The following is a 481,118-nucleotide window of genomic DNA, read 5'->3' as shown; positions in this document are numbered from 1 at the left end:
AGCATTTGCTATGTGAGCATCGCTTTTGCTTCCAGCTACCTCAGCCCACTTCTAGTCCTCACTAGCGCCCCAACAAGGTGGGCATCACTACTCCCCGGTCACAACCAAGGAAGCTGAGACTCAGAGAGTTTAATCACACCACTGCAGGGGAAGGGCCTGGTTTGGCAACCAGATCTCCCAACGTCCAAACCCTTATCTGCCACGAGACATTTTGTGGGTTGGCGGCCAGAAAGCCAAGTCTTTGCACTTTCTCACCAGCAGGCATGTGGTGAACCTTTGCTGGGGGTCGTACCTCCATCACGAGCCGTCCCGTGGCCATGTCGCTGCATTCGTGGAGATGCCCGAGCAAGCAGTTCAGATGTAGGAGAGGAGAGTTGATGGGGCCAGCTTTCCCATCAGAAGGCCCGGTGAGCGGAGAAAGGACAGAGAACAGTGATTTTCGCGCAGAGGGTAGTGGAGTGGAAAACGCATGGTCTTCGGTGTAAGATGGCTGGAGTCCGTCCCGCCCTGCCACTTGGGAGCTGTGTGTCCCTGGGTAAGTCACCTGACCTTTCAGAGCCGTATGTTCCACACCAACAAAATGGTGACGCAAATCCCTTGGAGGATTAGATGAACCGGATCCATAAAGCGCTTGATTGTGGCGTGGGCCTACCACGCGAGTGTCCTCCTCTACCCCTTGAAGGTGACCCATCTGACTTTCTAATAGTTTCCGGCATCTACAGTACTCTCCCAGGTGTATGCACGGTTGAAAGTAGATTGCACACGAGGATCTCAAACAGAGCTCAACACTATGGGCTGAAGGTTGATTGAAGAGGCTATCGGCAACAACGGGACGAGCCCAAGCTGTTTAAAATAAAGCATTTCTACCTAATAATAACTCCCTGTTGTAAGCGGCAGAGAAAGACTAATTACTTGATGTACTTTCTCTAAACCTACTGCGTGACAAACGTGAAGACAGGCTAGGGGAAGCCTGTGCTTCTGTGACCAGGTAGATCAGATTCAAACCCTGGCCGGGCAACTTCTGAGCAGGTCACTTTACCACTCTGAAGCTCAGCCTCTTCGTCTGTAAAGCAGGCGTCCTAATACCCACCTTGGAGTCAAGATGCCGTAAAGAGTGCGCATGGTGGCTCTTAGGTCTATCTCGTCCAATCCCCTGTTGGCACACGATACGTGTAGCTTCTTCGTTTTGTTATATTTTTACCTGCTCACAAAATTGAGCTTTGTGGCTCATTTCATTCCTGTTGACACTCTAGGTGAAGACGGTGGCCCCGCTAGAAGGGCTGTTCCTGCCACAATACATGGAAACCTACTCGTGAGTGAGAAGCTCCAGGGAACTTGGATTGAGGGGACTTAGCTCAAGTTTGAGCTCCTTTACTTATAAGCTGCATGAAATTGAGAAAACGGCTAAACCTGCCTGCAGCTCGGCTCCCTGTGGATTCTGTCTACGATGACGAGTTTAGTCTGAGAAGAGTCGACAGACACAAAAATAAATAAGTATTAAATACAAGGGATTAAATAGATATGTGAAAACCATGCCGCGGGATTTGGGATTGAGAGCCAACCTGACCGGGGATATTTGGGAACAGCTTTATGTTTATGACCCCAAATCTTTGTCTCCAGGCTAGACTTCTTGGGTTCCAGACCCTTACGTCTGTTGCTTGCTGGACATCTCCTCCTGGACCCCTCGTAGATGTCTCAACCTCAGCATGTCCAACCCTGAACTCATCAGCTTCCTATAAAACCTGTTTCCGCATGGATGTCCCCTCTCTGGGTGGTTCCAAGCTGTCAGCCTAGACCCCTTCCCATTTCTGAGCCCCCAGCTATGGTGTCCGAATCGTGCTGATTGTGTCATTGCATTAGCCTCGACATCTGTGTCCTCTTCTGCCCCCTACTCTGCCCAGGCCAGGGTATCACCACCTCTCTCCTGGTTGGAACTAGCACCTCCTTCCCTCCACGCTGGCCCCAGTCACTTTGCTCCATGGTAGCCATATCTAAGTCACTCCCTTGCTGAAAGACCTCCAAAGACTCTCTGTTTCTTCTAAGACCTCCATGAATTGTCCTCTGACTGCTTTCCTGGCTATGTCTGTAGAGAGAGCCCCTACTTTCCGAGGAACCATTGAGTGACAGTATGACAAAGGATAAGGTGGATCTGGGTTTGGATCTGCCATCCACTGGGTGGCTCAAGGGAAGCCACCGATCTGTGAATCTGTTTCCTCACCTATTTTAAAGAGTTAATGAAATGATACCTGTAATGTGCCTGACACAGGGAACACACAATAAACGTTAGGTATTATTATTGTCATAGAAAGCTTTTCTTTTTAAGGTTTTTTTTTTAATGTTAATTTATTTTTGAGAGAGAGAGAGAGAGAGAGAGAGAGAGACAGAGCACAAGCAGAGGCAGGGCAGAGAGAGAGAGGGAGACACAGAATCCAAAGCAGGCTCCAGGCTCTGAGCTGTCAGCCCGGAGCCCAGCGCGGGGGTCAAACCCAGAGGCTGCGAGGTCGTGATCTGAGCCAAAGTCGGGCGTTCAACCGACTGAGCCACCCAGGCGCCCCGGAAGTTTTTATTTATTTAAAAAGTTTTTTTAGTGTTTGTTTATTTGTTTTGAGAGGCAGAGAGAGAGAGTGTGAGAGCAGGAGAGGGGCAGAGAGAGGGGGAGAGAGACAGTCCCAAGCAGGCTCTGCACTATCATCACAGAGCCCGATGTGGGGCTCAGTCTCACAAACCATGGGATCGTGACCTGAGCCGAAAGCAAGAGGTGGACGCTTAACTGACTGAGCCACCCAGGTACCCCTGTCCTAGAAAGTTTTTAAACAGAGGAGTGCCGTTATCCAATTTGTTTCAGGAAGGTAAAGGCCTTGTGGAGGGTGGACCAGAAGTAGAGACAGTTGCTTAGGCTTTTCATTGACTTCCATTCTCCAACACGCAGCTGTAGGTAGGGAGCGAGAAGGACCGATCCCGTCCCTGCCTTGTGCGCGCCCTTGCTTCTCTGGCCCTCGCTCACCAAAGGCAATGCCAGCCGCCACACCACAGACAACCACAACACTGACCGCTACCACCGAGTTCACCTTCATTTGGGAATTGTCCTCAGGGAAAGGGGTTTCCTCCCCCAGCCCCAGGAGGTGAACCACACTGGCTCCCCGCAGACCGTGAATTTCAACAGTCTCTGAATTCTAACTGGGATGTGTGGACCATTCTATTTCATGTGTTTCTTTGATACAGCTGTGACTGCTTCAGTCTACCGAGTTGCTGTTTGGTTTTTCAGTCTTTAATGTTACTCTCTTTTTCCTCCATTCCTGCCTTCTTTTGAGTTGGGCATCTTTTATGATTCAGTTTTATCTTCTCTATTGAATTTCTGCATGTCTTTTTTTAGAGGCTGCCCAAGGGTTTACAATATACTCTTTTGCTAATGATTTTCCACCTTCAAATAGTCCTATCTGCCTTCACGAATAATATAAGAATCTTATACTGTATACCTAGGATTCCCTTTTCCATCCTTTCTGATGCTATTTGGCACATTTTGCTTCTATCTGTGTTCAACTCCCATATACACCAATATCATTTTACTTTTCAGAAGCAGTTATCTCTTAATGAGATTTAAAATGAGAAAATTGTATTTTGGGGGCGCCTGGGTGGCTCAGTCAGTTAAGCGTCCGACTTCGGCACGGGTCATGATCTCATGGTTCGTGACTTTGAGCCCCACGTCGGGCTCTGTGCTGACAGCTCGGACCTAGAGCCTGCTTCCGATTCTGTCTCTCTCTCTCTCTCTCTCTCTCTCTCTCTCTCTTTCTCTCTCTGCCCCTCCTCCACTCACACGCTGTCTCTCTCTCTCTCTCTCAAAAATAAACATTTTTAAAATTTTTAATAAATAAAATGAGAAAATTGCATTTTGTGTTCATGCAATATTTACAACTTCTGATGCTTTTAAAAAAATGTAGATCCATATTTCCATCTTGTATCATTTTCCCTCTACATAATGTCTGTAACATTTCTTCTAGTGCAAGTTTGCTTGGTGATGAATCTTCTCACCCTTTATGTCAAAAGTCTGTTGCCCTCATTTTCGAAAATATTTTTACTGAGTATAATTCTAGGTTTGCAGCATTTAAAATTTTCTCTTTCGCTACTCTAACGACATCCCTCTGTCTTCTGGCTTCCACTGGTTCTGACAAAACGTTTGTCGTGTTGGTTTAGTGGTCCTCTCCATAATCTGTATTTTTTTCCCCTCTGCCTGTTTGAAAATTTTTTAATGTAAGAGCAGCCTCTTTTTTTCTTTTCTTCTTCTTTTTTTTTAATCAGAGGTTTTCAGCAATTTGGCCATGGCTGCCCTTGTATGGTTTTCTCCTTGGGGTTTGCTGGCCTTTGGGGGACTTGTACAGTTTTCATCAACTATTAGAAACATTTCGGTCTTTATACCTTCAAATAATTTTTTGTCCCCCTTTCTTCTCCTCTCCTTTGGGAGCTTCAGTGCCACCTGATCTGCCTTACGTTGTCCCAAACGTCACTGAGGCTCTGTTCTTTTTTTTCACTCAAGGATATCACATAACTTGCCATCATCATGTCTCTTTAAACTCCCCTTGGCTGTGACAGTTTCTTAGATTTTCCTTATTTGTTTTATTATTTTGATGTTTATTTATTTTATATATTTTTTAATTTAATTTTTTTAAATTTACATCCAAATTAGTGAGCATATAACACAACAATGATTTCAGGAGTAGATTCCTTAGTGCCCCTTCCCCATTTAGCCCAGCCCCCCTCCCACAACCCCTCCGGTAGCCCTCTGTTTGTTCTCCATATTTAAGAGTCTCTTCTGTGTTGTCCCCCTCCCTGTTTTTATATTATTTTTGTTTCCCTTCCCTTATGTTCATCTGTTTTTGATGGCTGTGGCAGTTTTGAGCACCGGTCTGATATTTTGTAGAATTTTTCTCTGTTGGAATTTTCCTGATGGTCTTGTCATGATTAGACCGGGGCTATGGTTTCTTGAGAGGAAGACCACAGGGGTAAAATACCGCTTCATCACATCACGTCAAGGGGAGATACCATCCACTCGACTTATCGCTGTTCATGTTGCCCTCGCCTGCCTGGAGGAGGGGAGGGCTTGGCAGGATTCTCCACTAGAGAGAGTCACTGTTCTGCCCCTTCCATACTGTACCCTTTGGAAGAAAGTCACTAGGCACAGACCACACTTAGGGAGTGGACAGTGGTGCTCTTGGAAGGTGGGGTGTTCGTATAAGTTATTTGGAGTTCTTGTGCTGGGAGATTTATCTCTTCTCTCCCACTTGTTTCTTTGAGTATGTCTTAATATCCCTATGGACTCATGATATTTATTTTAGACTTTGGGTTAGAACCCAGTGCTCCTGTATTTATTTTGTTGGTCAAATTGTTCCAGCTCTGGCCACAGGGACCTATTTCCGTTGGCTGCTGTGTCCCTTTGACATACCCCCCCATCATTGTGGGTGTGTTTGTTTGTTTTGGTGCAGTTCCTTCCTTTCTGGCACCACAAGATTCTCCTGGCCCATCGTGGAAACTGGCCCAGTCTTAGAATCAGCCATGTCTCCAAGGAGTCCTACTTCCTTTTATCGGTGTGAGAAATGACTTGTCCCTGGAGAGTTCTTTACAGATGATTTTCTTTTATTTTTTTTATTAAAAAAATTGTTTTAACATTTATTCATTTTTGAGAGACAGAGAGAAGAGCATGAGCAGGGGAGGGGCAGAGAGAGAGAGGGAGACACAGAATCTGAAGCAGGCTCCAGGCTCTGAGCTGTCAGCACACAGCACGACGCGGGGCTCGAACCCACAAACCGTGAGATCATGACCTGAGCCAAAATCAGACACTCAACCGAGTCATGCAGGAGCCCCTCTTTTCTTTTTTTTTTTCCCTTGTGCTTTTCAGGAGCTTCCAAATTTGTTAAAATTTGCCTCTCTTGCCTCTGTAATCAGCTCAGAGTACAAAAATGGTATCTAAAATCAGAGAGTTGGGATAAAGAAAATAGTTTCCATAATTTGCATTCTAATCATCTTCCTGGTTTATGAGTATCTAAAACCCACTTCCCATAACAATCATAAATCATAAAATTAAGTCTTCTTACCAATTCTTGCACCGTGGACTGCATAGGGAGATGTGATTGCTCTGTAGACAATCATAGTTTCAGAGACTGAGAAAAACCCAGATATTAGTGATTTAAATAAAATAGGAGTTTGGGGCGCCTGGGTGGCTCAGTCGGTTGAGCGTCCGACTTCGGCTCAGGTCATGATCTCGCGGTCCATGGGTTCCAGCCCCGTGTCGGGCTCCGTGCTGACAGCTCAGAGCCTGGAGCCTGCTTCGGATTCTGTGTCTCCCTCTCTCTCTCTGCCCCCTCCCCCGCTCACACTCTGTCTCTCTCTCTCTCAAAAATAAAGATTAAAAAAAAAATTTTTTTTTTAATAAAAGAAAAGAAAATGAGAGTTTAATTTTCTTTGGGGCTTATACGCAGTCTGGAAGTGGGCAGTCCAGGCTGGGACGGGAGCTCCGCGTCACCAATGCCACTTCTGAGCTCAGCCATGCCAGGTGCCCGGCTCCCACCCCCGCAGTTATTTCATGGTCCTGAGAGGGTGAGAGGGCTGCTGCGCTCAGATCTTCCCATCTTCATTCTAGACTGAGAGCAGAAGGAAGTAGAAGAACAAAACGTACCAGTTTGAGGCACTTTTCTAGAAGCCCCACCTCGTGCCGTCTGCTGACAGATCGTTGGCGAGAGCCGAGTCACATGACCACCTCAGCTACAAGGGACGTTGAGGAATGCCATTAAAAAAATTTTTTTTCAGGGGCGCCTGGGTGGCTCAGTTGGTTAGGCGACCGACTTTGGCTCAGGTCATGATCTCACGGTTCGTGAGTTCGAGCCCTGCATCGGGCTCTGGGCTAACAGCCCAGAGCCTGGAGCTGCTTCAGATTCTGTGTCTCCCCTCTCTCTACCCCTCCCCTGCTCATGCTCTGTGTCTCTCTGTCTCTCAGTAATAAATAAACATTAAAAAAAACTTCTTAAATTTTTTTTTAAAGTTTATTTATTTATTTTTTAATTTTTTTTTTTAATGTTTATTTATTTCTGAGACAGAGAGAGACAGAGCATGAATGGGGGAGGGTCAGAGAGAGGGAGACACAGAATCCGAAACAGGCTCCGGGCTCTGAGCTGTCAGCACATGGGCCCGATGCGGGGCTCAAACTCACGGACCGCGAGATCGTGACCTGAGCCGAAGTCGGCACCCAACCGACTGAACCACCCAGGCGCCCCAAAAGTTTATTTATTTATTTTGAGAGAGAGAGAGAGTACGAGCAGGGGAGGGGGCAGGCCAGAGAGATAGAGTGAGAGAGAGAGAATCCCAAGCAAACTCCACACGGACAGCACAGAGCCCAATGCAGGGCTCGATGTCACGAACCACGAGATCATGACCTGAGCCCAAACCAAGAGTCGGACGCTTAACCGACTGAGCCACCCAGGCAGCCTGGGAAATGTCATTTTTAGCAGGTATCCCCCAAATTGAGATTCTCTAGTGAGATAGAAGGGGAGAAATGGCTTAGGTGGGCAGCTCAAAATCTCTGCCAAATTCTCATGTGGCCAGTGGACCAGATATGGCCCAGCCTTTTTTCTTGCAGGGAGAGAAAGCTAGGTCCTTCTGTGTGCCTTTCTTCCACATAGATCCTCGTTTGCCCCTCAGAACTCTGGGGAGGTACATAGTGGTAGATGTCACAGGTAGATACTGTTATTCCCACTTACGTATGAGGTCAGATAAATCAAGTAGCTCCCTCAGGGTGACCCGGCTGAGAAGATTCCAGAGCTGGGTGTCTGACGCATGTCTGTCTCACTTCTTCCCACTACGTCATCCTGACTTCATCGGTCTGCAGTTGGCATCACCATTCATTTATGCTTTCAACCGTTGATACGTGCCGTTGCGTCCTGACCCACATAGATCTTTAGTAAGTGTTGGTCCAGGGGATGAATGAACGAGGGGCGCTTACTCTAGTGGAGAGCAGACATCCACCGGGACCGTACAGGGTCGTCTCCAGGCCATTGTGAAGGGCCCCCCTCTTTCTGGGGACCACCAGGGAAACATCGCCAAGGATAGAGGGTGCATCTGAGCCCGGAGTGCTGGGACAGGGCGGCCAAGCAGAAGGAAGGGTGCAGCCTGGGCACGAAGGGATTTTAGTGCAGGTGGGGAGACGGTGGGAGGAGACACCCGAGCAGAAGGGGGCAGGGTGGCAGGGCTGGTCTGGATGCTCCAGAGGCTCTGTGCCCTATGGGAAGAGCACTTGGAGGGAATGACCTGCCGGTCGAGCTGGGTCTTGGGGTATCTGCCGGCACCCAGTCGGCTTCCACCGCACATTTACGGCCCCTCGTCCGCATCTATTCCGGATTCGATGCGGGGAACACCCAATGAAATGTCCAGGACATGCCGGTGGTTTGCGCTGCAGCTTCTGAATTTTGCGAAGGGTGTGAATTCCCTCGGCCCTGCTGGTGAGCCATGAGGGTGGATGGCCAAGGAGGGGTCCGTGGGCTCGCCTGGGCTCCCAGCTCCTGTGACGCCCTGGCTGCGGAGCTCTGAGACTGAAACCGTGGGCCATGCTTCCCTGAGAGCTGCACCTCTGGAAGCCAAGGCCAGGGGTGTGTGTGGAGGAAGGACCTTGGAGAACGGAGCTGAGTGTTTTCCAGAGATGGGCCCGTGAAAGCAAAATCCCTTCTCTTTCTTTTTTTTTTTTTTTTTGAGATTTTTTTTTTAATGTTTATTTCTTTTTGAGAAAAAGAGGGACGGAGCACGAGCAGGGGAGGGGCAGGGAGAGAGGGAGACACAGAATCGGAAGCAGGCTCCAGGCTCCGAGCTGTCAGCCCAGAGCCCGACGCGGGGCTCGAACTCACGAACCGTGAGATCATGACCTGAGCCGAAGTCAGATGATTAACTGACCGAGCCACTCAGGTGCCCCCACCTTTTTTAAATGTCTATTTATTTTTGAGAGTAATAGAGAACAAGCAGGGGAAGGACAGAGAGAGGGAGACACAGAATCGGAAGCAGGCTCCAGGCTCTGAGCTGTCAGCACAGAGCCCGACGCAGGGCCCAAACTCGCAAAGTGCGAGACCATGACCTGAGCCGAAGTCCGATGCTTAACCGACTGAGCCACCCAGGCGCCCCAGAAATCTGGGTTTTATTCATAATATTTTTTTGCCAACTCTATTATTTACATTCAGAATCCTCCCAACTCCCAGATTCCAGAAGCACTTACGACCCTCTCAAAGTTTGCCTCGTGCAGTTAAAACCTTTGGGTTTAAAACTGTGTCTTCTACGCATGAACAGACATCTCTCCAGGGAAGACAGCCAGATGGCCAACAGACACATGAAAAGATGCTCAACATCACTCATCATCAGGGAAACGCAAGTCAAAACTACAAAGAGATACCACCTCACACCTGTCAGAATGGCTAAAATCTAAAACACGAGAAACAATGAGTGTTGGCGAGGATGTGAAGGAAAAGGAACCCTCTTGCCCTCTTGGGGGAAATGCAAATGGGTACAGCCGCTCGGGAGGTTCCTCAAAAAGTTAAAAATACAACTACCCTGTGATTCAGGATTTGCACTACTGGGCATTTACCCAAAGAATACAAAAACACTAATTCAAAGGGATACATGTACCCTTATGTTTACAGCAGCATTATTTACAATAACCAAATCATGGAAAGAGCCCAGATGTCTATCAACTGACGAATGGATACAGAGGATGTGGTATATATACAATGGAATATTACTCAGCCAGAAAAAAGAATGGAATCTTGCCATTTACGATGTGGATGGAGCTAGAATGTTTTATGCTAAGCAAAGTAAGTCAGAGAAAGACAGATACCATATGATTTCACTCATGTGGCATTTAAGAAAGAAAACAAACGAGCAAAGGGGGAAAAAAAGAGAGAAACCAAGAGACTCTTTGTTGTTTTTTTAATTTTAGAGAGAGAGTGTGTGCGTTGGGGAGAGGGCAAAGGGAGAGAGACAGAATCTTTTTTTTTATTTTATTTGTTTTGAGAGAGCAAGCGAGTGGGGGGGGGGGGTTGCAGACAGAGAGAGGGAAGGAGTTACCCAAGCAGGCTTTGCACTGTCAGCATAGAACCTGATGTGGGGCTTGAATCCCACGAACTTGAGATCATGACCTGAGCCCAAATCAAGAGTTGGATGCTTAACCAACTGAGCCACCCAGGCGCCCCAAGAGAGAGAAAATCTCAAGTAGGTTCCATGCTCAGTGTGGAGTCCTATGCGGGGCTTGATCCCATGACCCTGGGATCATGACCTGAGCCAAAATCAAGAGTCAGATGCTCAACCAACTGAGCCACCTGGGCACCTCCAAGAAAGAGATTCTTAACTATAGAGAAGAATCTGAGGGCTACCGGAAGGGAGAGGTGGGGGGTGACGGGTGAGGTAGGTGATGGGGATTTAGGAGTGCACCTGTCATGATGAGCACTGGGTGTTGTATGGAAGGTGTTGAATCACCTTATTATACACTTGAAACTAATATAACACTAAATGTTAACTATGCTGGAACTAAAATAAAAATGCAACGGGGCGCCTGACCGGCTCAATCAGTACAACAGGTAACTCTTGATCTCAGGATTGTGAGTTCAAGTCCCACACTAGGCATGGAGCCTACTTAAAAAAAAAATAAAAGTAATAAGAAAATAAAGATGTAATAAGAAAATAAAGATGTAATAAGAAAAACTATGCCTTCTATGGTTTTTAAGAGATTATTTCGGAAGTCAGTTACTTCCACTTTAACTCTGATCTCTGCAGATGATTGAGAGGTGACCACCATGCATGTCGAATGTTGCTGCCTGTTCGGGCAACAGTATGAGGAAATGGGGTGGGGTGAGGAGATCTTGATTAGCCCAGAATGTTCTCTCGTCCGCGTCCAGGTATCTGTCTCTGGTGGAGACCAATGCTCGCTAAGGGGGCAGATGCGTGCAAAGGGAGAACAAAGTTCCCAGTTGACATTGGACTGAGAATTTCAACTGTCAGAGCCTCTAAGCTCTGCACTGCCTACCTCACTTGTGCAACGTGGGCATGGCAGGAAGAGTTTACATGTGGCCCAGCGAAAGCCTCGAGCTGTCGGTACAGCTGGGGTTGGCAGTGGCCCCGGGGACACCGGGGAAAGTCCTGGGAGAGCACTCGTTGCCCTGGCGGCAGCCGTGCGTAAGCTGTCCCCGCCACCACGCCCCGGCCCTCCGCCCAGAAGGAATGCTGCGAGGAGCCAATGCCAGGCCCACCGTGTGCCTGGGGCTGCTCTAGCACTCACGTGTCATAATCCATTTGTGTCTCACGTCAGCTCCGCAAGGTACGTGCTAATGCCATTCCCATTTGCAGATGGAAAACTGAGGTGCCCTAGTTGAGTGATGCATGCAGATTCAGGAGCTCGTAGGCAATGGAGCCAGGATTAGAACCCAGGACTGTTGACACTCTGATCCTGCACCCCATCAGGTTACAAGGATGAGTAGTGGCCCCGGGGCGGGGCGGGCGTGTCGGCTCCTTTAGGAGGTCCCCGTAAGAGCTGTGGGTGCTGGAAAGTGAGGGCTCCTTACAGGAAGCTGAGATACCCACGTCGGATGTAAGTGCTGGAGACTTCCTCGGCACGAGCCGCTTTCTTATCGCGCGTCCGGGCCGGATCCGCCCAGAAGCTGCTCTGTGTAGCAATCGGTTGGCATTTGTTGAACTGACTGATGGGAGCTGCTATTAATTCCAAGACTTCAGCTTCCTCATCTACAGAAAGAACACAAGAGTCTGTGCTTGCCCAGCGTGGTGTGTGTAGATTACAGGCAATGACAGGACCTCAGATTCCTAGACGGGTGACAGGTGCAGGGACCGTGTCCTGCACACCGGGGGTGGCTCAGAGCTCCAGGAAGGAAAGAAAAGGAGTCACGTGTGTGAGGCAGCCCAGGGAGGGAGCCGGGTTGTCGCCGGTGATCATAGTTGACGTTCGTGACCTTGTGACACAAACATGCGACTCCAGCAAAGCTGGTCCCGGCCTTTCCCAGTTCCCTGAAAAGTAGCAGTGTTGGTTCTGCCTCAGGGTCTTTACCTGACAGTTCCTGCTTCCCAGAACCCTTCCCTTCTCTGCCACTTGCACATGTACACGCTGTCCCTGTTCTGTCTGGCTAACCCCTTTAGATCCCTTTTACACGTCCCTTCCGGGAAGCATCGTCTGACGTGCAGAGCTAGCTCGACTCCCTCCTTATGCTCCCGTGGCCCCTACGCGTCTTGTTTAAAACACCCATCACCCTGGTGGTCTGTCCAAGTCAGCGTGCCTGGCTGGACGGACTCAGGGAAGGCTGTGACCTTGTCCTATCCACCACCACGTCCCCAGCACCTCACACACGGCCAGTCACCTAATAACTGCTCAGCTCACACTTGTTGGATGAGTGAGTGAAGTGTTAGCATCTCTGTTTGCACAGAGGAGGAGAATGAGGCTCAGGGACACACAGTGACCCACTCAGAGTCACCCAGCTGGGTGGCCAGGCCTGAGCCCCTGAGCTTATGATGCCGAAAACATCAACAGGTGCCCGGAAGGCTTGCTTCAAAGCGCAGTGGGAAGGCAGCGAGACTGGGAAGAAGGGACTTGGAAATCATTGCTGCGTTCCGAACACGTCCAAAGGGAAAAGAAAATGCAGGCTTGAACAGGAGCTGGTTTTCAACCCTTCCAGATCATCTGAGCCTGTACTCGATCACTTCAGGTGTCTGCTCAGCCATCACCTTCCAGAGACCTGCCCGGGGCCCTTACTTTGAAATAACAACTCCAGGGGCACCTGGGTGGCTCAGTGGGTTGAGCGTCAGACTTCAGCTCAGGTCATGATCTCACGGTTTGTGGGTTTAAGCCCCGCGTCGGGCTCTGGGCTGACAGCCTAGAGCCTGGAGCCTGCTTCGGATTCTGCGTCTCCCTCTCTCTCTGCCCCTCCCCTGCTCGTGCTTTGTCTCTCTCTCTTAAAATTATATAAACGTTAACAAAATTTAAAAAAAAAGAAAAGAAACAGCAACTCCTCCCGAGATTCTCCCTCCCCATCCCTGCTTTTTCCTCTCTGTATACTCACTACCGTCTCACACGCTCCCCGTGTGCCTGATGGGCCGTCTGAGACCGCAACGTGACGCTGCCGTGTCACTCTGGGGGATGGGGACTCTGTCGGGTTTCTTCACAGCCACATCTATCCCCTGGTGCCCAGAACAGAGCCTGACACCTAGGCGGCACTCAATCAAAAGCTGCAGGGTCAATGCAAAATGAACAAAAGCTTGCACCTTCCTCATATGCTGCTTCCTCTCTTAAACATCTATTCTTGCGGAGCAATCTTATTACGGCCGCTGGGCTGGAGCTCCGCCGTCTGGAAAGGTCACAGGCAGCCGGGACAGCTGAGATCGAAATTTAGAACTTCATTAGCACGTACAGTTTGGTGCATTTTGACATGTGGACACTGCTGTTATACCATCATCGAAGTCAAGAGAGTGGACACATGCAGCCCCTAGAAAAGTTTCCCTGTATCCCTCTGTAACCCTCCCTCCAAAGGCACCTCCCCCCCGACTCGTAGGCAACCACTGATCTGTCCTATTCTCATAGATCAGTTCGCATTTCAAAGCATTTCGCATAAACGGAGCCAAGCAGCACATAGGGTTTTGTCTGTTCGTTTGCTCGGCTTCTTCCACTCAGCATGATTATTCGGAGTCTCATCCGTGTCGTGACACACACGAGGGGTTCATCCCTTCCATTGCAGAGTAGTGCTCAGTTGCACGGACACACCCCAAGTTGTCTCTGCATCAGCCTCCGCTGATGGACGTCTGAGCTGTTCCAGGTTTGGGCTCTTCGCAAAGCAAATCTGTGAACGTTCAGGCGTAAGTCCTTGCGGGGACGTATACTTCCATCTCTCTTGGATACGTGTCGGCAGGTGGATGGCTAGAGCACATGCTAAGCGGATGTTAAACTTTATAAGAATCTGTGAAGCTGTTTTCCGAGGCGGCTGTGCCAACCTTACGATCCCAACTAGCACTGTGTGGGATTCTAGCCCCTCCACACCCTCACCCAAATGGGAGTGATCAGCCTCTAGTCCGGGTCCTTCTGACAGGGGAGGGCTGGCGTGGCTTGTTGCGGTTTTAGTTAGGATTTCGTGGTTCTTTGCCAACCCTCCATCTTCTTTGGCCAAGCAAAATCTTTTACCCAGTTTTCTGCCGGGTTGCTTCTCGTGATTAGTGTTCCGTTTCGAGTTTCAAGAGCTCGTCGTATATTCTGGCTACAAATCCTTCATCAAAGGTACGGTTTGCAAATATTTTTCCTCATCCTGCAGCTCGTGTTTTCACTCTCTCAACACCGACTTTTGGAAGAGCGGAGCTATTCATTTTGAAGGGTGTCACATTTGTCAAACTTTTCTTTCCCAGACAGCCACCTTTCCTCGACAGACACCTTTCCTGGAGAGGTATCTGTGAAATCGTTGCTCAACAGCATCACAAATCCTATTTCCTTCCAGAAGTCTGTGTGTGTGTGTGTGTGTGTGTGTGTGTGTAGTTTTATAACTTTGCCTTTACATCTATGGAACATTTTGAGGGGGGCTTTTTTTTTTTGTATACAGTGCAAACAACGGACCACAGTTCTCTTTTTCGTTTTTCACACCTGTAGGTCCAGTTGTTCCAGCTTTGTTTCTTCGAAAAGGCTCTCTTCTTTCTCCTCCGTGAACTGCCTTCTCACGGGTCAGAAATCGAATGCGTCAGTCTATTTGTGTCCTCTCCCTTCTGCTCCATTGATCTACTCGCTCATTTTGATACCAATGGCAGTTTCTTAATCACTACACGTTAACTACTTTCGACCTGGTTAGTGGTCTTTTGTTGTTTGTTGTCCTTTTACAAGGTTGCTTGGCTACAATAGGTTATTTGCATTTCCGTGGGAATCTCAAGTTACTTGTCAGTTTCTACCCCCAAGCCAGCTGTGATTTGGGTTCGGGTGGTGTTGCATCCGTAGATCAGCCCGGGGAGAATTTACATCTCAACAAGGTGGAGTCTCCTGACCCGTGGGTACAGCGTGGCTCTCCACTTATCACAGTTTTCCGGGCTGTCTCTCCGGGGCACTTTATAGTGCTCAGTGTACCATTGTCAGACTTACCCATAGGTGGCAAATATTTTTAAGACTATTGTAAATCATATTGCCGTTTAAGTGTTCAGTTTTTAGGGTTTTTTGCCCACGGATAGCATATAGAAATTCGATTTTTTGTTTACTTGTATCCTGCAGGCTTGCTAAACTCACTCATGAGTTTTAGCAGCTTTTTCATAGGTCCCATGAGTTTTTCTATTTAGACAGTCATGGAGTCTGTGAATAAAGACAGTGTTAGATCTTTTCCAACCTGGATACGTTTCATTTTTTTCATGGCCTCATCGCACTGGTCAGAGCATCCAGCACCATGTTTAACAGAAGTGGTCAGAGCACATATGAGTGATTCCTTCTCTAGTCTTTCGCCTTGAAGTATGATGTTAGCTGCAAGTTTTTCATGGATGGTCTTTATCATATGGAAGAATTTCCTTTCAATTCCGACTTTGCTAATAGTTTTAATCAGAAATGGACACTGGGGGCTCCTGGGTGGCTCAATAGATTAAGCGTCGATTCTTGGTTTCAGCTCAGGTCATGATCTCACTGTTTGTGAGTTCCAGCCCGGGTTCACGCCAAGCGTGGAGGATGCTTGGGATTCTCTCCCCCCTCTCTCTCTGCCCCTCCCCCACTTGCTCTCTCTGTCTGTCTCTCAGAATAAATAAAAAAACTTAAAGAAATGTTTTAACAAGAAATGGATGTTGGATTTTGTCTGATGGTTTATGTTTATCTATCAAGATGATCATACGGTTTTTGGTTTTCATTCTATTATAGGATGAATTACATTATTTCTAAATATTAAATCAACTTTGTATCATTAGGATGAACCCAACTTGGTCATGATATTACTATTCATTTGTTGTTGTCGTTGTTGTTGAGAGAGAGAGGGAGAAAGAGAGTGCAAGCAGGGGAAAGGGGCAGAGGGAGAGAGAGAGAATCATAAGCAGTCTCCACGCTCAGTGCAGAGCCCAACATGGGACTCAATCTTAGGACCATGAGATCATGACCTGAGCCAAAATCAAAAGTTGGACATTTAACCGATTGAGTTACCCACACATGATATATGAAAAAATATATATATATATTTTTAAAATATATTATTGGTTTCTATTTGCTAGGAACTTTTGCATCTAAGTTCATAACAAATATTGGTCTGTGCCTTTCTTATAGTGCCTTTCTTGTTTTGGAACCAAGGTATTGCTGTCTCACCCACCCCCCACCCCCCTAACCATCAGTTTGTTCTCCACAGTTCAGAGTCTGTTTCATGGTTTGCCCCTCTCTCTCTTTTTTTCCTTTTTTTTTTTTTTCACTTACTTCAGGTTTAATTTGCTCTTTTTTTTTTTTTCCCAGTTCCTTAAGGGAGATTTGGAGTAGAGATCTTTTTTCTTTTCTAATCTAGGAAGTTAGCGCTATAAATTCCCCCCTAATGAATGTCGAGTCCAGTTGATTTCTTACTTCTCACCCTCATTTTACATTTCCTGCTTCTCTACATGCCTGGTATTATTTAGTTGAATGACAATCATTTTAGCTTGCTAGGTGCTAAATATTTTTGTATTCATATAAAAAACCCTTAGGCTTTGTTCTAAGATGCAGTTACGCACTTGGAAATATTTTGATCCTTTCCATCTGTTTTTTAAGATCTATTGGATGGGGCCACAATGGTGTTTAGTTTAGGGTTAATTATTCCCATATCATTGGGAATACATCATATGATGTAAGTACTCTACAGGATGATTCCTGAATTTCAAAGTTTTCAAGTCTGGCTGGCACTATTCCCAGCCCCCTGTGGGCACTGAATGCTAATCCCTCTAATCCTTTTGGGTGGTTCTTTCTCTGGCCTCAAATAGCTTTCTCACAGGCACCTGCTGACAGCACTGTACTGAGTAGTTGAAAGTGACCTTTTGCAAATCTCTGGAGTTTTCTCCTCTCCTCTACTCCTCCCAGAATCTGTGGACACCTTGAACCGTCTGGCTTCTGAGCACTGCCTCCTTAACTCGGGGAGCCCCAGGGCCCCACCTGGATTCCCTTCCCTGCAGCAGTGCCCAGAATGTCTCTCAAGGCAGAAATTGAGGGCAATTGTAGGGCTAGCTTCATTTATTTCCTATCTGTCAAGGTCACTGTCCTTCATTGCCTAGTGTCCCTTGTCTTGAAAACTATTGTCTGTTTGTTGGTTTAACATTTTTAATGTTTATTTATTTTTGAGAGAGAGAGAGAGAGAGAGAGAGCGCAAGCAGGGGAGGGGCAGAAAGAGAGGGAGACACAAAATCCGAAGCAGGCTCCAGGCTCCGAGCTGTTAGCACAGAGCCCGACGTGGGGCTCGAACCCACAAACTGTGAGATCGTGACCCGAGCTGAGGTCCGGCGCTTAATGGACTGAGTCATCCAGGTGGCCCTTGAAAACTATTATTTGTACCTTTTGCCTATTAATTTTTTTTTTCCAAGCGAGTAGGCTAATTTGGTCCTTGTTACTATAGCCTGGTTGTAAGCTTTCGACTAAAGTAGCTTTCATTTATCTGTCTCATCTCAACAAGATTATGCATCTTTTCATACAATTATGATTCTTTTTGTCTTTCTGTAAATTACGTATTCATCTCTTGGCTCATTTTTCCCTAGGGTGTTTCTCCTTCCTCTAATTTTGGTGAACTCTATAGAGATTTATACACTAGAGATAATAACTCTTTGTTATTAATATGAAATTAAATTCCAGATATTTGCCGAGTATAACATTTGTCATTTAATTCTTATGGGTTTTGTCATGCACATGTTTTTGATTTTTATGTAAAAATATTGTCCCTAATTGCTTCTCAATTATTAAATGTATTTCTTAAAAAAATGGCTTTTATGTAAAACTACTTTCCCTTATTGTGTCTAAATGATTCGATATATTTTTAAAATAAACAAACAACATAAATAAACACATTCGGTGGAAATCAAGCCATACAGATGAGCTTTATAAGCCCCCCCCCCCCCCCCACCTTGGGTGAGGGGCACTAAGGCTCTGACCTAATAGCCAGACTCTTAGTACCCAGATTTTTTTTTCGGGGAAAATGTCTTTGAAATAAACTTGCACTGATGATCTGCACGTGTCTATATTTGAAATCAGTTGCTAAAGTTGGGTAAGGTGGAGCTCCGTATGCTGAATTCGGTTGTTCATCACCTCCAAGCTCTAGTTTTGGAGAACTAGTCCCCGGGAAGAAACCCCAAGCGCGGGAAGGGAAGCAGAAGATTCCCATCCAGCTAAGACCCCGTGTGGGAGCAGGGAAGCACGGCTAGGGGAAAGAGGTGCCACCGTTTATTGAGCACCCGCTATGCGGCAGCCACTGTGGACGACGACGTCTGTCCAAGAGAACGGCTGCATCGGATGCAGCGGATATCGTGCTGTTTGCTGCTGCCCTCGTCTTGGGGACACCGTTCCTAAACTCGGAAACCCTCCCTCCTTACCACCCCTGCCTCCCCGCAGTGGAAGTCAGTAACTCGCTTTCCCAGCTCCCCTTGCGATTCAGGGCAGGCGTGGGATCCGGCTCCACCAATCAGATGCACGGACGCAACCTCCCGATTTGGAGGAGCGAAGTGATTGGAGGAGGCACGCGCTGCAGGAAATCCGCTTGCGCGTGAGAGTTACAGCCGAGGCTGCGTTTCGGAAGAGCGGCGCTGGGGTCCCGGGGCCCGGCCTCCCCCGTCCGCCCTGTGAGCCGAGATGTCTGTGCTCAGCGTGGACGTGGCACTGGGGGACCTTCACTCGAGGTGACCCGCGGGGGGACTGGGACATTTAGCCACCACCCCCGATCCACAGGCCCTTTGTGGGGGCTCGTCCGGGAGGTCCCTAATACCTTTACACTGGTGCTGGGGGAACCTCTGGCAGTTGTTGCCTGTTTTTTCAGGCTTGTCGGGAGGGAGACACGGTTGAAACTTGCAGCTTCTTCACAGCTGGCAAAGGGGGGGGGGGGGAGGGGGGAGGGAAATCAACATCTCTCCTTGTTTGCCGTAGAGAATCGGGTTGGCAGACGCTGAAACCATTGTGCTAATGGCCACCAACGCTTCCCTTTGTTCATTGGAATAGGAGTCCAGCCTTCCCCCCCCCGCATCAGATGCTGTGCCTGGTGACAGATGATCGTGAGATGCAGGAGGAAAACCGGAATATCAAAACTCGGTGACCAGCGAGGCTATCAAAACGACAAAAGCCCCCCACCCACCACTCCGTGCGGTCTGGTCCGGAAGGTAATTGTGGGCGGGGTGCGCAGGGTGGGGTATTTGACGTTACATGAAGCCCGAACATGTGAATTTGATCAATTAGTGGGAAGCGATTCCCTCCAGCCCCCCCGACAAGATCACAGGAAATTTGTTAGCCCTGAACGGGAATGCTTCACAGAAGAGAAGTCCCTGGAAGTGATATCCCCGGAACGCTTTGGCTCTGCTGTCAAGGGTTAGGGTCTGTTGGGAAAGGCTTTAGGGTTTAACGGTCCTCTCACCGTTACCTGGCGCCTGTATATTTAAAGCTTCTGCATTCATCCATTCCTTCAACCAATACTTAAGGGACGCCAGGCACTGCCCCAGAGTCCGTGAACGGCAATGGAGACCGCTTACAGATTCGTCCCTGCGTGGGGTTAACGCACTCACATCAGTCTCGCACACCACAAACAGCTCCCTTAAATATGTACCATTTTCCTTATGGAAACCTGAGGTTCAGGTCAGGCAGCCTGTAAGCCCTTCCCCAGCTTGTTCTCCGCAGAGCAGCAAGACTGATCTGTTAAAAACTGCAAATCACTGCCTGCTTAAAATCCTCCACTGGTTCCTCATCATTCTTTTTTTTTTTTTTTTAATTTCTATTCATTTTTAAGAGAGAGAGAGAGAGAGAGAGAGACAGAGCGTGAGTAGGGGAGGGGCAGAGAGAGGGAGACACAGGATCCGAAGCAGGTTCCAGACTCTGAGCTATCAGCACGGAGCCCGACGCGGGGCTCAAATCCAGGAACCGCGAGATCATGACCTGAGCCGAAGTCGGAGGCTTAACCGACTGAGCCACCCCAGGCGCCCCAGTTCCTTCCTCATCACTCGTAAGAGTAAAATCCCAATTCCTTAACATGGGCTGTGAGGCCTTGAAGGATCTGGCTCCTCTTTGACCTCGTCTTGAACCTCTCCCCGACTTGCTTACCATAATTCAGTCACGGTTGTCTTCCCTCTATCCCTCCAGTGTGCCAGGCTGGATCCTGCCCCAGGACCTTTGCACCACCTATTCGTCAACACTCTACCCTCCATGAATTGTCTTGTTACCATTCAGATTTCCGTTCAAATACTACCTCTGCGAGAAGGCCTTCTGAGACTTGGCTACCTTACCTTAAATGAACTCACACCCATCGTTCTTTCCTGCAACGTTTGTTTGATTTTTCACATAGCGCTACCAGTCAGCTTTCTTAGTCACAAGCAAGGGAAACCGATTCTGGCTGATGTTGTGGTGAGGAGGGAATCAGCCTTCACAGTTAGACATACTGGTCTGTTCTGTCCCTTACCAGCTGCAATGGCCTGAGACAAGTTTCTTAATCTCTTTGATCTTATAAAGATGTGAGTCAGGACGCGTGCTTTCCCTGCTCAGTCCTCTAAAGCCTTCTCATCTCAAACAGAGAGAAAGCCAGGCTCCTTTCTCTGCCCTCGAAAGCCATACCAACTGGACCATTTCTTGCCTGACCTCTTCTTCCATGGTTTCCCTTTCACTTTGCTCCAGTCAGTTTGTCGCAGTCAGACTTAATGCTGCCTCAGGGCCTTTGCACTCACCGATCATGCTCTCTGCAAGGCTCTGCTCTGAACATCAACATGGTTTGCTCCCTCACTCCTTTTACGACTTCACTCAAATGTTGTCATCTCCGTGAAACCTTCCCTGGTTGAAATTTGCAACCCCATCCCTACCTCCTCCATACCCGCCTCTGCTTTATTTTTCCCCACGGAACTCGTCAGCTTGCAACGTACTGTGTCGCTGGCTTGTTGGCTTATTTGCCTGTCTCCCCTCCGCACAGTGACCGCTCGGTGAGAAAGGATGCTTCTTCACCAGGGTGTTCTGGCAGCTGGAACACAGGCACATGCAGATCCGGTGAGTGAATGAGTGAGCAGGGCTCACCTGCTTTCTCCTCTTCTGCACGGTGGGCGATTAGAGCCCCTCCCCGGCGTTAGGATCGTGAGGAGGGAAGGGCTTAAGTCGTTAGAGTGTCTGGCACACGCCTGCAGGAGCTGGCGGTCTCCGGGCTCGCCCCGTGCGGTTCGCAGGCGTGGCTACCCACTCAGGACGAGCAGCCCAGGAAACAGATTGATTGACACTCTTTGCCTTGAGCGGCCCAAGGGCTGTGTTTGAAAAAGTCTTGAGGCCAATAACTATGAGCAGCTGAAGTTAGTCCACTAGGTTAGTCCGGAGACAGCACTGGTCACACGGACGTTGCCCCCCCCCCTCCCCCCCCCCGGGAGAAAGGACAGGGACACTCCGCTTTAGAAAGAAGCAGGACATAATCCCTGTTCACCTGCGGAGCGGCTGGGCAGCAGAATCGGTGAAAACAGAGGCTTCCCCCCCCCCCAGTGCAGCTTTTAAGAACACGGCTGTGCTGTGCCTCGGGAGCATGGGTCCTAGATCTTACTATGTGACATCTGGTGTGACGGTTAATTTTATGTGCGACTCGGCTGGGCCACGTACTCAGGTATTTGGTTGAACATTATCTTGGATGTTTCTGTGAGGGTGAGTTTGGGATGACATTGACGTTTAAATCAGTGGACTTTGGGGCGCCTGGTGGACCGTCCGACTTCGGCTCAGATCACCATCTCACCATTCGGGAGTTTGAGCCCCGCGTCGGGCTCCGTGCTGACAGCTCAGAGCCTGGAGCCTGCTTTGGATCTGTGACTCCCCCTCTCTCTGCTCCTCACTCACTCACACTCTGTCTCTGTCTCTCTCTCTCCCCCCTGGGTGTCTCAGGTTCTGCAAACAGGGCCGGTAATCGTGGTAACCCTCGCGGGGTTAGCGTGAGCCCTTATGAGCTGGTGCGCATGCGTGCTGAGCGGCGGGAGATGCGGGGGCCACTACCAGCGGGATAGGGCCGCCCCCGAGCGCGTGGGGCCTGAGATAGTGCACGAAACCACAAAATGTGGCGGAGAGCGCGTGAGGGCGGCAGGCTCCCTGCGAGTTCTCAGTGCCCGTCAGTGGCATCGTCGACGTTTGTCAGTTGGTGGGATCTGATTCACAAGATGAGCATAAATGTAGCTCAGACCGTAAGACGTCTAACACACTTTTTAAAATAGGAATTTACTTTTTGAGGTGGCCCGGTGTCTGGGAACCTCAGTCACGTGGAACCTCCTGGCAAATCCAGGGATTGAGAGATCCTAGGGAAATGGGGGGCAGGGGGAGCCGGGAACACACAATCCAAAGCCAGAGAAATGGTTCTGTGGGAAGCGTCCCGGAAGGTATTCAGGTCCCTGGGCCCCCAGGCTGCGGGATCGGTGTCGTGTGTAAAGTAAAGCATCGGAGAATTAATGGACCTTCAGCCCCTGGGGGTTTCATCTTGTTCAGCTTTCGAATCCTGGTACCCAGCCCGGTGCCCGTCCTACGGGAAGGACTTACGCTTCTGTTGAATTGCATGTAATGGCAAGAAGTTAATACCAAACGCGGGGGACTTGATGGATCTTGAAAACTAAAAGAATTTTAAATCTATTTGAAAGATGGCCTAGGGCCATCTTTATGAAGCGTTAATCAGCTTTCCCCGTTTCTGTCTCCATCGAGGGCATCCATGCATCCTATAGAAGTTCTGGAATGCATATTTCAATTAATATTTTCTTTTCAAAGAGGCAGGGTGATGTAAAAACTCAGCCACGTGAGAATGTTTGTAACTATTAGGCTCTCAGTGTATTTTATTTTATAAGCGTTTTATTTTAAGAGAGAGAGAGAGAGAGAATGTGTGTGTGTGTGTGTGTGTGTGCGCGCGTGCACGCACGCATGTATGAGGTGGGGGAGGGGCAGAGGGAAAGAGAGAGAATCTTGGGCAGGTGCCGCAGTCAGCACGGAGCCCGACTCAGGGCTTGGTCTCATGACTCTGTGATCGTGACCTGAGCTGAAACCAAGAGTTGGGACACTTCACTGACTGGGCCGCCCAGGCGCCCCTATTTTATCAGCATTTATTGAACACCTACTGCTTCCGGTAGCAGATGAAGGGACAGATGACGTTTAGAATATGCTTTCAGCCTGAGGGAGCTCCTCGTGTAGCTGGGCTCCCGTATCTCACGGTATATATGGGTATACAAATAAGTGTGCTGCTATCAACATTCACAGGTAGGTGAGATCCCTGGGGGCCGTAGAAATAAGGGAAGAGCCTCTTTGGGGAGGTGAAACTTACACTGAATTATATCATGTTGAGTTTGTAGGTATCTTGAAGACAAAATTCACATCCAACTTCGAATGAATTAAGCTCCCGAAGTGTGACAGGTGGCAAGGAGAACGTGTCTTCAAAGGCCGGGTTGGTCCGTGTCCCTGAGCTGAGTGGCCCCATGGGTTTCCTCCTACCCTACCGGCCACGTTACACGGCGATTCACACATCTGAGACGGGTGTGCATTTAACCCAGACCCGGTCAGTGGTGCTGTCGGGAGGGTGCACCGTGGGCAGCTCAGGTCCCCGGGAAGCCTGCCTGGTTCAGGGATGAGGCGGGGAGGCGCTGGACTCTGCTGTCATAGCGTCACCTCTTGGGAAGTGGGAGAGAAATTCTCTTGCCCGTGCCAACACCAGGCGCGGGGCATCAACCCCTTGCAAAGCCAGCAAATCCCGGGGAACGCGGGTCGGTGCGGAAGTCGGCAGCAGAGGCAGGGAAGGCGGAAGGGTATTTTGGCGCCGCCACCGTCACCGGCACGTCGGCCGCAAGGACAGTGACAGCAACGCCTTAGAAACCACAGTAGCGCGGCCGGAACTCCCCGGGGCTCCGGCGTGTTTCCTTAGCTTGCGTCACCCCCGCTTAAGCCTCACGGGGTATCTGTTACGCACGCACACGTACGTACGTATACGTCGGTAGCGAGTATAAACTACCCTGAGATGTCGTCGCCGGACCGTAGCGAGGATGCCAATAAGCCCTATTGCTTATTTTATCGATGTTCAACTGTGCCTGGAGACTCTCATTATGGAGATGAGCTGATTAGGCCCTTGCAGTTCTCCCTGCGCCCCCCCCCCCCCCCCCCCCCCAGCTGCACGTCCGACCTCTGTCGGCTACACCGCAGTCGGTTGTCTTGACTGAATGTAGGGAAGGCGGCTGTGCTCGGTCGGTGGTGTGATTCTAAAATCTGTAAACCAACGCAGTTACGCTGATTCTGCTTCTGTGACTGTAACGTCCTATGAGGCCACGTGGTTTGGCGACCAGCTGCGAAAGTAGCCGAGGGGGAGGGGCGGGGGGGAAGGGTTCTGGCCTCGGTCTGAGGTCTGGTTCTCTCCTTCGCTGGCTGCGTGCCTTCCGCAAGTCACGCCCCCTCCCGTGCCTCAGTTTCCCCCGCCCGTAAGACGGGAAGTGACTGCATCCCCCTCACTGGGTTGTAAAAGCTGTGTGAGCGTGTGTCGGGGAGGGTGCGGGCGCGGGGTGCTCGGCAGCTGTCCCGCGTGTAGGGATCGCTCTGCACGCTCACTGTCCCCCACAGTGACAGGTCCCGTGTGTCACAGCCTCTCCACCCGATCCTGCTCCAATTCTCTTTACCCTCAGCTCTGGGAGGAGGCTTCCTCCGCTTACTCCTCCAGCCCCCCGTTGAATTTATTATTTTGGCAATGATTTTTCTTTTCCAGGAACTCTTCCGTATTCTTTTTTTTTTTTTTTAATTTTTTTTTTCAACGTTTTTTATTTATTTTTGGGACAGAGGCAGAGCATGAACGGGGGAGGGGCAGAGAGAGAGGGAGACACAGAATCGGAAACAGGCTCCAGGCTCCGAGCCATCAGTCCAGAGCCTGACGCGGGGCTCGAACTCACGGACCGCGAGATCGTGACCTGGCTGAAGTCGGACGCTTAACCGACTCAGCCACCCAGGCACCCCCTTTTTTTTGTTTTTTGGTTATTTTTTTTTTTAACTCCCGTATTCTTCGCGTGTTTTCGGAATAGCTTCTTCTCAAGTTCTGTGGCTGCGATACCATCTCAAACCTCTCTGAAGATACGAGTTCAGCCTTTCAGGGGTCTCTTCTCTTCTCTGAGTGGGCGCTTTCCTTTGGGGGGGGGTTCTGTGTTGATCCCACCCCCCGCCTCCCGGAGTGATGTTTTCCCCAAGGTCTGCCGATCCCCGCCTGTCCTTCCAGTTTATCCGTGAAGGACCGAGCTGGCGGATAGAGGGGGCTCCGCGGCTCTCTGCCCGGTGCGTGTGTGACTGTGTTTGATCGTTCGGCTTCCCCCACGGAGGGCAGGTTGAGGTGGGCTTTCACCTGTGCGTGGGGTCTGTCGGCCAGCGGCTTGACGTCAGTCTGTATGCACTGGTACAGATAGAGCGCCCCTCCTTCCGGAGGCAAACTCTACCCTAAGCACCGGTCATCTGCAATTAGGAGGTGTAGCCTCGTCGGGCTTTTCTGTTTCTTTGGAAAGTGGAACTGAGCTTCAGTTTGGAAATAAATGCAGCGATTAGTGGGGTGGGTGTGGAGGTAACAATGCTGGGGGTGCTGATACCCAGCTCTTTTGCTGACATATTTAAACATTTTTAAAAACATTTTTAAATGTTTATTTTTAAGAGAGAAAGGCACAGCATGGGTGGGGGAGGGGCAGCGAGAGAGGGAGACACAGAATCCGAAGCAGGCTCCAGGCTCTGAGCTGCCAGCACAGAGCCCGACGTGGGGCTCGAACCCACGAACCGTGAGATCGTGACCGGAGCTGAAGTCGGACGCTTAACCGACTGAGCCAGCCAGGCGCCCTAAACATGTTTCAAATAATGGTTTTGGATTTATAGAAGAGCTTCGATGGTAAACATAAAAGGATTCCTGTATACTGTCCGTTTGCCTCTTCCTAATGTCACACGCATGCTGCATTTGTTAAACTAAGAAATTAGCATTGCTATGTTACCATTAACGAAACTATAGGCCTTTGGGTTTTTTTTTTTTTTTTATTTCACCAATTTTTCCACTAATGTCCTTTCTCTGTTCCATGGGCCAGCTGAGGGCACCCCGTTTCCTTTGTCTCCTGCGATCCGTGACATTTCCCCATTTCTCACGGCCACCATGCTTTGGCCAGCGATGGTCAGGCATTCTGTAGAATGCTCCTCAGCTGTGGTTTGTCTGGTGTTTTTTTATGACTAGACTGGTGCGGGGAATAAGTTAGGAATTCTCTGAGCTTGCACCAATGAGTTAACGAGACTTAGGATGGAAGCATCCGAGATTAGGTAAACAGGGCGGAAGCGTCCCCAGCATAGTACAAAAGCAGAAAGCTGCTTTCACAGGACGGAGGGTCCAGAATAGGTAAACAGGTAAGCAGGGCCAGAGACCACGGCAGGGCAAAGTTGCCCAGAGCAGAGCTGATCAGTGAAAGAAGGGAGCCTTGCGGACCCTGAGGTAGCATGCTCTATCTGCCTTGTTCCCCGGGCAAGTTAAGGTAAACAGACGTGGCATCTCGTGCCTGCCGTAAACAACCATCTGCTGGGCGCTGCGCTTTTGTTTTGTGTTGCCCTAAACCCTCACACCGGATATCTTCGAAACCCCCCCTTCTCTCACACACACGAGTTAACGTTCACTGTTTCGTTGTCTCTTTCGGTACGTCCATCACATTCGTAAGCCTTCTGATCCTAATCAAAACAGAGCAAGGACCCTTGCTCTGGGCTCTCGTCTCCCCCTGGACATTAGCCTCTCTCGCAATTAATTCTGCGTCCGCTCTCTCGCCGGACAAGAGACAACTCCAGACTCGAAGTCTGCGACAGACTGGAGTTCTGCATTTGGGGGAAGTCTAGTGTGGGAATGGAGTGCGCTTCTCATCACGTCCCGTCGGTGTCACCTGATACCGGTGTGACTTTTTGCGGGTGTTCTCTAATCCCCTGGTTTAGGTGGTGCCTGTCGGGTTTCTCCTCCACCACACCACTGCCTTTCCCTTTCCGTGTCCTGTGAGAAGTGAGTCTCTAGGTTCAGGGCATCAGGCTCCAGGATAACGGCCATGCTTACCCATAACCTACCCCTGGCCGCTGTCTTCACTGGGGGCAGACTGGGGTCTCGGCCAAGTTTGGTGCGTTCTCAAGGGCTTTGGGGCTTGGGGGATGCAGAATGTCAGGGCAACCTCTTCCTCCAACTCATTTTTAGCATTGGAGATGTATAGGGGCACTTTTTCAGTTCATCACACGGAAAGCTACTCTGTGATTTGGGGAAAGGCCATAAAATAGGATTTCTCTGGGGCCCAGTTTGCCTCTTTTGAAAAGGGGTTGATGCTTTGGGCCTCGCAGAGATCTGAGGACCCGGTGGGACGGTCTGGGCGGAGTGGCTGGCCCGGGGCCTGGCAGGTGGTCGGCTCTCAGCAGATGCCGGTCCCCCATTGCCCCAGCCGTCAGCGCTGTCTACCACCGCTAACATTTTAAAGTCCTGAGTTTACTGTCACCGCAGAAGACAGACGACTCTGAGGAGTGCTTTTCACAGGATAGAATTTTTTCAATCTTTTTTTTAATGTTTGTTTATTGATTTAGAGAGAGAGAGAAGTGGGGAGGGACAGGGAGAGATAGAGGACCGGGAGAATTCCAATAAGGCTCCAAACTGCCAGCACAGAGCCCGATGCAGGGCATGAACCTGCCAACTGTGAGACCATGACCTGAGCCAAAATCAACAGTTGGATGCTCCACTGACTGAGCCACTCAGGTGCCCCTCAAAGGATAGAATTTTCATATGGAAGAATGAAATATGAGATCACTATTTATGCCCCCTCTTGTCTCTCTTTGGCAAATCAGAGCCAGAAAGTTCTGTGTGTGTGTGTGTGTGTGTGTGTGTTTTAAAATATTAAAACTATAATATTTTCTTCAAATCCAGTGAAATTTGAGTTTCCCTTTGCTAAGAGCCCTGTGCTTAGCCCAAACCTCTTCCCCCCTCCTCTTTCCTAATGGACTTTCCCTTTTGTTCACCCATGTCGCTCACTCCTTCATCCAGCCTAAACCACTCGCAGCACTTCCTTCGCCCATGCCAACGCTTGGTTCAGGATGGGCATGAGACCAGATTTTGACCAATGAGTCATCAGGGAAAGCTTGGGGGATTCTGGGAAAGACTTCCCTTTTTTGAGAGAAAGCTCCGGGAACACAGGATCCATCCTACCTCCCTGAATGCTCTTGTGTCTGGTATGATGTGCTCAACTGTGGGGTCACCAGCCTGAAGATGATGTCAACCCATTAGGGATGTCCGTGCAGAAGGGCGGACGAAACCTGGACCCTGGTGGTATCGCTGATCTGTGGACCGTTCTGTGCCAGGAGTTCCCCTCCCCTGGACTCCCTGGGGATAGTACTTTTTTGTGTGCCAGGCAGTTAAAGTCGGGTTTCCTCTTGCTCATGGCAGAAAGCAAACTCATACTCCTAGAAAAATCCTCCCGCAAACAAGCGGCCTTTAAAAAATACCTTTCTAAAGACTCTTTGAGATGTCCTTTACACATGTCTGATGTGTGTATCCCAGAGGGAAAGTGAGCACACGTGTGTGCACTCATGCTTGTGTGTGAGGGGCAGGTTACAGAGCGGTGGGCAGCTCACCAGGAAGGGAAGCAGATAAGAATGAGCACAACCGAAAGGGTCCAGAGGAAGGAGAGGAGAAGACGATCTTCACTGAGTGTGCATCATATGCCGGGCAACTGGAACAATGCATTCATGATTTTGTGTTATCACCGTGATGGCTCTCTGAGGTGTTACACCCGGGACTCAGAGATTTCAAGTGTCTTGAAATCTGACCCCAAAGTCTGCCCCATGCCTTTACCACCCAATCCAGTCCTTCAAGTCCCCTAGAAACGTCCCGAGTCCATCCATGTTTCCCCATCTCCAGGACCACCACCCTGACCCAAGCTCCAGCGTCTCTCCTGGGCTGCTGCCCATCCACTGACCGGTATCCTGTCAGCTGCCACCCTCGCTCCCACTTGCCATGGTCTCTCGTCTGCACGGCCGACACCCTCCTCTCTCAAACAGCTCAAGGGGATCTCACCGCGCAAATCCGAACTCCTCCCGGTGGCTCCCCTGCACTTGGGCGATCGGGCCCTGCCTGGCTCTGTAGCCACACCTTGTACCACTTTTCACTCCACCCACCAAGCCCCCGCCTCCTTGGCCTCTTTACTTTTCTTGGAATAACCCAGATCATTTTTAATCCAGGGTCTTTGCCCAGTTGGTTCTCTTTGCCTGGAATACGTCATCATCCATCATCTCTTTGCATGGCTGACACTCTTGTTGTATTTATTTTTAAAGAGAAAGACATAGGGGCAGGGGGGGTGAGTGGGGGAGGGGCAGAGAGAGAATCCCAAGCAGGCTCCATACTGCCAGTGCAAAGCCTGATGCAGGGCGCGAACGCACTAACCATGAGATCGCGATCTGAGCCCAAACCAGGAGCCAGACACCCAACCGACTGAGCCACCCAGGTACCCCGTGGCTGACCCTTTTTTAACCTGCAGGTGCTGACCCTGAAGGCTCTCACTGAGCACAGCAGGGTAGCCCCCTCCATGTGGCACCCTGTTAACTACATTGGTTACCTCCATCTCAACTTGAGTTATTTTATTTCTTACTGTTTCCTTGACTGACTCCCCCTGTAGAGAATATTGACTCCATGAGGGCCAAGAACTTCTCACCACCGAGTCACCTGTGCTCAGGACAATGTCTGTCACGTGTTGGTTTCTCAAGTAAGAGTTTACTGAATGCATGAGCAAGTGTGCAAGAGCTCTGCCTTTGTGTCTTGCTCATCTGTTCCACAAAGGTTTCGAGGTGGCTCATACGGAAGAAACCCAATCGCTTAAAAAATAGACTTTAAAAGATAAAACATGAGAAATAGAGAAATGGTGAAATTAAGTTACAAGATCAACACCAGATACTCAACGCCACGCTGTTCTCAAAAATGAGCCCAATCTTGTCTCTCGGGTCCCTGTTAGCTAAATAAAGCCATTAGTAAATGTCACAGTGTCCTAGATCTGTCCTTCGTGCCCACACGGCCTCATCTGACTGGTCCAGGAGTCTCTGAACTGAGCTGGACTATCGCACTCTTCCGCTGGGGAACTTGTACCAAGGGATACAGAGGATTCAGACAGGTGGCCATAGGCTCCGAAACTGTGAGATGATGAATCTTGGGAGCTGCGCAGGGTGATGAAACGGCTGGAAAAGCGAGTGTGCAGAGCAGGGCAAGAGCACAGCATGCGTATGTGGAGGTGGGGCTGAGGGGGGAGCTCTTGCAGCTTCAGAGAGAAAGGTGGCAACTGTGGCTGCCGGCTGACCCCCCAGTTCCCACAAGGGCATCTGAAGTGCTCCAGATGGCATCGGTAGGATTCCTCCTGGTCCTTCTGACAAATCTGCTTTTCCTTGAGCTTCTGGGTCTCTGTTCTTGATAATCATTGTTCTGAGACCAGGACTGATGAGAGGCGACCGAACCAGTCAGAATAGACTAGCTTGTGTGGCAGTAACAAATATCCCCCAAATCTCAGTGGCTTCAAACAGCAAAGACCTACACATAGCACACATCCATCACGGGTGGACTGCCGTGCTGCTACACGACTCCTCTCTGGGACCCAGACTGATGAAGTAGCCTATAGCTGAATCATCACCAGTCACTGTGGCAACCACCCAGTGGATTAAAAGTGGTTGGAAAGAGGAAATCACCTATTGTGGCAATGTAATTTCCTGCTTAAGCCATATTGAATTACTTGCTCTTCTTGGGAGGTGACCAGATTTCTTTGATGCCTTTGGGACTTGGCAAAAAAGACCTTAGCAACAACCTATAGGACATGGAACTAATTCTTCAAGAGGTATAGACATAAAGCGTAATACAAGAAAGCAGGTCCGCCATTACATTCTGGTTGCGACCTCAAAGAGTGGGAAGTAGGTGAGAGTGGGGAAATTCTATCAAAAGAGATGTGGAGGAGGCTAGTGAGTAAAACTTGGGCTTATTTGATTTTGGTCTCCGATACAGTAGGACTGTCCAAAGGTGATTTTCACATACTGTCCTCTGTTAGGTGTGGCTGTGATCGAAGCCTGCCCATTTCCCCCACAAAGAAGGAGGAATTTCTCTTCTGAATGGTTAGAATCTGAGTCACTGATGGGGCCACTATTACTAATGGCTGGAGCTGCTGTGCTTGGCATCCTTGAATTGGATGGTGCCAAGGTCAAAATTTGAGAAGAGTCGAGGGTCTTGCTAAGACCCTAATCCTGGTCTTCTTGCTTCAACTTGAGCTTCTCACAGGGCTCTGCACTGGGGCTTTGGTGTTGATAGGGACGCTTGTTCACTGATTCCTATTTTGCTATTGTTTCATGAGCTCCTTTAAGAACCTGTTATAATGGGGTTTGGGGACATGGCGAAGGGCTGTCAGCACAACAGGATTCAGGTATTTCTCACCCTGCCCAGAACATCATCTGAGAGCGCCCCACTCTCACCTTTAATTGTTAAGAGTTGGCTAAATGTGACATGTGAAATGAATTTCTATTAGGAAATGCCATTAAGTATAGAACATGGTTGTTCAACTAGCTTCCAAGAATCAGGACAATACAAAATGGCGGCATTGACACCTGGGAAGAGTCTGCGTGTAATGTGTCACTCTCGCTGCGGAGAGGAAAGGATTAGAAAGTGTGTGGGGAATGTGGAATCAACACGAGGTGCAGAGACACTGAGAGGGAAATCCATTAATCATGTTTGTCCGTGCTTACCCAGGAAGAAAAAGCTGTGTGTGTTTTGTTGACAGTCAGTAATTAAACACGAGAGAGGCCTCATCATGATTTCATGCTCCCGGTAGGAAGAGGAAATGGTGAGAGACACAGTGCATGGGCTGAATCATCAGAGTGATAGGCATTTGCTAAACGTGGCCAGAGCTGGGCGCCAAGGTGGGAGCGTCTGCACTCCTTCCACATCCGTTGAGAACCTGCCGAAAGGCAGTTCGGTGCTGGGGGCCGGCAGAGCACAGCCCGCCCCGATGGATTCAGAACCTGGCGTGGGAAAGAGGGTTGGGGACAAGATACTGTAATATCTGCCAGTGAACAGGAAGGGATTCACACCATCCAGCTTTGGCTTTACAATTACTCTAAATACGCACCATTTTTACTCACTGGCACAAGAAGCCTACGATGTATTTCCATGGAGGCAAGGAAACCCTGCTGCCACCACCCGTCTCCAGCTTGTCCTATTATGCCCAGATTGCAAATCACGATCCTCTTGCAAATTCTTGCTTCGGTGCAAATTTCTCTGACCAGATTGCTTGCTCAGCAGTATTGGGCTAGGCTACTCCTTGGGAATGGGTGTTTGCATGAGGGAGAAGGGAAAAGTCTTTTGGAACTTGGAACTCGGGGGAGATGGCTCTGAGGGGGTGGGTAGGGACTGCGTACTCCACTGGGTGGAGGGTGGAGAAGGGCAGCCCCTGGGAGTGCACTGGAGAGTGGAGAGAAAAATACCCAGGAAGTACAGTGGGGCCAGGCGGCAGGCAGGAGGATGCCCAAAGCATGCTTCACCCACCCCACCCCACTTAGCGTTGGGCTTGCTCTCATCTCATTCATTCCAAAATTACTGATTACCTCTTATGAGCCAGCAGAGTTGGGCCTGGAATATGGAGGCTGAGACACAGACACAGCCATGAATAGGTCTTGGCCTCTCTTGGCTTGAAGGAGGATGAGCCATGGGCAAAAGTCGCCTTACTGTGCAATTAATGGCCGTCAGAGCCAAGGGAAAGTGAAAGTGTGTGAGCAAGCACGTGGAAAAGGTCATGTCTGGCTTGGGTTAGTCAGTGTGGTCAGGAGACCAGAAGCCATCGTGGAAGGGGTGGAATTGACCCCGGAGAGGCATGTATTTTGATGTGCGGGCGTGGGAGTCGAAAGGCATCCCAGGCAGGGACAACGGGGTGGGCAAAAGCAGGGAGGCGGGAAATCCAGAAGTCTGTGCTTTAGAGCACATGGTTTATCGGCACCTGCATGTGTGCCGTATAGAGGTTTGAGCTGTATAATTTGAAATTTTAAGAGTTTTTTTGCTCTAGGTGGAAAACTTTCGGTATTTTTTCTCTGATAAACGGATTGCACCTTTATAGTGTAAAATAATGATGGTGATGATGAGAGTAATAACGATGATAATAATACAAATTGTGATCGAGTTTGATTTTATTGGGAGTCAAGTAAACACATCACCAACTTGGTGTCCTTCCCCCTCCTGTCGCTATGTTTCCAATTCAACTAGAGCCTTTTGGCTCTAAGAGGAACACGGCCCCTCCCCACCCAACCCCGAACAAGAACAAAGTCGCAAGAAGGAATGCCCAAGAAATAGTTTATTCTGAACAAGAAACAACATCAACTTAAACACAGCCAGGAAATCTAGCGTCTCTTGGGCTTACTTCTAGCTCCTGCCCCCTAATTCATGAACTCAGCCCAGCAAGAAATCCTAAGTGCTGCCCGGGTCACAGTGAAGAGAGAAGCAGCCCTGCGATTGCCTGGAGGGAACAGGACAGTGCCGGTGGGGGACGGAGAACGACGAGTGCGCAAGACAAGCAGACTGACGTGGGCAACGGAATCGAGGAGTAGGCTTGGCTGAAAGGAGGACTCTTAGGAGCATCTCCTTTTTGAAGGTTAAAGACAGAAAACCACACCCTCCGTTAAAACGTCTCTTAAGATTTCGGAGAGATGGCATGGACGGCCCCGAGGGTGGACTGATGATGTAAAAAGTAAAAACCGGAAGTTGGAAGGAAAACTAAAACCACAGCGGAACGTCGACAGGGATGGACGGAGTTCCAAGACTCTGGGAAGAAAAGCTCAAGGAAGCCAAACCACCGGACTCGTTTCTGCGGAAAGTGACCTGCCAAACGAGTGACGTAGGGAAGTCTCTGCAAACGACGGTGACGTGGGCACAAAGTGCCTACCATGCAGTGGGTGCCGTGTGCTGGGCACGGGACACACAGAATGCCACCGACTCCCGTAACCACCCTGCAAGGCTGGCTTCATCGCCGCCGCTCTGAAACAAGGAAACGACACCGAAGTGATTATGCCGTTTGCCTAAGGTCTTCCGGTTGGTAAAGAGCAGGGCTGGGTTCCGAGCACGAGCCTGACGCCGCGCCGAAGCTCGGTCCCCGGTGCTACGGCGTCTCCCCATCCAGAGGGCAGAGCGCTGCCCGCACAGGTCCCACAGCCATTTGTTCCTTGTGCGAGTCCACTGTCCTCCTCGACTCAACTTCCTGGTGACCCATGCTTCTTTGTTCCTCAATACAGAGCCACCTCATCCGTGGCACTTGGGGACCCTCTTTAAGACAATGCTGAGGAGGCCACTTCCCACCCTTCACAGGAAAGACCCCCAGAAAGGGGACGGGGACTCAGAATTTGGCGGTGGGACTGGGTTTGGGAGGAACTCTCAAAATGGTGGTCAGTGACTTGACCTTCTGAAGGGCATCCACCTGCCACGCCAGTGCGGGGTGTGGGGTGGGGACCTGCTGGGATTACAGGTGGGAGGCGGTCTTCTGTGAAGAAGGGCAGACATGCACCTGTAGCATCAGGACCTAGGGGACCAGGCTGGTGCGTGGCCACGCCACCTTAGCGGGTCAGAAAGACTGGCCTCCCAGAGGCGGCAAATGAAGACACTTCCGGTTTTGCTCCAGGGTGTGGGAATCGTGGGAATGGAGGGGGTGCCTAGTTGCCTTGCGGGATGGGAGTGGACTTCAAATATCAAGGTTCTATTTTGCCCGTGTAAACAATTTCATAAATGTCACAGATTTTGCATGTCTCCTACCTATTTGGTTTCTCCCAATAACCTTGTAGAAGTGGGACAGACAGCTGTTTTAACCCCTTTGGCAGATGCAGAAAACTGAGGCACAGGAAGGGCAAGGTTGTCCGAAGTCGCGCAGAGAATCCGTCAGGCACCTGCGACCAGAACCCGGGCTTCCCAGCTCCAAGCCCAGGGCTGTCTCTGCATCTGGTGTTACCAGGAGTGAGATAGGGACCATCGTGGCACAGAGAGGGGCTTCCGGTGGGCAGGACGGGAATGCGCACAGTCCCGTCAGGCGGCCGCAGGCGGTGGCTTAGCTGCTGCAGCCCCGGGAGCAGGCGTGGCCCAGGATGTTGTTGTTGCAGCCGTCCTGGAGCTTGCCCTGGGTCTGGCTCCCAGCTCGGCCCTCTGTGTCCAAGAGCTGGCTGGTCTGCCCCTGCTGCCTCCTCAGCCTGCAAATAAACACAGCACAGACCTGAGTTGGTGGCACAGAACCGAGGGTGGCGGGAGGTCCGGGAGACGCGTTTGGACAAACAGGGCAACTGGGAAGCCTTCCGCCCACGCCGTCCCCTGGCTTGGGAGGCACGGCTGCTACAGGCCCAGAGTGTGGCGCCCTGGAGCCCAGGCGGGCCTGGGATCGAAGCCTGGGTCAGATGCACTCCGGTGAGATACTTAACACACAGAGCCTCAGTTACCCTATCTCCGGAAAATGCGGATAATGATTCCTGCCTTAGGACTCCCTGCGAAGTCTGCGGGAGATCACGGCTGCGATTTGCTAAGCTCACACCGTCGGTGTCGGTGATGAGCCCCCGCACATCATTCATTCACGCCTATAATCGAATGCCCACTGATGTACCAGCCACCACGCAGGGGAGCAGGGGAGACCCTGGCCAGCAAAGTAGTCCTCTTGTCTGTCTTCGCGGAGTTTACCCTCTAAACGGGCAACGGCCACTAATCAACTTATACCCCAAATACATATCCAAACAGATGAGCACCCAGCCTTACAAAATGGCCCACGACAAACTGTTAAGGGGGCGTGAGTCTCAGCCCTGCATTTCTTCACAGCTGGCCACCTGGTCGCCCTCCACAGGATCTAAGACGTCAACATCCTTCTCTTTGTGACCTGCGAGTTCACGTTCACGCATGATCCTAGAACTGTCACCGCGTGCGTGGTGCAGGCAAAAAATAAAATGGAGACCTTCAGGGAGGGAGGGAGGGAGAAGTCTGAGACCAGGAAGAACACAGCTCTCAGCACTTGCCAGTTGGGCACCGTGGGTCAAGCTGCTGTCTTCTTCTGGGCCTCAGTTTCCCTCTGTAAACCTGGGATTATCCCATTCACTTGGCAGGAGGCTAAGGGAATCAGAGAGCATGTATGTGAAATATCCACTACGGGGCTGGAAATAATAATATTGCCACAATTCTCTCTTTTTAAATTTTTTAAAATTTTTATTTAAAAAATATTTTTTTGATGTTTATTTTTTTTTGAGAGTGAGAGAGACAGAGTGCAAGCAGGGGAGGGGCAGAGAAAGAGGGAGACACAGAATCGGAAGCAGGCTCCAGGCTCTGAGCTGTCAGCCCAGAGCCCGATGTGGGGCTTGGACTCCCGAACTGCGAGTTCATGACCTGAGCTCAAGTCGGACGCTTAACTGACCGAGCCACCCAGGTGCCCCATATTGCCACAATTCTTGTTCTGAAGGACGCAGGTTTCAGACTGAATTTACTTTTTAACATTAGTAGCTTCCGTCCAGCAGAGTGTGGACCTATGAAAGATGTAAACAACAGCCACTTCGCTCGGCAAACATGCACGTGACTACAACACAGTCATGGCCTTGACAGGTCACAGTGTGTGTGTGTGCGTGTGTGTGTGTATGTGTGTGCGTGCGCACGCTTGGTGGGATCTTCTAGTGTCCGCAACAATGTGAGGGCTGGAGTGAGCTCTTCAGGTAATGCTGAAGTACCAGCAACAACACAGTATTTTTAAGACGGGAAACTGGGTGGCCACTGCCTCCTACCCTTGGGCCACCCGCAGGGCCGAGGAGCAGGTGTGCGGTCCCTGTGCCCCTGTGGCTCGCAGCTGTCCAGCTAGCACACCTGGGAAAGATGGTTAGGGCTCGCATTCATCATCCTATTGAAGGAGGCGTCAGCACCCAGAGGGCGGCCTGGGGTCTGGAGGGAGAGTCTTTCTAGGATGAGGAGAGGGGGTGGTCAGACTTCCTGGGCAGGGCTGGGAACTTCCCGGGAACCTTCCTCCCCTGTCCCTCCTCTTTCCTCTCCTCTGTTTTAAGGGACTCTCTCAGGCACTCCTGGAAAGAAAATCCGATAAAAACTAGGAAAAAGTCGAAAACTCAAATGGCTAGGAAACTAAATGGCAGAGGCCTGCACTTCCAAAGCAGGACGTTGCTCTTTGGTCCATAACTATAATACCATGTAATTCTCTGGGTGTATCACGAGATAAACACGAATCCCATTAACACTTTCTGTTAAATGTTCAAACACAGCAGAGGTAGCATCGCTGTCTCTACACCCCAGTCCTTCTCTAATTATAACACAAAATATAACTTCAAACGTTGCATAATAAAGAATGGAGCAGATGAGGGAGAGGTGGATTTGGAAATCTTGTCGGGGCAGGGAAGGTTTCCTGTAGGAGGCAGCATTTGAGCTGGGCTTTAAGGATTTGTATGGAATGGGGGTAGCGGGAGGGAGGCAGGCGTTCTGAAATGAAGGGACAGGAGTGAGGTAAGGCACAGAAATAGAACAAACAGAACACTGCTGTGTGGACCAGCATCCTCTCTGGAGCTGTTGGTTTAGGCACTCTGGCCCCTTCTTTTGGCCAGAAGTTATTTCACGAGTAGAACCAGCAGCTTCAAGTCCGCCTTCTTCTGTGGAGCGTCATACATAAAATACTATGACCGTGAGTCCCGGACCCTACAGCACTAACTAAATGAAGTACGGGTCATGCATGCCCCTGGCAACCTACCATCAGATTCATTGTGAACCAAGGTGGCTGGACCAAGAAAGAGGGACCCTTCTCTGGGCATCCCCCCATCCACCTAGAGCCTGTGGAGCTGGGATTCTACTCTAGTTCCGGGAGACACCAAAGCCTGCGTTCTTCCAACTACATCTGCAATGCCCCTCACCCACCAACATTCATCATCCATTCTCCACCCACCCAGCAAAATCCATCCATTTTCCACCCACCGATCCATATATTCATCCACTTATTTACTCATCTGCCTATTCACCTACCCCATCCATCCCCCATCCATCCATCCACCCTTCTATTCATCCTTCCATCCATCCATCCATCCATCCATCCATCTACCAATCCATCCATCCACCCTTCCATCTATTCATCCTTCCATCCATCCATCCATCCATCCATCCATCTACCAATCCATCCATCCACCCATCCACCCTTCCATCTATTCATCCATCCCCCATTCATCCATCCTTCCATCCATCCCCCATCCATCCATCTACTTCCATTATGTCCACCCATCTGTCCCACCCCCAACCCCACCTATTCATCCCTCCTCACCTGTCCACCCCTCACACACTTACCGATTTACCACCCAGCCACCCCCCTCCCATATACACACCCGACACCCATCCATCTGCCTCATCCATTGATCATCCCCCCGTCCACCTAATTATCTACCTAGTCATCCATCCATTTCATCCATTCACTATACACTGATCTGTCGATCTCCTGATTTACCCCCATTTCCCCATCCACCCCCCTCCCATCTATCTCCTATTCATCTACTATCCATCCACCCATCACCCTCCTGCCTATCCGTTCATCCATCCACTCCCATACTTCCATTCATCATTGCCACCCACCCATCTGCTCAATACACTTCCACCTACCCACCCACCACCAACCCATGCATCCCCCTACCCTTCCACTGGCACTGTCTGTGGCTCACAGTTGAAGGGGCTGTGGAGCAGGGCAGAGAGAAAACAGCGAACATTCACTGTGATGAAGTCTCTGCTGGAAGGAAGTGCCACAGCAGAGCACCAAGGGTCTGGGCTTAGGGCCAGCCTCCATCCCTGGGGCTGCCACTTACGAGCTACGTGACTTTGGGAGGCTGGACTCCCAGGGCTATCGTTCTTCAAGACCCATGCTCTTTCCATTGACTCCTATGCCATCCAATCTGGACCTGGAGGGAAGAGAGCGTGGAATGATTTTTCCACGCTCTGAAGGAATTAGAATGGGTCATGTTGCTGAAATAGGAATCCGTGAACCGAGAAAGAGATACGAAACCATATGGTTGTGGCCCTGAGAGCTCACTTCTATGACTAGCCCACAGCCCAGTTTTATCTGTAACGGGAAGAAATGAAAAAGGCTTTTACATATCCTACTAGGCAGAGCTCAAGTCTGCTGATGCAAATTGGCTGGTTATCCCTGCAATGGCAGGAACATTTAATTTTCTCAGCCAACTTATCAAATTAATTGTCAGCTTTGTGGCCAGAATTCCGAGTGACAGACACAAGGTCCCTCAACCCCCCCCCCCCCCCCCCCCCCCCCCGCCGAACTCCACGATTAGATGCTAGAAGGAAGCACTCTAGGATAGCAAACCTTGCCCAAGGAGAGGAGGACACACATTAAAATTCGTAATAAATCGGGCTGGAGGCATTTTTCAAAGGCAAAGCATCTGAGAAGAGTAAAATAAAATGATTAGCAATCAAAGTAATTTAAAATCAAGCTATATCACACAGGCAGGATGCAGTCGGCTTAATATCCAACATCCATCCAGTACGGGCTTTCCGCAGGGAAGGCCCTGCCTCTGACATGAGAGCCGGGTTTTCGTTTATGCCATCAGCTTCGAAAAAGAAAACCATTTTAAAGCGTTTCACACCTATTGATATCATCCCACTGGTTCTCCCTGTGTATGTTTCCTGGATTGTGTAGAAAGGTGGATGGAGAGGCAGAGGGGTGTATCGGGAGAGTGCAGGCTTAGGAGTCTCGGCAGAATTAGATCAGAGGCCCAGCTTCGCCATCACTGGCCGAGTGGCCGGGGACTTGCAACTTCTTCAAGTCTCTCTCTCTTCATCTGCAACACAGGGACGGGAGAAGATGAACCACTGTGTGCCATCCGTCTGTCCCACAGCAGCTACTTTATAAAGGGCAGCTATTTAAAAACAAATCTTAATGTTTATTCACATTTGACAGAGAGAGAGAGAGAGAGAGAACACAAGCAGCAGAGGGACAGAGAGAAAGGGAGACAGAATCCAAAGCAGGCTCCAGGCTCCGAGCTGCCAGCACAGAGCCTGACGTGGGGCTCGAACTCACGAGTCGCGAGATCATGACCTGGGCAGAAGTCAGATGCTTAACCGACTGAGCCACCCAGGTGCCCCTACAGGGCAGCTATTTTTGCGATGATGATGATCGCATTGTGGAGATACTCTCATTTTGCACATCGGGAAACTGAGGATCAGGAAGTAAAAGTTAACTGCCTGTCATAGTTCTGATGGAAGTCTCCAAGCATGGAGGCCCCCAGAGATGGTTCTGTAGGCCACGTCCTGGGTGGGGAGGGGGTCAGGGCGGAAGAACTGGAGGAGTGGAGGGTACTGGGATGGGGTACACACGGAATGGCTGAGCGTCAGGACCCAGAAAGTGGGTGAAACAGGACAACGGGCTGAGTAGGACAGAATCCAGGCCGAGGAGTCACGGCGGGGTGCAGAGGGGTCCACAAACCCGGGAAGACCAGGGTGTGGAACCAGAGACTGGAACCAGGTCTTCTGCCTTGTTATGTTGTCTCTCATCCACTGGAAACGGCCGTCTGTGTCTACACAGTACCCGGCACACGGTCAACGTGCCGGAAGGATGGGTGGGCCAAACAAAGGAATAAATGGCCACCCTTCATTAGCAGGGTGCTTGCCCAGAGGTTGGCAGGCTCTGTGTCACCCTCAACAAGGGGGAAAGAAGGCCAATTGTAATTAAATGAAACAACAAGTGTCCTCACGGGACATAAATTGGATTATCATTTGCAGAACTGGTGAGTCTCAGCCCTTGTGGGCAACAGTTCACCTGAGTTAACATGCATGAAGCTCTTTTTTCTTGTAGCTGAGGGAGTTGGGACAGGTTGTTATTTGTGTGTGTGTGTGTGTGTGTGTGAATTAAAAATTATGGCAAAATCATGTTTGACCCAGCACTTAATGGACATGGGCTGATAATTCTGTATATAATGAATTACATTAGCCAGCACTCATGTAGCGTGCACGGATTACGTAGCAGAGGCCGTTAAGTACTTAACACGTGTGAACTCACTTGTCCTAACAACCACCCTAGGAAGTTGGCATTTACATCCCATTTTTCAGATGAGGACACTGGTGCCCTGGCATGAGGCCCAAGGTCACAAGGCTAGCAGGGATCAGTATTCAGACCCAGTGAGTCTGACTCCAGGACCTGTGCTCTTAGCTGTTATGTATATTGCCTCTCTGTGGTTCATGAAAACCAGAGTTGAAGTTCAGGGAAGTTCTGGAAGAGCCCATGCCAGACCGAACAAAGGTTATCGGGTGGGGTTGGGAGGTGGATGTGGAAAGGAAGATAGTCACTGGCGTGTACTCTGCAAGAATCCCTTCTCTGGCATCCCTGGCAGAGTCCACTCTGGGAAGGACCCTGCTGCTCGCCCTGCCCGAGATTTCCCGCACGGGGAAATAGCTCAGACCCTTAGAACCTTGTCCGACCTAGAACCGAGACAAATCTGCTGTATGCCAGCTGCTCTCCTTTGACCGTTGGTGCGCTCTCTGGAATTCTTCTCTGTCTTCAATTCTTAGGAGCCCCCGGGGCTGACCATCTCCCGTTGTCCCCCAGATCCACTCAACCCAGCTGGGAGCCTGGGAATCTGCAGCCTAGGAATCTGGTGGGGGTGGTGCTTATCGAAGGCTCCCACGCCCTTGGCTTCAGCGACCTTAGCCAAGGGAGGGGGGCCTGCAGAGATCAGGAGCAGGGGGAGTCAAGCTGGGGTATCTGTTCCCCAGGGGCTCCCTGCACCGTCTCCTTGAGCAGCTGGGAACACTAGAAGGTCACTGTTCCAGCTGAGGTGGCCGTGTCCCCTCTTCCCCCTTCTTCCAGTGTCCAGGTGGAAACGCGGTGGCTTCCGTGTAGCCCCAATCCGCCGCACTGTGTGAGCGGTGGGACATACAGAGGGGCCTTTTCAAATTAGTCTCCTGGGAGTATTTCCTCTGGGATTCGGGCTGAAAAAACAGCTTTGCGGTCTCTGCAAGGTGTCTCTTCCTTCGGTAAAAACTCAGCGTAACTGGCTGTTCTACTTTGAAACCTCATCACTTCCTGGGAAGACAGCCTTCTATGCAATTCTTATCTCACACATTCAATAACAGCCTTTGGCCAGAAGCGTTACAATTCTGTTTTATCTGCCGCTGCCTGAAGCAAACGTAGGGTGTGCACCAAGGGTGTGAGATAGCAAAGTGGAGCGGATTGTCTTACTATCCTCCCCCTCTCTCCACCCCTTTGCAAGTAGATCGGCTTGGGGCAAACAGCAGGGACAGCCATCCCGTGGGAGTGACGGGGATTGAGATGTATCCGGGGATTGAGATGTATCGATTGAGATGTATCGGGTGTGCGTTCTCATTCGACACCTCCTCATTTAGTGCCTGCGTCCACCTTCTGGAGAAGAACCAACAGCACCCCTGGTGAGGAGAAAGGGCCGTCAAGATATAGCAGCTGGTGGTAGGTCACACGCTTTTCAGACCTGAGCCCAGACTCCAGTGAAGGACCCCGCTCTTCCCGCCTTCCCAGCCCCGTGCTGCTTCCTGCCCCAGCAGATTCCTCTCTGGGTCTAGAGGTGAGGTTGATCTTTTGTGTCTGAGCAGGCTGACGGGAGAGACTTCCTGGGTCCCCACTGGCTCGGGTGCACAAGAAAGGCCTGGGCCAGCAGCCTCGTGGATGGACAGTCACCAAACGTTCTGATCTGCCCGCTTCCAGGCGCCTGGCAGGATGTCGCTTCGGGGCTCCCGGGGCTGGGCGGGCTGTGTGACTCATTCTGGCCAATGAGTGCGAGTAGAAAGTGCCACCAACAGACTGGAGCAGTGCTGTTGCCAGACCCTCAGAGTCTCTTTCCTCTGTCATTGTGATGCTCCAGCGATGCTGCTGCTGGCTGGGTCCTGGGTAAGGAGGGTGATGGCGCTGTGGGAGGAGCACCCCCGTCCCCCCGCCCCGACCTGCCATAGACATTCGGTGCAGATAAGAAACAAACCCTCCCTTATGAGCCGCCGAGATGCGGTGTAGGCTCAGAGAGGGGATCTGGAGGTCCAGCCACTGGTCTGTTGGTGAATAATGGCCTCAGTCTGGTTCTGGGTTGCAGAGAGTTGCCATGGGGAAACCCTGTGGCTCCAGACAGGAATGAACTCTTTGACAGTTGAGGGGCCCGAGGGAGGGGTACACTTTGGGGCCGCTCACCTCCGTGCCTGCCTGGGCCGTCAGCCCCGTCTGTCCGCTTATCCTCCCCACCCCCATCCATGCACGGTCGCCATGTTTCCACCTTCCCAGAGGAAGAGGAGGTCAGATGGGAAGTCAAGGGGGATCACCTGCCCTTTCTTTGTTAATCTGCCCTAGCCCTCAATATCCGCCACTCCTCTCCTCTGCCAGCCTCAGTTAACTCCACCCTATCAATCCATTTTCCAAGTGGAGAGCACTGCCTTTGTTTTGCCTTCGCACGACTGGGCCGAGACAGGAGCCGATGCCTTTTTATAGACCTGACCTTCCTCCTCTTAGCTATGATGGGGTAAGGGCAGGCACTTGATGCAAGCAGTGCCAATCAGAATCCTCCTCCAGTGGCCAGACTTGATTGGTCCAGGGAATGTCACCTGACCCAAGTGGGGCCAATCAGAGCCATTTCCTGGGATTCTTGCGTTTGAGATCCAGCAAGCTTTCTCCTTGGTGACTTTCCTTCAAGCTTCCTCTCTTGTCTGCTTTCCTGGGTCTGGTGGTAGAGGTGGGAGGCTCGAGGTCTCCGCACTGTGTCTTCCACTGTGTGGGAAGAACGGGTTTACCGTAAAAGAAAATGACCTCAATGTACAGAGAAGCAGGACTCCCTGGAAGGAGGAACGAGCGAGAGTCCCATTTCACCTAAGCCATTTGCTTTTTTATCTCCAACCCTAGCAGCCACGAGGGCCTCAAGAGAATTCACCATTTATGCTGGTGTCTGTCTTTGTGACCTCCCAGGGCCACAAGTCTTCCAGGGGAAGCAACGGCACATATGTGTATGGTTATTAAATGTATTAAAATATCACTAATTCATTTACATGTCAAACGTCCATACTTCAGAAGTCACTACACTTTTTAGTTTGCACTCTTTGTAAAATAACCTTTCTGAGACTAATAGGCACGCTTAACATTTTGGTTAAAATTTGGGAGGAATCAAGGGTTAATGACTGCCGGGCACGGAGCCTTCACTGGTCCCTGGCAGGTGTGTATGCTCCTCACGGCTCCCTGGTGATGTACCAGCAACTGCGTGAAATATATTCCCTCAAAGTTCCGGAGACCAGACGTCTAACACCGAGGTGTCCGCAGGGGCCTGGGGTAAATCCTTCCTTGTGTCTTCGGGCTTCCAGTGTTTGCCAGCGATCCCTGGCATCCCTCAGATTGTGGCCACTTCTGTCTTCAAATGTCCCTCTCCTTAGAGAGACCTGTCATTGGATATACCTAGTCCAGTCTGACATCATCTTAACTTGATTACTTCTGCAAAGACCCTATTTCCAAATACAGTACTGGGTGGGGGGCAGTTAGGAGTTCATCATATCCCTTTGGGGGACACAAGGCAACCAACAAAAGAGCCATTTCAGGCGGAAAACATGAGGATTTTTCATAAGGATTCTGGGGGCGGCCCAGAGCTAGAGAAAGCCGAGGGCATTAACATTAAGGACCCGCAGAGAAGTTGCCAATTGCCTCTAAGCACTTATTTCAGACCATCTTACTGTTTGTATTCTGTTTTTATTTATTTATTTATTTATTTATTATTTATTTATTATTTTTCTGAATATGCAATTTATTGTCAAATTGGTTTCCATACAATACCCAGTGCTCATCCCAACAGGTGCCCTCCTCCACTGTATTCTGTTTTTTACATACATTCTGAGTGACACCATTTGTTTGCTTCCCTTGGATATTTTAATTAAAGTTCTGACATTTAAAACAGTTAAAGGTAAGAGTCAGTGGAAAGAATACGAGCTTGAGAAACTCTGGACTATGTGGGATCCCAACTCTGCAAAAACACTGACTGCTGGCTTCAGGCACCTGACTCCTTCTCTCTACATGTCAATATTTACAAATCAAGGTTATGGTGAGGATTTATTTCAGATGAAATGTAACTGTACCAAGCCCAGCGCATGGCATATAACAGGTTTTCAATATATTCACAAAGCGATAGTATTCTTTCATTTAATCGGCTGGCAATGAGATTCTTAGATGGCACAGAGAGAGAATTAGACCAGGATTAAAACAACAACGGTATTTACTTCAAAACAGACCATTAGATCCCTGTTTCTAATTTTCAAATTCATACACAGCCTCCTTTCACAAAGGACTTAATAAGGCCTATAAAACAAAATGGGCATATTTTACTCTGGAGAACTAATTGCAGGTGAAAGAAGACGGGACTTTAAATAATTGACGTCTGAGCAGACCAGTGACAGCATGTGCTTCTAAGAGAAACAGGGCTGTATGGACTCAGCTATTTGTGAGGGACCGTGTGTTGCCTCTTGGCCCACTGGAAACCTGCCATGCTGTATTTTCCGGGGTCTTTCACTGGGGGGTGAATGTGTCAGGATCAGTAGCCCTTAAAATTTTTTTAAATGTTTATTTATTTTGGAGAGAGAGAGAGAGAAAGAGAGAGAGAGAGATAGCACAAGTGGGGCAGGGGCAGAGAGAAAAAGGGAGAGAATCCCAAGCAGACTCCCCACCATCAGCACAGAGCCCGACCCGGGGCTTGAACCCACGAACAGTGAAATCATGACCTGAGCCAAGATCAAGAGTCAGACGCTTAATGGACTGCATCACCCACATGCCCCAGGATCAGTAGCCCTTTTTTAAACCAGGCTTCAGTTTCTCTTAAAGGATTTGGCAGAGGGCCCCGCCTCCCGTGTGATTTCCTGATCCAGAGTTTTCATGCAACTGTCAGGATTCTGCAATCCAAGCACCTGCGGGCCCCCTTCACTTGTGGCTGAAATTCCTCCCGCTGTTCCAGGTCGCTGAGCTGATCTTCCCTGACCATCTTCCTGGGCTTTGGAACGGCGCCACCTTGTTTCACGGAGCAGCGATCCCAGAAAGCCTGGCCTCACCCACCACAGTCGTCCGTGCTCTTCTTCTCTGCCTCAGTGGGCAGTAAAGCCTCAGGACTCTTCTGAGATTCAGAGATGCCACGACAGTCAGAGTTAGGCTTTAATCGGTTTCTCTGACTGTGAAATGGTAGGAAAAAAACAATCCTATGAATGGAGCCGTGATGAGAACGGAATGAGCAGAGGGCTGCGGGTGCTCCCGCCACCCCACGGTTTAGAAAGGAGGTGCTCTCAGCTCTGTTGGCTCCCCGTCCTGGCTGTGCTCACCTATAAATGACGTTGGGGCCACACAGACTGGACCAAAGACTAGAGAGAACCAAAATGCACTGGCCTTGATTTCGGAAGGCGGGGTCCTTGAAGTTCACCTCTTCCTAGCAAAGGGGGTGGAGGACATGCCAGTGGTGAAGGTGAAGGTTCCTCCTTTACTGATTCATCCACGAGACGCAGATATAACCTTTTCCTGCCTTCCCCACGGGGAAGAGGTCAGAGGGGAGTCAAAATCCTCTGCAAATGGCACGGACCTTGTAAAGTCAAGGCCAGCCCTTGATGCGGAGGCCGAGGGGCAGAGAGGCTGGGACCCGCCCCACCCCACTTGCCCCCCCTGCTCACAGCCCCGAGGGCAGCAGGACCAGGGCCTGCCCCGTTCACCCAGTTCCCAAGCCTGAAGTGAATCGTAACTTCACGCTGCTTAACCTCCATTCCCCCAGCAGTTCCAGGCCGCAATAGAGGGTCCCTATCTCACTGCCTGGGGTCTCCAGGGAGCCCCCCCCCCCCCGGGGAAGATGAGGTCACCAAACTTTAATCATGTTTTGATTATTCATCTGTCATTGTTCCAGGCCTCCCACCTTCGTCCTCAGCCCAGCCTGCAGCGGCTCGCTATTGTGTTTTCTCAGGATGGGGAAGCAGGACAGACCGCTGTCACGTTAACTTGTACCATCTTGCACCTGGAACGTGTCCGGATTCACCAACAGACGCCATCTACAGAGCCAGTGGAGACTCCTTGTTCCACAGTAAATGTGCAGGGCGATGGACCGTCTTGCATTTCGATCTAGTGCTTGGACCCTGGAGCCTGATTACCTCCATGGAACCGCAGCCCTCCCAGTCATGTGCCCTCAACTCACGTTTCGTCTGCCCCTCTTCCCCTGTTACATGGGGGAGTAAAAGCGCCTGGCCCACAGGGTGGACGTACTGACTGCATCGCATGGGGCAGGTGCCCAATAAAAAGGTGTCGCTACACGCGAGCCGCTGCACCGCCTGGACGCGCTGGAGGCCCGCCTCAAAGACGCCACTTAGGGAAAGTACCCCCTCCCTTCAGGTCCTCAATCCACCCGAGCGTGAGCCCCACGAGAACAGGGCCTTGCTCCCGGCTATGCCCGCTTGTATCCAACCCCCGGGAGATGCTGAGTAAACCTCTCCCGGACAGCTGGATGAACACACACGCAGCAGAAAGAGCCCAGGATCTGAGGTTGGAAGATCAGATTTCAAATCCTTCCTATCCCAGTTCAGAGCTGCAGACGTTGGGAACGCTAATATGCCCCTCAGGAAAAGGGTGGCAAGTAAGGAGTAAGCAGTGACCCCCAACTGGGGGCAACTGGTCTGCTGGGGAACATCAGCCCGTGTCTGGGGTCAGTTTTGGTCGTGCTACTGGTGTCTAATGGGCAGAGGCCACGAAAGCTGGCAGGGCAGTCCCCACATCAAACAACTGACGTCCGTAGTCATCAGACGTTGACAGGGCCGAGGCTGACAAATCTGGATTAAAGGAACATGATCTGAAACCATAAAGTCCTACACCAACGTCACTGACCATCGTTAACAGTATTAATAAGTACCACACATGCAGTAGCCCACATCTTTCAAATACAACATTTTTAGGGCCTCCAGACGTGGCTTTAATGTGATTTTTAAAATGCTGATTTCTTCACAAGATGACACAGACAGGCAATTCAGCTCCTGAAACTCCTTTCTCACCAGGGGCTCCTTATTCTGCAAACCTCCGCCAAATGCTATTGAAAAGACCTTCTGGAAAGACTGCGCTCGAATCTCTGGCCAGAAATAGGAGGACAGGACCCGTGGCGCCATTTCTCAAACTAATGGAAGCCTCAGCTGCCCAGGCCTTCGCATCCCTGGACCAGTCCCTGAAACAGATGCTCCACCTGGCTTGGCGGCCTCTTGCCAGTCGAGGTCTCAGCTCAGCAATAAAGTTGTGTTTCTAGAATATTAGGCAGTGCTAATTTGAATTTTGCCCTCTCTTTAGAAACTGAGGCCCGGAGCGGTCAGGCCCAGGGGCATGTCCTCCGCATCCCCACGGTGGCCTGTGCTAGCTACGAGCAGGCAAGGACACAGGTCCCGCCGGATCCACTTTGGTGTCTCAGGGTCCAGGCCGAGATGAGGGCACATCTGTTAAAGGACTGAGTGCGAATCTCCTCCAGGAGCTGGCCGATGCCCCCGGGTGCTGCCTGCTGAGGACAGCTTCCTCATCGCATGGGGGCAGGGGAACTTTTCTCTGCTCAAGAGCTCGTTCTAGCTGACGAAGCACACGTCACACACCAGGCAGCCGTGCAGGGGTGAGGCCCCCGGGAGCGCCCTTAAGCCCGTGAGGGCTCGGAGATGCAGGTCACCAACCCCAGAGCAAGGGAGACAGACGGCTGGGAAGGTCTGCAGTTTTAGATCGGGATTCTTGTGGCCAGCTCAGAACCAACCAGAAGAGGCCCAGTCTGGGCACGCTTGGTCTCTCTTAGCAGAAGTTCTCAAAGTACGGATCAGCATGACACCCAGAACATGTTAAAACGCAGATCGCCAGGCCTATTCTCTCAGCTTCTGGCTCAGAGGGCACTGTATCCGTTCCCTACGGCAGCTGTAACACATCGCCAGCGTCTGTGGGGAGCGTCTGGTCCGGGCCCCTCCCCTGGCTTCTGGAGGCTGCTGGCGAACTTTGTGCCCTTCTCCCTGTGTCTGCGCCTCGTCTTATCAGGACACCCGTCCTATTGGATGATGGGCCCCTTACTCTGACATGACCTCATCTCAGCTGACCACATCTGCAACAACCCTAGGTCCAAATGAGGCCACGTTCTAGGATACTGGGGCTAGAACTCCAACATATCTTTTTGCGGGGTGCAATTCAACACATAACAGGTGTGGCAACCCTACATGCTAATACCCCCTACCCCCGACTGGGGGACTTTTTTAAAAAAATTTTTTAATGTTTATTTATTTTTGAGAGAAAGAGCATGAGCAGAGGAGGGGCACAGAGAGAGGGAGACACAGAAGCAGGCTCCAGGCCCTGAGCTGTCAGCACAGAGCCCGACGCAGGGCTCGAACGCACAAACCATGAGATCAGGACCTGAGCCCAAGTCAGATGCTTCACCGACCCCCCCAACCGGGAGATTTTGATGTGACCACGCGCTCCCTGCTGATTCCCTTTGCAGCCCTCTGCACAGCGGCAGCCTGGCCCAGTGTGCTGTGAGCGGATGGCCTGGTCTGCCGACAAGGAAAGCGACAGCCGCTAGCCGCTGGAGGCTGCCGGGGTCGGTGAGGCCCCAGGGAGTGTGACGGGGAGCCTGGCTCAGCATCTCCGGGTCCCCTACCCAGTCAGGCCACTGGCCACTGGCTGATGTCAGATAGGAAGGTCCTATGTGCCAACATGGCAGGTGCTTTAAACACGGGGTTGCAGAATGGGGTGGGCGACAGACAGGTCCCATTTTTTTCTCTTGGTTTAGAAGGAAAACTCTTGGTTTGGGGCACCCCGCGCTCGCCAACGGAGACATTGTACAGATGAGAAACTGCAGCAGAGAGGGTGGCGGTGGATGCCACGTGGTCCCCTTCCCACGTTCATCGTGGAGCAGGGATGCGGCTGGACCCGGAGGGGCCCACGCGGTGCTCAGACAGCATCCCGGGGTACGCAGCCGGGCCCTTCATCTGGATACTTGCACATGGCAGGTGGGAGCTAGCCTGGCAGAGCCTTCGGGGCCTGGGGAGGGAGAGGGTGGGCAGCCCAGGTGAGCAGGGAGGCAGGGATGCAGCCACCCCTGAGGCCAGCCGTCTACTTTCCTGTCTCCTGCTTCTGCACATGCCCATCCGCCCCCCCCACCCCCCCCCCCGCCCCGTCTGGAAAACGACTCTGTTCTCTCTCTTTGCTTTGCCAACTCCTGTCAGCCGCGCCAGCCTCCCTTTAAATGCATGACCACAAATCTCTGAGGGGTCTTCTGCATGGCCGGGCGACTTCCCCCATCAATTCACTTTTCCCCGTGAGAAAGAACAGCTTACTGGTCAGAGCCACTATAGGGTGGTGGTTCTGCTAAGAGCAGCCAGATGCGACCCGTAAATAACCCAAGGAGGGGTATCTCATTTTCATGTTCATTTAAAAGGAAATGATCTGGGTTCTTTGGATTCCAGATGAAGCGTCTCCCGGCACACGGGACAGTGCGGCCGCCACGGCTGCCTGTTTGGGTCCGTCGCCGCTCAGCCTTTTCACAGGCTCACGTCTGCCATCGGGTGCTCTCTGAGGACGCCTCAGTCCATGCTTGAGTGGAGGAAGGGTCCAGAACGAGGCTGCCTGGAGCCCCGGTCCAATGTGCCCGAGCTGGTGTGAGCAGAAGTTCCTGGGGCCAGAGTTCTAGGCCGGGGAAGGGACCCTGAGCCCCGGAGGCGGCAGGACCGCAGGGAAAGGGTGGTGAGCTCGGAAAGCACCCACCCATCGGCTGCCACCTTCCCCGGGTCTGACGGACTGTGGTCACACAGGCCCTTCGCGTCCTGCCGGCAAGAACAGGGGGACCGGACAGACGTGGGCCCCCAGTGGCGAGGCCTGCTCTTCTGGCCTGGCGTGCCCGCCTGGGCCGACCTGGGCACCCGGCCGCGAGTCGGAGAGCTGTGGCCGCCCGGGACAAATGTCGGGTTGCTGCTCCTTCGGCCGTCCCAGTGCCCCATGCAGGATGGGGCCCTGCCCTGCCCAGCGGCCCACTGGCCGGAACCCACGCAATCCTGGACGGAGTCCCTCACCTTCCACCAACACCGTGACGTCCCGGGAGATCAAACTTCTTCACCAGCTGTGTCCCTCCGTTTTGCCTTTCTGTGTACCGTCCTCACTCCTGGGGCCCCATGCCCTTCCCCTCCCCCCTGCCTCAGGACTCAGTGGGGCATGGCAGCTTGGGAAGCTGAGCCTGGCACCTGGTGTGAGAGCCACTGCCTGGGCTGCCCTCTGGCACACATTCCTGCTGCTGTCACCTGCTGGGAGCAAACGTGGCGCCGTCCTGTGATGTCCAGGGCTCAAGCTGGCACTTCCCCACCTGGCTCTCCTGGAGCGTGGGAAGCGCGTCCCTTAGGCTCTGCAAGCCCAACGCCTCGTTCGGTGTCGGTCACATGGAACGGGTCTGCGTCCAGTCCCACGTGTGGGGCTTCAGTCCCCACCCCACGAGCCCACTCCTGCCCAAATCCTGCTTTAATCAGTCCCAGTTGGATGAGCTCCTGACAGCATCCTGCTGGGATCGAGCCTGAGCCGTCTGCGTCCTTTGCTGACTGGCCCCGGTCAGGCCGCCAGCTCAGAACCCACCCGAGCCCCTCCTAACCTGGTGTCGTCCCGGCTCCCGCCAGCCCGTGATGCCAGAGTCCCCGTCCGGCCCACACCAGCTCACCCCACTGAATAATAACGGTAACGGTAATCTTTGCATGAGGACCCCGACCTTGTCAGGCATCGTATCCACAATCTCATCTAATCTGCCAACAACCACACCGCAAAGGAGGCATTTCCATTTTGTCAGTGCTGACGATGAGGCTCAGTGAGGTGTAGACTCGCCTCAGGTTACTCTGGAGGTGGCGGGCCCGGGGCGATTTCCATCCAGAGCTCGGGCACCGAACCGTCGGAGAGCCTGCGCCCTCCGCACCAGCCTCCCTGTGCGCCAGCTCAGCGCGCTCCCCCCCCCCAACTTCCCGCGAAGACCCCGGGGCCCAGACAGGTGAAGTTGGCGCCTGGCTCGCACGGCGGAGGCGGGATTGGAACTCGGGGCCACCTGCTGCTTCCCTTCCAGCACCGTGGCTGGCTTTGCTGGGCTCCAGGGACCACCGTTTTCCGGGGAGCCCTCGTGCCATCTGGGAGGGCTCTGCCCAGCAGCTGCCGGAGGGGGACTTACTTCTCTCTGTTGAATATGATGAATTCCTTCCGCACAGTCTCCAAGCACTGCTGCAGGTGTCCGTTCTGTCAAAGAGCAGAGAGGTGAGAGTAAATGACGGGGCACCATCCAGGGAGCCACACGACAAAGGCCGTGACGACCAGAGCTTGACCTCAATGGGGCTGCAGATGCCGGGGGCGGGGCACGAGCGACGTGCCTGGAGGGGCCCTGGCTGTATGGGCGGCTGTGCCAAAGGGAACCCGGTCGATGAGGATGTTCGTCTCGACCTCAGTCTGCAGCCATTATATCCAACCTGAAAGTCACGTTAGAATGGAATATGGGTGGAAAATCATGAAGTGGCTTCCTAATCGCTTGAATGCTCATGAGACCTGATGAAGAAGCCGGATGGCGGGCGGAGCAGAGAATCTCAAGAACGTCCTGCCAAGGTGCCCATCCTCTTTGACCAGATGCCAGACAGCTCTGTGCTCACGGGGGCGCTATTCCTGGTGTCCTAGATGCTGAGCTGTCAGCACAGAGCCCGATGCGAGGCTCGAGCCCACCAACCGTGAGGTCAAGACCTGAGCCGAAGTTGGACGCATGACCGACTGAGCCACCCAGGCGCCCGATCTTTCCGTTTTGTGCTATGAAAAGCCACCCCATCGCGGAGGCATCTTAGTGACTGCAAATGGAGGTATCTGGAGAGGCGAAGTGAGTTGCCTCCGTTAGGCTAAACAGCAGCCCCTCCCTCCTTTAGGCTCCCTGGACCCTGCGATTCCTGCCCCCGGGGGGTCCGCTCACCAGAGGACAGCTGTCCTTTGTGCCGTCTTTGGACCTGTTCTTTGCCAGCCTCTTCTTCTTTTTGTGAAGTGGCCTGGATTCAAGGATCATTTCTTCAAGTTCAAATGTGGGGTCACAATTCAATCTCCCCTTCTGAGAGCAAGCGGAAAAGCAAACACGGTCTGTCTTGGTTGCACCCACCACCGGATTGTGTTCATTCATTCATTCGTTCATTCAATCGATTGTTCATTCAACAAGTAATGGCTAACTACCACTGTGGGGTGCACCGCTTCCGTTTTATTTCTGGGGAAGAGAAGCGACACCTTCTCGCGGCAGACACGGTTCATTTATCCCCGTGTCTCCTCCCCCGGCCCTGTTAACATCCACACTCCTCCTCAGCCTCCTTCCCACGAAGCTTCGTGTTTTGCCAGGGCCCAGTTCAGTCTCCCAATCTGATGGTATTCACTTATCACACACACATCTTCATGTCAGGACTACCTCTTCTATAAATATAATTTTTAATAATTTAATTTTAAAATGCTATTTCTGGCCCATATCTCCCCAATTCCCCAAGCTGGCTCCCTCCTGCCCCTCCACTGGAGCCAGGCGGGGCTCCGCCCACTTGGGTCAGGAGGAGTTTTGTGCCCCTGACTTCTGGGCCGTGGACCCAAGATCCAGCTGGTGGCTGTCGCTCAGGACGCCAGTCCCGTCAGGCAATACAGCCTAGTGGTTATATCATCCACAGTCTGGAGGTGCACAGGGACTTCTCCCCAAAAAGCCACTCGGATTTTAGGCCCAAGTCTTTCCTGGCCTGATTTATCTGCCATCCGTTCGTTCGTTCATTCATTCATTCATTCATTCATTCATTCTAATGCAGGCTCTGGATACAGATCCCTGAGGTTAATTTCTCACTGAGTAAACGTGGGTAAGTTCCTCAACATGAGAATACTTCTAGTAAGACCACTCCCCTGTTACGGAGTCTGTATGAGATAATGCTTGCGAAACTTTAGGCCGGTGCCTGGAACACACAGCACACTGAGTCCTGGAGGATTATGATCACTCATTCACTTAAGACAATGACACGTTGAGAGCTTCTAGTGCCTTCTAGGGCCACCCATTGCTCTGGAGTGTGTCTCAGGCAGAGGCCAGCCGAGGCAAGTGGGCCCTGCCCTCTGAAGCTCTCGGGGGACGGCAGAGTCACTGTAATAGAATGATATTAGCGGCCAGCGTAGACAGGCCTCTGTGTAGTGCAGGACCAGGGAGGCTGCGATTCACTCCAGGTAAGTGGGGGGGGGGGGTGGGGGGACTGGCCTGGGGGATGTCCCATCGGAGACAATGCTTCAGTTTTTCTCTCTTCCAGAAGGCAGTTACTGAGACCCTCAAATGAGCCAGTCCCTGGGTTTGATGCTGTCTGGAAGGAGGGACAGGAGACTGCCGGGGGGACAAGGAGAGGAGCCCCTGTCCCCCCAAGAGGAGGAAGCAGCATGAGCACAGGTTCACAGCTACGAAACAGTGTGGCCAGAGGGGACAACCACAGGCGTCTGGGTGTGGCTGAAGCAGAGTCCTCTGTCTGTGATTGTGTGGAAGTGAGTGCACACGAGTGTGAGCGTGCATGAGTATGAGATTTGCACGAGTGTAAACGTGCATGTGAGTAGGTGAGTGTGCACGACCGTGCTTGTGTGCGGCTGGGGAAAGGCAGCAGGTGAGGTCTACAAAGGCTGACAGGCGATCGCAGGCATTGGCCCGAGGGTCACCCGGGCATCCTGCGCCCAGCCTTGGGGACGGCTCACGTGGCAACAGGGAGGCTGTTTGAGGCAATCTGTGCTCCGTATAAAGGACCACATCAAGATCCCTGGGTTTCATCCACCTGGCCTGAGCATGGCGGAAGGGGACCACCAAGGATGCCAGCGTATTTCTCTGGCACATCCAGAGCGAACATTCTGAGGGAGCCAACCGAGGGAGCCGAGACCAGAATCCCGGCGGATCTGTTAATAAAATAGCGGTTCCGAGGGCGGTGTGGACCGAGGGCTCGCTGCTCCGAGCCTTTGGAGGCCTCTTGGCATTTACTCCGCCCAAGCGTGGGATGGATCCCTCTCGTCTCCTCATTTTAGGTGAAGAACCCCACTCCCGAGCACACCCGAGGTCACAGACGCGGTAGTGAACCCAAGTCTCCAGCCTGTGCTCCCGGCCGAGACCCCGCACTGTCCCTCCAGGACCCAGCTCTGGGTCACTAAATGTGCCTTTGTAGGTTTATTGGCTTTTTCTTTGCACAAACCCTTACTTAGCCCGCAGGCTGTCAAGGGGGTGGGGGGCAGCTGTCCCCAGGGGATGCCCCGCAAGGTCTGGGGATGTTTTTGGTGTCACAGCCGAGGAATGCTACCGATATCTGTGGATGGAGTCCAGGGATGCACAGGACGGTCCCCACACCCCCCCCCCAAAGAATCATCTGGCCCTAATGCGCCCAACAGCACAGTTGAGGAGCCCTGCTCTCATCTGCAAGCCCCCTGACAACAGGCACCAAGAGTGTTTTCTTTCCAGTCACCTCCTCGAGCCACACACACGGCCTGCGTCCGTAGGCGCTCAGCGAGTACAGGCTGGCGGGCGGTGGGTGGCCGGATGAATGGGTAGGTGACGCACACGGTGGGTGTGGCTCCATAAAACAAAGAACACTCCGTGCCCACAAAGACCTCCTGCCAGGAGAGAAACCTGGCAGATGAGGTCCAAATCCACACTAAGTCTCACTGCAATGGGAACGTTTCGGCGCTCCTGTGGCCACGGCCAGCAGAGGCCTCCCGGACCAGCTTCTGGTCTGCCTTCAGAGCAGGGCAGGGGACCCTGCAGAGGGACGGCGTGGCATGGGATGAGACCCTCACTCACACTGGGCACAAAGCCGGGTGTCAGCGCCTTCTCGAACACCGCATCCCAGTTCATGTCGGCCAAGTAGGGTGCGCTCTGGACGTCACCAAGGCTGGACAGACGGCTCTCGGGGTCCTTGGTCAGGAGCTGCGGGCAGAAGGCAGAAGTGCTTAAACATGTTTGCTTGAGGTGTGCGCCCCGCTGAGGTTAGCGGGGACTCTGAAGGTAGGAATCCTGGGAAAATGAAGGTGCCTCTGCTTTTTTTTCTTTTCTGAGAGAGAGAGAGAGAGAGAGAGAGAGAGAGAGAGAGAGAGAATCTTAAGCAGGCTCCACGCTCAGTGCGGAGCCCAACTTGGGGCTCGATCTCTTGACTCTGAGATCATGACCTGAGCAGAAGTCGTGACCGACTGAGCCCCCAGGCGCCCTGCAGGTGCTTCTGCTTTTCATGTGCCATCAACACTGTGCTCTGGGTTGCTCTTGCCGGGAGCGTCACCTACACTCACCTCTTTGAGTGACGGGGAGGAACCGAGAGGTCCGGCTGCTTCCTCACGGTCACCCAGCAAGGGGCTCTTTGGCAGGGACTGGATTTCAGCCACCGCGCTGTCCTCGAGGACTGGCGCCCCATCACAGCTTCACAGCCCATGCTCATTGATGTCTGCAGAGGCTTCCAATTAAATAGAAGGAGAATTGGCCACCTCATCTTGAGAGGGTCAGCTTGGTGGTGGAACGTTCGAAAGTGTAATAAAATTTATCCCCGGATGGCTAAGCGGTGACCTCTGTGGCCTGATGGCGTGGCCTCATTTGTGGCCAAGGGTATAATTTTTAGTGTCTCCTCAAATAGAGTTTCTACTACTAAGGGGTGGTGCGACCTAAAAAGCAGCCCAGAGTATGACCTTGCACCCACGTGGGGCTTTCAGCTTTTCCAAAAACACTCCGGCTTGCCTTGCACAAAGAACTCCGGCGGGCTGCGGGAGGCTGCCTGCCTGTTTCCTCCTCTCAGATTAGGAAGAGCAAAGACACACAATTCTTCCACTTTCAGATCACGATTAGGGTGGGACCCCAGGGGATTGGTAAGGACGTGGCATGTGCTAAGGGGCGGGGGGGTTGGCACCCGGCTGCCCACAGGTGGGAGCTGGAAGTCGGAACTCCACTGCCGGCTTGCCGCCTGCCCCGCCCCGCCCCCGACGCTGCAGAAATGTCCCAGCTGCGCCCAGCCGGTGGGCTGTGGTCACACCAGTGTGAGGGCACCTGGCAGGGTCACCTCTGCTGGTCGTGGCAGCCTCCTCCTCGGGGCTGCCCCAAACGATGGGTGCAGATTTAAACAGAGCCTCTAGGGGCGCCTGGGTGGCTCAGTCAGTAAGCAATTAATCTGTTGATTTTTGCTCAAGTCGTGGTCTCACGGTTCCTGAGATCGAGCCCCAAGTCGGGCTCTGCGCTTACAGCACAGGGCCTCCTTGGGATTCTCTCTCTCTGTCTCTCTCTCCCTATCTCTCTGTCCTTTCCCTGCTTGTGCTCCCTCTGTCTCTCTTTCTTTCTCTTTCTCTCTCTCTTTTCAAAATAAATAAATAGGGGTGCCCGGGTGGCTCAGTCAATTGAGCGTCCGACTTCGGCTCAGGTCACGATCTCACGGTTTGTGGGTTTGAGCCCCGCGTCGGGCTCTGTGCTGACAGCTCGGAGCCTGGAGCCTGCTTCAGATTCTGTGTCTCCCTCTCTCTCTGCCCCTCTCCCATTCACACTCTCTCTTTCGCTCAAAAATAAATAAACATTTAAAAAAAATTTTTTTAAACCCCAAGTAAATACATAAACTTTAAACGGATACTTCACTCCAGTGCCGTATGGGAGATCCCCATTCAGGATAGCGGTTCTCCGACTCACTGGATGGGTGCCCGTGCTCACGATGTGGCGTCAGGGCTCTACTGACTTGATCAACTCCACCACTGGCATTCTGTTTCCTCTCTCCTTCCAGAATTTGGTGGGATGCCTGCTTCTGCACTAAATGACTTTAGCCCCCCGGGGACTGGCAGGCTGGGGGCTGTCCCCTTACCTTCTTCAGCAGGGCGACCATGCCTTTGCACCACGTGGAGGAGTAGTGGACACGCTCCACCTTGAACATGTTGAGGATCTCATCAATGGGCGTGGCCGAGTGGATTTCATACGGTCTCTGCAACCAAAGGACCAGAGAGGGAATCAGAGAGAGGGCCAACTGGAAGACGCCGCCCACGTGGTTAAACCTGTATATTTACAAGGGGGTGGTTTATTCTTTCCCTTTAGGGAACAGTGGGTGTTCCTCTTTCACGGCAGAGCAGGTGGCCCAGACCCACGTGCCAACAGGGATTAGACCTGTAGGGTAGTGCCCGAACCCGGCAGGTGGGTGCTCTGTTATGGCCACAGGAGGTTAAATGACTTGGCGAGGTCACATAGCCACTAAGTGACAAAGGCAGGATCCGCATCCAACAGCCTAACTCCCGAGTCCCGACTCCAGGCTTGGGGGTGGGGTGGCTCTCATCATCCACTGGACTCCCAGCCTCACCTCCGGTCGAAATCCCTGCCTGCCGGTGGGCCTCACCTCCACCTTTCCCTGTGCTGGCTGAACCAGCTGGGAGTGAGCGGGCTGGAATCACCCAGGTCTGGGTCTGGTGGGGTGGATGGATGTGGGGAGGCAGGGCTTCTATCTACCACTCTCCCCCTGCACCACCCCGACAGTGAGGAGGCATAACTCTGTTCTCCGACTGGCCAGCTCAGCAGAGCATTAACCCTCCTGACTTGTTTTCCAAACATTGCCCTGGGCAGTTTGTTCCTTCTAAGAACCTCTCAAGACCTGGAACTTGGTTAGTCTTTCTTGAGTGGGACTCTGGGGACATGGCTGGGACAGTGTCTGAACATCAGCTCACTCCCTCTGCCTCGGCCCCCTCCCAATTCCCTCCCCTTCTTTACCCTCCCCCCAGCTTCATGGGCCAAGATGCTCTGAGGTTTGCATACGGTCAAAGGCTCAGGGCTGGCATCGGCAGTCACTTCGGAGCACGGGTGGTGTAACAACTAGACAAACCGAGAGCAAGGAGCTCATCGCCGTCCCCGTGAACCTGACTGCTGTGGGATTCCTGTAGGGGTGGGGTCCTTGAAGGTGGGCCCCGGCCGTCCAGCAGACCTCAGAGCCCAGTGACGGGCATGATGAGCCTGTCCATCCACAAACACTGACTAGAGACCGGCTGTGGGTCAGAGCCCGTACTGGGCTCACAGGGTGTGGGCTCCAATCCCGTGGAACTTGAATTCCCACGGGGCTGCTGCCACTAGGAGCCGCCAGCCAAGAAGGTGAGGGGGTCCTGAGCCCTGGGTGCATGACCGTTCCCTGGAACGTCTTTATCTTCACCAAACGGGGCTCCCCTGGGGAACACGCCTGCCCACGGGAGCGTGCCCGTGACTTGCGATGTGTCCACCCAGAAGGGCACCTCCTCCGGACTGGCTGCCTCCTCTTTCATCTGCCAATCAAGCTGGGAACTCTCCCTTTTGCCCTGTAACATGTAGATCAAAAGCAAAACCTGGGGCTGCCTAGAAAGGCCGGCTACCTAGATGTGCTAACATTATTTACCGTATGTCTTCAAACACTGTCTTCCAATTTAATGGGAAGTGGAGGATAGTTCCAGTAATGGGCGTTTCAGAATTTCCTCCCGAGGCTGCCTCTACCTTTGCCCCCATAACGGCTACCATGATTAGAAGTCGCAGGAATGAGCATTAACTGAGAGCGGAGATGTCAGTTTCTGGGCGGTTCAGGATCGCTTCTTCCCATCTTTTTGCCTTTGGAGAAAACCATGCCTCCCACCCTGTCCCAGCCGCACCTGGAAAACCAGCTGCTGGAGGCTGGAGGACCTCAGGCGATGGAGCACTCCCACCTCTGCATCTTAGGAGTCGGGACACTGAGGCTGCGAGACGCACGGGGACCTTGCCGCGTCCCACAGAGATGCAGGATCTCCTTTGCCGCTCTTTCCTCGATGCCACCAGAGCTCACCATGCCGAGTGCCCAACCGGAGAACCAGCCAGCGACAAGCGTGATCCATCTGCCTCGCCACCCGACCTCCAAGCCGGCCACTCTCTAGCTCTGTCCTTCTCTCCACTTCTGGAGGGAGCCAGACCAATAATAATGGTAACCCCGACAAGCCACGAGGCCAACACAGCAGTTAAATACGTTCCCAGCTAAGCGCGGAACACCGTGCGCAGAATACACTCAGCGGCTTTAGGTTCAGCCTTCGTCCGTTCGGACGGCTGTAGAGAAACCCAGCTCCCTCTACAAGGATATTGGCAAATACTCAGATCGATATTCCATCTGCTTGGGGTAAAGAATTCTATGGAAGCTTAGTTCGCACGCACCGGCCTTAGGATGTGTTGACTCCGGAAAGCAAGTGGCATTTCTAAGGTAAAGCAATCACGTGAACCACTGGCGAAAGTGATTTTCGCAGCGGGACACCGGACAGACTCATTGTGGAGCGGATGTGTGTCTCCATTCCAGAACCCCCGGTTTACAGAAAACCCCAATTGACCGAGAAGTGGAAGGGGGGGAACAGAATTGTTGCAGACTTGTTATTTGGACAGCCAGAGCTGAGCTGGGCTTTGGGGACCGTCCAATCCGATGTGTGTGTGTGTGTGTGTGTGTGTGTCCCCCACACCTCTTCCCTCCAGATCTCAAACGCGGAACAGATGAAAGCAAAGAACAGGTCCTCGGGCTATGAAACGTCCAAAGCCAGAGACATCACGTCCCCCTCCTCAGAACTGTTGAACTACCTGTGCTGGGTGCCAGAGGCCCAGGAAACGCGGCCTGAAAACCACGCGACAACCCCCGCTCCTTCCCCTCCCTTAATGGAGACGTAAAACCTGGAGAGTGAGGTCACAGAGTCTGTTTCCTCCCAGGTCCTGACTCCTGGCACAGTGCTCTCTCTGCTTTACCAAGGGACAAGACGTCAGCGTTCAACCCCAGGACCACCTCCCTCCTTCCGTCAGGTTCACGTGCCAATAATTCCCTGGTTCTGTGGTCGAGCCTGCCCGTCCCGCGTACCCCAAGTTCTTTAGTTCTGCGCCCCGCCCTCCAGGGGAGCTCCACACACCCTCCCTCTTTATTCATCCCCTCTCTGCACCCCCAACCTTCTCTCTCTACCCGGCCGCAGGGAGAAGTGCTGACTGGGGTCAAAGACAAGGTCAGGGAGGTGGTTGGGATGGCACCACGGGGGGGTTTGGGGGCTCACCCTTTGTCCACATCGAGAGCCCCGCTCCGTGCCATGCAGTGCATGTGGGGCCTCATTCGGTCCCGGTTACTACACGGCAGAGGTTCGCAAACAGGAGCGATTTAAATTGGCTGATGTTTGGAGATATTTTGGGTTGTCGTGAGGCAGAGGGGAGGTTTCTGCCGGCCTCTGGTAGGTGGAGGCCCGGGGTGCTCCTGAACGTCCTGCGCTGCCCAGGACGGCCCCCACCACAAAGCATTCCCGGCCCCCCAGCATCCACAGTGCCAAAGTCGAGGAACCCTGTCCCCTCATCCGATAGATGAGAAACGGGCTCACCGCCGATCGTTCAGAGACTGCGCGGCGAAGCCGGGAGGTGAGCCCAGCAACATGTGATTCTGAAGGACACCCTCGCTCAACCGTTGTGCTGACGCGGCCACAGACAGCACCATGATGCCTACAGGGTGAAGCCCAGTGCCTCCGGCTGTTCTCGGGGTCTTTTACGGGCCGTCCTCTGACCGTCCTGACTGCTGGTCAGTCAGAGATGTTCGCTGTGTCCACCTCAGCGGCCCTTCCCCATCTATACTCACACTGTTCCCTCCAGCGGCTCCTATGTGACCCGGCCTAAGCGTCTGCTCCCTCACACACTCTCCCACGCTCCTCTGAGCAAGTCCTAGCACTTTATCTTCATCGACCTGTCTCTGGAGCATACTTATTTGATAATCAGCAAGCTTCCTGGGTGCCAGACGCTGCGTGTGCTCTGCCCACGTTTTCTCACGTCATCCCCGCCGTGACCCTGTGGGTGGGCCTCATAATCCCCATTTGATGAAGGAGGAAGCTGGGACTCAGAGGAGCCAAGTGACCAAGCCGGAATCAGAGCACCGAGGCGCCTAGAGTGGGGAAGGGACGCGGACCTCTGCTCCCCAGGCCCCTGGGCCTTCCCCACGGGGCTCACCAACCAGGCGGGACCCAGCCTCCAGCTGTAAAGGGGCTGAGTCAGAGAGGACGCAGGCCTGCTGCTGGCAGCCCCCCCCCCCCCCCCCCCCCCCGGCCCCTGGGGCAGGAATCACAGCAAGAAGCAGACTGTTGTTGACATTCATCAGGCACATGCAGGGTAATTTGCATCATCGGAATGACTTAATTCTCAAAGCGACCCTGTTGGGTAGATATTATTAATTTCTTTTTTCCCAGTTGAGACATGAGGATTCTAAGCACCCGATCTGTTTATTGGCTTTGGTTAAGATCACAGACGAGGCACCTGGCAGGGCCAGGGTGTGACCCTGTGAATTCCTCTAGGATCCTCTTTGTCTGCTAGGACAAAGCAGCTTTCAGGTGGGTGAGAGGAAACACTTTCTAGCCTTGCAAGCTGTCAAAAAATGAAACCGGTTCTATGAGCTCCCTGGATGCAGAGGGGAATCAGCCCTTAGGTGGTAATCACCTGTCAGGGATGCCTGGGGACATCGGCCATGCTGAGATCCCCAGTCCCTTCTCTGAGCCTGTGGGCAGGAAACCTCCTTCTCACACCTCTCCTCCCCCTGTTCTAATCAGAGGGTGTGCTCACCGTCTGGGGTGACCAAGGTGCCTGTGCTCTAAGAGGGTGACACTTTCTTGGTCTCTCTTTCACTTAGCGCGCCTGCGGGGTGAGGACTGGGATCAGGCTGAGAGAGCCTCTTTATGACCCTGGTCCAGGCTGCAAGATCCAACCAGGCTCCCGGATGCTCTGCATTTAGGCAGAGAATGACACTTGATTATTGACACTCGATTCCTGGGCTCTCCCTACAGAGCACTGGGGGAGAGACAGCTGTTTCCCAGGTTGGGTCTAGAGTATTTCTGGGTCCCTAGCCAGCAGACTGTATTGGTCTTATCCATTTCCCACCCACATATCTCATCCTTTCCAGCTCTAAGATCGGAGAGCACACACCGGAAAGTTCCCATCATGACTTCCATCTTTTGGAGGTGAAAAACTCCCTGGCTTTGGAGGCCATCAAGGAACAAACAGGTGGATAATGACAGTGTCACTGACACTGACACAGTGTTGGAATTTGAGAAGGAAGGACAACCCCTATGTTTACACACCCCAGAGGTAAACTTAGGAGTGTTTTCTGGGATAGCTTTTTTTACTAAATGTGATTGTTTCCGGTATGAAAAACAGAGAGCCAAACAAAGCTGTAATCATCAAGACAGTATGGTATTGGCACAAAAACAGACACATAGACCAATGGAATAGAATAGAAACCCCAGAACTAGACCCACAAACGTATGGCCAACTCATCTTTGACAAAGCAGGAAAGAACATCAAATGGAAAAAAGTCTCTTTAACGAATGGTGCTGGGAGAACTGGACAGCAACATGCAGAAGATTGAAACTAGACCACTTTCTCACACCATTCACAAAAATAAACTCAAAATGGATAAAGGACCTGAATGTGAGACAGGAAACCATCAAAACCCTAGAGGAGAAAGCAGGAAAAGACCTCTCTGACCTCAGCCGTAGCAATCTCTTACTCGACACATCCCCAGAGGCAAGGGAATTAAAAGCAAAAATGAACTACTGGGACCTTATGAAGATAAAAAGCTTCTGCACAGCAAAGGAAACAACCAACAAAACTAAAAGGCAACCAACGGAATGGGAAAAGATATTTGCAAATGACATATCGGACAAAGGGCTAGTATCCAAAATCTATAAAGAGCTCACCAAACTCCACACCCGAAAAACAAATAACCCAGTGAAGAAATGGGCAGAAAACATGAATAGACACTTCTCTAAAGAAGACATCCGGATGGCCAACAGGCGCATGAAAAGATGCTCAATGTCACTCCTCATCAGGGAAATACAAATCAAAACCACACTGAAATATCACCTCACACCAGTCAGAGTGGCCAAAATGAACCAATCAGGAGACTATAGATGCTGGAGAGGATGTGGAAAAATGGGAACCCTCTTGCACTGCTGGTGGGAATGCAAACTGGTGCAGCCACTCTGGAAAACAGTGTGGAGGCTCCTCAAAAAATTAAAAATAGACCTACCCTATGACCCAGCAATAGCACTGCTAGGAATTTACCCAAGGAATACAGGAGTACTGATTCATAGGGGCACTTGTACCCCAATGTTTATAGCAGCACTCTCAACAATAGCCAAATTATGGAAAGAGCCTAAATGTCCATCAACTGATGCATGGATAAAGAAATTGTGGTTTATATACACAATGGAGTACTACGTGGCAATGAGAAAGAACGAAATATGGCCCTTTGTAGCAACGTGGATGGAACTGGAGAGTGTGATGCTAAGTGAAATAAGCCATACAGAGAAAGACAGATACCATATGGTTTCACTCTTATGTGGATCCTGAGAAACTTAACAGAAACCCATGGGGGAGGGGAAGGAAAAAAAAAAAAGAGGTTAGAGTGGAAGAGAGTCAAAGCATAAGAAGACTCTTAAAAACTGAGAACAAACTGAGGGTTGATGGGGGGTGGGAGGGAGGGGAGGGTGGGTGATGGGTATTGAGGAGGGCACCTTTTGGGAAGAGCACTGGGTGTTGTATGGAAACCAATTTGACAATAAAGTTCATATTAAATAAATAAATAAATAAATAAATAAATAAATAAATAAATAAAAATGGAAAAAGAAAAAAGAAAAAAAAGAAAAACAGCCGAGTATTTGCAAAACCTGTCCAAGGTGAAGCCAGACCAAGACATCTGTGAGAAAGGTTTACACGAGCACATAACAGGTGTCCTTTCACTGAACCAACCACTCTGTCCCCGTGCCGAAGGCTCCAATCCCACTGTGTGCCTGTCCTTCTTCTCCTGAACATGGCATTTGAATCTCTGAGTAGAAAACTCAGTCGAATTAAAAGTGACACAATTCATTTTGGAACCAGCAAGAGCCACTCTATCCTTGGGCCTTTTTGTCAAGTCCTCATCTTTGACTGTTCTGACCCGTGAGGAAGGACAGATGTTAAACAAAAATGAAAACAAAAAGAAAAACAACAAAAAAACCCCACGGGCCCAAAATGTCGTCACTTAGAAAACGATAAAGCCAATTACATCTGCAAATGTACCCGACTGATTTTTATTTAACACAGACAATGGACTTTCCGCTGGTGAACACCCAGTCATGCCTGGGGCAACCGCTCACCCAGGGTATCTGCGTGACTGAGGATATCAGACAAATAGCATCTGAAGGATGCCTGTGTCCTGTGGTCATACAGCGTTAGGGACTCTCAATGAAACCAGCACCAACGAAACCGGCAGATGACCAAGGAACCACCCAAGAATAAGATGGATTTTTTTCATTCAGTGCCTGAGAAAACTAACAAGTTCATATATATTCACATATATATTTTTTAAATTCTAGACACATCACATGTAGTAATTATGTTTTTGAGGCATTCAGAGGAGGTCACTGAGATCGGGACCACACAATAGTCGCTTAAACTACAGGATGGAAAATAATAATATTTGCATTCCCATGGCTTTGACAGCTTGCAAACTGCTCTCATCCTTCCTTCCTTCCTTCCTTCCTTCCTTCCTTCCTTCCTTCCTTCCTTCCTTCTTCCTCCCTCCCTCTCTCCCTCCCTTCCTTCCTTCCTTCCTTCCTTCCTTCCTTCCTTCCTTCCTCACCCTGTATCACACACACTGGTGCCCCCTGCCTTCGGGGAGTGCACTTCCGCTGGCCTGGATGTGCGTGGACACAAATGACTGTGACGCACTGAAAATCGTGGCTCTGGGCAGGGACACTGTTGCTGGACAAGGCAAGTGACACGCAAATCCCAGGTCTCCTTCCGGCAGCGCCGAGAGACCCTGCGGTAACCGCAGCTCCATGAAACCGACCGAAGGCTGTTACCCCCCGTTGCACCCACAGGGAAACCAAGGTCAAGGGGCATTGTTTGCAAACGATTCTTGTGCAGAGAACAAACGCCTCGAAACGAGCTCGTCATAATTCTTTCCGCCAAAATAAAAATGAGTTCTTAGTCGCCGTTACTTGTCTTTGGCTATCGCATTCAGTGAAATACAAACAAAAGTACGTACCAAACGCCCCGATTTTATGGGACATCTACCTCTGTGCTCAGGGCAGATACAGGGAAAACACATAAAGAGGAAAGGAACATGGCCTTATACTGAAAGAGCCTCGAAATGAGCTGGAGGGTCAGGCACGGATGCAGCGTCGTGGGATGAAAGACGGCAGCGTCTGAAACCACGATGCCGAGGTGCTCAGGGCATTCGAGCTGCTGGCCTTGACGGAAGATCTTCCCCGCTGGGACGTCCTTTTCCCGCCAGCAGAGTGAGGCGGCTGGACCAGGAGCTCGCTCGGGGCCCCTCTAATGCTCAGGGACCCCAGGCACACAGACGATCAGGACGGAGACCCGGGGCCTCTGACTCCTCACGCGTGCGCGCCTCCCCAGCCGAACGTCTGGCCGACAGCACCCCAGTCCGGGTGGACCTGAGCCCCTCCTCCCCGTGCTCCCCGTGCTCCCCGTGCAGGCACACATCTTACCCAGCCCCGCAGCAGCTCGTAGGCCGTGATACCCAGGGACCACCAGTCGACGGGGTATGAGTAGCCGGGGCCTCCCTCCACATACACCTGGAACACTTCTGGGGCTGCCAAAGACAGGACAAAGATGATGTCACTGTGCGTCACAGTTTATACTCACCAGCCCTCAGAGAGGGGACATGGGGACAGTAACCCAGCTTCTCGGAGGGCGGAGCCAGGACTCGGTCCACTGTGCCACATGGTTCCTGCCCTCTGTAAGCCACAAGCGGGCTCGAGAACAAGATTCAGGCATCCCCGGAAACACAGGTGTGTCCCCCGGGGAGGCACCCAAATGGGGTGCTCCGGAGCACCCAGGTGGCCCAGTCGGGGGAGCATCCGACTTCAGCTCAGGTCATGATCTCGCGGTCCGTGAGTTCGAGCCCCACATCGGGCTCTGTGCTGACAGCTCGGAGCCTGGGGCCTGCTTCGGATTCTGCGTCTCCCTCTCTCTCTGCCCCTCCCCTGCTCATGCTCTGTCTCTTAAAAATAAATAAACGTTAAAAAACATTTTTAAATAAAAGGAGTTTTCAAGAAACATTAAAAAAAATTAAAAACCAAATGGGGTGCACCAAGTGCGGGGTGGAGGCGGTCTGCTGGGGGGAGGTGGGTTGGGGGAGCGGGAATCCCAGGCAGCACGAACACGGGTGGGGTAAGATCTCAGCTAAGAGGAAGAAACTGCACCTTGACAAATGTCACTCTGCTTCTGGCACTGACGCCGGGTCAGGTATGCCGACAACCGGGGACGTTTAGGACCCTTTGAGTCTGCTGCCAATCTCAGGAAACCGTTTTAGTTTAGCATAGGTGGGATCTACGAGGACCTCCCCGAGTTGGAAAATCCAGAGACAGAAGGCAGATTGCGGGTGCCCCAGGCTGGGGGAGGGGCAGATGGGGGGTGACCACTGAATGGGTGTCCTCTGGGGGACACGAAGACGTTCTGGAACTAGACAGAGGTGGTGGCTGGGTGGTGCTGAGAATGTACTCCATGCCACAGAATTGCTCCTTTAAAACGGCGAGTTTTGGTCTGTGAATCGATCTCACCTCAGCTGAGCGAAAAGTGAAGGCTGGACGGCCGAGTGTGCTGGGCCCTGATTCTTATTCTTCAGGGCACTGCGGTGGTGCTGGGGGGTCCCTTGGCCCTGAGGCGCCCTGACGTGCCGAGTGGTGGGGTCATCTCACTGCCTCGCCCCAAAATCAACGAGGCCAGGAGGGCATCTATGCTCTGATTGCTCGTCTCGGCTTCCAGAAAAACTTTGGGAAATGTGGATCCTTTCCAGCAAATTAATTTGCAGACATAATTCCATTTTGCAGTCGTCACAGCAGCCGAAATCTGTCCCTTGGAACCACAATGTGCTGTGATTAAAGAGGTCGCGACTCAGTTTTCAGAATGGCCTTCAGTGAGCATGGGAATGGGGAGGGCTGGACGAGGCAGGCGACACGGACGCTGTGCCCTTGGGCTGCTGGACACCTGCCCCCAACCAGCCGCCACACACCGGCCGCCCCGGCGATGCTCTCCACTTGCTTCGTATCTTAGAGGGCACACTCACCCGCGGGTTCTCCTTTCCTCTTCACAAGAGCCCCCAGGGTCACGTTTGCATGGGGCCCATTTTACAGATGAGGCTCAGAGAGGGACGGAGGCGTGAAGGAAGTCCCACAGCCAGGAGGTGCAAAGCTGAGGTGTGCCTTATACACTGGCAGAATCCCTGTTTGAAGTAACGTTTGTATCGATTTTTCTTTAAGCACAAAAAGTCACTCAGCCTAAATTGGGGGGAGGCAGGACTGGGAATCTGAGCAAATGTCCCCTCAGGTTAGTTGAGCCTCACAAAGGAACTGATGTGGTGTGCTGGGAAACTGAAAGCAGGTCGGTGTGGCTGGAAAGGAGTTTAGCAAGTGACTTAAGCGTCTGTCTCAGTTTGGTGAAATGCGGATAATAAGAACGGTTTATTCATCGAGCCGTGATGAGGATTAAATAAGATACTATGTGCCAAGGGTTCAGCCCGATGCCTGGCTGGTCCAGAGGGAGCGCTCCGGAAATCTCGGGCATGGCTTGCATTGCTAGAATTGGCATTCAAATCTCTTCCCCCGTCACGCTTAGCCTCAACGCCGTCCACCCTGTCACCCCGAAGCCTGGGGGCCACCCTAAACTTCACCCTCATGATCTACTGGTCTCCAGACCCTGACTTGCACATTTTTAGCATCTTTGTGTCGGCCCGTTCTTTCCATTGTAGATCGACCTGCCTTCAGAGGTGGGGATCTTGCCTGTTCATTAGGCATCCTGTGAGCAGTTACTTGACTCCTTCGCAGGTGCTAGCACCGAGCTGTGCTCCTCTGTAACCCACTGGATCCGACCATGAGCCTGAGGCTGGGCTCCGATCTCGAGGGACTTCCTTCCCTGCCTCTCAGTCTGCGCACCTGGCCTCTTCTGTCTGTGCTGAGTGTTCTGGAACATCGTGCTGTCTGTGCGTTCCCAGGGCCTGCACAGCTCCTGGCCCAGCCCATGGGTGCAGTGAGTGCAGGAGGCAGGGACGCGCCCACGACTGCAGCGATGGCTGTGTGCACGGATGTGCTCCCCATAAATCCCTGACAGGTCCAGCAGCCCCAGCCCATTCAGAATTCAGGGTACAAGCAGCATTCCGTCCTGGCTGTCATGACCCATCAAGTGACAAATGTCTGTGGCCCGTGACTGCACTCCCAGAGACGGTGACATTCTTGCCTCCCGTGCACACTTGGGGCTGACGACACAACATGAAAAACATTTTTGTCATAGTCCACATGCCACCGAAATGAGCGCTTTGGTGGCCCGGAATCACAGTGCATCGAAGCGAGAGCATCGGGCAGGTATAAAGCTGGAGGTCAGGTTCGAGACTCCTCCCGAATGTGGATGGAGGAAAAAGAACAACCAGCTGTCCAGGGTCCAGGCCGAGGGTCTTATGATGCCCCAGGCACCCAGTGAGGCAGGTGCTATAATGATCTCCATTTTCAGAGGAGACAGGAGAGGCATGAAGGGGTGTGGTGGGTTGAATACTATCCCTCCAAAGCTATATCCAAGTGCTAACCTCTGGTACCTGTGAATGGGACTCTATTTGGAAGCAGCCTCTTTGCAGATATAATTAAGGATTCAAGATAAAATCATCTCAAGATAAATTGTAGGGCCCACGCTAAACCCAATTACTGACGTCCTTATAGGAGAGAAAAGAAGGGGGTTGGAGACACAGAGAGGGTCGTGGGAGCAGGCAGAGACTGGAGAGGCCACAAACCCAGGAACCCCTGGAGCCAATGGAGGCCAGAAGAGGCAAGGAAGGGTCCTCCCCTAGAGTCTCCCGAGGGAGCACAGCCCTGCTGACATCTTGGTAAGGATTTGGCCTCCAGAACGTCGAGGGAGTGACCTTCTCTTGTGTTTGTGTACTTTGTTGTACAGCCCAAGGAGATCACTAAGAGGGGCCATGGACTTGCCCCAGGCCATCTAGCTGGTGTGGCAGAGCTGGGCTTCGCCTCCCTCGGTCTTCTGACTCCAGAGTCCTTTCTCCTGTACTAAGGTGACTGCCAGGAGTTATGTGAGGACGGGTCCTGATGCTCCCTTATGCCTTCCTTCCCTCCCAGGGCCTGGCGCTCAGCCAAGTATACAGTAGGCATTTAATAATGCACATCCGTTGGCTCTTTCACCCCTGATGCCATAAAGCCGGACCATGCCTCAGAAGCAGAGATGGCTGGTGGCCTTAGAGTGTCAGCACGACAGAAGCGAAGGGTCCCTTGGAAACCACCTTGCATCGTCCCCTCCCTTTTGGAACTGGCCACAGGGCTTGAGGGGGAGGAATGGTTTGCCTCGGCCACCCCCTCGCTAGCCCTGCTGTTAAGTCTAGAACCCTGGTCCTGACTCCCAGGTTCAGGGGACGCACCACTGTAAGTTAAATTCCACCATCAGAGCCAGGTGACTCCACCAGGCACAGCTCCTGTACCCGCTTCCTCCTCTGTGTGGACTGACAGCCCTTGCTCAGATCTCCTGCAGCGGCCTCCCCACCAGTCCTCAGGCCTCCAGAGTCGTCTTCTCCAGTCTGTCCTTCTCAATTCTGACGGGGGAGTTGGCTTTCTGATCCGGGACGCAGGCCACGGTTGCACCCAGCTTAAAGGTCTCCCTGACCTCACGGCTGTTTTATGATCTGTGCTCCTGGGAATACCATCAGCTCCGCGTGAGGCGAAGACATTTTGGAGGAGGAAGGATGCTGAGGTCAAACGTGTCCGGGAAAAGACGAGGTTCAACCACGTTCCTTCCTGCTGGACTTCTCAGAGCCTTTAATGGGCTCATGTGCTTTACTGGCTCTCGAAGGGGACTAACTCAATAGCAAACGTGGCTTGGAAATTTGACCTGATCCTGGAGTCTTTTTTTAAGTTTTAGTGGAGCGAGACAAGGTACTAGGGCTGGGAACCTGTGCGGTTAGGTGAGCCGGACTTCTGGGGTCTGGCACTCAGGGTCCTTAGTGCTGCCCGGAGATCTTCTGACCTGTACCATGCCGCTGGGGTTGCCCACGCCACCCCGGCCTTCATCCGCACGCTGTTCGATGTTCCTAGAACTCCCCATCTGTCTGTCTGTCTCTTGCTCTCTCCCCTCACTCAGTAGGCTCTCTCACAAAGGGTGCAGCTCCAGAGACACCGCCTCCAGGAAGCTGTTAGGTACCAGATGCTGCAAAGTTCTTTACGTGCGTCCTGTACTCCTCAAAACACCTCTCTGGTATCATTCTTTCTTAGGATCCCCCCCCACCCCAGATTAGATTTGGTTTTCCTCTTCACCCCACCTTCCCCAGGCACCTCTCCATGACAACATTCCCACCCGCCATGCATTTTTGCTTATCTGTCTGCTTTTCCGGAGACTGGGAGCTCCCCGAGGGCAGGGCCTGTCACGGTCTCTGGCCTTGGTATTCCTGTATCTCGGGCGTGGAGAAGACATGTGGGAAGGGTGTGTTGACTGACCAAATAAAGGAACGATTATAATACAAACAGCAAACTATGTACCTTGCTATGTGCCAAGCACTGTTCTTTTTTTTTTTTTTTTTATGTTTATTTATTTTTGAGAGAGAGTGAGCAGGGAAGGGGCAGAGAGAGAGGGAGACAGAGAACCCCACGCAGCCTCTGTACTATCAGTGCGGAGCCCGACACGGGGCTGGGACTCATGAACCCTGAGATCATGACCTGAGCTGCCGAAATCAAGAATCAGACACTTAACCTACTGACCCACCCAGGCGCCGGGCCAAGCACTGTTCTAAGCTCTCAAGACATTGCTAATAAAAGCAGCTAATCTTTACGGAGCATTTGCTTGTACCAACAAGCCTTGTTTTATTTATTTTTTTTATTAAAAAAAATTTTTTAATGTCTATTTTTGAGACAGAGAGAGACAGAGCATGAGTGGGGGAGGGGCAGAGGGAGAGGGAGACACAGAATCTGAAACAGGCTCCAGGCTCCAAGCTGTCAGCACAGAGCCCGACGCGGGGCTTGAACTCACAGACCGCGAGATCATGACCTGAGTGGAGGTCGGACGCTCAACCAACTGAGCCACCCAGGCACCCCCAACAAGACTTGTTTTAGGAATTTGGCAAGGATAAAGTTATTTAATCTTCAAACAGCACAGAATTTGAGCTAGCTGCTGTTGAGTCTGGCTCAGGAAGGAATGGGATGGGTCAACGCTGCCACAGCCAGGACTGGGGTTTCCCTGGAGGACAGTGAGTGATGACAGCCCCGTGGAGGGGCAGCCCTGCCTCCCCGGAACAGCAAATGACAAACCAAGCAGGTGAGAGGAGTTGGTTATGACCTTGCCTAGAAAGGATGTCCAGGATCCAAAGTCTGAGTACCCCTATATTGGATTAGAGATGAACGGGGGTGCCTCTGCGGCTCAGTCGGTTAAGCATCTGATTCTTGGTTCCAGTTCAGGTCACGATCTCCCGGTGTGTGAGTTTGAGCCCTGCGTCAGGCTCCGTGCTGACCGCGCAGAGCCTGCTTGAGATTCTCTGTCTCCTTCTCTCTCTCTGCCTCTCTCCTGCTCTCATTCACTCACTCTCTCTCTCTCAAAATAAATAAACTTTTTTTTTTTTAAGAGATGAACGAAATTCCTCAAGTCCTTCTTGATTAAAACTTCTGGCAATGACCTGGTGGGGGAAGGGCCAACCCCGAATCTATTTTCAGCCATTGGAAGCGACACCTCTAACCACCATCGTGATGCACAAATCAGTCACGCAGAGCTTTCTAGGGTGCAAAGTTCCTTCACACGTTATCCCCACCCAGCCCCAAAGCACCCAAGCCACGAATGGAGAAACTGAGTGGGTAAAGGGGTAATTTCAGGGCCGTGGAGATGGTGAGTGGAAAAGCCCGGATGGGACCACCTCCCTACCACTTTCAGCCCAGGGCACAGTACAGCTGTTTGTTTATTACCATGAGCTGTGATTTTACGTACGACGCCGAGAGCTGCAATACTGATGTGGCCATTTATTGAACATCGACCACGCGCTATAAGTTCTTCAAGGTTTTTCACATAGATTATTTACTCCTCAGCAAAGCTAATATTTACAGGGCGTGAACTATGGTTTCACACTCCACTTGATCCTCGGAAGGGCCTTGGGAGGCAGCGCTATTAGGATCTTTAATCCTGGAAGCTGGGGTTTGGAGCAGTTAAGTAACAGGCCTGGGGGCACAGCCGGGAGACTCAGAGCCTTATCTGAACCCAGCATCCCCTCCCCCTTTCTCCGGGGTCATCCAGAACGATGATCGGAACCTTGCTGGGTCTCCCTCAAAATCCAGACATCTTCCACCAAATTACACCATGTCTATGCTGAAATATGCTGAAAATAAAAATAATCCACATGAGGGGCGCCTGGGTGGCTCAGTCGGTTAAGCGTCCGACTTCAGCTCAGGTCATCATCTCGCGGTTCGTGAGTTCAAGCCCCGCGTCAGGCATCTGTGCTGACAGCTCAGAGCATGGAGCCTGCTTCGGATTCTTTGTCTCCCTCTCTCTCTGACCCTCCCCCGTTCATACTCTGTCTCTCTGTCTCAAAAATAAATAAACGTTAAAAAAAAATTTAAAAATAAAAAAAAAATAATCCACATGCATACATCCACACGCATAACGTATACTTTCTATGTTTAAAATTTTTTTTTAATTTTTAAAAATGTTTATTTTTTGAGAGCGAGAGACAGAGCGTGAGTGGGAGAGGGGCAGAGAGAGAAGGGGGACACAGAATCCGCAGCAGGCTCCAGGCTCTGAGCTGTCAGCACAGAGCCCGACGTGGGGCTCGAACCCACAAACTGTGAGATCGGGACCTGAGCCAAGGTCAGATGCTCAACCGACTGAGCCACCCAGGTGCTGCTACTTTATGTGTTGTATATTCCAAAATCTCTACAAGGTCATTGCATTAAATCCGTTAATTCAACCGGGACTGAAACCAAGAGCGTTTATGAAGATCCTGGGATTCTATGTTTGAGGAAATTAGGGTTACAACTTCACCCGAAAGAAAAATAAATAAATGGTTCACCGTGAACCTGCATGTTGATAAAAAAGGACTTAAAATCCTCGAATCACCTTCCTTGGCAGCGTCTGTTTCCTTTCCTGTTACATCCCCAGGAGCTTTCACAAGCCCAGAGCGTGTTGCACACTCCATGAACACTTGTGAGAACACAAAGAAGCACGCTGGGCAGGCTTGGGGAGCCACGCAGCCCAGTGGCTCGGAAAGATCAGCCTCACCTCCCGCTAACATCTCCCCTTCCCCGGCAATGTTAACACGCATGTGGTGGGACCTGTCACCCCACGAGAACCACGCAGACTAAAAATATGGGAAAAAAAATACCATAACCTCCTACGTTATAATTATCACCCTGCTGGTTTAGCTTTGTGGGTATGGCTGAAGGCTTGGACTGCTGTCCTGGAGTGTAACACACCAGCCAATGTCCAGCCCACAAGCCGACGGGCTCCCGGGATCTGTTCCTAAACCTAACTGCCTCCTTGACTGGGAACATACAATTGCCACGTTTCTGCCAAGAGGGGATCTTTGCGGTAATTTCCTCCCTCCCCTACATTTTCTAGATGAAGGAGGTGAAGCCAGTTGGAGGAGTTCAGTGACTTCCAGTCCAGCTGGGACCAGAACCCAGGTGTCCTGCCCACTGGTCCTTTCTTCGTTGGCAAGACCCCGTCTCCAGCTTGGAGGTCCTGGCCGGTGGGATGGCCAGATCTGTGCAGCCAACTGCCTCCTGGACACCTCCACCTAGAGGTCCCACGGGCACTGCACACTCAACCCACCTGAGCAAGCTCTTTCCTCTCCAACTGCCCTCCTCCTGGGGTCTTAGCTCCAGCCCACGGTCGGCTCAGTTGCACGAGTCAGAACCGCAGAGTCCCCGGGCTCTGCGCCTCCTTCAGTCTCTGCTTCTGATCATTTGATTGGCTCAAGACTTGCCACTTTCTCTTCCAGAAACTTCCTCTCTACTCTGTTCTTGTTTTGTCTCTACAGGGACTGACCAGGGCCCCTCACCCACTCCAGCCTGGCATTCGAATCCCACCTCCACCTGAGTCAGTAGAACCAACGGAGCAGAGGGGTTAAAGGTGTGAGTATAGAAATTTTTCAGGCCTAACAATGAACCTCAGTTCCCACACTTATGGGTCCAGTGGCCTTGTACAAGCTACGTCACCTTGTATTTGTGCCTCAGCGTCCCTCATCGGCAACAAGGAGAAACAGTATTTGCTCCATAATCTTATCGTGATGACAGAATGAAGTTTCATCTGAGCACAGAGTAAGTGCCCATAAATGCCACCTAATTTTACTATTGTTGTCTTGTCGTTATACATGAGTTCAAATCTCTGAATTAAAATCACTCCAAGTTTTTCTATTTGCTATAGAATAAAGTTCAAGCGCCCCAGCACGAGAATTCCTAAAATCCGGCCCCGACCTCGTCCTGGGGCCCTGTCTTGATTCTGCTCATTTTGCCCAACTGCAAAAAATAGGATATACTTTATTTTTAATTTTCTGTGGCTTGTCTCATAATCTTTATTCTATTTTTTATACTCACAAACTCCTACTTATCCTTCAAGACCCAGACCAAATTTGACTCCCCCTGTGGAATGTTCATTGAGTACCATGCCGTTCCTCTGTTCTCTCCTATTACCCTCTCCTATTCTAGGGTCTCGGCAAACCCTGGTCTGTACCTCCCCGCAGCACTGATCATGCTATATTTTAATTAATGGCATGCATTTCCACCTTCCTCACTGGGATGTGAGCCCTTGGAGGGCAGGGATATATGACTAAGTCAGCCCCTGATGCTCAGGGATTAGCACAGAGCTGGTCTAGAAGTGGATGCTCAGTGCATCCGAGCAGCAAAGAAATTGGTCAGAGTCCTAGCTTCCAGTCTCAGTGGCTACCATTGCCGGCTGTTTGTCATTGGGCGAGGACTCAACCCCCGTATGAGTCTCAGATTCCGTGGAATAATAAAAGCCCCTACCCATGGTGAGCTAACATACGTGATGCATTTAATACAGGGACAGACACATAGCAAGTTCTTAACAGACGGGACCCAGTTATCGTTATACCAATTCATTATCGCATGAGCAATGAAATGCTTGCGTAAGTGAAAGCCCAGCTCATGGAGGTCCCATGTCTTACGTGTTCCCCAAATGATTCAAGAGCTTCCTCCTAATTCTTTGCGTTAAAGCGTGCTGAAAGCTGTGGGAAGCAGAGATAAGCAGCATCCCCGGCTTTTGCCTGGATCCCTTGGGGGTCATTTATATTTCTTTGGCTCTCTAGCTAGCCAGATGAAGTCAGGTGTCACACACTTGGAGAAGAAACGAAACTACGGCGTCAGTCTGATCAATTCTCTCCTTCTGGAAACACCAGCAGCATCATTAGCAACCGAAATGAAAGCATGTGAGACACTGTTCAGGTGTTGACCATTAGGACTTCGTTAAGTCTACACAAGAAGAGGAAGAGAAGGGAAGTGTGATTGGCTAATAAGGAAATATGAAAATAAATGACGTGCCAGAACCAGAAAACGACTTCATGCTAAAACATGTCAGATTAAACTAGTCGCTTAAAAAGAAAAAGGACTTTGGAAGTTTTCCTAGAGAATGGTGTTCTACCTGGAAGCACAGAATTAGACTCAGGGCATTTTACACAGTCAGTATGTGAAACTGGGGATCTCACAGCACGTTATGCTGACAGAAAAGTTCACGGGCACCTCGATGGCTCAGTCGGTTAAGCATCTGACTCTTTACTTTGGCTCAGGCCATGATCCCATGGTTTGTAGGTTCAAGCCTGCGTTGGGCTCTGTGCTGACATCTTGGAGCCTCCTTGGGATTCTCTCTCTCTCCCCCTCTCTCTTTGGCCCTCCTGCGCTCTCTCTCAAAAATATAAATAAACTTAAAAAAAGAAAAGTTCATTTATATAGTGTCTATCTCTTAAAGGATTCCAAGATTCTCTGTTTATCCACGAAAATTAATGCTCTTAAAATTTTTTTTAATGTTTTATTTATTTTTAAGAGACAGAGAGAGAGACTGTGCGAGCAGGAGAGGGGCAGAGAGAGACACACACACACAGAGAATCCAGAGCAGGCTCCCGGCTCTGAGCTGTCAGCAGAGCCCGATGCGGGGCTCGAACTCAGGAACCTTGAGATCATGACCTGAGCCAAAGTTGGACGCTCAACCGACGGAGCCACCCAGGTGCCCTGAAAATTAATGCTCTTTAAAATTCCCCCCTGAACCTGCCATAGGGTGAGAGACTTCTGTTACGGTGATTACCGAATTGCTGAAGGTTGTGTGCAGGCTTAAGTAAGAGAACAGAACCGCTGTCCAGATGCAAGGGGAATTCACCTCTCCTCACAGGCTCTTCTCTGCTGACCTCACTGTGTATTCATGAAGAGACTAGGAGGCTGTTGAAAGCTTGCCTTGATGCAGGATTGGGGAAGAGAAAGCAACTGCTCCCGGAGGGCACAGAGCTCTTCCGAGGTCCAGCTCCCCATGCCCCTTTGGAACAAAGGCCTTATAAAGCAGGAAGGGCGGAAGATTCTGTGACCACAAGGGCACAGGTGAATACTCACTGAGCGTGAGAGGCAAGGAACAGAAAAATAAAATCTCTACCTCTGGAAAGGGACAGAAAATCATCCTGGGCTCAGACGATTCATGGTTTCCCATTGCTGGGAGAGAGGCAGGGTCAATGAGAAAGACCCATCCCCGAGACAAGATGTTGGGCGAAACAGAGCCCAGCGAAGACTGGCTGAGCCAAGACAACAGGGAACATGTAGTCCCCTGTGCCCTGCTGCCCCCGACCAGACCAAGTATCGAGTAACAAGAAGGAAGAGAAGGAACAGGAGTGAGACCTTCTCTAAGGCACTGGCCCACAGAGAAAGCCTGAAGCGGAAGGTAGAACAGGAACACTGAGGGAACACTAACTCGGGAGGAGGTGTGCTGAGAGCAACCATACGGACCCTGACTCAGCTCAACCCCTGATTAGACTGACTCAGTTCTTCCATACACACAACACTAAAGGCACAGTCGTGGGAGAGACACATCCAGTTCCAGGTATAAACCCTGTCCTACACGAAATGTCCAGTCTTTCACCAAAAGCTGTAAGACACATGATGGAAAGAAAAAACAAAAACCCAGTGTGAAGAGACACAGCACTCAACAGAACCATGTTCGGATATGAACCAGATGGGAGAACTAACAGACAGGGAACTGAAAACATCTCAAAGATCTAGTGGAAAAGACAGTGCACATTAAAAAATGGGGATTTCAACCAAAAGATGGAACCTATAAAAGAATCAGATGGAAACTCTAACAATAATAAAAACAAATCAAAACATAGTGCCAGAGATAAGGCATGCTTCCAACATGCTTCACCAACAGACTTGAAACAGCCAAGGACAGAAGAGGTGAACTTGAAGGTAAGTCAAATGAAGTTATTCAAAGTGGCACAATAAAAGAAAAAAAAGTGGGAGAAGCAACAGAGAATCCAACTGCTATGGGGAAATATGGAAGGTCTAACATACATGTAACGGAAAACTCAGAAACGGACAGAGAGCGAGCGAGGGAGAGGAGAGAGAACGGGTCAAGAAAAAATGTTTACAGAGATAATAATCAGGAATTTTCCAAAGAATTATGTCACCAAACCACACATGTCTAAGAAGCTCCGAGAACACCAACCAGGACAAACACAACATGACAAAAGAAACAACACGCATAAGCACATCGTATCTAAAACCAAAGAGAAAGAGAAAATCTTGAAGGCAGCTGAAGAAAAAAGGCATATGACCCACAGGAGAGCAAAGATAGGGATTATGGCAAATTTGTTGTCGGAAACATTGCCATAAGCGAGAGAGTGACATATTTAAGCACTGAAAGAGAAAAAAAAAGTTGAATCCAGAATTCTATTAAGATTTCTTTTTAAAATGTACACAAATGAAGACTTTTTGCAGCAAACAATAAAAAAATGAAGGAATTCACTACCAGTAGACTTTCACAATAAGAATTGGTGAAGCAAGCCTTTCAGGTAGAATGAATTTGATATCCTGTAGAAACTGAGGCTGCACAAAGAAACAAAAAATACTGGATGTGGGTAAAAGGAATGTAAATGTAAAATCAGTATTTTTCATTTTTAACCACTTTAAAATATAATTTACTGTCTGAAGCAAAAATAAAATTAATTAATAATATATCTACAGCACAATAAAACAAAAGATAGGTGGGAGGAACTGGAAGTATATTATTGTAAGATTTAAAACATTTTTTTAACATTTATTCACTTTTGAGGGAGGGAGGGGGAGAGAGAGAGAGAGCACATGAGTGGGGAAGGGGCAGAGAGAGAGGGAGATTCAGAATCCAAACCAGGCTCCAGGCTCTGAGCTGTCCGCGCAGAGCCCGACGTGGGGCTTGAACTCACAAACTGTAAGATCATGATCTGAGCTGAAGTCAGACGTTTAACCGACTGAGTCACCCAGGTATCCCTGTGAGATTTCTTTAAATGTTTATTTTTGAGAGAGAGAGTGCACATGAGGGAAGGGCAGAGAGAGAAGGGGACAGAGGATCCAAAGCGGGCTCTGCACCGACAGCAGCAAGCCTGATGTGGGGCTTGAACTCATGAACCGTGAGATCAGAACCAGAGCTGAAGTCAGATGCTCAACTGACTGAGCCACCCAGGTACCCCTACTGTAAGATTCTTATATTACACATGAAGCAGTATGATTTCGAGGTAGACGCAGATTAATTAATGGTGTATATTATAAATATAGGACAACCCCTAGCTATGATTTTTTAAAAAGAGGTAGGAATAGTAAACCAATAGGGAATTAAAGTGGAATCATACAAAATGGTGAACGAATCCAAAATAAAGCAGAAGAGCAGCAAATGAACAGAGAACAAATGGAACAAAGAAAAAGCAAGGTGATGGATTTCAAACCAACCATATCACTAATTACATTAAGTGTAAATGGTCTAAATATCAATGGAAAGCAGAAATTACTAGATTGGATTAAAAAAAGGCTGCCTACATAACATGTACTTAAAATACAAAGATACAGGTTAAACATGAATGGATGGAAAGAGATATTATCAGGGGTGTTCTGGAACAGGCTTATCCCAGCTCATCTCTCTCCTACTCTGTGTTCGATGAGGTCACACTGATAACTTGAAGTCAATCGTGGTGGGTGGACTTACATCACAAAAATCAGCAAAATCTACAAATCAGTGACTTTCTTCCTCTTTACCAGAGCGCTAGTTGTTAAACATTTACCGGCACTCCACTGGAAATACCATGCAAACATCAACAAAAGAAAGCTGAAGTGGCTATATTAATATCACACAAAGAGACTCTTAAATACAAAGAACAACTTGAGGGTTGCCGGAAGGGAGGAGGGTGGGGCGATGGGCTAAATGGGTGATGGGCATTAAGGAGGGCACTTGGTGGGATGAGCACTGGGTGTTGTTATACGGAAGTGAGGAATCGCTAAATTCTACTCCCGAAACCATTATTACACTATATGTTAACTAATGTGAATTCAAATAAATACATTTAAACATAAATAAACGAATAAACAAACATTAAAAAGTTCATTTAAGGCCAACTAAAAAAAAAAACAGACTTCAGAACATGGAAGAAGATGTTATGTAATGACACATGCAACAATTTAGCAAGAAGATGTAGTAATCCTAAAAATGTATACACCTTACTGCGGAGCATCCAACTATGTGAGACAAAACTGTAATGCAAAGAAAAATAGGCAAATTCACAATTACGGTTGGGGATTTCAACACTTAATGATAAATAGACAGAAAATCAATAAGAATAGGGGTGCCTGGGTGGCTCAGTTGGTTAAACGTCCAACTTTGGCTCAGGTCATGATCTCGCAGTTTGTGAGTTCGAGCCCCATGTCGGGCTCTGTGCTGACAGCTTCAGGTTCTGTGTCTCCCTCTCTCTCTCTGCCCCTCCCTGGCTCATGCTTTGTCTCTCTCTCTCTCTCTCTCAAAAATAAATAACAATTAAAAAAATAAAAAATAAAAAGAACAAATTAAACCCGAAGCAAGCAGAAGGAAGTTAATAAAAAAGATCAGAGCAGAAATCAGTAAAACAGAGAAAATCAATGAAACTAAAAACTGGTTCTTTAAAAAGATGAATACATATGATAAATCTCTAACCAAAATGACCAGGAAAATCACAGAGAAAACACAAATGACCAATTCCAGAATGGAAGAGGAGACATGACTGCCGAATCTATACTCATTACGAAGGTAACCAGGGGATATTACAAATGACTGTAAGCCCAAATATTTGCAAGGTTACATGAAATGGAGAAATTTCTTGAAAGACGTAAATGACCAAATCCTAACCAATATTTACTTTCTTCTTCTGACTTAAGGAGAAATAAACAGAATAGACCATCTTTATTAAAGGAATTGAATTCATAGTTTAAAAGCTTCCTGTAAAGAACTCTAGGCCCAAATATCTTCACTGGCCAATTCTACCAATTCTATATGTTAGAAAGAATACCAATTCTACACAGTTTTTCCAGAAGTGGAAGAGGACAGAACATTTCCCAACTTACACTGCCAGTGTTACTGTGGTACCAAAATCATACAAAGATGTTACGAGAAAAAGAAAACTAAAAAATTCATAAAGCTGGGGGTAAATATTGTAAATGAGGCATTAGCAAACTGATTCCATCATTATATAAAAAGGAAAACAGGGGCGCCTGGGTGGCGCAGTCGGTTAAGCGTCCGACTTCAGCCAGGTCACGATCTCACGGTCCGTGAGTTCGAGCCCCGCGTCGGGCTCTGGGCTGATGGCTCGGAGCCTGGAGCCTGTTTCCGATTCTGTGTCTCCCTCTCTCTCTGTCCCTCCCCCGTTCATGCTCTGTCTCTCTCTGTCCCAAAAATAAAATAAACGTTGAAAAAAAAAATTAAAAAAAAAAAAAAGGAAAATACATTATGACCAAGTGAGATTTATTATGGAAATATAAGGAAAGTTCAACCTTCTGAAATCAGTCAATATCTTTCAACAGATTATAGAAACCACATGAGTGTCTCAGTGGGTTGAGAAAAGATATTTCACAAAATTCAACATGCATTTATGATTTTTAAAAACCCCAAGAAAGTTGGAAATACATGGAACTTCCTTAACCTGGTAAAGAATAACTAACTACAAAGAACCTTATAGCTAATACCAATGTAACAGTAAAAAAACTAAATGCTTTCTAAGATCAGGATCAAGGCCAAGTGTATTGAATGTTCTAGCTACAGCAACAAGACAAAAGAAAAATAAAAGGCATGCAGATTAGGAAGGAGGAAATAAAACGACCCTGATTTGCAAACATGATTATCTACATAGAAAGCCCAAAGAATTTACTGCCAAAGCTTCTAGGACTGAGAAGTGAGTTCAGCAAAGTTACAGGATACAAGGTCAACATACAAAACTCAACTGTATCTCTATAGATCAGTAATTAATGATTGATAACTAATTTTTAAAGCTTTTATTTAAATTCCAGTTAGTTAACATCCAGCATAATATTGGTTTCAGATGTACAATATAGTGATTCAACAATTCTATACAACACCCGGTGCTCGTCATGGTAAGTATAGTCCTTAACCGCCATCACCTATTTCAACCATCCCCGTAACCACCTCCTCTCTGGTGACCATTAGTTCTCTGTAGTTAAAGTCTGTTTCTTGGTTTGCCTCTCTCCCTCTTTTTTCCCCTCCCTTTGCTCTTTTGTTTGTTTCTTAAATTCCAGATGCGTGAAATCATGTGGTATTTGTCTTTCTCTGACCTACTTGTTTCACTTAGCATAATACTCTCTAGCTCCATCCACATCATTGCAAAATGGCAAGATTTCATTCTTTTCCATGGCTGAGTAATACTCCATTGTAAATATATATGCCACATCTTACATGCACCCCCATGTCTATAGCACCATTATCTACAATAACCAAGTTATGGAAATAGCCCAAGTGTCCATCTGCTGATGAATGGAGATGGTAACTAGTTTTTTTTTTTTTTTTATGTACCATTTGGATAGCACCAAAATCCATAAGATACTTAGGTATAAATGTAAAAAAATATGTACAAAATCTGTACGTTGAAAACTGTATTGATGGAAGGATCCAAGAAATCCTAAATCTATGGAGAGATATTCTGTGGTTGGAAGGCTCCACACTGTTTGGGTGTCACTTCTGTCTAAACTCATCTGTAGATTCAGTGCCATTCTAACAAAAACCCAGAGGTTTCTTTGTTTTGTTTTTGTAGAAATTAACAAGTGTATTCTTAAAGTTTTAGTGAAAAGGGAAAGGATCCAGAATAGCCAAATGATTTTCAAAAGAAGCAAAAAGTTGGAAGACTCTCCTTACCTGATTTCAAGCATTATTGTAAAGGTATGGGAAAAAGTATGATCTCAGGTAGGGCATAAACAAATAGACCAATGGGACAGGAAAGAATCCAGAAATGGATGTACGTGTTTACGGCCAATTGAGTTTTGACAAACTGCAAAGTCAACCCAGTTGAGAAGGAACAGTCTTTTCATCAAAGCATGCTGGAACTATTGGACAGCTGGATGCAAATGAAGCTTGATTCACACCTCACACCATATGAAGAACTAAATTAAAAATGCATGTAGCTTTAAGTAGAAAATCCAGAAGTATAACATGTTTACAAGAAAACAAAGGGAAAAAAATCTCTGTGACCTCATGTGAGGAAAAGATGTTTAGATACAACACCAAATACACAATCAATCAACACATTTTTTTTTTAAATTGGACTGTATCAAAATTTAAAGCTCTGCTTCTAAAAAGATTCCATTAAGGTGATAGAAAGACAAGCGACTGACTGTCCAAAATTTTTGTAAAACTTGATATCTAATAAAGGACTAATATGCAGCATATATAAAGAATTCTCAAAAAAGCTTGATTAAGAAAAATCACTATGGCCAAATCATGGCCAAATGATTTGAACAGAAGGTGTCTAGGTGGAAAATAAGCAAATGAAAATATGTAAAACACCATTAGTCACTAGGGAATTGTAAATTAGAACTACCACCTCCATAATAGAATGATTAATAGGACAACAATAACCACAGGATAATAACCAGCACTGGTGAGGATCTAGAGCAACTGGAGCCCTCATACATTGCTTGTGGGATGTAAAATGGTCCAGTCATCCCGGAAAACAGCTTGCCAGTTTCTCAGAAAGTTCAACATACGCTTACCATATGACCCGGCAATCCTGCTTCCAGCTAATTATTCTAGAGAAGTGGAAACTTAAGTTCATATAAAAACCTGAATGCCATTGTTTACAGTGGCTTTATACATAATTATGTAAAACTGGAAACAATTCAAAAGTTCTTCAGCTGGTGAATGAAGTAATCACGTATATTCATCCAGTGGTGTTCTACTTAGCAATCAAAAGGAAAGCTATTGATACATGGATAAATCTTGAATACATCATTTAAAGTGAAAAAAAAAAAAGGAAAACAAAACAGATTCGAAAGGCTATAGACAATACGACTCCGTTTCTATGACTTTCTGGAATAGTCCAAACTGATCACTGGTTGCCAGGGACTGGGATGAGGGAATTTTGGGGGTGATGGAACTGTTCTAGACTCTCTTGCGGTGGTGCTTATATGACTGTCTGTGTCCAAATTCACATAACTGTACATTAAAAGAGTGTATTTTCCTGCATGAAAATTGTTACTCAAAAGTAAGCATCTCGAACTACAGATTTATCAGGTTGATGATTTTTAAAGTGATTATCTGCCTTACAAATAGCCAAGCCAATGCATGCAGGAAAATTATCTGTTTGTTCTCAGATGTATTTTGGAGCCATAGAACACTATTTGGCACATAGAAAGTGCTCAATAGATTTCTGTTGGATGGATGGATGGATGGATGGATGGGTGGATGGATGGATGGATGGATGGATGGATGGATGGGTGGATGGATGGGTGGATGGGTGGATGGATGGATGGGTGGATGGATGGATGGATGGATGGATGAATGAATGAATGACAGGTTCTCAGGAAAGACACTGGGCACTGGAGCCTCACTGGCCTGGGTCTGAATGCTGGCTCTGTTACTCCCTCTGACACAAGAGTCCGCAAACTTCACTAGCCTCAATCATTTCAACAAGAAACATACTCCCATCATCATGATGGCTCCAAAGCCACCCTTGTCTGCTCACTGCAGCCTCCTGGGGAAGGGAACTAACATTTGGTGAGTGCCAGCACTCGTCCCCCCGTGCACCCAGCGTCCTCCAGCCAACCCTGCTCTGATCGTGAACCCGGAGCTGTTTAGGGTCCGTTTTCCCTGCTAGACTGTGAGCTCCGTAAGGCAAGGGGATTCCCAATCCAGGCTCTGGATTCCCAATGCTAAGCTGATACCAAATAATCAACCATCTAAACAATAACGATAGAAATAATGGAAATAATAACAATAACACTACCAGCTACCAGTTGTCTGCATCTAGCGTTTGTCAGGCATTACGTTACGTGCCTTCTACAGCCATGGCACGAAATCTTCACAGACAACTTGCTAAGGCAGATTGCGAACCATCCACCCCATCTCTCAGATGAGGAAACCATCAGTTGGTCTGGCGGCCAACACTTCTTGAGGACTCGCCATGTTGAGCATGTTAACATGCATATGTTGGGTAACGAGATCGGCCACGAGTGTGAGACACCCAGACTGCCCCACGCTGAGGCCACACTTCACCTGGGCCCACTCCTGGCTTTCAGCTCGTTCCGCAGTCCCTACCATGGCATTCAAGACCCTCATCTTTGGCCTGAGTACTGTCAACTCAAGACCCTCATCTTGGTTCCCACCCCACCCCGTCTTTTTCCATAAGCTATAAAAGAAATAAAACTGCATATTTCCCCCCTACACCATGCTGTTGCCTCCTCTGTGCCTTTGCCCTGGCTGTTGCCCCTGCCTGAAATGGCCTCTCCTTGTCCTTACCGAACAGGCAAACTCAGAGCGCACCCTCAGAGTCTAACTCAGATTGTCACCTTCTCCAGGAATCTGTCTTGACAGGGTCCTGTTTACACCTGTGCCCACGCGTCTGTCTGCCCCACTAGCCGGGGAGCCTCTGAGGCCCCGGAGAACATCACTCATCTCTGAGCCCTTCATCTCCTAAATGTTCTGTAAATATTCGCTGAATGAACACTTGACTCTTCATTTCACCACAGATGAATAAACTCTGAAGCCCTGGGCGGCCGCTGGAACATTTCTGACTTCTAATCTGGCACATTTCAGAGAGATTTCTATTTTTCTCTGATTGTGAGTGCCATCTGCTCTTTTAATTAATGAAAATTCAGTTCCATGCAAATGCCTCTTCCAGGATCATCCTTCATGAGCAACCTCTGGGAGCTTACTCATCAGCCTGTTCTCTGAATCTGTGTTTGGAACATTCTGGGAGCTTGTTATTGGGCCTTTGAACTAAATCACGCAAGTGAACAAAATCGACCAAGCTGCCACTTGACCTCAGGAGTTTACAGCCGTGGGAGCTGTAGGGTTTGAATTTATTGAGAGAGCTCTCCCTCACCCCGTCCTCCCCAGTAAACTCCCATGGTGTCTGAAAATAGATCCATTGGGTAAATCAGTTGTGCCCGCTAAATCCCGTAAAACTCTCTCCTGTTCACGTGTTCATTAACATAGGGCTGAAGCTCCTTTAAATAGAAGGAAACCAGGAGCCCCGAATGCCACGTACACTTGGGACAATAGACTTTTGTCTTGTCTGAGAAATACGGCTTTGCAACGCAGGAACTTCAGGTCAAAAGGCAGCTTAGTATGTGGCAAAAGTGCGGACTTTGGATCCAAACAGACGTGGCTTCAAATTCTGGCTCCTTGACTTGCCAGCGGTGTAACTCTGGGTAGGTGAATCAACCTCCCTGGGCCTCAGCTTCCTCATCTATACAATGGAGAAATGTAGAAACCTCACATGGATCTTCTGAGGGTGGCTCAGGTGGTTAAGCGTCCAACTCTTGGTTTTGGTTCAGGCCACGATATCACGGTCTGTGAGTTCGAGCCCCGCATTGGGCTCCACACTGACAGTGCAGAGCCTGCTTGGGATTCTCTCTGTCTCTCTCTCTCTGTCTCTCTCTCTCTCTCCCCACCCCTTTCCCTCCCCTGCTTGTGCTCGCTCTCTCTCAAAATAAATAGATAATTGCAATGACAAACATGTAGCAGGGTCACAATACGTGTTGGTTTTCTTCTCCCTTTTGGACGTGGGGCCCCTGTGGAGAGTGGCCAGCTGGGTCACCACTTGTCTGCTTCCCCAGAGGCTGGGAGCCAGGACATCACTGGGCAGCCAGGGAATGAGGCTGGGGCAGGCCCGGTGGCATCTCTGAGGAGGTGCCGGAAAGTCTGCTATGCATGGCGATGGAGCAGAGGCAGAGAAGAAAGGGCTGGTACAACACTAACCTGAATTTCTCCTGTGGCCTACGGTCTACACTCCTGGAGATCAGTCTGCTTTTTGGGGAATAGCTTAAAGGAAGTCAGAACTAACTTACAGGGTTACGAAGGCGGCTCCAAATGGGACACATTTCTCCTTATGTCCTTTCTGCCTCCTCACTGCCCTTCTGGAGATGATGGCTCCTTCAGCTCTATTGGCTGCTCCTGGCATGGTGTCCCCTGGGCCTCAGGCTTGGCACTCTTCTTCTCTTCTGCGTCCTCCCTGGGGGACCCTGTCACTGCCTCGGCTCTGCCGAATCTCAGTGCTGGTAACTCCCCAGTCCACAATCCTGTCCACATCACTCCAGGAGCCTAGACAGCATTTCCCAGACACCTCAATTTCAAACTCAATTTCCTGGAACCCCACACACCTGTGGGCCCCGTTGTGCTTCCCACACAGAGGACATCACTATAGTCTACCTCACTGTGCAAGACGGAAGCCTGGGAGGCAGCCTTGACATCCCTCCCACTCCTGTTCTCCCACCCATTTGTTAAGTCAGTGGCCTCCTTGGACAGACTGGCCTCAGCTCTGGAACCTTCTGGAAAGGGATTTCAGAAAGACCTTCAACAGTGAAAGCCATATCGGTGTAAAGATTCAGCGTCCCAAGGGGACTATCTGAAGTGAACAGGCTCCCTTGAATGCATGCCTTCTGGTGTTCACGCTGACGTGGGTCTGACTCTCATCACCGACGTCTTTCCTCAGCTCTAAAATGGGAATGAATAATTGTGCCTGTTTGTGACATTAAATAAGACTGTGGATGGAAAGCACTTAGCTCAACGGCTGGGCACGTAGCAAATACTAAGAAGGACTATTTTTACCATTATTTGTGGCCAAACTTCACTTATTTAATAAATAAAAGATGAACGACACACGTAGTGAATTCTCGGAGGTGATGACATAGTTTTCAATCTCTACACATTGACGCATGTGAACTGACAGAGCAGATAAACAGCTAAGCCAAAACCCATGCGTGACACTTCCTACAAAACTAAGTTGTCTCCCCACAAGTCCCTAAGTGTAAGTGCGTGAAAACAAACCAGCAACAGTGACGAGACTCCCGTGGTAGTGATTTCTGAACAGAGGGAAACAGAGAAGACACAGGACCGGATATGACGGGCTAGAGAACAGAGAGCGCCAACACAGCCTGCAAGAATTTCCTGGAAGGCCTAGCTGGCCAGTTTGAGAACAGTGGCTAAAGTTTGGAAGAGCCTGTCCAGTCCAGTGCTCTGTGGGGGCAGGTCAGTCTGGGACCCCAAATGTCTGTCGTCCAGCTGGAGCTCCCTTCTAGAAGGAGTCCCAAGGAGAAACTGTTGAAAGTGGAATCAAAAGCTCAGTGGGACAGGGGCCCCCATAGACTAAAGAAAGAGATGTTCCAGATCAAAGTGGGGAGGGAGAACAGATCAGGAAGTCCCAGATAGCAAGTCCCAGTGGATTTGGACACTCTTGAAAACAATAGAAGATGTTCGATTAGAAGAGCTACCCTGGGGGCACCTGGGAGGCTCAGTCGGTTGAGTGTCTGACTCTTGATATTGGCTCAGGTCGTGATCTCAGAGTCATGGGATTGAGCCCTGCATCAGGCTCTGTGCTGAGCACGGAATCTGCTTAAGATTCTCTTTCTCCTCTCTCTCTGCCCCTGTCCTGCTTGTGCTGTCTTTCTTAAAATAAATAAAAAAAAATTCAAATGTTTTTATTTATTTCTGAGAGACATAGAGAGACAGAGGATGGGGGGGGGGGCAGAGAGAGAGGGAGACACAGAATCCGAAGCAGACTCCAGGCTCCGAGCTGTCAGCACAGAGCCCGACGTGGGGCTTGAACCTATGAACTGTGAGATCTTGCATGACCTGACCTGAAGTCGGATGCTCAACCGACTGAGCCACCCAGGTGCCCCAATAAATAAACATCTAATTAAAAGAAAGAAAGAAAAGAAAAGTTAGCCTGAACCACATCATCATCCAAAAGTTCAGGAAAACTAATTTCACATTAAAATAAAGAAACAGAAAGGTATCGAAGTCAAATTCCATGCAAAGTTATCCTAAGAGGAAAGAAAATAAAGAGCAGAATAACTCACTTAACAATGACGATGGATCAGAAAGATGCACAACCCTCCATCTCAAAACAGAGGAAAACCGTGACCTACTATTTCAGAAGCATTAAAAGATGTGATTGGTTGTTTCATTAATGGTTACCCAATGAGTCAGCCCTTCTGGTATCCATGCCCCCTGCAGTCCCCTCCCACATGGTCTCTGGTCGTGGTCATGTGACTTGCTTTGGTCAACTGGATGTCAGGAAATGTGAAACAAGCAGAAGCTTGAAAGCATGTGGGAAGTGGGTTCTCCTTCTGGAAACCACTGCCACCACGTGAGCAAGCTCACTGAGTCCCCCCAGTGATGCAAGACCACATAGAGACTCATTGAACTCAGCTGTCCTAGCTGAGCTCCGCCCCCAGTGGACTCCCCCCCCCCCCCCAGTGGATGAGTGAGCCCAGCCTAAGCCAGCAGAGGAACCATTCAGGCAAATGGTGGGTTGTGAGACACAGCACGATGTCACTCTTCTAAGCCACTAAGTGTTTTTTAAAACAATGTTCATTTATCATTCTCCAAACGTATTTTTTGTCATCTCAAAACTTCCTTTCTTTGTTTTTCATGGAAGTATAGTTGACACCCAGTGTCCCATGAGTTTCAGGTGATTCCACAACGCTATACACGTTATGCTGTGCTCACACGAGTGTAGCTACCACCTGTCACCATACAACGCTACGAAAGTGCCATCGACTATGTTCCCTATGCTGTGCCCTTCATCACGTGACTCATTTCTTCCCTAAGTAGAAGTGTGTGCCTCCCCCTCCCCTTCCCCCATTTCCCCCTCCCCCCATCTACCTCCCCCTCTGGTAACCATCAGCTTGTTCTCTGAATGATGGGTCTGTTTCTGCCTTTTGTTTTTTTGCTTGTTTATTTGTTTTGTGTTTTAGATTATACATATGAATGAGACCATATGGTCTTTGTCTTTCTATATTTCACTTAGCATAATACCCTCTAGGCTCATCCATGTGGTTGCAAATGGTGAGATCTTATTCTTTTTTATGACTGAGTAATACTCCATTGTGTATATACACATCTTCTTTATCCATTCATCCATCGATGGACGCTTAGGTTGCCTCTGTATCTTGGCTATTGTAAATAATGTCGCAATCCAGGAAGGGAGCCTATATGTTTCTGAATTAGTGTTTTTGTTTTCTTTGGGTAAACATCCAGTACTGGAATTACTGGATCATATAGTAGTCCTAGTTTTAATTTTTTTTGAGGAGATTCCATACTGTTTTCCACAGCGGCTGCACCCGTCTGCATTCCCACCAACAGTGCACGAGGACTCCTTCCCCACATCCTCACCAACACTTGTTATTTCTTGTCTTTTTGTTACTAGCCATTCTGACAGGTGTGAAGTAACATCACATTGTGGTTTTGACTTGCACTTCCCTGATGATGAGTGATGATGAGCATGTTTCCATGTGCCTGTTGGCCATCTGGACGTCTCCTCTGGAAAAAAATGTCTATTCATGCCTTCTGCCCATTTTTAATGGAATTATTATCATTATACAACAATAGAAGTTCTTGGATACTAACCCTTCATTAGATATGTCATTTGCAAATTTCTTCTCCCATTTTGCAGGTTGTCTTTTCATTTTGCTCATTGTTGCCTTCACTGTGCAGAAGCTTTTTATTTTGATGTAATTCCAATAGTTTAACTGCCTGAAAAGACCTATCCAAAAAAATGTTGTTATGGCCAGTGTTTCTCTGTGCTCTCATCTAAGGGTTTTATGGTTTCAGGTCTCACATTTAGGTCTTTCACCCAGTTTGAGTTTATTTTTGTGAATGATGTAAGAAAGGGGTCCGGTTTCATTCTTTTGCACGTAGCTGTCCAGTCTTCCCAGCACCATTTGTTAAAGAGACTGTCACCTTCCTATTGTGTATTCTTGCCTCCTTTGTCATAGATTAATTAACCGTGTATGTGTGAGTTTAGTCCTGGGCTCTCTATTCCATCCCATTGATCTCTGTGTCTGTTTTTGTGCCAGTACCATACTGTTTTGATTACTGCAGTTTGCAGTATAGCTTGAAATCTGGGACTGTGATATTTCCAGCTTTCTTCTTCTTTTTCACGAATGCTTTGACTATCCAGGGGCCTTTTGTAGTTCCCTGCAAATTTTAGAATTATTTCTTCTAGTTCCATTAAAAACGCTATTGGTATTTTGATAGGGATTGCACTGAATCTGTGGATTGCTTTGGGTGGTATGGACATTTGAACAGTAGTAATTCTTCCAATCCGTGAACATAATATAAGCCACTAAGTTTTGACTTGCGTTGTTACGCAATCATCAATAACTAATATAGACACTAAGAATTAATAATTAATATAGACATTAAGAAAACTATGCAAGACATGAAAGAACAACATAAATTGGAATTTAAAAAACTCAGAAATCAGGCAAGAAAATTCAGGAAAAAAGTAGAAATAAAGGGAAAATTACTTCTGTAATAAATATTTTTCTAGAAAGCACACAAAGCAAATAAACACAACAGATAATCTTTAAAAGAAGGAGAAAGAGAAAAATGAGGAAAGTTTTAAACAAAGAAAGGAAGAGATACAAAATATTTGAAAATCACAAAATACTGAAGATTTGTAAAGGCCCCACATTCAGACAGTAGGTGTCCCTGGAGAAAACAAAGTAAGGAGATAGCATGCTTACTAAAAATGATACTTCCATCAAAGGTCTTAAAGAAAAACCAACCTGAAAAAACATGTTGGAAAAACACTGTGTACCTAAGAATATAGACCCCACATGACCAATACCAAAGTTATATTTTGGCAACACCACTGGACATTAATAAAAAAGAAAAAAATGGTTTTGTCTGCCTTTTTTTTTTCCCTGAAGCAAGGTCTTCTATCTGGGTAGGAGTCCTCTAGAAATCACAGGAGGAGAAGGTCTTCCTGGCAGGGAAGACAGCAAAGACAAAAGTGTGAGAGCGCCTGGCACCTACCGGGAGCAGATGGGGCCTGGTGTGGGGGTGGCAGGTAGGCGTGGGGGTGGGGTGGGGGTGAAGCACAGGAACGCTGATGCCTCAGGCACTGGGCCTACAACACCCCAAAGGGGCCTGGAACACTCACCCATGTAGGGCTTGGTCCCAGCCATAGAGGAAGCCTTTTCTGCTCCTTTCACGATCGTCGCTATGTTGAAGTCTGTGATGTGAACATGTCCTGGAGATAGAGAAACAGAAACCCCAGTTAGCAAGAGCTGCAGACAGCTGGGCTATTTCCTTGTCTACTTAAAGCTGTGGGCTGTATGGTGGGTACAAGAACATATTAGAACTTCTACACAGAATAGTATTTTTATCTGATACTTTGAAAATGTCTAGTTTGGGCAGCATTATTCACAGTAGACAAACTTAGACAAATTTAGGACAATGTAAGGTCCACCAATGGCTGCAAGGATAAAGAAGATGTGGTGTGTATAAACAATGGAGTACCATTCAGCCATGAGAAGGGAGGACATCCTGGCGTTTTTTGACAACATGGATGGATCTGAAGATATCACATGCTAAATGAAATAAGCCAGACTGAGAAAGACAAATACAGAATGTATCACTTCTGTGTGGAATCTACATAAAAAAAAGCTCACAGAAGCAGAGAATAGAAAGTGGTTGCCAGGGTCTGGGGTTGGGAGGAATAGGGAGAGTTTGTTCAAAGGTATAAATTTTCAGCTGTAAGATGAATAAGTTTTGAGAATTTAATTAATAACATGGAGACAGTTAATACCATTTGAATGTGTAGGTATATATACGCATACACACAAAAAATATCTCAGTGATATGCAAGTTTTTTTTTCTTGTTTGTTTGTTTAGAGAGAGAGAGAGAGAGAGATAGTGAGAATCTCAACCAGGCTCCACGCTCAGTGTGGAGTCTGATGCAGGGCTCGATCCCACGACCCTGGGATCATCACAACCTGAGCCAAAAGCTAGAGTTGGACGCTCAACCAACTGAGCCATCCAGGCGCCCCTCTGCCAGTTTTACAATGTGAGTTTTTGGTGATACGTGCATATTACTTTTAAGTAAACAAATCTAATGAGGACATGATGCAAAAGTTTATGGATTAAAAGTTTGGAGGCACTGACCCACAGAGTAAAAGCTCACGGTAAATAAATGAAAGGGGTCAGTCTGGACTCCCTCACCCAGGAAGCTGAGTGGCCATGGTGAGGAGAGAGGGTGGAGAGAAGGTTTTCATGCCCAGAGTACACTCTTGTTCTGCTGTTTGCTACGGTCAGTGGGGGCCTGAGGAATCCAGTGGGGAGGCGGCTGGGGATTTGAGACCACCTTCCATCGAGCCTAAAGTAATGGCAGCAGACGGGACACAGAGAGGCTGGGCGCACCCATATGTAAGTGTTTAAGAAGCCTGAGAAGGAAGTAAGAAGGACCGAGAAGGAAGGAGACAGGAGATGTGGGGTAAAGGGGGTGAAGAGAAGCAGGGAAGGAAGGGGGTGAGAGGGAGAGAGTAGCATTCTGACAGTTGGTACTGGCCTCCCGGGGAACTTGGTACATGCCAGAGCCAACCCTGAGACCCCTGAATACCAGATATGAACGCAATCACATTTCTCTGTTTGTCATCACATCATGTGAAAATGGTTGGATTTGCACACCTGAAAGCTGTGTTCGGGATGCCGGGACTTAAACACCCAAGTGGCTTGCGTACAGAAAACTGTTGGGAGGGCCTGGAGGGAACCCCCAGGAGGTGCACAGACACCCGCCAGAGCAGGTGCCATGAGGCTCACTCGAGACGCGTGCCTGATAGCATCGGACGCAGTGGACAGAGAGAGCACCAGTGGGTTCACGTGCAAATCCCCAATCTCAGGCTTAGCTGCCAGCCCTGATGTGTGGGCAGGCTTCTGCCAGACGCTGTGTCCAGAGCTCCTGGGTGGGATGCGGCAGCCGGGTACTCCGTGAGGATGTCCAGTTCCCTTCGGGTGCTTGTGGGTGAAGCTTAAGTCATCTAGCCAGGCCCTTGCTGGGAACCCCTTGAGGCCGGACGCAGCATGTGCCCACCCAGGGGGCATCCTTAGAACATGCAGCTGCCGCAGCCTCTGGGGCTGGACTTGGCGTCCATGCCACGTCCTACCCGCAGGGAGGCAGCGCGGCCTAGCGGTGGGCACAGACTCTGAGCCACACTGACTTGCTTTGGGTCTCAGCTGGGCTGTGATTAGTTGTCTGATCTTGGGCAAGGCACTTAGTGTCCCTGGGCCTCATCTTCCTCGTCTGTAAAGTGGGGAGGGTGGCAGCGAAATACCCATCCCAGAGAGCGGCTGGGAGGAGGCAGGGATTAAGAAAAGCAAAATGCTACAGCGGCTGGCACACACGTTGGGTGGTTTCTCGTATGTGTTTGCTCATAGCTGTGTTATCCCGCCTTGGTGTGGCTCAAACCCCACCTTCTGCAGCCAGGGCCAGTCCGCCCCCCGCACCTGCCCAGGCCCCATTTCTTTTTTTTTTTTTAACGTTTTATTTATTTTTTAAAGAGAGAGAGAGAGACAGACAGAGACAGAGACAGAGAGAAAGAGCACAAGCAGGGAAGGGGCAGAGAGAGGGAGACACAGAATCAGAAGCAGGCTCCAGGCTCCAAGCTGTCAGTGTAGAACCTGACGCGGGGCTCGAACTCACGAACTGCGAGATCATGACCTGAGCCAGAGTCAGACGCTCAACCAACTGAGCCACCCAGGTGCCCCTCCCAGGCCCATTTCTAATACTAACAAACGAATCCACAGTCCCGTTGTTGACAGTGAGGCACGGGAGGGTCTCAGTCATTTCTGCCCGCACACCTGTAGGCTTCCATGCAGAGCCACCACACGGAGAGGACCCTGAAACCCTCCAGTATGGCTTTTATTTGGTTTTCCTTCACTTCTCCCTTTCTTTAAAAAATATTAGTATTTGCATTATGAAAGTGACACCAGCTGATTAGAATAAGTCAAAGACTGTAAATGGGCATCTGAGCCGCTCCCCCACCCCTGCTCGTAACCACACGGAGTCACCTGGTTCTCTGTCTTTTCTCCCTTTTCTGCATACGTGTCTCCACACATATTGGTTTGTCCTTACAGTCATGAGATCAAAGTCCATGGGCTGTTCCAGAAGTTACTTTTGCATTTAGCCATGCATCATGACATCTTTCCATTCAAAGGTCTATGTACATAGGTCTGTCCTCAACGGCCTTACCCTTGTTCTCCATTGGAAAGAAATCCAATAATTTTGGTGATTACTCGGTGATAAAACTTGACCTGAAACTTCCCTTCATAGTTCTATTTATTCCACTTACGGTGAATATTCATGTTTTGCTATAAAATGTTAATATATTTGATTACCAAATATATTTGACCCCCTTGGTGATTCATTTAACCCCATGGGGGTGTTACATAATATATACTATGTGTTGCTTTTAAGTATTTTTATCTATTAGACATATATTCTTTTCATATTACTAAGGTATATGTTATTTAACATAAATATATTTTTAAGCTGAAAAATTCCGAGATACGAGAACATACCTGGCCCCAAGAGTTTCAAATAAGAAATTGTGGCCCTATAGCTGCAAAGCATCCCATAGTGTGGTTGCATCATATTTTATTCACCAATCGCCCTATAGGTTTGCAGTTTGGGTCGCTTACTTGTTTGTCTTGTGACTGTATCGGCCCTAGCGGTCTTGAGCATAGCGTTACATACATACAGATACTTTCATTTGACCAGATAAATCCCCACAAGTGGGACTGCAGGATCAAAGGGTTTGCATATTATGTTCTAAAGTTGTCATTTATGGTACTCTAAACAGGATATGGGAGTGAGTATTTCCGTGCATTGTTACCAGCACTGTTCTCAATGATTTTACTTGTTGCAAATCACATGGCAAGGAATAGTAGTATCTCACTGCAGATGAGGCTGCACATTTTTTTAAGGTTTTTTTTCCTTTAATGTTTTTATTTATTTCTGAGAGATGGAGAGCATGAGCAGGGGAGGGGCAGAGGGAGAGGGAGGCAGATGATCGGAAGAGGCCTCTGCACTGACAGCAGAGAGCCCCATCTGGGCTCGAACTCCCGAATGGTGAGATCAAGACCCGATCTGAAGTTGGATGCTTAACTGACTGAGCTGCCGGGCGCTCCGACGCTGAACATTTCTCACATGATCAGTTACCAACTCCCTGGGAACTGTCTAGAATCCTGAATGATTTTCTTTTAAAAATTTTTTTTGGAAAATATTTTGAGAGAGAGGCAGGGAGAGGGGCAGAGGGAAAGAGAATCTTTTAAAACATTTTTTTTTAAATGTTTATTTTTGAGAGAGACGGAGACGGAATGAGAGTGGGTTAGGGGCAGAGAGAGAGACCCACACAGAATCCGAAGCAGGCTCCGGGCTCCGAGCCGTCAGCACAGAGCCTGATGTGGGGCTCGAACTCACGAGCTGTGAGATCAGGAGAGAGAATCTTAAGCAGGCTCCACGCTCAGCACGGAGCCCGATGTGGGACTCCATCCATCGCATGATCCTGGGATCATGACCCCAGCTGAGACAGAGAGTCGGACGCTCAGTCGGCTAAGCCATCCAGGCCCCAATAATCAATTTTCAACAAGAGCTGTGTCTCTTAGACACATTTACACTGTGCTCTGTGTACTGCAAATATTTGCTCCTAGCTTGTTGTTTGTCTTTAGACTCTACTGACAGTCCCTCTTGCCACATGAAAGTTTTAAAAATTTAAATAATAAGTTAATTTTATAGTTTGAGTATATTGTCCTTATAATTTTCCAGAAACCTATTCCACCCCCAAATATTTTGTACAACTTCTATATTTTCTTAGAATGCTTCTAGATCTTTTGTGTTGAAATCTTCCAGGGGTGCCTGGGTGGCTCAGTCGGTTGAGCGTCTGACTTCAGCTCAGGTCATGATCTCGCGGTCCGTGAGTTAGAGCCCCGCGTCGGGCTCTGTGCTGACAGCTCGGAGCCTGGAGCCTGCTTCGGATTCTGTGTGTATCTCTCTCTCTATCCCTTCTCTACTTGCGCTCTCTCTAAATAAATAAATAAATAAACATTAAAAAAAATCTCCCAATCATATAGAATAATTTGTTATAACATTCTAATTTTATTTCTTACAAATGGATGGTCAGTTGTCTCACCAATATTTGTTGAAATATTTCACCTTCCCCAATAACCTGTAATGTGACCCTCATTTTCTATCAAGTTCTACATATACAAAGATAGGCTTATGGATTCTCTCTTGTGTTCCACTGACCTACTGTTTACCGCTGGGCCAGGACTCGATCAGTTTAATTACAGTAGATGTGTAGGCTGTTACAGTATTCGATAGGAGTGCCTCACCTGCATTCGTGTTTCCTTCCAGTGTTTTTGTAGTGACTCTCAGGCATTTATTCTTCTGAGACGAGTTGTGCCCGGTTTTAGGAAATCCCTCCATGAAGTGTGACGGGAATTCCATTAACGTATACATTCATTTGAGGAGTGTGGACACATTGTTTTTCCACCCAGGGTCATGCCCGGCTTTTCATCCAGATCTTGCTTGATTCCTTCAAAATATGTTGAGTGTTCTCTTCATTTACGCTCTGTAAATTCCTGGGTACATTCGCTTGTAGACAGATATTACGTAGTTTTGGTCACTTTTTTGAACGAGGATATTTTCCGTTTCTTTTTCTCCCTGGCTGTTTTCGGTAGAAAGAAAAGCTACTGGGTTTTGCTTCCTCATCTCCAACTGGCTTCTCTGTTAATCTTCCATCACAAAAGCTTTGGTTACCTCTCAAAATCCCATCTTCCCTTCTCAGACAGCACTAGGATTGGTAGCTGGGTTCAGGGCTACCCCGCTAAAGGCTTGACTTCCAGCCCCCCTGCAGCTGGCTGTGGTTACAGGACCAGCTTCTGGCCAAAGGGTGGCGAGCAGAATGATATTTGAACTTCCAGGATATCTCCTTTGAAAGAATTCTCATTCCCTCCTTCCTCCCACCTTCCTTCCATTTGCCTATTACGTGGGTTTGGGAGAACATCCTTTGCCACACAGATGAGGAACAAGATAGAAGGAGGCTCCGCCCCTCTGAACATCATGGACTTCTAACAGAGAGAAAAAAGAACTTCCATTTTGTTTACTTTTATTTTATAGTCTTGGGAAAGCAGTTCATTTGTCTCTTAATGATAGCTCTTGAAGTGGAGTCTTGGTGTTTGTAGGCATAGAAGCACGTTATCTGCACACAATGATGGCATTCTTTCCCTTGTTAAGAGGCTTGGAGCAGAGTGGTTAAGAACACAGCCTTGGGAGTTGGGTTGCCTAAGAACCAGTGGTTGGGCTCCTTTGGTAGGCATATGCTGTTTGTGGTCACTCCTACCTCCTGTCTTAGCAATTATTGGTCCCGGTACATCTGGCTTTGGGTCAAGTTGACCTTACCCTCCACTTTAGCATTTGACTCAGGATTATGCACATGACCTAAAAACTGGGGAGATAATTTTCCAGGGAGTTCAAGAAATGAAAACTTTTCAGTTCTTTTTTTTTTTTCGGGAGGTACCTAAAGTAATATTCTGTCTTTGGCCAGTGTAAGGTGGGGATAGGACCCCCAGAACTGTTAAAAGCCATTTGCTACCATAGAGAAAGGTAGTCTGAAGATGAAGCCTACCCATGGAGAAGGTAGAGCTGCAAGCATAGATGAGAAATGGTGCCAGAGCCTGATCAAACCCTGCCTGAAGCCGCATTCCACTGGATTTCAGCTGTATAAGCTGAAAAACACCCTTCATTGCTTGGGACTATTTGAGTTCCTCTTTGCCATACATGACTGGCTGGGCATCATGGTTGACACAGCCACTTATGAGATTCGGGCAAGTTATTTCACTCTGGAAGCTTCCAGTCCCTCATCTGGTGAGTGGAACTAATATTAGTAAGTACATCATGGGGTAGCTGTAAGCACTAAACAGAGCAGTTAGGGACTGAGAACGTGACATTTGAGAAGACAGGGGTTGAGGGGGAAGCAAGCCATTGGACCATCAGGGGAAGACCGTAGTTGGCAGAAGCTGAGACACATACAGACCCCTCCGAGGGGCCAGCGAGGACGCCAGAGAGAGGAAGAGGGACAGGAGCTCAGACAGGGCAGGGTGGGGCAGACTGTGCAAGACTCCAGGGCCGGGGAGACGACAGTGGCTTTTACTCCAAGTGAGGGAGTTTTGAGAAGGAGCCACATATCCAACTCACTTTTGAACATCGCTTTGCTGTGAATGGACATGGGGCCAAGCACCAAAGTGGGGAAGAGAAAAATGCAGCCTGTCTAGTTTGAGCCACTGGTTTTTAGGGTCGCGTGACTGGAACAGACTCGGTGCCCAACCTCACGGTAAGCCTTGAAGTACGCTTGTCAGGAAGGTCTGACTACCCTCATTTTTTAACAGGAGAGTAACCTTAAGTCCCAGAGGCCAGTGTACTGTGCAAGGTCACACAGCGGATCTGGGAGGAAGCTGGACTTGGTCTCAGGCCTCATCCTGGTCGGTGAGCGTTTCCCTCTGCCCCCCCGCTGCCCCCTGCAGAGCTGCACCAGACAGCCCTCTGCAGGGGCGGGGCGGGCGAGGGCTCTGGGCAGGCCTGCTGGGGTTCACCTGGGACTCACGCACAGCAGGTGCGACAGACAGCAAATTCCACTTTCTGTTCCCCCCCCCCCCCCGCCCCCAACAGTGCTAATTGATGAGCTGTAACTCCCTACTGGGCTTCCTTTAACAAACGAGTAAAGATGTGGGAAAGTGAAAATTAGTGCCATATGAGGTCTCCTATGGGTTCCTTCCCAGGAGAATGGAAATTTACGAGAAACTTGGCAAATATGAACTGAGTTTCAGGCTATTTGCTTTCCATAAATCGAAAACATTCAAAACTCAGCAAGAGAAGGAGCTCAAGATGTTGTGTGAGGCCCATTAGCAAAGTTTTAATGGTGGCAGCAACAATCAGCAGCCATGCTGCAGCCAAGGTTCCCTCCTTTCTCTGAATGCAAGGGAGCTCACACATTTGACACCGTTGGAATGCTCGGCCCTCTCCTGTGTCTGGCAGACTTCCATTCATCCTTCAAAACCTGCCCCGAGACTTTGCATCTACCCTCTGCTTGTATCCTTCCACCAGCAGGAAGCTCACTACCACAGGGGGTGGCATCTCTGACTGTGTCTTGTCTGCTCAGGTTGCTATGAGAATATCATAGGCTGGTGGGGGTGGGGGGTGGGCTGAAACCTCAAACATTTATTTGCCACGGTCCTGGAGGCTGGAAATCTGAGGCGAGGGTGACGGCCCTCTTCCTGGTTTGTATGGCTGCTTTCCTGCTGTAACCTCGCATGGTGGAGAGGCACGGCTCTGTCCTCTTCCTCCCTTTATAAGGGCACCGATCCCATGGTGGTGGCTCCAACCTCATGACCTCATCCGGATCCAGTTACCTTCCAAAGGCCCCAGCTCTGAGTATCATCACATTGGGGTTAAGGCTTCAACATATGAATTCTAAGCAGGGGGCGGGGGGCACAGCATTCCGTCCATAGCAGACGGATTCAGGCCTCTCCCCCCCCGGTCCTCCACGGCTCTCCAATGTCACGTCCATCCTAGCATCCACCACACCGTATCTGTCACTTTGTCCGCCCCCTTGAGGCCAGGAATCCTGCCTTGTTCATCTCCGCCCCCAGTACCTTAGCAAAGGGCTGTCCTGGGAAAGGAACCCATCAAGTGTTTGCTGACTGACTGATTGACCAAATGAGAGACTGAATGAAAGAGACACGGTAAGTAAATCCTGTTCCCTTTTCCCCCCCTTACTGCCTAGAGTGATATTTACAGGAGTAGATGACATCCCATGTCAACTTTTGGCTGCTAGGACTGTAGTAATGTCACTTTCTCAGCCTGACCTCAGCTGGTGGGACCAGCCACCCCCTCCGTGACTTCCGTAAACACAAGTGCTAACGTCAGAGCTGCTGCTATAAGGAGTTGTAACCGGGGCTATTTTCTGAGTATAAAAACACACAACAGCCATGTGACTTTCAAGCCTCACTCATTTCTTTATTCCTTCAGCAACTGTCTATGGCCCGCACCCTGCCTGCATGTCTCGGGGAGGGGCTTGAAACCCCAGTGTCGGTTATCTGTGTCGTGAACTTAGGGGTGGGGATGGTCAGCGGTGCTGACGTCCCACCCACAGTCCCTCACTGGGGCCATAATTGCCTTGTCACCACCCAGAGTCACCTGAGCGTTACCAGTGCCATGACTATCGCTTCGCAAGCCGGCTCTGGCACCTTCCCGATCCGTTCCGGGGAAAGCCACCCAAAGTCTTCGTGAAATGCGCTGCATCTTCATTTACCCCCTCCGCAGCTACACTGCACAAACTTCCACTTCTGTTCCGCCATGCCCCTTGCTTCCCTTCTCCCCTCTCGGCCCCTATAATGAAGTGACCCCACGTGGGTATTAACCAAATGCACCCGGGCAGCACATTCATCTCACTGGGACCTATGAGCCCACGCCTGGGGGTGCTGCTCAGAGGGGACAGTCAACCCCCGAATGGCAGGCTGTGTCTGGGAGCACAGTGACTTCTCTCTAGATCTGTCTCCTGGACGTCACGCCTCCCTGTGAATTCCCGGGAGTGGGTGTTAAGGAAGTGCCCACCAGGGGGAGCTAGACCTGGAGTGACAATGGAAGGCAGTCCAGTCCACAAGAGGGGACCACCTTCCACATTACCCCCCCCCACCTCCCCCCGTTTCCCTTTCATGAGACTTGGATTTGGAGCAAAGTCTCTTGTGAAAATGTCTCTTCCTTCGCTGGTTTGCGAGGTCTACATCATGCCTGAGCAGAGGCCAGACTGGGGCTGTGGAACAGAAGCCGCCGGATGAAGCCACGGCCGTGGGCTGCAGCCCCCTCCCCAGGGCAGGCTCCGGTGCACCCGCTAATCATAACTGTGCTTCTGAGATGTCACTGTGACAGAACTCTGGCCCTGACCTTTCGCTTGGGATCACACACCCCGCACGCTCTCCCCTCCTCCTTATCTTCACGGAGATCATAGCGGACTTACTGCAGGACAACAGAAGAAAGAAAGGGAGAAAAAGAAACCAAATCAAATCCCAGGGCACGAGCTTATCCAGGCTCCATCTGGCTGACGGCAGCAGGAAGACTGACTGTTTCAGAGCATGTCTGCCTGATGGGAAGAAAGTGTGGTTTTCTTCTTCTTTGATTTGACCTCCTCCCGTGTCTTGGTCATGGGGCGGGGATTCAGGGCCATAGAACCTTCCGTGTGCTCCAGGCCCCGCTGTGCGCAGCCAACAGCCTTCTGGGATTTCCTGAGCCCGTGGCGGAGATGTGGGGCCCTCTCACGCCCCGACCAGTTCAGGGACTTCCCCCAGGATAGACTGGGACTTCGTAGAGCCTTCCCCGGCATTTGCAGCCTGGTTCATCTGATGCCCCAGGGAATCCACCTCGCCCAAGGCTTCTGTGGGAGGGGTTCTCTCCATGGTTCTGTTTCTTCTTTTCTCTCCAGCCACCAGGTTTCTGGGTGAGTCCCTGCAGGGTAGCCAAGGCTACTTGGCCAACACACTCTCCTTCCACACTCTGGCTGGGCATGTAATTTCATGCAATCACATAAATTAATTACAACGAACACCATTCATAGGGAGGTTTTCATAGTGCTTTTCCAGCTGTGATCTGCTCTGTACGACTCTGTAGGACCAGGCTGGCGATGATCTCCTGACATTTAGCAGCCTTTCTTTTCCTTCCTTCCTCCCTCCCTCCCTTCCTTTGCTTGCTTTCTTTCTTTCTCTTTCTTTTTTTCTTTCTTTCTTCCTTTCTCTCTTCTTTCTTTTCTTTCTCTCTCTTTCTCTTTCTTTTCTTTCTTTCTTTCTCTTTCTTTCTTTTTTCTTTTCTTTCTTTCCTTTCTTTCTTTCTCTCTTTTCTTTTCTTTCTTTCTCTTTCTCTTCTTTCTTTCTTTCTCTCTCTTTCTTTTCTTTCTCTTTCTTTTCTTCTTTCTTTTCTTTCTCTTTCTCTCTCTCTTCTTTCTTTCTTTTCTTTCTCTCTTTCTTTTCTTTCTTTCTTTTTCTCTTTCTCTCTTTCTTTTTTCTTTTCCTTCTTTCCTTTCTTACTTTCTTTCTTTTCTTTCTTTCTCTCTCTTTCTTTCTTTCCTTTCTTTTTCTCTTTCTTTCTTTCTCTTTCTTTCCTTTCTTTCTCTCTTTCTTTCTTCTCTCCCTTCTCCTTCCTTCTTTCCTTTCTCTCTCTCCCTCTCTCTTTTCTTCCCTTTGCTTTTCTTTTTCGCTTCCCTTCCCTTCTCTTTCCCTCCCTCCCTACTTCCCTTCCTCCCCATGGCTAACACACAAGGTTCCATTCGTTTCAGGTGTACAACTAGCGGTTCGCCAAGCGCATACACTGTGCTACGTTCACCACGTTCCACTCTGTCCTTTGCTACTTCCTGTATCCTAAGGGCCAGAGAGAGGGGAGATCCACATTTCCTGACTCTCTTACACCTTGGGTTCTGGATGAGATTTGTGTTCTGCCAGCGAGCTGCACTCAGGAGAGGTTTGGAAGGTGGAAAGAAAGCAGAGGTCAGCTGTTTGGGGCAAAGCCAAAGGATGGACGAGCTGGACAGACAGGGGTCTTCGCGGAGGCAGGACTTTTGTTAAGGTGGCCTCATCACTGGTGTGAGCAGCTAGGAACTGAGTGTCCAGCCCGAGGTCTTAGAGCCAGAATCCAAGCCCCAGGCGGGTTTGACCCCGAGGCTCACCACCCCCCTTCTTCACCAAGCCGCTTTCTCGCGAGGGCACTGCCGCCCAGACCGGTGTGTGCACAAGGGGTGTGCTGCTGGCCAGCGATGGAGCTGCCTTCCCTCCAGGTCAGGGGATGGCCAGGTCGCCGCTATCCCCACAGGTCACCCTCCTGGACTCACTCCAGGACGAAAGCCTCCCCTCCACACACATGTGCACCCTGAAGCCGGGGGCCAGGCCACGTGGGCCTCAGCCCGGTGTCCAACACTGTTCTGAAAACCAGGAGCAATTAGGGGATCACCAGGCAGAGCAGGAATTTGGACCCCGTGTCCCCAGAGACCTAGAAACTCATGATGTCACAAGGAAGGATCTCACGTCCGTAGACCCTTGGCCCTCCTCCACCCCTTCCTCACTGTCCCCCAAGGGAGGAAGAGAGGTTATGTGAAGGGTCATTTTGGGATGAACAAACTAGCTTTACTCAGTTTAGCTCTGCCCGGGCAGATGCAGGCCCCTCTGCTGGTCTTATATGAACAGTCTCTTACCCCACGTGGGTGGGGATCTGAGAGGTGAATCTTCCCCTCGCTGGGGTCTTGGAGAAGGAAGCCCTTTTGACTCACACAAAGTCAAGCTTTTGTCAGCAAAGAGGTGATATCTTGGCCCCTATCTGCCACCTCCTTGCTTTATTTTTCATTTGTTAAAATCCCATACGGAGGCGATGGGGCTGCGATGTTCCCCCGCCCTCCAAATTCGTATGTTGAAGTCCTAACTCCCGTTAGTTCAGGAGGTGACTCCATTTGGGTAGGGCCATGGCAGATGTAACCGGTTAAGACGAGGTCACACGGAAGCGGGTGGGGTGGGCCCCTGATCCAGTAAGCCTGGTGTTCTTGCACACAGACATGCACCTGGGGAGAATGCCACGTGGAGTCTGGAATTACGCTGCCCCAGCCCGGGGACCGGCAGAAGCTCACGGAGAGAACAGGAACGGACCGTCCCTGGTGCCTCAGAGGGGACACAGCCCCGTCCCCACCTTGACCTTGGACTTCCAGCCTCCAACAGTAGGAGAAAATACATTTCTGCTGTTGGAGCCTCTCCATCTGTGGGACTTTGTTGCAGCAGCCGTAGGAAACTGAGACAGGGGCTGTGTACTGGGGGCTTTCAGAGACTCCCGCGCTGAGGCTAAACGACTCTCCCCCGGCACCGTGCTGCACGAGGACCGACCTTTCCCTGCGGCCCTTCTGAAAAGAACCGCATTACCTACCACCTCCCAAGGACCCCCAGAGCAGATCTCAACCCCACTCCCGCACTCCGTCCTGAAATGCTCGGGACCCTGTCTACATAATGACACGCCATGGCCCCTCCGACTTGGAAAGACCCCCGGCCCCCCACACTTCCTTCTCCGCTTTCCTGTCTCCAGATCCGAGGCTTCGGAAACAACGTGCGCCCACCTTGTTGCTGCCCTGGGGTCTCTGCCTCCAGGGGCGACGGAGGAAGCCTGGAAAGCGTTTTGACAAGGGAGAGGGAGAGTCTGTGCTCCTGCCTGCTACCGTTTCGGCGAGTGCCCTTCACAATCATCAATAAATATGTCAGCAATGGAGGGTGAATTCTTTGAGACGAGTTCAGTTAAGGACTGCTCTAAAATACATCAATTAATGGGACATCTGAGGTACAGTAAAGCCAACAGACCAGGAGACAACTGCCACTGAAAGGATAGTTTGTTCTTGGACGTACCCAAGAGAAGGCGGTCCACCGCGTCATGGGGGCCGCGTGGAGGAGATCAGGGTCGGCCGCGAGGCTGAGGGAGAAGGGCGAAAACGTGGGCAGGGGGCTTTCTGGTGGTTTCTGTGGGAAGGAGTGAGTGAGGCAGGGCAGGCAGGGTTAGGACTGGTCGGCCTGTATGATTTCAGCAGCTCTGGGGTGCAGGGACCGTCTCTGCTCGTCTGGGGCCTGGCCCTGGGGTGATTGGGGCAGGTGATAGTGGCCCTGAGTGTGAAGAAGTCGGGCATCAGAAGTCAGGAAGAAAAGGCACGGTTAATACAAGGAGAGGAAAGCAAACTCGGCTGCCGTGGCTGCTGTCACCTGATGCCCAAGATCGAGGGCAGGTGTCTCCTGCCCACACGAGCTCCACCCTCCACCGCCAGTTGTGAAAGTGTGAACTGTGTGGGGTCTCATGGCCTCCGGCAGCGGAGCGTCCCCACTCACCCCCAAGTGCCCTGTGAACCCCCCCCCCACACACACACAGCAGGACCCAGGAAGCCCGCAGCCCAGTCCCTCCGCTTTCGCACGGCCCGGCCCCTGCCCTGGCCCAGCACTGACCTCAGAACCACCAGGTACCTTGAAAATCCCCCCACGCACCACCGTCTCCTGCAAGAGGAATCACTTCCGTGGGTGGGGCTCGGCCTATGTCCTTTGGATCACCTGGCTCGACGGGCAGCCTGTGGCAGGTGCGCAAAAGTGAAGGTGTCGCTTTCCAGAACTCAGTCAACAGCAGCGAATGCCGAACCAGGGCCCTCAGGGACACCCAGGCAGAAAGGCAGGGTTTTCTGACGCTTGACTCTTTGCTCGCCTTTGGCGAAGCCCGGGAAAGACTCAGGTGGCAAGACTCACTGGCCCACCCGTGCCGGCAGCTTTCCCGTTTCCACCTGCTTCCTCCAGAGGATGGCATCGGTTCACACAGCTCTTCCCCTGCTGTCTCACCCATGTAGCCATGCGCCGTGCGGTGCCCCCACCCCTCCTCTAGGTCGGCCCATGACACGCTTTGCCCACTGGGACGGGAGCAAATGTGACACAGGGGTGAGCTCGAGGGGCCGGGCTTTCCGTGCCCCTGTTTCTACTGCAGCCTTGAGAGGCCACGCGGGGCTGGGCTGCTGGAGGGAGAGCCCGGAGGGGCAGGGCTGAGTTGCCCGGCCAAGGCCGGGATGTGCCAGCCGGAAGCAGGCAACCCTCAGGCGTGAGCACGGCCAACGTCACCAGCCTGGCTGACCCCACCTGACCTCAGTCTTAGGATGGAGCCCTGCCTGTAAGAGCTTAACCCCCGCAGACCTGGGAGCTTACTAGATGCTTCCTGTTTGTGCATTAAAGTCATGCGGTTATTGATTGCGCAGCATTATTTTCCCAATAGAAAAGGACGTAACCCTCCCCCTCCCCGTCCCCTTTGCAACTTTAAGACCCCATTTCCTTGAGCTGTTTGTCCTCAGGCCTAACACACGCCCGACACTCCTCCCCGCACTCCCCTAAGATGTTCTACCTGCCTTCAACTTCATTTTGCTCCAGGTATGATCTGTCTCTGCCTTTGCTGCTGGCCAAGAGACCCCAAGTCTCAGGACAGAATGCCAGTGCCTGTCTGGAAGGATTAAACCCAGTCTGAAGGATCAGAAAGCATAGGAGACACTGAGGGAGCAGAAAAGCTCGTACGAGAGCCTCGGATTTTGTGTAACCAGCAGAACTTGAACGTTATTAAGAAACTGTGAATGCGTGTATTTCATTATGTTTATATTCCATTGTAAACACAGCCAACGGGGAAGACAGTCGATGAGATCCACGGTCAGACTCTTTAAATAGCAACACGAGCATCCGTTTTGTAAACTTTTTTTTGTAATGCAATTAGCACAAGGTTAGGGGATCTAATGTTCATCCTGGCGACTGTGGCTCGGAACACTCGATTGTATTTTTGAACTCAGCTAAGAAGGTGAATCTTAAATGTTACCATACACAAAATACAAAGATGAGGTGATGGATATGTTAATTAACGTGACTGGGCTAATCATTTCAAAATGTATACGTACATTAAAGCACCATGTTGCACACCTTTAAAAAAATCACATTGTGCAACCTCAGCATATACAAGTCTTCTTTGCCAGTCACACCTCAGTACAGTTAAAGGCAACAATAACTAAGAGGGAAAAAAAGCTGACGAGTGGCTCCTAATGTAAATCAGGAAAAGAGGGACCATGACCACAGGCTCTGAGGGAGAAGACCTGTGTGTTTTGTAGAGAATTCCCCGCTCCTTGACTTCCCTCCTGCACTGCCTGAAAAGGCAGTTAAAAGGAATGTTAAAAGTTGGAGGTGGGGGAAGGTGTCATTCACTCTTTAGTATGAAGTAGTGTTTCAGCGCTGGGTCTCAACACCAAGAGGAGACGGCCCTGTCAAACAGGAGCTTAGAGAGGGGTTAAGAAGGTCGGTCCACAGGCCCTTGGGGAGTGTGTGGGATGCTGCAAAGCCAGAGGCAGGGTCAGGACACGTGAAACCATGTGGGAGGGGTGAAGAATGGGGCGCTCAGAGATCTGGGGGGGGTAGGTCTGGTCTGGAAGGAGAGGGGAAAGGGGCCGAGTGGAGAGCTGAGAATGAGCGTCAAAGGGAAGGAGGAGAGGGATGGATGGAGATCCAGAGCTCAGGAACAAGGAGACACAGGGAAGGCTGCACGCCTGTGTCTTTGCGCGCAGTGGCTACAGGAACCAGTGGCCCGGTCACGTATGAACTGTGGAGTCGCACAGGCCTGGGTCTCATTTCCTCACAGATAAAATGGCTGAGTTCTTCCGGTTAAGTCGTGTTCACCTGCCTCTGTGATCCCACCCACGCTGCCCTGAGCAGAGAAGGGGCAGGGAGCGGTTGAGGGAGCACCTTTTAGGTCCTGCTGGCGTGACAGGGGCGGACCCTCACTGTCTGTCTTCCACGGTCACCGTGCCCGCCACGCCGCCCCGCTTCTGCCTCACCGCTGGGAAAGCCAGGGCTCACAGAGGTGGAGTAACTTGCCGAAGACACACGGAGAGCCGGGGGGTCAGCTGAGCTCCACATCCGGGGATCCTGACTGGTATACACTAACTGGAGCCGCGATCTGTATCCTCAGCTCTGCCCAGGCCCCCTGGTGTCTTGAGGTCATCACTGACCCTCCGGTCCGGAGCACAGGCATTTCAACCCACCGCCCCAAAGCACCCAGGCCGGTTTCAGCTTCTGGCAGGAGGTTCGAGCCCAGGTTCCACCGCTCCTGCTCTGCTCTCCACCTCCTGATACCAAGGAGCTTACACAATGAGGTAGGATTCCCTGAGCCTCACCGGTGACACAAACAGGCTTCCAGAGAGGCTTCTAGAAGGAGCCACAGCCTCCACCTCCTGGGGTCGGGGAGGGAGGCTGGGAGGAGCTGCGTGGAAGAGGCAGCAGTCTCACCCCTGCACGACACAGGAGCACCTCAGAAAACTCCCCAGCTGCTGACTCCACCCCGTCTTCCCCAAAGCCCTTGGGGGCTGAGCCCCCAAAGCCATGTCAGCAAAGTCAGTGTTCAAGGCTACAGGTGACTGTCAGATCGGCCGAACTGTGCATTGTTGGGCCACGCCCTGGACTTACGGGCCCGACTCTGATGGGCGTCACATCTCTGGGAGTGAGCCAAAGCACAGAGGCCCAGGCCTGCCGAAGCAAGACAGGGAATGGCCTTTAATTCTTACCAAGTCTCCGCAGAGACTCCCAGGGACCAAAGTTGGACATAGACAGCCCTCCTTCTCCAAATGGGGTCCACCGACCAGCAGCGTTGGCTTCACCCGGGAGCTCTTAAAATGCAGAATCCGGGCCCCACCTGAAACTTACTGAATCAGGGTCTACAAGCACATGAAAGCTCGAGAAGCCAGGATGAAGGAAAGTGTGGTGGATTACGGATTACGGATTTCTGGCTTGCGAGGCACATATGATGCCCTTTGATCTCCGTGAGAATCTGGAAGGCGGACACCATTTTATGTTTTACAGAAGACAAGCTTGAGGCTCGGAGAGGTAAGCACATTTCCTGAAGCCGCAGGTCCACAGGTGGGGGAGCTCTCCAGCCCTACATCCCATTCCCACCTCTGCCCCGTCCTCCTCACATCGGGACAAGAACAGCTATGCGGTCGGCCATGAAACCTTCAAATACGTTGGGCTCGGCTCACTGCTCAGGACACGGACTGGAAATTACACAGATGTTCACCCACCAGAATTAAACCAAAAAAAGGCTTTCTAGCCAACCCTCAAATCCAACGCCCCAGGACCCCGGTTTCCCAGAGCCTCAAACTCCCCGCTGCAAGTGTCCCTATAAAACACACGTAACAGGCTTACCGTGTTCATCCAGCAGTATGTTGTCTGGCTTGATGTCTCTGTAAGAGAAAACAAAGAGGCTGAAAATGTGATTCCTGGAGTCTATTGATGAGCACATAACAAACATGACACTTGGGGACGAACGCCTGACAACACCCAGCGTGCCTGTGTCTCCCTTGGCACGACATCTCAGGGGGCAGGGGAGTAATTACTAGGATGATACAGCACCTGTGCTCTTGCTTCCTTCTCGTTTCCTGGAACTGGAAGTCGACTGTGGGAATACCTTCTTCCTGAATGTTCTTGACAATTTCTGGTTTTGAGACTCCTAGGAGTATCTGCTCATTGAGCACCTGCATAGACGCTCCCCCCTCCTGATGGACTGTAGCCCTCCCACCTTGCTATGTAACCCCCCTGGGGGTGACGGTCTCTGCTCTACAGACACGGGAAGGAGGTTCAGGAAGACTGTCAACTTGTTTAGGTCAGAGATCAGCCACACCCAGCCCTCAGCCAGTTTTTGTGCAGCCTGCGAGGCTAAGAAGGGCTTTTACATCTCTCAGGAGTCATAAAAACAAAACACGCACAAAAAGCAAAAACAAAAGGATGTACTACAGAGACTGATGTGGCCCCGAAAGCCTAAAATGTTTATTATCTGATCCTCTGGGGAGAAAGTTTGCTGGTCTTTTTTAGGGTGGGGGTGGGCGACTTTCTGGAAAGTTCTGCCGAACCTCGCCATTAGAGTGGAGGGCTTCCTACTCCAAGTCATGCTTATTCAAGGCACGAGCTTGCCTTCTTCACCTCTGCACCACGTGCCTAGCACGATGCCTGTCATCAGTAGACTCTGTCAGAGAAAAATCAGAGCTGGACAGTAGTCAGAGTGCAAGAACAGACTATACTCACGACAACTGCAGCAGGGGAGACCTGGCCTCAATTCCGAACGCATCACGGACAAAGTGGGAATTTACAGCCAAGGAGCAGGTGGGGGTCATGGATGCAAAGTTACTAACTGGAAACATCAAGGGAGGGGGATTCTGGGTAAAGCCACCCGCTAGAGGACTCTTGCCAAAGGCAGGCTGGGGCACTGGACATCACCTGGAGGATGAGGCACCTGACCAGATGTGGAGGATGGACGCTTCTGGCAAAACCAACATCACGGTCCTCCCTAAGACTGGACAATGCAAAGGGGAACAACAAAGCCCGAAAGCGGAGGACGAGTTGCAGAAGAACTCAGAAGAGCCTGCATGAAGTTTGGTTGAGGAGAAGGAGTCTTTGTCAACACACAGAAAACACGGATGAGGGAGGAATGGAAGAATAAATGTAACAACAACAACAACAAAAGCCTTTGAGAAACTCAATTGACATCTTCAGCCCCGATGTACTTATCATGAACATGCATACACTCCCCGAAGCTCGGTATTAAAACCACAGCCTTTAGAAATGCAAACCCCACTCATTCATTTATGATAAATGTCCAATCCTCTGAGACTAATAACAACTTGCTTCAAAATAGGAAACATTTGTTCCTGAGTTTATCAACTAGTAACTGTACCTGAAAACAGATGCTGGTTATTTGTAATCATGCAGTGCAGTGTCTATGGCTTTGGGGATGAAAGAAACACTCAACCTATATATTTAAACTTTTAGTTCCACTGTGACTTTTCGAGCCTTGAATATTGATGAGCATTCTGAAAATGGAATTTACCGCCCTGCCCCCACCACTGCCGAGTTCACAAAACATCCACAGTGGACAGAGATGATTCATGGAGTCCCCATGGGAAGGATAAGCTTGAAAACTTATGAAATTAAAACAAAGGGCAGAAGACCCAGGGTCAAGGGTTTGTGCTTCAAACCAACAAACACTTGGTACCCACACACGGCGCCTCCCAGTAGGGCTCTCGAGAAAAGGGGAACTATTTGCGAATGTTGAACCAGCCCTGCAGCCCAGGAATGAATCCCACTTGATCATGGTGAATAATTCTTTTTACATGCTGTTGAATTCGATTTGCTAGTATCTTATTGAGAATTTTTGCATCCATATTCATCAGGGATATTGGCCTATAGTTCTCTTTTTTTGCTGGGTCTCTGTCTGGTTTAGGAATCCAAGTAATGCTGGCTTCATAGAATGAGTCTGGAAGTTTTCCTTCCCTTTCTAATTTTTGGAACAGCTTGAGAAGGATAGGTATTATCTCTGCTTTAAATGTCTGGTAGAGTAGAATTCCCCAGGGAAGCCATCTGGTCCTGGACTCTTATTTGTTGGGAGATTTTTGATGACTGATTCAATTTCTTTGCTGGTTAAGGGTCTGTTCAAGTTTTCTATTTCTTCCTGTTTGAGTTTTGGAAGTGTGTGGGTGCCTAGGAATTTGTCCATTTCTTCTAGGTTGTCCAGTTTGTTGGCATATAATTTTTCATAGTATTCCCTGATAATTGCTTGTATTTCTGAGGGATTGGTTGTAATCATTCCATTTTCATTCATGATTTTATCTATTTGGGTCATCTCCCTTTTCTTTTTGAGAAGCCTGGCTGGAGGTTTATCAATTTTGTTTATTTTGTCAAAAAACCAACTCTTGGTTTCATTGATCTGCTCTACAGTTTTTTTTAGATTCTATATTGTTTATTTCTTCTCTGATCTTTATTATTTCTCTTCTTCTTCTGGATTTGGGGTTTCTTTGCTGTTCTGCTTCTAGTTCCTTTAGGTGTGCTGTTAGATTTTGTATTTGGGATTTTTCTTGTTTCTTGAGATAGGCCTGGATTGCAATGTATTTTCCTCTCAGGACTGCCTTCGCTGCATCCCAAAGCGTTTGGATGGTTGTATTTTCATTTTCCTTTGTTTCCATATATTTTTTAATTTCTTCTCTAATTGTCTGGTTGACCCATTCATTCTTCAGTAGGGTGTTCTTTAACCTCCATGCTTTTGGAGGTTTTCCAGACTTTTTCCTGTGGTTGATTTCAAGTTTCATAGCATTGTGGTCGGAAAGTGTTCATGCTATGATCTCAATTCTTTTATACTCATTAAGGGCTGGTTTGTGACCCAGTATGTGATCTATCTTGGAGAATGTTCCACGTGCACTTGAGAAGAAAGTATATTCTGTTGCTTTGGGATGCAGAGTTTTAAATATATCTGTCAAGTCCATCTGATCCAATGTATCATTCAGGGCCCTTGTTTCTTTATTGATCCTGTGTCTAGATGATCTAGCCATCTAGATCCCATGTAAGTGGGGTATTAAAGTCCCCTGCAATTACCACATTCTTATCAATAAGGTTGCTTATGTTTGTGATTGTTTTATGTATTTGGGGGCTCCCGTATCCGGCACATAGACATTTATAATTGTTAGCTCTTCCTGATGGATAGATCCTGTAATTAATATATAATGCCCTTCTTCATCCCTTGTTACAGTCTTTAAAGTCTAGTTTGTCTGATATAAGTATGGCTACTCCATCTTTCTTTTGACTTCCAATAGCATGATAGATCGTTCTCCACCCCCTCACTTTCAATCTGAAGGTGTCCTCAGATCTAAAATGAGTCTCTTGTAGACAGCAAATAGATGGGTCTTTTTTAAAAAATCCATTTTGATACCCTATGTCTTTTGATTGGAGCATTTAGTGCATTTATATTCAGTGTTATTATAGAAAGATACAGGTTTAGAGTCATTGTCATGTCTGTAGGTTTCCTGCTTGTAGTGATGTCTCTGGTCCTTTATGGTCCTTGCAACATTTCACTCACAGAATCCCCCTTAGGATCTCTTGTAAGCCTGGCTTAGTGGTGATGAATTCCTTCAGTTTTTGTTTGTTTGGGAAGACCTTTCTCTCTCCTTGTATTCTGAATGACAGACTTGCTGGATAAAGGATTCTCGGCTGCATACTTTTTCTGTTCATCACATTGAAGATTTTTTGCCATTCCTTTCTGGCCTGCCAAGTTTCAGTAGATAGGTCTGCCACTAGTCTCATCGGTCTCCCTTTATATGTTACAGCGCGTTTATCCCTCGCTGCTTTCAGAATTTTCTCTTTATCCTTGTATTTTGCCAGTTTCACTATGATATGTTGTATAGAAGACCAATTCAAGTTACCTCTGAAGGGTGTTCTCTGTGCCTCTTGGATTTCATGCCTTTTTCCTTCCCCAGATCAGGGAAGTTCTCAGCTATGAATAGCCAAAGTAATACTGAAGACCAAAGCAGGAGGCATCACAATCCCAGACTTCAGCCTCTACTATAAAGCTGTCATCATCAAGACAGCATGGTATTGGCACAAAAACAGACACATAGACCAATGGACTAGAGACTCCAGAATTGGACCCACAAAAGTATGGCCAGCTAATCTTTGACAAAGCAGGCAAGAATATCCAATGGAAAAAACACAGTCTCTTTAACAAATGGTGCTGGGAGAACTGGACAGCAACATGCAGAAGAATGAAACTAGGCCACTTTCTTACACCATTCACAAAAATAAACTCAAAATGGATAAAGGACCTGAATGTGAGACAGGAAACCATCAAAACCCTAGAGGAGAAAGCAGGAAAAAACCTCTCTGACCTCAGCCGTAGCAATTTCTTACTAGACACATCTCCAAAGGCAAGGGAATTAAAAGCAAAAGTGAACTATTGGGACCTCATGAAGATAAAAAGGTTCTGCACTGCAAAGGAAACAATCAACAAAACTAAAAGGCAACCAACGGAATGGGAAAAGATATTTGCAAATGACATATCAGACAAAGGGCTGGCATCCAAAATCTATAAAGAACTCACCAAACTCCACACCCGAAAAACAAATAATCCAGTGAAGAAATGGGCAGAAAACATGAATAGACACTTTTCTAAAGAAGACATCCAGATGGCCAACAGGCACATGAAAAGATGCTCAATGTCACTCCTCATCAGGGAAATACAAATCAAAACGACACTGAGATATCACCTCACGCCAGTCAGAGTGGCCATAATGAACATATCAGGAGCCCATAGATGCTGGAGAGGATGTGGAGAAACGGGAACCCTTTTGCACTGCTGGTGGGAATGCAAACTGGTGCAGCCACTCTGGAAAACAGTGTGGAGGTTCCTCAAAAAATTAAAAATAGATCTACCCTATGACCCAGCAATAGCACTGCTAGGAATTTACCCAAGGGATACAGGGGTGCTGATGCATAGGGGCACTTGTACCCCAGCACTTTCAACAACAGCCAAATTATGGAAAGAGCTAAAATGTCCATCAACTGATGAATGGATAAAGAAATTGTGGTTTGTATATGCAATGGAATACTACGTGACAATGAGAAAGAATGCAATCTGGCCTTTTGTAGCAACATGGATGAACTGGAGAGTGTTATGCTAAGTGAAATAAATCATACAGAGAAAGACAGATACCGTATGCTTTCACTCTTATGTGGATCCTGAGAAACTTAAAAGAAGACCGTGGGGGAGGGGAAGGAATTAGAGAGGGAGAGAGCCAAACCGTAAGAGACTCTTAAAAACTGAGTATAAACTGAGGGTTGATGGGGGGTGGGAGGGAGGGGAAAGCGGGTGATGGGCATTGAGGAGGGCACCTGTTGGTGAGCACTGAGTGTTGTATGGAAACCAATTTGACAGTAAATTTCATGCTAAAAAAAAAAAAGAAAAGGGGAACTAAGTACTTGTCAAGAATGGAGAGGGGCGCCTGGGTGGCTAAGTCAGTTAAGTGTCCAACTTCGGCTTGTGTCATGATCTCGCAGTTCATGGGTTTGCACCCTGCATCGGGTCTGGGCTGACAGCTTGGAGCCTGGAGCTGCTTCGGATTCTGTGTCTCCCTCTCTGTCTGCCCCTCCCCCGCTCACACTCTCTCTCTCTCCCCAAAATAAATAAGCATTAAAAAAAAAAAGGAGCCAGAACAGCGAATGTTAAAGCGATCTTGTAAGGCCTGGTGTGACCTTATTTGGGGGGTGGGGATGGGGGAGGAGGTGGCCGTGGCTCACGGAGCATAAGCCCCAAAATGCTTGCAGGGACCATGGCCTCCTCTGATGCTAAAGGTGCTCTCTCGGGGCTTTGCACCTACCCCCTTCTCTTCCTCCCTCTCTCTCTCCTCCTCCTCTTCCTTTTCTTCCCACCAACATTTTGCAAATGCCCGAGAGCTAGGGTTGCAGGGACTCAGCACATAGTCCCTCCCACACGAAGCTCAGAATCCATGGGGCTGAGACACGCGTGGGCTGGGTCTCCTGTAGTGCAGGAGTGAGTGAGGCCACGAAGCCAGGGGAAGACTGAAGGGGGCTGCTGGAGAAGCAACAGCCAGGTGCATTCAGACAGTAGGGATCAGGGTGTCAGAGTCAACGCGAGATGGGGGCAGACCTAAGGAGATGTCACCTCGTGGAGTGGGGTGAATAGTGTCCCCCCAATATTCGTATCTACCCAGAACTTGAGAATGTGACTTTATTTGGAAACACCACCTTTGCAGGTGGAATTAGTTAAGGATCCCAAGATAAAACCATCTTGGGTTTAGGGTGGGTCCTCAGTCCAATGGTTTCTGTCTTTACATGAGAGAGGGGAGGGAGATTTGGACACACAGACATGAAGGACAGAAGAAGAGCTTGTGAAAACATGGCCAGCATTTGGAGAGACGTGGCCATAAGCCCAGCAGCACCAGGAGCCACCAGAAGCTGGAAGAAGCAGGAAAGATGTCTCCCCAGAGCTTCCGGAGAGGCTCGGTATGGCTGACACCTTAATTTCAGTCTTCTGGCCAGAAGTGTGAGATAATAAATTCATGTCGTTTTATGCCACAGATTTTGTGGTAATTAGGAAGCTAACACAACCGGCAGAAGGGGAGCTGATGGAGGGGGCTGGCCGATCTCCAGTGGCAGCCGGGGTCCCCCACAGACCACAGGGTGACCTCAGACAGGCCCCTGCCCACAGAGTCTGCCGCCACCCCTGAAAAGCCCCGTTCACCGTCTCTCACATCAAGAGGACCGAACAGGGCACAGAGGTGAGCAGCCTGGCAAACTAGAGAGAGAGGCTATCTGTCTGGTGAGTCCTTCTCATGAGCAGACAGCCTGGGCTCCCAGCCCTGCCCCCTGGGGCCACCCACCAGGGTGACCCCTGCCTGTGCTCCCGCGCCCTTCATGCTGCGGGGTAAATCTGACACATGCACACGTTCCCTCTGTGCCGGCTCTTAGCCTGGAGGTGAATCAACGGTTCTCCAGCATTTATGGGGTGTCCCCTCTGTGGTCACGGGGGACATAAGAGCAAACAAGACGGATCCAGCTGAATGGAGCTTGAGCTCCAGGAAGGGAGACGGGCCAGGAAGCTCGTGAATAAATGACCCGTCACAAGTTGGGATGAGTGCTCTGGACATCTAGAAACCAAAAGCACTCCTGCTGTTGGTGGGAAGTCACAGAAGGACTTCCAGAAGAGCTGACGTTAGGATGACATCAAGAAAGCGTCAGTCACGGGCAACCTGGGAGCAAGCCCTCATTTTGCAGGTGAGGTGGCTGACTCTGTCCAAGAGACAGCAGATCATCTGACCTATGACGCGGGTCCAGCCAAGGGAATGTGACGAAGGAGACAGGTGTCACCCCCAAGATTCCATTCTCTCCGATTCCGTTTCCATCAGGCTGGAGTGAGGGATCCTCCCTTGCTGGCTCTGAGGATGGGCACTGTCATATGTGCGCGGGACCCAGGGCGGGAGTCGCGGGTACCTCCAGCAGCTGAGAGCCAGCGAGAAAACGGGAGCTCAGCCTGCAGCCGCAGGGACGCGTTCTGGTCTGTCCACAACCGTGGGAGCTTGGCGGAGGTCCAGGAACGAGCACAGCCCGTGGGTACCTAGTCTGCAGCTTTGTGGCACCCTGAGCAGACGGGCCAGCTCAGCCGTGCCGGGGGCCTGACCCACGGAAGCTGAGGGAATAAATGTGAACCGTGTGAACTGCTAAATTAGTAGCTGTTTGTTAGCCGGCAATGGAAAACCGACACACTATGACCTAGGGCGACATGAGCCTCGCTCCCTCACCGGGAAAATGGAAATCGCCCCCTCTCTGGCTGCTGCTGGGAAAATCCAACGTGGTCCTGCTGACGGCAGGCCTCCCTGTGCCGAAGGAGTGCAGAAATAAGCGACAGGTCACTATCCCTGCTGTTTAAATGGAGCTGGGGAGCACTCGGGCCCATCGCCTGGCTTCTGGGAAAGTGAATGCGATCTCTTTCATAGGAGCATCACCAGGCAGACTCTGGCAAAGCCACGCAGAGGAGCCAGAGAGCCCGAGTCACTTGGGATTTAATAAGAGCATTTTCTGGGCAGAGCATCTTATCAGAGCCGTAGGGCCGCGGGACTCAGGGCCGTTCCCTCCCGGTCTATTTTTCTCATTGACGATATCTCCGTGCCGGCACATCATCCCCTTCCAAATGGGCTCGGGCGTTCGGAACGCGCATCAGGAGCTCCGCGTGGATGGAAAGGCCGTGACGATGTTTTCTGAGGACAGGCCCATAATTTCAGAGCCGGGCAAAATGGCACTTTGATGGCAAGGACGCAGGCGAGGCTATAAAACCTGGTTCTTGCTCCTGAATTATTCTCCAGCCCCCAAATAAAACAAAGCATAAAATGTCAGCTGGGCTATTTTATTTTATTTATTTTTTTAATATGAAATTTACTGTCTATTTAAAAAAAAAAAAAACAGCACCAGAAGTGGCTCTGATCCTGACTGCAAAGGAGGGCGGAAAGGGCATTTCTGCATGTGTCCCTCTGCAGGGACTTCAGAAGGCCCTCCGTCAGCAATCCTCTGCGGCAACGAAGAAAAACCGGACGGAAGAAGGGCCACATTTGGGAATGAGAGCTGCGGCTATTTCACCACCAGGGGCGGACACGGGAGGTGTGCACGGAGGTAGCAGGTGGAGGTGGGAAGAAGCGAGTCCTGAGCGCCCCTCTCGCCGGCCCCGTGGCCCCGGCGCTGCACCCGCCACCGCGGGCCCGCTTTTCCTCACTCCAAGTCGGATGACACACAATCCGCGTAGTCATGGGAAGGATTTGTTTGCTTCAGTCACTTTCATTCTTGGTGTCGTTAAAGCAACTCAATGTACATCCTCTTGTAGGAACTGCCCTTTATTGTAATACCCAAATTCAACCAGCCCGTCGTCTGATCCAGGAACTCCCGTGACTCCCCGCTGTTCACCAAGGAGGACATCTGGGCAGCTCTGGGCACAGGGAGGACAGACCTGGCCTGGCCCGGGAGGTGGGGGGGTCGGCAGAGGCTGTGGTCAGGGGAGACGAGCTTACAGAGGCAGGCGGGGGCCGCCCGTGAGGGGCATTATTTGAGGAAGAAGCCAACTGTAGGTGGTTAGGACGCAAAGCGAATTCTTGGGCTTTCCTTCTGGTCTGGCCGGACACTCGTGACCCGCTTGATTTCGGTGGGGATTCAGGGGAGTGGTCAGCACAGGGCCATCCCCATGGGAGCCATGCTCTTTGTTAGCAGAGGGAGGCCCAGACGCTTCGAAGGTCAGGCTGGGCTAACACAACAGGCCCTGGGGGCAGAGAAGGAGCCATCTTTGGGGCTCGGGGTGGGTAGGTGGGGGTCACCCTGACTGCTGACCTCCGTCTTAGCCGGCTTGAGCGGAGCCTGCACCCACCCCCCAGCTAGCGGTGTGCCGGGGGCAATTCCACGCACGTTTCGTGGCTTTAACACGGACCGCGCTTACTCTGCATCAGTACAATGGCAGCGTTTCGTATGTCACCTCACTTAGTTCTGACACATCTCTAGCGGATGTCACTGCTCCCATCGTACTGATGAAGAAAGAACTATTCACAGAAGGTCAGAGTTCACATGTTAGCAGGTAAGACCCCAGTTGCATGTGGCCTGGTCTCTAGATCAATGTGCTCCGCCTGAGAGAGAGAAAAAAAAAAATCTCAAGAAAAAAAAAAAACACGGAGTTTCCAGAATCGATACTAGGCAGCAGTAAGTAATAACCGGAGAAGCACGCGCGTAATAAACATCTGATTTGATAAATACGATTACGTTACTGGTATTGCAGGATACGTTTCCTTATAACAACGCCCGCACACGAGGACGCGCTTCTTTTCTACTATGACCCGAATGGCTTTACAAGGCATAAATCTGACTCTGTCCCTTCTGACATAAATCCCCTTAATGGCCCTCTGGTACCTCCGGTGCCACTGGCCAGTTCTAACATAATCTCAAAAATAAAAGGTGAACACTGAGATGTGGTTGTCAACGTGGACATCCATCAGCCGAGGGCATTAAAGAAAACTACCAAGGACCCCAGTGTAGTTGAACAGCAGGAGGAGGAGAAGAGGAGACATTTTAACCTAGAAAAGTCAGTCCTAAGGACACAACTTACAGCGTGATTGTCACAGACCCAGGCCCACGCGTGGGCACGCGTCTAGCACGCCCCACCAGAGGCCAGAGGCCAGGGCCCAGCAGAGCAGACCCCCGTGGCGCCCTGTGTCCTCCAGCTGTCCCCGGTCTTGTCTCTCAGTGGCACAGCCTCCCCCATACCCAGCAACCCGCAGGTTTTAGGACACGGTTCGACTGCAATCCCCTCCCGCACTACTGCCTTGGATCAAAGAGTGTCCCCCAAGTTCGTGTCTACCTGTGAATGGGATGCCATCTGGAAATGGTGTCTTTGCAGAGGTCATGAAGAGGAAGGGGCACTGCTTGAGGAGAGCCCCACACCCAACAACTGGTGTCCGTATACAGACAGGGAAAGACTCACATCCAAACAGAGAAGGCCGTGTGAAGACAGAGGTGAAGACTGCAGAGGAGATCTGCAGGCCAATGTCGCCCGGGACGGCCAGGCACCGGGACAGAGGGAGGGGCTGGGTTCTCCCTCTCAGCCCCAAGAAGGAACAAACATGTTGACGTCTTGATTTTGGACTTAAAATTTTTTTTTAATGTTTGAGAGCGAGCGAGAGCGAGAGAGAGAGAGAGAGCGAGCGCACAAGCAGGGGAGGGGCAGAGAGAGAGGGAGGGGAGACACAGAATCCAAAGCAGGCTCCAGGCTCCGAGCTGTCAGCACAGACCCCGACGTGGAGCCCGAACTCATGAACCATGAGATCATGACCTGAGCCGAAGTCGGATGCTTAACTACCTGAGCCACCCAGGCGCCCCGATTTTGGACTTTGAACTGTAAGAGAATCAATTCATGTCTCAGGCCACCCAGTTTATGGGATGTAGTGTCTCGTTGGCCCACGGCCCCTCCCTGCTGCCCCGTGCCCCAGACTGATGTCACTCTGGCTGCCTCTTCCGGGCACGTAGCACGTGCGGCCCCATCTGCCCTCATAAACCCGATGCGCTTTCTGGGGCAGCCGTAACAAGTTACTGCAAACCTAGTGACCTAAAATAAAATGGATTTTTTTCTCGTACAGTTCTGGGGGCCAGAAGTCCAAAATGAGCCTTCAGAGGCTGAAATCAAGTGTCGACAGGGCTGTGTTCCTTCCAGAAGCTCTAGGGGGGAAGCTGTTTCCCTGCCCTTCGGCTTCTAGAGACACCCACGTTCCTTAACTGGCTCCCCCTCCTCACCTCCCCTCAGCCTCTTGCTCCGCAGGTACACCCCCTTCTCCTGACTCCGAACCTCCCGCCTCCTTCTCATAAGGACACCTGCGGTCATATTGGACCCACCTAGACCATCCAGGATAATTTTCCCAGCTCATGATCCTTAACTTAGTCACACATGCAAAGTCCCTTTTGCTGTATAAAGGTGTCACACTCACAGGTTTGGGGGGATTAAGACATGGCATTGTGGGGGCGGGGGCATGATTCAGTCTGTATCGTGTCCCCCTGCAGAGTCAGGTGTTGAAGCACTGACCCTTAGGACCTCAGAGTGTGACTGTATTTGGAGACAGGGTCTGTAAATAAACAATTAAGTTAAAATGAGGTCACGAGGCCAGGCCCGAATCCAATTGAACTGGTGTCTTTATAAGAAGAGGAGATTAAGACATGCACAGAGGGGCGATCCTATGAAGACACGGGGAAAAGACAACCATGTACACGCCAGAGATAGAGGCCTCAGGACAACCAATCTTGATCTTCCAGGAGATTTCCAGCCTCCAGGACCGTGAGAAAGTAAATTTCTGTTTTTTTAAAGCCACGCTGTCTGGGGCATTTTGCTATGGCAGCCCCCACGAACTCATACACATGGGCAATACTGTGACCCTCTGATCCCGGATAGTCAAACAGGCTGAGCGCAATGAGACGTTTCCCTGAGCCACAGTCAGTCCGTGGTAGAGCCCGGATAGACCAGTTAGAGACCCACGTCTTGGTTTAACAGAAGCATTTTTTAAATGTGCACACAGCCTCGTAAGGGAGTTCTGTCTCGCATCTAGCTAAAACTTCATGCTGCGACCCCAGCCATTTTCCTTTCTCTTCATTATCTGGGGGAGAAAGAGCATCCGGTCAAACCGTGCGTGGGGGTTGTTCGTTTCCCTTTAATCCTGCAGAGAACAAACACCAGCATGGTTGACATTGATTAATCCAGTTCAAGAGCTGTGTCTCTCCATGGGGCCTGGATGTAAACTCGGTTACTACGGCAATCGCATCCAGCTAATTATCCCCAAGTATATCTCGTGGAGGTTTTTGAAGCTTTCAGCGTTCACAAACATGGTCAAGGATGCACCGGGTTCAATTAATTCCTTCATGGACGGGTGAGCCTGACAACATACCCAACATGCCACCCTAGACGCAATGAGGGGGTCACCTTCCCGGTCAGGTCAGGAAGGGTCCATGAAGACCCTGGAGACCCACCCAACCCAGCGTTATCACTTTCCAGTTGCTCCTAGAATTCAAATTGCAACCGTCTGTCCCGGAGTCAGCACGCTCCGCCAGACTGCCAACTCAAGGCAAGAGCCACTGCACGGCAAATGGAAAACAAGAAAAGCGCGTAAAAGGACAGGACGCTTGCCCAGACATCCTGTGCCGATGGATAAGAGTTTGGGTCCGGACAATGGTTTAAATCCTTACTCTGTTACCACCTGGGTCTCAGTTTTCCTCATCTGTAAAATGGGGATAAAAAGACGCAAAAGACCTGGCTCAGTCCCTAGCATATAGTAGGTGCTCAATAAATGGTGATGATTACCCCCACCCCGAGGGAGTTCAGAGGAAACAGGATGCGGCAGAAAGGAAGACAGCAGAGCGGACCAACACGATCAGGAGCATCTCTCGGGTGTGCGCGGTTTTACAGTTCATGAGAGCCCTTCCCTTCTGTAATTCACTTAATCCACCTCACAGCCCTAGAGAACCGGCATTATCTTCTCTTTCTGAACAAGGAACTGAAGTCTAGAGGGCACCAGCAATTCCCCCTTCGTACGGCTCAGGTCACGATCTCGTGGTTCGTGGGTTCGAGCCCTGCGTCAGACTCTGTGCTGACAGCTCAGAGCCTGGAGCCTGCTTCGCGTTCTGTGTCTCTCTCTCTCTGCCTCTGCCCCTGCTTGCGCTCTGCCTCTCTTTCTCTCTCTCAAAAATAAATAAATGTTAACAAAAATTTTAAAAAGTAGCAATTGGATTTGAACCCAGCCCCTCTGATGCCCACCTCCGGCTCTTTCTGGTCCACGTTCTGGGTGAGGCAGAGCCTCTTGACCCACCGGCCCACGTGTCTGCACACGCTTCCCGTGCCTGGAGCACTGCTGAGTCTCCGCCTGGTCAGCCCTCTGCCTGCCGACTTCCATGGGTCCCCCCGTGAAGGGCACCACGAGTGGGGTTTGAACTTTATTTTCCCAACTGTCATAAAACTAATAGCGTGGATTTTATCTGAGTCACTGACAAAGGTATTTCAGGGCTAAAAGACACCTAAGAAATAATTGTGCTTCTTATTATAATGAGAGGCTCAACTGCTTTCTCTAAATCACAAATAGGTGCATTTCAATGGGGCTCAGGTCAGGGTTGATCTGTCTCCAAGGCCAGTGCTCTCTGTACCGCTGAGAACTTGCTTTTCCTAAGCCCACCTCCCTGCAGACCACAGTTTACCACCACACAGCGGGCCGGGCTCTGGGGTCACACCGGATGTGAGCTCTTGTGGGCATTCTAGCACATTTATCGACATCACCCTCTGACAGCAATGGTCTGGGTGCTGAGGGTAAGGCAGTGAACAAAACAAGGTACCCAGAGTCAATAAACAATGGCTTACATTGTAGCCATAAGGAGGTAAACAGGCAGAGTCAGACTGTGCACCATGGCACTGGGGGAAAATCAGGGGAGAGCAGTGGAGGGTCCTGTTTGAGAGAGACAGTTGGGTGGGGGTCTCTGGAGACTGGACAACAGGGGGGGATGGCCTGGGGGGATGCAGCGAGGTGGGGGGGACCAGAACCTTCTATCTTTACTCTCAGTGTGACGCAATGACCCGGGGATCCTCGAGAACAAGAAGGCTGTGATCTGACTGCACCTCACAGCTTGTCCCCACACAGCCCTGGGACAAGGGTCATTATTCCCAGTTTCTGGTTGAAGAACATGGAACCTAATAATGTTTGGTAAGTTGCCCAGAGTATGGCGGGCCTCTGGAAAATTCCCTCTTCCCTGATGTAATCACCCCATTTGTAAGAGTGGAGAGGGAGCCCCAGAACCTGCCTGGCTCCCAGTCCCTCCGCTGCCCCTTCTAGAACTCACAGCTCAGCTCTTCCTTGGAACATGTCCTTCACTGCCTGCTGTAACCCCAAGGGCTATCCACCGGGGACACTGTCCCCACCCCAGTCCTCTCTAGTGGACACTTTCCCATCACCCCTGGGGGCTCCAGGCTGGAGGAGAGCAGGTGTCCCCTGGCTCCCCATTGTCCTGTCCCTCCTTCTGCCTCAACTCCACCGCCATTGAAATTGGGGCCATCTGACCACTCTGTCTCCTCCCTTCCCTGCGTTAGGCCCCTGCGTGGGACTCAGTCCCTGGTTTCCTGCACCCCAGGTGTGAGTCTCGTGATGCAACAGCCACGTGGCTGGGCGCCTCGAGTCTTCAGTCCCTGACCTCCCGTCCCGCAAAGGTCTGGGTGCCCACTCTGCCTCCACCATTCACCCCACAGTCACGCCCCCGACCTCTCGGGCACCGCTCTCTGGACCACCCACGGCCACCTTCCAGCGCACCTGCCACTCTGGCCGGGTGCCCGGAGTCTTCGGTCTTTCACCCACCGCATCCACAGTCTCATGATCTCGCTGCCCCCTCACTGTCCGCCCGCCAGGCCCCGTGTCCCCAGCTCTCACAGCCAGAAGTCCTCCGTCCTCATCCACGCCAACTCCGCCAACCCTCGGTTCCCGATCCCGGTACAGCAGGCCAAACCCAGACCCTAGTTACCTTCTGCTTTCTGACGGCTGCCCTCCTGCACCGTCCTGCTGAACACAGCTGCAGGAAAGCGCAACCACGACCCAGGGTTGGCTCTCAACTCCCTTCCCACGGCCCCCTGGCCCCTGATGGCACCCTCCCCACCTGCTCCCTCTCGCTCTTCGGGGGCTACGTTATATGCTTCTCTCTTCAAACCCCCAACACCTTCTGCCCCAAAGCCTGGGGGGGGGGGACGCCACTGGCTCTGTGGTTTCTCACACCCGCCCCCAACGTGAGCGCCTCCTCAACCCTGAGGCCCCGCCTCCCCACGCACTTCCTCGTAGCAGCCACAGGGGGCGCTCTCGGCTCACCGCCCCCTCCGGACTCCCCCGCCGCAAGACCACTTAGGATCGGCCCGCTCCCCTCCCCTCCCTTCCCTGCACTCGGCCAGGGGGGCTGCCTGCCCAGCAAGGTCCCACCGAGCCTGGGCCTTGCGGTCCCCTGCCTGGAGGCCCGTCCCCCACACCCTGTGACTCCCCCCCCTCTGCCGGCCCCTCCCGCTCACCCTCCTTGATTCCGCTCCATACCCCATCACCACCTGACCTTACCCACTTGCTCTCGGTGTGCCTTTCCTGTTTGCGATGTAAACCTCAGACAGCAGGGACGTTCCCCCCCCCGTTCCCCCCCCCCCCCCCACGCTGGTATGTCACCAGCACCTAAAACAGCGTCTGCCACAAAACGCACTCGGTTAACAGCTGTCTGGATGGCGGAGCAGACGCAAGCCCGGCGCTCCCGACCACCTGCCTCCGCGGATTCCCCTTCCTCGTTTCTCACCACTGCCCCTCAGTCTGGCAACTTTGGGAACCAGGATCCTTAGGACCAACGCAGCCTCCCATCCCCATCCCAGACCAGGCGCAGCCTCAGCCTCCGAGGGCGGGGCCTGGGAACCTGCATTTTGGGGGACAAGCCCCAGTGTGTGGGGGGGTTCTGATGCCTCCTGGGGCTTGAAAGCCCTGCTTTGCTAAAGGAGCAACTCAGATATCTGAATTGGCTCGCATCGGGCGGGGGGGGGGGGGGCTGAGTTCAGGGGAGGGTTGTGGGGGAACTTTTAGTCTTACAAGCCCTGGCGTGTCGGCATAGGGTCACTAAAACACAGGGCCCCGGTGGTGGGCTCTGATTCCTTTGGGAACCAGTTGGGATGCTGGTGTTACAGCTGCTGAGCCCTGGGGCTCGCTGGGAGCAGGAATGTTCAGTTCGATTGATGGGCTGGGGGTTGGGGAGGCGATCCTTGGCTCCTGGCAGGGGTGCACTAGTGACAGTGGACGCAGGAGTGACTGATTTCCCAGAGCTCTAAAGCAATGCTGATCCGCTGGCAGAGGAATGGAGCATACAGCACTGACACCCACCTACCCACCCACCCACAGGGGAGGGCAGGGCTCAGGGTGGAAACAAAGGAGGAGGGATTTCCCTTCCCTGGTTGCACTAGGAATGCGGGAGCCCTGGGTAGAAAGCAGCACACACAAGGAGCATTACAGTGAATTAGTATTTCAAGAGTTACTATTTTTAGGGCCCAGTCTCTCTGTATCTTGTCCAAAGGGGCATACAGCCAAAAGGTGTAAGAGCCACAGGGGCCGAGTCTGCCACCCCTGGAAGGGACCCTAAATCTATCTGAAACAAGCTGGCCCTGGGGCTCATAACCTCTCTGTACCTCAGTTTCCTCTTCTGTAAGGTTGGGCAGTTGTCACGCCCTCTCGGGATTGCTGTGGGGATTGAAAATGCCACAGGGTAAGAGCACCTGGGTGACTCGGTCGGTTAAGCGTCCAACTCTTGATTTTGGCGCAGGTCACGATACCAAGGTCGTGAGATCAAGCCCCATGTCTGCGCTGAGCATGGAGCCTGCTTAAGATTTTCTCTCTCTCTCTCTCTCAAAAAAAGAAAATGGATACAAAAGAGTTAGCCTAATCTAGGCACCATGGTGAGAGCTTAATTAATATATCAAAAAATTTTAAGTAATTTAGAAATAAGAAAACCATCTGATTAGTTGAAGGCCTGAATGGAATGAAGTCTGACTTCCCCTGGCTAAAAAAAAAAAAAAAATTCCACAACAGTTTTGGACTTGAACTGTAACTCTTCACTGGGTCTCCATCCTGTAGATTTTGGACTTGTACCTCTACAACTGTGTGAGGCAATCCCTTAAAATATATACATTATCTATTTTTCTATCTATCTATCTATCTATCTATCTATCTATCTATCATCTGTTTATCCACCTATCTATCCATTAGCCCCCTGATTCAAATCTAGGCACCTGTTGCCAGAACCTGTGCCAGTAACCATATTAGCAAGGTCCCAAGGACATCGGGGAGCCACAAGGTGGTGGCAGGCAGGGGCAGAGAAGCTCTCAGAAAAAGAATTCAGAATTTGATTACAAATAATCCAGGTAGGTGCCATTTCCTAAAATCTATACCTCTGGGCAAGGCAGGTGTGAGGTAAGAGTTCCGTATAGGATGGTGGGAAGGGTGCAGGAGTCAAAGGTGGTCAGCATCTAACCTGTATTGACCACCTTTTACATGCTGCACACACATCATCTCATTTAATCTAAAATCCCTTGGGGGTGGGGTGATTGTTCTCGGGTTCATGCTACAGATGACAAGGCTGCTGCTCATTGTGACCCCCAGGTGACCCAGCATACCACGAGCAACTGATCCTTCACGAGCACCAGAGACATGTGGGTTCAAAGTCTGGCTCTGCCAGTGATGAGAAGTGTGACTTAACCTTTCTAAGTCTTAGAGTCCTCACCCATCAGTTGGGGACATTTGTCCTTCCTTGAGGGATGGCTGTAAAGATTAAGATCAAAGACCTAAAGTGACAGCACAGTTCCTGGCAATGGAGTCTTGAGAAATCATTGATTCCTTGCACTCACCACACGTGTTCAGAGCTCACTATGTGCCAGGTGCTGCTCTCTACTCGGACTAGAATGGACAAAACCCAGGCAAGTTCTTACTCTCATGGAGGTTGCCTGCCAGTAGGGAGAGACAAGAAATAAAAACAGGTGATAAATATGGTCATTCACATTGTGTCACTGCAGTTCAAGATCTGTCCTGGGCAATGGGGCAGAGAGCTGGGGAAGGGGTGGGCTACCAGAGATGATGGTGATGATGACAATGGCGGTGATGGTGATGATGGTAGTGGTGATGATGGTGATGATGGTGATGGTGATGATGATGCTGATGAGCTATGGACCATGAGCTACCAGAGATAATGTTGGTGATGGTGATGATGGTGATGGTGGAGATGATGGTGATGATGATGATGGTGGTGGTGGTGGTGGTGGTGATGATGATGATGATGAGCTATGGACCATGAGCTACCAGAGATAATGTTGGTGATGGTGATGATGATGAGCTATGGACCATGAACTACCAGAGATAATGTTGGTGATGGTGATGGTGATGGTGATGATGGTGATGATGGTGATGATGGTGATGGTGGAGATGATGGTAATGATGATGATGGTGGTGGTGATGCTGTCAACAGGCTGTTGGGCTATTGAGCAGGCTTCTGAACTTCTCCAAGTCTCAAGTTCTTTACCACCAAGATCTTAAGCTCCACTTTGCAGGATACTGTGAGGATTACATGACTGGAGGTAAAAGTAGGACTAGCTACGTAATTGGTGGCGTCTAGTGTGAAAACATGCAAGGCCCTTGTCCAAATCTTAGCAAGAATTTCAAGGTGGCTACAGCAGAATGTTATACCAAGCACAGGCACTACTGAATATGGTGCCCCAGGTGGCCCAGCCATCCCTAGGTGAAGGCACCTGCACGTAGTAGGTTCTCAGTCGATGCCGGTCCCACTGTGAGGTGGGAATTGTGCTTCCTGCTTCCTATGAAATAATGAGGCTTGGCGAGTAGTTGCTGGCTCAAGGTCATATTGATTAGTGAGTGGTTGCCGAAGTTGCCCTCACCTTAGACATGAGGCTTTTCTCTACAGTATCTGTTCACACAATTAGACAAAGCATCAGTACAATTCCCCAATTCCCATGTATCTTCAGAGCAACGTCCTTCTATCTCATAGTATAATTTCAATGCATAAGTTTGGCCTCTTTTGTTTTCTTGACTAGCACTGGAGAACTTCGGGAGGGGCCAGGAGGGTCTGGATTAGACACATAGGGGAGGGATGTGTGGCCACAGGGTCACGGTGGCTCAGAAGCAGCCTACCTCATTCCATTTTCTATCTTACTTGATAAGAGAAGAGCCCATGAAATCGCTCGTGACCAGCTGGAGGACAGATCTATTTTGGGATGGCTTTAGTAGAATAATAAACATAACCAAATTGTCCTTGAAAATCAAGGAGTGGGCTTGGGAGATGACCTGGGCATGAGGATGTGGGTCTGTGACTCAGGCAGCCTCACGGTGAGCAGTTTCGTGACGTCCTGCTGGGACGATGGTGGCTCCCGCTGTACTCCCAGTGGTGCTAACGCGATCAGTCCCTGGAACATGCACTGAGCGGTTCCCAGCATCAGATTCAGCTCCAAGATCATCCTAAGGATACACCAGAGGACCACCAGCCTTCTGTCTAGGTCTGCTGGGCTGCCACAACATAACACCACAGACCAGGGTGCTTAACAACAGAAACTTATGTCCTCCTAATGGAGTGTCTTCATATCCCCATTATTGAATGGAGGCTAGAAGTCCAAGATCAAGGTGTCGGCAGGTCGACTTCCTTAAGGCATCTCTCCCTGGCATATAAATGGCTGTCTTCTCTCTGTGTCCTCACATGGTCATCCCTCTGTGTGCATCGGTGTTTAAATATCTTCTTCTCATAAGGACACCAGTCAGACTGGATTAGAGCTGAGTCTGAAGATCCCATTTTATCTCAATTACTTCTTTAAAGGCCTGATCTCCAAATATAGTCATATTCTGAGGTGCTGGGGTTAAAGCTTCAACATATGAATTTTGTAGGGAACACAGTTCAGCCCCAAACACCCTCTCATGGGATTATGTGAGGAGGAGAGAGCCCTCTTGACCTTGGGGTACAGAAGTGGGGGTGGGAGCTGCCTACTCTGGACAGTTGTGAGAGGAATAGGGGTTCAGGAAGAGCCAGTTTCCCTGAAGTCAGGAAGGAGGCACGCAGTGAGCTCTAAGGATAAAGATGTCAGAGAGAATTGTAGACTGAGTAGTGGAGTTCAAGGGGACCCTGGTGAGAGGTCTGGGAAGATGGAGAACAGAGAGTGGGGGGCAGCCAGGCTAGCAGAGAAGCTAACGCCACAGGCTGGTTTGAATCCAGCCTATGAGATTGGTAATTATCTCATAAGGTAATGATAATTGGTAATTATCTCATAAGGAATAGTGAAAGATCCATATAGCATCCCAATAACTGGGTACTCTCAGCCTCATGGTTATCACTGACCAGCAAACGTGGGGAGGAGAGAGCTTGGTTCGGGCTGAATCCAGAGGCTTCTTCCTCTTGGTGTTCCTTTCCTACTGACCTCAGCATTGACCCCTGAAGTCTCTTTGAGGTCTATCAGCACAGCCCAGAGCTACCCAGTGGTTTCACTTGGCTGCACAGAGCCTATCACCTGCCCTCTCCCAGATCTCCCAATGGCTGGGCAGAACTGTCATACTCCTGTAGGGGAAGCATCTTCCACTTGGGGACAGGCATCAAGGTGCTGAGGGCCCATGCCGGAGAGGGCCAGAGACGGAAATGAAGCCTGGGGCTTTGGAATGGGGCTCCACAGAGACTCCTAGCCACAACCCCACCTGCTGGACCAGTGTTTCTCAAAGAAGGTTCCACCGACCAGCTGCAGGCATGCTGATCACACATGCACACTCGGGGACCCCAACCCAGACACAGGAAGTCTGGATCTGGAGGCCTGGCCGGTGGCCTGCTCTCCTGGCGTGGATTTGCACCCTCAAGTTTGAGAACCATCACAATGACCTCTGGTTCCACTCTCCTCTTCACCACTTTTTTCCTTGCCTGTGTTCCATTCCCACTTAGCCAGTGTTTCACAAAGTGTGTAACATTCCCAGTGGCCAGTATGATTATTTTGGGTGCTATGTGGACAGGACCCTACCAGACATTTTAGCTCTTCAGATTCTCCTGATCATGTCAAGAAGCAAGACCCAACCTGGCGGCCCTATATCTTCAGTATTAAAAAATTTTTTTTAATGTTTATTTATTTATGAGAGACAGAGGGAGAGAGAGAGAGAGAGAGAGAGAGAGAGAGAGAGAGAGAGAGAGAGAAACAGGGAGGGGCAGAGAGAGAGGAAGACAGGATTGAAAGCAGGCTCTGCACTGACAGCACAGAGCCCGATGCAGGCCTCAAACTCATGAACCATGAGATCATGACCTGAGTTGAAGCCTGATGCTTAACTGAGCGAGCCACCCAGGTGCCACCCTGTGCCCTTTTAACACAGAGAGAGAGAGTAGGACTCTGCTTATACTCTTGGTGGGTTCCCAATCTAACCCAAACTTTACAGTACTATTTCATTTTCATTTATTTTCTTTACATTTATATTAAAAGCAAGTAATATTGGCCATTTAAGATACTTATATAAAGTCTTTTTAAAAATACATGCATTAAATGAAAGACAAAGAATCGGCAAAGAAAAATACCAAGGAGGCATTTGGTGGGAGGTGTGACAGGACATACACTGGATCTGAGGTTGTGAACCGTTTCTCTATCAGCCTGGAATGCAGTCTGAGAAGCTCAACCCCACGAAGCCGAGCTCTTAATGTTTTACCCCTTTTGCTGCTGTTTCAAATTTGAGAACTCTTTGTTATGCCTCAATAAGAAATATGAATTTTAATGGTGAAATTTTAGGCATCGGGGACAGATATTTTTTTTTATTTTTTTTAACGTTTTATTTATTTTTGAGACAGAGAGAGACAGAGCATGAACGGGGGAGGGGCAGAGAGAGAGGGAGACACAGAATCGGAAGCAGGCTCCAGGCTCTGAGCCATCAGCCCAGAGCCCGACGCGGGGTTCGAACTCACGGACCGCGAGATCGTGACCCGAGCTGAAGTCCGACGCCCAACCGACTGAGCCACCCAGGCGCCCCGAGGACAGATATTTTTAAATTTGAAGGTATTTCTGAACACCCCACACCACACAGAAGTCCCGCGACCCCTAGAATGAAGCCTGACCGCGGCACGTAGGGGAACGCAATCCACAAGCTCCATCAGGACAAAGATGCCAAAAGCTGGCGGGAGGCAAAGGGGCTGTGGGCGTGCCTGGGGGGTTCACAGCCCTTCTGAGGATGGACATGGGAGCTCACAGCCCCTTCCGAGGGTGGGCGACTCAGAGGAGACTTGCTGCATTTTGGAAGCAGGGGGGCAGGGGACTCTGGGTAGACTGGGAGGATGCCGGGAGCCCCATGAGCAGTGGGCGGGGTGGAGGGGGAGGCAGGTGCAATGGGGGAGGGGTCGGGATGAGGAGTGGGCTGGGGTGATACCTGCAGACACGGGCATGGCCAGCTGCTGCCTAACCAGGCCCGGGAGGCACCTGTCTGTGCTGCACTGTGGGGGCCCCCCTGACGGCCCCTGCCACCAGCCAGCCTTCTCCCACCTTGCCCTTTATTATGAGGGAGCACTTACCAGTGGCCAGCAGTCATTAGAGGAAAACCTTTAAAATGAAAGACAATGACCAAAATAAACAGATAAAAGGCCCTCAGAGGACAGAGAAACAAATGTAGGGGAGAGGGAACTTGGAAATAACCGTAACTAATATCCTCAGAGAGGGAGAAGAAGATATTGCGCCCATAAAACACAAGATGCTACGGAAAAGGAACAATCAGAAAATGAGAGAGGCTCTCGTCGGAGAACTGCAAAACAAACCAAGAGTCGGGCTCGGAAGATTCTGAGGTCAAGGACATTTCCCAGGGAGGAGCCTAAGAAGTCCTGGAGATGGAAAATAAGGGGAGAAAGAGAAGCAGAGGGGATAATTCTAGCAAGTCCGACACCCAAATAATTGATAGGAGTTCCAGGAAGACAAGAGGCGAATACGGGAGAACCTGGTTCTCCTGGGGAGGAGGCTGGGGAAACAGGTGTGCATGGGGAGGGAGGGAGGGGGGTGTCCTGTGGGACCGCAGATAAACGATCTGCACAGGCAGAGAGGCCCGATGCGGGCGCAGAATGCTGGCACTGAGGCTGGAAATGGGCAGGCAGGATGGTGTAGGCTGGGCCAGTGCAGCCCAGACGTCCACCACACAAGGCTGTGAGGACCACAGGCCTTGGGCGGTGACTTCAGGTGCACACGTGACCTCATTCTGTTGCACTGGATCACGGGGTGATCAAGTTATTCTCTACCAATTCTCATTCAGGTCAAAAAGCTTTCTCAGTTGGATCTGGAATCTTTTTAACATCAGATACCTGCTAATCTCCCTTTAACAAAGAGCAGAGAGCAGGACCGCTGCCTTCCGCAGCAGGTGACAAGGGGTCAGCAGGGCTCTAGGGGAGGGTCCTTCCGGTGGCTCTAAGTGTTCTCTGGCTTGTGGCTGCATCACTGAACTCCCTGCCTCTGTCTTCATGGCCTTCTCTCCCCTGTGTCTTTGTGTGTCCAGTTCTGTCTCTGGTAAGGACACCAGTCATTGGCTATAGGGCCTATGATGATTAATTTTATGTGTCAACTTGCCTGGGCCATGGGGTGCCCAGATAGTTGGTGCCCAGATATTCTGGGTGTGCACGTGAGGATGTTTTTGGAGAAGAATGACATTTGAACCCATACGCTGAGTAAATCACATTGCCTCCCCAATGTGGGAGGGCCTCCTCCAATCAGGTGAGGCCTGACTACAGCAAGAAGGTTGCTGACCTTTTAGGAGAGAACGGTTTCCCACCTGACTGCCTTTGAACTTGAACTGATATATCAGCTTCTCTTGGGTCTTGAACCTGCTGACCTCTGGACGCTAACTATACCACTGGCTCTCCTGGCTGCCCAGCTTGAGGACTAACCCTATGGATGTGAGGCCCTGCCCACCTCTGTAGTCACGTGAGCCAGTTCTCTATCTATCTATATATCTGTCTATCTATCTATCTATCTATCTATCTATCTATCTATCTATCTTTCTATCCATCCATCCATCCATCCATCCATCCATCCATCCATCCATCCTATTGGCTCTGTTTCTCTGGCAGCCCTGACTGAGACAGATGGGCAAGTTATACGCAAGAGTACTCACAAACTGAGGCCTCCTTATGATTCTCTGTTTTCTGGGTGATTCCTGCTGATGCTTCAAGCCACAGCTAAAGCTCCCCACCCCCCGCCAAGAAAGCCTTCCCTGTCCCCAGGGCTGACCCTACCGAAGCTCTAATCACATCTCTCAGTTGGTGTGAACAAAATGTGGGTCTACTAGGCAGCATTCAGTTCATCTTTGTTGACCTCAGGTGAGTGAAACGAGGGCTCACCACACAAGCTGTGGGTCTCATGTCTTGAAGGAGCTCAACTCTGTTGAACCCAATCTTATGCTTTATTGGGCTCATTGCAAAATAACCCCTGTGCTTTCATGCTCTGGAGCATGAAACGCCCTGCAAAAATCAGTCTGAATTCAGGAAAGAAATACAGATGTGTGGTGGAGAGGAAGAGCTGGGATATTAGCCTGATAGAATCTCCTTTCTCCTGCTGGAGGCTTGAGCTAAAAGTGTGGATGAAGTTACTGCAGCAATGATAGGGATGAGCCGAAACCTTATTAAATAGTCCACTGACCCAGAAAAGATGAGAGCAGAGCTATCATCTTCTCCCATTTAAACACTCTGAAGTTTCTGCTCTAGCATAGGATGAAACAGTAGATTAATGACAATTCCCTCCATAGGACGCCAATATAGAACAGCAATGACAAGGTCTCAAATGTGAGCTAGAGTTGAGAGAGCAAGATGCCTTGAGTCCTGGCCTGCCCGAAGCTTCAAGGCTCCTGCACAGAGAATGGATGGCACCGTGGTGTTCTCAGCAAATTAACCAAGTCCACGCACAACCTGGCTGAACGGAGGGGGCAGGAACCTGGGGGGTGGGGTGGGGGTGGAGGACCAGGTGGCAGTTTCAAAGTCTTGTTCATCGGCCAGAAATTCACTGAGATGGGCCCCCCACCCTTTGCTTCCACATTTCCCGCCTCATGCTGGCTACCATGGTCCCCGGTGCTTTGTCTTCCATTCTCAAATGTAAGTCCTTCTGACCACCAGTGCTCGCCTCTCCTCAGTGGGGTCAGTCCTCTCATTCTGGACCACCTGCTCTATCTGCTTCCCTGTCTGCAGGGATGAGTGGGGTCAACTCAAGTACAAGCCACCTGGTGGCCTATTTCCAAGGACAGAGAGAAGTGTCTTGTGGCTCCCAGAGGACAGGTCTATCATCATCTGGCTGTGTTCTGCATGGAGGGGATGTCATCCCTATACGGTATTGTCACCTCTTGGGACACTGCCCCTCCCTGCTCTCCTTGCCCCAAGTTCCAGAGACCAGAATCCTGGGATCATCCCACAAGATAATATGTTTGAAAAAATTTATATCCACTTTATTGCATAAGGCTTTGCGAAGTGGCTTCTACTACACATACATTAGGACTGGATTATAAAAGAAATACTGATAATCATGATAATGTGGGGGAAATAGAATGGGAGCCCTATGAACACTGCACCTACACAGCACTTTTGTATTAATTAGAAAGGCTCCCCTCCCTCTACGGACAGGGGTCAGCAACCTACCTCTTGGAGCACAAATCCTGTTTTTGTACATCAAGGTTTATTGGAATGTAGTGACTTCCACCAGTTGTCAGGTGGTCTATGAGTATCTCCACAGCACAGTGGAGGCGCTGAGTGGTCATGACAAAGCCCCTCCAACCTAAGGGCTGGAATCTAGCGTCCTCTTTCCCATCTACTGCCCCGCCTTGTGTTATCTTCCCAGCCAGCCTGTGAGGGCCGCAAGACAAGAGACAGCCCAAGAGTGACGAAGACTGTCTTCTTGACTCAACTTTAGACTGGCTCCTCTGAGCCCTCTTTTGCACCAGACCTTGTCCTGGGGCCCTGTGTTTGGCCCACGGGGCCCTATTTCAGGAGGAATTCTGCTGAGACAGTTTGGCAATAACTCCCATCCTTGAAAGCTGAGCCAACTCTTCATGCCCACCCCTCATATCTGATCATGCTCATCTGTCTTCAGCGAAAATATCGTTGAGTTGGTTCAGACAGAAATCTATGTTTAGTGTTTCCTCTTAGCAAATTTTCATCCGCGATCCTCCATTCTGCTTCTTAGCTAGAAGTCCCCATCGGTCCCTTCCTGTATTTGGAGTTAAGCCCAATCCTTCTTCTTTATTGCAATAGCCTTGGCCTCTTGCAAAACACCTGCCCAGAGTCTTTTCTACCATTCTAACAAGTGTGTTGTTCTTTCACAGAGATGAACACCTCACCTGAGGTCCCACGGCCAGTAAGTGGTGTCTTCAGGGTCCCCACCCAGGTTCTACGGCGGCCAGTCCAGTGACGTTACCCTGTGGCACCTGCCTCTCGAGGTAGGAATCCAAGCTCAGAAGCTGTTTGCACATCCTGAACTATGGAATTGAGTTGCAGGGTCACTTCTGCTTGAATAAAAGGTTGTTTCTCACCCCAGAAGTGTAAACCAACCTCTGACTCACTCTCCAGATCACAATCTTTACCGTCAGATGCCATCAGTCACTCTTTGGGATTTAACTCTCCCTCAAGGGTTTCCAAAGGGTTTCACTTGTTATTCCTTCAGAAACATGGCATGCCTCCAATATAGCAGGTGCTGAGTTAGCCATGAGAGTGCCCCAGTGAGGGAGAAGATGCCCGTAAGAACCACCACTGATCTGCTTAACACAATCCTATTCAATGTGCTGGTTCGCAGCTACATAGGCATTAATCTTGGCCCATATCTGGGGAATTCCCCTAATGGGATCAGGATTGAGATCTTCATGCTCCCTGAGAAATGGCCACCAGGTCCAAGGAGCGGATGTGCCCGTTGGCACAACTGGTCTGATCACCAACAGCCATTGGGCTCACCAAATCCTCACATAAGCAACAGAAGAGAGCAGAGTGGGGGAGTCATCAGGTGCAACATGCCTGCATGGAGAAGGGAGATGTACTTTTTCCTCTCCTGCCATGAGCTGCATTTGTCCAAGTACAAGTCAACTTCTGGAGGGAAATGTGAGCACGGCCAGTGTCTTATGTTATCTCTGCTTATCAGGCTATTTAAATCAGGTCGTCTTTATTCTCAAATCCTTGCCCATTTGTGCCATAGCGAATGTCCTTTCTCTGTTGGAGAGCAGATTCCCATTTTGGGGAAACTCCATTACGTCCCAGGAAAGGTTGACAATCAAAGTCCAACCTAGAGTTTAAAACTCCATTCTCATATAAGATTCAGAGCTTTGCCTTTCCCCATCACTGAAGGCGTGACTGAAGGACACAGAGGTAGGAAGGGGCTTAGCTGTGCTATCCTTTGTTTTCCCTCTCTGCCCAGGAATGTGAGGGTGGAGGGAAGGGTCTGCCTCTGATACACCCCCAGTTCCTCTCTTTCCTGGGTCTCCAGCGTGTGGGATCAAAGAAGGAACTTACATAATCTGTGGTTGAAGTGTGTGGGTATGGACAAGTCACCTGGCATTTCATTGTTGGTACAGGGGGGCTGCCAGCCCTCCCGCCTAGGTCTCTATCCCTGGATGCACCTTCTCTCCAGCATCCTACTCAGTGGTCCTCCAGCCCCCGATGAAATGGGGTCAGTGAAAGCCAACTACATACTTACTGCTGGGTGAGGCTACCGGCCACAGGGCTGGACAACTCCAAATCCTTCTTTACATGATGGAGAATCCAACCAGCCTCCTGCCATGTTCACTGTTGTGTTCCACTTCTGACCCCTGGGACCACACAATTTAAGCATATTCCATTTGACAAATGGAAGGGCATAAAGAGCTATCCTGGGGCTCCCCTGGAGCATTTCTGAATCATGGGCCTTTTGACGGGCATCGACAAAATAAACATCATCAATGTCTTATAAAAAGCCCATGTGTTGCTTTTTTTTTTTAAATCTTAGTTCTAGGGAAAATGTAAATTATTTCCAGGTGAAAAGGGTGCTTTTCTTTATTCTTCTGAAATTACAATCTAAATATGGAGGGAAGGGGAAGGGCAGAGTCCCTGCACTGAAATCGGCAGATGCGGGCTTAAACTCCTCCCCCACTTAAATTAGCCTCATCACCTCCCACAAACTACTTAAGCTCCCTGAACCTCCATGCTCAAAGCTCCTTGAGGGAGGGGAGTGGCAACTAACGCCCAACGGACATGGTGGGCGCAAGGGTTAACAAGATGGCGTGCGTAACAGAGCCAACAGACCCCGTGGTGCAGCGGGTGTGCTGTCAGGGGCAGCTGTCACCAGGACCACCATCTGTATCGCTTATTGCAACCTGTCTTCTGAAATTAGTAGTCCAGGAACTTGGCATCAACTTCGACAAAGACATGGTCAGGATCTGGCCCCTGGTCCATCTATGTAAAAGGCCAGGTGCTTCTACTCAATGCAAAACACTACAAGAGGCAGCCAGGAAGTCAGGTACGGCTGATGCCATTTGAGTCGTCACCTGGGCCATGGGAGGGGGCCATCTGTGCTTCTTGTCCCCTTTAGTGGGACTGATATGAGAATCTCCTTTTCCTGCACGTGTTGCTTGGGTACCTCCCAGGCACTGAGCATCTTCTCACGCACGATTTTACTTCATTTCCACCACCAGCCAGGAGTGACCAATACTCACCCCGTTTTGAAGATGAGGAAAACGAGGACTGAAGAGACTGATAAACTTGTTCCCGTGACCCAGGGAGAAACTGGAAGACCAACCTCCAAACTCCGTTTTCTTTAATCTCTGCTTTAATCTATCTGCCTGTCCAAGCCTTCAGGAAGGTAACAGGTGGCTTAGCTCAACAACTGGACCAAGCAGCGGACAGGACACATGCTAGGAATGTCCTTGCAGCAACCCTGAGGTTCCCAGCACCATACCCACTTTCGAGGAAGAAAATGGGCTTGAGGCTCGGGACTGAAGCAATTTTCCATGGAGCGCACCACTGGGTTCAATCTCCGAGGCTGGATCCCCTGCTCATGGCTTCTCATGTTCTCTTCCCATTTATCAGCCACCGAGCCTCCTCTGGAAGTAGATTCGGGGGATGCATACATCTTACAGAAATAAATACACAGGAAGAGGATACGTCCACATCGGTATGACCGTGAGCCGTCCAGAAAGTCAGCACACATCAGCGAACATCGCTGAGCATGACGGTGTGGAGTCCCAAGTTCTAAATCAAGACCTGTTATGCTGCCCTTTACAGTCCCACGCCCTCCGCGGTCTAATGTGTAGAAACACACCTCTGCAGTGAGCACATGCGCACACACGCCCACTCTTTCCCCCCTGACTCACTAGTCCATCTCGAAAAATGAGCAGTGCCAACCTTGGGAGGAGCTCCCAGGTTAACGCTCCAATACCCTCCAGGGACATCTGTGCTAAAACGTTAGGAATGGCACCTGCTGCCCGCCCCTCCCCCCATGGGAATTCTCTGGATTTTCATGCAATTGGTGAAGTGGAAGGTTTTCAAACATGAAAATCTCTCCCCAGCACAGCATCGAATTTTGCTGTAGAGAACAGAATGTGACTTCATATGCAGCTTTTTCAGAATGCACATAAGCAAGCTGAATGGTGCAGGCAAGTAAGGAATCTTTCAATGAGAATGCAAATAGCTTGTATTTAGGATTTAATTTCAAGAAATCTTTGAGAGTCTTACTGTTCAATTCATTCACTCCTTCTAGGTCTTTCTAGAACCTACTGTATACCAGGCACTGTGTTCTACCCTGAAGGCAGCAAGGTGCATAAAGGGTTCACACTAAGCCCCCAGTCTGGTGGAGGAGGCAGATATGCAAATAAGTCATTGTTGTCATAGAAATATGCAAAAGTTCAGTGGAAACACAGAAGAGGGAATAACTACATTGTTGAAAAGAATCTGGAAGGTTTCCCAGAAGAGGCAGTATTTTTTCCCCAGGAAGCGTTCATGGAAGAGAGGCATTCAGGCTGAGAACACTGTGAACAAGCCCTAATGGTCTGTGTGTGTATGTACGTGTATGTGTGCATATGTGTGCGTGTATGTGTGTATATGTGTGTATGCATGTGTGTATGTGTGGGTATGTGCATATGTGCTAATGTATGTGAGCACGTATGTGTATATGTGCGTATGGGTGTGTATGTGCGTGCATATGTGTGTATGTGTATGTGCGTGTGTGCGTATGTGTGTGCATATGTGCGAATGTGTATGTATGTGTGTGCATGTGTGCGTTGTATGTATCTGTGTGTATGTATGTGTGTGTGTGTGTGGACTAGAGAACCGTGTGTTTTCTGCTTAGCATGGCCTCCTGCCCTCTTCTTCTGGTTGCTTTGGGGAGCTCCTACCCCTCCCACTGTGGCCCCAGAGGGGCTGCCCACAGAGCTCAGAGGGGGTGGATGCATGGTTCAAGTTGGCTGCATCACAGTCTTCCATCCCTCTGGCTACCAGAATTACTTAGGGATAGTCATGCGACTCGAGCAGAACCAATCAGCTGTTTCTCTGGGATTAATATATGAATTTGGTGAAAAGAGAAGACCACTTTCAGAGAGAGGATCTCTTTTGCACTGCTGGTGGGAATGCAAACTGGAAAACAGTGTGGAGGTTCCTCAAAAAATTAAAAATAGAACAACCCTACGACCCAGCAATTGCACTACTAGGTATTTACCCGAGGGATACAGGTGTGCTGTTTTGAAAGGGCACATGCACCCTAATTTTTTGTAGCGCCACTACCAACAATAGCCAAATTATGGAAAGAGCTCCAATGTCCATCGACAGATGAATGGATAAAGAAGATGTAGTATACATATACAACAGAGTATTACTCGGCAATCAAAAAGAATGAAATCTTGCCATTTGCAACTACGTGGATAGAACTGGAGGGTATTATGCTAGGTGAAATTAGCCAGTCAGAGAAAGACAAATATCATATGACTTCACTCATATGAGGACTTTACGTTAGAAAACAGATGAACATAAGAGAAGGGAAGCAAAAATAATATAAAAACAGGGAGGCGGACAAAGCATAAGAGACTCATAAATATGGAGAACAAACAGAGGGTAACTGGAGGGGGTGTGGGAGGGGGGATGGGCTAAATTGGTAAGGGGCACTAAGGAATCTACTCCTGAAATCACTGTTGCGTTATATGCTAACTAACTTCGATGTAAATTAAAAAATTAAAAAAAAAAAAAGAGAAGACCCACTTGCACTGTGGTGGTCCAGCTGGGCAGATGGTAGTATGGGGTTGCTGCCCATGGAAAAGAGCCAGTTCACCAAATGAAGCTAGCAGAGACCTACAGAGCAAGATCTCTCTCTGTCTGTCTCTCTTCCTCTCTTTCAGACTGAGCCTCAACAACATCAGATATGCTGAACTTCCAGATTTTTTAAATCAAATTTCCATTTTTTCTCAAACTGGTTGGGTATGGGCTTCTATCAGTCTGAACTCAAAGCAACTTTGACAAGTTGCCATACCTTAGGGGCTTAACGGGACTAGAAGAAAAAAGGCGAATTAGGATCGAATCATGACGGTAACAAGACATTCAGACTTTACCCTGAAGGCAGGGGGAGTCAGTGAACGATTTTGAGAAGCACAGTCACACAGTTCTATTTGTTTTATTTTTAATTTTTTTTAAGTTTTATTTACTTTGAGAGAGCGCAAGTGGGGGTGGGGGGACACACACACACACACAGAGAGAGAGAGAGAGAGGGAGAGAGAGGGGGAGAGAGAGAGAGAGAGAGAGAGAGAGAGAGAGAGAGAGAGAGAGAGAGAATCCCAAGCAGGCTCCATGCTGCCAGCACAGAGCCGGATGCAGGGCTCCAACTCACGAACTGGGAGATCAGGACCTGAGCCAAAATGAAGAGTTGCTCAACTGAGTGAGCCAACCAGGCACCTCCACGGTTCTATTGTTTTAAAAAGACATCTCCAGCAGGGGGATGAGTCAGGGTATCTTTCATTCATTCATTCGTTCACACAAGTATTGTGGGAGCTTCCACTTACCGAGATGGGGTGGAGAGAGAAGGATGCGTATTTTGAAACTGATAATTTCTGATTTGTGCCAGGACGCAGTTTTCCACTTTAGTAACTGAGATTATTTAATTAGCAATGAATGTGGAATTTTTCTATGTTAAATGATGGAGTAAACACTTCAAAGCAACGTCTCTCACGCCGCAGAAGCTCGCAGGTGATGGGACAAGTGTCACAATTAGCAAGCACATCAACCGATAAAGAAAACAAAGAACAGTCACGAGAGGGGGGCTGGCCCGCTGCATTTCTCCACGTCTAACCCTGGCTGGTTGCAGCAGCTCTGCTCTGCATGATTTCTTCTTCGGAGCCTTGAACCGGAAGTCATTCTGTGTTGGCCTAAAAGCCTCAACCTCTGACAACTCTTATAGTTTCTAAAAGAGGCAATGCCAGGTACAGAACCCGAGCCAAGGCCATGGGGCTGGCTCCAAGGCTGGAGTCCGTGTTTATTGTGCAAAGTCTGCCCAGAGCCCACAGGAGACACGTCACCGAGGCCCTGGACCCGGAGCCGGCACACGAGTGGCAGGACCTGCTTCCAGCCTTGGCTAACTCCGTGGTCGTGGCAAGTCACGGCCCCTCCCTCAACCTCCATTCTATCTGCAAAATGAGCGGAATCATAACATGTAGCCCAAGCTGAAGGACTGTTGCATGAATTAGATGAAATAATAGAAGATTCTCTAAAGTTAAAATTCAAGCTATGAAAACTTTTATGTAAAGCATGTATTTATATAAGAGGTGCAGAATTTTTTTTTAAACAATTTTTTTAATGTTTATTTATTTTTGAGAGACAGAGAGAAACAGAGCATGAGCAGGGGAGGGGCAAAGAGAGAGGGGGACACAGAATCCGAGCAGGCTCCAGGCTCCGAGCCGTCAGCACAGAGCCTGACACGGGGCTCGAACTCACAAACTGTGAGATCATGACCTGAGCTGAAGTCGGACGCCCAACCGACTGAGCCACCCCGGTGCCCCAATTTTTTTTAATTCAAGTAGAATTAACACCAAGCGTTATATTAGTTTCAGGTGTACGGTATAATGATTCAGTAATTCTATACACTTCTCAGGGCTCATCATAAGAGTAATCTTAATTTCCCTTCACCTACGTCATGCCTCCCCCCACCCACCTCCACTCGGGCAACCACCGATTTGTTCTCTGTATTTAAGAGTATGGTTTTTTGTTTGTCTCCTTTTTTTTTTCTTTTTTGTTTCCTAAATTACACAGATGAATGAAATCATATAGTATTTGTCTTTCTCTGACTTATTTCACTTAGCATAATACACCCTAGGTCCATCCCTGTTGTAGTAAAAGCCAAGATTTCATTCTTTTTTATGGCTAATACTCTATTATACACACACACACACACACACACACACACACATTCCATTATATATACACACACACTGTACATATATACAATGCAATATACATTATATATACACATTATATATTACATATTATACATATACATTACACACACACACATCTTCTTTATCCATTCATCAATGGACACGTGGGTTGTTGCGGTAAACATAGGGGTGCCTATTTCTTTTTCAATTAGTGTTTTAGTTTTCTTTGGGTAAACTCAGTAGAGAAGTTACTGGATCATATGGGAGTTCTATTTTTAATTTTTTGAGGAACTTCCACGCTGTTCTCCATAGTTGCTGCACCAATTTACATTCCCATCAACGGTGCACTAGGGTTCCGTTTTCTCCACATCCTTGCTAATACTTGTCCTTTCTTGTGTTTTAGATTTTAGCCATTCTGCCAGGTGTGAAGCGGCATCTCATTGTGGTTTTAATTTGCACTTCTCCGAGATTAGTGATGTTGAGCATCTTTTCATGTGTCTGTTGGCCACCTGGATGTCTTCTTTGAAAAAATGTCTATCCAGGTCTTTTGCCCATTTTTAAGTTGGATTATTTATTTTATCTGGTGTTGAGCTGTAGAAGTTCTTTGTATATTTCAGACATTAACCCCTTATCGGATATATCATTTGCAAATATCTTCTGCCATTCAGTAGATTGCCTTTTTGTTTTGTTCACGGTGTCCTTGACTGTGCAAAAGCTTTTTATTTTGGTGTCGTACCAGTAGTTTAATTCTACTTTTGTTTCCCTTGCTTCAGAAGATACACCTAGAAAAATGTTTCGATAGCCAATGTCAAAGAAATTCCTGCCTATGGCTTCGGGTCTCAAATTTAGGTCGCTAACCCATTTTGAGTTTATTTTTGTGAACGAGGTAAGAAAGTGGTCCAGTTTCATTCTTTTGCATGTAGCTGTCCAGTCTTCCGAACACTATTTGTTAAAGAAACTGTCTTTTCCTCACTGCATATTCTTGCCTCCTTTGTCATAGATTAATTGACCATATAATTGTTTGTTCCTAGGCTCTCTATCCTGTTCCATGGATCTATTTTTGTGCTAGTGCCATACTGTTTTGATGCTACAGCTTTGTAGTATATCTTGAAATAGAGGACTGCTCATCTCCAGCTTTGTTATTATTTCTTAAGACTGCCTTGATTATTTGGAGTCATACAAACTTTGGGTCTATACAAACTTTGTTTGGGTCTGTACAAACTTGATTATTTGTTCTAGTTCTGTGAAAAATGCTGTTGGTATTTTGATAGGGATCACATTAAATTTGTAGATGGCTTTGGGTAGTTTGAACATTTTAATATTAATTGGTGCCTCCAATCCATGAGCATGGAATATCTTTCCATTTATTTGTGTCATCTTCAATTTCCTTCATCAATGTTGGACAGTTTTCAGAGTACAGGTTAAGTTTATTCCCAGATATTTTATGATGTTTGGTGCAACCGTAAATGCGATTGTTTTCTTAATTTCCCTTTCTGCTTTTATTACTGTACAGAAATGCAATGCATTTCTGTATATTAATTTTGTATCTTGCAACATTTCTGGGTTCATTTATCAGTTTGAGTGGGTTTTTCTGGTGGGAAAATGTGTACAATCTTATTCAAGGATTCTAGGGTCATGTGTCACACATTCTTGATAGTCAAGCACTGTGTTAGGCCTTGGGGCTACACTGAAAATGGGAACATGGCTCCAAGCTTGTGGGGACAGAAACCAAGGGGGAGAAAGACATCAACCAACTATAAGGATGGACATGTGATAGTGGAGGACTGTACAAGGTACTCTGGCAGCAGAGAGGGCAAAACATGGAGCTTCAAAGCCACGTGTTTCCCTCCAACGTCACAGCCATTGTGGAAAGGATAACACTTGAGCTGGAAGTGACATCGTAACAACAATGTTCTAGGGAAAACTGGAGGGTGGGAATTGGGGAGAAGCCAGGATACCACTCTGGGCAGAGCTGCCTCTCTCTGTGTTTTCATCCCAGCCTGTGGCATATAGTCCCTGCCTCAATGGTACTGCTGAGCTCCAGCTCTCACCGAGCGGGTCCTCTGAGGGCCCAGCTGCTGCAGAGATCTGGATCCAGGGCTCCATGAAAGCACCTTCCCCGTCCCTCTGTCCCTGTGTCCCTCCAGCTTCAGGGTATGTAGCAACTTCCTGCTGCTGCTAATTTCCATGTTGCCTCATCATCCATTTGCCCCTCAATACAGAAGAAATACATCCATGTCACCAATTCCCTGAACTAAGTTCCTTCTGTTTGAGATACTCAGGTGGTCTCTATTTTCTGCCTGCATCCTGACCTATATATACATATATATGTATGTATGTATCAATTAGGCCAAGTGAACAATGATAACAGACGGAGGCAGAGAGGTGAACCAGGATTTTGAACCTCAGTGAACATGGAAGACAGATTTGGGGGGGGGGGTTCCCACAATGACAGCACCTGCTAATGTGCAAACAGCTCACGAGCAGATAGGGGCTTAAATGTATCCATTCGACTTCTGGGGCTTCACTGACCGTGTATGATTTGTTTGCGGCTTCGTATCTGAGATACCCATTTGAAGTCAAGGAACCCACGTAAAATTCCTGCTTTCAGCTCTGAAAGTTGCTCCCTGCGATATACAATTTTTATTGCCTTTTCGAAAAAATCGTTCACAGGGCTCCATATATCTTGATGGCGATGAAATCTGTCACGTTAAAAGGAAGTTTGTTTACCACCGCAGAGGAAAAAAGAATCCGGTTCCTGCCTCAAACCACTGAGAATTTGCAAGTTCCTTCCACGGTGGTAGAAGGAAGCAATCTCATTAGCGTGAGTACCAGAGGTTAATTCTAATGGTTAGTATCCTGCAACCTGACGCACTGATTTCAAGTTTTCCTTTCACATAAGTATCACATGACTTTAACCCTCGTGGCCATATCCCCGGCTGCCCTGACCTAAGCTTCTCTCTCTTAGAATGTCTGCTGCATGTGGCGGTTACACGCATCTTCCCTGAGTGTGCTATTCCTCTCCCCAGGGTCTACAGAAGAAAGCCTGAATCCTTCAGCCCAGCAGTGAGGCTCCTCATTAGAAAACTCCAGCCCAGACGGTTTCTCAAAAAATTAAAACTAGAGTCACCCCACAATCCAGCAATTCCACTTCTGGGCCTCATCTCTCAAAACTGTTCGGAGCAGCATTGTTAGCGATAGGCAAAAAAGATGGAAGCAAACCAAGTGTCCGCAGACAGATGAATGGATAAACGAAATGTGGTCTACCCACGTCACGGGATATTATTCAGCCTTAGAAAAAAGAAAGGAAACTCCTGGGGGCACCTGGGTGGCTCCGTCCATCGGTTAAGCATCTAACTCTTGATTTCGGCTCAGGTCACGATCTCACGGTTGTGGGATCGAGCCCTGCACTGGGCTCTGTGCTGAGTGTGCAACCTGCTTGGGATTCTCTCTCTCTCCTCCTCTCTCTGTCCCTCCCCTTTCGTGCCCTCTCTCTCAGAAAAATAAGATAATATAAACATTAAAAAAAAAAGAAAAAAAGGAAATTCCTACAACATGGATGAAAACGCAGGGCATTATGCTAAGTGAAGTAAGCCACTCAAAAAAAGACAAATCCTGTGTGATTCCCCTTCCATGAGATACCAACCAGAGCAGTCAACTTCGTAGAGACAGAAAGTAGAATGGTGGGTGCTGGGGGCTGGCGGGGGGAGGGGCGGGGAATGGGGAGTTGGTATTTAATGGACATCTCTGGATTCTCAGTTTGGGAAGATAACAAGTTCTGGAGATTGGTTGTAGAACAGTGTGAACGTACTTAACATTACTGAACTGTATAGCTAAAAATGGCTAAAATGGTAAACTTTACATGCTGAGTATTTTACAACTGAAAGAAAAACCATGGAAAGGACTCTAGTTCAGCCTTCCAGCTTCACCCTCTATTGGCTCTAAAGCTATCTGGTTGACACCCACCCAATGTACCCGGAGCCTCCAAGCACATTTGATCCCGCTCTGCCTGCGTTGGTGCGCCCTCCCATACGCAACAGCCGCGATTATCAGAAGACAGCCGGCCCCTCACAGCAGAGCACACCCCCTCCTACCGCGCAAAGGGTTGTCTGATCTCAGCCGACACCTCCTCCCTAGGGTGGGCCCACAGTGACACTGTCCCTGACTTAGGGCTTCTTGCAAAGCATGCGGAGCTCGCTGCCTTGTTTTGTTGTAACTTGTGAGCCTGTCGGATCTTCCCCGCACTGGGTGTGGAGTACTTTGAGGACTGGCGTGGTTCTGCCCCAATTCTGTCACCCCAGAACGAGGCATTGGATCTGGCATCTCGAAGCAGGGCTTGCCAAATGGACCACAAGTGTTCTTTTGAGTCTCTTTCCAGGTAACTGAACTGTGGTTGGTGTGGCCAACAGGGGTATTAGGGCAGATCATCTGAGCCTCCATCGACATGTTTCTCTGATGTCCAACAAGAGCCTCGCCTTCTCCTTGTCTATAGGAGGGAAGGCTGCCCCCCCGCCAGTCCAGCTCCCACATAGCAACCAGAATGATCCTGTACAGAGCAGCAAGCACCCACCTCCACTGAACATATAGATCAAGTCATGCCGCCGCTATGTTGAAAGCCCGGCAATAGCTCTCCACTCTCTCAGGATAAAAGCTGAAGCTGCTAAACCCCATTACCCTCTGCTTCACCTCTCTCCCTGGCCTCCCCTCCACCACTCGCCCTGTGCTCACACTGCTCCGGTCATGCCGATCTCCTCGCTGTTCCTGAGACACACCCAGCACACTGTCATCTCGGGGCCTCCATGCCGCTGCCTTCGAAAGGGTACCTCAGGATTGCCACACCTCACCCCCCACTTCCTCCAGCTCCCTGCTCACACATCCCTGTATCAGAGATGTCTTCCTCTGACCACTCTCCTAAAGCCGAAGCAAGCCAGACCCCCACCCGTGGTTCACTCTGTGTTGCCACAGAATTTGACAGCACTTGTCGTCCTCTGACATGTTACATACGTATTTGTTTATTCGTTTTCTGCATCACTCCATTAGAACACATGCACAAAGAAGGCAGAAACTTGATCAGGTCAAGTGCACTGCTAGTGCTGCATCCATAGCCTGACATGATGTAGGTACTTGGTAAGTCACTACTGAGTGGATGGATGGATGGAAGGATGGATGGATGAACTGATGGATGATGGATGGATGATAGATGGATGGATGGATGGACTGATGGATGGATGGACTGATGGATGGAAGGAAGGAAGGAAGGAAGGAAGGAAGGAAGGAAGGAAGGGTGTATGGAAGGAAGGATGGATGGATGGACTGATGGATGGGTGGAAGGAAGGATGGATGGATGGATGGAAGGAAGGAAGGTAGGTAGGAAGGAAGGAAGGAAGGGTGGATGGGTGGATGGAAGGAAGGATGGATGGATGGACTGATGGACGGGTGGAAGGAAGGATGGATGGATGGACTGATGGATGGATGGATGGATGGACTGATAGATGGAAGGAAGGAAGGTAGGAAGGAAGAATGGATGGATGGGTGGACTGATGGATGGGTAGAAGGAAGGAAGGAAGGATGGATGGATGGATGGATGGACTGATGGATGGATGGATGGATGGACTGATGGAAGGAAGGAAGGAAGGAAGGAAGGAAGGAAGGAAGGACTGATGGATGGGTAGAAGGAAGGAAGGGTAGAAGGAAGGAAGGAAGGAAGGAAGGAAGGAAGGAAGGAAGGAAGGAAGGAAGGATGGATAGACTGATGGATGGATGGATGAATGAATACCTGTGGTGACTGCATAGTTGTCAGGTTTAGCACAAGGGAGTAATGCCACACCAACCTGTAAATATGGAAAATCTGCACCATCTTCCTCTCTTCTTTCCTTATCTCAATCCCCACATAACATTAAGGAATGATTTCAACAATCCTTGTGGTAACCGTCACAAGATAGAGTCCACATTTAATAATCTTGCACTCAAGGTCCTGCACAAAGAGACTTGAAGTAAACCAACCCGTTTTCTGTGTTAAGTCCTCCTGGAAACATGCTCTCCGCCATCTGTCCCTATTGTTAAAATGCTGTTCAGACTTCGAAGCCCATTTCCTCCCCAAACCCGAGCAAGGCATAAAGCATACGTGATCTCCCACTTCTCAGAACTATTGCGTTGTGTCCCCACCTATCTCTCTTATGATTCATATCTTTCCCACCCCTGTCTTTTCCTCATGTGTAAAAGGGGAGAGGGACTACACTGAGTTGTAATAAGATACATACACTGGCAACTGTGTGTACGTATGTGTGTATTTGTGTGCTTGTACATATACATATATGCATACGTACATATATCCTGGCACATGGTGGTGAGGTCCCAAACGTGCTAACTATTCTTACTAATAACAATGTGCTCCTCCCATAGGACTGAGGCTTCTTGAGAGTTTTGCTTCTGTCCTTAATGCCCAGGCTCTGACCTTTCTCTGGTACTGTTTTTTGACTGACTGAATGAAGGATACCAGTTAGGGAAGGGATTCAGAGCTGAGGGGAACAGCATGGGAACAAGGCTTCAGAAATCTTCGTGTTTTTGCTGCGTGCTGACATTTCCAACGATGCTGACCCGATTTCCTGACACTGCATTCATTGAATTGGTTTTTAACTTCTTCTGTAAAACAGCCTCTAATTTATTGAATCCATTTGGAGGCTTGCTTTCTGCTTTCATATTCTGCTCCCAGATTTCATTCCAGTTTCTCTGACGTTAAGTTGAGACCCAGGTCCTTATTTCAAAAATTTATTATCGAACATAAACACTCTCTGCCCAACTGCAGGAGCAATTTACACCCAGCAGATGGAAGAGTCCCTTTAAGGGATAAATTAGATTCTCTCGTACATCACTTTTATATCATCACGGAGCCATAAATTCTCACAATGCTGGCCTGTAACAGAAGGGAAACCAAGCTCCGTGCCCGGAAATAACCAGGTTACTCCTGAAATTGAATTGGAATTTCCATCCCAAGTGACACTTCTGCATGCCTTCCAGTTTTTTCCATCGGAAGATTTCTTTCCAGTTGCTAAGACCCCAGTACCACGGTAATGAAGAGGCACGGCTGATGTGGGCCCTCCTGGACCTGAGGAGGATGGCAGGTTGTTCTTGGCACAGTGACGGCAGGGAAGGGTTGGGAGGACACTTAGACTGACAAAAATAGGTCCTATCGGTTTTATCGTAGGCTTGTTGGTCATTATTGTTTTATTGTGGATCTCACCGAAGGCTTGGAGTGTGCCAGACAGGCACTATGTCAGGAGTTCTAAATGGCTCGCTCATTCCATTTCCATGTAAGCCAATTTTGAAGGTGACAAAACTGAGGCGTGATGAGATGAATTTTTCTGAGCTTTTACAGCTGGCATAAGTGGTGGCGTCAGGACTCCAAACTGGGCAGTCCAATCCAACGCGCATGGGTGACAGACATGACACGGGACAGAGCTGAGTCCAAGCACAAAGTGCCAAAATTCAGGGTGATGTTAAAGTGATTTCTATAGCTCTGAATTTTTATCAAATGTATTTTCTTTCCTTCCAAGATACTGCCTCTCCTCAATCATGTAGTTTTCAGCAAAGAACTGGAAATATATGTATATGAAGCATAATTTTAATCAGCATTAAAAATACACTAATTTCTATAGGAAAAAGGGACACTGCATTTGAATTCACAGATTGACGTATGCATAAATAAAACATTGCTGCTATGAAAATACAACTAACAAAAAATAAAGTTCCTGTTTGAGAAGCACCTTCCCTTTAGGGAGAAAGTTATTTACATCTTGATTTTCTTCATTAAAAGGGTAACCAGCTCTATTCCTAGGTATTTTACGATTCTTGGTGCAATTGTGAACGGGATCGGTTTTTTTTATTCGTCTTTCTGTTGCTTCATTATTAGTGTATAAGAATGCAACTGATTTCTGTACATTAATTTTGTATCCTGCGACTTGGTGAGTTCATGTATCAGTTCTAGCAGACTTTTGGTGGAGTCTGTGGGGTTTACCTAACCAAAGATGTAAAAGATCTGTATGCTGAAAGCTATAGAAAGCTTATGAAGGAAATTGAAGAAGATACAAAGAAATGGAAAAACATTCCGTGTTCATGGAAGAATAAATATTGTTAAAATGTCAATACTACCCAAAGCTATCTACACATTCCATGCAATCCCAATAAAAACTGCACTGGCATTCTTCTCGAAGCTAGAACAAGCAATCCTAAAATTTGTATGGAACCACAAAAGACCCCGAATAGCCAAAGTAATATTGAAGAAGAAAACCAAAGCGGGAGGCATCACAATCCCAGACTTCAGCCTCTGCTACAAAGTTGTAATCATCAAGACAGCATGGTACTGTCACGAAAACAGACACAGAGACTAATGGAATGAATAGAAACCCCAGAATTAGACCCACAAAAGTATGGCCAACTAATCTTTGACAAAGCAGGAAAGAACATCCAATGGAAAAAAGACAGTCTCTTTAACGAATGGTGCTGCGAGAACTGGACAGCAACATGCAGAAGAATGAAACTAGACCACTTTCTTACACCGTTCATAAAAATAAACTAAAAATGGATAAAGGACCTGAATGTGAGACAGGAAACCATCCAAACCCTAGAGGAGAAAGCAGGAAAAAAACCTCTCTGATCTCAGCCGTAGCAATTTCTTACTGGACACATCTCCAAAGGCAAGGGAATTAAAAGCAAAAATGAACTATTGGGACCTCATGAAGATAAAAAGGTTCTGCACTGCAAAGGAAACAATCAACAAAACTAAAAGGCAACCAACGGAATGGGAAAAGATATTTGCAAATGACACATCAGACAAAGGGCTAGCATCCAAAATCTATAAAGAACTCACCAAACACCACACCCGAAAAACAAATAATCCAGTGAAGAAATGGGCAGAAAACATGAATAGACACTTCTCTAAAGAAGACATCCAGATGGACAACAGGCACATGAAAAGATGCTCAATGTCACTCCTCATCAGGGAAATACAAATCAAAACCACACTGAAATATCACCTCACGCCAGTCAGAGCGGCTAAAATGAACATATCAGGAGACCACAGATGCTGGTGAGGATGTGGAGAAACGGGAACCCTCTTGCACTGTTGGTGGGAATGCAAACTGGTGTAGCCACTCTGGAAAACAGTGTGGAGGTTCCTCAAAAAATTAAAAATAGATCTACCCTATGACCCAGCAATAGCACTGCTAGGAATTTACCCAAGGGATACAGGAGTGCTGATGCATAGGGGAACTTGTACCCCAATGTTTATAGCAGCACTTTCAACAATAGCCAAATTATGGAAAGGGCTAAGTGTCCATCAACTGATGAATGGATAAAGAAATTGTGGTTTATATATACAATGGAATACTACGTGGCAATGAGAAAGAATGAAATATGGCCCTTTGTAGCAATGTGGATGGAACTGGAGAGTGTGATGCTAAGTGAAATAAGTCATACAGAGAAAGACAGATACCATATGTTTTCACTCTTAATGTGGATCCTGAGAAACTTAACAGAAGACCATGGGGGAGGGGAAAGAGGGGAAAGTTAGAGAGGGAGGGAGGCAAACCGCAAGACTCTTAAATACTGAGAACTGAGGATTGATGGGGGCTGGGGAAGAGGAGAAAGTGGGTGATGGGCATTGAGGAAGGCGCTTGTTGGGATGAGCACTGGTTGTTGTATGGAAACCAATCTGACAATAAATTTCATATTAAAAAAAAGATTCCAGATACAAATAAAAAAAAAGAAGGGTAACCAGCTCATTGCAGAAAATTTCAAAATGGAGAAAAGAAGGAAAGGGATTTGATGAAATCTCCCTTCAATGCCAGCACAAGGGGAAACCTTCTTCGAATCTTTTTCTGTTTGATAACAGTGTTACGCAATTTCATAAGCTACAAATTTTCTCTAAAGATCATAACAATAACTGCTTTTAATACTGCTTCGTTTTCTTTTCTTTTTTTTAAAGTATGTTTCATGCCCAGTGTGGAGCCCAACACGGGGCTCAAACTCACGACCCTGAGATCAAAGCCTGAGCTGAGATCAAGAGTCGGACACTTACCGACTAAGCCACCCAGGCTCCCCAGTACTGCGGGGTTTTCATAGTTAGTGTTATACATACGGGTGCACAACCGTCTCAAGTCTTCAAAGGGGAGGTATACCGTTTACGAAGCCAATTTCTTTCCTTTGGGTTATTTTAGAACGATCAATTATCATAAGTAGTGCTGTATTAAATATCCTCACATCTCGTATGCAGGCCAGACTGGAGCCATACCATACATTCCAAGAAGTGAAATCAGTGGGTTGAAGTGTATGAATATTCACAAAGTGCTTGAAACTTATTCTCAAATATATTTCCAAAAGGGTTGTTACAGCTTTTGCCACCAGCAAATATAGATTCAGACTTCCCAGAGAACGTTTTTCTAGAATGCTTTGTCTTGGGAAATACCCAAAAGCAAAGCCCAACCTAGGTACCATCATCTCCCCAAAAGTCTGGATGATCCTAAGGGACAAATTTTATCCTGGCTCGTCTGTGTTCTGAATCGCTTTCCACATGGCTCTCACCGAGCACTTCCCACACTGGCTGAGATGGTCATTATTTATGTCTGTCACCTAATCCAGCTGTGAGCCAGGGGGCAGGCGCACAGTAGGTTCTCAGTGCATAATTAAGAAGCATTTGGGTTCTGAAGAAAGGGACCACATACTTATGTATCAGGGTTTCTATCGCGCTGTCCCGCACACAGTAAGTGCCAATTAAATACAGTAAAACCTTGGTTTGCGAGTGTAATTCATTCTGGAAACGTGCTTGTAATCCAAATCAGTTGTATACCAAAGCGAATTTCCCCATAAGAAACAATGAAGACTCAGACGATTCGTCCCACAACCCAAAAACATTCACGTAAAAATGGTTCCAATACTGTAACACAATACAAAATAATAAAGAAAATACAAAACATAAAGAAAAATAAATCGACCTGCAGTTACCTTTGAAAACCTTCATGGCTGGTGCGAGGGAGACAAGAGAGAGGAGGGTTACTGTGTAGGACGACTCTCAGCATTTTAGCTCAATGGAATCTTCTTCTGCACGGGGGCCCTTGTTTACGCTCTCGCGGATGTTGACTACAGTATTAATAAACTCTTGCCATGCACTGCATTTAATGTATTGGCAATAAGGCAGCAGAGGAAAGGGTCTCTATCTGCAGGCAGCCTGACCTAGAACGGGGCAAAGCACTTCTAAGCTCACTCTTGTCTGGAAAAGCAAAGGACTGTCCACAGGTGCTTTGAAGTGACCAAAAAAAAATACACGAGTGTCAGTTGTGGGCACCTTCCAACGCTCTGAAAAATCACTGATTTCTGCCAAACACCACACCTGAGACTGAGCATCCAAGCATGGGAGACGATCACCCACAATCCCACAGTAAGTGAGAGAGAGAAAGAGAGAGAAAGAGAGAGAGAGAGAGAGAGAATCATTGGCTCAGTTGTGGTCATGTGACATTCGGCATCACATAGTACTTGTATTACAAGACACCACTCGTTTATCAAGTTAGAATTTATTAGAAATGTTTGCTCGTCCTGCGGAACACTCGCAGAACAAGTTACTCACAATCCAAGGTTTTACTGTACTTACTAACTCAATGAATGTCAACCAGAGATTCGATGTACTTCAAAGCCTGCCAGGGCAGAAAGAACCAAGTCTCAGGATATGTTCTTTCAATTCCTTGGGCCTCACTCTCTCATTGAAGGTATAAACACTTATAAATACCTACTATGTGCCAGGACCTATTTTAGGTAACCAGGAAAGAGGTGATTCTGAAAGCATCTTGAGAAAAATCCTCACTGAAGTATGAACAGAGCTCACGTGGATGCCCCGAGGAGAAGTCACCCAGAGAAGGGTGGTGTCTTCGCACGGGAGCGGCCTGGAGCTGGAACGTGACTGCGGTCGGTTATACTGTGCCCTCCCGCCCCCAGAAGGTATATCCAAGTCCCAACCCTGGTACCTGTGAATGTGACCTTATTTGGCAATAAGGTCTTTGAAGATATAATTCAATTAAGTAATTCGAGATGTGATTACTCTGGGTTTAAGGTGAGCCCCACATCTTTCAGTTTCCCAGTAGCCCTGTGGGAGGAGATCACTCCTCCTGTTAACAGAGACAAGCCCTGGGGCACCTGGGTGGCTCAGTCCGTTAAGTGTCTGACTTCAGCTCAGGTCATGATTCCAAGGTTGGTGAGTTCAAGCCCTGCGTCGGGCTCTGTGCTGACAGCTCAGAGCCTGGAACCCACTTCCGATTCTGTGTCTCCCTCTCTCTTTGCCCCACCCCTGCTTGCATTCTGTCTCTCTCTTTCAAAAATGAAGATTTAAAAAATTAAAAAAAAAAAAAAAAAGAGACAAGCTCAAATCAGAGAGGTAATGGACTTGCCCAAGGTTGTTTGCACCTGGCACACGACACAAGACCTCTCAGCGCCAGCCCTCACGGTGGTGAGTGGGGGACCACGACCCTGCCTACACATGGGGTGCCCTTGACCCCTCACCCTATGGTCAGGTGCAGAGTCTGGGTTTCTCTTTCTCACAATCGCATTTCCCGCGTCCAACCACTCGGCAAGCTTAGGTCAGAGGCTTGGTTTGTTTGTTTACAAATTCCACTGGTCATCAGATATGACCCAAACTGGGAGCCAAGAAGGGCAGTCTACTGCCCACAACTCAACTAAAGCCCTTGAAGCCACTGGTTCAGAAAATCTTGGCTCTTCCCATCTTTCACCTACATTGCCATGACATGAGTTACAAGCTTTTGCCAAGGGAGGACATGGGATGAGCAGCCCAGCCATATTTCCACACTTGGCATAATCTCTATTCCTATCACTTGGACAGACTTGATTTCCCAATTCACTGGGATTGGCCGACGAAAAGCATCATCCCAGCCTCATGTTGCAAACAGTTTCTTGGGAAAGGCACATGGGCAATTTCCCCAAATTCTCAGTTCACCTTTACAGAATTCAGAAGGTATAAACCTAAGACCGTGAGTCTATTTACCAAAAAAAAAAAAAAAAAAAATTTAAACCATAAACACACAAGCAATGCAAACTAAGGGCACACTTTCTCTCCCCATCAATTCATGCAAAACCTACTGGACGCTGGTGCCGTGTGCACAAGAAAATAAGCAACTCGCCAGGGAATGCCAAGAACTTCAAGGAGGAAGGAGGTTGCATACGGTCACTTAAAGTAAAAGTTTTATTTGCATGTGCGAGCAAAAGCCAAAGAGTTTCGCCTTTCTATCCGTTAGTCACAGGACGTTTCCTTCATGAAAGCTTGGGTAGTGGACAGATTTTACTTGTAAATATGAGTGGAGAAGTGGGCTATCAGTGAGAGTGTGGTGATGGGGTGGGGGGTGCCTACTGTTTGCTCCTGGGTTAAGTTACTTTTTCTCCATGAGACCCAGTGGTCTCACCTGTATAAGGCAGCTGATGACGGGACCCACTTCAGTTGGCTGTTTTGGGATTAGATGTGGCCCCACCTGCAAAGCACTTTAAACAGAGCTGGCACATGCAAAGCGCCTGGCAAATGTTGATGGCCATGTTGGGGGTTGCATCCGAGAAGCACGTTGATTTGTGTTTTGTAACTTCCAACGACCTGTTCTACATATGGGGACTACCCACTACATTTAAATGCTAACTGCACATAAATGTGAACAAGGCTCAGTTCCAAGCCCCGCCCTGGAAAGGACTCACTTTCTCATCTTATTCCCACCCAAAGACACAAAATGTCAAAAATCCCATGGGTGTGTGCCTTCTTACATGCTAATATTTTTAAGATAAAATTGTCCGTGGCAAACATGAGTGGTGAACTTAAAGAGGGAGTTTGAGGTGTGTGATTTAATGGTTTCTTTATTTTCAAAAAGAGAGAGCGAGTTGGGAGTGTCAGAGAGAGAGAGAGAGAGAGAGAGAGAGAGAGAGAGAGAATTCCAAGCAGGCTCTGTGTTGTCAGCGCAGAGCCCAACGTGGGGCTTGAACTCACGAACTGTGAGATCATGACCTGAGCCGAAACCAAGAAGCGAATGCTTAACTGAGCCACCCAAGTGCCCCAAGGCATGTGCTAATTTAAATCAGTGGAAATGCTCACACTAATGGAAGGATTGTCCCTTATCTTTCACTCACATTCTTTTGAATCTTTTGAACTTTATTACACATATTATTTATTAAAAAAATAAGATCTGGGTGTAACCCTACGCTCCACACCAAAAACAAATAAGTAAAAACAAAAATTGAAAAAAAAAGGATTCACTTCTTTATTTCCTCAGTGTGTTCAATGAAGTGACAAAAAATGATACATTTGGTAAAAATCAGTATTTGTATATTTTTAGGCAATTTGTAGCAAAAAGGGTTGATAATGCTAGTTTAACTAAAGGAAGAAGCTTTCTGGTGTTTCAGGATTAAACTATTATTGGTCCTAGAGATAAAAAGGTTTTTCCCAAAGTAAAAAACTTTACAAACAAATTATTCCTGGGAAAAATCTGACAGTAAGCAGATATTTTGTCAAGGCTGAGTCCATTCAGCCCTGAGTCCATTCAGCCCCCCACTCCAAGGCAAGGCTGGAGAGGTTTCTCTAGCACCTGATGGGACTCCTGTCCTGGGAGGAAGGACAACTGTGGGCCCGATGAGGTGAGCCATCGCTGGGACCGCTAAGTGTTGAGACTGTACATTCATTTACACATGAGGCAAAATCAGGGCCGAAAGCACAGGAATGCACAGTACAGGCCAGCCACACTTCATCCGGAGAGCTTCCCAAGGGAGGAAAACCCCCTGTCCTGGGGGTTTCAGGCAGGCAGAGCAAAATCTGATAGAAGTCACCCCACTGGAGAAAACTGTCTCCAAAAGGAGCTTGAAGATGTTGCCCCAAACCCACTCTGGTCAGCATTTAGACCACCTACCTCTTGGTTCAAAACACCAATCAAACGGTTGCCCTTCATAGGCTCGTATTTTGCTCGTATTTGTGATTTGGATCTAAAACAGCCAGAAGAGGAGAGAATTCCTGGTGACCTGACCCTCACCTGAGCCACAAGTTCCCTTCCGATCGGCTCATTTTCCCCGAGTGGATGGACGGAATGCCACAGCTCCTACCACGGACCACGGAGACTCTAAGAAGCCATTACTATTCATTTCCTCCTTTTTTTTTTTTGGATGAAAAGTAAAGTATCATACATCAAAAGAATCACGACTACATAATGGGGTAGACAGGAAAACATCAAGACGTTTTTACCCTCAAACATGAGATTTCAAAGGAGCTGCACGTCTGTGGCCCACGACTTTGGGCCCCAGCAGAGACCTTGGAGAGGTTGGCATCTCAGATGTCAAGGGACCCACGGGCAGAAAAGTTACAGGACGCAGAGCAAGGAATGGAGATGGACTTATCGAATGTGAACTTGTATTTGTGAGTGATTTCAAGGAAGTCTGTCTTTCCTTCCTTTCTTCATTACTTCACTGATTCAGTAAACGGTCATGCTGGGCAACGAGTCAGGTGTTGAAAATCCAAAGATGAACAAGGTAGAAAAGATATCTGCCTCCAGGGAGTGGGCAGACAGGCAGGTTTCTTCTCTGGTTACCTAGAAACATGGTAAATGACTCAGTCACCCAGCTGGGAATGCATCCCAGGAAAGAAGTGGACAGTGGGCTTAGCAGGGTGGGGCACAGGATAAAGGCAGTGGGGACGCCCTCTGAGGAAGGGAGGGTCTGGTCCTTATTCTGGCTCTGTCTAGGGGTTACCCAGACAGGACATCAGTTAGTCAGGAGATAACCTTAGCTTGCCTTTTGCGTCTGGGAAGGCAGCAAGGTGTGATGGAGAGAGACTCTGACTACAAGCCACATTCCAACTTCGAACCACAATCCCGCTGCTTTTTAACAGTGTGACTTGGGGGTAGGACCTCAACCACCAGAAGCTTCACACACCCATGGAACAGAGCCTGCCTTGGGGGCATTTGTCGTTAGATTCTCAAGTGCTTATGTTCACGCTTATACGTGCATGAACACTCATTCATATCAGCACGCTGTCAGCAGTTCAAGGCAATTTGAACAATAAGTGGCTTGGTGGGGATCAGCATGGGATCTGGGGTCAGACTATCTTGGCTTAACCCTGGTTCCACCATCTCCAGTTGGGGGCAGGGGGCAAATCACCCAATCTCTCTGCAAAATGCTGGTGGTAGTACCTAGCCCATTTTATTTTTTAAGAGTTTATTTTGAGAGAGAGAGGGAGAGGGAGAGAGAGAAATGGAGAGAGAGAATCCCAAGCAGGCTCAGTGCTGTTAGCACAGAGCCCAAAGCGAGGCTCAAACCCTCGAGCCCTCAGATCATGACTTGAGCTGAAACCAAGAGTCAGATGCTTAACCAACTGGGCCACACAGGTGCCCCTAGCCCATTTGATTGATGCCAGGATTAAATAAGCTGATATTTGTGTGTGCTCTATCTATCTATCTATCTATCTATCTATCTATCTATCTATCCAACACACACATCTGCATACATATGCACACGTACACATAAACACACGTGTGTGCATATGTGTGTATATATGTATATATGTACCGACATACAGAAGTTCAATAAACTTGATTCATTGTGACTTTTGCCATTCATTTGATCTTGTATGACTTGGTCCTTCTGGATACCTCGTCCAGTGACCCTGCCCTGGCTGAAGATCCTTCTTGGAAGTGCTTTTGGGGCCTTCAGAAAGGTCATTCTCAATTACCAGCTGGACCATGTCACTGCCAAGCTTCAGCCCATCTGTGGATGACACCAGCAAGGGCCTCAGGGTGTGTTCCTCACCAACCTGAGCAGGGCAGGCTCTCCCACCCATCCACCCCCCGCCCCTGCCTCTGCCCAGGCCTCCCACGTCCGGGTGCTTCTGCCCGGTGCCTCCTGTATTCCTCCTTGGGGCTAATCCCTCCTTGTCCTCAAATCACTACAAGTCGAATGTCCCAGAGGAAGCCTCCCCAGCTTCCTCTGTGTCCCCTGCCCCACCCTGCATCCCAGTCTGGGCTGGGTGCCTTCCTCGGGGCTCCCGTAGCCACTGTGTGGCCCCCTGGTGTGGGTCCCCATCTTGAATTGCAATAATTTGACCCCCAGAATGGTTGCCTCTTCCACCTAGGAGACCTGCTCATCATTTTTTCCCAAGGGCTGGCCATCTTCCTGGTTGAAGAACGAAGGACTGACACATACACTCTAAAAAGTAGATCTCTAATTGCTTGAGAACAACGGTTTATTTTCAACACTTAATGATATTCCCCTACTCAGACACTTTCAAACTCAAGGGGTATACCCCGAAATACCTTGTGCTTTCTATAGATCCATAACGCCATCCTCAAAGGTGGGAGATTTGTCACCACCGAGTATATGAGAAAAGAGTAAACACCAGGTTCCATAGTCAGTTCTCCAGACAAAGGAAAGAGAATGAAGCTGCTACAAGATGCCAGGCACAGCTAAATGTTTTATGACCTCTTGCTCATGGAATTTGCACAACAGCCCAATGAAGTCGGCATCATCAGGTCCGTTTTACAGATTTGAAAACTGAGGTCCAAATAAGCAGCTGGAGTTCAGTAACTTGCCCAAGGCCACCAAGACGGAAGACACAAGTTTCTGGTGCTCTAACCGAGGCCTGCATTGGCAGAATGATGCTACGACTTTCACGTGTGGCAACTTTCAAGAAAGCGACACCCATCTGTCTGTATAAATATGGCAGCAGAGGGCATCTGGCTAACTCAGCTGGCAGGCAGCGCATCTGCCGACTCTTAATCTCAGGGTCATGAGTTTGAGCCCCACCGTAGGTGGGGAGCTTACTTAAAAAAATGTGGCGATGGCAATGCCTAGCACGGAAGGAGCGGGAGGTTCATAAATTCATCTGTTGAATGAACGCAACACATTGCACAGCATTATCACATATCCTTATGCCCAGCGTGTACAGCCCATAATTTCAAGTCTGAACGCACGGTGATGAAGGGACTTGTTGAATTACACGGGAGGGAAAAAAGTGGACTCAAATCCCTGCCAAGTCTACCATTTTAGAAATGGTAAGGTAGGTGGATTTTTAAACATTTCTCTAAGTTGTGAGCTCGCTCCTTTTCTCCAGGGTAGATCTGGAGTCTAAGGGCAGATGATCTGATTTTTAAGTACAGTGACTTAGAAACACTGGCTGAAATGAAAACGTGGTTGCCACCATCACTCTCATATGTCACAGTTCCAGATCCTGCCTATCTTTGGCTCTGCTCTGGGAGGCTGGTACCCATATCTCACCAACATCCACGTGACTCCGTGTCTGGGGCAAACGAGGCCAACTGATCATCTTTTGCACACTAGGGCAGCAGCGGCTGTGATAATTCACGAATGACGTTTGTAAAACGGACCGGCAAAGAACGTGGTCCTTTGAGCACCTTCAAAGAACCCTGCCGGTGCACAGAGGCGACGGCGGCATGGGGTGACCTTCCTCAACAAATACAGCACAGCGCTTACAGACACGGAGTCTGGAGCCAGGGTTGCTGCGTGCAAAGGCCGATGAATGGCCACATAAATGGACAGCGGGCCTGCAGCGAACACGCGGCATTACACTGAACAACCCCTTTACGACTACGTACGACTACTATCATAACTTCTTCCTCCTTCCTGATCTTGTTCATTGTGTGATGTTAGCCATTTGTATCAAAATTAGGGATGCAAATAATCCAAGGAATCAGTGGTTCTGCAAGTGTTCTAATATAGAAACAACCCCTATCACTTTCTCCCCATCTCTCTCTCTCCATCCATCCATCCATCCATCCATCCATCCATCCATCCATCCATCTTGTCCAGGTGATAATTTTGGTAGACATAGCTCCTTTTCTCTAAATAATAGATACCTTTTGCATTTCAGGCTCCATCTATTGGCCTCCCACTGTGGAAAATGAGGATGTAACACTCTTCCCCCCCCATCCTCCCGGCCCCCAGAAGACATGGTCATCTTCCCCTCCAACCATTCCCCAGTGGAGTTTTGTATTTCTGGTTAGACTGACCTTCAGGGCTGCACTGATTATGATTGTATGGAGCGAATTCATGTAATAAGCTATGCTGCACACAGACAACATCGTGTACAATGCCTCCATTCCCTAGAGTTAATAACTGCCTTTTATGTATTGTTGAGCTTTTTCCTAAACTTCTCATTTATTCAACTTCAGATGCTTCACCAACTAAATAAGTTCCTCTCAAGGCATCCAGAGGCATCAGGAATCCCACCAGCCCATGATTCCTGGAGAACCCTGCCCCAGGGTATTTCGATCCACTCCAGTCAGCACTGGTCAGGGTCTACACCGTGGGCACAACCGACATCCTGGGACCTCCCTTTATCACCATCCTGGAGACTCCCTATGCCTCTCTCCTCTGCTGGAGCCACACATTTTCCGTTCCTTCCCCCTTCCTGATTTATTCCTTTATTTTGGTGGAGTCCACCTCTTTTTCTGATAGTTCCTTGAGGAAAAGGGAATGTAAGGTACGTTTTTTGGAGACCCTGAACTTCTGGAAATGTACACCCTCACACTTGATTGAGAGCATGTGTCCGCTGCCTTCTAGCCCCTGATAAACCCCAAACACGTCTGATTCCTCAGCCTTTATAGCCTGCTGTTCATCTGTGGAAGCTTATGGGACCTGGGGTTTGTCCTGATGGGCATCTTTCAATCTGGAAACTCGGCTCTTTCAGGTCCAAGAGATATTCAATAATTATTTCATTGATCATTTCTCCCACTATGTTTTCTCTCTTGTCTCTCTCTCATCTGAGGTTAGGATTACCAGACGGTTGCCTCATTTTCTTCTATTTCCTCTTGTATTTTCTTTTCTATTTTTTTAAATTTTTTAATGTTTATTTATTTTTGAGAGAGAGAGACAAAGAGAGACACAGAGAGAGAGAGAGAGAGAGAGAGAGAAGGGGAGGGGCAGAGAGAGGGAGACAAAGAATCGTAAGCAGGCTCCAGGCTCCGAGCTGTCAGCACAGAGCCCGATGTGGGACCTGAACTCACAAACTGTGAGATTATAACCTGAGCCGAAGTCAGATGCTTAACCAACTGAGCCACCCAGGCGCCCCTCTCGTATTTTCTATTTATCTTTCTATATTACTGTGTGACGGATGTCAACTTTGTCTTCTAACACATCTTTCGAGTTTTTCATTTCTACTGTCATGTTTTTAATTTAGAAGAGCTCCAATGTCTTCCAAATTTTAAATAAACATGGTGATTCTTATTATGTATTTCTTACTATATACACATTTCTTATTATATAATTGCAAAAATCTTTTTATCCCTCTGGAAATACTGATCACGGTTATTTTGCTATTTTCTCCTCCTCGCATGGTGTCTATTTATTCCAAGATCTGTTTTTCCTCTTTCCATTTCATTGTTTGGACCTCACTGTTTGTGCCAGGAGATTTCCATATGTCTTATAACCCTTGGTCATCGGTTACCTAGTTGGCAGCTTACGACAAATGAGTGGGGCTTGTTGGCTGTGAACTACGTGCTAAGTGGTGGTGGGGAAGCTGTGAAGTCAGGTCTCTTTGCTCTTGGATCACCCCTCACTGAAATCACAGTTTCCTGCCTGGAGGAAGGTCTGGACATGCCACTCTTGGAGCCCAGCTGGCATGGGGAGAGGTTGTATATTTTAGCATCTGGTTGGTATACTCTTTCCTTCTAAGCTTATTTGTTTATTTGGAGAGACAGAGAGAGCACGAGTGGGGGTGGGCAGAGAGAGAGGGAAACATAGAATCCCAAGCAGGCTCCGCGTTGTCAAGCACACAGCCTGACGCAGGGCTTGAACTCACCAAGGGCGAGATCGTGACCTGAGCTGAAATCAAGAGCCACACGCTCAACCGACTGAGCCACCAGGTCTCCCGATACACTCTTTTCAATACAATGTCCTAACTCAAGTAAGCTTGGTGTACTTCAGTGCAAACCCTCGCTAATTTTTGCATCTTTAGGGAGCAAACATTATTTGTCTGCTTGGGCAAAATTACTCAGACGATTCCTCAGCCATCGAGTTATTCACAATGGACAAGCAGCTTTGGGTTCTCAATACTTCCTAAAAGGCTTTCAAACAGTTCACCTTACTTTAGCCTCCTTTTTACTTCCCTTCTTCCTTCCATATATACTGATGACTGTCAGTCCCTGCCCCTAGGGAGCACTCGTCAGCGTCCATCGGCGCTCGGCTGTCCCCAGTGACAACCTGGAATTTACGTTCTTGGACACTCATCATCCACCACTCTCCGTTTTCTTTCAGAACCTCCCCCCGCCATGTTTTTCTCTAGTCTCCTCTTTAGTCTTCCCCATCTTTGTGAGTTTGTCATTTATCGAATCTTCTTGCTGCCGTTTTACTGGAGTTCCAGGAGGAACAAACTGTAGATGTGTTTGTGTGTGTGTGTGTGTGTGTGTGCATGCTTAATCTACCATTTTTACCTAGAAGGTCAAGTCTTTCTTTGCCATGTCTTCCAAAATCACATATGTCATAAGAAGAGCAGTGAGGCACAGCGCAAGACCCAAGGTGAACAAATCTGGAGCCACTCACGCCAGCCCCCTCCTCTGGAAAGAGCGAGAAGACTTTGCTTGTTGTCACCATCACTTTTGGAAGCCTCTGGCTGGCCTCCTGCCTCTGCAGACAAACTTGCTTTGCCGGCCTGCTTGGAGTGGCAGAGCTGTGCCCGGGCAGGGGGAAGCAAGGGTTCTGAGCAAGGAGCAGAAACCCAGAGCTTATACCCAGAGCCCAGGGCCAGCCCCGAGGCGTTCCCAGGAGAAAGAAATCCTCCCCGCGGCACAGCACCAATTTCACGTATGGAAAGGAAGACAGTAGATTCCCTCAGACTCCCAACTAATGCCACATGACCTTTCTAACATGAGACTGGGGGGCCAGAACATTCCAGCCTCCTGAAGTCACGCTGCAACGGAGAAGCAAAGGCCAACCACCAGCCGCGTCTCTCTGTGGCGGGGTGGTGGCCTCGGACGCAGGTGACAAGGGAGCGGGCCGACTGTAGAGGATGTAAGGGCGGGAAGAGGCTGTTCTGATGTTCCTGAGCTCCACCTGCTGCCCCTTCGGACAGACGTCGGTGAGGAAATGCCCCGCCCGGCCTCCCAGCGGGCCGTGGCCCCCAGGCACCCCTCCGGCAGCCCAGGCACCTGTGGATGATGTGGAACCTCTGCAGATACTCCAGGGCCAGCGCCAGCTCGCAGATGTACAGCTTCACCGCCCCCTCCGTGAAGTGGACGTTCTGCTGCAGGTGGTAACGCAGATCTCCGCCCAGGAGCAGGTCCACCACCATGAACATGTCCTCCTCGTCCTGGAAGGAGTACCTAGGAGCACAGAGGGACAGAGCAGGTTAGGGGACAGAGGTGCTCCAACGTCCTCCGGACCGATGCCCCCGTTTTACAGAAGCGTCACCTGAGGCTCAGAGAGAGGCACTGGTGTCACCGAAGTCACAGGGCTCTCGCAGACAAATGGCATTTTAACCAATGCCAGACATCAACCCATGACTTTAAGTTTTAAGATGTTTTAGGGGCCCCTGGGGGGTTCAGTCGGTTGGGCGTCTGACTTCGGCTCAGGTCACGATCTCGCGGTTCGTGGGCTCAAGCCCCGCGTCGGGCTCTGTGCTGACGGCTCGGAGCCTGGAGCCTGCTTCGGATTCTCTGTCTCCCTCTCTCTGCCCTGCTTGAGCACTCTCTCTTGTCTCTCTCAGAATAAATCAATAAACTTTAAAAATAGAGTAGAAAATTTTTAAAGTTTTTATTTAAATTCCGGTTGATTAATATACAGTGTAGTGTCAGCTTCAGGTGTCCAACCTAGTGATTCAACACTTCATACACCAGGTACTCATCACAACAAAGTGCCCTCCTTAATCCCCAGCCCCATCTCCCCGAGCCCCCCACCACCTGCTCTCTGGTGACCGTAAGCTCGTTCTCTACAGTTAAGAGTCTGTTTCTCGGTCTCTCTCCCTCTTTTTTTTTTCCCTTCCTTTGCTTGTTTGCTTTGTTTCTTAAATTCCACCTCGGAGTGAAATCATATGGTACTGGTCTTTCCCTGACTAATTTCACTTAGCATAATACTTTCTAGATCCATCCATGTTGTTGCAAATGGCAGGACTTCATTTTTTTTTTTTTTTAATGGCTCAGTAATAGTCCAGTGTATACATTACTTTGTCTTTAGTACCTGCTTTAACTAGGTGTTTTTGGGACCTGAGGTAGGTGCTCTCCAAAGCTGCACCCCCCTCCCCGACGTCCCTCTCTTCCCTCCCACCACACGCGACTCCCCACACGGAGCCTGGTTCTGTGCCCACTGAATGCAGCGATGTTCTGGCAAGTCTGCGTCCAGGCCTGAAGGGAACCAGCAGTTTCTACTCGAACTGCCTTCCAGGACCCGGCCAGAGCCCAAGCCCCACAGAGAGGCCACAAGAAGGAAAACAGGAGCTCCAGCCAACGGCCCTGGCTGAGCAACCTGGGACAGCCAGCAGCGACCGGCAGCTTGGGAGTTTTTCGGGGGGGGCGGGGGTTGTCCGTTTGCTTGTTTCAGCAACAGAGAATGACACATTACTCAATTCGTTTTTACAAAATGCATTCAGGCTTCCTCGGGACTAAAGAGCCAATATATAGAACCTCAGGATGGTGTTCAAACCTCGAGAGAGGAATCTCACCCTTGTAAAATGTTTCCACATCCCATACAGAACCATGGGAAGTTAAGGGAATCCTGAGATATAACCACAGAATGACAGACTGTTTTCATGGGGGCTTAGACCTTTGACTCAGACCCTCGGAGATTAGACCTGGGCCATCCAGCCTCTTCCCCTCGTTCGACAGAAGAGGAAACTGGGGCCCAGAGGGAAGAAGGGACCCAGCGAGTCAACAAGAAGAGGGGCACACGAACCCCAGACCCAGTCTCTCCCCAGCGCATTTACAACCACACACCACTAGGTGGTGCTGTGACGCACGCACTGTGCTCCCCCAACCTGGGTGTGTTTCCTGGATTCAAGCGGCCAATATCTCATTTAGGATTTTGCATAGTGTTCCGATAGCACTAGTCCACGTTTTCCTACCTGCCACTGTGCTGGCCCAGATTTGGCATCATGGTAATACCGGAGTCTACGATGAAGTGGGGCTCTTTGTCTCCATTCAAGAAGCGTCTGTGAAAACCATCGCTAGTTTGTGGAAACTCTGGTCTCAAAATGCCTGTCATGCCCACACTTCGGGTTCGCTGGGGATTCTCCCTCTCACCTCAGGGGCTCCCGTTGGCGCTGTCTGATGACTCCCGCTCCTCCCCTTCAGCGAAGAGATGAGCAGATCTATGGCCAGGGCTGACTAGGAGGTATAGACACACGTCCCCTGGCTGCTGGTGTCAGTTCATCAGGACCCCTTGGGGTGCTCCCTGGGACGGATGAAATAAAAGCCTTCTCCTCTGGGCTTGCCAGGCTAGACGCTGTGACACCCTCTTGCCCCAAATGGGCGTACAACACACCTGCAGCGGGAAGCGGCAGAGGGTCAAACAGGGTGAGGGCTAAACACAGGAGCCTTGTTGGAGATGCTGGCTCCAGCCTGGACAGAAGCCTGAACCTTACACTTACCACGCACAGTGACGCGCCTTCTGACCTAAGCTACTTGACATGGTCTTTCTGTCATTTGGAACCCAAAGAGTCAGCTGGTACATCTGTGTATTTGCTACTGGAGAGGAGGGTTCAGATGCTCAAAAAGGAACCACAGGAATTAGCTCTAAATGCCTCCTACAGATGCCCAATTTGTATTCTGAGAGTTGAAGGACTATTGAAACATCACATGAATAACCAGTTGAGTTCTGCACCCTTGTTCACAGCTAAACTGTCAAAGGGCATCTCATTCGATATTCCGTCAGAACTCTTTGGAGGGGCAACGTGAATTTCTAGGAAAGAAACTTGCAGACCGGAGTGAATTTTAAGAGGAAATCCAACATGCGAAGAGAATAGAAATTTAAGCAATAACTCAGGTTGTTGTGGCTTTCTCTCACCACAGATCCAGTTTTTGCCCTGGGCCATGGACTCTACATCCCCAAGGAGACTCAGCACTGTTATTGGAGAACAGACAATGACCTTTCATTTATCTCTGCAGCTTTGTGCAATGCTTCCTTTTGCCTCCTCTTGGGCTGGAATGATAAGTATGTTCTCACGATAATGCTGCACATTGTCATGGAAATGGAGATCACAAATGAGAAACCTGCACTCTATCCTGGTAACCCTGAGCCATGGAGAAATCAATTAGGCTCTCCTTCCAACATCAAAGAAGTTCAGGAGTTTGGAAGGCACCAGTTTTGGCTTGGATGCGGAAATATACCAGCACGCAGAACCCTGTGTCTGGTTTAAAAAAAATTTGTTCCTTAATTTCCAATCTTGCTCCAAAAAGCTTTAAAGGTTACTTGCAAAATACATATCGCTTAACAAAATTAAAAGTAAGTAAGCCATAGATCGGGTCAAAGAATAAAAAAGGGATTCAAGAAACTGTAAGCAGGCAAAAATACCCCAATTCATGGTCAGCGAGCTCGTGTGTTGGCCCCAAACAGGCCATAAATGTGTGTCTAACCTTTCCGGCAAGCAGAGAAACACGATCAGCCTTATGATCCAGGGTCAACGTGGAAACAAGGAATCAGTTGTTTAGGAAAAGCATGATTATTCCTGGTATGAAGCCAGGAGGAACTTTCTCCCATTAGATTCTTACAACGATGGCATTTTGTAATGTGGCAAACAACGATCTGCATGAAGTACCTCTACAGAGTAACACGCTTAACAGGGATTTTTTTGTACGATGTTCAAGAGACACTGAAGGCATCAAAGTCCGAGTCTGTAAAAGCAGCACCACAGGGAGAAAAGAGAGGTGGTCTGGTGTCATGCTCACGGAGGAGCTTTCTTAACCGAAGGATACATTTAGAGGAGACACCCGGTGAATGCCCTCAGGGACCGCGTCCCAAGTGTGGGATGGCCCACGCATCCACGAATCCTCAGAAGGCTTCTCTCACGCATCAGCCCGGTGCCAGAAGCTGGGAGTCCGTGGAAGAGGTTGCCCTCGATGGCTCGCCTGAGTGTGGGTCATCAGAAGGGGGCTGGGATTTGATGTCATGGCCATGACTAGTGCCCTGGATCAACCCACTGCTGCGGGTCCAGATTCACCCTGGACGTGGACCCCGTGCTCCCGCGTTCCCAAGGAGCTCAATATGGTCCCTGCCACCACCTCTCTGCTCTCGTCCACCCTTCTCTTCTCAGTGCGGAGCAGTGGTTCCCAACCAGGGGCCACGCTGCTCCCCTGGGACATAGAACAACGTCTGGAGATGCTTTGGGTTGTCACAACTGGGAGGAGTGCTACTGGCATCTAGTGGGTAGGGGCCGAGGTTGCTGCTAAGCCTTCTCCAAGGCACAGGGTGGCCCCTCACACAAAGAATGGCCTGGCCCCAAATGTCCACAGTGCTGTGGTTGAGAAACCATGGTTTAGATTCATGCTCCTGTTCTTAGAAGCCCTCCTCCCTAACCCTGGAAGACTGAGTTGGGGGACACTCCTTTTGGTCCTTGGTGCCCTATAATAGCACTGATAAGGCGCCTACCACGGGCCAGGTACCGTTCTACGTGCTTTATGCGTGTTAATTCATTTTATTCTCCCAATAGCCCTTTGAGGTAGGTACTAGCAGGAGCCATCCTGGACAGACCTGGACATGGAGGCTCAGGGAGGTTAAAGAACATTTCCCCAGGAAATGGAAGAGCTGGGAACTGAACTAACACAACCCATCTCCAGAATCTAGAATCCCTGCCTGAGGCTCTGGCAGCACTTTCCTCGTGGCTCGGGGACCCTCTCTCTCCTGGTCTCTTCTCCCCACCAGCCAGCCATCTCCGTGCACAGGGATCAGGCCTGTTTGACACTGTCCCCTGCGTTTAGCACATTGCCCAGAGCATCATACACTCGGAATGAATGGGTCACAAACAGAGTACCCGTGGCCTGGGTGGCACGTTAAGTTAATCTGGTACTTCCTCCACAGGAGGCTGGGGCGAGGGGGAAGGCAGCACAGAAGGAGACAGGGAAGGTGGAGGGATGACTAGAGGCAAATCTCTGCTGGGTGCTGGGCTCTGCATTGGGTCGAAGTCATTGCTTATCGGAGCCTCCTTTGTTCTGGCCTCCCTGCTCCTCACAGAGACCAGGACCTCCCACTGGCCTGAGAGCGACTCTCCCAGTCTCCCTCCAAAGCCTCACTCCTGTGCAGGGAGCAGAAGTGAACCGTCTGGTGAGCTGTTGGGAAGCAGCTGCCAGTGGGCTCAGCTCGGCTCCTTCTGGGTTCCCGCCGGGCTTCTGGGTCTTCCCACAGAGGGTTTACACTCGGTCTGCTCCCTGTAATGGCCAGAGACCTGGCCAATGGAGAGGGGGCTTGCAAGGTGACCCCGTATCCTTAGGGTGATTCCATTTCAAAGCCAAAGTGTTAGCAAGCCTTTGGGTGCAGAGCGAAAGCCAAGTTCTTCAATCAACTGTGTCTGCAACAAAGCTGATACTTTCACTTCCACGTGCCTGAGCCCCAGGGCATCTCTTGAGTGGTCCCAAACTCAGGTGGGAAGGAAGGGTGCTCTCCACGGACCTCCCATCATCCCTCAGCCCTCACCCCATTTAACCATGCAAGGTGGGCATTACGCCCCTCATTTTTCCAACAGAGGAAGCCAAGGCCAAGAGAGGCTGACCTGTCCCCAGCTGGGTGACGCCCCTTCTTCAATAGCACGTCGGGTCCTCTAGAACCGGTGTCGGGAAGCTTGTGCACTGAAGGTCAGCCACGTTAACCATGGTGAGAAGACACATGAGTGCATACGAGAGTTGCTGTGTCCAGGGGGAAATCCGAGTGGGAACACCTGACCCAGCTCCTCCTTGTTTCTTTCTTTTTTTTTAACGCTTATTTATTTTTGAGAGAGGAAGAGAGAGAGAGAGGGAGCGAGGGAGGGGTGGGTAGCGAAAGGGAGACACAGAATCCGGAGCAGGCTCCAGGCTCCGAGCTGTCTGCACAGAGCCCGATGTGGGGCTCGAACTCATGAACCGCGAGATCATGACCTGAGCCGAAGTCGGATGCTCCACCGACTGAGCCCCCCAGGCACCCCCTCCTCTTGTTTCAGCTAACCTTGCTCGTACTTGGCGCCAGGAGGCCACCAGTCGACCACGTGTTGTCGGTGGCAGGGGAGGCATGGGAAGGAAAGGGCAGGAAGTCATAAACCTTTCTTAGTGCCCCAAGCACCATGGTGCCACTCAGCCATTTAAAACACACGCTTTTCGGGGTGCCTGGGTGGCTCAGTCGGTTGAGCGACCGACTTCGGCTCGGGTCATGATCTCACGGTTTGTGAGTTCAAGCCCCGCATCGGGCTTTGTGCTGCCAGCTCAGAGCCTGGAGCCTGCTTCTGATTCTGTGTCTCCCTCTCTCTCTGACCCTCCCCCACTCATGCTCTGTCTCTCTCTGCCTCAGAAATAAATAAACATTAAAAAAATTAAAAATCAATAAATCAATAAATAAAACACACGCTTTTCTCTACTTTTCTTCCCTGGGTTACAGGGGCCAAGCCGGGAGACGCCCTGTGGGTTGGTCTTCTGGAAGCCCTAGCAGCCGGGACAAGTTGCGTGTCTCTGACATTTACCTCCTGTGTCCTTGTTGTGTGGCACCTGCCAGGACAAGGAGCTGAGCATCTCTCAGACCATTTCCTGTGCAGTCCAATCTCCAAGGGGGAGCAGACAGGGAGGAGGGCTCGCCGACCACGCTCACTGCCGGTGATTCTCAGCGATTGAATGTGCAGCAAGAGAAGAGCTAAAAATACCGTCTTAGGCTCAGGAATCCAATAACGGGATGCTGGGCCTTCCGTCCGCTCATTCTGTACACATAACAAGGAGCTTATCAAATCTGAATTGTGCTTGATACACAGAAGTCTTTAATAACATCCACAATAAGCTTTTTTTTAAAAAAAAAAATTTGAATTGAGCCACACAAGAGCTCAAGCCATTCATACATCCTGGCCCCCATTGTTCTCCACATCAAGCTGATTCTGTCCCTGTCCCCTTCCCAGAAGCCAGTGTTGCTGGTTGGCTTCCACCTGCCCCCTGCGGGCCAAGTGGCAGCAAGGGGACACTCTCAAACCCCATCCGGCTCCCCAGGTCCAGGCCGTTTGGGGCAGGAGGACTCCTAGGACCATGTAAAGGTGAAGGGAAGCCCAGGTTTCCTACCAGCTGCCGCGAAGCATCAGAGCTTTGCAGACCATACCGCGTGTCTACCTGTGTAAATGCAGAACACTGTTGCTGTAGCTGGATGATTTCATTTCATTTCATGTCATTTGTATCCCGCATGATTCTCAAGGTTTGCCAGTGGCTAACAAAGCAAGACTGATGGAAGAGATAGAGAGGAAAACTGTGGAACAATGGAGAAGTACGTGTGCTGAGCACCCGGACAAGCCGAGAGCAGGTAGCCCTGGCCTCCCCAGTGCGAGCGAGCACAGAGCAGAGCAGAACCCAAACCTCTCCCTCGGGGGAGTTCCAAAAGAAATGTATAACCTGCATTTTTTTTTAAAAGGGGCATTGAGGAAAAGAATGGGAAGTGAATTATGGTAATTCACACCGTGGGGGGCTTCCCATATACATTTGTATTCACGAATGGTCTGCAGCATTCTCTTACTGTACTGTCCTTATCTGTGTTGGGCCTCAGAGGAATACAAGCTTCATCAAATGAACTGGGACGCATTTACTTCTCTTCCATTTTCTGGAAGAGACCGCATAAAAAATTGTTGCTAATGCCTTAAATATTTAATAGAATTCTCCAGTGAAACCATCTGGGCAGGGGACTTTGTTTTCAGGAGCTTTTAAATTATGAATTCAATTTATTTCCTCGTTACAGGATTATGGGGTTAATTTTTTTTCTGGGTTCGGTTTTGGTACTTTGTGGGGTTTGAAGAACTGGTCCATTTCTTCTACGCTGTCCAATGTATGAGTATGAAATTGTTCCCAGTACTTCTAACTCTCCTCTTCCTGGCTGCGAGATCTGCAGTGATCGCCTGTGTTTTATTTCTGATGTTCGTACCTTGTCTCTTCCCTCAGCTTATATATGTCAGTCTCGCCAGAGGCTTATCAGTCTTTTTAATTATTTTTTGAAGAACCAGCTGACTGTTCCATTGTTTGTTTTTTTTTTTTCCCTATGGCTCTCCTATTTTCAATTTCATTGATTCCACTCTTGATTATTTCCTTCCTCTGCTTGCTTTGGGTTTATTTTTCTCTTTGTTTTTAAGTTGTTTTTTTTTTTTTTTTTTTTTTTTTGAGATCAACACTAGATGATTAATTTGAGACCTTTCCCCTCTTCTAATGCAAGCATTTAGAGCTATTGACACTGCCATCCCTGTCGTAGATGGATTCCACAAATTTTAATATGTTGTGTTTTCATTTTCATACACATATGTATCTTTATTTCTTTTAAGCCTTCTTCTTTGACCCAAGAATCATTAGAGGTTTGTGCTTAACTTCTCAGGATTTGGATCTTTGCTTGCTGTCTTTCTGTTACTGATTTTACTTTGTTTCTGTCATGGGTGGAGAACACGCTTTGTCATTTCATTTCTTAAAATTTGTCAAGGTTCCTTCTGCGGCCCAGGAATTGGTATACCTGTATGAATGATCCATGGGCCCTTGGAAAAGACGCATATCCTACTGTTAAATGACCTGTAAATGTCAGTCACGTGCTAAATGACTGATAGTGTTTCAGTTCTTATATCTTCACTGACTTTCTACCTAGGAATGAATGTCCAAGTCCCCGCCGAAAATTGTGGATATTTTTTGCTTCTCCTTTCAGCTCTATCAACTTGTGGTTCATGTATTTTGAACTTGTGATGTTTGACTCACTTACAATTCATTCTTACTTGGCTCATTTTTAATATGGTATCATCCTACATCATATTATCATGCATAAATTGTTTTTGCTTTTTCATTGTTGTAAGTAATGCTACATCAATGAGGCTCTCGATACATTTCTTCTTGTGCTTACAGACACAAGATACTTTACTAAACAAATATTCACTGAGCACCCACGACACATCAGACACGTCAGTCAGTCACGGGTCTAGGTGTTTTAGATAATGCACATACAGAACAGAAACCATGTTCCCGTCTCCGTGAGATCTCCATAGGAGACATTAAGGCATGCTGATTAGGAGAATGAGGGACACTCTCGCCACTGTTATTCAACATAGTTTTGGAAGTCTTAGCCTCTGCAATCAGACAACACAAAGAAATAAAAGGCATCCAATTTGGCCAGGAGGAGATCAAACTTTCACTCTTTGCAGATGACATGATACTCTATATGGAAAACCCAAAAGATTCCACCAAAAAACTGCTAGAACTGATTCATGAATTCAGCAAAGTGGCAAGATATAAAATCAATGCACAGAAATCAGTTGCATTCTTATACACCAATAATGAAGCAACAGAAAGAGAAATCAAAGAATTGGTCCCATTTACAATTGCACCAAAACCCATAAAATACCTAGGAATAATCCTAACCAAAGAGGTGAAAAATCTATACACTGAAAACTATAGAAATCTTATGAAAGAAATTGAAAAAAAGCACAAAAAAAGGAAAAATATTTCATGCTCCTGAATTGGAAGAATATTGTTAAAATGACAATATTACCCAAAGCCATCTACATATTCAATGCAATACCTATATTAAAACAACACCAGCATTCTTCACAGAGCTAGAACAAACAATCCTAAAATTCATGTGGAACCACAAAGACCCCCCAAATAGCCAAAACAATCCTGAAAAAGAAAACCAAAATTGGAGGCATCACAATCCCAGACTTCAAGATGTATTACAAAGCTGTAATCATCATAACAGTATGGCACTGGCACAAAAACAGACACCCATATCAATGGAACAGAAGAGAGAACCCAGAATTGGACCCACAAATGTATGGCCAACTAACCTCTGACAAAGCAGGAAAGACTATCCAATGGAATAAAGACAGTCTCTTCAGCAAGTGGTGCTGGGAAAAGTGGACAGCGACATGCAGAAGAATGAACCTGGACCGCTTTCTTACACCAGACACAAAAATAAACTCAGCGTGGATGAAAGACCTCAATGTAAGAGAGGAAGCCATCAAAATCGAGGAGAAAACAGGCAAAAACCTCTTTGACCTCAGCCACAGCAAATTCTTACTTGACATGTCTCTGGAGGCAAGGGAAAGAAAAGCAAAAATGAACTCTTGGGACATCATCAAAATAAAAAGCTTCTGCACAGTGAAGGAAACAATCAACAAAACTAAAAGGCAACCGACAGAATGGGAGAAGATATTTGCAAATGACATCTCAGATAAAGGGTTAGTATCCAAAATATATACAGAACTTATCAAAGACCGCATCCTCCTCAAAAATAATCCAGTGAAGAAATGGGAAAAAGACATGAATAGACACTTCTCCAAAGAAGTCATCCAGATGGCTAATAGACACATGAAAAGATACTCAACATCACTCATCATCAGGGAAATACAAATCAAAACCACAATTAGATACCCCATCACACCTGTCAGAGTGGCTAACATTAACAACTCAGGCAACAATGGATGTTGGTGAGGATGAGGGGAAAGAGGATCTTCACACTGCTGGTGGGCAGGCAAGTTGGTGCAGTCACTCTGGAAAACAGTGTGTAGGTTCCTCAAAAAATTAAAAATAGAACTACCCTACGACCAAGCAATTGCACTAGTAGGTATTTATCCAAAGGATACAGGGGTGCTGATTTGAGGGGGCACATGCACCCCAATGTTTATAGCAGCACTATCAACAATAGCCAAAGTATGGAAAGAGCCTAACTGTCCATCGGTGGATGAATGGATAAAGAAGAAGTGGTATAGATATACAAAGGAATATTACTCACCTATCAAAAAGAAAGAAATCTTGCCATTTGTAACAATGTGGATGGATCTAGAGTGTATTATGCTATGCAAAATAAGTCAGTGAGAGGAAGGCAAATATATGATTTCACTCATATGTGAAATTTAATACACAAAACAGATGGACATAAGGGAAGGGAAGCAAAAATAATACAGAAACAGGGAGGGAGACAAACCGTAAGAGACTCTTCAGTATAGAGAACAAACTGAGAGTTGATGGTGGGGTGTTGGGTGGGGAAAAGGGCTAAAGGGGTGAGGGGCATTAAGGAGGGTACTTGTTGGGATGAGCACTGGGTGTTATATGTAAGAGATGAATCACTAACTCTATTCCTGAAATTATTATCACACTACATGTTAACTAACTTGGATTTAAATTTAAGATAATAAAAAACAAATAAACAAACTTAAAAAAACGTTAGTGAATAAACAAAATAGGAAAAATATAAAGAAATAGGAGACTTGAACTGCATTACATCCCAAAGAACAAAAACAAAAAAACTCCAGTACCATTGATAGAACACCCAGGCAATAATAGCCAAATATACATTCTTCTGAAGTACACATGAAGAATTATCCAGGCTAGACCATGTGTTAGACTATAAAACAAGTCTCAATAAACTTAAAATGACTGAAATCATATAAAGTATGTTCCATGATGACAAAGAAATGAATTTAGGTATAAATAGAAGAAAAGTTTGGAAGTTCACAAATTCGTAGAAAGTCAACAACACAATGCTAAGCAGCCAGTGGTTCAATGAAGAAATCACAAGAAAGTTTATCTTTAAGTTTATAAACAGAAAATATTTTGAGATGAATGGAAACAAAATTGCAACATATAAAAATTGGGATGCAGCTTAAACACTCTTTAGTTATAAACATCTATGTTAAAAAAGAAGAAAAACCTCAAATCAATAACCCAAGCTTCTACTTTAAGAAAATTGAAAAAAGAAAAGCAAAATAAACCCCAAACAAGCAGAAGGAGATAATAACGATTAGAGCAGGATTTAATGAAAGGGAAAGTAGAAAAACAATAGAGAAAAACAACAGGAACAAAAATTGGTTCTTCGTGAGAGCAACAAAATTGCCATCCTTAGCTAGACTAAGGAAGGAAAGAAAAAAGAGACAAAGTATTACATTAGGAATGACAGAGGAAACATCACTACCAACCTTACAGAAATAAAAAGATTATAAAAGCATACTATAAAGAATTTTATATCGGGGCACCTGGGTGGCTCAGTCGGTTGGGCGTCCGACTTCAGCTCAGGTCATGATCTCATGGTTTGTGCGTTCGAGTCCCGCATCGGGCCCTATGCTGACGGCTCAGAGCCTGGAGCCTGCTTTGGATCCTGTGCCTCCCTCTCTCTCTGCCCCTCCCCTGCTCACGCTCTGTCTCTGTCTCTCTCAAAAATAAATAAACCTTAAAAAAAAAACTTAATAAAGAATTTTATATCAACAAATCAGATAACCTAGATGAAATGGACAAATTCACAGAAATATGTAAAGTATAAAATTCATTCAAAAAGAAATATAAAATCTGAACATTTTTATTCAGAGTTTTATTTAGAGTTTTAGTAAGTGAAGAAACTGGATTAGCAATAGTAATAATAACCACCCACAAAGTAAAGTTCAGAATAATATGGCTTCACTGGTGAATTTTACCAAACATTAAAGAACAATGAGCAACAATGCTCTGCAGATTCTTCCAAAAAATAGAAGAGGAGAGAATACTTCTCAACTCATTGTAGGAGGCATGTTTTATCCTGGTACTAAACTCAAACACATCACAAGGAAGAAAAACTACAGACCAATATCCTTTATAAATACAGACACAAAAATCCTCAACAAAATACTATGAACAGAATCCAGCCACATACACAATTATACATCGTGACCCAATACAATTTATGATAGAAATGCAAGGTTGGTTTCATATACAAAAGTCAACATGAAATAGGATATTAATAGAATACGATCATCTCAATAGCCACAGAAGAATTTGACAACATTCAGCACCTTTTCATGATAAAAGTGGTCAACAAACTAGGAAGAGAATAAAGCTCCCTCAACGTGATAAGAGTCATCTGCCAAAAACCCACAATCAAATCAGACTGAACCGGGCAAGACTGAATGCCTTCCCTTTAAGGAATAAGGACATCGGCTCTCACCACGTCTATTCAGCACTGTACTGGAGCTCTAGTCAGGACGATTAGGAAAGGAAAAAAGATACCTATATTAGAAAGGAAGTGAAATTATCTCCATTCACAAATTACCTGATACCTCACATGGAAAATTTTAAAGAATCTACAAAAAGGAAATTCTTTCGGAATGAACGGGATCACGAAGGTCACATGAAACAGATCAGCAGACAACAACAAGAATGTATTTCTACGTGCTGGAAATGAAGAGTCTGAAAATGAAGTCAAGAAGACAATTCCTGAGCAGGTACGGGGTGTGGAGAGGTGAATTGGGGGAGCAACAAGCCGCGGAGGGTAGGGAACCGCTTTTGCGGGCGGAGAGAGGACGGAGACTGGGGAGGGGGGAGAATACGGGAAAAGCACCCCTCCCCAAAAGCAGCTGGAGAGAAAGTGGAAAACTGGAAACAGCCGCAGGGACGAAACTAAAAAGGGAGAAAGGAGAAAGGAGAGGGTTTAAATTCCATTAAGAGTGTAAACAAGGGGAGCGCAAAGTCTGCAACTCCGCAGCTCCATACCTGGCGGTGCTCTGGGGGGAAGGGCGAATCCCCAGGAGCAGAGTGGGGTCCGGGAGGTTCTCGGGCCACACGGGGAAAAGCGGTTCCACCGCTGGAAGGACATTTGGTAGAGGCTGCTGAAGCCACCTGCTCCCAGCAGACCCAGAAAGGCGGCCACGTTCGCTGGTGCTGGGGCAAGGTCATTGAGGGCAAGGCCTGGTGCCAGACGTATGTTGTGATTTTCCATAACCCCTGAAACGCTGCTGCTACACTGTGTCGCGAACATTTTCTGGGCCGGGCCGGCACCTGGCTGCAGTCTAGGGGCACCGGCAGCAGCAGGGTCCAGCGGGCATTCCAGGGTGCAGCCGACATTCGGCCACTGCTCATTCGGCCATCGCTGGTGAGACCCTCCCGCAGAGGGGCGGAGCGGGTCAAAGCCGCCGTCCTTCGGGAGTAAGGGGCCGGGGAAAACAGCCGCGTCTGAGACAGGACTCGGGAGAGAGGTACTGCCTGGAGCCTGGACACAGAGAATGGAAAAGCGGGGAGTGGACGACAGCTGAGGACAGAGGACTGGTGCTCGATTGGTGATCTGGGAGAACAGACTGGGTGGCTGGGCGGTGCCATTTTTACTGCGCATGCGCATAGGCACCTACAAGCGCCGCAACACCGCACCCCAGTAGGCTAGCAGCGCCATCTACCGGACAGCGGAGGCATTACACGGAGCCCCACCCAACGAGGCCAACTTCTCTCCTCAAGAACACAAGCCTCACCACCAGCTTAATTGATGGACTATAAAGAGCTACATAGACTGACCTCTAGGGGAAAACGAAGCAATTGCAGTCCTACTTCAATCTGTTAGCAGCTTCATCTATTCAATTTCTTTCTATTCAATTTGCTTTCTTTCTTTTTTTTTCTTTTTCTCTTTACACTTTTCTTTTTCTTGAATACAGAAAGAGAAAAAAATCATTTCATTTTCAATTTTTATTACAAATACTTTAATTTTTATTACTATATTTTTTGCTTTTGTGTAAATTTTTCAAATTCTATTTTACTTCCATCATTTTAGTTTAGTCTACTTCAGTGTATTCACCTTTTCAAATTTTCAAACAATTTCCTTTTTTCTTTCTTTTCTTTTTCTTGAATGCAGAAAGAGAAAAACTTCATTTTTATTTTCAATTTCTATTAAAAATATTTTCACTTAATTTTTGTACTATATTTTTTGCTTTTATGTAAATTGTTTCAAATTCTATCTTACTTCCCTCATTTTATTTTAGTCCACTACAGTGTATTCACTTTTTCAAATTTTCAAACGATTTTTTTAAATATTTTTCTTTTTTGATTCTTTTCATTTTTCTTAAATACAGAAAAATACAAAATTCGTATTTTTTTCAATTTCTATTAAAAATATTTTTATTTTGTTTCTACTATATTCTTTACTTTTGTGTATATTTTTTTCAAATTCTATTTTACCCCCCTCATCGCATTATAGTCTACTTCAGTGCATTCATTTTTTCAAATTCTCAAATGATTTCCTTTTTTTCCCTCCATCCCCTTTTTTTCTCTAATCTGTCAAACCACTTTCAACACCCAGATCAAAATACACTTAGAATCTAGCATCACCTATTCAATTTTTGTGTGTGGGTGTGTTTTTAATTTTTAATTTTAGTATTTTTTTAATTTTAATTTTTTTAATTTTAATTTTTTTAATTTCAATTTTTCTAACTCATTAATTCCTTTTCTCCATTCAAAATGACAAAATGAAGGAATTCACCCCAAAAGAAAGAGCAGGAAGAAACGACAGCCAGGGACTTAACGAATGCACATACAAGCAAAATGTCTGAACCAGAATTTAGAATCACGGTAATAAGAATACTAGCTGGAGTCGAAAATAAATTAGAATCCCTTTCTGCAGAGATAAAATAAGTAAAAAATAGCCAGAATGAAATTAAAAATACTATAACTGAGCTACAACCACGGATGGATGCAGTGGCGGCAATGATGGACAAGGCAGAACAGAGAATCAGCGATACAGAGGACAAACTTATAGAGAATAACAAAGCAGAAAAAAAGAGGGAGATTAAGGCAAAAGAGCACGATTTAAGAATTAGAGAAATCAGTGACTCATTAAAAAGGAACAACATCAGAATCATAGGGGTCCCAGAAGACGAAGAGCGAGAAATAGGGGTAGAAGGGTTATGTGAGCAAATCATAGCAGAAAACTTTCCTAACCTGGGGAAAGACACAGACATCAAAATCCAGGAAGCACAGAGGACCCCCATTAGATTCAACAAAAACCGACCATCAACAAGCCATATCATAGTCAAATTCACAAAATACTCAGGCAAGGAGAGAATCATGACAGCAGCAAGGAAAGAAAAGTCCCTAACCTACAAGGGAAGACAGATGAGGTTTGCAGCAGACCTATCCACAGAAACTTGGCAGGCCAGAAAGGAGTGGCAGGATATATTCAATGTGCTGAATCAGAAAAATATGTACCCAAGAATTCCTTATCCAACAAGGCTGTCATTCAAAATAGAAGGAGAGATGAAAAGTTTCCCAGACAAACAAAAATTAAAGGAGTTTATGACCACTACACCAGCCCTGCAAGAAATTTAAAGGGGGACTCTCTGAGGGGAGAAAAGATGAAAGAAAAAAAAAAAATAATATATATATATATATATATACACACATACACACACACACAGCAACAAAGATTAGAAAGGACCAGAGAACACCACCAGAAACTCCAACTCTACAAGCATCATAATGGCAATAAATTCATATCTTTCAGTACTCACTCTAAATGTCAATGGACTCAATGCTCCAATCAAAAGACACAGGGTAACAGAATGCATCAGAAAACAAGATCCATCTATATGCTATTTACAAGAGACCCACTTTAGACCTAAAGACACCTTCAGATTGAAAATAAGGGGATGGAGAACCATCTATCATGCTAATGGCCAACAAAAGAAAGCTGGAGTAGCCATACTTATATCAGACAATTTAGACTTTAAAATAAAGATTGTATCAAGAGATGCAGATGGCCATTATATCATAATCAAGGGGTCTATCCACCAAGAAGACCTAACAATTGTAAACATTTATGCGCCAAATGTGACAGCACCCAAATATATAAATCAATTAATCACAAAGAAACTCATTGATAGAAATACCATAATAGTAGGAGACTTCAACACCGCACTCACAGCAATGGACAGATCATCTAATCAAAAAATCAACAAGGAAACAATGGCTTGGAATGACACCCTGGACCAGATGGACTTAACAGATGTATTCAGAACATTTCATCCTAAAGCAGCAGAATATACATTCTTCTCCAGTGCACATGGAACGTTCTCCAGAATAGACCATATACTGGGATACAAATCAGCCCTAAGTTAAGTACAAAAAGATCGAGATCATACCATACATATTTTCAGACCACAACGCTATGAAACTCAAAATCGACCACAAGAAAAAATTTGGAAAGGTAACAAATACTTGGAGACTGAAGAACATCCTACTAAAGAATGAATGGGCTAACCAACCAGTTACAGAAAGTACATGGAAGTCAATGAAAATGGTAACACCACAACCCAAAACCTCTGGGATACAGCAAAGGTGGCCATAAGAGGAAAGTATATAGCAATCCAGGCCTTCCTAAAGAAGGAAGAAAGATCTCAGATACACAACCTAACCTTACACTTAAGGAGCTGGAAAAAAAAAAAACAGCAAATAAAACCCCAAAACAGCAGAAGTCAGGAAATAACAAAGATTAGAGCATTAATTAATGCTGTCAAAACAACAACAACAACAACAACAACAACAACAACAAACACAGTAGAACAGATCAATGAAACCAGAAGCTGGATCTTTGAAAGAATTAACAAAATTGATACACCACTAGCTAGTTTGATCAACCTAGCTAGTTTGATCAAAAGAAAAAGGAAAGGACCCTAATAAATAAAACCAAGAATGAAAGAGGAGAGATCACCACCAACACAACAGAAATAAAAACAATAATACGAGAATATTATGAGCAATTACATGCCAATAAAACGGGAAATCTGGAAGAAATGGACAAATTCCTAGAAACATATACACTACCAAAGCTGAAGCAGGAAGAAATAGAACATTTGAACAGACCCATAACCCATATAGAAATCGAATCAGTAATCAAAAATCTGCCAAAAACCAGGAGTCCAGGGCCAGATGGCTTTCCAGGGGAATTATACCAAACATTTAAGGAAGAGTTAACACCTATTCTTTTGAAGCTGTTCCAAAAAATAGAAATGGAAGGAAAACTTTCAAACTCTACGAAGCCAGCATTACCTTGATTCCAAAACCAGACAGAGACCCCACTAAAAAAGGAGAACTATAAACTAATTTCCCTGATGAACATGGATGCAAAATCCTCAACAAGATATTAGCCAATTGGATCTAACAATACATTAAAAAAATTATTCACCACGACTAAGTGGGATTTATACCTGGGAGGCAGGACTGGTTCAATATCTGCAAAACAATTAACGTGGTTCATCGCATCAATAAAAGAAAGGACAAGAACCATACGATCCTCTCAATAGATGCATAGAAAGCATTTGACAAAGTAGAGCATGCTTTCTTGATAAAAACCCTCAAGAAAGTAGGGATTGAAGGAGTATACCTCGAGATCATAAAAGCCATATATGAACGACCCAACAATAATATCATCCTCAGTGGGGAAAAACTGAGAGCTTTCCCCCTAAGGTCGGGAACAAGACAGGGATGTCCACTCTCACCACTGTTATTCAACATAGTATTGGAAGTCTTAGCCTCTGCAATCAGACAACACAAAGAAATAAAAGGCATCCAAATGGGCCAGGAGGAGGTCAAACTTCCACTCTTCGCAGATGACATGATCCTCTATATGGAAAACCCCAAAGATTCCACCAAAAAATTGCTAGAATTGATTCATGAATTCAGCAAAGTTGCAGGATATAAAATCAATGCACAGAAATTGGCTGCATTCCTAAAAACCAACAAGAAAGCAACAGAAAGAGAAATCAAAGAATCGATCCCATTTACAGCTGCACCAAAAACCATAAAATACCTAGAAATAAACCTAACCAGAGGTGAAAAATCTATATGCTGAAAACTATATAGAAAGCTTATGAAAGAAATTGAAGAAGACACACACACACACACACACACACACAGAAATAAAATGGAAAAAGATTCCATGCTCCTGGATAGGAGGAACAAATATTGTTAAAATGTCAATACTACCCAAAGCAATCTACATATTCAGTGCAATCCCTATCAAAATAACACCAGCATTCTTCACGGAGCTAGAACAAATAACCCTAAAATTTGTATGGAACCAGAAAAGACCCCAAAGAGCCAAAGCAATCTTGAAAAAGAAAACCAAAGCAGGAGGCATCACAATCCCAGACTTCAAGCTGTACTACAAGGCTGTCATCAAGACAGTATGGTACTGGCACCAGGAACAGACACTCACATCAATGGAACAGAATAGAGAACCCAGAAATGGACCCACAAACGTATGGCCAACTAATCTTTGACAAAGCAAGAAAGACTATCCAATGGAATAAAGACAGTCTCTTCAGCAAGTGGTGCTGGGAAAACTGGACAGCAACATGCAGAAGAATGAACCTGGACCACTTTCTTACACCATACACAAAAATAAACTCAACATGGATGAAAGACCTCAATGTAAGACAGGAATCCACCAAAATCCTCGAGGAGACAGCAGGCAAAAGCCTCTTTGATCTTAGCCACAGCAACTTCTTACTCAACACGTCTCCAGAGGCAAGGGAAACAAAAGCAAAAATGAACTACTGGGACCTTATCAAAATAAAAAGCTGCTTCACAGTGAAGGAAACAATTAGCAAAACAAAAAGGCAACCGACAGAATGGGAGAAGATATTTGCAAATGACAGATAAAGGGTTAGTATCTAAAATCTATAAAAAACTTATCAAACTCAACAGCCCAAAAAACAAATAATCCAGGGAAGAAATGGGCAAAAGACATGAATAGACACTTCTCCAAAGAAGACATCCAGATGGCCAACTGACACATGAAAAAATGCTCAACATCACTCATCATCAGGGAAATACAAATCAAAACCACAATGAGATATCACCTTACACCTGTCAGAATGGCTAACATTAACAACTCAGGCAACAACAGATGTTGGCAAGGATGCGGAGAAAGAGGATCTCTTTTGCATTTCTGGTGGGAATGCAAGCTGGTGCAGCCACTCTGGAAAACAGTATGGAGGTTCCTCAAAAAACTAAAAATAGAACTACCCTACAACCCAGCAACTGCACTACTAGGCATTTATCCATGGGATACAGGTGTGCTGTTTCGAAGGGACACATGCACCCCCATGTTTATAGCAGCACTATCAACAATAGCCAAAGTATGGAAAGAGCCCAAATGTCCATCGATGGATGAATGGATAAAGAAAATGTGGAATATATAAAACAGAGTATTACTCGGCAATCAAAAAGAATGGAATCTTGCCATTTGCAACTATGTGGATGGAACTGGAGGGTATTATGCTAAGTGAAATTAGTCAGTCAACGAAAGACAAAAATTGTATGACTTCACTCATTTGAGGACGTTAAGAGACAAAACAGATGAATATAAGGGAAGGGAAACAAAAATAATATAAAAACAGGGAAGGGGACAAAACAGAAGAGATTCATAAATATGGGGAACAAACAGAGGGTTTCTGCAGAGGTTGTGGCTGGGGGGATGGACTAAATGGGTAAGTTATTAAGGAATCTACTCCTGAAATCATTGTTTCACCATATGCTAACTAATTCGGATGTAAATTTTAAAAAATAAAAAATAAAATAAAACTTTTTTTTAAATGTCAATACTACCCAAAGCTATCTACACATTCGATGCAATCCCAATCAAAATTGCACCAGCATTCTTCTCGAAACTAGAACAAGCAATCCTAAAATTCATATGGAACCACAAAAGGCCCCGAATAGCCAAAGTAATTTTGAAGAAGAAGACCAAAGCAGGAGGCATCACAATCCCAGACTTTAGCCTCTACTACAAAGCTGTAATCTTCAAGACAGCATGGTATTGGCACAAAAACAGACACATAGACCAATGGAATAGAATAGAAACCCCACAACTAGACCCACAAACGTATGGCCAACTCATCTTTGACAAAGCAGGAAAGAACATCAAATGGAAAAAAGACAGTCTCTTTAACGAATGGTGCTGGGAGAACTGGACAGCAACATGCAGAAGGTTGAAACTAGACCACTTTCTCACACCATTCACAAAAATAAACTCAAAATGGATAAAGGACCTGAATGTGAGACAGGAAACCATCCAAACCCTAGAGGAGAAAGCAGGAAAAGACCTCTCTGACCTCAGCCGTAGCAATCTCTTACTCGACACATCCCCAGAGGCAAGGGAATTAAAAGCAAAAATGAATTACTGGGACCTTATGAAGATACAAAGCTTCTGCACAGCAAAGGAAACAATCAACAAAACTAAAAGGCAACCAACGGAATGGGAAAAGATATTTGCAAATGACATATCGGACAAAGGGCTAGTATCCAAAATCTATAAAGAGCTCACCAAACTCCACACCCAAAAAACAAATAATCCAGTGAAGAAATGGGCAGAAAACACGAATAGACACTTCTCTAAAGAAGACATCCGGATGGCCAACAGGCACATGAAAAGATGCTCAACGTCGCTCCTCATCAGGGAAATACAAATCAAAACCACACTGAGATATCACCTCACGCAAGTCAAAGTGGCCAAAATGAACCAATCAGGAGACTATAGATGCTGGAGAGGATGTGGAGAAACGGGAACCTTCTTGCACTGTTGGTGGGAATGCAAATTGGCGCAGCCACTCTGGAAAACAGTGTGGAGGTTCCTCAGAAAATTAAAAATAGACCTACCCTATGACCCAGCAATAGCACTGCTAGGAATTTACCCAAGGAATACAGGAGTACTGCTGCATAGGGGCACTTGTACCCCAATGTTTATAGCAGCACTCTCAACAATAGCCAAATTATGGAAAGAGCCTAAATGTCCATCAACTGATGAATGGATAAAGAAATTGTGGTTTATATACACAATGGAGTACTACGTGGCAATGAGAAAGAATGAAATATGGCCCTTTGTAGCAACGTGGATGGAACTGGAGAGTGTGATGCTAAGTGAAATAAGCCATACAGAGAAAGACAGATACCATATGTTTTCACTCTTATGTGGATCCTGAGAAATTTAACAGAAACCCATGGGGGAGGGAAAGGAAAAAAAAAAGAGGTCAGAGTGGAAGAGAGCCAAAGCATAAGAGACTCTTAAAAACTGAGAACAGGGGCACCTGGGTGGCTCAGTCGGTTAGACGTCCGACTTCGGCCCAGGTCACGATCTCACGGTCCGTGAGTTCGAGCCCCGCGTCGGGCTCTGGGCTGATGGCTCAGAGACTGGAGCCTGCTTCTGATTCTGTGTCTCCCTCTCTCTCTGCCCCTCCCCCGTTCATGCTCTGTCTCACTCTGTCTCAAAAATAAATAAACGTTAAAAAAAAATTAAAAAAAAAAAAAAAAACAGAACAAACTGAGGGTTGATGGGGGGTGGGAGGGAGGGGAGGGTGGGTGATGGGTACTGAGGAGGGCACCTTTTGGGATGAGCACTGGGTGTTGTATGGAAACCAATTTGACAATAAATTTCATATATTGAAAAAAAAATTTTTTTTAATTTAAAAAGAAAATGAATAAAATCATATTCATCCATTTAAGTGGAAGTAAAAATGGGTGGGAGACTTAAATGGTGCTTCAAAAAAAGTGAGACTATACAATTGATATATACATATATATGTAACTATTGTATTTTATATATAATTGTATGTATATATATATGTATGTGTGTGTATAATGTTACAGTGTTTAGCCTCATTAGAGAAATTAAAGTATGACATCTCATCGCGCTCAACAAAATGGCTAAAATAGGAACTACTGGCAATATTAAGACCTAAGAGTTGATGACGATGTGGATCAATGCTGTCTCTCATACTACTAATATAGTGTAAGCTGGAGAACTGCTCAAGTTGAACATACATAAGCCCAATGATCCAGCAGCTTCATTGCTTCATATGTGCCAGCAAAAATGTTTACCTGTCTGTACCAAAATGGATGCACCAAAATGTTCACAGCAAGAGTATTTGTAAATGCCAGAAGGGGGAAACAGTCTCATTTTTGTTATTTCAATAGACTAAACGTCCATTAACAGAGGAATGCCCCAATAAATAGTAGTGTAAATATATCATGGAAATACTGCTACACACAACAAAATTACTGGATCTCACAGATATAATATTAAGAAAAAGAAGCAAGAAGAATACGTACATAATTCTGTTTCTAAAAAATTAAGAAACAGGCAATTTAATTTTTGAATTTAGAAGTCCCCGAAGTGGTCGCCTTTGAGGAAGGGGACACTAACTAGAAGCGAAACAGGACTTTGGAGGGCTGCAGAGTCAAGGTACATTCTCATGTCAAAATCAACGTGGACAAAATTTGTGTGCTTCTTCACAGGCCTTATACTTGAATAAAATTTATGTTAATTTCTCTGCTTTCCCACATCTTATGAATCACTTGATGTGATTAAACATTCTAGTTTTACTGCCAATTTGTTGGTTGTGCAATGGTCCTCAATGTCATTTTAATTGGCAAGTCATGGCTATGAATGTATTCGTTTGTAGGGCTACCATAACAAAATACTGCAGACTGGGTGGCTTAACCAACAGAAATTTATTCTTTGACAATTTAGAAGGCTAGAAGAAGGAGATCAAGGTGTGGGCAGAACTGGTTTCCTCTGGGGTCTCCTTGGTGTGTCAACGGCCATCTTCTCTCTATGTCTTTGCATGGCCATCCCTCTGCGTACGTCTGTTTCCAGACTGCCTCATCGTATCAGGATACCAACCCAACCTAATGACCTAAGTTAACCTTAATTACTTCTTCAAAGGCTTCATCTACAAATACAGTCACATCCTGAGATAATGGGGGTTAGGACGTCAACACATTAATTTTGAGTGGACACAAGTCAGCCCATAACAACGAATGAAGCAGACATCTATCCACAGATTCATTTGCCACTTGGGCCTTGTCCTCTGTGCACTGACTGTCTTTACTTGCTGCCCATTTATTTACAGGACTTTCTGATCTTTCCTCTGCTATTTATATAGGGAGACCAACCTCGTGACATGGACATACATGGATAGTGCCTTATTCCATCCAATGCATTGACTCTTCCCTTTGTTTCCTGCTGAATTCTATTTCTATGCATTAGCTCTACTTGTTAATTTGTGTCTTACTAACCCTTTGATTGATTCACCAATGAGAGAGGTGAGCTAAGAGTCTCTCACCAAATGTTGGGTTTGTTATTTTTCCTTGTAACTTCAGCAATTTTTGCTTCACATATTTTTCAGTTTTATATCAGGAGCATACAAGTTCAGAAACGTGAACGTTTCTTACCATTATCCTTAAAAAATGCTTTTTGCTGGGATATCAATTTTTTTCCTATATTCTTTTCCTGGTCTATCTTTTTATATCCTAGTATATTCAGTTTTTTACTATCTTCATTTTTTTTCTGTGACTCTTGTAAATAGGCTATATGTAGATTTTTTAAATGTCCAAATGGAGAGTTAGGGAATTTTTAGTGAGATCAGCTTGCTTTTACCTATGATGGTAACTGATACATTTTGAATTATTGTGATCTTTTCATACAGTGTTTTCTATCATTTTTTTTTCATACTTTTATCTTCTCCATGTCTGCTTTGAACTTTATTGATTTTCTTTATTTCTCTTTTTGGCTATATGGTCCACTTCTAAACTTTTAGTGCTTACATTTAAATTCAACATCCATACCTTACTTAACAAAACACTGAGTTATATGAAGTAGCTTCACTATAATTATCTCTTCCTCTATATCCTTTATACTATTGTTACCTAGTCTGTTTTAAAAGTCTAGCTATTAGAATTAAATTTTATTTTTATTTTAATCTTGTTCAATTTTTTCATCACATAAAAATATTTCAAATAATTAAGAAATATATATACCACATGTATCTGTGATTGGTGAATAATAAACCATGTAGCCACTACCCACCTTAAGAAACAGAACCTGATTCTGGGAAGATGGTAGAATATGGAGAACCAGAAACCTCTATCCCCACCCAGACAATAGTTGCAACGGGAGAATCCACCTGATGGAACTATTTTGGAACTCTAGAGTCTCATGAAAACGTACAACTTCCAGGAGAAGGTTTGGATGGTAAATTGTGGTTAATTTCAGTGAATTTTAGTTCTTATCATAGTAGTAGCTACCCATCCCCTAGCCCCAACCCCAGAGTCCCCACCCCACTGCTCATACATTCCAGAAGTGACATGCACAGGGCTTGCAAAAACCAAGATGGGCAACAAGGAGCCTGTTCTGCAAATATTGCAGATCTGTGCTCTGACTGCTGATTGGTGCTTCAAATCAGAGAGGTGTGAAGAGGTGGGTGGCACTGTTATTGCCCCTTCCCCCATTATTTTCAGCACCTGCCCCCTGCCCCCCAGTGACTGAAGTGACTTACAGGGGACTCAAAGGGCCAGTGCCCATTCCCCCCCACCATTTTATTTTTCTCTTTTCCTCTTTTGGGATCCACAGATTAAAGACTAGCCATTTAAAAACCACACATGCAAGGGGACATTGAAAAGTCACCATGCATGAACAGGGAAAGGTGCAGGCTCAGATACAAACAAACCTGAGAAGACCTTAAGTTTACACCTGGGGCTGATCGTTGGCACAGAGACAGCCTATGTGGGGGTGGGGGGACAAGATATCCTGAGAAAGAGGAAGGATCTGATTCCAGAGTTACCACATCATTAGACTGAAATGTCCAATTTTCAACAACGAAAAATCACAAGGCATATGAAGAAACAGGAAATTATGGTCCATCAAAAGAGAAAAAAATAAAACACAACAGAAACTGTCCCTGTAAAAAGATCTGGTGGCAGACCTACTAGACAAAGACTTTAAAATAAGGCCTTACAGATGCTCAAAGAACCAAAGGAAAACGTGGAGTCAAGAAAACTATACGACAAGATGGAAATAGCAACAAAGAGACAGAAACCCTAAAAAGAATCCAGAAAGAAATTATGGAGCTGAAACATACAATAATTGACATGAAAAATCCACTGGAGGGATTCAGAGACAGATTTGAGCAAGCAGAAGAAAGAATCAGTAAACCTGAAGATAGGACAACGGAAATTATGGAGTCTAAGAAACAGAAAGAAAATAAAAGAAAAGCAAACAGAACATAGTGACCTGTGGGCTACCATCAAGTGGACCAACACAATGTGGGGGTCCCAGATAGAGAAGGAAAAAAGAGGCAGAGAGCATATTTCAAGATGTATTTTGCATATTCATATTTCAAGCATATTTCAAGGCTGAAAGCATATTTCAAGGCTGAAAACCTCCCACATTTGATGAAACACAGGAATATAAACATCCAAAACACTCAACAAACTCCAGTAGGATGAACTCAAAGAGACCCACACCAAGACTCATTATAAATTGTTGAGAGATAAGGATGGGGTTCGAAAGCAGCAAGAGAGAAGCAACTTGCCACATACAAGGATCCTCAATAAGATTATCTGTTGGTTTCTCAGCAGAAACTATGAAGGCCAAAAGTCAGGCAGCTGATATATTCAAAGTGCTAATAAATAAAAACAAAACACTAAACTGCCAACCAAAAATCCTATATCCAGCCAAACAATCCTTCAAAAAGTAAAGGAGAAAATAAGACATTCCCCGATAAATAAAAGCTGAGAGAGTTCATTACCACTAGACTTCTCCTCCAAGAAATGATCAAGATAGTCTTGCAGGTTGAAATAAAAGGACATTAGATAGTAACTTGTACCCACATGAAGAAATAAAGGCTCAATAAAGTAAATACATGCGTAAGTATAAAAGCTGGTATTGTTGTAACAGTTTGTAACTCTACTTCTTGTTTTCTTTTTAAAAAATATTAATTAATTAATTAATTAGTTACTTTAGAGAGAGAGAGAGCATAAGCTGGGGAGACGGGCAGAGGGAGAGAGAGAATCCCAAGCATGTTCCATGCTCAGCATGGAATCTGTCACAAGGCTCAGTCTAATGACCCTGGGATCGTGACCTGAGCCGAAATCAAGAGTTGGACACTCAACTGACTGAGCCACCGAGGCACCCCTACTTCTGTTTTCTAAACAATATAAGAGATTAATACATTTTTGAAAAGCAATTATAAGCCTAAAAACTAGTATTATTACAATTGGAATTGGTAATTCCACCTTTTGTATTCTATATATTTTCAGAGACCGATGTATTTTAAAAACATATTACTTTAAAGGGCACCTGAGTGGCTCAGTTGGTTAAGTGTCTGACTTTGGCTCAGGTCATGATCTCACAGTTTGTGAATTTGAACCCCATATCTGGCCCTGCGATGACAGCTCAGAGCCTGGAGCCTGCTTCGGATTCTGTGTCTCCGTCTCTCTCTGCCCCTCCCCTGCTCATACTCTGTCTCTCTCTCTCTCTCTCTCTCAAAAATAAACATTAAAAAATATTAAATTAAGTTGTTGGACACACCATGTATAAATATGTGATTTGGGTACATCAACACCTGAAAGGGGCAGGGCGGGGAGGGTGTAAAGGTGCAGATTTTGTGTGTGCTCCTACAGTCAACTGGTATGAACCCAAATTAGAGCAGTACAACTCTAGGATATTAAATGTAGCCCCTACGGTAACCACACGAAAGGCAATGAAACAGGAACTTAAATGTTTACTACAAAAGTTAAACACAAAAGAAGACAGCCAAAGAAGACACAAAGAGCTATAAGGCACATAGAGAGCAAATACCAAAATAATAGAAAGAAATACCTTCTTATCAGCCAGCTTTAAAATGGAAGGAAATATTGACACCTACTACAACCGGGCTGAACCTTGAGGGCATTACGCTAAATGAGGTAAGCCAGTCACACAAAGACAAATACTACAGGATTCCACTTATAAGAGATACTTAGGGTAGTCAAATTCTTAGAGACAGAAAGAAGGATGCTGGGATCCAGGGGCTAGGGCAGAGGGGATGGAGATATAGTGTTTAATGGGGAAAGAGTTTCAGTTCTGCAAGTGGAAAGACTTCTGGAGATGGATGGTGGTGGTGATGGTTGTGTAACAATGTGAATACACTTAATACCACTGAATCGTACACTTAACCATGGTTAGGATGGTAACTTTCAGGTGTATTTTACTACAATAAGAAAATTCATATCAGCTCTTTGTATCGTTTTTTTTGTTGGACAAGTAAAACACCTCATGCGAATCTTCGCATCACAGCCAGGTAGGCAGGTGAAAAGAGATTCATCCACGTTACAAATGGAAGACAGTGTGTCTGAGAATGGACTTGCGAGCAAATGAAGAATCAAAGTCACCATCTTAACGTCCATTTTAACAAATCTGCTGGCACTCCACTAAAATTATTACTGTCTCATTGTGATGCTCTCATGCTTTGAAAGCAATTTAAGAAGAATGAATTAACTGAGTAAAAACACAGACTAAAAACTCCAGACAGGTTGTTTTTTTTGTTTTGTTTTGTTTTGTTTTGTTTTTGGTCTGGAAATGACTTGTTTCCCAGTAGTTCCTCTGATGCCCTGTACTGAAAATAAAAACTGAGATATACACTTGTACAAACAATAATTCAAATGAAGTCAGCAGGTTGAAGCCAGTCCTGGAATGAGCACCGATGTCACACTCTGCATATACAACATGACAGTCCTCCAGTACAAAACTGAACGTGTGTGTTTTATACCCTATTTAAAAACAAGAACAAGTAAACCTGCTGGCTTTCTGATGCCCCACATTTATTACAAGGATTTAGAGTTGGAGAGAAGAAATTCAGTGAGATAAAAGTTTGGAGAAATCCATGCCAATTCCAAAGTCTGGCACTCATATTCAGTGGGAACTAGTCCAAATGCATGGCAATTAAACAAGTATTTATAGAGAATCCTCTATATGAGTCAATTAGCAAGGAAATTGGAAAACCCCCACAGGCTTCTGTTCTCACTGTGAGGCAAGGGGTGGTGCTGCAGAAAAACACAGAGCTGGGCTTTTGGACAGAGCAAAGGGGGAGATCACAGCCTACCGTTTGCCAGTTGTACCTCTCTGGCCAAGTACATCAAGTCTTTGAGTTGCATTTCCCTTATTTGTAGTACGATTGTTATAAAAATATTAACAAATCACAGTGTGCTTATGAGAAACATATGAGAAGGTGCATATGTGGAGATAGTCTGAAAAACAGATGAGATCACTATTCATTAAAACAATAAATGACAGAAAAAAGAATTCGCCTGCATTTTAAGTCCTTCTCAGCAAAGAAGTATGATGTCTAACAGTCCTTTCATTGAGTTCCTCCATGATTTGACATAAGAGACTCTGGAAACATCAAATTATCTGTTTTCCAGCTGCAGCTCCAGAGAAACAGAACTCTTCTGTGACAAGACAGCATATTAAGAGAGGGTCCCTCCCTGAACTCCCCAAGGTAGGATGTGAATTTTAACGAGTGCGTTCAATTTTTCAAAGGCATCAAACTTGATAAGAACTATAAAATGTCTTTTAAAATGTAGGCTGACTGTGTTCTCACTTTGTTCTTAGGTGAAAAGAGATGCTTTGAGACCACTACAACAGATGACAGATATGATGTGCTGGGGCACCTAGAAGAGGTGGGGGGGACCAACGCATGGCCACAAAACTGGTCCTATTTAAAATGCTTGAAATCTTTCATGAGGCCCCTCTTGACTTCTCGAATGTGAGCACTGCCTTCTTGTCCTCACACGACCAGTGCTCTGGGCCCCAGCTATACTCAGTGTGAACCCCTCACATGTGGTTCTTCCCACAGGGAAGGGCTTCACTTCAGCCCGCAAGCCAAAATGGATGGAGGGACAATGACTGCAGTCAGCAAAACATCAAAGCTAAGATTTGAGGAGTGAACACGAACATGAAGAGGGAACACGAGCTAACAAGGGATTCATGGGGGTTCAGGAGATGGGGAGGGGGCAAAACAATCCTGGAAGAGAGTGTGCCTTCTCTGAGAAGGCATCTTCTCACTCCCCTGTACAGGCTGGTTAGAGAGCTCAGGTACCGAGCCAGAAGTATTTGCAATTAGAAGGTACTTGCATAAAAATTGATTAGTGGCAGTTTTAAATAAAATGAAAACGACAGACTCTTGAAGTCATAACTGGAAAGCAACAATCTACCATAAAATATGATCTGACAAATTGGAACAGAACCAATTCACTCTATTTCTTTGTGATAATGAAAGAACATGAAGGATAGGCAGCAGCAACTAATCACCACTTAATAGCACCTAATTGATTTATCTCTTTTTTCTGAATATTGTCCCTCCTCACCCATTGAAAGCTAGCTTCATGAGGGCAGGGGCCTTGTAAAAATCAGTTGACCCTGTATTTGCAGATATATTTTTGGACCCTTGATCCTGTTCCATTGATCTGTTTGTCAATCTTGATGTCAACACTGTCTTGATTACTGTATATTTATAATAAGTCTTGAAATCAGGTGGTATTAGCTTTGTAACTATGTTCTTAATTTTTAAAGTTATTTTCACTATCCTAGGTTCTTTGCATTTCCCCGTGTATTTTAGAATCAGTTTGTCAATTCCTACCCTAAGAGTTTGCTGGGATTTTGACTGAGATTGTATTATCTATGCATCAACTTGGGAAGAACTGACAATTAGCAATATTGAATTTTAAGATCCATGAACAAGGTATACTTATTTAAGTCTTTTCCCTTCTCTCAGCAATGTTTTGTGGTGTCCTGTGTTAGGTCTTTTACATGCTTATTCAGATTCATCTCTAAGTATTTCACATTTTGATATTATACATTTTTAAATTTTTTATTTTTAAATTTTTGATTTATTGCTAGCATATAAAAATATAGTTAATTTTAATATCTTGATCTTGTATGAAACCCTTCTAAGTTCAATTATTAGTTCTAGAATTTTTTGTAGATTCTAACAGATTTTCTATATAAACAATATAATCATGTCATTTGCAAATAAAGAGAGTTTTATTCATCCTTTCCAATCTGAATGTTTTATGTATGTTTTTTCTTGCCTTATTGCACTGGCTGAAACCTCTAGCACAATGTTTAATGGAAGTAGTGACAGTGGATTTTCTTGTCCCAGATTTTAAAAGGAAACATTCAATCACTGTTCATTAAATATGGTATATGTAGGTTTTCTGTAGATGCCCTTTATTGGCTTGATGAAGTTCCTTTCCACTCCAAGTCTGTTAGGAGGTTCTACCAGAAATGGATGTTGGATTTGGTCAAATGCTTCTTCTATATGCAAGGAGATGATCATATTTTCTTTAGTCTGTGTATATGGTGGATTACACTGATTGCTTGATTGGTTTCCAAATATTAAACCTATCTTGAATTCCTGGGATATATATCACTTGGAAATATTGTGCTGTTCTTTTCATATATTGTTGGATTTGATTTTCTAAAATTTTGTGAAGAATTTTTGCATTTATATTACTGAGGAATAGTGGTCTGCTCATATATATATATATATTTATTTATTTATTCATTTTCTGCTTTCTCTTATAATGTATTTGTCTATTTTTCATATCAGGGTAAGGATGGACTCAGAATCAACTGGGAATTATTCTTCTACTGCTATATCTTGAATTCCTCTAAGTCCTTTTCCCTGCAATGTCTCATCTGCCGTTTGTTCTATCCAATGTATTTTCCACATAAATACTACAGATTTCATCTCTAGAAGTTTGAAACAGGCCTTTTTTATATCTTCCACGTGTCCACTTAACTTGTGGAACATAGTGAATACAATTATAACTTTTAATGTCCTTCTATGATTTTTATCATTTTTCTTATCTTTGATTGTTTCGGGGAAGAGTATAAATCTGGTCCCTGTTACTGCACTATGGCCAAAGCCCTTAGTCTACTTTCTGATAATATATATTTTCCAAAAGAAATGTTTACAGAATTAATTGTAAAATTCTCTAGATGCCAGGAAGGTAGAGTGAACAGAACAGAAAGACTCCTGCACTCATGGAACTTACAGTCTGGTTGGAGATGACAGCCAATCAACACGAAGGAAAAAATAATTATGGAAATGAGACCATTTCAGATAGTGTTAAGCCAATGACAGTGATATGATAGGGGCTGAGAGTGAGTGAGGGAAAACGCTTCATAGATATAGGTCCGGGGATACATCCCTGAGGTGGAGGGATTTGAGCTGAGTGTTGAAGAGAAGGTAACCATGCAGAGATCCTGGGGAAGAGAATTCCAGGCAGAGAGGCTGCAAGTACAAAAGGCCCGGGTGGGGAATTAGCTTAGCATGTTGCAGTGCAAAATGAATGTCAGAGGGCTGGCTCTTGTGAGATGGCTGGGGCAGGCAGGGGCCAGATCAGCTGGAGTCTTACACACAAGGGAGGGAGGTGTGGAGTGGAGGGCTCCAGCACACAGAGAAATATCAAAGTGAAGCTTTCTTTACCTTCCTCCCTCTAGAATGATGAACAGCAAACAGCAGTGAAATTGGCTCACTCTTCCTTGCGGCCGCAGAGCATTTTCAGCCCACAGGCTGCTGGCAGTCAGGATAGAACGGTTCCTAAAGCCAACTGCTGTCCTGCACCTCAGCCAAGGCAACCTCCCGATGCACGCCCTGAGCACAGCTGGCAAGCTGTCCCCGCGGAGCCCATCACCATGCTCCTTACTCTCCATCCCAAGAGAGAAGTTGCAGAGATGCAAGCTGTCTGGCAACTGCCACATTTCCTCCCAAAGATGATGGAACTCAGGGTGGATGAGGTATTCAAGTGTTCTCATTAGGAAAAGAGGCGCAAACGGCATCTCTTTGGAGTAGGGTGCCGTTTACAATAACAAGCAGAACCATTTTCCGGTTTCCTTCCCCACACGCTGGTGCAATGTGTTCTCTCTCTCTCCACTTTGGCTATGGAAACGGATGAGACATCCAGGGAACTACACAACCAGAATATGTGAATAAACTTGATTTTAGTCCCAGCCATGGGACTTCCTTGCTCTGTGACCTTGGACAAGTCATTCAAAGTCATTCAATATATTTTTTCCTTCCTGAGATATGAGGATGCTCTCATCTTCCCACTCTCTCCCTGGGGAGCTGTTAATTAAGCATGTTCAAGGTACAGGATCCTTCCCTACTCAGACTTAAGGCTTAGGCACACACAATCCTCCACGTAAGAAATTGTGTTGCTAAGCTGAGAAAACTAGGGGCAAGGGGTGGGGGTGGGGGACAGGGAAGAAATCAAAGTCACAGTCTGTAACAAATATTTTTCCTTTCATTCAATTCTAAAAATATAAAGACTGACCTGAATTTAAGAGCGTTATCAATGGCACTGCACCCACTGACTCCACCGTAACAGATACTGAGCAGTTCTTTCCCATCTACCACCCACTACTCCCTAGGAATCGTTCAGATTTTCCTCCTTCCACTTCAACAAGATGACTGAAAATGCGGTTTGCTCTTTTGCCAACAAGACATATTTCCCATGTAAATGCCTCCTTCCAAGCATTCCATGCCCTCAATGTTTCATGATTCAGGGACCCATCCCCTGGATTCTATCTTGGCCCCTAGGAGTTTGGGTATTTGAGATGGGGGCCCCTGTGTTTGGCCTTTATTTAATCTGCTCTGCAGTGGGCAAAATTACTTTTTTTTAAATTTAAATTCAACTTAGTTAACATATAGTGTAGTATTGGTTTCAGGAGTAGAATTTAGTGATTCATCACTTACATACAACAGCCAGAGTTCATACCAACAAGTGCCCTCCTTAATGCCCATCACCCATTTAGCCCATCCCCCCACCCAGCTCCCCTCCAATAACCCTCCGTTTGTTCTCTGTATTTAAGAGTCTCTTACGGTTTGCCTCTCTCTCTGTGTTTTTATCTTATTTTTCCTTCTCTTCCCTTACGTTCATCTGTTTTGCTTCTTAAATTCCACATGAGTGAAATCATGTATTTGTCTCTCTCTGAGTGACTTATTTTGTTTAGCATAATAGTTCCATCTATGTTGCTGCAAATGGCAAGATTTCATTCTTTTTGATCACCAGGTAATATTCCATTGTATATATATATACCACATCATCTGTATCCATTCATCAGTGGATGGACTTTTGGGCTCTTTCCATTATTTATGTATTGTTGAAAGTGCTGCTATAAACATTGGGGTACATGTGCCCCTTTGAATCAGCACTCCTGTATCCTTTGGATTAATACCTAGTAGCACAATAGCTGGATCATAGGGTAGTTCTATTTTTAACTTTTTGAGGAACCTCCACACTGTTTTCCAGAGTGGCTGCACCAGTTTGCATTCCTACCAATAGTGCCAAAGTGTTCCCCTTTCTCCACATCCTGGCCAACGTCTGTTGTTTCCTGAGTTGTTACATTTAAAAGTGTATGTATGATCCAAGTTCAGGCAAAAGATGCTGGAGGTTGAAAGAATTACAAGTAACTTTAGTTTTTCTAATGTTTACTTAAGTATAATTAACATACAGTGTTATATTAGTTTTAGGGTACACAATATAATGATTAACAAGGAAAGTAACTAGATTTGACCAAGCGTTTTCACATTCTTTGTCTCATTTACTTCACTCTACAAGGTCAGTATAACTATTATTCCCAATCTACAGACAGGACATGAGCCTCAGAAATGTCAAGGGTAACTGTGGAAGGTCACAAAGACAGAGGGGAAGGATGCACACCCAGACAGCCGTTCCAAACTCAACGTCCTCTAAGCAAGCCATGCTAGGAGCGAGCTGTGATTGAGGTAAAACACTAGATTAATATGAGACCATATTATTTCGATGTAGCCTACTGAAAATTTTCACTTTCACTTTGTGATCCGTGGTGATTACAACAGAGTTCTTTATCTAATTTCTTCACCTTTCCCCAGAGTTCACACCACCATTCAGTTGAGTCCCATCTGTGAATTTAATTAACCAGCTGCTGTCCCAGTCTTCCAGATCATTAATTAAGATCTTCTTTGAAACCAGACCTAACCCCTTTACCCTCGGCCATCCCCCAGAGACTTTCAACAGCTCTGAAGATAACTATTTATTTTAACCCCACATTATATGCTCAGTTTGCAAAAGAGAGTTTTATAAGTGCACTATCTCAAAAAGTTAATTTCTCCAGGGACAGATTGTGAGCCAGCTCTGAACATGTTTTGTCAAAATCCAAACACAAGAAATTGCCTCTATATGTTGTTGTTGCTTTTGTTATTACTAATTTTAGGTAATTAGAAAAATTGTTAAATAATTCACTGTAGCATCCTCTTGGTTTAAACCCCAAACGTATTTAATACATATGTATTATCAGGGGACTACATGTATATTAGCAAACAAAAATTACCTATCCACCCATCCCTTTCCCACAGCAATCTAAGATCCAGAGAGTTACCTTAAAGAACTAAGTCAAAATAAGGAGAAAACGTTTATGTACAAAGATGTTCACCATTTTATATATTATGAAATATTGGACTGATTCTATTATCTAACAATAGGAAAATGGGTAATAGATTTTGGTACATCCATATTATGGAATATTATCCTGCTATTAAAACCAGCACTATGTAATTACAGAGAAAACACTTGGGGTATGACACCAAGTGGAAAATAATGAGGACAAAAAAATGCAAAATCTACAACAATTACATTATATAGAAATAGGTCAGTACGGACAAAGACTGAAATGACCAGAAGCAAAAAAGTGAAGACAGTTAATTTAGAGTCACAAGACTGTGGAAAGGCTTAATGCATGTTTAATTTTAAGTTAGTATATATACATAAAAATAGAAATAAATACATTGAGAGGATTTAAAAAAAAAACAGAGGGAAGGAGGTAAACCATAAGAGACTCTTAAATACTGAGAACAAACTGAGGGTTGATGGGGGGTGGGGGAGAGAAGAAAGTGGGTGATGGGCACGGAGGAGGGCACCAGTTGGGATGAGCATTGGGTGTTGCATGGAAACCAAATTGACAATAAATTATATATAAAAAAAATAATAAAATAAATAAATACATTGAGAGAGTTTAAAATAAAAGGTTAGTATATATACCAAAAAAAAAAAAAAGTAACACTGCCCCAGCTCTAAATATTTCAGAAGTACCTTAGTGTTCGTGGTGTGGTCTAGGATGTTTGTAGCAGCAGATCTCAATAGCAAAGGTGTCACTGTCTGCCCATGAACCTTGGAGCCACCAGTTCAGTTCTGAGGTACTTCTAATTGCCAGTGTCTACATTTCTGTGCCAAAAAACATGGATCTGGACTTGCAGAAGGCCATGTACGCAACACGTGGGAAGAACCAAAGAATTAATACTTTCTTAGGAGTAGCTCTTGAGTACCCGTAGGGTCCTACAAATGTTCCTACGTTCTCAGGTGGCATAATTCTGAGATGGCTGGTTTGCATCATTCCTCAGATTCTAACAAAAGATCAAAGAAAGTCATTGGAGAAATGTTCTTCTAACATTTAGGACCACAAGAACTTGTTATCCACCACAGGAGATAGATGAGATATCAATTACTGACTCACACCATACACAAAAGATCATTTGAGATAGGTAACAGTTCTAGGAATTGAATACATTCCATAGAAGAAACACAGAAGACTCTCATTTGTGATCTGGAGTAGGTAAAAAGTCTTAGGGGACAGGAAGCAATGAACATAAAGAAAACTTGGTAAACCGTAGTTGGTCCAAATTAAATCTTACTCATCAAAGACACCATAAAGAAAATGAAAAGCAAGCTACAGACTGGTATAAAATAGTCGCAAAATATGGAACTAACAAAGAACTTTCACCAAGAATTTAGACAGGACTCCTACAATGCAACAATTTTTTTTAATTTTTTTTTTAACGTTTATTTTTGAGACAGAGAGAGACAAAGCATGAACGGGGGAGGGTCAGAGAGAGGGAGACACAGAATCTGAAACAGGATCCAGGCTCTGAGCTGTCAGCACAGAGCCCGACACGGGGCTCGAACTCACGGACCGCGAGATCATGACCTGAGCTGAAGTCAGCCGCTTAACCGACTGAGCCACCCAGGCGCCCCAACAATTTTTTTAAAAACATCCTGATTTTTAAAATGGGCAAGAGACTTGGACAGGCACGTCACAAAGGAATTATATAAAAGCTAATAAGTAGATGAAAAGTTCTTAGCATCATCAGCATCTTAGCATTTCTCATTGGAGAAAAGGAAATTAAAACCACAGAGAAATACAATGCACGCTGACTAGAATGGCTGTAATTAAAAAGGACAGGCAACCCTAAATGTTAATAAGGATGTGGAGCAACCTCAACTCTCTTAAATTACCATGAGGAGTGTAAAATTTTATAACTTTGGAAAACTCTTTGATAGTTTCTTCCAAAGTTAACCACACCTACTTACAACTCAGTAATTCAACTTCTGAGTGTTTACATAATTGAAACAAAAGCATATGTTCAGTAAAAGACTTCTACAGGAATGTTCATCATAGCCTAATTCATAATAGCCCCAAACGGAAAACAACCCAAATGTCTACTAACGGGAGAATGGATAATCAAGTGTGGTATTTTCATACAGTGGAGTGCTGCACGGAACAAGAAGGAATGAATTACAGCTACACACACGGATATGCTTGAATCTCAAAAACATTAACATTGATTGAAAAAAGCCAGGCGCTTTCTACTCACATGAAATTCTGGAATAGGCAGAACGCATCCATAGAGGCAGAGATAAGAACAGTGGTTTGCTGGAAAGCAGTGATGGGGATTGACAAGGGAGGTACAAAAAAGAAATTTGGGGGTTATAGAAACGTTCTATATCTTCATAAAAGTGTGGGCTACGTGGGCACTTTTCTTAAAACTGTTCAAACTCACTCATGTGTCAAAGTCAAACAGTGCCCCTAAGACATGTGCATATAGCATATGGAAAATCTACTCTCTGGAAAAATAACAAGTCATGCCCTACAAAGACACGCTCTCCTGATAACTCTTCATTTTCCATCATGTGGTGATTTGCTAGTCTGAGTGCTTTTGCACAGATGGACGGAGGTAGTTCTGAGATGCTCGTGTGTTAGGGATAGAAAGTGGGATACCATCTCTGCATGCCTCTGAAGAGGTGGACGTGAACACCACTCCAGCAGAATGCTGGATATCTGCAGTGAGAGGCTGCTGGGCATACATCGGCCAGGAGACCTGCCATGGCCTTAGGAAGCTGGACAGAATATGATCTTGTCATTGGCCAGAACCACTGCCTGGTGGAAGCCAAACTAAGTCTGAGGCACTCCATGAGGATATGGATGAAATAGATGAGCCTGAATTGATGCCCATGGACCCTCCTCTAGGGAGAGGATCCCTTCTTGACTACCCTAATGAGCACCAACGCACATCAGCAAACATTTTTTTTAATGTTTATTTTTGAGAGAGAGACACACACAGAGCACAAATGGGAGAAGGGCAGAGAGAGAGGGAGACAGAATCCAAGTAGGCTGCAGGCTCTGAGCTGTCAGCACAGAGCCCGATGCAGGGCCTCAAACTCATGAACCATGAGACCATGACCTGAGCCAAAGTCGGACGCTTAACTGACTGAGTCACCCAGGCGCCCCATACATATTCTGACCTTTACTGATGCTGGTACTACCCTTTAAAAGCACACAGTCTAGTGGAAAGAGATCTCCACAATCCAATTTAATGACATAAAGGTCTAAAATAGGGGTGTGGGTAGGAAATCATCAACAATTTAGGGCAGGTGGGGTGGTCAGGGAAGGCTTCGGGGCAAAACTGATCTTTGTGCTAAGTCTGCACAACAGTACAACTCAATGGCTTTACCCTGGTTACTAAAATAACAGAGGCTCATTGTGAAAAAAAAGTAACAGAAAATAGGAAAGTACCTAGTATTAAGTGAACATGAACTTAGCCCCCACCATTTAGAGATACATTCTGTAACCATTATGATTGTGTCTTTCTTGTCAGATCTTCCCATCCTACATGCTTTCCATGTGTTTGATGTGAAATGGGATCATATTACACATGCTGTTAAAAACACTTAGCCAGAGGGGCGCCTAGGTGGTTCAGTTGTTAAGCACCTAACTCTTGATTTTGGCTCAGGTCATGATCTTGCAGTTCGTGAGTTCAAGCTCCATGTCGGGCTCTGCACTGACAGTGTGGAGCCTGCTTGGGATATTCTCTCTCTCTCTCTCTCTCAAAATAAATAAATAAATAAACTTAAAAAATACTTAACCAGATAATGCTGGTAGGTCTTCCTGCCTCTCTATGAGTCCACATGGCCATCTTTAATGGCTGTGTTGGATTCCACACTAGAAGCTATATCCTGTGTTTAACCAACCTCGTGGGTCATTCACAATTGTTTTAAGTTGTTTAAAATCATTTATATTATTACACATGTTTAGCTTGGTCTTGGAGAAAGGGGGGCTTCCTTACGACATGAGAGGGGAAAGGCAGAAAGGACAGGAGACATGAAGCCATGGGGAGAAAGCACAGGGCAGGCATTTGGGGAACACTAGCCATCCTCTGAGGCCAGGGCACAGGATGCCAGTGGAGTGAAGGAGCCAAGACAGGAGAGGTGGATGTGGTCAAAACACGAAGGGCCTTCATGGCCAGTCTAGGGATTTGTACCAGATCCTGAAAGCCGTGGGGAGCGAATCAAAAATCTGAATCAGTGAAGGGACACCAGCATATTTGAGTTTTAAAAGGTCATTCTTTCCTTGATGAGAATTTTGTTGCCTTATGTACTAATTAAAATCCTGGGTATCTATTCTCATCAGTTCAGGAAACACCTCCCACTCAAGACCATAGGCACTGAACATAAGCCAGAGGCAGCCAACAATTCCTTTCATTGAGCTTTGTTCCCTGTGGACATCTTGGCCTTTGAACAGCTGTACTTTGGGGCTTGGCTCAGTTTTCTGCTTTTTTTCTTAAGCCTGAGCACCTGGCTCACGGGTTGCTTGGCTCAGAGACGTATTGGAGGTTTGGGCATATGTGGTTTTGGCTGACACTCTTTATGTTAGGGGACAACTGTAAGAAGTAAGACTGATAGAAAGAGCCAGGAGACTAAGGTGACATGGGGTGAATGTTCTCCCAACCCAAGGAGATGTACATTCTGAATAAAAAAAAATAACCCAAACTTCTAAACAATCTGCACAAGCTCAAGAGGAAGAAAGTTAAAGAAGGCAAGTGCCAGAAACCGAGTGGGATCTCCACGTCAGAGGGCTGAGTGGGAGATGAAGTCAAAAGGCTCACAAAGAATAGACCTTGAAGGTAAGGTAGAATTAGTCCAAATGGGGGAGGGAGATGGGGTGTTAGGCCCACATTAAATGTAAGAAAATAGGATGGAGTGTTCCATGAGGCAGGGAGTCTTGTAGGGCTGCATGATTTAAGGAAAACAGACTTAAATCACCTCCCATACACATGGGGAAATGCCAAAACAAAACAAAACAAAACAAAAAAAACCCACAACAAAACCCAACAAAAATGAAAACAAAAACAAAAAACAGAAAAATAAAATAAACAAACAAACAAAACCCCAAAACCTTGCCATCCACTCTGGAAAAGTGGGAAAAGTCTGCAAGAACCAAAAAAGTCTGTATCAAATGTAGTTGGAAGCCTAAATTCACACTATTTGTCTCACAGGAATTTAACATAAAAACTTGAACAAGTGAAAACTCTAAGACATCAGCAAAAGAAAAGGTGAAACATTTCTACATCTCAGAGACACAGAGAGAATCTGCAGAAGATTGCCTATCACAAACCTCAGATTGGAAAAAATTAGCATCCCAGAAAATGGAGATAAAGGAACAATCTAAAAAGGAGCTGAAGATAGGTCTTTTCAAAATATTTTAAAAAACTAAAGAAAGAATAGAAGCTATACAACCAAAAAATGAAAGAAATTGAGGATTTAAAAAAATCCAAATACATTTGAAAGATCGTGAAATAGCCCCTATTCTGTACTGGTCACTGTTCTGAATGATGGGAATACATCTCTGAGCAGAAAAGACAAAACCCTGTCCTCAGGGAGCCTTCATTTAGGAGGGGGCGACCCCAAAGAAACAAACATAAAAAGTAATTTCAGCAGTGCTCAATGCCACTTGACTGTATGACCAGTGGACATGTACACTGACCAAACATAAAATTAAATACGTGATACATTTACAGCCCGTGAGTGAAAAACAGGGGGATATTTGGTGGCATGGGTATGACACAGGGCACACTGAGCAGGCGTGAAGGAGAAGTGCTCGTTTCACAAGAATTTCATCAAGATTGCTTAGTCACAGCTTCTTAAGCAAAACTAAGTCCTTGATGTCCCAGCCTCTTCTGTTCTTAAATTTGAAATAGCTTCTTCTCAATACAATACAAACCCAGAGTCTTCTCCAGAGAATTCTATCATTAGATGACATCTGCAATTTTTAATTTAAAGTTTATTGAATAATTTTCGATTTATATGATGTTCTAAGGGATAAAATATGGAGAGATCCTATGTGGCCCTTACCCAGTGTCCCCCAAATAGTAACATTTTACAGAACTACAGTGTGGTATCAAAACGTGGTAGAGACATTGATATAAACCACCTACTTTACTTGTACTCATCTGTGTGTATACTTAGTTCTGTATAGTTTTATTCTATGTGTGGGTTCCTGAATCCATTTTGCCATGAGTTTGGTGTTAGATGCTGGGTGTTTTATAAATGTTCTTTATCCAGTCAAGTAGTTTCTCTTTATTCCTAACTTGCTGTTGGTCTTTATTATGAATGAATATGAGATTTTCTTAAGTGCTTTTTCTGTATCAGTTGAAAGATCATAAAATTATTCTTCTTTAGGTTCTTTACATGGTAAGGTATATTGACTAATTTAATGCAGGCTGAACTGTGCATGCCTGAGATGGATTTCACTTAGTCACAGTGTATGGTTCTTTCTAGACGTTGCTGGATTCAATTTGCTACTATTTTGTTGAGGACATTCGAGTCTACATTCATGAGCGATAATGATCTGTAGTTTTCTTTGTTTGTACTGTCTTTGTCTGGCTTTGGTATCAGGGTAATACAGGCCTCATAAGGTCACTTGGGAGGTGTTTTACACTCTTTCATTTTTCTGGAAAAGACTGTGTAAAGTTGGTGTTAAGTTTTCTTTAATGTTCGGTAGGATTCTCCAGTGTAACTTTCTGGGCCTGGGGACTTCTTTAAAAAAAAAAAAATTTTTTTTTTAAACATTTATTCCTTTTTTGAGACACAGAGAGAGTCAGTGTGAGTGGGGGAAGGGCAGAGAGAGGGGGAGACACAGAATCCGAAGCAGGCTCCAGGCTCTGAGCTGTCAGCACACAGCCTGACGCGGGGCTCGAACTCACAGACCGTGAGATCATGACCTGAGCCGAAGTCAGACACTTAACAGACTGAGCCACCCAGGAGCCCCATGGGGACTGATTTTTTAAGAGCTTCTTAATTATAAATGCAAATTTGTTCATGATTGTAGGACTATTCAGATTATTTATATCATTTTAGTTGAGTATTGACAGTGTGTGTTTTCCAAGGAAGTGTTCCATTTCTTCTAGAACTTATGAGTGTAAAGTTGAAGTATTCCTTTATCATTCTCTTAATGACTGCAAGATCTGTGGTGACAGCCTCAGTTTCATATATTTCATATATTCATAATTTGTCTTCTCTCTTCTTTTCTTTCCAGCCTTGCTGGAGGTTTTCAATTTCACTATTTTGAAACATCAGCTTTTTGTTTTATTTATTTTTTTACTGTTTTCCTATTTCATTTATTTCTACTCTGATCTCTATTATTACCTTCCTTCTGTTTGTTTTGGGTTTAGTTTGCTCTTCTTTTTCTATTTTCTTGAGGTATGAACTGATATTGTTAACTCAAGATCTTTCCTTGTTTCTAACATAAGCTTTTACCTCTCAATACTGCTTTAATTGCTTCCCACATGCTCTGATATACTGCATTTTCATTTCCATTCACTTAAATATATTTTATTTTATTATTTTTTTAATATGAAATTTATTGTCAAATTGGTTTCCATACAATACCCAGTGCTCATCCCAACAGGTACCCTCCTCAAAACCCCTCACCCACCCTCCTCTCCCTCTCACACCCCATCAACCCTCAGTTTATTCTAAGTTTTTAAGAGTCTCTTATGGTTTGGCTCTCTCCCTCTCTAACCTTTTATTTTTCTTCCCCTCCCCCACAGTCTTCTGTTAAGTTTCTCAGGATCCACATTAAGAGTAAAAACATATGGTATCTGTCTTTCTCTGTATGACTTATTTCACTTAGCATCACACTCTCCAGTTCCATCCACATTGCTACAAAAGGCCAGATTGCATTCTTTCTCATTGCCACGTAGTATCCTATTGTGTATACAAACCACGATTTCTTTATCCATTCATCAGCTGATGGACATTTAGGCTCTTTCCATAATTTGGCTATTGTTGAGAGTGCTGCTATAAACATTGGGGTGCAAGTGCCCCTATGCATCAGTACTCCTGTATCCCTTGGGTAAATTCCTAGCAGTGCTATTACTGGGTCATAGGGTAGATCTATTTTTAATTTTTTGAGGAACCTCCACACTGTTTTCCAGAGCGGCTGCACCAGTTTGCATTCCCACCAGCAGTGCAAGAGGGTTACCGTTTCTTCACATCCTCTCCAGCATCTATGGGCTCCTGATATGTTCATTTTAGCCACTCTGACTGGCATGAGGTGATATCTCGGTGTGGTTTTGATTTGTATTTCCCTGATGAGGAGTGACATTGAGCATCTTTTCATGTGCCTGTTGGCCATCTAGATGTCTTCTTTAGAAAAGTGTCTATTCGTGTCTTCTGCCCATTTCTTCACTGGATTATTTGTTTTTCGGGTGTGGAGTTTGGTGAGCTCTTTATAGACTTTGGATACTAGCCCTTTGTCTGATATGTCATTTGCAAATATCTTTTCCCATTCTTTCGGCTGCCTTTTAGTTTTGTTGATTGTTTCCTTTGCAGTGCACAAGCTTTTTATCTTCATGAGGTCCCAATAGCTCATTTTTGCTTTTAATTCCCTTGCCGTTGGAGATGGGTCTAGTAAGAAATTGCTGTGGCTGAGGTCAGAGAGGTTTTTTCCTGCTTTCTCCTCTAGGGTTTTGATGGTTTCCCGTCTCACATTCAGGTCCTTTATCCATTTTGAGTTTATTTTTGTGAATGGTGTAAGAAAGTGGTCTAGTTTCATTCTTCTGCATGTTGCTGTCCAGCTCTCCCAGCACCATTTGTTAAAGAGATTGTGTTTTTTCCATTGGATATTCTTTCCTGCTTTGTCAAAGACTAGTTGGCCATACTTTTGTGGGTCCAATTCTGGGGTTTCTATTCTATTCCATTGGTCTGTGTATCTGTTTTTGTGCCAATACCAGTCTGTCTTGATGATTACAGCTTTGTAGTAGAGGCTAAAGTCTGGGATTGTGATGCCTCCCGCTTTGTTTTTCTTCTTCAATATTACTTTGGCAATTCGGGGTCTTTTGTGGTTCCATACAAATTTTAGGATTGCTGGTTCTAGCTTCAAAAAGAATGCTGGTGAAATTTTGATTGGGATTGCACTGAACGTGTAGATAGCTTTGGGTAGTATTGACATTTTAGCAATATTTATTCTTCTATGCGCCAAATATGGGAGCCCCCAAATATATAAAACAATCACAAACATAAGCAACCTTATTGATAAGAATGTGGTAACTGTAGGGGACTTTAATACCCATCTTACAACAATGGATAGATCATCTAGGCACAGGATCAATAAAGAAACAAGGGCCCTGAATGATACATTGGATCAGATGGACTTGACAGATATATTTAGAACTCTGCATCCCAAAGCAACAGAATATACTTTCTTCTCAAGTGCACGTGGAACATTCTCCAAGATAGATCACATACTGGGTCACAAACCAGCCCTTCATAAGTATAGAAGAATTGAGATCATAGCATGAACACTTTCCGACCACAATGCTATGAAACTTGAAATCAACCACAGGAAAAAGTCTGGAAAAACTCCAAAAGCATGGAGGTTAAAGAACACCCTACTAAAGAATGAATGGGTCAACCAGGCAATTAGAGAAGAAATTAAAAAATATATGGAAACAAAGGAAAATGAAAATACAACAATCCAAACACTTTGGGATGCAGCGAAGGCAGTCCTGAGAGGAAAATACATTGCAATCCAGGCCTATCTCAAGAAACAAGAAAAACCCCCAATACAAAATCTAACAGCACACCTAAAGGAACTAGAAGCAGAACAGCAAAGAAACCCCAAACCCAGAAGAAGAAGAGAAATAATAAAGATCAGAGCAGAAATAAACAATATAGAATCTAAAAAAACTGTAGAGCAGATCAATGAAACCAAGAGTTGGTTTTCTGAAAACATAAACAAAATTGATAAACCTCTAGCCAGGCTTCTCAAAAAGAAAAAGGAGATAAAAATCATGACTGAAAATGGAATTATTACAACCAAACCCTCAGAAATATAAGCAATTATCAGGGAATACTATGAAAAATTATATGCCAACAAACTGGACAACCTGGAAGAAATGGACAAATTCCTAAGCACCCACACACTTCCAAAACTCAAACAGGAAGAAATAGAAAACTTGAAAAGACCTGTAACCAGCAAAGAAATTGAATCAGTCATCAAAAATCTCCCAACAAATAAGAGTCCAGGACCAGATGGCTTCCCTGGGGAATTCTACTCTACCAGACATTTAAAGCAGAGATAATACCCATCCTTCTCAAGCTGTTCCAAAAATTAGAAAGGGAAGGAAAACTTCCAGACTCATTCTATGAGCCAGCATTACTTGGATTCCTAAACCAGACAGAGACCCAGCAAAAAAAGAGAACTACAGGCCAATATCCCTGATGAATATGGATGCAAAAATTCTCAATAAGATACTAGCAAATCGAATTCAACAGCATGTAAAAAGAATTATTCACCATGATCAAGTGGGATTCATTCTTGGGCTGCAGGGCTGGTTTAACATTCGCAAATCAATCAATGTGATACATCACATTAATAAAAGAAAAGATAAGAACCATATGATCCTGTCAAGCGATGCAGAAAAAGCATTTGACAAAATTCATCATCCTTTCTTAATAGAAACCCTCGAGAAAGTCGGGATAGAAGGAACATACTTAAACATCATAAAAGTCATTTACGAAAAGCCCACAGCTAATATCATCCTCAATGGGGAAAAACTGAGAGCTTCCCCCCTGAGATCAAGAACACAACAAGGATATCCACTCTCACCGCTGTTGTTTAACACAGTGTTGGAAGTTCTAGCATCAGCAATCAGACAACAAAAGGAAATCAAAGGCATCAAAATTGGCAAAGATGAAGTCAAGTTTTCACTTTTTGCAGATGACATATTATACATGGAAAACCCCACAGACTCCACCAAAAGTCTGCTAGAACTGATACATGAATTCAGCAATGTCGCAGGATACAAAATCAATATACAGAAATCAGTTGTATTCTTATACACTAACAATGAAGCAACAGAAAGACAAAGAAACTGAGCCCATTCACAACTGCACCAAGAATCATAAAATACCTAGGAATAAACCTAACCAAAGATGTAAAAGATCTGTATGCTGAAAACTATAGAAAGCTTATGAAGGAAATTGAAGAAGATATAAAGAAATGGAAAAACATTCCGTGCTCATGGATTGGCAGTTAAATGTATTTTAAAAGTTGTCTCTGAGACTCACTAATTGATCCACGGGTTATAAATGAGTTTGTTGTTTAACTTCCAAGTGTTTGAGATTTTCCTTTTGTGTTTTTTATTGATTTTTGGTTTGATTCTATTACAATCAAATTATATTCAAAATGATTGTAATTCTTTTTTATTGAGATTTGCTTCATTGCCCTAAGTATAGTTTATCTTGGTAAATTTTCCATGAGTGCTTAAAAAAAAAAGCATATTTTGCTGTTGTTAGTGGTTGAATGTTCTATGTACATCAATTGGATTCTGCTGATTAAATGTTTTGTTCATATCTTCTATGTCCTTCCTGATTTTTGAAAGGGGAGTTATAGTAAGAGAGGGATGTGGAAGTCCCCAACTATAATTATAGATTTGTACATTTCTCCTTCCAGCTACATAAGATTTTGTTTCGTGTTTTTTGAGTTTCTGTTGTTTGGTGCATACATATTTAAGTTTGTCATGTATTCATGCCGGATGGATTCTTTCATGCTTATGTCAGGCTCCTCCTTGACGCAAAAAAAAATTCTTTGCTCTAAAGTCTACTTTGTCAAATGTTAACATAGTCATTCTTTTCTAATTAATGTTTGCCAGGTACATCTTTTGCCATGCTTTTACTTTCAACCAACCTTTGCTGTATTTAAAATGAGTTTCTTTAAAACAGCAGATGGCTGAATTATGTTTTATTATGCACTCTGTCATCCTTTTCATTTTCAGTGGTGTACTTCAACCATTGACAATTAAGGTAATTATTGAGATGTTCGTGCTTAAGTCTACATTTTTGTTTTTGGGTTACTTCTGGTTCTTGTTTACCTTTTTTCTTGCTTACCTGTGGCTTACTTGAACATTTTAAATATTTCATCTTTACTTATATGTATGGTTTTTAAGAATGTACCTCTTTGCATAGTTTCTTACTGGTCGCTCTGGTTAGTATAATATACATACATAACTTCTCACAGTCTACTGTCATCATAATTTTACTACTTTGGTGTAGGGTAGAAACCTCACCTTTTCCTTTTAGGCTCCTTTACCTTACCCATTTTAAATATCATTGTCTTGAGTGTCAGATGGTGTTGTAATTTTTGCTATAATCACCAAATATGATTTATAAAACTCCTGAGGAAAAGGATAACCTATTATACACACCCATATTTCTGCATTATTAACTCTTCCTGGTGCTCAAAAATTCTTTTATCATTTCCTTTATGTTTGGAGAATTTCTTAAACTAACTCTTAAGGGAATGACTGCTCATTAACAATTATTTTGGTTTTACTCCATCTGAAAAGGGCTTTCTTTCCCTCTCATTCCTGAAAGACAGCTTTATTGGTTATAGAATTGGCAGTGACCATTTTTTCCTTTCTTCGCTTGAACAAACTTGTGCCACTTCCCTCTCCCCTCCATGGTTCCAGAGGACCAACCTGATGACACTCTGATCAGTGCTTCCCTATAGGTAATATGACATTGTTCTCTCACTGCTCTCAAGATTTTTTCTTTGTCTTAGTTTCAGAAATTCATGATGTGCCTTGGTGTGGGTTTCTCTGTGTTTATCCTATTTGGAGGTTCTCACAGTTTCATTGTTTAGGTCATTTGTCAAATTTTGGAAAAAATCAGCCATTTTTTCTTCAATTATTCTTTCAGGCACATTCTCTTTCCCTTTTCCTCCTGGAGCCTTTTCTTTTTCTTCTTTAAAAAACATTGTTTGAGTCTACTTTCTCTCTGATGTCCAGATTGGGTGAATTCTACTGATTTGTCCTCAAGTTCAGGGATTCTAATCTCTGACACCTTGAGTCCACCCAGTGACTTTGTAATTTGTGTTACTGTATTTTTTAGTTCTATAATTTATTTTGGTCCTTTTTCATGACTTCTGTTTCCTAGCTAAGACTTTCTATTTTACTTTTCATTTGTTTCAAGAGAATTTGTAATTGATTGCTGAAGCATTTTTATGAAGGCTGCTTTAATATCCTTATCTAATAATGCCAACATCTGATTCATCTCACTGTTGGCATAATTTGATTGTCTTTCTTATTCAAGTTGTAATTTTCCTGGTTCTTGGTACAATGGGAGAATTCTGATTGTATCATGGGCATGTTGTCTTATACTTGTCATCTTTTACTAGGAGACTCTGGGTTGTATTTAAATATTTTATTCTGGGAGATCGTCACCCTGTTTAGATTTAGCATGCAGGCGGGTCTTGGTATTCTTTTTCAGACTGTGATTCCAGTGACATTTTGGTTTTCAGAGGCTTTGCAATGTTTGGGTCTGCCTGATTCATCTGATGCTGCTGGGGTTCCCATGGTTCTTTGCTGTGGTTCCTGAGGGGATAGAAGGAGCTTCTCTAGACCAGAAACTGGGTGTCACTTGGTGAGGGAGGGAACCTTGGGCCCACAAAGATAAAGAGACTTACTGGACCAGACTACCTGCTGCTCCCAGCAGTTTGGTCCTTCTCCTCCAGGGATGAGTCTCAGGCCTTGCAGTGAAGGAAAGCACCTCTCCTGGCCACTTATCTTAGTGGGGCTTCTGATTGGTGATTGATTCCTCCTCACCAGTTCTGCTGTGGTTATTGTGTATATTTAGCCCAGGAGGGAAATGAGCCTGGAATGCCTGCTGTTTCTAGGTTGGAGGTCAGGAGACAGAGTCTGGGTCACCTTGTTCATTGGATGAGGAACAAAAGACATTCTGCTGCTGTGCTGTTCCTTTTCCCTGGCTCCCAAAGCAGTTCTCCTTCTTCTTACCACTTTTCAGAGATATCTTTTAATTATCTTCTACTATTCCAAGGACTTATACTTGTACTTAGTCCTTGCTAAGTGGGAATAAATGAGTCTATGCCATTTTATCTGGACCAGAAGTCTTGACGTTTATACTGGGATTTTTTGTTTGTACTTATGTTCAATCAAAGACATACCAGAAAGCACATAGCAGTGCTATCTGTTAGTAGCCCAAATTTGGAAACCACCTATAGAATTTTCATAGTAAAATAACTGTGGCATGTTCACATGATTGCACACTACTCAGCAATAAAAATGCACAGAATACATTTTGCTGCACAAAATACAAAATGCTGCTTGTTAAAGCAGCAATACGGGTGAATTTTCCAACATAGTGTTAAACAAAAAAAGCCAGAGACTGAACAGAACATGCTTTGTGCTTCCATTTTATATAAAGTGCACAGAACGGACAGAAGTTATCTATGCTTTGGATGTCAGGCTAATGGTGCCCTTGGGAAAGGGTCAGTGAGGTTAAGGGCTCTAAGAAGGGCTCCCACAATGCCAGTGATATCTCGTTCATGATCTGAATGCTGGTTACATGAATGTATTCAATTAATCAAGCTGTACATTTACAATACGTGCAATTATATATATATATTTCCCTAAAACATTTGAACAAATTATATGTCTGCTGGAAACTATAGATTTTAATAGATAAAGCATATAATAGATTCCCCAACCAGCACTGAGCTGGGAAAGAAGCTCCAGCTTGGGAGCTATTATGAACTCCACTGGCTCTTTGGATTTCAGTTCCTTTATGTGTAAAGCTATTGTCAGTTTAAACAGGCTCCCTGAGAGCCTGATCCCAGCCAGGCACTGTGCTGGGTGCTTTCTGTACAACACTAGTCCCCGTAATATGGCGGCAAAGAAGATGTAGCCGATTGTCATCATTCGCGGTCCTTATGTTCTATGAAGTTGCTGCCAACATGGAATTAATGAATACCAAAGCACTGCTTCTACAGAGTTAGGTTCCTGTGAGCCTCTGGTCACAACATTCTCAGCAACCAATCAATTCATAACCATGCTTTTGTGAGTTTCTGTTTAAAGACACCTTTCAAATATGTATCATTCATTAACCTTGAACTCACAGCCAAGCCCACCATACCTCAGGCCTGAATGACACTTCTCTAACACAGGCGTGTTCTCTGTCAGTCCTATCTTAACCTTCTTGTGATTACGAACACTGGACGGCATTGCAGCACTAGGCTGGGGGCCATTTAAAATAACAATGGCAACAATAAAAAGCATACACCTGTGAAAAGTGTGGCCCAAAGGAGACTCCAAGAAGGACACTTGTTGACACTATGGAAGCTGAAACAAAGCAGAGTGTCCCCTTGTTAAACCTCAGCTGGGAACCTGCATGCCAGGTTGACTCAATTTTTTTTTTCTTTCTGTTCATATCCATGAAGGACCATGAAAGTGCCATAAATAAGGGTTTGGGGGTTTCAAATAAATTTTAGTGAGTAGGCAGATTTGCAAATACAGGATCCATGAATAATGAGGATTGCCTGTATTCTCATCCACACTTTACACAGGCACAAATTCAGGGTCAAATTGCTTCAGACACGGACCCAGTAAGTGGCAGAGTATGTTCCTTCCACAAGACAAGCGCAAGGTACCACCCTGTCTCAGACGTTCTCTTGCCTTTCTGAACTCAGTAACTCCCAGGGTAGAGGGGCAGCCCTTCCTTCCTCTGAGTTCCAAAAGCAGTGATAAGGACATGATCACATTAACTGAGCACTTGTCATGTGCTGGCTTCTGTGCTAAGTGCTGTTTGAGTACTGACTCATTTAATCTCACACCCACCTTTATGAGTCAGTTCTGTTGACATCACTACTGTAAATATGCACAGAGTGGGTAGTCAGTGTGGCCGCTGTCACCCAACTTGTAAGAGGAAGTTCTAGGATCCTATCACAGGCAGCTCAAGCCTTTGGCAGGTGCACCGCACATACAACCTTAGTACCTAATCCTAACCTCTACTGTTCACGCAACATGCTGTGTGGAAGTTACCTATTTGATTCTCTGCTTTCCTCCGAAAGACCGTGAGTTCACTAAAAACATCAGCCTTATTTTATTCCTCTCTGTGTCCCCGCCGCCTGGCCCAGATGCTAACATGCACCAGGAGGTCAGCAAGTAATTAGCAGATAAATAACCAAAGACATGAATCAATGCACCTCCGCCTTCCTGGTACCCAGCACAGGGCCTGGCACGCAGGGGTTGTTCGACAAATATTTGCTCAGGGAGATGGTCAACATTTTCCACGAGCAGCATTACTTTCCAGCAAGAGAGGATACTACGTTCTCCAGTGCTTCTGTCCACCAGCTCCAGGCAGGCGACAGTGCCAGCCTCTCCTCTGAGCTGTGACAGGATGCCTCCTGGCTCTGAAAGAGTCCAGCTAATTAGACTCGTGTCTGCCAACAGAGAGAGTGGACAAATACCGAGAGGAAACTGTTAGCAGAGAAGAGGAGGGTAAGGAGGCGGGAGGGACGGGGAATCAGCAATTTGTTGGAGGCGATGAAAAGGATCGCGTTATGCCTTCCGCTAAATTACTGCATGTACTAATTGTATACGCACGAGTAATTGTTGGTGCTGCTCATTTACATTTGATTATTATATTTGTAGTTTTTAATTGCATTTGAATATGTGTGCTGCTAATACCGTCAGGATCATCAGTAGCTGTCAGCAGTCCTCAGTGCTGGTTCTGCTAATGAAATGCACATCTGCTACCAGGGCCTTCATTTTATCCAGATAACGCGCTGGCGAGAGCAGTGACGAGAACAATACAAAGACTACCACTCTGAGCGGCTACCTTGTTTGGGGAGCTGTCCTAGGTGCTGGTTCATAAGAAACAGTGAGGCATGTTAAGCGCGATAAAATCGGGGTTTATTCCTAGCTTGGTTCTTGACTACTGTGTGATTTTTTTTTAAAGAAACGGAACCACTCTGATCCTCAATTTCATCCTGTGTAAAAACGCATACTTGGCATAATTACTGTGAAAGTTGACAACAGGTTCAAGAGTCTGATGCACGGCAGGCCCTTAAGGAACGGTGACTTATTACTCTCATTTATCCAGAAACCTGTGTTTCCACTGGAGCCAGCGTTGCTAAGGGCCTCATCAGCACTCACCCAAGAAGCCATAAGTTGTTAACCGATCTCACTGCTTCCTTCCTCTCTCCTCCACCTGAGCCACAGAGGCTCTAACAAATAAATCTGGAAGCATGTCTTTTCCATGTTCACAGGCTGTTGAGGGCTCTCTGCAGCCTGCAGGGCAGAGTCTTCCTGTGCAGGACCAGGCTGCAGTGATGGAGGCCAGGACACAGACCCCCACAGAGGACAGCACTCTCCCCTCTAACTGCTGTCTGCCACCAACCATCAGCTGTTTTTAGAATTGCCTCAGCTAAAAAGAGCTGCTTTAACCAAAGTCACCCCTGCTGGGGGAGCCCACAACCACTGACGGGCCAAAGCGTGGGTATAAAATCCTGGCCCTGTCACCCCCAACTCGGGATACCTCCGAAGAGCTGACCAGCTTCAGAATGCCCAGGGGGTCACGTGAGGCTTCATTAGGACTGCACCCAAGCCAGATGCTCCTCTGTTCAGCCCTTTCTTTCTTCTCTTTCTTTCTTTCTTTTTCTTTCTTTTCCTTCCTTCCTTCCTTCCTTTCTCTTCCTTCCTTCCCTCCTTCCTTCCTTCCTTCCTCTTTCTTCCTTCCTTCCTTCCTTCCTTCCTTCCTTCCTTCCTTCCTTCCATCTGCTCCCCTCCCCAGATGCTGATCCCCAGGTCATTCCCTAATCAGGTGCTCCCTAGTAAAGCTCCCCCTTGCTAATTTCTACCTCAGACTCCGTGTCCTAAGAAACAACTTGCAACACAGACTACCTCTCTCGACTTGTGCACCACCTCTGCTGTCTGACATGTGTGAAATATCTTTCCTTCCAAATAAGCCATTTGCTTCCCCAACTCTCTGCTGTTACATCATAACACTCACCCGTACCAGAGGCCCCTTGAAACTTGGCAGCCTCGGGGCGCCTGGGTGGCTCAGTCAGTTGAGCGTCTGACTTCGGCTCAGGTCATGATCTCACTGTTCGTGAGTTCGAGCCCTGTGTCGGGCTCTGTGCTGTCAGCTCAGAACCTGGAGCCTGCTTCAGATTCTGTGTCTCCCTCTCTCTCTGCCCCTCCCCCGCTCACACTCCATCTGTCCATCTCTCTCTCTCTCACACACACACACAATAAACACTATTAAATAAAAAAAGAAAGAAAGAAACTTGGCAGCCTAGAGAGCTCCAACTCCTCCAATAGCTTCAGAACGAACGGTACCTCCTCTGAGACGCCTCTCCTGATTGTCCCAGGCAGAGTTAAGTTCTGAGTCTGGAAGGCCTCTTTACGTCTCTGTACAGTGTTGATTGCACTATATATATTTTTAATTTTTAAAAAATGTTTTATTTTTGAGAGAGAGAGAGAGATAGAGCACAAGCGGGGGAGGGGCAGAGAGAGAGAGGCAGACACAGAATCCAAAGCAGGCTCCAGGCTCCGAGCTGTCAGCACAGAGCCCAACGCAGGGCTCAAACCCACAAACCATGAGATCAGGACTTGAGCCAAAGCAGGACGCTCAACTGACTGAGTCCCCCGGGCGCCCTGAAGCTTACGCTCTAAATAAGGTAGACAGTCAGTAAAAAGATGAAACTAAATATGTCATTATTAAGTGCTATAGAGAAAAATTTAAGGGGTGTGTGCAGAATTTTGGGGTTGCCGTTTTAGCTGGGGTGGCCAGGCAAGGTCTCCTTGAGAAGGTGCCATCTAAGTGAAAACCTGAAGGAAGGGGGGGGGGACCCCTGCAAACAACTGAGAGAAGAGCATTCTAGAAAGAAGGCACAGCAAGTGCAAATGCCCTGCAGCAGGCATGTGCTTATCATGCCTGAGGAACAGAAGCCAGCAAGCCTGGAAGAGACTGAGCAAAATGGAAGATGAGCCGGAGCAACCGCAGGGCCAGATCACGCTGGGGTTTGCGGAGCATTGCAGGGAATTTGGCTTTAGCTCGTTGGGTGGCGAACAGAGGAGGAACATGACTTGGCTGAGGTCTTAATGGGATTGCTCTGCACACTGCACTGGGAATGGACCGACACGGGCCAGGGAAGAATCAGGACAAACAGGCAGGAGGCTGTGACAACCACCGAGGGGAGAGAGATGATGGTGGTTTGGATGATGGGAGCTGGGAGGCAGCGAGAAGTGACTGGACTCTGGACATAAAGAGAAAGACACGGTTTCCTATGGATTGGGTGTGGGGTGCGAAAGAAAAGAATCAAGGATAAGCCTGACATGTGGGGCCTCAGATGGGGGAGTCAAGGCTGCCTCTATTGAGAGAAAGGTGCCTTCAAAAGAAACTGTTCCAGTAGAAGTTCAAGAATTTATCTTATGTATGTAAAGTTTGAGACAGGAAACCAGGAGGGGGCGGGGAGGCAAGTTCTGTAAGCCCGGCTAGCAAACGGAAGCTAGTAAAACAGACACAAATCAACAACACTCACTGAGAGCTGGGTGGGTGTCGTGCACTGTTCAAATTACACCATTCTCCCCAAACCTGCAAGGAACAAACTCTGATTCTTCCAAAGTGCGAGGAGGAAACTGAGACTCAGCAAGGTTACATAACCTGCCTGAGGTCACACAGCAGGTAAATGGCAAACCAGGACTTGAGCCCAGCATTGTACGGCCTGTACTTTTCACCCTGAAGCTCTGATACTTGTCAATAACGTCACCATTTGTGTTTTTTGTCTCTGACTCCATCCTCTCCACGCCAATAACTACAGTTATTAAGCTCTAACTATGCTGTGGCACTGCTCTAAGTGCTTCCTATTTAGTATTCTCAGTGAACTCATCCATAGGCACAGAGACGCAAAGTAACTTAGCACAGTCACACAGCCAATACAGAGGAACGGGTATTTGAACTCAAAGTCTGACCCCTTGGCCCACATTCTTCCTCATTATATATATATTTTTTTAATATGAAATTTATTGTCAAATTGGTTTCCATACAACACCCAGTGCTCATCCCAATAGGTGCCCTCCTCGATGCCCATCACCCACCCTCCTCTCCCTCCCACTTTCCATCAACCCTCAGTTTATTCTCAGTTTTTTAAGAGCCTCTTATGGTTTGGCTCTCTCCCTCTCTAACTTTGTTTCCCCCTTCCCCTCCCCCATGGTCTTCTGTTAGGTTTCTCAGGATCCACATAAGAGTGAAAACATACGGTATCTGTCTTTCTCTGTATGACTTATTTCACTTAGCATAACACTCTCCAGTTCATCCACGTTGCTACAAAAGGCCAGATTGCATTCTTTCTCATTGCCACGTAGTATTCCATTGTGTATATAAACCACAATTTCTTTATCCATTCATCAGTTGATGGACATTTAGGCTCTTTCCATAATTTGACTATTGTTGAAACTGCTGCTATAAACACTGGGGTACAAGTGCCCCTATGCTTCAGCATTCCTGTGTCCCTTGGGTAGATTCCTAGCAGTGCTATTGCTGGGTCAATGACATGGGAGCCATTGGAGGATTCTGAGAAAAAGACTGACATGATATGAGGTAAAAAGGTCCCATTGGCTACGGTGTTGACAAGAGACTGCAGGAGGCCATGGACAGAAGTAGGGAGACCAGTAAAGGCTGAGGTGATGGTGCCTAGAAGAGAATGGTTATGGTGGACTGAAGAGGAGCTGCATGTCCTGGGCAGCACCTGGCATTCGTTCACTTGCTCATTCATTCATTCACTCACTCATTCCTTGGGTGTCTGCTTTGGGCCATTCATAGAGGCAGTTCCATTCCCTCCTGCATGAGGCTCTGTACTAGCAGCCAAGGATGTCTAGCCAAGGGGTAAAGACAGGCACAACCCGCACCCTCACGGGTCTTACCACCTCACCAGGAAGGAGACAAGAAACTAACGACTACATGCATGCATTCTGAAGGAGGTCAGGTTCAGTGGGGCATGCACCAGGGGAGCCAATCCACTGTGTGTCCAAATTGAGTCAGCTAACATACGGCTTGTAGGAACCCAATGAGAGAGTCACTCACTCAGGGGACGGCATGTCTGAAGGTAAAGTTAGAAAAGTCGTGAACAAGCACTCAGACAGAGAGCAACTGGGCCGCCAGAGAATTTGTGGTAATCTAAGTCTGCACCAAAGGACACTGCTGGACGATTTGGTGGGGAGGTGGGAAAGAAGGGTGGGGTCAGAAGGAGGGCCCCTGATGGATGCTCACCATGGGTCCACTCTTCTATGTATCAAACTCCTTCCTGCTCCATGCCCCCCACTTCCCTAGAAAACCTCAAGTCCTCCTCCTGGAAGTCCAAGTACGGACACTCTGTCAATAGTATTCAGTCTGCAAAACTTTCTGTCAATTAAATCTCACAAAGGACAAGTTTGCGAGGTGAACCATCGGCAAATTCCTGGGTGTTCCCAGGGGTGGCACGTTCTCTCTCTGGCTCCGTGACTGCACCTAAAACACGGATGGGAGGCCTAATGAGATCAAGTGTCATCTCCAGAGCTCAAAGTCTCCAGTTTTCTTCCTCTAATCTCAGGGTAATAGGCAACTGCAGTGACATTCACATACCACATGACACTGGGGCTCACAACATCCTCACACACCTTACGTACCATGCATACAACACTCCTTTCAACAACACCCTATGATGTAAAAATTTCCCAGGAGACATGAACACACATGCATGTGTGTCTGCCATGGATGAGAATATTCACAACAGCTCCAAGTTATAAGCAACCCAAGTTCCATCAGTAGTAGAATCATTAAACAAATAATCATACAAAAGAACAGTTGGCAGCAGTGGAAAAGAACTGTGATATGACAGATGAATCTCAAAGACATTATGTTTAGAGAAAAAAGCAAACAAAAGAATATGTATCCCATGATTCTATCATATAAGTGTAAAAAAGAGGACACACAAACATCTAATGATACAGACTGGGAAAGCAATAACCTCTTAGTGGGGTATTGACTGGAAAGGAACTTGAGGGAAACTTCTGGGATGGTGATAATGCTCCACATCTTTTCTCTAATTTTTTTTGTATTTATTTTTGAGAGAGAGAGAGGCAGAGAGGGAGACACAGAATCCGAACCAGGCTCCAGGCTCCGAGCTTTCAGCACATAGCCTGATGAGGGGCTCAAACATATGAACCGTGAAATCATGACCTGAACTGAAGTCAGACGCTTAACCGACTGAGCCTCCCAGATGTCCTACTCCACATGCTGATTTGGGTGACTGTCGCTGAAGTACATACAGATGTAAAAATTCATTCAGCTGTATGGTTAAGATTAACGTAGTTTGCTTTATGTCTGCTATCCCTTAATTTAAGAGTAAATTTTTAAAAAATTCTATAAGGTGATTATTAATTAACAGGAGAAAATCATATGATTGTAATGGTCTCAAGATAATACAAAACCTTTGCTGATGCAAGCTATTAATGTTGTCTTTTACACACCAAGTCCCATTAGTTTTTCTACACACAATGACAACTTGATATGTAACAGACCTGCCCCCTCCCCAACCAACCCTGAACAGGCGATATTCCCTTGGTATATGATCCCAGAGAACTGTGTGCATTTTCCTCAGAGCTCTTACCTCAGTTTAAAGTAGCACACCATTATGCTGATTATTTAATTAATGTCAGTCTGCCCCACTGGGCTGTGAAATCTGGGATGATGTCTGATTTTACTCCCTGGGATCTCCAACCTCTTTACTAAGTGCCTACGGTGTGGAAGGTGCTCAATAAATATGTATTTAGTGAATGATGGCAACTAGGAATAAACTGAGAAGTCTACATATGGAACACTTAGCGAGGCTTGAACAAAACATTAAAGAAAAGCCAGGATCATAACACCCATTTCATTTCATGAGTCTTATCTTTTACCTTTATTTTTTGTAATCTTTAAAAAATGGGGAAAAATATGAAAAACTCTATCAAAGAACATAGCACATGTGAGGTCAGACGTCAAGACCCGACTCTGGTTAAGTCTACCGAAACCATATAGACCACATGCTGGCTACGCTTAAATTAAGCTCAATCTTAATAAGGAAATATTAACTAGAAAACCCCCAGATGTTTGGAAATGTAAAAATATACTTCTCAAAAATTCATGAGTCAAGTGGAAATTACCATGGAAATTATAAAGTAATTTGAACTGAATAATAATGAAAATATGACATATTAAAATTTGTGTGGGAAGAGCAGACTCAAGATGGTCGCGCAGGAAGCTCCTGAACTCCCCCCTTCCCACAGAAAGAATACACCTAACACTACGTATGGAACAATTCTCTCTGAAGGGAACACAGAAACTGATGAACAGAGCCCCCAGCAAAAGGGGCAGACCAACATGGGTAGAAGAGGCAGAGATACAGTCATGCTAAGAAACAAAACCAAACCACAGGCCCAGAATTCCATGGCCACGAGGGATCTCAAAGGAATGGAACTTTCCCCCGAGGAGCGAGAGATTCAAGATCCACAGTAGGCACCCCAACCCTTAGATCCTGCACAGGTGAGACAAGCCCCCACAACAGCTGGCTTTGAAAACCAGTGGGGAGAATGTCCAGGAAAACTATGGAACATAAGGAAAAGGAAAATCCTGCTCTTCAAGGGCTTGTGCAGAGATTCACTTGACCCAGAAACCAGTGCAAGTATCAAAAAGTACATAGGCTATAGGTGAAGGAGAAGTACCTACTAATCTTGAAGTGCCTGCTTAAGAGGCAGAAAGCAAGTGGGCCTCTCTCTGGGGACTGAGACTCCAGAAGCAGCCATTTTAGCTGCCATTTTTGTTATCTTGTGCCTTGCTGATCTCGGAGGTGGCAGATGCTATTCCAAATCCTCCCACTGCTAGTGCCCAGGAGTGCATCCTGCTGAGAGCCCTGCATGACCTTGTGCCTTGGCCAGGCCTTGCAGCCAACAGGATGATAACCCTACCCACCAGCATGCCCACAGCAGCCACAGCTGGGCCTTGCAGCCAGCTGGGTCATGGGCCACCCTTGCCCACCAGCATACCCACAGTACTCATGACTCCATCACAACAGGAGGGTCCATGTGGCCCACACAAGAGACATGTTTGGAGCACCCTGCTCTGGTGGACAGAGGGGACAGTGCTTCTGGGCCCCACAGGACATCTCCTACATGAGACCACTCCTTCCAGATTAGAAGATGTAGCTAAACAGCTAACACACAAAAATACAGAGAGTCTGGCAAAATGAGGAGATAGAGGAATATGTTCCAAATGAAAGAATAAAACAAAATCTCAGAAAAAGAAGTAAATGAAATGGAGATAAGCAATATACTCAGTAAAGAGTTCAAAGCAATGGTTGTGGAGATGCTTACTAAAGTTGGGACAAGAATGGATGAACAGAGTCAGAAGTTCAGACAAAGAGAAAACATAAAAAAGTACCAATCAGAGCTGAAAAATGTAACAACAGAAATGGGAATAAACAACAGATTAGATGATACAAAAGAATGATCAGCAATCTGAAAGACAGGGTGGTGAAAATCACCTAAACTGAACAGCAAGAGAAATAAAAATTAAAAAAAATAGTTTGAAGGATTTCTGAGACAACATCAAGCACAGAACATTCACATTTATAGGGTCTCAGAAGGACAAGGAAGAGAAAGAAAGGGGCAGAAAACTTACTTGAAGAAATAATAGCTGAAAGCTTCCCTAACCTGGGTAAGGAAACAGACATCTGGGTCCAGGAAGCACAAAGATTCCCAAAAGAGATGAACCCAAAGAGATCCACACCAAGACACATAATGATTAAAATGTCAAAAATTAAAGATACGAAGAGAATATTAAAAGTTGCAAGATTCCCGTGGTTCATTGCGGGAATCTATCCCCAAAACCAAGAGCACACTTTACACATTGTATGTTAGCCAATTTGACAATAAATTATATCAAATAAACAAATAAATAAATAAATTCTAAAAAAAAAATAAAGTCAGTGATTCTTAAGTAAATTCCATGGATTGAGTCCATAAATCTGAGTAAATATTTTGATTTCACACCACACACACACACACACACACACACACACACACACACACACAAAGCTGCAAAAGAAAAGCAAGTAGTTATGTATCAGCCAACCCCATAAAACTGTCAGTTGATTTCTCAGCAGAAACTTTGTAGGCCAAAAGGGATATATACATGATATACTCAAAGTGCAGGGAGAAAAAAAAAGGGAAAAAACAAGCAAGAATACACTACCTGGAAAAGCTAGAATTTAGAATTGCAAGGGACACAGAGTTTCCCAGACAAGCAAAAAGCTAAAGTACTTCATCATCACTAAACTGGCTTTATAAGAAATATTAAAAGTATGTCTTTAAGTAGAAAGGAAAATCCCATTATTAGAAATAAGAAAACATATGAAAGAAAAAATCTCACTGCGAAAGGTAAACATACAGTGAAGGCAGTGGTTCAACCACTTAGGAAGCTAATATGAAGGGTAAAAGCCAAAAAGTGGTAAAATCAACTATATCTACAATAATTAAGGAATGCACAAAATAAAAATATATAGAGTATGACATCAAAAACATACGATATGGAGAGAGTAAAAATGTAGTGCTTTTATAATGTGTCTGAACTTAAGTGATTTCCAACTTAAAATAGACTATTTGTTCTAGTGTTTGTGTTAGATTAGTTGAGAAAGTACTGGACACCATTATTTAAGAACGATTTCAATTTCACAAAGGCAATTCAACTGTAAATACTATATTTGAAGTAATTTTTCTACATATGTAAAATTTGAGAATAAATACTGTTATATAATATGTTGTTACATATGAATCTTACGATAATCACAAACCAAAAACCTATAACAGAAATACGAGAGAGAGAGAGAGAGAGAGAGAGAGAGAAATCCAAACCTAACACTAAAGAAAGTGATCACTTGATGAGGGATGAGAGCAAGAGAAGAAAAAAGGAACAGTAAAGAGCTATAAAAACAACCAGAAAACAATTAGCAAAACTGCAATGAATACATATAAATAAATACATATCTATCAATAGTTACCTTCAATGTTAACGGACTAAATGCTCCAATCATGTGCCTTTGTGCATACAAGAGACTCACTTCAGATCTAAAGATACACACAGACTGAAGGTGAAGGGATGGAAATAAAATATTCCATGTAAATGGAAACGAAAAAAAAGAAACGCTAGGGTAGCAATGCTTATAACAGACAAAAGAGAATTTAAAACAAAGACTGTAAGAGGAGATAACAAAGAGCATTACATAATGATAAAGAGATCAATCCAAAAAGAGGATATAACAATTTCAAACATGTATGGACCCAATATAGAAGCACATAAATATGAGCAAATTTAATGAACACAAAGGGAGAAATTGTAATACAATAATAGTAAGGGATGTTAACACCTCATTTACATCATCTGGATATATATATTCCAGACAGAAAACTGATAAAGATACATTGGCATTAAATGACACATTAGACCACACAGACTTAACAGATAAATACATAACATCCCACCCCAAAACAGAAGAATACACATTCTTCTCAAGTTCACATGGAACATTCTTCAAGAGAGATCATTTGCTAAACCACAAAATAAGTATCAATAAATTTTAGGAAGGCTGAAATCATATCAAAGATCTTCTCTGACAACAATGATATGAAACTAGAAATTGATTACAAAAAAAAACCTGGAAAAGGCACAAATATGTGATGACTATACAGCCAATGGGTCAACACAGAAATCAAAGAGGAATCCAAAAAATACCTGGAGAAAAATGAAAGTGAAAACACAACATTCCAAAATCTGTGGGATACAGTTAAAAGCAGTTCTAAGAGGGATGCTTATAGCAATACAGGCCCATCTCAACTAATAAGAAAAATCTCAAATAAACACTCTAAACTTACATCTAAAGGAACTAGAAAAAGAACAAACAAAACTCATAGGAAGAAGGAAGTAACAAGTATCAAAGTAGAAATACATGAAATAGAGACTAAAAGAAAAAAAAAACAAGAAAAAACATTAATGAAACTGAGAGCTGGTTAAAACAATAAACAAAACAATAAACAAAATTGATAAACCGTTAGCCAGACTCATTAAGAAAAGAGAGGGCCCCAATAAATAAAATCATAAATAAAAGAGAAGTTACAACCAATACCATAGAAATATAAAGAATCATGAGAGTACTATGAACTGTTGTATGCCAACAAACTGGGCCACCTAGAAAAAAATGGATAAATTCCTAAAAACATAAAATCTTCCAAGGGTAACTCAGGAAGAAATAGAAAATCTGAACAGACTGATTACTAGCAATGAAATTGAATTCGTAATTTAAAAAACTCCAAAAAACAAAAGTCCAGGGCCAGATGGCTTCACAAGTGAATTCTACCAAACATTTAATAAAGAGTTAATACCTATCCACCTCAAATTATTCCAAAAACTTAAAGAAGAGGAATGCTTACAAACTTATTCTATGAATCCAGCATTACCCCAATAACAAAACCAGACAAAGACACTATTGAAAAAAGGAAATTATAGCCAGTATCTCTAATGAATCCAGATGCAAAAATCTTCCTTAACAAAATATTAGCAAATTAAATTCAACAATACCTTAAAAGGATGACACACCATGATCAAGTGGGATTTGTTCCATTTATGCAAGGATGTTTCAATATTTATGAATCAAATAATGTGATTGCCACATTAAACAATAAAGGGTAAAAATTATATGACCATCTCAATAGATGAATACAAAGCATTTGACTAAATTTAATAGCAATTTATGATAACAACTCTCAACAAAGTGAGTTTCGAGGGAACATACTTCAACATAATAAAGGCCAGATATGACAAGCCCACAACTAACATCTTACTCAATGGTGAACAGCTGAAAGCATTTTCTTCTAAGAAGGATGCCCACTCTTGCCACTCATTCAACATAGTACTAGAAATTGTAGCCAGAGCAATTAGGCAAGGAAAAGAAATAAAAGACATCCAGATCGGAAAGGAAGAAGTAAAACTCACTATTGCAGATGGCATAATTGTGTATGTAAAAAACCTAAAGCACCCACCAAAAACATATGAACAGGGTACCAAATTGATATGCAGAAATCAGTTGCATTTCTATACACTAAGAATGAACTTAGAAAGAGAAATTGAGAAAACAGTTCCATTTACAATTGTATCACAAAGAATGGGATACCTAGGAATGAATTTAACCCAGGAGGTAAAAGAACTGTATTCTGAAAACTATAAGACGTTGATGAGACAAATTGAAAATGATACAAACAAATGGAATGATACGTAATGGTCCGTGGGTTAGAAGAATTAATACTGTTAAAATGTCCACACTACCCAAAGTAATCTACAGATTCGATGCAGTTCCTTTCAAAATACCAATGGCATTTTTACAGGACTAGACCATATAATCGCGACATTTGTACAGAACCACAAAAAAGCCTAATTGCCAAAGTATTCTTGAGAAAGAAGATCAAAGTGGAGGTATCATGCTCCCAGATTTCAGACAATCCTACCAAGCTATAGTAATCAAAACAGTATGGGAGTGACACAAAAACAGACACAGAGATCAACAGAAGAGACAGCCCAGAAATAAACCCATGCTTATATGGTCAATTAATCTATGACAAAAGAGGCAATCATATACACTGGAGAATGATAGTCTCTTGAATAAATGGCGTTGGGAAAACAGGACAGCTACATGCTAAAGAATAAAACGGGACCACTTCCTTACACATATGCAAAAATTAAATTAAAATGAATTAGTGACTTAAATGGAAGATCCCAAATCATAAAACTCCTGGAAGAAAACTTAGGCAGTAATATCTTAGTGATTTTTTCGGTTCTATCTTCTTAGCTAAGGAGAACAAAAGTAAAAATAAACAACTGGGATTACATTAAACGAAAAAGCTTTTGCACAGCAAAGGAAACCACCAACCAAATGAAAAAGCAATCTCCTGAACGGGAGAAAAAAAATTGCAAATGATACACTCAATAAGAGGTTAACATCCAAAATATATAAAGAACTCATATAACTCAATATAAAAAATCAATCTGATTAAAAAATGGGAAGAGGGCCTGAACAGACATTTTTCCACAAAAGACATGCAAATGGCCAACAGGCACATAAAAAGATGCTCAACATCACTAGTCATCAGGGAAATGCAAATCAAATCCATGGTGAGATATCTCACACTTGTCAGAATGACTAGTATCAAAAGGACAAGAAATAACAAGTGTTGACAAGGTTGTAGAGAAAAATGAACCCTTGTTCACTGTTGGCGGAAATGAAAATAGGTACAGCCACTGTGGGAAACAGTATGTAGGCTCCTCAGAAAATTAAGACTAGAACAACCATACAATACAGCAATTCTACTTCCAGGTATTTGTCCTCAGGAAATGAAAACACTAATTTAAAAAGACATATTCATCTCTATAATCACAGTGTTATTTAAAATAGCCAAGATATGGAAGCAACCTAAGTGTCCATCAGTAGGTGTATAAATAAAGATGCTGTAGTATATATGTGCGAGGGAATATTACTCAGCCATGAAAAAGAATGAGATCTTGCCATTTACAACAATATGGACAGAGCTAGAGAGTATCATACTAAGTGAAATAAGTTGGACAGAGAAAGACAAATACCATATGATCTCACTTATATGTGGAATCTAAAAACCAAAATGAACAAATGAAACAATATTCTGTTTAGAAGGTAGAGAATATTCTATATAGAATATAGAGAACAAACTGATGGCTGTCAGAAGGGAGAAGGTGGAAGAATGGATAAAATAGGCGAACGGGATTAATAGGGTCAATCTTCCAGTTACGAAAATTCATGGTGATGTAATGCACAGCATAGGGAATATAGTCAATAAAACTGTCACAACTTTGTATAATGACAGATGGTAACTAGACTTATTGTAGTGACAATTTCATACTGTATGTAAATACAGAATCACTATGTTGTATACCTGAAATGAATACAATATTATCAATTATTCTTCAATAAGAATAATAAAATTTGTGATTTAGATAAAGCAATGCTTGGAAGAAAATTACAGCCTTATGTGCATTGTTAGGGAAACAAATGCTAAAAATCGATGATATACTATACAGCTAAATAAATTAGAAAAAGAGCATTAGAAGTCAAAATTATGAAATAATTTTGTAAAAGGCAGAATCAGTGAAACAGAAACAAATGCCCAATATTAAAGACAAATGAAAATAAAAGTTAGTTTTTGGAAACCACATAAAATTGATAAACCTCTGGTAACATTTATTTTAAAAATAGGAAAAAGACCCAAGCAACATCAGGAATGAAAGAGGCATCCTTACAGATCCTACAGACACTAAAAATATCATAAAGAAGTTTCATAAATTAACTTGTGACAATAAATTTGAAAATCTTAGATGAATTTAAACTCTAGACAAACATAGCTTACCTAAACTAATACATGACGAAATAGAAAATCTGAGTAGTCCTATATCTATGACAGAAATTATAAACATTTTGCCAGGTTCAGAGGATTCCAGGTGAAAAAGCCTCTGCCCTTTCCCCAGAGAAATGCTCTGTCTCAAAAATAAATCTAGTTAGAGGAACAGGCTTAGTTCTATGAAGGCTTTCTTCAGACAGAGGTGGAGGGGAGCACACTCTAAGGCAGAGGGAACATAACCATCCAAGAAGCAACAGCAAGTGGATGAACCCTGTGCAGAGTCCTGGGTTCTCCAGAGGATTTCCAGGAGATAGCACTGGAAAAGGATGTTAAGACCAAATTTTGTAGATCCTGACAAGTTAGAGTGAAGAGCCTGTAATTATTTTGGTAGGTGTTTTGGAGCCCAGGAGCAGAAGAAGAAATCCTTAGGAATACAAAGGTGGAAGTAGTGGCAGAAGGATTAAAAGAAGAAGTGATTAGAGAGGAAGGGAAATGGTGACCAGGCATGAGGCTACAACAATTAGGGTGAGACAGAAAGAAACTAACATTAACTCAGACCCTACTGAAAGCCAGGCAATATACCAGGCACTGCATTAGTCACGGCATGTAGCTCTCATACCGATTCTATGATATTACTGCCTCTGTTTTGCAGGTGGGGAGACCAAGTCATGGGCTAAAAATAGCTTGCTTAAGATCATACAGGTTTAGAAGTGGGACAACTGAGACTGGTATCCAGGGGTGACTCCAGCCCAGGTTCTTTCTCTTCATTCTTTTCTCCTCTCCTAAAAGTGAATGAGTGACATTAACAGCCTAGGGTAGACGGCGTGGGTAAGTATAACAGAGTGGACAGGCAGGGAAAGAGATCAGCGAAAGGGCTAGGGACAAAGGAAGGACACAGGGCTGAAGAAGGTACACATCATCTACCTGCCCAGTATCATTCCCTGAGATGAAGTACAACAGCACTGGTGGTTGTTACCATGGGTACGGAAGATGATCCATCTTCTTCCAGTGGGAACAGATGATGGGACACTACACCCATGAGTTCAGTTTTACTTTCTGTAAAATGAGGATTGGAGCTGCTTTCACAGGGTTCTTGTAAGCAGCAGAGATTCCTTGCCCAGCATGTGTAGTACAGGTCCCAGCACAAGGTAGACACTCACGAAATGGATCTATTGTGATCAATAATAACGGGTGTCCAATAGGAATTTACGTCAGGGGAAAAGGGATAAAGGGCATTGACTCTGAGCAGAGAAAAGCATCTCGTCACAGAAACTCCTCCTTTCCTGTCCTGTTCCTGGAAGTGAGGAGGAGCACTGCAGCCTACAGTCACCTGGGTTAGGCTTTGCCATAGACTGGTTGGAGATCTCCGGACTGAAGAAGTTCAAAGAGGGTGAACTTGATAACATGATTCTTAAACATACCCATTTACAACTTGTATCCCCCCCCCATGGACATCACCTACCCTCTGCATAACCTACTGAGAAGCAGCGAGGGCAGGATTATCAGTCTTATATCCCAGGTAAGTGAACTGGTGCTTATGTAAGGCTTGCCCTCTTACCAAATGTCACAAAACAAGTTAGTGGGAGAGCCAGGCTGAGAACTCAGGTGTTCAGACCCTGGGAAACAAGGCTGTTAACCTACCCCCGTGCTTGATATCTGGATCAAAGAAGAGTGAAACCATGCTGTGAGAATTATTTTGATAAACTCTACGACTATGGTTTATTATGAGTTTTATGTTGTTTTGTGCTTTTGCTAGCCCCTGAAGATACAGATATATTTCCCCTTACTTCAATAGAATAACTGCCACCTTATCTTCTTGCAATTTTGTAATTAAATTTTTTTCTCACTTCCACTCTGGCTCTTAAGGAGCCAGAGCCACACTTAAGTGGTTCAACCACACTATGTCCCTGGTGTTCAATACAGGCTCTGACACACAGTATCCATTGAATAGTTTGTGAAGAAAGGAAAGAAAAAGGGAGACAGGAAGGAAAATGGAAGGAGAGAAGGAACGAGGAAAGGAGAGTTGTTGGAGTTTGGGTTCTAGAAGCAGAATGCCTGAGTCTGAATCCCATTTCTCACCAATGGGAACCTTGGAAAGGCCACTTATCTGCCTAAGAATCTAGACGTTCAGGGACCAACCTCCAACCGGCACTGTAGATGCGCTCCACTGAATCTACCTTGCAGACGGGGGCATAGGCTCATGGGATTTGGGAACACACTGAGGTTTTATGGTGAGGCTGTGATGGAGCCTGGCTCCAAAGCCTTTGCTCCCCCATCTCAGCCTACAGCCTCCCCAGTTATGGTAGAAAACAGACAGACCCTTTCCCTATTAACTGCACTTGGGGGAGGCAGGTTTTCCAAGGTGACCAAACCTCCAGTGACGGAGCTGACAGCAGAATATTTGGGACACTATAAAGGCACCACTCAATTTAACATGAAAGTCTTCAGTGACTCATTTTAGGAAGAAGGCCAAGTACTTGCTTCTATCAGCTGGGATTAGGAAAAGGAATCAGAGTAGGACAGTCCTTGGAGCAAAATGATAGCACACGAAATACTGACGCCTTTATTCCTGACCATGGGCAAGAAACACAGCATTCGTTCATTCCGATCCATCCTTTGAAAGTGAATAATGAGGCTGAGAAGTCTTCGAATGTGACGATGACACCTGCTTCTTTCACCCTTCCCATCAATTACAATAAGAAATCTTTTAATGAGCTCTACTATACGGAAGTTTCATATAAATTAGAAACAACACTCGCCTCTGGCTCCTTACTTACAAAATAAACCATGCTCTTTGCTGCCTGAGACATCTCACATATCACAGTGAATGGATCACGGACTTGGAAGCTCCTGGTTGAACTCTAATTCGGAGAAGGATGAGTCATTCATTTGATTATTCATTATTGGTCTCTGCTCTCAAGGAGCTCAGAAACTGGTGGAAGTTTCGGATAGGTAAACCAGTAATTTTTAGAAGGTGTGGTGAGTGACCTGACAGAGGCGAACCTAGGGGACTCTGAGAGTTCAGTGGAAGCAATGATGAAAACAAGAGTTAGTGGGGTTAGGGTGGGCAGTCAGGGAGGTCTTCCTGGAGGAAGTGAGGGACAGATGAACAGGAGTGGACTAGGAAAAGAAACAGACCATAATTGACTCTTAAATACAGACAACAATCTGAGGGTTGACGCGGGGAGGGTGGGGGAGAGGGGAAAATGGGTGATGGGCATTGAGGAGGGCACCTGTTGGGATGAGCACTGGGTGTTGTACATAAGTGATGAACCATGGGAATCTGCCCCCAAAACCAAGAGCACACTTTACACACTGTATGTTAGCCAATTTGACAATAAATTATATATTTTTTTAAAAAGTTAAAGTGGGCGCCTGGGTGGCTCCATCGGTTAAGCATCAACTTCGGCTCAGGTCATGATCTCACAGCTCGTGAGTTCGAGCCCCGTGTTGGGCTCTGTGCTGACAGCTCGGAGCCTGGAGCCTGCTTTGGATTCTGTGTCTCCCTCTCTCTCTGCCTCTCCCCTGTTCGCTCTCTCTCTCTCTCTCTCAAAAATAAATAAAACATTAAAAAATAATAATAAATAAAAAAGTTACAGAAACAGAGGGCAAGGCATTTCAGGTGGAGGAGGAACACACTGAAAGGCAAGAATGTGAGCCTCGTTACCCTGGAGGATATGCGTGGGGAAGGGTTGCAGCTGAGGAGAACTGCAACGACCAGATCGCTTGGGATCTAGAATACCTGCTCAGGGCTTGGACTTTATCCTGTAAGACACAGCGTGCCAGCAAACTCTTAAGGGGTGAAATTAGATGAGCACAATTGTGGTCAGTTAGGTGGGTCACTGTGGAGGCATCTGGAGACCAAACTGGAAAACATTTCAGTGCCCTGGGACTGGGAAGGATTACAAGCTTTGGAGCTGTGATAATCTAATTAAGGACGTTACACAGAAATGGAGAAAAAAGATCACATCCCAACATCTGCAAAACTGTTTACTAAGAAGTACATTAGATAGAGCAGAGATAGTATCGGTAAAGGAGTTTCCAGTGATGCACACAAGTAAAAGAAGATTTTAAAAAGGTTAGATGTAATCAATTTAGCTTCAGATGTTTACACACCGATGCCAGAAGGAAGAAAAGAAAACAGGCTTTATGGTCACAGACCACAGGTGCTTGCCTCTCTGCCTGCTCACAATTTCATGTCCTCAGCAAACTGTCCTTGATGCTCTACTATGTTTCAGAGGAGAGAAGTGGAGCTTGGAGAAGCGGCCAAGGGCACCTGCTGAGCAAGCCGCAGAGCGAAGACCAAGCAAAGGTTTATGTGACCGGAAATCCCATTCCCATCCCTTATGCCACTGCCACAGGCAAAGAGGCACTTTATAAGGGACTGGGTGCAGCAATGGCCCCTATGTGTTGATATCCCCTCTCCCCACACCGTAACTCCCCACACTGACCTCCAGCTGCCATGTGACCTGCACTGGCCAAGGGGACCACAGCATCCATGATGCTGTGGAACTTGCAGCCTGCTCGTGTGCCGGGGCTTACCCTCCACTGACTCTGCCCTGGGAGCGATCCTGAGCTAGCCGGCTGGAGGGGCGGGGGACACGTGGCCCAGGCTCCCCAGCCAACAGCCAGAACAACCCCCCGAAGCAAAGCCACTTCGCTGACGGATGACTGAGCGCAGAGATAGGAGAGCCCCCAGCTGGGACCACTCGGGCCACAGCCCAGTCAAGTCAGCCCCAAGTTCTGACCCACAGCATCATGAGCTCCATCAATGGCGGCCGTTTTAAGCCCTAGTTTGTTTCGCAGGGGGCTGGTTCTGTCACAGTTACTGGTGAATCTCAGCTGGCTGAATGGTCTACACTGCCGAAGAGTATAAGTTTGAGGCAAAGGAAAATCCTCCCCAGCCATTTGACTTTCCAGAGAAAACTGTACTTTGGAAGGAGTTTTGCCAGCATTGTTTCAAGAAGCGATCTAGCTGGCTGACAGGGAAGGGGTGAATCCTTTCCCAATGATCTGAAAGAATTTTATCTACCCTTTCCGGCACCTGTTGTGCCTCCAGAGGCAGGGCCCAGTGGATCGTGGTTCGTTAATTATGAATCGTGGATCGTAGCTCCTGAAAAGCCCATGGAGCCTCTGGATATGAGATCTGCTGTGAGGGATATGCTTTTCTCTTCGTGTTGACTTAAGCCAAGCAAAGCTTTGTGTTTCCCCTCACAGAGTTGCTTCCGAGCCCATAAGTAATTTGATTCCACTTTTCATTTCCCTAAGAATCTAAAAATCATAAGGTCTGATCACATCCCCAAAGACTATGGTCCGTAGGCATCTCTAGGGTTAACAGAAATAACCTCATTGAACATTCTATTCTCTGTTTCCTCAAAAATAACATGTAAATGGAGGTACTTAGTGAACAGAATTGTTGTACGGTTTAAAAATTTTTTAATGTTTTATATATTTCTGAGACACAGACAGAGCACAAGCCAGGGGAGGGGGCAGAGAGAGAGGGAGACGCAGAATCTAAAGCAGGCTCCAGGCTCTGAGCCATCAGCACAGAGCCTGATGCAGATCTCGAACTCAAGAGCCGTGAGATCATGACCTGAGCTGAAATCGACCTGAACTGACTGGGCCGCCCAGGCACCCCATAGAATTGTTGTAGTGTTTAAAGAAAGTGTGTGCAAAAAGTTAGAATAAATGCAGATGAAACCCTCCATAAGATACTATCTCATACCCATTAGGATGGTTGCCATCAATGAGTCAGGGGGATGAAAAGTTCAGCACAGGGGACATAATCATTAATATTGTAATAACAGTGTATGATGACAGATGGTAACTGCCCTTATTGTGGTGAGCGTTTCATAATGTATAGAATTGTCAAATTACTACGTTGTACACTCGAAACATTATATGCCGGCAATGTTTTAAATTTTAAAAAAGAGACAGGGGGCACCTGAGGGGGTCAGTCAGTTAAGCGTCCGACTGTTGATTTCTGCTCAGGTCATGATCTCACAGTTCGTGAGAGCAAGCCCCCCCGTCACGCTCTGTGCTGACGGCACGGAGCCTGCTTGGGATTCTCTCTCTGCGCCTCCCCTACACCCTCACTCTCTCTCTCTCTCTCTTTCTCAAAGTAAATAAATAAATTTAAAGAGAGAGAGAGAGAGAGAGAGACAAAATTGGCGACAGTGTGGAGAAATCAGAGCCCCGTGTCCTGTGGGTGGGAATGTAAAATGTAGGACTACTACAGAACACAGAATGGAGATTCTTCAAAAACTTAAAAATAGAATTACCGTATGATCCAGGAATTCCACGTCTGGGTATGTATCCAAAAGAACTGAAAGCGGCATCTCAAAGGGATGTTTGCACATCTGCGTTCGTAGCACCGTTATTCACAACAGCCAAAATGTAGAAGCAACATGAACTTCATCTGGATGAATGAATGAACGGAATGTTGTGTATACACATGTGTACACATATACATGTACACACACACATATGTATGCACACACGCACACAATCAAATATTATTCAGCCTTTAAAAGAAGGAAATTCTGCGATCTGCTATGGGATGGATGAATCTTGAGGACCTTATGTGAAATAAAGCCAGTCACAAAAATACAAGGGCTGCGATTCCGCCTATATGAGGTCCCTAGGATAGTCAAACTCACAGAGAGGGAAAGTAGACCAGGGGTGGCCAGGGGCTGGGGGCAGGGGGGTCAGGAGTCGGTGTGCAATGGGGACAGAGTTTCAATTCCAGTTTCACAAGACAAAAAATGTTCTCGAGATGGGTTGTGCAACATTGTGAATATACTTAACACTATCGGACTCTGTGCTTAAAAAGGGTTAAGACGGCACACGTTATTTGTTTTTTTATCATCATTGGAAAATGTAAAATAAAGATTCGAGAGACTGTCTGCCTTTAGTGCTCTGCAGATACGTATCAAGTGAAGAAAGGAAAGAATGCAGAAAGGCAGGAAGGAAAGGAAGGAGGGCGGGACAGTAACACCAGACCACTTGTCACAGTTCCTTCATTAACCCTCATATACAACAAACTTCTGAGTCTCAGCTTCGGCTCTTAACATGTCTGACCTTAAAATTATCAACCTCGCTGGGACCCATTCTGGCATCTGTTATATTTGGGTACCACCCAATGGCCTGAATTCTTTTGGGAACGGAGATAATTAAGGTAGAACCTTCTGGAAACCACAAAGTTCAGTGAAAAGCTTGCCAGCAGCAGCCATAGAAGGAGGAAAAGCAAGAGCAGTGGTGGCCACGCATGACAGAAATACTATTGTAACAGGGCACAGTATTTTTATACTCGGATTTTGGAAAACCTCTAAAATATCCAGCGTTAGCACTCACTGCATGAAAGGGTGAGTGTCTCAGGGCGTCTGGGTGGCTCAGTCAGCTGGGCGTCTGACTTCAGCTCAGGTCACGATCTCATCACTTGGGAGTTCGAGTCCCGCCCCATCTGGCTCTCTGCTGGCAGCATGGAGCCCGCTTCGGTTCCTGTCTCCCTCTCTCTCTGCCCCTCCCCAGCTTGTGCTTTCTCTCTGTCTCAAAAATAAATAAAAGCATAAAAAAGGGGGGGGGGTGGCGAGGGTCTCCCAAATCACCAATTCAGCTAACGTGAGCAATGACACTGACCAGCATCATTTTGCGGTGGCGGTCCTATATTTAGAAAGAAAAAGCAGAAACACCTGAATTTCTCTTACTTAAAATAGCAAAATAAGGAACATCAGATACACAAGGGCACACTGTGTCTTCAGGTCCCCTTCTTTGCAACATGAGAGTTCCAGAAGAGCATCGCAGCTGCCCCAGGGGCATAACTGACCCTGAAAGCACAGGACATTTGCACACCTGAATTCCTCCGTGTAGGAGACAACAGGCATCACCGAGGGCATGGGTTTCGGACACGTAGCCGCCTAAGTCTGTGTTCCACCTACTCCAGTCAGCAGCTGTTATACTTAACAAAGCACTTTATATCACTTGGGGCCTCATTTTCATCCCTGTAAAATGGGAACATCAAGAGGTGGCTTCTTAGCAATATGGCAGGTTGCATGTCCCAAAGACACCCACGGTGTTACCTTAGCGATGCTGGACGAAATAAATACATCCGTAGCTGAGGTTGCCAACACGGACGAGATAGTTGGAAATAAGAGAGGTAGGTTGAAACTCAATCCCTGGTTGGCCCGGCCACATTTGCTGATCTCAGAAAAAAAGAGACATGTGTTTCCATCATCCAAAAGAGCCAAGGCCTTGGCCTTGGGAACTGAGATCCAATAAAGCCAGGCCTCTCTTAGGGCTACATTCTCAGTGATATAGCAGTATAGGAATCTCAGTGCTAGAGCTGTCTAGGAAAAAGAAACCTAAGAGCTACACAGAATTCATCAGGGAAAGGAGACCCAAAGGAAAATTATCTTCCTTGGCCAGGACTCTGGAAGGAAAGAAACAAGGCACCCCCAAAAGCGTAGAACGATAGGCCTGCCCTCCTACACTTTTGGTGTTCAAAGGTACTCCCCCTCGTGATTGCCACCCCTTAGGTTCAAGAATTTACTTAAGTTGTTTGCACTCTTTAGTGCCTGTCAGAATCAAGGATGAACACCTTTTGGAGGGAGAAACGATTAAAAAAAAAATTATAGGCGAAATTTAAGTGTTTATAGATGAAAATAATGAGATGTGGAGGGAAATCCTCAAATATTTTTTAAAAGAAGTAGCCTCTTATTTATTTATTTATTTATTTATTTTTAATTTTTATTTCTTTTTGAGGGAGAGAAAGAGCGTGAAATCAGGGGAGGGGCAGAGAGAGAAGGAGACAAAGGATCCGGCTCTGTACTGACAGCAGAGAGCCGATGTGGGGCTCGAACGCATGAACCGTGAGATCGTGACCTGAGCCAGTGCTGGATGCTTCACCGATTGAGCCACCCAGGTGCCCCAATCCTCAAACATTTTTATGAGGCTAGTAACATCTTGATACCAAAGTCCAGACAAGTGCACTCTTGTTTACAAGCATAGTTAGCAAAAACTTCCTGAAGTGGAAATCAAAAAGAACAGCGCACAGAAAAATAATACCACAGGAACAGGTTGGGATTGACCCTATGCAAATGTTTCAATATAATAAAAATCCACTCCTACTGGAAAACACAGGCAGGACGCTCTTGAACATGGTCTCAGCACTATGTTTTTGGATCTGTCTCCTCAGGTAAAGGCAACAAAAGCAAAAACAGATAAGTGGAACTACATAAAACTGAAAAGCTTTTGCACGGCAAAAAGAAACCATCAACAAAATGAAAAGGCACCTTGCAGAAGGACAGAAGATATTTGCAAATGATACATCCAATTAGGGGTTAATCTCTAAAATACATAAAGAATTCCTACCACTCCAACTCAAAAAAACACTCTGACCTGAAGACAGACTTCTTCAAAGAAGGTACACAGACACATAAAAAGATATCTGATGTCACCCATCATCAGAGAAATGCAAATCAAAACCACACTGTCAACTTATACCTGTCAGAGTGGCTATTATCAAAAGGACAAGAGATAACAAGCGTTGGTGAGGATGTGGAGAAAGGGGAACGCTTTTGCACTGTCGATGGGAATGCACACCAGTGCAGCCGCTCTGGAGAACTGTATGGGAGGTCCTCAAAAAGTGGAAAACAGAACCACCATATGATGCAGAAATTCCGCTTCTGGGTATTTATGCAAAGAAAACAAAACCACGAACTCAAAAAGACCGTACACCCCTATGTTCGTTGCAGCATTATTTACAATAAAGAAATGGAAGCAACCTAAGTGTCCTAATAAATGAATGGATAAAGATGTGGTTCATATATATTATACATATTATATACGATGGAATATTACTCAGCCGTAAAAAATAAAACCTTGCCATTTGCAGCGATGTGGATGGCCCTAGAGGGTATTATAGTAGGTGTGATAAGTCAGAGAGATAAATACCACATGATTTCACTTACATGTGAAACGCAAAACAAACAAAACAGAACAGAAACAGACTCAAAAATAGAACAATCTGGTGGTTGCCAGAGGGGAGGAGGGTGGAGGGGAAATAAATAAGACACAGGCATGCAACATACTGCACAGGCAACATAGTTCATAATACTGTAAGAACTTCCTATGGCGACACGGCAGCTAGCTTATCTGTTGATTTATTGTTGATGATGATATTGATCATGGTGATCACTCCACAACATATATAAATGTCAAATCACTCTGCACTGCACCTGGAACTAATAGAATGTTGTATGTCTACCATAATTCCATGAAAATAAATAAACAAATGCCCTCCTCAATGGAGGGCACCTGTTGGGATGAGCGCTGGGCATTGCGTGGAAACCAACTGGATGATAAATTATATTTAATAAATAAATAAATGTAAAAAATGATGTTATAATGATGGTTGTGCAACTATATACACTAAAAGCCACCGAACTGTGCACTTTAAATGTGTGACTTGTTATCTCAGTGAAACTATTATAAAACAGACAACAATGAAATCAATCAATGCAATAGGCCATATTAACAGAATAAAAGAGAAAACTATGATAGAGATTTAATGGATGCAGGAAAAATTTGTAGGATCCAACCCTCATTCATAATACTCACAAACCATATACTAGGAATTTATCTGATGAAGGGTTTTCTTTTTTCTGAACCTACAAGTATAATATATTAAAATCATTCTATTTAAGATCAGATTAAGACATTGTACCAAAGATCCCAGCCAAGAACAGTATCATGAGAAATAAAAACAAAAACTACAAAAACTAGTGAAGGAGAATCATCATTATTTGCAGGTAATATGATTGCTTACCTAGAAAAACCCAAGATCATCAAATATAAATTATTAGACTATTTCTGCATGCAAGATCAATGAAGGAAAGTAAATTGCGCTGTTGTCACGAGCAACAAGCAATTCGAACATATACAGTTTTAAAAAGATACACAAATATAAGATACCTAGGAATAAATTCCACAATTGGCATACAATTGTTTGTGGTGAAAATTGTTTACGGAGAAAATTATAACACTGGGTGAAAGGCATTATAAAAGACATAAATAAATGGAGAGAAAGAACATGTTCATGGATTCAATAACATAAAAGTGTCAGCTCTCCTCAAATTAATCTATAAACTCAATGTGTTTCCTGTCAAAACCAGTTTTAACGGAACTTGACAAATTGATTGTAAGTCTGTATGGGATTATGATGATATCCAAGATAAAATCTGAAGATGGACAGGATGGAAAGTCTTTACCAAGCAGAACCTGAAACTTCTTACAAATAAAGCTCTAATGAGAAAGCAAGTGAGTGCCTGGCGGAGGGATAAACAAACAGACCAGAGGAACAGACCCAAGCAGTATGGAAATGTGACAAGGGACAAAGGTGACATTTATAGGTCAGTGAAGCCAGATGTGGGAAAGTACAACCAACAAAGGAAAAGACTGGTAAATTTACTATATTGAAATGGAAACTTCTCGGGGCGCCTGGGTGGCTCAGTAGGTTGAGCGTCCAGCTCTTGATTTCGGCTCAGGTCACGATCTGATGGTTCATGGGATCGAGCCCCACATCGGGCTCTGTGCTCACAGCTTGGGGTTCTCTCTCTCCCTCTCTCTCTGTCCCTCCCCCACATGCTCTCACTCTCTCTCTCAAAATAAATAAATCAACTTAAAAAAAAAACAGACCCTGAAATTTCTATGTGTCAAAATGCAGGGTAAAAAAGTTTAGGGGCACCTGGGTGGCTCAGTCAGTTAAGCTTTCGACTTCAGCTCAGGTCATGATCTCACGGTTCGTGGGTTCGAGCCCCACATCAGGCTCTGTGCTGAGAGCTCAGAGCCCAGAGTCTGCTTGGGATTCTGTGTGTGTGTGTGTGTGTGTGTGTGTGTGTGTGTGTCTCTCTCTGCCCCTCCCTCACTCGTGCTCTCTCTCTCTCTCTTTCCCTCTCTCTCTCAGAAATAAATAAACATTAAAAGAAAAATTTTTTAAAAAGTTAAAAAAATAAGTTACATTCTTCAAGAATGCATTTGGAGTGCCCCTGACTGACAAAAGATCCATATCCAGGTTGTATAAAGAACTCTATGCTAATAAGGAAAAACAAAAACAATGGTCTAGAAAAAGAATTTAAAGTATAAAAGGTGTATACCACAAAGGGGTAAGCCTTGGAGGTCCTTTGGTCGGTAGGATATAGAACGTCCCAAGAGACCTCCCTCGACTCAAATGTCAGAAATAATCCCACGACGCGGTTAACATCACGGCTTTTCTAAACTGTGAGAAAGAGCTGAGGTGGAAAGAAACGTCCGTGAACCAAGTTCCAGAAAGTGATGAGTCAGCACTGCAGAGGCAAAGAGCACAGCTGTGCTCACGCCTGGCAGGGCACCAGGAGGAGGAGGACCCCCCACAGATGGGAGTCGGGGCGAATGAGGTGAAGCTTTAGGGAACTTGGAACAGCCGTGTGCGTGGGCTGGTACGATGCGTTACAACCTAAGGAGCACCAGCCACCGAGCATGTCTGATCTACCCGCCAGCTCTGTCCCGGGGGGTTACATCAAGCTCAGGGGACAGCTTGATGGGGGCTACGAGGCCCTTTCTCTATGAGGCACACGGGGCCTTCCCCAAGTTCACTACCATTGCTCTCTGAAGGCGGCAGGGCAGCAGAACCGCCAGAGACAGGTCACAGGCATCCCAGACATGAGGGACTGGGGTGGGGGAAGCCCTTCTCGGGCACTCAGGGTGAAGGGACATCTCCCTAAGTACAGAGGGCTCGGGACAGCCATGGCAGAGGAAGAGAACCTCCCAGGGATGCAAACAGCTAGAAGCCAGGCTGTGAAGCAAAGAGAGAACTCCCCCATTGTCCAGAGCGCTGGAAGCTCTGCTGAAGCGGAAAGAGGCTTCCAGAATCTCACTAGTGCTCAGCTGCCAAGCACAACAGAAAGGCAAGTCCTGATCCCGCAGCCAAAACATCTGACGCCAGGGGTGCACTGAGCCAAATTAAACTCCGAGAAAGCGGTGATCCCACTCAGCTATAGACCAAATTACTTCAGACTGTAATTTTTTTTTAAGTTTATTCATTTATGAGAGACAGAGAGAGTGAGGAGGGGCAGAGAGAGAAGGAGAGAGAGAATCCCAAGCAGGCTCCACACCGTCAGTGAAGAGCCTGATGCACGGCTCAAACTCATGAACCGCAAGACCTTGACCTGAGCCGAAATCAAGAGTCGGACACTCCTGACGGAGCCACCCAGGCTGTACTTATTATGGCCTGTCATAAGAGCATACACCTTTCCGGACATAAATATTAGTTAATTCAGTACCTCCTGCTCTGGAACAATTTCTTGTAAATACTTTCAGTATCTACTGCTCCTGTAAAATTTCTTTGGATGCAATAAAATACTACAAAACACACAAAAAATAAAAAAATGCTTATGGTTGGGGAAATAGTCTACGGCAGCACATAAAACACGGCCCAGAAGCTGGTTGTATCAGAGACACACTTTAAAATAATTATGGTCAAAGTGCTCAGTGATTTCACGTAAAAGATAGGCAATGTGTGTGAGGGGATGGGGACTTGGAACAGACGTATGGACTATAAACAGGGAGCCAAATGGAAAAGTTGGATATAAACGATACAACATCAGAAATAAAAGGCCATTATACGGGCCTAGGAACAAACTTGACTAGGTAGAGGAAAGAATCAAGTTAAGTTTAAGTCAGGGCAACAGGAAGATCCAGACTAAAATACACACACGTGCAAAAACAAGGGATAAAAAAATTTTTAAAATACCACCAGAAGCTTCAAGGTCAGAGGGACGACGTTAGTGGATTAACATACATGTAATAGGGGTCACAGAAAAAGAAGAGAGAGAACAGGAAAGAAGTATTGGAAAAGAAAGTGAATAAGAAGTTCCAAGTACCCTGCGAAGGGCAAATACGATGAAACCAGGTCTATGCAGTTACCAGGTGAGGAGGGGTGTGGTTTTGTGTAGGTGATTGATGGGAGGGGGGCGGAGGAGAGGGGGAAATGGGTGATGGGCATTGAAGAGGGCACTTATTGGGATGAGCGCTGAGTGTTGTATATAAGCGATGAATCACAGGAATCTACCCCTGAAACCAAGAGCACACTGCATACAATGTATGTTAGCCAACTGGAGAATAAATTATATGAAAGAAAGAGAAAGAAAGAAAGAAAGAAAGAAAGAAAGAAAGAAAGAAAGAAAGAAAGAGAAAAAGAGAAAGAAAGAAAGAAAGAAAGAGAAAGAGAGAGAGAAAGAAAGAAAGAAAGAAAGAAGGAAGGAAGGAAAGAAAGAAAAAGAGAAAGAAAAAGAGAAAGAAAGAAAGAAAGAAAGAGAGAGAGAAAGAAAAAGAGAAAGAAAGAAAGAGAGAGAAAGAAAGAAAGAAAAAGAGAAAGAAAGATAGAAAAAGAGAAAGACAAAGAGAAAGAAAGAAAGAAAGAAAGAAAGAAAGAAAGAAAAAGAGAAAGAACAAGAAAGAAAGAAAGAAAAAGAGAAAGAAAGAGAGAAAGAAAAAGAGAAAGAAAGAAAGAAAGAAAGAGAGAAAGAAAGAAAGAAAGAAAAAGAGAAAGAAAGAAAGAAAGAAAGAGAGAAAGAAAGAAAGAAAGAAAGAGAAAGAGAGAGAGAGAGAAAGAAAGAAAGAAAGAAAAAGAGAAAGAAAAAGAAAGACAGAAAAAGAGAAAGAAAAAGAAAGAAAGACAGAAAAAGAGAAAGACAAAGAAAGAAAGAAAGAAAAAGAGAAAGAACAAGAAAGAAAATGAAAAAAAATTACTTCAGAATCACACACACAAAATAAAAAAGAAAGAGAAAAAACCCCAGAAACCAGGTCGAGGCACAAGAGAGTCAAACATCTCAAGGCCAAAGATGAAGAGAAACATGTCAGAGAAGGTGGGGAGGCAGACAGGATGGCAACTCAGTACAGTTAACTCTCCCACGAGGGCCGCTGACTTCTCACCAAGAAAAATGGAGCCTGGAAGACAGCAGGGCATGTTTCATGTGGCAAAAAAAGAAACCTAAGTCAACTAAAGCCCCATCCAATAAAAAGACCATTCATAAAAAAGGTGAGATGAAAACATTCCCAGAAAAACGCTGAGAGAATTCATCCTCAGCACACCTGCACCTAAGAAACACTAAAAGAAGCTGAGCTAAAAGAAAGCTCCGGGGAAATGATACCAGATGGAAGGGCCAGATCAGCAAGAAGGAAGGATGAACACCCGAAGACACTTTTTGGGACGAGCACTGGGTATCGTGTGTAAGAGAAGAAACACTGGGTTCTACGCCTGAAGCCAAGACTACACTGTATGTTAACTAACTTGAATTTAAATCTTAAACAAATGACACATTGGTAAATATAAAATATATAAAGGAAAATTTCAAAATAATCGCATACTTACCTGTCTAATATGATATACTTCTTTAAAAGCCATCAACTATTTTTTTATATTATTTTTTGTTTATTTATTTTGAGAGAGAGGGAGACAGAGCATGAGTGGAGGAGGGGCAGAGAGAGAGGGAGACGAAGAATCTGCAGCAGGCTGCAGGCTCTGAGCTGTCAGCACAGAGCCAGATGCGGGGCTCAAACTCACAGACCATTATTAGATCATGACCTGAACCCAAGTTGGAGGCTTAGCCGACTGAGCCACCCAGGCACCCTGAAAGCCATCAACTACTTTAAAATGAAATGACAATGGCTGTGGGACTTAAGACCACATATGGAAATATACTCTAGGCCAACAAAGGCCAAGGGCAGGAGGGGGTCAGCAATAATTTAATAGTGTAAGGTTCTTATGTTGTTAATTCAGACTACAATAAAATTTGAAAGCAGACGGTGATAACTTAAAAATGTATCATCTCTAGAGTAATCATTAAAAGGAGCTACGGGTAAAAAACAGATGATAGAGTGGGATAAAAAATTATGTTATTCACCCAACAGAAAGCCTAAAAAGATAATAACAAATGGAATAAATATTAAACAAATGCCAAAATGGGAGACTTAAATCCAACCATATGAATAACTACATTAAATGCAAGTTTCACTGAACATGCCAGTCAAAAGGAAGAAATTGTCAGAATGAACAACAAAGCAAAACTAACTACATGGTGATTATAAGAAACACACTTTGTATGAACAGCCAAAAAAGTTTAAAGTAAAAGGGTAGGAAAATACATAAAATGAAAACGTCACCTTAAAATAAATGGAACAGATCTAATCATATCAGACAAAGCAGACGTTAAGATAAAGAATATTGCTGGAGATAGAGAAGAACTTTCACCACAATAAGAAGATAAATTCTTCAAGAAAACATGGCAATTCGGAGCCTGTATGCACCTAATAAAAGAGCTTCAAGATGCATGAAACAATCTGACAAAATGAAAGAGAGAAATAGACAAATTCACAAATATATGTGGAGATTCTGACAGCCTTCCTCAGTAATTTTTAAAAGACAGACAAAAGAATCAAGGATTAGAAGACTTGAACATCATAACTAACCAACTTGACCTGATGGACATTTGTAGAATACCGTGTTCGACACCTCAGAACACGTCTTCATGCCGAGTGCACGCGGAATATCCCCCAAGATGGACCACATCATAAGCCATAAAACAGGGCTGGATAAATATCAAAGGGTTGAAATTCAATAGGCTATGTTTTTGATCACCACAGACTGAGTGAGAAGGCAACAACAGAGAGTTCTCTGGAAAACTATTTTCAACAACATGGATGGACCCAGAGGGTTATTAATGCTGAGAGGAGTAAGTCAGAGAAAGACAAAAACCATAATTTCACGAATATGTGGAATTTAAGAAACGAATGAACAAGCCAAGAAAAAAAAAAGAGACAAACAGAAAAAACAGACTCAAATAGAGAGAGTGGTTGCCAGAGGGGAGGTGGGGAGGGCAGGGGTAAAATAAAGGGTAATTAAGAGTGCGGTCCCGTCTGTGATTTCAAGCCCCGCATCGGGTTCTGTGCTGACAGCTCAGAGCCTGGAGCCTGCTTTGGATTCTGGGTCTCCCTCTGTCTCTGCCCCTCCCCCGCTCATGCTCTGGCTCTCTCTGTCTCAAAAAAAGTAAATGTTAAAAACAAATGAAAAACAAGCAAACAAAAAAAGAGTGCACTTATCATGATGAGCACTGAGTATAGAACTGTTGAGTCACCGTATTGTGCACCTGAAACTAATGTAACACTGCATTTTCATTATACTTCAATTAAATAAATTAAGGAGGGCAATTTTGGGATGAGCACTGGATGTCATATGTAAGAAAAGAATGGGTTGGTTCTACTCCGGAAGCCAAGACTACACTGTATGTTAACCAACTTGAATTTAAATAAATTTTAAAAAAGAAACCAAAAAACTAACTAACTAACTAACTAACTAACTAACTAAATAAATACTTAAACAATGCACCTAGGCAGTCATCAACTATTCAACCCATCACATAAAGGAGAAATTATAAGGAAGAAGTTAAAACACTTTGAACTAAATGAAATGAAAACCAACACATTACTTGGTGCAGCTAAAGGAGTGTCTAGAGGGAAATGCATAGCTTTAAATCCTTGCATTAGAAAAGATGAAAGGTGTGAAATCCGTGCTGTTTCCACATGAAGAAGCTAAAACGAAGGAGCCAATTAAATCCAGCATAAGGAGGAGAAGGGAAATAGCAAAAATAAGATTTTAAAAATCAGTTAAGTATAAAGGAGATGAAATAGAGAAAGCAAAAGACCTTTATTTGAAATGACTGATGAAATTGAAAAATTCCTAGCAACATTGATCAAGAGGGGAAAATGGACAGAAAGTGGAATTTACCATCAAGAATAAAAACGGGAATACTACAAGTCCTAGAAACATTTAAAAAAGATAATAAGGGAATATTATGACCAACTTTATGCCAATAAGTTTGAGAACTTAGATAAAATTTCTTTAACAATACAATTTACCAAAACTGACACGAGAAGAAATGGAGAATCTCCATAAATAAATTTATTTTCTAATGTAAAAAAAGGTCCTGCAAAGAAATCTCTAGGAATAGATGGCTTCACAAGTAAATCTGTACAAATATTTACGCAAAACTCAACACCAGTCATATACAAATTCTTTAGCAAACAAAGGAGGAAGCATTTACAAATTAATTTTATGAGGCCAGCATAACTTGGGTATCAGAACTTTAAAAGATGTTAAAAGACAAGAAATTCCTGAGGGTGCCCACATGGCTCAGTTGGTTATGCGTCCAACTCTTGATTTCGGCTCAGGTCGTGATCTCATGGCTCCTGAGATCAAGCCCTGCATCAGGCTCTGTGCTGGCAGTGCAGAGCCTGCTTGGGATTCTCTGCCTCCCTCTCCCTCTGCCCCTCCTCTACTTGCCCCGCCTCTGTCTCTCTCAAAATAAATAAATAAAAACCTAAATTTTTTAAAAAATAAATAAATAAAAGACAAGAAATTATTGGTAAACATCCACATGAACATAGATACAAAAATACTTAACACAGGGGTGCCTGGGTGGCTCGGTCGGTTGGGCGTCCGACTTCGGCTCAGGTCACGATCTTGCAGTCCGTGAGTTCAAGCCCCGCGTCAGGCTCTGTGCTGACAGCTCAGAGCCTGGAGCCTGTTTCAGATTCTGTGTCTCCCTCTCTCTCTGACCTTCCCCCATTCATGCTCTCTCTCTGTCTCAAAAATGAATAAACGTTAAAAAAAATCAAAAATACTTAACATAATGTTTGGAAATTGGATCTAGGCAAAAGGACAATACACCAAGATTAAGGGTGGTTTTCCTAGTAACGCAAGGTTTATTTAACATTCAAATTCTCATCAGTGCAATTCGCCATAGTAACAGGCTAAAACAGAAAACCTGCATGATCATCTCAGTACATGCAGAAAACAGTATTTGTCAAAATTCAGGATCTAGTCATGATCTCAGCAGGGAGCAGAAGGGACCATCCTCAATCTGATCAAATGCATGCATGAGAAACCTATGGTTGACGCCATCCTTCAGGGTATAAGACTGAAGGTTTTCCCCAGTATCAACAAGGCAAGGATGTCTGCTATTACCACCTTAACACTGCCTGAATATTATCGTCAGTCCAAAAGAGCAAAACAGCACCAGCACCGGCACCACCACGACTACTACAATAAAAGTTAAACAGACTTTGAAATACAGAGAAGAAACTGAGGGTTGCTGGAGGGAAGGGGGGTGGGCTAAATGGGTGATGGGCATTAAGGTGGGCACTTGTCGGGATGAGCCCTGGGTGTCGTACGTAAGAGATGAATCACTGGGTTCTACTCCTGAAACCAAGACTACATGATGCGTTAACTAACTTGAATTTCAATAAATGAATTCATTTAAAAAAATAAAAGGGAGCAGGAAAAAAAACCATACAGATTGGAAAAAAAGTAGTAAATCGTCCTTAGTGACAGATGGCATGTAGTGTAGGAAACCGTGCAGGAATTAAAAAGCATGAAAACAAACACTAGAACTAATAAGTTAACGAACAAAAAGTTCCCCTTTCTCCACATCCTCGTCAACATCTGTTGTTTCCTGAGTTGTTAATTTTAGCCATTCTGACAGGTGTAAGGATGTATCTCACTGTGGCTCTGATTTGTATTTCCCTGATGGTGAGTGATGTTGAGTATCTTGTCATGTGTCTATTGGCCATCTGGATGTCTTCTTTGGAAAAGTGTCTATTCATGTCTTTCGCCCATTTCTTCACTGGATTATTTGTTTTTTTGGGTGTTGAGTTTGATTAAGTTCTTTATAGATTTTGGATACTAACCCTTTATCTGATATGTCATTTGCAAAGATCTCTCATTCCGCCGGTTGCCTTTAAGTTTTGTTGATTGCTTCCTTCGCTGTGCAGAAGCTTTTTATCTTGATGAGGTCCCAACAGTTCATGTTTGCTTTTATTTCCCTTGCCTCCCGAGACATGAGGAAAAGAGGACTTATAACAACAATTTTAAAAACATGAAAACAGGAGTAAATTTTAAAAAGATGTGCAAGGTCTCCTCCTACACTGAACAACACCAAATAAGGCTTCAATAAATGGAGAGATACACCATTTTCATAGACAAATTCCCATATTCAAAAACATTTATGGGTGTCTACGCTTGAATCACTGTTCCAGCCACAAAAGGAAGTCTCCATGAACCATGGCCCCTGTCTCCAGTGAGCAGTTTACAAAGTAGACAAATGCAATACTGTGTAAGTGATGTGAAGGAGAGATACACAGATCAAGGACACAAACTAATGCAGCAGCCTGAGGGAAAGCAAGCCTCCAGGAGGAGGTGAAGAGTGGGGGGTTAGCCTTACAGAGAATGGGGGAGTCCAGACAGAGGGAACAGACAAGATAAAGGTGCAGAGGTGTGAAAAGTCATGACGCATCAGAACAGACCATGTAGTTCAAATTGCTGGGACGAGATGTGCAGTTGGGGAATGAAGTTGGAGAAAAAGAGATCAGGGTCTAACCTTCAGGGTCACTCAGAAAAAGAAAACCCTGCCTCTGATTTATTATAGCCATATAAATAAAGTTGACAGCACCCGTTTTTTTAAGCTGTAGCATAATATTTATTTTATGAGCCACTTCATATTAAACATTTTAAATGGGTATGCATATATGTATACAAAAATCTATAACTATAAAACAATTTTTAATTTATTTTTTCATGTTTATTTTTGAGAGAGAGAGAGCACAAGCAAGGGAGAGAGAAGGAGAGACAGAATCCGCAGCAGGCTCTGCACCATCAGTGAGCACTATGTGGGGCTCGAACTCATGAACCTCGAGACCATGATCTGAGCCAAGATAGGGTTGGACGCTTAACTGACTGTGCCACCCAGGCACCCCTATTTTGGTTTCTATTTTGTGTAGTTCTTTATTATATATTTTGTATATACTATGTTTTACATGTTAACAGAAATCGAATTATTTTTATTTAAAAAATACCTATCTTCCAAAATAAAACTATGTAGTGAGAAGAGTGGATCTTTTTAACATTTTGCATTTATGCAAATTGCATTCCTGTCTGTCTCATTATAAGTTTGCTGGATTTTCATATCTGCTTGTATTTAAGTTGTTATTTTGGTTGATGTATTTGAAAAAAAATCCAGCTTAACATAAATATGTATGAGTATTTTAAATTACCTTTCAGATAATTGTGGATATTCGTCTATGATATTAAACAAACTATACGATTGGATATACTTTAAAAAAAAATTTTAGCATGTATTTATTTTTGAGAGACAGAGAGAGAGAGCATGAGGGGGGAGGAACAGAGAGAGAGGGAGACACAGAATATAAAGCTGTGAGCACAGAGCCCAACATGGGGCTCGAATCCATGAACTGTGAGATCATGACCTGAGTCGAAGTCAGATGCTTAACCGACTCAGCCACCCAGGCGCCCCACGATTGGACATACTTTTAAGAAATATGAGTATAGGGGTGCCCGGGTGGCTGAGTCGGTTAAACGTCTGACTTCAGCTCAGGTCATGATCTCGCGGTCTGTGGGTTCGAGCCCCGCGTCGGGCTCTGTGCTGATGGCTCAGAGCCTGGAGCTGCTTCGGATTCTGTGTCTCCCTCTCTCTCTGCCCCTCCCCTGCTCATGCTCTGTCTCCCTCTGTCTCAAAAATAAATAAAACATTTTAAAAAATTAAAAAAAAAAGAAATCTGAGTATAGTTGACACACGATGTTACATTGGTTTCAGGTGTACAAGATTCAACCTCTCTATGTTATGCTGTGCTCACCTCAAGTGCGGCTACACCTGTCCCCACACAGCGCTGTTACGGGATCACTGACTCTATTCCCTGTGCTGCGTCTTTTGTCTCCACGACTTACTCATTCCACGCCTGGAAGCCTGTGTATCTCCCCCTCCCCTTCACCCCCCGCTCCCATACCCACCCCCTCCCCTCTGGCCACCACCAGTGTGTCCTCTGTATTTATAGATGTTTCTGCTTTTACTTTGTTTGTTCATTTGTGGGGTTTTTTTAGATATCACATGAGCATGGCATTTGTCTTTTTAACTTTGCCTTCGAGTCTCTTTCCCACAGCACCTGCGTCACCCCTCGGGACAGCCTGAGAATGGATGCCCCCTCCAGACTCAGCCCTGCCTGGCAGATGAGCGGACAGGATGTCCCCTGCATGTGCTCGGCATCCCCATCTGGAGAGCCCTAAAATCAGTCTCTCTCCCCAGACCTCCTATCACCAGGATGCTTAGCAGGACTCACAGGCTGGTACTTCAACATGGCCATAGCTCCACATGGGGCTGAGCTCTGTTACCCTTAACCATCCCCCCATCCTCAGGCTACCAGCCCAGTTCTACCAGGAGAGGATACATCATCTGGAAAGAAATGATGCTGCCTTCAGGCCTGTCAGTCACTTGACATCTGTCCCCCCGGCAAACCTAACCTTAACCCCAACTCACTCCAATCCATCATTCAGCCAGCAGCCAGAGAAAGCTTTTCAAAAGAAAATACGATCTTCTCTCTTTGCTAGCTAAACCCCCCCAATGGTTTCCCAGAATAAAATCCAGACAGCCATCCCTGCTCACTTGTCCTGCTCTCTGCCTCCCTCTCTCTGTCCTCGGTGCTTGGCTTCAGTAACCCCAACCCTTCAGGACTCGGGATAAACATCATCTCTTCTAGACAGATCCAAACTTTCCCCCAAAGCACTAACAGTTCTTTACCTGTTTTCCATAGTCTCTTTGTCATTTTCTGTTATCGCACTCAATTTATTCCTCATAATTACTTACTCATCTATATTCCCCACTATTTGAACTCCTTAAGATCAGGGACATGGGCGTGTTCCTATCCGCATCGTCTGATGCTGGCACAATCTGAGACACGCATTTAGAGCTGAGCACACACTTGCTGAGTGAACGAATAAATGAATGAATGATTTATTCTGCTCCACTTTCTGGACGCTACCTCCTCCCACTTGCTTAAATCATGCCTGAAGCTGTGACATCCAGGGGACTCTCACTGCATACCGCCAGGACCAGTGACGGACGTATGTCCATTTCCCCAACCCCATCCTGGGTGCCCAGGCTTGCCTTCCTCTCTTCACACTGGCCCAAGAGGCCACTGTGCCCACAGACCAGGTGTTCTGGTCATCCCCTCCCGCTATTATGCCATCTGATTTGCCTCAGTCTCCCGTTATTAAAAGAGAGGGTTCAATGTCTTAGACAACTTAGACAACGTAGCCCCTCGTCACACTTTACCTTCCTTCAGTGCAATGTCCTACCATGAGGCTCCCTAGAGTTGACTCTATTACTGCCATGGAGGTCCCTACAGAGCAGAACGCTGTGGGCACAGTCACTGACCTCGATTTGTTGGCCACTTCCCTACCCCTTCCGCAGAGGATAGATACCTGCCTCCTCTGTGCACAAGTATGAGCCTTTACGATGCCTCCTGCAACATCAGCTACAGATGTGTGCTGACCTGTTTGCTGACCTGTCCGCATCCATCACCAGACGAGGCTCCTTAATTTAATCCACGGCCAAGAAGCCTTGTTGGGTGCCTGCTCCCCCCTCCACGGCAGGTAGGGCTCACATGTAATTCTTCTGTCTCTAGAAGGTCACCAGTGTCTGACAAGAGCAGACATCAGAACGTTTGCTCAATGAATGACTCAACAAACACCTACTTGGCAAGGACTGTGTGCGATGACGTCTTTGTTAAATTAAATGTTTTATGAGCTATTGCCAAGTCAGGTCTCCCCACCATTTTCTGGGCAATTAATTGTTTGATTCTAAGTGCTGAACTTTATATTTATCACAATGAAATTTTAAATGGCTGGGTTTGAACCCAGGACTTAAGCCAAGCAGGCACAAGTGAATCTCGATTTTTCTAGCCATGGCGTAAACAATTCCTTTAAAAAGGGTGTCACTTAAAATTTCCGTAGGGGGTTGAATTAGGGCCCTCAAAAAGACATGTCCACATGAAATCTGTGAACACGAACTTATGCAGAAAGAAGATTCTTTGCAGATTTAACTAAGTGAAGGATCTCATGGTGAGATCTTCCTGAATTAGGGTGGGCTCAAAATCCAACGAAGCATCTCTTTTTATGTTTATTTATTTTTGAGAGAGAGAACACGAGCAGGGGAGAGGCAGAGGGAGAGAGGGGGACAGAGGATTCAAAGGAGGCTCTGTGCTGACAGCAGATAGCCCGATGCAGGGTTCGAACTCACGAACCGTGAGATCGTGACCTGAGCCAGAGTCAGACGCTCAACCGACTGAGCCACCCAGGCGCCCCAATGAAGTATCTTCCTAAGAGACAAAAAAGGGAAGAGAAGAAACAGAGACAGCCATGGGAAGATGGAGGTAGAGACTGTAGAGGTGTGGTCACGAGTCCAGGAGTGCCTAGAGCCTCCAGAAGCTGGGAGAGGCAGGAAGGAGCCTCCCCTGCAGCCTCAGAGGGAGCCTAGCTGTGCTGAAGGCTTGATTTCGGACTCTGCCCTTGACAACTATGGGAGAAAGTGTGTCTGTTGTTTTACAACATCCGGGTTGTGCTATGGCAGCCAGAGGAAACCAACCCAATGTTTTAAGTCTCCTTCCACGTTTCCATCAAAGACTCCCACGTTCACAGAATGTGAACTTAAAACCACCTCGGATAGTTTTTAAAGTCTGTTTGTTTGTTTGTTTGTTTTGAGAGAAAGCGAGCACAAGCAGGGGAGGGACAGAGAGAGAGGGAGAGACAGACAGAATCCCAAGCAGGCTCCACACTGTCAGCACAGAGCCTGACATGGGGCTCGAACTCACAAACCGTGAGATCATGACCTGAGCCGAAACCAAGAGTTGGCTGCTTAACTGAAAGACCCAGGCGCTCCATAACCTTGGATATATTTAAAAAAAAAAAAAACTGTTTCTTTTAAAGTTTATTTATTCTGAGAGAGAAAGAGAGAGAGAGAGGCAGAGAGAGAGAGAGAGAAAGAGAGAGAGAGAGAGAGAATCCCAAGCAGGCTCTGCACTGTCAGTGCAGAACCCGACACAGGGCTTGAACCCACGAACTGTGAGATCAGGACCTGAGCCGAAATCAAGAGTCAGACACTTAACCGACTGAGCCACCCAGGCGCCCCGACCTTGGATATTTCTAAATTAAACTCTCTCCTTTTCTACTGAGAAAGCCACGACCTAGAACAAGAAATCTGTGGGGTATGGGACGCCCCGTGACTCTGATTTGGACCTAGTCATTCTGGTTCTTTCCATCCTGTCCTGGGAAGACTCCAGGGGGCCCTTCACCAGAAAACTCACTTTAATTCCCCAACATCGCCAAACACGCCACGTGGCAGTAGAGACAGCCAGCAGAGACCCCACCCCGACATGCTCATCTCTGGGGGGCAAGGTGACTCTGCTGTGACACGTCCTCGGTCGAAGCGTGCCGCTGCCTGGTCCCCTCCATGGAGGCAATCTCTCGTTAACCCTCACATCTGGATCCCGCCCGCATTTCCCTTTTTCTTTCGAAGATGCCCTTTCCCTCCACCTACATTTGCAGTCTTCCAATTTCCGGCAAGGCCTCCGAGAAAACAGGTGCACGCCCTTCGCTCCCCGACAGTTCAACCCAGCCGGGCCTGCAGACCTCCCCGAAGAAGCCGGGTTCTTTCTTACGCGCCTCCCGGGGAGGAAAAGTCTTCACGGTCGCGGACGGAATGGAAGCAGGACGTTAATCACTAACGCCTTCGGATGTTCTCCTTGTTCACGCAGCATCTTCGGATCCGGTCCCTCCTGGGATGCTCCCGAGGGTGCCCCCCCCCCCCCCCAGGCAGCCTGACGCAGGCTCGCTGCAGTGTTGGAGGACCGTGGCCTTCTGAGGCCGCGGTGGCTGTGACAGAAGAGGTCTGTCTGCTCAGCACGGCCCCTAGTCGCCTCTGGCTAGTTGCTAACGCGAAGGAAGAGACCGCAGTCCTCTCTCCTGATGCGGCTGCCAGGCACAGGGTGCAGCCCCCGGCAGGGCAGCAGGGAGCTGGCAGGACAGCACGGCTAGCCAGTCGGGTGATCCCATCCCGCTGGCCACAGGGCCCGGCCCAGAGGTGACCAAGGCACGTGACCAAGGCCGGCCAGAGGATGCCCTTTTGAGGGCTGCAGGACTGGGCCTTCGTTCAGGCTGGACGTCCCTGGCAACCCCTGGAGGTTCTGAGGGATCCTTTTTCTTCTTCCCGCTTCTGTGTTCCACGTCTCCTCCGACAAACCAGGTTCACCAGGGAGCGTCCTGGGCAGCGCAGTCCTACCAAAGGGCGTAGAGAACTGATGATGTTGTACAGCTGCTTTTGACAAAGTGCGTAAGAGCATCTCTTTAAGCTGGGGCGCCTGGGTGAGGTCGGCGAAGTGTCCGATTTCAGCTCAAGTCGTGATCTCCTGGTTTGTGGGTTCGAGCCCCGCGTCGGGCTCTGGGCGGACAGCTCAGAGCCTGGAGCCTGCTTCACATTCTGTGTCTCCCTCTCTCTCTACCCTCCCCCACTCACTCACTCTCTCTCTCTCTCTCCCAAAAGTAAATAAACATTAAAAAAAATTTTAATATAATTTATTGTCAAACTGGTTTCCATACAACACTCAGTGCTTACCCCAACAGGTGCCCTCCTCAATGCGCATCACCCACTTTCCCCTCCCTCCCACTCCCCATCAACCCTGTTTGCTCTCTGTATTTAAGAGTCTCTTCTGGTTTGCCTCCCTCCCTCTCTGTTGGTAACTTTTTTCCCCCTTCCCTTCCTCCATGGTCTTCTGTTACATTTCTCAAGATCCACATAGGAGTGAAAACATATGGTCTCTGTCTTTCTCTGCCTGACTTATTTCACTTAGCATAATGCCCTCCGGTTCCATCCACGTTCCTGCAAATGGCATGATTTCATCCTTTCTCCTTGCCAAGTAGCAGTCCATTGTATATATAAACCGCATCTTCTTTATCCATTCGTCTGTTGATGGACATTTAGGCTCTTTCCATATTTGGCTATTGTCGAAAGCGCGGCTATAAGCACTGGGGTGCACATGCCCCTATGCATTTTTTTGAAACTGAACATGAGTACATTTCCACCCACGTGTCGTGACCCACTGATTCCACTTCAGGGCATGTACCCAACAGAAACGTGTAGATGTTTGCACCAAAAGACTGTGGCAGAAGATAATAGCAATACTGTTTGTAATAGCCCCCAACTGGAAATAACTCCGAAAAAGCCCATCAATGGTCGAATGAATAAATAAATCATGGTATACCCACACAGCGAAATACTACGTGGCAGTGAGAACGAGCGATCTGAGACTTCCTACACCAGCCTGGAGGAGGCTCAAAACACAGTGTTGAATGAAGTGATGCAGACACAAGACTCCGTCCTGTGTGCCAGGCATGGTGCTGTGGGCACTTAGTCTCCGTCTCATACCCACGGTATGACTGCACTTATAGAAGGTACAAAGGCAGGCTAAGCCAGTCTATGCTTTTCCAAGCTAGGACAGCAGCTATCTTTGGGGAACAGAGCCCGGAAGGGATCCTGGGGGGTGCTGATCTGTCCTTTCTTGTTCTGGGTGCTGGTTATACGGATGTGTTGTTCAGTTTTTGAAAATTCTTTGAGCTACAAACTTATCATGGGCACGCGTTATGTATTTAATTTTTCTAAAAGCTAAACAGCTTGATTTGATTTTTTTAAAGCTTATTTGCATTTGAGAGAGAGAGAGAGACAGTGAACACGAGTGGGGGAAGGGCAGAGAGGGAGAGAGAAGAGACAGAGAATTCCAAGCAGGCTCCACATTGTCAACACAGAGCCCGAAGTGGGGCTCGATCTCACAAAGTGCAAGGTCATGACTTGAGCCAAAATCAAGAGTCGGACATTTGACCAACTGAGCCACCCAGGTGCCCCCAGGCTAAACAGTTTTAAAGAGCAAAGGCTATCCGTCTGGGAAAAGGGGAGAGTTGGTGAGGAGGCACAATTGTAGGTCTTTACATTATCTGAGAGAGGAGTGCCAGGGAGAAGACAGCATGAGGTTCAGGACAGGGAACATGGAACAAGGAGAAGGGCCCGGAGACAGGCTGCAGCTGAGGATAAGTGTAGATTTTGAGAATCACAACTTCCTCGGTACGAACCAGGCGGCCCTGAGAGATGGTTCTGTCCACACCATACCGGACGGCCAGTAAGAGTGCAGATGACCCCAGAGTCACCCTGTCCCATCCCCGTCTTCCTGGAGTCTTCTTCTGTTCTGTCTCCTCCTACTGGCCTCCTGGGTGTCCTGTCGGGATGCTCAGCCCTCCCTGCCCACTGGAACAGTCGTGTGTGACAAGGACAGGGCTCCAGCCCACGTCTGCCTGCCAACAGCCCGTCTTCTCTCCTCTGTGTCCAGCTGCTTCTCTGCCTCCCTTCCAGAGACTCCCTTTCAAGAGAAGGAAGTTATATACCCAGGACCTGATGTGATGAGTCTGGTTAAGAATCTGAAGTGCTGTTGGGTTCAAAGGTTCAAACTGAAGATTCTATTTTTAGGAAAACTTAGATGGGAGCAGACTGTTCTTCACAGACTCTCCTCCACAATGACAAATACTGTATCCAGTAAAAATAGCATGTTGTGTTATAAGTTGGCTTTATAAGATAACGATGCCAAGTGTGGGCAAATCTCTGACCTATCTGGCGAAGGTATCACCTTCCATGCGTCTTTAATCTTCATTGTGGGGACAAGACGTCAGATAAATCTGCTCAGTTGTTTGACATGGAGTCTACGATGAATAATCTAAAGAAGGAGGACAGACGCGCCTGGGTGGCTCAGTCAGTCGAGCGCCCCACTTCAGCTCAGGTCACAATCTCACAGTCTTGAGTTTGAGCCCCGCGTCGGGCTCTGTGCTGACAGCTCGGAGCCTGGAGCCCGCTTCGGATTCTGTGTCTCCCCCTCTCTCTGCCCGTCCTCTGCTCATGCTCTGTCTCTGTCTCTCTCAAAAATAAATAAACGTTAAAAAAAAAAAGGAGGACAATGTTCTTTTTCTACACTAATACTCAAAAACTGTGGCTACCCTTCAGATGGTCCAGAAGGGCACTGGACAGTGTTATGGTAAAACCTCTAAGAGGAGAGAGGAAGGCACGAGAAAAAGGTCAGCTACTTATAGAGTGCTATCTCCATACCTACCGCCGTTCTAAGCACCTGCCACACGCTACCGTGAACACTAAGACGAGACACACTGTCATCATTCCCTTTCCAAGGGGAAACAAAAAAGGCAGAGCTGGGATTCAAAATCAGGTACTACGGTTCCAGAGAACAGGCTCGTGACCACCAGGCTAGGCCGCCCCGCACCGGCTGGATGTCAGGCGCCATAGACAGCAGCCTGCAAAACAAGCTCACACAGCAGGCAGCAAAGTACCCACTTCATACAGGAGGAACCTGACGTTTACAGAGGCTGAGCTTCTGGCCCCAAGCTGCCCACTACTAAATGATGGCACTAAGTCTACCTCACCTCCACATCCACGTGTGACAGGGACACATTCCCATCCTTTACCACGCCCTCTCAAGCAATCAGCACAAGACCTGTCACATAGCAGGCGCTCAGTTAATATCTGAGGAGTGAATGAATGAATGAATGAATGAATTCTTACCACCCTTATTAAAGGACTCCTTCTACCTTGTATCTTTGTTCTTTCTCGCTCTCTCAGCTCGTTTGTCTCAAGATAGAATTCTACCGGTCCTTCCCCTCTTAAAAAATCCTCTCTTGTCCCTGCATCTTCATAACACTATTGATTTCTCTCCCTCTTCTTATTCCCAGTCACGATTCTTTAAAGATTGGTGGACACTTGTTTCCTCTGCTTCTTCCCTGACCATCAGTCTTCAGCGCTTTCTAATCCGGCTTCTCCTTTCCACCCATGGGCATTCCATCAAGGACTAGTCTTTCTAAGGTCACAACCACCCATTCCTCTGATCGATCAATATTTACCGAGTGTCTCCTGTGCGGGGGGCAAGGCAGCTCGAGCACAGCAGAAGTCATTTATGAGCTTTTCACTTCTCGGAGCTCGGAAAGGCACAAATGAAACCAGGGACGGCAGGTGCGATGAGGGGTACGAAAGACGGGCATAAAACCCTTGCGAGAGAGAGAGTTTCATGGGTGGCGGGTCCTCACTCTGGCAAGTATGTTCATTGTTGCACACCCCACAGGGAACTCTGGAGGGTCTGGGAAATTGTGCCTACGTCAGCAGGCTTGCTTGATTACCTTTTACTTTTTTCTCTGTCTCCACAAGTTTTTATACCCTTTTCCATGGACTCTAGATGTGTCGGTTGGCAGTTTTCCACCCATCCCTGTGACAGCCAAACACTCTTTCCTAGTGTCCTCTACCTCTGCCATTCCAGAATCTTCTAGTTAATCAATTCCTTAAACACTGAGCATCCGGAAGGTTCCATTCTGAGTACTTTCTTTATTGTCAAGTAATCTTATGGAAAATTTTCTGTGGATTAATCTATCCTTTGAAATAACAGCAGCTAATGTTTCTTGAGTGCTCTGTGCCCGAACCTGCTCTCAGTGTTTTACATACGTACGTGCGTACAGATGCTTCTTTTTCTTTTCTTTATTGGACTACAGTTATTTTTTTTTATTTTTGCTTTCGAGTTTCTTTTTTTATTATTTTTTTAATTTTATTTTTTATTTTTTAAAATTTACATCCAAATTAGTTAGCATATAGTGCAACAATGATTTCAAGAGTAGATTCCTTAGTGCCCCTTACCCACTTAGCCCATTCCCCCTCCCACACCCGCTCCAGTAACCCTCAGTTTGGTCTCCATATTTAGGAGTCTCTTGTGTTTTGTCCCCCTCCCTGTTTTTATATTATTTTTGTTTCCCTTCCCTTATGTTCATCTGTTTGTGTCTTAAAGTCTTCATATGAGTGAAGTCATGAGATATTTCTCTTTCTCTGACTAATTTCACTTAGCATAATACCCTCCAGTTCCATCCACGTAGTTGCAAATGGCAAGATTTCATCCTTTTTGATTGCCGAGTAATACTCCATTGTGTATATATGCCACATCTTCCTTCTCCATTCATCCATCGATGGACATTTGGATTCTTTCCATACTTTGGCTATTGTTGATAGTACTGCTATAAACATGGGGGTGCACGTGTCCCTCCGAAACAGCACACCTGTATCCCGTGGATAAATGCCTAGTAGTGCGATTGCTGGGTCGTAGGGTAGTTCTGTTTTTACTTTTTTGAGGAACCTCCATACTGTTTTCCAGAGTGGCTGCACCAGCTTGCATTCCCACAGACGCTTCTTAAATCCCGTATCGCTATCCCAAACAAGCTCTCTAAGCTCTGCACCAGCCGTTCTCAAACTGTGGTCCTCCAAAACCCTTTCAGGGTCTGTTCAGGTCAAAACTATTTTCATAATATTAAAATTTTACTCTCATGAGCGTATGGTGAAGTTTTCCAGAGGCTCTATGACATGCAGTGATGCCAAATCAAAATGAATGTGTGCTTGAATATTCTCATGTTTTCTAGAGTTTTCTAAGGCAATAGGTTTGATGTAGAAATATGTTCCTTTTCAGAGATGGTCTCAGTTTGTTTTTAAAATTTCTACCATGTTCTTATTAGCCATTTTTGGGTAATCTGCAACTCGTTATCATCCAATAAATTGTTCATTTGAAATCCTGAACTTTTCCTTATATTTGGAAATATAAAAACCGTACTTTGTTGGGGGCGCCTGGATGGCTCAGTCGGGTAAGCATCTGACTTTGGCTCAGGTCATGAGCTCATGGTTGGGAGACTGAGCCCTGAATCAGGCTCTGCGCTGGGCATAGAGCCTGCTTGGGATTGTCTCTCTCATGGGAGTGCAAACTGGTATGTCCACTCTGGAAAACAGTGTGGAGTTTCCTCAAAAAATTAAAAACAGAACTACCCTATGAGCCAGCAATTGCACTACTCGGTAGTTATCCAAAGGATACAAAAATGCTGATTCCAAGGGGCACAGGCACCCCAGTGTTGACACAGCACTATCGACAGTAGCCAAAGTATGGAAAGAGCCCAAATGTTCATCGACTGATGAATGGACAAAGAAGATGTAGTTTATATATACAATGGAATACTACTCAGCGATCAAAAAAAAAAAAAAGATATCTTGCCATTTGCAACAACGTGCATGGAATTAGAGTGTATTATGCTAAGCAAAATAAGTCAGAGAAAGACAAATATCCTATGACCTCACTCGTGGAATTTAAGATACAAAACAGATGAACATAGGGGAAGGGAAGGAAAAATAACGTAAGATAAAAACAGAGAGGGAGGCAAACCATAGGAGACTCTTAAATACAGAGAACAAACTGAGGGTTATTAGAGGGGAGCTGGGTGAGGGGATGTGCTAAGTGGGTGATGGACATTAAGGAGGGCACTTTTGGGGATGAGAACTGGGTGTCACATGTAAGTGACGAGTCACTACATTCTATTCCCAAAATCATGATTACACTATGTGTTAACTAACTTGAATTTTTTTTAATATGTAATTATTTTTGACAGAGAGAGAGACAGAGCACGAGCAGGGGAGGGGCAGAGAGAGAGGGAGCCACAGAATCCAAAGCAGGCTCCAGGCTCTGAGCTGTCACCACAGAACCCGACGTGGGGCTCGAACCCATAGACCGCGAGATCATGACCTGAGCCCAAGTCGGACGCTCAACCGACTGAGCCACCCAGGCGCCCCTAACTTGAATTTAAATTTAGAAAAAAAGAAAAAAACAAGAAAAACAGTTCCCCCCTTCTCTCCCTCTTTGCCCCTCCCCCCTCAAAAAATGACATAAACGTTGATCAACATATATTTTGCATGTTATATGTATTACATACTGTATTCCTACAATACAGTAAGAAAATGTTAAGAGAATCATAAAGAACAGGAAATACATTTATAGTCCTGTGCTGTAAAAAATCGACGTGTAAGTGGACCCACACAAGTTCACACCTGTGTTGTACAAGGGTCAGCTGTGTATTTTTCTTATGTTTAAGGATAAATAATTAGCTTTAAAAAGTTTAAGCTACTCATCTCCTCAACCCCTAGCTGAATCATCTAGGTCTAAAGACACCAAAAAAGACGAAACTGTCATTTCAGAGAGCTCTGACTCATGGAAGAAAAAAATCTACTGGAAAGGAATGAGGCAAGAATAAAAACAAACAAAAGTGGGGCGCCTGGGTGGCTCAGGCGACCGACTTCGGCTCGGGTCATGGTCACGCAGTTTCTGAGTTCGAGTCCCGCGTCGGGCTCTGTGCTGAGAGCTGGGAGCCTGGAGCCTGCTTCGGATTCCGTGTCTCCCCCTCTCTCTGCCCCTCCCCTGCTCACGCTCTGTGTCTCTCTGTCTCTCCGTAATAAATAAATGTTAAAAAAAAATTAAAAAACAAACAAAAAAAAACTGCTTTCACTCCCTCAAGTTCATAGATATCAATCATGCATCTTATTGTGTTTGATGGAATACAGTATTTTGAGAACAGTACTGTGGTGCCAGTCAAACTATGGAATCATTACAGACCACTCATTCAGAGTTGAAAGAAAGAACTAATTATTTTAAACTAATTATGTTAAAGTTCCGCAAAAGCCAAAAGGCTGTTTATTAAAGTTCTCCAAACCTTAAAATCAAGAAGCCACGGAGGCATGTTACGGGATATGTTAACATATCTCATTGGCTGGGGAAACACAGACGAGGGTTCAGAGGCTAACGGAGCCTCAGGCCATTGACATTACTGAACACCTGCTGGCTGAAAAGGCAGCATTTCCAGTTTCCAACAACACAGCAACCCTTTGAATTAAATATTTAGTTGCAAACATGAAGACGGGAGTCAACCAACCAACTGTAGGACTGTACTTCTGTCTTACAAACGGCTGAGATCGATAGACACGGCTGGACTTAAACAGCTTTGTTTCTATTCCTCTGGTATCGGCACCAACTAATCATCCAAGAACGTCTTTGATGTAAAGACCTCGCAACAGTGGTCCTGAAATATCGTAAGCCCTGGAACACTTTTGAATCCTGGGACATACTCTCACCGACCGTGCGAATGTAATGATGTGTAGAACCGATGGCACTTTGGCACAAATCAAAGCGACACCAAACTGTAGCCGTTCTCATTGTTTCTCACTGCCATGCACTCACAAATAAAAGCCAATTTCACTTAAGAACGCACTGATGAAGCAGGGAAAAAATATTAACCTCACTAAAGTATCTTTGATACATCTTCTGAATATCCTGTGTGACAAACGGGAAGTATGTGTAATACATTTCTTCCCAGAAAAACAGAACAGAACACTTCTGCAACTCAATCGCAAGCTGAACTAGACTCTTTTTTCAAGGGACACCGCCTTTACTTTGGAAACTGACTGACTTACAAGACTGGGGATGAATGAGGTAACTGTCATTGCAGGGGAAAAAAATGTCTGACTGTATTTGTTGCTGATGATAAAACTTGAGTTCTCAAGTGAAAATTAGACTTTTGAGAGACTTGCGTCCGTCACGTGTTTGACAGCTTTCCAATAGTTAAAGATGCTGCTGATGAGTTTAGTAGTGAAACTAATAAACGTGATTTTTAAATATTATATAATGGAGTGTGCCAACACACGGTGATTCTAAATAAACCAGTGGCAGGTTTCCAAATTACCGATGTGTTATGTTACAAAATCATGCATACTTATGCGGGCCACTTAAATTTCAAGACAGATGAAAGGATTTTAAGGTAACAAAATGTAAGAAGTTCAGTATTCGGCTCAGAGATCTTCACCAGAAAGCCCCATCTGGCCTCAGCAGGGTGACCTAGGTGTCCCCTTCCTGTACCTTCTATCTGATCACTCATCACACCGTCCTGGGATTTCTTGCATATCTGTGAATCATCACATAAGAACTGTGAACTTACTGAGAGCTGGAACCATGTCCTATGAGTCTTTATCATACTGTTTTTCAAATTTTTATTTAAATTCTAGTTAACATGCAGTGCAATATAGGTTTCAGGAGTAGAATTCAGTGATTCTCCACTTACATACAACACCCAGTGCTCATCACAAGTGCCCTCCTTAATGCCCCTTGCCCATTTAGCCCATCCCCTCACCCACAGCCCCTCCAACACCCCTCAGTGTGTTCTCTAACATTAAGAGTCTCTTATGGTTTATTTCCCACTCTTCTCTTTTTTTCCCCTTGCCATATGTTTATCTGTTTGGTTTCTTAAATTGCACACAGGAGTGAAATCATATGATCTTTGTCTTTCCCTGACTGACTTATTTCGCTTAGCATAATAACGCACTGTAGCTCCATCCACGTCGTCGCAAATGGTTAAGATTTCACCTTTTTTGATGGCTGGGTAATATTCCATTGCATTTATATACCACATCTTCTTTACACACTCATCAGTCAATGGATATTTGGACTCTTCCCATAGTTTGGTTATTGTTGCTTATGCCGCTATAAACATCAGTGTGCATGCACCCCTTCGAATCTGTATTTTCGTATTCTTTGGGTGAAGAACCAGCAATTGCTGGGTGGTAGGGTAGTTCCACTTTTGACTTTTTAAGGAACCTCCATACTGTTTTCCGGTGTGGCTGCACCGGTTTGCATTCCCACCGGCAGCGTTAAGAGGGTTCCCCTTTCTGCACATCCTCACCACCCTCTGTTGTTTCTTGTGTTGTTAATTTTAGCCATTCCGACAGGTGTGATGGGGTATCTCATTGTTGTTTTGATTTGTGTTTCCCTGATGATGAGTGATGTTGAGCATCTTTTTCATATGTGTGTTAGCCATCTGGAAGTCTTCTTTGGAAAAATGTCTATTCGAACCTTCTGCCCATTTCTTAACTGAATTGCTTTTTTTTTTAGGATGCTGAGTTTGATAAGCTCTTTATAGATTTTGGATACTGACAGATGTGTCATTTGCAAATGTCTTCTCTGATTCTGTAGGTTGCCTTTTAGTTTTGTTGACTGTTTCCTTTGCTGTGCAGAAGTTTTTTACCTTGATGAGGTCCCGATACTTCATTTTTGCTTTTGTTTCTCTTGCCTCAAGAGACATGTCTAGTAAGAAGTTGCTCCAGATGAGGTCAAAGAGGTTGCTGCCTGTTCTCTCCTCTAGTATTTGATGGTTGCCTATCTTACATTCAGGTCTTTCATCTTTTTTTTAATTTATTTTTGTGTATGGTATAAGAAAGTGGGCCACTTTCAACATTCTTCTGCATGTTCCCATCCAGTTTTCCCAACACCATCTTTTGAAGAGACTGCCTTTTCTCCATTGGATATTCTTTGATGCTTTGTCAAAGATTAGCTGGCCGCTTAGTTGTGGGTTCATTTCTGGGTTTTCTGTTCTGTTCCACTGATCTATGTGTCTGTTTTTGTGCCAGTACCATACTGTCTTGAGAACTACAGCTTTCTAATACAGCTTGAAGTCTGGAATTATGATGTCTGCAGCTTTTCTTTTTGGGATTGCTTTGGCCATTTGGGGTCTTTGTGGTTCCGTACAAACGTTAGGATTGCTCGTTCTAGCTCCTTGAAAAATTCTGGTGCTATTTTGATAGAGATTGTGCTAAATGTGCTGATTGCTTTGAGTAGTATAGACATTTTAACAATGTTTGTTCTTCCAATCCGTGAGCATGGAATGTTTTACCATTTCTCTCTGTCCTCTTCAATTCCTTTCATAAGTGTTCTACAATTTTCAGAGTGAAGATCTTTTCTTTTTTGGTTAGGTTTATTCCTAGGTATCTTACTGTTTTTGATGTAATTGTGAATGGGATCAATTCCTTGATTTCTATTTCTGCTGTTTCGTTATTGGTGTATAGAAATGCAACATATTTGTATACGTTGATTTTATAGCCTGCAACTTTGCTGAATTCATGTATTAGTTCTAGCAATCTTCTGGTGGAGTCTTTTGGGTTTTGGATATATAGTATTATGTCATCTGCGAATAGTGAAAGTTTGACTTCTTCCCTGCTGATTTGGATGCCTTTTATATCTTTTTGTTGTCTGACTGCCGAGGCTAAGACTTCCGGTACTATGTTAAATAGCAATGGTGAGAGTGGATATCCCTGTCCTGTTTCTAACCTCAAAGGAAAAGCTCTCAGGTTTTCCCCATTGAGGATGATATTAGCTGTGGGTCTTTGGTATGTGGCCTTTATGATGGTGAGGTGTGTTCCATCTATACCTACTTTGTTGAGGGTTTTTATCAAAAACAGATGCTAGGTGCACCTGGGTGGCTCAGTCGTCCAACTCTTGATTTTGACTCAGGTCATGATCTCACAGTTCATGGGGTCAAGCCCTGCACTGAGCTCTGTGCTGACAGTGCGGAGCCTGCTTGGTATTCTCTCCCTCTCTCTCTGCCCTTCCTCTGCTGTGCTCTCTTTCCCTCTATTTCTCTCTCCCAAAATAAATACATAAACATTAAAAAAAAAAAAAAGAATGGATGCTATATGTTGTCAAATACAGCTTTTTCTGCATCTATTGACAGGATCATATGGTTCTTATCCTTTCTTTTATTAATATGGTGTATCACATTGATTGATTTGCAAATATTGAACCACTCCTACAGCCCAGGCATAAATCCCACTTGATTGTGGTGAATAATTCTTTTAATGTACTGTTGGATTCGATTTGCTGATAATTTGTTGAGAATTTTTGCATCCGTGTTCGTCAGGGATATTGGCCTGTAATTCTCCTTTCTAGTAGGATCTTTGTCTATGGGTGTCTGTACTCCCAGTGCTGATCACAGTACCTGGCACAAAGACCGAGGCCACTAATGGATGAACAATGGAGGGAGTGCTTCAGGACTCTGGACAGTTCCCAGGGAGCAGCATTTCAGCTCTAATGCTTTCTGAATATCGAGAGTTCTGGGGTTAATCCTATCTTCTCTTTGGGATTCTCAATTATTAGGAATCCCTCACATCCCATAGACTGGCCTTTGTAGTTCTTAACCTAGAGACCGAATCCATTATCTGATTCTACATTCAAATGTATGTCCTCTCAACTTATTTATTACACACCTAATCCAAGACATAATCATCTCTCCCTAAAGCCTCCTAGATAGACTGCTTGCTTTGGCATCCCTATCTGTCTTCCACACAGCAGCCAGAGCAATCTTTTAAAAATACAAATAAGCGTGGTGAATTAAAGATGGACACAACTTTGTCACTGCTCCCATCAAGAGGTGTGATACGTTTCCTCTTCCTTGAGTCCGGGCTGGTCCACTGGCTTATGTTAACTAACAGAATGCAGCCTAAATGTCTCTGTGTAACTTCCAGAGCTACGTGTTAAAGAAGTCATATAGGTTAAAGGAAAAAATACAGAGAGAGAGAGACAAGCTGAGAAACAGACACTGAACTATAGAGAACAGATGGTCACCAGAGGGGAGGGAGGTGGGGGGATGGGTGAAATAGGTGATGGTGATTAAGGAGTACACTTGTTGTGATGAGCACCGGGTGATGCTGAATCACTATACTGTACATCAGAAACCAATACAACACTGTCTGTTAACTGGAATTAAAGTAATCAAAAAAGAACAGTCATATAGATTTAAGCAGGTTACAGAGCCCTGAAAGGTTGCTGACAAGGCACTTGACCCACTGATACATCACAGGGGAAAAGATAACAACAAAATATAGTAACAATAATAATAATAATAAAAATTTCCATTTAAGAAGGATCTTCAGAAGAGCCCAGACCTTCCCAGATATACAAATTTCATTATGTCTTAAAATCTTGTGAGTTTAGTAGTACTTTCCTTGCTTTTCAAAGCAAAGGCTGTGGCTCAGTAGACTAATCTTCAAATCTAAGGCTAACTGACACGGACACTCTAGCTCCTTCCACCTTCCCTACCTGAAGGAGCAGCTCTCAGGTCACTCTTCCTCTCTATTTAGAAGTTATAGCAAATGCTCTCTCCAAGTCTGGACAGTGACATTAAGAGACAAGCCCAGGATCCACGTAAGAGTGAAAACATATGGTATCTGTCTTTCTCTGTATGACTTAGTGGGAGGGGAAGGAAAAAAAAAGTTAAGAGAGGGAGGGAGCCAACCATAAGAGACTCTTAAACACTGAGGATAAACTGAGGGTTGATGGGGGGTGGGAGGGAGGGGAAAGTGGGTGATGGGCACTGAGGAGGGCACCTGTTGGGATGAGCACTGGGTGTTGTATGGAAACCAATTTGACAATAAATTTCATTAAAAAAAGAGAGAGGCAAGCCCAAATGTTGATGAGATCTTATTTTCTCCAAATTATTAAAACCATATTTCAGATGCCACATGGTATGCCTGTGATTTCTGTCCTACCCTAAGAAACTCCCCATTAAGTACAAGGGCCAAATCCTGTAATTAAAGCCATATGTTAACCAATGCCCTAAACACATTTGCACATCCCCTTTCCAAATTTTGTTGCTTTTCAAGACACACTAATGAGGTAGAAAGGGACTGGCATCTCCATATCGCTTCAGTTGCAAAATCTGTGGTCAGTGCCACCTTCTTAAATGCTTCCTTCCCCACGCCCCATGACTTTCATGTTCCTCACCCTTTCCTTCTCATAAAATGCAGAACGACCTCCCAGTAAGAGAATAAAAAATATTTTGGTTTTGTAGGTCAGCAATATTGTTATGAGCTGTGAGTTACACTACAATCATCATCTTGCCTTTAAATCTGAAAGAATGCAAAACCATGTCTCCTATAATTTGAATTAGTGACCGCTTAAGGGCACCAATGCCATGGTGTTATTAATGGAACAACACAATCAGCCTCAAGCAACCTGAGCATTAGCAGTTCCCACTACTACGTAAGCCGGGTTTGTTGTACGTAAGTATTTATTTACCGTGTCATTGGCACACACATACATAGAGATGTCCTAAAAAGCTGCAGTGTTCAACACCCACACACATATGTGCACGCATGCGCGCGCACACACGCGCGCACACACACACACACACACACACACACACACACACACATATGCATGCATCCACCACCTTTGGGGAACTAATATTTCTGGATTACTCTCAATGCACAAAGAGCATCTAAGCTTCTCCATGAACCTACATTAGCTACTGGAAAAGAGTTCCAAATAAGACTTGATTGTATAAATGAAAACAAAATCACACCCACTCCACCTGGTTTAAAACCCCATGGCATTTTTAATGGCTTCCTCTTTCCCTTGGAATAAAAACAGCCCCGTGAACTAGTGCAGAAAGCATCTCCAACTCCTGTAGCCCTCCCCTTCCTTTCTCCGTGTCCACGGCCCTGGCTGTCTACACATCTCACTGCCCATCTTCCCCCATGCTGTGCTCTCTCCAGAGAACCCCTCTTTCTCCTGCCCCAACCTCTTTCTTCAGTTTTACAAGTCCCAACTTCTTTTTTAGGTCACAGCTCAAAACTGACTTCTGCAAGGAGGCCTCCCTGACTCTGATCCTTACATTAGGTGAAGTCCCCCACTTTATATTCCCAGAGTTTCTGAACCTTTCTCTGTCGTAACACACACCTCGCCTTACTGTTCGTATTTCCAGTAAGTCCCACTGGACCATAAGCTCCATGAGTGTAAGAGCTCTACCTGTGCTGTTTATTGCTCGTCCCTGGCAGCTAACGAGATGCCTAGCACCTAGAGAAAGGGATGCTTTGTCTTTAAGAGAAGTTCTCCAAGGGTGGTCCCCAGACCAGTGGCATTAGCATCTCCTGGAGATGTGTTAGGAATGAAACTTCTCTGGTCCCGCCCAGACTTATGGCTCTGAGGTGAGAGCCAGCAGTCTTCAACAAATCCTCCAGGAGGCTCTGAATCACATGAAGTTGGAGAAGTGGGTCTGTAACACGACAGGTGCTCACAATACAGGAAGTGAGACTCCCACCTGTGCAACCACAAAAGGCCAGACTAGAACCAGTACGTGGATAGTCTTTGCTGATTTTGGATAAGGGCCGGGAGGGAATTTCTCATAGTGAGGAAAGTTTCATGACAGAACGCCCCTGAGGAAGTGACCGGGGCACAACAGGCCCCTAATTGTGCAGGGGTCTTTTCTGGCTTGGAATTAGCACTCAGGAAATGTCGGCTTGAGCGCTGGAGAGGAGATTCCTGAGTTAGGTAAGAGAAGCTACTTTCTGAGTTCCTAGCATCTCTAAGACCCCGGAGACTCTCAGGGACGCCACAGTGATGTTCTGAAGGTTTTTAAAGAAATGTCACGAAGCTTGGAGTCGTTTGGGTTAAAACATCTACGGTTGAATGGAGATCACAAAAACACCAACGCTGGCCCAACCTACCCCGGGAGAAACCAGGCGATGAAGATTTTATAAACGGCCATAAATAAAAACCCCGATTAAATCCAAGAAGGAAACTACCCGACAGAACAAGGAAGCCCTGTGTTCAGGAGACTTGAAGGAGAGAAGTTGCCTCTTCCAGAAACCCCACACGCCGAAAGGAGTGCGCTCCCACATGAGAGGTTCTCTGAGTTTACACTTCGTCTCCTATTTGGAGCGGACTTAATAGCTAATCGTTTGGAGACGAAATGATGTTGGAAGCCCCGCAGTCAAATTAGAGAAAGATGTAAAATCGGACTGACATGACTAATACCTTTAAACTGCCCCCCCCCCAATAACAACCAACACATCAACTCCCTAATTAGAAATCACAGTTCACACCATTGCCCCTGAAGCTTCCGGGATGGCTCCCTGCTGACTCAGAACTCAGCTGAGACACTGCTTCTCCAGAGTTCTTGACCCCCCTGCTGAAGAGGCTTCAGCATCTTCTTGTGTCATTGGTTGCTTCTGAAATAAATAGTTCAGTGATGGTCCCATACAACGAATGGCTTGCTTCCACCGAAAGGATCTGAAAGATGTTGAGACCTGAGTACATCTGTTACCCCATATGCCTCAGTGTCAAGCTTCTCAATGGATGAACCAAGCCCTTCTGTGCATTGTTACAGTTCATGAACCAACAAGAAAAGTACTATGTAATGAGGCCTTTCGAGATGTGGGGTCTCTCGACTTGAAAATACTCTCTGGCTTCCCCTTAAAATTTTAACCTTCCTTCACATCGTTCTCATAATAAAAACATAAATTTGGAGCATTTGCCAATATGCGGCAAAACATAAGGAAAAACCAAAATTCAAATGTGAAGAAAGAAATGAAAATTCAAATACACACACACACAAACACACACACACACACACACACACACACACACACACACACACACACACAGTCTCTCCTGAACGTATGAAAAATGCATAAGCAAAAGACCAAAAAGAAATGCTAAAAACCCCTGTGATACAGACAGCCATTATCTGTGGGCTCATGAAAGATGTAATTTCTTCTTAATCTTCTTGCATTATTATCAGATTATAATAATTCATACAATGTAACTGAGATAAGGGTTGGACAAAGGGACCACAGGTCACTGGGGGAAAGACAGACATTCTTTCCATGTGGGACTATAATAAACAACGCTGTATAATAGGTTCTCTATAAGGAACCAAATGTCACTGGATCTAAATACCAGCATATGCGAAATCAGTACCTCACACCATACACAGAAACCTCTTAGCTTGAAGTATCTAATGTGAAAAGCCAACCTTCAAAGTTCCAGAAGAAAATATAAGGAGCTCTCATTATGACCCTGTGATTGGGAAAGATTTGTCAAAGCAGACATAAAGTATGCTAACTTTAAAAAGGAAAGAGATTGGCAATTTAATTCCATTAAACCTAAAATCAACTTTTCAAAAGTCACCATCACATGTAAAAACTAGCTACACGTTAAGAAGATATTCAACATATATGACCCCTTCCCCATCCATCAATAAGGAAATAGACGATCTTGTTAGAAACAAGCATATGGCGGGGCGCCTTGGTGGCTCAGTCGCTTAAGTGTCCGACTTCGGCTCAAGGTCATGATCTCGCCGTTCCCGAGTCGAGCCCACGTCGGGCTCTGTGCTGAGAGCTCAGAGCCTGGAGCCTGTTTCAGTTTCTGTGTCTCCCTCCCTCTCTCTCTCTCTCTCTCTGCCCCCCCCCCACTCATACTCTGTCTCTCTCTCAAAAATAAACATTAAGAAAAAAAATTTTAATGAGCAAATGGGATGAACATAGATGGGAGGGTTACAGTCAGAAACAAGACAGAGAAGGCTTTCCTGACAAGGCGGCCCTGTGATTTTAATGACGCAGGCTTCCAGGAGCAGAGAGAAAGCGGAGCTGGGGGGTGTTTTAGAAGTCCATCACTGAGCAGACGCCAGCTATGCTCTTCAACAACGACCTCTTGATCAGCAATAAACATGGTGGTCGGATCTCATCAGTCTCACTTCTGGCTTCATTTCTCAATTGGTTCTAAGCCAGGGCAGGAAAAGAGAGGCAGTGGTACTATTTATTAGACTCAAACCCCAACAGAAAGGAATCTGGGTTTTAGTCTGGATGGTTTTGAACAAGGAGGGATGGCATGACGGGCTTTAGCTTTCTTTCTGAAGTTCATCCTGGTGGTTCTACGGAGAAGAGACAGCAGGGGCAATCGTGGAAGCCCAAAGATCACCAGTCGGCTTTCGCCACAACCCAGGACAGGTGTGAGGGTGGCTTTGTGACACAGGTGCGGGAGTAATAACCTGTCAGAGGCAAGAGGCTTTCCTGGGGCATTGGATGGGGGAGGGGCGGGGGGGAGGGGAGCAACATCCAGGATGAGCTCTGGACGGAAATCAAAACCAAACAAAATCACGGATATGAAGCATCTGAAGACAGAGGTGCTAACTCACAATAGCTTTTAAATCACATCTATACATATATAATATACGGATTATGTATAGGGAAGGCATGAATGAATACTGCTCTGGTTTGATCTGTCAGAGCAGGGCGATAGAAAATACTTTGTAGATACAGAATAAGAAAGGGCAGAGAGAGGAAGCATTTGCTTGTAAGAGAGCCAGGGCGAACCTTCTGCCTGCAATAATTCACATCTCTCTGCCCGGGTCACCAAAAGCTGCTTTCCTGTCGTTCACCAAAATCTCTGGTGGGTCTGCTCATCACTCGTGAACATTTCCTCCTTACAACCAGCAGCCCCGGTCTAGTGCAAATATGACATTTATGCCCAAATTGAATGTGCATAAAATGTCACCCTACCCTCAGCCCCGCACAGCAACTTCCAATTATATCGTGTTTTAAGGGACGATGACAAATGTGGGAGAAATTGCCTAGTGGCCTTTGCTAAGATAACAAAATTGTAAAGTTGGGATTAAATCACAGGAAGGGCGTTCTGACTTGGGGAGATGCCAGTTAACTGATTAAGCAGCCACTGTGTGGCTTCTTCAGAGGGGCCACGGGGAAGGGGCTGGGGCTCACCCGCATCTTTTGCACCCTTCGTGCCATCTACACATCACCCCTGCAGAGCAGAGAATCGTGAACCACGTCCTGAGAGCTCTTTATTAGGCTGACGGCAAGGCCACCGGCTATAGAGAAGGAAAGTTCATTTTGAGAGGCGTCACCGCTGAGCGTTCCTTGGGCACATGACCCTGAACCCCTGGGCCTGGATCCTGGTCTGCCACCCGGTAGCTGAGTCTGCTCGGGCAAGTTTTTCTGAATCTCATGCCTCAGTCTCTCCATCTGCTACACGTCAACACGAATCCCATGTGCGTGCCTACAGATCGTGAGGATTAAAAACGATGACCTATATATAAAACACCACTTCTTTGAGCTGTGATAACAAAACACCCCGGCCCAGGGGGCTTCAGCAAGAAACGTTTACTTGTCTCACTTCTGGAGGCTGAAGTCCAAATCGAGCTGCCGACAGACTCCGGGTCTGGGCGACGTCTGCTTTCTGGTTCATAGACAGCCACCTTCTCACTGGGTCCTCAGGTGCAGGAAGGGGCGAGGGAGCTCACTGGGGCCTCTTTTTATAAGGGCACGAATCCCACTCACAAGGGCCCCACCCTCATGACCAAATTCCCTCCCAGAGGCCCCAACTCCAAACACCATCGTGCTGGGGATTAGGTCTGAACATACGAATTCTGGAGGGACACAGTCAGTCCTATCAAAAGAGTGCCTGATACCCGTGTATGCATAACAAAGACCAGCAGGTAATATCTTTTTCTAAAAAAAAAGTTTTTTAATGTTTTTGAGAGAGAGGGAGAGAGACAGAGACAGAGAGAGAGAAAGGGCAGACAGAGGGAGACACAGAATCCGAAGCAGGCTCAGGCTCCCAGTTGTCAGGACAGGGCCCAACGCAGGGCTCAAACTCAGGAACCCGGAGATCACGACCTGAGCTGAAATCAAGAGTCAGAAGCTCATCCGACTGAGCCACCCAGGCGCCCCCAGCAGGTAATATCTTTAAAGAAGCTCCACCCAGGGCATATTCTATGACACCTCCTGACACCCAGTAGGAGCCAAGCGATGGTTTGTTGCACGGAGGTTGAATGATCATGACCTTCTCAATTTCAGTTTCCACACTGGTAAAAGGGAGTAGTAACATTAACCCCCAAGGTCGTGAGGAAGGGGGAAAGAACGTGGCAGGTAACAAATACCTGGCGGTTTATAAAATGGACTTTAAAAGCCCCACTCGCGGAACTAAAAACAAAATCGGGGAGACCCGCCATTCGGTTACTTGAGAGCTTGCCTGATTCAGTGTTGAAAACGCAAGTCTGTTTACTTTCCGAACAGCAGACTTTGCATTTTAAACTGTGACACAGAGATTGTGTGTTCATTTGTTTTTGTTGATTTCTCCCTGGAAGGGGATGATGCCTACCTCATGGGGTCATTATGCAGAGGAAGCGAATTAACACTAGAGAAGCCAGGCAGGTAGGAGATGCTGTGTATTGAGCAGTATCTCCTTCCCAAAAAACAAACCAAGAGACAATGTCCTCCAGGGAACCACGGCTGTCCCTCTCTCTCTCCCTCCCTCTCTCTCCCTCCCTCTCCCTCTCTCTCTCTCTCTCTCCGTCTCCCTCCCATGACTGAGCCCCACAAGCCAGGGACCCAAGGTCCCCTGCTCCTCCCTCCTCCCTCCTAGTGACCCCCATGGTTTGACCTCAAATCACTGAAGGGGACGTAATTCTTCGGGTCATTCCACTATTGATGAGGCCACTTCTGATGGGTGCTGATATGAATCTTTCCACAGTACAGCTGTACTGCCAGAAAGCTGAAGATGAAGGAAGCCCTCTCTTTCTCTCTCCACCAGAATTACCAACCTTCTCCATTAGCGCTGAACCCGAAAAGCCTTATCCGCTTAATTTCTTACAACATATACAAGGAAGAGGTCTGCAGAGTAACGGGCATCTGTGGAAAAGAGATTAATAGGCAAGTTAAGTTTCCTAGGTTGGAATATCAAAGTGGGTTCTCTCACTGCAGGACTTGTCAGAGCCTTTGGCATGTCACTATTCACATGGCTCTTCGGGAATGGGAATATAAGAAGTGCTTCTAAAGCTTACTTGATCAGGCACACACCTCTCGGTAGAATACGGTTTTGCACGCTGTGGATCGACAGTGTTCCGAGGAACTGATATAAGAATGCATTAAATGCCCATCTACTGCCGTTGAATGCCTGTGGTCCCTCCTGCTGGGCTAGGGACGTGACAGAGAACTCGACAGGTGGTCCCTGCCTTCGGGAAGCCTGAGGTCTAGTAAGGGCATGACTGACAAGTCAGTAAACCCACAAGTGGAGTTCATAACGCACACACACGAAGGATGCAAATGGGCCACAGTTCAGGCTTAGTTTGCGGAGAGGGCGGGACAAACACGGTTTCCGTGGAAGGGAAGTATTTGCGATCTGGATGAAAGGTGATCTGGCTAAGGTGGGAACGGGAAAAGACTGGGAAGTGGGAACAACAGTACAGACAAGGGCAAGAGGACTGGAGAACACAGGGCCTGGGTGGTTGTGCCGCACGAGGAGGGGCAAGGTATGCACGATGGGTCAAGGGCATTCTAGAGAAAGCCTGATGATGCTGAGAAGGAGGGGGAGGAGGAGGAGAGGGAGGAGGAGGGGAGGGGGAGGAAGGGGACGGGGAAAGGGGGAGAAGGGGGAAGGGGGAGGAGGGGGAAGGGGAGGAGGGGAAGGGGGAGGGGGAGGAAGGAGAGGGGGGAGAGGAATGGGAAGGGGAGGGGGAGGAGGGGGAGGAGGAGGGAGGGGAAAAGACATGGAGGAGGGGGCAGAGGAGGAGGGGGAGGAGGAGGGGAGGGGGAGGAAGGGAAGGGGGAGGGGGAGGAGGAGAAAGGGGGAGAAGGGGGAAGGGGGAGGGAGAGGGGGAGGGGGAGGAGGAGGGGAGGAGGGGGAGGAGGAGGGAGGGGAAAAGACATGGAGGAGGGGGCAGAGGAGGAGGGGGAGGAGGGGGAAGGGGGAAGAGGGGGAGGGAGAGGGGGGAGAGGAATGGGGAGGGGGAGGGGGAGGAGGAGGAGGACGGGGAGGAGGGGGAGGAGGAGGGAGGGGAAAAGATATGGAGGAGGGGGCAGAGGAGGAGGGGGAGGAGGAGGGGAGGGGGAGGAAGGGAAGGGGGAGGGGGAGGAGGAGAAAGGGGGAGAAGGGGGAAGGGGGAGGGGGAGGAGGGGGAGGCGGGGGAAGGGGGAGGGAGAGGGGGAGGAGGAGGGGAGGAGGGAGGGGAAAAGACATGGAGGAGGGGGCGGGGGAAGAGGGGGAGGGAGAGGGGGGAGAGGAATGGGGAGGGGGAGGGGGAGGAGGGGGAGGAGGAGGGATGGGGAGAGGGGGAGGAGGAGGAGGGAGAGGGGGGAGAGGAATGGGGAGGGGGAGGGGGAAGAGGGGGCAGACGAGGAGGGGGAGGAGGGGGAAGGGGGAGGAGGGGGAGGGAGAGGGGGAGAGGAATGGGGCGGGGGAGGGGGAGGAGGGGGAGGAGGAGGGAGGGGAAAGACATGGAAGAGGGGCAGAGGAGGAGGGGGAGCAGCTGATAACCATAACGATAAAAGTGCTTCCACTACTATGTTTGAACAGCCACCACAGTCCACACCTGTTACAGGTGTTTGACGATTTCCGATCCCGTTTAGAGCTCTCAAGAACCCTCTGGGGTAGGACGGGCTCCCCTGTGGTGGTGAGGAGTATGGGTTTTGGAAACAGAAACACCTGGGCTCGAACCCGGCTCCGCCATTTACTGACGATGACACGGGACAATGCGCTTAGCTCCTCTGGACCTCGGTCTCCAGGAGACACGGTTTGTTATCTATTGCGTAGTATTGTTGGAAGCTGCCAGATAATATATCGAAAGCACTTAGCAACGTACCTGACATTTAGAAAGTCCTAGATCAACGCGCATTGGTGGAGGAAACAGAGGTCCAGACAGCATGAACAACTTGTCTAAGGTCTCACAGCTCATCAACGACAGAGTGGGCATTTGACTCCAGAGTCAGTGCTCGCCCCACGGTGAGCTTTCTGCACTGTGATGGTGACGATGGTGACGAGGACGACGACGACAAACAGCCGATATGCACTGAGAGCTTGCTCACTGCCCCGAGCGCCTCACGTGTATTTATTTAATCTCAGCAACCATCCAACTCAGTAGGTGAAGTTATTACATCCACTTAACACATGAGGAAATGAGTCCAGCTCCAAGCTGCTCCCCATCCTGAGATGAAGGAAATGGCTCGCTGAAGAGCGATCCGGGGGGCACGCCCATATTTCCCGTTACTGAGCTGCCCCGATGAATGAGTCCCCTTTCCCTGGCACCACACGCCTGTGGCTATGGAAGGAGGGGTGCCTCAGTCCTCACGGGGTCATTGGTCCTGACCAGACTGCATTCCTTTCCTCAGATGCACCTAAATTTGCATATGTAGGCTGGGGATTCAGTCTGCGACATTATGCCTTTGTAACAAGATGCTATTTTCAAGGAAATGGCTGCTAGAGTGCATATGTGCTGAGCTGTGGGTGTGTGTTTGACATTTTAACTTTCTAATGGAACTGCTTCAGTGATGCATAATTTAAGCCTTCTAGGAATTTTGCTGTTACATGCAAACCAGGGAGTTGGCCTCTAAAAATTCACATATTTGACCTAAATTCCTTGCATCAGCAACAAGAAACATATGGTCCTGGGAGAAGCAATGGCACAGGGGAGAGGGTCTGGGTTTTGGAAGTAGACAGTGGTGGGGTCACATTCTGACTCGGTTTCTTTGGAGAAGGTTTTTTAAGTTTCCAAACTATTTTCTCATATGCAGACTGGGGGTGTTATACCTGCCCTGGGGGAGTGGGGGGTGGATGGTAATTAGGTAAGATGATGTAGGGCATGATGAATTATGTGCCAGGCACATATACAAGAGAGAAGGGGAAGCAAAGGTGGGTCCCTGCCTCCTTGGGACATGGGAATAAGGCAAAGATAAAACAGCCTCATGAGCTCACTCTCCTGCACCTGTAATTCTCTTCATTGTCTTTAGCATTTCAACTGCCTGTTGTCCCAGTCAAGAAATACACACTCCACTTCCTCATACGAGGTCCCCCAGTTTCTCTCTCTCTCCATCCATCCCACCGTTAATGTCTCGGCCCTGCCTTGCACCTTCTCTGCCCTGAATTTCTGCATCTAAGAAACATGGAGGGGTGGAGGCTGGGACAGAGACAGAGCACCCTGAACAAGGAGGAGGGGAGGGGAGGAGGAGGAGTGCCCCACTGAGCAGGACCTCAAAACCCAAACAAAGACATTTAGATTTTATTCCTGAAGGTAATTGGGAGTCATGAACAGTTCTCACAGAGGGAAGGAAGTGGTTTCTAAAACTGGAATTTAATGAAGGATGTTTGTGAAGCATTACGATGATTTATCCGACATTGAACAAAATGATATTTACCAGATGGGATGATTTAGGTGAGTCGAGCCAGGATTCGGCTCTCTCATCATTACCCACCATGATCAGTGAGTTCCTAAATGCATCTTCCCCCCCTGCACCACCTCCACAGCCAGTGGCTGGGACACCACAGGCAGAGATCCAAAGCCAGAGCTATAGACAGTGAGACTGAGTAGCCTTGTGCCATCACGGACAGAGCTCGCCCTCTGAAGTCAAGATTATGCCTTCTAGACCTATGAGCTGAGTGACTCCAGTCAGGTCATTTAGTCTTGCTGGGGCTCAGTTTTATCACCTGTAAGCAAGAAAACTCCCCATGGCTGTGTGAAGATCAGACGTCATGACAACGACAGAGTGTTGTGTTTGCAGTAAAAACTCAGTAAGTCACATACGAAACTTGGTTCTGCTCTAGGGCACCGACTGCGGTTTGTTCATAGTTATCTCTGTATCACGTGTGTTTGGTGATCATTCATTCTACTGAGTAGTATCTGGTCCTCCTTCCTTTCTAGGCACGTGGCAGAAATACATTTTCGATCTCCTTGTGGTGGAAAGGAGCCCGATAATTCTGAGTTATCAGCAGAAATGGGTGTATGTCGCTTCTGGGCTGAGCCCTCTCTCTCTGGCCCCGACGTGGACAATGCTCAAGATGTGCCACTGACCTACAGACCTGGGTCACTGTGACGACCAGGACCTTCTGCTAGGCCGGGTTGGATTACTGTAGCGTGAACAACCAAGAGGGCTTTGCTGTTTCAAGCCACTGAGAACTGGGGTTGTTTGTTACTGCAGCCTGGCTTAGCCCCTCCTGACTGATACAGCAGTGCCTGTAACATAACAGCAAATCAGAATGTGTTCTTTTTGAATAAATATCTATTAAAGGAATTGGGGACAAGAGAAGAGCGGGGAGGGAAAGGATAGGAAATGTCCAGATGAAGGGCAACAAATGTATGACAAAGGTCACATGACATCTTCTTCAAACTCCTAGAACAGGCAGGAAAAAGTGATCAGCGTCCTCTTTTCCTCTTTCTATGTAGATGTGGACCTTTTCTCAGTGCTTCAGGCTAAGACCAGCCCTTTGCTGTTGGCTAGAAAAATAACAGGTCCGTTTCCCTCTTGGGTCTACTCCCACCAGCCTGGGTTGGGGTAAGTGGCGGGGTGGCTGGGTCCTAGGCCCGGGGATAATCCAAAGGGCTTTAGCCCTCCACGAGGTGGAGAAGGGAGACAGAGGAAGGAGGGGAAGGGCCACATTAGGTGCCTTAGGCCAAATATGTTAGGCTCTGCAGCCATACGGTCTCTGTTATGACTGCTTAACTTTGCCTGTGTCAAGTGAGGGGAGCCACGTACAATACATAGATAAATGAACATGGCTGTATTCCAATAAGACTTTATTTACCAACACAGGAGGCACTCCAGTTTTGGCCTGTGAGCCACAGTTGGCTGACCATACCCAGACTGAAAACCAGAAACATCTAAAGCAGTTTGGAATCAAGAACGAGTTGAGTCTACAATAGCACTTTGGCCCCGGCAGTAGCTGGCCAGAGTGGGAAACATTTAAAGATAATTAAGAAGGAAAGAGCAGAAGAACCTGTGAATGGGAGAGAAGGCGGCCAAGGAACAAAGACAGAGGTGCTCCAGGCTCACTGCCCCCCCCAACCTGCTCCTTTCCTAGACCCCTGGCTCTGTCTCCCCTTCACATGTGTCCCTGTCCATGTAGGTACAGAGTGGTTCTGGCTCATGCTGCCTTATTTCTGCAGAAACAGATCTGGGTTTATGAAAATGCTCCACGGATGGGCCTCTTCCTATCCCCCTCCACAGCTGCTCCCACTCTGCTCGTGTGCGTATGACTCACCGTCGGTCATTTCGATTACCGAGGCCCCCATCCTCCAGCCCCTCCAGCCCCTCCATCTGCCGGGGCCCTTCCTTGCCAGGCCACCAGCTACTACCACTGAGAGATAATCACCGTGGTGGGAGATGACATGCCTCCGCTGTTAGCTCAGGGCTGGAGAACTGTGGTGACGTCTCCACGCGATAACCACCATAAACGACTGACCACCGTACTGTTTCCAAGAAGCAGCTGTGTGATGCAGCACAGAGGCAGGGGATGCTGGAGGTGCATATTTGATAGGATGTTCCTGAAAATACATGCACATGGGAAGCCACCGCCTGCCCTACAGCTAAGGCTATCCTTTTGTTGAGAAAATGTCGAGATCAGAAGGAAGATTCCAGTGAATTTCTACAAGAGAAGAAGGTCAGAGCTGTCACTGGAATATAAGGGATTTGTTCGTGTGAGTGGTTGTTCTTCTGCTGGGCACAATGGCATGAGAAGACTTTGGTTCAGAGCCTCTAACGGCTCTGTATCACTGTCACAGACTTGAGAAGGAAACAGCAAAGGGGACACTCCAGAACAAATCGTTTGGCTTAACACCACAGCGCTTTTGATCTAACCCCCCAGTGGGAAAGTCCCGGTCCCTCACAGCCTGGACGGAGCTGAGCCACTGGGAACTAAGAATATTCCTTTTGGCCTAGGTAGAGACAACCCAGGTGGCCTGAATGAAGCCTTTGCCCCCAACCCGACCCTAACCTTGTATCCCAGTATCTTCTGATGGCGAGAGCATCAGGAGGGAATTGGTCTAAGGCAGGAGGGATTTTCCCCAAGGCCCAAGGTGGAGGGTGAGGGGTCTGTATAGTCCTAGGCTTCCCGAGGATTCAAGCCACCCAGAGGCACACAGTCTACTGTCGTCTCTGCCCCCAGGTCCCCCACGGTCACATCCATCTCTCCACACTCAAACCTCTGAAATCACAACTCAACTAAGATGAAAAACCACTCCCGCCATCACCAGAGCCCATGGAGGCAGAGAGCGGCCAGCCGGAGAAGCCCTCAAGGCTCCAGCCACTGAGTTGGGACCATGGGCAACACCCCCCCTCTTCCATGTCTCCATGTGGCCCGGACACTGACTTGCCTTTGGAGAGAGGGAGGGAGGGGAGGAATCTTGAGAGCCCCACCCCCAACCTACAGCCACCAGAGTTTCCGAAAGGAGGAGGAAGAACTCAGAGCCAAGGACTGTATTTTTCCCAGGAAGCAGGAGACTCAGATTCTTGTCCTGCCACTACCACTCATGTGCTCTGTGGTCCACATCCCCTCTCTAGGCCTCAGCTTACCCATCTGTAGCCCATGACAGTCCCAGCCCAGGGCACATGTTTAAGAAGATGTCCAAAGAGATGGATTATGGGAATCTTACCGGTTAACATCTAGGACTCGGTCCAGCTCTCAAGTTCTAGGTTTCTACCCATGATTCTACCCTTTCAGATATACGTTTGTCTTCATTGGGCTTTTCCAGATACAGACCCTGAGATAAGGGTTCATCCGCAGGTGATTCACTAAGGAGTGCTCCGAGGAAAACCAGCAGGACAGGGAGGCAAGGTGACATCAGGCACGTACGGTCCCAGCCTGATCCCGCGGGAAGCTCCGGAGGGCACATCATACCTCAGTGCTAGAGAGCTGGGCGCTCACAGGCCTGGGACCATCAGTCACAGGCTACAGGGCCACCGGGGAGGCACTTCTGGCTCTGCAAGCCACCACAGCAACTCCAGGACAAGGACAGCCCTCTGAAGAAGGTTGGAGGTGACGCATAAGGAAACTGGGGGGGGGGGGGGTGGGCAGACAGAACGGACAAGAATGATCTCAAACTGGGGTGAAGAGCAACAAGATTGGGCTATAAATACAAAAGTTAGAAAGGAAACACAGAATTTGTAGATTGCAGAGAAAAATTACTCAGTACCTACTGTATCCCAGCAGTGTGTCAGGCACTGTGGATACAGACGTGGCAACGAAAGGATCTTGTTTCTGTCATCACGGAGCTTAACACTGAGAAGCAGGCACTAATGGAAAGCGTGACCTAAATGCGTATAAAGTCATAACAGCGGTTAAGTACTGTAAGGAAGAGGCAAACTCGTGTAGGGAAAACACATAAGGGGGTAGGGGAAACAGGCGATGCACACTCCCTTTTGAGAGAAGAGGTGTGTTAAAGCAAGCACAACCGCAGTGGGCAGAGACAGATCAACCCTCCAGGCAGAGGGAACAGAGCGGGCGACCTGTTACATGAAAGACTGAGCGAGAAACCGTCAGAGACCAAACTCCTGGTCACTGAATCGTTCAGGAGGAAAAAACAGCACTAAAAGATCATCTGAACAGATGCATCTGGGGAAGGCGGGGAGATTACGGGTTGCAAAACACCTCTGTCTAAGGTCGGATACACCGTGTATAAATTACTTAATTTATTCATCCCAACAACAGCTTCATCTTTTTAGGGACAAGTGCAGCTGAAGCCAGAAAGGTTGAACTACTTACCCAAGGCCACGCTGATTCGTAGTAGAGCTAGGATGCCATTTCCCATTTCCCATGTGCCAAAAGGCCAAGCCCTTTCCACAATTCCAAACCAAAGCATTGTTGCAAGTCGGGGGCATGCTAAGCCGAGGCTAAAAACAAGCTCATGTGTGTGTTTTTCGTAATCGCTTTACTGAGGTGTAATCAACACGTAAAAAGCTGTACACACTTAAAGTACACAACTGGACAAGGATGTGCGTAAGTATACGCCCGTGATATCACCTCCACCATCAGGAACATACCCGTGTCCACCACCTCCCAAAGTTTCCTCCTACTGCAATGATAACGATGATGATGACGAGGAGGATGACGGTGATAACAAAGACAATGACGATGTGGGTTTAGAACACGTAAGATCTACCCTTGCGGCAAATTTTAAGTCTTCAACACAGTATGGCTGGCTACGGGTGCTTTACTATGTAGTGAATCCGCAGAACTTATTCATCTTCATGGGTGAAATTCTATCCACTTTGACAATCACCTGCTCCTTTCCCCCTGGCCCAGCCCTCGGCACCATCACCGTACCCTCTGCTTCTATGAGTTTGACTTTTAGATTCTACACGCGAGTGAGAACATACATACTTAATCTTCTGTGTTTGGCTAATTTCATGATAATGTTTTCCATAATGTTTTCCGGGTCCATCCATGCTGTCACCAACATCAGGTTTTCCTCCTTTGTAAAGGCTGAAGAATATTCCACTGTGTGTGTGTGTGTGTGTGTGTGTGTGTGTCCACTTGAACGATTTCTGCTCTGACCTTTATTATTTCCTTCCTTCTGCCAAACTTGGGGCTTAGTTTGTTCTTTTTTTAGTTCCTTGAGGTTAAAATGGTTTGAGGTCTCACTTTGGTCTTTGCATAGACATTTATTGCCATAAAATTCCCCTCTGACAAAACTGTCTTTGCTTGCATCACCTACATTTGGCTGTGTTTGCTGTGTTTCATTTGTCTCAATATATTCTTTTATCTCCTTTTTGGTTTCTCTTTGGACCCACCGGTTGTCTGGGATCATGCTATTTCACGTCTATGTAGCTGCGAATTTGCCTCCCGTGATTCATTTCTAGTTTCATACCATCATGGACAGTAAAGGTATTTCGTATGATTTCAATCTTCTTAGCTTTGTGAGACTCGCTTCGTGGCCCAACATGCGGTCCTCCTGGAGAACGATCTGTGTGTGCCTGGGAGGAATACATAAGTCAGTCCCATGAGGAGCCACAGAGCCGGAAGCTGACGTCGACATCGGCCTCGCTAATTTAGCGCTAAGCTCAGGTGTTCATTCCCAAGATGAACAGTAATAGTTGAAGCTGAGCTAACTGACTCAGAGGAGGGTCCTGAAGGAACAGACATCGGGGGACAAATAGGAACAAACAGCCCTGTGGCTAAAGTGCAGGACCTGGCAGATCCTCCACTCGGGGAACGTTAAGCACCACACGTAGGGACAGCGCCACGTTTCCCGCCAGTCAGCTTAAGCAACAGAAGCAGGTGGACAGCCACACTGGCTTTCGCCCCAAAGCGTCCTGCACGGGAGAACTTTGCTTCCTTTTCTCGCCCTTCCTCGTACTTTACGACCAGGCTACAATCAGCTGGGAGGGTAAAGTTGGCTCCCCCAATAATCATCAAGCCACATGTGGACATCAAACAGAACTTTGCCTCAAGCAAGATGCCGGGCTGACAGCTTCCTCGGTGGCAACCACAGGATTGAGATCTCCCCAGGCTGGTGGCGAGGTGGGTGCAGGAATGCTCGCTTCACCCTCAGTCACAGGTGTCCCCCTTGAGCACTGTCACCTTTCTGGACAGCAAGCTCACACCCCTGCCCCTCCAGGATGTCTCAAAGAACACCGTTGGTCTCTCTCCTCCCCACTCACTGCCATCTCCTTAAAAGGTGGGGAGGCTCCTTCTAACTGGTCAGACCCTGACATTCATCCGATGGGTCTCAAAAAAGCAAGGCTGTGTGTATCCTCCTTTTGATTATTCCTCCATCCACAGAGTCCCACAGAGGGTCTGGCCTCTGCTTCCTGCACCCCTTCAATACGCACCACGTGGTGTTAAGGGGCCTAGGGGCTCAGTAATTTCAACCCTGCCTGGACTCAGAATCACCCTTTAAGTCTGGGTCCTGGTCAACTGAAAGCCCGCCGAGTGGGGTCCCAGCACCCACAGCTGGTAAAGCCGCCTCAATGATCCGATGCTCAGAGGGACTCTCTGGGCAAGTATACTCAGGGTCTGCCCACCACGACTCTTCCTACTTCTGCGGCTACGTCCGGGCTCACGGATCCCCACATCTCCACGAGCTAGAGGAAGAGGTTCCCATTTTGGCCTCTAGTCCAGTCCAAGCCCAACTTTGCAAACCTGCTTTTCGCAGTACCACATGACGAGGCGCGGGGCTTCTGCCAACATATTAATAAAGCAGCACTCGTCCATCTGTCTCGGCATCCCTGTGGACCGCTCCATCATCGCCCCAGCCCTGGAGGGAGAAGAACAGCGTGGGAGGAGCCTGGGCACCGCGACTCGCTCGCAAACCGCGTGGGACCATTTCAACCCCTTCAAAAACAGAACAGCCTATTTCGGGGAGTCTTGGCCAGTTTCACAGGTGAGTTTAGGTAGCTCACAACATAAATGCGGAAAGCAAAATGATAAAAATAGAGATTTGGCACCAAGGAATTTTAATGTCGAGGAGAAAGCAAGACAGTTTTTAACAGGAGACCGGAGAAATACAGATCAAAATGGAGCAGGAAATGAACACAACCACTGGAGAATGAATGTTCGTCAACATGTCAAGAGCTCAGGCACTGTGTCACTTAACTAACGTACATTTAAAATCTAAGAACTAGGGGCACCTGGGTGGCCCAGTCGGTTAAGCTTCTGACTTTAGCTCGGATCACGTTCTTGCCGTTCGTGGGTTCGAGCCCTGCGTCGGGCTGACAGCTCAGACCTGGGAGCCAGATTTGGATTCTGTGTCTCCCTCTCTCTCTGCCCCTCCCCTGCTCATGCTCTGTCTCTCTCTAAAATAAATAAACATAAAAAAAATTTTTAACGAATAAAATAAAATCCAAGAACTGGACATTAGTCCCATTTTACAGACGATACACTGAGTCTCAATAGATTGTCCTGAAGCCAGTGACTGGGACTCAAATTCAGGCTTGCCTGTCCGGGGGTTCTCTACTCTCATGGCACCACGTGGCCTCCCTAACGTGGTTTAGCTCTGAGCTTCCTTTTAGTCAGAGGGGAGAGGATGACGCACAATTTTCATTACCAGAATGAGGGAACGTTCCAGCTCCTTGGTAAAAGCAAATATCTTTTTCATGCACTAACTTCAAAAAAGGCATCATTCGGGTAGAGTGAGGGAAGGCTTCACCAACGAGCCATGGGCGCGGTTTTGTGGTACCAAAGAGAGCTCGCCTGGTGAACAGGCGTAGGAGGGATTCGGGGACTTGGAACAGGACGTACAAACACCTGGACAGCTGTCTGGAACCGCCCGATGCTGCGCGTGGCTCCGGGGAGTCCAGCCCTGGTGGCGGACCATGTGACGTTACCTGATTTAATAACGTCGTAAAGCCTAGTCGGGTTGGAAAGCCAAAGAGGAGCGGGGAGAAAATTTAATTTAAAGGAGCGGAATAAAATCTTATTACAGCAGGCTCCACTAATTTGGAACAGGCAGTCATTCAGCGAGGTAAAATGGAGCATCTCAGGAGCTGATTTATACCGTAAGCAAGATCGGAGATAGAGCTGACGTATAACGTAAGCAAGACTGGAGGCACCGGTGCAAAGCCGCAGAGGCTGGTAATTGGTTTTCAGATATCCGGGAGTGCACGGTCACATAGCAACAAAGATATGCTAATGACAAGCACTTAAGATATTCATTAAAAGAGGTCCCCATACTACCGCTCCTGTCTACACCTTATTAGGCTCTCTACTTTCCGCACGTTGCTGATGTACATAGGTCTGCCTCCCTGGGGCTCTTTCTGTACAAACAACCACCTTGCATCCTTAATTAAAATGACACGCATTGCATGCCCCCGACTTTAGCTGGGCCTGGGGTAGAGACGGGTATCACACGCCACGCATCTGAATTCTACCGCCCCATAAGGGATCTCCGGAGGCTCCAGAGTCCTTCGAGATTAACACCTAGACACAAAACCTGGGACTGGCTCATGCTTCATGAGAAATCTCATTACTCCCAGTACAGACCTTGAGGGTGTGGGCAAAATGGAAATCGTCAGAGTGGTTTAGGCTGATTTTCCCTCTCGGCGCACCTCATACGAAAGTGCGTTAACTCGGAGGGGAAGCAGGATTAACCACCTCTGTGTCAACGCGGCGCACGGCAGGAACGTCCAACCAGCCTGATGCCGAGATCTGCCATTTGTGTCTCCCACGTGACCTACTCAACCTAAACGCCAAGTGAGGACATGCTGCGTTGTGTGCACGTGCCGTGAAGCCCAAGCTCTGGAACCTGTGCTCACGCTGCCCCTGCGCCCGGGGCTTCCTTCTTCCTCTTTTCTGCTTCCTGAAATCCTGCCTCGTCGTTAGGATGGAGTGCAACGTCGTCACCCCCCGGACGGTCAGAATAAACGTGGACCACAGAGCTGACCGTGCTGGGGTAGGAGTGTGGGGCCCATTCCTACCCCCGCTCTTGCCACACTGACCATTCCCCCACAGGGTGAATTTCAATGCTTTCTTCTACTTGTCCTGCAGGACCCACCTCAAATATTCAGAAAACCTTTACTGAAATCATGATCGATAATCTTCTAAAAAAGATCAGTCTTACTGGGAATCGGAGACGTGTACTCAAACAACGTACCATCCAGTTCGCTGCAGGGAAGGAGGTGAAGGAGGCATTCCTGCAGACTGCTTATCAAGAGGGCACACGCTAAAACGCAGTTATGGGGGGCGCCTGGGTGGCTCAGTCGGTTGAGTGTCCGACTCTTGATGTGGGCTCAGGTCATGATCCCGGGGTCACGGGATCGAGCCCTGTGTCAGGCTCCACACTGAGCGTGGAGCCTGCTTGGTATTCTCTCTCTCCCTCTGCCCCTCCCTCAGTCATGCACACTCTCTCTAAAATAAAAATAAATTAATAATAAATAAATAAATAAATAAATAAATAAATAAGTAAATAAATAAATAAAAACAGGGGCGCCTGGTTGGCTCAGTTGGGTAGGCATCCGACTTCAGCTCACGTCATGATCTCGTGGTTCGTGGGTTCGAGCCCCGCATCAGGCTCTGTGCTGATGGCTCGGAGCCTGGAGCCCGCTTCGGATTCTGTCTCCCTCTCTCTCTGCCCCTCCCCTGCTCATGCTCTGTCTCTCTCACTCTCTCTCTCAAAAATAAATAAACATTAATAAAATTAAAAATAAATACGTAAAGAATGAACTGTAATTTCGCAGTATTTTCCAAAAACCTTTCAATCCAGTGTGCTCACTTCTGGGAATTAGTATTTGAAGAAAACCATCAGAGATGCCATGTTTTATAATCACAGTAACAGCTAACTTTGGGATTTAACCACTGTTGGGCACCATGCCGCATTATACCTAGAGTTTGTGAGCTCTCCATCCTGAGAAGTGCTCAGGATGACACAGACGAATACATGTCAGCCGCCTTAAAGAGAAACTGACATGAGCAGGAATGCAGTGTGCTTTAGACATGGCTATTATTGTCACTCGTGTCCTCTGGAAAACAACGACACGTGTTCTCGCAACATAACCCAGCAGGACTTCCCCCAGGTGGGATCACGCACTGTTGGTAAATTTAATAACACAATTAACCATACCTCTAGGTCAAGAAAACCAAATATCTGAGCATCTTGGTAATTCTTCAAAAGGCATCTGATGAAATTCAAAATCAATTCCAAAGATAAAAAAATTCAAAATCGATTCCGAGAATGAAAGGATAATATCCTCAAGGCCATCAATGCAACCAAAGACGCGAACTAGTCAAGAGGCACAACTATTGGAAAACCAGACTCTGTTGACTTCTCAGTCAATTATTCATTCATTCTCATGATATTTCCGGGGTGAATTCTTTGTGATCAAGTTCTCGTGGCTGAGAAATGATGCATTCATTTTGGAGAAGGAAGTAAATACACAACAGAGCAGATATATAAACAGGATAGTTTCTGACGGTGACAAATGCCCAGAAGAAAGCGGTAGAGCGTGGTGAGAAAGAGACCAAAGGACTCCAGCCACAGTGGAATCTCCCCACTGCACATTCTCCCTCTCTCTCCAGGGACCAAAGGGGCTCCCCAAAGTTCAGCGTGAAAACCACGGGTCAGTCTACCTACCCCCATGCCTTGTAGCAAAGTGCGACCGAGAGGAAGACCAGTGATGACAGAGGGTCAGCCCCGGACAGCAGGTGATCTACAGAGCAGGGCACCCCTACCAGCCCTGCCCTGTGTGATTTGCACAGGGCGACAATGCACCAAGGCCCGTCAGCAGTATGAGCTCTCTGCCTGCCACACTCCCCACCTCTCCCTATCGCCCCACCCACACCCAATCCTTTCATTCATTTCTTACGTGCCCGCCCATGCAGGCATCCGAATGTGTAAGTTCTGACTTGGCATGGCTCTTGGCCCCAAGAACCTGAGGGTAAGACCATTTCTCAAGCCCACTTGTTCATGGGAAGAAACCAACTGAGGTCCCAGGGGACTGGGTGCCTGCTGCTTCTAAAGAGGTTTGAATGGGGCGTAGGGAGAAGCATGCCTGCCTTGGCACCCACCGTTACTGTGGGTGTTGCAGATAATCCTGAAGAAGAGCAATGCTGCCCCAGCCCGACTCCATGCAGAGGAGTGGGCTGCTTGTCTGCCCCGGACGGAGTCTCCGGGACGCTGCCTGCATTCCCCACAGGAGTTCTTCCTTCTGCTTTCTCACTTCCTGACAGCATAGCCTACGTTGAATTTCTAAGAGTTGGTGTTAGTGGCTTTAAGCCATTTGGGGGACAAAACCATAGGGTGGGAAACGAATGAAAGAAAGAAGACAGAGGGATGGGGGGAAGAAAGAGAAGACCCTTGCAGAGCGGTACCCGGCCCACAGCAGGCTCTCAGCATCCAGTGTCACGGAGGCTGTGGGCCGTGGATCGCAGGTGCCGCCACTGAGATGACCCCAGTGCCTTTGGCACGGCACTGAATGCCGTCAAAGGCGGAACAGGAAGCCCACTCAGTCCCTCTCCTATTGAGCTTCCATCCTGAGGAGAAAGAGTGGCTTCGACGCTGGCCTGTCTCCACCACTCTGCCCCTACCCACCAGTCAAACAACGAAACACCTGGTCTCAAGTTCACACCCTCGGCAGACGACAGTACTTAGCCGTAACTTAAGGACAGCGTGTAAGTTTCATGGTATATATTTCCCATTACACGAGAAATCGAGTGGATATGAAAATGTTAAGTCTGCAACATGCACGCAAACGGTCCTCCGATACAAAGATGGTGTGCGTGTGACCGTGAGGGTCCATGAGGAACCAGCACGAGGCCTTCGCTTCCTTCTCCGTGACCTCACAGAATCAATTTACCCGCCAGAAAGTGGATAATCGCTTTGCGGGGGCATTTCAACAACTGCTTTACTGGTTGCGACGTGCCTGGAACATGCCAGGTTGCTAGCATAGGAAGGAGGTCGTGGGGGCAGGGCGACAGCAGCCCAGAGGCTGGAGGAACACGAATCTGGTAGAAATAGGTTTTACAAATGCCCCGTCTCCTTCTTTAGCGTGAGCTAATGGCCTCAGACCTATCTTTCAGAAACCACAGTGGCAGATCAAACGTGCATGCCCTGCCGACCACAAAAATACCATTCTGTAATGAATGAGGGGGGGAAATAATTAAGAATAAAAGCGGGAAAAGATTTCTGAGAGCGAGAAGCATTTAAGTGCCTTGTTCTACTGCTGTGGCCCATATGCTTTGTGTATTAAACTCAGCATGTGAGGGGGGTAATTTATCATGCGTGCAAAGCGTGTTGCACTCTGCTAGGAGCTATGGGTAAAGACATGAAAAGGCCTCATCCCTGTCCTCAAGGACCCACTGGGGAGGACAGGTGGCTCCCTCCTTCCTTGCAAACTTCCCTCCCTCTTTTCTCTTCCAATCCCTTGAGAATCCACTATGCCCCAAACCATGGACTGGGTGCAAACATCCAATTCAACATAACCAATTATTATCAAGCGCCCACATATGCCTAAAACCGGTTTAGGTCCTTTTAGACATTCTGAAAAACAGAAAGTCTCCAAAGAAATGAGCCAACACGCTAACATCAGAGACAGACAAACAGAATATTTCTTTATTTATAAACAAAACAGGATAGCACGACAGGCAAAGCCTGGAGCTACATGAAGCTCACGGTCTGGCCCCGCCTCCCGTGTACGAACCAACGAGCCACGGACCCCTCTTTCAAGATGCTCAGACGGAAGAATGACACGGCCACACGAGCAGGAGCCACGTGCTGCAGGAACAAGGGTTTCTCCTTCTGAGAGGAGGCGCTTGGCAGGGATGGATGGCCCTGAAGGATAAGGCTTTCTGAAAGTGGCTGCTTTTGTAAGTTTGCCGTTCAGTGTATCAACAATCCAGCTAACACGTTGGGCTTCTGAGTCAGCAGCCTTCCTGAAATCCCTTCTTGCACATGTGTTAGATGGACCGGGCTCGAAGCACTGACTCTCCACTTACTGGCCCCACGATGCCGGGGACGTTACTGTACCCACCCTATCTCCGTCATGTCATCTACAGATGTACAGACCGAGCCAACCACTGCGTCCTTCTTTTCTCTTTTGCATGGGAAGAAGGTTCATGATCTACTGGAGGGAAGGGGCTCGGGAGGCGGGGAGGGTGAATGAGGTCCAGTCTTGCAGAGGTGAAGTGACACGAGCAGAGAGCAGGATCCACCAGCACTGTGGAGGCCAGGAGGCAGGGAGGGGGACAATGGCCCCCAGACACCTGGGAAGGGCTCACCCCATGGCTGTTACCCAGGGAACCACAGCCAGAGTCTTAGAAAGGGCAGCGGCTGTGGGCACAGCTTCTTCAGGATCAGCCAGGCAAGGGACACAGTGGTGGGGAGCAGGGGAGAGCAAAAGGCTCGACCTTGACCTTCCGGGGCCCTGGGGGCCAGGATGTTATGTTGTAGGAGAAGATGTGTGGAGACACGATGGTCCCACAGCAGGCATGCGGAGCAGAGGTCTGGCTGGGGATCCAGTAGCAGGAGGAACGACCCTCACGGTTCCTGGGGATGGGCGTTCTAAGAAAAGAGCGCCGTTTTGGACGGGAGACCCTGTAAATCCCACTGTGCCCTCCGTGGGTTGTGCGGCTTTTAAACTGATATTTTCATTTACTGCCACCCCTGAAACTGCTCCCCCAGCAGAAGCACCAACACCGTTTATCAGTAAACACACTTTCCTGAGAGCAGACGTTTATCACAATCTGTTTTCTGGTCTCTACTGCCCGTGCTTGCTTCTTGACTTCCTGGGCACCGCGGGGCACCCGGCTGAGCGGGGAGCACACACAGTGGCCCTTTCCTGTCCCCTGTGGTTTCTGCCACTGGCCTGGGGCACATTACCTAGCACGGGTGCAGAACACAACACGCTTCTTCAACCACTGACGAGCTGCCTTTGATTTTACAAGTTGGGATGCATTTTCATTAAACCCGTTCTTTTGTGAACTTGAACACATAGTCTGGGTCATGCCTCTCTGCTTATCAAAGCTGGCTGCGCCTGGACCCAGCTCTTAGCCCACAAAGCAGCCTGTGGGTTGTCAAAGCTGACTCACAGAGCAGGACACACAATCTAGACTCCTGGCTGTCAAATGATTAAGCAGCAAAAATCCTTCCTTGACTGAAACCAAAGGTAAAACAGTAACACATAAGTATAGGGAAAGCAGGGGCGCCTGAGTGGCTCAGTGGTTAAGCGTGGGACCCTTGGTTTCAGCTCAGCTCATGATCTCAAATGGTTCGTGAGTTTGAGCCCCGTGTCAGGCTCCACGGGGTGAGTGCAGAGCCTGCTTAGGATTCTCTCTCTCTCTCTCTCTCTCTCTCTCTCTCTCTCTCTCTCTCTCCCCCTCTCTCTCTGTCCCTCCTCTGCTCGTGCTCATACTTGCACTCTCTCTCTCTCCCTCCAAATAAATAAACTTTAACAATAAAGGCTAGGAATGTAGAAAGTGGCAGGACGGAGCCTGGTCCCTACACACTCAACCCCATCAGCTCCAGGACCCCTAAGGGACTTCCTGGACCCCCTGTGGAAACCAAGGGAAAACTAGTGGATGGAGCCCTTGGCTTTCAGTCCACAGCTGAGAAGACTGCAGCCCGGAGGAGGAGAACATCAGTTTTCCAGTTAGTGGATAAGATCCCAATGGCAGGTCTGTTTTCCCTTCAAAATTCCTTCATGGCTTCAAGCAACGTTTATGGCACCAGCCAGAAAAAGGAAAGCAGTGTCATGTTCTAGACAGTGTCGCCTCCGGAGTCAGACTGGCTGGGCGTGAATCCCGGCTCCACCCCCTAGGAACTGTGGGGCCTGAACAGGGAGCCGCTCAGCTTCTCTGAGCCTCAGTTTCCCCATCTGTAACAATACCTGCCAGGGAGAGCTGCTGTGAGTCTTTAGTGCCATGAAACCCCAAAGCTGCCACTTCCTTGGGGAGCATCCCTGATGCCACCAAGGGATGCCAAATGTCCCCTCACTTCTCAGTCCCAGTGGCCTGAGCCTCCTTCTCAGCGCTTGCCAGAATCTTGAATTACGCATACTTTTATCATTATTTGATTTTTGCTCGTGTCCCCCTGTAGACTGGGGAAGGGAACGTTCCACGCAGGCGAGGTCGTGTCTATTTTGCTCTGCACGTTATCACCAGCACGCCCACCAGACAGGGTCCTGGGGAAGAACGAATAACCCACGTGAAGCACTTGGCACAACGCCAGGTATCCAGCAAGCGCTTAATAGATGTCAGCTCTCCGAATCGCCACCAGCGTTACCCACCAGAATAGAAAAAGGTCACCTTCCTTCCCTAGCTCCACAAACTTACTCCGGATCACAAGGAGGGGGGTGGAAACATCATGTGTTCAGCCGGTGCACAGATCAGCAAAATAATTCCTGCTGGGCTTGGAGGGCTGAAGTGTTCACCGTTGATTTTGGTTTCTAGGCCAGGGTGGGTCAGTGAAAAACCAAAGGAGCTGGCCACCTATGGCTCTCGGTGTAGGATTTCGGGGGGGGAAGGGGACATTGACTCATGCAGTTCAACCATTCAACAAGTACTTACTAAGCACCTACTGGACGCCAAGACAGGCTTCCGAGTGCTGGAGACAGAGCAGGGAACATGCAGACGGATGTCCTCCCCGCCGTCCCCCCGCCCCGTGGAGCCAGCCTTCCTTCCCGTGTGCACGTGACGCAGACACGGAAAGCCAGCAAGATAGAGACATCACGTGCATTTTGTGTCGTAAGGCGAAACACGTGCCATAGCGGGTAAAGCAAGGAAGAGGGCTAGTGGATCAGGGACAGCCAGGGCGGGCTGAGAAAGACTCAGAGAGGAGGTCACGGCGATCAAGATCGGAAGGAAGTGTGCCTGCAGGTGTCCAGAGGAGATTGTCCCAGGAGAGCCAAAACCTGGGGCGGCGGGGTGGGCGGCCCCCGGCTGCTGGAAGGACAACAGGGGGGAGGCCACGTGACCTGCCCAGACGTGAGGAGCTAGAGAGCCACAGCCTCCGACTTAGTTATGCTCCCTGCAGCAGGTGAGTAGCCCCCCCCCCGCCCCGCCACAAACGTGCATGACATCGCAAGGCGGTGTTTGTATCTCTCTGGGATGTGAACTGCACACACCATTGCCGGGCTTTCACCCGCCGGACCTCATCTGCCTTGGCCTTCACAAAGCAGGGAAGGGAGGGAGCTACCGTCCCCGTTTCACAGATGAGGAAACTGAGGCTCTCCAAGAACACCATCCTAGGAGGGGAAGGACGTTTGGCCGCCTTCCATTTTTTTTTGTCCAGTAATACACCCCGCCACGTTCCCCTTCCTAATTCTCTTATGACATCCCTCTCCCTGAGGGTGGGGCTCGCCACTGACTCATTCCTGTGTGTGAGGCTTACCCCCCGTCCCAGATCCCAGAAGTTGGGTCTGGAGAGGGCACCGGCTTTGCTGTGAGATCTGGGACTCTCGGGATCCTGCTGGAGCTGGCTTATCCCGGCTCACGAGAACTGCTACGTTTTCAGCAGTTTTGCAAGCTGGTCGACTTCATGCTGTCAGCTTGAACTCAGCCATGTCTTAGTCCGTTCGGGTGGCTATGACAGAATATCACAGACGAGTGGCTTATAAACCATAGAAATTTCCTTCTCACAGTCCTGGAGGCCAGAAGTTCAAGCCGCAGACAGATCTGGTGTCTGCTGAGCGTCAGCTTTCCGGCTCATAGGTACCTGTCTTTTCACGGCGTCCTCACGCAGATGGGGAAGGGGTCTCTTGTGGGGCCCCTTTTAATAAAGGCAGTCGTCTCATTCGTGAGGGCTCTACCCTCATGACTTAATCACCGCCCCAAGGCCTTCTCTCCTGCTACCTTCACCCTGGGCGTCAGGCTTCAACATACGAATTTGGGAAAGACACAAACATTCAGTCCACAGCACGCCGTGACATCACGGAGATCAGCGAACTCTGCAATGCACGGCTTGCTCTGTTTCCCCGTGGAAAGCAGGTTGTCAAGCACTTACTGGTATATTCTTGCTTCCAGTCCCAACGCGGCCTCCTGTTGGCTCTGTAGCTTTGCGTAAATTATTTAGGCCCCTAGCCCTCGGTTTCTCGAACTTTAAACGGGGCAGGGTAACATCCACCCTGCAAGAGGGTGCTGAGGATTAATGAAGATATAATAGGGGGCGCCTGGGTGGCTCAGTCCGTTAAGCGCCCAACTTTGGCTCAGGTCATGATCTCACGGTTCGTGAGTTCAAGCCCTGCGTCGGGCTCTCTGCTGACAGCTCAGAGCCTGGAGCCTGCTGCCGACTCTGTGTCTCCCTCTCTCTCTGCCCCTCCCCCACTGGCGCTCTGTCTTCTCTCCCTCTCCCAAGAATGAATAAACATTAGGAAAAAAAGGTATAATAGGGAAGGAGCCATGCACCATACGTGATCGATAAAGCCGGTATTACTGATATTATCGGGCACTGAAGAAGTGTGGGCTGAATTTCGTAACTCCCGCACGCGCCAAGGACACTCCTAATTACAAAAAAACACGTGAGGGGCAGTCAGAGACATGGGCACATGAAGGTGTCCACCCCAAAGACCATCAGCAAGTCTGAGGCATGTCTTCGCTCTTCCCATGACCTTGGGCAACCCCCTGACCTTCTGGGTGGATTGCAGGATCCCCCATTCACCCACAGGGATTGTCTGAGACGCCAGGGCCAGTGTCCCGGGCCCGGCTCCTCCCTGCCTGCACCCTGCGTCTGCACAGCAAGACCTCCGTCTCCTCACTCCGCCCTCTCCACAGGCCGGTGCCCACCCTCTGGATGTCCGAAAGCAGCCTGGGCCATCCTGCAATCCACAGGCACAACCCCAACTCTGTCCCCTTAAGAAGAGCAAACCTGTGGCCCTTAAACATAAAATCTGGGAAATCTGTCACCTTGAAAGCACAAACCAAAGTTACAAGCGATGTTAACAAATCCAAGAACAGTAAAGTTTGCAAAAAGGATCCAGGATGAGACAGCATCGCCTCTTGCCCCCTTTTATTAAGGGAGTTTCCATGGTGATGGAGACTGAAGAAGCTACTGTGAACATTTTCCATCTGCGTGTCCCGGGTGGGCCAGGATATCACCTGACTCCAGCTCACGGGGGACATGAGTAATCTGTATTTTTTAAAGTTATCCCAGGACCCCAAAGGCTGACAGTGGCTACTCAAGATGTAAGGAAGAGGGCAGGGGAACACATCAGCCATGGGCTTGATGTCTGTCCTCTCTCGTCTGCAAGTTCTGTGAAGGCAGAAGGCAGAATGACTCTCGCTCACTGTTCCGTCACCAAGGCGGGCACAGCGTTGGCCGTATTGCATGTTGGCCCTTGACACTGAACGAATGAACTTAGCGAGCCTCAGGTGCTGGGGAGAGGCGTGGCCCATTCCCCAGGCAGCTGGCTGCTGGTGGTAGAAACAGACACACAAGCACACAAATGGGACAGGGCTGTCCTGTGCTGTAACAACGTCCGGGAGGACACCAGCTGTGGGCGTGGCCGGCAGTGCCGAGGAGGCTTGATGCCTGGCCTACAGGATCCAAGAGGGCAAGATTTTCTTCATCCCTGGACCCTCAGAAAGTAAGATAGTACCTCGTACACAATAAGGGTCCAATTAATACCCATTTCATGAGCGGATACTTGGGGGCAGTTCTCACAGTGAACAAAGGGAGATGGTCCAGGCAGGAAAAAAAAAAGCATGTGCAAAGGCCCGGAGACACGGAAACAGCAAGACGAATGACAGGTGCCACTAATCGGTAGGTTTGGCTGGAACAGAAATGGACCAAGATGGCAGCAGAGGTTGGCGTCAGCGGGGGAGGCTGGTGCGGTGTCAGAAGCCAGGTCACGAGGTCACGGGGAGACATTTAGCCTGTGGGGTTTGGGATGCCATTGCTGGCTTCTGCGCAGAGATCTGGCGACCTCAGATTTGCACGTGGATAAGATTTGCCCTGTGTTATAGACTTAAGGATCGTGTCCTCCCCACCCAGTCCCCAGCGGGATGGGATTTGGAGATGGGGCCTTTGGGTCAAGTAGGTCATCAGGGTGGAGTCCTCATGATGGAATTAGTGCCCTTTAAGAAGAAACAAGAGAGAGTGTGTTCTCTCCCCCTCGCCCCATGTGAGGACCCAGCAAGAACACTGATGGAAACACCAGGAAAAAGGCTCTCTCCAGAACCTTTCCGTGTCGGCACCCTGACCGCGACCTCCAGCCTCCAGAACCGCGAGAAATATGTTCTGTTGTGTAAGCCGCCTCGTCTGTCATAATCTGTGACGGCAGCCTGACAGGACTAAGGCACGCCAGGAGGGCACAGTGGTGATGGATAACCGTGGCTGAACGGAGAAATGCCGAAATGCCAGTTGGGAGGCTATAGCAATAGTCAAGGCCAAGGATGATTATTTTTATGGAAATGAGGCTGTTCAGCGACTGATGACTATAAAGGGCTTTTATCCTTCACCAGAAGTTCCCGGTGGGGGCGGGGGGGGGGTGCCTCCAGTCTCTGTCCTCCCCCGCCACCTGCAAAGTCCTTCCCGCCCCACTGCTTCAGCCAGAGCAGTTCCACATGTAAACACCTTGCACAGTTTCACTTCGGTCGAAGTCTCAACACTCAAAGATGTATCAGCTTCTACTTCAAGTGGTCCTTTCTTGGCCCGAGTGGTGCACAGAGACCTGTGTCTTGACTCAGTCCGTGGATACTCAGGGAAGGTTCTAGAAATCCACACTTGCTACGAGGACTGTTTAAAATGGGGCGCCTGGGTGGCTCGGTCGGTTAAGCGTCTGACTTGATTTTGAGTCCGATCTCAGGGTCGTGGGAATGCGCCCCGCATCGGGCTCCACGCTGCCCCTCCCCCAAGTTCGTGTGTGCTCTCTCGCTCTCAAAACAAAATTTTAAAAAATGAAGTAAAGTAACATAACTGTAGGTTGCCTGTCCTCATCCTGTCCTGCCAGGACATTCCCACAGTGACGTCAGCAGTAAAATGGGCAGGGGAGTCACCGGAGACATCGTAAACGCCACATTTTAACAGCCACTCTAGTAAATACAGGCAATCGGGTGAGAGGGAACGGGTTTTGAAAATAGAATGAGGGCACAGGTTAGCAGTCCAAGCGGCGGAGGCCAACCCGAGGGAGCAGGTGCTAAGAACATCAACGCCAACCGAGACCCGAGACCCAGTGGCCGCCTCTCGCCCAAGAGCCTGTGGGCACCTGCTCGGGAGGACCCCCACTGGCCCTTACAACCACCGTAAGACACAGTTATCCTTCCTTCCCCATTTTACAAGTAAGGAAACTGAGACACAAAGAAGAGAGTCAGTTTGCTCTCAAGGGCTCCGTATTCCCCTGCCAGGGACACCACAACACGATTCCGGGACCTGGAAGGCTTCGGCCGCAGAAGGTCATTTTCTCGCGGTTCTGGAGACAAGTCTGAGATCAAGGTGCCGACGTGGCTGGGTTCCGGTGACGCCCTCCTCCCTGTTTGCAAACAGCCGCCGTCTTGCTGTGTCCTCATGGCAGAGAGACACGTTTCATCTTCTAAGGCCACGGTCCATTCTGTCCAGGGACCCACCCTAATGACCTCATGTCACCTAATAACCACCTGAAGGCTGTCTCCACATACGGTCACACTGGGGGACAGGGCATCAGTGCACGGGCTGGGGGACAGGGGGACACGGTTCAGTCCATTGCAGCCTCGAAGCCTGCAAGAGGCAGGGCCGCCCCAAGAACCCGGGAGGTCAGATCCGGGGCCCAGGTGCCGAAACGCGGCCCCCCGTCTCTCTCCTCCCCACCTCTTGAGGCCTCCCACTCACACACCTCCCGCACCCTCCTCCCCAGTGTCATTTCTCGTCCCCTTTCCCCTTTGCCCTGCCCCAGAGAGCAGAACAGCATCGCTTCAGGACCCCCGGACAGCACCCTGGATCATCCCAGGCTCGGGAGCACACAGCCTTCTTCATTCCTCGGAGGCAAAACTGCCATGCAAAGAACCCGTGCCCAGCCCTCACCTCACCAGGTCGGGAACACGCCAGCAAGTGAGAAGGGGGCACAGTGAGGATTTCCGAGGCTGCAATAAATTCACCCTCCTCGTAAACGAGATGAAAAGCTGACCTGTAATCGATACAAAGCGGCGGCGTCCTCAGGACCCCGACGAGCAACTCCACACTGCGCTCCCTTCCAGCGGGGGCCAGAGAGCCAGCCAAACAGAGGCCCCGGCCCGAGGGTGTCAGGCAGGGGGCCGGGGCCTTCTCACAGCCGCTGTGGGGTCTGGGCTGACACCAGACACCCCGGGCTCCGTCCTGTCTCCTCCACTTACTGGCGGTAGGAGTCAGTTACCCCACCTGTATGATGGGGACGACAGTGTTAGGATGATAGTCGGAAACCAAAGAGGCCGTTCGGAGGACCGGGAAAGTTAAGGAAACTCCTCAAGACATGCTCGTGGTCATTCCCCGGCAGGAGCTGAAAACCTCAGGGCACGGCGGGATGGTCTTGAGTTTGAACTGCAATTCGATGGATTCCGGGAGGCAGTGAGCTGCTTTGAGCCCTGCTCTCCCTCTCTGACAAAGGGAGCCCACAGCCCTCACCTTGCAGGACGTTAGGACGACGGCAGCCTGCTGACAGGAGGCACAGGTGGCAGGCTCTGTACGCGGCAGGCACGGTCTCTACCGCTCCCTGGAGCCAGGCGCCAGTCTCCCTCTGCAGGTCTCCGTAGCTCCTCCCTCGTCCTCCCTTCCCAGACGTACCCACCCCCTCTCCCCGCCCCACGGCTTCAGAAATGGGCACAGGACCCGAGCCAGGTCAATCCCACCATGACCTCGGCCCTCTGCTGGGCGGTTCCACTGACAGAAGTCGGGGCAACCCGTGGGCAGCACGAGCCAGGGGAAAGCAAGACGTAGAGGCCACAGGCAGTGGGAATTCTAGACTTCTGTCGCGATTCTGTCGCGCGCGGGGGCAAGGTTAAGTTTCTGCATGAATCCTGAGCCATTCGGAACTCCGTCCTGCCCAACGGACTGGTGGGCATGGCACTCCTTTTCACTCGGAGCTTGAAGGGGCACTGCCCACCCATCATCCTTCTATCACGTATTCCCATACGCGCGCACGTACTCTCTTACTGTCAGCGGTATTTCCATGCACGGAAAACACGCCTTCGCTGCGCTCGCTCAGTGGATTCTCCAAACAGTCCCAGCAGTAAGCCAGGGCATTTATTATCGCCATGAATGGGACATAGTTCAAGACGTGACTCTGAAGTCCAGCAGCCATTCACCGCCTCTTGCTCCCAATGGAAATGCAACGCCACCAACGCCCAACAACTGCACAGAGCTCCCTCTCTTACCCTGCGCGTTCACGTAATCGTGGGGGTGTGACATTTACCCGGGACTCGGAGCACATAAACACAGCATGGAAAGGTGATGCCTTCCGAGGGGCCGAACCTAACATGTATCGCGCGTCCAGGCGTCCATCCGACCCCTGTGGTCCCCTGTAAGGAGTCCCCTGGAAAGGCTTCAGCTCAGACCTACCCATCTAAGCATCATTCCCACTGGAAACAGCCCTAAATCGCCCTGTGCCAGGACACAGGCTAGACGTCTCACGGAACATGTCCATGGTGGAATGTTATGCAACGTTATGTAACTACTAAAAATCACTTACAAAGAATTTGCAATAATAAGCAGATCACGCTCCTACTGGACTATTAATTTGAGAAAGCAGAACACAAAATTGTCATGCATTCAGTCTTTTTTTTTTTTAACGTTTATTCACGTTTGAGAGACGGACAGACACAGAGCGTGAGCAGGGGAGGGGTAGAGAGAGAGGGGGACACAGAATCTGAAGCGGGCTCCAGGCTCTGAGCTGTCAGCACAGAGCCGGATGTGGGGCTCAAACTCACCAACTGCAAGATCATGACCTGAGCCGAAGTCAGACGCTCAACTGACTAAGCTACCCAGGCACCCTGTCATGCATTCATTCTTATACCAATAACATATATGGTCATATCGATACGAGAAAAGAAATACAAAGAGAATTACACACCAAAATGTAATCTAGGGGAGGTGGGATTCTGAATCACTGTTGCCTTCATATGGATTTTATTTTGTGTGTTTTGCAATTAACGTACGTTGCTTTTCTGATTAGAAATTTCCTCTTTAGGGGCGCCTGGGTGGCTCAGTCGGTTAAGCGTCCGACTTCGGCTCAGGTCATGATCTCACAGTTCGTGAGTTCGAGCCCCGCGTCAGGCTCTGTGCGGACAGCTCAGAGCCCGGAGCCTGCTTCAGGGTCTGCGTCTCCCTCTCTCCCTGCCCCTTCCCCGCTCATGCTCTGTCTTTCTCAAAAATAAAAGTAAACATTAAACAAAACTAGAAATTTCCTTTTGAAAAATTTCCTTCTAGAGTGATTGCAACACGAGGGGGTTCACTGGTTGTTTCCAAACGACTGAAGTATCTGGATCCCTCCCTGGAGACTTGTACTTGTTACTGGGGCTCTAGCGTGTACCACACAGGTAGGCTTGTCCCCATGGAGATGTGCGGCATTGGCCTGCATGGTTTTCTCAAGCAGGACAGCTGATGTCCCCTTGTTCCATCACCCTTGTTTGGAGGGCTCTGCGCGTGAGACACAACGGACATAATGGGTGATACCGTAGGAGGAAGACGAGCTAGACTCGACTTTCCCATCGGGGGTCACTTAGGATGTCCAATGGAGGTGCAGAATGTGTTTCCTAGAACAGCCTGTTCTGTCCCTTCAACAAAATCCCGCTCAGGGAACCTTGAGCAAATGCCTCCAACACGTCTGCAACCGTGTGAGACTCTCGGAGACGAAGAACCAAGAGACGGCACCCCAGCCTTCAGGGAGCAAGCTATTCCTTGGAAAGCAGACAAGTAAGCCAGCGATTTGGATCCGGGCTCACTGCGGGAAAGGCTGTGCCGGTGGGTCAAGCACAGAGCAGGTGGAGACAGTGAGGGGCACTGAGCTGGCCCGTGGGTTAGGGAAGGCTCCCGCCCCGAGTGACCTCTAAGCAGGATGGAAGTAATGTGCAGGATTTGGTTAGAGGCAGACGGGGGCGAGAGGCACGTGGAAATTTCAGGCAGAGGAGATACCACTGCAAAGACACAGGGGCAGGAAACCACGAGCAGGCAGCATTTCTAGGATGCCAACTTAAAGCAAAGACATAGCCAGGGAGGGGATGGAGAGAAAGTTCTAGAACATGGATAATGGCAGGCCTTGGGCGCCATATTCGGAACCTGGAGTTTAGCACATCCACACTGGGCAACCCTCCTGAGGCTTTTTTGCCATCAACACTATGGGAGCTATTTTTTTAGAGTTCAATTCCCCTCTATTTGGGCTTCTCTTACAACATTCCACGTGTTTTCTTGGAAATACAAAAACCTTCCCTTCGAAATCTATTTTCAACTCTGATTCATCACATAAGAGAACAGAATTAAAATTAAAGTGAGCAGGTGCTAGGGTGCCTGGATGGCTCAGTCAGTTAAGCGTCCGACTGACCCTTGGTCTCGGCTCGGGTCATGGTCTCACGCTTCGTGAGTTCAAGCCCCACCTCGGGCTCCGAGCTGAGAGCACAGAGCCTCCTTGGAATCTCTCTCTCCTCTCTTTGTCTCTCTGCCCCTCCCCTGTTGACACTCTCTCTGTCTCTCAAAATAAATAAACTTAAAAATACATATTAAGAACAGCAAGCAGATCCTTCCAGATTTCACGAGAGCATGTAACCCACAAGACAGCCATCGGAGTACGCGCTCCGCAAAATACCCCGAAGAATATCCGAGTGCAGAAAGTGTCCTCGCTATGCCTCCACCAGGCAGAAGCTTCCCCCGAGCACGTGGCTCCACAGCGAGGCTGGCACAGGAGCCCCGCGTGCGATCACTCACCACAGGTTGACCAGGAAAGGGTGGTCCAGTCCCCGCATGATCTGCAGTTCCCGGAAGACGTTCCGTACTTCATCCCTCTCGATGCATTTCTGCTTGTTCATGTACTTCATCGCGTACATTTTCTTTGTGTCCCGCTTCTGCACGATGCATACCTGGGCAACGGCCAACGGGGAGAACATTCAGGCCAACGTTTACCAAAATGGAAGGAAAAAAAAAAAAGTCAGCCCCTCCCCACACTCCTCCCTCTGGGCTTGAGTCTCTGCTCCGGAAACTTGCTGGCGGAGCAGGGCTGGCCAGGCCACGACCTCTCCTCTCCGCACCTGTAAGACGAGACCCGGACCAGAAGCACCTGTTGAGCAGGTACTTAGACCGAGTGAGGGCTGTGTGCTGGCAAAGTTGCTGCGGATACAGCCTCAAGGAGCGCCCTCAAGGAGCGCACAGACCGGGAGGACAACAGACAAACGCACCAATGCCTGCAGCCCCCGGAAACGCGGTGTCACTGCCCACCCGCACCCCCGGGCCCTCCCCGCCTCCGTGCGCACCTCTGCCGGCCAGCCCTGCTTTTCTGGGCTCAAGGATGCTCTCCGCCAAAAGTGCCCGCTTTGCTGCCCAGGCAGCAGACTGGCGACACTGGACAGTCAAGTCCTGCAGGAGCAGCATCCCTGCCCCAGACCCCTTGACCGTCCCGTGGGGGACGTCTGAGGCTCCCGGAGTCGGAGGGAGAGCTGGCCCACGGGGCACCTGGCTCGATGGAACGTCCTTTACGGGCAGTTTGCTGCCTTTCCTCCCCTGACTCACCTCCCAACCCACCTGCCCCGTGCTGCTGTCACCTCTCCGGTGCCCCGGACTCAAGAGCCTCGGTGGCTGCTCCTGGCGACCCCCAATCTAAGGTGCGTGGGCACTGGGGGAGCGACGGTGGAGCGTGACACAGTGACGGCAGCTCCCGCATGCCGAGCGCTGGACTGCAGGCCGGACGCTGGGCAAACGCTCTCCCTGGTAATCTGCTCGAGGGCCTCTCCAGTAAAGCCTCCAACTTCCCTCGAGCAGGATGGAGTGCCCCGAGGGCACTGATGAGGACACCCAGCGTCCAACGAGCCCCTAAGTGTCAGGACGGACAGTCAAAGCCAGACAGTCTGACTCTGGAGTGACCCCTTACTGGGGGGAGCGGGGGGCTAGTGGGAGAACAGGCCATCAGGGAGGGCTCCCTGGAGGAGTTAGTGCCAGAGGGCAAGCACCAACAGATGGAACGATGGAAAAGGAAGAGGCTTATAGGGTAACGGAGGGGTATACAGGAGGACCCGAATTTGGGGGGATACTATTCAACCCGGTACGGGTAGCTCCCGTGATGATCCTCATTTGTCAGATAAAGGAAGGCTTGTTGACCTCCTCGCGGCTGCAACTCAAACCCAGACTCCGCCTCCCCAGCCGGCACTCCTCACCAGCATGCCTCCTCCCCGAGGACAGGGCACTCGAGACAGAAGGCCTGGGCACCCGGCTCAGGAGCCCGGGGGTTTCTCTGGCACGCCACGTTGCCGGAAAGCGGACTCCTTTCAGCTCTGCCATGCCGCGAATCTGTCTGAGCAGACACAAGACAGTGGGGAAAGCCTGGACTCCAACTCACGCTTCGGTTCTGCCTCTCTGAGCCCCGGTCTCGGCCTCCGTACGAACTGAGTTCGCCAAGCCCACCCTGGGCCACCGGAGGAGGGAAACTACACGCAACTAAACGAGACCCAGGAAGGAGGAGTGTCCGGCATATCAGACGGTGATGAATGTCCCGAATCTTAATGTCTTAAATAGCACATTTCACGCACCCTCCACCAGGATGACCTCCAGGCCATAAAGTCAGTGGCGTGAGGTTGAAGGCCCACGGAAGCTCCTTTCCGGTGAACTTGAAACTATAAAACACCAGGAGGCAAGGGTGTGCCGTACAAAAGCACCACAGGGCCCCCCGGCTTTGCGGGCATCCTAGCAGAGAACTTCCAGAACCCTGGACACAAGTCCCCGAGGCCCACACGTGCAGGCAGACACGCAGCGGACAGCGGTTCCCATCACTTACTCCTCCGGTGACGTCTCCCAAGAGACATTCGGCAGGCGCTGCTGGGAGCCCCCAAGTCCAGCCGTGTGCGTCAGCTGAGGAAGCTTAGGCTGTGGTTAGCTCGAGTCCGTGCAAGGGCCCGGTTCCGTGGCCAGGCAGATAAAGACCTCCGTGACCCTCCTCAGTTACAGAGGGCAAAGGTGCCAAGAGAGGGCCGTCACCTCCTGGGCAGGGGAAGCATGGCTCTCACCACCGCTCCGACACAGGGACAGGGGAGGGACTGGAGAAGGCTCTTCCAAGCGGAGTTAGAGCCCCAGCCTTCAAAGAGACCCGGGGCTCTGGACGGAGCTTGCAACTGTGACTTTCCAGAACAAGACAGAGAAGGGTGGCCGGCACAGGAGGCTGGGGACAGCTTGGAAGTTCGGTTTCGCAAGCAAACGAAGGGGGGTTAAGGGAGGAGGCCCTGTCGGCTCAACGTTGATGAATTCTCGAGCATGGCTGTGCCTTGACTTCCTCCTAGATAAACTGAGGACTTGGGTCTACTTTCTAAGACCTCATAGAAGCAGTCTATTGCGCTCAGGAGGCTGGACCCAGGACCAGGAGAGCTGGGCTCTGCTCCCAGCCCTGTTTGCTGACCGTGAGTGACCACCCACCTATCTCTGGCCTCACCTCCTCCTTGGCCAAGCCAGGCTGATCACAACAACTGAATCGCCCCAACCCAGACATCGAGGCTGAAACGAGAGACGTAAGGCAAGGCTCATGCACCGGGTAGAGACGAACATCTGCTGGGAAGTCACAGACACGCAGAGAGTCTGGGCTCTGGGGCTTATATTCCAGCTCTTTGCCGTGTGACCGTGGGTAAGTCGCCCACCCTCCCTGAGCCTCAGTCTGCTCATCAGTAAAATGAGACCTCCAGGACCTGCTGTGAGGACACGGGAGGGGATGTGTCTGAAGGGCGCAGTGTGGTGCCGCACGGCACAGGTGCTGAACGAGATTAGCGTTCTTTACTTCTTTACGGCATTGTAGCAAATAATGCTCCTGGGACAGAGACGCTCCACAAATGGCAGCTGTTATTATGACCACCAGGCCTTCACCAAAACCACCAGAGAGGATTCACCCGAAGGAAGGGCAGGGGTGCCGGTGGGAGGTCTGGGCAGGTCGAGGCAACATTTCCTCCTCCGGCTGTGGTGGCTGAGTGGAGCCCTTCCCGCGGCAGAGCCAAGGAAGTGGGGACACTTGGGGACAGCCCCCAGGCTTTCTCTCAGGCAGGTGAGGAGACACAGGGGCTGGAATCCACAAGACCAAAGAGGAAGGGAAGAACCAGCTCACTTACCGGTTGAGCAGCTATTCTGGACAAGAGATGTCCACACCAAGAGGCTGTGTCCTCACCCCCAGGGCCTGGGAATGGGACCTTATGTGGCTAAAGGAGTCTTTGCAGAGATAATTAATCTCCTTGGATCGGGACGGGCTCTGAATCTGACCGGTGTCTTCACGGTAAGAGAAGAGAAGGGAGAAGGCACAGAGGAGAGGGCGATGTGCCCGTGCGGGCAGAGCTTGGGGAGGTGACATGTGAACAAGCCAAGGGACACACAGGTCTGCTGACTCCCCCCTAGGAGAGAGGCACACGACGGACCCTCCCTTGAGCCCTCGAACAGTGAGATCCACTTTTGTTCTAAGCTACCCAGCCCGTGGTTCTTTGTTATGGCAACCAGAGGACACGAAACGGTCTGTACATGTCCCTCACGGCCATCCACCTGTGGCTGAGCGACTCGGCCAACACCCCTGTGATCCTCACTCTCCCGCCCGTGGGCATCAGGAATGACCGCACCAGGTCTCCGGGCAGCTCCCCAAGGAGCCCAGCAGAGCGTGTGGTCCACACAGGCGCCCGGTAAACGTGGGCTGGTGGGTGACGGACAGAGTGACGCCTGGAATCCAACCCTGAGCCCTGGAGAAAGAGGAGGGGCCGAGTGCACTCAGCTCCCCAAGTCTGTGCTTTCCAGCGCCCCACATTCCAGCCCAACCCCGAGGCCTGCATCCTCTGTACATGAGTCCCTGTGACCAGAGCCATTCCTGCTGTTCGGAGTTTAACGCGTGACATTTCAGACAGGAAAATTTCACCGTAATAGCTTCCTAACCGGTCGGTCCCACCTCTGCTCTGATCTCTGCAGACGTCCTTCTGCCTAGTGGAGGCTTCTGAAAAATGGGACTCGAAGCCCTTCAAGGGCTTTCTTTCGCCTTCGGGAGATTCTCAAGGTCTGTATCTTGGCATTCCTAGCCCTCCCTGCCTACGTGACCCCTGACGTGTGACACACACAAATACACACACCACCCAACTGATCCAAACCCTTTAGAATTTCTTCGAAGAATGCCTCCACCCCAGCTGCCATCTTCTTATCCTTCTTGCCTCCTCCCCTACCGTCTCCCCTGCTAACTCTGCCCATTCATTGCTTTCTTTAGGAAGCTTCCTTTTATCCTTAAAGACTGTATTTAGCACTCTTCCCAATGGGCTCCCGAAGTCCCTATTTTTATCAAGCTACTTGACACGCTGGTTTATAAATCCTGTGCTGCTTCTTCATATACTGGATTAGGAATCACATGTGGCCCCACACCCTGGATTACGAACCCTGTGCTGAGTCCTACATGGGATTATGAATCCTGTGGTCCTTCATACAGGAGAGATAGAGATAGAGACAGAGACAGAGACAGAGATAGAGATACATATGTGTATTTATTCTTGAAAGAAAGAGAGACAGAATGCGAGTGGAGGGAGTGGGGGGAAGGTGCAGAGAGAGGGAGCCACAGAACCCGAAGCAGGCTCCAGGCTCTGAGCTATCAGCACAGAGCCCGACGCGGGGCTCAAACCCACGAAATGTGGGATCATGACCTGAGCCAAAGTCAGAAGCTTAACTGACTGAACCACCCGGGCACCCTGGAAACTCTTTTTCTTAATGTTTATTTAGTTTTGAGTGAGTGAGAGAGAGAGAGAGAGAGAGAGAGAGAGAGAGTGGGGGATGGGTGGAGACAGAGGGAGACCCAGAATCCGAAGCAGGCTCCAGGCTCCGAACTGTCAGCACAGAGCCCCACGTGGGGCTCGATCTCATAGACTGTGAGATCATGACCTGAGCTGAAGTCAGACACTTAACCCAATGAGCTGCCCAGGTGCCCCCATACAGGGGACTATAAATCCGTGTTCACTGTCTGATAGAACCCAGGCATCATGAAGGCAGGGGCCACGCTGCCCGGTTCCCTATCCAACCCTAAATTCTCAGGGGCTCGGACATGTGAACTTGTCATCTTGGCCCTCTACTCCCAGCAGGAGCATACTGTATTCCCTCTGCTTAGAATCCTCTCCTGCAAGCCAAGCCCTGCATCGCCTCAGTCCCTGCAGGCATCACCACCTCCTGATCCGAAGGCCTCCCTGGCCCTGACCTCCAGGCCGGAGTTAGAGTCCACAAGGGAGCTGGATTTCATTTACCACTGTGTCCACCCTGCCCCATGTGGCCGCAAGCAGGTTGGCTTTCTTGTGCCACTGCATTTGCAGCGTAAGACAAGGGACTTCTGTTCCTCCCAGCTCCGAATCCCATGGCAACCACGTGATGGGGGGGGTGGGGTGGGAATCTATTGAATTCAGCATTTCAGCCTCATGAGCTCATGGCAGGTGCTCCAGAGGAGAGGTGGGCGCTCCTCTCCACCATGTGACTGCCAGGGTCCAAGAACTTCCAACTTCAAAATAGAAGAGGTGGGTCCCCAGTGGCACCAGTGCTCCTTCTCAGGGCGGCGCAGAACCGTTTCCAGGAGAAATGACAGCTGATGAGGCAGAGAGTGAGCAATCTGGCCAAAGCCACCCAAGCTGCCAAAAGGCAAGCACCCAATTAACATTCCTCATTATTCTAATTTGATTAGGAACTGATGTTATCGCTGTGAATCACAATTTATCGAGACAAATAAACACATGCAGGCTAGACTGGATCTCAGGGGACTTGCTGGAAGAAAGGCGCATGTCAGGCAGACCACCTCCATCCGGGGGTGAAGGGGGCCGATGCGTATTGGAAACCTCCACAGCCCCGGCTTGGGGGTCCGCAGCCCGACTTCCCATTCAGAGTGCTGGCGACGTGGGTTCTGCAGCAAACCCAGAGGTCTGGGAGGGTCCTGGGATTTTGTGGTGTTTAAAAAGCTCCCCCGGAAAGTCTGAGGTACAGGCTGGTGGAGAATCCCCTTGCTGGACTCCAGGAAAGTCCCTGTCTGGCTGCATCGTCAGTGACCTTGGTGGTCAGCAACTCTAACCTCTACCTTTACAGCTCAGGCAAGCCAGCCTCTGGCGTTCAGGTGACTCCAGAATCAGAGATCCGAACCGAGCTGGGAACTCTGAGCTGTGCGGGTACAAAGGCTGGCACTGCCCTTCCGTGAGCCACCCTGAAGCCACCACCCCCCACCTCAGTCCCCGGCCAGACTCGACTAATCTCTATGTGCCCACCCACCCCCAGCTAAGCCGCGCTTAGTAAACGCCGTGGAGTGAATAAATTGCTATACGGTGCATTAAAGCACACTGGCTATGCTCGCAGAAGCAACACTCTGGGAAACAACCAATTTGGGGAAACGCAAGAAAAAAAAAATCAGGATGAAATACATTCACTAAAGACAGTGATCATGCTGGATTCCATTGTTTAGATACCCTACGTGACAAGAAGACGATCTTTGGCAGACAATGATGGCGAACGACACAATACGCATCCTCCCCCTTCTTCCTCTATAACAGGACAACAATTTTCTTCAAGGAGGCAGTGTGATCCATAAACACTCACAGCCAGTGGATGCCATAGTTCTGGCCAATTAGATATTATTAGTCTGCTGGAGGCTTCTAGGAGGTCTTGCTTTGGGGATAACAGGAAATAGCTACAGACGGTCCCAATTTCTTGTCCTTCACCACTTTTCTTGTCCTTCCTACCTTGAACACATACGTAATGTCTGGGGCTGCAGCAGCCTTTTGTGATCATGAGGCCAAGGGCATCTCAGAGATGCCAACCCTGTTATCATGGGGTCACCTACCTTCAGATTTCTTGTTATGTGAGAAAAAAACATACACAAAAACAGCACCTTCTTTGTTTAAACCACCAGAAGGCAGATTTTCTGTTTCTTGCTGCTGAGAACATTCCCATCTGATATACAAACGATGCGGACATTTTTCACAGCACAGGAGGCCCATGTGGCGTCTCACCAATGGCGGCCTCACTGGAGTAACCAAAAGTTGGCCTCAAGAAAAATACTCATCTGGATGAATAACAGTTATTAAATGCCTGCCATGGGCCTGGTACCATGCCAGCTATGAAGATGTGGCACCCTCCATAAACTCGAGGTTAAACGGGACCAGGAGACAACATTCAACAACAACAGCCAAAGTCACTCACCATTAGCCACTGGGCCCTCCGTGGCCTAGCCCCACCTTCTCTCCAAGCACGTCTGTGACTCTACTCCCTGCCCGGCCTCCCTGCCCTTCCTGGAGGGGCCACACTCTTCCCCTGCAGATCCCAGTCTTGGGCCCTCACCTCCCCCAGGCTCTGCTCACGACTCATTTTATCAGGCAGGCATCGCAGACCTCTCTCTGTGACAGAGCAGACCCCTCCTCAGTCCCCATTTCCTCTACCACCTGCCCGGCTCCTGTCGCTGAACAAGCATCTTGGTTTATTGGTTCATCCATGGTCAGTCCCCACTCCTGTGTCATAAACCCCAGGCTAACGGGGACTTTTCTCTCTTTTGTTCACGGCTCTGTCTTCATGGCCAGATGGTGCCCAGCACACGGCAGGCACCTGGTTGATATGGGTGGCCCGCTGAAGGACTAAATGGATAGATAATGACTATTTAGGAAAAGGCAGTGATGTGGGGGAGGTTATGAGGCAAAAAGACCCAGAAGAGGGATCCTAACCAGGTTATGGGACTGGGGAAAGGCATTCTGGAAGAGGCTGTGTCTCAGCCATCAAGGGCTGGCTTCATGAGAATGGAGGATAGTGAAGGAGAGAGGAGGAACTGTATCACCACAACCCCTCTGGGGGTATAAAGAAACCGCACGTGTCACGGCGCACGTTAGCATATGACAGCAACTTCCTCAACTTGCTTGTCTGCAAAATGGGGACAGGAGTGTGCTTACCTTACGGAGTGGTTATGAAGGCTGCATGGTAATCGCTTTCTACATGATTTACTAATGTGATGAGGATCGTCATTCATATGTGTTCTGAGGGTAAAAGCAGAGAAGGCCGGGAGGATGGGCAGAAGTGGTCCAAGAAGGGCCTCGGGAACAGTTTCACAATTGTTATGATGGGGAACTTTATGTGTCAGCCGGGCCGGGCCAAGGTGCCCAGGTATGTGGTCCAACGTTATTCTGGATCCTCCGGTGAAGGTGCTCCTGGAGGTAAAACTCAAAAGTGGATCCTGGGGCTACAACTGCAACCAGCTGAATGAGGGACAGAACGAGCAAGTCACGTGGAAACCCTGGCTTTGGGGAGGGGAGTCTTTCTGACAGCAGGAGGAGGCGGCTTTGGAGGTAATTCCAAGAGCGGATCCTGTGTTTTGTAAATAAATGAATGTCACTGCTTATATATTCGCTGATCCCCTCCTCCCCCGCCACGAGTGACAGGGGAGACCACAGTGTCAGGAAATGCCAAAAAAAAGTCATGGGAACAAGTGCCCCAGGACACCCTTACTGCTGGAAACGTGGCCTTTCGGGTGAAGCAAGTTTGGAACCACTCCATGGACGAAGAAGGCCGGAAAACGCTCGTCCAGAGGACGGAACGAGACGTCCTTATGGGAAGATGTGAGCAAGTGCAAGATAGCTGGGAAGGCTGTCTGATGGGCCAGTCATGGATCATTTGCTCTGCTCGATGCTTGAAAGCCATTCACGAGTGAGCCTGCATTTCCTGCGATATTCAGCTCTTAATAAAGCGATCCCCAGGAGCCGGCAAATTCCTCCAATGTATGCTTCAAGCCAAACACGACCTAATTAATATGAAATGACTAAATATTTCATTAAAAAGAAATGGATTCCATCTTTTATAAAAGATGTCGGCACAAACAATAAAGGCTTCTAGTAAAAGCATCGTGTTTTAGAATTCTAAAAATGACTCTTACATAAGAGGGACAGCTCACGGGCGCAGGAAGTCAGGCAGCTTGCCCAGAATCACCTGCTTAAGCCAGAATTCCAACTCAGCTCTGTCAGACCCTGGAGTCGTATCTCTCTAACCCCCTTGTGCTGTAAATTGATTAACTTGTGCATTTTCCTAAAGAGAGCAACCATATACTCCGAGTCCTCATGGAGGCAGCCACGGTGCTGGCTGGGCATCTTACACACATCTGTTGTTACCTGCCCCACTGCCCGCTGTCCCTGCCACAGGGCCTTTGCATTCTGCTGTCCCTTTTGTCTACGATGTTCTTTCCCCCAGATCTTCACATGGTCTGTTTTCCTCTCGGCAGGTCTTGGCTTAAATGTCTCCTTCTCAGAGCACCCCTCCCTGTTGTCCTCTCCTCCCAGGAAAGCAGTCTCACCCCCCGCCTGCCCCCGCCCCGGGTTGCTGCGCTGTGCATTTTCCGCAGAACAATTATCGTCAACCACCTCACCGTGTTTGTTTCATGTTTGCATGTTAGTCTTTGTCCAGCTTGTTCAGCGAACCATCACAAACAACTGGCATAACGCCAGGACAGAGCAGTTACCGTAAACATTTACCGTTGGATTCCTGCTGTGTGTGCTACCATTATATCGGAGGCCCAGCAACCTTAAAAGATTAAAAAAAAAAAAAAATCTAAAACACTAAAAAAACAAAACAAAACAAACAAAAAAAACCTAAGGCAGATGTTTCTACACGTTCAAGTTTACATACAGAAAATCTCATCTGTTTAATTCCTGCACGGATTTATTGCAGTCTGGTCACTAAAGGGGTTAGTCTGGTAACAAGCGGATATATATATTTTTTTTACACCACGAATGTACACGTAGATGAAAGTGTGGAATGTGGAAGGAGACAACTAATAACGTGCTTGGGTATGGAAAGGATCAGTGTTGCACAGTAAGGCAGGGCGGAGTCTGGACTCATCACGGGCCTCTCCTGCCCGGTCTTCTCCAGAACCTTCCTTTGAGGGACACAGAGAGCTATTATCATATAACTCGGTGCCACCTTCTGCTATTTTATGCACAGACTGCCTCTGGCTACTCTGTGAATTTTAATCAACTTCTGTTTATTTTGCTTCAACCCTGCGGTTCTTCAAGCCGAGGGCCCAATGGCCAACCCGAGAAAGACACTTTTGAAGCAAAGTTCTCAGAAGGGTCTGCCAAAGGTTCTTCTTCCTTCCTTGAAAACAACTAAGCCCCACTGACTTCGAAGTGAACTCACAGCAGAACACTTCACCCTCTCTCTCTCGACACACTTCCAGATGCTCTCTGCTGCTGCGGAAGACAGCCTGTGCTCGGTCCACCATTGAGGCGTCAGGGGAGCATGAGGAGGGCAGGGAGCAAGGCTGCAGGGGACCCGAGGTAGCCGGAGGGCCAGACGTGAGACGCAGATCTGCAGCCGGGGGGACAGAGACACATCCGAGGACCCCAACCCAGAGACAAGCAGATAAACAGTCAGCCAACCTCATCGGTCGTCTGGCTAATTGCCAAGTTCCTCATTCACTTATATGTATTCATGCGTATGTGTGTATCATATACACAACATATAGGTATAGATGTATACACCTACGTGTATAGGCATATACACACTGCTTGGTGGGTGTGAGTATATGTTTGTGGATATATGTGGGTATATATGTGTATACACTGCTTGAGGCGTATACGTGTATAGTATACACATATATACAGACGCATATGTATGTACATATATATACTGCTGTATGTTGTACATTTTAATACTATATATAGTATTAAAATTATATATTATATATTTTTATATGTCCTATATATGATGTCTAAAAGATATAACTATAATATATAAAATTATATATAATATAATAATAAATATATATTAATTACATTAAACATTAGTATATATAATATTAAATATTATAGTATATATGTATCAGTATACATATACGGTATTAAAACGTACAACATAGAGCAGTATATATATACATATGTATAGTATATACATACACACATACGTATATGTATATACATATATATACACATCAAGCAGTATATATTACTGCTTAGAGGGTATATATCTGTATATGTGTGTATATATTCACATACTTTATGTCTGTGTGTATATATATATACTGTGTGTATATATAAGCATATGTATCTACAGATGTGTGTATATGTGTCTGTATATGCACCTGTGTGTACATATACTGCTTACTGGGTGTGTGTGTATATCTATCCATATCCATACATGTGTGTGCATATATATGCCGCATGTGTATATATGCATATGTATTTATAGACGTGTATATACGCACTTATACGTGCAAATGTGTTCATATATGCTGCTTACTGGTATCTGTATATATATATATATATATATATATATATATATGCATGTACATTTATGTGTGTGCATATATACACTGCTCAGTGCCTGTGCATACACATCCATACATACTGTTTAGTGGGTGTGCATAGTATGCCTATGCATTAGGCATGCATGTGTATACATGAACATATGTATGTGTATATATACTGTTTAGAAGGTGCTGGGGGACACAAGAGTGAACTGAGGAAAACGCTGCTGCCCTCACAGAGCTTATGTTCTCGTGCATGAGACCAATAACCAAGAGGACACATGAATAAATACACAATGGAGTCCCAGGTAGCAACAGGTGCTCGGAAGCAAAGGGACTGGAACAGGTAAAGGATATGGGACACAGGTAAAGGTTATGGAAAACTCAGGGGTGGGTGGTCAAGTACGGTGGGTGCTCAGGGAAGACCCCAAGGGAGGACACACTTAGGCAGAGACCTGTATGGTATAAGTGAGGTTTGCAGAGACCCGTGGAGCGCAATTAGGCCGAGGGGACAGCAAGCGTACAGATGCTGAGTTAGAGTTAAGCTCAGCGAGCTCCGGAGACAAGAAGAAGGGAAGAAGGGCTGAGTGGAATGAGCAAGAAGATGGAAGGGGTAGAGAGGGGTGTCAGAAAAATAGGCATGAGCCAGACTGTGGGGCCTTGCGGGCTGGCGTGGAAAGACTGGTTGTGCATTTTGAGCAGAAGGGCAGCTGCTGGACGTTTGGAGCAGTGACCACGGGATCGGGTTTATGCTTCACACCCTGCCAGTTGCCATGTGGACAGGCTCTCTCTTCTCTCTCTCATCCATTCACTAGGCAGCATTTATCAGGCCCTTACCGCTTGCCGAGCACTGAGCCAGGTGCTGACAGCTCGGGGCAATGAATACCACCAGCCCCAACTTCTCAGGAATCTCAGTCTGATGGTAAAGGCAGATGTGGTGTGCGATGACCAGGCACAGCTAGGAAAACCAGGTCTTCTCCCCGACTTGTCCCTCCAGGTGGCTGCCCAAACCTTCCAGAACCCACCAGGTCACACAGGAAAATTCCAGGCATGCTGGCTTCGAGAAGACACAAAAGGCATTTGAAAATGCCAACCACGTGCCAGGCACGGTGCTGGGGCTGCACGGTCTCTGTCACTTATTTTCACATGAAACCTTTAAGAACGCTCTGGACATCCTGGGGCAAACAGAGGTTTGCAGAAGCTATGTGACGGGTCCAAGTTCACAAGGCCAGAAGTAGCAAGACCCAGACTTCTCCACCTCGCTCACTCCTTCTTCTACGCTCTGCTGCTTCCAAAACAAAACATCATTGCTGCTGGACACTGATGGGGACTCCCCTCTCGACCGCCATGGTTTCCTGCTGGTGTGCATGTGAGGCAAGCAGGTTTCAATCCAACTTCAGTGTTGGGGAGGGACGTGTGGAAACAAGACAGGCTGTGTATTGCCGTGGTATCCTCTCCAGGCTTCCGATTCATCCCATATGTAAAGGGGAGAGACAATAATGCCCAGCGCACTTGGCCTTTGGGGAAACAGAATGATAGCAGGTGTCCGGTTCCCAGGACAATGACTCCAAGTTTCTGACCAGCCCGGACTCTGCAGGTGGCAAACGCTGGGAACCCAACATGATCTCAAGTAAGCGAAACAGGATGCCGGTCTTGGTAGCTGGTCGGGACAGTGGAGAGTCCAGAAGATAGCGCCTGTCCGTGTCCCCTCTCATTTGCCTTCACACCCTCCAGGCTGCTCACTGTGAGCATCTATGACTCTTCCGGGGGTGGGGGGAAGGGGGGGCTTCTGCTCTGAATGGGACAAGCCAGAAGTGCGGGAGGCGTAATGCTTCTCGGAGCAGCCCTCCACCAAGGAAGAAGGAGGAACTGTGCATAAAAAAAAACATTACCTTCCCTACGTTCGGCTGCCCCCAGGGCACACTCTGTGTTGTCTCCCGGCGGTCCCCTGGGGAGGTGAGTCCAGGTGCCGAGCAGTTAAGCGGCTTCATCCCACACTCATCGTTGGCTGCCTTTCTTTCCATGTTTCACTCCCCTTCTCCTATAGGTCTTTTTTAGGGCTCACCTCCCGATAACCTGCTTGCACTTCAATATGAGTTACTGGAAGGACTCAAGCTCAGACGGTCGCCAGCAGGGCCACCGAGGGCAAGGAAAGCAAGGAGCCTAGAGCACCAAGTATGGGATGCAAGTAAGCACCTGCACCTGCAGGGCCCTGGGGGCAATGCCTCCTTGAACGCTGTACCCAGGTGCCTCGCTTGCTCACTCTAGTCTGGACCCTACCCGAGGAGGACCCTCTCTTCTCCACCCACCTCTTGTATCTGTTTCGTTGTCCGCAGGCCTCGTTCTCTCCTTCTGCAGATAGATTTTCGCCTCCACCAACCACCAGCGAACACAGACGTGTTTTCTTACATCACGTCATTCACGAGGGGCAAAGCACAAGCCTTTCATCGCTGACTCCACGGTGACGAATGGTTGGTCTCTGGTCCCAAGGCTACTCCTCAGAGCAAGCACTGGTCTAGCTGAAGATGGTCCGTGTGGATGGCACAGCCACATCACGTGCCCCTCTCGGACCGTGAGCGGGGTGCCCTGGCTGCACGTGGAGTGGGCAGGTGTTCTCATTTAGAGAAGGGGATGTTACGATGGCAACAGAGGGGGCTGAAAAGCACACTGGACGGTCAGAAACTCCAGCCCCTACAGTTCTCTATGGTTCTCTGTTCTCCTTCCATCTTACAGATGAGAAAACAAAGCTTCAGAGTGTTTCCAGTCTCCAGGACCCACAACTAATACATATCAGAGTCAGCATGACCCTAAACCTAAAGTGTTTCCACTGGGTACATAGAAATTAATCTGTTGCACCATCCCTGTCCAAGAATTCAGTCACAGAAGGATTATTATTTTTTAAAAATCTCTGTAAATTCTCACTAAAATCAATGGACCAGACACAGCTGTTTACTTTGGTACCGCACGGAAGAAGCACAACTCCTCCCAGCATGAAAGTAAAATGAGATTTCTGTGCATTCACATGTGCTCTCTCCTGATAACCAAGGCTATTGACATAGTTCAACAATGAAACGTCTTGCTTGAAAACTCTTAATGCCAGATCTCGAAGCTGCCAAAGGCAGGGAGCAAAGCCAAAATATCCATTCAATATGAGGAGGGTGGTTTTCTCTATCCTACGCCAGTCCACCTCCATATTGAGGTTAACAAGTCACACAGACTTCATCTGCGTCTACCGTGAAAGGCACTGATTATTCGGTATTTTGAGCAGAACAAAGCTAGGTTCTATTGCCTGAAAGTAAACCAACATCATCCTGAGTCCTGGATGTTTGTGTACATTCTGCATGAATTTGGGTATCATCAAGAAACTGAGGCAACCCAAGAATGACTTCAAAACTGAGCCTCTAGAAAGCCTGCATTTTTCAAAAGATCCATGATCACCATTATTTTAATACATTTATGCTCTGCACTACAGGTTCTGAGAACCAAACCAGCAGGCGTTAAACAGCAGCACAGGTGTAGGCAGAAAATGTAGACAAAACTTCCAAGGATGACGACAGGATATAACCAATTCAGAAACCATGGGCCACACGCATACAGATTTGGTAGGGTGCCATGAAGGGGTACGGACAATTCCGGACCAAACTGTCAATAATGTGAAGGTAAAAATGATATGCTTCTATGCCCACCGTGCTATGCTTCCTTTTTCCTTAAGCCATTAAATGCTCAGCATGAGGATGATAAACCACAGAAAGTAAAGGTTCAGTAGGATTTTTAAATGCCTGTTGTTGTTATGGAAGTTCAGCCACTATCCATGAGATTACAGGCAAAACTCCTAAGTTCTCTCAGCCATGACTCATCTTCTGAGAAATCCAGAGAAAGGGACCCTCAAACATGGCACATGAGGTCTGTCCAAATCTCTGCCAACCCCAAAGGATCGCTGTATGGGGCAGGCTGTAGGCAGTCGAGTGAAGGAAAAAAATGGGCAGACTGAGATTTGTGTGCCTTCCTATGAGACAAACATGAATCAAACCAAGTTAATTGCTTGTGAACCATATATTTTCTAAGATGACCAAGATGCTGGAATTAGAATAAAGGACATTAAAGCAGTTACGGTGGCCATGCTGCATAAAGCAAAGGGCAATACAGTCAAAATAAATAAAAATACAGGAAATCTAAGAAAGAGAAAAATTACTTCTTAAAACCTCACGAATTTCCACTTAGGCACACATCCTAGTCAAACTGCTGGAAGTCAAAGACTGAAGAAAAATCTTAAAAGGAGACACACAACATACGAGATGGTAATGATTCAAAGTTTTATGACTTCTCAGCTGAAACTATGCAGGCCAAACGACAATGGTACAAAATCTTTCCCGTAATGAGAAAAAAACTGTCAACCCAATAGTCTGTATTCGGTAGAAATATTCTTCATAAAAGATAATGAAATAAATACATGTCAGATAAAATGAAATAGAGAATGCATTGACAGGAGACTTGCACCATATTAAATATTAAGGGAAATTCTTCAGGCTTAATGGAAATGACATTAGAGAAAAATTCATGCTTTCATGAAAGATATAAGTAAATATGAAGGACTATTTTCCTCCTAATTAAAAAAAAACAAAATTACCCATGTTTTTAATATTATATATATGCATATTTATATTTAAAGCAAAAAGATGTAATATTATATTGGAGATTTATAATTTAAGAAACTATAATACATGTTACTATAGTATAAAGTTTGACTGGGGTGGTAAGTAGACTTATATATAATTGTCAGATTTTTACATTTTATATGAAGTGTAAAATATTAACGCTAAGCAGACTGTGAAATAAATTAAGGATATATATTATAATCCCTAGAGCAATAATTTTAAAACATAATAAAGTAAAGCTATAAAGTCAACAGGTAAATTAAATGAGGATTTTATATTCAATTAATCCAAAACAATATGAGAAAAAAAGAAACAGAGAGAAGCAGAAAACAAGTAAAATCATGGCAGACCTAAATCAAACCGTATCAGTAATGACATTTACTATCAATGAACTAAATACTCCAACTGAATAATGGAGATTGCCAGAATGGATTTAAAGAAAAGCAAGACCTAACTATATGCTAAATATAAAAACACAGACAGGAGGGATGGGCTACATGGGTTATAGGGATTCAGGAAGGCACTTGTTGTGATGAGCACTGGGTGTAATATGTAAGTGATGAATGACTAAATTCTACACCTGAAAATAAATGCGTGGAAAAAAATTTGTCATGGAAACAGTAAACACCAATAAGATAGAACAGCTATATTAATCTCAGAGAAAATAAGCTTCAAAGTAAATACTAGATACTATTAGCAGAGACAAGAAGAACATATCACAACGATAAGAGGGTCAATTCATCATAAGGACATAACAATCAGACGTGTGTGTGTCTAACAACACATTCAAAGTATTAGAAGCAAAACCGACAGAACTAAAGAAAGCAGAAATATCTCCACGATGAAACTCGGAGATTTTACACAACTGTCTCAGAAACAGATAAAACAACAAGGTTTTAAAAATCAGTAAAGACACAGAAGACTGAACAACATTAACCACTTCAACTGATATTTATTGACTATCACTGCCAGTGACTTTAAGGTACATGTTTTTTTCAAGTAGGCACGGTGTATTCTAAAATAAGTCATAGACTGGGCATAAAACGAGTCTCAATAAATGTAAATGGATTAAAAAAACATATATATGTGTATATGTGGATATATATGTTCTAAGACATATGTGTATGTTCATACATATATATATATGTTCATATCTATCTATCCATCTATAGACAGATAGATAGGTATGTTCTTAGACCACAATGGAGTAAATTAGAATCAAGAAAAATAAGAAGTTTAGAAAAAGACCCAAATGTTTGGAAATTAAGGAAACACATCTAAATAATTCATGGGTCAAAGAAATCACAACAGAACTCGGAAATATTATAAACTAAATACTAATAAAAATATGGCATTTCACATTTCAAACGTATCACACACAAATTATGTGTGATATAGCTAAAGCAGTACTTAGAGGGAAATTTATAGCTAAAAAGTTATATTTTTTAAAATGTCTAAAATCTGTAACTGATAGTTCTATCTTAACAATCTAAGAATATAGAAACTGATCGAGAGAACAAGAGAAAGGACACAAATTACTAATATTGGAAATAAAAGAGGAATTACCATTACAGATGGCATAGAAATTTAAAGGATTATAATGAAAATATTATAAACTACTTTATGCCAACAAATTTGCTAACTTAGAGAAAGTTGCTAAATTCTTTGAATGTTTCAGCTTAACAAAATCCACATCAGGAAAAAAACCCAGAAAATCGGAATAGCTTTATATCTATTAAAGAAGTTGATTTTGGGGGGCGCCTGGGTGGCTCAGTCGGTTGAGTGTCCGACTTCAGCTCAGGTTATGATCTCACAGTTCGTGAGTTCGAGCCCTGCGTCGGGCTCTGTCCTGACGGCTCGGAGCCTGGAGCCTGCTTCGGATTCTGCGTCTCCCTCTCTCTCTGCCCCTCCCCTGCTCATATTCTGTCTCTCTCTCAAAACTAAATAAACATTAAAAAAAATTTTTTTTAAAGAAAGAAATTGATTTTGTTGTCAAAAGCCTTTCCACAAAGAAAACCCCAAAACCCAATGGCTTCATTCATCAATCTTACCAAACATTTAAGGAAGTAACATCAATTTTACACAAACTGTTTCAGAAAATAGAGGAGGAAAATGTCCCGAATCATTTTATGAGACTAGTATAATCCTAAAGGAAGCTGACAAAAACATTACAAAAAACTGAAATTGCAGGTTAATATGCCTTTTGAACAACTGAACATAAATTAGAAATTCTCTACTAAGGTATTAGCAAACTGAATTCAACAATATGTAAAAGGATAAAACATACCCAAGTGGGATTGAGCTGAGGAATGGGAGATTGGTTTAAAATCTGAAAATCAATCAGTGCAACTCATCTTAATAACAAAATAAGGAGAAAACAATATGATCATTTCAATAGATACAGAAAAATCATTTGACAGAATTCAACAACCATATATGATAAGTATCTCCAGAGATATTTATCTGATAAACGGCATCTCTGAAAACCCTAATAATTAAATTTTGAGTGATTCTTACCCGTTAACATTAAGAACAAGGCAAGGATGTTCACATTCATGACTTCTCCTCATCAATGTACTGAAGGTTATAGCCATTACAATAAAGGAAAGATTTAAAAAAAAAACATTGGGGAGGGGGAGTATTAAAACTACTTCTTTAGCAGATGTCATCATTGTTGACACAGGAAATCCCCAGAAAAATACAAAGCAACTATCACAACTAATAATTGAGTTACTAAGATTTCAGGATAGAAGATTACAATATAAAAATCAATTGTATGTTTATATCTAGCAGCAAACAATTAAAAATTAAATTAAAAACAATCCCATTAAAATTGTGTCCAAAAAATCCTCATGAACCATTTCAGGAAAATTTTAATAATTTTGATACAAAAAACGGCAACCCCTGCCCACAAAATTATAAAGTATTATTAAAAGAAAGTAAAGATTATCTAATAATAGTAGTGGTAAGTAGAAATAAAGACATATACCATATTCATGGATTAAAAGCCTTGACACTGTTAATACGTCAATTGTTTCCAAATTGATACTAGATTTAATGTAATCCCAATTATAATCCCACCAGGTTTTTTTGTAGAAATTGACAAGCAATTTCAAAATTTTTATGAAAATCCAAATACCCAGAATATTCAAAGCAATCTTAAAAAAAGAAAAAGTCTGGAGGATATATACTACCTGGTTTCAAGACTCACTATAAACCTACAATAATTAAGGCTTGCATGAGGATCAACAAATACGTGAAATGAACAAAATAAAGAGCCTATAAGTAGACCTCCCACTTATACAAGGCATCTGATTTTATACAAGGTCACCAAAGCAATCCAGTGAGCAAAGGAAAGTCTTTCCAAGACACGGACATCCATCGACAAAGAAAATGAACCTCATCACTTACCTGGCACATACAAAAAGTTTAATTCAAGATAAATCATAGAACTATAGCCATAAAGCTTTTAGAAAATAAAGACAGTAAAATGTCTTCATGACTTAAATATGTTTTCTTAAGCCACGTTTTCTTACGCAAGTCACATAAAGTAATAACCTCATAAACTACAACACTTAACAAGCTGACTTCATCAAAATTTAAAATTTCTGTGTCTCAAAATGCACCGCTAGTGAAGTAATAGGAAAACCATATTCTGGTTTAAAAAAAGTCTCATATCTGATAAAGGACTGGTATCTGTATATATATCCCCACAACTCAATAATAAAAAGAAATCAATCCCTTTTGATATCCTGTTTTCATCTCCTTTGGATATTTACCCAGAAATAGGATTGCTCGATTATATAGCAGTTCTATGTTTAATTTTTTTTAGGAACCACCACACCGTTCCCCATAGTGGTCGAACCAATTTATATTCCCACAGACAGAGCACAAGTGTTCTCTCTTCTCCGCATTCTCGCCAACACCTGTTACCTCTTGTCTTCTCCACAAAACCCATTCTAACATGACTGAGGTAACACCTCATTATGCTTTTAATTTCCATTTTCCTCATGATTAGTTGAGCACCTATTCACGATCCCGTTGTCCATTTGTATGTCCTATTTGGAAAAATGATGATTTAGTTCCTCTGCCCATTTTTTAAAAAAGCTTATTTATTTACCTTGAGAGAGAGAGAGAGAGAGAATGAGAATGAGCAGAGAAAGGGCAGAGAGAGGGAGAGAGAATCCCAAGCATGTCCATGCTGCCAGAGCTCAAACCCACGAACCGAGAGATCATGACCCAAGCTAAAAGCAAGAGTAGGACGCTGAACCGATTGAGTCACCCAGTCGCCCCACCCTCTGCCCATTTTTTAATAGGATTTTGTTGTTGTTGTCAATGAGTTGTAGAAGTTCCTTTATAGGTTTTGGATATCAACGCCTTATGTGATATATGATTTGCAAACATATTCTCCCATTCTGTAGGCTACCTTTTCATTTTGTTGATTGTTTCTTTTGCCACGCAGAAGCTTTTTAGTTTGACATAGTCACACTTGTGGATTTTTGCTTTTGTTGCTTTTGCTTTCGGTGTCCTACCCAAAATATTGTCGCCAAGACTGGTGTCAAGGTGATTTTCCCTACGTTTTCCTCTGAGAGTTTTACAGTAACAGGTCTCACGCATAAGTCTTTAATCTGTTTCAAGTTATTTTTGTGTGTGAGCTATATAAGATAGGCATCCAATTTAATTTTTCTGCATGTGATTATTCAGTTTTCCCAAGACCTTTTGAAGAAATTATCCTTTCTCCATTAAGTGTTCTTGGCTCCTTTGTCAAATATTAGTGTCGCAAAGGTATCTGCACTCCCATTTCTACTGTAGCATTATTTGCAATAGCCGAGATGTGGAAACAACCTAAATGCGATCAATGATGAATGGATAAAAGAGATGTGGAATACAATGGAATATTATTCAACCCTGAGAAAGAAGGAAATCCTACCATTTGCAACAACATGGAAGGACCCTGAGGGTATCATGCTTAGTGAGATAAGCCAGAGGGAGAAAGACAAATACTGGAGGAGATCACGTGGAATCTAAAACAGCTGACCTGGTAGAAAACAGAGTTCAATGGTGGCTGCCAGGGGCTAGGGGTAGGGAAATTAAGGAGATGTTGTTAAAGGGTACACACTTTGAACTAGAAGATGAGTAAGTTCTGGAGATCTAATGCACAGCATAGTGATTATAGTCAACAATATTATGCACGTACAAGTTGCAAAAAGACTAGATCTTAAATGTTCTCGTCACGACAAAGAAATGATAATTATGTGACAAGGCAGACGCGTTGGCTAACGCTAGACGGTAATCACAATGCAATATATGAAGGTATCAAATCAACATGTACACCCTGAACTTACTCAATGTTATATGCCAGTTATATCTCCATAAATTTTTCTTAAAACACCACATGCAATAAAGATACTTGGAGAAGTGGGGAAAAAGACAATCAACTTTTTTTTCAACTATTTTTTTAATCTTTTTATTTCATTTTTATTTTTAATAAATATTTTAATTTTTAATTAATTAATTAATAAAAATAATTAATTAAAAATTAATATTAGTTAATAAAATAATTTTAATAAAAATTTAATTTATTTATTTTTGAGAGAGAGAGAGAGACAGCGCGAGCAGGGGTGGGGCAGAGACAGAGAGAGGGAGATACAGAATCCGAAGCAGGCTCCAGGCTCTGAGCTGTCAGCACAGAGACCGACGCGGGGCTCTAACTCACAAACTGTGAGATCATGCCCTGAGCTGAAGTCAGACACTTAACTGACTGAGCCACCCAGGCGCCCCTCAACCTATTTTTTTTTTAACAGCAAAATGTTTTGAAAAGAAATTTCACAAAGGAAGATACAAGACTGGCCATTAGCACATGAGACAAATGCTCGTCAGTATTAGTCATCAGGAAATGCTAACTGAAGGCGCCCTGAATACTACGAAACACCCGACAGAAGAGAGAAAGCAAAAATGTGTTGGCAAAGATATAAAATGAGTGGAGCTTCTGGGAGGAATACAAAAGGGCACGACCGTGCTGGAAAAAGCCTTTTGGCTGCTGTGTACAAATCCAAACATACACCTAGTCTATGACCCACCAAGCCAGTCCTAAATATTTACCCAAGAGAAATGAGGCCGTATGCTTCCCAAAACAGACGACACAAACGTTCACAGCAACTGCATGAAAAATAATAAAAAGCTAGGAACAGTCCTAGAGTCTAGCACGATGAAAATGGATGACCAAACTGATCCATGAATAGAGTGGACCAAAAATTTTCCATAAAAGGAAGAAAGCACTGCTGCGAGCAACACAGGTAAACCTCACGAAGTGAGGCTGCAACGTCGTTACGCAAAGCGCAAAACGTTAGGAAGCCTTCCACAACAGAGCGCTTATGGTAGGACTCCATTTGCAGGAAGTTCTAGAACAGGCAGATCTAATCCATGGAGGAGGAGTGGTTCGGGTGAAGATGAGTTTTGACTGGAAGCGGTCAACGGGGGAATTCTGAGCGGTGGTAATCTTCTACATCTTTGGGGAGATTCAAGTTACACAGATACATGCCTCTCTCAAACTTTGGCAAACGCACACAAAATTTGTGCATTTCACTGCACGTACGCTTTCCATCAGAAGAAAAACTAGACACATCTCTTGGCTGAAATAACTGGGGAAGGGTGCAGGGTTGTAGGTCGCGATCGCTTATGAACTCCGGACAGCAAAAACAGGATCAAAACGAGTTTATTACGGCCGGGCCAGACAGGGAAATACAACAGGTCCCGGCAGTCTGGCCCTGAACAAGCTTTGGGAATGTCTTGCAAAGGCTGTATCGACCAACTGGGTTGCAAAGGGCGGCAGCTGGACATGGTGGGCGCCAATTACACAATGTTGTAGGTTTTTAAAATATAAGGCGGGCACCAATCACCCAGTCCTGAAGAATTTTAAAATATAACTTGTTGACTCTAGCCAGTTGAATGCCGAATCATGTGGTTTACGATATTAGTCTTCTATCTATTCGAACAAGACGCGGTGCCCGAGAATGGGGAAGGGTGATTACGCCAAGCAGGTTTACAGAAGCTCAAACAAGCAGTTAAGAGGAAGTTCTATTTCTCAGTAACTCAGCAAACGTGGTTTTAAGCAGAACTAATACCCAGGGAACAGAAACAGCACTTCTAGGAAAGCCCAAAACAAACTCTGGTTCAGCATCTCATACTCTGGGGTCCTTCTAAGCTTACATAGGTCATAGTTTACTCCCGGGCTACAGGAGGCTAGCTAGATTTGCCCTTTACATGCAAATATCTGCAATGGACTATGAAACACATAAGAAAACAAGACGGAATAATAAATGGACGGAAGGAGAGGTATTACCTAAAATACATTTGGTGGAATGTTACTGGTTGCACGTACGTGGTGGCTATGAGCGTTTACTATAGAATTCTTTCAGCCTGAGGCACCTAAATGGCTCAGTCAGTTAAGTATCTGACTCTGGATTTCAGCTCAGGTCATGATCTCACGATTTGTGGGCTCAAGCCCCGCGTCGGGCTCTGCACCGACAGCTCGGAGCCTGGAGCCCGCTTCGGCTTCTGTGTCTCCCCCTCTCTCTGCCCCTCCCCCGCCAGCACTCTCTCGGTCTCTCTCGAGATAAATTTAGAAAACAAAAAAAAAAAGTAAAATCAAATCAAATTCTTTCGGCTATGCTGTATTTTTTTGCAGATTTTCATACTAAAGTGATAGAAAATATTATACAGGCATCCAGTCAACCCTGTCCTTTACAGAAAGGGTACTTTTTGAAGTCTGGATTCGGCACCCTCCAAACCCACCCCTGTACACCTGTACCTCCCGGGATTTTCTCCATCGGTGCTCTTCAGACTGGACCATCAGTATCGCTTTCTTTCTCTGCATCCTGCATGTATCCGAGAGATCCTCGAAAGCAGGCACCCACATCTGGTCCATTTTTGTGACCTCGGAATCTAGACCAGGTCCCAGAACGAACGAATCCCCCGTATGATGGGTGGGTGGGCAGGTGGATTGGTGGGAGAGCGGATGAGGGAACAGATGAACGGGAGAAACAGACCTAAGCTGGTTAGGGTTCTCTCAGCCCCAGACAACTGCCAACAACTGGACAAGACTCAGGGACAAGAAAACTAAGAGAAAACTCAATGACAAGGGTCATGTTAGAGCCAGATCTAGACGGTTTCCAGGAGAATGACTGCCGGGCAAGATCATGACCCTTGCCAAGCCTGGTCCCGCCATTTGTCAACAGTGACGGATGTCATGCGCGGTGAGATGTCCTGGGAACGTGAGTGTACCTCCCAGCCCTGCCTGCCCTAGTGCTACACTTAGGTCCCAACACATGGCCCTTCATGCAAGAACCGTGTCATCTACTTCCAAAAAAGCATATTCGCTTAAAGCTCCCCCTACTCGACTTCCCGTCGCCTCGGAGGAACACTGCCTGAGCGCTGAGGGGTCGCCGTCTACCAAGCAGCATTTGGGATTCTGTGCCGGGTACTCCACTGTGCCACCCCACTGAGACCTCCCACAGCCTGACACGGAAGATACGACACGCCTAGTTCACACGAGCAAACGGAGGACCTGACCATACAAGGCTGGAATTTGAACCCTGTGTGCCTGACTCCCGAGCGTCTGCGCTGAGCTGCCCTGTGCACCCAGAAACCCTGGCTGGCTGACGTCCCAGGGGTGGTAGCCATCCCAGGGGAGATCCTTGTTTGCCCGAGGATGTCATGCAAGGATGGGGTGCTCCCTATGCACACAGACGGATCAGTCAGCCCTGGAACACCCCTCTCAGAGCCCAGCCCAGCCTTTTGAAAAAAATTGATTGAACAGGGGCATCTGGGTGGCTCAGTCGGTTGGGCGTCCGACTTTGGCTCAGGTCATGGGTTCGAGCCCCGTGTCGGGCTCTGTGCTCACAGCTCGCAGCCTGGAGCCTGCTTCGGATTCTGTGCCTCCCTCTCTCTCTCTCTGCCCCTCACCTGCCCATGCTCTGTCTCTCTCTCTCAAAAATAAATAAACATTAAAAAAAAATTTTTAATTGATAGAACATCATATTAGTCTCAGGCATAGAATTTAATGATTTCATATTTGTAAATAGTGCAAAATGACCACAATAAATCAAGTTACCATCCATCACCATATACTGTTGTAATTTTTTTCTCATGACAACTTTATTGTTGTTTTTTTTAAGATTTTTTTCCGGAGGTAACTGTACTTTATTTATTTTTTAAAAATATAATTTATCGTCAAGTTAGTTAACATACAGTGTATACAGTGTGCTCTTGGCTTCGGGAGTAGATTCCCGTGATTCAAAGAGCCAAATTATGGAAAGAGCCCGAATGTCCATCAACTAATGAATGGATAAAGAAGATGTGGTTTACATATACAATGGAATACTACTTGGCAAGGAGAAAGAATGAAAGCCTTCCATTTGCAACAACGTGGATGGAACTGGAGGGTATTATGCTGAGTGAAATAAGTCAGAAAAGGACAGATATCGTATGTTTTCACTCATACGTGGAATTTGAGAAACTTAACAGAAGACCATGGGGGAGGGGGAGGGGAAAAAATAGTTTCAAACAGAGAGGGAGGGAGGCAAACCAGAAGAGAGACAGCAGGCTGAGAGCAGGGGCGTGGGGACGGGCCAAAGAGGAGTCCAGGGGTGCATCTGGGAACTGGCCTGTGACCCGTGTGTCAGTCTGAAGGACCACGTGGCTCCCCCCATGACACAGCACAAACCTTAGTGACACTCTACCCTACAGTCCAGGCCTGGGGGACCGGTCATCTCCCTCCTGCAGGCCTGCCCTGAAGTGTAAGTTATGGAAAGGGGGCCTGGGGGGGGGGACGGGGGGGGGGTGAGCCCCAGAATAAAAGCAGGAACGGAGGGTTTCACCAGGATTTCTAAAGCAGCACATGTCACATCTAGAGCACTATGTCCGAATAATCATTCACAGGGTCAGATGGGGTTCAGAGTGCCCCAAGCAGAGTAAATGCCTCTGAAACCGTTTCCTATGGCTTTAGTTTTGCTCTGGCCTCTTGCTAGTAAGTTCTTCCCAAACCTTCCTTCTCCCCACCTTGGCTACCGCTTGCCCCTGCTCCTGCCTTTCTTACTACACCATGTAGTAATCAGGATTCTCCAGAGAAATGGAACCAGTGAGATCAGACAGACAGATTTATTTTAAGGACTTGGTTCCACAATTGTGGCTGGTAAGTCTGAATTCTGCAGGGCAGGTGAGCAGGCTGGAAACCCAAGGGACCTGGAGTTGCCACCTGGATGGAGGCAGAATTCCTTCTTCTTTAGGGGAACCTCAGTCTTTCTCTTAAGACCTTCCACTGATTGGATGTGGCCCACCCACATTATGGAGGGTCATCTGCTTTACTCTAAATCTACTGATTTAAAGGCTAATCTGATTTAAAAATTACCTTCACAGCAACATCTAGTCTGGTATTTGAGCAAATATCTGGGTATCACAGCTTAACCATGGAACACATAAAATTAGCCATCCCACACCATGTCATAATTTACTGTTTTTCATACCTGCTTTTTCAACAAGATTTCTGTCCTCAGGAAACCCCCAGTGTTGTCAGGAACACAACATAATGCAGCACATGGCCCTGCTCAGTGGCCCAATGAATGTCTGTTAAAAATGTTTTTTTTTTAATATTGAAACGTAACCTTTATTTTTGAGTGTCTGTTAAATTAACAAACAACCCAGTTCACTTGATAATGTAAACGGTCAATGATTTATTTTTTTATTATGACCAAATTTTTATTTTTGGCATTTTTAAATTTAAATTTTAGTCAGTTAAAAATAAATAAATGTTAGTTAATATACGGTACAACATTGGTTTCAGAAGAATTCAGTGATGTGATTCATCACTTACATATAACACTCAGTGCTCATGACAAGTGCCCTCCTTAATGCCCATCACCCATCCAGCCCATCCCCCACCCCCTCCCTCCATCAGTTTGTTCTCTATTGTTAAGAGTCTCTTGTGGTTTATTTCCTTCTCTTCTCTTCCCCCCCCTTCCCATACGTTCATCTGTTTTGTTTCTTAAATTCCACATATGAAAGAAATCATATGGTATTTGTCTTTCTCTGACGGACTTATTTTGCTTAGCATAATTCACTCCAGCTCCATCCGCATCATTGCAAATGGCCAGATTTCATTCTTCTTGATGGCTGAGTAATATTCCATTGTATACATATACCACATCTCTATCCATTCACCAGTCGATGGACACTTGGGCTCTTTCTATAGTTTGACTATTGCTGATAGGGCTGCTATAAACATCGGAGTGCATGTACTCCTTCAAATCTGTATTTTTGTATCCTCTGGGCAAACACTTAGTAGTGAAATTACTGGATTATAGGGTAGTTCTCTTTTTCATTTATCAAGGAGCCTCCATACTGTTCTCCATAGTGGCTGCACCAGTTTGCCACTCCCACCAGCAGTGCAAGAGGGATCCCCTTTCTCCACATCCTCACCAGCATCTGTCGTTTCCTGAGTACTCAGTGTTAGCCATTCTGACAGGTGAGGTGGGATCTCATGGTGGTTTTGATTTGTATTTCCCTGATGATGAGTGATGTCGAGCATCTTTTCATGTGTTTGTTAGCCATCTGGATGTCCTCCTTGGGAAAGTGTCTGTTCGTGTCTTCTGCCCATTTCTTAACTGGGTTGTTTTTTGGGTGTCGAGTTTGAGAAGTTCTTTGTAGACTCTGGATACTACCCTTTATAAGAAATGTCATCTGCGAATATCTTCTCTCACCCCGTCAGCTACCTTTGCGTTTTGTTGATTGTTTCCTTCACCGTGCAGAAGCTCTTTATCGTGATGAGGCCCCGATCGCTCATTTTCGCTTTCATTTCCCTTGCCTTCAGTGACCTGTCTAAATGGTCAACAATGGTAAATGTACCTTGGCCCAGCACAGGGTACTTTCGGTATGGTGGCCAAAGGGTACCCTCAGCATGGCGGCCAAAATGACCTATAAACTTCACAAACAGATCACGTTGTCCAAACCCCAGGGCCTTCCCTTCTCCACCTTCACCACAGTTGACTAGGTCCTATGTGATTCGGTCCTTACTGACATCATCGACCTCAGCTAAAGCAGTCCCCCCACCTTGAAGCTCCTCAAAACTACCGACCACACTCCCAGAGTGTTTGCATTTGCTGTTCCCTCTGCCTGGAACCTGCGTGTCTTACTCCTTCACTCCCTTCAGGATTGTGCTCACACATCATTTTACCATGGAGGACTTCCTGCCACCCTCTGTGAGAACGCTGTCCAGGATGGTGGAAATGACCTATAACCTGAGCTGTCTAACACAGTAACCACCAGCCCCATGTGGCCACTAGGCACTCAAACTGTGGCGAATGTGCGTGAGGAAGTGAGTTTTTGTCATTTCATTTAGTGTGAGTTAATTTAAATTTAAATATCCACATGCGGTTAAGGACGACCCTATGACAGCTCAGCTCCATAAATCAGCAACCTCTCTCTGCCACTACCTCCCCGAACACTATACCCCCCTATATTGTAATGTGCTTACTACTATGTTACCGAAGATACCCATATTTACCTGTCTGCCATCCCTCTCCTTTCTAAATGTGAACTCCTCAAGGGAAAACACTCGGGTCTGTTTAGGTCAGGACTGGATCAAAATCCAGTGCCCAGCACTGGATAGGCACTCAGTTAATATTCATGCATTGAGAGGCGCCTGGGTGGCTCAGTCGGTTGGGCATCTGACTTTAGCTCAGGTCATGATCTCACACTTCATGGGTTTGAGCCGCATGTCGGGCTCTGTGCTGACAGCCCAGAGCCTGGAGCCTGCTTCCGATTCTGTCTCCCTCTCTCTCTGCCCCTCCCCTGCTCTCACTCTGTCTCTCTGTCTCTCAAAAATAAACATTAAAAATTTTTTTAAAAAATATTCATGCATTGAATTAATTAAAGAACAAAAGAAAGTCCAAGAAAAGAAGGGAGGGAGGGAGGGAGGGAGGGAAGAAAGGAAGGAAGGAAGGAAGGAAGGAAGGAAGGAAGGAAGGAAGGAGGGAGGGAAGGAAGAAAGGACGGAAGGAAGGAGGGAAAGAAGGAGGGAAGGAAGGAAGGAAGGACGGAAGAAAGAAGGAAGAAAGAAGGAAGGAAAGGGAGGGACAGAGAAAAAGAGAGGAAGAGAGGGAACAAGGGAGAAAAGGCTGATTCTATCCAATTTCTTAGATCGATATCTCAGTTTAACTCTGAGTTCCGAATGGTCTAATCAAGAGTGTGAAGCTGTTAACACAGCAGGTGCCTGGTCATCAAACAGGCTTTGGCTCACATCCCAGCTGGGACACTGCTGGCCCGTGTGACAATGGGTGGACTACCTTGTCTTCTGGAGTTACCAAGTCTAGATTTTTCCACTGGTATAACGGAAAGAATAACATTTACTTGGGAATGTGTAAGGATACCTGGCACTCAGTACGCACTCAAAGCAAATATTGCCAAAGGAAATTTCTGAGTAAGTGGGAACACACGGGCTGGGCCTGGGGAACCTTGCTTGTTTTCTGAAAGTCCTTGCCTTCTTCTCATTGTGTCCCAACAGCCTGTCACTGGAAACACTTGAGGATTACAAACACGTACTTTCCACAAACAAATGTCAAACCTCCCAACAAAGAAAGGCCCAAGACAGTTGCCTTCGCCGTTGAATCTTACCAAACATTTCAAGAAGAGTCGATGCCAGTGCTCTCAAACTCTTCCCAAAAACGGAAGAGGAGGGAACACAACCACTCATTTTATGGGCCCGTAATGAGCTCGATAACAAAGCCAGGCAAAGACACAAGAAAAGAAACTACCGGCCAATCTATCTGATGAGCATGGATATAAAAATCCTCAATCGACTACCAGCAAATCAAATCCGAAGGCACTCACTTGAGGCAGATCGCACACCAAGAACAAGGGGAATTTATCCCTGGGACATAACACAGGGAAATCCCAGCACAGGGAAATCAATTCACGTGATATCCCACGGTAACAAAAGAAAAGAAAAGTCACAGGATTGTCTGCATAGAGGCAGAAAAGGCACTTGACCGAAGTGAACACACTTTCCTGATGAAAATCCTCAACAAACCAGGAATGGAAGGGAATTAACTCAACACAGCAAAGGGCATATACGAAAAGCCCACAATTAATATTATAGTGGAAAACTGAAAGCTTTTCCTCTAAGGTCAGGAAAAAAGGCAAGGATACCAATTCTCGCCACTTCCGTTCACCACAGTACTGGAGGTCCTAGACAGAGCACTTAGTCGAAAAACTAAAACAAACTAAGATAATTAGAGAAAAGAGAAGAGAGGAGAGGAGAGGAGAGGAGAGGAGAGGAGAGGAGAGAAGAGAAAAGAAAAGAAAAGAAAAGAAAAGAAAAGAAAAGAAAAGAAAAGGAAAGAAAAGAAAAGAAAAGGCATCCAAATTGGAAAAGAAGAAGGAAGCGTCTCTGTTTACAGTTGACATAATCTAATGTATACAACATCTTAAAGATGCCATAAAAAAATTGGAATTAATACATTCAGTAAAGTTGCAGGCTACAAAACCAGCATACAAAAATCAACTGTGTTTCCATGTACTAATAATGAATTATCTGAAAATGATATTAGGGAAACAATCACATTTCCAATAGCATCAAAAAGAATTCAAATAATACAATGAAAGAATGGTGTACAGAAAATTATAGAACACTGACAAAAGAAATTAAATAAGACACAAACAAATGGAAAGGCGTCCATTTCATGGATTGGAAGGCTTAATATTATCAAAATATCCATAATAGAAAGCAATTTAAAGAGTCAACACAACCCCTATCGAACTCCCAATGACTTTTTTTTACAGAAATAGAAAAAAAAAAAAACAATTATAATTCGTATGGAACCACAAAAGATCACAAACAGCCAAATCCATCTTGGGCAAGAACGGAGTTGGTCGCATCACGCTTACAGATTTCAAATTATATTTACAACGTTATGTTAATCACAACAGCATGGCGTTGGCATAAAGACAGACACAGAGACCAATGGAACAGAATAAAGAGCCCAAAAATAAAGTCATGCATATGTGGTCAGCTGATCTTTGACAAGGGTACCAAGAATACACAATGGGGCAAGGTAGTCTCTTCAACAAATGGTGCTGGAAAACTGGATATTGACACAAAGACGAACGAAATTGAGCTTTACCTCACACCATATACAAAAATCAAGTAAAAGTTGGCTATAGATTGAAATGTTAAGACTTGAAACTATAAACCTCCCAGAAGAAAACATTGAAAAAAAAAAAAAAGCCTCGTGATACTGTCTTAGCAATGATTTCATGGATATGACATCAAAAGCACAGGTTACAAAAATAAACAAGTATATCAAACTAAAAAGCTTCTGCACAGCAAAGGAAGTAGTCAAGAGTGCAAAGACAACCTACAGAATGGGGGAAAATATTAGGAGACCATATATCTGATAAGGGGCTCAACTCCAAAATATGTAAGGAGCTCCTATAATTCAATAGTTTAAAAAAACCCACAACTAGGAACCTGATTTTAAGACTTGAATAGACATTTCTCCAAAGAAGATGTACAAGTGGCTAATAGGTAGGTTAATAGGTGGCTGAATAGGACTAATCATCAGGGAAATACAAATCAAAACTTCAACAAGTGATCAGGAAGGCCACTAGCAAAAAAAAAGAAAAATATTGGCAAGGATGTGATGAGATCAGAGCCCTTGCACACTGATGGTGGCAATGTCATAGCTACAGTGGAAAACAGCACGGAGGTTCCTCAAAAAACGAAAACTAGAACTTCCATATCATTGCGCAATCTCACTTCTAGACACTTCTCCACAGTAGTTGAAATCAGGATCTCAAAGAGATATCTGCACTCCCGTGTTCATTGCAGCACGGTCACAAGAGCCAAGATGGGGGGAACGATGTAACCGTCCATCAACAGATGGACGAATTAAAAAAAAATGGAGTTTATAGGTACAATAAAATATCATTTAGCCTTTAAAAGGGAAAGAAACACTACAATTTGCAACAACACGGATGAGTCTTGAGGACATCATGCTAAGTGAAAGAAGCCAGTCACAAAAAAGGACAAATACTGCACGATTCCGTAGACACGAGGTATCTAAAAAGTCAAAGTCATAGAATGGAAGAGGGGGAGTGGTGGTCGCCAGGGACTGAGGGGCGGAGGAGGTGGGGAGGTAGGTACTCATCGAGGGGCATAAAGTTTCAGTTGCCCAACATTGATAAGCCCTAGAGATCTGCTGTGCAGCATCGTATCCACGGTCAACAACGATATACTGCACATTTTAAAATTTGTTAGGAGGGTAGATCTCATGTCCAGTATTCCTTCCACAAGAAAATTTCCTTACAGAATGCCTACGTTGCAGGAAAGCATTGATGTTGGCCATCTCCTAAATTCGTGGCTTTTGTTTTTCCGCTTTCCTCATCTGGGTCCTCAAGGAAGAAACAGCATTAGCAATCTTGAAATAATTACCATTGTAATCCACCTAAACCGGGACTGCCGGGGTAATTTAATTTTCAAAATGCAATTACAGCCGATCCAAAGGAAACTCTTCAGACTTCCTTTCACATTTCAAACTTGGCAAGCCCGCGTCTTTCCGTCAAGCAGGAAATTCCCAGGGCCCAGCAACCAACACAGAAACAGACACATGGGCCCGCGCGTGCGCACGCGCCTAGTGGTCGGGACTTTTACATTTTGTTAATGAAGTTTTTAAAAATCCATCATTCTTACCTTTCCAAAACTCCCTTTACCGATGGCCCGCAGGATCTGAAAATGGTCAAAGTTGACTGCAAAAGAAAATAAGGGAAAGAAAGAAACAGATCAGGTTTGCCACACCTTGCCACTGGTTCTCGAAAGTCTGCCCTACATTCCCACCCATTTATTCCGAACGGCTTCTGGTTTCATCTGCCTTATATTTGCCACGGCAGCACCCTGCCTTAGTTTTCGGGGGGTCTCCCCATTCTTGCTACCCCTACTGCCTTACTCTGGTCTGGTTTCCACCCTATCCCTACAGCACAGCAGGCCAACAACACATGGCCACGGACACCTTTCTGTCCTCCTTTATTTGGCCACTCTGTCCTTCTCAAAGCACCTGCTCGGCTCCTACAGAAATGCACCCTCTCGGTTTCCCAGTTCATGCTTCAGCTCACGCTTCACGCGCGCTCCGCTTCACCGTCCCAGCCACGAAATACGCAAGTCTGTCAAGCCTCCATCTACCACCTTCCTCTTCTCGCCGGTTCCAAAGGCTTCAGTCACCACCTAATTGCCAGGGACTCTCCAAGGAACCTTTTCTCTGGCCTCCGGGCTCTACGTACTGATGGATACCTACCCCACAGCAAGTCTTGAAGCTTCAAAGCCACTTTGAACCCAACAGGCCCTAAACGGAGCATGGGAGGAGGGCTTCAATGTGCACCCGACCTCACGCGCGCAAAGCCTGGAACTCATCCTACACCCCCTGCCCCTCTCTCTCAACCCCCCATTAGTCCTTCATCGGGTTAGGTCCGCTGTACCTCCTGGCTCTCTCTCTCCCATCTGTCCACCCGTGGTCCAGTCCTCCTCCACTCTTGACGCTCCCGTCCCGGGATACGTTTTTGCTGCAGGGAGGGGGTCTCGCCCATCCTCTACTCCCCTCCAATGTGCCCCATCGCTGCTTTCCAGCAAAAGAGCAAATTCCTACGCCATCCAGGCACTTGCCTCTTCTGTTTCACCGCCCGCATTCCCCACACCCTCCAAGCTCCAGACACACAAGCTTCTTTTCTGTGCCTACGACAGTCATCCCCTGGGCTTTTAACGCTCTTCTCCTGACTGCACGCTTCTTAACTCTGCCCTCTCTTCACCCTTCTGCGTCCAGAGCCAACTGGGCTCACCCGCCAGATTTTCGGCTCCCCTGGCCCACTCTCCCAGCGGGGCCTTCCTCCAAAACACCTGGTTCTGTATTACTTCACATGGATTTGATTAAGATCACTTCTTCCCCACTAGACACTAAGCCCCCTGAGGTCAAAAGCCGTGTTTGCGTCTCCCACCGCGTCCCCGGCACCTAGCACGGTGCGAGCACACAGTCAGTATCCGACAAATACTCGTCGACTCAAGGGCTGACTGAAAGCAGACGTTCACTTGCACACCAGCCACGACTGCTCGTGCATCAGGAGTGTTCGGGAAACAGTTCTTAATGAGGCTGAATTACAGCCAGTTTCAAGTAAGTCAGAAAGACGCGTCATTTACAAAAGATGAAGTGAATTGATTTCGTTCACTCCGCTGCGGGGGCGAGGATGCGGGGAAGCGAATGAACACGGTTCCCTGTGTATGAAAAGGACGCCAAGGAGGACAATTAGGTTGAACTGTGTCCCTACAGAGCCCCAGTCAGAATCCAGCGTGCCCTCCGGTGCCCAGCGTGCTTGGAATAGAGAGGCGGAGTCAATGGTCAACTTGGCAAAACCTTGCTTCTTGGACCTGGATTGGCTTCCTTCGCGTATAGCTTGTCAGGAAAGGAAAGCCTACGCTTTGACCTCCTGCCCCCTCACCAAAAGTCGAAGAAGAGAAAACAAGGTGCCTGCACTGTGTTTGCCAGGCGCCCAGCAGCGAGCTGGGAGATGGGCGCATCCTCTCATGAGCCCCGAGGCCCCACGGGGCAGGCATCGCTGCCAGGGTTTGCCAGCCGCCCCCCACTTGGCAGGAAGCGTCCCTGCTTCCCCGAGCGCTCCCTGAGACGTCAGGACAACACCCCTCATTTGGGGGGTAACTCCTGCCTGCACGTGGCTCACCTGCTCTCTCAGGAAGCCTCTCCCTCTTCCAATGCAGCCCTTTCTCTCTGGACCTCCCGCAGACCGGTCTGCCCAGGGATCAGGAGAACCCAGCCCGAGTCGGACCGCTTAGGTCCAGAACCCGGCTCTGCCACAGCCCTCGGTGAGTCACATGGCCTCCGTGTGCCTCACTTACCCCACCTGTTAAGTGGGTGCGACAGTGCCCACCTCCCACAAAAGCAGAGAATCGTGCCCAGCACAGTGCAACGTCTCAAGAAGCCCTCGCTGTTTGTGCTGGGGGACAAAGGGCGGTCCTCCCTCCCATCCAGCCTAGTCCAATAAGCAAAGAAGTACCGACGTGTCTCATGTCTTCTGTTGGAAACCCCCACGGAACACGCATTTTTTTGTAGGGGGTACGGATGCGTGAGATTATTTACAGCGCGATAACCCCAATTATGAAAATAATAATAAGTTTAGGCATTTGCCGGTTGGCTCAGTAATGAACACCCTGCTCCGGTTAGGGGACAAGACCAAAGAGCCAAGCCCTCCTAAGAAGGCCGTTCCCTGCACACCCCCCGCCTCCTAGCCCATCAAAGGTGGTGTGAGCCCAGTGCTGTGCTAGACAAGGAGCAGCCCCTGTGTATTTCTGCTTATCCTGCTCTCTCTTTGGAAACTGTCTTCAGGGAGCAAGCTTTTCCTCTGCTCCTTCTTGCCCGAAGCTTCTTAGGGCCAGCCCCCATGTGCAGGGGCCCGCAGCGTCCAGAACTGCCCCTCAAGGGTCGGGGGGGGGAGTCTGGCTAACTCTGGGCTTTGGCATCAGGGAGCCCTCGCGGCTGCCCTCCTGGGCCCCAATCCTCAACCCCAGGTAAGACTTGATTCTCCACCGGCCTCTCCTTCTGTCGCGTCTCCTAACTGGAGAGGGGTGTTCACTACTGAGCCAACTGGCAAATGCCAAAACCCGTTATTATTTTAATAATCAGTGTTAATCGTGCTGTAAATAACCTCACTCATCCGGATCCCCTGCAAAAACAGGTGCTCTGTGGGGGCTTCCAACATAATAACATGAGCCAAACAGGTACTCGTTTAATGTTTATTTGCTTATTGGACTAGATTGGATTTAAATGGCTTTGAGCATATGGCCTGTGTTCTCCATTTATCTGGCGTCTCCCTGAGGCCTGGTAACTGGTGCTTACATAAGTAGTGCCTACGTGAACACGCTCTGAAGAAGGGAGGGCTTTGCAGTGGCTGGTGAGCAGTGTGAAATGGCTGCAGGGACCGTGTCAAGCCAAAGACGGGCCTAGAAATTGCATTGTCACGTAGGGTTGTTGGCCCAGAGCAGGAGAACTTGGCCGGGGGATGGGAGGGGTTGACGAGCGAGTTCAGATCTTGTCCTGGTTTGCCTGGGACCCCCCTGGTTTCAGCACTGAAAGTCCCACATCCCTAGGAAAACCAGCATAGCTGGGTCACCTGTCAGGTTTCTAGATCATTAAACTGCACCCCCCGCGAAGAAGTCACAGCATTGCTAGAGCCAGCTCGGAGACCGTAAGGTACGCTCTTAACAAAGGAGTGTCTGTTCAGACCACAAGACACAGAGTGGCCCAGGGTGACACTGTGACACGTGTGGGGTTAAGGCAGAAACAAGGGGCACAGTGCTGGGCAAAGGCAAAGACAAGGTGTGCACGCGACCTCAGCCAAACAAGAGAACAGTGGCATTTGCCTGGAAGACGTCACATGGACAATGAAATGGCTCACGGGCCATGAAATAGCTGGTTGGGGCGCCTCGGTGGCTCAGTCGGTTGAGCATCCGACTTCGGCTCAGGTCACGATCTCGCCGTTCAAGGGTTCGAGCCCCGAGTCGGGCTCTGAGCTGGCCAGCGCCCTGGAGCCTGCTTCGGATTCTGTGTCTCCCTCTCTCTCTCCCCTTTCCCCACTTTTGCTCTGTTTCTCTCTCAAAAATAAATAAATAAACATTAAAAAAAAAAGAGAGAGAGAACTGGTTGTTTGCCCGGCTCAGCTCAACTCTCTCTTCTTCCTTCATAAGGAAACCTCAGGTCTGTTAAGGGATCAGTGTGGACAGCCCCAGGCAATGAGTCACAACTGGCCTAGTCCAGTGGTGTTCATCAGAATCACGGGGAGGCTTCTCAAGAAAGATCATGCCCCCACTCCTGAGCTTCTGGGGAGAGGCCAGAGCATCTGAATTTCTAACAAGTTCCCAGGTGATACGGATGGTCCAGGGGCCACCACATTTATCTGGACAACGGTGCACCCCACTTTCCCAGATATTCGCGCAACTGGCAATGACATTGTGACACAGGCCTGGTGAACAAAATCTCAGCAGAGAATCCTCCGCTGTATTTCTGGGAAAGCATTTTTTCCTGATGAAAAGGGACCGTTACCAGTGGAGTGGCCCTTCAGCCCTCCTGCCTCTTCCTGCCATGAATATGGATGTGAGGTCTGGAGCTGCAGCAGCCACCTTGTGGTTATGAGACAACGAACACAAGCAAAAGGCCAAAGGTGCAGAGAAGCCATTCCCTGTTGTAAAGTCCCTGAGGCCATACCAGCAACCGCCTACCTCTCGACTTACTATGTTAAAAAAAAAAAATACATTGTTATTTGTTCAAGTGCCTGTGAGTCAAGTTTGCTACTAATGGAAGCCAGAAGCATTCTTTTCTGATACACAAAGTCAGCCACACAGGGGTTTGGTATATGCCAACTATTTTATTGTTGGATTTCCAGCCTCATTGTAATCTTACTAAAAGACAGAAGAAGAAAGTTGTTTGTGGTATAAACATAAGGACCAGGCTGCCTGGATATGAACTCTGACTCCACCCCTCACAAGCTGGGTGACCTTGGGGAAGTCACTTAACCTCTCTGTGCCTCAGTCTCTTAACTTATAAAATGGATATACTGAAATACAACGAATCCATACAGGTAAAATATTTAGAATAGTGCTGGCCCTGAAGTAAAGGCAACCAACAGTAGGTATTCTCGCCGTTAGAATTCTGCATGCGAGGTTTTTCCCCATTTTTCGCTTTTATGAGACACGACTCTCATTAAATCATGACCAAACATCACAGGGGTGATGAAGCCAGAGCTGTATTAGCGCCCATTAGTTACTGACCATCACTAGCACCCCGGGTAAACCTGGTTGATCTACCTTTCAAGCCAGTGGGCTCTTTTCTCATTCCCATCAAACCGATTATTTCTAAGGAATGTCACGTTTTTCTTTCAACACGCTATGTTCACGAGGCAGTTTATTCAGAGGCAAATGTGAATTTTCAAGATGGCTAATTACTCTTTCAAATGATCCCTAATGGCAGGTAACCCCCAATCACCATCCCATAAAAATATATGCATTTCGGTATCACACGCATCAGGCAGGGACAGCAAGAAACTGTCCCCTTTCCTGCCTCCCTGAAAAGCTAAACGGGCGGCCGTATGCCTTCACCCAGAAATGCTGATTTCCAACATCGTTTCAAATATCTGAAGATCTACTAAAAACGGCCCTGTCAGCCTCCTCTCTGATTCACCACTGTCCAAGCCAGCTCCATTCACACATCTCTACCTCCTGCCTGACCCTGTAAGCATTGGAGTTTTGGCCCCGAGGATACCCAGGGGACGGTTACCGCCGGTGGAGGGAAAAGCAAGTGCAAAGGCCCTGGGGGGAAATGTGCGTGACGGTCCCCGGGCACAGCAAGCAGGCAAGGCTGGGCGGAGCGCAGCCTGGGAGAAGAGGGAGTGGGGGAGCCGGTCACCCGGGGCTGCGGTAAGGGCTTTGGGAAAGATCCCAATTTGGTTGTGAACCCAGAGAGACCAACCTGCCACATGATGGTAATCCAGGTCATGGGGTCCCGGCAGCTGTCACAGCCCTGCTAAATTAAAGCGAGCTTCGCCGGCAGATGCGGTGGGCACAGAGGATTTCCAGGGAAGCAAAGATTCCCCGCAGGATGCCATGAGGGTAGACACCCGTCACACATTTGTCCACACCCACTGGATGCCCGACAGCAAGAGGGAAACCTCACATAACTACAGACTCGGAGTGACGATGTGTCATATAGGCTCATCAACCGCAACAAAGGTGCCACCCTGGGTGGGGATGCTGATGATGGGGCCGCTCCGCATGTGTGGGGGCAGGGGGCATGTGAGAAGCCTCTGCACCTTCCCTTCAATTTTGCTGTGAACCTGAACTGTTGTGTTTTTTTTAATTTAAATTCAAGTTAGTTAACATACAGCATAGTCTTGGCTTCAGGAGCAGAACCCAGGGATTCATCTCTTACATACGACACCCAGGGCTCATCCCGACAAGTGCCCTCCTTAGTGCCCACCACCCATCCAGACTATTCCCCCACCCATTTCCGCTCCAGCAACCCTCAGTTTGTTCTCTGTATCTAAGAGTCTCTTGTGGTGTGTCTCCTTCTGTTTTTATCTTATCCTTCCGTCCCTTCCCCTCTGTCCATCTGTTTCGTTTCTCAAATTCCTCGTATGAGTGAAGCCGTACGATTTTTATCTTTGTCTAATTTCGCTTAGCATAACACCCTCCAGTTCCATCCACATTGTTGTAAATGGCAAGATCTCATTCTTGTTGATCGCCCAGTAGTATTCCATTATATATATAAACCACATCTTCTTTATCCATTCGTCAGTCGGTGGGCATTTGGGCTCTTCCCATAATTTGGCTATTGTTGAGAGTGCTGCTATGAACATCGGGGTGCAGGTGCCCCTTCGAATCAGCATGTTTGCATCCTTTGGATAACTTCCTAGTAGTGCAAATGACGGGTCACAGGTGGCTCTATTTTTAATTTTTTGAGGCACCTCCATCCTGCTTCTTTAAAAGGTCTATTGAAACGAAACAAAAAACCAGATGGAGCGGGTGGTCAGCCAGCAGCCCAGGAAAGGGAGAAGCAAGCAAGCAGCCTGTCCACACGTGGGAACCAGGGACAGGGGCATTCCCGTCACGAGACTCTGGCCCACTGTGCGTCTACTTCTAGGTCCACCTCTGTGTCTATGGTGCGCTGGCCCTGCTGGGAGCAGAGACTTCGGGGGGGACACACTCGGCTCACGAGGAGCTCGCAGCCCAGCAGGGGACACGGCCAGGTCCCGACGACACTGACGGAGGCGCCGGGGCAGTAGCAGGGTGAGGACCAGGCCCTAGGGAGGGACGTGCTCCGGGCTGCAGGGACGGTCCGTGCAAGTTTTCAAAAGCACAAGACCCCGAGTGTGGGTCTGAGGGATTACAAGCGTTCTGCAGGGGGTAAGGAGAAGGAAAGATCCCAGGAAAAGCTCCCAGAAAAGCAAGAACCCAGTGGCATGAACCAGCAGGACGAGGCCCCAGAACAGCAGGACCAGGGTGTGAGTGGAGACGAACGAGGAGGGTGGTTAACGCACTGGCTCACTGGACATTTCTTCAGGACGAGGATGCACCAGGCCTGAGCAGAGGTTGCAAAACCATTACTCCAACGGGCCCATATCTCCTTGTTGACCAGGGGTTCCCAGGGGCCGATTCGGGCTCACAGGGCGTTCAGTAGGAGTTGTTTTATGATACGTTATTTTATGTTATTTTATCGTATTTTATTTTATGTTATTTTAGAGAGAAAGAGAGAGCGGGGCGCGAGGGCAGAGGGAGAGAGAGAGCTCTCTAGCAGGCTCCACACTCAGCATGGAGCTCAATGCGAGGCTGGATCCCACGACCCCGGGATCATGACCTGAGCCGAAATCAAGAGTCAGACCGTCAACAGACTGAGCCACCCAGGTGCCCCAGTGGGGGGTGTTTTAAAGTATGTTTATTTATTTGGTGTGTGAGAGACAGGGAGTGCGGGAGGGGCAGAGAGAGACAGAGAGAGACAGAGAGCAGCCTCCACGCTGTCAGTGCAGAGCCCGACACAGGGCTCGAACCCACGAACCGCGAGATGGTGACCTGAGCAGAAATCAAGAGCCAGACACTTAACTGAGCCACGCAGGCGCCCCAGTAGGGGTATTTTAGACAGGACGTGAGATCACCGCAGCCCTCGGAAAGAGAGAGCCTTGCTGTGAGCTCACCTGTCGGCTCCGGGGTCTGAGATGGTTCGCAGGCCCGAGAGCCAAAGAAGTGCTTTCTTCTCTCCTTTGCCCGCCATCCCGAGCGCTCCCACCCCAAGTCCTGTTTAGGCTGCTCACTGGCATCCCAGAGGTAACACATCCCCACCCCTCACCCTGGGCCTCACCTGCCTCCCGGCCTCCCCTGTGCACTCTCCCTTCCCTAGAAGCACGTCAGCCTCCCACCCACCCAGGCACTGTCCTGCTGTTCCTCCTGCTGCAATGCTTGGTCCTGGTTCATCCCAACACCAGCTCTCTCCCCTCCTCAGGTGTCTCCCCCCTGGAGAAGTAAAAGATCTTCCCTGACACTCCACCTGGGTGACCTCCCCCCCGGGTGTCCCTACCTCATCACATGGTCACCTCCTCCCTAGTAATTCTCAAGAACTGAAATATCTGTTCTTGTGTCACCTGTTCGTTGCCCATACCCCCATTTTGGAAGGTCAACTCCCCAAGGGCTGGGGCGTTTGCCTGTTTCGCTTGCTACAGTATCTCTGGAGCCTAGCACGGTGCCTGGCATATAGTAAGTGCTCAGTAAATAGCTACTGACCATGAACAGATGAGTCTTGAAAGGGACAAGTCCATGGGAGTACATGAACAATGACAGGGGAGTAGGCACAGCTTCCAGGAAGAGGCAGCCCTTCACTTCTCAGCATCTCCCACGGTCATCTGCGAAATGGGCACAATGCTACCTGCCTTGTAGAGTTGTTAATGGGACAGTAATACAGTAAAGGTAGCAGGACACCCTTCTCAAATTCACGTTCACACGTAACATCATCATAATTGAGGTTGTTCCCCAAAATTGACAGAGTCATTCTTAGGAGAATAAATAGGTGAGAACAGGGTAAAAGGTCCCATGAGATAAGTTCTGAAGAAACAAAGCCTTCTCCTGGCAGATATAACAATACACCGTGTATTCACTCCTCCCACAAATAGACCCTGCTCATGACAAGATGCCCACAGTGAGCAAAGACATAATCCCTAGTGATGTGCAATCTACTAGAAACTGAGTCACAAGAATGTCCGCAAGGAATTCAGGATGGGTTGGAGGGAGGGACACAGCCTTGCAGGTTAACACACACTGGCTGGCCTCCAGTAGAAACAAGAACAGCTATTCTGTTAGCAGTACTGGAGGGATTGGTTACTTACTGGACAAAAACAAAATTGGGGCTCCTGGGTGGTTCAGTCGGTTGGGCATCTGACTTTGGCTCAGGTCATTATTTCACGGTCAGTGAGTTCAGACCCTGCATCGGGCTCTGTGCTGATGGCTCAGAGCCTGGAGCCTGCTTCGCATTCCGTGTCTCCCTCTCTCTCTGCTCCTCCCCCACCCGCACTCTGTCTCTCAGAAATGAATAAACGTTAAAAAATAATTTTTTAGGGGCGCCTGGGTGGCTTGGTTGGTTAAGCATCTGACTTCAGCTCAGGTCATGATCTCACGGTTTGTGGGTTCAAGCCCTACGTCGGGCTCTGTGCTGACAGCTCGGAGCCTGGAGCCTGCTTCTGATTCTGTGTCTCCCTCTCTCTCTGTCCCTCCCCTGCTCATGCTCTGGCTCTCTCTCTGTGTCTCAAAAATAAATAAACATTAAAAAACATTTTTTTTCTAATTTTTAAAAATCAAATGAGTACCTCTCTCTGTTCACTAGATCCCCAAATAATATTCTGAGCAAATCAGAGTTCAATGTAACAATATCCCGAACGATAAAGCTCAGTGCCTGAAAAGGAAACATTTGGTGGATATACCAGGCTCCCCTCTTCCCCATAACTCAAGGAGGCGACCACCCTGGTGCGTGACCTCCTCCGCCAGCAGGTAAGCTAGTTATTCAAAGGCCACAGGCTCACAGGCTGCACCAGGGCTGGGACGGACAGCCCCCTCCCCAGAAAGAGTATACTGAGGAACCATGTGTACATAATTCACTCTAAACACCCAAGACGACTGGTTGCTCCTGGGAACTCTCATGGCATCCCATTCGTGGGTGTGTCCCAACACTCAGGGCCTGGGTGGGACCATCTTGGTACACAGCCACCCTCGTCCCTAAGGTGCAGGTCTCAGCCATGGTTACGCAGAGGACTCATAGTCAGCTTAAGACACAGACCCAGGTCCTGGCCAGTATCCTCTCTGGACATTCTGCTGTTCCTACAGATTTCTCACACACTCTTGCTTGTGTCCCCAGCACAGAGGTGACGATGGCATCTGCTAAAATGAGCTGCAGTCACTGCTTTTAGCCTCATTAAAAACTGTTTTGTTTTCTAGTTGATAAATGTGTTTCAGAAAGCCCAAAGGCCTTTTTTTTCCCCTCACTCTGCACTGTTACCAGCAAAAACACTGTATCGAAAAACATTTAGGAAATCACATCCCTAATTCATACAGGAAAATATTATATGGCAATAATCTCAGGACAGAAGCTCACTTGGATGCTGGTGGAAATGTGGAATCTGTGATAAGGGAAGCGTCAAACACGCGTTTGAGAGAGGAGACTAAGAGCCAGCTTAATAATTCCTCGAAAGCAGTACTGTCTCAGACAATCTGCTTCCTCTGCACCCAGTGTCAGTTTCCTGTGGCCACCATAACAAAGAGCCACAAATAAGGCGTTTAAAACAACAAAGATTTACTCTCTCACAGTTCTGGACACTGGAAGCCTGAGATCAAGGTGTTGACAGGACTGTGCTCCCTCCAAATGCTCTAGGGAAGAATCCTTCCTTGCCTCCTATAGCTTCCTGGAGGCTCGGGGAACCCTTCTCGTGCCTGGGCTTGGACTCCATTGTCATATGGCCTTCCTGCTGCTCTGTCTCCATCTTTCTTCTCTTCTTACAAGGACCCTGGTCATTGAATTAGGGCCCTAGTCCAATATGACCTCATCTTAACTAATTACATCTGCAAAGACCCTACTTGCAAAGACTGTCACATTCTGAGGCTCTGGGTAGACATGAATTTTGGAGGGATGATATTCAACCCAGAGCACCCAGAACAGCACCTGGCCCAGAGAAGAGGATAAATAAATGATGGCTGAATAGATGGATGGATGATGAATGCATGGATGGATGGATGGATGGATGGATGGACGGATGGACGGACAGACAGATGGATGGATGGGAGGAAGGAAGGAAAGAAGGAAGGATAGATGGATGGATGGAGAGATGGAAGGAAGGAAGGAAGGAAGGAAGGAAGGAAGGAAGGAAGGAAGGAAGATGGATGGATGATGGATGGATGGATGGATGGATGGAAGGAAGGACAGAAGGATGGATGGATGGATGGATGGATGGATGGAAGGAAGGATAGAAGGAAGGATGGATGGATGGATGGATGGATGGATGGAAGGATGGATGGAAGGAAGGACGGATGGAAAGAAGGATGGAAGAAGGATGGATGGAAGGAAGGAAGGATGGAAGGAAGGAAGGGAGATGGATGGATGATGGATGGATGGATGGATGGATGGAAGGAAGGATGGAAGAAGGATGGATGGAAGGAAGGAAGGATGGAAGGAAGGAAGGGAGATGGATGGATGATGGATGGATGGATGGATGGATGGAAGGAAGGATGGAAGAAGGATGGATGGATGAATGGATGGATGAAAGAATGAATGACCACACAAATGAGCCCACATTCATGTGTACCTGTACCTACACACTTGTATCTGTCTGAGTTGTAGAAACAAAAATATATTTTGGGCACACTGTGTCATCTGGCTCTTCAGTCTGGTAGGGCAGAATCAAAGCTAACCAGGCTTCAGTCACTTCTCAAAGTAACTTCCAGCTGTGCAACCTTAGAACAAATCCCCTGGGAAGATGTGACACAACCAGATCATCTGTTAGGTCCATGCCGGTTCTCAGGGCAATGCTCCACAGAGGGCGCTTTCCAAGTACTTAAAGCACGACCATTTCTCCTGCAAACAGTTACCAGTTTCCTGATCTTTTTAGGGAAACAACAGTGCAGGATTACAAGCCTAACTTGTGGTTTAGAGTCCACTGATACTTTTCAACTTACCTACTGACCAGCAGAATGGGGAGGGGGTGATAGCCAATAATCAAGAAAATGTCTGCTGCCTCTCCTTTTCGCACAGAAGATAGTATTACTCATCTAATGCTCAATGCTGAGAGAAAGGCGCCCTGGACACTGCTTCTGCCTAACTGCTTTGCTCATCATGAACACTGAAAGGAACTTCCCCAGACAGGAGGAATAAACAAGCCAATATTTGTACTCAGCTGATTATGTTTTGATTTATCTTCTCATTAAACGTAAGCAAACATTCTCCATGGGCATATCTTTGAGGTCCTGGAAATTTTAAATGTCCTCAGTGCCTCTGTTGGGTATTCACCACGGCAAGACTCTAAATTTCCAACTCCTGGGGCCTGATTTTTAATGGCGAAGTTGGCTGGGCTGGGAGGGTCTGGTGGGCAGGTGCAGGATAGCTCTCAGAAGGCAGAAGCACAGGGAGGAGCTGAGGGCTCCAGAAGAGTGACATTGACTGACCCAATTTTTGACCCCTCCCCGTACCCATGTCCTCTGCAAGCTGACCTTCTGGCTCACGAGGTAAAGTGTCCTTCTCCACCCGCTCATTCTCCATTCAGCCACAGCACGTGGATTGATTCGGCCAACGGGGCGTTAGCAGGCTTGATTCAAGCTGAGGCTCGAGAAAGTGCTTGTGCATATCTGCCTCCCCCTTACTCATCTACCCCCACCAGAGGAACACGCGGGCCTACCTTCCGAACAATGACACCCTGGCGATGCCAGTAGCCCAGGACCCAGGTGAAGCCGTCCCAGAGCGACACCCAGCCAATCCCCAGACGAGCGAGAGGGACCAGCTGAGATGAACGGACTCAACCTGCAGGGTAGCGAGGACGTTCAAGGCTTGCTGGTGGAAGCCACCGGTTTGGGGGCAGTTGGCTCTATGGCATTACTGACAAGGAAACCAAGAGGGACAGAAGGAGGGAGGGAGGCGGGCAGGAAAGAAAAAAGGCAAAAAGGGAGGGAGAGAGATACAGGACCAAGGACTATCCTAAGAGGAGTGAGGTGTGTTGGTCATAGAACAGCGAAAACAATCTTCATAAAGAGCAAGAACGTGGGAAGACTCGGTCTATCCCATGTTAAGACCTACTACAAAATCAAGCTACAAAAGTCAAGACCAGGTGGTAGTGAAAGAGGGACAGAACAGGGACCCTGGAAATTGATCCACATAATATGCCCAACTGATTTTTGACAAACGTGCAAAAGCAACTCACTGGAGGAAAACAGCTTCAACTGGATGGCCACAGGCCAAAACCTGGCCCTCCGTCTGAGGCAAGGCAAGAGCCTTTTGGCAAAGGGCTGTGGTCAGATCACTGAGCGGTTTGCCTGCACAGGAACAAGAGGCAGGCCCTGCAGGGAGGTGTGAGGAAGGGCAAGGGTGGCCTGGAGGCAGACTTGCAGAACTCAGTTCCTTGTGGTTGTAGGATGGAGGTTCTTCTTTCTTTCCTTGCTCTTTCAAGATTTTTTTCAATGTTTATTTATTTTTGAGAAAGAGAGGGAGACAGACAGTGTGCGAGCTGGGGAGGGGCAGAGAGAGAGGGAGACACAGAATCCGAAGCAGGCTCCAGGATCCGAGCTATCAGCACAGAGCCCGACGTGGGGCTCGAACTCACGAATTGTGAGATCACGACCTGAGCCGAAGTCGGATGCTTAACTGACTGAGCCACCCAGGCGCCCCGCATCCAGAGGTTTCTAATAGTAGACTAAATCCTTCGCATGCACCAAATCTCTCTCACTTTCCTTTCAGCAACCGGTCAGGAGAGAACTCTCTGCTTTTAGAGGGCTCGTGGGATTAGGTTAGATCCATCTAAACGATCCTTTTTTTACGATATAATGTAACATAATCATGGAAGTGAGGAGGGGTAAGGTGGTCATGGGGCCATCGTAAAATTCTGCCTCCTACAGGGCCAAATAAATGATGACTTCGCCATCATGAACAGCTAAAGAGTAGTGATGTCCCCTCAAACACACACGTGCACGGTCTTGCTTCCTTATTAGCCTAACACAAACCAGAATAATGAGATGAGAAGCCTCCTTGACACTCTTGGGTGTAAACCCATGGCCTCTGGGTTTACAAGATCTTCTGTTTATTTTGTTATTTCCTTCTGGGTCTTCTTGGAAGTCTGGTTCTATTCCAGGCCCTGGACCAGAAACAAACAAACTTGATGCTAGTCACCATGCCCTCCCTACCAAGAGAGTGAGCAAGCACCCTCTAAGTGCCAGAATGGGGTGGAGGGGGAACTTGGGAGGCTCTGGGGTGGGGGCAGGGAGGGGCCAAGAAAGTGCTGATTGGTTTAAAGGAGAAGAAAAGAGGGGCGCCTGGGTGGCTCAGTCAGTTAAGCGTCCGACTTCAGCTCAGGTCACGATCTCACGGTTCCTGGGTTCGAGCCCCGCGTCGGGCTCTGTGCTGACAGCTCGGAGCCTGGAGCCTGTTTCAGATTCTGTGTCTCCCTCTCTCTCTCTGCCCCTCCCCTGCTCATGCTCTGTCTCTCTCTGTCTCAAAAATAAATGAAAACATTTAAAAAAATTTTAAAGGAGCGGAATAGAGATTGTGCATCTCTTGAAAGCACAGGGAAACGTTTTGCTCGCTCAGACATCTCGTGAACGTAGTCAAAAGTTCAGGACTGTTTCCCTCTGACAGAGCCAAATTACATTAAGTCGGAAAAATGAGCCTGGTTTCCAAGCTGATGGGCTGCATGGCGGCTCCCCTGGCCTACAGACTGAGGAGATAATGACATTTTGACAGAGCTGGGGCACGAGACAGCTACCTTCTTGAGTAGGCAACATGGGGGACTGGTCTCACTTCTCTTCTCCATCCCTGAAAAATGCACGTAGGTCATGGGTGTGCCGTGAAAATCCAATGAGATCGTGCATAAAAAGCTTTAGGCCCAGCTCGTACTACACGACCCATCAATGGTCGTGGGGGAGGCAAGGGGATGGTGACAAAGGTGGCATGATCGTGACGATGGTGATGGTTACAGGCTGAACCACGCCCCCCGAAAATCCAGGGGTTGAAGCCTGACCCCCAGCACCGCACATGTGACCACGTTTGGAGACAGGGTGATAAAACGAGGTCGCTGGGGTGAGCTCTGATCCTACAGGCCTGGTGTCCTTGTAAGAAGAGGCAATCAGGACACAGACAGGCACAGAGGGATGACCACGTGAGGATACAGAGTGACGATGGTCATCTACACACCGAGAAGGGAGGCCTCAGAAGGAAGCAACGTGCCCACATTTTGGGCCAGGGCTCCCCAGCCTCTGAGACCGGGGGAGAATAGACTTTTATTGCTTCAGCGCTCAGTCGGTGGTGCTTTGTGACGGTGGTCCCAGCAGGCTAGTACGACAGCGATGGTGACGTGGATGCTGCTGCTGGCAAGACGCAGGGCGAGGCGTCCTGAGGGACTCTAGCTTACGGAAGGGAAACTGCATTCCGTAATCCTCTATGCCCACCACAGTGGGTCCAAGGAAGAGAGCCAGGAGCGCAGGGAGTCATGCAGCACCCAGGCAAGGGAGTGGAGTGGCATGCCTGACGGGAGCAGGACGGGGGGAGAGAAAAGGAGAGCTGAGAAAGACACAGGACCCACATCATGAGAACCCTGGATGTGGCCAGAGGGGAAGCAGGTGAGGGATCCATGATGATTTCTGGCTCCACAGCACTGATAGGTGCAGACAGCGAAGGCTCCAGAGGAGGCAGAGACCGGGGGAGAAAAGAGGACCACGTGAGGGGAAAGAAGCGAGCTTGGTTTGGGGGACGGTGACCTGGGGATCCCTGTGGGAATAAAGAACGGTAGGAGGACGCACCTGGAAGGGAGCCGGAGCACCGTTGGAAGGAATGAGCTGGTCCCCGGTGGGGCACTCTGAGTCGAGAGCAGGGGTTGGGGACAGAACCTGGAGGATGCTGACAGCTGAGGGCATGGAGAGCGGGAATCCCCAGGAGAAACAGAGCCCAGAGGGGTGGGAGAGAATCGGGAGAGTGTCATGGGACCTGTCGTAGTCAGCTTGGGCAGCTATAAGCAACCCCACAGCCTCGGGGGCACAAATAGGAGACATCTACTAATCGTGGTCTGGAGGCCGGGAAGTCCAAGACCAGGAGGACAGCAGGTTCAACTCCTGGTGAGACCTCTCTCCCTGGCTCAGGGAAAGCTCTCTCCTCACCGCGGCCTCACATATGGGCTCACGGTGGAGACAGAGAGCTCTCCTCTCTCCCTCCGCTTACCAGGGCACTAATCCCACCATGGAACCCCACCCTCCAGACTTGATCTCCACCTAATCACCTCCCCATACCCCACCTCCAAATCACATTAGGGGTTAGGGCTTCAACATATGAATTGGGGGTCAGGGTGGGGGTACACGATTCAGTCCATGAAAGACCCCAGGGGAGGAGGGTCCACAGAAGGGTCCATCAAGCCAAATGCCAAAGGCATGAGCTGGTCAGCATCCCTGGTCAAATGATGGTAAATGGACCGACGAATGAATGAATGAATGAATAGCCACAGGGAACACACAGCCACTTTGCCACATTTCTGTGGATGCTTCTCTCTTCTCCTGCTGGCCTTTCCACTGGCCCAGAAGATCTGCATGGACAGGCCTGGGCATGTCCTTCTCAGCTACCCTGGCCCCTTGATGTGGCTGGCCACAACGTGGTGTGTAGGACACGTTTCCTGAGCGGATGGAGGTCTCCTGCCTGTGGTCGGTGGCGGGGCGGGGGGTGGGGGGCGGTGCTCAGCCTCCTCAGCTCTCACAAGGCGACCCAGCACAGACTCAGGTGCAGACAGGCACAACCCCTAGACCCAGCCCCTCCATCAACACGGCTTGGCCTGGGGCTCCCTTAACCTTTGCGGGCTTTGTTTCTATGTTTGCAAAATAAGATCATTTACCTTCAAACTCACGGTGAAAATTAGGAAGCTGACATCCAGCATCCTGCCTGACTGATGGGACCTGTTCTATGTTGTCCTTTGTTCTTGGCATCATTACTAGGGAAGGGGGGCGGCGAAGAGCTCAAGTAGGGGTGGGAGAGAGAGGGACAGAAGCCTAAGCAGGCTCCATACTCAGTGCAGAGCCCAACTCAGGGCTCGATCCCACCACCCTGGGATCACGAGCGGAGCCGAAATCAAGGGTCGGTGCTCAACCGACTGAGCCATCCAGGCGCCCCCTTGATACTCATTATCCTAACGATGTGACAACACACACAGAATGTGAAGCCAGCGCTTCCCTTCCTAGGTCTGGGGCCTGCTGCCTCCTCTATAAAAGGGGAATGAGAGCATCAGCTATACAACAGGTTGTCGTAGGATCAAATTATTTACTATCTATAGGGCACTCAGAGCCAAGCATAGCACTCGGCGGGTTCCCAATCACTGTCCCTAGCCGTTTAGTTGTTCTGTCACCAACAGACAGGCAATCTCAGAATTTCTCCTGATTTCACACATTATCGCTAGACATTACACGCATCCAGTCAACGAGCATCTACGCATATGTGAGTCCCGCATCTCGACGTGTGGGGATTCTCGAACGACTGCCTATTGCAACACAGGCACATGGATGCAGGCATCATTAAAACTTCAAGGAAATTATGGAGTCTGTGCAAAAAAAAAAAAAGCAACTTCTGTGCTCAAGTCACCACGTTATTTCCAGCATATAAAAACATTACTCGGGACGTGGTCGCCTCATGTACGATGTTCTTGCCTCCCAGCGATAAGCTGAGTGCATTCCTTCAGAACTGAAAGTGTCCTTACCTAATTTATTTTAAAAATGGAACATTTTGTAACAGAATCGCACAGCCATGCTTTGCTGCTGAGCTTACGCCTGGGTTGTGTCAGATTCTTGGAAGGAGATAAAACCTTGAGAACAGAAGTCAGGAAGGAAAAAAAAAAAAAAAAAAACCCAGACAATATTTGAGAGCAAAAAAAGAAAAAAAAAAAAAAAAAGGAAAGCTCTCTGGACTTCCCATGTTTCCCACTGTCGAGCAGAGCTCCAAAGCCCTTCTTTTTAGAAAGCTGCTAAGAAAAAGACCCAACTATTTCCTTTTCTGGCCACATGGAAATGGAAACCGTTCCCGCCTGGCGTAAAATCTCCCTAACGCCCCAGGGGTTAGAGGTGCTCCTGTTCCTTCCATGAGCTCTCCCAGCTAACAGGGCATGAGACTTCTCATTCCTAATGCCAACAGGACGTCCTATACAGGACACAAAAAAAGCTTACGGAAGCATGGAGCCCGCCGAAGGTGCAGAAGCGCTCCGCCCCCCCAGGAAGGCCTACCGCATGCAATCCCCACAAGGTGAAGTTGGTTCTGGGGGCCAAAGAGTCCTACTCTTGCACGTGCAAAGCACGGCCGGTACACAGCACATAGGCAGGTTTGCGGTACATGTGTGGTACCAACATTCCATGAGACGTTGAGAGTAGGAGAGGGGATTCAGGAAGCAAACGTGCCAAAAGCCTCTGAAATGTCCAAAAGGCAGGGGTGAGGAAGTGAGAGTGCAGGAGAGGTAGAGACGCACAGGCCTCTGGAGACCAGATGGTCCAGGGGGGGTGGGGGGGGAGGGGAAGCTATGTGCCATCTGGCCAGGCGTCCGTAAGTCACACTAGCTCTTTGGGCACAAGACCTTAGACAGGCAGACAGTCCGGGTGCGTGGGAAAGAACAGTGGCCAGGACAGCCCGGGCCCCCACCCCTGTGGGATTGACCTTCCAAGCAGGAAGACTGAGAGGAAGCGAGCAAATAACTAGGAGTATTGCCAGTGGCAAAAAGCTGCATAAAGAAAATAGAGCAAGGGCGCAGTTAGCCAGTCACGGAGGAAGTGATTCTCCAGGTGGCTAGGGCGGCCAACTTTGAGCAGGTGGCCTCTGACGCTGGACCCAGAGGGAAAGAAGCCTCAGGCATCCAGAAACAGGGAAGCACATTCATGTCCCGCTCGAGGATCAGCATGTGCAAAGGCCCAGAGCAGGAACAAGCTTGGTGTTCCCGAGGACCTGATAAAAGGCGTGTGTGTCTGGAGAAGAGTGGTGGGAAGGGCAGGCAAGAGGCGAGATCCAACAGGCAGGAGGGCAGGTCCACGCAGGCCACACCAGCCACCGTGTATACAGGTTGGAGTGAACCTGAATGCCAGGGGAAGTGACGGAATCAATCAACGTTTGATGTAGAAACCGTGTCCTTATACTGTGGATGCATTCGCCTCTTCAGTCTGAGGGGCTGACCCTCCTGCTTCATGAGAGAAAGCTGGGGAGGGACAGAATTAAGATGAGTGAAGTCAGGCCATGAATCAGACCATTTACATCCTTCAAAAAACCCACTGAGGTTATTATTATGGTGACTGATTTTACATGAGGATAACTGAAGAGGTGAATCAATACCATCAATTTCTCATAGACGATGATGTCGCACGCACGTATGGTTGTTTCTGCTTCAGAAAGTGTCTTCGCCCTTGTCTGACCTTCATGGCAGCCCTGGGAGGGGCACAGAGCAGAGATGCTTGTCCTTGATTTACGGGGAATCAGGCAACCTGGCCAGGCTCCCGTGACCAGCGAAGCCACAGCACCACAGTGAGAGCCCCGCGGCCATCCGCCCCCCCGCCAGGAGCCCCTGTGCTTCTCCTCAGCACCACATCTGGTTTCCCCATACAGATCTGTGAAATGGGTACCAGTCCTGGTTGCACCCTTCCCACTGGCCGTGAGGGAGCTGAAATCTGCATGGGGGCCTTGAAGGTACACGTTTCAAGCTTGGCCCCTGGTGCCATTTCTGCCCCGTCCTCGTTTCTCTTCTTGGTCTTCACTCACGTTTTCACTGCTGCCATCCTCTTGTACTTCAGGTGCCGGCTGAGCCAACTTAAATCTTTTCTAGAATCAGCCAGGAACACAACTTTCAGACTTACACACGGTTTCCCCCCAGGGCAGGGGGCCGTCTGGGAGATCTGGTGGTCCAGGGATTGAAACTGGATTTGGCTCAACTGGATGACTGTGTGCAAATCAACAGGAGAGGCCGGAGGGGCACAAGGAGAGCCCATTCGGACAGCAAAGCAACATGGCAAAGCTAACCAGCCACACAGGACGGCTTGTAATGAGACACTCACAGAGAGGTGGCCTTGAGAACTCCCCAGATCCCTGGGCTCCCAACCAAATTAAAGCATAATGATCCCTGAAAACATGTGACAGCGGCTCAGGGAAGATCCCCAGCTACTCTCTTACTTGCAGAGTATGTTTCTGGCAGACTGTGGCCTCACCAAGTTGCTTGGAGGGTTGGGTCTCTCCCTGACGTGGCTCATTAATACGGCGTCGGGCTGTGGGAAGAGCTGGGGATGCCAAGTATTCCCAGACAAATGACAAGCTCCGACCTGTGGCACGCAGCATGCCACCAGCCCACGAAACAACGAGCCTGCGCTGCTCCCAGTTAGAGCGCCCGCCAGCCACTGCAAGAGGGACAGCATGTTCTGAGGATGTGCTTCTTAGACACTAAAGTCTTTTTATGGGAAGCCAGAAGGGAGTTCTTTGAAAAGATGTGAACAGAACAAGAGGGAGTCCGATGTCTCTGCTCGAGCCTCCTTTTGGAAGAAAATCTGGCGTTTAATAAAAGCTTTCTGGGGGGAAAGGTCAGGAAGATGTTTTATTTATTCACTCGATACGTGTTTACTGGGCGCTAATTATGCGACATTGTCAGGGCTCTGTGCTCTGTGCTGAGACGCCAGAAGAAATAAGACAAACATCATCCCCATCTTCCAGGAGCCTAAAATCCAACAGGAGTCCTGACGTGGCAGAGGGATTTCACCTGTAGTTCGGAGAAGTGCCGAGTGGTGTAAGACATGTTGTGGGAAGGAATATACACAGGGGCAGGGAAGGCTCTTACGAGGAAGTGAATTTAAAACCGAGACTGGATGGATACATGGAGCTGGGCAGTGGTGAAAGTCAGGCAGGAGGGGTGGGACTGGGGAGAGTAGGGGATTCCTGGAAGCAGAAGGAACAGGGGGTTCAAAAGACAGTGAGATGGGGGGAGTGGCGAGAGACGGCCGTGGAGAAGAGGCAGGGACCGACATGCTGGATATTCAAGGCTTGGACAAAGATGCTGTTCCTCATCCGGAGGGTGATGGGAAACCCTAAGGGTTTTAAGTGACAGAGGGGGCTGTGTGTGTGTGTGTGTGTTTGTGTGTGTGTGTGTGTGTGTGTGCGCGCGTGCGTGTGTGTTCAAGGGATGGAATGAAGTAACGGTCATTTAGCAAGATGGCTCACGCACCAGCATGGGCTAGGTTTTGCTGCGTAACAAGCAAACCCCAAATCTTGATGTCTTATAACAATGAATGGGTTGGGGTTTTTTTTTCACTTATATGTGTCCACACAGATCAGCCAGTGGCTCTGTTTCCTGCACTCATTCAGGGACCAAGGCTGACAGAAGCTGTGTCTGACCTACTCTATTCCTACCCCTTTCACTATTGTCTGCGTCTGTCCTTAAAAACTAGCATATTTGCATGTTTCCTTCATTCCCTTCTTCCCAGTGGCTGGCACACAGTAGGCATTCTACTGTATCTGTGAAATAAATTAATCCTGTTCACTTCGGTGGGTCACAGTCATTAGTTGGCCCCTAGAACCAGCCAAGCTCCTCCCTTCCTGCTCCCAGATTCCTCTTCTCCAGCTCTCTGAGAACTCCACGTATGGTTCATTTTTCCAGTCTCATCTTAGATCTCTCGTCCACAGAAAAACCTTCTTGGACCACATTTGTGATGGTCAGCTTTATGTGTTAAACTGACTGGGATATGAGGTGCCTCGAGATTTGGTCAAATATCACTCTGGGTGTGTCTGTGAGGGTGGTTTTGAATGAAATTAACAACTAAATCAGCAGACTGAGTAAAGCAGCCTATCCTTCCTAATGTGGGTGGGCCTCATCCAATCAGGTGAAGGTCTGTTTAGAACAAAAAGCCAACCTTCACCTAAGTAAGAGAGAACTCCTTCTGATGACAGTGTTGAACTGGGAAATCAGGCCTTCCTCCATTCAGACTCAAACTGATACATCAGATCTTGGGTCTCAAGCCCGCCGGCTTTCAGACTGGAACTTAAACCATCGGCTCTCCTGGTTTCTCGGGCCTTCTGACTCAGACTAGAACTACATCACCGGCTCTCCAGCTTTCCAACAGCAGTCTTGGGACGTCTCCGTCTCCATAACTGCATGAGCCAATTCCTTATAAGTCTCTCTATGTATCTACCAACCTGTATCTATCTGTCTGTCTATCTATCCATCCATCCTATTGGTTCTGGGGCTCTGTGTTCCCCGAATTATACAACCTTGTAGCAGACCCTGTTGGTGCCCCACCCATTCCCCTTCAGTCCTTGCCATCACAACGTACACACTGCAAACAGCCGCATCATCTGGCTGGAGGGCTTTCTCGGGCGAGGAGACTCTGTCCTGCCCTGCACAGCGGGTGGGGAGTGCCCAGAACTGAGCAGCCCTCAACCGACAACTGGTGGGCACGGGCGGATCACTATCCCGCGTCCCTTCAACACAGGGTTGGACGACTCTGAGGCATGGGCTATGCTGCTCCCCAACACCTGCAGGTGCCCACGGTGGTAGCTAACTTGCTCAATAAAACGCCTCACTTCCCTTCCTCCCAGGTTTCCTGAGATCATCTCCTACACGAACCGCCTGCACAAGGCTCCTCCTTTCAGGGTTAATTTCTAGAGAAACCCAAACTAAACCACACCCCATCAAGAAGGTCTATACACACCATTTTCTATCACAGCGCCCTGTGTATCTCCTCCCTAACATGTATCATATTCTTTCATTTTTAAGTATTTCTCAGCTCACTGTCCCAACAAGGACACTGCCTATTTTTGTTTCTCTCATGCCCGAGGTGAATTAGTTGTTCAATACACATTGATAAATATCTGTCGAGTAAGTGAACGAAGGAAGGATCAAGCCTGAACATGTGCCTTCTTCCCAGACCTCGGCTCCCTCATTAGGACAATGAGACAGTCACACGCGGCATCTGGAAGTTGGCTCTGGCTTTCGCATCCTGAGACTCTGAGATGTCAGGGGCTGGCGAGACAAGAAAGCACGTGGTGTTGTTGCCGGACAAGACTCTGGATAAGAACGTGGCTTCGTCTGCATTAATTTGACAAGGAAGCTGGGGGTGGGGGAGGGATGGCAATTAGGAGAGGAAAAAAGAGAGAGGGGGGATAAAACCCTCCTTCGAGGTGGTCTTTGGTGGCTAATGATGGAGTGCAGGCGTGTGGAGCAGGAACACTGGGAGTGTTTGCATATAAATTGCCTTTTAAGGTTTCCATTCTTCAAGACTAATGAGTGTTTCAGACTTAAACATAACTATTCTCTACTAATTACTGTTTTGGTCGCTCTCCTGTTTTTTCCTCATGATTTCTACTTGTGATTCGAGGAGGTAGAAAGATGACCGTGCTTCCTGGGAGTCAACCACCCTCAGCATCGGCAGATTTCAGGTTTGCAGGTGATCCTGAAGCCTTGGCATGTAAAGAAGCGTAATGTCACATGAACTTGAATTTGAACATGAACTTGAATCACACCTTCTGCAAGTCACTTGACTGGTTGACAGACAAAAGAATAAATAGAAAATCTGAATAGTCCTGTATCTATCAGGCAGCTGAATCTACAATTAACTATATTGCCACAAATAAAACTTCAGGTCCAGATGGCCTCAATGGTGAATTATTCCATGGAAGTATAAAAGAACACCAGAATTATGTAAATTCTTCCAGAGAACAGAAAAAGGGGAACATTTCCCAATGTGTTTTATGACATCAGCATAATCTTGATGCAAAAACATGAGATGAACATTACAAGGAGAAAATTACAGGTCAATCTGGCTCATGAATATACATGCAAAAATTCTAAGCAAAATATTAGCAGATTGAATCCAGCAACATGTAAAAGAATTATTACATCATGACCAGATTCGGTTTATCCCAGAAATGAAAGAGATAGCACTCACAGACTGAAGGGGGAAAAGGCATTTGAACGAATTTTTTTTTGACGAATAAAAAATGTTTGCTAATGGCCAATACCCATTCATGGTAAAACACAGTAAATCTAAGAGTTGCCTTTGAATCTGATAAAGAGTATCTATAACACACCTACAGCAAACATTATGCTTAATGGTTATGCATTTAAAGACGCTAGAAAAGAGAAAAAAGTTTATCACCACCATTTCTATTCAATATTTTACTAGAGGTCCTAGACAATTTCACACACACACACACACACACACACACACACACACACACACACAAATAAAAGGTACGGGTTTGGGGGCACCTGGGTGGCTCAGTTGGTTAAGCGTCCGACTTTGGCTCAGGTCATGATCTGATGGTTTGTGAGTTTGAGCCCCGCGTCGGGCTCTGTGCTGACAGCTCAGAGCCTGGAGCTGCTTCAGATTCTGTGTCTCCCTTCTCTCTCTGCCCCCTTCCTCACTAACACTCTGTCTCTCTGTCTCAAAAATAAAAAAAAAAAAAAAAACATTAAACGACATTTTTAAAGGTACAGGTTTGGAAAAGAAAATATCAAACATTCTCACTCACATAAGTCATAATATGTAGCAACCCCAAAATAATCTACAGACTAATACACTTAGTGAGCAAACTTAGAAAGGACAGAGAATAGATCAATAGGCAAAAAAGCAATTATATTCCTATGTATCTCTTTAAAATCACATTCAGGGAGCATTAACTAATTCAACATCTTTGAAAAGATGGGCAAGATCTCTCTACAAGCCTCGTGGGGAAAAATACCGTAAGACTTCAAAACCAACATGCCATGTTCACAGACTGGAAAACTCAGTATTTTAAACATGTCAACCGACTGCCGAACTTTTCCACCCCGTTAACAAAACCCTAGCCATTTCTGAAAGAAAAATGGACAACCTGCTCTTCTAGTTATGTGGAAATGTAAAGGGCCAAGGGGAGCCACTGCGATCTTGAAGAGTAACTGAGAGAAGTTAAAATGACACATCTAAACTTTGAAATTTAGGGGAACTGAGGCTTTATATTATTGGCAGAGGGACTGACACACAGAATAAAAAAGAGTAGAGTCCGGGGGCGTCTGGGTGGCTCAGTACGTGAAGCGTCCGACTTCGGCTCAGGCCATGATCTCACACTCCGCGAGTTCAAGCCCCGCATCGGGCTCTGTGCTGACAGCTCGGAGCCTGGAGCCTGCTTCGGATTCTGTGTCTCCCTCTCTCTCTGTCTCTCCACCCCCCTCAAGAATAAATAAACGTTAAAAAATTCTTTTAAAAAGATGGTCGATATACATATAAAAATGTGCTCAAGCCCATTAGGCATCAGGGAGCTATGAATGGAAATCACTGTGGACTGTTACGACATACTCCTAAGGATGTCTAAAATTATAAAGAATGGCCGCACTCAATGTTGGCAAAGATGCGGAAAAACTAGAATTCTCACATGTTGCTACTGGGAGTGGAAATTGGTAAAACACTCAGGAAAATCAGAGCTGAGCGTTTGCATGTGACCTACCAATTCCATTCCAAAGTAAATATCCAAGAAGTTGCAGAAACATCAAAACACAGGCGCATGACATATACAAGGCTTGTTCCAGCCCCAAACTGGAAACAATCCAAAACCCTTCAATAGAACAGATTGTAACATACTCAAACACTGAAATACTACCCACCAACAAGAATAAACAATCTACCACTAGGTGAAACAGTAACAGTGATCCCCAGAAACATAATGGTGAATAAAAAGTCACATACAAAAGAAGACAATGGACAGGTGTGCTTCCACACAAAGTTCCAAACCTGGAAAGGTCCAAATGAAAGTGATGAGGTCAGAGCAATGGTCACCTTTTGGAGCAGGCGAGTGGAGGAGAGCAGAAGGGGGGGTTCTTGGGGCCAGTAACGTTATGTTTATGCTATTATTTTTTGGTGTGCCAGAGACTCAACTTATTTTTCTTCTGTTTGTTTTTCTTTTTTGTGGTAAGAACACTTCACCTGAGATCTACTCTCTTAACAAATTTTTAAATGTACAATATATTGTTGTTGACTACAAACACAACGTTGTAGCAGACCTCTAGAACTCACTCATCTTGCAAAAGTCAAACTTTACGCCCATTGATTAGTAACGCCCAAATCCCCCCTCCTCCCACCTTCTGGCAACTACCACTCCACTCTTTGATTCCATGAATTTGACTATGTTAGATAACTCATAAAGGGAATCGGGCAAAATTTGTCTTTCTGTGACTGATTTATTTCACTTAGCATAATGTCCTCAAGGTATATTCATGCTGTTACATATTACAGAATTTCCTTCTTTTCTAAGGCTGATAGAATTCAAATGTATGTATACAGATCATTTTAACTTTTTTGAAAGTTTATTTCTTTTGAGAGAGAGAAAGGGAGAGTGTGTGGGAGGGGCAGAGAGAGAGAGGGAGAGAGAGAATCCCAAGCAGGCTCTGCACTGCCAGCGTAGAGCTCAATGTGGGGCTCGAACTCACAAACCATGAGATCATGACCTGAGCCCAAGTCGGACACTTAACTGACTGAGTCACCCAGGCGCCCCCACAACATTTTTGTATCTATTCATCTGTTGACAATCCCTAATAACCACTTACTCTTTTCTAAGTTTTTATTTAAATTCAGTTAATTAACATACAGTATAATATTAGTTTCAGGTGGACAATGTACTGATTCAACACTTCCATACATCACCCGCTGCTCATCATGACCAGTATAATCCTTAATCCCCATCACCTATTTCACCATCCCCCCCTCCCCTCACCTCTCATAACCATCAGTGCATTCTCTATAGTTAAGAGTCTATGTCTTGGTTTTCCTCTATTTTTTTCCCATTGCTCATTGTTCCTTAAATTCCACATGTGAGTGAAAATATACAGTATTTATCTTTCTCTGACATATTCTGCTTAGCATAGTACTCTCTAGATCCATCCATGTTGTTACAAATGACCCCTGAGTAACATTCTGGTATATATATATATGTGCCCCATCTTCTTTATCCACTCATCGGTTGGTGGACACTTGGGCTGTTTCTGTAATTTTGCTGGTGTAAATAATGCTTCTATAAACATCGGGGGGGGGTGTGCCCCTTCGAATCCGTATTTTTGTATTCTTTGGATAAATACTAGTAGTGCAAATGCTAGATCATCGGGTAGTTCTATTTGTAACTTTTTGAAGAACCTCCATACTGTTTTCCAGAGTGGCTGCACCAGCCTGCATTCCCACCAGCAGCGCAAGAGGGCTCCCCTTTCCCCACATCCTCGTCAACACTTGCTGTTTCCTGTGGTGTTGATTTTAGCCATTCCGACAGGTATGAGGTGATACCTCATTGTAGTTTTGACATGCCTTTCCCTGATGATGAGCGATGTTGAGCATCTTTTCACGTGTCTGTTGGCCATCTGGATGTCTTCTTTGGAAGAATGCCTATTCGCGTCTCCTGCCCATTTTTTAACTGGATTATTTGGCTTTGGGTTGTTGAGTCTTACAAGTTGGTTACAGATTTTGGAGACTGGACTTTTATCCGATTGGTCATTTGCAAATATCTTCTCACATTCCAGAGGTTGCCTTTTAGTTTTGCTGATTGTTTCCTTTGCTCTGCAGAAGATTTTCATCTTGATGAGGTCCCAATAGTTCATTTTGACTTCGTTTCCTTGGCCGTTAGCAACATGTCTAGTAAGAAGATTGGCTACAGCCAATGTCAAGGAAGTTACTCTGTTCTCTTCTAGAATTTTTATGGTTTCAGGTCTCACACTTAGGTCTTTAATATATTTTGAGTTTATTTTTGTGTATGGTGTAAGAAAGTGGCCCTGTTTCATTCTTCTGCATGATGCTGTCCACTTTTCCAAGAACCGTTTGTTGAAGAGACCGTCTTTTTCCCAGTGGAGATTCTTTCCTGCTTTGACGATTAGTTGACCATGTACGTGTGGGTCCAGTTCTGGGTTCTCTATTCTGTTCCTTGGTGTATGTGTCTGTTTTTGTACCAGTGCCACACTGTCTGAATCACTACCGCTTTGTAACACAGCTTGAAGTCCGGAACTGTGATGCCCCCAGCTTTGCTTTGCTTTTTTAAAATTGTTTTGGCTATTTGGAGTCTTTTGTGGTTCCATACAAATTTTAAGATTGTTTGTTCTAGTTCCGTGAAAAATGTTGGTATTCTGATACGGACTGCATTAAATGTGTAAATTGCTTTGGGTAATATGGGCATTTTAACAATATTTGTCCTTCTAATCCACCAGCATGGAGTATCTTTCCATGTCTCTGTGTCGTCAATTTCTTTCATCAGTGTTTTATAGTTTTCAGAAAGAAGTTGGATCAGTAATCAAAACACTCCACGCAAACAGAAGTCCAGGACCAGATGGCTTCACAGGTGAATTTTACCAAACATTTATAAAGAAGAGTTAGTACCTATTCTTCCCAAACTGTTCCAAAAAAATAGAAAAGGAAGAAAAGCTTCCCAATTCATTCTATGAGGCCAGCATTACCCTAACACCAAAACCAGGTAAAGACACCACTAAAAAAAGAGAGAACTACAGGCCAATATCCTTGAGGAATACAGACACAAAAATTCTCAGTAAAATACGAGCAAAACGAAGCTAACAACACATGAAAAAAATCTTTCACCACAACCGAGTAGGATTTACTCCTGGGTTTCATGGGTGGTTCAAAAATTGCAAATCAACCAATGTGATACACTACATTAATAAAAGAGAAGGTAAGAACCCTATGATCCTTTTAATAGACGCAGAAAAAGCATTTGATGAAGTACAACCTACATTCACGATGAAAACCCTTAACGAAGGAGGTTTAGAGGGAACACACCTCAACATAATGGAAGCCATATATGAGAAAACCACAGTTAATATCATCCTAAATGGGGGAACACTGAGAGCTCTTCCTCTACGACCAGCAACAAGGCAGTGATGCCTCCCTCACCACTGTTATTTAACACAGTACTGAAAGCAATCAGACAACAAAAAAGAAATAAAGACATTTCCAGTCGGCAAGGAAGGAGTAAAACTTTCACTATTTGCACATGACACGATACTATACATAGAAGACCCGAAAGATTCCACCAAAGGAAAAAAAAAACTGCTAGAATGGATAAACGAGTTCTGTGAAGTTGCAGGATACAAAGTCAACGTACAGAAATCTGTTGCATTTCCATACACCAACAAAGAAGCAGCAGAAAGGGAAATTAACCAATCAATCCTATTTAAAACAGCACGAAAAACAGTAAGATATCTAGAAATAAACCTAACCGAAGAGGTGAAAGACCAGAACTCTGAAAATCAACATCCTATTTCGATCTGTTGCTTTATAACATTTTTAAACCAAAAATTTAAAAATAGAACTACTCTACCGCCCAGCAATTGCACGACTAGGTATTTATCCAGAGGATAAAAAAATTCAAAGTGTTTAAAACAACACTATCGACAAGAGCAAATTATGGAAGGAGCCCAGACGTCCATCGACGAACGAATGAGTGAAGAAGATGTGCGTGGGTGTGTGTGTGTGTGTGTGTGTGTGTGTGTGTGTGTGTGTGTTTGTGTGCGATGGATTACTACTCAGCAATCAAAAAGAATACAATCTTGCCACTTGCAACAACGTGGATGGAACCGGAAGGTATTATGCTAAGTGAAATAAGTCAGAGAAGGACAAATATCGTATGATTTCACCCATATGTGGAATTTAAGAAACACAATAGATGAACACAGGGGAAGGAAAGGAAAAATAAGATAAATACAGAGAGAGAGGCAAACCATAAGAAACTCTTAAATATAGAGAACTGAGGGTTATTGGAGGGGAGCTGGGGAGGGGAGGGGCTAAATGGCTGATGGGCATTGAGGAGGGCACTTGGGGGGATGAGCACTGGGTGTTGTATGGAAACCAATTTGACAATAAATTACATTAAAAATTTTTTTAATTAAAAAAAAAAGTATGTCTCCAGCTTTGTTCTTGAGAAGACTGATTTGGCTATCTGTGGCTTTTTGTGGTTCCACATGAATTTTGGAATTGTTTTTCTATTTCTGTACAAAATGTCTTTGGGATCTTGACAGGGATAACAACGAATCTGTAGGTTGCTTTGGACAGTACGGACATTTCAGTACCATTAAGCCTGCTAACCCATGAACACAGGATGCCTTCCCATTTTGTATTTCTGGACATGAACAGTGTCATACAGGTATGTTGACCTTGTGAAGACACCTTGAGCTGTACATGAATGGTTCACGCAACCACCCAGGTGTAGATTATGCTTCGATAAAAACAGCCATAAAAAATAAGACTGCGATGAACAAAAGGCCCATGCATTTTGTCCATGCATATATGAAAAGCAGTGAGTTCATAATGAGCCTCAATAAAAATGGAGAGAGAGAAAAAAAACTCACGGGAAGGACAACACTGAAACTTGCAAAGACACCAACTCTTCCGAGATTTGCTAGAGGGAAGGAGTTACACATTTCGTCTGCCATCTAATATGAATGTTACTTCAGAGTAACCAAGTATCAAAGAGAATGAAGGAAAGTTCTTTCACTTACTAAATACAGAAGGAGTGGTCAAATTAAAATTTACATTTTTTTTAACGTTTATTTATTTTTGAGAGAGAGAAAGAGAGAGGGAGGGAGGGAGCATGAGCAGGGGAGGGGCAGAGAGAGAGGGAGACGCAGAATCCGAAGCAGGCTCCAGGCTCCCAGCTCTCAGCACAGAGCCCGACACAGGGCTTGAACCCATGAGCTGTGAGATCATGACCTGAGCCGAAGTCGGATGCTCAACCGACTGAGCCACCCAGGCGCCCCTAAAATTGACAATTTCGCAATTCGTCAGTCAATAGTTGACTCCGGCAATGGTCATGGACAGGTGGTAAAATTACCAGGCAGACAGTTAATAAGGACTTTCACAAGGAAGGGATAAGACTGTCACTACCCAACCCACCTACGAAGCTCAGCATCACTAAACACGACATAACTCCAAACTGGATACGGGGCATAGCACCACCGGTGAAAAATCCATGCCAGAAATTATGAGAGTTATACCTAATCCACCCTTCCTATCTAACTGGGGACCTATTAGGGGGAACGAATTAAATGACAAATTAGATGACACCACAATGAAGCAATAATAAAACCTGATACAGAAACATTTTTCAGGACAACTCACCGCCTTCAAAGAGTAAATAGCATGAAAAAGTAATTTTTTAAGAGGAGCTTTGTTTGGATCCTGATTTCAACAAACAATCTACAAAAGCCATATTTTTAGGCAATGGAGGAAATCTGAATATGGACTGAATGATATTAAGTACTGACTGTTAATTTTATTAAGTGTGGTAAAGATCTCTATCTTCCACTTTATGCAAAAATTCGTTCCAAGTAGCTTGTAGATCTGAGCATAAATGGTAAGACCATACATTTTCTAGAGGAAAACTGGGACTATACTAAATTTCCTTAATGTGATCACAGGTTAACAATAAAACACTTTAGGGGGGCTGAGCAGCTCAGCAGATTAAGCGTCCAACTCTTGATTTTGACGCAGGTCATGATCTCACAGTTGGTGGGTTTGAGCCCCATGTCAGGCTCTGCACTGACAGCTGACACACAGAGTCTGCTAGGGATTCTATCTCTCTCTCCCTCTCTCTACCCCCCCCCCCCCCATCCTCTCTCTCTCTCTCTCTGTCTCAAAAATAAATAAACTTTTAAAAACTTTGTCCCTCGGGGCGCCTGGGTGGCGCAGTCGGTTAAGCATCCGACTTCAGCCAGGTCACGATCTCGCGGTCTGTGAGTTCGAGCCCCGCGTCGGGCTCTGGGCTGATAGCTCAGAGCCTGGAGCCTGTTTCAGATTCTGTGTCTCCCTCTCTCTCTCTGCCCCTCCCCCGTTCATGCTCTGTCTCTCTCTGTCCCAAAAATAAATAAAAAACGTTGAAAAAAAAATTTAAAAACTGTGTCCCTCTCTCTACTCCCCCCTCATCCTCTCTCTCTCTCTGTCTCAAAAATAAACTTTTAAAAACTTTGTCCCTCTCCCTACCCCCTCCATCCTCTCTCTCTCACTCAAAAATAAACTTAAAAACTTTAAACAACATAAATTGTAATATTAAAACTTAAGAAGTATTTCCACTGAGGTCTGGAACAAAACAAAAATGTCCTCTATCCCTGATGTAATAATTCAATCTACTAGAAAAAAAGGACAAAGGATATCAATGGTCAATAGCCTTTGCCATCTGAAATATCTTCATGACCTTACAGTAAGCAAAGATTTCTTATGCACTAGCCATAAAAAAAAACTAATAAATTAGATTAAATTCAAGAGTGTCCATTCATCAAAAGATGCCATTAAGAGGTAAAATACACAATATAGAATGGGGAAGTTATTTCTGTAAGAGCGCTAAAACCTCCGTGGTAGAGCCTTATATCCAGAGTATACAGAGTATATGACCTATTGGTCAGCAAGAGACAAATTCAATAAAAAAAAAAATTGGCAAAGAGACTTGAATAGGTATTTTGCAAAAGGCTCTCTAGAAAAAAATACTCATAAAAAAGATGAGAAAATCGTATCGCGAATGACAGAAGATGTAAATTCAATCTGCAATGAAATGTCATTGAACACGTACAAGAACAGCCCAAATCAAAACTGACAGGCAATGACCGCTGTCATTATCTTATGTGTATTATCTTATTATCATATGTGCATCAAGTCAGAATAGAAAGATATAAAGTAGAACAGCCACACAATGGAACATGGCAACAATGAAAATAAACTACAGCTACATGAAGCCCAATGAATGAAAATTACCAACAATGTTGAGGAAATGACGTCAGACACAAAATAACTTCTTTCTTGAGTCTATGCACATAAGGTTCGGAAACAGGAGAAACTAAGCTGTAGCTTTATAATTCATAATAAGGATTCTCTTCAAGGGGCAGACCCATGGTAGAGGCGTGAAGGGGTCCTAAGGGCTACTGTTGATATTCTACTCTTAATGGGCTGTTGATCACATGGGTGTGTTCACTTTCTGAAGACGTATCAAGCGTTCCACTTAGGCCTTGTGCACTTTTGCAGGTCTCACATTCCAATTAAAAAGTGAACCTTAGGGGCCCTTTCTGGCTCAGTCAGAAGAGCATGTAACTCTCAATCTCAGGGTCATGAGTTCTAGCCCCACATTGGGTGTAGCAATTACTATAAGTAAACAAATTTTCTTTGTTTTTAATTTTTTAATGTTTGTTTATTTTTGAGAGAGAGAGAGACAGAGAGAGACAGAGAGAGACAGAGAAAATGAGCGGGGGAGGGGCAGAGAGAGAGGGAGACACAGAATCGGAAGCGGGCTCCAGGCTCTGAGCTGTCCGCACAGAGCTCGATGCAAGGCTCGAACTCACAAACTGTGAGATCATGACCTGAGCCAAAGTCAGATGCTCAACCGACTGAGCTACCCAGGTGCCCCAACGTATCTTAAAAAGTTAAAATTAGCACCCATTCATAGAGCTTTATGGAAGTCCTAGCAAACTCAGAATATAGTGAACTTCTTTAACCCGGCCATACTTAAGATCAAACGTCTACAATACACATCATTCTTACTGTGAAATCTTTAGAAGCACTTCCACTGAAGTCAGGAATTAGACAAGAATGCCCTTGGGGCGCCTGGGTGGCTCAGTCGGTTGGGCGGCCGACTTCAGCTCAGGTCATGATCTCACGGTCCGTGAGTTCGAGCCCCGCGTCGGGCTCTGTGCGGACAGCTCAGAGCCTGGAGCCTGCTTCCGATTCTGTGTCTCCCTCTCTCTCTGCCCCTCCCCTGTTCATGCTCTGTCTCTCTCTGTCTCAAAAATAAATAAAACGTTAAAAAAAAAAATTTAAAGAATGCCCTCTATTACTGATGCAATGCAACAATTCAACCTATTGGGGGAAAAACGGGCAAAGGGTATGAATAGACAATGTACTTACTCATTTTGGGTATCTGAAGAAACAATAAATATCTCAAAACAGATTCAACCTCACTAGCGTCAGAACATGTCATTTAAAAAAATTCACCATACTGGCAAAAATTTAGGGTTTGATAATACCAAGTGTTGACAGGTGTAGGCGACTCTCAAGACTTGTGGGTGGGAGTGCCCATGACCCTTCAGGGGAATGATCTGTTAATACCTTAAAAATTCCAAGATGGCAAACCCTACGACCCAGCAATCCTAGAATTCTTCAGTGCGTATCCTGTGGAATGTGTCTTTCAGAAACTCCCACGGGTGCGCACAAGGAAACCCAAGGAAGAATGCTCGCATCTCCCATCAATAAGGGGATGAGTCAATAAATTGTAGCATAATCGCAGGCAACACTCTTGTAAAGCAGTTAAAATAAGTGAACTGCATCATATGAATAAACATAAAGCATAATGGGAAGTAAGAAAAGCAAGATGCAGAGGGATCTGACTTGATTTGGGTGGAGTTTAAAAATAGGATACATTGCTTTGGGTTACATAACCTTAGGCGAATTATACAAACCCCCATGGAAATGTGTGCGGTCATCTCTGGGGCAGGTGAGGAGCTGCCCAGTGTGACAGGCGAGGGGCTTCAAACGTGCCTACCACGTTTCGCTTGTTACACTGGGGAAGGAGACACTGGTGTGCATTATACTATTTCCATACCTGTGTTTGACACATTTCACAAAAAAAAAAAAAAAAAAAAAAAAAAAAAAAAAATCAATAGCAAAAGAGCGACCTTGCTCCTGAGCCCTCAAGTTCATGAAGGACCCTAGACAGACCCCTTGGGAATGTCCGGGCTCGGCTGTATCTGGTCATCTCTTAGGCGTCACAGTTTTCACACAGGTCTAGAGAGAGAGTGGTACACCCTTGAGCATCTCCCCTTCTGCGAGTTGGTCACAGCAGTCAGCCAGTCGGTGGAACCACAGCCAACCCCAGATGATGCCGGAAAAGATAAAGGACAGGGAACAGAAGCCCAAAATGGCGAAGGCTTATTAGGACAGAGCAGGTGTATTTCCGAGAACTCCAACTCTGCGGTTCGCTTGAAGCCAATTTTGCTTCCTCCCGCAGCTGTTCCCGTGGTGTCACTTGCCTGTGGAAAGCCATTTACATCTTCTTCCTTCAGAACACACGTCTGGAGCCTGATTTCTGCGTTCGTCACGCTGGAACACTGATCTGGAGTCGAGTCAAGGGACCGGGCCGGACTCCAGCTCTGAGAGCGGACTAGCTCCACAGGAATGCTAGCCAAGTGGCAGGTCGTAGGTCCCGTCACCGAAGACGCTCCTGGCTCCTCCGGCAACACCTGCCTGGACACTGGGTCCGCTGGGAGGGTGTGTCAGTGCCCTGGGGCAGCAAAGTACCACAGACTGGGGGGCTCAGACAACAGAACTTTACTCTCTCAAATCTGAGATCAATGTGTTGCAGAATGAGTTCCTTCTCTTTTTTAAAAAATTTATTTGAGAGAGAAAGAGAGAGAGAGAGAGAGAGACACGTGGGAGGGGCAGGGAGACAGGGAGAGAGAGAATCTCAAGCAGGGTCCACACCATCAGAGCAGAACCCAGTGCAGGGCTCGAACCCATGAACCATGAGATCATGTCCTGAGCCGAAACCAAGAGTCGGACACTCAACCGACTGAGCCACCCAGGCGCCCCAGAATGCACTCCTTCTAAGGCTGTGGGGGCTGGGGCTGGGGGTGGGGGTGGGGAATCTGTCCCAAATTTCTCTCCCAACTTCTGCAGGTGGCTGGTGATCTTTGGTGTTTTGGGGGATTGTAGAAGCATCCCCCCAATCCCTGCCTTCATCTCCGCATGGGAACGGTTCCCCTTGCGTACGTGTCTGTGCCCAAACTTCCCTTGTTCGTGAGGGCACAGACGTATCAGATTAGGGCTCACCCTGCCGATCCCGCTTTAACCCTATTCTGTAAAGACCCTATCTCCAAACAAGGTCACAGTCTGAGGCCTTGGAGGTGAGGACTTCAGCATTTGGATTTCGAGAGGATACGATTCAACACATCCCCTAACTTGTCTGACTAAAGCAGAGACTGCATGGGGGCCTCAGCTACATCATAGCACAGTCAGGCCATGTTAACGAGGGACTGCTTCTTGTTCACGAATGAGTCCCCAGAACCCAGTTCAAAGCCTGGATTTGGTAGAAACCATGTAAATTGTTTGCTAAACAAATGAGTAAATGTTTTCTAATGCCTTTGGAGGGGCGCCTGGGTGGCTCAGTCGGTTGAGCGTCCGACTTCGGCTCAGGTCATGATCTCCCAGTTTGTGGGTTCAAGCCCCATGTCAGGCTCTGTGCTGACAGCTCGGTGCCTGGAGCCTGCTTCGGGTTCTGTCTCTCTCTCTCTCTCTCTCTCTCTCTCTCAAAAAATAAATAAACATTAAAAAAAGGTCTTAATGCCTTTGGATTCTGTCATTTTTGGTGCATATTCCTTTCTCCTTCACTGGCTGACAGAACGTCTTTGTGTTCCCTCCTCTCCTCCACACATTGGATCAGGCACAGTCCCCTCCATCCAAGACAGGTACTGAATGACAACAACAACTAACATGTTTCCAGCTCGCTCTCTCTGTGCCAGGGACTCTGCTACGAGTTTTGCACGGAATGGATCATCTAATTCTCATGACAACCTCGCAAGTTAAATACAACCAGCTGTGTTCTACAGGTGAGAAAACTGAGTCACGGTGACTTTCAGTAACTTGCCCAGAGTCATGCAAAGCGGTGGGGCGACTATACTGGCAAAGGGCAGGGATGCGTCTGCCCTGTCTACCCCTTCCCTCTGGGCTTAGATACTGTCTGTGGCACAGCAGGAACTCCAGCATTAACACGGCCAATGTGCTTTTTATTTTTTTTTAATTTTTTTTTTTTGCATTTATTTAATTTTGAGAGACAGAGAGAGACAGCGGGAGCAGGGGAGGGGCAGAAAGAGAGGGAGACACAGAATCCGAAGCAGGCTCCATCCAGGCTCTGAGCTGTCAGCACAGAGCCGGATGTGGGGCTCGAACCCATGAACCATGAGATCATGACCTGAGCCGAAGTCGGATGCTGGCCCGACTGATCTTTCTCTTTTTTTTTTTGTTTTTAATTTTTTTTTTTTTTTTTTGGCCATGTGCTTTTTAGTGTTAGAAGCAGAACACTCACGATAATAAAAAGGGACACTGCATTGAGGGGACACTGGAAAAACAGTGCAGCTCTGGGCACACTGGGACTAAGTAAAGTAAGGTTACTTTATCAACAAGTATCTGTCAAATGACATGAACTCGGACCTGTCCTACTTGAGGGTATAGAGCTTAATCACCACATAGCACTTAGCAAGATGGATTTGCAAACACATGGGGCTTTTGCTAGAAAAGCCTGCTCCTGGCTTTTCTACAGCAGTTCCCATCAGACAGGAATTTCTGTTGCAATTCTACCATTGCACAGACAGTTATTCAGCTCAAGAGGGTGGAAATGTAAATTAAAGAAAAAAAATTTTTAAAAAAACCTCTCTGAGAAGGCTAAGTCATTATGATCTGTAATTGGGGTACAAGATGGGATAAAATTTGTATTCTATCAGAGATGATGATAAAGGAGTCATTTCTATCGCTCCGTTCTTGAAAACAATAACGGAGTTTCCAATGAATGTTCATATCAATAATGGTCTTAATTATTCATTCCCTTTTTGTGAGCCAAATGCCTTTTCTTTCGGCATACACAAAAGAGGGAATTTTAGTTTCTTTCTTTCTTCATTCTCTTCCTTCTTTCCTCCCTCCCCGCCCCCCACCTTTCAGAGAAACAACATGAATACATAAAGTCCAGAATCCGTGCACCGGATCCCCTGCTGCGGAAAGGTGCAGACCCTCCTGGGGAGCCACGGGGCATGCCCCGAATCTTCCTGGCATGACAGCATCTCGGGATTGAGAGGAATCTCATCCTCTTGCACCCGTGTTCCTGCATTGCTGCCTCTCTGATCAGTGGCCATTCTGGGTTGGACACTTCCTGTGGCCCATGCCAGCTGTCCTTCCAGCTCTCCAGAGGATGCTTAGCTCCGCTCGTGTAATTTGGGCCTCGGTAGCAAGAACCCAGGGACCACTGGCTGTACCGGCCTTGTCACTTCACAACTGTGTGGCCTTGTGCAAATAACTCAACCTCTCTGTGCCTCACCTCAGAGGACACACATGGAAACCCTCTGACTTCTCTTTGGACTATTCAGTGGTTTTATTTTTTTTTTAATTTTTTAAAATGTTTTTATTTATTTTTGAGACAGAGAGAGACAGAGCACGAGCAGATCTCACAGACCGCGAGATCGTGACCTGAGCCGAAGTCGGACGCTCAACCGACTGAGCCGCCCAGGCGCCCCTCGGTGTTTTCATTTTTAAAAAACTGAATTAGACATTCAATTGTAAGATCCAAACACTTCACATAAAAACCCAGATTCCTGGCTTCTTCAGAAGAGCAACGATCTGGCCACCCTTGACAGTTTCCTCCAGGGGCGACAATGTGCTGGAGCTGGGTGGTGGCCGCCCGCCCCGGCTGGGACAGATGCCTCCAGAAAACAAAGGCACCAACCACCAGAAGGAGGCTCCCCTCATTCCTGTGAGTGCCGTCCCAAGGGCAGCTGAGCTGGGGACTGTGACATACACTCGACCCTCATCCTGTTGGTAGTAGCTGGGTGTCTGGACCAATCCCTTTGTCTGGGATGTTCTCCCAACTAACTTTACTCTTTGAAAGCATAGCCATCCTTCAAGACCATGTTCATGGACCGCCTCCTCCACGCTGCCTTCCTCTATCCCTGTAACCCCCAGATCCAAGGCAGTCTCCCTCTTTTCACTGCCTCTAACTCCTAGACTCAACACTGCTATGCCCCTTTTCACCTCCCACCTAACCGTGAACGAACACACACACACACACACACACACACACACACACACACACCAGACTACAGGCTTCTGGACAGTACAGGCTCTAATTCATTTGTGTTCCCCAATGTAGCACAATCTGTCAATGGTGGGCAGAATAATGGCTCCCCAAAGATGCCCACATCCTACCTGCTGGAATCTATGAATGTCGCCTTACGAGGCAAAGAGTAATTAATGTAGCAGGTGGAATTGTGGTTGGTAATCGGCTGACATCTGGTTAGGGATATTTTTTCTGGATTATCCGGGCGGGCCCGAGGTAATCACGAGGATCCTAAAATGTACAGAGGGAAGCAGGGAAGTCAGAGTGATGTACCATGAGAGGTCTCAACCGGCCACTGCTGGCTTTGAAAAGAGAACGAAGCCACAAGCCCAGGAATGCAGGCAACTCACAGAAGCTGCAAAAGGCAAGAAACAAGATCCTCCCCTGGAGCCTCCGGAAGGCAGCAGCCTTGCTGACGCTTTAATACCAGCCCAGCGAGACGCGTTCCAGATGCCTGATGACCAGAACTACTGGAAAATTAATTCGTGTTGCTTTAAGTCAGTGGTGATGGTAATTTGTTAGGGCAGCAATAGGAACCTGATACACCCACTTTCCACACACGGTAGGTGCTCAATATACGCCTACAGATGCTGAATCTGACAGCATCTTCTTCCCCTGGGTCCCAGAATCCCACAAAGACAAGGATGCTTTGGCCCTCACCCCACACTGTTGACTCACCAGGGCACACAAGTGAACTAATGAGAAACCTACTCGGAACAGAGGGAGCAGCCGGAAAACAGGAGGAGTGTGTGCAATGTGGCTTCAGAAGATGGGGGCTAGAATCTTGGCCCATCACGTCATACCTATGGTAACCTCAGGTCGAGTTTCTTCCCTGGTGAGTCTCAGTCTCCTCGCCTGTAAAAGGGGGCCAGCAGCACTCCCTAGAGAATTACTGTGATACGTAGCTGGCACACCCATGAAATCTATTTCAAATGCTTCACACACACGTCCCCATACACACCACATACTCATTGTAAACTCCTAGGATAGCGTTTCAACCCACTCTCTGCTGCTGACAGTGGGTTCTGTAACCAGGGCAATATTTCTGCCTCTCAACCAAGACGTGCTCGAGTGGTGGATTAGCCCTGGGGCTGTACTTATTCCATGGGTCCTTCTGTTACATGAGTAATACCTGGAGATCTTAACGCCCTGACTCTTGTCCTACACTACTGTGACGAAAACAACTCTCTGCTCTAAGTCACTGACTTGAACACCCATTGTACCCATCGCCATGCACACCTTTTGCACTGCAACTTTTTGGCTCCTCCCATGAAGGGATGGAACCCATCTGCCCCCTCCTTGCATCTGAGAGGGCTTGAAGATTTGATTTAGCCAATGAAATGTGGTGATAATCATAGTGTGCCCCTCACCAGGCTGGGCCAAGAGGCCTTATATAACAAAGCCCCTTCTCCTGGGACCTTGCATGATCTATGAACAAACACAGGCTAGCCAGTTGACAGATGAGAGACCGTGTCAAATAGATTATTCACCCCAGCCAAGGCCATCCCAGACCAGCCACTGTCTAGCTGAGCCTCCAGCTGAATGCAGACACCTGCGTGAACCCACACAAAATGAGCTGAGCCTAGTCCAAATCAGCAAGAATGACCAGCCAACTTGCAGATTCTTACGCAATGATAAAAGTTTATTGTGAAAAGCCCCTGAGTTTCGGGGAGGTTTGTTATGCAGCAATAGCTAACTGATACACATTGCTTTCTTACTCATTAGTGACTAGAGAAGCATCTAAATCGCATATCCAGATGACTAATGACTGAGTGACTGGGTGCCACTGGCATACGAACCTTTAAAGCCTTTAGAAGCTATAAAAACTACTCCTCTGAAAAGAATCTGATCAGAATCAACCACGTTAGAGACGAAAATTCACGTATCGCTTCATGAAAATAGGCCCAGCTCCCAGATTCCCCTTCTACCTGTACTTTAGTGCCTGGAGTCTGGAGCATCGGTGACAAAAACAGGATTGGCAGGAACAGGGGGTGCCTGGGAAGACCCTAACAGTCCACTGGGGGGCAGTCGGAGATTCTTCCTTTGTGGATATGACGAATTCCCACCGAAACGGCCCCCTTCTAGGTGGAGCTAATGTGTCTTCTTGAGCAAGGGAGGAGTCGGACGGTACCATTTAAATTCTACAAACGCGGCAAGTGATGTCATCAACAAGTCAGAATAGCAAGTCCTGCAACCTTCCCTGGATCTTTCTGCCCACAGACAAGCTGACTCATCAATAATTCATGGCAAACTGCCTTTCTGATAAATCCAAAAACTAACCGAAAGGCTACTGTACCCCGGGAAGAAGCGACACCACAATCACTGAAACAGGCAGGGAGATCTGAGACATCCTCTTCCCAGAATGCCTCCCCCTCCCCCACGGCGCCACAGGATCAGGGAGACCACCTAGCTCCCAGTTTCTTCCATGGGAGGGTTGACTCACATATCCAGCGCCCCAACTTTTTTAAGGCGGGGGTGGGAGGGGGTCCCTGGAGAACTGGCTTTTGTCTTTCCAGTCTTGAATACCACTCTGGCAAGTCTAGCCACCTGAGGGAAAATAAAGGTAATGGTTTGGGCTGGTAGATACCAGAGACCCACTCCTCTGCTCAGCACAGAGTGTGCAAACAGAGCATCCCATCTCTCTGCTTCCTCCTGGGGAGAGAAACAATTGATGTGTGCATTAAATGCACCAACTTCTCCAGGGGTCCCCAAAGAACAGGCATCTGACCTTCCAGTCTTGAAGCCCTGACAGGTCTGGTATAGTGTAGTTACCTAGGAACAGAGTCGGTGGTTTGGACTGGTAAACATCTCCCGGCTCAACAAGACCAACTGGACAAAAGCCACAGCTGCAAGCTTCTCCCTGTCCAGGGAAAGAATGGGTAGAAACCCCCAGATTATCTGGCTAGGCTGATTGGTGAAGTCTCCTACCCGTATGAGGCCAGTCGGTAAATACTGGGAGAGTTGCCTGCTTTGTGTAATGCACAGACACCAACAGAGAGTCAAGGAAAATAAAGAATCAGGCAAAGATGTTCCACATAAAGTAGCAAGATAAACCTCCAGAATCTGACCATAATGAGGCAGAGTTAGATGATTTATCTGACAGAGAAGTCAGACTAATTGTCATAAATATATTCACCACGGTCAAGATAATAGCATATGCACAATGTGAGAATTTTAACAAAGAGACAGAAAATATTTTTTTTAAATACCAAACAGAAATCACGGAGCTGAAGGACACAGTAACTTACCTGAAAATTCACCCGAGGGGTACAGCTTTAATTAGATAAAGCCGAAGAAAGGATCAGTGAATTCAAAGACAGGTCATTGGAAATAATTCAATCAGAGAAGCAAAAAAGAAAAGGAGTATGTATTAATAAAGCCTTAGGGATTTATTCTTGTCATTTTTTGTTCTTTTTTTTATAACTTTTTTTATTTGAGAGAGAGAGCATGTATGCACAAGGTGGGGGAGGGACAGGAAGAGAAGCGGACAGAGGGTCTGAAGCGGGCTACATGCTGACAGCACAGAACCTGATGCAGGGCTCGAACTCACAAACCACAAGATCATGACGTGAGCTGAAGTTAGATGCTTAACCAACTGAGCCACCCAGGAGCCACCCAGGCTCCCCAAGCTTTACAGACTCTTAAGATAACCTCAAATGAGTAATGTATGCATTACAGGAATCCCAGAAGGAAGAAAGAAAGGGCCGGGAAGATTATTTAAGGAAACAATGGCTGAAAACTCGCTAAGATTTCTCTCTGGGGGAAAGAAATGAACATCCAGATCTAAGAAGCCCAAAAGATAACACATAAGAGGAACCCAAAGAAATCTACACTGAGACACATTATAATCCAATTGTCAAAAGTCAACGATAAAGAGACCATGTTGAAAGAAGCAAGAGAAACGTGACTCGTCATGTACAAGGGGATTCCCATAAAACAGTCAGCAGACTTTTTGGCAAAAACGTTGCAGGTCAGAAGGGAGTGGCAGGGTATATTCAAAGTGTCCAAAGGAAAGAAACCATTCCAACCAAAAGTACTATAAATTGTCCTTCAAAAATTAAGGAAAGATAAATACTTTCCCCCCAAAAAACAGAAGCTAAGGAGGTTCATCACCAGTGGAACTACCTTACAGAAAATACTAATGTCTTTTGTCCTTCAAGATAAAACAAAAGGACACTTAAGAGTGCACCATGGCATGAGAAAATATGAACCTTGTCGGTAGAGGTAAATACGTAGACATATACATAGACATATACAGATGAGTGCACTACGACACAGCGGTGACTAAATCACTTCTCATTCCAGTACAACAGTTAAAAGACAAAAGTATTAAAGACAACTATAATGAAAAAACATCTTGAAAGGTAAACAGTATGAAGAGATACAGACTGTGACCACAATAACATAAAGCATGGAGAGGGATAAATTAAAGTACAGCATTTTTGATGTGCACTTGAGCTTAAGTCGTTTGCTTAAAACGCTGTTGTAATTGTGAAATAGTTTGTCTGGTCCCCAGGGTAACTACATCACACACAAATACCTACAGAAGTTACACAACAGATAAGGAGAATCAAAGCAGATCAATGCAAAAAAAATCAACACAACACAAAGGAAGACAGCAAGAGAGGAAGACAGGTAAATGAATTGCCAGACTGACAGAAAACCAACAAACTTTCAATAACAAATACTTTCCTATCAATAGGTATTTTAAGTGTAAATAGATTAAACTCACCAATCAAAAGATACACAGGAGCTGAATGATTTTTTAAATTTTTTAGTTTAAATTTTAGTTACCCTACAGCAGAGTATTGGTTTCAGGAGTAGAATTCAGTGATTTGTCACTTACATACAACACCCACTCACTGCTCATCACAAGTGTCCTCCTTAATGCCCCCCACCCATCTAGCCCATCCCCCACCCATCTCCCTCCACCAACCCTCAGTTTGTTCTCTCTTGTTAAGAGTCTCTTGTGGTTTGTTTCCCTCTCCTCATTACCCCCCTTCCCCTATGTTCATCTGTTTTGTTCTTAAATTCCACGTATGAGTGAAATCATATGGTATTTGTCTTTCTCTGACCTATTTCAGTTAGAATAATTAAAAAAAAACACAATTATATGCTGCCTATAGGAAACCCACTTTACACTTAAGGACACATTTAGGCTAAAAGTGAAGAAATGGGTAAATATATTCCATATAAAAGATAACCAGAAGAAATCAGGAGTGGCTGTGCTTAGACAAAATGAACTTTAAGTCAAAGACTGTCACAAAAGGTAAAGATTAAACACTATACAATGATAAAACAGTCCATCCACAAGGAAAATACAATTATAAATATATACACACCCAACATCAGAGCACCTAAACACGGAAAGCAAACATTGGCAGAAGTGAAGAAAGAAATAGGCAGCCGTCTAATAATTGTAGGAGACTCCAACACTCCACTTTCAATTATGGACAGAAAATTGAGACCAAAGAGCATTAAGGAAATAGAAGACTCGAGTAACACTGTCGACAAATGGACCTACCAGACATAAACTGAATGTTCTACCCAGCGGCAGCAGAATACAGATTCTTTCCAAGCACACAGAGAACTTTCTCCAGGATAGATCCCATGTTAAGTCATAAAACAAGTCCTAAGGAATTTAAGAAGACTGAAAGCATATTAAGTATTTTTTCTGACAAAAATGGAAAACTAGAAATTAATAGCAGAAGGAAAGCTGGAAAATTCACCAGTCTGTGGATATTAAACAATATATTTGTGAGCAATCACTGGGTTAAAGAAGAAATCAAAAAGGAAATTAGAAAATACCTCGAGACAAATATGAAAATATATCAAAACTTCTGGGAGGCAGCAAAAGTAGTACTAAGACTGAGGTTCATAGTAATAAGCACCTACATTAAAAAGGAAGAAAGCTCTGAAGTAAAAACCTAATTTTACATCTCAAGTTGCAAGACAAAGAAGAATAAATGAAGCCCAAATTTAAGAGAAGGAAGGAAACAACAAATATTACAGCAGAAATAAATGAAATTAAGCATAGATCAAAACAGAAAAAAAAACAATGAAACTAAAATTGGTTTTTTGAAAACATAAACAAAATTGGCAAACCTTTAGCTACACTAAGTATGAAAAAAGAGAGAAGTGTCAGATTAAAAACCCACAAATGAGGGGCGCCTGGGTGGCTCAGTCGGTTAAGCGTCCGACTTTGGCTCAGGTCACGATCTCGTGGTCTGTGAGTTCGAGCCCCGCGTCGGGCTCTGTGCTGACAGCTCAGAGCCTGGAGCCTGCTTCCGATTCTGTGTCTCCCTCTCTCTGACCCTCCCCTGTTCTTGCTCTGTCTCTCCCTGTCTCAAAAATAAAAAAATAAACATTAAAAAAAAAATTAAAAAAACAAAACAAACCACAAATGAAAGAAGAGACATAACACCTTATGCCACAGAAATAAAAAGATCGTAAGAGACCAGCAGGAACAATCATACATCAACAAACTGGATAAACTTAGAAGACAGGGATAAATTTCTGGGAACATACAACCTACCAAGAATAAGTCATGAAAAAATAGAAAATCGACAGAATCTATAACTAATATGGAGACTGAATCAATAATCAAAACCTCCAAACAAAGAAAAGCCCAGGACCAGATGATTTCAATGGTCAATTCCTTTTTTTTTATTTTTTGAATTTTTTTTTTATTTTTGAGAGAGAGAGAGAGAGACAGCACAAGTGCTGTGAGCCAGAGAGAGAGGGAGACACAGAATTTGAAGCAGGCTCCAGGCTCTGAGCTGTTGAGACAGAGCCTAATGTGGGGCTCGAACCCATGAGCCGTGAGATCATGACTTGAGCTAAGTTGGACCCTTAACCTACTGAGCCATGCCCCTCAATGGTCAATTCTACCAAGCATTTAAAGAACAATTAACACCAATCCTTCTCAAAATCTTCAAAAAAGCTGAAATGGAAGAAACACTTCCAAATTCATTTTATGAGTCATGCATTACCCTGATACCATAGCCAGACAAAGACACCACAAGAAAACTCCAGGCCAATATCCCTGACGAATATGGATGAAAAAATCCTCAACAAAACACTATAGCACAGTAAATACAACAGCACAATAAAGGGATCATACACCATGACCAAGTGGTTTTATTTCTGAGACATAAGAATGGATTAACATAAACAAATCAACTACTGTGATACTTCAGATTAACAGAATGAGAGATAAAAATCACATGATATCTCAATAGATGGAGAAAAAGCATCTGACAATATTCAACACTCTTTCATAATAAACGCTCTGATAAACAAACTAGGAACAGAAGTAAACTACCTCAATGTAATAAAAGTCATACATGACAAGCCTACAGCTAACATCATCCTCATAATATTCAGTAGGTATTATGCTAAGTGAAATAAGTCAGACAGAGAAAGACAAGTATCGTATGATTTCACTTATATGTGGAATCTAAAAAACAAAACAAAACAAACAAAAGCAGAAACAGACCAATAAATACAGAGAACAAACTCATGGTTGCCACAGGTGGGTGATAGGCAAAAAGGAGTGAAGGAGAGTGAGAAGCATAGGTTTCTAGTTATGGAATAAATAACTCATGAGGATGAAAGATACAGCATAGAGAATATAGTCGATGGTATTATAATAGCATTGTATGATGACAGATAGTAGCTATACCTGTAAACGTAGCAGAATACATAAAGTTGAATTACTATGTTGTACACATGAAACATTGTGTGACAACTATACTTCAATAAAAGATACATACATACATAAAGCGGGGGGTGGGGGGAACTGAAAGCTTTTTCTCTAAGATCAATTTCAAGAGCAAGGCAAAGATACCCCCCATCACCACTTATATTCAACAGAGTAGTGGTGATTCTAGACAAAGCAATTAGGCAAGAAAAAGAAATAAAAAGAATCAAAACTGAAAAAAAAGAAAACTGTCCCTGTTTGCAGATGACATGTTCTTAAATATATTTAAAAAAAAAAAACGAAGTTTTACAGATTTTAAGTTTTGTAAACTACAGTTTTATGGTTATATAGTAAAAATAACCTTTAGAACTAATAAATCCAGTACAGTTAAAGAATACAAAATCAATACACAAGAATTGGTTGTGATTCTATGCACTAATAATGAACTATCTGAAAAAGAAATTCGAGAAATAATCCCATTTACAACAGTACCAAAACGAATAAAATACTTAGGATAAAATTAACTAAGAAGGTGGAAGACTTGTATCCTGAAAACTATAAAACACGGAATGAAAGAAATAAAACACGATACAAATGGAAAAGCATCTGTTTCATGGATTGGTAGACATTATTATCAAAATGTCCTTACTATCTAAAGCAATCTACAGATTCCATAAAATTCCTAGGAAAATCCCACTGGCAGTTTTTACAATTTTAATATTCATATGAAATAATTTTAGAAAAAACAATTTTAATATTCATATGAAACCACAAACAGCCAAATCAATCTCGAGAAATAAGAACAAAGCTAGAATTTACTAGCATAAAGACAGACATAAAGACGATAGAACAGAATAGAGAACCCAGAAGTAATTCCATACATATGATCCACTGATCTTTGACAAGGACAAGAGTACACATCTATGATATCTCAATAGATGGAGATTGGAAAAGGATAGTCTCTTAAAAAAAATGATGTTAGGAAAACTGGATATTTATATGGAAAAGAATGGAATTGGACCTTTATCTTACACCATACACAAAAATCAACTCAAAAGGGACTGTAGACATAAACATAAAACTCATAGATTGTAGAAGAAAACATAGGGGAAAACTTCTTAACAGCAATCTTTAAGATGATATGTTGGATATGGCACCAAAAGCACAGGCAACAAAAATAAGAATAAACAATTGGGAGTACATTAAAAATAAAAAGCTTCTGCACATCAAATAATCAACAAAGTGAAAAGGGAGAACCCACAGAATGGGAGAAAATATCACAAACTATATATTTTTGATAAGGGGCTCGTCTCCAAAATATATAAGGAGTTTCTACAACTCAATAGTTTAAAAAAAAAAACTCTAATAACCCAATTTTATTTCTTTTTTAAAGTTTTTTATTGTTTATTTTTGAGAGACAGAGAGAGAAAGAGAGAGACAGACAGACAGAGTGTGAGCAAAGGAGGGGCAGAGAGAAAGGGAGACAGAATCTGAAACAGGCTCCAGGCTCTGAGCTGTCAGCACAGAGTCCGACACGGGGCTCAAACTCACGAGCCGTGAGATCATGACCTGAGCCAAAGTCAGACACTTAACCAACTGAGCCACCTAGGCGCCCCCCTAATAACCCTATTATCAGATGGGCAAAGGACTTGAGTAGGCATTTCTCCATAGAAGGCATACAAATGTCCACAGGATATATGAAAAAATATTCAACATCACTAAACATGAGGTAAATGCAAACCAAAACTACAATGGGATACCATTTCACAACTGTCACTATGGCCGTTACACTAAAGCAAAAAACAAGACTGGTGATGAGTCGGAGAAATTTCAACCTCTGGCCACTGCTGGTAGGAACGCAGAACAGCATAGCTGCTATGGAAAACAGTATGGAGGTTCCTCAAAAAGTTGAAACCAGAATTACCATATGACCCAGCAATCCCACCGCTGGGCACTGATCCAAAAGAATTGAAAGCAGAATCGCAAAGAGATGTTAACACTCTCCTGTTCACTGCAACACTATTCACAGTAGCCAAGAGGCAGTAACAACATAAATGTGTACCAAGTGATGAATGAGGAACTAAAATGTAGTATATAAGTACAATGGAATACTATTCAGACTTTTTTTCTGCAAATTCTTATTTAAATTCCAGTTGGTGAACATGTATTATAATATTAGTTTCAGGTGGATCATCACTTCCATACAACAGCCGGGGCTGATCACAAGTACACTCCTTGGTCCCCATCACCTCATTCACCCATCCCCCTCACCCACCTCCCTTCTGGCGACATCAGGTTGTTCTCTATAGTTAAGAGTCTGTTTCTTGGTTTGCCTCTCTTTTTTTTTCACCCCTCTGTGTTCATTTGTTTTTTCTTAAATTCCACACACGAGTGAGATCATAAGGTATTTGTCTTTCTCTGACTTATTTCACCTAGCATCATACTGTCTAACTCCATCCACATCACTGCAAATGGCAAGACGTCATTCTTTTATGTGTAATATTCCAATATTCCATTATATGTGTGTGTATGTATATATATCATATACCACATCGACCTTGTCCATTCATTAGTCAATGGACGCTTGGGGTCTTTCCATAATTTGACTATTGTGGATAATGCGGCCATAAACATCGGGGTGCATACATCCCTTCGAATCGGTATTTTTGGATTCTTGGGGTAAATACCTAGTAGTGCAATTGCTGGATCACAGGGTAGTTCTATTTTTAACTTTCTGAGGAACCTCCACTCTGTTTTCCAGAGGGGCTGCACCAGTTTGCATTCCCACCAACAGTTACATTGTATGAGTTCCCCTTTCTCCACATCCTTGTCAACGTTTATTGTTTCCTGTTGTTGATTTCAGCCATTCTGAGCGGTATGAGGTGGTATCGGTATCTCATTGTGGTTTTGATGTGAATTTCCCTGATGATGAGTGATACTGAGCATCTTTTCAGGTGCCTGTTGGCCACCTGTACGTCTTCTCCAGAAAAACGTCTATTCACGTCTTCTGTCCATTTTTTAACTGGATTATTTGTTTTGGCAGTGTTGAGTGGTATGTGTTCTTTATGTATTTTGGATACTAACCTTTAAAAAAAAGGGGAAATTCTGTAACATGTGACAGTCTGGATAAACCTTGAGGACAGTATGCTAAGTGAATCACGCCAGTCATAAAAAGATAGATCCTGACTGATTTGACTTATAAGGTATCTAAAATTGTCAAATCCACAGACTCAAAGAGTAGAATGAATGGTGGTTGCCAGGGGCTGGGAGAGGAGAGAAACGGGGAGTTATAAGCAAGGGGCATAAAATTTATTTATGGCAGAAGAATAAACTCTGGGGTTCTTTATGCAACATTGAACCTAGAGTCACCAGTAGTATATTATACACTTAAAAATTTAAATTTTTAAATTTAAAAATTTAAAAAATTTAAAGTGTATATTATACACTTTAAAATTTAGCTCTCTGGGGCGCCTGGGTGGCGCAGTCGGTTAAGCGTCCGACTTCAGCCAGGTCACGATCTTGCGGTCCGTGAGTCCGTGAGTTCGAGCCCCGCGTCAGGCTCTGGGCTGATGGCTCGGAGCCTGGAGCCTGTTTCCGATTCTGTGTCTCCCTCTCTCTCTGCCCCTCCCCCGCTCATGCTGTGTCTCTCTCTGTCCCAAAAATAAATAAAAAACGTTGAAAAAAAAAAAAAATTTAAAAAAAAAAATTTAGCTCTCATGTGAAGTGTTATCACAACAACAAAATTAAATACACGTATGCATGCATACATACGTACGTACGTATATGAGTATAACAAGAAGCAACATTTGTACCATTTTTATGGGTTATGCTTTGAAGTATATCATTCATTCATTCAACCAACATTGATGGAGTGTGACCACATCCACTTAAGGCAGAAACCAGGCAGCCTTCCCCAGTTAGCGACACAATGGTTTTCATGTTCCCTTTTCCATCCCACAATAAAAGTACTAAGAAAGCCAGTTGGATTAACTAAGACTTCATATACATAAAGCACAGTCTGGATAAGAAGAAAACACAGGGTTTTAGAATTGAAACAATGGAGGTTCAAATCTCAGCTCTGCCACTTACGAGGTGGGTAAATTCCTTATTTTCTCAGCTTCAACTTCACCTTCTATAGAGTGGGAATAAAAACACCTTGCAGGGCCACCGTGATGGTTAAATGAGTGTCCACACGCAATGTGCCTGGCGCTTAGCAGGAGCTCAATAAATGTTAGTCCTTCCCCCTTCACAAACCACTAACATTGTGGAAGTAATTTTAGGTGCCACGAGTGTTCATATTTGCTATTTTCCTGCCCATTGGCAGTCACCCAGGCTTTTTACACAGTGGCCCAGAAGCGGCCATCTCCAAAGGGGTCGGAGTCTTGACCATGGGCTGACACATGTACTCTACCCTCCCTCTTCCCACAGTGTCAGATAAACCACAGGGGGCCCCCAACTGGCTTCTGCAGGTGCCAAAGATGCCAAGTTTCCAAAAGCTACGACACAATAAAACACCACTCAGGCCTATAGCTTGATTTAAAAAAAAAAAAAAAAAAATAAGGCACTCCTCAAATTCAAAGTGAAAAATCTAAAAATAAAGCAGCCCCTTCAACAGATCCGGGGTGAGATGGGGGAGTCTAATTGAGCAGGATGTGTGCCGTGACGGTGTGGATGTTTTATCTTTATTGTCAAAATGCCATCTGGAGTGAGGGAAACCCGCAGATCAATTTTCTTGGATAACGTGGTCACTCTCAACGGTGGGTGTGCAGAAATGCGGATCACCTGCTGGTTCCTCCAGCATCACAAACAGCTAACCATGCTGAGAGAGGAGAGGAGATCTTATTCTTATTTTTACAGGAAAGTACAAAAATGCAAAAGTGCAAAGACAGTACTTTCCATCCTTCAAACCAGCCATGTGAAAATTCTTGAAGAGTATTGTAGTATAGATCCAAAGGTCTAGCTTTTTTAGGAGTATTCTCAGTGAGTTAACGGATTTTTTTTTTTAACTAACGTGTTATAGAAACTAGTTTCCTACTTAAAAAATTATAGAAAAGTATAGAAAAGATGATGAACATGATTTATGTTTCCACCAAAAGGAAACAAGTGATATAATTCTCGGCAGTCATTTCTTTTTATCAGTGCTTCTCAGTAACCTGCTCTGTCACTTACATCTTAAACCTCTCCCGTCAAAATTACCAACAAACAAAGGGGCGCCCAGGTGGCTCAGTTGGTTGAGCGTCTGACTTTGGCTAAGGTCATGATCTCATGGTTCGTGAGTTCAAGCCCCACGTCGGGCTCTGTGCTGACAGCCCAGAGCCTGGAGCCTTCTTTGGATTCTGTGTCTGCCCCTCCTCTGCGCTCTCACTCTCTCTCTCTCTCTCTCTCTCTCTCTCTCTCTCTCTCTCAAAAGTAAATAAACGTAAAAAGTTAAAAAAAAAATTACCAACAAACATGACTTTGAGTGATTTAATAGCATTTCATCACAATACGTCCCCTAGCTACTTAACCATTCTAATAAGAATCGGTTACTGAGGGGCGCCTGGGTGGCTCAGTCGGTTAAGCGTCCGACTTCAGCTCAGGTCATGATCTTGCGGTCCGTGAGTTCGAGCCCCGCGTCGGGCTCTGTGCTGACAGCTTGGAGCCTGGAGCCTGCTTCGGATTCTGTGTCTCCCTCTCTCTCTGACCCTCCCCCGCTCGTGCTCTGTCTCTCTCGGTCTCAAAAATAAATAAACGTTAAAAAATTAAAAAAATAAAAAATGGGTTACTGAAACATATTATACATGTTCCCCATCATACATCATGCTGCCACCGAAAAGGATGATGCCTCTTTTACTCACCAATGTTTACCCAAACCAAGTACGGAGGCCTAGAATAATACATACTATCTTAATAAACAAACCCCATTATGTTTTCAGAACGCCGTATCTGTTAATGTTCTTAAAGCCATATAACCTTCAACTTAGCATTAAGTTATAGTTCAAACCCCAGCCTGGCATCTGAGGTCAGGATGATGTTTTCCCAGTGGGCCCTCAGCCGCGGCTGCGTGGACCCCAACCACACCACTCACATGCCTTCAGACTGCCCACTCCTGGTGAAAATGCCCCTACTCCTCATTCCCAAAGCCCTCCCCACCCAAGCAAAGCCAGTCTCTGTCAACAAGAGCACCGCCCTGGAGGCCGCGAGACCCAACTTATGTCTGTCTCACCTGCCAAGCAGTGAGCCCCTCCAGGGGGAGCCCAAGCCTCATTTCTGTCTACACTAGAGGCACTAGAAGCTAGTGTGAGTGCAGTAAATGCAGGCCGGATGAAGGAATTAATTGCAAGGCTTGCCCTAAGATTGCACTATTGATTCAGAAATAATTGGGAGCAGAAAATAAATACTATATGGCCGCTGCTGATTTCTTTTCTTTGTTCTGGCTGCATTCATCAGGGTCTCCAGAAAAAGAGAATCTATGAGGTCAATATTCGTATCTATACAAAATTTTATTATAAGGCCTTAGCTCACACAATTATGGAGTTTAAGACGTCTTACAATCTGCTCTCTGTAACCTAGAGACCCGGGAAGGCTGGCAATATAGTGGGAGGGCTTGAGCCCCGCAGAGTTGATGGCATAGGTTCCAGTCTGTGTCTGAAGGCCTGACCACCTGCAACCCTGAGGCCAGAAGGTTGATGTCCACTCTAGCAGTCAAGCAGAGAGGACAAATCCTACCTTCATCCTCCTGTTCTATTCACGTCCTCCTTGGATTGGATGTTGCCCAAACTACGTAGGGCAGGGCAATGCACGTTACTCACTCCAATGCTGTTAATCTCTTCTGGAAACACCCTCACCAACACACACGCAGAAGTAAATGTTTAAATGTTTAACCAGACACCCAGGCACCCCATGACCAGTCAAGTTGACACATAAAATTAACCGTCATGCTTGTCTGATTATTTTTTACAATACTTTTATTGAGATATAGTTCACACAACATAAACTCACCATCTTAAGGTATAGAGTTCATGGAGTACCCTCACAACGTTGTACAACCACACCTCTACAACCAGAGAATCTCAAGACCCCAAAAAGAAACCCCGTACCTGTCAGCAGTCACTCCTGACCTCCCCTCCCCCTGCACAACCCTTTCCCCAATCCCTAGGCAAACACTCAGTACTTTCTGTCTCTATGGATTTGCTAATTCTGGATTATTTAAATAAACGGAATCATACCAGATGTGGTTTCTTGTGACCTATCTGTTTCACTTAGCCCAATGTTTTCAAAGTTTGCCCATGGTGTGGGTCAGTGCTTTGTTCTCATCAAGGCTGGAATAGTATTTCCTCATATGCATAGCCCACATTTTGTCTATCCATTCAGCAGCCGATAAGCATCTGGATGTTTCCACTTTTTGCCTATTAAGAATAATGCTATTATGAACACCCGTGTACACATTTTTCTGTGAACATGTGTTTTCAGTTCTCTTTGGTATATACCTAGGAGTAGAATCGTTGAGTCATACTGTAAGTTTAAGGTTTTGAGGAACGGTCAAACTGTTTTGGATAGCCCCTGCACGATTTTACATCGTGCCAACAATTTACGAGGGCTCCATTTCTCCACACTTTACTGACACTTTTTATTTTCTATTAAAAATATTTAATGTAGGGGGTAGCAAAATGGGTGAAAGGGAGAGGGGGAGACACAGGCTTCCAGTTATGGAATGAGTAAGTCACGAGAATAAAAGGCACAGCGCAAGGAATATAGTCAACGATATTGAAACAGCATCGTAAGATGACGGGAGCCCCTACACTTGAGGTGAGTACAGCATATGGTATAAATCTGTCAAATCACCGTGCCGCACATCAGTAAACTAATATATAACATTATGTGTCAACCACTCTCAAATTCTTAAAAAGGAATAATAAATAAATAGCTGATTGTTTTTGTTTTTTCAAATTTATTTAATTAAATTCAAGTTCATTGACATACAGGGTAGTGTTGGTTTCAGGAGTAGAACCCAGTGATTCATCTCTTCCTTACGACACCCAGTGCTCATCCCAACAAGTGCCTTCCTTAATGCCCATCACCCATCTAGACTATTCCCCCACCCACCTCCCCTCCAGCAATCCTCAGTTTGTTCTCTGTATTTAAGAGTCTCTTACGGTTTGCCTCAGTTTTTATCTTATTTTTCCCTCCCTTCCCGTATTGCCGTCTCTTTCGTTTCTTAAACTCCACATACGAGTGAAATCATATGATACCTGTCTTTCTCTGACTGACTTATTTTGCTTAGCATAATACACTCTAGTTCCATCCACATCGGCACAAATGGCAAGGTTTCGTTCTTCTGGATTGCTGAGTAATACTCCATTGTATATATAAACTACATCGGCTTTATCCATTCGTCAGTTGATGGACATTTGGGCTCTTTCCATACTTTGGCTATTGTTGATAGTGCTGCTATAAACATTGGGGTGCATGTGCCCCTCTGAATCAGCATTTTTGTATCCTTTGGATAAACACCTAGTAGTGCAATTGCTGGGTCGTAGAGTAATTCTATTTTTAGTTTTTTGAGATACCTCCATACTGTTTTCCATAGTGGCTGCACTGATTTGCATTGCCACCAACAGTGCGAAAAGGTTCCCCTTTCTCCGCGTCTTCGCCAACATCTGCTGTTTCCAGAGTTGTTAATTTTAGCCGTTCTGACAGTTGTGAGGTGGTATCTCATTGTAGTTTTGATTTGTATTTCCCTGATGATGAGTGATGTTGAACATCTTTTCATGTGCCCGTTGGTCATCTGGATGTCTTCTTTGGAAAAGTGTCTATTCATGTATTTTGACCATTTCTTCACTGGATTATTTGTTTCTCAGGTGTTGCATTTGATAAGCTCTTTATAGATTTTGGATACTAACGCTTCATCTGATATGTCATTTGCAAATATCTTCTCCCATTCCATTGTTGCCTTTCAGTTTTGTTCATTGTTCCCTTTGCTGTGCAGAAGCTTGTTATCTTGATGAGGTCCCAATAGTTCTTTTTTTTTCCCCCTTACTTTCAGAGACATGTCGAGTAAGAAGTTGCTGCAGCTGAGGTCAAAGAGGTTGTTGCCTGCTTTCTCCTCTTAAGGTTTTGATGGTATCCTGTCTCAGATTTAGGTCTTTCATCCATTTTGAATTTATTTTTGTGTATGGTGTAAGAAAGTGGTCCAGTTTCATTCTTCTGCATGTTGCTGTCCAGTTACCCCAGCACCGTTTGTCAAGGATGAGTTGGCCATACATTTGTGGGTCCAGTTCTGGGTCCTCAATTCTATTCCCTTGGTCTATGTGTCTATTTTTGTGTCAATACCATACTGTCTTGATGATACAGTTTTGTAGTACAGGCTAAATCCAGGACTGTGATGCCTCCCACTTTGGTTTTCTTTTCAACATTACTTTGGCTATCTGGGGTCTTTTGTGGTTCCATACAAATTTTAGGGTCGTTTGTTTTACCTCTGAGAAGAATGCCAGTGCAATTTTGATTGGAATTGCATTGAATGTGTAGATTTATTTGGGTAGTATTGATATTTTAACAATATTTGTTCTTCCAATTCATGAGCATGGAATGCTTTTCCATTTCTTTGCGTCTTCTTCAATTTCTTTCATAACTTTTTCTATAGTTTTACACATACAGATAGTTTACATCTTTGGTTAGGCTTATTCCTAGGTATTTTATGCTTCTTGGTGCAATTATAAATGGGATCCATTTCTTGATTTCTCTTTCTGTTTCTTCACTATTGATGTATAGAAATGCAATCGAGTTCTGTACATTGATTTTATATCCTGCAACTTTGCCGAATTCATGTATCACTTCTAGCAGTTTTTTGGTGCAGCCTTTTGGGTTTTCCATGTAAAGTGAAACTGGCAAATAAGTCAAATTTTCACTTTTCGACACATATGTTTTAAGATCAGTTTCTCCATTTCTGCCAAAGAGGCAATTGGATTTTTGTATACAGGATGCCTTTAACCTGTAGATCGATTTGGTAACTATTACCATCTTAACAATATTGTATACCAATCCGTGAACATAGAACGCCTTTCTATTTACTTAGGTATACTTTAATTTTTTCAACGTTTTGTAGTGTGCAGTATGCAATCTTATACTTCCTCATGTTTATTTATTTTTGAGAGAGAGACGGCGTGTGACCTGGGGAGGGGCAGAGAGGGAGGGAGACGCAGAATCTGAAGCAGGCTCCATCCACGCTCTGAGCTGTCAGCACAGAGCCCAACATGGGGCTCAACTCACAAACCGTGAGATCATGACCTGAGCCGAAGTCGGACGCTCAACCGACTCAGCCACCCAGGCGCCCCTAAATGGAATTGTTTTTTAAAATGCATTTTCGGAATGTTCATTGCTAGTGTACAAAAGCACAAAGGACGTTTTAATATGCATCGTATGGTACCATACAACTTGTACTATACAACTATGCTAAGAGCTTTTTCTGTAGATTCTGTGGAGGTTTCTCTATATAAGATCATGTCATCCACAAACAGAGATAAGTTTACATCTTCCTTTCCAATCTGGATGCCATTTATTTACTTGCTTACTTCTTTAATATTTATTTATTTATTTATTTATTTATTTATTTATTTATTTTTGCTTTCCCAAATGCCCTGATCTCCAGAAAATGCTCAACAGAAGCGGTAAGAGCTCAGCGGGTAGATATTGTGACTCTTGATCACGGGGTTGTGAGTTTCAGCCCCACACCGGGCGTAGAGATTACTTAAAAATAAAATCTTAATAAGAAAGTGATAAGAGCAGATATCCTTTTCTGTTCCTAATTTTAGGAGGAAAACGTGTGATCTTTCACCATTAAGTACCATGTTAGCTTTGGTTTTTTATAGATGCCTCTTACCAGGTTGAGGAAGTTCTTTTGTGCTTTTAGTAAGCTGAATGTTTTTTATAATGAGCAAGTATGGGTTTTGGCAAATGATGTTTCCGCGTCTACTGACATGACTGTGAGACATTTTTTCTTTATTCTATTAATATGGCATATTACATTAATTGGTTTTCTTATGTTGAACCAAACTTGTAGTCTTTTAGCAAATTTCACTTGGTTGTCATACATGATTCTTTTTATACAGATTCAGGTTTTAGTATTTTCTTGAGGATTTCTGCATCTATATTCATCAAGAGTTATTAGTCTGTATTTTGCTTTTCTGGTGATGTTTTTGTCTAGCTTTCATATTAGGATATATTGATCCCAAAGAATGAGTTGGGAAGTATTTCCTCCTCTTACATTTTTCAAAGAGTTTGAGAGGACTGTGTAAGTTCTCCTTTAAAGGTTCGGTAGAATTCATCAGTGAAGCTATCTGATCCTTAATTTTTCTTTATTCAAAGATTCTGATTTTTGATTACTACCAAATGCTGTCTGTTATAAGGCTAGCTGGATTTTCTATTTGTTCTTAAGTTAGTTTTATAGTTTGCGTGTTCCCAGGAATTTATCCATTTCACCAAGATTTTCTAATTTGGTGGCATACAATTGTTCATAGTACTGCCCCATAATCCTCTTTCTATAAGGTCATTCCCAGTTTTAGAAATTTGAGTCTTCCCTCTTTTTCTCTTGGTCATTGTAACTAAAGTCTTTACAACTTTATCGATCATTTCAAAGAACAAATTTTTTGTTGATTTTCTCTATTATTTTTCTATCCTCTATTTCACTTATTTCCATTCTGTTTGCTTTGTGTTCAGTTGGCTCCTCTTTGTCTATTTTCTTAGATAGGAAATTTACGCTACTGACTTGAGATCTTTCTTCTTTTTTTATTTTATTAAAAAAATTTTTTTTACATTTATTTATCTTTGAGAGACAGAGAGAGACAGAGCTCAAGTGGGGCAAGGTCAGAGAGAGAAGGAGACGTAGAATCCGAAGCAGGTTCCAGGCTCTGAGCTGTCAGCACAGAGCCCGACGTGGGGCTCAAACTCACAAACCATGAGATCGTGACCTGAGCCGAAGTCGGAGGCTCAACTGACTGAGCCACCCAGGCGACCCTCTTCTCTTTTTTTAAATATAGGTATTACAGTTCTAAAATTCCATCTGAGCACTGTCTTCACTGCATCCTATAAGTTTTAGTATGTTGGGCTTTCATTTTCATTCATATCAAACTATTTTCCAATGTTCGTTATTTAGGAGTATATTTTTTTATTTTTCTGTATTTGTGAATTCTCCAAATTTCCTCCTTTATTGATTTTTAATTTTATTCTGTTGTGGTCCCAGAACATACTTGTATGATTTAAATACATTTAAACTTATTGAAATTTGTTTTTTGTCCAATATGTGGTGTATCTCAGAAAATGTTCCATAGACAATGAGAAAAATACGTATTCTGCTATTGTTGGGTGGAGTGTTCTATATATGCCTCGAAGGTGTGGTTGTTTTATGGTGTTGTTCAAGTCTTCAGTTCACTTTCTAATTCTGTCTAGTTGTTCTACCCATTATTGAAAGAGAGTACTGAAGTCTCCACTATTATTGTTCAATTGCCTCTTTGTCCCTTCAGTTATGCCCGTTTTTGTTTCATGTATCTAGAGTCTCTATTATTAGATGAATAAATGTTTACAAGTGTTAAATCTTCTTGCTGGACTGACCCTTTCACTTTCAATCTATTTATGTCTTTGAATAGAAAGCAGGAGGCAGAAGATAGGAGGATCATATCTTTTAGGCATTCTGCCAATATTTTCCTTTTAACTGCAGAGTTTAATCCATTTCTATTTAATATAACTATGACAAGATATGACTTACTTCTGCCATTTTAATATTTGTTTTCCATATCTCTTATATCTTTTTTTGTTCTTCAATTCCTCCATTACTGCATTCGTTTTGTTAAAGAGATTTTCCTAGTGTACTATAATTACTTTTTTTATCATTTCTTTTCACATATACTTTTTTTTTGGTGCAAAAAGGTGTTTTGAGTAAAGCGTGGGGACAGGACCCATGGGAGGAAAGAGTTGCACTGCAATTGTGAGAAGTGAGTGATTATATACTTTTAAGTTAGGAAGATAGAGATAAAGAAAGTCTCTAAAGGAATTTTCGTATGTTAAAGAAGACTTACAGGATCCTGGAGGTCTGACTATCATCAAGATAACATTGCTTCCTATATATTTTTAAGCAACTTCTTAGTGGTTTCCCTAGGTATTATAATTAAAATCTTAATTTACAACAGTCTAGGTTAGATTAATACCAATTTAATTTTAAATATACAAAACCTTTGCTCATACACTTGCCCCTTCATGCTTTCACGTTGTTATTACCACAAATTATTTCTTTAAACACTGTGTGTCTACCAACAAAGATTTATAATAATGGGTTTGTGTAGTTGTATTTTAGTACGGATGGAATAAAAAGATACAAACAAAATATATTTACACTACACTTTGTATTCCATTATATAGTTACCTTTGCTGGTGTTCTTTATTTCTTCACGTAGACTGGAGTTATTGTCTAGCATCTTTTCATTGCACTTTGTTTTGTTTTGTTCTTGTTTGTTTTATTTTGTGAGAGAAAGAGAGAGATCGCACAAGCCAGGGAGGATCAGAGAGAGAGGGAGAGAGAGAGAATCCCAAGCAGGCTCTGCACCATCAATGCAGAGCCCAATGGGGGGGCTCAAACTCACAAACTATGAGATCATGACCTGAGCTGAAACCAGGAGTTGGACGCTTGACCGACTGAGCCACCCAGCCGTCCCTTTTCATTTCACTCTGAATGACTCCGTTTAGTGTTTCCTGAAGGGTAGTTCTGCTGGGAACAAACTCAATTTTTGTTTATCTGGGACTATCTTGATTTCTCCTTCATTTTTTAAGGATAGTTTTGCTGGATATAGAATGCTTGGTTGACAGCATGTTTTTTTCAGCACTTTGAATATTTCATCTCACTGCCTTTAAGCCTCCATGGTTTGTGATCAAACTGTCTGTTAATATTGAGGACTCCTTGCATATGATGAGTCACTTTTCTCTTTTCAAGACCCTCTTCATCTTAAACCTTTGACAGTTTGATTAACCTAAGGTGTATCTCTTTGAATTTATATTATTTAGAGTTTTTGAGCTTCTTATATGTGTAGATTAACGGTTTCATCAAGTTGTATGGAAACTGTGGAATATATTGGTATATACATACACACACACACACACACACACATATATATATAATGGAATATTTCTCAGCCATCAAAAGAAATGAAACCTTGCAATTTGCAATGATGTGGATGGAGCTAGAGTGTACTACGCTAAGCAAAATAAATCAGGCAGAGAAAGACATCCCATATAATTTCACTCATGTGGAATTTAAGAAACAAAACAGGTGAATACAGGGTAAGGGAAAAAAAGAGTGATTGGGAAGCAAACCATAAGAGACTCTTAATGACAGAGAACAGAGTTGATAGAGGGAGGTGGGTGGAGGATGGCCTAAATGAGTGATAGGCATTAAGGAGGGCACTTGTTGGGATGAGTAGTGGATGTTCCATGTAAGTAATGAACCATTTAAATTCTACTGCTGAAACCAGTATTACACTATACATTAACTAACTAGAATTTAAATAAAAATTTGAAAAAAAAATTTTCATCAAATTTGGAAGACTGTTGACAATCAGACCTTCAAATATTCTTTTTTTTTAATTTTTTAAATGTTTACTTATTTTTGAGAGACAGAGAGCGAGCAGGGGAGGGGCAGAGAGAGAGGGAAACACAGATCTGAAACAGGCTCCAGGCGCTGAGCTGTCAGCACTGAGCCCGACACGGGGCTCGAACTCATGCACCACAAATTCATGACCTGAGCCAAAGTCGGACACAACTGACTGAGTCACCCAGGTGCCCCAGATCTTCAAATATTCTTTCTACCATTTTCTCTCCCTTGTCTCCTTCTGGGGCTCTCATTATATGAGTACGCTGATACACCTGATGGCACCCCACAGGTCTCGGAGGCTCTGTTCATTTTTCTTCATTTTTTTCCTCTTCCTATTCCTCAGACCAGATAATCTTAACTGACCTATGTTCAAATTCATGGTTTCTTTTTTCTACTTACTCAAATTCAATGTTGAACCCCTTTAGTGAATTTTTATATTTAATACACAACTCCATAATTTTACTTGGTTCATTGTTATAATTTCTCTTTACTGATATGCTCTTTGGTGAAACATACTTCTGTTTGGTGATGATATTCATACTTCCTTGTAGTTCTTTAGGTGTGGTCTTCTTTAGTTCTCTGAACATATTTTAAAGGCTGGATTTAAATCAAGCCTTTACTTGGGGCGCCTGGGTGGCTCAGTCGGTTGAGCATCCGACTTCAGCTCAGGTCACGATCTCGCGGTCCGTGAGTTCGAGCCCCGCATCAGGCTCTGGGCTGATGGCTCAGAGCCTGGAGCCTGCTTCTGATTCTGTGTCTCCCTCTCTCTCTGCCCCTCCCCCGTTCATGCTCTGTCTCTCTCTGTCTCAAAAATAAATAAATGTTACAATAAATAAATAAGTAAATAAATCAAGCCTTTACCTAGAAATCCCAATCTGTTGGCTTCCTTGGAACGGTTCTTATTGATTACGTTATTTTCCTGTGTAGGGGCTCTACGTTCTTATTTCCTCACGATCCTTGCTAATTTTTGTGGAAAACAGGACACTAAATATTATGTTGTGGCAACACTGGAAATCAGACCCTTTTCACCATCTTAAGGTTTGTTTTTGTTACTGCTTTAGTTGTCTGTTTCACAACTCCTCTGAACGAATTCTGTAAAGTCTATCGTTCGTCATGTGTGGGCATGAAATCTCTGTCCCATTAGTTTAGTGGTCAGCTAACGACTGGAAAATATTTCCTTACACTCTTGGACTGAAAAAAACTCTCCGTCTCTGCAGACGGGCCCCCGTGTGTGTGTTGAAGCACAGCTCCAACACCCAGCCATGCAGTTGACGATGCTCCCTGAGCCTTCACTTCCTGCTGGTGCAGACTCTGAAGGTCCTAAGAGTTTTAGGACCTTCTCGTGTCCTCCTCGAGCATGTGCACAGCTCTGGAAGCGCGTGTGGCCTTCCAGAGTCCCAGGAACATGTAGGAGCTTTCCAAAGCCCTCATTCCCAAAGCATTTCACTGTCCAGCACTTCCACCCAAGACTCTGGGTTAATCTTTATTATTCACTCCATTTTCTATTGCTTCATCCAGCCACGACTACAACATCTGCCTATAAATGATTTTGATCACACCCCAGGTAGCAATGGGAAAGTTCCAAGTCAAGTAAAATAAAGATAAGGCATCCCAGCCAGTCTTCTTCCGGGGAGAAAGCAGATTTAAATAACGATTCTTTGTAAATGAGGTCTGGACTGCTCCCTCCAGCACTAGGAACACGGGCTGATATTTTCCAGGCTAGTGCTGAGATGGGAAGTGGGAAATGGGGCTATGGTAAGTTAAAACACGACAGAGCTTGCTGTTCTTACTGAGATTCAACTCTTTTGCTTGAATAAATGCCCCCATGGGTTCTACAGATTTCTGCTTAATTTCCAGACTTCCAAAAAGTTGGATGCTTCTGACCAGTTTTTTTTTGTTGTTGTTGTTGTTGTTGTTTTTTTTTTTTTTTTTTTCAGAATTTCCGAGTTCCTTACTCGGCCACTTTTTAAAATTCAAATTCAAATTAGTTAACATACGGGGTAGTACGGGTTTCAGGAGTTGAACCCAGGGATTCATCACTTCCTTAGGACACCCAGGGCTCATCCCAACGAGTGCCCTCCTCCGTGCCCGTCACCCATCCAGCCCTTCCCCCCACCCACCTCCCCTCCAGCAACCCCCCACTGTGCTCCATCATTAAGAGTCTCGGATGGTTTGCCTCCCTCTCTGTTCTTATCTTATTTTTCCTTTCCTCCCCCTATGTTCACCTGTTTTGTTTCTTCAATTCCACATATGAGTGAAGTCATATATTTGTCTTTCTCGGACTGGCTTATTTCGCTTAGCATCATACACTCCCGCTGCATCCACGTTGTTGCAAATGGCAAGATTTCATTCTTTTTGGTTGCCGAGTAGTATTCCATTGTGTATGTATCCCACATCTCCTTTACCCATTCACCCATCGATGGACATTTGGGCTCTTTGCATAATTTGCTGTAGCTGACAGTGGTGCTATGAACATTGGGGTGCAGGTGCCCCTTGAAATCAGCATTACTGCATCCTTTGGAGAAATACCTAGTCGTGCAACTGCTGGGCCATAGACTAGTTCCCTTTTTCATTTCTCGAGGAACCTCCAGACTGCTTTCCAGAGCGGCTGCACCAGTGTCCGTTCCCACCAACTGACTCTGCCACTTTCGCTCATGACACGTTGGCGCTTGTTCTGAACGTGGCTAAGGTGGCCTTGGGCTTTTACAGTTTGTTCCCACAGAATTATCCTGAGCTATGTCTCCAGTGTATGTTCCCCAGAACACCAGCTCCACGGGAGGGCAGCCGGTGTTACATTCTGCGGACAGGCTGCTTAAGTAGGCTCCTGACCTCCGGATTCCTCAGATTCTGTAACACACTCTCCTCAAGACGCTGCACGTATAGGAGATTGGAGGATATTAAAAAAATGATAACGGCAGGTAACGTGTAAACCAAGAAAAGTGCTAGGCAGTTCTATTTATCATCTCGCTTGAGTCCCACCATCCCATGTATTATTCCCATTTTATAGACATGGAAAACTAAGACCTAGGACGTTTAAGCAAACTATTCCAACTAGTAATTGCCAGACTTGGGCACTTAATCCAAGCACTTTCCCGCATGTGCCCTAAGTGAGTAAACCATACCGAAGGATTCCTCTAACTGGACCAGAGAAACAGCAAATCTTGAAGAACTAGTGTGGCTCACAACACATTCTGGAAAATGCTGAGCTAAAGCACACTTAATAAACGGGAACTCAGTCTGTGCTTTTCCCGACGCTTCTGTTGTCATAAATCATGCCACCAGACCCTTGCTATCACACTATAGGTTATCAATACATAGGAGCTTCTGAATTTTACTGTGTCCTCCAGGGTAGGCATTAAAGTCGACCTTCGCCGAAAGCAAAGCAAAAACAAAACCAGAGGATTCTACCCTGAGGCAGGGTTTAAGAATATTACTTTAATTGATGAAATTGGAGAAGAACTAAGTGAACTGAGTCCATCTTTTTTTTTTTTTTTTTTTTTTTTTTAAAGACTGAGGCCGTTCTTGTGCAGGCCTTCTGTATTTTTTTTTTTTAATTTTTTTTTCAACGTTTTTAATTTATTTTTGGGACAGAGAGAGACAGAGCATGAATGGGGGAGGGGCAGAGAGAGAGGGAGACACAGAATCGGAAACAGGCTCCAGGCTCCGAGCCATCAGCCCAGAGCCCGACACGGGGCTCAAACTCACGGACCGCGAGATCGTGACCTGAGCTGAAGTCGGACGCTTAACCGACTGCGCCACCCAGGCGCCCCGAGTCCATCTTAAAAAGACGGGCTTTCTTCAATTTTTAGCACGTTATTTTTTCCAAGAAAATAATTTGTTAACACAGGGAACTTTAAAAAGAAAATAAAAATAGGTAAAGGAATAGAAAATAAAAATCTTAATTCCGTCTACTCAGGTGCAATTTTTGTCAGCATAGGTTTCCCTAGCATTTTGAGTGTCTTATTTTCATTTCATCCTGGGAATCTTGCCATGAATATAATTGTCATTATTATCGTTATTTTCCATACCATTAAAAGTCTTCATAAATATCTTTTTTGCATGCCTTCTAAATATTCTATTACCGGCAAGTATCTTAATTTACAGAATCCTTGCACGAATGTTGGCTCTTTTAGGGTGTTACCCATCTTTCACTGCTTTAAATAATGCTGTGACAAGCATCTAAGAATGACACAAAGGGCTGGTCCAGGCAGCGGGTACAACGTAAAGCACACGCAATAATGCCAGCTAAGTGACAGGTGGCGGCCACATCTCCAGCCACAGTGAAAGGAAGAAAGGACAAATGCAGCCCAGTGAGAGATTTATGAAAATATTTAAAGAATCCACTGATATATGACACACCCCACCAAACCACAAGGATTTAAGAGCAGAGGTTGGAGGGGGGCGTCTATTACCTGAAAGTATAGTCTTTTGGAGAAATGGACACACAAAACTTCAACAAACCAGGTAAGAGAACGGAAGGTCTCAACATCCACGGAAGCAAAAGGGATGCCAGCCCCTCCTCTCGCTATTTAAATACACGCTGAATAAACACTGTTCCAATTATCATTTCCGGACGTGGGCTAAGTCTCGTCCTTACCTGTCTAAACTGAAGTGGAGAGGCTCGTGTCTACTTGTCGAGAATGTGCCGTCCGTCCTTCTCGGTCACTCATTGGTCATCTCATCTCACTCTTACCACAAAGCGGACAGAATTAACGCACAAGTGACTAAGGCACAAGATGAGATGCAGAAGTTGAGGGACGGGCCCGAGGTCTCTCGGTGACAAGTGACAAAGTCCACGCCGAAAACACATCTCGGTCCAGAGCCTGTTACTTCCCACAACACCAAGTGGCCTCTCTTTGACAAACTCCACAAAGAGAAATGAAAACATCTCGAAAAGCACAAGAGGCGCCTGGGTGGCTCGGTCAGTTAAGCGTCCGGCTCTGGATTTGGGCTCAGTCGTGTTATCATCTCATGGTCTGTGGGACTGAGCCCCACGTCCGGCTCCACGCTGACAGCATGGCGTCTGCTTGGGATTCTCTCTCTCTCCTCTCTCTCTGTCCCTCCCCCAGCTCGCACCCTCTCTCTCTAAAAATAAACATTTTTTTTTTTTTCATAAAAGCACTTGAAGCGAACAGAATACAGAACTTTTAAAGTTTGGTTTTGAGAGAGAAGGCACGAGCGAGCGGGGGAGGAGCAGAGAGAGAGGATCCCAAGCAGGCTCCGCGCTGTCCCTGCAGAGCCCCACGCAGGGCTCGATCTCATAAACCATGAGATCATGGCCTGAGAGGAAATCAAGAGTCAGATGCTTAACCGACTGAGCCACCCAGGCGCCCCAGAATACAGATTTCTAAATATGTTTTGAAAGAGAACTATTACTTGAAGCTGAATTTTAGTCGTCTCCTGAACTCCCCAAGGGATGCCTTCAAAGTGACAAAATGAGGGGCACCTGGGTGGCTCAGTTCGGTCGGGCGTCCAACTTCAAGTCAGGTCATGGTCTCATGGTTTGTGAGTTCGAGCCCCACGTCTGACTCTGGGCTGACAGCTCGGAGCCTGGACCCTGCTTCGGATTCTGTGTCTCCCTCCCTCTCTACCCCTCCCTTGCTCATGCTCTATTTCTCTCTCTCTCTCTCTCTCAAAAATAAATAAACATTTAAAAAATTGTAAACAGTTATGCAGAGAAAAAAAATCTTCCCAGGAAATAAAGTAAAAATCGCACTATATGCTAACTAACTGGGATGTAAGTTGAAAAAATAAATTCAATAAAAATAGCAAAAAAAAATTAACAATGGTTTTCTCTCAAAGTTAGGATCACAGCAGTAATTTTTTTCCCCTGTGAATTTTGGACTATTCCCAATTTTTTTTTATCATGAACATGTATTAATTTTATGATAGAAAAAAATTTTAACGGGGACCCCAAACAAACAAATGCAAAAGATCTGAGTAGACAATGCACTGGAGAGGAAATTCACATGCATTCACTCAAATACTTAGCGCTGCTAGTAAATTCCCAGCCACTAGATCCTTGGGATCCAGGGGCGTATCGGAAAGTAAAACATCCCTGCCTTACTGTAAATTAGTTTTGGTGGGAATGCCAACAACAATTAACATAAATAAGTAAATCATATACCAGTTAGTGATAAGGGTAAGGCCAGTGTCAGGAGGAATGGGAAGTTTCAAAAAGAAGGCCAGGAAAGTCTCACTGAGAAAATGACATTTCAGAAAAGGCCTAAAGGAAGCAAGGGAACCAACTCATGCAGGTATCTGGGGAAAAAGCATGTTAGGCAGACAGAGCAGCAGGTACAAAGGTCCTGAGGCTGTGCTGGATTGTTTAAACACAAGAAAGCGAATGTTGCAGAAGGAGACAGTAAAAGCAAAGACCCTGAGGTAGGCATGGCCTTGGTATACTCAAGGGCCAAAAAGACAATGATGGAGAGTAGCAGACAATGATGTCTGAGGGGTGGCAGGTCGTCTGATTCATGAAGGGTCTTGCAGGATTTGAACCTCTGACTTTGTCACTGACTGCAATGGGGAGCCACAGAGGGCTCTGTGCGCTGGAGTTGCAGTTTAACGGGATGACTGTGGCTGCCGTGCTGAGGCCTGACCGCAGGCAAACAATCAGGAGCTGTAGTGATTGAGAGAAGAGGTGGGCCGCCTGGGCCAGGTGGCAGCGGAGGGAACGGGACAGCAGGATTTGCTGCAGACTGGTTGAAGGCTCAGGTCTGGGACAGAAAACGGAAATGCCAAGGATCACAGCAACATTTTGGCCGAAGCATCTAGAAGAGTGGGGGTAGCCCTGAACTGCAGACAGGGGCTGTTTAGGGGTGAAGATCAAAATTCCAATTTTTAGATGCACAGCCAACAACCGTGTGTAAAAATATTCTAGTTCACTGAGCAAGAGAATTCCATTTAAAACACGGAGATTGAATTTTTGCCCTTTTAATCAGCAAAGATGTAAAATACTATAATTTTCTTTGCTGGCTAAGATGGGATAAACAAACCACCGGCTTAAATTTTCTGAAAAATAGTTTGGGAATAAAAATTAAGACTCTTAGCAATGTTCATGAATTTCACCTTGCTAATTTTCCTGTAAGTAATCTATTCTAAGAAAACTGTAAAAAAAAAATGCAAAGATTTAGGTACCCAGTGTATACATTATTATTTCTAAAAATAAAAAAGTGGAAAGAGCCCAAATGTCCAACAACAGAGATGTGGTGAAACACATTTTTGTGCCCAGCCACACGATAAAATATTGTGAAGCCATTAAAAGCTTGTATAAAGAGCTTAAAGCATAGTCTTGAAAGAAAATGGCAGCATAAAAAGTAATACAGTACGGCCACAGTGTAAAAAACATTATTTAAAAAGCCAGTTAAAAAAGAAGTTTGGCAAAAAATTACTAAGGCATAGCAGTTGTCTCTGGGTGATGAGAATGTTTTTTCCTTCTAACTGCAGTCTCTTCATTATTTTAACTTCACGAAGGAAAAACATTTCACCGTTAACAGAGATAGTTTTTCATTTTAAGCTTATTCGGAGAGAGAGGGAGAGAGAGAGAGAGAGAGCGTGCAAGCAGACAAGGGGCAGAGAGAGAGGGAGAGACAATCCCAAGCAGGTTCTGTGCTTTCAGAGCAGAGCCAGACAAGGGGCTCAATCTCACAAACCGCGAGATTATGACCTGAGCTGAAATCAAGAGTCGGATGCTTCACCAACGGAGCCCCCCCAGAGAGAGCTATTCTAATCTCAGAAGTTGCTGTGAAATAAAACAAAGCACACTGAACTATGGTCATCCCGTCTCCACTACAGCTTCCTTCCTTATGCTGGCCCTCATCTCAAAGGCAGAGAGGGCCTGACCTCCTGGGAGAACTGGGTGGCAGGGGGACCTGGAGGGGAGACTGAGGCCAGGCAGGGAATGCTGGTGTCCCTGACTTGGGACTGGGAGGTGGAAAGTGCCTCCCGACACCCCCAGTGTTGGCCCTCACTCTGACAGCAGGAAGTGTCCCGGCTGATATTTCATCCGGAGGAAACAAAAGCCACCGTGGGGGGGGGGGGGGGTGCAAACAGAATCTGGAGCTTGGAAAGACACAGACCGAGGGGATCCCCCACCCCAGAATTTGGACCCCCAGAGCTTCCCACTACATAGCTAATGGAAAACTTCACAGTAATGTGGCCTTACGTTTGACTCAGTTAAATTGTTAGCCTCCACTTTTCACATCATGGCAGGTACAGTATATTTTTTTAGACTGTGCCAGACATAATAATTTGCCTTTTCTAAGGCCATTCAATCTCCCTCCTGGAAGAAAGTTCCAGTTTCGTGAGCCAGCCCTGGGGAGTGAATCCTTGTTAATCCAGGACCAATATGGCATTTGGGCCAGTGACTGGTCCAGAGTATGGACATGTGGCCTACTTATGACCAGTGAGCTACAAAGGGAAATGTGCGGGTAGCTTCTGGGATGGGTTGTCCTCCCTAATAAGAGGCCAGAGGAGAAAAAGCCCCCTTTCCTCCTTCACTCTCTTCTGCTTTAGACACTGCCATTTGGGGATAGGTCATGTGGGGATACACTTCAGCCACCATCCTGAGACCTTGAGAGACGAGACTGTGAAAAGGAGCCAAGAGCTGGGAGTGCGGGGGGGGGGGGGGTGGGGGGGTGGGGGGGGCAGGACGGAAGGAGCCGGGATCTCAATGACGTCACTGTATCGTGGGCCACATCCTTCTGGACTTCCCCTTAAATAACACGAGAGATGTATTTACAGTTCTAGTTAACATTTGTTGAGTTCTCCTTACTTAACAAGCATCCTACTGGACAAAGGTTCTCTCCTTCGCCAAACTCCCAGGCGCCTCTGAACTTTTCACCGACGCTTGACTTTTGAGCTGAGACGTTCACGTCTGCAGCGTCCAATTTTAGCTAGAATCCCCCACCCTCCACACGTCTGATCACCCTCAGTACCTGACGGGGTTCCTCACTTGCCAGCATCCTCCAGGGCACGTCTGACCCCCTTGGCCTGCCTTCAGCAAGAGTCCTGTTAGCTTGGTTTAGTGAGACTCCCCCCCGCTCAGCCTGCACGGTTCCGCTCAGTAATTTTCTGTCCCCTGACCCCCACCCTGCTCCTTGGCTGTCACTTCCCGCTTGCCCGCGATACATTCAGAGTTGAGTCCAATCTTTCTCCCTCTGCAAGACCCCACTGCAATGGTACCTCCACGTCTCACAGTGCTCCCCTGGAATAAGGTCTTCCTCTCTGTATTTAACAAGCATGTTTGAGTATTTTTGGTTTCTTTAGTAAAAGGAGCTCCCGACAGAGTCTGCTCTCAAGTAGGCTTGAGGGGCCCCTAGGTGGCTCAGTCGGTGAAGCGTCCGACTTCAGCTCGCGGTTAGTGGGGGTTCGAGCCCCGCGTTGGGCTCTGTGCTGACAGTTCGGAGCCTGGAGCCTGCTTCCGATTCTGTCTCCCCCTCTCTCCGCCCCTCCCCTGCTCACGCCTCTCTCTCCTTCTCGCTCTCCTCCTCTCTCTCAAAAGTAAATACACATGAAAAAACTTTTTTTAAGTAGGCTTGAAACTATTACAATGGTGTGGGTCCTCCAGGGCCCTAAGACACCCTGATGTTAGAAAAGAACCCCATTTCCTGTTTTCTAAGCAGCCTCCCTGCTAAGCACTGCACGAAACTTTGGTTATTGTACAAAGCTTCTCAATGTCTTAGGCGAAGAAATAGGTCGGGAAGAGGAATTTTGAACATTTAACCATGGGCAGAAGGGAGAGGAGAGGAGATCTTTTGAAGACAGCTTGAGAGGTGCACCCACAGTGCAGGCTGAACAATGGATCAACCAGGGAGAGGTTCGCGACCAGGGAGTGCCTTCTCTGGTCCCTGGAGAGAAGCTCCCTGGAGATGTCTTGGGGAAGATTCTGCAGCTGATGTGGGTTCGGTGAGAGCGGTGCCATAATTAATTAGGGGTGTCTGCCCTCACAGCTGGCTGGGGAAGCTGGCACACAAGGACTCTTGGTGGCTGGGGTGAGATTGGGAAGTAAGGCAGGACTAACAAGAGGACAGGAAAACAGACAGGGCAGTGACACATTCTCTTACTTTCCGCTGGGATTCTGCCTACACTCGGTGTCCTGTCTCACAGCCGTGACGTTCTCATGCCATCGGTAAACTGACATGGGGGGGACCACACTAAATATAGCAAATCCTAGGGGCGCCGGGGTGGCTCGGTGGGTTAGGCGTCCGACTCTGGATTTTGGCTCAGGCCATGATCCCGGGATCAAGCCCTGTGTTGTGCTCTGTGCTGAGCAGAGCCTGCGTAAGATTCCCTTAAGATTCTCTCTCCCCTTCTGGCCCTCTCCCTCCGCTCATGCTCGTGCTCTCTCTAAAAAAAATAAAAATATGTATGTAACAAACACGAGGAGGCTCACTGATCCTTTCAATGAATATTATATGGGGACTACTATGTAGAGTACTATGCAATTTTCTAGTTGCCAATTGTCCGGAGGTGGAGTGAGAGTCCAGACCCGCAGCCCAGAAATATGAGCGCCCCCCAGCATCAGACGGTGGCGACGGTGAGGTCTGAGCAAGTAAGCCCCCCTTTCTCTCTTCCCCTTGACCTGCTTCCCCCAGGGACCTCGCCCCCCCGTAACGATTCCGAGAAAGAAAAATGACTGCCCAGGAGAAGTGTGAATGATGAAAAAATAAAGATTTCCCTTCGGACCCAGACTTAATTATCAAAAAGTTCCACGAAGCCCATGATATCAATATCTCCTCCCCTGGCTGTGGCCACTGTAACCATGGCAAAGGTTTACACACGCAGAGGCGGGCATCATTACCATCTTGCAACCTGCAATGACTGTGTACACAGTTCACCGGCTTAAAATTCAACATTTTTCTAGCACGTTGTCCCACAGCATTAGGGGTAGATGGCGAATGCAGGTTATGTCGGTACGGATCAGCCTCGTGAATATGCAAGTAAATTTCATTTACTAGTCAATAAGAAAAAAAAAAAAACCCAGTCCCAAAAAAAAACCCTAAAGACCCAAAAATAAGAGACAACGTGAGAAAATCACAGTATATCCACATGATATACTGTATACACATGATATAGTGTATAACCAGGATGATATACACTGGTTGAAATATAACATTTATCTCTTACTGTTGTAAGTTGGATTATTTGTCTCAATTTCTCACTCCCCCACAGTGGATGCCATGCGTTGGTTTCATGGTTAGCAGAGTGTACCTTCACCCCTTGACTTTGGGTTCGCTTGGTCATGTGACTTGCTTCAGCTAGCAGATAGTAACAGGTGTCCTACACAAGCAGAAGCATGAAGCACTTGTACCGTTGAGCTTGACCTCTTACCCTTGTGCCATTGCCATGAGGGCTTGGCCCGTATTGCTCCTGCGTCTCCAGCCTTGGCTTCAGAAATACGGGCGAGAATTCCGAACGCTTATTGCTGTATGCATTTGAATGATGGGTTGGCATGTTACACCATAAAAACTGATAACATTAAGCAAACTTGTAGCTGCATGGAATCTTGCACCGCGCCAGGGAGCGATGCAGTAGTAAATATTTGTCAAAAGATGAGAAAAATGTTTATGAGACATTGTTAAGTGAAAAGTGGAAGAAAAATGGCTATTTCAGTCTGAGGGTGGAGGACAGGGGACCCTGTGCTCAGAAAGAAAACACCAGGAAATCCATCGAAATAAAGATTGCTGACCATTTCTTCAAGTTTTCTAAAGTTTTTAATGTCTCTATGATGAGCATGTATTAACTGTAAAAAGAATTAAAATAATGCACCAGAACAGAATTGGGTTAGCTTTCAATGTATCCCATGATAATCTAATCCTAAAAGGAGGACAAAATAAAATTGGACAAAAAATAGTAACTTATGTGAATTAAGAGCCTATTTGGATGTATTTTTCACTCAAAAATACCACAGGAAAAAAATGGACAAACATATAAAAAGGCAATTTTCACAGAGAATTTATAAATAGTAAATAAAGACATGAAAAAGGGGTTCATTCTTCTCAGGCATCAATACCATGGACTTTCACGAAACTCTCAAGTCCCATATCAAATCTACTAAATTGAGAAAACAAATTTAACAATGCTGACACTTTTTGGAGAGAAATTCTGGTGGAACTGCTATGCTTGTGCTGTGCTCCCAGCAACAAAACTTAGGGCAAATGCTCTGGAATGCCAACGTCTTACGAGTTACAAAGTTCTACAGACATTCAAGCTCTTTACTTCAATCATCACACCGGGAATTTATATTCAAGAAATAAGACAACACAATTAATTGCAATGCCCCACAATGTACCTACACATCTTGCCTGGAGTCCTTGGATGACTCTCAACATGGGCAGGAGTGAGACTCCAAGGAGCCCAGTGAAACAACAGGTGGAAAACTGAAAGAGTGGAATAAAAAATTCCAGAAGCTTCCCAGAGGTGAGGACACAAATTCTGGAGTTCCAGAGAGGCCCAGGAAGGGTAAGCACCGAGTCCCAGAAGCAAAGGCTATACTCCAGAATGAAAAATGAAACCAAAAGACACCCATCCTAACACAGCCTGAAATCAAAACTCTAAAGATCAAAATGAACAGTCAGCAATTTATTGTACCGATGTAACAAAACTCATATTCTTCACGGGAAGAAAGTAACCCACTGAAGATTCTAGAAATGAAAAACACAGCATCTGAAATAAAAAGTTCATTGAATAAAATGGTGTAGTATTCACAAAACATTTTAAAATAATAATGCTAGCTCCTATTTACTGTGCCTGAGATAAGTTTAGTGTCTTACATGTATCATCTTCTACAATGTACCATCTACAATGCCTAGCACATAAAGAAAATTACTAGGTACATAAAGAAACAAGAGAATGTATCCCATGGTCTAAACAACAATGCCCATAGACGTGGACACACACAAATAAAATGTTGAAATTGGCAGAACTGTTAAAGAATTTATAAGGAAAAGAAAATGAATATGGTGAACACACACATGAGGAATTTCAGGAGAGAGATGGGAAATCTGGGAAAGCAAATGAAGATCCTAGAACTGAAAAATACAGTATCTTAATTTTCAAAATTCATTTAACTGAAAGAGTAGACTGGATAATGCAGAAGAAAGAGTCTGTGAACTTGAAGACAGACCAATAAAAAACTACCCAAAGCAAAACAAAGTGAGAAAACATATTTAATACACACATAGGAAAAAAATGAACAGTTTCCCGAACAATCTGTGGAATGCTATCAAGTGGCATGATATGCATGTTATATGAGTGCTAGAAAACAGAAAGAGAAAAACAGAAAAAATATTGGGCAAAAGTTTTCCAAATTTGATTTAAAACATCAATCCACAATGCAAGAGGCTCTGTGAACCCTAAGCAGAATCAATACAAGGAAAAGTATATCTTGGCACATCACTGGCAAACTATAAAATCAAAAATAAAGAAAAATACTCAAAGCAACCAGAGATAAAAAGACAAATCACATACAGAATAATGGGGATTTGAATGATGTCTGACTCTTCATCAGAAACAAGAATCAAGAAAATAATAGAATGATACCTTAAAGTGCTACAAAAATGTCAACTTAGAATTACGTGTCTAATGAAAATACCTTTCAAAAATGAAGGTGAAATAAGAGGTATTTTAGTTAAATAAAAGTGAAAATGATTTGTTATTAGCAGACCTGAATTACCAGAGGGGTAAATGTAATTTTTCAAGCAGAAAGGAAATGACATAAGGTAAAACTCTGAATCTACATGATTGGTTCTAACCACGAACACTGGAAACAGTACACATGTAGGCAAACACAAAACATTTTTTCTTTTCTTAAAGACAACTGATACATAAACAGAAATAATAACCAGGTACCATGGTTTTTATATTATATGCAGAAATAAAAACATATGACAAAAACAGGACAAAAACCGGAAGATGGAATCAAACTGTTTTAAGATTCTAACGTTATATATGAAGTTATATAATGTTAATTCAAATTAGACCGTGGTAAGTTAAGAATACATAGTGTAATCCTTACAGCAACTACTTAAAACAATATAAAAAGGGTTAGCTAAAAAGCCAAGAGTCAAAATAGAGTACAATATTAAAATACTAGATGAACAATATAAAAGGGGAAAAAAGAGCAAAAAACAGGGGGAACAAATAAATAACAAGGTGACAGAATTACACCCAACCTCACCAAAAATTGCATTAAATGTAAGCAAGCTAAATACTCCAAGTAAAAGGCACAGTTTTTCAGACAAAACAAAAGGAAGATTCAACTAGAAACTGTTTAAATTGATGCTTACATTCAAAGATACAGAAAATTAAAAATGAAAGGATGGAAAAAGATTTATGACACGTACACTGAGCCTAGAAAGTTGGTCTGATTATATCAATCGCAACCACGTAGAAGTCAAAGCAAGCAGTACTTTAAGACAGAATGCATCCGTTCATCAAACCAAAATAACCCTCGATGTGCATCTAACTATTAACATACTTCAGAAGTCATATGTACTGGCAAAACTATGGAGAACAGAAAAATTCACCATCATATCTAGAGATGTTGACACTCCTCTCTCAGCAATCATTTTTTTTTTTATTATAAAGCAACAACTCATTAAAGATACAAGAGATGTGAATGTCCCTAAGCGACACTGCCAGAGCACGGCAGCAAGCACTTCAGGACACGTATTCAGGAACACATGGCAAGTTCACCAAAGTACGTCTCAATAAATTCCAAAAGACTGAGAAAAACAGAACTGGGAGCGGGAGCCTCAGACAAATGAGAGACCTGAGTCTTGGTGGGTTCCTGCTCTAGATTTCTCAGTGGCTTGGTGTTGAAATGGTGGGCACAGAACAGGACTAGGGGTCAGCGGGCAGGTGTAATGTGCCAACAAGAGAAAAGTCAAGGATGAGCAGGTGTAAGTCAAGGACGACTCCAAAGGGTTTGGCCTGAACAACTGGAAGAATGGAAGTGCCATTTGCTCAAGTAGAGAAGTCGGGAAGAGGAGGATTTGGGGATCAGGCAAGGAAGCAAGAGCTCAACTGAGAAGCACTCAGGGTAGGGGGTCCTCCTAGACAACCCCATAAAACCCTTGGGTTGGGCTGGCAATTGAAAATGTAAGTCTACAAGACATAGCCTGAGCCTTGGGGGGGGGGGGGGGAAGGATGAGGGGGTTGTAATCTTATATCTTATTTGCTGGCTCAGAAAGAAAAATAATCCTAAATCATAGTTTTCTTTCCTTCCCCACCCACTACCCCACAGAAATTAAACGGATTGACAAATAGCAGCTCTGAAAGATTTATGATCTCAGTTTAAGACCATGATACCTAGGGAAGAACAGAAACATTTGTTATTTTCGGGAAGAAATAAATGCCAATGCAAATCACTTTCAAATGCAAATCCAAAGCAAGCACAATTCTGGTTTAACGCATGAGGAGGTGTGTTCCCTTAAGCTCCCTTTGATTCTCCGGGAAGATTGATGGAGTAATTATACTCTAGAGAGGAGGGTTAAGAAACTGTGTTGGAACTTATTAAACATGGCATGCAGCGACTTTTCGATTTTGTTTAAAAAGTGTGCTTAAAAATAATTACATTTTAAATGGAATTCATCAATATCTCAGACCACTTAAGTGAACTGCAGGAAAATTCAGCTGTGCCACGATTTTGTTAACTTTGATCAGCTACATCACCTGGAAGCAGGAACTCACTGGCACTTTCCACGGGGCGACGGGGCTAGAAGATCTGTAAAGCATCTTTAGCTGTACTTTTGTTAACATGTACATCAATACGCAGTGACTCAAGTTCACCATCGACACTCACGCAAGCATTTATGACCCTCATGCTCATAGCGCGTGAGCAGAGGTCACGCGCCCAATGTGGACCCACTCCCCCCCCCACTCCGCCCCCGCTCCCACGCACACCAAGCACCTGTAATGCCACACGGGCACAGAATTCCGTGGATGGAACCACAATGTGTGCGGGTTCAGCAGGACCCAGGTAGATGTGTGTGGTCTACCCCTGAGTAGTGAGGGGCACTCACGGCCCTGAGACCACGCATTCTGTCCCCACCAGAACTACCTTTCTTCAGAGGCAGAAAGGAAGCAGTTCTGAGGAGCATGAGCCACTAAGGAACGCCATCATACCCTCTTCCCCGCGTTACGTCCACGCGTGAGCCAACCACGGACACTGAGATGAAGACCCGAAAGGAAAGGAAAAGAGGGGACAGCCAAGGTTCCTTCTTCTCTCTCTCCTTCCGCGCTGGTAGGCTGAAGGCGGGAGAGGGGCCAGCACGCGTTGCACACAGCCAGGAAGTGAGATGGAAACTGTTGAGCTTATGTTGCATAGTGTTTCCACTGTTCTAAGAACGAAACACAGATGCACGCACGTGCTTTGAAACGTGAACTGTGCAATTTTCACGGTTCCACCCATGGGCAAAGTGCGTATTTGCATTTAAAACCCGCCTTAGGGGCTCCTGGGTGGCTCAGTCGGTTAAGCAGCCGACTTCAGCTCAGGTCGTGATCTCGCGGTCAGTGAGTTCGAGCCCCGCGTCGGGCTCTGTGCTGACAGCTCGGAGCCTGGAGCCTGTTTCAGATTTTGTGTCTCCCTCTCTCTGACCCTCCCCCTTTCATGCTCTGTCTCTCCCTGTCCCAAAAATAAATAAAACGTTAAAAAAAAAAATTAAAAAAAAATAAAATAAAATAAAAAAATAAAACCCGCCTTACACAATATTCTTTCCGTGACAATTTAAAATTGTAAATACTGTTTTGCCTAGAAAGTTATTAAATAGCAGGTTAAAAACACCACCACAGGGGCGCCTGGGTGGCTCAGTCGGTTAAGCGTCCAGCTTTGGCTCAGGTCATGATCTGGTGGTTCACAAGTTGGAGCCCCGAGTGGGGCTCTGTGCTGACAGCTCAGAGCCTGGAGCCTGCTTTGGATTCTCTGACTCCCTCTCTCTCTGCTCCTCCCCGACTCGTGTGCGTGCTCTCTCTCTCTCTCTCTCAAAAATAAACATTAAAAAAAATCTTTTTTTAAACACATCACAACAAACTGAGAGAAAGAGAGGCCATGACAGAAAGGAAAAAGCTTCAGATTTTTGTACCTTTAATGGCGATGTTGTGGTTCTTGTACAAGGGACCCCACCCTTTTCTTCCACACTGAGTCCCACAAATTAGGTAGTCAGCCCTCCCGACTAAGAATAGAAGGTCAGATTCCTCAGTGTTATGGATCTGTGCGTATTGTGTCCCCCAAAATTCATATATGGGAATCCTGACCCTCAATGGGGTGGTATTTGCAGGGTGGGGCTTTTGGGAGATAATCAGGATTAGATGAGGTCATGAACATGGGGCCCCCAAGGATGGGATCAGGGTCCTTAGAAAAGGAAGAGACAGGCTCTCCCTCCCTCTCCACCAAGTGAAGACACACGGGGAAGACAGCTGTCTGCAACCCAGAAGAGAACTCTCATCAACACCTTGATCTTGGACTCCCTGCTTCCGAGAGCTGTAAGAAACAAATGTCTCAAGTGTGGGGTATTTGTTGTTGCAGCTGGAGCTAAGACACATTCTAGGCTCTTAAACGCCTGGCGCTGGCCGTAGTCTCCAGCTCCATCTCTAAGGCCACGTCCCCCTACCCCCTCACACTGCTCCCCATGAACTCTGGGGTAACCGAACACCCAGTTCTCTCTGCCCACTTTGCCTCTGCACCTGCTGCCTGTCTGCCTTGGAAGGGCCTCTCCCAGCACAGTGGTCCCGGTGGTTTCCTTCCTTCCCATAGTTACCTGTCCCTCCCTCAGGACTGGTCTCAGAATTGGCTTTTCTGGAAACGCTTCCCAGACGTGGTTTGGGGCCTTATCTGAAATGACACATTGAAGTTACTACCTAATGGTTAAAACTAGGTGTATTTGTTTCCCAGGGCCCCCATAACAAAACACCCCAGACTGAGGGGGCTCGAAACAACAGAAGTGTATTCCCTCCCAGTTCCGGAGGCTGCAAGATCACAATCGAGGTGCCATTTCTTCTGGGCTGTCAGGGAACATCGCATCCCTGCCTCTCTCCTAGTTTCCGGGAGACGGCCTGCAATTTTCCGGTGCCCCTTGGCTAGTACATACATTAGCCAACATCCCAACTTCTGCCTTCAGTTCACATGGCTTTCTAACCTCGTGTGCGTGTCTGCCTGTGGTGCCCCAATATCCCCTTTTTATAAGAACCCCAATGCTGCTGTATTAGGGGGCCACACTAATGGCCTCATCTCTCTCTTTTTTTTTTTTAAAGTTTATTTATTTTAAGAGAGAAAGAGAGCGTGTAAGAGGGGCAGACAGAGAGGGAAAGAGAGAGAATCCCAAGCAGGTTCCGCACTCTCAGCGCAGAGCCCGACACGGGGCTCGAACTCACAAACCATGAGATCATAACCTGAGCCGAAACCAAGAGTCGGACGCTCAACCGACAGAGCCACCCAGGCGCCCCTAAAGGCCTCGTCTTAACTTAATCGCATCTCCGCGTCCAAATAAGGTCACGTTCTGAAGTAGTGGGGGGCTTCAGTTTACTCATTTTGCAAGACTCCATTCAATCCACACCACTAAGGCCTCCGGAAATCTTTTCTTCTTTCCCCTCAAATGCCTAAGAGGATGGATGTCTTCTACCAGGCAGGGGCCCAAGGTCTAATCTCCCTAAAACCCCACTCCAGCCCCCCAAGCCCTCTGTAGGGATTTAACCAACAGAAGACTTGAAAGGCGGCTTGACCCACGTCAGTGGCCCTGACCGCCAGCAAGAGGGGCCTGGTCCGCGGTCGCTGTTCCACACGACTTGCCAGAGCCAGGCTTCTGAAAACAGGCCTGGCCCTTCCTGACAGATGTAATAAGGACTCGGGCAAGGGAGCTTTGAGGGCAGAGGCTGTCGGAATGGGCTGTTTCCTAGGAGAATGGAAATGAGAAGGAGGGTCCTGACAGCAGCACGGACAGCCAGCAGGGATGAAGTCACTGCCTCCTTCGGGCTCAGGAAGCAGCAGCTCTCACCTGACTTCCCTCCGCAGACTCGTCCTATCTTACACTGCCCGGTGCTGACATCACCTCACGCCATTCCCATGGCAACCCCACACTGCAGCCCCATTCTCAAGAGGAGGAAACTGAGGCTTAGAGAGGTGAAGTCCCGGCCCGCAGTCATACAGACAATGCCCAGGAAACTCGGGGGTCTCAACCCGTGTACCCACCCGATCCCTGCTTTTTAACCTCTGGGTAGTGACCTTCCTCGGTCGCGGAGTGTAACCTTCTTTAGTAATCTTTATACGGCACTTATTATCTGCCAGACGACGTCGTATGCATTTCACACGGAGTAACTCATTTATCCTTCAAAACAATTTATGGAGCAAGGCTCATTTAATCCCCATCTGATGGACGAGGAAACCGACCGGGAGGAAAAGAAACTTACCCAAGGTCACTCAGCCCATAGGTAGCAGAGCCGCTCAGGGCTCCAAGGAGGCTGACCCTGGGTCTGTGCTCTTCACCACCATGCTAGGCCAGGGGCGTCCCTGCTGGAAGACTCCACGATGCAGCCGCGCAGGGGGCCTGGTGTCCCAGAAACACACACACAAGCCCAGAGGCCCACGCCCCATCTCTGCGCTGGGCTGGAAGCTGGGGCATGACTCCAGAGGGGAGGAGAACTGACGGAGATGAGAGAGCATCAGGCTGGAGCTTCAGCCTGACGGCCAGACTCTGGTGCTCATCTGTCCTCGGGGGCCTGACGTAACTTTCCCACGAACCTGCCAGCACCTGAGCCGGCAGGCCCTGCATCCACAGAGCCGCCGTCCGGGCACCGCTGAAAATCCATCCACTATAAATCCATTAGAAAAATCCACAGAGGGGCGCCTGGGTGGCTCAGTGGGTTAAGATTCCGACTTCAGCTCAGGGCAGGATCTCTCGGTCCACGAGTTCGAGCCCCGTGTCGGGCTCCGTGCTGACAGCTCGGGGCCTGGATGGAGCCTGCTTCAGATTCTGTGTCTCCTTCTCTCTCTCTGCCCCCCTCCCCCCGCTCACACTCTGTCTCTCTCTCTCTCTCTCCTCTCTCTCTCTCCCCTTCAAAAATAAATAAGAATTTAAAAACAAATTTTCAAATTCCAGCGAGCAAGTCACAAGCTAAGGATCTACAAAAGGTACGCGTGTCTTGCTACTCTGAACATCACTGTTTTATATCCACTACTCTATCTTGCTTCCTATTTATAGAAGTCTTAATCCGTTTGCAATGTAAGCTAGAAATATAAATAAAGTTCCTGCGCAAAAGGTTCTGTTAAAGTAAAACCAGTCAAGATAGAAGATAGTATGGGGCGCCTCGGTGGCTCAGCCGTTAGGCATCCGACTCTGGGGGGTTTCAGCTCGGGTCATGATCTCACGGGTTCGTGGGTTCGAGCCCCACAGCGTCGGCCTCCACACTGACAGTACAGCTCGATACGGCCATGGTAAAAAATAATTCCCCAGCTGGAGCGCCCGGGTGGCTCAGTCGGTTAAGCGTCCGACTTCGGCTCCGGTCACGATCTCACAGTCCGTGGGTTGGAGCCCCAAGTCTCCACCTGTGCTGATAGCTCAGTGCCAGCAGCTTGGGGCCTGGAGCCTGTTCTGGATTCTGTGCATCTCTCTCTCTGCCCACCCCCACTCGAGTGCACTCTGTCTCTCTCTCGCTCTCAAAAATAAATCAACATTAAAAAAATTAAATAATTCCACAAGTGGGATGCAAATGATCGAGTTGGGGAAAGCCTGGTATCAGGGAAACAGCTTTCCAGTGACACAGAAAGAAGTGAGACCAAGCCCTTATGTTACCACATAAGGCACCGAGTTAACCTCTCCAAACCACAACATCCCCAGGGATGAAACGGAGCCAACCATCCCTCTCTTACAGCATTGTTCTTCACATACCAGGAGGGAACCTGTTGCTTTTCCTAAGTTACAACAGTGATTTCTCTTTGTGTTTTCTAAGGACAAGCAGCTATGAGGACAGACCTTTTGGAAAGAGGTAGGACCTGGACCAGACACTGAAGGTAGAATTACAACTGTGGCAAATGCCACAAAGGAGCATGCGGTAATTTGAGGGGGGTTGTGACCCACCACCACCCCCCCCCCCCCCCCCCCCCGTGTGGGAAATCAGATAAGGAACCTTGCAGAAGGACTGAGTGGAAGATAACCAAGCCAAGGGGGGGTGGGCTGGGGGAGCATTTCAGGCAGAGAGAACAGCACGTGGTAAGGCCCTGGGGCAGGAGTGGCAGTGAAACTTATCAGAGACTGAATGGATGCCCTATGGCCCAGGAGTGTAAACAACAGCACGGACTACAAGCAGAAGAAAAGTAGCAATCTGCATGGTCCTGAGAAACTTAACAGAAGACCAGGCGGGAGGGGAGAAGGGGGAAAAAAAAACCTTGCAGAGAGGGAAGCAGGCAAACCATACGAGACTCTTAAATACTGAGAACAAACTGAGGGCTGATGGGAGGTGGAGGAGAGGGCAAAGTGGGTGATGGGCGTTGAGGAGGGCACCTGTTGGGATAAGCACGGGGTGTCCTATGGAAACCAATCTGACGATGAGTTTCACATAAGAAATAAAAATTAAAAAAAACAAAGTAACCACGTGCCAGGTTTGGGGCTGAGACCTTTAAGGGTGCGGAGCGATTTAACTCCTGCAGCGAGGGAGAACGCACGCGCACGACGCGACGGGAGAGGGACACAGGTTCGGGCCCCTACAGGGCCTTGGAGACCACATTACAGTCTGGGTCTCGACCGTGAGAGCAGTGGAAGCCACTAAAGAGGGCTGACCATCATAGCTGGGACCTGAAGTCTCAGCTCTAGGTCATGGAAGCTGGTAGAAGATGTGCTGAAAGGCAAGAGGTAGATTAGGAGGCGGCATGGGGGCCCGATGAGGGGCAATGTCTGAGCGGGAGGTGGCAGGGGTGCAGCTGGAAAGATGGGGCAGATTTGGGAGACATTCTGGAGGTAAAAAAGACACGGCCAGGTGCCTAACTGGACGTGCGGGGGGGGGGGGGGGGAGGATAAGGCGGGTGGAAGAGTCAAGGACAAGCCAAGATATTCTGGCCTCTGCAACCGGCTAGATAACAACGCTACACGGTAAGCCGGGAAACTCCGGAAGCACGTGAGTTCGACTGAGGCTATTTTGAATCTAAGGCATTAATTCTTTCGAGACATCCAAGTGGGATTACATAGAAACACAGACTTGGAGCCCAGAGGAGAAATATGAATGAAGGAAATAAATTACTGAGTTACCGTTAAAAAAAAGAAATGCATACCAGTTATTAATGTACTGTCTCTCGGCTCCAAATCCACTGCTTTGTGACGCGGGGGCGGTGCTTCGCCCCCGGAACCGCCAACAGAGGGCGCACGAGAGGCACTGCCAGACCGGAACAGGGGGAGGGGCTTCCTTCCTTGTTGCAGCCACTGTCCACACCTGGCATCTGGCAGGCCAGCGTGCAGGGGGCCTGGCGGCCCTCCCCTCGGTGGCCCTCAAGGATGAGCTGCACCCTCCGCAAAGGTCCTCTGCCCCCCAGTAGGCTGCCCGTTCCTCTGGCCCCCGGGCCCTCTCCAAAGATGGAAACACAGCCTGTCCAGACAAGGCTTCTGGGATTCCAGTCCCTTCCCTGTTCCCTCACCCTCAGCCCTGCAGGGAGCAGCCGTCCTGCTGAACTTGCTACTTCTGGACTCCCAGAGTCCTCTCTGACTGCTTCTCGTAGTTAGCCTTTTTACTAGATGGCCATCCTTTGTAGTACATTTTTCCTTTCTGAAAACCCGTGTGGCTTCGGTCTCCTGACTGTACCTGGAATGATACGGGGTGACTGATACAGGCATGCAGGCGATGACAAGATCAGCAGGGAGACGGGACAAGGGGCTAAGGAAGAGGTCCAAGGGCTGGGTCCCGAGGAACTCCCAGATATGCCGCAAGGGAGAGGAAGCCCCGTTGCTTTCTGTACGAGAATACTCCTCCAGGGTGTCGCGATCCTCTAGCCTCGCTGCTCCTTCTAGAACATTTTCTCCATTTCCATCTGCGATTGTTCCGAGCCCAGATTTTAGACAACTGAGCACTGCTAAGAATATTTTGTTCCTCCCAATTCTCTCAGGAAAATGCCTAAGCTCAGTGCTAGCTTATGCTGTTTGATCCTCCTAAAATACAGATCCTTTTTCTCTCAAGGCATTTAAACCCTTCCCTCAAGACTCGCCAGAAACCCTGTCTCCGTCTTAACACCCTCTTCACTCCAGCGCACGTTGTGGGAAAGCCATCTCCCCTCCCTCTACCTTCCACCTTTCACTCAACAAATAGCTGTTATGCGCCTTCACTGGCCCTGTCCTCAGCCTTGCAGGCACAAAGGGGAAAAAGAAGTGCTTGCTGCTCGTCGGAAGGTCTCATGGGATCAGACAGACGACTAAATGAGATGAGCCAGAGGGTCCCACACCTGTTTCAAAGACCACGCTAATAACAGGTGCTTCTGGCCATTTCACCTGCCTGCCCCTCGTCCAGCTGCCCTTCTGCTGCTGCTGACAGCCGGCAATGCTTGGGAAAATCCTTCACGTACTTTCGTAACCCAGATGCCCCAAGTGGTACCAACGCCCGCCCTGAGGTCGGACAAGGAACCCAGTCTGGCCACATGGAGCCTTATTCTCCCCGGTCACAGTGATTCGTTCCAGAATGCTCAGGACTTAACCACGAACCCTGGGATTTTGTTCTGCAACAGCTATGAAAAGAGATGCTCCCTCTTCCGTGAGGCTCCGAGCCCAGAGGTGGTAGGGCCCCCATGACGACAGAGCCGGCCCAAAGCCATGCAGAAGAGAGCAGAGAATCCAAGGAGCCACAGCCCTGATGACATCAGCTGAGAACCTGGTTCCGCCATGAGATGCACACCTTCATTCATCCACCCTTCGAGAATGTATTGAGCACCTGCTGTGTATCAGATGCTCTTTTAGGTCTTGGGCACACAGCAGTGAATAAATCCCATCACGTCCCTACCTTCACGGGGCTTGTGACCGCACAGAGGAAGACAGACTATACCTAAGGAAGGAAGTAAAATAAACCGTACGGCAGATGACGACAAATTGCCGTGAAGCAAGGCAAGGCCAGGAGGGTGGGTTGGGAGTGCCATCGTAAGCAGGGTGGTCAGTGACAGCCTTACTGGGAGGTGACATTTGTGTGAAGACAGAATAGAGACAGGAGGGCGCCCGTGCGTCCGAGGGGCGGCAGGGAGGCAAGTGGGCTGGAGAAAGGAGGGAGATGGGGTCAGAGAGGCCGGGCCTGATGGGCACCTGTAAGACCTTCTGCGTCTACTTGCTGCTGCGGCAGAAGGAGAGGGGGCTGAGCAGGGTCCGACGTGCCCCATGCCCACTTTTACGGGATCACTCTGGTGCTGCACTGAGGTGATGTTCAGGGGGGCAGGAGCGAAAGCAAGGAGACCAGTGAGGGAGGCTCTTGTAATGGCCCAGCCCAAGGCTTGGACCAGATGATAGTGATGGAGGTGGTGACAAGTGACCAGAGCCGATCCATTCCCTTCAAAGGACCTCGTGTTGGTTTTCTGTCATTTACTACGGAAGGAGGCTCGTCTACCGTGCCACATTCCACCCGATCTCAGGTGCCATCCACGTTCAACATACACATGGTTTTATGTGCCACCAAGAAGGAAATGCGGCCAATTCATCTACGATGTGAATCTTTCTAGTCACTTGAAAAAGCTCGGTTAGCCCTATTATGTACCACACTAGTGTGAACAGCTATGACCCCATGCACATAAGAAAGCCACATCACAGGGGCACCTGGCTGGCTCAGTCGGTTAAGCGTCCAGCTTTGGCTCAGGTCATGATCCCACAGTTCGTAGGTTCAAGCCCCACACTGGGCTCTGGGCTGACAGCTCCAGAGAACCTGGAGCCTGCTTCGGATTCTGTGTCTCCCTCTCTCTGCCCTTCCCCCACTCGTACTGTTTTTCTCTCTCAAATATAAATAAAAGTTAAAAAAAAAATGCAGGCACTCCATCACAAATACTACGTTAGCCAAACTGCACCCCCAATTTCAGAGACTGAAAACGTGGAAAAACGAATGCCTTAGAAGCAATGAAATACGATAGTTGGCATACATACGTCTGACTTTATCGAGATGATTGACACCTGTTTTAAGCTTATAAAATTCATACCTATTTTCTTTTTTTTTTTTAATTTTTTTTCAACGTTTTTTATTTATTTTTGGGACAGAGAGAGACAGAGCATGAACGGGGGAGGGGCAGAGAGAGAGGGAGACACAGAATCGGAAACAGGCTCCAGGCTCCGAGCCATCAGCCCAGAGCCCGACGCAGGGCTCGAACTCACGGACCGCGAGATCGTGACCTGGCTGAAGTCGGACGCTTAACCGACTGCGCCACCCAGGCGCCCCAAATTCATACCTATTTTCTATGAGTGTTGTGTTAAGCAGGCTCCAGGTTCTCTGGAGCTGTCTCTATGAGTTTCTATGTTCATTTCTACTAAACCACCTCATACGGGTTCATGGCTATTTTCTTAATCCCCCGTGTAGAAGACAAATCAAAACACATTTTCAAGTGAGGTCCAGATCTTAAAAACCTTCAAGTCTAAGGTTTACATCCTAGACTCCTGCATTAAATATGCACCTGCCGGCTACAGGTATGAACACGGAGCCCCTAAACCCACATCCCTCACATGACATCTGTCTAGCCTCCACCTCTAGAGAGACTCTAATTAGAAGAGCAAAGTTTATTGCATGCAATGCTGAACTTTCTCGGAATCTTTTTGGTTTCCACCTCATACCCAAGCCACCGTTGTTACAAGTATGGAAACCAAGCTGTAACATGAAGGAGTTGGCCTAAAGTACTAAGAAAGTTGAGGCAAATTCACCAGTGAACCCCGCAGCACAGACATCAGATACTTGATGAATCACACATGACTGAGACACCCCAGGTTCAAAAGAGTGTCTCCAGCTAAAGCATGACTGTAACTCTAGGGGGTGATTATTTAATTGCCTTACGTGTCTGAATATTTCCAGAAGAAAGAGCAACTTTTGCTGTGTATTTAGTTAGACCAAGATGTGTTCACGTTCTAAGCTGCATGTGAAATTACCTGACCCAATAATATAGAAATAACACTTATTATTTCTAATTGTTTTTTTTACACTGATTCATTTTTGAGAGAGTGTGAGTGGGGGAGGGGCAGAGACAGAGGGAGACACAGAATCCGAAGCAGGGTTCAGGCTCTGAGCCGTCAGCACAGAGTCCGACGCGGGGCTTGAACCCACGGACCGCGAGATCATGACCTGAGCTGAAGTCGGACATTTAACCGACTGGGCCACCCAGGTGCCCCGAAGTAACGCTTATTCTTAAATGACCTTCTAATTTATGACATTCTAAAATGAGAATGCCCAGAGCTGGCTATGAGGTTGCTAAATCGATACCCCGCAAATGTGAATGCTGGCCATAAATTTATAGCACGTTGATAAAAACCCTTCGGAAACATAATTGACGTTTCTGGAGTTCCAAAAAGTATTCAGTCCCTTTGATCCCATAATCTCTCCCCTTATGCTTTATTTTAAGAAATTCGTTTAAAAGAAGGAAAAAATGTGCAAAATGTTCAAGAACTAGGTTATAAAGATGGAAAAATGAAAGTAGCCTCACTGTCTAACAAAAAGAAAATACTTAAGTAAATTATAATAGTTCCATTTGGTGGGATATCACAGCCCATTAAAATATCGATTTGAAGACACTGTTGCGATTTAAGCTTCTTTAAACACAAGGCTAGGAGAAAAAGCAGAAATCCTGGTCTCTGCGGCAGATACACTCCTATACAAAAACGTCTAGATGTGAATAAGGATAGTGAGGGGGGAAAAACAACTTCAATGCAATTTTTATATGAATTTGGAACGGGGGAGGATTTTGTTTCCATTCCCAGAATTTGTATTGTGACGTAACTGCCCAACAAATGCTTTTTGCAAAGACGATACGTGAGATGATTACTGTAAACAAGCAAGTACCGTCAGAATACACTGCTACTATCTTCCTACCAACGTCTGTACAAAGAGCCCCGTCGCAAAGCCTGATCTGAGTGCTGGACTCATTCCGCGTGGCCGTATGTATCTGGGAGAGCGAAGTTTCCCCTGGGCCTCCAGGCAGCACAGGGAACGCGGTCGGGTGCCAGACTCTAGAAGTAAATAGACCTGGGTGTGAGTCCCAGCTCCCCCCCACCCACACAGGCCAGGGGATTTTCCTGAGGTCCTCACTTCCCTCTCTAGTAAAATGCAGATTCTGAGACCTCCCGGGCCGAGTTGGTGAGGATTCTCAATTCGGTACGAAAAGTAGTCCGTGCAAGGCATTAGTAAGTCACAGTCGTTAATATCACCTAGACTCGAGTTAAACTTTTGCCATCAGAATGTAACGAGCCGTGGGACAATTATGCAATGGCAAAGCTTCAGCCAGGGGGTAGCATTAAATTACTTACAAACCGGACTTGCTTCGCCTGGGTAGGTGTTGCTGTCGTCAACCACCCACCAGCTCTGGTTTGGGACAGCGTGCTCATTCACTGAACCGTGTCGCTCCCTGCTTAAAATTCTTCAGTGACTCCAGATGCCTAAATGATCAAGCCCGAGCCGATGGCCACTTGGCCCTTTAAAGCTGGTCCAGCACTCGGGGTTCGTATCTCCTGTGCCTCCCAGCCTCCCAGGCCACACCGCAGGAGTACTAGCCACGCCCCACAACCTCCCCATTGAGCCATGCTTACTCTTCACCTTCTGCCTTAGCACATCCTGTTCCAGCCTTCTAACATACCCTTCCCTGCTCCACCAACCCACCCTTACTGGTAACACCTACCATTTTCACAAGACTCAACAGAAGAAAGTCTTCTTTGCCTCTCCCCTTTGCCCCAGGGTTAAAGACTCTCTTCTAAGATACCATAGCTCTCTGAGCTCCCTGCATCGTCCTGGCCATTTATTTGCCCTAGAAGCTCCCAGAGGGTTAGGATTTTGCCTTCATTTTCTTCATATTCCTGGTGCCCATCATAGGGGTGGGTGCAGAAAAGATGGTCAGTAAATGCCTCCAGGATAATTGACTCAAACGGTGGCAAATACAGTGCTTTATTTGCACAGGAAAATAATTGAGGCATACATTGGCAAAATCAAACAAGTTAATGTTTCACTGGGCTGGAAGCTGGCAAAACGAGGAGAGTCCTAACCTTGTATTTCAACAAGTCCTGAAACAGGCAGTCGACCTTGGGCCCAATCTGCTTTCGGAACGAGGAATGACAACAGCAGGAAAATCAAAAGGTTGGTTACACCAGATAGAACTATTTTGCCAATCAATAGTATACAGCACATTTTCTGGGATAAAGGACAGACACAGACGTCAACAAAAAAAAAGACAGAAACATGCTAAGAACCCTGAAGTACAGCCTTACTTAAAGTACAAGCTTTGATCCAGGCCAGAACCACGAACCCCTATAATTGGAGCTGATGTGTTAAGTTTGCGCTTTCTTCTATGTAGGAAGTTCATGGCTTTCGTGAAAGGCTCCTGGTACGGGCTCATTTGTTGTCCTTTCCAAACTTCATGTTCAAGTTCTAACCTCCAAGTGTGACTACCTTTGGAAACAGGACCTTTAAGGAGATAACTGAGGTTAAGTGAGGTCATAAAGGCGGAGCCCTGATCTGATAGGACTACCATTCTTAAAAGAAGAGAAGGAGACACCAGAGATCTCTCTCTAGCTCCTCAAGCACACGGAGGAAAGGCCATGCGAGGCCACAGGGAGAAGGTAGCCATCTATCTGCAAGCCAGGGAGAGCTCTCACCAGATACCAACCCTGACAGCACCTTGATCTTGGACTTTCGGCCTCTAGGACAGCGAGAAAACAAATTTCTGTTACTGAAGCCACCAGCACCAACAAATTCTGTTGTTTAAGCATCGGTGGTATTTTGTGATGGCAGCCTGGGCAGACGAATATAGATCCCTTCACCAAAACAGATGGGAGAGCTTTGACTTGTTGCAAATAGAAGGTTTCTGACGCCAGTCATGCTCTCCACCTGTCAATGAGTATATATCTTCCCAGATGCGAGCAGCCCCGAATATAATCTCGAAGGACAAAAGTGCTCCAAAAAGGGGACAGGCCTGTCCCACAGCCACCCCAAGCAGGCTGCCCCACAGCACAGTACTCCTACAGTGTCAAAATCACTTTCAGTGTCAAGAATGCTTTGACTTCCATGGAGAAGTTCAGGGTCAGTGTGAACTTGGCTGGGGCGTGGGTTCAGCTGCATGGTGTCCAGACTCTTCCCAGGACACCCAAGGGCCTCCGCCACCTCCCTGCCTACCTCTCCTCTGTCCGTGCCTGGCCTGCCTGTGCCCCAGACTACAGAACCGGGAAGGCCTCAGGTGTCCTTGGGTGCCCAAGTGCCTACACCAGCCCCACTCCCTGCCCTTATCACCACAGATGGTCATGGATCATTCAGTGCCACTAGACGAGGAATTCCTTCAGAAAAGGACCAAATAGGCCTGACCCCCTTAACTCATGTTAACTGTCTTCACGTATCCTTTTGAGAGGGGCTATCTGGACCCAGCATGTGACTACCACCCACATAGCCTTGGCCATTCTAGAAACCACGATCTGTGCACACAAGCCTATGCCTGGGTGTCGATGAGATCCACTTGTCTCCAGGGCAGACTATCCACCCCCCAAGCCAGCTCCGCTCCTTAGGAACCAGACCACATCCCTTTCTACAAGAGCAAAATGGAACAACAAAAGTACCTACCTCATACGGTTGCTGTGAAAACTGTGAGAACCCACAGAAAAGCCTAGGGCAGTGCCTGGCACATAGTATGTGCTCTGTACATCCTAGCTCTTTTCTGGGGCACCGACAAGCCTGGAGAAAACCATCACAGGGTTTTAAAGGCAGAGTTAACAGCTCACCAACCCTACTGTGCTGATTATATTTCTAAGGCACTTTGCACACGGATGACCACTGGCTGAGCTTCAAACGATCCTCTATCCTACGGTGGGAGGTGGTAACATCACTCTCATCTCACAGGTGAGGCAACAAAGGTTTCAGAGAGGTTAAGCAACTTGCCCACGGCCACACAGCACTGGAAACAGGCGTTCTGCCGGCTCCCATCCGGAGCCCTCCGGCCCCGCGCCATAAGGAAGCCCAGCCCTGGAGTTGAGATGAGACTGGACAACCTCTACCAGCGCCCCCCACGCCCCCCCCCCACAACCCCGCCAGGGAGGCTGCCGCGAGCGAGACGCCTTCTTTGGAACCACGGAGTTTAAGCAAGAAAAGTTTCCCTAGGCTGTCCTGGGCGAGGGAGGGAAGCAGCGTGGAACCTGCCCGCGCAGGGACCAAACGCGTCGTGGACACACACACACAACCCAGGCCGCCTCCTTCTGCCTCAGGCTCTGATGGAGACCTGGGCTTGGGAAGCTGGAGCCGAGCACCCCCGGGACCCGCGTCCAGCTCCTCCTTCGGCTCCCCAAGCCCGGCTGCACACCCCGTCCGCGCGGGCCCCGGGGAAGGGGGGAGGGGAGGAGGGGGAGGCAGCGGCCCCCGGGACGAGCACACACCCCCCCCCCAAAACCCCGCGCCGCGAAGGGGCACCGAGGGATGCGCCCCTCGCCTCTTACCTTCCTCATTCTCGTCGAACACGGGGGGCTTGTGGGAGTGGTTCCCGCCCATATTCCGCCGCGGCGCCGGCCGCTGCTACATGCCCGGCCGCGGGGAGCGGGCGGCGGGGAGCGCGGGGCGCCGAGCGGGGAGCGCGGAGCGGGGAGCGCGGAACCGGCCGCGGGACGCGCTGCGAGCGCCCAGCCCAGGCTGCAGCCGCGCGCGCCAGCCGGAGGGAGGGGTCGGGGCGGGGGGGGGGGCGCCGAGCGCCGCGCAGGGGCGGGACCGCGCCCGCCGCGCCCCCTCCCCTGCGGGCGCCCCCTCCGCCCCCGCCCGGAAACCCGGAGCTCCCCGCGGCCGCCCCGCCGCCCAGCCGCGCCCCTCGCCGGCTGCGGCGGGCGGGGGGAACGGGAGGCGGCGCGGCGGGCGGAGGGGGGCGGGGCGGGCGGGGGGCGAGCGCAGCCCCCTGGAGGGGCGGGGGGCGCCCAGAGGAAGGGGCGCGGCCGGCCGGGCGGAGGTGCGCAGCCGGGGGGCGGGGGATGCGGAGCGGAGTGCGGGGTGGGTCCGGCGGGGGAAATAATCGCGATCCCGGGGGAGGGGCGCTCCCGACGCGCCGTTGAGTGGTTTGTGAGCGCCTACTGTGTGCCGAGCCCAGCCCGTGCGCCTCGTAAACACCGCTCCACGTCACCTCTCAACACCCCAACGGTTAGAAAAATCGTTGCCGCCAGTTGTGGAGTCAGGTGGACTGAGGTCTGGAGGGAGAGGAGCTCTCGGTCCGTCCTGGCCGCGAAGGGAGCCCCCGGGACGCCCCGTTGGGCTTTATTTTGCCGTTCGAGCTGGCACACGGGCAGTGGGGGTGTCTGCCGGCTCTCCAACAGACGCCTTTCCTCTTCATGTGTTTCTGAATATTTAATGAACGGAAGTAAAGCCTAGACCCGTTAGGGCCCCTTTCGTTCTACATGGGGAAACTGAGGCCCCCACAGGGGCGTGGTTTGCCCCAAACCATTCTGCCTACGCGTGCCCGGGCTTGCACCTCGGGATTCCCCAGGACTGCGCGGCCTCAGAGTCTGATGAAAGGGCGGGTTCGCATCGGGGTGCGTGGGTCCCTGGCAGCGGGAGCTGGGGAGCCCAGATCGGGGAAGGAGACGAGCCTGGGACCAGGGTGCTAAGTGCTGGGTGCTCTGAGTGCACCCCGAGGCTCGTAGGGAGAGCGCAGACCCCCGGGGAGCCTCCCTGAGGGGCGAGCTGGGTACCCGCGCGTTGCAAGCCAGCCCGCGCAGCCCGCCCAGCACGCCTGGCTTCGGGGGATCTTTGGCCACATCCTGCCATCTGCTGGCCGCCTTCAGTCACTGTCTGGGCCTTGGTAGAAAGAATGGGTTCTTTTTGAGACTCCCTCTCCCCCTCCCTAATCTTTTCTCCCCCGACCACCCCCATCTTTCGCGCTCTGTCTCTCTCTCTGGCAGGCGTTCTGGGGGCCAGGGGCTGTCTCCTTTATAATACAGCGAAAAACTCCCCAGAGACAAGAGCCAAAAGCTGAAAAAATGGAGCCCGCCCCATCCAGCACGACCCGGCTAGATTTAAGATTGGCCCAAACTGCCAGGCCTTGGGGTCAGACAAGCCTCATTTTCGTCTTGGAGTCCTTATCTGTGAATTGGGGAGACTGATATTAACTCCCCAGGATTGCTGCGAGGATTATGTCAGAAACTATTTATAAAAGCAGGTAATGGTACCTGGCATGTAATAAATGACCAGTAAACATTTCTTGCCTTTGATTCTGCCAACAAGCACGGATTGGCCCGTCTAAACCAGGCACCAGACTGAATGCAGCATAAAGCGATACAGCCTCTATCTAGGTCAACAGGCTAGCGGAGGAAATGTTCACAGGCCTGGCTTCCGGGCCCTGTTCCGCTCAGGGTTTATCCCACTCTGCTACTCTCTGGGGAGTTAACTTGGGTAAATTATTTAGCCTCCTCTGGCTTCGGTTTGTTCATCTGTAAAATGGGTACTGACAATATTACCTCCCCCTTCTAGGGTTATTATGGGGAATAAATGAATTGATGTTGGTGCCTGAAACATAATAAGCACAAGAGGTGTTTACTATCTCCAATAATGAGCTATTGTGTAAATACTGACTACTCACAATTCTTCCTGCTCTTCCTGTCCTTTCCGTGGCTCACTGGGATAAGGTGTTTCCTACTTCTCCCACACTGCTCATGTGGGGTTTGCCATAGGACTTGCTTTGGCCAATGGTATATGGGAGGAAGTGTCAGTGTGCCAGTTCTGAGAGAGTGAAGGCCTTAAGAGATGGCCCATGTTTCAGCTCTCTCGTGCTGCTGCTATCCATCATGAGAAGAGCTGGTCCTGGGATCCTCTGTTCCCAGCATGAGAGACCCAAGGAATAGGCCTGAACCCCACACGTATCCCCAAAGCAGAGCGCAAGGCTCGTAAGAAAAATATGTGTTTCTGTGAGCCACTGAGATTTGGGTGTGAGGGATGTTTGTGCCACAGCATTATCACAGAGAGAGCTGACTAATACATATACGAATGGTCCCACACGCAAAGGCTGCAACTGGGGTTTGTGTTGTGGTGGAAGGAAGCCCAGGAGGCTGTGGGAACACAGCAGGCACTGGTTCCAGCCCTGAGAACCAGGGAAGGCAGAAGGTCTCCCAGAGAGGAGTCAGGACATCATTCTTTCCCCTTTCCACCTCTGTCGAGTGGGCACTTTCTGAGCACCTCTTACGGGCCGGGCCTTGGGATATGAGTCAGACAGGATCTGCTTTCCTGGAGCTGAAGTTTAGAAGTCTAGTGTGGGGCAAGGACAAGGGCAGAGTGGGTCATGCTTTGATGGGGGGCAGTGCAGAGGTTATAGAACCATAGGCTGTGAGGCCACGAGGGAGGCAGCTGAAGCATACTCCAGGTCAAAGAGGGCATCCCAGAAGACATGGTGCACGAGCTGAGTCCGGAAGGCCACAGGGGAAGGAGAGAGGCGGCGTCTGCAGAGTCCCCGCGGCCGAGAGAGAAGGGCATCCTGCAGAAATTGCGAGCACGTCGCTGGAACACGGCCTCAGCATGCAGAATGGCCAGGATCACAACAACTGCACGTGTTGTATCGAGCGCTCTCGGCTTGCCGTGCTCTGAGCCTCCGCTTTAAGGAGCCTCGGCCCTCCAGGCCAGCCCTTCCCGGTTCCTCTCCCCACTGGCGGGGAAGGTGGCAGGCCCTGTTACGTCAAGTTCTTCTGTGGATTGCCCCGTTTCAGTCCTCGCCGCAAACCTGGCGGGTGGACGTTACCGTCATCCCTGTAACTGAAGGACAGAGAAGCTATGCCAAGGCCCACCGGTCGCAAAGAGGTGCCCCCAAGGTTTAAATCTATAAGTTAGACGTCACATCAAAACCAAGAGAAAGGACCTATGGAACAGTGGTTATTTCTGGAGTCGTAGCAGATTATTTTTTTTTTTAACTTTATTTAGAGAGGGGGGTGGGGCCGAGAGAGAGGGAGAGAGAGAAGCCCAAGCAGGCTCCACGCTGTCAGTGCAGAGTGCAACGCAGGGCTAGAACCTACGAACTGCGAGATCATGACCTGAGCCAAGATCAGGATTCGGATGCTTAACCGACGGAGCTACCCAGGCGCCCCTTTATTTTCTCTTTTAAGGGCTTTTGTATTACTGTATAATTGCTATTATGAAGAAGTATTCTATAATCACACTGTTTTAATAAGCAGTAAAAAAAAAACAAAACAAAAACACTATTTTCATTTCAAAAACAGTCTTGCAAACGCTAACTCGCACCTGACTTTGCAAGACGTGTTTCAGAGCCGATCTCGGCACTTAGTGTGTAACGTCAGGAGGCACTACTGTCATCCCGCTTTACAGAGGGACCAAAAAAGGGGGAGCTGGGAGGATCAGATGGCTTGTCCACAATGCCCCAGCTATTGCATTCACCCCCCACGGCTGCCGGGGCACGTTACCACAATCTCGCTGGCTTCAGTCGGCAGAAATACGTTCTCTCACCGTTCTGGAGGCCAGAAATCCAAAATGAAGTTGTCAGCAGGATGGGATCCCTCTGGAGGCTTCGAGGGGGGCTTTGAGCCTCTGGCGGCCGCAGGCATTCTTGGCCTTGGGCCGGCAGTTCCCCACAGACAGTTGAGGGTGGAAGATTCCAGAAACCCTAGTCGGGACTCTTCCATCGCCGAAGGAACGGGTCACGTACGACCGACACGGTCTGGCTGAATTACTCTGGGGCGAGCACTTTTCTCGTCCCCCTCCCGTACAATGTCGAGTGCCGTCCAGTCCCCTCAAGAGAGGATGGCTGAACTCGGTTTCGGCTGTGTTCCAGAGGAAGCCAGCTCTGGGTATTGCCACTGGCCTGGCTCACAGACTGATAAGGCTTCGTATGGTCTTCTGACTCCGTGCAAAAATAAATAAATGAAATAAAAGCCATCTGCTTCTCTGTGCCAAGCCTATCTGGCTCTCCCAGAAGGTCAGCTGTGAAAAGATCATGACGGTTACGGTCCTCGGGATGCTCCCGCGAACCTGACAAGGGGCTGAGCACACGAGTCTATGTTACTTCTCGAATCCCGAATATAAGCACAGAAATAAGAACTGGGATTCGTTTTCTGCCTTAAATTTTCATGAGTAGATTCCTGAGGCTGCTATTCATCTCATTGAGAACATGATTAAGCATTCATAGTTAGATCCAGCGGCTGTAACCTTTAATTTTATGTAACACGATCGTGCTAGAGAGGCTAATGTGATTCCCCGGGGCAATGTGTTTTTTGCGCCAAGCCATTTTTTTTTAGAGTCTGCTAGATCAGATTTTGTTATCATTTCTGTTAAGCCTATTTTATTTAAAACTTGATTCTGGTTCACTTAGAGTAAATACCGTCTGCTTGCTCTCTGTTTCAATATGTTCTGCTTGGCAGCATTGTAAATTATAAAGGAAAAAAAGAATGATAAAGGCTGTTTTGTGGCACACCAAGATAAGGGATGGTTTGCATACCCCATTCCGTTGTCGGGAACCATCTCACTCGGAGAGCAAATTATCCCTAATGATTAAAAAAAAAAAAATAGTAATTTCCAGAGTAACCTTTTTATCGTTAAGAGTCTCGGTGTGTGTCTGTGTGCGCTTACACAAAATAAGGATCCGTAAATTACTGCTAATGTGGTTACGTCTGCAGTTCTTGGCATTGCAAAACTTCCCTGCAGGCATTTTCATACTTTGGAACGTGGTAGACCAGCAAGCCCGAGCTCCTCCTCCTCGCGTTAAAACAATTTGCATAGTAGCTCCATGGTGACCTCGAATTATGCATTTGCAGAGAGTTCTAGCGGTAATGTGAGCCAGGCCGAATCAGGAAGCCCCTTGGCTGCCAGATGCAGCATCCGTGGAGTGCGTTTCTTTGTGTTCCCACGTGGGTTTATAGGGATTCGTAGAGGCTCAGGGGAGTCAACACGAACGCTCTGAAGCTGACGTTGAACCTATGTGTGTGCGGGCACACGTTTGAGTATTTTTATGGGGAGACAGTTAAAATCTTCCGTAGTTACTCCAAAGGCTCCACGAATTCACCACTTCCGACCAAAGAATGCCAAAGTGTGTGGCATTCAAGGCAGGGAACAGGCCACTACCTTACTGAGGGACCTCAGATAAGCTACTTCCCCTCCCGGGGCCTCAGTTTCCTTATGGGTAAACGGAAAGAATGAAGGAGTCGGGCTGTATGGCCAAGACTATGACTTGATCTTTGGCATCCATCTGTCCCTTCTTCTTAAAACTAGGACACACATAGCCAGTGTTAGCTAAGCACGTGGCTACCAGGCAAGAGACTACATTTCCCAGCTTCCCTTGCAGGTAGGAATGGCCATGTGACTAGGGTCCAGCCAATAGGATGTGAGAAGTGATGTGCATAACCGCTGCACCACCCCCCCTTGCCCTCTTGTAGGCTGTGATGGAGACATGGTAGCCTGAGCCAACTTCGGCTTCAGGAGAGGACCACGCCCTAGGAAGTAAGAGAGCAAACGGGAGAAGCCTGGGTTTCTGGTAACCTCATGTGGTCCAAATGCCCTGCTGGACTTGGATGGCCTGCCTACTCCTGGACAGTCCACTATCATAGTTAAATTAATTGAAGGGTTTCTTTTGGTTCAGCTCATTACTTAACCAATATAGACGGGATGAATGCCAAGGTCATCGTTGTCATTATCATCATCCTCACATCCAGAACAAGCTAGTCACATAACAGGCATCCCACAAACAGAAAGATTCAATGAGCAAATGAACCGGGGAATGGGTTTAACGGGCATGTCAGAAACGCTACAGGATGATTCACGAACCGGGTAGAACGTGGATGAGGTCATGTCTAAGTAGTCTTCCAATGCTAGAATTCTGTTATGTTGTTTCTCAGAACTGAGGATCACTCGGGAACACAGCAGCGACTGGCATCGTCTCAGATGAAGGATAGGGAGGGGAGGTTCTGAGAGAGACCAAAGAGACGGCACGTACGCTCTTCTCCCTCACTATCTGTCCTGCGCCTTTTCAGTTATTCATTCGTTCACTCGACAAACACCTGTCAGGCACCGGCAGGTACCGAAAGGGGCAAGTCCCCATACCAACCCTCACGAAAGAAAAGCAGTGTTACGATGACTGAGTAGAAGCTGAAACAGGCTGAAACGTGGAGACGTTTTTCAGCTCTGAGTTTTCAGAGCCTCCCCAGAGCTGGTCTCTAGAAAAGAACCGTGCCCGGAAGTTCCTGGTCCGCTTTAGGGAAGTTCACCTCATTCTCAGAATCCTCAAAGTGTCCGGGTCTGGCTCTGCTCCTTCTCTCTGCACTGCTCACCTGTTAGCGGTGAGCCTGGGGTTCTGGCAGGGTCAGGGTTCCAGGCTGGATTAAGACCCACCTCTAGCTGCTGGGTCACTCATTCATGGTTCCATCATTCAGCCTGAGCAAGTCATTTCCTTTCAGCTTGTTTGCCAAATGGGGATAACTTTTCCTATCTTATAACATCATTGTGAACTTCAAACCAAAACACCCAGGAGAGTCCTGCTACCTCCCAAGGCTCAAGACATACACATGCTCCTGATTTGGTTTAAAAAAAAAAGAGTATATCCAAGATGCGTAAAAGAGGTCAGCTGTTCTTGATACGACTATTTATGAATAAGCAATGAGAAATGGATTCAAAACAAAGGAGGTTTAGATTTCAAGTTTTGATGACATTTTGATGGGCTTGTCAGGAAAATGGAACAGGCTGAAATACTGATCGATATATTAGTGAAAGTATTTTGATAACACTTAGAAGATAATCTGGAAGCTCACTCAAACGCTTTCGGTTACCCCATGATTCTAAAAAAACATGCAAATACTCTGATAGAACATGTAAAAAGCAAGTAGCCATGGCTATTATGTGTGAGATAAGAGGGTGATACAAATATATGAGTGCAATCCATCAGATCTAAATATGCATACTTTAGCAAATGGCACGTCTCATCTAAGAACATTACACATGGAAACAAAATGGCTTGCCACTTTTTACACCTTTGGGAACAGCCCTCCCTTTTAATTATAAAACACATTTGTCTGAAATTAAAAAAATATATTACTCTAGTCCGGCAGTTCTCAACAGAGGTGATCTCCCACCAGGGGACATTTGTCTCCATCTGGAGACATTTTTGATTGTCCTGAGTGGGGGGATGCAGTGCTACTGACTTCTAGTGGAGAGGGACCGGCGATGTTGGGCAACACCCTACAAGCACAGGACAGCCCCCATCACTGGGTGACTCTGCTATGTCCATCTCAACACCAATTTCAACACGATACATTCACATTCCTGCTGGGGATCTGTAGTGCGCAATTTAAAATGCCACCCTTGCCGTGGTATTGAATGTATAACCGTAAACCAGTATTTCCGTGACCGTCAACGGGAATTTTAGAAGCTTTCGCCTCAAAATGCCAGCCGCAAACTTCAGTTCCTTCTGTCCTCGAATGAATTGGTGCTGGCAGAACCTGATCCTCCTCGTTCAAGGTCCACCTGATTGCTCATCAAGACGCATCGCCATCTTCTAGTCTGGCCCACACCTGGGGAGTTTATTTTCTGACTTCAGAGACACCTGGACCCGATTCACATAATCAGAGCCGTAAGGGGCCTGCTGTGTGGACAAGAAGCAGGGTGTTCAGGATGATTATTACCAGCGTGAGTTGTGGGGGTTATGGCATTTCTTTTTCAGCCAGTATTCATGGGGCACCTACACCTTCCAAGCGCTATGCTAAGTGCTGGGCATTTGGTGAGGAATAAAACACACACGGTCCCTTGGCTAGGAAGCACCTAGCTGCTTCCATGTGGCTTTAGCATGTGTTATTGTAATTACACAAACCTTTGAGATAGGCAGGGAGGGAATTTGTCACAGGTGACAAAGTTACACTTGCAGACAAGCACACTATCAGGATTCTTTGTCACAAAGAACAGAGCGAACCCAAGGTCCCATAAGCATAAAAGGAAAGTATTGAGGGATAGTCATTAGCTTACGTAACGGCCGGGATGCGGAGAGAATTGAACAGGGCACCAAGCAGCCAGGAGCCATGATTGTCACACGCCATTGAACAGGCTACAAACACGGGCCCATTGCGTCCAGGCTCTGGCATTGGAGACGCTGAGCAGAAGGTACAACTACTGCCGCCATTTTCTTTCTCCTGAAGCCAATTCTCCTTTGCTTGGTCCTGATTGGTGGGATCTGGTCACATGCCTCCATCCTAGCTGCAAGGGGAGCTGGGAAATGGAGTTCTGATTCTCTGCTGGAGACGTAAGCAGGATTCATAAAGGGGAAGTTTCCTGCCCCCATTCAAAAGGTCCTGGGCAGCTACCACTATGACATAGGTCGAGTTGCAGGGCACATCCACAACGCAGAGCCCCAAATCCTGTGATGATCAAGGCACGGGCCATTAGGGGTTAAGTAGGTAGATGGTTGCGGCAATGGCCTCCAATTTGTTCATGCTTTTCTGCATTTCCCACCCACACCGACCAAGAATTCCATAGCTAGCAAAATTACCCCTCAAAAGCGAAGGAAGTAGACTTTCTCTGACGAACAAAAACTGAGGGAATTCGTCACCAGCAGACCTGCCCTACAAAATATGTTAAAAGAAGATCTTCACGGAGAAGGAAAATGTTATAGGTCAGAAACCCAGTTCTACATAAAGAAATGAAGAAAGGGCGCCTGGGTGGCTCAGTCAGTTGAGCGACCGGCTTCAGCTCAGGTCATGATCTCACGGTTCATGAGTTCAAGCCCCGGGTTGGGCTCTGTGCTGACAGCTCGGAGCCTAGAGCCTGCTTCCGATTCTGTGCCTCCCTCTCTCTCTCTCTGCCCCACCGCTGCTTGTGCTCTGTCTCCCTCTGTCTCTCAAAAGTGAATAAACATAAAAATTTTTTTTAAAAAGAAAGAAATGAAGAAGATCGAAGAAGGAACGAATGATAAAAAAAAAACCCACAAAATCTTTTATTTTCCTTATTCTTCATTGATCTGAAAAGGCACTGTTTGTTGAAAGAAGTAATTAGAACAATGTATAGGCTGATGGCCGCCTGAGAATAATGAAATGGATGATGTATCACAGGTGTGGGATGGGAAGGAACCAGGGCCCGGGGGTGCTTTTAGCCCAAGTGCACAAACCCAGTAAATGGCTGCACAGAGTTCAAACCCTGACCACTGTGATCCCAGTTCTATGCCTTTTTTCTCTCCATGAGGACCTCAGCTAAGCCTCCAAGACTATTTGGGAACGAACTCCAGCTCTTCCTTTCTGAACCCCGTTTCCCAACTCAAAGAAGGGAACCCCTGAACTTTTCCATCATCATTAGTGACAGTGCTGACCTATACGAGCTACATGTCTGTGTGACAGCCCCTGATATGACAGCTCATTTATTGCAAAGCCTTAGAAAGATCTGGGACCATCTGGCAGAACCAGGGCTCTGGACATTCTGGCTGACACCTTCGCTCACCAGTGATCCCGACCGCCACTGACCAAGTGGTTAATGTGTGCCAGGATCTGAGCTAAGCATTTGACACATATTTTAGCATTCAATCCTCTTAACAGCCTATTTTCATCCCTGTTTTACCAAACAGGAAAGTGAATCCAGAGAGGTTAGGCAATTTGCCTGTTAAAGGTTGAATCGTGCCCTCTAAAAGATATGGTCGAGTCCTAGGACCTGGAACCATAAATGTAACCTTGTTTGGGAATAGGGTCTTGGCAGTTGTAATTAAGTCAAGTTAAGGTTGTACTGGATTGAGGTCTGATCCAATGACCATTCTTGTAAGAGGGAAATTAAGAGACAGAGACACACAGGGAGAAGTCCGTGTGAAGACAGAGGCAGAGACTGGAGTGATGTATCTACAAGCCAACAAATATCAAAGATTGCCAACGGCTACCAGAAGCTGGGGGAGAAGCACGCAACAGATTCGCCCTCAGAAACCTCCGAAAGGAGCCAACTCTACTGACATTTTAATTTTGGACTCACATCATCCAGAACTGCAGGAAAATAAGTTTTTATACCAGGTTGGGGTACTTTTATGGCAGCCACTGGAGACAAATACATCACTCAAGGTCACGCAGCTGGTCGCATACGGAGTCTGAACTTAAACCCAGCCCCTTAGCATGGCCTGGTCCCCTGCCTTGCACAGTAAGAAGTGTTACAGGCAGGAAGGTCTTTAGAGGTGTTCTCCAAACTGGATTTCTGCAGCACAGCTCTCGATGATGGCACTCTGTTGGCCATGACATCAATTTGGTGTTTAAGAAACAGTAAGTCTTAGGCCAGTTCCCCAGGAAACAATCCTGAAAAGAGGACGTGAATGTAGTGTTTTATTGGGGAGGTGACCCCAGAAAACCCTCACAGAGGAATAAGGGAGTGAACCAAGGAAAAGAAGGTGTCCAGGTGCGAACACTCAGATATCACCCCCTTGGTGAGGCCCTCTCAGATTGACCTGGACAGAGTAAGTCCTTTTCTCCAATTCATGGCTTCCCCCCAGACCGTGCTCACCTCCATATTACAGAATTTATCATGCTGTCTAGAATGTGCAGCCTTACACACTTGCCCCCTGCACCACTAGCCTAAGTTCTTGAAGAGCATTTGCTTCTTCAATTCTTGAGACGGTAGATAAGATGGGGGGGGGGGGGGGTTGATGATGGACAGACCATTATACCAGGTAGATCCTAAAGGTTGTGTACCCAGGTTTGGACAAGTTCCACAAAGCTACATGGTGTGGGTGAAGGAACAGACCTTACTGGAGAAAGTGAAACTTACAAAGCCAAGGTCAGCCCGGAGAGGTGACATCCTCAGAGAGGTGTGCTGAGCCGGGGTCCTCTACTGGGCAGCTGGACCGCGTCTCCCCTCCAACGGAAGGACCCTGACCTCCATGGCTCTTTTGTGCGCAAGACAAGCAAAATGGCAACTCCTCCACGGTGGGGATAATGTATTTGACCCTTTCTCACGTTCTGGGCTATGCCAGGCTCTGCGTGGGGTCCTAAGCAGCCGTCACACCTTGGCACATGGTGGGCCATCGAGATACTTTGTGTATTTGTGCAGTCATCCACTGTATATTCTTCAAGGTCTTACTACAGGCTGTTCAAGGGGGGGAAGAAAGCAAAACAAAATCTTCCTTCTTAGAGTTTACACTCTAAAGGCGAGGGTAGAAAATAAAGCAGTCTGTTTTGTTTGTTTGTTTTTGAAAAACAAATCACGCTTATCACCCAGTTAAGCTGAAATAGACTGATCTAGGGATACAGTAACTACCCTCAATCAGAATCTAGTAAAAAAGAAGGTATCCCCTTCGGCCAAGACAAGAGGGGTTCCTGCACTGCCCCCCCCCCTTCAGAGGGCCTGCAAATCACAGACACACTCTCAGCCTGTTAAAGAAGTTGCGGGGGGCCTCGGTCACTCGGGATCTGGCACAGCATGCCGCAGCATGAACCTGGAAACGCTTCTGGGCATCTCCAGCGTCGTCTCCTAAACACAAAGTGTGGCTGCACCCAAATGCTTCCAAGATTTGTAAGAGGCAGAGACCGCTTTGAAGTGTAAGGAGGATTGGAGCAGCCTAAGGATTTTGTCTCAAGAAAAGATAAATTAGTTAACGTGCGGACTCTCTGCTCTGGAGGGCACGAATGCAAGATTCCTGTCCAACAAAGCAGTGTTTTCCTTCAGTGCGGGGTAACTTCTCCTTGCTTCCTTTTGGTTCCAAGAAGCAGACCCAGAAGCACTCATGCATCGGCCAGGACCGAGCCACAACTGGCCGGATGGTTCAGGAACATTTTGCATTATTAAAATTCATCTTACGCTTATATCCGGGTATGTGTAAGTGTAGGTATAATTTGTTTGAAGGGTGATCCAGATTCTTTATATTGGCAACTAGATGGGCATTGAACGCTTGAGTCGCTACCTACCGAAAAGTTTCGTTTTATAAATGTATTCAGTGAGATTTCGTTACATTTTCAAAGTAACGAATCAATTTTGATTGACAAAATTTTTACTTAAAATTTTTATTCTTGGGGCTCCTGGGTGGCTCCGTTGGTTAAGCGTCCAACTCTTGATTCAGTTCAGGTCATGATTTCACGGTTCATGAGCTCGAGTCCCGAGTCGAGCTCTGTGTTAATGGTGCGGAGCCTGCTTGGGATTCTGTCTCTTCCCCTCCGTCTGCCCCTCCCCTGCTCATGTGCTCTCTCTCTCTCTCTTAAATAAACATTTAAAAAATAATTTAAAAAAATAAAATAAAAATTTTATTCTTTCATTTAATGGACTTTCTGCCTTTTAGTTTTAATAGACAATTTTGAGAATTATAGGAGAAAAGTAAAACTTTGAAAACATTCATGGAGAGTAATTTTTTAAAAATTTTACAGGGGCACCCGGGTGGCTCAGTCGGTTAAGCATCTGACTTCGGTTCAGGTCATGATCTCGAGGTTCGTGGGCTCAAGCCCCGCCTCGGGCTCTGTGCTGACAGCTCAGAGCCTTGAGGCCACTTCAGATTCTGTGTCTCCCCCCCCTTCCACTCCCCCACTTGTGCTCTGTCTTGTTCTGTCTCTCAAAAATAAATAAATGTTAAAAAAATAAAAGAAATAAAGAAATCATAAAAAATTACAATGACATGAATTTGTGTTTCTCACGCAACTACATGGTAATTTTGTATACTTTGAATTTTTTTTTTTCAACGTTTTTTATTTATTTTTGGGACAGAGAGAGACAGAGCATGAAGGGGGGAGGGGCAGAGAGAGAGGGAGACACAGAATCGGAAACAGGCTCCAGGCTCCGAGCCATCAGCCCAGAGCCTGACGCGGGGCTCGAACTCACGGACCGCGAGATCGTGACCTGGCTGAAGTCGGACGCTTAACCGACTGCGCCACCCAGGCGCCCCAATTTTGTATACTTTGAATATAAATATTTTCAAAGATGCTTAGCTCAGTGAATATGAGTCCAAGTATCTGCTGGGAATGGCCAGCCCCTCTGCCCTGACTGGGGGGGCCGTAGGGAAGGTTGCTGAGAAGAATGATCACTGTTGGCCCATGAACTGGCCCAGGACACTCAGAGGCTTGTCACCCCCTCCCCTGTCCTTGAAATGTGGGTTCCTCTTGCTTTCCCTGCTGTGTTCCCAGAGGCTACTCCAAGGATAAAGCTTTGACATAGTGATGCTGTGTTGAGAATACCTGCACGGTATATGTGACTGAACCTAGTTAAATAAACTTAAGATTTGATGGGTGGGTGCAGGGGTCCATTCGTCTTGCTGCTGCCCAAGACAAGCATCGTATGGAAGTTCCCCAGCTTATTAAAACGGCCGCCTACCGGGGCACCTGGGTGGCTCAGTCACTTAAGTGTCTGACTCTTGATTTTGGCTCAGGTCATGATCTCATGGTTCGTGGGTTCGAGCCCTGTGTCAAGCTCTAGGTTGACAGCACAGAACCTGCTTGGGATTCTCTCTCTCTCTCTCTCTGCCCCTCCCCTGCTCATGTTCTCCCTCTCTCTCTCTCTCCAAGTAAATAAATAAACATTAAAAAACAAAATCCTGCCACCTAAAACAAAACCTGGAGTGGCCCGCCTCTTTCTTCCATCTGTCCCCTCCCTCCATGTTTCACATCACACGCGGGAAATTCCCAAGAGGGTTGCAAGCCACCAGGGACCCCTACCCACCCCCCAAGGCCCAGCTCAGCCATCTGGAAATGCCCCCATTCTACTCCCCTACCCTGACAACGTGCAGACTTCCTCCTCTACCTGCCTGCAGCCGTGGGGACACCCCACAGTCAGGCCCAATGCACACAGGGAGCCTTGTCCCCTCTCCCTCCTGTCTGCCTGGCATGCTCTCACTGCTCTGGTCCCTACAAGGAACTGAGAACATTAGCCACCATTTTCCCATTCATTGAGCAAGCGTCACATGCTGAGCATCATAAGAAGCTCGTTAAGAACATTCACGTGATTATTGTAACCGCCCTGTAAAAAGACTGCTTTCCCACCTTCAAGGTGTGAACAGCGCGACTCAGGAACCGGCTCACCCGCCACTTCTCCGGTGAACAAGGGTGGTGACCCACCGTGAAGCGGCCCCTGCCGGCTCCTGTAAATCAGATCAAGAGGGAAAGGCGTGTGGGGCTCGCAATCTGCTTGTGACATGAGGAGCTTTGCTCTGAAATATCCGAGCTGGCGAGTGATGGAGACGAGGCTGTCGGGGACCCGACCCCCCACCCCGTGCTCAGCCGCGCGCTCAGGTCTCTCCCCGGGGGCATCTGTAAAGGGAAGCAGAAGTTTTGAGAGGTCTGTGGAGGTGCTCCTGGGACTCTATAACCGAATTCATGTCTAACCACAAAGGTGTGCGTTTAGCGTCAGTGGAAGGGGGCCACTGCTGGCCAGTGGGAAGAAAGCTGACTCCAGCAGACAAAAAAGTTCAGTATGCCCCGTGCTTCCGAGCTTACTGTTAAGACTCGCGTGATGAGGCTGCAAAATGCATCTAGAACCAGAGTCGGAGGATGGGGCCTGGGAGGAGAACCCAGGAGTCCCCTCTGGCGTCAGGTCAGGCAGCGGCCAACTCAAGAACCGGCTGAAGCAGTATGCGCCTAGGAGGACAGCTTTGCGTGTGTTTGAAGGATGGTTCGAGCAGGAAAATGTGAAGATCCCCCGGGAGAACACCTGACACGACACCAAGTTGTTTATCGGGGTGAGGATCAAGTTTTAGCAAGCGTCAGGGGAAACCAGGGCGACGTGGGTAGCAAAAACGAGAAAGCTGTGTGGGGAAGCCCCGTAGGGGCGTGGTGCTTCCGAAGGCTGTTGGTAAAGCCTGTTCTGTTACTCATTCTTCTTCGGCAGGGAGGGAGCACCTGGACCATTCCTGGGGTGAATCCCTGTGTTGGGTGCTCAGAACCCAGCTGGGAGCAGCGTAGGTGTGCTGGGACAGAGTTGTAAACAAGAAAAGGTCCGTGACTCACACTAGGACAGGGAAGTGCCCAAATCTAGGGGAGAACACAGCAGGTGGCTCGTCCTATTTAAAGTCAGAAAATGCCTTGTCAGGAAAAGGAGGATCCAGATGCCCAGGAGTCTGAGTCTGGTTGCCGGGAACGGCTTTCCAGGCACAGGAACAGCATGTCAGAAGCCCAGGTGTCAGAGGGAAAATGGTACCTTTGAGAGGTGTGTTTTATACACTTTTGATACCCATGTATAAGAAAATAGTATAATGGGGCACCTGAGTGGCTCGGTCGGTTGACCATTCGACTTTTGCTCAGGTCATGATCTCACGGTTCATGGGTTCGAGCCCCACATCAGGCTCTGCGCTGACAGCTCAGAGCCCGGAGCCCACTTCGGATTCTGTGTCTCCCTCTCTCTCTGCCCCTCCCTCGCTCACACTTTGTCTCTCTCTCTCTCTCAAAAAAATAAATAAACGTTAAAAAATCTTTTTTAAATAAGAGGATATTATTATAGTGTCCTCCGTAAGACTAATAATTTCCATACATTTTCTGGCTCCTCTCTCAAAACACCAATTCCGGGGGCACCTAGGTGGCTCAGTCCGTTAAGGGTCCGACTGTTGATTTTGGCTCAGGTCATGATCTTGCGGTGTGTGGGTTCGAGCCCCGCGTCGGGCTCTGTGCTGTCAGCACGGAGCCTGCTTGGGATTCTCTCTCTCCCTCTCCCTCTGCCCCTCCCTCGCTCTCTCCCTCTCTTTCTCTCATAAATAAATGTAAAAAAAAAAAAAAAAAAAAAGACCAACTCTGTAGTTGTAAGAGGCATGGTTGCTATGGAACAATTACCTACTGAACGAATGAATTAGCAACCAAACAAGAGTCTGACGCCCCAGCAAGATGAAATGCATTTCGGAAAAGCAACGTAAACAGTGTGAGATCTCCGTGACCGGTCTGGAAACATACTCCTCAATCTGCCTTTTTTGCCTTTTCCCGTCTTTGTTCCGAAACGTCTCGGCGGTACAATTTTATAGCGTGCTTAGGGCCCTGCCTCTCCTGGGCCACAGTGACTTTTTCTCAATTCACAAAACACCCCGTGCCTTTTAGACGCCAGTGATGCGTAGACACCGCGTGCAAATGAAGACAGTGCATAGACCACCCATAAAGAGCATCAGCTCTGGGATTCGGAAGGCCTGGGTTTTGTCAGCAGCTTACGGGTCGCCACCAGCGCGACTTTGAGCCTCAGAGCTCTGAGTGTCGGCGGGGATCGGGTGCTCAGCTCTCAGGCAGGCTGTGGAGGGAGAAAGCCCCGGAGAAGCATCCAAAAGCCTCACACACGGCGTCTGCCCTCTTCCTTTCCTCGCGCTGTGCCCTGAGCAAGCCCCGCTCACGGAGACGAGGGCCTCGTCGTGGAGGAAAAAGGGAACTATTCAAAAGAAAGAGGAAAAGGAGGCGGGCATCCTTGACACGGCTCACCGGTGGGCTGGCCGTGCCAGCAGCCAGGAGGCTCAGCCAGTTTCTGAAATGGTTTCGAAGGGGCTGGAACGCTTTCCGCCCCAGAGCTGAGTTACGCTCACCCGCTTCCTGCCTGGGCCGTGTTGGCTGCGAGGCTTCCTGAAGGGAGACAGGCCAAAGCACTCAGAGAGCTTCCCGAGGGAGGAAGCCTGACTTCACAGAAGCTGGAGGCCCCGGGAACACTGGACGGCAGAGGGGGTGTGGGGGCCCAGGCCCGGCTGGTGATGCAGGCTCCTGCTGGCGATGGGGACGCGGGACTCCAAGTGGCCTGCCACGTCGGGGCAGGGGCGGGGAGTGTGTGCGCAATAAAGGGCATCGTGTATTCCTTCAGCGCCCCCGTATTCTCGGTCCTCCACTAGGCCCACGTCCTTGGCCGCTTCCTGGGGTGGAGAGGGGTCCCAGCTGTACGCGTGTATTGCATGCACACGGTGTTTCCGGAGCTGAAAGTCCCATAAATTATAACCGTGGCCAACCCACACTGCTTACTCTACGGCGGGCTAAGGGCTTGGCATAGTTGACCATTTAATCCTCTCTTAGCCCTGGAGGCCACCAGCGTTGTCCTCAGGCAAGGAAACAGAGAGGTCGAGTCAGGTAGCCGGAGAGTAAAAGCCACGCGGGGCACGGAGCCCCCTCTGCGAGCCAGAAACGCGCCGGGCCCCCCAGTTCTAGCGTGTGAGCCCGGAGTCGGGCCCTCCGGTTTGCATTCAAACCTCCAAATCAAGCGGGGCCTCTCAGAGAAACGCTGAGTGGTGGGTACCAGGAGCTGGGGGGGGGAGGGTCCCCTGGGGGCTCGGAGCTTGAGTCTGGGCAGCTGGGAAAGTAAGTTCTGGAGGTGGACGGCCGCACCACGGTGACAAACCGCCTAATACCACTGACCCGCTCGCTTCGAAATGGTTAAAAGGGTAAAAAAGTTACCTGAGGTAGATTTTACCACAATAGAAAAAGGTTTTTTTTCACAGGTACAGGGGAATCTAGCGTAGCTCTAGAAATGTTCGCCGCATTGCACAGGCAATGGGTCCTCCTTCATTATAAAAGGAATCATTAGCGATGGAAACTGAGCTATAGATTTTCCGTAGACCGGGAGCCCTCGATATAACCAGTTCCCTGTCTAGCTGAGTCAGTTCTGTTCATGTGTTGGGGGGGGGGGTGTGGTGGAATGTGTTAAGTGAAGCATTCAGGGTCCTACCAACAAAACCACGGGGGAAAATCCGGGCCTCTGAAGGTAACACAACGTGCTCTCATACAATGTGCTGTCCTTTAGCAGCAGGGAATTTTCCAAGTGCTCTAGAGACAGCATCTGGGGAGGGAGAGGACTCTTGAGGGAGTGTCCCCCATTGTGCCTGAATCCTCACGTCCGCCTCTGTGTGGGGGCTGAGGACACTGACAGCCGGGGGGTCAATCGCCTTGCAAGGCGGGGGACAGGAGACTTACGGCCCGGGGCAGAGAGGCCCCTGGTAAGCAGTGAATCACCTCATTTGGAATGGAGAAAAATCCCAAACGTCACCTTAAATGAAGTCACCCGTCATTTCTCGAGGAAATCGAGGTTCCAAGATAGGGTGGGGGGCTGCCCCATGTCACACAGCTCGTTGGCATCTCAGTAAACAATCTTCTTCCTTCTTGCCTTTTCTCTGCCCCTCAACAAATATTTACCAAGGCCCTTCTCTCGGGCGGTGGCGTAGGGAGGTGTGTAGGATTTGAACCGGCCCACGGACCACACGATTCATTCACTATGTGACCTTGGGCAAGTTGCTTAACCTCTCGCCTGCCAGTGTCTCATCCGTAACATGGGGATGTGAGGATTCCAGAACTGGCCTCGCAGGATTCTTACGAGGATCGCCGTGGTGTCACGATGCCCTAACACGGGCACCGGGCGTTCAGCAAGCTCTGTAGCTGTCTGCTGTTGGTCGCTCCCGGGTCCCCACCATGGGACGTGGGACCATGGGACGTGGCACCATGGGACGTGGGAGGCGACGGAAGAGTTGCATCAGCTTTGCGGTTTTGCCGAGGGTCACCCTCACATCTCCAAGCCTCCCGTCCGGGCCTGCGCTCCGCCCGGGGAATACAGACAGAACCAGCTCCGCTCGGGCCACCAGGAAGCCCGCGTCTGGCAAAGACGTTGACAGAAAAAGCATCGTAAGGCAGCAGGGGGGAATATTACACGTGTGTTACTAAGTGAAAAATTATAACGCCCTACGAATTGCCTTCAACAATAGTGTCCTGCTCAGTGTCTTTGCTTCCCGTTGCTGGGCAATAAATTCCCACAAAGTCGAAGGCTTAAAACAACACCCGTATTTATTAGCTCCCAGCTCAGGAGGACAGAGACGTCTGGGTGGAATCTGCTGGGATCTCTTCACTGGGTCTCGCAGACAGGGACTGACATCTGGGCCTCTGAGGAAGAAGCTGTCCCCAGGCTCATTCGGGTTATTGCCAGAACCCAAGTCCCTGTGGCTGTAGGTCTGAGCTTCCTGTTTGTCTGTTGTCCATCACCCACGGCGGCCATCTGCTCCTAACGGCCACCACGTTCCTTCTCTGCCTTCAAACCAGCAATGCCAGATCCAGTCCTTCCCACACTTGGAACCTCTCTGACCTCCCCTTCGGCCACCAACCAGAGGACACTCCCTGCTTTCAGCGGGTTCATGTGATTGGATCGGTCCCGCCTGGGTAATCTTCCTTTTGATGAGCTCAGAGTCTACTGGTTAGTCCCCTCCAGGACAACGACAAGACCTGTTTGGCCCTGTAACTCACCTAGCCACGGGAGTGACGCCTGGTCCTATGCCCAGGCTCTGCCCGGGCTCCAAGGGAGGGGGTCCCTAGGTGTCGCCAGGTTTCATCGTAGGATTCTGCCCACCCACCGCGGTCGGGCTGGGCCAGGTCTTGTGTGGTAACAAGCAAGCATTAGTCCACACCACGGTGGGCTGGGCTGCCACCCTGGGTCCTCTCCACCTCGGGGTGAGCCTGAGAGAACAGCCACCGTCCATCTATGACTCGGGCGGTCCCACAGCAGAGAGGAAGAGTGTCACCCAGCATGGACCGGCTACTGAAGCTTCTGCCCAGAAGTAAAGCCCATCACGTCCTCTTCTGTGCCAACGCACCCAATAACTCACATGGCCACGCACAACTTGAAGGGGGCAGGACGCTCAGTCCCAGCGTGGGTCTGGGAGAGAGGAGCCTGGACGGATTTGGCGCCCAGCACCCATGACAGCCGTAAGTAGTGAGTCATGGAGAGAGAGCAATGGTCGTGAGCGTCGGCGCCTTGCTGGGCACTCGGGTCGGGACTGTGTTAGCCAGAATGCTTCCATCTGCGAGACAGAGAGGAAGCCTCACTGAAGCCAGCGCTAGCAAAACCCGATACTTGGTCCGTAGCCGGAAATGAGCCCAGGCAGCTCACAGAGTCCACCCAGGAATTGCAGGACTCTGCCTCTGGACCCGGATCAGGGATGTAGCTCCGTCCAGACTTTTCCTCCGTCCACCTGCCCGCTCTGCTCATGCACATTCTAGCCACACCTGCCCCTCCGGCGGAGACCCCGGCCCCGGGGCGGGAGACACAGCTGCCGCGGCCACAGTGGAAACTTCGGTGGGATGAGAGAGAGGCTCTCTCCCTGTCCCCGCCCATCGATCCCAGGGAAGCACGTGGGTCCCGTGCCCATCACCCGTGCCCATCACCAGCGCCAGGGCGGCGAGGTAGGAGCTGGCCCAAGACGGAGAGAAAGAGCAAGGCCTATCTAAGCAGAAAAGAAAGGAAAGATAAAGAAAAAGAACAGCCCGGCCCCCACAGCCACCCCAGCTGCTTCATGTTTAATCTTCACGGAAACTCGGCAGTAAATGTTATAAATCCCACGCGTCAGAGGCAGACGAGGGATGACAAGATTTGCACACATAATGCCATTTGTTCACATCATTGCAGAAGTGAGACTGAAAGTCTGTATTACTCCAAAGCCTCTGCTCTTTCCGCTGAGCCAACCGGGACTCTCCTTAAAAGACTCCTTCTGAGTCCCTTCTGCATAAACAGGCCCGGGGAAAACATCTGGGAGAACTCGTCCGGTACACTGGATCCCATTAAAATTTGATTCCGTGTCTTGGAGGCTTATAGAGGGGCCTGTTGTCTAAAACATGGGATTCTTTTTATACTCACTGCCCAAAAGCCAAGCCCTGCCTTAGTGTTTGTCTTCATTCCTTCACTCGGGACCATGTGGGCCAACTTTCCTCTCGGGTTTGCCAAGATCACCAGTAACACGCTCAAAAACACATCACCTAAACAGGGGGACAAGTGTTGCTTTTAATCAAAGGAAAACTGACATCAACAGGAACGCTGGGGGTAACGTTCTGGCTAGTCGTTCAACCTACCCCCACCTCAAATACCTCCTGGCTGCCACTGCCGGGTCAGGGCAGCACGGGCGTCCCCGGATCCTGGCTTCTGACCTCAGAACGCAGGCAGGCAGCGCGGAGACCCAGAGGTGGCCCCTTTGCCAGAGAAGTGGCCTCCAACGCTAGCCTCTGAAGTTAGCATCTCAGACTCTGTTTTCTGAAGAAGCTGTCCCTGGGCACTTCCTTTTGGACGCGAGGCAACGGGGATTTGAGAACGGCCACGGCCATTTCAACCTCGGCTGCCGTCGCAGACACAGGACAGGAACATAGGGAACATTCGGGAAAGGCGTGATTCTGCATCAGAGCCAAGTAACAAGGGGGCAGGAAAACAGCGAGTTGGCTCAGGAATCTCCCATAAGCCCTGGGGCCAGGAACAAAGAGCATTCTCCTGGTTATTACTTGCATCACTTATCGGAATCTGCCAGTCTGAACAGCAAGAAGGAAAAGGTTACATCCTTTTTATCTAGAAGTGCTAAAAAAGGGGCCCCAGGCTATCAAGGTGCTAGGTCACAAGACAAGCGAGGGCAGGGTCGGCTACCAGCTCCAGCCTTTCTTTAGTAGTCAGGCGCAGTCGTTACATCTCTGGACAGGGATGACGTACCATGTGTCCTGCACTCTATCGGCAGCCACTTTGTGACCACGCGGGGGCCTGGCTTCAGGATGGAGCAGACGATATGCATGTCAGAAAAGGTTTAACCAAAGAGGCAGAAGAAAGACATAGTAAGGGATTCACTATAAAGAATTGGCTGACACACTTGTGGAGGCCAGACAAGAAAGTCCAAAAGGGGTAGGGCAGGCCATCAGGAAAGGCAAAGAGGAACTCACAGGATGGGCTGAGGCTGCTCCACAGGCAGAAATTGTTCTTCTTCAGGAAAGTTCTTCTTCATTTTCCATTCTACTCTTGATATCATTCAACTGATTGCATCAGGGCCACCCAGAATATCTCGGACAATGTCCCTTCCTTAAAGCCGACTGATTATGGACTTTAATCACATCCACATATATCTTCATGGAGACACCTGGTTTTGTGTTTACCTGAATAACCGGGAACAGTAGCCTCAAGAAGCTGACCCATCAGAAGGCCATCATAGTGTGGAATAGGGAGGCAGGAAAAGATGATTTCTTAAAGACGTCATTGAGTCCCTAGATCAAACCATTCCTGAGCTCCATACTACCATCGCACTTTCCAGGTACACTTTCCAGAAATTTAGCCTTTGGCTTCTCAAGCTGTGTCTTCTGTAACGTGCCACCTACAGTCCTAACTGACCCAAGAGGGACCCAAAATAAGGAGGTGACAGCCTCATTTTGATCAAACTTCTCAAGAAGGGCTGCTCCAGTCTGCGTCCCAGATGGTATGAAACCCAGTGACACACACCAGGGTGAATAAAGGGGTGGTCGTCTCCACCTGGAGGAAGATGCTTACCGAACACGTGCTCCGTGTTGGCCCCAGGCCCCACGCTGTGGACATAAAGCACAGGGGACACTTGCTCTGCCCACGGGGGATGGGTAAGCAGACAGACAGCAGCCAGAGTGGACAATGCCGTGGCAGAGCAGGGGAGGGTGATGGGTCTGTGGGAGATGGTCGGGCAGAGGGGACCCAGTCCAGCCTCTGTGGGTCAAGGCAGGCTTCCTGGAGAAAGCGGCATTTCAGCTGTGAACGAAAGGGTGAGAAGTAGCAAACCCGGGACACTAGGTGAGGGAACGGTGTTCCAAGAAGAGGGAACAGCATATTTGAAAGATAAGGCCACTTGGGTATGGTGACTACAGACCCTTGTGACTACTAATGCTGTGTGGTTTGGAGTAAGTCACTCGGCTTCTCTGGGCCTCGGTGCCCTCAAATGACGACGGTAAAATACATGCACTGACTTTTGCCCTGGCCTCAGAGCAAGGCAGCACTTCCAGAGTTAGTTATCATCATCGCCACCAGGAAGAGACTGGAGAGGTGGCCGGAGACCTCAGACGGTCTTCCAGGCCTCGGGGAACCAGGGGAGCCCTTGAAACGGGCTGGCGAGAGAGGGTTTCTGCTCCAGGCAGAAAGATGTTAATCATGATGCGATTGTGGGAAAAGATCCGGAAGCCACTTCCGCGGGAGACGTTTGCTCTGAAAGAGAGCCGACTCTGTCTGGAGGGGCAAGGATGGGTGCTTGAGCACAGACTGAAGAACAGGGGTGGCCTTAGGATGGGGTCAGGGCTGTTCTGCGGAAGAAGGGAAAGCAGTTTTAAGCCAAAGATGGCGGCACAAGGGAGTCATCACAACTCACCTCCCCCTTGGGGAAAATCTGCATCAGCCAGAGCTGCCCCGAGCCTGGAGAGTGGCCCCAGCAGGCAATGAGTTCCCCATCCAGGGAGGTATGCAAGCAGACTCTGGAGGCGACTTGACAGGAAGGGGGTGAAGGTGAGCTCAGCATCTGGAGCTCAGGGTGCAGGAGAAGCTTCTGATCTGCCCGAGGGGCCCCATCCACAACCGCTCGCTCACCGCGTCCCGGGTGAGACAAGGCCGGATCTCCTAGCGACATGTTTATCTGGACTTCAAACGCACTGACGACTCCTGTCTTCCAGCACACCGTCCTCTCCACCTGAATGGTCCAAGGACTTGTTTGGGTGCCTGGGCTTGTTTTTCTTCCCTGCTCTGAATCTGAAGCTCATTCGATGGACCCATCCAGAAGCCCTGGAGCCTTTCAAAGCAGGCCTGGCGTCCCTGGCTGGGCCCGCTGGTCTGCCAGGGAGGCCCACGCCGTAGGCACTCCATGCGGGGAGTGAGGGACTCCTTCATCCAGAAGAAAACCACCTCTCTGTTTGCTGCCTGCCCAGCTCCAAACCCACACAGTCCTGTCCTGTCCTGTCCGGGAGGGTGCCCAAAAGACTGTCCCCAGGTCATGTCGGTAAAAGTGGTGAGAGAATCCACTCTCATTTGCAAAACAGGAAGGCGTGGCTGTGATCCCAGCCCAGGGCTTTCACACCGGAAAGCTAGATAAACAAGACCTCGGGCCTGGAAGGGACTGGGGTGGCGCTACTCTGTGTATGGACAGGGGATGCCCGGGTACTGGGTCAGGATGGGATTTCTCGGGGCGGATGCCGCAGGGAGAGGCTGGGGCGGGACACCACACTCCTTTGTACCCTCCCTTGCAGCCCGAGAGCCCTGGGAGGCCTACAGACACAGGCCCGGGTTCCTCATGAGCCTTGTGACCTCAACCAGTTTCATGTCCCCCGAGACCTCTGTTTCTTCGTCTGGGAAATGGGAATGACCCCACCCACTTGAGGGACTTTCCGCGGGGCTCATGGCACTTGTGACAACAGCCGGGATAGCTGTCACAGAAACGGTGTGCAGTGATGCTCGGTGTCGAGTAGGTACCTTCCTCTCTCTGACAACTCCTCTCCTCCTCTCCTTGCCTGTTCTCTGGTCCCCCTTGGGCAGCCCAAGGGCCTCAAGTCCATCTCTGACCGCGAGGATCTTGCTTCCCGCAGGAGGACAGGGCACAAAGTCCTGCCTGGACCCATTTGCTTCCAGCTTTGCCACCTCGGGCCAGTTGCTGGAATCCTCTGAGCCTCAGTTTTCCCACCTGGAAGATGGGACTGTTTTCGGCGCCCGCGCCCCCACAGGGACACTCGTGTGCGTAGAGACAGTGACATTAGCTCAGCCAGTGACACTAGGTCTGTGTCCTTTATTCCTCACCGTGGGCCTCTGAGCTAGGCGCTCCTGTCGTCCTCTGTGTCGTCCTCATTTCACAGACAACGAGAGGGAGGCAAGAGCCAAAACACCTGCCCAAGGGCGTCACCGGAAGTGGGCCCCTCTCTGAGGGGAGAGCTCATCCTTAACCGGGTCTCCGTACAGGAGCGTCACCCGTAGAGCCTTGTCACTAAAGGAGCCACTGCACATTCGGAGAAACCACGCTTCCCGAGGGTCTACTGTGTACCGAGGCCTGAGCCGGGGGCTTGAAGTGCTCCCGGCTTGCGGGTGCTCACACATCCCCCCAACCACAGGCACAGAAAGAGCCCGTCTTGCAGACACAGAGGCGCAGCCACTCCAAGGGTAAGTGACCCCCTAGGCTTCCTCTGGGCGGTCAGTGGTGGCTGGACACATCGACACCGGGCTGCCTGGCCCCAAGCCCCTGCATCACTGGTGCTCAATCCCTCACCTCCGGCCCCTCTCCCTCCCCCGGCTCTGCTCTGGTTTAACAACAGGGTCCCCACCCCAACTGCGAGCCCGAATGCCCACCCCTCACCCCGAGGGAAACTCCATCCTTGTCTTCCTGTGCTCCCCCACCCCCTCACCAACCGGCCCTGCCTTTTCAGGAGCTCCCCTGCCAGCAGAGAAGGTGTGGGAGAGGAAGGGCCCCCCCCACCCCCATCCTTTCCAGGTGTCCCCAGGCGGGCCGCTCCTCTCACAAGGCGGTGGCGGGGGGGGGGGGGGGGGGGGGGGCTTCAGGTCTGAAAGGATCCAGTGTCCAGGGCCAGGTGGGCGTGCTCCGTGGCCTTGGCGGGGGCCCACAGGAAGCGGAGGAGGTGTGGAGGACCACCCCCAAGCCGCCGCTTAAAGGGGCGCCTGCCGGCCACAGGGGCGCAGTGAGGCTGCCTTAGCACCATGACGCCCGGGCTGCTCCCACTGCTGCTGCTGCTTCTGGCCGGACCCCCCGCGGCACAGCCCGCTCCCCCGACCTGCTACTCCAGGATGCTGAGCCTGAGCCGGGAGGTCACTGGGGACGCCCGGCGCCTGCAGGCCATGGAGCCCTCGGTGAGTCCCCACCTGCCCTCCGCCCCGCCAGGAGGCTCTGTGCAGACCCAGTCTCCCAAAACGTGCCTTTGGGCCAGGAAAACACACACACACACAAACACACACACACACACACACACACACACACACGCTCTTTTTTTTTCTTTTCTGGTCAATGTTTATCTCAAGGGTTTGCATTTTATTCCCATCCTACTAAGTAAGATAACAGTGGTTTGCATCTCTTTTGTTTTGACTAGAAGGGAAATCTATCCAAGACCTCACAAGGTCTTTGTTTGTAACTTGCCAGCAACACTGAGAGGATCTGTTGTAAAATGAAATAAAAGTTCCCCGAGGAGCCTAGAGCTCCGGAGTTGAGGAGGAACACAGAACTAAGCTCATTGCCCTCACCGAGCCTGGCGATGGTGAGCGTGGGCTGAGGGGGTGACCCCCAGAACGGGTCCCTGCTGCAGGACCCTGGGCAAAGCGCTCGGCCCCTGAATCTCAGTGTGATGGGCTGTGGAGGGGAGGGGGGGGGCGGGTAGAGAGCCCACGACCCTCTTCAGACGCTGGGAGGGTAAAGGCGTGAATGAGACAGGCTTGCGCAGTGCCCGGGGCGGGGGTCGCCCCAGAACGTTAGTGCTGTTATCACTGCTGTTTCAACAGGCAGACCCAGGGCACGGTGGGGGCAGGAGGTTCCAGAAGAGCTGCCCAGAGCTAGAACCCGGGCCCCCTGACCGCTTGTCCGGTAGAGAAACAAATGAAACCTCATTAAGAGCTTTGAAAAAATATAAAGTGTCTCTTCACCCAGCGTAAACACTTCAAACAAAATGTAATGTTTCTCAGATGTGGGATTATGATAACCTTGACACCTTTTATTTTTATTTTTATTTTATTTTATTTTATTTTAAAACTTAAATAATGTGTATTTTTTCCCTAGTTATAAAAGGCATATATAGTAGATTCCCCCTTATCCGTGGATTTGCTTTGCGGGGTTTCAGTTACCTGCGGTCAACCGCGGTCAGCCGCGGCCCCAGAGCAGACGATCCCCCTTCCGACGTATGGTCAGAGGGTCAGTCTATTCTAGTATGTTGTTGTCATTGTTCTTTCATTAGTAGTAACTGTTGATCTCTCACTGAGCCTAATTTATAAATTAAACTTTATCTGGGCTCGTACTTATGTATTGGAAAAAAAATATGATCTATAGGGTTCAGTACTATTTACGGTTTTGTGCACCCACAGGGGTGTTGGCATATATCTCCCACGTATAAGTGGGGCCGGGGGGGAATACTGTGCTTTATAGAACAGTTGGAAAAAGCACAAAGGACAGAGAAGAAAATAAATATCACTTGCCATTCTGCCACTAGCGGTAACAACTGCCCTAACATTCTCGTGGATAGTATTACAGCTTTCTGACCATGCATAGGTAATCAAATCCATGCACGCGCGTGCACACGTGTGGGTGTGTGTGTGTGTAAAATCAGATCAAGGAAGGTGTGTATGGGGTTGTATGGCTGTTGGGAGGGTGGCAGGGAGCCTTCTGTGACCAGCCGATGTTGTGTGCCCGTGGGCATCATGGTAACCCGTATCCCTTCCCGCAGGAGGCGTGTGTGAGGTACCTGCCCAGGCTATACCTGGATATACACGTAAGAGGGTCTTCCTGCCTGGGGGAGGCATGGGGTGGGGAGAGAGCCTGTGCAGAAGGGCGCAGGGGCCCGCAACTCCTGTCCCTCTGGCTGCTGACTCCTCCGTGACCCTACCCCTGCTGTCTGCTCCCAGAACTACTGCGTGCTGGCCAAGATGCGGGACTTTGTGGCTTCGCCCCAGTGCTGGAAAGTGGCCCAGGTGGATGCCTTGAAGGACAAAGTGCGGAAACTGTACACCATCATGAACTCCTTCTGCAGGAGAGTAGGTGGCACTATTGAAAATTCCTTCTCTGCTTGTGATCAGCCAAGATGCTCAGCCCAGGGCTCTTAGAAGAGGAGGGCGGGGGACGGGGGTGCTCCGGAGATGAGGAGAAAGGAGGAGAAACGTTTATGGGGTGCTTTCAGTTCACAAAGCCCTTCCTCTACCATCGCCACCCTTGGTAAGTGACGGGCACTCAGGACAAGGCAGTCCCCTCCATGAGTCACATTGGTATGGGGACAACATCCAGGGCCGTATGCTAAACCTATGAGACAGACTCGGCCAGGAGCCAAAAGGGGCAGGGATGGGAAGAGAAGGCTATGAATTCGGGGAGCTCCGAGCACTGGGGTCAGAGGAGACTTTCCAGAAGAGGGGCTTCAGATGCTCTGTGATAGGAGGCTTCTGGTAGGAGAGGGGAAGGAGGCAGAAAAATGCAGAAAACGTAGAACACTAAAGCCTGAGCACTAGACGTAGAAAGCAGAGTCGTGTGATCCCCGGGGGCACAGGCTTCCGCATCAGACAGACCTGAGCTCGGGTCCGTCTTCCTGCTTCCCAGATGGGAGCCACTCGTCCCTGCTCTCAGCCACACATTCCCCATTTGTGAACCAGAGACACAATGATGCCCACCTCACGCCATCATTGGAAGGATACTGGTAATGACGACTCCCCGACCATGGGTGCGGGTCGCTATAGGAACTCCATTGGTCCTAAGACGTTAGCGAAGTGATCACTCAAAGAATTCCTAGCACCAGGCCTGGGCCCAGGGTAAGTTCTCAGGATACATGATTAGCTATTTGGTTCCATTTGTTCGTGAATCAAAGATTTGCCATGGATTTCCTCCCCACTCGCATTTCCGTCCTCATTCCCCTCTGCCCTTGGTCTGTGGGGTGGGGTGGGGGAAGACAGGGAGAAGGTACAATTATAATACAGGATTATTTATATTTCTAATGCAGTATTATATCATGTTCTTTGGGAGCGTGAAGACGTGGCCGGTTCTCCTTGGGAGAATAAGGGACGGGAAGTTTTCACACAAAAAGAAATAACCGAACAGCCTTTGAAGATAACCAGGAGTCCTACTGTCGTGCATGAGCTCTGGGGCCACATTCGGTAACATTCTTGCTCATTGCACATCTTTTTCAGGATTTGGTGTTCCTCTCCGATGACTGCGATGCCTTGGAATACCCAGTCCCAGTGACCACGGTCCTGCCAGGCCGTCAGAGATAGGACAATCCAGAAAGAGAGCCCAAGGGGACCACAGTTATGTCAGCTGCCCAGACTCGGTGGGCTAAAGCCAGGCGCCCTGGCAGGTCTCTCTGTCACTGTAGTATCAGAAACTGTCACGTCTCTCCACCTGCTGGAAAGCAAGGTGCGTGCGCCTCCCCCAGAACCTACCTTGAAGACAGAAGTCTTGCTTTCATTTCCGCCTGGTTTTGTCTTGGCAGGATGGTTAGATGCACAAGGATGTGTATTTGATCACTGAGAAGGAAAGGGGAAACCAGCTTCTCTTGTATGAACGTCTAGCTTGAGAGCAAGCAAAACAGTAGGTTTGTATTACTGCTTTAATGTAGTACCAGTAACATTTTTCCTTCTTGATAGGTATCTGCGTACATGTAGCCAATCTTCTATTTCTTACCCTCTCCCACCATCAACTTTCATTTTTAAAGAAATTTCACTGCCAAATAAAGTGTATCTGCAAGGTTCATAATCACATAGTGCTGATGGGGACCACTTTTTCTTTCAAAGGTGATGAAAATCAAATAGACACTATCTTCACCGGGAGAAACACGTGTCCTGCAGTATTTGTCCAAGGTGGACATGAAATTGTTTGTTTCGCGGACTTTCTGAAAGTTGCCGCTCTTCGCGAGGTGCACTGTTCTCCCTCTTTCCATCAAGCATAGTGTTTCTGGGTCTGTTTCAATCCACCTGCATGAATGTCTGTCCTTAAAGCATTGAGACACGCCCACCATATACATTTGGGGGCAGACTGTACCTTGTATCATACCCACAGGTAGTGCAACGTCTGGCACTTACACAAACACCAGGTCATTGGGTCCTTGATTGCTGCACCAGCAAGAAAAATAAACACGTGAGATTACACGAGACTCAAAAGCTTCTGCACAGCACCAGAAACCATCAACAAAATGAAAGGCACTTATGGGATTGGGAGAAGATATTTGCAAACCATGTATCTGATAAGGGGTTAATATTCAAACTGAGGAAGGGACTTCTGTAACTCAATGGCAAAACAAAAACAAAAACAAAAACAAAACGTGAACAAGTAATCCAATTTCAAAAATGGACAAGGGACCTGAATAGACACTTCTCCAAAGGGACATAAAATGGCCAAAACGAACCTGAAAATATGCTCACCATCACGAGTTATCAGGGAAATTCAACTCAAAACCAAAGGAGACATCACCTCATACCTCTTAGGGTGGTTTTTACCAAAAAGACAACAGGGAAGGATTGGTGGGGATGTAGAGAAAGCAGAACCTTGTACACTGTTGGTGGGAGCGTAAATGGGTGCAGCCATTAGGGAAAACAGTATCGAGGTTCCTAAAAAAATTAAAAGTAGACCTACCAGGCGACCCAGCGATCCCAGGATATATAGCTGAAAGAAATAAAATCAATATCTTGAAGAGATATCTGCACCATGCTGACTATAGCAAATTCACTATAGCCAAGATACAGAAACAACCTAAGTGTCCATCCATGGATGAATGCCTGAAAATGTGATGTGTGTATGTATGTATATGTACACACACACACACACACACACACACACACACACACACACTGAAATACTATCCAGCCATGAGAAAGGAAGGAAACTTTCCATTTGCAGCAACATGGATAGACCTTGACTTGAGGGCATTACGCTAAGAGAAATTAACCAGATAGACAAAGACAAATACTGTGTGATCTCACTTATATATGAACTTTTTTGGGAAAGGGGGAGACTGAATTCATAGAGTAGAATGGTAGTTACCAGGCCCTGGGGCCAGGGGGTAGATGGGGGAGATGTTGGTACAAGGCTTCAGTTACAAGATGAATGAGCTCTGGGGCATCTAATGCACAGCCTAGTGACCCTAGCTAATAATACTATATTGCATACTTGAACTTCGCTAAGAGTAGGACTTAAGTATTCACACACACACACACACACACACACACACACACACACAGACACAAAGTAATTCTGTCAGGTGATGGATGTGTTAATTAACTGAATTGTAAATATTTTACAAAGTATAACAGATATCAAGTCACCATATTATATATTTTATTTTATTTTATTTTATTTTATTTTATTTTATTTTTATGTAGACAAGAAGTCTGAGCGATGGCACAGAGTACTAGCAACAGGGCTTGAACAAAGCAGGGATTTTTCACTCTATTTATTTATTTATTTATTTGGAAGAGAGTGAGAGGGAGCAGAGGAGAGGAGCAGAGGGAGAGAGAGAGAATCCCAAGCAGGCTCCATGCTGAGCGGGACTCGATCCCACAACCCTGAGATCATGACCTGGGCCAAAACTGAGAGTCAGATGTTGGACTGACTGAGCCACCCAGGCACCCCTCTATCTTATATATTTTAAATACATACAGTTTTATTTGTCAGTTACACCTCAATAAAGCTGAAGAAACAAAACAAAAGAAAGAAAATCCACTTTCCTTACAAGGACACCAATTATTGGATTAGGGCCCACCATAGTGGAGGATAACCTCATCTTAATTTGACAATATCTGTAAGACCCTGTTTCCAAATAAGGTCACAGTCACACATTTGAGGGGTTAGGGCCTCAACGTATATCTTTGAGAGATAGGTTTCAACCTACGATAACCATTCTTTTAAGAGAGAACCCCTTCACAGAAGAAAATCATGCAACTATATCCCTGTCACCACCGCCACCATCTACCACTTCCTGACAGATACCCAGTATTGATGCATGGCGCCATGCACCCTGCACACGCTTACCAGCTGAACCTTCACAACGATGTCACCCCTGGTTGGGTGTCATCCACCCAGATTTACAGCGGAGGAAACACACTCAGGTTCAAAGGTGATGTGATTTCCCCTGACAGCTGGCAAGTGGTGACGGAGGCATTCCAGACAAATAGCCAAGTGCTAGAAGCCTTCATTTCATGGCTCTACTAACCCTTTGCTATTTCTAAGTAGCAAAATAAGCCGTTGAAGACAAGGACTAATTTACGCATTTTAGACATTCATTTGTTTGCTTATGTCTTCAATGTTTATCGAGTGCTTATTTATAAACTCAGCAAATATTGAGATGAAAAGTAAAGAATTCTTCCCCTTTGATTAGCAGAGGAGACCTTTGCAAAATCTAGGAAGATGGCAGAGAAAAGAGTAAATAATTCTGCCTGAGATGGGGCAGAAAGGTTTCTGTAGGGTTCAGAAAGTAAGCAGGCTCTTGAAATATGACTGGGAGCTTGTTATGCGGAAAGAAAGACGTAGCACAGCCAAAGGCGAGAATGGAGTTGGAGTCAGATGGTTCCAACCCCAACGTGTGGTTGGGGAAGATGAGAAATAAAGCCGAAGACGCTGTGGGGTCAGAATAGAAATGACTTTCATTATGGGGAGGTCTTCCAGGGACACTTCGGCGGGGTGTCTATCCCACACCAGTTGTATAACCAGGGTCATGTAAGGAGAATTCCTTTCAAGGTGGAGAGACTGGAACCCAGTGGTTGGGAGTTATCAATTCCAGAAGGGATCCTTTTGCTTTGGATTTCAAAAATAGCAAATCAAGGACACTGCTACTCCCACTGTGCGCCAGCCCAACGCCAAGCCAGATATTAGGGCACTGTCCTTCTCCTTCTTTCTCCACAGCCAACTGGTCAACCCGATCTTCTCCACAGCTCTTGACTTCTCCATTTCCTCTTTACCACCTCAGCATCAGTTCAGAACCTTCTAAGAACACGACACGCAGCCTTTGCTCAAGACTCAGACCGCTGTCGGGTCTCATCCATTATGGGCTCTTTGGGTCCCAGGTCAGAGTCTGGCTGTCACTGGCCCTTTCCCCTGAGGCTTCCCTATCAGAAGAGATTTTTTCCTCATGGACTTGTTAATGGTTATGGCTGTGAAAGGAGATTCTGAATGGAGTAAGCATGGCTCAGAGAGTCACCCAAAATAGAGTCGGGAGGGAGTCGAGAGGATATTGAGGAAGCAGGGCGTATTCACCTCTCCTGTTTGAATTCTCGGAACACCGCGAACTTTTGACTTTGGTCAGTCGCAAGCTCCACCACCTCCTGGAACGCATCCTTCTACTTTGGACGCCTGCTAGCCAAATAGTCCAACGTGTGCTAGATGGTCAGTTTAAAGACTGCCAGCACCAATCATAATTCTTTCAAAACAACTTATGTAACCTGGTGGGTATTGCCTTCCTAAGCCCGCACTACCCCCTCATGGCAGCACACTTGCCGTGTCTGTTGACTCTCTCTCCTGGATTGCAATCCCTAAAACCCCAAATAAACGCTTCTGGTTGTTTTACAGCCTCAGCATCTTGGTGGACAGAGCCCGTGTGCTGTTTCCTCAATTGACTTCACTCACCTGGGGAAACAAAGCAGAGCCGCTCTTGTGTTGGCTGTGTGTCAGTAGGCAGTTTACTCAGCCTCTTTGTGCCTTGGTTTTCCATTCTGTGAAATGGGAATGACGTTAATAATACCTTCATAGGCTTGTTTAGGGGATAATGCAAATTCACGCTTTCAAAGCACTTATCTGGCCCCTGGTAAGGTTTCTACTTACTTCTAATTAGCCCTAATAGCATCAAAAGCAAATACAGGGGCACCTGGGTGGCTCAGTCAGCTAAGCATCTGACTTTGGCTTGGGTCATGATCTCATGGCTTGTGAGTTTGAGTCCCGAGTCGGGCTCTGTGCTAACAGTGTGGATCCTGCTTGGGATTCTCTCTCTCTCCCTCTCTCTGTCCCTCCCCCACTCACTCTTTCTCTCTCTCTCTCAGAAATAAACTTTTAAAAAAAGCAAATACAGTCACTGCTTAAGAACTTATGAACTTCTGAAACAATTTTAGAAACGTAAAAACCGACGAACTTTTGCTCATCAGAGTACTTTGCAGTGCGAAAGTCTGAGTACTCCCTCTCCCAAGAAGAAACCACAGTTTCTGATGAACGCTTCTCCTAGCCCCCCTCCCAGACCACACCAGTGGTGTCCTGACTTCCCCCTCCCTACCTCCAAGTCCCTCTGCCACAAGCCAGAGTGGTGTTTATGAAGTACAAAACCTACTTCCATTATTCTGGGTGCCCCCCCAGTGGCCCCCCATAAGGTACTCCTGATCCTGATCTTCTCTGGCCTCACCCACTGCTCTTCTGCACCACCCCCTGGTACACACACACACACACACACACGCGCGCGCGCGCGCGCGCACACACGTTTCCTTAGGTTTTGCGCCTCAGCGTTTCCCAAATGCTGCAAATCTTTTCAGACGCTGAGCTGTCTTGCAAACCTGTAGAATTCTTCCATCCACTCAAATGCAACTTCTATGGAGCCCTGGTTGGAAGGAGCAACTTGTTTCCGCACGACATCTCGCGCGTGCAATTATTTTATGCTTTCATATTCATCACGATCGCCATCGGGCTCCAGCCAGTTGCCCACTTCCTCTTCCTTGTCGTGCTTTCCTTACTTAGGAGCCCGGGACCCCGCCCCCGGGTTCTCTTCCCTCCCATCTCACCGGCCCCCTCTTCCGTCTCCTTTGGGGCTTCCCCTCTCCTCCTCTTTACTCTGAGGCCGTGAGATCCAGACTCAGCCCCCATCCTTCCCTCTCCTTCGTCTGCTCTCACTATCTTGGGGACCATCCTGGTGTCACGGCTGTAGACGCCATCTTTACGCTGGAACCAAGAAGCCTGGAATCAAATTTGGCCCTTCTCTGTCTCAATCGACATCCGATGCATCAAAACTCCCGCTCTCTCTGACTTCCAAATAGACCCAGAATCTGACCACTTCCACTTCTAGCAACCTGGCCCAAAGTCACTCCCATTTATGTCCTATCGCAATAGCTGCTTCCCCCCAATAGCCTCATCGAGCTTCTTGGCACGTCGGCCAGAGTGGTCCATTAACATGCAAGTGGCCTTACACCCTTCTTCCGCTCAGGACCCCTCGCTGGTTCCCCATTTCACTCGGGGTAAAGGCCGAAGTCCTGACAAAGGTCACGGGACCCTTCATCAGCTGCCCCCACCCCCTCCGTTGTCTCTCTGGCCTCATCTCCCCTCTGCCAGTGTGGCCTTCAAATGACTTGCGGGCTTTCAATTTGTCCTCACTTTCCTGGCCTCAGCTGGAAAACAGTCAGAGTGCCCGCCCCAGAAGACAGTGCTGAGGACTCAGTAAAGTAAGTCACGTAAAGTGCTGAGCACAATCCTGACATTTAGCAAATACTCAGTAAGGCAGCTGTTATTACTATTATCCTCCTTTCGTCCTGGTCATGATGAACATCACATCCTAGGGGGAAAGGGGGTTGGTACAGACGCAAACTGTGGAGCGCTTCTCCCTTCCATCGACGTGCCTTCTGATTCTGCACGTTCACCTGTGATTTATTGTCCCCCCCCCACCCCGACCCCATTGTCCTTGCACTACCTGAACAAGCAAATCTGAGCAGGTAACGCACCCACGGACAGCTCATCAGCGGTTCCCCACCGCCCTTGGGATAAAATCCAGTTTTCTTACCTCTAATTCATTCCTTGAACATTGCGGTCTGACTTCTCACCATCACACCCACAGAACCACTCCTATAAAGCACCCATGGGGCGCCTGGGTGGCTCTGTCGGTTAAGCACCCCGACTTCGGCACAGGCCATGATCTCACGGTCCGTGAGTTCGAGCCCCATGTCGGGCTCTGTGCTGACAGCTCGGAGCCTGGAGTCTGCTTCGGATTCTGTGTCTCCCTCTCTCTCTGCCCCTCCCCTGCTTGCACTCTGTCTCTGTCTCTGTCTCTCTCTCAAAAAATAAATAAAGCTTAAAAAAAATTTAAAACATCTGTGAGCTCCATGCTGTCAAATCCAAGGTCACTTTTTCTTCCTTTTCTCGAAATTCCAGTTAGTCAACATCCACTGTGACGCTGGTTTCAGGCATGCAATGTAGTGATTCAACCCTTCCACACCTCACCCAGAGCTCATCTGGACAGGTGCCCTCCCTGGTCCCCATCACCTGTTTCACCCATCCCCCCACTCCCCTCCCCTCTGCTGACCATCAGTTTGTCCTCTGGGGCTAAGAGTCTGTTCCTTGGTTTGCCCCTCTCTCTGCTTGGCTGTTCTGTTTCTTAAATTCCACATAGGAGTGAAATCACGTGTTTGTCTCTCTCTGACTTACTTCTCTTAGCATAACACTCGCCAGCTCCATCCACGTCATTGCAAACGGCGGGATCTCATTCTCTTTTACGGCTGAGCAATATTCCACTGCAAACCTCCACCACGGCCTCTATCCGTTCATCAGTCGGTGGACACTTGAGCTGTCTCCATAGTCTGGCCACTGCAGATAGTGCTGCTGTAAACACGGGTCTCTTTAAATTACTCTTGTCGTACTCTTTGGGTGAGTAGTGTGGCTCCCGGATCACAGGGTAATTCTCTGTCTGGCTTTTTGAGAAGCCTCCAGACCGTTCTCCAGAGCGGCTGCGCCAGTTTGCACTCCCACCAACGGCGCCCCAGGGCTCCCCTTTCTCCGCACCCTCGCCCCCTCGCCGACACCTGTCGTTCCCTGCGTTGCTTCCAGCCGTTCTGACAGGTGTGAGGCGATCACTTCTGTCTCACCTTCACTCATCTCTGTGTCTGTCCGGATGGCTGCACCGCACACTTCCCTGGCTTTGCACTCTCCTCTGGTTGACTGTCTCCTTCTCCTCCGCTCGTGTTTTTGTCCCGGACCGGCGCCCCTCCCTGCACTTCCTCCCCGGTTCTCATCTGCCCCTGCCACTTTGTCAGCATGTTTACGGCACCCAAACCCACGTCTCCCTCCCTCCGCTCAGACTTCCCCTTGAGGCTCAGACTAATTTCCCCAACTACTCTGTTATCTGAAATCTCCCACATGGCCCAGAATTAGCTTGTCACCTTTCCTTCCACTTGCCCGTGGGCTCTTCTTGTCTCAATAACATGGTCCCGTCCTGCACCATTTGGTTCCACCCAGACCGCAGGCTGGTAAGCTTCCGCACCCAATTCCAAGGTGCATGTGTTGTGTGGGGGGAGAGTTCACACCAACGAGCAGTTCTCTGACATCAGCCCCGGGGGTGGGGGTGATGTCACAATTCAATCGAATTCTAACATAAATTCTGTTCTCTCTGCCTGACTGCCTGCAGGGATATCGGCCTTGCCCTGCCCTCAGGCCAGGACCTACACCTCTGACTCTCCTGTTCTCAGTCCTTTGGACTCAGGCTAGAACTACACCACCAGCTTCCCAGGGTCTCCAGCTAGACAACAGATTAGGAGACTTCTCAGTCCTAATCACCTGGTGAGCCATTTCCTGATAATAAAACTCTTTACAGGGGCTTTGGGGTGGCTCAGTCTGTTAAGCATCTGACTTCAGCTCCGGTCATGATCCCGCAGTTCGTGGGTTCGAGCCCTGCATCGGGCTCTGTGCTGACAGCTTAGAGCCTGGAGCCTCGTTCCGATTCTGCGTCTCCCTCTTCTCTCTCTCTGCCCCTTCCCTGCTCACACGATGTGTGTCTCTCTCTCCCAAAAATAGATAAACATTAAAAAAAAAAAAATACGCTGGAGAAGCCTGACCATGTCCTGTGAACCTGCGTTCATGTCTCCATAATTGTTGCCAGTTCCCCGGGCCAAGGTCATCAGGAGCCCCCATCTGGAGCACTGTCTTCACCTGCCTCCTTACTGGGCTCCCAGCATTCAGTCTAGCCCCTCCCATCCTACTGCCACACAGCAGCCAGAATAATCTGCTTTATTTTATTTTTTTAAATGTTTACTTATTTTTGAGAGAGAGCACGAGCCGGGGAGGAGCAGAGAGAGAGATACAGAATCCAAAACAGGCTCCGGGCTCTGAGCTGTCCACACAGAGCCCGATGCAGGGCTCGAACTCACAAACTGTGAGATCATGACCTGAGCCGAAGTCGGATGCTCAACCGACTGAGCCACCCAGGCGCCCCAAGAATAATCTGCTTTAAACATCAATTAGATTGTGTCCTTCCCCTGTTGAAAAATGTCCTATGGCTTCTGTTAAAAAAGCAAATTCAATGGAGTAATTTTGTACCTTTAAGCTAAAAAAAATTTTTTTTAATGCTTATTTACTTTTGAGAGAGGGAGAGGGGGAGAGAGAGGGGGGAGAGAGAGAGAGAGAGAGAGAGAGAGAGAGAGAGAGAGAATGAGCAGGAAAAGGGCAGAGAGAGAGGGAGACACAGAATCCGAAGCAGGCTCCAGGCTCTGAGCTGTCAACACAGAGCCCGATGCAGGGCTCGAACTCACCAAGGGTCTAAGCCAAAGTCAGAAGCTGAACGGACTGAGACATCCAGGCGCCCCCAACAGAGTAATTTTGAAGACCTAATTGACGTTATTTAACACGGCACCCCATGTAGCAAGTAGATGGGAACCCTGGCGAGCTGTACAAAGTGAAAGGTCTTTATAGGAAGGAGGTTGGGACAAGGGCCTTATAAGGAAAAGATGAGAAAGGATTGTTTCTGGAAGATCACCACACCCCCCCCCAACTTAGGAGGCAGGACAGGGGTTTTACTATGCAGCTTACCTCCTCTTTCTTTGGGGGATGGAGAAGGCCTGTGAAGGATTACCTCACTGTGCTTAACAGAAAATTCCTGACGGGCAGGTAAAGACCCGTATTTCCGGGGAAGGGTGATAGCAATTAGGTTAGGTATTAAGCTCAGGTTTAGTGACTTGGCCTGGCCCAAGCAGTGCTATTTTGGGCCTGTGGTTTTCTTTTTAACACTTCCCACTCCGAAGGAAAGTTGAAGTTCTCACCTGGGTCTGCAAAAGTCCTGCCTACCCCCCCGACGGCCTCTGCCATTAGTCTCCGCAAGGCACCCTGGGGCACTGTGGTTCTCCATCCGGGGCTCACTGGTCTGCCTACTTACCTGCTGTGTCTCCCCCACTCGAGTATAAGCTCCAGGGAGGCAGGGACCATGCCCTTCTTGGTCACATTTTGTCTCCTGCCTCTAACAGTGCCTGACACTTAGTGGATGTTCCATAACTATAGTTTGGACGTTAATGGATACTGGATACTGCTCCCCAGGAAGACCAAGAGAGGCCGAGATCTTGTGATTCCAAGTGGTCGGGGTCCATTCTGTCTTCATAAAATACACACTATACGCACAGGCTCCTAAGCTTATAGGAGCATTCCCGTCTTCGTTCCTGTTTTCAGGAATGGCCGATTCTTACAGGTTTGGTCAACGTCAAAATCTCGGTAACTCCAGAGACACTTGGGTGGCTCAGTCAGTTAAGCGCTGGACTTCGGCTCAGGTCATGATCTCACGGTTCATGGGTTTGAGCCCCGAGTCGGGCTCTGTGCTGACAGCTCGGAGCCTGGAGCCTGCTTCGGATTCTGTGTCTCCCTCTCTCTGCCCCGCTCATGCTCTGTCTCTCTCTCATAAATAAATATCAAAAAAATTTTTTTTTAAATCTTGGTAGCTCTCTCTCACACACAGTGACACACACAGACCCATATCGTATGGGTGCTTGTTCTCACAGTGCTCTGACTCAGCCCTTCCTAAAACATGACTGTCTGGACCTCAGCCAGCAGTGGAGAGACGGGAACAAAACGTTTATCTCTTCTTCCTGAGAACACCTAAAAGCTTAATCATGGGTTTCGGCTGTCCTGGAGCCCTTGGCCTGCTGAAGCCAGTCCTGCGCCTTCACACCCAGGGGCGATTTAAACCCACAGAATTACTAGGCGAAAATCCTCGGAGATTAAGCCTACCTGATTTGCAAAAGGGCTAATGATGTGAAATTGCCTCCCGCATTTGCAGAACGTTCGGATCTGTAGATTGTCAGGTCAGGTGTAGAGATCACGGGAAAGAGAAAGGGACTGCCCTGAAATTGATGAGGTGCCGGAGGAGAAGGAAAAAATAGAAAAGTAGAGCACAACCGTGCAGAAAGCGGGCCAGTCCGCCGTCATGCCTTCCGAGTGAAGGATGTCCATTTCTAAAACGTTCGCGGTCGAGCGCCTAAAACGCAGCTCTACTTCTTTTTCGAGAATTTTCTGGCTGCCGCACAGACAGGGAGACCCGCTCTGGTTACAGCTTTTTCATTTCCTTTGTCTTGGTCCCAGGGCTCCAGCGTCAACCCAGCTCAAGATGCTACGAAATCAGAAGCTGCTCCTTCTTCAGAAGATGGGCTCAGGCCACCGCGTTTCTCACAGCGCAGTGAGCTTCCTCTGGCCCCCGTGCTACGGACATTCTGATGTTGGGAATCGCTCAGCCCAGAGAGGAAGGATCTGGAATTGCGCTCTGACATTGTCCACTGATGCTCTGAGATGCTCTCAATTCACTGATGTGCCTGACGTCTTCAGCACGTGGAGAACTTTGCAGTTGACAAAATATTCCCGTGTCTGATTTTCCCTTTGTTCATTTCAGTCCTTATGCCGACATCAGCAAATGGGTGGATGAAGATATTTGTCTCCATTTACAGATTTAGAAGCAAAGCTTCAATTAAGTACCATTTACACCCACAAACATGCCTAACATTTTAAACTCTGACAACACCCAGCCTTGATGAGGCCACAGAGCAGCTGACATACTGCTCACGGTAGGGGAATACCTGCAAAAATGATTTGGCATCACCTAGGAAATTTGAAGATGCACATGACCCGTGACCCAGCAATTCCAACCCTAGAATATATCCTAGAGACACTCTTGCACATGTGCCCCCAACAAATATGCCTAAGGATGTTCATGACAGGATGTTTATGGAACATCTTGGAAACGATGCAAAAGTCCACCGGTGGCAGAACAGATAAATAAGTGGTTGGGGTCCTTTAATGGTAATGACAGTCAATACATCCCAGTGGCGTGTAATTACACAGCTGATTCTAGGTACACAACATTGAGGAGCAGAAAACATGTGGTACGATTCATTTATGCTAAGAACAAAAATAGGCAAAACCTAAAGGATATTTTGTGGGATAGCCGCATATGGGATAAAGCTTTAAAGAATTTCAAGAGAGTGTTTAGAACAAATCAGGACAGGAGCTAATCCCCCTGAGGAGCGGAGGAAGGGGACGGTAGGACGAGGATGATACAGAGGCCTTTGAAAAGAATAGCGTGCTTTTTCTTCAACTAAGCGGTGGGTTCCCAGGGGTCCAATATTTTGTCACTCTTCAGAAACACACACACACACACACACACACACACACAACTTTGTCAATAATGAATAAAGAATAAAAATAAATAGCATTCACATAAAACATCTAAAAATAATTAGAAAGTACAATTAAAAATCAACCTCATTCAGGCACCTGGGTGGCTCAGGCGGTTAAACGTAAACGTCCGACTTCGGCTCAGGTCATGATCTCGCGGTTCGTGGGTTTGAGCCCCGCATCGGGCTCTGTGCTGACAGCTCAGACCCTGGAGCCTGCTTCGGATTCTGTGTCTCCCTCTTTCTCTGTCCCTTCCCCACTTATACTGTCTCTCTCTCAAAAATAAACATTAAAAAAAAAATCAACCCCGGGGCACCTGGGTGGCTCAGTCGGTGAAGCGTCCGACTTCGGCTCAGGTCATGATCTCGCGGTCCGTGAGTTCGAGCCCCGCGTCGGGCTCTGTGCTGACAGCTCAGAGCCTGGAGCCCGTTTCAGATTCTGTGTCTCCCTCTCTCTCTGACCCTCCCCCGTTCATGCTCTGTCTCTTTCTGTCTCAAAAATAAACGTTAAAAAAAAAAATTAAAAAAAAAAATTAACCCCATTTACAATAGCAGCAAAACCCTAAGGTATAAATATAAGAAACCATGTTTACAAACTCCCAAAATGACCCACACAAAGGGAAGCACAGAGGCACTCTGCCTATGCTCTCAGCCTTTTAGGAAACATGGAGCCCTGCCTTTGGCCCCATTCACACAAGTCTACAAAGAAGGTGATACTGTGCACCGTCCAGGGAACAGGCACTGTCCAAAACAGAATGGCTACAAATGACACCACATCAACACCGGAAGAGCCTACAGTGCTACCGGCAAGCGGTTGGCTTTGTAACAAACAAGTTAAGGGCAAGATTCCTGCTAAGACAATTAACATGTGTATAAAGCCTATTAAGCCTGTTAAGAGCCCAGACCACTTCCTGAAGCATGTAAAGGACAATGATCAGAAAAAGAAGGAAGCCAAAGAGAAAGGTACTTGGGTTCGCCTGGACCTCCAGCCTGTCCCACCCAGACAGCCACGCTGCGAGAGAACCGTGGAAAGTAGCCTGGGCTGCTGGAACCCTTTCCCTAGGAGTTCATGGCACGATAGGTATAAAAAAAATAAGGGGGTGCCTGGGTGGCTCAATCGGTTAAGCGTCCGCCTTTGTTTCGGCTCAGGTCATGATCTCACAGCTTCGTGGGTTCGAGCTCCACGCTGGGCTCTGTGCTGGCAGTGTGGAACCTGCTTGGGATTCGCTGTCTCCCTCTCTCTCTCTGTCCCTCCTCCATTTGCACTGTCTCTGTCCCTCTCAAAATAAATAAATAAACTTTAAAAAAAAAAAGTTAAAAAAAATAAGACCTTTGGACTGCAAAAAAAGTTTAAAAATTTTTAAAAATATTTATTTTTGAGAGAAAGAGAGAGACAGAGCATGAGTGGAGGAGGGACGGAGAGAGAGGGAGACACAGAATCTGAAGCAGGCTCCAGACTCTGAGCTGTCAGCACAGAGCTGGACGCGGGGCTCGAACCCATGAGCTGTGAGATCATGACCTGAGCCAAAGTCAGACACTTAACCGACTGAGCCACCGAGGTACCCCGTGGACTGTAAAAAAAAATTCAAAAAAAGAGTTTACAACATCATAGAGACAATTCCACAACTTTATCAAAGAACATAAAAGAATAATATAAATAGAGATAAGCTATGAATCTTAAATTAACATAAGTTGATCATATCCAGTGAACATCCCAACAGGACGGCTCTTGATATTATGAGCTTAAGATGTATAGAAAAATATAAAAGGTCAGTAAATTTTGAAAAAGAAGGATGGAGGGCAAGGGAATTTCTCTAACAGGTATCATGACTTGTTAGAAAGTCATAGAAATTAATGTGCTGGGATACTGCTGTAGAAGTAAAAATAGGTAAATGACCAGTGTGGAACAGAAGAGAGAGCCCAAAAAACCAAGTCATGGAAATGTGACAAGCTTCTGAGAACCCACGACAAATCAGTGGGAAAGTAATAGACAACGTGATAAGAGGTGCCAGAATGACCCACATCCACTTGGAGCGAGAATGCTCATTACTGCCTCGTTATTGGCTATGAGGGAAAAAAGAAAAAGAAACATCCGGACGGTCTTCTCGGAAAAAAAAAAAAAAAAAAGAATAAATTCTGACATCTTCATTCCGTGAAACATCACACTCCGGGAAAAGTGATGAGTCACATGCCCACGACTCAACATGCGCTGATTGCAAAAACCATTGTCTAATAAGAAAACCGGGCGTGAAAGTAAACGTCCCGTAGGATATTTGTATATTTTTGAGACTCTCACAACTTCTCAGCGGCAGAGGAAGACGGACTGGAAACCTGTCACATCCATGAAAACGGTCGCTCCCGGAGAATAAGGAAGAGGAGAAGCCGTGGGAGGGAAATAGGATTGTGACTTTATCAGTAACATTGGCTTTGTTGTTTGTTTGTTTATATATTTCTGGAAGAGCACAAGCAGGGGAGGGGCAGAGAAAGGGGGACAGAGGATGTGAAGCGGGCTTTGCGCTGACAGCAGCGAGCCTGACGCGGGGCTGGAAGTCACGAACCGTGAGACAATGACCTGAGCCCGAAGTCAGACGCTCACCCAACTGAGCCACCCGGGCGTCCCAGTAACATTTGATTTTTTAAAAACTTGAGTGCATGACAAAATGGTAACATTTACTAGCTCTGGGTGGTGGGTCCATGGTGCTTATTCTCTGTCTGTTTCCGATGTGTTTCGAATACTCCAGGACTTAAAACGCGAAAATAGCCACCTTATTCATTGGAATGACTCAGATCACCCTCCGGTAAATGATGTCATGATTATTCAGTTATTACCTTTTCCGCACTTTCTAACAAACGGTACCATTTCTTGCCGCAAACAGAAGAGCTGAACTTTCTGATTTTGCACACAGCCGGACAGAGCTTTGTGGACAAAAGGATACTCAGAGAGGTTGGGTAATTTGCCAAAGGTAACCCAGCCAAGAAGTGGCAAGATTGGAACTCAACCCGAGGGTTCTGGATCCTGAGCCCAGTATTCTTTGAGGGGACTTTGCAGGGCTTGCACGGTGCCTGACAAGGCGGAAGCAGAGACATTTGGTCATGAGGCTCGGAGAAGAGACTGGCCGGGGCCGTGGAGCTGCTCAGGTACAGACTCTCCAAAGCCCGAGTACCCCCTCCCCAACCTCAGCTGCTGGCCTGGCCTGGGGCAGGTGTCAGCACCCCACAGGGCCTGCATCCTGATCCACTCCAGGTACCAGAAGAAGACGCCAGCGTGGGAGGCGCCCCTCCTGGCCGCCTAGCAGGATGTCATCTGACATCCCTACAGCACCCCCGCCTGGCCATCCCGTCTGCTCCCCGAGAAAAGGAAAAGCACTAAAGATGGAAGGGTCTCGGGTCCAGGAACGATGCTCCTGACATCTTTGCTGGTCCTGGCATTCCTTCAAACGTCCCTCTGGCGATTTGTATCTTCCGTTCCACATATTTCCCATTCTGTGTGTTCCCTTCGCTGGGCGTCTTCGATCACCTGCTGTGAGAGACGTCTGCTCCGGGGACTCCGTGGGATGTTCCCAGCAGGCGGAGTCAGCCCTCCACTCATAGATCCACATTCCTAGGCCCGTGCCTCTGACCCCCCACCCCCCGCCCCTGCCCTACATACTCTGGGTCTCCAAGACTTCGCCCCGTCAGCTTCCCACTTGCTTTTCGTCTCTCTCAAACCTCCTTCTCCTTTGTTCGGTTTCAGATGGAAGGTCCTGAAATGATTCGGCAAGTTCACACGCTCGTGCCACGTGTTCTATAAGAAATACATGCTGTTGTTTTGCTTAAAAGTGAGGAGACGGTTAAGCAATCATTACTGTAAAGTTACACACAGCAACCCGTTCTCCCAAAGGCAGGTGGTTATGGACCACCGTTAGCAAAGAAAATTAACTCCAATGTATGGTTTTGAGGCTGGAAAATTTGGGGGGAACCAGAGGACCACGGGGGCGAACCCGAAGCCCTGTTCTGGGGAGAGTCACCACCAGGATTTCAGCCCCCAGGGACGCGGTGCTCCTGACCGTCGTCGTGATGAGCTCTCCTTTCCTCCTTAGCGGCCTGCAGGCCTCTGAAACCTCTGAGACCTCTGAAACCTGCTAAGCCTCCCCCAGGTCTGGCCCAGACTCTGGGGCGGCAGCCAGGCCCTGGGGGTGCCATAAAGCTGCGTGGGGCGCCCCGAGGGCTGTGATCACAGGCCCCCTATGTGGATTTACAGCCTCCCCTTATCTCTGGCCACAGGTTGTACCTCCTCTCTCCGTTTTGTGTTTCAAACAACCCCGAGGCGTCTCCAGAACAAAACAGATTGCTCCCATACTAAAGAGACAAAAGGGAGCCTTCGGAAGGGGAAGTAACTTTCCTGAACGTGCAGGCAGCCTAGCAGAAGCAGGTGGTTGCCCCCCCCCAGCCCCCCTCCCCGCCAGAGGTCAGGGACGGCTCTCCCCACCTGCACCTCTGGGCTCTCAAGCCGTGGAATCATCGTCACCCTCACGCATGCACGTTGTTAGATACCGTTTTACAATAAAGTTCTTTTGTGGCTCCCGTTCAGGAAGTGAAATGGTGAAACACGACCACTCCTAGGCTGGGGTGGGGGCAGAAGGTGGACTGGAGACACTTAACAAGGCCCTCCCTCCCTCCCTCCCTCCCTCCCTCGATGCTGCCAGCTCAACCTCTCATTACTCCTCCCTCAGGGAAGGGCAGATAGGATGAACCCACGACTGTGCTCCGGGATCACACAGGGACTGGAGAAGGGAGGTAGGAGGGCACGTGACAGCTTTGGGAAAGCAGAGGGAAGGCCCACCCGCGGGCAGGAGCCAAGCAGTACAGACAGACAGCCCCAAGCAGTGATCCACCCATGGTGGACGAACCCTGGGTGCAAACAGAATTTCCTTGTCCGCAAGGCGCCCTGAGGTCAGGAAGGTCCCTAGAGGAGAGGGTCTAAGAAGGAACCTGACAGTCAGTTGTAGGGACCAAAGACAAGAGATCTGGAAGGGCGTGGGGGAAGAGAGCAGCCAGAGGCGACGGCAGGATCCCCCTCACCCCCACAGGAGCATCCAGTACCTTATCAGATGGCTTCGGGCAGGACTGAATACCACGCACAGGGTAAGAAGATTCCCTCTTGAGCCAGACTCCTGGGTTCGTACCTTAATTTTGTTCCTTACAAGCATCTCTTGGCCTCAGTCTCCACATCTGTCAAATGGGGTTCATAATAATCCCTACTGACTAGGGTTGTGCCAACGCTTACGTGAATGAGTGATCGCATGGGGAACAGCCGGAAAAGAGGCTGGCACACGGCGTAACATCAGTGATCAGTGACCTTTCAGTGAATGTCAGCAACTGCCTTTACTAAGATGCTTCAAGGAAGCAGTGTGCTGAGCAGGGCAGGGGCCCCGGCGTCGCCTGCCGAAATGAGTCTGGCAGAGCAGCCGCTGCTTGGAAAAGGCCAGAAGCTTTGCCTGGACGTGCTGACCTCCAACAGGGAAAGCAGGAGCCCGGGAGGTGGCCTGGGGCTGGGCTGCGGAGGGTAAGTTCTGCCCAATGTAATTAATCATAAACAGACTTACACATGTGAACAAGGCTGAACAAGGCTCTCAGCTGGCTGAGCAAATATTTATGCCGGGATTTTGGAAACAGGCATCACATCAATGTGACCTTTTGCGCGCCTTTCTAAAGGGATAGAAGGTCCTCAAAGGTCAAGTTGCAGTTGCTTAAAATCAAGCAGATGCTTAAAAATCAACCCGCTCTCGTTAATGCCGCCAGTGACTGAAGTGAGAGATTCATGCTCTCCCCTCTGCGGACAAAGTAAAATAGAGCAGAGCCTGGCCACCAGGCTGCCCCCCCCCCCCCCCCACTGGTCTCCTCCCTGGCTGTCTCCTCCAGCCTTGGAGCCCCATCCGCAGCCACAGGGACCTCCTCAGGACGCTGATCTGACCGTGGACACCTGCACAACCCCCAAACCACGCCTCCCAGCGTGAGCCTGTCGGGAGCTCCTGGGGTCACGCACGGGACGGGGTCACCTGGAGAAGGGCTGGAGCAGGTCTCAGAGGACCGGGCAGCCATTCTGGTATCAATTCCCAGGTGACCTGGGCACGTCTTGGCATCACTTTCTCAGATAGAGAATGAGGGGCCTGGGGGAGGGACACTGATGAGGGTCTTGCTGGGCCAGCCAATCTCCTTTGGGGTCCTTCAAGTGTGTTCATTGCCTCTGGCTTGGGGAAAGGGTTGTGGTCACCAGAAGGGTGGTCATCATTGGGTCGCTACCTCCCACCGTGGACGTGGGGACCAGACTGGGTGGCTGGGGACCAGCCAAGCGGCGCCTGGAAACTTTGTGAGAAGGGAAAGGCACCGCTGCCCTCTAGTGGCCACTGGGCAGAATGAACCGTGGCCGCGGGAAAGATGCAAAAAAAGCGCCGAGTCCCTGCTGTGCGCGGGGACCCCGTGTGCTCAGTGCGGGGTCCAGCGCTGGGTCAGACAGTCCCCGCCCCAGGAATCTCATGCCTGAGGGGGACAGATGTGCAGGCTCTCTGGGCCTGCAAGACCACCTTTAGCTCTATGACCCGGGGCACGTTTCTTAAGATTTCTGTCTCCTTTTCTTCATCATTAAAATTGGGCTAAAAAGAAAACGTCCTCGTAAGTGCAGGCCAGAGTCATGACTACCTGCATCCCGAATACAGTCCCTTGTCACCATTTCCACCACTGCCACCCGACACCAGGACACTAACGTGCCTCTCTGGGACCCCTGCTCCCTCCGTTGCCCCACCCCCACCCCACCCCCAACTCCGCACCGGCCCATTGTGCACACGTCGTCGCAGCCAGAGAGGTTAATGTGGTCCTCCCAGTGCTCTGCTCACTGTCTTCGAGGGATTTTTCATGCCACTCAGAGTAAAAGCCAAAGTCCCCTCCGTGGCCCCAAGGACCTACCCCGGCTGGGAGCTCCTCGCTCACCTCTCTCCCACCACCCACTCTCCTCTGGCCATGTCCGCGTCCTGGGACACTCCATGCCGTTGCCCTGCCCCTCAGTTTCTTTTTGGGACTCGTCCCCACACCCCCGCTCCTTGTCTGGATTTGGCGTGTACCTTACATTGAACGTCTGCATCCCCCACGAGAGGGCCCGCCCCCCAGGGACAGGGATTGCTGTGTGCTTTGCTTACCGCTGTGTCCCCAGCATCTATTGTAGCGTGAACTCATTGCCGACACTCTTATAAAGATTTGGTGAATAAATGAACAGATGAGTGGTCAGGGTTTTGCTTAGTGTACAATTAGCTAGTCCTGAGCAGGGAGAGTGTGAACCTCCTAGTATTGTGGCAGGTAGCATGGAAAGTGAAAGGACTCTGAGAGAGGGGTGTCCCGACCACTGCGGGGCGCAGAGGTGCCTGTCCCGATGCTCCAATGTCAGGAGGGCTCCTGAGAGGAGGTGACACACATAGGAGGTAGCTTCGGAAACAAGCAGGAATCAAGTGAGGCGGGTGGGCAGGTGCAGGGAGCCTCAAGGTCAGACGCCACAAAAGGGAAACTTCAGGTGCACAGGGAACCAAGGTACCCAGGGTGCCTGGGCAGAGAGGGTGGATTCCAGGGAACCCAAGAGGCAGAAGGAGAGAGAGGGCGGTCAGGCCACTTGGTGAAGGGCTTCGAACGCAGCATTAAAGACAACAGGCCTGGGGCGTCTGGGTGGCTCAGTCAGTTAACCGTCTGACTCTTGATTTCAGCTCAGATCCTGATCTCACGGTTCGTGAGATAGAGTCCCAAGTTGGACTGCACGTGGAGCCTGGTTGGGATTCTCTCTCTCTCTCTCTCTCTCTCTCAAAATAAATCAATAAACTTAAAAAAAAAAAATAGAGAACAGGCCTTATCACAGGGGTCTCAGGGGTGGGGGGGGGGCGTGGGGAGTTTGAATTCTGACACCATCTACCTGGACGCAGTGTCAGACCCCACAGGGTAAGGGCTCAGTCCCACGAGGCTGTCCCCACTTCAGAAGCCAGTTGCAACTCTAGGTTGTCCCCTGTGCTTCCGACCGACTGGCCATGAATCAGTGGTTCCTACGACCTTCTCCTTGAGTTGGGTTAATTTGCTAGAACAGCTCACAGAACACAGGGACCCATCGACCCACGAGATGACGGGTTTCTCACAAAAGGGTACAACTCAGAACAGCCAGAGAAAGGAGACACGCAGGGGAAGGCAGACGGAGGGGCATGGAGTTTCCCTGCCCACTCTGGGACGTCACTCTCCCAGAATCTGTGTTCGCCCACCTGAAGCTCTTGGAACCCCATCCTTTGGGGGGTTTGTGGAGGCTTCCTTACAAAGGAATGATTGATCAGATCATTGGCCGTTGGCGACTGAACTCAGTCTCCAGCCCTCTCCCTTCCACTCAGTCTCCAGCCCTCTCCCTTCCCTGCGGGCTGGGGCTGTAGCGGGTGGGACTGAAAGTTCCAACCCTCCAATCCCAAGGTCGTTTCCACCAGCAACCAGACCCCATCCTTAGGAACCTTCCAAACATCACCTCATTAGCATAACAAAAGATATCTTTAAAGATACCTTTGCTGCTCTGGTAGCTTAAGAAATTAAGAGTTTTAGGAGCTCTGCACCAGAAACAGGGACAAAGACTAAGTGTATATATCTATATCTATATCATTTATCTATCTATCTATCTATCTATCTATCTATCTATCTATCTATAGATATCTTTTTATATATAAATCACATTACAAGAGGCGTCTGACCACACTCGTGTTCTAGAAATGTCACCCTGGATGCTATGTAGAGGGTGGGGCGGGGACAGCCCTGGAAACAAGATGACCCCCGGCAGGCTGCTCCTAGAAGGTGGCAGAGAGTATAGGAAGGCCACTGATTGGGTCATTTGGTAGAGGGGCAGTTGAGGGGATGGGGATGATTCCTGGATCTTATAAGGCAAG

The 481,118-nt window shown here is 47.2% G+C and overlaps 2 protein-coding genes and 2 long non-coding RNA genes across 10 annotated transcripts; 2 read left to right on the top strand and 2 right to left on the bottom strand.

Moving 5' to 3' along the window:
• Positions 1-33,489: 33,489 nt before the first annotated feature.
• STK32B (serine/threonine kinase 32B) lies at positions 33,490-431,163 on the bottom strand. 7 transcript variants are annotated; one of them, XM_019453728.2, is made up of 12 exons: positions 431,004-431,161; positions 339,142-339,197; positions 306,225-306,376; positions 166,221-166,394; positions 110,468-110,505; positions 92,811-92,900; positions 66,670-66,773; positions 58,014-58,130; positions 55,991-56,116; positions 53,135-53,266; positions 52,358-52,422; positions 33,490-35,386 (listed from the first exon to the last, which is right to left on the bottom strand). In XM_019453728.2, exons 1-12 carry the CDS (start codon positions 431,053-431,055, stop codon positions 35,248-35,250), a joined length of 1,245 nt encoding a protein of 414 aa, XP_019309273.1. In that variant the 5' UTR covers positions 431,056-431,161; the 3' UTR covers positions 33,490-35,247. The 7 variants fall into 7 exon arrangements, with proteins under 7 accessions (XP_019309273.1, XP_053757673.1, XP_053757674.1 ...); XM_053901698.1 differs by lacking the exon at positions 431,004-431,161 and adding an exon at positions 427,633-427,915 and having other exon boundaries at positions 339,142-339,199; XM_053901699.1 differs by lacking the exon at positions 431,004-431,161 and adding an exon at positions 422,660-422,733.
• LOC109269687 (uncharacterized) lies at positions 217,139-218,160 on the top strand. Its single transcript, XR_002081214.2, has 2 exons — positions 217,139-217,732; positions 218,012-218,160. It is a non-coding gene; the product is annotated as an uncharacterized LOC109269687 (long non-coding RNA).
• A 25,631-nt stretch (positions 431,164-456,794) lies between the features above and the next one.
• CYTL1 (cytokine like 1) lies at positions 456,795-460,572 on the top strand. Its single transcript, XM_019453725.2, has 4 exons — positions 456,795-456,981; positions 458,559-458,603; positions 458,737-458,865; positions 460,003-460,572. The coding sequence occupies exons 1-4, from the start codon at positions 456,832-456,834 to the stop codon at positions 460,084-460,086; spliced, it is 408 nt and encodes a 135-aa protein (XP_019309270.1). The 5' UTR covers positions 456,795-456,831; the 3' UTR covers positions 460,087-460,572.
• Positions 460,573-462,245: 1,673 nt separating this feature from the next.
• On the bottom strand, positions 462,246-467,020 carry LOC109269683 (uncharacterized). The gene is made up of 3 exons (XR_002081213.2): positions 466,554-467,020; positions 464,429-464,514; positions 462,246-464,155 (listed from the first exon to the last, which is right to left on the bottom strand). It is a non-coding gene; the product is annotated as an uncharacterized LOC109269683 (long non-coding RNA).
• Between the last annotated feature and the right edge of the window lie 14,098 nt (positions 467,021-481,118).

The sequence above is a fragment of the Panthera pardus genome, unplaced genomic scaffold, assembly GCF_024362965.1.
Source record: "Panthera pardus isolate Hobbes unplaced genomic scaffold, ASM2436296v1 HiC_scaffold_13, whole genome shotgun sequence".
Classification (NCBI taxonomy): Eukaryota; Metazoa; Chordata; class Mammalia; order Carnivora; family Felidae; genus Panthera; species Panthera pardus.
Note: the sequence above shows the minus strand (reverse complement) of the source record. Positions and strands in the feature narration are given on the sequence as shown.

Bases quoted from the DNA above. Each gene is read 5' to 3' on its own strand.
- STK32B (XM_053901696.1), bottom strand. From the start codon at position 431,055: ATGGGCGGGAACCACTCCCACAAGCCCCCCGTGTTCGACGAGAATGAG. The intron at 166,395-306,224 runs GTGAGTGATCGC...CTGTGCTCCTAG, and splicing joins CCTTTCCTGGTCAACCTGTG to GTACTCCTTCCAGGACGAGG. The intron at 66,774-92,810 runs GTGAGTGTTCCA...TGTCTTTGGCAG, and splicing joins TGGGACCAAGCCCTACATGG to CCCCAGAAGTGTTCCAGGTG.
- CYTL1 (XM_019453725.2), top strand. From the start codon at position 456,832: ATGACGCCCGGGCTGCTCCCACTGCTGCTGCTGCTTCTGGCCGGACCC. The intron at 456,982-458,558 runs GTGAGTCCCCAC...CCCTTCCCGCAG, and splicing joins TGCAGGCCATGGAGCCCTCG to GAGGCGTGTGTGAGGTACCT. The intron at 458,866-460,002 runs GTAGGTGGCACT...CATCTTTTTCAG, and splicing joins TGAACTCCTTCTGCAGGAGA to GATTTGGTGTTCCTCTCCGA.